Source organism: Sprattus sprattus, assembly GCF_963457725.1.
Source record: "Sprattus sprattus genome assembly, chromosome: 10".
Taxonomy (NCBI): Eukaryota; Metazoa; Chordata; class Actinopteri; order Clupeiformes; family Clupeidae; genus Sprattus; species Sprattus sprattus.
Genome location: NC_137908.1, coordinates 21,637,257 through 22,113,026, shown reverse-complemented (window position 1 = coordinate 22,113,026; position 475,770 = coordinate 21,637,257). Strand labels below are relative to the sequence as shown.

Sequence of the window (475,770 nt, the reverse complement as noted above, 5' to 3'; positions counted from 1 at the left end):
TACATGTATCATTTATCAGTCATTCAAGTTATTAAAGTTTATTTACCGCTAGCGATTACACCGCCACAAGTGTAATTCAATCGCTATTAATGTTGAGCTTGAACTGTAACAACGTGACACAACATTACAAGTCAGGCATCAACATGGTTTCTTAAGAATAAAAGGTCCTTGTCCATTTCTGTTCAGGTCATGTGACAAGATTTATCCAACCAGAGACCAGAGTAAAGTGACGACTTCCAGTTTCAATACGGTATCTCTGGTCAACACGGTATCTCTGCAGGACCGTTGTTTCATTCTTGAGGTAACATGACGATTGCCTGACGTTTAATGGTCATTAATAGCGATTGAATTACACTTGTGTTGGTGTCATCGCTAGCGGTAAATAAACATCAATAACTTGATGACTGATAAAGGATATACAGCCGCGGAAAAAATTAAGAGACCACTTCAAAATGATCAGTTTCTCTGGTTTTACTATTTATTGGTATGTGTTAAAGTAAAATGTACATTTTTGTTTTATTCTATAACCTACTGGCAACATTCCTACCAAATTTCAAATAAAAATATTGTCATTTAGTTCATTTATTTGCAGAAAAATTACAATTGGTCAAAATAGCAAAAAAGATGCAGTGTCTTCAGATCTCGAATAATGCAAAGAAAACAAGCTCATATTCATTTTTAAACTACACAATACTAATGCTTTAAGTTAGGAAGAGTTCAGAAATCAATATTTGGTGGAATAACCTTGATCAGTCCAATTTTCAGCTTTGCCCAACACATGGTCGTCTGATGGTTAGACGGAGACCTGGAGAGGCCTACAAGCCACAGAGTCTTGCACCTACTGTGAAATTGGACTCATCAGAGAAGACGAACTAGGAGACCCTCCAGTCCGCTTTGGTTCAATCCTTATGGTCTTTTACAAACCTCAGCCAGGCAAAGTACAACGTTGTCCCGGAAGAAAAACTTGCTTCCTTTTGCTCTGACAATGTTCCCCAACTCTGAGAAGTGTTTTTTCCAGCAGGGCAATGCTCCATGCCACACAGCCAGGCCAGTAAAGGTGTGGATGTAGTATCACCAGATCAGGACCCTGTCATGGCCAGCCCAATTTCGAGACCTGAATCCCATAAAAAAAACTCTGAAATGTGATCAAGAGGAAGATGGATGGTCACAAGCCATGAAAAGAAGCCGAGCTGCTTAAATTCTTGCGCCAGGAGTAGCATAAAGTCACCCAACGGCAATGTGAAAGACTGGTGGAGAGCATGCCAAGACACATGAAAGTTGTGATTTTAAATCAAGGTTATTCCACCAAATATTGATTTCTGAACTCTTCCTAAGTGTAAGCATTAGTATTGTGTAGTTTAAAAATGAATATGAGCTTGTTTTCTTTGCATTATTCGAGATCTGAAGACACTGCATCTTTTTTGCTATTTTGACCAATTGTCATTTTTCTGCAAATAAATTATCTAAATGACAATATTTTTATTTGAAATTTGGTAGGAATGTTGCCAGTAGGTTATAGAATAAAACAAAAATGTACATTTTACTTTAACACATACCCATAAATAGTAAAACCAGAGAAACTGATAATTTTGAAGTGGTCTCTTAATTTTTTCCGCGGCTGTATATATACACATCACAAACAATCAATGTTTTTTGTGTGAAAATTAGGTAATTGGTAAGCTTAAATTACAGTATCTTACGCAAGCTAATTGACCTAGCTAGCTAGCGATTTAATTACACTTGTGTCAGTGTAATCGCTAGCGGTGAAAAAACGTAAATAACTTGAATGACTGATGAAGGATATATATTTACACATCACAAACACACACAATCAATGTTTTTGGTGTGAAAATTAGGTAATTGCTTAGCTTAAATTTCAGTATCTTACGCGAGCTAGTTGACCTAGCTAGCTTTACAGTGTGTTGTTTAGCTCAAGCTAGCTCTCTCACAGACACACACAATCGATGGTTATAAGGGAAAATGAGGGTATTGGTTATCTTAAATTATAGTATTTTAATTGACCTAGCTATGAACTAAACAGTGTTTTGTTAGCCCGCTGTCAAACGGCTGTGGGCAGTGCCTGACGTTACCTTGTAACTATTAATAGCTTATTTGACATGGTGTAAACGTTTGATTAGCACGCTAACTGTGTGTTTGGTCATATAGCTTCGTAAAAGTTCGGTTAACAAGTCACTTGTGTGTTTAGTTGTATGACTTCGTAAAAGTTTGGTTAACAAGTCAGTTGCGTATTGAGCTGTATAACTTCACAAAAATAATAAATACATAGATAAACGATTGTTTAAAAGCCAGGCGATCAACACAATTTCTCAACGAGAAAGTGAAGGTCCTGGTATTAGCCAATCAATCACCCACTTCCGGTTTCAATACGGATCCCAGCTTCAACACGCATTATAGTACTATGGTGCACTGGACCATCCTTCACAAAAGGTCCCACAATTCCTTGCGGAAGCAGCAACAACCTAATCAACATCTGAGCAACGGGACCCACGTCAACACCTGTCTTTGGATAATTAGTAGCCTATTGAAAGTGCATTTTGATTCCCTTAGCACCACAGTTGGCTTTTTCTTAGTCCATATGAATTCTACTTCACATCTTGACCTCATGATGTTTTCCGAAATCAAGGAAAAGTGTTTAGGAAAAGATGATAGGACAAACTATCCTACCCCAGCCAAAAACTGAGATGGATATCTATGCCATGTAATTCTCTCTGATCATTGTTCATGTAGAGCACCGTCTATTTTGTAGAAGCTAGATTTAGCTCATTTTAGCTGAACTGGCTTCATTAGCAGCTAGGCTAGATACTTCATATCTTTGTGAGCAAACTATCTATGGCTTTCAACATGTAAAACGCTATGCAGTGTATTCACTAACTTAAACACACATGCTTTGCTTTAATTTATAATTGGGCACTTTACATTATATTCTCTATTTTGATGTACAGAATGTAGTCTTCTCAATTGTCTAAGCACCGTTCTCTTGGGCTCACCTTTGCAACTTGCCCACTAATTCCTTCCTTCAGTAGCAGCACTCAAAGTGAATGCCTTCTTCTCAGAGAAATTTAGGCCAACAATGTCTCTGCTAATTTTACCACTGCATGGAGTTTTCAAAAAAAAAAAAAGTACTTAATACAGAGTGTGACAATATCCAGGAAATATAATACCACTAGATATAACATTTGATGTTCATGTTGTTTAATCAGCTCTATGAATATCTTAATGATTCTAAAGAATAATTTCAAGAGGATTAAAACAATTAAAAAATCCTGAATTTCAACATTTATTTATTTATTTAGGTTTATTTTGTATAACCGTTACCAATGATTTGGTACAATCAGCATCTGTGTCTATGATTTTGCAGTAAAGTCTGGAGGGACGTATTGTGGTGTGTGTGACCTTTGGCCAATGTAGTATAGTTGTCAGATAATATCACCATATTGCTTAGGGGTCAGGGCCAGCCCTGATTAAAGTACACAACATTGTTGCGCATCTTTTATTCACATTCAATTCGGCTAAACAAAATGCAGATCAGCGTTATGCACATTCAAAATTCATACCTTTCTAGGGAGGAGGACTGGTGAACTGTGGGATCAAAACATAAGGTTGTTGGGGCAAACCCTTGGTAAAATTGCAACAAATGGGAATAAAACCTGTTTTTCTCAACCTTAGTCACATTATGCCCTATGAAATATTGCGTTAATCCACCCCACTATAGTCAGTAGTGGAGGAAGTACTGAAGTACCCAGGAAAATAAAACTAAAAGTACTACATCAACAATCCTACTTAAGTAAAAAGTATTTACTTTTAAATGTACTTTAAAAGTAAAAGTACTCACGCAATGGGTTCTCTCTCAATGTCTAGGCTGTGCCATTTTGATAAAGAAAAAGCTACTGGTAATAAATGCCTCTACAGATGTCACTACTAGTAATAATTATAAGCAACAACATTTGTTGGTGTACTTATTTGGCCTACTGTCTGTAATACTGTTCGCACTCTATCTTACAATCCTGCGGATGACAAGTTATCTACCAGGGATTATTTGCAAAGTTAATACCATTAAGCCAAACCAATAAAGACACAATGTTATATCTTTTAATCTTTAATTTAATTGTAAACGTGTAAAAAATGGAAATATGAAACATGAAAAACAAATAGAGTTGTTAAACTGGTCAATGCAGAGTTTTATGCTCTATTGATTGCAGAAAAGGAAAAAAACATATTGAGTAACCCAAGACTAGGCATTAAGTTTGCATGCCAGGCAATAACCAGTCAATAAATAAAGGCAACTCTTCACGTTAGCTTGACATTGCTAAACTACCAGCTTGATCCTACCACTACGTTAAATAAATAATCAAGGTACAGTCGTGTTATTTTGATGATGCTATTGCTGTATGTCAACTAGAGATGCGCGGTTGGCGGTTGCACCCGCGGACTCCGCGGTTAAACCACGGATCGGGCGGGTGACGTGACAAAAAATAATATTTTAATTAAATTCGGGCGGGTGGCGGTTTACCCAACGAAATTCAAAATATCTACACATTGTTAAATGTCGTTACCTACATCCAAGCACATAAATAATCAAATTTTCATCAGGCAGTAAATTGGCCTAGTTCTGTGTATGCATACAAAGCAAACAAAGGAAGCAAAAAAGTTAAAATTAAGTGACGATCCCTATCATGTCGCGTCTCTTTGCAACGCCGCAAACCTGCAAGCTATGAGTCAGCTGTCAGTATTGGAAGAAGCCTTAACGTGTCGTCATAATGTGACGTCATGAACGCAACGCATTTTGGGAATCCGCGGCACAAACAAGTCTGCGCGAGCATAGACATGTACACTCATAGATATATGGATGCTGGAAATTGGGCAACAGGTTGATGTCCCCGGACCAGTCACTGTGCTCATAGGGATCAACTCCTTTGACTCCTTTGAGTTTTTCGATATACCTTGTCTTTGCGTCTATATTTAATTTTAGTCTGTATGGCCCGACAATGTTTAATTTCTCTCGCTGCATTTGGTGTGATTTTGAAGTGCTTGAAGCCGCTAACTGACCGCTTACAGCTACTGTATGTTCAATACGTATAGACCAGTTCGCTACTTGCTGCTTGGACTTCAATTGTTTTCAAGCAGCAAGCAGCGACCTGGCCAAACTTACCCACAATTCTATGCGTTTCATGACGTATATTAGCAATCCTTATTTCAAAGAGATGATGGAGTGATTTGACTCAGAAGTGACATTGGGCATTGGCAGCGCGAGATGTTCAGAACAAGTTAAACTTCTAGCTCAGTAACATCACCAGCTAAGAAAGAAGGTAAGAAAAATAGTCGGAAAACTTTGATTTGCAAGGCAAGCAGGCAAGTGTTGGGGTTGTTACAGTATAAAGCCTACAATGCGGTGAAATTTCGGATTTGGCTAACAGACTCTGCGTTTCCTTCTAAACTAAAAACAAGGCTATATTACCATATTAAAATGGTGTACCAAATTGCGTTTTATTACAATGATAAAAAAATGTAGGCCTACTAGCCTATGGTAAGGTCAGGTTTGCCGATGTGCTTGGCTATTTTGAAGTTTCTCCCTGTGCATCGATCGGAGACAGACGTCACTTCAATGATAATATTCTGGGGATAGGCTACAAAATAGCCAATAGGCTTTCATACTAGGGGCTTTATCCCTTAAATATCTTTGCGGTAGGGATGCACCGATGCATCGGCCGTACATCGGTATCGGCCGATGTTTGCCTCTTTTAATGTTATCGGCCTATCGGTAATGATGGAACTGGAATTATTGTTATTATTATAGGTAAAGATGTACTTCTCTGTATCTACAACTCACTCTGAACGTATACTACGTCTGTCTCTCACTGAGATCCAATGCAAATGACATGTGACCCTCCCCCCCCCTCTTCCTGCTAGAGGCCTTGTGTCCTGGCATCCCCATCCCCCCATAGGTGACCCTCTCAAATGTATCCCACCCCCCCTTCTCTTTGTATAAAACCTGATAGCATACTGCATCAGGTTAGACCGTTCTTGAACCAACAGCGAGAGGGGTCTCCATGCTGCAATACAAGCCAACTGAAACTGACTCTGCCTCTGGTCTATTCTTTAACTTTAGCGTGCTATTATTATTCCATTAGTAATAAACTTGACTTTCACCGATGGTACTGGCCGATGTTTATGGCAGGCAGTTTTTAAAGAAAAATATTGTATTATATTCGTTTTAATCTTGAATTTATATGGCATTCCCTAAGGGTTTATGCTTGTGTTTTGTAAGGCTGCATTGCAAGCATCTGTTTACAGTTGAAATGATGTCTTGATGCCTGGTGATATTATATTAAATAAAGTTTAGTTAAACTAAAGATTGTTTCATTAAATCTGATTGAATTTGTGCTCATTCAAAATTAAGAGTGATAAAGGGCTGACATAATTTAACACATTGCTTTTTAGATAATGATTTCATTATTTTCCTGGCACAAAAGGGTGAATGAATAACAACAAAAACAAAATAAACAAATATCGGTATCGGTATCGGTATCGCCTAGATTGTTGTTTTGAACATCGGTATCGGTATCGGCCAAGAATTTCCATATCGGTGCATCCCTACTTTGCGGCATTGGATCAGTCTCCTTTCAAGAACAGGCAAGAACTTTCTAGCCTCGCGTCAGCAGCGCCTATACCTAAAAACAACAGGCGGATGGCGGGCAGGTGCGGTTTTGAAAATTGGTCCGAAAAATTGGTGCGGATGGATAGCGGACGGATCATGCGTTTTGTAATGCGGTTGCGGATGAAATAATAGCCCATCCGCGCATCTCTAATGTCAACATGTATTTTGCTAGATAACAGTATAAAGTCATTCTTGGGGCCTCTGAACTTGAACATGTCTCTTAAATAAGGCAAAGGGTGGCTCATATCAGAGGGCTCAGTCGAGGCTACCTCTGGATCCATGTTGAATGATTAGACCGTTTGTCAGGCTGTCTGTTGAATGTTTAGGCAAATGGCAAGTCTACCGCTCGCACTGCTGTCAGACGCGTACTCTGCCCTCATTGGAGCTGATAGAGACACCTGATTGGCTTAAACTTCCAACAGCAACACTTCCATGATTTTGTGTAGGCAACATTTTGGCGAAAATGTATTCATAAAATGTAACGAGAAACAACATATATTGTAGAAATGTAGCCGAGTAAAAGTATAGATAATTGCTCCAAAATGTAACGCAGTAAAAGTAAAAAGAATGCACTATTATTTTTACTTAAGTAAAGTACAGATACGTACAAATGTACTTAAGTACAGTAACAAAGTAGAAATACTTTGTTACATTCCACCACTGACTATAGTGAATCGAATTTATATTTGGATAAAAAGATATTATGAAAATTTCAAGCGATTCCAGTCAGAATTTGCACATTATAAAGTTGAATGGAAACCCAGCTACTGTCTTGCTCTCTGGGCCAGGCTTAAATAACTTGCCTTTAGGAGAGTTCTTTAGGTTGCAAAACAGGCTCATTGCAATTAGGGTCTAAACTGTTTTCACTGCGTGCAACTATGGCAGGTAAGTATTTGTATCTGTTTATCTGTCAGAATTTGTATCTGTTGCTTCTGAAATCTCGGCCCAAGATGAGTTGGTTATATTTAGGTTATAGTACGGTTATATTACACTAGACATCGAGACATCATTTATTGTTGATAAGCTAATAAGAATTGTGCTCCCATCTGCAGATTTTTAACAGAAAGTTGGTTCAAATCATACAACAGTCATTATATTCAGTGATCAAACATGACAGATATCAGAGGCAGGGTATTATTCAATGCTATTGCTGTGTCCATGAAATATGTCTGTGTGACCATACACTGTCCTGTACTTTTGTCTTTTTTCCTACCTGTCAGTGTGTGTTGGAACATGTGGGTTTGTTTTTGTTTCTCACTTGTCTTGTGTTTTTGTTTACATATTTTATCAGTGCTCCTAATGTCGCCACACATGTATTCCCTTTCTACTCTCTGCCTAAGTAATGTTTCAGGTTCCACTCTAGTGTGTCAGTTCGTTCTGTGTGCTGTTCCTCCCTGTCAGTATCAAGCCTAGTCGAACTGGGGTTTGACTTCTGTCTGGTTTTCTGACTGTTTCTACCTCACGAATTTTCATGTCAAAATAATTTGCCTGTCTTTGATTACCTGTCAGTGTATGGACTTTGCCTTTGCCTGCTGTTTTGGACTGTCCACCCATTGCATTTGGGTTTTCATCCTAGTTTTTACTGGATAACCCTGGATAAAGGAGTCTGTTCATCGACTCTGGGGCTCCTGGGGATCTCATGGACTGTCATATAGCCTCTCAACTGCATCTTTTCCCAACTGTGTTGCAGAACCCTCTGGAGGCTATTGCTCTATCTGGAGTTGCCCGAATCAGCCATGTCACACCACCAGTGACTGTGACTCATCTCTGGAAATCATTTGGAACCATAGTGTTCCATCTGATCTGTTCTACTGATCGCTCTGAGACGTCTCTGGCACGGTCAGCACAGTCTTCACAAAGATTGGGCTGATAACAGGATTGTAGTCCTTTCTGCCTTGTAGTCCTTTCTGCCCACTGTCTCCACAATGCTCTCGTGTCTTTGTTTCTAGACTCTAGTGGGGTCTAACTTATTGTAAAAAAAATCAGCATAGATCATTTCTATGAGTTGTCCAGAACAGCATACTAAAATTCCTAAGAAATTCTAATTGAGGAAATATGTTAAATTGTCATCAATCTGGAATGTGTGCCAATAAGGCCAGGCAACAGTACACCCCAATGGGGCTATTTCTTTCCTTTGCTCCTATCAAAATGAAACTTTACACAATGAAAGTACCCATGAAAAGTAAAACATTTTTGTATTACAAGTTTCTTTGAAAATGTATTGTATTATGCAAATGATCTATACACTAATCGAATATGCCCAAAATACACCCAAATAGCCTTAATTTTTTCCTTTACTCCTATCACAATAAAACTGTACATAGTAAAAGGATACATGAAAAGTAACTTTTTTGTATTTCAAGTTTCTTTTAAAATTAATTTGAATATGCACATGACCTACACACTTATTGAATATGTCCTAATTCACCGTTCATATGTATGACAAATACATCGGCCCAATCTTCATCCAATTATCCTACTGCCAATGGGTGATGGCAATGCTGCTTTTAGACTAGCCTCTCACCTGAAAACTGCCTGGCTTGGTAGTACCTGCCAAGGGTATAACCCCCGCCGGTATAGTCTTCAGGGTCACGGAGGCACACAAGCCTCCCCACCACGACAAAGTAGCAACAACAGGGAGACAACAGTGGCACATTGTAAGCATCAGCCAGCAACATGGTGTTAAGTGCGGCATCCACTAGCATGTGACCACAAACTGCCCTGGACAGACAGACATCATGTGGCACACTGTATTCCCAGCATACACCACCTCTAGTAGCTCCTCCTGTCCAGAACCTGCCATTAAATGTCCAATGCTACCCAAGAAGCTCATTTGCATGTGAAATCCCCCAAGCCTGAGGACTATTCGCTTGAGTTCATTGTTGCTTGGCTGAGACTGGATAATGGTCAAGGCTAAAATCAGGCTTTCACAGTTTTGCACTCTAATTTTCTGTCAGAATAAGTCAATTAACACATGGAAACAGTGTTGTGGCGTCCTGGAGCCAGTAAGCCCTGGGTGAAGTACCCTGCCACCCTCTTCCACAGATGTGCATCAATGATGCATGAATATAAATGCATGTAGATGCAGTTGTAATGACGACACACTAAGGCAATCTGGTTAATTATCCAATTGTTCATTTATTTTTCATTAAATCACACATATGTGGAGAGTCACAAAATGCAGAAGCATCTGGACTGGAGTCTCTTAGCTAACTTACTTCCGGTGGATTTAGGAACAAATTTGGCATTCATTAAAGTTTTCTCATCTGGGATTCGTTGGTGATTGCGTTCTCAACTTTACAGACATCCTCGGATTAAAATAATTATAATAATATAAAAACGAGAATACTTGTATCATTAACAATAACGTTTCGAATTTATAGTTTCTACAAGGCATCGTGATGTCCTTAGATAAATAAAAGGACTACACAAACATTGCAAATGTAAGTGAATAAATAAATAAGCACTAAACTCAATCACGTTGATATAGTGTTACGATAGGCAAAGATAGATGCAATTACCGAGACAGTACACTACCATTTTCACATCCCATACACCAGGGAGAGTGCCGGTTTACACAGGCTGCTCATTGGCTGAGCGAAAAGAGGCAACAGGTGATAATGGCTCACCTGGGAGCACTCAGGAGAGCGGAGAGGAATCACGTAGCAAGCAGAGAGAGACGGCCTAGCTCTGACGCCGTGAACTCACCTGCGGGACTTATTTGCCTATCGGACATTTCGGTGCGTTTGTTTCTTTTGTTTTCCTGCCTACTTGTGAACTCTCCACGCATAGCGGCTACGACGGGGCTAGTCGGCGCCGGGTCATTCATCTGGGCTGGCCAAGCCTTATACCAAGGTAAGCTGGCAACTTCCTCTGGCACATCCCAGACACCTAGCCTCGAACACCGCTGACTAACCAGTCAATGCAACGCATATAGGGATTCTCCGGTAGACAGTGGGATCCAGATATAGCCTACCCCTAGACTACGGTTGTATGTGGAGGGATAGCTGCTATCGGGAGGCTTTCCCTAATAAGTGGGCGCTCGTCCGAGATTGATCTCAAACTGTGAGTTAGATTGACGTGTAAACGGTGGTGGATTGGTGATGCATTGAGGCCACGGTCGTGGTAGTTAGTAGTTAGTCGGTGTTGGTTCATTCAAAGGTAAGGGTGAGTAAATGGTCTCTTGTTTAGTGAAAACAACTGCGGGTGGCAACGTGATTGTTTGGAAACTGTGTTAGGCCGTGTAACTATAGTTAGGCTGTGAAATCAGCGGGGATAACCAACAGGTTTGTTTTTCCGAGACCGCGAGTTCACGCAGGGAACAGCTGGTTGCGGTCATTGCTGTTTGGGCGACATAATAGTGATGGGAGGCCGATTGTACCACATGTAGAGTTGGCACGGCGTGGTTAACGTCGTGGTGAGTAAAGTGAAGTCAGGAGGGAGGCAAGTGTGGGGTCTGACGCTTGTGATTCACAACTTGTTCTCTCCTTGATTTGTAGTATAGCACAATGACGTTCAATCCAGCGGAGTTTTTTTCGAAAGAGCTTGTTCGAAAGGATTGGTTAAAGTTATCCAAGGCAGAGCTCTGCAAGGTAGCGGAATTTCAGGATATTGACATGGACCACACTTTTAAAAAGCTTGAGATGATCGACTTTATTATTAAACAGCTTGGTCTCACTGGGTCGGAAACAGAAGATCTAAAAACGAAGATAGAGAAGGTAGAGCTAGCAAGAGCTAGCAAGAATTGAGCAGCAAGGTCAATCTGAGCGAGCTAAACTGGAGGTTGAGCGTGAAAAAATTAAAAGTACCGATAGTCAATATCAACGCACACATGAAGCCAGGTTTAGTGTGAGTTGTTATCTGAAACTGATGCCGAAATTTAACACCGATGATGTAGAAGTTTTTTTTGATGCATTTGAGAAAATAGCATCAGAATTACAATGGCCACTTTGGCCAGTGGAAAAGTGGCCAATCTTGGTGCAAAGCGCGTTTATCGGTAAGGCCCAAGAGGCGTATGTGGCATTGGATCCAGCTCAGAGCACGGATTATAGGGTGATCAAAGATGTGGTTCTCAGGGCTTATGAGGTGGTTCCTGAGGGGCATCGTCAGATGTTTAGATCCCTTAGGCGTAAACCCGGAGAAACATTTTTAGACCTTGCGAGACAACAGGAGGCTGTTTTCGAGAGGTGGTTGAAGGGCTCTGAGACTTTTACTTTTAAAGAGTTGAAGGAATTAATGTTGTTAGAACAGTTTAAGAATAGTATCCCAGGCCACATAGGGATGTACCTGAATGCTCAAGAGGTAGGTGATCTCCGTAAAGCTGCTATGCTAGCAGATTCTTATGAATTAACACAGAAGGAAGTGGTGCCGAGAGAAAGACCTGGAGTGGCGAGAAGATGGCCAGCAGAGCAGAGTAGCTCCACTCCATGATCGAGATGGTGGTTATAGACCCTCTAGCGATAGGTCGTATCGTAGAAATCTTAGGTCCTCTAGATCTCCTCCCTGGAAAGATTCTAGAGAGATGAGAGAAGTGATTTGCTACTACTGTAGAAAACCAGGGCACCTGAAATCGAGTTGTCCCGGGCAAAGGGAGAAATCTCAGTCAGGGTGGGAAACAAACAACCATCCAAACCCAGTCTGTGCTGCTGGAGGGAGTGGTAGAGCTATCAACACAGAAGGCAACTAGTTCGGTGCTGTTAAAAGGCCTAGGTGGTGAATTTGGAGCAGTGCCCTTACACAAACTCTATCTCAAGAGTAACTTGGTGATTGGAGCGGTGGTGTTAGGAGTAGTACCCTCACTGCCAGTAGAGGGCATCCATTTGCTGTTGGGCAATGACCTTGCAGGTGATCAAGTCTGTGTCAACCCAGTAGTGGGCAGTTCACCATGTGAAGTCCCAGAAACACAGGCCTTGGAGGCAGAATATCCAGAGGTGTTCAGTGCGTGTGTGCTGACTCGCTCTCAGGCTCGAAATGGAGAAAGAGAAGTACCAGGTACCCAGGATGAGTTGGGTTTTCCTTTGGGCGACACAGTAGTGGGTAGAGTGCTGGGGGGGGTCAGCTGATTTGGTTTGTAACCGAGAAACATTAATTCAAGAACAACAAAATGACCCTTCGCTGGCTACATTAATACAAAACGCTGCCTCTGAGGAGGAAATTGAAACATTGTCAGAGGGCTGTTATCTGAGAGATGGCATGTTAGTAAGAAAGTGGAGGCCACCCAAGCGTCCTGCCACTGAGGTGTGGTCGGTGCTGTGTCAGATTGTCTTACCGGTATGTTATCGCGAGGAAGTCCTCAAACTGGCTCATGAGAAGCCAATGGCCGGACACTTAGGTATTCGTAAAACCCAGGAGAGGGTTGCTAGACATTTTTACTGGCCCAAATTGAGTGCAGATGTGGTGGAGTTTTGCCGTACATGTCACGCATGTCAGGTGGTGGGGGAACCCAACCAAACCATCCCCACAGCGCCACTGAAACCACTTCCGGTCGTGGAAGAACCCTTTTCAAGAGTGTTGATTGATTGTGTCGGTCCCCTTAAGAAAACTAAGAAAGGAAATGAATATCTGCTTACCATCATGGATGTCACAAAACGTTTTCCCGAGGCAGTACCCTTGCGTAATATTAAGGCGCGACCAGTTATTGAGGCATTGCTTGCATTTTTCTCGAGGTTTGGCTTGCCTCTTGAGGTGCAGTCGGACCGAGGTTCCAATTTTACTTCTGGGGTTTTTCAGGAGGTTATGTCTGAATTGGGTATTAGGCAAATTGTGTCTTCGGCATACCACCCAGAATCACAAGGAGCAATTGAGCGGTGTCATCAGACGCTTAAGACCATGATCAAGACTTTTTCTGTGCAGTGCGCTGGGGATTGGGACGTGGCGATGCCTTTCCTGTTGCAGTGATGCAGTGAATGAGTCAACTGGTTTTAGCCCTTTTGAGTTAGTCTATGAGCATGAGGTGCGAGGGCCTTTGAAAATCATGAAAGAGAAGTTTTTGGAACCCAAGGAACAAGGCAGTCTGTTGCAGTATGTGGCTGTGTTCAAGGACAGACTGACCTCTGCCTGTGAGGTAGCCCGTAGTAATTTGCAAGAGTCCAAAGAAGTCATGAAGAAACAGTATGATAAGAAGGCAGTAGCGCGGAATTTTTCAGAGGGTGAGCAGGTGCTTGTGCTAATGCCCATGAGGGGGGATGGTTTTGGCACACGGTTCTGTGGACCATATCCAGTTGTAAAGCGAGTAGGGGATCACAACTATGTGGTGGGGACCCCTGATCGTCGTAAGTCCACCCAGCTATGCCATGTTAATCTGTTGAAAAAGTACTATCAACGTTCCAGTCAAAAGAGTGTGTGTAGCGTGTCAACCTGTGAGCAGGTGGGGTGTGTTTTGCCGTCAGAGGCAGAGCAACCTGCGGAGGTAGACTGTCGAGGACCAGTCAGTGCTCGGCTACAGAATTCTGCTGCCTTGGCAGATCTGGATGTGTTATTGAAACATTTACTTCCATTCCAACAAGAAGATGTAAAGGCACTGGTTCAGTCTCATCTATCCCTGTTTAGAGATAGGCCAGGGCTTACGTCTCTGATCATACATGATGTGGAGACCGGTGATGCTCCGGCCATTAAGCAACATCCCTATAGGATGCATCCAGCTAAACGTGCTCTTGTGAGAGAAAAGTTACAATATATGATGGACATTGGGGCTGTTGAACCGGCCCAAAGTGAGTGGAGCTCACCGGTGGTGCTGATTCCCAAACCAGATGGGTCTGTTCGTTTCTGCATTGATTTTCGTAAGGTGAATGCAGTAACCAAAACGGATGCGTTTCCTATTCCCAGACTAGAAGATTGCATTGATCAGATTGGGAAAGCCAACTTTGTGTCAAAATTTGACCTGTTGAAAGGTTATTGGCAAGTCCCATTATCTGATCATGCCAAGGAGGTGTCTGCGTTCGTTACCCCTGAGGGATTATACAGGTGTTTAGTTCTCCCATTTGGCATGAAAAATGCTCCGGCCTCGTTTCAAAGGCTAATGAATCAGGTTACGTCCGGTTTGACCAACACCGTTACGTACATTGATGATGTGGTCGTGTACAGTAACTCATGGCCAGATCATATACAGCACATGGAACAGCTCTTTGATCGATTGGGGAAAGCAGATCTAGTGGTGAATTTGCCTAAATGTGAGCTGGGGAAGGGTCAAGTGACATATCTAGGGCATCAGGTGGGCCAAGGGTCTGTTATGCCTAGGGCAGCCAAGATCCAGGCCATCCTCGATGTGCCGCCTCCAACCACCCGCAGGCAGTTGATGCGGATATTGGGTATGTGTGGGTTTTATAGGAGGTTTGTGGCCAACTTCGCTGCGGTTACAGAACCACTGACCAATTTGCTGCGTAAAGGTGTGAAGTTTTCTTGGTCCGACCAGTGTCAGATGGCATTCGAAAAGGTCAAAGCCATTCTGTCATGATGTGACCCTGTGTTGGCTGCTCCAGATTTTGAGGTTCCATTCAGATTAGCGGTGGATGCATGTGATGTGGGAACAGGGGCAGTTCTGTTGCAGGCTGACTGCGCAGGAGTAGAAAAGCCAGCTTATTATTCGAAGAAATTGAACCAACATCAGAGTTATTCCACCGTGGAAAAAGAAGCGCTTGGGCTGGTGTTAGCCGTGCAGCACTTTGAAGTGTATCTGGCGGGAGGAGGTGGTGCTATTATTGTCTATACTGATCACAACCCTCTCACTTTCTTAGCCAAGTTCAGTGGTTCCAACCAGCGAGTTTTCAGGTGGAGTTTGATACTTCAGCCCTATAGCCTAGTCATTAAACATTTACCGGGGAAAGACAACGTGATTGCGGATGCCTTGTCGCGAATTTAAACGCAACGGGGTAAGATGTTTTGTCGAATGTGACTTAGACTACGGCTGTGTGCCCGTGACTATGTGGGCCATATTAAGACATTTGTCAAGGCAGTTTTAGAGAAGGTAGGATTTTAGAGAAAAATATAAAAAACATACAAAATATTTAAAGTGGTGGAAAAGGAATAAAAAAATATATATATAAATAGATTTTTTTTTTTTTTTTTGAAGGGGGGAGGGATGTTACGATAGGCAAAGATAGATGCAATTACCGAGACAGTACACTACCATTTTCACATCCCATACACCAGGGGGAGTGCCGGTTTACACAGGCTGCTCATTGGCTGAGCGAAAAGAGGCAACAGGTGATAATGGCTCACCTGGGAGCACTCAGGAGAGCAGAGTGGAATCACGTAGCAAGCAGAGAGAGACGGCCTAGCTCTGACGCCGTGAACTCACCTGCGGGACTTATTTGCCTATCGGACATTTCGGTGCGTTTGTTTCTTTTGTTTTCCTCCCTACTTGTGAACTCTCCACGCATAGCAGCTACGACGGGGCTAGTCGGCGCCGGGTCATTCATCTGGGCTGGCCAAGCCTTATACCAAGGTAAGCTGGCAACTTCCTCTGGCACATCCCAGACACCTAGCCTTGAACACCGCTGACTAACCAGTCAATGCAACGCATATAGATTAGGGGATTCTCCGGTAGACAGTGGGATCCAGATATAGCCTACCCCTAGACTACGGTTGTATGTGGAGGGATAGCTGCTATCGGGAGGCTTTCCCTAATAATAGCCATAGTGGAATAGAATGGACACATCTTCATCCTGCAACAGTACCTCCAGCTCTGCTGTTAGTAGTTAGATCTGCGTTTAGTAGACAGGTGCTCGTTTCCGCTTTGACATGACTCGTGCTCGAGTTGCTTTTGCGTGGATATGGTCGATTCCGACTACACACGTCACTACGGTTGCGTGCCCTTATAAGGAGATGGTGGGGCGTGTATGTATGCCAATTCAGGTGCACTTCGGCTGCATAAGAACACATTTTCAGGCGTTCATGAATCTGGCGGAGATATTTTTCTTACGTTGGTTTTCCGAAGTCCGTAAGAAACATTTCAGAAGAAACTTCAGAAAATGTTCAAGAATGAGGCCCAATGTTTGCAATTACCTCAGATAGACCCAAACATAAAGATATTCTACACTCCTCTTGCTATTCATAAACCGAGTTTACACCCTTTCTATGTATTAGCCTTGTGTGAACCAAACTATCATTACTACATACATCACTGTCAGAAAGTAAGTATGCATGGAAGCATTCCCTACTGAGAAATATGGAAATCCCTATGCATTTACATATAGGATACAATCAGTAGTTCCATTTCAAACTGTAGCTACAATCTACAACCCTATTTGCTAACATAATCCCCAAGATCATTGATAGTGCAATGGTTGCCCCATCTGCTCTTTGCAAATCACTCCAAAGGTACCACGCCTAATGCGTACCTCAGAGGAACAGGAATGGAAAGAAGCATCACCTCTATTCCCAAAGCTTGGCCCCCTTAGATAACAAGCAGTCAGGGGGAAGACACAGAGGAGCATAGGTCTTTCAGTCTGGAATTATTGCTTTCAGTTGCATCATATTATTTTGTCTTAGCTTGTCTCAGGGATTTTTCAAACTGCTTTCATCAAGTAAGAGAGCCAATCTTAATATACGTGTCTATATTAAATATAAGGAAATATATACAATACATTAGCATCTTCCTGGCAGAAAGTTTTGAATGGAACGTTTTTTTCCCAATCCTATATAATCCTATAGTGTATATATGAAAAATTTGTAAAAGTCATTCTATGTCAAGTGTGAAAATGGCTCCCACTCGACCGTCTCAGATTTGGCTGAAAAAAATCAAGGTCGTTCATACACTTCTTAATAGATATAGTCCCAAATATACGCTCTCGACACCCATGACTTGAAGAATAATCCAAAGACGTTGCTGGGGTTTATCATAGTATTCGAGTTGCCTGAATTTGCTCGAAATTTTTATCTACGCTCTGTTGCAGCATCTTTGGAGGCCTGAGGAAAGCTCAATGTTAGCTAGAGACTTGATATTATACACATACCTTCCTATGTACGCTCTGTATATTGTATTAAAAGACTATCCCTATGTGATGAATGATCTGGAAGATATTAAAGCTAGGGTTAGGGTTAGGGTAAGACAGCATTTATCAACATGAAGCTAATAGTTTTGGAAATATTAGATATTTGTTCTTAACATATCAAAAATTTGTGATGGTGTTCTGCCTCATTTTCTCACAATTATGTTTTGAAAATATAAGATTTTTGTACACACCCAGCATTCAATGGCCTATGGAAGCATATTCAAATGGTAACAAAAGGTATGTTTATGACACAGAGCTTTCAAAGGGCGCCCAGATCAGTGACACTTGATGACACTTGGCAAATATATAACCTGTGTTTATGATGGTCATTGGTGGGTTGGAAGTATCAGGAAGGCATCTGAAGCCCAGCATTCAACGGCCTGTGGAAGCATATTCAAATGGTAACAAAATGCACTAACTTTATGACACAGAGCTTTAATATCTTCCAGATCATTCATCACATAGGGTGGTTTTTAATACAATATACAGAGCATACATAGGAAGGTATGTGTATAATATCAAGTTTCTAGCTTTAACATTGAGCTCTCCACAGGCCTTCAAAGACTGCAACAGAGCATAGAGAAATATTTTTGAGCAAATTCAAGCACCCCGAATACTATGATACGTCCAAGCCATACCCTTGGTAATGGCATCAGATTTTAAGCCTAGAAAGTTTGAAGGAGCTAGCTGAAATACCTTTCAAGTTATAGCAATTTGAAAATGTCTTTTCAGAAAACACTGCTAAAAAAGCTCCTGAAAACGCACATGACATAGTTGCTAAAAACATCTTTTTGTAAAAAAAACTGTTGGGAGTAGAGAGCTAATATTTGGGACTATTCCTATTAAGAAGTGTAGGAACAACCTTACATTTTTTCAGCCAAATCTGCGATGGTCGAGTGTGGAAATTTTCTTAAATTGGTACGTTTGGCGTGGAATGACTCTAAAAGTAATTCTTATTTAAATAATTCAATATGACAAAGGATGGACAAACAAAGGATGACATTATCATGTCATCTGGTTTGGTTCCAAACAGTTGATATCCTAAGAGACATCAGTCCTAACCCAAGCAGGCCTGTTCCCCCAGGATTAATTATTTCTAACCTCTCTCTCCTGCCTAAGAGAAATACTATCCCTCACCTTAAATCACAAAACAAAGCTCATCAGCATGAGGAGTATTAATAATAGCATGTTGTCAAACATAAAACCCAGTTAAGAAGAAACAGTTGTATTTTATATCTAAAGGCATTTCTTTACTCCAAAGATGTATTAGAAGAGAACAAATGCAGGGAGCATTACTGATAAATACTGTACTTGTAGAGTGATTATTGTTACTGTAATGTTTAGTAGTATTGTATACGTCTATAATGTGTGAAATGTATAATGTCATCATACTACTTTGTTTTCACACCAAATGCAAAACATTTACTGCTTATGTGTGTGCATATTTTCTCCAGCAGAGGGGAACCAAGAGCTATTTAAATATCCCAAGTGAGTTTTCACGCTGTACAGTACACAGTTCGACTCACTATAAACATTACTTGGTGAACCAGTTGGCCCAATGCTATAATTTACTTTTTCAAAACGGTAATGAAATTACATGCAGGTGTCATTCAGGTCCTCCTGATAACATAGCCCAACCAAGCCAGAAGTATGAAAACGTAGTGTACATGATCCTGCCAACAAGTGCAAAGAATTACCAAAGCTGTCTGAAGTTAAAACTAAGATGGTGACCTCAAGGTTTCAGAGCCATATAGTACACCCAATAGAAACATAGCACACATACAAACTCAAAGCTCGAGCGTGATTGAGAAAGAAACTGAGACAGCACTACATATTTGGTCTCATTTATTTGGTACTTTCCCCGTTCTACTCCACAATTCCTTCCACAAAACTCATTGTCCTTTGGCATTCTAACACAACATACGGCTTTATGAAAATGCATGATTCTTCTTGTCATCTAATCATAAATATTTTCAAAAACCCTTCAATACTCATTCACATCCTGTAACAATGCAACATGCACCACATCCAATGGTTAGCAAGAAAACAAACAAAATAGGCCGACATAACAAAACACTATAAATAACCAAATCCATAAACTTAATATATTTTATCCAAAAAACAATAACATTAAAAGCATATACTGTCTTTACATGTTTTATTTGGCTGTTGTTTTCTTTGCATGACAGTTATATATATAAAAAAAAACACTATGACGCCTGACAGGTAAACTTTGACCAACTTTTGACACATGATTTTTCATGCCTCTTAAAGGTTCAGTATGTACGATTCAGTAGCATCTAACGACGAGGCTGCAGATTGCAAGCAACAGAATAGTTCTTCCTTTCCAAGCGTGTATGAGAAGCTACGGTGGCCGCCAGGTGCCATAAAAATGAAAGGCCCTCTCCAATGCCAGTGTTTTGGTTCATCCTTTCTGGGCTACTGTAGCACAACATGGCCGGCCTCGTGGACAGGGCCCTTCCTCTGTAGGCATAATTATTTGTAGTTACAGGTACACTAATGAAAACATAATTATGAATACTATACTCCATTTCTGCTAATATATCACTCTAAATCCTACATACTCTTCCTTTAAACAGTTTGTGTACTTTTAGCAGAAGAAACATCAAATGGCAACATGGATTCTTTTGGGGCTTCATGGCAGAATAGACAACTTGTTCACATACTCTGAACATGCTTTATGTCTCATGAAATTACAGGTTTGTGCACTGCTATAGCCATTACAGTAAACTGACAACAGCACTAGTGTAAATGAATCCACTGAACAAGTATTATACGTAGGGATGAGAACTGATAAGATTTTAACGATTCCGGTTCCTTATCGATTCCTGCTTATCGAACCGATTCCTTATCGATTCTCTTAACGATTCTTATAATTTGGTAAGGGGCGAAAAAAGAGCACAAACAGGTTTTTTACATTAATGTTCTTTTATATAAATTTCTAGAATGTTTACATACACATTTAAATAAAACTTACATAACTTAAATAAAATGTGTTCTGTTTAATATAAACGTTCATACAAATAACAATGCTCCTTCCTTACAGAAGACGTACTAACTACAGCCTGTAACGATGACAGACTAGCAGCATCTGAGCTCGTCTGATTTAGAACCTCATCATCAGATGGATGGAAATGGAGATTATTTATAGAGCGAACGCTGGTTTGCACAATGAAAAAAATGGCACTAACAAAATCGCTGAATTTTCTGATCTGACATACAGCCCTTGTTATTGAGGTAAAGGACTGTATATTTTCTTGTAGGTTGCTTGGTTGTATTGCTAATAGCGAACTATTATGCTAAACGCTTCTAATAGCAATGTAGAGTCCACTACAAACACAATAACGTACTGAAACATAATTACTTGTATCATGTACAAACTAGGCACTCAGTATATTTAACACTTAGCTATTGCTGCCACTGAATTGGCTACGAGAAACTTATCCATATCGAACTGTCAAACTGAGGGAGCTGCACGCGTTGCTTGCTTATTAACGGAGTCTTTTGTACAGCCTAACCCTACCCTAGGACCAACAGAGGGGAGGCAAGCACTGCCCCTGCCTCTAGCCAACGGTTGAAAATAGAAGATTATACAGTTAAGCTAGCCTAGTTATGTAAGTTATATATAATATATGACAATGTCCAACATCGCCCATTCTGTTAAGCAATTCAATGCTAAGTTTAGTTATGGTTAACACGAAAACGCAAACGTTTGCTGATAACACACGAGTAACACCGTTATGGCTTATGATAAAACATTTTGAGGAGTTTACCTTGGCAAGTAAGGGATGAAGCGCCGACGTTAGTTGAGCTGCTGCTGGCATCGAAAACATGACATTCTTGTAATTTTATACCATGTGTGCTCAAGTGCTTATTCATGGTAGATGTACTTCCTCCCTTTGAGGAAATACATTTTTTACAGAGGTTACAAGTGACCGTGTTCGCATCAGTTCGGGTGAAATAAAGCCTCACTTTAGATCGAGATGCGCAAACGGCACAGAGACCCGTTAACAGACCCGGTTATGAATTTGGCTAACGATTCCAAAGATTCGGCTCATTGGGAACCGGTTCTCAACAAGACCCGGTTCTCGGTTCCCATCCCTAATTATACGTCTCGCATCATGAACGAAGGCAAAGATATACCTTATGCCATTCTATGAAAAGTACATGACTAGTAGACTACATGCTGTAGACTTCAAGCTGCTCGTAAAGGTCAAGCTTTAACAGTAGTGCACCTGTATTTGTGAGAGTGAACTCCTTTCACCTTGGCAATTTTTTATCAGCAATGAGGGGAGAATCCCAATTCTATTGTTTCCTCCCCAGAGCACTGACACCAAATAGCAGACTGATTATTTTCTGTAAAAAAAAACTGGCCAACCAAGAAAATCAACCTGAAAGATAACACAGGAATTGGGCCCTTAGCCAACTAGCTGTGCTAATAGCTGAATAACTGCAGTTACTCCGTTATTTTCAGCCTTTTTAGTCTGCTACAAGTTTGGGTCCCAGTGACACACTTTCTGTAAAAAAAATACTGCATGGCTTCAACTGACATGGCTTCAACTGACGTCTTTGCAAAGCTCTGCAACACTTCTTGCTAAATATGCTGTTCAATGATCTAAAGACTGTCAGTAGAACAGAACATTCTGCTTGTTGATTTGACTGAGCAACTTACCTATACATTACTATATATTTTTAAACATATATAAGAATATCATATTTCCTCTGGAAGGTCACAGGCTAGGGTGCTGTTGTTGTTGTGGTGGTGGTGGTGAGGGATGGTAAGAGTGTGAGGACATGACAGTGTCTTGAGGTCCTACCAAATACTGAACTCTCTTTCCTCTAAAAGACTATACACGATAGGGCTACAGACAGTCAAATGCAACTGCCAAAAACATTACCAGTCTCCTGCATACCTGTGAGAATATCTTAAGAAAAGGGAAATGGTGGGAGAGGGAGAGAGAGAGAAAGGACGAACGATTTATAAACAGCTCACACAAGAGGGATGACAAAAAATGGGAACAAAAAAATAAAGACCATGAAAGAAATAGAAGTGCTTGCTAACCCGCTTTAGTTGACCAATGAAAAAAAGATTCTCTTCAGCTGCACTAATAAACGTGTAAATATCAGAGCAAGGGGGGGTGAGGAGGATGCTACCTGGCACGGTATTAACCCCACCTTTACATCCTACCATATCACAGTCTGGAGAATCCATTGCTAGCTGTTGATCACACTTGAGAATCCCCTGTCAACTCAGTGTGTTCTTTGGGGGGGGCACAAGCCCTCACTGACGTCCATACTACAGTGTGAGTGCTCAGTGTTGCTCTGCTCCAGGCCCTCCATTGGCTCTGGGTGGGGGGGCGATGACGTGGGCTCTGAAGACCCCAGAAGAGGGGTTGATGGCCGGGGAGAGGGGTTTAAGTCATCAGCAGCCATGGAGGCTGCACCTTTGGCCAGCCTGATGCAGTTGAGCCACTGCTGCTTGTTGAAGGTGTCACTGGCCTGGAAGCTTTGGGACTGCAGCTGGCCTCCACAGGGGTATGACACACGGAAGAAGTTCTTAGCTGAAAAATGATAGACAGGAGAGGATGAGGTTAGTTACGGATGGTCGCTCAATAAAAAGAAAGACACTGTAAAATAGTTTGAAAGTGTTCAAATGTACCTTTGTAAAACAAAGAGGGACTATAATGCATCTGCTTTGTAATGAAAACAGATTTCTGCATGAGCAAAGTGAGTAGAGGATTGGGGTGTTTCCTGACCAGGATTTAAAAAGCAGAAGAGGTCCAAACCTACGCAGACAGTCTGCCAGGTGGATGCTCAGATCATCAGTCTACTCACTCCTCTCGTTGTTACTGAAGGCCCCTCTGATGGAGCCACCCAGGCGTATCTCTCCATCCGGCAGATCCTCATAGTCCAGCAGACGAACAGGGATGGGCTGTCGGTAGAGCTGGAACCACAGCTGCTCACTCTGAGTGATGGCTCGTGTGATCACTAACACATCCTGGAACAGGAACACATGCAGTTTCTGGGGAAGAAAGGATGAGATGAAAATTTGTATGTTTTTCTGTCTCAGTGCAGCATTCATCAGGCATAAATGTAAACATAGTCACAGCTAAAGAACTTAACTTTATGCTTCATCATTGAAATTATTATTGGTGGAGGTAGATAGGCTATACCAAGTTGTGTCTAACATTTTTAACAGAATAAAGAGCTATTAACACTGAATCGTGTTTTTTGTTTGCTTTTTTTAAAGATATTTTGGGCTTTTTAAAGCCTTTATTTGGACAGGACAGTGAAGTGTTATGACAGGAAGCGAGGCGGATAAGAGGTGGGGAGAGGACCGGGAAACGACAGCAGGCCAGGCTTGTACCTGTGTCCACACGGGCAATGAAACCCGTAAATGGGGGGCTTATCAGCTTGCGCCACAGTGCCCCCCATCATGTTCTTTTTTGACAGAAAACAAACAAAAATATCCTTCATGTCAAAGTGAAAAGATCTCTGCAAAGAAATCTTAATGAATTGAAAATATAAAACACAAAGTATTCACCCCCTTCAAGTCAGTGTTTAGTAGATGCACCTTTGGCAGCAATTACAGCTTTAAGCCTGTGAGGGTAGGTCTCTCTCAGCTTTAAGCCTGTTAGGGTAGGTCTCTCTCAGCTTTGAGCCTGTGAGGGTAGGTCTCTCTCAGCTTTAAGCCTGTGAGGGTAGGTCTCTCTCAGCTTTGAGCCTGTGAGGGTAGGTCTCTCTCAGCTTTGAGCCTGTGAGGGTAGGTCTCTCTCAGCTTTGAGCCTGTGAGGGTATATCTCTCTCAGCTTTGAGCCTGTGAGGGTAGGTCTTCCTCTGCTTAAGCATGTGAGGGTCGGTCTCTCTTAGCTTTGAGCCTGTTAGGGTAGGTCTCTCAGCTTTGAGCCTGTGAGGGAAGGTCTCTCAGCTTTGAGCCTGTTAGGGTAGGTCTCTCAGCTTTGAGCCTGTAAGGGTAGGTCTCTTTCAGCTTTGAACCTGTAAGGGTAGGTCTCTCAGCTTTGCACATCTGAACACCGCAATTTTTCACTGCAAAACTCTCTCAGGCTGCATGGGGATCATGAGTGAACAACCCTTTTCAAGTTCAAGTTCAGCCACAAATTCTCAATTGGATTAAGGTCTGGACTCTAACTCGACCCCTCCAGAACATAAACGCTGTTTTTAAACTATTTGTGTGTAGCTATAGCTATGTGCTTGGGGTCACTGTCTTGCTGGAAAACAAATCTGTTGCAGTTCTCTTGCATACTGCATACGGTTTTCCTCCAGAATTCCCCTATATTTTGATGCATGCATTTCACCCTGTACCTTAACAAGCCTTCCAGGTAGGGGTGGGCGATATATATCGTCTGCGATAATATCGTCATTGTTGTTCAAACGATGTGCAAAATTACATTATCGAGTATTTAAATGACTTCGCCAAAAACAATGACACGCACGGGGAAACTTTTCACATCATGTTCTTAATATAGCCTACGGAGCAGCAGCGCTCCCCACAGCACGGCACTCACACGACTAGTGGGCCTACATGATCACGTGACATGACTTCTCACATCCACTTTGCAACAGATAAGCAGCGCATGGTGATGTCTGTTGTGCCTCCGTTGGTGTAGCATAAAACGTGAGTTTTATTAAAACATAGCATGTGTAATGTGTAACTATTTCATTCCGTTTGTTAACCTCTCCTGCTGTCTGTCGCTGAACGTAGTTGAATATTGCAGTGGAGTAAAATGCTCCATGGCCGAAGTAGATTGCATGTTATTAACTTCAGGGTTAATTCCCTTCCTTTACGTCTGCTGCTGGTTAGTAAGTACAGACAGCAGGAAAGGTTAGCAAACGGAATGAAATAGCTACACATTACACACGCTATGCTTTAACAAAACTCACGTTACTCACATACTGGTTAACACTTTCACAGCATATAAATGTTTGTTGCTACATCCAAACTATGCGTCACCGTTGTCCCTCTCGGTGAACCTTAAAGGAGCCGCACCATTTTACTAAACGTTATTGCAATGTGAATCATTTAATTTAAATATGCTTATTGTGTACTCTTGTGCGTTTAACAGCGCTTGTTTGTGAGAGAGAGCATTTAACTGTTGATGCCCCAGTTTAATAAAGCCAGGCTATTCATAAAAAACGTACGTCAATGTGGCATTAGTACTATGAACAGTTGAGAAATTGATTCCGTGGGGCTGTCGGACCGGGCCGGGCTCGTACAGAAAAATTCGTCCCGATCCATGCTCTAATGCTCATGTATTTGTATTTTTATACAATCCTAGACAGAATTTTAAGTTTAATAAGGCCATAAGAACTGCTATTGATGTGCAATAATTTTCATGGATGCATGGAGCACTTTATTACAAGAGTTCAATATATCTGCATTGCAGTTCAATTAAGTTATTTTTGTTTAAAGACAATAAAGAAGTGTTTCCCTTAAACATTGTGCCCATTATTGTAATCTCCAAGAAGGTATAACTCTGAGAATTCCGATCACATTTTTTTTTTTAAATATCGTCTAATTATCGCTATCGTCAAAATGAAAAAAATATCGAGATATTATTTTTTTGCCCATATCGCCCACCCCTACTTCCAGGGCCCGCTGCAGATATGCATCCCCACAGCATGATGCTTCACAGTGGGGGTGTGTGTTTGATTTTGTTGATGCCAAACATAGCATCTAGTCTGGCTCAATTTTGGTTTCATCAGACCACAGAACCTTCTTCCACTTGACTCCAGAATCTCCCACATGCCTTCTGCCAAACTCTAGCTGAGATGTCATGTTTTTCTCAACAGCAGTTTTCTCTTTGCCAGTCTCCCATAAAGCTGGGAACCCGGCAACAGTTGTATGCAGTCTTTCCCAGCTCAGCAAACCAAGGGGGGGGGGATACTTTGTATAGGCCCTGTAGTTATAGTTGATACTACTACTAGTAATAATAACAATTATAATAACAGATTTGGATTTATTTGCATACCACCTATAATGCTAATAAGGACATTAAGTTAGATTAATCCATTTTTAGTTACATAGGAAAGATTTTTTAAATCCTTGTGCTATACTCTGCTGTAGCCTCTCCACCTGGTCTACCTGTAGAAACCCTCGGCCCAAATGCACCCATCACTTCCGTACTGTTGTACACTTACTCTACCCCATACCCTATGCTAGCATTTATATGCAATATACAGTAAATTATTGCCACCATGTTTTTTCTGTTCCTACTCTCCTAACCCCTGTAACAGTAACCCTATGAGAACAGTGTATACCCACTAAGCTGTTTTTGTATGCATCATGTGTATACCATTTGATGTTTGTACATATTTTATATTTTATCTACTAAATGCATGCTGTGTACATGCTGTGTTTTTCCTTGCCCTTGTTTCCATTGCTTGCACTTAAGGGGTCCAGGCTCTGGGCTCTGTAAAGCGCCTTGAGACAATTTATTGTTCTGGGTTAGGGTATAAAAAAAGAAAGAAATTGAATTGAATTGAATTGAATTGAATTGAATTATTGGTTGGGGACTTCCTGCAGCAGCCAAACCCTCTTATTGTCACGTGCAAGTACTTATACCCAACAACCTATCTTGCCTTCGTGAGCATTTCACTGGGGCAACCCGATCAGGAGTACGAACCGAGGTTATGGTAAGAATTGGAAACAAACCCAGGTTAGGGTAAGGGAAGGGGTTGGGTGTGGGAGAGCCCCCGGAACTACAAACCCTGATTAGGGTAAGGAATAAAACTGGGTTACAAACCCTGGTCACTTTATGCAATAAAACATCTTGTGCCAACAGGTCTCTTCCCGTAATACAAATTAATTCACATGTCCCCAAGTAATCTGAGTGCCTCAGACGTAACCACTGACACGCTTTTTCAACAGCCTCAGACAACTCCATTAAAGCTCCTTTGAGTGACCCACCACAAAATCTCAATCCAACAGTGTTGTTGTTGATTTAGCTACAAAGCCTCTAACACCTATCCCCACTGATCTTGTGTGTGTTTGCCAACCTCGTTCCCTCACTTCTGCTACCACTTTAGCTTCTTCCTTTCAAAGACTCAGTAAATCACATCTTTAAAGGGAATTTTAATACTTTCCAACTGCCATCTTACCCAAATCCTGCTCTTCCACCTGTCTAATAATATCCCAATGCTGTAATGTGCCTTGTGCATGTTGAACCGCTTCTCGTGGATTCCACACGTGTGTGTATGTTTTGATGTTTACTGTACACACCAGAGCAAATTTCAGGTAGGTGTATACCTACTTGACAATAAATATGTTTCTGATTTCTGATTTCTTCCCTATTTTTACAGTCGGAACCGTGTTTATGACTGCTGGATCCTTGGACTCAGTGCGGACACGTGTCCAGTTTCCGATTTCAGTCCGATTTAAATCGAAGATCCGATTCATGTGTCTCCCCAAATCTAGATTTACTGTGTCCAATCTGAGTCCGACTGGACTCCGATGTAGACCCCTGGATACACGATCGGATTACGCTGAGAATCGGACTACGCGCGCATGTGTCTCTCGAATCTAGATTTCAACTGGACAACAACAACTTTTGCACGTGCTTGAGATCCTGCCAATAGACATATACATGCATCATATACTGTACGTCTATGATATGATAATCGCTGCTAGACGCTCAGTTCTTGTGCTTCCTCTCATTCACGTTGAAACACTGAAACCGAAACTGAAACTTTGAAACTGAAACGCAACTGTTTTGGACAGAACGCGCTAATTCAGTGAACAAATATTTTCATATTACTTTTCCACCACTTGTTAGCAGGCATGCAAACTGGTCAGGGGTGAAAAAGGTGAGAAGGTTGCGTGACAGGAAAAATTGCCGCTTCTTCACGCAGGGGTTAAAGCAAAAGAAAATCCTGAGCCTGAACTTTTTTTTCTAGGCCTATGTGGGTGAGTGCGAGGGGGGGGGGGCGTCCTGTGGCGAGGACACATTTACAGGGTCAAAAAAACAAACAATCAAACAAAAAAACATTTAGAAATGAATGATGGCAGATTATGGTGGGACTTTTGAAACTGCAATCCCAAGAGGGTCAGCAATACTCCACCTCACTACAATATGGTACTAACACTATGGTACTAACACATGTCGCATTTACGATTTCTTTTGATAACAAGTTTTGCTGCTAAGCTTTGTCCTTGGAAGATTTCAAGATGACCTACAACCACAAGGTGACATGTTATAAGGGTATGTGAAATTCAGTCAGTGAAAGAAGGTTGGATTTGCAACCATTTCATTGAGGATATATGAAAAAGGACAGTGATTCACTTTTTAAACCGTTAAAGAGCAACAGTGAGCAGCTGTAGAATGTAGTTTTATATTGCAACATTTCCATAATTACTTCGTTCAGAAGAAAGAATCGTATAATAAAATATACATCTTTTATTCTAGCATACAGTAGCCTAATTGCTGAGGCATTGGCTATATTCATGTTCCTGCCTGGCAAGTGTTGCGTTTTTACTGCGTTGTATCTTCAACAAAAAAACGAACAAGGACATTGTCCAGGTTCTTGTTGGTGGCTTCGTCGACATTTAAGGAAAGCTTTAGCTTTTCCGAAATACGTCTTTTAAACTCTGGTGTTGTGCCGTGTGTGTTAAAATAGCTGTCATGCTGATTGGATATTGACAGTTTAGTCAAAGCAATTTTGTATTCAGCTATTTTTTGGCATAAATTCACCAGGGGTTGGGCGAGCTTGCCTGGATTGTGTTCTGCGATGAACGTACACACGCATATTTTCAGGGCACATTAACAGTCAGTTATTGATGCCAGAACATCAGATGTGGTTGTTGCTCCCAGTAAAAGCGTTGTGTGTTGGATAGCACGAACAGCTGCTCTACGAATAAGTGGAAGCACCTTTTTCCCGCTAGTTGCATACAGTAGCTTTCTTGAGCACAACAAGAGAGCACCTGCTTCTCTTAACTTCTTACACCGGCTACCAAAAGTCTTACCGTCCTTCCCTATCTCTTCTATTCATGCCCAGCGCCATTTCTTTTTCAATCCTTCATCAACTAGGAGGGCATCTTCCCAAGGATGCTTGAACTTACTCTGCTTCGGTCTGACAGTATCTCTACTTTGGCATCTACGTAGGCAGAGCGATACAGAAAAGTCGATGGTGAAAGCACATTTTCCCAAGACCCGCCCTAATCTACTTCTGATTGGCTAATTATGTTCTTTTGACAGCCTGAGTTGTGCTTTTTTCATATCATTGGCAGACGAACTCATAAACTCGAAAGTAATGGTGATGATAACGAGTTTTCAATATAAAAAAAAATTATATTAGCCTTATTTCCCGCAGCCAAACGCTGCACGCCCGAAATCCGGCACGGTGCCGGAATACTTTAATCCCTGTTCACGAGAAAGTAATGCAGCTGTTCTTCATCTTCCTCTGAATTCCCCCCCCCAAAAAAAACTCCTTGGATCTACACGATTCACGTAAATGGCATATTTCGGTGGGGAAACGGCGAATTTCGCCGAAAAGCGACAAGTTTGCATGCCTGTAATAGTCATGTAATCCATTCATATCGATGTGAATCAATCAATACTAATACAACTTTAACTGTGGTGTGTTTTTGTTTCATTTCACAACTTATTTACTGTATAATCAACGGTAGCAGATGCCCGCTTGTAAACATTCCACATTTGATTTGAACTGACGCGGCCAAGATCTGGATTTGTCACTGCCATGTGCCGTGAGATAACGCAGTTAACCCCCCATGGAGACCCCATGGAGAGAGAAATCGGGGCTTGGCCGGAATCGGAGTACTGCCATCATGTGTAGTGGTGGTTGAATCTGAGTCAATCGGATTCAAAGATCCGAATCCTTACATTCACCCATGAGTCACGAGTCCGTGGTCTCAATTAACCCGAATCTTTCGGTTCTGGCTGCTATGGACGACATTATTAAAACAATGCACGAATGTCATCAAACTGTAGGTCTATAACAACATTAACATATCCGTTTTTCATCCGCATAGGAACTTAGATTAAGCATAGCTATTGATATGGACCCGGAGCTGCCAGCTGCGTGGTTGAATCCGAACTTCCTGTAGACAGAGCTGTACACAGATCCAGATCCATAGACTGAGCGAATTCATGGGTCGGATTCGTATCCGGTTGAGTGAAAGACTAACTCAAGGGATTCGGGTGAAATGGGTCGGACTCGTATCCGGCTGGGTGAAAGACTAACTCAAAAGACTCAGGGGAAATGGGTCGGACTCGTATCCGGTCGAGTGAAAGACTAACTCAAAGGATTCAGGTGAAATGGGTCGGACTCATATCCGGCTGGGTGAAAGACTAACTCAAAGGACTCAGATGAAATTAAAAAGGATGCAAACATCGGAGATGTCGCCAACGTGACTGCTATCTGAGACTAATAGTAACGTTGGCGACATCTCCGATGTTTGCATTATTTTTAATATTCAAATATATCCGACCCATTCAATATGAGTCCTTTGAGTTAGTCTTTCACTCAACCGGATACGAGTCCGACCCATTTCACCTGAGTCATTTGAGTAAGTCTTTCACTCAACAGGATACGAGTCCGACCCATTTCCCCTGAGTCTTTTGAGTTAGTCTTTCACCCAGCCGGATACGAGTCCGACCCATTTCGCCTGAATCCTTTGAGTTAGTCTTTCACCCAACCGGATAGCTTACGCGTCCGACCCATTTCACCTGAGTCCTTTGAGTAAGTCTTTCACCCAACCTCAATTGATTGATACAGCAAGCAGGCCCGTCGTCAGATTAATTTTCTACGTTTGTAACAACATTAACGCTACTTTCAGGCCGTGTTTAACGTGTAAGGTAAGGTAGATAAGCTGACTTAAATCATTTGATGACTTCTTTCAGTCAAAATCGACTGTAACTCGTCTGAACCAATTTTCTTGAAATTTGTTTATTGTAAACATGACAATTCAATTATTAAATTAAGTAAGAATAACAAATAAGTAGGCTATCTATTCAGAATTTCCGAAATTACATAGCCTATTTAATTCTGATAAGCTGCCTAACCAGCCAAGCCTATCATGTTACAATTTGTTCAATGTATCTAGGCTTATTGCGTGTGTGTGTGTGTGTGTGTGTGTGTGTGTGCTTGCATATTTCCCCTGGATATCTTCAAAACTGCATTACAGTGGTTTGCTGTGAGCGTGCGTATTAGGCACTAGGGAGTGGGCTGCTGGGCTCATTCAGCGACAACATTTCTACTGATTCAGATTCAAAGGACTCAAAAGATTCGAATCTTTTTAGTGATTCACTCAAAGGACTATGAATCTTCTAAGTGAATCGAATTTCCCATCACTAATCATGTGCAGCACTGATTGTGACAAAGTTATCTATAGACTGGTCTCAGCAAATTTGAACTCCTCCACCAAGCTGGTCACTGGTAACTCCAATTCCATACAATGCTACAGTACTTACTGCTTTATTCATGATTATCTCAAATTTCTCCACCCCTGAAATAGCAACTTTATACACAGTCAAAGGCCACATTACGTGTGGCAAAAGCTCAAACTGCAAGCACCACAATTTCAAGAAGGCAATAAGGTCTTATTAATGGTATTGATAGCTATAACGATGAATTCTATCAAATCTTCAACCTGTCCAATGGAATTGTACCATCTACCTGACTTTTCACTGGTTTTGATAGAGGGAATCACCTCACCATCAATATATCTTCCACCAGTATTCCCTTACTGATAGATACCCTTCTACACTTACTAGGTTTGTCTTTCATCCTTGCCCATTTCAGATTAAAAATTCAACCTGGCTAACAGCCGATGGGTATATCCGATGGATTGTTGTAGGCATCTTTATGTCGTCCATATTATCTCAGATGGGAGGTACCTTCATTGCCATGGTAAAAAGCCAACATTAAAATGGCATCCAGCCATGGTACCAATCTCCAAATGCTGCCAGGCTGTGGTGTAGTGACTTATGTTGAAGCACAACTGAATATCCTCAAAATATGCTTTGATTTAACACTGAACTCATCTCAGGGACCTGAAAGAAGCTGAATGCCTTCTAAAACAGACTTTGTGGCACCACTCCAAAGGCCTTAGTAAGATCCAAAACTACTGCACAGAGGTCTCTGCCATCTGTCCTTGCTGCCTGAATATGATGCCAAATCATGATATTATGTTCCAGACATCCAGAAAAACCCAGGATAGCTTTCTGCACAGAAATATCTATCAAACAATTTACATTCAAATAGGAGACCAACCTCCTTGCTACTACACTGAAGAAGATCTTTCCTTCCACATTGAGAAGACTGATTGGCTTTTGGTCATGTCATTCTTCTCATTCGAAATGAAGGAGGGTTAGGGTTAGCCATAAGCTGCCATAGGTACTCTTTCTAGAAGAGGAATAAGAAGATGAAGATGATAAAGAAGAAGAAGACTATTAACAGCAAAAGATGGCATGTAAAAGGTTTGGTCACCCTTCCACTTGTAAAGTCTCATTACAACGATTGCATTATAATCATCACACCGGGAGGATAAAAAAAGCATGTATGAGGTATTAAGTACAAAAAAGGTTAAAGACCAATGATGAGCTATCTAAGGTTTAGCCATGTTTAGTTGAAGATATCTGGAGGGCATCCAGTTATTTATATCAGACATCCAATACTTGCATGGATGGTTTGTAATTTACACAGACCAGGAGATTTGAAGATTTACATTTCGTAAACAACAACAATCGCCGCCATTTTTCCCCCAAATCTTTATTTATTGGTGCCACCAATAAATAAAGCAGGATTCCAGTCAATGGAATAATGGCCTCTCCCCACCGGCGATTGTTGTTGTTTACGATTTTCTATCAGTTCTCACCACACAACGACGTCTCATCTTTGCTCCTTGAATGTCGATATGTAATGGTATGGAGTTATTGAAACTTACTACGTGTAAAAAAGACTAGAAATTGAATGTTTTTATTTTTCGAGTCTCAAGTGCAAAAGTTGCACTGGGTGCCTTTAAGCCTCATTTGGCACACCTGATACTAGAATAAGCTTCCCTCTCCAGGATGTCAGGAAGAGGTGTGTTCTTCATACTTTCAGTTCCTTATAAAGCCATGCTGTGATGAATGCTTAGATCTGACAGTACTTGATTTAATGGGGACACATTGTTTATGTTATCTGGATATTTGAGCTGGTACAGGTTTGACAGTGGTGTGGGGGGAGTTATGCAACACATGAGTAGAGGTTGGAGAAGCACAAACACATACACGCACAGCTGCACCTGACCTTCACCAGACAGTACAGTAAAGGTTCATCTTACCAGACATACAATATGAAAGGTCATCTTCTGCAAACAAGGCATTGTCTGCTCTGATTCAACCTTTTACCAGCACAATGGAAAATAGATTACGTACACTTAAGAAACACATTTCCCTGACTAGAGAAACTCTGGTTATCTTTCTGAAAAAAAGAGAAATATAAAACCTGACAATTGTGGAGGTTATTATCCCTCTTTGCCTTGAACTGAAAGATATAATTGCTGCTAACTCTCTTACTCTTTTCTCTCTTGCTCCCCCCCCCCCCCCCACACACACACACACCTCCACTCTTCTTCCCCTCAACCACCAAATACTCTGTGTACGCTCTTCTCCTGTGATTACGTCCCCTCTGTAGTTACTCCCACTGATTACTGCCAGGCTTGTGCTGTGCAGAGATGGGAACCCCTCATTAAAAGCAGCGTGAAAATGAAGCACTGCTGCTCTTACTATCAGTCAAGCAGGTCATCATGGCCCTCGGAGGCTCATGTCCCACCAGGTGCTTCCCATTTGCGTTTTGGACTGCAAAAGGAACACACTTGATTACAGGCCAGACTGCTAAGATCTGATAGGGTTTTTTAGTTGAACTGTGCCCTTATGACAAAATAAAAACATGGCTTCTCTATCATTAGTCTGTTAGTGTGGGAGCACAAACTCTATGTCTGTGATGTGGAGAGACTGAATCTTCAGAGAGTTCTCAGGGACTGTTCTGTGTGTGGGAGTGTGGTTACGTGGGTAGAATATGTATGTGTATGTGTTTAGGGGCTACCCTTTGGCACAAGGCTTTTCATTGGCTAAGGTTGACTACTTATATAACAAATGGGTGGTAGAGAGGAGTCTGGACAAAAGCGTCTGCTAAATGACTAAATGAGTGTGTGTGTGTGTGCCTCATGTTTAACCTCATGAACTCCATTTCACTTAACCCCTGGCTGCTCTGTCCATCACGGTAACTCACACACACATGACTGCTAGTGTCATACATGCCTGTGTGCAAGTATGTGTAAAAGATTTACGTCACAAAAAAAAATATTTGAACCCATTAGCAGGTAAAGCTGTCAGATCGGTAACCTTTCAACGCCCCAAATAGCCTATACCTCCTGAATCTACTGCCCATTTTAAAATTCACTAAATTAGCTTATATTCTAAAAACTACAAACATAAATAGCTGTTGCCTACAAGAGCTCCAGCTGACAGACTGGCACCCCACTGAACTGTTTCCTGTTAATATGGCCACAACATGGTTTAAGAATGGGACAGAACAGAGGAGAGGCTGATTTCAGTTGTATTAAATGTGCTAGCTAGCATGTGGACATGCAATAATGTGAGTGTGTGTCTGTAAGACAGTGAAAGAAGAAAAAGAGAGGCAAGAAGACATTGTATGTCAATGGATGCCATAATATGCTGTTTGTTTGAAATGTATATGACTTTTGTTGGTTGTCTGACTGAGGAACTGGGAGCAGGTGACCTGTGGCCACATCATGTGATTTACAGTGAATCACACTGTATCTTGGATGAGAAATGATGTTGTACAGGCTTAAGATGCCAGTCTTAATACACACTGACAGAAGTGCACATTACTGTTTGATTATTTTCAGTATAACAATTCAATGACAACTGCTACTATAGCAAGAGAAAGGGCAGATAACGTGTATATGTGAGTGTCAGTTTGTTAGTAATTAGGGCAATGCGATATGCATGTGGTTGTTTTGCGTGCATCAGTGTGTATGAAGATATCTAATGATAGAGATTATTTCCAAACACTGTTAATGACTTAAGAATATAATAATCAAGTGACTTGTTTGAATATATTCCTGTGAATTATGTGCTTATGAAAGCAGGAGCATGGCTTTTCTCTCTGTGTGTGTAACCAGAATATTAGGTGCCACTAAGTCTGCATATGAACAAGAGCATGTTTAGACCAGAGGAGATAAGAAAGGAACTGTGCTTCTTCCGACCTTGTGCAAAACTGCCATCCTTGCAAGACAGGGAGCCTCGGACGTGAGAAATCCACCACGTGATCATCCCTGCTCAAAGCTAAACTTCTGACTATATAAACTTTGTGCGAAGAGTTTATCATTGCCTTCACGGTCAGCCTCGGCTGGGAGGGGAGCCCAATTGCAATTGTTGTTGTTTGTCTGTCTAATAAATATACTTTCATGCAGCTCAGGAGTCCTGAACTAACTAGGGTGATTTTTCACCCATCATCTAATTTCTGTATGTGTGCCAGGTATTGCTCTGTATCAACTGTTAAAAGTAGCCAAATCAAACATCAAACCTACCCTTCATATTTATTCAGTCTTTTCCAGTGTCTGTTTGATGAAGGCAGGCTCTTGACAATACTCGGATACTTTACTGGTATTTAAATCAGTATTTGTATATCTCAAAGAAGTGTGTGTGTGTGTGTGTGTGTGTGTGTGTGTGTGTGTGTGTGTGTGTGTGTGTGTGTGTGTGTGTGTGTGTGTGTGTGTGTGTGTGTGTGTGTGTGTGTGTGTGTGTGTGTGTGTGTGTGTGTGTGTGTGTGTGTGTGTGTGTGTGTGTGTGTGTGTGTGTGTGTGTGTGTGTGTGTGTGTGTGTGTGTGTGTGTGTGTGTGTGTGTGTGTGTGTGTGAGTGAGGGAGGGAGAGTGAGAAAGAGAGAGAGAGGGTAACTCACAGCTCCTCTGTTGTTTTTCAGGTCTCCATGGCAGGTTAGGATGCGGGAGCTGTCAATGAGAATGTCTCTTTGATTGTCCTCCAGGTAAAGAAGACGCTCTTTGTAATAGCGGCATTCTGACTCCCCTGTCTGGGCATTGATCTCTGCCACAATACCTTGGATCATGTTCATCTACAGGAGCAAGAAGAGATATTGGGTTGAAAAAAAATCCAGGAATAGTAGGATAATGGTCAAATGAAGGGGAAACAGTGATTATGTTGGTTTATAAGAAGGCATATCAAGACTAGGGCTGCAACTTACGATTATTTTGGTAATCGATTAATCTATCGACAATTTTTTCGATTAATCGACTAATCTAACGATTATTTCCATACATTTAAATAATGATTCAAAATGTTGGAATTTGAATTTCAAATGGATTTGAGTAACAAGTTAATACAAATGTAATCATCATAATAAATAAATTAAAAGTGCAAATATGCTTTTAAAAGTAAAGAGAAAGTGCAAATAAAGTTTTAAAAGTAACTCAAAATAGCAATCAAGCCTCTGCAAGTGCAAAATAACTGGGCTTCAGGTGACATTCAAATTCAACATATGAAAAAAATAAAAATTCCACAATCTTTTGTTTGAAGATTGCTAAGTGGAGGAGGTTAACTATTCAGAACAAACGAAAACACAGGCTACTCTGATAATTCACTGATTTATCACATTGCACTTAACATAACATAATGAAATAGCGTTAGCAAGCATCCTCCATGAGACGTTCTGTTCAAACATGTAAGAGTAAACCTTACAATAAGTTATAGATATACAGTATGTCTATGATAATTGCTGCTAGAGGCTTACTGTTCTCATGCTCCCACAGCCCATTCTCTTTGAAATACTGAAATAGTGCTTCTTAAACTACTAATAAATGACCATCATTGAGAAAAATGACAACTTTTCTGTAGCCATATCTAATATGCAGCAGCTGCTAAACCAAGCTTTGTTTATTGTTTCCATGGAAACATGAGCCATCTTAGAATAATTCGCTTTTCGCAGCTATTCCGCACTTCCTATATGCAATGCCGAATGAAAATTACCGGTAGCTCTGTTATCTTTTTATATTATATGTCGTGTCGACCATACAAATCCACGTCGAAGATTTTTCACAATCAATGTCGTCGATTTTGTCGACTAATCGTTGCAGCTCTAATCAAGACAAAAATGTTCTTTTAGGGTGCAGGTGTGTGTTGTGGTATAGTATGCACAGCAGTAATGTAGTCTTCATATAAGATTAAATATTTTTGTGTTTGTATAGTACAAGCTTGGTGTATTATGGTATACAGAGGTATTTAAAAATCCTCAAGGTATGATTTGAAATAAACGTGGTGATGTTGAAATAAACCTATTTTTACTGTCTATGAAATAAACAAACCATGATATTTTTCAGTTTTCAACAAGGAGAGTCTCTATGTTTCCTTAGAGCTCAACAAAGAATCAATACTGTGAATACGATTGTATTGTGCGCACAGTAAGGGTAGTTTTGTTGTGAATTATTGTAGATATGTCTGGATATCTCACACATCTGTGCTTCAGGTGTCTGTATTTTGTGTGACTGTGGTTATGTGTACAGTATACTCACTGCTTCATCTAGGTGCTGACGGTCAGGGTGGTCGTTGGGTGTGTGTTTGAGGATCTCCTTTAGAAGGAGGGGATATTTGACAAGGCGGCTGCGTGGGATGTCTAGGAAGTTCCACAGGTCCAACTTGCGGCTGAAGGGAGACTCTAGGCAGCGTTGCAGGAAGTCATGCACACGGTGGTCCTGTTTCTTATGGTCCAGCAGGGCTTTGGCAGCCACCTGGTTACTGCAGTAGCTGTTGTACGAGTCTAGACATGGTAGCTGCAGAAAGACAGTGTAAGAGACAGCCAAAACTAGTCAGAGAGAGGGGCGCACGGTGGCACAAGCCGATAAGTTCCCCCACTTACGGGCTTCATTGCCCACGGGGAAACAGGTTCAAGTGTGGCCTGTTGTCATTTCCCAATCCTTTCTCTGCCTCGCTTCCTGTCATAACTTCACTGTCTTGTCCAAATAAAGGCATGCATTTCTATTTTTTTTTTTAAAGCCCAAAAATACAAAATAAATGAAGAGAAAATGAAGATCCAGTCTATTTCCAAAGCACAGTGTGGCTACCAGAAGGCTTCCAATGAGCACAGATCTACGGGCATATCTGTTAGGGATGCGCGCTTAGAAGGGTGCTGATGATTCCCTGTTTCAATATCAACATGGCTACACAACAGATTAAAAGGAAAGTTGCAGAGTCTTGGCCCATAAACAAAAAAACAAATCACATTTCTGTTTTCTCTTGCATGTCTAGAGATTGAATTGCTAATCTAATCCATTAAACAAACAAGTTACATAAATGATGATGCAATGTATCTGCTAGTTGGTTATTTACAGGCAACCCATCAATATGTAAACAATGTGTCATCAGGCTCTACACTCCTACATTCAGTCAAAACCAAGAGATGTCTGCTTGGTAAGAACAATATCCACTTTTGCCAGATTGACATAATGCAAATGCTTTATCTGGAGGACATGGTTTTTGTGATGGATGAACCGAGAAGTGTGTCTCTTTGATGAATGCATTTGTCCCCAGTGGTGCCTTGCTGTAAACCGAACGTGGGGGTGTTTATGTGGAATGCTGCCATCTCTGCTTGTGTAAAAAAACACAGAGACTGACATATTTGACAGTACATCAGTAGCCAGTCCTGCTCCACAAAAATACAAGATATCTGCTGTTTTAAATGTAGCCAATCTGCACAACTCTTTTTATCTCACCCACAAGCAGTTCCATATACCACTCTCTCTCTCTCTTTAAATCTAAAACTATGTTTAATTCTGTAGCAACTGACTTGCAGCAAATAGTTAATGACTTACTGCTATCAGGCATCATGTCCCTAAAAACAGCTGCCATTAAGCTACTCTTAAAAAATAGAAGTCTGGATGCCTCTGTGTTAAACAACTATAGACCTTTTATAGCTAATATATAGCTTAGTTTTATAGTAGTTATAAAATACATAGTTATATAGTTAGTTAGTTAGTAGTATAGTTTTATAGCTTATATAATATAAGGTCATTGAGAAAGTTGTTTTCAATCAACTCAGCAATTTTCTGAACTCAAGTGGTCATTTTGACAAATTCCAGGTTTCCAAACTCAGCACAGTATGGAAACAGCTCTCATCACAGTGTTAAATGATACACAGCTTAATTCTAAAACAGAAAACAGGTTCTCACTTTCCATTTGTACCCATTTTTGTCAACAATTTCAACAGTGAAACTAAGCTAAACCTCCAGGGAGCCCCAAACTCTGCATCAGCAGTAAACAAAGCAAAGTTCATTCATGAAAAAATCCATTCAACAAGCCACTGAAAATGTATGATCAAAATAAATTCAGCTCAACATCCACATTACATTAAACTGAATTTTTACAACCCCCTTTTGCCCATCCAAATCTAGTTCTCAGTAAAGTTTGACTTGTTCATTGTGGCCCTGCACAGTCATATGTGCTGGCTGAACAACTAACATAGAGATTGAGAATAACTGAACAATTCAAAGGAAGTTCAAGGGAACCACTGTAGCAATGGAGTGCATCAAAATCACACCACTCTAAGTGCAGGAAGAAAAGCCTTTGGTGGCTTCTACCTCACTTACTCCTCTGGATTTGCTCTGATGGGAAGACAGCTGCAACACATCAGACAGGGGGAGCATTGGGATGGAGGCAATGATGAAGGGTGATGGAGGGAGTGAAAAAAGAGAGGGTAAGTGGATCAGAGAGGAATAAACTACAGCGTAGTGGATGGTGAGTTTGAAGTGCTGTTTGATTTACCACAGACACATGATGACAGAAGGAGGGTCAGAAAGTTGATGTATTTAGCCAGCAGCACTCATTGAAACCTGCTCCCACTCTGTCCCCCAGCGTGCACAGGCACACACACACACACACACACACACACACACACACACACACACACACACACACACACACACACACACACACACACACTATGAGATGTGACTAATCAACTAAACCTCTTTATGGTACTAGACACACTAGTCACCTGCTTGCATATGAGATTGACTTGACCTTTTCTCTTTTACACTTCCACTCCTAGCCCCCTTCCCCCGGCTTTTCAATATGAGCTATTTTTTTGTGTGTGTGTGTGTGTGTGTGTGTGTGTGTGTGTGTGTGTGTGTGTGTGTGTGTGTGTGTGTGTGTGTGTGTGTGTGTGTGTGTGTGTGTGTGTTTGTTTGTCTTACCCAGTCAACAAGGATGTGTCCCACATGCTCTGTAGATCCATCAGGCTTGCGGGCCTCTCTCAAGCGACTGAGCATGTCTTAAAGGAGAGAAAAGAGTGATACCAATTGTGTACATGGATGTCTGTGTACCAGCAATTCTGAACATGTCTGTGATAGTAAGACCAAGACTAATGAGCAACTCCATATCTTCAGTTGATGTACAGTACGTGCATAGCAGTGTCTATGAATCTCACCTTCATGGAGAGGAATGAGAGAATCCAGTGTACCAAATATCTGGTTGAGTTCATGTTCTGTCATGATGGACAGCTTAAGCATGGGGTCATGGTATGCCTGCAGAGGAAAGAGGGAGTGATTGCGGTTATACTACACACCTGGTTTGGGCTTTGATCAAAATGTTTGGAGTTTCATAACTAGACACATAGATTCTGTCTATTAAAAAACATTTCCTTGTATAATAGCGTTTATACAGAATGGGTTGTAGGGTAAGATGTGGTATAGAGCTCTCCTTTTACACCCATGCCTTATCTGCACTGAGAGGTAGTCCTGAGGAGAATTCCTCCCAGTCCCCTCTACCCCACCATGCTCCCCCAGTCCCCCCTAAGCCTCACCTCTACCCCACCATGCTCCCCCAGAGCCTCCTAAGCCTCACCTCTACCCCACCATGCTCCCCCAGAGCCCCCTAAGCCTCACCTCTACCCCACCATGCCACCCCAGAGCCTCCTAAGCCTCACCTCTACCCCACCATGCTCCCCCAGAGCCCCCTAAGCCTCACCTCTACCCCACCATGCCACCCCAGAGCCCCCTAAGCCTCACCTCTACCCCACCATGCCACCCCAGAGCCCCCTAAGCCTCACCTCTACCCCACCATGCTTCCCCAGAGCCCCCTAAGCCTCACCTCTACCCCACCATGCCCCCTCAGAGCCCCCTAAGCCTCACCTCTACCCCACCATGCTCCCCCAGAGCCCCTAAGCCTCACCTCTACCCCACCATGCTGTCTATGATTTCAAAAGGAAAGGAGCAACAGCAGCAGGGATTCTCAGTAAGGAGTGGGGGGTCACCCAGCTTTACCAAAGGCCATGGAAAGAGGAACAAACTAATTGCAAAAGCAGATGTCACCTTCTTGGCAAGTTTAAGATCCTCAATCAGGTCTTGTTCCCCCTGAGACAGCTCAAAGATGGCCTGCAGAAGAAAAACAGGAGTTCAAGAGAGTGAATTAGAAGGTGAGCGGTGGAGAGAGACAAAGGACTGAGACTCACAGTGTGGATCACTACCTCCAGCACAAAAGGTCACTCATTCTGTGTAAAGAAGTAATTGTTTAAAAAACTAAATAGAAAGGTGAAACTCTGAGACAAATAATTTCAGCTATAAATCAAACCTGGTTGAAAGCCACAGTCACAGTACATTGTCATAAGTGTGGAATGCAGACATGCTGAGGTGTGTAATTAAAAGAGTGAAGACAAATGTCCTTCATGAGAGCTGGAACAACTCTTTCCATTTCTTATCCTCTTTTCCTGACTGCAGCACTCCAGACTGTCACATTTGCACAGAGGAAGAGGAGAGTAGGAAACGGAACCCTTTTGACCTCTGGAAAACCTAATACTTCTCTAAGGACAGCTGCTCTGAATTTTGTCCACAACGTATTCCCTGTCCTGTGAAGTCTGACTGGCCGTGAGGAAACTCAATTTGGGAGGGGAGGTGTGCGTGTTTAAATGTGACTGTGTGTGTGTGTGTGTGTGTGTGTGTGTGTGTGTGTGTGTGTGTGTGTGTGTGTGTGTGTGTGTGTGTGTGTGTGTGTGTGTGTGTGTGTGTGTGTGCGTAGACTTAAATGAACTAGTTTCACTTGTTACTTACAAATTGTACTGCTACTGTCGGTGCAAAACTTTAAAAACAAGTAGCATAAGACTGCAAACTACCATGAGGCTATACTAACAATAATCACTGGCTGAGATCCTCCCCAGATGGCTTGGCAAAGATACTTTTTTCCGGATATCTGAGCTGCCTGCAAACGTTAATGATCTGGCAGTGGCAGCGCGTCTGGCTCCTGCTTTCTTCACTCTTATGAGAGTCAAACAGCCGGAAATAGGGGGAAATCCCCTTGCCACCTGCTCCAACTGTGGGATTCCAGCTATTTGTTTCTATTTGCTCGCTAATGGTAGAGTCTGTCTGTGTGTCTGTGTGTCTGTGTGCGCGTGTGTCTGTGTGCGCGAGCGTCTGTGTGTGTGTGTGTGTGTGTGTGCGTCTACGTGCGCATGTATGGTTGGTATTCCATTCTGTTCCCATTCTGCACAAGCTGCTGGGCACCAATGTTCAACAGCTGGTGTTGTGCACTATTTAGAATTAGAATCTTTCTTTCTTCTAAATCTAATCTTGTCTTTTCTGTCTAATTTTTTCAAGCTTTTTTCTTCATTTGTCCTCTCTCAGTGTGCCTTATATATGAACTCTACACACAAGAAGCCTTTTCATGCACTCTTTTTCAGTCAGAAATCAGTTAGCTTTGCAGGTAGGAAGACTCATCTGTGAAGTTAAGTGCTTTCCAGAAATGGGTGTCTGGTAGGTAAAACAAACGGCCACCTAGACAGATGGAACACAGGTCTGGCCTCTCACCTCCTGCCGCTTGATCTCTTTGGATGACAGCATCTGGTCCAGACGTACGTCAAAGGTCTCGCTCCAAAGCTTGCTGTCCCGCCTCTTGGTGACTGCTGGAGGGGCTTGGCGACTCCATGGCCGGGGGGGCGCGACCTCTGTCCTGCTTTCGCTGCGGAAACTGATGGAGCGCTGAGAGGAGGGGAGGATGAGAGAGGGGAAGACAAACAGAAAGACCAAATGAAAACAAAATGCATGGATGGAACCTTAGTGCTTGTTAGACAGCTTTTGTGATTCTTCAACTTGGGAAACTTTCTTACGGAAATTACCTATTTACCAGTTTCATAAGAAAGCAACCTACTAAAAGAAACGCTAAGACACGCCAATAGTATGGCAAATGGGATGTCACATAGTTATTTTATCTTGTGTCAATATACACAAGAACTCTGCCCCATAGTATCCCATCCTAAAAAGAACATATTGATTCGCATAAAACCAGCAACACCCTGTCATCAACACATTACGTAGCAGGGTGAGGGTTACAGGGGAGCAATATTTACATGTTTTGGAAAGTGATCGATTTGTGCTGGCTCTGTCTGTGCCAAAAAGATGGGATGTCAAACAAAAACATGCAGCCATTATTGGTAAAGGGTCACACGTTCTGTTGTTTGTCTCACATGTCATTGTCTTGATGTCTTTCCGCCGACTACCACAAGAATATTTCATACCTGTGGGAAACACTGGTATGTTTATGTATTTGTATACGTATGTATGTGCATGTGGAATGTGTGTATGTATATGTATTTGTATACGTATGTATACAGTATGTGCGTGTGGAGTGTGTGTATGTGTTTGTGTGTTAGGGGGAGGAGGAGGAAGGCAGCAAAGCACACCTGCAGAGTCTGTCCAATGCGTCTGAGGGGAGCGGATTTGACTGGGGGGATGAGACTGGCCAACGAGGTGACGCGTGTGAGTGGCTTGATACGCTTGTTGCTGGGCTCCTGCATGTGTAGAAGAAAAAACACAAACAGAATAAGGGTCACACACAAGGCTGACATGATGAAGTTTCTGAGAGATCAAAGCCACTTCTGTCTTGCATTCTCCATGGGGCAATAGTGGGGCACCCAAGCAGAGGCACCAGACAGCAGCCTGTGCTAGAGACTCCACTATGGCCCATCCGCGACTGGTGAACATGATGAAGAGGAGTCCATAGAATCACCTGTGCAATGTATTTACAGTGAAATGTTCAAATATTGGAATTGGAATTGCAAAAAAGGAAACAAAACAATGACACGAAGGTCAAAAAAGAAAAATTCCCAACACAAAGTAAACTGTCAACTATGGCTGACGATTTAGGAAAATAATCTAATTGTGATTTTTCCCCAAAACATTGCGATTGCGATTCGATATGCGATTTTTTTCATTTTATCCTTTTTTTTTCCAACAAAACATGCTGATTTAAATATGACCAACACAATATTAGATACATTTTGTGTGAAATATTCTTTCCCACATTGTACATTTGTATTTAACTGCTCATTATAGAAACAAATTGGTCATAGTGTCAAAGTAAGTACATTTCAAGAGATTTCGCTAGTTTGAGCCACTAGCATCTCGTTAGCGATTAGCAATTGATCCGTCATGCTGCTTTAATCACTGTGTGTGAAATCTTCCATCTTTTTTTTTACACCACGTTTTAATCGCGGTTAGAAACGGCGTTGCGGTTAGAAAATCGCGTTATACCATATCGCGATTTAATCGCAAATGCGATTAATCGTTCAGTCCTACTGTCAACAACAGAATGAAAACACCTGGTACTTTTGAATGTGCCAGACAGGCATAACATGCTGTGTTCCATTTACTTCAGAATCTGACGTCACACCTGAGTTGAGCACATTTCAGTATAAGTCAGAAAACCACCTCCGTTGTGCTTTTAGCCAGGGCAGCCATTGTTAGGGATGGGTATTGGGAACGGGTACTAAATTGTTACCTGTTCCTGACTTGTTTTTTATCATTTTAAATTAACAAAAAAATAATTTTGAGTAGTGCTTTTAACTAACTAGGAATTTAACATCTACAGTAGGCCTATATATTCTGCTTGATACACTGAAAAGCCATATGTTAGCCTCCTAATACAGGGATAAACCACAAAGGTTAACGTTAAGTTATGATACCAGACATCCTATGAGTAAACTGCATGGAGCCTAAAAGGACTTTGAAAGGTAAAAATAAAACGATACCCATCCCTAGCCATTGTTAGCAATACCAGTTTATAATGCCTTACTCTGTATTTAAAGGTTTAAAGGAGAGGCAAGACATTGTGCCACCAATCCAAAACTTAGAATAAAGAATACCTGCTAGCCCAAAGTTATGATTTGCAAATTAAAATGTTCCCTTGCAAGCACCCCCAGAGGATTATTCACCATGGCAACTAATGACTCCAGGCAGGCTCCCAAACCTGGTACATATCCAGGAGTATCTGAAAGTGCATGTGTCCCGGATACACCTCTTTTCACACAGTGAAGTATTATTTCCTCCCATGGCTCACTAGTGATATTTAGTTTGCTGCTTAACGCTATTTTGCCTAAATAATTTGAGATCTATTTTATGTAAAGAGGATGTGTCACTAATAATTTGAGATCTATTTTATGTAAAGAGGATGTGTCACTGAATAAATTGGTGAATTAATATTTTAGGTGAACTGAAACAAAAAAAATGATGTCCCAAAAAAGAAGCGTTTGACCCATGATTAGACGCCATGTTGCAGCATTACTCACTCTCACTTGACAACCCTTGATACTACTGTGCCTTTCATTAAACAAACTTTTCTCATCTTCATACCTCCCTGCCTTCTCTCCCCTTCCTCCACACCCTTTCGCTATGTGTCTAGCACAGGCTCATTGCAGCCCTGAATCAGTATTCAGACAGCGTCATTCCTCTCTGTCCCTTGTAAAACACATGGCAATAGACAATGTATGGCATCTATCTCATAGTGTACCCAACCAGCACTCAAATAAAACACATCTATGGCCTTATACCAAGGCCCTAATCCCCATTTATTTGCCCTACATTTAAATATTTCAAATATAAATGCTTTAAAATAAAAAATACTTAAGATCAAACAGTGCATGCCTTCATTGGGGTTCTCATCAGATGGTTCCATTAAGCATAATGAAAAATAACAAATACAACATGAGGGATCTGACATTTTTTTGTGGATTTGGGGTTGTAGTGCTATGCACTGTCTTCTGTAAGAAGATGACGGATGATCCAGAATTTAGACAGGAGGTATAGGGAGTGGGAGAACTGGGACGATGGAATCTGTAGTCTTCCACAATCGGCAACAACCCATACATTGATTAGGCCATCAAGGCTATCGTGAATTGGACAATAATGAGTGTCACAATCTAGGACAGCATGCAATTCAACACTTATGGGGTGAGATGGCACACACACATATACACACAAGAATCTTAACAAAACAATTCATCTCAAAGGCAATAATTTTTGTTTTATACAATCAGCTTCACCCTTGACGAGCAAAGACACATATGTGTTTCCTAATGTGCACACTTTTCTGAGTGAGGACCACAACCAACCCACACAGATGTCAGCACACTCTCCCAACAAATTAATGTAAGCATAGTGACCAAAGTCTGTACTGCCGGTCCAAACTAAATATCTGATTTCACACTAAAAGATGAAGTCAAGTGTCGTACGCCTAGACCGCATAATGTTATCAGAAGTTGAGCAGATTTTGCCATAGGGGTTCACCCTCTGGACTAGCTACCTGATTTGCACAAAACGAACAACAAAACTACATAAACAACATGCAGGCACTGGTACACACATACTCACACACTGATAATAGGCAGGCTTGTTGCTCAATAAATCACTAATGCAGGACTCAACTTGCCTCCCAGAGCAGTGTTGTGGCCTGGATTTGCATTGATCGGTAAGTATGTGTCTTGTACATGCACAAAAGCTACATACGTAGAGAGATCTATGCTCACATCTACATACAGATAACGAACTATAGTGATCCCTTCACAGGAGCATCACTCATATTACATGCTTGCTGCAGAGACTAGATTGGAGTGGTTTCCGACATTAACATTCTTTACAGAGAGGCATCATAAATGGGAAACAAAATGCTTGGATCAGGTGGAGGAAGAAAGTGGATTTTGTACTCGACAAAAAGTGAGAATAGATGAGGGTGAAGAATTCCCCTGTTCCAGAGTAAGAGCTCTAAACAGAAGGGTGGAGAGACAACAGATGGGTTTGAGGCTGTGGTTTGAGGCTGTGGTTTGAGGCTGTGGTTTATGCCGGTAACAACATGACGGTCCTGAGCACAGAGAAGCTGGAACTGCAGGGCTCTTCAACTCTGTGGAGAAGACTGGCTGGTGAGGTGATGCAAGAGCTGACTCATTGTCCTCTGGATAAGACCAAGCAACCTTTAAAAGCCTCCTTCTTATCAAGAGCACTATGAAATGCAGTGTATTTTTGTTTGTTTTTACGCACATGAACTACACACCAAATACTGAGCAAATACAGACACTATATGTTTAGTCAGCTGTCTAGTCAGGGTATAATTGCTTTTTTGCTAGTACCCTCTAGGAATCCAATGAGGCGAATTACAGCACGTCATGCAATGCCTCAGTTTGTCTTCCTGACCCTTCTCAGAACAGGCCTTAGCCTCTGGTTTCAGAGGAATAGTCAGACATACAGAACCTGCCCTCCGGCTCTCTGACTCAAAGGGTGGTAAGTCAGGGAGCAGCTACTTGTATGACTGGGCTGAGTAAAATGCCATCACAGGGGATTCATGTGTTTTCAGTCTGCCCTTCACTGCATTTCAATCAGCTCAGGAGTCTCAGACTCCTTTGAGAGCAGCCTGACAGCTCACCTCTGCTCCAGATCCCTTTAAGCCAGACACGTCAAACTGCGAACTAGCGGAAATAGAGGCTGACTGTTGCATCGTCTGTGTCTGGGCCAAAAAGTTGCACTTGAACACACCTGAAAGACTACAAAAGGCCAACTAGTACATATGTTCCAGAATATTTATTTACAGCTGTATTTCAGTGCAAAGGCGAGTTACTTCTCTCCTTGGATACACAGGAGTGTCACAGAGCATTTGCATTCACAAGCGGGAACACCATGAACACTCGTTTTTGAGAGGCCTTGTAAATTAGTAATGTTCTTGTACAGTGTGACATTTCTTCATTGTACTCATTGAACTACTAACCACAGTGATACTGATGGGCTCCTGACGATTCAACATGCTCAACCAACAAAAAAGCCGCCAAAAGGGTTCCGGCAAGTGCCAACAGTACAGGGCACACCGCAGAAATGTAGGGCTGCAGATACTCCACGACAGCCTGACATTGGTGTCACAGGGTTTAGAGAAGACCAGTGCACTTCTGGCACACCCACAGATCACCTGGCAGGGAATGACAGCATCTCCACCCTTCGATCCTTCAGACTTGCCTGAGAAGAACGATAGGACATGTTCAAGACTGTTCCTTCTCTTTTGCTTTAACCCTACAACCTATATGTCCCTGAACAGAACATGCAAATGTAACCTGTGTTGTGTAGACAAGCACAGTCCCACACTGGACTTCGAATTAACAACCTCAGGCATGGGAGGCGGGCGTGCTAGTAAGGAGGCTAAAGCCCATGGGTGCTAGCAATTCTCTTAAGGCAGTCCCTCCAGGATTTTGCAATCATGCTGTAGTGAAGGGTGAGCGTGGTCAATCCACCCGGACTCAAACCCAGGTTTATGGAGTGCCAAACATGCCTCCACAGAGGGCCCGGCTCGCAGTGCCCGGCTCGCTGGCATGGCAGCCAGTGCACATATTCATCTATAGGGACGATCACGTCGTCACACTACCCTCACCTTCGGGAAGCCAATACACCAATCATGCTTGTCACATCAAGAGCAGCCCAGACACAAGTGCTTCACCCAACCATGGGTGACCCTTCACACAGGGTCAACATTCCTGGGGGTCCCTCACACAATTTTTACTGGTGCGCCTCCGATGACCTCACAGCAGGGCATCCCACTTCTGACACAATTTGTAGTGAAGGGAGAGCGTGGTAACTCCACCCGGACTCAAACCAAGGTTTATGGAGTGCCAAACATGTGCTCTGACCGCCACACCAAAGAGCCTGGTTCGCTGGCATGGCAGCCAGAGCACTTAACACATCTTCAAACATATGGTTTCACAAATTCATAGAAATTCAATTTTCTTTTCTTACTACAATATTTTTGCAAAGAAAATGCAGTAATTTAACTTCTGGCTGCTGCACCCGATTCGAACATGCAACCTCAGACATGGGAAACGGGCGTGCTAGCAAGGGGGCTAAAACCTGTGAGTGCCAGTGTCTAGCACGTTTCATAAAGTGTCGGGAGTGAGGTCTACTCACTGCACAGCACTGGCAAGTTGAGACTGGATAACGTTTCCACTCCCAATATGTTTTGAATCCAATGGAGGTGAACATTTAGATTTATTTTCATTGGTAACAACTGTTTTACGCAACAAGTGTGCAAATAGCCTATTATCTTAAACAGGCGTTTCTGAGTGAGATGACTGGCTGCCCCACACACCGGAGGGGACAATTCCTTGTAGTCACACCAAGTTGATTGGACACTGTTTCAGATCTCACACAAAGACCGCTACTAGGGCTGTGCAATTATTCAAAAATAATTGAGAAAAAAACAAATCATGTACCGCCTTCCGTTTTTCAATAATGTTCTCATTTTGTCTTGTATTATAAATCCAGCGCACTCATTTCCTTTACAGCCGTGCATTTCTGCATCTCCCTAACAGCCCAAACTCACTCTCAGACACTGAATAAGTAGTACCACTGCTGCAGCTTCACACAGTTAAATATTCATGACAAAACATACCATAACATTTGTTAACAAGCTAAATATATTATAGTTGAATATTACAGGCCTTATCTATGGGGTCAATTAACTAACTAACAGCAATCATAAGTTAAGTAAGGGAGTAGCAACAGCTTGGTTTGGGATGATGCAAAAATGATGGACTTTTTTTTTTAAGTGGTAGTGCACTACTGGTCAGTGAAGGCCTAGAGTGCTTATCTTTTCAACTTAATATGAAAAAAAATGGGAACACAAATGAACTAATGAATGAAAAACACTTGTCTGTAAGTATAAGCCTATTTACTAATTCTAACATGAAAAGAAGACAAATATTGGTTAATATATCATCATTATATAATACTATAAACATAATATGCATTGATGAGAATACTGCTAATAATAAAGACAAAATAAAATGATATGAAATAAAAGCAGTGAGGGTTAGGGTTAACCTAGCGTTACAGGCTCATGGTCGGGTGCATAACCACACTGCTGCTGAAACCAATCTAGGAGAAACCATGAATGAGTAATACTGCTAAATAATCGTGATCTCAATATTGACCAAAATAATTATGATTAAGATTTTTGCCATAATTGAGCAGCCCTTACAGCTACCCTATGAAACCCTAAACCAGCCCGGCTCTTGACATGTGTCCCACTGTAACATGACCCACTGATCAGAGAGTGATGGCACATAGATGAATCCCCCTCTACTCTGAAGGGATTTATCAACAACACATAGAGCGATGGAGGTAAATGCCCGATCACCGTTAAAGATACCTCTAGCAGAAACCCTAAACTTTGCACACTACATGTTCCGAATCCATATGGGATCTTTATTAGCCTATATAAGCTGTCAAATTAATGTTTTCCACAAAGAGAATATTACATGAGAAAAGCATTTAGACTTTCCCCGTGAACGAACACTGTGTCTGTATAGTTTGTAGGCTATAGTTATTTGGACCTCTTTCCTGTTTCTTCTTTTAACTATCTTGTCTCAGACTAATTTTTGCAATCAACCAGCATCTTTATCCAAAGCACAATCACAGAGGCAAAATAATTACAAGTGAGACAGGTCAATTTGAAATGTGAAAAGAACCCTATAAAAATAGGTGCGTCTCTCATAGCGGTACGGACTCCTTTTCAATATTTTTTTTTTTTTTAATTTTGACCGGTCTCCGCACTCCTTACTGACAGGTCTTGTAGAAATTCCTTGATATATAAAACACAGCTTAGCGACCTTTAAAACCTTCCGGGGTATCCCAGGCCATAACAGCCTGAATATAAGAAAGTGTTAGGCCCTACTTATTTGAATATTTGGATACATTCCAAATCAGACACAGAGCTAATCCAAATGAATTCAATATTTCCATTTTTTTCTTTAAGGATTCTGAACATCCTGTAAGAACATCTTTTAAATCACGCTGGATGACTTACTTAAGACAAGCGAAGAGAGGATATGTATTTAGGGCTACAATTATGCTACTATGCCATCTGTGTAACCGTGTCAGTGTGTTGTCAAAACATGCAGGTTCTGTCATCAGGTCAGCTTTTGTCAGTTTGTATCTTCGGAACGAGCTAAAATAAACAGTAAAATTAGTCTACTACTATACATTTAAAATCCTGATTGTTTTAAAGCATTGGGTCCATACCTCAACTTCTTTAGCTGGGCTGCTGCTCAAGGTCTGTGCCTCTAAAGAGCAGTTGGCTCTCTTCACGACGAGGTAGAATAGGTTATCCTTGGCCACCATTCTGTCTCCTTCGGTGGCTACAGTAGACGCAATTGTTGGAGGATAGTCGCAAGGTAACCTTCCAGCCACTGTGCCCGCCAGCTCTGCGGAGTTTCAGACCCCCAGTCTTGTACGCCTACGAACGCATCCCGTGAGTGCCGGTACTTGCCTAGACGGCTGAGCCTTGTGTGTGGCTTCATTCGCCAGATGCTGGAGCGAGTTTGTGCCCCAGTCGCTCCAGCACACTTCAGCTGACTCCACAGAATTGTCATAGAACCTCATGGAAAAGCGAGAGCGCCACATGCTGGACCATGATGTCGCTTACATGAACGCTCGCGGAAGCTCTAATGTCATGCTCCCGTTCCACATCCAAAACCGTACTGTGCCCATTGTTCATCTATCGGTTCAACGTAAGTTACCAAAACTGACTAATGATACAGTCAAGGTAAATTGTAAGGGTCACAGTTGATATCAAAGAACAAACTTTTTATTTGTTATGTGTATGTGTATGTGTGAAGGAGAAAAAAGGAGGAAGCTGACGAAATGAGGGTATAACATTTGAAAAATTAATTCAGTTAACTGGACATTTTTCTCCTCAGAGATCTGTCAGAAACTCTTGTGCTCCTAATTCTGTCGTAATGTGGTCATGAGTGGACAGTATGGAGGAAAATGGAAAATGGGAGGGGAAAAATATCCATAATCCTTATGCAGGCTTGCTCCTGTTTAGGCAGACAGGAAATTGGTTCCAGTTTTAAGAGGCTTTGTTCTGGCCTGGCTGACAAGTTCCTGCTATTGTGCTGCTATCAGCCAAGTGGAAGTGTGCCCTAAGGGAAATTCAGGATGGTGGGAGGTAAACCCCCGCCCCAAGCCCGCCTTGTCTACTTTGCCTCCAGTCAAGCGTTGTACAGTAAACAAACACAGACAGGACTACTCACTCAGCGAAGTGTCACCCATACATACACCCTCATACTGCTTTCCAAAAAGGCCTTTCCAGACATAGTGCCAACAAGCAGACAAAAGGCACAGTTAGTCTGGCCTGGAGCGTGCCCTTATATGCTCTAACATGGTCAACCCAACTATGAGTTGCGTTAGAGACATATTTGCTGTGTCAGTATGTCTGATTACATTGTGCAACTTGTTCTCTTTTGAAAAAAAAAAATGTCCACATGTTCCTTAAGGAGAAAATTTACAAAAATACAAATAAAAGGACTCAGATTGAACAATATACTGAGGAGGACATGATTTCATGCAGACTCACTGTATAGTTACAGGGCATTAACTCTGATTCAAAAACACTCACTGGGAAATAAAAGTACAAATTAGACAGTTACAAAGCCACTGACCCAATAATTCACCCTTTACCATAATTGTAAGTAAAGAAAAAACGTTTTGCCACAAATGGGGGACATTTTGGGTGATCAGATAGCTTAGCTTTTAGATTAAAAATTGTATAATATATGTTCGTTTACAAGATAATGTAAAGAGAAGGTTATCTGGTGTAATTACACAACTGCCTCGTGTGCTAAGGGAGGCATGTGATTCAGCACAAATGGAAAACTAAGCCAAATTACCAGGTCACCTTTAAGCACAAAACTTTGATCCCAAAGAAAGAAGAGAAAAGGGGAGTGGGGGTACAGAAGTAAGAAAGCGTGAAACTTTAAGAGATACTGGTTTATCCTTTCACCCTGAAACCAATCAATCTGCAAGCAGATCCAATCTTTCATGTGATTGGTTCAGATGGTAGTCTTCTGATTACTTTACTGATTACTATGTATAGACACAATTTTCAATAATCCGACAAAACCAAACACCCACAAGACTGGGTGTATCATACTGTATGTCTTACCGTAAACGGCTTATTTTATTTGTATTTTATACAAGTAATATTGAAAGGTTGGCATGGCCACAAGCCAAAGTGGGGCAGAAGAGAAGTAGAGTAGTTAGAATGGCTGTGGGTTAAGAGTAACCTTTACTGACAGTCACAGTGCATTTCTAGTGTGAAAGCAGTAGCCTAAGAACTTTTTATCTAGCTAGAGAGTTAACTAGCTAAAAGCCAACAGACTTACCTTGCAAATACCAACAATAGCATAGTTGTTACTGAAAAAAAGCCCGCTAACAGAAGTGTTTTGGTGATATATTTGTCAACGTTGTGCTGTTTAAACTGTTATTTCCTTTTCTGAGAGTTTCGGACCTTCCTGACCAGCTGGGAACAACAGGTGGGGTCACCATGTCCTTCACATGAGCATATGTGATACAAAAAATTTTGAGGATGTCATACAAAAAAGTTTCTTCTGAAAACATACCTCAAACATAGTAAAAAATGTACTTAACGTGCTGGAAGAAAGTTTTTTGAACGTTTCTAAAGGGAGAAAAAAGTCTTTGTTGTGAAAACATTCCATTTGGATTTATGGATGTGGAGGCCAAACTAAACTTATTATTTTTTCACTGGTCAAATAAGGTCTACTTCCACATTTGCATCACAAAAATATTATGATAACTGCATTAAACAAAAGCATTGGAGGATTGGGTTATCCAAAACTTACACTGTATGTGCAAAATAAGAGTGAATTCAGGGTATAAAATTAGGATTAGACCCTGACTGAACTCTGCTGTGGGTTTGCAGTGTGGAGACACTGACTGCTACGTGTGGTGAGAGAATAGAGCAAGGAATGATGCTGCTACATTGAGGAGACATCACTTTGGAGACAAGGCCAACACAGAAGAGAAACTACACTATAGGTCTGTAAATTAGTGTTTTTCAAAGAAAATCTGCCAGAACACGCCAACCTTTCCGTTGGTGTGTCCAACCACCTCCAACAATCTTTCAGTTCGTGTTAATCCAACGATCTTTCACTACTTTCAACAGCTAAATACAAAATTCAGTTATATGTGGAAGCCAGGAGCAGCATTTGCTCTTTCAGTATAATACAAAGCAGGTTAAAAATGTTACTGAATTAATAATAGTTTAATCACTTAATCACTCATATCTAGAGATGCACGATATATCGGCGGCCGATGTATTAGTGGCCGATAAGTGGAAAAAATAAAATAGTGAATATAAAGTACTACATGTTAAGCGTTGTAGTGCATCCTGTTGAGGGCTCTAGCCATCAAGTGTGTTGCTTTTGATGAAATTTCTTGTGCCCTACCATTTGAGAAAATAAAAAGGCACATCTAAAACCTTTTGTACCCTTGTGACGGGACGCATGGCCACAGTCACGGCAGGATTACACTGCCTACATGGACATGTACTAACTTGAACTGCGTGTGTGTTATATGTTTGTTTTCCGTGTACATGTGTAGGTGCTTATATGTTTGTTAACCCGATCTCTCGTCAGCTAAACTTCCGTGATTCACATTGCAATTGCTTTCCACAACCAGTACACCTCTACAGTTTAAATACATTTGTACCCATCGTTTAAATAACCACAACATACAATGTCTCGTGTTAAATGCATCTCCAAGTCCTCCTGAGAGTTTTTACTACCAAGCTCAACCGCTCAACTACTCGACCTTTAACAACCCTTTATTTTTAAATACAAAAAATATCGGTTATCGTATCGGTATCGGCCACAATAAACCAATAATTATCGGTTATCGGTATCGGCCCTAAAATTCCATATCGGTGCATCTCTACTCATATCCTATAGCCCAACAGAGAATATATCTAAACATAAGAAGGAAACAATTCCACACAAAAGGTTCACACAACAGAAAATGAGAACAACAAGACTGGTATTAGTTTTACCTAGAAAAATGTCAATAAAATAGTGCTGATGTTCTTGTTGAAAACAAGGTCTTGAAAACTAAAATTAAGTTTGTTTTCTCGACAGGGGGTTATAGCTAGATATCAAGCTTTCAGTTAGTAGCTATGGTCTTCAAAGACCTTTGTGAAATGGCACACTTGCCTTTGCTGTGGCCAGGAATCAAACAGCAGCTTCTCCAATCTAGGTCAGCTGTGACGTTTGTTCGTGGTGTTTTTTTTTATTCTGGGTAAGCAGATGACAACTAGGGGCCTCTTCATATGTGATGAAAACTGGTAACAAAGGGTACCTCCACAATCTCCACCATCAAAGGCCACAGTGAGCAAATCAGGAAGGCAAGGAAAGGGATAGCTCTTCCAAATGAATTCATGATATCGTCTCAATGGAAATTCTACAACTTTCAACGTTCATTATTCATGAGATCTTTGTTATATGCATTACAAAAATGCAGCAATGAAGTTGAAACAAGATAGTGGGCCTTGATCTAGTCTTTCTGAGTAACACCATGACAGGCCAGACACTCCCCAAAGCAGGGGCGGAGATCCCGGGGGGGACGGGGGGGACACGTCCCCCCCTCGCATAACGTTGTCCCCCCCCAACAAAATTGCAAAAAAAAAAAATGGAATTACTCTCTGAAATGTTCCCATGTATTGTCCCCCCCTGCAATGAAATGGGATCTCCGCCCCTGCCCCAAAGTACTAACAGTGTTAAGACTGCACTAAGAGACTGCTACGTGACTCAAGAGGCAGGCATACTCCCACGGACACAGCTCCGCGCAATGCGGACACGAACATGCGCATGGGTGTCTCTAAACTTTAGAGTCTAAAGAATACTTGTTTTTCTGCTGTTGCAGATGTATCTCAACACACAAGCTCAATAACTCAATTACAGTGTTCGAAATAATATATCTACGTGGTGTGAATGTACAGCAAAGAATGTACATTTGTATAGGTCTGCTATTCATAACCGTTTACTCCTTTATTTAAAAAGCAATCGCTAGCGACCTTAAAATAATGTTGCTGGTATGATGAAGCATGAAATACCTCCTCAAAATCACTGGCATATATCTGGCCTAAGTCTTGCAAATGCCACACTGACAGTCAGGAACTGTGATGCTATAACCAGCATCCTCTATTGCAGTGCCCCATTCCAATGAAAAAAATCCACATGATATGTTGACTTGGAGAGTGGATGGGTGTGGGGGATTCTCTCTGATTCTTTCAGGGCAGTCAATGAAGATTGTAAAGAGCCCATGCCAAGGTTATTTATGTAGTACCAGCTAACTACAGGCTTCCTCAATGGCAGGATAACCCAAGATTTCACCCTACCCAGGAAGACAAGCCCCACATTGATCTCTTCAAAAATAGAAGTAATTGTCAGGCAGCACAATAGACACATCACTTTTTTTGTTTTACCATTAATCATGATAAAACATCCACTGTTTCGTGTTTATCAATCTTAAGGACATCAGAGGATGTTTGTTTGTACCAACCTTAGTTATATTTCTGAGAGGGGAGGTATTCTGCCTTGTTCAGAATACATCAAGATTATACTGTATATAAACATCGCATCAAGAGTATAAACATAGAGGACGAGGATTGAGGGTTTTTTGATGATTGGTGCTAACGATTATTAAACCAAGAAGTTATATGTAATATTGTGGTATCACTTCAGCTTAGGAAACACGTTAGCCATTAACACATAACTTATATTTGCAGGGAAGAGGATAGCACTTCGATTGGTTTATAGGTGTACAAATGATTACATCTCATGATTCAGAAAAGGCATCAAGAAATAGTCTACACGTATCAAAACCTTACCTTCTGGTGGAAACAGTTATATTTTTCCTACTTTTCAGGGGTCATTCAGGGTTTCTTCACCATAAAACTGTATGAGGATCTGACATTATGGAGCATTTCTGGTTTCTAAAGGCATGATGGGTGACTTCGTGTGCCCTCATGCAGCTTCCACCCCCTCTTACCACTCCCAAAACATGACACAGACAGGAACCAAGGAGTACATTTTCCCTTTCCATGACCCTGGTTTGCAAGCAGTAATTATAATCCCAAAGACACACACAACAATGCAGGGCAGAGATTAGCATCAGAGGGGCATGTGATGGAGCTGGAGCTGGAGCTGGAGCTTCTGGAGATTTCAAAGCATTTTGGTATTAAATCAGCAAGAGCTGTCTCACACTGATGGAAAAACCCACAAACCCACTCACAGTTTAAAAAGCACCACTGACCTTTGCCATTTTGCCATGCTAAAAGGATTGTAGAGAAAAGCACTTCTGGGTAAGTACGATGCAAGCACAAAATGACAGTGGGGATGGTTTAACCCAAATCTACAGTATGGTAATTTTGAAATAGATTTCATGTGGATCATGGCCAGATATGATCATAGGATAGAAGTGTTGCAGAGTAGGCTACTATCTAATGACATGTGGCTAAAAGAGGGACACACAAAGGGCTATTATGGTCTGTTCCATGAAGTGTCCACATCTTGAAACATCATCCTACTGATAGTATCTGAGAATTATATGTTAATTATAATTCTTCCTGTGTATTCTGTAAGAACCCAAATGGTCACAGCTCCTAGATGCCCTGATCACTGTGGGAAGTGATAACACTTCAGGCCAGGTAATCTCCATGAATATAGACCATCTCATCCATCCTGTCTTTTAGGTACGAATTAGCATTCTGGTAACCACCCACATCCCACATGTCTTCTTGTTAAATACAGGAATTTAAGAACAGTCAGTCAGTGAGATTAGCCAAGGTGGACCTACTTGTTAGCGAAACTTAGTCTTGTCTCTCTCCTCTATTGCGTAATACCGTAAAGAATAAAGGATTATTTGACCTTCCATTTTTCACTTGACTGAGTCTCCGTTAATTAGGATAAATCTATATCCTTTCAATGGAGGTTCCGGCCGAGATTAATTTCTTGGATTTCGCTGAGATTTCAGCTCTGCTGTAAGAGTCCTACAAACACCCTGGGGTTTTTTTGACACAACATTTTGGTAAGTACTGCAATTAATTTGCTTACCTAACCTTTGGACTAATAGGATAGCAAGGTAGCCTGTGCGGTAACACAGAAGGTTTTGGGTGCGGTAACGCCCAAGGGTAGTTATTGTCAATCCCTGTCTGAGTTTGATGGTTTGACGTGCTACAATTTACTTGTTTTCTGGCTCAGATATTATGTCCAAAGGAGGTTATATGTGTTGTGATCAAAAACGGGTGGTGTGAAAACAGGACACAGCATTATTTTACATTTTTGAATTTAGATATTTTTCTAAAAACATTTTGTAAATTATTTACATTAGATTGTGGCGATTCAGTCTGTTGAGATGGAAAGTCAACATTCAAGCCATAAGGTCCCTTTGAGTGTTCAGATTGCAATGGCGAGTGTGGGAAATGATAGCAAACATGATAAAAATTAAAATGGAAATGATGAAAGATGGTTTTCAGCTAATATGGGGAATCAGGAAAGCGAGCGAGTGGGTTTTAGACCTTAAGTCTGAAAAGAAGAGAAAGCGATATTCTAGTTTCCTAATGAGTAGATGGACACAAAGTTCACAAGGTTTTTTGGTTGAATCAGACGGACAGCCAGCGGCTCTTCCTAGATTGTGAGAAAGTATGAAACAGAATACTGACAAACTTCAGCAAATTGCTAGGAATTTACTGGGAAAAGTCCCACTTACTGATGTAAAAGACCCTATATGCAACGCAGATTATGTCAAGTTTAAAACTGTACTAGTGGTCAGTATGGTTCAAGCCATCTCACAGGTTGAAGAAATGTCTCTTAAAATGTCTGCTGTTCTGAATATTGATGTACCTACAGCTGTTCCCTCACAATTTGTCATTCCTGTCCATATCTACACAGACAGTCTTTACACATCCCATGCAACTCACACCTCGGGTCCTGAAGCCCTAATGGCCCATCAGGCAGAGATTATCACACTCTCTGACACACTGCCACAGCTAACACAAACTCAAGATACACTGACTAAGAGTCAAGAGCCAACACAACATATAGCAGCCGTACAGAACATACCCTCTCACAATAGTCATAAAAAGAAAAGACAGAATAAAACCACTAATTCAAATTGTCACACATGTGGCAAGGCAGGCCATTGGGCAAGGAATTGTAGAAAGAGACAGAACTACACAGGTAAACCTGTGCCCTCTCAGCAGAGAAGCATGGACTCTGACACAACCTCTGAGATTTTAAATCTTCTCAGAAAGTTGGCAAAGTCTGACTTCACTGACCAATAGGACAGGTTTGATTCACTGGCTTGATCATATTCACCCATTTGTTTTCCCACTAGCTGCATTCTCTGTCAAAATTTAATCAGGTGCAAGATTTACATAAGACCTATCCTACTACTAAATACATATCATAAATAAGATGAGTACTGCAGAATTTATTTTATCTAAACAGGTTTAAGCTGCTGAATGTCTGACTTCATCAAAAAGATGCCAAGAACACTAAATTAATTAGATGCCTTAAATGGTTTTGCATTCACGGGCCATTGCAATCTGGATGAAAAACGGAATCTTATGAGACCATGTAACTAACTTGTCTGTAACACTTCTTTCCTTTTTCCCTAGGCTGGAACATATGCCTCTGGAATAAGCAAATGAATGTGTGTGTGTGTGTGTGTCTGACTGTCTGTGTGCCGGCCGGCTGTGTGAATGAATTTACATGACTTCTCACTAACTTCTTTTCAGGATAACCTATTTGAATTGCTTTCAAGTTCTTTCACAGGATCTTGTATGTTGATTATGCAAACCAGAACATTTGATTTCCTGTCCTTAGGAAATGGGCACCGCTGGACACATATATCCCAAGTTAAACCTCTTGCATAAGATTAATTGTTTTGTTAAGATCCCTTTCAGTTTCTAAATAGATGACGGTCTCCTGAAATCTCTTCCCCTGAACCTCACACCTGATAGAAGTCGCCACGGTGTCGAAAAGGGGAGGAGCAACACGACTGCAGACTACAGAAACACAGACAGTGCATATTAAACCACCATCAACTTCAACACACCTTTCAACTCTACGAGGCATTGGCAATCTATGGAATATTTGCCACCCCCCCCCTGACGAGTCTGGATATTAACACTTCAATGAAGAGGATTCTCAAATCTTGTGACGGGCAGAATAACCCCCCAAAAACGAACACGCACACACGCACACAGACTATCACACAAGACTCAAACCATTGTGGCAAAAACAGAGAACCACGATCACCAACAACTCAGAAAAGACTGCCAGCTGCATGTTGTTTTATATTTTCTGTTATATGCTTATGTTACACTTGGTATCCAGAAAGGAAAAATTCGTCAGAAGTTTGTTGATGTATGTAATAATGTTGTCTGTAGTGTCGTAACTTGCCTCGCAGCAACCCATATTGCCGTCCTACTTTGATAATCCAAACACTCACAATCAAACCTTCACTGAGTCTAGCCATGAATCAACAAAGCCCCATGCACAATCATTCACACTGTAAGATTAACCAAAGACCCATGCACAATCATTCACTCTGTAAGTTACCCTGATAGAATATGCCGCAGAAATCCTGAACACTCATGCAAGGCTTTCTACAAAGACAGAAACATATTTTGTGAAACCCATCACAATTGAACAGTTTCTTGCTCGCCCATTATTAATCACATTTTTAAACCCAGATGATATAGTCTAATAGGGATTTGAACTGTACAATTTCAGTGATAATCAATCAATCAATCAATTCAATTTTATATAGCGCTTCTCTATATACCCGAAGACGCTTTACAGAGTAGTCCGGTCCAGTCCATTCATTCAGACAGTCATACCAGTGGTGGTAAGCTACATCAGTAGCCACAGCTGCCCTGGGGCAGACTGACCGGAGCGTGGCAGCCAATCAGCTCCAACGGCCCCTCCGACCACCACCAACATTCATTTAGATTCAATGAATAACCCCTTCTACTGTAGCTACGTAATGCTATATTTTTGGCAAAACTGTAGTCGCGCTGGTGAACGCAGCCTGTGCCAACATTCTGCCCTAAGAAAAAAACACAGGAATTTGTTTATTTAGTTTAGTTTATTTTTTCAATATAATTACCATTTTCACTAACCAGTTCCCGCACTGAAGTTCTAAGATCTGATGCAGATGAGAACAGATTACAATCAGGTTTTTATGGAGGTCACATTCATTAGCTGACACATGCAGCAGAAACACCCTTTCAGTTTGCTCTACTGTGTTCATGAACCCTGACATGGAAAGGAAAGGAAGTAACTGGCCCCACGGGAAAGACCCAGAGCCACAACAAGCTGTTTATCACCTGAAACACATCACTAATATAAATCAGATCAAGTGATATCCGGCTTACAAGTTCATCCAAGTTCCTTTACTTAGTGGTTTGAATGTTCCTTGTTGTTTGAATCCCATAGACATTGAAACAGTTGTTTGGGTCCCATAGATGTTTGACAGAAGCATTGTGGTAACACTGTCAGTGAGAAACTTTCAAATCCACTGCCCCTTTTTGACCTAGAACCAATCTATGTGAATAAATCAGCGAACTATTGTGAAGTTGATTTGTGTTGATAATGAGACAGAATATAACAGGGATCTAAAAATGATATTCAGAGGAATACTTCTCATCAAATCAGGCTTGTCTGGCAGGTGGCCCTGGCCTGATCCCTAAAGTGTCACATGATGAACAGATAGAAAAAAAGGAGGGGTGGGAAGAAAAGAAAAAAAGCTTATTGTCATTTAAAGCAGGTCTTTGGATACTCACCAGTTTAATTTTGGTGTTATGTCATTTTCTCGGCTATTTAGAATCAAATGTGATTCACTAAAAGATGCAGTGATAGTTACAAACAATCATCCAAATTGAATAAATCTGAATTTAATCAATTTGAAAGAGATTCTGAACAATATTGGGACCTTGTGAATTGAATATATTGTATAAGACTGAGGTCCTTTCACTTAAACGGTTGTGAGAACTCTGCTGTGGACTGACATAAACAAAAGTTTTGTTTTCTCTGTAAGACTGTATCCTGGTCAACACAAATCTCAAATGCAACAGCTGTAGTCAGGGATTGGGCCACTATAGTCAGGGTGTGGGCAGCTTGGTCACTACCTTGGCTGGGGCCACATTCTGGAACAGGTTGCTATGGCGATCAATATCTTGTTTTCTTCATCAGAGAGAACATACGCAGCTGCATGGGAAACAATAGACCTGACTTGCTTTTCCTTAGGGCTCCGCCAACAGCTCTCAGATTGTTTCACTCACCCAGATGAACGCATGCCAAGCAGGCACGTGTGCCCCAATCCCAATGAGTTGCCTCTTCCCTGCTGTGCTTTTTTTCTGCGTTGTGCTCTTTATCAGTTCTCTTGTTTTCTCTTTCTCTGTCTCATCATATTTTACTGCCTTCATCATAGTCTCTCCACAACCTCACTGGAGCTTGAATTATATTGGTTGAATGTTCTAGTAAAGATCTGGACCAGAAATACACATTATACAGGCAAAAATAAATGTCTCCAGGAGCTTTGACTTCATAGAACTACTCAAATTAAATGGGTGGGGCCATAAATGTCTTACTCATAGCCTAGCTACCCAAATCATTCTGTTGGCTGAGTTATACCTGCCAGTAAAGAAGTACCAGTAAAACAATGGCAAACCATATCACAATACCAGGACTCAACTCACTCCCCACCCATCCACACCCACCTCTACTAAAATACATTCTTCAAGTGGGAACTTACCCAGCCATGCCTCAGCTTTCCCCAAGAAGAAAAGGCAAAGGAAAAAAGTTTTGGCCTCTGGCTTAAGGTTTTATGCTCTTATGTGTAAATTGGAGCTAAGTGAGGAAACGTGCCTTAAAGGAGAAACACAAATGTGTTCTGGAGTGATAGGCAATCCTTTTTTATTTAGTTTTGTTAATTTCAACATGTTAGATAACACTCTTTTTGTTTAGTACATCATTCTATTTGTGTTCTTTCGTAGTTCAAATGTCTTCATTATTAATCTACAATGTGGGAAAAATAATAAAAGTATAGAAAACACTTCTCAAAAAAATTAAAGGTGTGTCCAAACTTTTGACTGGTACTGTATATACAGTGGGGAAAATAAGTATTTGAACCCCTGCTGATTTTGCAAGTTTGGACACTTGCAAAGAAATGTGTGTTCTAGAATTGTAATGGTAGGTGTATTTTAACAGTGAGAATATCAACAACAAAAATCCAGAAAACTGCATTTTATAACATTTATGACTTTTTTAGCTTTTGATGCAGAAAATAATTATTTGAACCCCTAAGCAAACAGCAAGAATTCTGACCAAGACCAAAGAGTTGTCCAAGGACGTCAGAGATGAGATTGCAGACCTGCACAAGGCTGGAATGGGCTACAAAACCATCGGCAAACAGCTTGGTGAGAAGCAGACAACTATTGGTGCAATTATTCGTAAATGGAAGCAACACAAAACAACTGTCAATCGTTCTAGGTCTGGGGCTCCATGCAAGATATCCCCTCATGCGGTATCAGTGATCATCGGAAAGGTGCAGAATAACCCCATAACTACACATGGGGAGCTTGTGAATGATCTCAAGGCAGCCAAGAAAACCATTGGAAACACACTAAGCCGTCATTTTTGGAAGTACTGCAGCACTTGCAAGGTCCCCCTGCTCAAGGAAGCACATGTACAGGGCCATCTGAAGTTTGCCAATGAACACTTGAATGATTCAAAGGAGGATTGGGAGACAGGATGTGGTCAGATGAGACCAAAATCAAGCTATTTGGCATCAACTCAACTGGCCGTGTTTGGAGGGGGAAGAATGCTGAATATGACCCCAAGAACACCATCTCCACCGTCAAGCATGGAGGTGGAAACATTATTCTTTTGGGGTGTTTCTCTGCCAAGGGTACAGGACGACTCCACCGCATCGAGGGGACTATGGATGGGGCCATGTAACGTGGTATATTGGGCTTGAACCTCATTCCCTCATTCCCTCCCATTGACAACACAACCTTAAGGATTTGGAGAGGATCTGCAAAGAGGAGTGGACCAAAATCCCTCCTGAGATGTGTAAACCTGGTGACCAACTACAAGAAACGTCTGACGTCTGTGCTTGGAAAAAGTCACACCTCGTTATCACTTGGCCCTATTTTCAATACGCTCGATACTGCAACCTCACAGCTAGAGTCTACCTGTTTGTTGATTCGCGAAAGTTTGATTCACCAAAGTTCCATGAGAGAAACGTCCGTCACAGGAAAACGATGCTTTATGTCAATTTTATCAAATGTTGTCTCAGTTTTCATCGTTTTCCTGTGACGGACGTTTCTCTCATGGAACTTTGGTGAATCAAACTTTCGCGAATCAACAAACAGGTAGACTCTAGCTGTGAGGTTGGAGTATCGAGCGTATTGAAAATAGGGCCAAGTGATAACGAGGTGTGACTTTTTCCACTACAATGTTTTTGGGATGCAAATATATCACTCTTTTGAACACATAATGTTTTGGGAAGAGAGACGTTTTATTTAGCTGGGTCTAGCAAACCTGCCGGACTACTTTCGGTTTGACCAAAACTGGACGAGAACTCTGCTCATAGGACGCTGTCGGGGGTAAGTGATGCATGATTGCATGACACTGGTGACGGGGAAGCCATACAGATTCATGTCTTAAAAACCGAACTATCCCTTTAAATTACACCTACCATTACAATTATAGATCACACATTTCTTTGCAAGTGGCCAAACTTGCGAAATCAGCAGGGGGTCAAATACTTATTTTCCCCACTGTATATATATTCTGGAAAGCTGGGTTCTGGGTTGCTTTTATTAAGATACGACTGAAGAAAGACAAGAAATGAGTGGGAGAGAGAGATTGAGTTTGGTAAATGACCAGTGATCAGATTCAAAGCCATGGTCCCTATGGGCACTTGGGCTTGTGTGTGATTGAGATGGTACCCCTTACGCCATAGCTCCCCTAATGAACAATTCTTTTTATCAGCAGAAAAGAAAAGAATAGCAGATATGGGCTTGTAAATGGCCTTTGGGGAAACAAGGCATCAATAAACATATTTGAACAGCCAAAATAACCAAGCTTTTATAGGACATCTTAAGTCATTGTGGGTATACTTTATCAATAGACTTCCTGAAGAGTGTTACTGTGTCGTACATGATACACTGTAAACATTAAATAGGTATAGAAAAGAACCTGATTTTACTGAAGTACTGTATGTTTGCATGGCATATTTATGGTAACATGATGAGTGTGTGTGTGTGTGTGTGTGTGTGTGTGTGTGTGTGTGTGTGTGTGTGTGTGTGTGTGTGTTTTGTGTGTATGTGTGTGTGTGTCAGTATATTTCTCACATAAGTTGGTGTATACCATGTAAGCAAAATGTCGTCCCCTCAACGTCCAGTAATGGTCTCTCTGAACGTTCTAAAAACGTAAATGTGTATGGTTCCCTTGACAACTCAAGGACGTTTTGCACGACGTTCCAAGACCGTCCCGAGGACGTTGCGGTGACAACTGGGAAACGTTTTCTATTGGTCCTGGGGACGTTCTGCAGGACGTTGCAAGCACGTCCCGAGGGCATTGTGGTTACGTCTGGGGAACGTGTTTCTATAGGTCCGTAGGCACGACCGTTTTTGCTGAGCTAAATGAAGAAAATAAAATAATAAAAGATCGCGGAGCCGTCATTTTGCTTACAGGGCGCACACACACACACAAGTTCAAGTTCATTTATATTACACATTTCATATGATATACATAGACACACACACAGACACACACGCGCTTACAAACTTGATTGTGAGGCATGAGAATTGAACCGTTAACCTTCCTATTACTAAACCACTTCGCTACCTACTGTACTACCACTGTCTGATTACTATTTTGTCACTTTAACATGTTTATCACAGTGTGAGACAGCCAACAAACTTAGTCATTTTTTCCGAGGGTTTGAGGAAAAGCATATTGTAGCGATCTCAGTCACTACGCATTGAGGGTTTTCCGTAATGATTCCTTTTTTAATTAACATCCATGCAAGGGCATCAGTTTGTTTTTAGAAGTGGTGGGGACAATAACCATAAGCTTGAGTGTGGTTTGAAAAGTGATGGGTACCCTTATGTAAGCTATTCATCCATTCAACGTTGCATTACAATATGCTCTACAGATATTGACAGAGGCAGCGAAGAGACGTGCCTCATCCGTGTTAGGGCTAGGGCTGACTGCACACTTCACTACGGTTGCGTGCCCTGGCGAGGCGTGTTGCGTGTATGTATGCAAATCAAAATGTATGAAATCCTTTACCTCAATCGGCACAGCTGAGAACACTTCGGCTGTGTAAGAACCAATTCTCAGGTGTTCATTAATAAGGTGGAGATATTTTCTTACGTTGAACTTCCGAAGTCCGTAAAACACATTTAAGTGAGAAAAAAAAAATCGAAAAATAGTCACCATAGGTGTGAAGACAGATCGCGAGTAGGAGTATAAATATCAGTCCGTGCTTACCGTAGAGTTCAATTTCTTAGGGAAAACTAGAACTGCGTTGTCTTCAACGGAGTAAAGAAACTTGTGTGTATAACTTCTTTGCTCCACAGACGCAGCCAGGCAGGTGTTCATGCTGTGAGGATGTCATAGTGCGCGCCTATCGCATGATTTAGACTCGACGATTTCGGTTGATGGGGATTTTTTCGGTCGCAATTGGTTTGCACATTTTTAAAAGTGGTGGGGACAAAATTCAAATTATGAATAGTGGTGGGGACATGTCCCCCCCGTCCCCCCCGTAATTGACGCCTATGCATCCATGGTACGTCATGGACGTGCGGGCAGGGAGGCAGAATAACTAGCCAAACTAAGAATGATGAAACAAAATAAACATGAATGCTTCTCTACTGATCTGTGCTATAAATGTAATGTCTGCATGATTCCAAAACAATGCATACATAGGAAGGTCTATCAAGTCTCTAGCTTTAACATTGAGCTTTCCACAGGCCTTCAAAGATGCTGCAACAGAACGTAGAGCTCACCGGTCAAATTGTCTGATTGGAATTTCTTAAAAATCCCGTCTTGCAAACACAATCTGGATTTGACAACAATCCTAATATTTAGGCCTATAAAGCAAACGTGCACTACCCTTATTATGTTTTAAAGGAACAGGCTAATCTGTCGTTAGAAAGTTATTTAACAACACGCATATGCTGCATTTTAAATAAAGCGCAAACCCACGGTTTCAAACAAGGAGCGAACTGAGTGAGAAGGATCCAACATGGCCAAGCAGACTAGTCTTAAAAGCTTTTTTTCAGAGGCCAAACACAACTGATGAGGGTGACCAAATTATAATGTTCCCTAAAAGTCCGATTTAAGACTCATGCGAACGTCACAGAAGGACCAAACGTAGACTTGCAACGAAAGTCAAAAACGTTCTGGTAACGTCCTCTAGCGAACGTTGTGGCGGGGACCAATTGGGGACGATTGGGGACCTTGCGAATGTCCTGTTAACGTCCTGGGTACGTTTTTCTGTTTGCGGGGTACATTGTGCTTAATATGTTACAAATCTGAGTATATGTTTTGTAACTGCATGTATCTGCTTGAAGGAGCAAGTGGGAATAATAGCAGAGCATCTCAGACTTACATTGATGTCCAGACTGCACAGACTGAGCGAGTCCACATCCCTGCTCCTCTGCTTCCTCTTCTTCTGCAAGACACCAAACCAAAAAGCAGGTACTTTAATAATACATTGGAATGATAAGGCAATTAGCCTCCTGCAATATTAATGATACTGCTGAAAGCTGTGAGGAGTTGGACAATGTTAGACACATACTGTATAGAGAGGAGTACATCCGGCGGATTGGGTCATTGAATCCGCAACCTTTTAAATCCTGTCTCCAGAGTGAGTATATTCGTTTAAACGCCCGATCCGCACACTTTCTAACCCACGTGAATGCCTCACAACCTCAGTCTGAACCCTTATCAACCACGCTGCGTCACTTCAGCAACAACATTAACTAAAGTTATTGAGAAGCTGGTTAGGAATGGGATGCCATTAACAAGCCACACTTTAATCTATCAATGTTTAATATATTTGCATCAGACCATTGTTTAAAACCGTCACCAATAGCCTATATGATCAAATCTGATGTCAAAATATTTTTATCATAGACGGAAGTTTCAAAGCGGTAACTTAACACAAACGAGGGTTATGGTAAAGTGCGCAATTCTAACTAGTCCTGTTTGAGTGCTGTGGAAACAGCGATTTCAGGTGGTTAAGAAGTCGTTCAGCCTGTAAACCTGTCCCAGAAGCTATGTCTGCTGCTTCCCTCTATTTATCAGACAGATTTATACATAAGCCACATGATGCAAACCATGCCTACACCCTAAAAGAAAGCAACAAATCTAAATCAAATATATGTAGACTGGTATAGTATTGACTTTTTGCTGGCACACACAAATGGCTTACTGCCGTGAGTTTGAATTTTTGAAATTGTATTGTTTGGAGGATAACCCCTTGAGATGATCCTTGAGACGGTTCTCTCTTCAGTTTATATAATGTTATGACAGTGGAAATATGTACATAAAATGATGGTCTGGTTAATATTAGGCTTAAGAGGCATGTCTGTTGTTTTGAGTTTGAAGTTGTTTTTAAGTTTTACGTGCTTGCCTTGCTACATTGTAATTATATTACAACTCTAGGGTACATCTTTAACTAGGCTGTTGTAGAACTAATGTAGCCAAGCCTTTTCATTTAAAAAATAATTTAAAAATTAAAATTAATTTGAAATATGCAGTGTATTCTTCCTTTTCTGTAACACAACCAACTATTTAAGAAGCGTATATGATAACCACAGAACATATTTCAAAACACACAGCAAAATTTCTGAAGGATGGTCTGAATGCTTTTACGAGTCCAAACTGTTTGGTTCTACTAACAGTGGGGTGAAAACAATCTTAGTACCTGTGTGGGAGTGAGTTACAAACTAATATACAGAAAAGCTAAATGTTTTCCTTTTTTTAGTCATTATTTCCATCAACCACGAGGATAACAAATGTGTGTGACAAATGTAATTTACCACACATTGTATCTCTTACTCCCAAATACATACACATTCACACACATGCTTGCAAGTCCTGAAACATTATGTAACAAAACACAATATGACAGTAAAAGACTGAAAATATTCACTGGAACTGTATAGGCTAAAGAACGTAGAATTCAGACAGTTCGTCAAGTTCTACTTAAAAAAAAAAGGAATAACCTACAGTTATCAGCAACTCAGCCTGTTCAAACATGTAAGTAGCACCATGCTAATGACATGTTTAAGTCCATATGTTCTAGAGCGGCACCATATGACTCACCTTCTGGTGGACAAAGAGACAGCACCCCATCATTAAGATCCCAGCAATGTTTCTAGTTCACACTAAAAAGTCCCCAACATGGTCTAGGGCGAGCCCATGGATAGCTAGGCTCTCACATGCTAGGTCCTCACACAATAAGCTGCACAGGTTTGGTAGAAGGATGTCAGTGGGTTGTCAGAAGGATGTCAGTGTGTGTGTGTGTCTGTGTGTGTGTGAGTTTGTGTGTGTGTGTGTGTGTGTGTGTGTGTGTGTGTGTGTGTGTGTGTGTGTGTGTGTGTGTGTGTGTGTGTGTGTGTGTGTGTGTGTGCGAGAGAGAGAGTGAGTGAGTGAGTGAGTGTGTGTGTGTGTGTGTGTCTCTGTGTGTGTGTGTGTGTGTGTGTGTGTGTGTGTGTGTGTGTGTGTGTGTGCGAGAGAGAGAGTGAGTGAGTGAGTGAGTGAGTGAGTGTGTGTGTGTATGTGTGTGTGTGTGTGTGTGTGTGTGTGTGTGTGTGTGTGTGTGTGTGTGTGTGTGTGTGTGTGTGTGTGTGTGTGTGTGTGTATGTGTGTGTGTGTGTGTGTGTGTGTGTGTGTGTGTGTGTGTGTGTGTGTGTGTGTGTGTGTGTGTGTGTGTGTGTGTGTGTGTGTGTGTGTGTGTGTGTGTGTGTGTGTGCGTGTGTGTGAGTGAGTGTTTATGTAGTAGGAGACAAGTCCTGTTCACTGCAAACAGGATGTGAGAAGGGAAACCACGCCGTTGCTATATTGAGGTACAGGGGCCACAGCCACTTAAACAGCCTTCGTTTTTGTTATCAGGACAGTGGAGCAGACAACAGAGCATTGTTTGTTCTCAGTTTAAGTACACATGAGACAAGACACACATACAGTATGGTGGACCCAAAAAATGAACTACTATTTCTATAACCATTCAGTTTATTTTTTAAATCAACACTGTACACATTTAGACTATCTGGGTTGGATCATGCTTCTATTGCTTCTACAGTAGCATTAGGAGAAATAGAAGGCCTGTATTTACATCCCTGTCTTCAGGACTCCACAACAGGACACAGGAAAGTCCCTTTGCGTCGCATTTTATTCACTGTATTACCTGAATCAGCTGATGGATTTGAATTGGACTAGCTGTTGTGAAAAATAAGTACACTTAGGTGTGTTGTTATTATACTATACTATTCTATACTATTACACTACATATACAGCCGCGGAAAAAATTAAGAGACCACTTCAAAATGATCAGTTTCTCTGGTTTTACTATTTATTGGTATGTGTTAAAGTAAAATGTACATTTTTGTTTTATTCTATAACCTACTGGCAACATTCCTACCAAATTTCAAATAAAAATATTGTCATTTAGATCATTTATTTGCAGAAAAATGACAATTGGTCAAAATAGCAAAAAAGATGCAGTGTCTTCAGATCTCGAATAATGCAAAGAAAACAAGCTCATATTCATTTTTAAACTACACAATACTAATGCTTACACTTAGGAAGAGTTCAGAAATCAATATTTGGTGGAATAACCTTGATTTAAAATCACAACTTTCATGTGTCTTGGCATGTTCTCCACCAGTCTTTCACATTGCCGTTGGGTGACTTTATGCTACTCCTGGCGCAAGAATTCAAGCAGCTCCGCTTCTTTTCATGGCTTGTGACCATCCATCTTCCTCTTGATCACATTTCAGAGGTTTTTTATGGGATTCAGGTCTCGAAATTGGGCTGGCCATGACAGGGTCCTGATCTGGTGGAACTCCATCCACACCTTTACTGGCCTGGCTGTGTGGCATGGAGCATTGCCCTGCTGGAAAAAACACTTTTCAGAGTTGGGGAACATTGTCAGAGCAAAAGGAAGCAAGTTTTTCTTCCGGGACAACGTTGTACTTTGCCTGGCTGAGGTTTGTAAAAGACCATAAGGATTGAAAAAAGCGGACTGGAGGGTCTTCTAGTTCGTCTTCTCTGATGAGTCCAATTTTCAGCTTTGCCCAACACATGGTCGTCTGATGGTTAGACGGGGACCTGGAGAGGCCTACAAGCCAGAGAGTCTTGCACCTACTGTGAAATCGGACTCATCAGAGAAGACGAACTTAGAAGAACCTCCAGTCCGCTTTTTCAATCCTTATGGTCTTTTACAAACCTCAGCCAGGCAAAGCACAACGTTGTCCCGGAAGAAAAACTTGCTTCCTTTTGCTCTGACAATGTTCCCCAACTCTGAGAAGTGTTTTTTCCAGCAGGGCAATGCTCCATGCCACACAGCCAGGCCAGTAAAGGTGTGGATGGAGTACCACCAGATCAGGACCCTGTCATGGCCAGCCCAATTTCGAGACCTGAATCCCATAAAAAACCTCTGAAATGTGATCAAGAGGAAGATGGATGGTCACAAGCCATGAAAAGAAGCCGAGCTGCTTGAATTCTTGCGCCAGGAGTATCATAAAGTCACCCAACGGCAATGTGAAAGACTGGTGGAGAGCATGCCAAGACACATGAAAGTTGTGATTTTAAATCAAGGTTATTCCACCAAATATTGATTTCTGAACTCTTCCTAAGTGTAAGCATTAGTATTGTGTAGTTTAAAAATGGATATGAGCCTGTTTTCTTTGCATTATTCGAGATCTGAAGACACTGCATCTTTTTTGCTATTTTGACCAATTGTCATTTTTCTGCAAATAAATTATCTAAATGACAATATTTTTATTTGAAATTTGGTAGGAATGTTGCCAGTAGGTTATAGAATAAAACAAAAATGTAAATTTTACTTTAACACATACCAATAAATAGTAAAACCAGAGAAACTGATAATTTTGAAGTGGTCTCTTAATTTTTTCCGCGGCTGTATAAGTATGATGTATACTCAAAGAAATTCTCCAAAAATATAACACTATGTATTTTTTTTTACTTTGAGGTAATACATTTACAATACCCAAGTTTCACTCCAATAAAGGCACAGTTTAAGTGTGCTTCAATGTCATGCATCTTCCTTTACAGTTCATTTTAATTCCCTGTACTGTTCAAGGAAATACATGTCAATGATAATATTTCTTAATATACTGCAGTATATTATTTTAATATACTGTAATATACAGATTCTCAGTAGGATATGGATCAGGGCTTACACTGGGTCATTCTAGAATAGAATGCCACTCCAGTGCTGCTTTAGCCTTGTGCCTTGAGTAATAGTCTCCCCAAGGCTTAGTTTTACAACAGGTGTTCTTGTGATGTGGTGTAGGACTTTTTCCATTCATTCTCCCTTCAATTCTAATAAACTTTCCAGTTCCCTGCAACGAGATATATCCCGACAGAACAATGTTACCACTGCCTTATAACATGAATAGGATGGTGTTTTCTTGAGGAATGGACAGTTTTAGATTTACCTCACTTGTAGGGCTTTGAGGATTGTCCAGATATTGGATCCAATGGTGCTCAAATGGAAACAAACATTTGGATATTTGTTTTGGAGTCTTTTTGTCACTTAAACTTTGAATCACCATGACTCTTTAGTCTTCATTTCCTCTGTTATTTCACAACTTTAACCACTCATAGGTAGTACCTTATTATTATTAGTTATGGTTAAATAAGTGGCAACTCTGTGTCATTTGCGTATCGTGTTTTATGTTAACAGATAAAGATATATATAAGGTTCAGTGGCTGGAAATATACTAGACCATTAATGTTTGCAATAAATGACTAGATAGCTTTGCAATCCCAGAATATAATACAGTGTAGTGTGCAATGTACTGTCAATTCTAGCATTGCTGATTTATACTAGATGTGTCTTGAAATTAATCTGATGGTAGAAAAAGCCATCACCTCAATTAACACCATCATTGATATAATTTACACAAACAAGACAAAAACAACTACAAAACAAATTCAAGCATGTTATGGACATAACTTAACATAGGTCACATAACATAATTTTCATTCAAACACACATATGTAAGTCCCATAACAACAAGCACACAGGAATCAGTCATGATATATTAAAATGATTACTACCCTGTTGCCAAAATGGACAATTAGAGGTCATCATGGGGTTATAACATCTGTTTCATGAAGTTAAAAAATCCTTTCTCACAATTAAAATGTACTCTTAAACTTACATTTAACATTTTCATTGGAACGTTGTGCATCTTAAAGTCTTCAAAAATATTCTCCTAAATTTGCCCATTATTTGCCATTTTTTTGTTTTGTTGTCCCTTTCTGCTTCAACATCTCTTTATCCATCCATTGTAGATGATATAGGCAATATCTAGGCATGATATAGGCATATAGACTCCTGATGCATAAACCTTTCAGGACATGGATGAAACAAAAAGCAACTGGCCCTTTGAAGTGAGGCCAGACAGGGGGACTGGTCACATTGTCCGCTGGGAACAGACGGAAACAGCACAGCAGCGAAGATGGCCTGCCCTGGCATTCACGAGATCAAGCCTGCAGCCAAAAAAGCCTCCACTGACAGGCTGACACTGACAAGGAAACCCAACCCTGTACATTTGACCCGGATCGCAGGAATCTTAGTGCTGGATAAAGGGCAATCGTAGTGGACCTTCACATTATTATTGAGCTTGTATGCTCAGTAGATTCTGGAGTGGCTGAATGTATTCTATTTGTATTCTTGTCTGGTTTAATCCATTACTTATCAACGCTTTAAGGTTTGTTGATTAGGAGTTGAGTGACCAGTGTTCGGGAGTAGCATAATACATTTAACGGTGTCATCTAATTAGAATACTCAATATGAGTAGGGGAGGGTGGAGTCAAATGGGCCAGTAGGGTAAAATGACCCAACACCTTTTTCTGGGCCATGAATTCAACATGCAGATAATTGCCTAACAGCAGTTCAAGTTTAAGAGTGATAAGAAGACTCACCCCACGGAACATCCAGTTCTCTGTAGAAGTGAAGAGAGAGAAGGAGCTTTTTTCTTGCAGCATTGGCCTAAGGAAGAGGATTGGGAGGGAAGAGAAAAAAATATTTCAGTGGTCCCCATGGTCACACTCATGGCCAATGAGAAGCAATAACCCCCTCTTAACATCAATATCACCTTAACATCCTGTGCCATGGTTACACTCATGGCCAATGAGAACTAATGACCCCCTTTTAACATCAATATCACCTTAACAGCCTGTGCAGCATTGCCCCTTTAGAAACCATAGGCAGGGTCATTCAATCGCCTCAATACCCACTGAGGGCCATCTTTTTTAAAGATATCCTGTAATGATATTTCAGTGCTAGAATGGAAGATGTGTGTGTTTAATGACCATTAGTGGTTTTAGAGACTGGTCAGCATTCTACACCAGCATTTGGCAACTAGAGGGTCTAGGCTGCTCCAGCACACACAGGTGAATCGTAAGTGTGGCTATTTACACACAGATGAATGAACCATATGCCCCAATAAAGCTAAAGAACATGTTGGGATGGAAGATCCTTGTGTCTCTTTGATGACCTCAAAATGCCCACGTGGATGTCCCGAGCCAGGTAAACTATGGAATGGCAAATATGCCCATTGCATAACCCAGTGTGCCGTTAACAAGTTTTGTAGGTTTGTCTTCGCCAAAAAAGGCATCTCTTGACTTTGGTGGACCTTTGAGGGCATTTAAGGGTACATGTGCATTATATTGGAAGCCTTGTTGTTTCTCTAGGCAGCACAAAACATTTTTCAACTGGACTTTGGATCCTGTGTTGTGGGATGAACCAGACTATACTTTAAGAGCATATTATCCACCTCTTTTCCAACTGTCATCATGGCTCTTTTGAAGTCTTCCCTGATGTCTGATCTATTTTACTCCAGTAGGGCCATCATTCCTCCTGATGGCAGAGTTGTCATGACCTCTGACCTCTGTGGTTCTCTGACTTATTTAAGTGCCTCAACTGGGTTACATCACAAGACCACTAATCTCCCTCTCTTTCTCGACCTGTTGTCTGAAACTGATAACGTTCTGCATTAATTAAGTAGTTTTCATGCCGAACACAACTACCAAAATGACTTTAATGGCAATTAAATTAATCTTCCATTTATTCATTCCCTTGCATTAGATGTCAAATAAATCTTTGTCTCGTCACCCTGGTAATGCCCCAGCTATTGCCTCTGAGCTCTTATTTTATCTTAAGTTGTCCCCTACAGTCTTTAGATTACAGGATAACTCTGCTCTGACCAGACCACAGGTTGATTCCAAATGCCCCTGATCATTTACTTCCTACAAGATAGCCTAGGTCTCTGGATCCACTAAATCCATCATTTGACATAGCCCCATACTCATGTAGGCAAAACAGATGCATTCTCTCTATGTCTAATGCACACACAAACGCACAGCTACATACAAACAAACATGCACAAACAAGAGAATGGATTCATCATCCTTATGTCGTAAATAAGTGTAAGGCTAAATGTCGTGTTATGGCCCCTGGTATTGCCAGGATGGGAGTAGTTCCTGTAAGCAGAAAATAACATAAACTTCATGTTACATTCTTTTAGAAAACCTTGGCTTTCAACAACATGGTCACTCTAAGACCCCAATGAGTTCTTCAAATGCCCCACATAGTGTGGAAGATGTCATCTGGGACAAGTGGCAATGAAAGAATGGGGGTATAACAGAACACACTCAACAGTTGGCCCAAACGTTCAGGAGAGAGCACAGACTGATCACCAAATCATTCTGACAGCTCACTCCTCTGGGTTCCTTGTTGCTTGTACGCTTTTATGATGGTGCCTAATTGTACCTTTTAAACCAGCTGCACACAGGCCTGATGTGTAGTACACAACCAGCTGTGCTTACATTCTTGCAGTTTAAGGTGTTTCTAATTGTGGAGGACAGAAACCAACACTACACTTAAGTAGTACAAAAATAGGGGAGACGTCTCGATGAGTTGTGGCCATTAAGAGCTATTAGCATGGGCTAATAGTGTTTTTTCTCGCTTTCCAGGGATTGCTGAGACCATCTAGTGGTATACCAAAGTAAGTGCATTAGCTTGCATTCTTGCAAATGTACAGAAAACAAAATAAACCTGGAACACATAATAAGCAATTTCACAGTAAGACTTCTCTTGAATAAAACTAAATAGTTCGGCTTGTCCAGGCAGAAGCTAAGCTGTGGAATAGAGGGTGGGGTGTGGTTAACTGTAGCATAAAAACCCACAGAAATTAGTGGGTACCTGTTCTTTAATTACATGGCACATGTAAGACTTGCCAAAGAGTTTACTGTTACTGTTGCTCTCTCTCTCTCTCTCTCTCTCTCTCTCTCTCTCTCTCTCTCTCTCTCTCTCTCTGTCTCTGTATGTATGTGTCGGATTGTACCAACATTTGGGAGGTGCATGTCAGGCCACGGAGAGGCATACAGAGAGGGTTTGCAACGTCGGAGAGGACTCTCCGTGTCTCTGTGTCTCCGAAAACGGACAACCATAAATCTGCCTTTAGGCCTGAGGGTTTACCTGGGAACCTGGCTATATTAGGTGTGATCATTTGTCATGATATACAGTATCTTTAATACTTATTGCACATTTTGTAGCACTTTCATTGTAAGCATATTAGAAATTAAAGACATATCAGCTATTATTGGCAATTTAGCACACTAGCCTCACAGAAACTGCTTACTACTGCATTAAGAAAGGTAACATCCTGAAACATCCAGTCTCTGTTTCATGGACGAGTTTTGTGTTGACAGGAGGAAAAAGCTAGGAGTGACTGAGCCCCAGATTTATAGCTTCCTGTTCTGCCACCTCTGTTACCTGTATCAGTTGGATGCCCACACACAGCTGCTTCCTGCTCCCTCCTTTGACCCCAGCACCCTGTAAAACACCCGGTTTCCATGGTAAAGAATACATGTAAGCCCCCACTCACCATTTGAACTCTGATAATGCAAGAAAATGCACCACTGTTTCATGAAACAAATTAATTGCCTCAAATACCTCAACCAGGAATTTTAAACACAAGCACTACAAATGGACTTCCACCTTTAGAGGTATATGACATGCTCTAGGATACACCAAGAAATATAATCATGGTCAGATGACTGGATCGAGGCATTTTCAACCCATACCGTTTACGGGATCCTCCTAGTCAGCAGTGGTGAGTATCTATAAACAGTGGTCTGAGGAGACGCAAACCATCATCTGAAAACACAGTTTTGGCCTCTAAAGGCTCATCGATGCACAAGAGAAACAAATGACAGAAGGGTTACTGTGACAAGTTGCAGACAATTTTAATGATGATTATGGGAGGAATGAGTCACCACACAAAATGCACTATACTATGCTATACTGTATGGGGCTGCTCAGCTACAGACCAGTCAGAGTGGATGCCAAAACCTGTCCACCATTTAAACTGCCAGCAATGGGTACACAATCTGAATGAATCCTCTGAGCAATGGAAGAAGGTTATCTGGCCTTGTGAGTTCTACTGTCTGTACATCGCACATGTCATGGCATCTTTAATTAACGCTGAACTATCAGGAACTCTCACATTTAAATGTAAAGACACACATTTGATCATGTGACTTGAACTCTGCTGTCTCCTGGTGGCAGTCTTTGGGAAGGTTTGGGATTCAATGGCAATATGGGCAGCTGATCGTCTCAATATAAATCTGAAGTCTGCTCAGTTCTGAGTTAGTATGAACGAGTGTATTGTGCTTTGATGTATACCATTGACACAAGCTTTGTGTGAAAAATCACATCACATTTTCAATGTAGATCAGTGAACTTGCAGGCTGCAATAAATATAGACTGCAGGAAAGCCAAAAGAATAAAAACAAATAAATGAGCCTAAAGGACTTTACCCAACATCCATCAAAAGACATGATATAAATTAAAAGAACCATTCTTTTTTTTTTAAATGATTGCAGTCATTTTGAGGTCACCTAACTGAATGCCAGTGGCAGGTCACCAGCAGACTGACTAGTGATGGCTGATCAAAGACCAGATGCATCGTCATGTTCTAGATGGTCTGTACCAGTCTCATCACACATGCAGGCATGTCCAGGGGAGCATGGCATTGCATTGCAAATGACTGATCACTACATACAAAGATCTAGGTATGTTTCTCATAATGCAAAAAGATCTATGAAAACCCTGCCAAAACAAGCCCAAAGCAGCTCCATTCATTCTGGTTGCCGACACACTTATACGTAGTAATAATAATAATAATAATACATTTTATTTAAAGCGCCTTTCATGACACCCAAGGTCACTTCACAAACAGGTTGTTAGAATTACAGTCATCACATAGAAATAAATAAATAAAAATAAGAAAAATTTAAGTCAGTCAGTCAGTCCATAAGCTATCTTGAAGAAATGAGTTTTAAGTCTGCTTTTAAAGTCAGTAATTGAGTCACAGTGTCTGATGTAGTCTGGCAGTGAATTCCACAACTTGGGGGTGATGTAGCTGAAAGCCCTCTCTCCCAGGGTGCTGAGGTTCACCTTAGGAACATGCAGTAGGCCTGCTGAGGAGGATCTCAGTGTGTCATCCACACTGTGTGCCTACCTTGCACAGACTGTGTCCGCAGAACCATACTTTCTGCTTAGCAGTCTAGCTCCAACACTTCCATTTAAGCACCTCTGGAATTTGGCATTTCTTTTTGCAGGTAGGGGGAATAGGGTAACCTCTTGCTTTCAGTAACATTCAGTGCATGGAGAAACGGTTTAAATGAGTGTTGACATTGTGACACTACCCCATGGATAAAAAATACTTTCCCATGAATTATCAAATGATGAACTATGGTAACACATATATAGGGAAATATTTTCCAACACAAAAGCCTTTGAAATCTGGGTTGGGATGGTTCCCCCATCATACACAGCACATCTATCTGGATCACACTAGACAGAAACAAAAGCAACAAGACTGTGGGCAGGGGAATTGTGGGAGGGAGGCAGAGAAAGGCCACTAATTCCAACAAGGAAGAGACGACAGAGAGATTGGACCCTACTCAGCAGAAGAGCACTGCTGTGGCCAGGCATTGTCAAAAGACTCTCTCTTGTGCATTCAGAGGGGATAAAGAGTGGGATTATGCCTGTCTCTGGCTCTAGAGTTGCCCTCATGCAAGTGGCAGAAACACCCCCCCCCCCCCCCCCACCCCCCTCCCAAAAAAAAAGTTTGCACATACCAGCCAAAATCCCAAAACATGCATTGTACAGAGCTGCGACTCCCAACAAGCAAAGACATACACTTATATTAAACTAAATATTCACATATAAACACTTATATTAAACTAAATATTCAGCTTCACTGAACACCACCACTAAGGCTAAGTTTACACAGAGCATGGAATGCCTGAATCCAGAAACACTTTTGGATCCGGTACCTTTTTTTATCGCACTCACACAGAGCCATGTCAAGAAAAATCTGTGTCCACACGAAAACGCTGGAGCAGAGCAGTTGAATCCGCTGTAAAGACATCATGGAGCATGCGCATAAAGTGAGAGAAGACAGAAGTCGATATCCAACTGAATTACTTCTCTACCACCGGAAATCACTGTTACCACAGGACTCAAACAGGACTAGTTAGGATCACACACTTCGCCATAACCCTCGTTTGTGTTAAGTTGCCGTTTTGAAACTTCCTTCTACAATAAAAATCTTTTCACGTCAGATTTGCTCATAAACGCTATTGCTGACACTTTTAAAAACCGGTTTTGAACAATGGTCTGCTGCAAATAGATTAAACAGTGATAGATTAAAGTGGCTCGTGTCATCCATTTCCTAACCAGCTTCCTAACAACATCGATTTAGTTTATGTTGTTGCTGTTATGAAGTGACGCAGCGGGGTTAATAAGTGTTCAGGCAGAGTTTGCGAGGCGTTCACATGGGGCAATGACGTCATCGGGTTAGAAATTGTGCGGATCATGTTGCTACTTGAACACGGTTCCGCTGGCGGGTTCGAATCTACCCACTCTGGAGATCGGATTCAAAAGGTTGCGGATTCAGCGAACCAATCCGCCGGATTCTTGTAAACGATCCGACAACATTTCCTTCCGGATTCAGGCAATCCAGGCTCCGTGTAAACGGCCCCTAAATCTTACACACGTTGCATAATCAAAAATGCATGCACAAATTAATTTACAGAAACAGACAATAGAGTGTGACATCTGTGGGTGTGAGAAAACCTGTCAATGTGAGTGGCATGGGATACCTCATTTAGCCTCAAGGGTTGTGCAAATCTGCTTTGCTAGGCCAGTTCTCTGCAGCCTATCATTATTTTCTCAGCAAGAAAGAGAAGATCCAGCTGGTTAAGTGTTGGTGTATGTGGTGAGCTGTGAGTGTATGTGTATGTGGTGAGCTGTGAGGAGCCTGAGCCACACACTCAACCACAGCAGGTCAGCGTAACAGTCATCAGGGGCTGGGTTGGGACAAAATTCTGTTGTTTTGCAGAGCAATTGACCTTAAATGTATGGCTGGCACCTCGTCAACACTTAACCAGTCAATTCACTGTCAATCCAAGCCATCAGACTAAGATGAAGTTTAGACAACTGACAGCAGCTGTGCATCTAAGTATCTTTGTGTGTGAGAAAGACAGGAAGTGGTGGAGGCTCTGTATTAGTTTTCAATTGTTTCACTCAAGTTTCCAGCAGTCATGAATCCAGCTGACAGTAAGATAGCAGTTGACCCTTGTACAGTACAGTTGACCATCAGCTGTTCTGGGATATTGTATGGGGGAAACACCTAATACAGCCGCGGAAAAAATTAAGAGACCACTTCAAAATTATCAGTTTCTCTGGTTTTACTATTTATTGGTATGTGTTAAAGTAAAATGTACATTTTTGTTTTATTCTATAACCTACTGGCAACATTCCTGCCAAATTTCAAATAAAAATATTGTCATTTAGATCATTTATTTGCAGAAAAATGACAATTGGTCAAAATAGCAAAAAAGATGCAGTGTCTTCAGATCTCGAATAATGCAAAGAAAACAAGCTCATATTCATTTTTAAACTACACAATACTAATGCTTTAACTTAGGAAGAGTTCAGAAATCAATATTAGGTGGAATAACCTTGATTTAAAATCACAACTTTCATGTGTCTTGGCATGCTCTCCACCAGTCTTTCACATTGACGTTGGGTGACTTTATGCTACTCCTGGCGCAAGAATTCAAGCAGCTCGGCTTCTTTTCATGGCTTGTGACCATCCATCTTCCTCTTGATCACATTTCAGAGGTTTTTTATGGGATTCAGGTCTCGAAATTGGGCTGGCCATGACAGGGTCCTGATCTGGTGTTTGAACCAAAGCGGACTGGAGGGTCTTCTAGTTCGTCTTCTCTGATGAGTCCAATTTTCAGCTTTGCCCAACACATGGTCGTCTGATGGTTAGACTGAGACCTGGAGAGGCATACAAGCCACAGAGTCTTGCACCTACTGTGAAATTGGACTCATCAGAGAAGACGAACTTAGAAGAACCTCCAGTCCGCTTTGGTTCAACCCTTATGGTCTTTTACAAACCTCAGCCAGGCAAAGTACAACGTTGTCCCGGAAGAAAAACTTGCTTCCTTTTGCTCTGACAATGTTCCCCAACTCTGAGAAGTGTTTTTTCCAGCAGGGCAATGCTCCATGCCACATAGCCAGGCCAGTAAAGGTGTGGATGGAGTACCACCAGATCAGGACCCTGTCATGGCCAGCCCAATTTCGAGACCTGAATCCCATAAAAAACCTCTGAAATGTGATCAAGAGGAAGATGGATGGTCACAAGCCATGAAAAGAAGCCGAGCTGCTTGAATTCTTGCGCCAGGAGTAGCATAAAGTCACCCAACGTCAATGTGAAAGACTGGTGGAGAGCATGCCAAGACACATGAAAGTTGTGATTTTAAATCAAGGTTATTCCACCTAATATTGATTTCTGAACTCTTCCTAAGTTAAAGCATTAGTATTGTGTAGTTTAAAAATGAATATGAGCTTGTTTTCTTTGCATTATTCGAGATCTGAAGACACTGCATCTTTTTTGCTATTTTGACCAATTGTCATTTTTCTGCAAATAAATGATCTAAATGACAATATTTTTATTTGAAATTTGGCAGGAATGTTGCCAGTAGGTTATAGAATAAAACAAAAATGTACATTTTACTTTAACACATACCAATAAATAGTAAAACCAGAGAAACTGATAATTTTGAAGTGGTCTCTTAATTTTTTCCGCGGCTGTATACATTAAAGCGCAATGGTGAAGATTCAGTACTGTTTCAGTGCCCTTCAGTTTCACCTGCCCCACAAGCGGTTTGTAAAAACTGAACCATAAAACTGTTTTGTGAAACAGTTCAGAAGTTGTACATTACCAATTCTAAAGATTGTATAAGCTATACAGTTAATTCCAGTGAGACATCCCACCGATAGTTTTGCTGTTGTTGTACACGATCATACTGCACATGACAACACAGAGCACTCTCAAGATGGCAATTCCTTAAGCTCTGGCATAATTGGCATACTACAAGCAAATCAAAAGTGCACTTACCCTGAAACGTATTGCCACCAACCCCTGTTTGCATGAAACTAGATTTAATGGAGAGTAAATCCTTTATGAGTAACTATGAGCAGCTTGACTAGTCTGAATTCACGCGTCCGAGGTGGAGAAACTAGTTGCCAGCAACAATTCTGGATGAACTGATTCCCGGGTCCTATTACACGGTCTGCTAAGTGCATTCAAAAGTTTCTCTCCAGTGATTATTTAGTCGCATTAGGAAGATGTGATGAAAGTGAAGAATAATAGTAAAACACTGGCCCACATGACAATTAAATAGGCTTCTTCTTTTAAAGAGAGTTGGATATTAATGTTCTTATTCGTGTTCCATTTTCTTCCCTGTTGTTACAGGCTTTTACGCCTCAGAGCTCACAGTCAACACTGAACGCTGTGTCATCACTTAGAACGCCGCCAATCAACACTGAGGGTAACTTCGAGGACTTCAATGCACCATAAACTATGGTCACGTTACTGTGGGGCGCATTGAGAGCAGTACACAAAAAGTCAGCGGTGAAATTCACCAGCCATTAGAAGGGCAGAACTGCCTCACGTTAGTCCTGCAAGTTTCCTGCAGTCAACATTAGTTATACACATATACATATATAAACTATATATATATATATATGTAAACTTTGATGTAACTTTCAGTTTGGATGTGATTATTAAGATATTTAAACAACGTAGGCTATAAGAAGAGAAAGAACTTATCCGCTAAAACCAAACTGCTAGTCTTTTTAGTTTAGGCCTGTACTGTTGGTTTGTTGTAGCTTTAAGTTTTTTTATCACCATGTTGCACTGGCGGAGTCTATTGCATATGTTAACTATGGGTAAGGTGTCTGGCCTAGAAAAGACTAAAAGGTTCCAGGAAGCTTGCTTTCTAACTGAGGTTATACTCACATCTTTTCCATTCAATAAAGACAAACATCTGCAAAATATATTCCTTTGTATATTGCTGTGTATATTGCTGTGTACAACACTGTATTAAAAATGTATTCAAGACTTCCTCCACGACAGTACTATAAAACAGTACAGCATTTCTATGTAATTTAGAAATCACCTCTACTCTAAGCTTAATGAAACTTGAAGTTCACAAGAGTAGCCTAACAAATGAAAGGGTTCTACTAATGGACTAGTGGTTGTTTCTTAAAGGGCATTTTAAATGAATAAAATGGCATATATGTAAACATATTATGTAACCTTGAAGATAATATTTTACACAGTAAAACATGACAAATAAAATAAGTCCATTTCAAATAACATGTTGCTGTTATTACAAACACTGATCAGTAACTGGTGCATGGGACATCCTGATCAACTTAATGTTATCTGTTTGATACGGCCTTTATGTCAGAGGACAGCCCGGGTAAATCACACCAGTCAGTAAAACCTTCACCATTATCATCATCATCGTCATCATCATCATCTAAATGTAACTCTACAAAAGTAGCCTACTACACCGGCTTTAAAGATGACCTTTAGTCTTTTCATGGAATTCAGTTAGTAACCAGGACAACCAAACACAATAAATATTAAAAAAAAATCACCCATTCATTCCAAACAGTCAAAACTAAAATTACAATATGATCACCACTGTATCTCGCCCTTTTGTCTTTCGTGGGCTCTCCTTGATGCAAGTCCTGTGCTGAATGCGTTTCATCTCATACTGACATACGAAAGGGATGATGTGGTTGCTTCAGGTGCATTACTGCTTCGGTTCCACAGCACTTTGCTTGTCCCTCTCCCAGAAAAATTGTGTCCATCAACAGTCACTATCCACAGAAATCACCATCCCCCTCACACGTTCAGTTACATTCCCCAGAGACCCCAGTGCCCTGCTGAGATGGGAGGTCCTGTGCTTGGGAGGAGCTGCTCCACTCAGCCACTGGTTTAATAGGATGGATAGGCTGGAGCATTAAAGTGGCTACGCACATTCATGTACAGCACTACGACGTTGCTGCAGCAGTCAGTCCTTTACTGGGCTCCAGGTTGTGGTGTAGTTCCACTTTGCAGATGGTGGGTATGGTACAGTTCATCGGCACGACAGCAGGGAGCTCCTCATCTCCTGCAAAACAAAATGGCAGCTTTTTACTCATTCTATGATAACATGTCATAGTTAGTGAAAAATTGAGCATGATATAGTTTTTCAACTGAAAAAACTGACTTTTTGAAATATGTGGTATTCTATTTAAAATCCTTTTTGCTGATATTACATCACACAATTCACGTCGTCCTAGTTTTTCAGCTGAAATACATAATACATAACTACATGGAACACACCAAGATAACATTTCAAGTGGGTAAGCTCATTTAAAAAGTGGTTTAACACGGTCTGAAAGCCATTGTGTTGTCATGAAAGTGATAGATGATTTGGTAGTGTGTACAATCTGCTTTTTTTACTCAGCTACGTTCGACTTAGCCTAGCCTCACCTAGACCAGAGGAGGAGGACACACTGTCAGCCAGCGATGAAGTGTCAGCCTGGTCAGGGGAGAGCCCTTCCATCAGGGGGATGGACAGCTCTGACGACGGAACAGATGAGTCATAGATCCCAGAGTCCCTTGGCATTTCGGGGGGGCTGGATGAGCCTTCTTGGGAGGAAGAGAGGCCGTCGCAATCTGCCTGAGAGCCTACAGTGTTACAGGACAGCCCAGGCAGGGAACACGCTGCCAGGCCAAGAGATGCAGGCAGCAGGAGGACGCTAGTCTTCACCGGACAGTCACTCTCTGAGGGTCGCTTCAGCACCACCTCGTTCAGCACCACGCCAGAGTCAAACCTCTCCACGGACGCCTCCACAGAGGCTGAGGCACTGCCAGCTCCACGTTTGATACCTGGAATGGGTGGGGGTAGAGGAAGAGGAGCGAGCTGCCGCTCAAACCAATCGGGCTCCTGCTCCATGTGTTGATGCATATTACAGATGGCTACATAGAGTGAGCGCCCCGATTTGGAGCGGAAGTAGTTTCGCTTGCTGACGTTAGGTGGCTGCGGCTCACGGTCAGGTAGGCTGAGCTGGCGAGAATGAAGCGTGGCAAACAGCAGTGGCAGCTGGTCCATCAGCTTGAAGCGTGCCATCGAGGCCAGGCATGTGGGCACATCACTCTCGTGAGAGTAATCAAAGTAGACTGCCATGAAGCGTGAGAGGTCCAGTGAGGTCTGGTGAGCCCCGCGGAGCTTCTCTGCTATCATGGCCACAGCCACCACAAAGGTGTCACGGCCACTTGGCTCCGTGGCAGCAGGTGTGGGATGCTCTTTGACTCGGTCTCGGCTTCGATCCTTGGCAGACCCTTTGCCTCGTCTTTGGCGCCTTTCCACAAAGTATTTAAGACCTTTGGAGCCCACAATAATGATGAAGTGGGCCTCATCCACTTGGCGGCTCAGCCAGGACATTTGGCCCTCCTTACAGATCTGCAAGTGTTCCCAGAGGTCCAGTGCCACCTGCAGGACAACATGGGAAATCACATTACAATTTTGTCATGCCAACTTATGAAAAAAGAAACTGTAAGAAATAGTAATTTGATAGTTTTTCATTAATAATTGATTGATTTTTTATGGTTTTACTGATAATATTTAATCTTAATTACTTGCAATGGACGTTACATCTAGTTTGTTGACTAACAACTCACAAATGATTGTTAGTGGACCAAATACCTGAAATATCGGTAGATGTTTTACACAATAATTCATAACGACATCATATTTCACTTTAAAATACCACAAACAGTTCTTTTGTTCAGCTATACACTGTATTCTTTCTTGATCTCAAGGTCATCACTACATGGCAATGCAAGCCCTTATTTGTCTTAAGAGAATCTAACAACATTTTTCTGCCATCACATCTAAGTCTTCTTGTCTTTGTGTGTGTGTTTCTTTGCCACACTGCTGAATATGCTGTAAATAGCTTTCTCTGCCTGCTGAGGTTAAAGAGGAGTGTGTCATAGTGCACACCTTTATAAGCATTCTCTTTCCAACTGTGAATGTGTCTGTGGATTGTAAACAGCACTGGCGTCTGAGATCTGGCTTTGGCACCATTGAAAAATTCAGTCTTTCACTGTATGTTAGCTGGCAGAGAAGCCTTTATCTTTAGTCTTCTAGCCTGGCCCTTTACAAAGGTATGACCGCTACCAGATCTTCTTTGCCTGAACTCAAGTATTTATCAGACCTACCAGTCTACTCCAAATAAGTAAGTTATAGCTATTCAAAAAGCCCAAGCCTACTTAAACAGAGATTCAACTTTGCACACAAATGTAGTTGTTATTGTTGCTGTATTGTTTAGTTGCTGATTATGTTAATATTGTAGGTACAGATGATGATTAGTTAATCACAATCTCAAGCAATTTCCAGATATTTGGTATGTTCTCTGACCATTCAGAGACATTCGCTGACCACATGTGAGTTTCATTGTAGGCATACACTTAAAAGGAACTGATAAATACCGGACATGTGAAATGCTTGTAGGTTCATCTTATTAGCATATTCAGTCAAGCATATCTTTGTAGAATAATAATAGGGCCATTGTTTTATTTCTACCAACTGTACAGATCATGCATTGTTCACCAGCCAGCAGGGGGCAGGCTAACCATGTTCCAAATGCTAATCAAACCTCTGACACTACTCCCTACTTTCAAACCTTTTGAAGAAAAAAATAAAATAATTATCCATTCACCCACAACGGCTACATTGTGGGACATACATCTAAAATACGATCGCAACACTGCTTTACCTGACAGCCACAGAAGTCCTGTAGGAAGAAGGCGAAGCACTGGATGACGGCGGTATGTTTAGGGCAGTCTTTGCTCGAGTAGCAGACGAACACTTTGGGCCGAGGCCAGGGCCGGTCGGTGCTGAGGGCGGTGGTGTGCAAGGACGACTCCGAGCTCTCCTCATCCAGGTGAGAGTAAATGTTCTCTAGAATGAAAGAAAACAGCATGCTGATAGGAAATCTGGTTTTCACAATAAAATGCTGAGTGTTAAACTGATGTTTTTTAGTAATATTGTAAAAAATATTCATTTTTTTTCTTTGTGTATTTGTGTATTGTGTGCCAGCAGTGCTAATGATGAAACTTAATGCCACTTTAACATGTTCTGATCATCTAACCAAGAGAAGCCTAACATTCGGATGGACTTCCTTCTGAGACAGCTTTGCCACTGTTCTGGCGCTAATAGAAGTGATGTAAACTTTAGGGGTTATGCTTGTTCTCTTGTGACATGTTAATGAGCACACTGTAGTTTGGACCCACCTTGTTGCTTCTTTCGGCACATGACAGTGAAGAGAGTGGCAAAAGCAGACATGATGACCAGTGGGACAGTGATGGCCATGGCTCGAATGGGGCCGGCCCAGGGAGAGTGAACTGGGGATGAAGGGAAAAGAGGGAGAGGCATGAGTGTGACCAGAACAGGAGGAGAATATTGCACCCATGCTGCTCAAGGCTGGTCCACCTCACATGCCTATGCAGTAATGGTAACATTTGACATGTCAAGTCAGGAAGCACATGGAGTCACACCCCATCAATAGTAACAAGATGCTTAGTGAAATCTCATTTTTACTGGTTTCTTCATAGAAACAAGATAATAAAGAATAGACAAACTGAATATATGTGCTGTAATGCCTGGCCATATTGGATCCCTTCAGTCTGAGTGAAAAAGAGTTCAAAATGTATTTCCTGACCTCCCTATGACCCCCCTATGAGGCGTGATCTGTCCAATCCCAGCAGCATCAGACGTGTATTTCTGAAGTACAGTTAGTATAGTTCTTCATGGGTGTATATTTCTGAAGTACAGTGAGCATGGTTCTTCGTGGGTGTGTATTTCTGAAGTACATTTAGTATAGTTCTTCATGGGTGTGTATTTCTGAAGTACAGTGAATATGGTTCTTCAAGGAGTGTGTTTTTTCTGGAGCACAGTTAGTATAGTTCTTCAAGGGGTTTCTAACACTAGTTGATGAGGAGACAACGTTTGGGGATCACCAAACCTCTTATGTTGTCTGGTCATCTAATCTTACCTTGGCTGACGTGATACTGGGTTTGTCTCCTGGTGGTGTTATTGTCATCTCGCAGCTGTGGAGTCAACACATCAAGGTTAGACCCATTTCTTTGTTCCTTCTACAGTCACATTGATGACACAATGGAACACGTCTTTCAGCCATGTGAGAGAAAGATGCTTACCTCTATTGCATAGGTTCCTGGAGTTACATCCTGCAGGATACAGGTTGTCTTGGGTAAGTTTGATTCCTATACATAAATACAGAGTGAGATTAAAGGAAGATAGTCAGGTGCACCTCCAAGGTGGGTTAGTAAAAAACAATACTTAATCATAACTGCGTAAGCAATGAATTCCATAATAACAGTAAGGTACAAAATGGGCATAAGGGGAAAATAATGTCATACGGAATCAGAATTGACCCAGAAGCTATCTGATGCTAGCCTGACGATGTGTGCTCATAATTCTAGTCAGAATATGAGTCTGATCCTGCTCCATTGAGCTGTGATTATGGGGCGTGTTTCAACCAACCAGGAAAGAAAATGCCTCTTCGCTCAATTGGATACCTAGAACCAATCAGAGCAACGTAGTATGACCATCTGATACATTAAACTTTTACCTGATCCCGTAGGAAGGACGGCAAAAACATCTTTTCAATTGACAAATGCCTTAATCGCGTTTCTCTGTTCCTCTTTCAAAATGAATGCGCCGTCAATATCTGTGAGATATGCTTGCTCACGTTATACTTATTAGCAGTGAGGCTAGCTAGCTACTATGTGTTTCAATGGATTTTTGGTCAAAGTGTTAGCAATAACCTTACAATAACCTTACAATACTTTAGTTAAGACAAACAATACTCTGCAACATTCGTGTTGCACATACACAACTAACCGAGTCAATGTAGACATTAAAAAAGTAGATAGCTTAATAGTGTAGATAGCTTAATTCACATAAAATATTGCCCACTAACAGGCTCCTGAGACGCCGCCATCTTGGTACTATTTCAAATGTACCGTTAATTCAACTCAAGCGTTGGTTGATCATCTGTCCATCATCGTATAAAGCCCACCCTGACAATTTCATTGGTGAGATCGTTTTGCTGAAAACTGATATTGTCTCTCCAATCGAGCAGCGCCAGACCGAACTTCCCAGAACAAAAATGTTGTGGGCGGGGTTCGGGCTGGTATCCAGGCTAATCTAATGCATAAAAAGCTCTGTAAATGTAAATGTAAATGTAAATGTAAATGTAAAATCTATGTTTTTATTTATCTCAGTATTTAGTATTTTTATACATTTTAAAAGTAAAATTCAGTAATTTACTATAAGGGTGTTTACATTTTTTTTATCATCTTACAGAATCTCAATGTTTGACAGTGGAGTTTGAAATGGCAAACAGGGATCAGCTAAGTTCAGCTAAGGGTTAAGGAGACAAAGAAAGAAAGAACAAGAAAGCAAGAAGAATGAAGGAAGTAAAAGGAAGAGAACCAAAGTAGGTCAGTGTTGGCCCCCCACAGTACAGGACAAAAGTCTCAGGTCTTAAAACTAAACGTCTGATAAATGGTGCCAAACTCCAATGCAGTCATGACAATAACAAAGATATACTGGGAAAGTGCTCAGGTCTTTGGCTTTTCCATCATGAGCAAAAAGCAGAAAGTGGAATAGGAAATCTCCCCTGTGGCACGAGTCATCTGTCGGCCAAGGCAGCGGATGTGTCAACCTATATTACTGCTCTGTCTGGGAAGAGCATTAAGCACTGTTCAGAAGTTAACCCGGCATGTCCCAGATCTGAATTTTACAAAAGAGAAATCTGTTACTTTTACATAAGGGAAAGATCTGCCCAGTAGTGGTTGCTTGAGTGTTCAAGAAAGATACATTTTGTCTTTTGGCAAAATGCTTAGTGCTTAGTGGAGCAGATATGTGCATTATCTCAGAACAACAATCAGGCTGAAATTCCCAATCTTAGAAAATACACTGCCAATTATGATTTCAGTACCTGCAATCTAAATGTGAATTTAAAATATGCCCCAATATTAAGATAGTTACGGAATGGATAGAATGGAAGCTACTAGCTAAGGACCTAAAGCATGGTGTAGGAATTTCAACTTCTGAAGTCTACATCTAAGAAAAAAGCTATAATGTCCAATGCTGGACACCTAAACCTTTCAGTGTTTTCCCCCTTTGCAACGCCCCTTGTCTAAAACCAAGGATATGGTTCACTACCAGGGCAACTGGTGTCTCATTTCTTACCGGCTTGCAGCGCTTCAGTCGGAAAGGGCCCTCTTGCCTCAGCTTGTAGTACACGTAGTAGATGCCAAAGCCAAAGGTGGAAGGAGCATGGTCAAACACCACATGCAGATTGGAGCCGGTTTGGGACACGTTGAGCATCTTTGGCCTCCAGACTGTTTCAAAAACAACAGGTGGAATAGTAATAAGGAATAGTACGGCCTGGGTATTAAGGTATAGCATGGTCTAGCTTGGAAAGGTTGAAAATGTGTGGAAAATTCCAGATGTGACACCACAAAACATACAATATTATGTGCCTTCCCAGAATATGGTAGGATAGAGTGGGATAGAACTTAAGGTGACCACATAAAACAGGAAACAAAAGGGACAACTCACATGGTTTGCATACAAGGTTGTCTGGGCCAAGGAGCACCTCACAGCCTGTTGAAGCAAAACAAAAAGAATGGATCAAAAGCACACAGCACACTCTGTAAACACAATCTACAGTCAAACAGTAGATAAAAGCACATGGAGTAAGAGGGAAGATACCTACTGTTAGTGCGGAGGAAGGAGGGTGGACAGCAGCTGTCATTCATAAAGGTGGGGAAAGGAACGATCCTCACCATGTAGTCTGCCTCAAAGGCAAGACCAACAAATGGCTGTGAGCTCATTCTCTGGAGAATCACAAAATGAATCCAATCAGAGTGATGACAATTTGAAATCTTTAATTTGAAGCTGCTGGATACACACAGCATTTGACAACAAGTGACACCACATAGCCATAGCTAAAACTAAGGTTATAGAGTGGCTGGTAAGTTCAAGGAGATGTCAGCGTTAGCTTATTTGTCATAGAGACAGTCCAGAAAAGCATGTCACTCTACCAGTCTACCACCAAGGATCACTGTTAGAGGGAGTGGGATTTGGATATTTGGCATTCAGCATCATACCTCCACTCTGCCTCTAGAGAACCACGTCTCTCTATCTAGAACAGAATCCAGGGCTACCAGCTCTACCGCAGCATCAAAAAGCAAATTGATTCACTAATACAAATTAATAATTCTGGACCTGGACAAATAAAAAATTCTGGACCTGTTTTGGCCTGCATGGGTTTGTGTTTTTAAATCAAAGACATTGAAGGCATGAACCCTTACAGTGTGGCTTAGAATTGAAAACATTTCATAATGACACAGAGTTTGTTTTCATTATTCTGGAACATTCTGAATGGAGTTATCCCATCTGATCACCTACCACGCTTTTATAGGAGAAGTTGAGCTGGCGGGGCTCCTTAAGGATCATGTGCTGGCACTGCTTCCCCTCGGGGCTCTTATCTTCTAGAAACACCCGGAAGCCTTTCACATGTTCAATACCTGTACACAAAGGAATGCAAATTAATATTGCAAATTAATGAATTGTCTGTAGGGCCATTTCACAGAGATTCACCAATATTATGTAGGCTACACATGTCCAGTCTTCAAATTTTCCAGTCGTTGTAACTTCTGACATTCTGAACATTTGTACATCTGTCCTGCCTTTCCTCTTCTCAAATTAAAAATGTGAAGTGATCAACTTCATGTCAGGATACTGCCTGTATGGCAGCAATATCACAACAACAGGTCTTGAGTTTAGGTATAACTGTGGGGGCCAATATGTAAACACTTCCATTTTTTTTGTTATTCAAATGAAATCAATTTCTGTATGTGAGACTAAGGAAGACACTGGGAATATGCTGGGGATATATGTTTAGTAAGGAAGTGCTAGTGTTAAATCCTCTTCATCTTTCAAATGCTGTGTCACTATTAACACTACACTACAAACACATTTAAAAAAACTAAAACAATGGCACTTCATAAATACAGGCCTTCTGCCTTCGACAAATGCAAACAAGCTTGAAAAAGCTGGTTAGGGTAGTACCAATATTCAGAAATGCATAACTTCAAAATGACTGGACGTTAGTACATACAGGTGTGAATACAGGTGTGGGGACCTGAGGAAGAGGAGATTATCTGAATTTGGATTTGGGAAGGAATGACCCGGCAATACTGTTTTCATGGTAGTTCAAAACGCCAATTCTATTCAAACTGCCAATTCTACATGCAACTTATGAAATCTGCCTCTTGGCAAGTCATCATTCAGACTGACAGCACAATCTCACACAGACCACTACACAGGCCTAATATTAGCATCACATCACTCCACAAGACCGTGTTCATGTTCTGAATACTGGAAAAGTGAACCCTAGCACTGAATTGTAAAACACACCTGTTGTCTTTGGCCAGAGTGATTTCAGATCTTTGCTTACATGAAACTCCACTGACTGGAGGTGCTCCGAACACTCCGAAAAACTCAGGGGTTTGAGCATGATCTGTATTTTGTCCCGCTAACTTTATGTTCTTTCTTTTCTCCTATTTTCTCCTAACACATGCAGGCACCAAGGGAGGGGGGTTGCCGTGGAGATGCAGAGTGCTCAGTGCCAAAGGACGTGGAACTGCATGCCAAGGGAACATTTTCGTGCACTTCAAAGTGTGCCAGCGTACCTCCCTTTTAATTACATTTCTGCCTTATCAGTTGCAGTAGAAACAAAAAAGGCAGCAGCACACATTCCGTGTGGCTCTTGTTACGGGTGTGGGGAGTGAGGCTGACAGAGAGCCCTCTTTGTGGCAGCTGTAACTCCACACCTTCCTCAGCCCCAGCAGATACCATCATGCTGCCCTTGTCACACAGGCTAAGGGAGCCACCAGAGGGGAAAGCGAGAGGGGCAGAGAAGGAGGGAAGGAGGAGGAGGAGAAAGATAGGAAAAGAAAAACGAAGGTGAACTTGATTCAAACACTGTGCAGCAAGGGCCCCTCCTCTGCATTCTCGCGCTTTCTCTTTTTCTCTTTGCCTTTTCTCCCTCCCTCATTTTCTTTAACATATACCTAAGCTCTGTTGAGTCCTGCCCCAGGTAAAAGGATAAACCCAGAACAAACAAGAGGGCACATTGTATTATACCGTAGTAGACACTGGCTCCAATTACCAATTTCAATAGTATCTCAGCACACGGAAGTAAGGGATGCCTCCTCCATCTTTGGACCCTGTTTCACACACATATGCACTCATACTCACACACACATTCCTTCACAGACACAGAACAGCTCGACTATATGTGGATCAATCTTCTGTCTTGGACAGATCAGTGCGACTGACAGGCAAGAAGAATACCCCTACTGGGGGAGGAGACCTGGCTCTTTGATCATGACAAGCAAAAAGCTCTCTTTGAAGACAAGGCTCTCTCATGTACTGGTGTCCTATTCCCTATCTCTATCGCTCTCTCTCTCCCTCCCTCCCTCCCTCTCTCTTTCTCTCTCTCTCCCTCCCTCCCTCTCTTTCCTTTTTTCTTCCATCTGCTTCTCAGGCAGGAGTGATAAATCACCACTGTGTAATCAAGCATGCAAACTTTTCACTGACACACACACACACGGTGCTCAAAACATGTCGTTATGGTTTCACAGAGACAGAAAGAATGTCCCGTAAGTATTGGTCTGTCCAGAAGAGTTTCCGCTGTCAAACAATGGTCACTTATTTCAGGGAAAACCCTCCAAGGTGTATTAACACTATATACGAACAATATCTTAGTTTGAACACATCTAAATGACTTTTAACACTATATACAAACATTATCTTAGTTTCAACACATCTAAATGTTGTATGCAAAAGTTTGGTTGTTACTTTGAATAGCTAAGCAAGTAGATACTTTGAGCAAACTTAGTTTTTTATTTCCAACTTTCCAGTTTCAAAAAGAGGCAACTGTTTTGGCACCCTGCATCGTCAGTACCCCTTTTGTGAAGTATCACAGTTTGTAAACGCTTCTTGTAGCCAGCTAAGTAATTCTTGTTCTTTCAGCAATTCGTCTATCCACAGATTTTTCATGATGTTAAGGTTGGGAGACTGTCATGGCAAAACCTACACCTTGTTCATCTTGAGGTAGCTTATTGTGGATTTTGAATTGTTTTGAATTTAGACTTATTATACTCTTTTCATCTTTTTTATAGATGGTGTGATGTTTGCTTCCATGATCAACCCACCCAACATTTTTCCAAACATATTGCTTTGCCAAAAAGTCCTATTTTAGATGCTCTTTTGCAAACCTCCCTTTTTCTTGTAAAGATTCTTCCATGAAGGTCATATTTGCACATATTTGTACAAGTGTCACTGCACAGTAAAACAGTGCACCACCACCCCAGAGTCTGCTAAATCTTTCTGGAGGTCTTTGGCAGTCAAACAGGGGGTTTGATTTGCCTTTCTTAGCAATCTTAGGAACAGTTATCTCTGAAAGACTTGAAAACAAAGCGTAGGCTTCATTCATTATTTGAATGTTCAGAGTGCCTGGCAGCTGCACAGAGAAGCCCATGGCTGCTGATTGTTGGGATATGTTTTAGGTTTTTTTTTAAAGATTTATTTATGGGCTTTTTAACCTTTATTTGGATAGGAAGCATTTGGACCGGAAGTGAGGAGGAGTGAAGAGGTGGGGAGAGGATCGGAAAAGCGACATCAGGCCGGAATCGAACCTGTGTCCCAGGGGGCTTTGGCGCCACAGTGCATTTTGACCAGGGGTGCCCAAATGTTTGAATGCCACTGTATTATATCAAGGCTGCTGGATTATTCTTATCTGCCCACTCATATTTTTGAGGGGTTCATGTAAGTAAACCATGGCATCTGATGCCACAGTGGCCACTTTGAATATTGAAATAATCATCCAACACATCTGTGGATATAAAAATAAACATAGGTAACTTCAATAAAATGTAATGGTACAATTCAACAGTAATGTGTCATATATGAAGGCAAAGTAAGTATAGTAAACAATTTGAAAGCAATTTTAATTGTTGATTTGTAACATTCACAGTCAAGTGCGATTGCAATGGTTAGCAACCTACCAAGTGGACTAGCCATCCAATGGACCACCACGGCTGCCTGGCTGTCACAGGACAAGTGGCTGAAGGTGACATTGTTGACCTCATGGATAGCATGCTTTCCCACTGGATTCCAGTTCAAGGAGCAATCTGGTTAGGGAAAAACAAGATGGAGGTAGACAATGACAGTAAGAGAGAGAAAAAGTAAATTGGAAACAGGGAGACATACATATAGACGAAGCCAGTCAGAGAGAGTAGAAGTTACTGTGCTGAAAGCACCACTGAGATTCTCTGACAGAAATAAGGAGACAAACTAGGCAGCCAGGCATGTAAAACTTTTCTTCAGTGCTTTTCTTTTTTTCTCCTTTCTCTTCTGTCCCCTTAGACTGCTTTCATAACAGTGAAACTAGCAAGGAAGAGGAGCAGTCGTTTGTGTCCTGTGCCCCCTGGCTCTGCACTGCCAGCCTTTGTGATGCTAAGAGCAGCAGGGCTTTCATGCAGAGCCGTTTCCCCTCACAGTCACACACAATGGCCAGTGACTACTGGGAAAATCAGGATTAGCTACAGGAGCAAAATTAGACTTTTAGGAGATTACATGGAATGGAGTAAGGAATTTTGGAATAAGGAAACACATCTTTTCACACAAGGGTGGAAAACAGCTAATCAGAGTCTCTCACGCTTAACACATCATGAAGACACCATGTTATGCTGTACTTCAAATGAAAAGAGGCTGCTGTACTTCAAATGAGAAGAGGCTTACTGTCATTCCGGAACGTGACACCCAGTTTCTTTCCACTCTCATCTGAATTTGATAGGAACCCCTGCTGTGGGTAAGGAAAGAGTTCAGGACAAAGAAACAGAGGGTGAAAAGGAGAGAAGAATCATTAGTTTGAGCATACAACACCTAAACCACACAAAAGATAGTGAAAATAGATCAAATGTCATCCAGATGGAACAATATTGTCTCAGATGCGAAACAAAATCTATAGCTGTGCCTCATGCGTGGAAATCACCTGCAATCCACCCCTGTCTGAGGTCAGTTTTGCTGCCTAGGTCTCAATTCATCAACCATCAGTCAATGTGACAATGTGTACAAAACCTCTAGGCTCTAACTGCAAAATAAAAACACTGACTTAAGACCTGTTTGTAGAGTGCTAGGTAACTCAAAGAATCATAACACAAAGACTTGGATAAGACAGGCTTGCGTGCGACTATCAGACATAAGAGAATCTCAAAGCCTCAAGATAGCACGTGTCTGAAGAGCGAGAGAAAAAAACTGAGAAACAACAAAGATACAGTGAGAGAAGAGAGCAACCATAATGAAGCGCTTGGTAAAGAAATGAAAAGTCTGGAGATTAATGTGAATGAGAGGGGGAAGGGGAGTGGAGGAGCGGAAGAACCAAGGACCCTTATCAAAGATCTTATCACCTTCCTCATTTTATCTCAGAAGGAGGAAGTAATTAGGCATGGCAGGATGCTACAAGAACCCCCTCCATGGAGATTGGAACAAACAAAACCTGAACAACTGCCTAACAAAGCCACGTTTTCCTATTCATGTAGTCACAGTCTGTCTGCAACTACATACAGTACATAAGGAATACATTCAGTGGGAATGCAAGCATATTATCTACATCTTCTAATTTGTAATCATTAAAATAACAACGGTGCTCAAATGGATTTGCTGTATATTTTCTGTATCTCCATGTTTGTGAAAGTATGACTTTCATCATCTACAGAAATACTATTCACTCTACCTTGCCATGACAATAGTGTTAACCAGCACAAAAACAGGGGGTGATGGCTGCCAAAGCCAGTCAATCTGGTATTTTCAGTTGGTATCTGAAAAAAATTATCGCAGGATACACTGTAGAAGGAACCATGAATGAGAAACATGTCTAGTTCTCCTGGCTGCTACCTTAAAAAAAAACTCTGGGTTTCCCATCCTGGCAACTCCCCACCATCCTCCACAGCCATCCATTTCCTGAGACAGATCCATGATCTACAGCTGTCCCCAGAACCTCAGTCAGAAGATAGCCAAAATACAGAATGAGATCAACAACCATCTCTGAGTATTGCCTTTTCTCGCTAACCTTAGCTAATGACAGAGTGGAATGAGTGGCTTTTAAAAATGTTTTCACAAATATTGGATGAATTCGCCTAGAAGGTGTGAGCTCAGTTTGGTATTTTGCACAAACATGCAAATCTTTTTGCATGTTGTGACACGTGGCATATATGAACAGCAGCCAAGAAATCATGGCAAGCAAAGACAGATGTACAGGGTGAAGGAAATTACCGTAGTTTATAACTCTGGGAGAGCTGCTCCTTACTGAGGCCTAGCCTGACAAGCAGCAGCTCATGGTCTTCTGCCTCATCCATAAAACAACAAACAAATTAGGCTCCCTCCATTCCCACACAATCAACGCCTGGTCAAGACCTTTACCTCATCTATTCTTCCAAAAAAGCACAAGATAGGAAGAAGCTCAGAAAGCCTACTAAGAAACTTCTTTCCAGAGCCGATAAATTGCGAGAGATGTTCATGTATGTAATCAATGAGTCAGTTTGAATGTCCCGTGACATGTTAGCAAAGGTAACTTTCACCACACAAGCACACCTACTCCCTCCCTCTCAGGAACTTCATTTGCCTACATATTTTGCAAATGACAAGTTGCTCAAGCCCACACCTTTTTTCCCTCCCAGGGAAGCTTATTTAAAAGCAGAATGTTTACTGCCACAGCAGAGGAAAGGGGCCAATGGAGCCTGCAGTCTTAAGGTCCTCATTTAGCAGCAGAATGAAGTGTTGGAGTGGGCCTTGCGGCTTTCCCTAATGAGCCTGGCCCTTTCCATACTACAGTTTTTAACACCACCGACACAGCAGGGTCCAGGTCATGGACTATAGGCAGCTGTGTATGGCTAGCCACACCTGAAACTCATCATACAAACACACACACAATGTTCATCTAACCAAAGCCTAACACTTTCATGAGGGCCACAGGGACTAGGGTGGTGTGCCTGACGCCTACTAACAAGACTGTCACATTTTCTGTGACACCCTTTCGAATATGCCCTTTTATAGCCTCATGGAGCCACCCCCCACCCCCTACCCCAACAGGTCCCCTCTTTGTTCCTGTTGCCTCTCAAGTCCTGCAGAGAGGAAAGAGGCTGGCTGGAAGACCCTCATGCCCTTTCTGATGTCCTGGCCTTGGGCTTGTGCATTTAATGGCCCCTATGGTCATTTGGCATCTTAAAACTTCAAATAGAAGACTATGTGGAAGGGGGCTATAAAGGGGTCCATAAACGTGCTGCATCCCATGTGGCAAACAAACCAAATTGGTGCCCATGAGGTGGGACAGAAGAGGTCAGACCACGGTCACAGCTAACACTACACATTATTACACACTATTACTATCAATAAGGGCTGTGAAATAGCAATTAAAGCAGAGTGCCTGGAATAAAGTAAGTGGGACTGTTGTGAAATAAAAGAGATAGGACACACTGCATATGAGAAAAACCTGACCTTTTAGAGTAAATTGCTGCCAGAACTAGTAAACATGTACAGGAAAATTATGGGAACTACTGAATCAACACTCTTCAGCTGTCAGGTTAGTATGCTTGCCTAAAGATCATGTATAGCCAGGAGCCACAATCAAGATCACAAACTCACTGCAGAGGAACAAGGGGGGAAATCTTGTCAGATGGCCAGTTATGTTGGCAGGAAATAATCTCACCCAACATCAAGCATGGAACAGTTGGGACTTAAATTGTGGTTTGAGGCAGAAGAATGTTAAGTTTATGTCCCAGAAGCAGTTGTGCTGCTCAACAGGTATGTTTTGGAAATGTTCCAAATGATTTGAACATTTGTTAACCTATTCTTTTTCATTAATTCTGCATGGTATTCTAGGAACAATGCCCTCTAAAACATTTAATCTTAAAATGGCGTCAAACGGAAAAGGTAACGTTCATAGACATATATTCTTGTATATGTCTATGGTAACGTTGACAAGGATTTGTGCCTTTATAGCAACAGGTCCGGAACAGCTGTTGTGGCACTAGTCTTTGGATGGCTTCCTGCAATAAAACAAAAACGCACAGGATGCAGAAGAAAGCAGCGAGCCACAGACGCCCCTGCACAGTGGAGACATAAGGAGTTAACATGTCGGAACAACGTTGCAGCAGGTGCGATGTAGAGTGGGCTGCCCTTTTGAAGTAAGACACAGAACCTTCGGACACCAGGTGTTTCGTCTCCCCTTAGAAAAATCACAGTAATTATATCATCTGTCAGGGCTGAGCTTTAGAGACGAGAAATGAGAAACAGAGTGTTCGTATGACAGTGAAATACCCGTTAACTACGGTCTGTCATCAAACTTGAAGTTAAGTTAAAAGTTTATGTGTTTGGAAATATTTAGGCACATTAGTACACAGACTAAAAAAATAAGGCTGGTCAAATAGTGGTGCAGCTGTTGGTAACAGTCCCCTTTGCCAGTATTCAAAAAGTGCCTGAATTGAAGTGTTATTTGCCATATAGTCTTACACATGAGATGAATTAGCAAGTAATGTTACAAGAGGAGATTTCCTTTTTAAACATCCCATTAGGAGTAAGCCACATGTAGAGGATTCAAAACAAACCAACACAGTGTTCTTAAAACAACTTTTTGTTTGATCCTCCGAAAACAAAATCTCTCCTCTCACCTCTAACAACCAATTAACCACAGTCTAGAGAAAAGAAGGAGATTTCCCCTCACACAAAGAAAATAAACATGTACATGTGCAGACCTTATTCGGATACTTGACCAACACTGATTAAGGCCCAACTTCCAGCCACTCTGAGAATGAAAGGGCTGTGATTGCAGTTACAGGGGAGCCAGACGAATGGGCTGAACAGGCAACTATTAATTTGGCTGCCTGGAGGGCAAAAAAGTCCTTCCTTAATTAACCAGCTACATGTGTAAAGTTCACCCTTCAGTCTCTCAGTTACAACCCTTCCCCCACACTCCCATCTTCTCTCATCAACATGCTGGTTGCCTGTTTATTAGTGAGGGTCCAGATGGGTTCCAGATGACTACCACAAGTACACAAGCAGAACAGAATATACGGATAAAATAAAGATAGACATAACATGATCACAATACCGGACAAGGTTTCACCTCAAATGACAGGGCTTTGTTGCCCTTGTTCTTTTATCTCTTAAGCACGCTTCAGTAATCTCCCCTGCTGCAGCCACATTCTGAGATGTATTTTAGCTGAAGGAGGAAGTTATTTACATGGCTGGTATAAAAAGTGCATTTTTAGGAAGCCCATAAAGAAGAAGAGAGAGACCCATCAGCTCAGGCATGGGTTAAAGGCAATAAAGGCACCTGAAGCAATTACATTAAATGGCATCATTATTTTGTACTTCAGTTCCTCTCGTTTGTCACACTATGTCCTCTTAAACTGGCCACAATCAATAGCCTTTTAAACATTGGAGTTGTCCCTACTAGTTTAAAACATACAATTGAACAATATGTATTGAGGAAACCAAGACCCCACTAATCATAAAAACTATAAGCCCATCTCAGAGTTTAATCTTCATGATTTTGGAAAAAATAATCTTCCTCCTCATGCCCTTCTATTTAAACAATATTTCAATATTTTCCACAAATTCCAGTCTACTTTTATAGCTCTTCAATGTGCAGACTCTGCACTGCTTAAAGTGTACAGCCACATTGTGTACTCTATTTTAGTGTGCCAACATTTGTATGGTTGATCAATGAATTGATATATGCAAATGATGGTTTGCAGGGACAAATATTTTTTTAGTTCCTACCTGAAAGAAAGAACATTTTCACTCAGAAAAAGCAATGGTTCCTCATCTCCTGTTCACATGACTTGTGGTAACCCAACGGGTTCCACTCTAGGGCCCCCTATACCTGCTTCCATTCTGAAGCTTTGGGCTGATGAGACTCCTGCCAGTCACACGTGATTGTGATTGTTCTCTAAGGAACCTTTATAGTCGACCAGCCGTCACTAGCTAAGGCACTGTGCTCATCCCCCTTTCCACAAATCTTTATGCATTCTTTGACACTACTTTAAATGTTACCAAATAAACAGCAAACTTTTTGTGAACTTTCTGTCCCCTTTTGCACATCAGAAGCATAGCCACATTAAAACCATTTTATCTCACAAAGACTGTTACAAAGTTACCCAGGCACTTCTGTACTGACTTCCACTGGATAAAAGAGAAATACAGAACAGATTTATACTTTTTAATTTGACTTGTTTTAAGGCCCTCAATGGATAGGTCCATGACACATCAAAGGTCTCCTCAACACATGACCCTAGGGCACTCAGTACATGTACATCCACCTTCTTCCAGTGCCCTGCTCAAGTCTTAAATCCAAAGGTAGTTAAGCCTTTTCCATTGTTGGCTAGGCTCTGTAACAGTCTCCTGCCTTACAAATTCCTCGTCCACCATTACCACATGTAAATTTATATTCCTTTTTTAAGTTCAATCTGAGGGTTCATGCACCATGGTTTTTACACTGTGTTTTATTCTATGTTTGATTTGACTCTATAGGAATAAAGGTAACTTAATGTTTACTGTTTGTAATCAAAAATGATTCAGGTAACCCCTTTAAGCACTAGTTGAGTTTAGATTGACACAAGCCCATGACAGGCAAGCCAGCCAGCAGCTATGAAATGGAAGGAGGAAGGCATGACTAACCCTAACCCTAACCCTAGAAACATTAACACTTAGGCACTCTCCCTGAAACCTTAAACAGCATAACCCACTTCAACATCTGTCCCCATTTGAAGATAGTTCCAATCCAAGCCTACCTCTTCCTACGTCCATTGCGGAGTCTACCTTCAAAGCTGTCCCAGATGGGCACAGGGGAAAGATCAAATCACTCAACAGAAGAGCAAAGAAGTGAGCTGGGTAGGATCCTATTAAATGAATCACATTCCTATATGATCCCAATGTCATCCTATATCATATACTGTATGTGTCTATTCATTCATCATCACATTTACCCTGTGCTTTTCTCACAGGTGAGGTAGAGGTGGAGTTCCTTGGACCATTTTTTTTTTTCAGGGAAAAAAATGACTCCTCACTGACCTGTAAAATAACACTTGTGGCTATGTATGAGTCATATTGTCATAATGAGCCATAATAAGCATCTGTAGTGTTTGACTAAAGAGTAACCCAAAGATAGTACCCTACAGTGACATAAAAAGCATACTACATTCACTGTCTTGCATCAATGTACGTGAGCAAAAGAGCCAAGAAAAAAGAAAATCAACTCTATAATAACTTTCTATTTTTTATCAGAGAGGATCATTCCCTCTCAGTACATAATATGTTGTCAGCGAAGTTGGTCAAGTTTCCAACAAAATAGCTTCAGGTGAACACATCAATAGCATATCAGTTTACCAAATCATTGCAATTACTTAACTCAGGCCAAGCATTTAACTTAAGCAGTTACAAACATCCTGATACTTGGACGAAATTCCAATCATGAAAGTACTTGCAGGAAGCTTTGATGGCTTCAAGAAGCCTCAGAAGATAAGTTGATTAAAGGGAATAACCCAGCACCAGTTACAGCTTAAAGTTTTTCTTTCCATACAGAAGCTGAAATTTAAAGGCACCCAGATGATCAGAGTTATAATCCATTTGTCTTACTATTATTATTAACACATTCGTTTATACACAGCTTTCCATAGCCAAGGAAACAACAAAAGAATCCCAGAATTGACATGTCCTTCTTTAAATTCCATGTAAAAGGCACGGTTGACAAACACAAACCTTACATCCAGCAATTACTATTTTTATAAGAAAGTAACCTCTCCAAATGTGACTCTAAAAGATTTGGAAAAGCAGATATACGCCAGAATAGTGACCATGATCAGGAATCCCCTTTTGATTCATATTCTTTAACCATCTACTTCTTTTTCCTTTTAGCAAGCTTGTCTTTGTTGATTCCTAAAAGAATCACACATCTGCTGAAGGCACATTGATTTACAAGGACTGAATTACTCTGCACAACTGAGTTCCAAACCCCAGAGAGGCTGGGAGAAGAGACATGTGTCAGTAGAGGGAAGGTCCGATGACAGACCTCCACCTTTGGTCATCAGATGCTTGGGGCAGTTTGGCTGACTTCTCCTTTGCTTTGTTTTCCTTAAAGTCTTTCCTGTTTTACTCCCCATGCCATTCGTCACAGACTGGACCTTTGAAACTCTACCATCTGCTATGACATTTGAGCGTGAAAATGTACTCGGCCATTTTTACAAACAGGGTTTGTTGACATACAATTGAGGCATCTATTGAGATATTTTCTACCCCTCCGACACATGTGCATGTTCTGACACACTCACACACAATTATTTTTAAAATCATAGGCCCTTCAGAGGCAAATCAGCTTTAGAGTTGGTTAGAGGACCGTAATAGCCATGAAAAGTGCCTAGACTTTCCTCTTTTGCGAGGGAACATGCATTGAACTCTATATCGAATATACAACACAGAGGTGCTGTGGGGCTTCTTGTTTTGCCCCAGCCATTGGAATTTCCAACCCTCACCTGCACTGCTCTCTTCAGCAACAGACAGACACTAAGGCACACCTTACCCTTTGCCTCCACAGTGTGTCCAATGTCAGAGACTCACGTGACGGATCTCTGCTGTCCCACAGAATCCCTGTGTGGACGACTACTGAGGGGGCCCTACTTTCCCTTTAAGTATAGTCACTTCATATGACAGAAAGTAACAGACAGAGACGCAGAGAGCAAAAGGCACAAAGATGCAACTCCTTCAAGCCTGGGCTTGCCCTTGAACTAGAAACGTCATGGCAGGAATTGTAGCCATAATGATTATGCATAGCTAATCTCACTCTTATCTCACACTCAAATATTCCAATTCTCTCTCTATAGAAATGAGAAAGACTTAACTGACTCAACAGAAAACACCTCTCGAGATTCACTGCATGACACATGCAAAACACTGGTATAGTATTGAGAAATGACAAAAAGATATTCTCTCTTCTTTTCCTCTGCCAGGAATGGTATAACTCTGGTAGGATCTGTCACAAGACACAAAAGAACAAAACATTCTTAATGGGAAGGGGACTGGTGGGATTAACAGTGTTACGTTTCATGCCGTAAAAATGCACCACGTCTCTAGGGACCCAGAACTGCATAGTGATGAGGTAGATAACTACAGGCCAGGTAATCCAGCAGAATTTTTTTTTTTTTTTTTTTAGTCTCTCTCTCTCTCTCTCTCTACCCCCCACACAGCTATTTCAAAAGATAAAAATCAACCATACACATGTAAGGAGCATATCCAACTACTCAGACAACATTTTTATAATTATTATTTGGTGTTCATGAATAAATACAACGACTAGAACAAGAAAGCACACCTAGATGCTAAATTGTAGATATTAGAATCATGGCCTTTTCCTACCTGAGAAAGATAATGTGATCATTTGACTAGAAATCTGCATGACAAATATGTATAGGCCCTCAGATTAACATTCATACCAATTTCCTGAATGCCAAATTGATCAAACAGAATAGGTTTACAACAGAAAACGCCATTTCGGCTTTGTGGGCAAAACAAAGATAATCCACTGAACGGGGGAAAAACGACCATATACATATGTAGTGATCAGTCCACTGGTTCCTTACTTTATACACACATGACATAGTTAAAACAAAACAGCCACCCACACGAACAGATGAAGACAACATTCCAAACATCCCTTAGCTTTGATTGGGGCTGTTGTGAATGCTCTTAAAATAAGGGGGTTTGTATGGTTAAAACTCAGCTCAACTCTGCAGGCTTGCCTCATACTCCCTCCTTTGAAGTCGACACTCATTTTAATCATTGCAAGTAACCTCCAGGCAGGAACTGCTCTGCCATCAGATTGTTGATTAGGAAAGAGGAAAGAGTGGCTAATTGATTGTAATGACTTCAATCTGTCAAGCAAGGAAATGCTCCATAGGGCTGGCCTGCCCAGTGTCTGGGCTTTTAGAGCAACTCAGGTTACAGCCCTGAGGCTTGCCCCTTGTTGCTAATGGTTCCTTATCCATGGTATAACAAAAACGTAGCACAAAACTAGACCGTTCCAAAAAAAAAAAAGTCAGTGTGCTGGTAGCTGATAATGACAGCAGAGTACATTGTTACATAATTTTGGGGGACATTAGCAACACAGAGAGCAATGGTACAACTCAAACCATTTCAATATCAATGAGTGTTATTAATGCCCTTAACACTTGCAAAGACTGTGTTCTGGCTTTATGAGCACAAGCTCCACAAAGGGATCACAGAGAACCTCTGAACCGTCCACTGAAACCCCACTGAGCTGAACAGACAGCCAGGACTTTTAATTCACTTTTAACTTACCTTCGTTTACCAGTGACATGCAGCCTTTATTCTGAAGCAGCAGGGCACCGCGCCACTCAAAGGCAGAACCACATCTGAAAAGTCAGTGGACCCCGCATTCAATAAAGCTGGGATGCCATCAGGCTTGATTCAGAGGTAGCCAACCAGGGATTTTCCCACCGAAGCACACAAAACAGCCTCCAAGGTTACGTGCTGGTTGGGTGGTTTTCAATGCTCCCTTAAGATGGTGCAGAAATAACTTACCCCCTCTACCCCACCCTGAGGTCCTGCACCACCACCTCACAGTCTTTCTCTTTTTCCTTTCCACACTGTGAATACCATAAAACACACCTCCCCAGTATCATTCATCTGCAGCCAGATGTCACAAAAATAATAAAAGAAAATTACTGAAGAGAATAGAACTTGGAATCGTATTAAGTAATAGCAGGAAGTGTCCCACATGTGCACTCAGGCCAGTGCTTGCAGGAGATCCCAAGACCACTGTAACAATTGACTTGTTCGGGTCTATGTTTGTGTATGTCTTGGGACATTGTGAAACATTTTCCTATTGTTTTGTTCCTTCTTGGATTTCAAGGCAGAAGTATTGAGACATGTCAGTGTAAAGCCCATTTGCGGACAGGGAAAGAATCTGCCATCTCTTTATTCCTGTTTTGGTTTACACTTAATACACACGCAGAAACCAATCATTTAGTCATGATTAGCATAGGAGAACATACCATTTCATTCCCTCATGAACTCACAGTTCAGGTTTGCTAGTGAACACGTTTCTGTGTTCTGTGAGAGAAGCTCCTATTCCACTTCTTCATCATAAGTTATATTAATTGTTTCTACTTGGGTTGTGACAGACAAGACCAAACCAGAAACTGAGAGAACAACATTGAAAGGACAGTGAATTGTAGATGTGACGGTTTCTCTATGCAGGCAAAACATTAGGCCACAGAAATTAGGCCAGTGCACATTTTAAAAATCTTAACTGATGTTCCATTGTAAAACAGATTTAGATACAAATGTGTGCACAATCTTTAAACAAAATAAAGTTAATGTTTTTAATGGTTTGTATATTACTAATTTCTGAAGCAATTAAGCTGGTTTATGCAAATTACATCAAACTAAATGGACTGTATCAAGATAAATTGATTATGGTAGTGAGCATTGAAGAAAATTGCAAGTAACTCTCTACAAGCTATAGATTAGAAGACGATATCTCTGATTTCTTTGTCTACACTTGAACCCAAATGCTCATTGATTTTATTGCTGTTTGATGACGGTTACATCCAGCACAGAGGTTTCTAAATAGGTTACACAGCTAGTGATATCAGCCCAATAAGGAGCGATGATCTCATTTGGCTTGCCTCTACCATTTTAAGAATGAAATATTGGACATCGCCACCTCTTAAAGAGGACTGGAAATGTGGCCTTCAACAAAAAGATAGGCAATTGCTTTTCCATGTTGGGTGTTAACTGACACCTTAGGGGAAGCAGACACAGAAAAGCACTGACGTGTAAGAGCAATGACTTCCTCAAGAATCAGAGGGCTTTAATTGTATGCCAGGTACCTCCCCCTTAAGCCCTCCATAGTTTCTCCTGCCCTTTCAGCAGAACAGGAAACCATCTTTAAGCTCCACCTTTTGTCATGGACAACTTGCACTATTATATCAAAACACCAGCACTACCATATAGCATTATTATTATTGTGTACAATAGGCAGTTTTGTAGGCTATGCTAAAAACATAGGCTGGAAGATTCAAAGCACCTACAGTGTTAGGCTACTTAGCAACAACACGTACCACGAGAAGGTTTGCAATGCCATATCTACACACAATTATTTTACATATGTTAAATTGCAAAAAGTGTTGAAAACGTGTGAAATGGGAAACTTTTTTGAAATGGGTGCTAATATCAATTGTCCTCCATTGATGAGGAAAGCATATAGACAAAACCAGAAGACGAAGTAGCAACACCATGTACACAAAGGCTGAAGTTGACTCCTGTAAAGTATCTGGGTGTTATTGCTTGCTCGTTTTAGCAGCTTTATCGGATTGTGCGCTTTTGAGGTGTGTGTGGAGAGAGGTGGCCTGTGGTTCAAGACAGACAACGCAATGGAATTTTAATAGAGCGAAAAGTCCTTTCATTTTATGTGAAAAACACTTCAAATCCGGACTATCCTACAACACACAATGTCACAATGTTCAAACCCTTCAAATAGCCTACACAACAAACACATTTGATAGGCAAAACGACCTCGTTAAGACCCTGAAGTAAACTGCTCTACAACATAGCCTAATTAGAAATCTGGAAAGGAATCCTCTGAACTGAAAAGACTAGGCTACAATCATAAAAACGCAATACCAACAAACGGACTATTAATTACGTAGTCTAGGCCCTAGTTCGTTGTACTAATCCAGTAGGCCTACATTTATATGAGGAAACATATCCATAACTTGTTTTTACATTTTGTTAATCAACTTTTAAAAGATTATTCCATGAATTCATTTGACGTTTCTTTTTTGTCCTCTGTTGTACCTTCTCTGACATCCAGTTCACCATTATTCAATTAGAAACACACAAAAACTTGAGAATTCACAGCGGAATTCAACAAGACGGGTCAGGTCAAGCATAGTTGGCAACAATGGATCCTGCTGATTGACTTTTTCACACAAGAAGCAGGGAATAACCTCTTGAGATCCCCCGCATAGGCCTACTTAATCCACTTGGCCTTTCCCGATTTACTGTAATCCAGATGTCGTCTACCAGAAGTGCAGGGTGACGTCCACTTCCATACCAATTATTTTGCATCTGCTATCCTAATTGTTGATCTCGAGGCAATGTTTACAAACGTTTTTTTATTTTTTTTATTTACTTTTATTTATAGCGAATTGAAACTTCTATAACACCAAAGACTTCCAAAAAACTACCTTCTAACGCTACAGTAAATTACATCTTCAGATAATTGGTGTCCTCACAAAGTAAGGCTTAATCTACCGTTTAACTTGTTGCGAGACTAAATGTAGACTACTGACACTGCATTGAGCGTGAAATATCAGTGCCAGTCCAGCATATACACTTAAATCCTACACAAAGAGACAATTCGCGGAACTGCGTTTGACTATACGGTTCCAAACTCTTGTTCATTTTGTCGGCTGAGCATGTTTTTGGATTTACCTTCACAGAGCATTTGTCTACGTATCCTCGCTTTCCTCCGGTCGCAGATCCATTACTTGTTTCCACAAGGAGATATAACATTGAGAGAAAACATACAAGTCTTGCCCGTGTTGCCATCCCTTCTAGTCCATGAAAACCGACTGTTTTTAGAGTGATTGCAATGTTGCAGTTACGCTTCTTGTTGTGGTCTACGGACTACAGGCGTGTGAGTGTGTCACCGCAGGGTGGGGCTGTGGCCCATCCACACAAACTCTTGCGTCTTCACCAACTTGAAACTCTCGTTCAGCCTACCCTGAAGAGCTATTAGCAAAGTTGACTCTGAATTTTTAAACAGTGATTTTAACGTGCTCCCTTCAAAATGTCACTGACAGACTAGGTCTACTTCCATACAGCGAGGCAACAACGAGTCAGGCTACATTCCTGTACAGCGCAGGTAAAGGTTGTACCGCCCCCTACGTCTCTAATGTGACGCAAGGCAGAAGTTGCGAGGACAGTTTAATTTGAACAAAGATTTTACGAAACAGCTACAGCCTATGCTGTGATAGGTTGACTGTGTCCCGCTTAGCACAGCATCTTGACCATTTGTCCCGCACATTCTACTCTAGCACTCAACACATTCAACCATTCATTCATTCAACATAAAATAGAAAGACGTTCATTTAAAAGGAAAAGATGGTGCGTTACGCACCCTGTTGTGTTAAACAAGCATTGCAACTATAATATATGGCAGTGGAGAAGGCAATTCTTTGCGTTCTTTTCGAACGGTGGAGGGGGCTGGGATGGTACATTTTTACAACGTGCACAGACTGCACAGGCACCCACAAAAGTTTGTTTTACAGCAGGAAATATAAGTTTGATATTTTAAAATACTTTTCGAGAAATTGATGTTAAAAACTCAATATGTCACATGGTAAACGTTTTCATAGCCTATCAATTGGCTAAAGACGACACATGATAACATGGCAACATTTTATCTCTGCTATGAGCAGATCTAACAAGGAATCTTTCCATCATCAACAGTTGATGCTCCAGTTCAGCCCCGTTCGGTGCTTAAAACCAAAATATGCGATTTTGAACGTCAGCGGCCCGTGGACATGCCAGTAGATTATGGTCATTCTTCATATCGGTGCACAGTAAGTCCCTGATCAAACTCTCAGTTTAACTCTGTAAGATATTACTTAAAAATAATAAATGACCAGATGCCTGATGCACGGGCATTTCTAATATTGCTATTTAAATCGAAGCTATCTCTGTTCATTCTTCACCTTCCCTGCTTGCAAATCCAGAAGCACAGAGCTCATTTTGGCTCTAGAATTGTTACAAGCACTTGACACAGTATGGGTACTTCAATGGAAGCCTTGAAAAGTCATTACAAATATAATTTACTGACAACTGTGCATTCTTTAGCAACCACCAGTGTGCTCTGTTGGTTGTACTCACAAGAAAGTATATGTAGGCTAATGCATTTAATAGCAACATTTTTGAAACAATTTACTTCTTTTAAGTTGTTATTTTTATTATCATTATCATTATCATTATTATTATTATTATTATCATTATCATTAAGCCAACTAGTTAAGCTATCATCTCCATATGGTATAATGCCGTGTAAAAAACACCCCTGTCATTCCCACTAGCCACCCAGGCTTTGCACTACGAGGTTCTGTGTTCCAGTAAGGACCACTTGCGAATGAAAAGCTTTCACAGCATTACATTGCCAACTATTTTGTGGAAAAGCAAGCTTTTTATCAGTTCCAACTGTGCTGTTGTTGGTTTGGAAGGGTTTTTTCATTCTAGTTAGGCTGGCTTTACACGGAGCCTAGTTTGTCTGCATCCGACCAGCACATTAAACCAGCGCACCTTAATGCTGCTGCACATATGCTCAAACTGTATTCAGTTTCCTCTAGTGTCTCTTGGTTTCCAAGTGCAAACCCTTTGATTGTATGACCAATTTATTTATGATATAACATTGCAGCACTGTGGCAAACATGGATGGCAGATTGGCTTTTGCATAAATAATTTCATCCACTGTAACCAAAAAGTTTATAAGACTAACGGCACTAAAATACTGAAAATCATTAACTTTACACAGCTGTAATATCCAACACTTAACGGGACAGTATGCAACAATTTGCCACTTTTTAACCATGTTTTTCTTGGCAACTAATACTAGTATCATACATTTTCATGGTAGGGTTTGGTAGTAAAGATGACACGTTAACAGGATAACATAATCAGACAAAAATAAGTAACTATAATAAACCCAGATTATATTTGAAAAAATGTGAAACATCTTTAAAATTCAGCAATTCTAAAATTTTTAAACTTATTTGTATGATAACAAGTGACAAGTGCTCCACTAGACAAGAGCTCCACTTTGTGATGGGGAAAAAAGAATGGTTTGAGTCAAGATGGAGGTTTCAAAGCTTCCTTCTCAGCTAGCTAATGTTGCAGACTCTAATCACTGCAGTGCTCATCAGCTCCTTGTGTCTGCCACAGTAGTATGGTTGATATTGGTTGATATTGGTAGTGATGCCTTAGCTCATCTAACGGACAATACCAAGCAAATTATGGCAAAGTCTGATTACAGATACTGTTTCTCGAAAATATGGATCTTGTCATACATAATGTGACCAAAAACAATTGTGGCGATGGAGCACTCCTGTACCTAGCTGTAGTCTGCTGTAATATGTACAATTTCAGTGCTTTTCCTCTAGAAGTAGAACATTGAAGGGGGGCTTATCATCACTAATTGTCACTGTAGTTTGTTAGCTGGCTGACAAGCTGAACTGAACATATGACAATTCATTTTTTATAAATTGATGACACCAGAATGTAGGCTACACATTGTGCTGTGAAGATCACCCACTCAAGGGCGTAGGTTTGCATAGGGTTGGTAGGGACTAGTCACGACCAAAGTTTGGGAAAGACAAAAAAGTCCCTACCAATATTTTGTTAATTTGAGAAGAAAAATATTTTGCACAATATATTTGTAAACTCATTCGTATTATTATCAATACAATGTTCGTCGCCCAGAAGAGTTAGAAATACATTTCTAAGTTTTCCAATGCGCCCTCGAGCATGTGAGACAAGATGCTGTCATTTAATTGGCTGAAGTGGCAAAGTCAGAAACACTACGTGAATCCTGAAAGAGTGCTGCCTGCTAGTAGTCTGATATAGCCTGACGATGTCATACTCATAATTCTAGTCAGAATATGAGTCTGAGACCGGACAATTGGGCTGTGATTATGGGGCGTGTTTCAACGAACCAGGAAAGAAAATTCCTCTTCGCTGAATTGGATACCTAGAACCAATCAGAGCAACGTAGTATTACCATCTGACAGATTAAACTTTTACCTGCTCCCGTAGGAAGGACGGCAAAAACATCTTTTCAATCGACAAATGCCTTGATCGCGTTTCTCTGTTCCTCTTTCAAAATGAATGCGCTGTCAATATCTGCTGAGATATGCCTGCTCACGTTACTTAATTTGCACTCAAGGCTAGAAGCTACCATTAGTTTCAATGATTTTTTTGGCCAACGCGTTAGCATAACCGATCAATAATGGTCTAGAGTGCTTTAGTTAGGACCTAAAATCCTCGGCAACACTCGTTTTGCGTATACACAACTAACCGAGTCAATGTAGACATAAAAAAGTCGTGTAGATAGCTTAAATCATATAAAATATGTCCCACTAAGCTCCCGAGACGGCGCCATCTTTGTTCGATGTATATTCCGGTATATTCTATCTATATCTGTCCATCAACGTATAAAGCCCGCCCTTACAATTTGATTGGTTTAGATTGCGTTTCAACCTTTTTGAAACGTTAAATCTCTCCCAACTAACTCGATTCCAGACTGAATCTCCCAGACCAAAAATTTTGTGGGCGGAGTTCAGGCTGGTATCCAGGCTAAGTCTGATACGGTAAGCTACTAAATTCGCCAGGAAATAATAACACCTCATATCAGTATTTCGTTTGGTCTCAGCATTGATAGTTTGACCCTGTTGTGCTCTGAAAAGCCACCTAAAAAGAAAAGAGATGCCAGAAGTTTTTTCCACCCATAGAGCTATCAAAAAGCACAGGTCGCTGTTAGTTAGCTAGTCGGAAAACTACCTGCTAACCCGAAATCGCCCCCCATTGTACAATGGAAACATGTTTTGAAAGTTGTTCGTGTGTAGGGCATGTAACTTTAGCTTGCATTACATCTCGTCTTGTTGAAGCCAGAAGGATAAGCTACCCTACCCTGTTTAGTCAATTTTACCCATGAATGTAATCAATCACACTGGCTATTTTGAGAATACATGTTATACTTGAAGGTAGTAAAAAGGTGCAATAAATTGGGATGCCCAAATGTATGTAGCATATAATTCATGAATACATTATTTAATTGCACTGCAATCCAGATGATGTAGGCTTAGTACAGCTCCATAAAACCTGAACCATTTACTTACATATTACAAATTAATTTCAGAACAAACGAATGCACTGCATGTACTTCTCATTAGGTAATTTTGTTCATTAAGGCAATATTTTGAAATGCATTCAGGAAATGTGGAGAACGTTTAGTTTTTTATTTAAACTAAGGGTTTATTATTCTTATTATGTTTAAATCAGTTCCAATTTCCACAAGTTAGTACACAAATGTTAATATATTCTAATAAAGCTTGCCTGTTAAATATAACATACATAACTACATTTTTTAATTTATGGTGGGGGTGGGGGGGTCTGCCGGGCAGTGTCCCTACCAATGCTGAGAACAAACCTACGCCCTTGCCCACTCAACTTAGCGAGTGGACATGTGACTATGTTCTCTGTTCAACATTACTCCTCTCAGGTTGGCAGTTTTGTTAATGGAGAGTTTTAATTACTTTTCATCTACATTGAAAATAGAAGATAAACATTTTGAGTAAATGCTCCTCTTGCACAAAGTCCTTGTGAACTTTGATTACACAGCTGCAACAGAACTTGCACAAATGAAACAGCATCCTACATGTTGTAGGATACACGCAGTAAACCTGTGTGTACAGCCAGTACTGTTTTTGCAAAGGTCATTTGATTTGAACTGTAAATTTGGAATATGCAAAATGCATCCTAAATGTTTTGAGATGTTTAAAAAGAAAAACATCTGTGGAACTCAATTTTCAATATTTCAATGTAATGAAATTGACTGTTACTATTTTGAAAAAATGTCAAAGTAATCTGACCCAACCATGTTTCATGGTATATACAGTGCCACTTGAAAGTATGTGAACCCCTTGAGCACTTAAGCGTTTTCTGTTGTTTTACCATGATTTTAAATTTTTTTATCACCAATTTTCCATAGATGAAATGTCAGGTTTATGTTTATCATTTGCATGTACTTGTTTAGAGGAAATTGTTTGAGAAGCTGAAAAACTACATGAAACATGGAATTAGTCCATTTCAAAAGTAAGTGAACCCCCAGCTGAATTGATAAAGTCAAGCAGGTAACAGATTCAGTGAAACTTATTTGGGTGAATAATTAGTCAATTGAGCAAACCGATCATCTGAGACATCCTTAGGGAAAGGTTTGGGCAACACAGATTAAAAGAGAGAGGAAACCAACCAAACTACTGTAGTGCCAAGGTGTACCCACACAGATCAACAATGCCGAGAGGAAACGAGATATCCGAGAACATCAGGAAGAAGGTACTGACAGCCCATCAGTCTTGGGAAAGCTATAAGACCATCTCCAAAAGATTCCAGCTCCATTCATCCATCCAAGACAAATCATTTTGAAATGGAGGGCATTCAACATGACCGCATCTCTGCCTAGAAGTGGACGCCCATCAAGACCATCACCAAGAAGCACCAGAAGAAGAATAAATCAGGTAAAAGTCAACCCACACATCACCTCTAAAGAGTTTCGGACCTCTCTGGCAGCATCTGGGGTAAATGTACATGGGTCTACAAACAGGCGAAAATTGTTGGTTTTGATCGTGACAAAATAATTCTATCTCGGACTCATCTGTTTAAAGAAGGGACTTCCAGAAGGCCTTTGGTTTATCCAAGTGCTCTCGGGCAAAGTTGAAACGGGCAGTTTTGTTCTTTCTTGAGAGCAGAGGCTTCCTTCTAGCAACCCGATCATGAATGTCATGTCTATTCAATTTTCGTCTGATTGTAGACCCATGTACATTTACCCCAGATGCTGCCAGAGAGCTCTGAAACTCTTTAGAGGTGATGTGTGGGTTGACTTTTACCTGATTTATTCTTCTTCTGGTGCTTCTTGGTGATGGTCTTGATGGGCGTCCACTTCTAGGCAGAGATGCGGTCATGTTGAATGCCCTCCATTTCTAAATTATTTGTCTTGGATGGATGGATGGAGCTGGAATCTTTTGGAGATGGTCTTATAGCTTTCCCAAGACTGATGGGCTGTCAGAACCTTCTTCCTGATGTTCTCGGATATCTCGTTTCCTTTCGGCATTGTTGATCTGTGTGGGTACACCTTGGCACTACAGTAGTTTGGTTAGTTTCCTCCCTCTTTTAATCTGTGTTGCCCAAACCTTTCCCTAAGGATGTCTCAGATGATCGGTTTGCTTAATTGACTAATTAAGCACCCAAATAAGTTTCACTGAATCTGTTACCTGCTTGACTTTACCAATTCAGCTGGGGGTTCACTTACTTTTGAAATGGACTAATTCCATGTTTCATGTAGTCTTTTGGCTACTCAAACAATTCCCTCTAAAAAAAGTACATGCAAATGATAAACATAAACCTGACATTCCTTCTATGGAAAATTGATGATGAAAAAAATGAAAAATCATGGTAAAACAACAGAAAACTCCTAAGTGGTCAAGGGGTTCACATACTTTAAAGTGGCACTGTAGCTAGTCATGTGTAGTACAGATAATTACACCTGTCTTTCCAACTGGCCGCCTAGGCTTTAAAATATAGTTTCAGTTGTTTCAGATTGCTGGATTAAGTTTTTTGCTTTAATTCTCAGCAGATTCACTGGAGACCTTTTACTGTATACAAACAAGGTATACAGTATTAATTCACAAAGCCAGTCAAGGACATGACAATTATTGAATATTAATGTTATATGTTATATGTTTTATTGTTATAGTGTTACAGAGCTATATGTTATTTTTTGGTATATGTTATCTGTATGACGTCTACTGCGTAGATGATGATGCTGGCCAAGTCGTAAGAATTTTGCTGTGCTGAAGCAATTTGGTACATGCAACAATAAACACATTTTGACTTTGACTTCGACCAATTGCAAATAGAACACAAATACCAAGACCAGAGAGCTTTAGGCCTACATTATATAAAGTCACACATTGTTTATTTCTAAAATATACATGCAATTATTGAATATAACTAAAGGTGAGAGGTTATCTGTTTAAAGGAATATATTCAATTGTGGGGTTTATTTTAAAAGGTGTGTGTGTGTGTGTGGACATTCAAAAGAGGGAGAAGACAGCAGTGAGAAGAAAATAATTGGTGAATTAATTATCCTCTACAAATGCTTTTTTCACCATCAGAAACTGGGATTCCCGATGAGATCTCTTTAGCTTTGCTCTTCTGTTTTGAAACCAAATCTGAGAGGAAATAAATATAACACCTTAAAGTTCTGACAGGCCTACAATTTCATGATCTTTTGTATCAAAGATCAAACTGATATTCTAATACAACATAAATTCTAAATTACATATAAGACTACAAATGATTTATCATTTCTGCTTACCTGAATCCTGTCTTCATCTAAGTGAAGCTGTTTAGCGAGTTCTTCCCTCACATCTATCCCAGGATAATAATTCACTTGGAAAATGCTCTCAAGGATCTCAATCTAAATGTGGTAAGAATGGCATCAAAAGTTTGAGTAGACAGATCATATAGGCTACATCACATGAGCTCCATGGATGTATTAATTACTCACTGTAAGTACTATATCTAGTCATATATTGCCAACAAGTAGATTATTTTAGTAATGGGCCATGGATATCACTAAGTGCTGAAAAGATGCCAAAGAGGACAGTGCTTACTTGTAGGCTGGTGAAGGCGGTTCTAGGTCTACGTCCTATGTACCACTTAAGGGGTTTTTGGTATGATTCTGTAAAGAGTTGGGTGGTGAGCGTCCTCTCCTTCTCATTGGTGTCTTTCTCTAATGCTTCTTTGGTTTTAGGCACGACGTGTCCTTGTCCCGCTTCCGAATCTGAAATTGACCAAAAACATGTCACATGCAACAGGATGCAAACTGAGCACAGTTGATTATAGTGTAGGGTTCTGAAAATGATTGCATCACACTACCTGCCCAAGGTCGATAGGGTTTAATCTTTCTATATTGTTCTCCCTCGTCCAGACCTAGAATCCTGTCAATTGTAAATATTGGTTTGCCATCAACTGGTCGCACGTCCTTGACTCCATAGATCAGAGAGGCCATATTGAACTGGCTTATTAAAAGTCGTCAACCTGTATGACTCCGGAGTGGTGTCAGACACCCATTTAAACAAATTGTTAGAATCCATACCAAACGTCACTACTCTCTGTATTTACATCTGAATAGATTCAGCCCACCATGGGACCCTTAAATCTGCGAGTGGTTTGACAGTCTAAATGTATCACATACCTTATGCATAAAGGTGTTATCTTTTTCCGGCTCAAAAATCCTTCAAACCTTGTACAGACAAAAAGTCACTGACATCCTATTATTTTTAATTAGCAAAGTAGAAAATGAGTCTTAGGCCAGGGTGTATAACTAACCCATTTATACAAATGCCATTCATCTGAGTCTTTTATTTTGGAGGAGTTATTACGAACCCGTCAACTGCTGCGTAATCCCATTGGAGTGATTTTCTGCCATGGAAACTTAAAACAATACATTTACTAATACTATTATGTTAATCCTGTTGAATATGTATTCACACCTTTATCATGCGTAAATGACGGGGAGTGGCAATGGCCTACCTAAACAAAAGAAGCACACTGGAAACCTGACAAGTTCTCTGGATCATATTGTGTAGTAATTGTTTGTGACAGTGACGGAATTCCCTACTGAGTGGTGAATTTTTTGTGACCACCACTTCACAATACAACAAGCCTGCTGCACGCATCAAATAAACCTCCCTTGTTGACTTATAAAAAATGCATTATGCATTAAACGCCTCATTGGATTTTTCCAATAACTTGGGCAAATTGTTTTGCTATTAATATGCTTGTACTGTGGATGTGCTGGGAGACAGGTAAAAACCCCTTGTTGTTGCAAAAAACAAAGAATGAATACAAGTTGGAACATTGTTAGAAGAGAAAAAAAACATTAGAACATTTATTGTTAGACAAAATGAAGCCTTCAGTAAGAACATTACACTCCTTTACAAAATTAGTTTTAAATTAACAACACACTTGCCTATGAACTCCAAAGTGCACCTCCAAAGACCAGCTAATCCTGGTTGCAGTCAAGTCTATAGCCGTTTTTGTTTCATCTCCAAATTATTCAGGTTATAGTACATATGTATTCACTTTCCTTGGTCTACAGAAAACAAGATTTCCTTCTGAGGTGCAAACAATTTAATACACTTCAGATGTCAGTTTAAAAATAGTTCTAGCACAAAGAAAGGATAACATTTCAACCATGTATTGTCCCAGATCCAAACCATAATTAATCTGAAACCCCTTATCTTAAAATGCAAATCCAATATGTACAATGGTCAAAGTTATTTTGTGCTTTAAGAGACTGGATAACATAGGCCTGTTCATATTAAAGGTATAGATTACATATGCATTCATTTCCATCACACTGAAACTAATCAGATTATGGCAAAAAAAAAAAACTGGGAGACTATAATTGAGGTGCATACAGGTCTGGGGGCTGAGCAGGTAAAAAAAAAGAATGGCCAGACTGATGTAACATGCACATTTAATTTAAAATGGACCCCATATCTTTATTTGCTACTTTAAAATGGTACTGATATGTCAGTTTAATCACATGCTTCTTGAAGGGCTGCCGCACTGTTGCTGCATATCTCTGGTTGATGAGATATTCAGAATTGGGCAGTTCGATTATGGCAAAAATCATGATTATTCATTCAGTGTTTCCCAGATTTCTAGGATTTCTTTCAGCAGCGGTGTGGTTGTACATGCGGACATGAGCCCGCTCAGACGCTAGACCCTACTTTATTATTAATAGTATTATCATAAATGCATATTATGTTTATATTATTATATTCTGATGATAAATTAAAAGATATTTTGTCGTCTTTACTTAGAAATAGTAAATAGACTAATACGTACAGACAACTGTTATCTAAAATCACCTTAGGTTGATTTGTTTACTGAGACTTTTTTTCATATTCAGTTGCAAAAATAAGTAGTGTAGGCCTACAATGACTTAGGCCTACACTGATTAATGGTGCACTGCCACTTGTATAGGTTATAGGTTACGGGATGTGACGTGAACGTGATGCTGGAAAGTCCCCTCGCTTTTGCGTTTACCCGGAGCGAGTTGTTTAAGTATTTATTTAAGGACTGATACTGCCTTACATAATTTCTGATTGGCGTTAGTTATTTGCCCCACAGATTAGACCTGTAGCATTAACTTTAATATCTTCACTTTACAGTGGCACTACTTATTCAGTGGCGCTACTTATTCAGTGGCGGAGAGTGAGGTTGGGCTGTTAAGGAAATGACTGCTGGATTATAAATAAATAAATCTGCATTTTGTGCATTGCCACACACAAACAACTCTTTGTTGAGATAACTTGAGATGAAAGCTTGGAACTTGAAACCCAACCAGAAACACACAAGTGTTATATTGGGCATATGCCTAAGGCAGAGTCAAATGCACCAATTCCACCGAAGTGGTCAATCATTCAGTAACTTCATTAAATCATTATTCGTAGTTTGCCATTTTGAGTGTTGATTTGAACTAAGCAAAAATTGCACTCTATTAAGATTTTATGTAAAGCATAAAAATATTCTTCCCTAATCTCTATATTTCACTGCACAAGCACAATCCTCCTAAATCATTTTTTTCATCCCAAATGAAAGCTGATCGAAGGCCATAACGCAGCATTTCTGCCACATGTTAAGGGCAGTCTCTTCGGCAGACATCTTAAAAGCATTTTTTACCCTTGATTTCAAGTACAACTAAAACAAAACAAAAACCCATGACTAATGGAACACAAAGCCCTTGAAATGAAATCACAAGGGCATGAAAGGCTGTTAGAGTAACAGGAAGCAACTCCAAAATAAAGATATTATTACAAGTCCTTTACAAAAAAATTGTCTGTTACTGACACGTGCAAATTCTCCTAAATAAGATAAAAATATTGTCTCTTCTATTTAGTATGCGGTTGTATGAAGTATTGCAGTGATATATACAAAATGTTCAAGCATTATATCTTATGAATACAAGAGACGGCATCAAATACAGGATTTATGTACACAACAGAAACAATAATCTGGCTGATCTACGGTTTGTTCTTCCCTCATCTGTTGGAGACCCTGCTTGTTACAATGTTTGGTAGTCATTTTGTCTCCCAAAAACCTTATTCCTTTCAGAGGCCCTTGGCTGAAAGGCTTCGGTATGGCAGTGGCCAAGTGGACAGTTTTTGTGAAGGAAGATGTAGACACTTCATGGTCAGGCCTCCGATTCGCCTTTTTTCTTGCCTTCCTCGCCAGCATCACTGTCCTCTGATGGGCTGTTGCTAAGCACCAGGAATTGTCCATCTGCTGTAGGTGGGTTGGGCCGGCTAGAGGCGGCTATCAAGCGACTCTGTTCTTCGAGGTCCTGCTGGGCAGAGTCATTTAGTTAATCCAACATGAGTGAGTTTTATAGGAGTAGGATCCTAAATAATCATCCAACATGGCTTGGCTTTTTAAGGCATTTCTAAAGATTTAATCATATTTAATCACTCCAATGAATATTTATGGATGCATTTTGCATTTATTGATCCATTTGTTAATTTATATTCGCAAAATATTTCATCATCACACACCTTTATCATGCAGAGCTTATAACTGTATGAAAATATGTAAGAACTACTGGCAACTGCAATAAACATGCAGCACCACAACCAATGCGACCGCATTGAAATGGACCAATAAACATGCAGCACCACAACCAATGTGAACGCATGGAAAAGGACCAATAAACATACAGCAACACAGCCAATGTGAACGCATGGAAAAGGACCAATAAACATGCAGCACCACAACCAATGTGACAGCATGGAAAAGGACCAATAAACATGCAGCACCACAACCAATGTGACAGTATGGAAAAGGACCAAGCACTCCCATGCTTACAATTGTGGAGCACATTTTGGTGGCTCAGGATAGCCCTTCAATTCCTATACTTGACACGAGAGAACAAGCCTAAAACCTGTATATTTCAATAAATCGACTAATTTTTCATCAGGTGTGACGTACAGCCCAAGTGAACCCAACAAAGGAGGAGTCATGGAAACATTGAGCAGTACAATATTCATATCACTCACTTTGCAATAATGTTTATGATACCTTTATGGTAATGTTTGTGATATCTTGGTGATACCTTTATGGTAATGCTTGTGATACCTTTCTGGTAATGCTGTGCTTAATGTCAACTACCTCTGATATTTCATATCTTAGGCTCAGTGAATTTTGCTTTTCTGAGGGTTGTTCCATAACTACAAGTTCCATACATACCTTTTCAATCTGTTTCTGTTTGCTCAGTTCCTCCAGCTGCTTCTCTTTGGCCTTCTCCAGCTCCTTCTGCTTCTCTGTGGCTCTTCGATCCTTTGCCGAGAGAAAGAGAGAGAGAAATCCGTTACTTGCAAAAAGCCTAAGCATCGACAATAATTCTCGGCTTGGTGGTCTGTAGAATACAACTTTTAGTTCTTGGTACTGGAGTTGATTAGTACTGGAGTTGATTAGTTGATTAATACAAGAGGTAATTACTAGAGTTGATAAGTACTGGAGTTTATTAGTACTGGAGTTGATTTAATACTGGAGTTTATTAGTACTGGAGTTGATTAGTACTGGAGTTTATTAGTACTGGAGTTGATTTAATACTGAAGTTTTAATAGCACTGGAGTTGATTAGTACTGGAGTTTATTAGTACTGGAGTTGATTTAATACTGAAGTTTTAATAGTACTGGAGTTGATCAGTACTTGATTTGAAAGGCCAACATTTGCCAGGCCATCACATTTGGAACTAGACAACTTACCATTTCTGAATGGAAAGCAATTTGTTTTGCCAAGCCCACACTATCACAGATCTGAGGAACAGAAAATATAGAACAAATAAATACCAGGCAACCACATATACATTGTATACATTCCAAATAAAGCAAGTGGGGACACTACTTAACATGGGACCCTAGTTTGGCGGTAGAAACTCTGAGAAAATGGCCTTGTTGGCGGGTTGTCTCAAACTTGTCTTGAATAGGCCTGGCGACATACGCTCTACATTTTCATGTGCCAATCACAAACCATCTCTGCCCAAGTCTGATTTATCTATCTGGCAAAAATATCACATTCCCTTTATTGGTAACACATACATACAGACATACTTTCTATAGGTGTTTTGAATAGGATGAATATCATTTCCAGATACCTTGAGCAGGAATTAGGAAACAAGAAGCGGAAATTGCCTTGCTCACAAATGAAGTGGCTGGTGGCTATGGTCTCATTGGCAGCTGAAATTATTTATTATCTAAGTATATTAATTAACTGAGTTGTTAATGTTATGCTGTCAACGTGCACAGAGGTGGGTTAAATCTGCCTGTCAGAGATTTAAAACAAAGATGTGGGATACATTTTCAAACATTTCAAACAAAAAGATAAAAGTAGCAAATGACAGTGCATGTCAAAGTAGCAGATGTCAGTACATATTGCTCAAAACAATGTACATGAAGCTGCATAATGCTCTGCATGTTGTATGAAATTACCAAATTAATTTGCCCGTTTATGCAATGCTTTGTTCTTTGCGTGTTAGAACCTATGTTGCCCTTCAATTAAATCAAGGTCCTGGGAAATGCTATTGTCATCTTCGATCATAACTGGTAACCCTTGAGATATTTTCTTCAAATTCTCATGAATGTAATCTGCAGTCTTTCTTGGGCCCACATCTAACAAATCAATTACAGCAGAGCTGTCGCACCTCATTTAAGGCAGGTTTGGAGAGACAGCAATAGCGCAATAGAGGCAGTGACATTCCTTTATGGCCTGAAATAAAGAGGCTTGCGAGCTTCCATAGTTCCATAGTTAAAGGGTCTGCTTGTGACATAGCAGAGGACACACTCGATCAACCCCTAATGCTCCAGCCTTCTCAAGGGGGACCTGAGGAAAGCCATTCTGCGCCCCAAGTGCCAACATGAAATCTCCGGCTACAAGTCATCATATATGGCTTTTTAACATGGTTGAGTCAATTAAGGACCTTAGTACAATAGACAGGTAGTCACAGAACCTGAAGGGCTGTTGTGCAGGATTGATCAACAACTTCTGGAGTCCTTTTTGTTAAAGGGGTTCACACCAGTTACTTTAACTGATAGGAAGGGTTCACATACTGTTTCACATAGAGGTCTAATTTAATGTTTAATTTCATTTGGTCAATAAATGCATAAATAAGTATATCATTTTTGTCAATACATTATTTGTGTCTTCTATTTATACATTTTTATAACTTTTCATGGTTCACAAACTTTCCAGCACCACTGTATAAGTCTTGCAATGTACATCTGGAGACAACCATGTATAACCTTATTGTAAATGTGAAACCGGTGAACCCCTTACCTTCTCCCCATCATTGTTAGACTCAAAGATGTAGCAGACAGTGACTGGTCGTCCATCATTCCCTCCAGCTGTCTGAAGCACAAAGCCAAATAGGCGCTTGTTCTCTTGATGCGAGGCACACAGCACCACACTTGATAAGGGGAACTTGGAGAAAGAGGTAAACAAATTAGAGAAATGTCTACTGACAAAATGAAAGTAGCAGATGGGCTAACAGAAACCTAGCCAATTATGCTTTGAAATCATTTACCTGAAAAAAATGAAACATTGAAACATTTACCTATCAAATAAAATCTGGTGAAATGGGGAAAAAACTTTTTCAGAGAAAGAAATCACAGCTTTTTAAGTCAGATATTATGCAGTGCATAATGTAAATAGTGCATGTCTGCTGGGCAAAAAGGCAAACCAAAGCCCTCGTATGGCTAAAAAGACACGCAGGGAGGTATAGCGGACAGGTTTAACACCACTGCAATGTCAGCCTTATCTCCAATAACATTTAAGGATATAATATAGCTTCATATAAATATAGTTTTTGATAAGACTGAAATTTATAAATATATATATTTTTGCAGATGTAACTTTGATTTTAAAATATAGTTAATATAAGCAGAATTTTCTAGAAAAACAAAGGAATCTGAAAGCATATGTCCAATAATTTGCACAGATGTGACGTGACAGACACTGCCTGAGTATAACTGAGGCACCTGAAGATATGCATGGCTGAAGTTCATATTTCCATGGTCCAGAAAATAAGCACACACACTCAACAGTTGAGTTCACATAAAATTACAGGTTACCCAGTCTATGGCATACACATATACATATATTGATGACCTACCCGCAGTCTCGTTACTTGTGTCTGCGGATCAATTAACCTGAAAGAAGAAGAGCCCAATAGTACAATATATAAGTATAAGTATTGGCAATTAATTTAAACATCCCGAAGATGTTTTTTGTATTCTTTTTTTTTTGTAATATTATTCTTTTTTTATTTAAATTACTTTCTGTTTCCCCCCTTTATCAAGAGAAACAGCTGTGAAAAGTAAATCCGAGGTGAAGCTCCCCTGCTGTTTATTGGCTATCAAAAGACCGCTATTAATCAGGCCATCAGGGGCTTCCTACTTGAGACACTCGCAAGTGACCAGGAGGTGTGACTCAGTCATCCGGAAGATGTTGTGTATGGCCCTCGCTGCCAGGATCTGCCTCATGGTCTCGTAGATGACATCTGTGTTCTCCATGGCCTTCACCTCCATAGAGCCCAGGAAGCGCACAATAAAGAGCTGGTGCAGTATGGAATCTAGGCGAAGACACACATTTTAAATGCTTATAGACTTTTATGTCCATTTGAATGATGAATTTATTGAAGTCTAAGATGTGATGGGTCTTCCATTTAAACAGCACACAAGAGGGAGTATAATTGTCCCGTACTCCAGTTTAATCACACTTGTTATTTAGTAACAGGCCAGATTACAATACCTAGATACTCTACACTCTACAGCACAATCTCCAGTCATATGAGATATTTAGACAGGATTGCATTTCTCAAAAATGGTAATTTGTAATTAGAGACTACAGATTTTGATTGGTAATTGATTTGGTTCTAGCAACAAACAAGTACCATCTGGATTCTAGAAAAAACAAAAACACTCCAATTCCAACAAAACCAAGTTTGTCTTGCTGAACTGGTGCCATGCAACAAAACAGACCGCAGATAAGCTCTGTAAAGCAGAGTCATGCAATTAGTAAAAGGTCTTCATGCCAACACTCAACAATAACAAATAAATGTGTAAACAAAAGAGAAATCCTTACTACTTGGGTATAACTGTTGAAATGTCAAATACAGTATATGTTCTTAATAGGTGTACAATCTGAGTTCCATGAACATAGGCACCCTACCTTCTCCATCCTCTGATTGTAAATTCCCTGACTCTCCAAATGGGTTGGTCCTTCTTTCAGAGATGGGAAATCACATTAAGACAAGCCTTGAATGCAAGCGAGATCTGAAGGTGAACTCAAAGCATTCATATTCACAGTTAACACTGAAAAATGATAAAGTGTGACAAACCTGCCCTGTGCAAGACTTTTAGCCTGGCTAGAATACTCCTCACTAACTGGTGAAATAATGTCAAACTGGATGGGTGTGTCAGGGGCCACCAATGAATCAAGTGAGAGTGAGGCGAGAGCAGGCGACTCAGAACCCACTGAACTCTGGCTGCTGGCACGTCCTGCTTTAGGCCTTCCTTGCCTAAAATTTAAGTTCAATAAAACCATTAGTTAGTTTCCCAACCGATTAAAAAAAAATTGTCCTTGAATCAGACCTGAAAGACAGCAGCAAAAGTCAGGTCTTATATGCTCTCCAATCTCAACAATACAAGCAGGATTAAAGATCTAGTCTAACCTTGGCATTCCTGCTACTGTTTCAGAATATCGTCCTTTTCAAAGTCGTATTTCATTATTTAAATATCTCATTCCATTTCCATTTACTGGAGTGAAAGGGTAATGTCTTAGGGCACTCTTAACAGAATTATTTTATGACAGACTGATCTAGAAAGTCACACTGAAATGAAAACCCTTGTTTGTGTATCTGCCTATCTCTGCGTATCACCAACATACATGCTTGTCCGCAGACTCTCATGCCTCTGTTGGAAAGAGGGAGATGGTGTCACAGCCTCCAGAGCTGATTGGTTGACTCGAGCAGCAATTTCCTGCAAAAGAAGAGAATAACATTACAGCATGATGACCAGGCACTAGCCTACGTTCTCTGGCTTAGTTCTAATGACTAGAATTTCAATGCCCTGATCCACTGACAAAGCAGTAAAACAATCATTATATCATAATAAGAAAGCAGCGAAGAATTGAACTCACCTCAGGATTTTCACTCAAATATATCCTCTTAGAAATGTTGTTTATGGTTGCAATCCACTACAGGGACATATGAATGATTTTTTTGTATTTACTTAATATGGTTATATAATAATGCATATGTATTATATACATCTAATTACTGCACAACTTTCAACTGGAGTATGTGCTGTGCTTAAAGGTTTCTGTATGGCAAGTGATTGTTTGTGTTGCTACCTCTTCACAGTCCTTCCTGCTCTCTGCTTGTAAAATGGCCACTCTAAAATGTAAAGGGGTGCAATTCATTATTATGCTTCAACGCAGATGTTGTCATGAGTAAATTAATTCAACATTGAACATTGACATTGAACAGGTTCTAGTGGACATTTTGTGTTTGAAAGAAAAAATATATTATTTTGCAGTAAAGCAAGTAGACATTGCCTACTTGTATGCTTTATATGCTTTACAGGAATACAAAAGAAGTCCGAGCCTCACTTCTTGCCATCAAAAGCGGTGATCTGAAAGCAGAAACGTCTGTCCTCACAATCCACAGCCATCACTGAGCAGTTATCCAGGTCCATGACCAGACCCCCAGCAACATCACCACGAGACTGGCTCATCAAGTTCCCTCCCTGGGAGAAAAAGTACTGCCGATCCCAGGTCGAGGACACAAGGCCTGTTTTACTGAAACATAAACATCATAGCAAGGAACAGTAGCGGTTATCACATTACACATGCAATGTACATCAAGCAAATTAAAGCTGCTTTAAAGACGCTAAATTGTGTTCATATCATTCAAGCCATCAATAACAACTGGGGGATTCTCTAGGCCTCTGTCATCATGAACTACATATATTATCTTAGTGTATTTGTATTGCCCAATACAGAACAGGAATCATTTTTTTTGCCGAAATGTGCGCTTGTGCCCAGTGTATTGAAAAGAGAGAATGGGTGAAAGTTTGCAAGAACTATTAACATTGCCTATAAGGGCACCTTTTAAGATGTTCTTGCAGCTTTAAGGGAATTTAAGATTATGAAAAGTACTGCAGTATGTTCAAGCAATATAGCACGACTGGGAGTGGGGTAGGTAAGGGATAATCCCATGGGTGGTGTTCGGCCGTAGCCACCGAGGCCTCGGGCCGAGTGGCGTAGGCAACAACACCCGTGGGATTATCCCTTACCTACCCCACTCCTACTAGTGCTATATTGCTTTTATAAAACAATTCTACCGTCAACAAATTAACATTTCAACACAAAAAAAAAAATTGTTTATTTCGCCATTGTTTCTCCGCAACAAAAAATAGTTCCATTGTCAACGTCTTGGTTTGGAATTTTAAGAATTTTGAATTAACGGTTATCATCAATGCGAATATTTCATCGCGGAGTGATTTATTATTAGCTGTGAAAAGTCCCAAACTGTTGGTATGTTGACGGATAATCCAACTCATGGAACGTCTCTCGTCCAATCAGAAACAGCTAAATAACGCAATAGAACCCAATTGTTTAATACATTTAATTACTGCTTAGAATTTATATGGTAAAAGAAACAGATCATAATTGTGTGTGGTAAATATTGTGAAATGCATGATTACAACTTCCATGCAGTAGGGTTCATACTTGCGCATGTTGAGGTAGCCAGCTTTCCGGGTAAGGGTGCGGTCAATAGGGATCTTGTTGGGATCTGGGTCAGGCATGTATAGCAGGTCACTGGCCTCCTCTAGGTCCTGAATGGTCTGCTGCATAACATCCACTTCTCCATCCATCTCTCTGCGCACACTAGAAACAGGTGAACATACATTTTAAAACATGATCATGTCAAGATATAAGCCATGTTAACCATAAAGATGTCACCTGTTAATCAGTGACACAACAGCTTAATTAAACACGCAATCCTTAAACATGAGCTCACTTACTTTTGTACACTAGTGCCAATATTGGTCAGGAAGTCTTCCCACTGTTGTGTGAGATTCTCAGAGCCCAGCTTGAAGAAACTGATCTAACCAGAAAGAAATGAAACACATAGAGTAGAACGTTTTAAAAGTGTATGCATTTCAAGGCTACATGCACAGAGGTATGAAATGAGTCTAGTTTACTATGGATACTTGGACCACATACTCAGTCATGATAAAAGCAAAATCAGATCAAACTTTCTTTGTACGGCGCATTTCATACAGGGAGGTAACACAACGCGCCTCACAGAAGGAAAAAAGGAGGGGGGGGGGGGTTACAAACACTTGTAAAGAGAGATTTTCCGGAGATAAATAAACAGATAAATATTACAGCGAGTGATAGGCGAGATTAAAGTGTCTTAAGTGCACGTTTAAAGGTTTCCACCGTCTCAGCCATTCTTAGGTATTCTGGCAGAGTATTCCAAAGGCTGGGGGCATAAAAGCTGAAACTAAAAGCTGTTTCTCTATGTCTCTTTGTCCTGGCTTTTGGAACTGTTAAAAGTTCAGTGCCAGAAGACTTCAGGGATGTACTGGGTGTGTACCTTGAGAGCATGTCTTATGTATTCAGGTGCATGACTATTGAGTGATTTATAGACTAGATAATCTTGAAATCTATTCTGAAACTAACAGGTAACGACTGGTGTAATGTGCGCCCTCCGTCTTGTTTTAGTGAGGACTCGTGCTGGGTATTCTGTATTGTTTGTAATTGACTAATGGCTTTTTTTGGTAGACCAGACAAAAGCGAGTTACAGTAGTCTAGCCTGCTCATGATAAAAGCGTGCATCAGTCTTTCAGTGTGAGCCTGAGAGAGAAACGGTTGCACCTTAGCAATGTTTCTTAAGTGATAAAAAGAAAGTTTTAATTATATTTTTGATATGAGTTTCAAAATTGAGATCTGAGTCAAATAGCTATGTCACCTAGGTTTCTGGCCGGGTGCTAGGTGTTCAGTGCTGGTGTTTTAAAATGTGCAGATAGGATAACAAACACACTATGGGCCTGATTTACTAATATGCGAGCGCTGCTTAATCTGCGTTCGCAAATTAACGCACTGTGTTTTTGCGCATTTTCCGTGGTATTTATCAAGCCAGATCTGCGCTGGGCAAACTGTGCTTACTCCACCCTTTAAAGACCCTGATTTACTAACATTGATTTGCAAACGCATCTTAATCTGCGCCTTTGCCAGGCGCACATTAACACATGGTGTTTCCCCTCATTTTCCGTGATATTTATCAAGCCAGATACGCGCTGGGCAATCATTATTTAGCGCACCGTTAAAAGACTGGAGAACTTGCCAGCAAGTTACTGCCACCATGGAAATTCGAGGAAGAAAAAACTAAGGTTCAGCGAATAGATAACGAGATAGATATATTGGTTCACGTTCGCTCAATCACTGAACCTGATTCAATTGGTTATATTGTTGTTTTGCCCGCCATCACCTACAGCGAGATGTTTAAAAGAACACGATTATGAATAATATGCTATTGGTGGCATTAATGCATAAACTGTCTATTTTAACAATATAGATGTGTACATGGCGAGATTAATACGTTCTACAAGGGACATGGGTTCACTACAATATATCCCCACTGAAACAAATACATTTACCAAGTAGCCAAAATCACCGTTGCTCAATCATGGATAGATGGCACTATTCCGGAAGATAAAACTGTCATGGACAGACCACTACCACGTAAGTAATGGTCATGTTGGCATCACATATGACCTGGACATTCATTGAATATGTGTGCTTTCTGTTTTGGTAAACGTGTTCGTGGATTGAAGGTGGGACTGTTTGCATGTGGGTGCGATCAATTTCTCCAATTACGTTCGGAAGTTTAATTTCATATATATGAATATGAATTATACGAGTTGAAAAAAATATTTCTGTTCGCTGTCTCTGTCTCTGTCGTCGCCTTGCTGCTGCCATATCAACGTTTTCAGACTCAGTGGAAATGCGCTTCCTGGTTAAGACGTGCTTTTATGAGGCGGAGAATTAGCCTGCAAATCAGAGATGTGCGCTCACCAGGCAGTTAAGTAAATACGACGCAATACATCATTAGGCGCACTCCTCCCATTAAATAGCGCGTTACCACCCACGTTTCGGAACCATCTGACCTGTTTGCAGGTACACACCCTCAAAGCGTTAATATGCGACTCTACTCAAATGCGCCCCCTTAGTAAATACCGTTTTATGTTTACGACCGCTATTTTACGCCAGAAATGGGCGCAATCCTGTTAGTAAATCAGGCCCTATAGCTCCAGAGTGTGGTCTAAAGCACATACACACTATAGGTCCAGAGTGTGGACTAAAGCACATAAATACAGAGAGTGGACAGAATTGTGTGAACAGTGTTGAGTCAGTCCTTACCTGCGCCTGCATGTATCCCAGCAGTGGCTCCAACAGGGCTATCTTCTTTTTGTACTGCAGGGTATTTAGTGCAGTGAAGTAGTGCATCATGGTCTGGTGTTGCTTCTTCTTGGAGGTATACACATCCTCCATAACCTCAATCTTCACCTGCCCACACAGTACATGACATTAACTCCTTTTTCAAAACAGGATCAGACCAGTCATGACTAGATTCTTTTCTCTCTCTTTTGTGACAAGAACATATTAAGTTTTCTGAAAGTTCACATGCAAGATATAATTCATTTATGTCTCAAAACGGCTATCCTGACCAATGTGAAGACAAAAGTAGGATGCCCACCGCCTCTGTGATGGGCTGCCGTTACAGTACTACAATACCAATCCAAATCTCAGTTTTTTCAGACACTCAGACTGACCTTCTCATTGTCCCTTTTTTTGGACAGGCGGCTATATCTGTTGATAGCCACATCATGATCTACATGGGAAACAAATGACAGCATGAAAGCACAAATGAAAGCACAATTTACAAAAGTCTAATTTTATTTCTCCATTAAGTGTAGATGCAGTATCGAATTCATACCGTTGCTGGCAATCTGAAACACCTCCTTCAGCGTAAGGATTTCTGTGAGATGTCCAGAAAGGCCAAATAACTATACTTTGCTAAACAACATACATAACATACCTTTTCTAGACATCCCCAAAACTGATATCTACCTTTGAGGTCACGTTCTTTGAACTGCGTGATTGGGAACATCATGGCGTCTGCCAGCTGGGTAGAGAGGACTGCATGACACGAGCTGAGCTGCAAGACAAAGCGCAGGAAGAACATATCATGAGGTCACCTTGTGCTGAAAATTGAACCAGCCCTAAAAAAACCTTTGCAGTGGATGACTCACCTCATCAATGACTTTGGAAAACTGCTGCAGAGTGGAGTTCATGACCTCATCATCACCCGCTAGTGGGAATCTCTATAGAAACAGTTACCACAGTATGAGAAGAACATTTCAGGACCCATGGAGGATGAGCCATAACAAATCCCATGCATATGTAGCCTATGAGGCAAATGAATAGCAACAAAAGCATTGAATGCAAGTTACCTTGACTGAGGTTCGTATTGTTTTAAAATTGGCTAATAAAAAGCATAATGCATAGTGTTTATGGTGGTCAGACAGTACCTGTTTCTCATAGTCCTTCAACAGCTTTGAGGTGAGGTGAGTGGCAGCACTGAGTTCATTCTAGTGGGAATGCAGAGAGAAACAGAGAAAAAAGAAGATTGCATCATAACTGGGCATTTTGCTAGCCTTATCAAGAATGCGCATTCCAGGGAATTGAAGATGACATTAGTTTTCCCTTCATGTTTAGTTCTCACCTGTAGCCAATGTATTAATTGAGTTCCTGTTTAAGCCCTGGACTTTTCCTTTGTCTTTGTGTGTAATTGTTTGTGACTAGCAAGACGCTACGTCCTGTGTACTTTGAGTCTTGTGTTCTTGCTTTGTTTGCCCAGCGTTGCCGTTTGTTTATTCAAAGTAAAACCCGCCTTGAGCATTTGTATCCAAAACCTTGTTTCAAGTCTCCGTACGTGTCACATAGCAACAAGTCTGTTAAGTCTAGTAAGAGGTGATGCTGCTGTGTCATCAGTAATTGCTGTTCATAAAAGTGATGTGTGAGTAAACAAGTATGTCATTTCTCATGTATGTCTGTCCTTGATTCCTCCATCCTCCTTGCATCCCTTCCTTGTTTCCTTCATGTTTTTTCCCAGAGGGAGGGGCTAGTACACAAGAAAAGGAAGGGAGAAAAGAAGGAATGGAGGATTGACTAATAAGATATTGATATTATGTTAACCTTAAAGGTCTAGTCCTCAACTCTGCCGACAGGTTGTGAATATATGAGCTCAACAGGCCATCAAACTACACCACTCCCTTCTGAACTCCTGAAGCAATGTTTTGATTGACTGAAATAGTGTATTGCTCGGTCCAGGCCAGAGCGCCAGGACTGTGCACGAACACCTGAGTTTTTTTAAGGTTTAATTTTGGGCTTTTATGCCTTTCCCACTTTTTCAAGAAAATCGCATGACCGTCTGTTGGTCCTACTGTGAACAGTGGTCCGAAACTGACCTGTGCATCATAGATTCTCTGCATGGCCTGAAAGAGTTGATGGGAATAGCTGGATATGGCTGCTGCATCTTCCTCAAACACACCAAGCAGGGAGCGTGTCTATGGGAGAATAAGAGAGACGGATAGAGAGACAGCTGTAAAAATGAAACTCAGGAGGTCACATCAAGTCAAAGGTTGAACACTACAGCCAGAGACTAATTTGATTTGTATTTCTAAATGTCTCTGGACTTAAAAATAACAACACAGATACACGATACACTAACAGTTATAAACAGAAAATGTTACCATGTTGAGTTATACATATTCTCTGTTTCAACCCCTTTTATGTATTTGTTTAGGACTACATGTTCAGGCACTCTAACTTGTCATACAATGCATTGAAAATACACCTCAATGTATCAACATGAACAAAAGGCAAAGCAACCATTGGGAAATAAAATCCTTCAGAGATATGGCAGTACTGTGTTTATAGAAGCACCTCAATATTGAAACAGAATTAGCTATAAAGGCCAGATGGGCAATGACACAACATCCTTACACCCTAGGAACAATAACAACCAACACTAACAGTACTCAATAAATAGAGTATTATCGTCCTTGAGAGAAGGATGAGGAAATAACAAAACAAAATGTGGGTGTATTTGCTAAGTAACGGAGAGTAGGAGATCTAACCTATAGTTACCTCCCAAGTCATAGAACAGAGACTAACTAATCTTCCCTCTCTTTTTCATCTTTTTTATTTACTGATGGTTATGCTATAGTCTAATAGGAAAACTTAACCCATGGCCTTTCTTTCTCAGAGCCCTCCTTCTAGTGTATTCTCTAGTGCAATGAATGGTTAGGCCAATTGTGAGCAACACACTAAAATTAGGCTCACACGTTAGTGGCACTGGATCCTGTGGGTGGGGCAAATTCACATCAGCAGCTCGCACTAAAGAATGATTATCAAATCCTCTGCCCTGTTCATGCACTTGCAATGAGGTGTGGAAAATGCATGACAACTGGTCCCTCCCTTAACTGAACTGTGTCTATCTTCCTCCACACTACCACACCCACTTCTTAATGTCATAATCTATTCGTGTTATTTATGTACTCACATTTATAACCAATAGTTAGCATGAAGAACTGACCATTTAAAAAAAAATACATTGAAAACCAAGTTGAGGTGAACAACAGTTTGAAGAGCTACGTATCGTTCTAGCCTATCTGGCAACGTAGTGGCAATTTTTATGTCCACACTTTCTTCAAACTGTGGAAACCCACCCAAGATCTTAATTGAACTATGGGGTTTACATCTTTGTGCATGTATGTATTGGTGACAGTAAAATGGGTTATTTCCAAGTGAACAACCAAGGTTGTAGCCTACAATAAGGTTACTGCTCCTATTGCATATTTTCTTTTTCGTGGGCGTTTGAGACATTACATTTTTTCTTCATTTTTGAAGAACATTTGAAAGGATCAACTCTTAGTGAAGATACTTTGCTACCACCACGGACCTATGGTCGTTGTTATAGGGGGATGTATGCAATACGCTTACGAAGGAGGAAAGAAAAAGTGATTCAACGTTAAGGTTAGCACCTATTTTATTTTATTGCACAAACAATGCATGCAAGTATGTCATTGACATACGTCTTAAACAACACCCAAGGGCCTTCATCATATAGCCTTCAACATAACTAAGATGAAGACATTGCATCGCACCAGCTTCATAGTATTGCTCTGTCAGAAAACATTTGTTCACTTCAATGGCACAAAGACTGTAAACAGGAGCTAGCCAGCTGACGTTTCCTAGCTAACATTAGCTGCGATGCAAAAGCCTTTTGCAAGACATTTACCTGCGGACTGTCATCCAGGGTTTCCTCTATCGGTAGTTTTTCTATCCCAGGCATACTGATGGTTTAGCTGATCTATAAAGAAAAGAGTATATTCTCAAGAGAATTCACTGGAAAACGCACGCAATTCAGTGACAGTGTATTCCCGATAAAAATCAACACCTATCCCGTATCCTCCTACAAATGCGGATATTCCGCCTTTCGGAAGGATGTGATTGGAGGATGTCGGCAGAGAGAGGACATTTGTCAGCCTATGTTCAACGATAGGGTAAACGCACAATAGGAACCAGAGGCCATGGTGGCTCAGCAAGGCTGTTCACAACTGCTCTGCAATTACTTTGGAATATCCGGTAGAGCCAATATGGTGCCACAAGACGTCAGTTGCACTCATAGATAGTTTATTTCAACAAACCGTGGAGATTACACTAGAAGTATCTCTCATACTAACGTTATTTGCTTCCTCTGTCCTCGTTTCGCCTGTTTGTGCCCCGGAAATCGTTCGAAATGTGACGTCATCAAGGATGTCTAATATCTCTGCCAGAGGAGACGAGGAACCACTTCCAAATGATGATACTGATCTCACTTTCATTTTGAGGCCATTTCTATATCACCTTAGGGCTTCTGATTTATATTGAAGAACGTAATTAATATGATTGATATTAATATCCCTATGTTAGTACGACATATGATCAAAATCTGGAGAAGAAATGATATTATTTAAATTCATCGATGTTTGCATACTGGTTCATCAAACATGATCTGTTGTACTTCATTTGATAGCTATGTCAATGTTCAGAGAGTGTATGAAACTGATTGATCTTGTAAGTAAAGGATTAATATAATTTATTTCAAGTTTTTGCTTACCTTTTTTCCCATCAGAAAGTATGCCTGGTTGAAGATGTGCACCAGCAGTGGCAGTTCGTATCCATAGAACTGTACGCATTTAATGTTGAGCTATTGAGAGCAAGAAGTGTCCACTGCACGCTGTGCTTCATGACCAATATATGTTTTGTTAATACAATTGCCTTAACTGTATCCCGGCATGAACATTAGACATCGTAACACAACAGCACTAACATAAATCCATTCTGCAACACCAGAAAGTATCGTCTATATAGGCCATCACAATTTTCTAGTTTATTACCTATTTCTAAAAAAAAAATGAGTCTCTTTATTATAAGGCAGTAATGGGACAGCCAAGGACCATTCAATGTAAACCTTTGATATTGTATGTCTAGAACCACTGACCTAGACTAGAACCACTGGCCTAGCCAACATTTGACTTTTCGACGAGACTGATTCCCTTCATTGGATGTATGACCTAGGCTACAGAACCTTGTGTTAGTGGTTGTGTCTTCAATATAGAAACTATTGAGAATATGGCACCATGACAAGCAGCGCAGGTACATTTGACATATGGCATCACTACTTCGGATCAAGCTGTTTCATGTAATAGTATGGCATATACCTCAGATCAAGCTGCTTTATGTGATAGTATGGTATCACAACCTCAGATCAAGCTGTATCATATTATGGTATCACAACCTCAGATCAAGCTGTTTCATAGTATGGCATCACTATCTCAGATCAAGCTGTTTCATGTGATAATATGGTATCACAACCTCAGATCAAGCTGTATCATAGTATGGCATCACTATCTCAGATCAAGCTGTTTCATAGTATGGTATCTCTACCTCAGATCAAGCTGTTTCATGTGATAATATGGCATGATCATGTTGTTGTCTCTCACTGGGCTCCTACTGCTACGGGGAGAGTTTGGGTGGTTCAAATGTGAATAACTGCTTACCCATTCCACTGAATATGCTTTCGAGTCAGTCCCTCGATCCAGAAAATATTTTAATGGCAATTCTGAATATCAGGTCCCTATCAGGCAAAGCAATTCTCATTAACGATCTTGTATGTGAACTTAAATTAGACATTATGTTTTCAACTGAAATGGGTAGGCAGCTCTTATTGAAGCTTCCCCTCCCAATTATTACTTTTCCCAGTCCATTAAAAGTGGAAAAAAAGGAGACGGGGCAGCCACCATAACTACGGATGCCCTGATCATCTCCTTAGATGATTTTACCTTGTTTGAATATCGTGCCATAGTTCTTATTTGCCAGCGTCCACTTCAAGTCAGCTGCATTATCCAAATGCAGGTTAAAATCACCAGTGATAATAGTCTTATCATAATTTAATTGATAATGGACAGGAATTCTGAAATAGGCCACCCAAGCATGTCCTCCTTTCTTAACATGCATCAGAATACCTGTCCATTATCAATACAATTATGATAAGACTATTATCACTGGTGATTTTAACCTGCATTTGGATTATGGAGCTGACTTGAAAGGCTTATCATATATTCTTCCAGTAATCTTGCTCTTTCTCGCCACTTTTGTATTTTCTTTACAGACTTATCTAAAGTTAAAAGTACTGAATGTTTTGTTAAACATTGTTTTTGTTAACTCTGCAGCAGCTGATCATTTCGAATATGAATAGTACAACAACCCCAGAGGTGGGGCCATCATGTGATAATTATCTTATCACTTTCAACACCAAATTAAGGGCAGCTCTGGACTCTGTTGCACCTACGAAACTGAAAAAGGTTCTAGCCAAACAAAAAACTCCATGGAGTAATGAGGAAAGCAATCAACTTTCTTGCAGAAGGTCTGAGCGTGTATGGAGAAAGATACAGTTGCAAGTCCATCATAATATTTTTAAGGAACATCTTTCTGTCTTTAATAAAGTGAAAAGAAATGCTAGGAACCATCATTTCTCGAAATTGATATCTATAAATCAATAACAATTCTTGGGTGCTCTTTCTATTAATCTATAACCTTATAAATCCTGCACCCCCAAAGTAGATGACAGTCTGTTTTCCACCTCCAAATGTGAGGAATTTGCAGCACGCTAGATAAGATAATTAACATTAGGACGAGTATCACTCAGGCAATACCAAGTGTCTTGCTTGTTGACGCTCTTCCTCCATGCTTTTGCACATTAGCTGACACAGAAATGCTGAGCAAAGTAGTCACAACTGAAGTCGTCTACATGCCCTCTTGATCCTATTCCCACCACGTTTTTCAAAACTATCATTAAATCTGTGTTTTAGGACATTCTAGCGATTGTAGCTGTTCCCTGCATACAGGTATTTTCCCATCTGCACTTAAAACTGTAAATGAATTAGACTCTTCAGTCCTTAGCAATTTTAGACCAATCTCCAACCTTCCCTTTTTAAGTAAAATTCTGTCTTTTAACGGTTAAATGATTTCCTAGATGCTAATTGTACCTTTGACATTTTTAAACTTTTGTAGACTTTAGTGTTTGTTTTTGCATTAGTGTACAAATTCAATTGTTTCCTGAAAGTATGATGTGCCCAAAAAAAATGTCCACAAGTTAGCGTGTCACAGAAAGTGTTGTGTCCCCATAAGCAAAGGCAGATTGAAGTTTTGTTTAATTTTGAACCTAAGAAGAGCAAGTAGATCTTTAGTTAAGTATAACTTTTTTTTGTTAGAATTGTCTTTGTGCTCATAACTAGGCTATTTCACTCTTGTAGAGGTTGTCAAATTTGTTGGAACACCATAACTGGACTGAGAAAATGTATTTTATTTTCCACATCACCATCACAGTCATTTAAGTGATGCTTTTTTCAAAGAAAGCTTGCCTGGTTTGAGAAAGTGCTTCACAGTTTGTTGCAGTATAGCTGTAGCAAAATGTAATTTAAACAATCAACTTGCAGTATTATATCGAGCCATGATTGCATGGAACTCATTTCCAGCTCAGATTGGTAAAGTACACAATAAAGCAAGCTTTAAAAAAACAAGTACAAGCAACACCTAATAGCCCAAAGCCGTAACCACATTTTGAAAATTTCCCCCCACTTTTTTATGTATAAGATATAGATTTGTATGTATATACGTATAATGTTTATGAATTCAGTGTATATTAATTCATATAAGTATATATGAATAAGAATATGTATAGTAATATGTTGGCGAGAAAGAATATTGTTAGTTATACTTTTCTGATTTTAATATAATTGGGCTGTTTTGTGTGTAATGGTCTTATCTGTTCTGCATCTGTTAATGGGGATACTAATAAAATCCTAACAGGACAAAAAGTTTCAGTGAAATTTCACTTGCTTTGTTAACAAAGAAGAATATATTGCCTTAAGTAATGCAGCCAGCTTGGCCTGGGTCAATTCTCAATCCCATTCCCCATCACTGTTTTGTTTATTGTCTGTTTGCTTTCCAGCATCCGGTCAATTAAAAGATAGAGAAAACCCCCAAAATAATCACCATAGCAAATGTTAAGCCATTCATGTTTTTGGTAGCATTTGGGTGCTCCTGTCGAGCAGTGTGGAACCCTGACCTGATTCCTTCAACAGGCGTGCAACATCGCAGTAGTCTTGCTTGTGTTACTAATGATCCGGAAGCAGAACTGCGTATTGTACTGGTTCACAAAACATCAGACAGCCAAGTAATCAGGCTCAGGAGTTCGAGTCACATGGCTGTGTCTTGTTTCTATCCCCATAGAGATCATATTCACAGTACAGAATGTATTCTTTCAGACGATCTGGCAGAAGCAGGAAGCTCATGAAGACAGGTGCTCGGAGACGTAGCCGGCCAAGGCACTTCCTGATTCTCAGCCGGCACAGGTGTTGCAGGGACCGCACATTTTCTGGAAAATTCACTGAGAATAAACATCTTTCTGGATTCTAACACTGTTGCTATCTGACACAAGCCTTATTACTTATATACAGAAGGTTTAAGACCTCTTTATTCCATGGTAATTTCAACAACAAAACAAAAAAACATACTTTTGTCTGCAGTGCTACTCTTGGATACTCTGCAGTGCTACTCATCACTTACCTTGAATCTGACAGATTTCTGGCCATTCTTTATGATCCACCAGAACAGCCTTGAGTTTGGAGCAGAAGGTGACATGGTCAACATAATCCATCATGATCCGCACTAGATGTCCAGACAGATGCTTTACCGAGCTCAGGGTGATCACTTCACAAAACTGGTAAGAGAGAAGAATTTAAAGATGCTCTAATCAGAGCTGTATAATATGCCAATTAAACTGTCTAATAAGATAAACAACATCCAATGATCCTCCCTCTCTGACAGTTACCATGGTGTCCTTGATGACTGGGTTGCTCCAGCCCTCATAGTCAGGAGGCGTGTGTGATCCTTGGCCATATGGGCAATCAAAGCATCGCGCGACATCATAGCCATAATTTAACAGCATTCTCAGGACAACCTTGTCCTCTAGAGCATGCTGCAGTGCCGAGGGAAAATGTGAAGGATTTACAAGTGAGAAGTAGTTGACATTAGCACCATAGCGGAGCAGCATGTGGATCAAGTCGTAGTTACCCATCCGTAGTGCTAAATGCAGACACTTGACGGGGTCTTGGTTTGGCATAGCACCAGCCTCTAACAGAATCTTCACAGAGCAGAGATTCTCATTGGCCACTGCAAAATATAGGGCAGACTTGCGCCGGTCATCATAGTTACGGCGCACCCAGGGATAGAGCATAAAATTGGGGTCGTAGCCAGCAGACAACAGCATCTCCAAACATTGTGTGTGACCACCAGCAGCTGCAGAGTGCAAAGGGCTCATGCCGCTTTCATCCACTGCCTCAAACGTTGTCGCGGGGATAAGGATAGCAAGTGCCCTGTTGGAAAAAAGACATGTGGTTTTTGGAGTTTCTTGTCAGCATTCAGTTCTCATTGTGATTTTATGTCAATCATGTAATATGCAATATGAAATGAATAGAGTTTTGGTCCAGTGGATCTGACTGTGATCATTTACACCTTGCATTAACACAGGTTTTCCTCTGCTGAGGTAAGATTTGCAGTACTCTGAGTAATAGTACATGTGGTCTTGTACTGTATTTGATAACCAAAGTAGCTTATTGTGCAGGAAATGTATATATTTTAACAATACTAGGTGAAAATGAAAACCATTATCAGTGGCCCGTCCACTGAGCTCTCCGTTTTGGAGATCAATTCTAACTCAGGTATTTGTATACCTTTATGTCTTACCTTGACAAATACTAGTAGAGTGATTCATGACCATGAGTACAGAAGCATACAACTCACTCCAAATGTCCCCGATGTGCCACCCTGTGGATGGGCAGGTGCCCAGTGTGTTTGGGCACGTTAGGATCAGCCCCATATTCCAGCAACATGGAGATGACCTCTGGATTTCCAGATGCTGCTGCTTCAAATAAGATGGTGGCACTGTCGTGTGCTTGGGACTCCACATCAGCCCCTAGCAAACAAGATGATCCACTATAAAAATAGGACCACGTCAGATTTCTGAATAGTATTAATATAGAGATATATGAAGACATATGTATGTAGATGAAATATATAGTATTTTTGGAAGTACTTTGGAACTTGAGTTCTGTGTAGGTTTATCTCAGTGCAGTGAGCTTACCCTTGCAAAGCAATGTTTGGACAATGTGTGCGTGTCCGATCTGAGCTGCGAGGGCCAGTGGAGTAAGGCCATAGGCACTGTGGGGATCGGGCCAGGCACCAGCTCTCAGTAGCTGCTCCACAAAGTCTTGCTGCCCCAGCCGGGCAGCCTCATGCAAGGCAGTCCTGCGGTGAGCCCCCTCTAGGTTAACATTGGCACCCATACAGAGTAAGAGCTTCATCATGTCACGATTGTTGTTTCTTATGGCTGAGGGAACACATTATATGACCACTCAAAGGTTGAAAGAGATGTTTTTTTATGTGTTTATAGCTTTTAGCTTATAGTGTAAAACCCAGTGAACTGAAACATCAACATAGGAAGAATGTATCAAGTTATAAACAGGTTGATATTACAATTTGTGCTTATAGCAGTGTTTAGCTTGTCTGGGAATTCCCTGCCCCTTCACTGCATTTCTGAGGCAAAATCAATTTGGCCGGAAGAAGTGGGGCGGGACTTCCCAGACTAGTGTTTAGCCTCAGTATTGAGTTATTGCTTGGGCATACTGCACATGCCATTATGTACTGTATATTCACTTCAGAATATTATTGTTATGGAAAGTTTCTTAGGAAGGTATTCCTCGTAAGAGCCGATCATTTTTCCATAGATGTGTCTGAATTTTTTGAAGCATTAACACCGTTAAATAATTTTATATCTGTATATGCAACAAAAAAAATGCAATGAATGTTCAATTAATGTTTGATCAAGACCTGAGGTAAGACAATGAAAGCACAGTTAGTTGCCTTTAGGGGAAAACATAGAAAATGAATGCTGGTTATTATGAAAACATCCAAATATGTAAGGTTACTTTACGTGATGTGTGTGCCTCCCAATAACGAAAACATGCCAAAAGCTTGGGCACCTTCTAACTCACATTATGCTAGTGTTATTTACCTGTGACAAGTAGTGTGTCCTCCTCATTATCCAGAACATCTGGGCAGCTGCCCTTCTCCAGAAGAAAAGAAGCATTCTCAACCAGACCCTTCTCCACTGATAAGAAGAGGGGGGTCTTACCCTTGTATGTGCGCTTGTGTATTGCATCACTATGGGAAGCTTTAAGAAACACATTTCAGCCATTTTAGCTTCATAAACAGAGCGCTCAGTGATATCACACTGGTGTCAACTGCCTGTAGACCTGCTACAGAGACCAATCGGCCAGTCTTCATACAATGTTTGACACAAACCTGCAAATGTGATTTCTAAGAGTGTGTAGTTATTCTGACTGGCTGCCTCATGTAAGGCCACCCAACCTCTGTTGTCCTCCTCCAAGATTTTCTTGTTGGTTGTCAGCTTGCGGAGAGCCACCTCATCGCCTATTGTGGTAGGAGAGATACAGCTTTGAGCAGGAGCTGAGGAACATCATCTCCATCTCCACAGTCAAGTGTATTCTGTCAAGTGTTATTCTTACATGTTCTAATGGCAGTAAGGACTCTGTCCAGTTCAGAGGACTGTTGAACAATCCTGTGAAAAGCAACATGCGGTTAAAGAGGGTTATTGACAATGTACTGTATGTCAGTGTTGCCAGATGTTATGCGTGATGACAGGGATTGAAAGATTGTTGTTAAGACAAGCTGAAATCAAGTGACATCATCCTTCTTGAATACACAGAGCTATTGTTTCCTAAAAGTTTCCCTTTTGGAAAGAAACAAATTCAACTATCAGAACAAGCCCAAGAGTAATTGTCAAGCATTATAAATGACTTCTTGTGAAAAAAGGCAGAACATTTCTAAAGACATTTGAACATGGCTCATCATTAGGATCAACATATTCAACAATTGATATGACATCAACACAGAGATACAAATTCCATCTTATACGCCTCATTGACTCTAATTACCTCAAACAAATCTCTGCCTTACATTCCTGCTGCTTTCTCCCTGTGTTGGAGGTGTCTCACTATTGTAACTAAATTCTCATTGACACACACATGCACTGAAGAATTTGATTAGGGATATACTGTTACTCATCTATTGACTGAGTGCTGTTATTCCTGTAAAGTACACCTTGCCATTATTCTATTCTAAATAAACATAGAACAAAAAGTAAAGAAATTTGTGTTTGGTAGATTATTTCTTTGTTGTAACAATGCTTCTTGGCAATTTGTAAGGAACATGTGTTGGTGGGATATGCATCAGAGAGTATGTGGGTTGCGCCCATGAAAAATGTGCCAGAATAAACTGAAACTAAGGAAATTTGTGTTTGGTAGATTATTTCTTTGTTGTAACAATGTTTCTTGGCAATACATCTTATACCATTGCAAAGCCTGTTTTCTTCCCTTTCAAATGGTGCCACATTTGTAAGGAACATGCATTAGTGGCATTAGCTGCAGAGCTGGGTTTGTGGGTTGCGCCCATGAAAAGTTTGCAAGAATAAGCTTTTTGGCAAATGTTTCATCGGCGCAACCCACAAACTCAGCTCTGCAGCTCATCCCATAAATGCATATTCCTTGCACATGTGGTACCATCTGAAAGGGGAGTAAACAGGCTTTCCAACGGTACAAGATTTTTTTGCCAAGAAGCATTGTTAAAACAAAGAAATAATCTACCAAACACAAATTTTCTTACTTTTTGTACGTCCATTTATTTGGCACATTTTTCATGGGCGCAACCCACATACTCAGCTGTGCTGCTCATCCCACAAATGCATGTTCCTTACCAATGTGGGACCATTTAAATGGGAACTAAACAGGCTTTCCAACGGTATAAGACTTATTGCCGAGAAGCATTGTTACAACAAAGAAATAATCTACCAAACACAAATTTCCTTACTTTTTGTTTTATGTTTAGTTACCAGCAGGTTGTTTGTGTACATCTCATATGAAGTAGAAAAATGGACTTGCATTTTGTTCTTTATTTAGACATTTGGACACAAGTACGAAAGAAAAGTCAAGGGAAAAAATGAAATTCGAGAACCAAAATATTTGATGAGTATAGCTAACAGTACGTACACACCCAGAGAAGGATCCCTGTAACTCAGTTGTCTTGTGGCACTCCAGTAGGCTCTGTTCAATGGCACGCTGTGTAGCTACATCCTCATCCAGGATCAATGCTGATGATTCCAAGTCCATCTCTCTCTTTCTTGCTCAGTGTCCCTCTTGATCTCAAGGCAGGTGATCTCTGCTGTGGTATAGACCTGACAGAAATCACCAACACCCCCCATCAGCCCTCCATAAACCTTACAGTGCATCAACCTATCATCCTATGACATGGACTTATGGACTTATCCTAGGATGCTTATCTCTCTCTTTTGTCACAGTTTGGATGTTTTTATATCAAAGAAGTCAGAGCCAAGTGGCAAAAATAAACTAAATGCATGGGACAGAAGTGGAGCCCTGTTAGGGAGTGGTTGCAGAGGGCATAGTTGCCAAACTATCTGATATTACTGATCTCAAAAAATCATGTAATAACTTCACTTCTTACATTTCACATATCATTTCATTGAATGGTTTAATATAATTCGGCTGATTAGATAAATCTGAGTATCTTTTATGGAACACTTTTAGACATATGCAGGCAGCTTTTCCCTTCTTCTGTCAATCCTTCTAGGAAGAGATAACCCTTATTTAAACCCTTTATTATTGTATTATTTCACATTACCTTTTATCAACAGGCCGTGTTTCTGTTGCGTCCTTCCGTGTGGTTCTGAGTGATTGCACTTGCTGGACTCTGAGATATAAATATTGCTTTAGCTATAAATAACTAAACACGAGACAGACCAGGGCCACGTCCCTTCCCCACTGGCCTACTTGATCTTCGGTGACACTGTGTTTTTCAGTCAATCCCAGAGAGTCATTACTTGGTTTACTGAGGGAGAATGCAGGCTGTCATGCATTCTGCCCATTTATTTGGAAATAGAAGACAAGGGATCAATACCCAGTACCACCTTTTTATTCAGAAAGGCGTTTCTTACTTTTTACATTTATTTTATTATAGGTTGTTTTTGAACTATGCTCTTACTATGTACTGTGGCACTCTGAGATTCAAGTGAATGTAGAGTGTGCTATAAATTACATTTATTATTATTATTGTTATTCACTGACCTTGCAGTTGGCATAATACTCAGTAATTATTTGGGAAAGGGTTAAACTCATTTATACCTGTGAGGAAATTAATTCCAAAAAGGGAAAACTTACCTGCTATTTTGCTGACATAATGTCCAGTTTATAGTGGGGGAAAAAAATACAAGGGCTTAAAAAAAAAATTGAAACTTAGTTTGTTTCTTTGTTTGTCACATTGGTTGCATAATATTCTAAAATATCTAAATAAATAGACGATAAGGACGAATATGATAAGAATATAAATTGCATGCAGCCTGTGTCCACTAGATGGCATGATTCATAACTACTTATTTTGCACCCCCATGACACCATGAATAGCAAAACCGTCATACTTTAAAGTTTTTCTTCACACAAGTTCTTGGGAAGTGTTATGATGAGCTCTTTGTAAACGGTTAGTCAGGAGCTTTGTAAACTTACTAATGCTCTTTATAGTTTGCATTGCATCTTTCTTGTAAAGGTATTTGTTGTTGATAGTTTACTCATACGAAGCTTTACAGAATCCTGACGAAGAAACCATTTGTTAAAAATAGGTTTAAATTACACTAATAAGGTTAAGATTTCAACAAGGAGAAGGTGTTTGTCATTAGGTTGTTGTGAGCTAATTTTTACTCTGCTGTATCACCTCAGAAGTCCATTTGACCTTCCCTTCATCAATCCGCAATCATCTCCTGCTGTGCCTTCCTCGTTTTTCATATTCCCCTCTCCTGGAACTAATCAGAAGCAAATCCTCTGCCCTCCGACTCTCAGTTTAATTTGTCTTTCTGGATAGCCAGCACTGCGTTGGCCTCTACAGGCCCCTTCAAAGTCTTTACATCAGTTTTCATCATTTCAATCAATAGTAATGGTAATGCTAATGGTAAAAAATTAATTTTAAAAAAGATGCTTAAAAAAAAACCTGTTGTTATTGTTGGTGGCCTAATATCAGCTCAACATATTGAATTCAGGACTATTGTGTTTTACTTCGGAATTTCTGTTTAAAATGCCATGCAGTCTGCCATCATGTTTGTTGGTGCAGCCCAGCCAATGATGTTTCATTTGTTTGCAGTTTAGCCACCAAAGTGGAACAGGATTAAGGATGGACAGGCAAACACAAGCAAATGCATGAATTTGAGGGTCCAAATTCAAATTACCTCAGCTTTTCTCTCCTGGAGCTCAAAGAGTAACCTTCAAATGCAAAATCAAGCAGCTTTCCCCAGTGGGTGTGCAGTAATGTGAGGTTTTTCACCTGCTTTTCTCTAGGTAAGGAGGGCCTTCGAAGACTACATGTGATTGACGTGAAATACCCTATAATAAAGCATGAGGCTCTATTGCATTCACATACAGTTTTACAGGCAGGCAAGCAAACGATGCATGAATGAATAAACAAATTCATACTCACCTGAGGTGGTGTATAGCCAAATCCCTAACTAGGGTAGTTCAGTTAGTGAGCTACTTTTGTGTAACAGTTATTTTAATGCATGAAAGCACTGAGCCACTTTTTTTTCTCAAGGAGATGTGTGAATTCACACCACACCACCCACTGATGTATTCTAGGATGCCTGTAAAGCCTCAAGCTCAGTCTGTGTTGGCTGCCTTTCTCCCAGTCTTATGAGTAGTGCACAGTAGAGAGAAGCACAAACTCCCACATAGTGTGCTATTAAATCAGGATATTGATTAGTTACAGTTTGGTGAAGTTATTCTTACTTGACACAATTTGTCCATTGGGAATTAGATAGGGATGGAACAGAAGAAGAGGCTTTGTGTCCGACAGATGTTTCTGCCTGCGCTCTGGGAATCCTAAAACAAACTGCTGTTGGTATATCAGAATCAGACACAAATTGAGATTTATACAGTATTTCTTTTAAAAAGAGTAAGTTTTGTCTTCTTTTTTTCTGAAAATCACATCATTCTGTCAAGTGAGCTAAGTGGCAAATCAAACCAGATATATGCAATAAAAGCAATCGACAAGCTGCACTAGATGGCATTTATTTTGAAATGAATGAATGGAACAATCACCTCATAACACATGGCTGAAGAACATTGTGAACAGTAGAGATTTACTGAGGAAACACAGACATCTGTGTTAATGTACTGCGTTGATGAGTGCAACGAGGCAGACTTTAGCATTTTTACACCCATATGCACTCGGAGTGGGGTAATCTCCATGAAGCAACAGCAGATGTCTATGGACCTAGAGTCTAAGAAGAATTATGTTAAGGATATTAAGGAGTTCAAGATGGAGATCCATTGATCTTATGTTGCAATGGATTAGACAAAACACCTCCTTTTAAAACTTGTTAAGATTAGTATTGGCAAGAAAGGTAGTTTTAGAAGTCATCTGTGTGCCTAGATTTCTTGCAACTTCTAATGTTCAGTCTATTCATTGAAATTCTTAAAAAGGCATCAAAACCTCACATTTTAGGGTCAGGTTCAACTTTCTTTTCTTTTTCACCATCATTTCACTCTCACCTTCTGAGTGTGCACCGATAGTAAGAGGCTGTATGGATGGCCTCGATAAAACTGTCCATGAACAGAACATATCTTTGAATGCAAAGTAATGTATTACATTATCCAGGATTTGAAAGGTACAAATATGGAGGGTTATGTGTATGGAGCAAACCAATATCTAAAAACACAATTTTAGCATTTAGCATTTTAGTAATTCAGAATTACTCTTCAGATCTGATATGACAGCAGAGGACATCTGTTAAGAACTGCCAAAGAGCCTGGATAAAACCCTCTCTGATTTAACTCTCCTCTTGTGTAATATAAAATGCGGGCAAATCTTAAGAAAAAGATCAACTAACTTAATTGGTGTAAAATACTCTCAAACAGGACAACTTAGGACAAATCATGGATTTTAATATGGTGAGAAAATTCCTTTCCAGTCCAGAAATGTCATTAAATAGATTGAAAGTTTACTTTTATTCAATTTGTTAAAGAAAATTCTATGTATTGTTTATATTGCGATACATACCACACAAGACACTCCAAAATATACAAACAGATATTTGGCCCTGGTCTTCTACCCAACATAAGGTCCTCATCCTGATGAAGCTTTTAAATTCTGTCTCAAAACCCATGTTTTTGAGTGTTGATGTTGTTCCTGGGTGCTTAAATCTTTATATTTAGTTATGATTGTTGCTGGTAGCACTTATATATATGAACATTATACTCTGGCCTGTTTCATTGTGTTTATACATTTACTTTTTCTTTCCCTTTGTCTTCATAATTGTAATCTTTTTTATTTTGAATTTCAAACCCTTCACCTTTCCCATTAGGGCTGCTTAACAAATGCTCAAATAAGGTTATTTTATTACCTCCAGCAATGAGGTCATGCGATCGGGTCCGTTAATTTATGTCCGTCTGTTTGTCTGTCTATGGACAAGATTTCTCAGAAACTACTGGGCGGATATTTCTGAAATTTTCACAAGAGGTGGATCTTGGTCCTGGGACATCCCCATTAAAATTTCAGGATGATCCGGATCTGGATCCGGATTTGTGTACCTCCTTGCTGGAGGTCAGAAATCTCGGATTACTCTTGTTTAATATAGTAAACACAAATAATTTGCAGCAAGCTACATGAAGTTGAACATTGAAGAAATAATATGAACATGAACTGACAAGACTGACAAATGTGTCCCAATTCCCTGTAGATTTGTTGCCTTCTAAAATTGGCAATCCACACTAAGTTTGTTTTCAGGCCCAGATGGATGTCTGGACTCTAAAAGAACACAGCAGGGAATGTTGTGGTCAATTAGCTTCATGAAACCGAAGGGAAGTGCAACCCAAGTCTCTGCATTTACACATGGCTAAATTTGATGCATTTATACAGAAAATACAAGAGATGTACAAGTGTGGGGCCAGCTTTCAATACATACAGAACCAGAATTATTCATTCCAGTTACTTTCACTCCTGTATTCGGAATAGGATCTTGACACGTAAACATACCACTGAAATTACCTCAGTAATTTAAACTCGTCAGGAAAAGATACCTTGAAAATAACCATGTCCAAATGAGCACAATAAGAAAGTCGAAGTATCACACCAGCCAGATGCTTTGTACAAAAAGACTTCTCAAAACTAAGCATCCGAGGAAGACATTAGCTTGTGAGAGAAGCCATCACTGTCCAGCCATAAAAAAATATACTAAGTTCACTGGCCTCGAACCTGAGTGCAGGTGTCGGCATCCACAATCAAAAGACTCTTCACAAAATTGGCCTTACTGGGAGGCTGGCAAAATAGAACCTATGTCGTCATGAAGGAGCACCCAAATGCCAGCGCAGCACAGTTCAGATGACTTGTGCGTCCCCAGGGCCAGACTGTTAACGCATAGTTCTATTGTGGCGTTCTGAGGCGTTAGAGGGAGTGCATCAAGTGCAAATCAACTGTGGCGCCCTGGCATTTGGATGGTCCATCATGACAAAGCAAACACTCACAGCACAGTTATGAACAAGTTGTTTTTGAAGACTGAATTAATCAGATGCATCAGCATCAGTTTTGCAGGAACAAATGTCACTTTGGGACTCCATGATGGTTTGCAGACTGGAGGCAACCAAATTAATACATACAGGGCTATGCCTACATGTTTACCATTGGAGACCTTACACCAACTTCTGCATATCCAGATCATTTGATCAGCTATTCCTTTGACCTCAACAATCAGCGTTTAGATTGTGTTTTTTTTATTAGCCCAACCCACATTCATACACTTCAGTCAACTGTCAATTTGCCTCTTTAAATTAAGACCTGATCTCCACAATGAACACATTACTTAACTTTAGGGTACAATTATGCAGGCCAGCTTGACATGTCCAAGAGAAAGATCTGGGTAAACTGAACAAACTATTATGGCCAGCAGAGGAAAACATTTTTCACCATATAGATTACTACATTATTGCTTTGATCACAATAAACCTAATATTGATAACATTGCCTTTAACAGTAAGCCCATTTCAGGTGGGAAACCGCATCACATCAACTCACGGCCCTATCAAAATAACCCATAAAACCTAACACTATGAATTGTTACTCAGGCACTATACACCATTATAAACCTAAATAAATATAAAACTTGAAACATGGCTGTGGGGATCAAAACTTTATTGTATTCAAGGGCAATTTATGATCTTGGCCTCTCCTTCTTGCCTTTGTATAAGGCCAGGAGTGACACATTGGCAACTTTCACCACCTTGAAGCGCACACCAGGAATATCACCAACGGCATGGCCCTTACGACCGAATCCTGCCACAAGAACTTCGTCATTCTCCTAAACACAATGACAATAGTGAGAGAAGCTTTAACTTTACAGACAACAAAATGTCAAGTTCCTAACATGGCATTTCAGACAAATATTGCTAAACTTTGGGGAAAGGGTTACTGTTAATTCCCCAAAATGACATGAGAAGGAGACATTAACTTACCTCAATGAAGTTTAAGCAACCATCATTTGGAACAAAAGCAGTGATCTTCTTGCCGTTCTTGATCAGCTGGACCCTGACACACTTTCGGATAGCAGAGTTGGGCTGCTTAGCTTCAACACCACTGTAAAGAGAGGAATGCGTTAGTTCTGACACTGTTTAATTATTGAATTGCCTTCACTAATATGTACAAAGTAACAGCATACTGTACTTCCTCACTTACACTTTCTCAAGAACAATGCCTTTGGCATGGGAAGCCCCTCCAAAGGGGTTAGCCTTCAGAGCGGTACCCAAATGGGCCTTCTTGTACTGCTTGTCGTGCCATTTCTGTTCACGGCGATGATTACGCAGCTTCCTGGCAGTACGCAGACCACGACACTTGCCTGAGAAAATGTGAAACAAAACATTACTTATTCGCAGAAGATGCTTAATGTGGCCGCCATTCAATCACACCACCGTTAACTGCGTTTAAAGGCCTTTCACAAGACAGAAGTCCATACAGCTTAGTATTCGTTAACTATTCAGAAACGACTCATTATAGCAGTCACATTTACTGCCCTTATAAGATAAAACTCGCATGAACCAGAGTAAAAGATGACGACTAACGTTACAATACCTGTACATAATGCTATGCTAGCTAGCTAATAGCATAGCAAATGCATTTATCAAGTCTCAAAATGGAGTCATGTTTAGTTAAACGTTTAACAAATGTCATGCAGTTTTTGCCATAACTCGAGGAATATCCTGACAAGACTACCAGGGTAGGGAATGCATCAGATAAACGACACTAGGTTATCGCCCGTTTGAGCAAACCAATATTTAGCCATGAAATGGCGTGGCCGAGCTCCACGTTGTGAAAACTTAATTTAAAAAAACCCTTTAAAATACCAACTTTCTCGGTCTAGCGTTAGATTATTTAGCCATTAGAGCTTATAAGGTGTATTTTTATCGTTCAAGGCGGAATGAAACGATACATAACGCTTCAATAACAACAATTTTGCAAAAAAGCTGCTTACCCATGTTTGTAGATTACGAGCCCTCGCTGGAAAGGAAGTTCCTAGGTTTCCCAGCGCAAATGTCTGCTTTCAGGACCCCAAGGTGTCTTGCTATATGCCTTTTTATAATAGCTTTTTCCTAGCAACAACGGAGGGTGAGCATATTTTATTCAGAGGTCAAATTGTATTTAAAAAATAATGAAATTGTAGTAGTAGGCGTTTGGTAAAAATGTATATACAACACCTTAAAAAACATTAAATTATATGACAAAACCTCAAAGTGGTAGGACCTAGTCAGTACATGGTTAGGTATACATTGTGGCGCCTGAACTTAAAAGGAAAAAGGTGCGAGTTGTCTCGTCTAATGTTGTTAATTTTTTTCTCTAAGGGAAGATAAGGGTTAGGCCTATTGTAGAAAACCGCGTAGCCTAAATAAACACAACAGATTGGCACCCATTCAAACTGAATTTAAGACTACTGAAGATACATCAAATCACTGTGAAATGCCTGTTACAATGATATGAAAACTACATTACATCACATGAACAGTAAAACAAGTAGGCTAATTCAGCAATTCCTGCTCCTTCATTTGAATGACATGGCAAAGAAAGCAGTTTGGCTAGACTATTAATTGATGTCTGGAGCCTTGCCTAAACTACAAACAAAAACACCTGATAGAAATATTAACATGCAAGGACCCATTTTACATCATACTTCATTCACATATTTTCCTTTTATCTATGTCACTGTTGTAGCATAAGCTAATAGAACTTAAACTTGTGGGAGAGGTGGTATTATTGGAATGAGAGAACGTTGGAGACAAACTCATCTTTAACAAATTCACTCAGCTATTCAATAATTCACAGTTGCATTCATGGCTTTATGTGGACTATATGAGAGGATAGAACATTGATGGCATTAAACATTTCTAACTGTTCAAATACCATTCATGAGGTTTGAAAATCTTTTACTAAAAGTACAGGGACATGCAATTTGTTTCATGTGGATGTTGTTAGCTCACTAACCCAACATGGAATTTATGACTGACTGCAGCTTTTGACCAGACAACTGACCTCTGCAATCTTTACACACCTATAGCATACATACTGTATATGGAAACTAGGACAAGGTGCAATGGTTGTTATCGCCTACATAAAAGGTCACATCTACTGCATAGATGTTGCCTGCCTGGTCATAGGAATTTCACTGCTCTGATGACGCTCAGTTTTTGGTGCATGTACAATAAACACTTTGACTTTGACATCAAGCATATGCACAATGTTGAAGCAGCCCCATGAATTACTTCATCAATACAATCAATACACCCAATTTAGGATGAAAGCAAAATGTTCTACCATTGACTTACTTCTGAAGGCCTGCTTGTCTAAATAGTTCATACACTAATTCAGTGTTCAGAAGTTTGGAATCGCCCAGACATTTCCATGTTTTGGCATTAAATGTTTATTAAAGACACCATTGTAATTGATTTAATTGTAAGATGGGCTACTGTGTAATTACATCCACTGATGCCTAATCTGGACACATCTTCAGTGATGTTCCTGGAATCATTGGACGTTTCGGGACCTTTCAACATCATACGCCCTCGTCCAGGTGACCCAGCCGGGGCTGATCAGACCCCAGCTTGTGTCCAGATGGCTAGCTAGCTACCATGACTCCATGGCTCCCCTCTTTTGAGCCATAGCCATCTTGAGTCTCTCTCTGCCTGCTGACAGTCACTTACCAGTCCTGCGTACTTGGAGAGCTTCTTCTCCAAGGCTTCTTCGAAGCGTTCTTCCCACAGGACTGTCAGCTCTAGCAGCATTGCTTGCTTGGTGGACTCAGACACAAGGACAATATCTGGTCGCAGGGTGGTAACTGCAATATGGCTGGGGAACTTCAGCTGATGTTCAAGGTCCACCAACAACTGCCAGTCTCTTGCAGACATCAGGATGCCTGCACATGATGTTCTTCTGGTAGGAGTTAGCTTGTCCCCAGCTCTGACAAAGGCGATGGTTTTCTTGAAAGGTCCAAACTGCTTTGCCCACGCCAGTCCCGGCTGACGGCTTCAGCAATGGTCTTGAGGACTTGGGCATGCCTCCACCTGTACCGACCATCTCCAAGTGCCTTTGTACAGCAACTGAGGATGTGTTCCAGGGATCCTCGCTTGGAACAAAGTGGGCATGCTGGTGTCTCTGCTATGCCCCATATGTGCAGATTTGACGGGCTTGGAAGCACATCATACACTGCCTGAATGAGGAATTTGATGCAGTGAGGCGCGGCTTTCTAAAGCTCAGCCCAGGTCACTTTCCTTTCAACCACATTCTCCCATCTCCAAGCTCCCTCCCTGGCTAGACCCTTTTTCTACATTTCAATTCATAGTTTAAAAATGTCCAAAACTAAAAAGTTTTCATTAAAAGGTGTCCACTACTATCTTGAGAGGCAACCAGGGCCAAGTTTCCCAATAATTATACATCTAAGTGGTTATGAATGTTCTGTACAGGTGATGCAAAACATCCGTAAAAAAAATTGTTTCCAAAACTGGGCCCTTAAATGTGTTTTTTTTTTTAGCTGAAAACGAAATTATATGACTGTCATGCGATGAAACATCAATGCTGGTGTTAATTTTAACAAAATTAGTTTTTTATTTTGATTAAAAATCTGCATTTTAAAGGTTGTGTCGTGTCTGCTTTGTAGGTTTGCGATAGAGAAAACACTAATCTTTTCTGATCTGAATCGGCTTTTTGTTCTGGGTTCTGTTTTTCAAAAACTTCAGAAGTCTGGCAGTGCGGTGTGGAGCAAAAAAAAGGTTCATTTTGGCAGTGTAATACCAACCTGAGCAAGTCCCAAGACTACACTGATTTGACAGAGTCTTGCACTCTTTTTTATACATCTGAAGAGATCCTCGTGTCACAATAAATCACTTATGGCCCTCCCCTAAGGATACATGTTGCTTTTTAGTTGGAGTATTGAGAGCCCGGAAATATGTGTAATCTTTGGTCAGTTTCAGTTATCAGTGCCCCCCCCCCCCCCCCCCCCCCCCCCCAAGAAAGTGTACAGTGCAAGAAAGTGTACAGTGAAACCGGGGGGTTTACCAGGCCTTTCAGCCGGTGTAAAGTTAGGCTACTTCCCACACACTGTGCCTGATACATATTTGATCATAGAATGCACATAATGTAATTTATATTCAGTGTAACTCATTTTGAAGTAGTATAGTGGTAATTTGATAGCTACAATCTGGTGAATAAAACAAATAAGAGACGGTGGGATGTGAGTAAAGTGTTGTCTGTAACCATAGATAGGCCTACCACTCTAGAGTCCCTTGTGTTGCCTGGGCAAGTAGCCTAACACCATTGTAGTCCATCGTTTTTTTGTTTTGCTTTAGCATCTTTATTTTTACAAGACAAGACAATAGTTTGTTACAAAATAACGACTTATAACTCAATTGTAACTCACTGAACCGTCTGTCTAGGTTTTCTACAGGCGTTGTTTCGCTCACACATTAATTTCGTAAGTGTTAAAATGCTATCACTAAAAACTTCGAACTTCCGGTCGACTCCCATACTCCATTAGGTGATATTTCAGCACCGTTAAGGTGGACCGCACATGGGCGGTACGTGCTTGTTTGGGAAACACATGTAAAATAAATCAACGAACGTTAATAGAATCACTCGTAGCCACTCATCGTTATTGGGTAACTTGGCCCCGATGTGACCACCTGAAACCCAGCCTGAAACATCTAAACTGATTCCTGTCATCGCGATTTGGCATTATTGCTTGGTAACTTTATTTTCTAGTCCCCCTGTTCCTAATTCATGTGCTCTAAATTTCACCCAGAAATGTGCTGAAATAAATCTAGGTCATGCAAGCCACAACATAAAGATAACATATTGTAGGCTGCTGTAGTCAACGAGTAGGCTACCTTATTGGAAGTCTGATCAAGAAGGTCTGACCTTGAGGTCTTTGTGTCGGTAAAGTAGCCTAGTGCTTATTGATATTTAGGGCTTTAAATAAAAGCAAGCATATTTTATATCTCTGCTAGTGCATGACAATGTGTGTCTGCATGTTCATGAAAGGGTGTGACCGCTGATGTACGATTATCTTCTTTCTGAATGTTTATTGGCTGTTGCCCATGCCAATCCCGGCGTCAGGGCTCTGGTTTTTACCGAAGCAGATTATTAAGCAGTCATCATCTGTAGCAGTAGGCTATCATCTGGCCGTCTCCATGGCACAACAAAGGATCTTAACGTGTTTTATTTTATTTTTGTTTCTTTTCTTAAATCTTACATCGTCGTATAATAAAGTGCCTGCCACAGTGCAGAGGAGGTAGGTAGAACTGTTAAACTGTCTTTGTTGGAGGATCGAGGTTGGGATGCTGTAGCCTTAACGTCTGTAAATTGTGTGACTGCAGTGGAGACCTGTGATAAACAGGCGATGTATCATAAACCCATTGCACATTGTATTGCATCCTATGCTGACAATTGTAATTATTTAAATAATTTGACTAATATAGTAGCACTTTATACATCTGCAATGAAATGGAACTCTGTCAGTGAAACCTAAGAGAAAATCTATTGGGGTTGGCTTGTCGGAATCAGTTTACAAGGCAAATCCATACATGCTGTAAAGGGAATGATGAGAACAGAGGTTTACCATTCGTTTGGAAACATGTTGTCTTTGTGCACTTCTATATAGAAAAGGGCACAGTAGGATTAAAAGCAGATGGGATCTCATCATATTGAGGAGATGCTGCCACACACTGACATGGAATATCACAAAGACACATTGCATTGTTTTTACATGTACATTTTGTATTATACAGTATAGCACGTGCATGCTAATAGAGTGTGTACCAAAGGATTAGAGCATTATGTATTATAAATGTACTTTAAATTATGTCTACATGTCAAACAAATTATTGCTGCCATGTAAACCTAAGGAGATGAAAAAAAATATCTCGCTCTGTTCAGGACATTTAGTCTAGACATTGTGTCTTTGGGAAAAATGAACTCTAAATTTGAAACTAAGCAGACGCCATCTCAATCTTTTATATTTCCGTAAAAGAATGTCGAAGAAATATCATCATTAGGCTACCTTATTCACTAGCCTACATAAGGTTTGGGATTACAGAGATCCTTACACCTGATACAAATTCATGGCATATTGTTAATCCTTTCACCCTGTATATGGTGCCTTGTAAATAGAACACAAATTTGAACTTCTTTCATTCCATTTTGACAGTGAAGCTTCTCATATGCACATTTAGAGATTATGGGTAAAACGGTAAGACGACTGGCACAAAGAGAAACATATACAATTTGGCCGACATTACTCTACTCCATTGTCATCAGTGCCTAGTATCTATTCTCACAAGAGTTAATGTAGGATGTCTTGAACATATCCCTTGAACATATATCTTGCGCTTTGTTTTGTTTTGTTCTGCTAAACACTATACATGCTTTAACCACTTTCATTTGAAATGATGGAAATATGAGCCAACATAACTGTCCAGTGTTAGTTTGTACTTTGCATGTACCTATACTACACTAACCCGGTTGCCCCTTTTCATGATGGCTTAATATCTGTTCAGAAAACAAGACCATGCTAACAAAAAAAAAAATGACACATTGAAAATGAAGAGGGTTCTGAAAGATTTCTTTATATGAAAAATAAAATCAATATTAAAAGTCATGGTAAAAAGAAGACTGGGCTTTCAATGCTTGAAATCATATTATTGGTTTCAATCCAGCAACTTTGTACTTCCTGAACCCCCTAATGTTTGCATTTCAAGATGTAGCGATTTACAGCCCAAACTGCTCCACTTTGTGACGGTCTCTTCTACAGACCCTTTGATGGCACAGGTGATGGTGTGCATGTATTCCCATCTGCTGACAGCATTAAAAGGAGAATTTTTCAAAAATGTCTTTCTAATTGGCAGCATATTGCCTCAAGGACAGCGGGCTGTTTAGTCTGTCTGATTTCACGCCTCCACAGATGGGGCAGGCTTGCTGCATGTAGGGCAGCATGAGCTTTAAGTCTTATATTAACAGATTTGTTGTAGTGATTCAGTGAGGTGCTGAGAAAGAACACTTACATTTAAAAATCTGTCACTTTGAGCATCGTGACTGCCATGCATTGCATGGTAAGTGCGGTCAGCCAGTGGATTCCTTTGATTATATAAATGTGCCGCCCCACTCCAACACTGGCCCACATGTTCAGGTGCAACGACAGCGAGCCCTGAGCTGATCTGCACGCACTGGCAGCTATATTCACCAGGAAGGGGGATGGGATTTGTGTTTATCTGGAACATCCTCATCAGTCTAGGAGATTTTTTTTCTCTGATGGCTGTATTTCTGCTTAAGTAAGATGTTTTTGGATGTGTTGTGTAGGTTGTGTTGCCAAGTGGGCTCTGTGGCGAAAGAAATGATAACTCAGTGTTTTGGTCCGTTATGTAACAGTGGCATCTACTGGCAATGTTGCAGTTCGGCTGTGTAATATTAGGTTATGAAATGGCCCTTTTCTGTCTTTGATTTGAATCACATCAGGCGCTTTAGGTAATACAATTTCATCATTTACTGAGATTGCTCTCTTTGTTATGGTAGTGTCAGGTAAGGTGAGACCAACAAGAATAAGCAGGGCATGTGCACTATAGCATTAAGGCAGGTCAGGCATGCTGCATAGTTAACCCACTGCTCTGATTCTATGACCATCCTGCTAGTCAACTAAACCCCCTTTGCTTCCTTATCCTCCTGCTAGTCCACTAAACTCCCTTCTCTACCTCATCCTCCTGCCTGCTTTCTTTACTCCCCTTTTTTGGCTCTTCTCTGCTTAGCTGTTGAGGCAGGTATCAAGCCTCTCCAGCCAGCCTGAAATCCTGACGGCACTGGCTAGTGCCAAAGGTCCAGCAGACTCTTAATCATGTCTTTGAATCTCCCAGCTAAGCCCATTTTATCTGGCATTATGGCAGTGATTAGATCTTTAAACAGTTTGCCTTAGGATAATCCAGGTCTCTGTTGAGGAAGACACAGTGACAACAGAATGACCCATTGGGGAATGATGGGGGGAATAACCGTGGCCAGCATTTTTTTTCTGTTGTTTTTTCATTGCCTGTGAAAAAGAAATAACATCCTGCTCCACATTACCTTATATGTGACCTTGGCTTCACTGTTGGTCCATTAGCACTGAATAAATCTAAAATGCTATCTCCTTAACTAGTACATTACAAAAACCAGATGGACAAAATGGATTTGGTCAAACATATGATTAACCATAAGTTCTCTGTAGTGTTCAGAGCTTTGCAAGTCCTTCATAAGACATGTACTAATTTTCATTCTTTGTTGTATCTAATGTTTACACCATTTTCACCATTTTTTCCTTACAGTTTGGATGCCTCCTCAGCTCAAACCAGCACTGTCAGAAATGGTAGGCTCATTTGAGACTACAATGTTGTATATGAACCTGTATTTGACCAAATATGTCATGAGTTATGATAAAGTTGATGTATTTACAAAATAGCAAAACAATATAGAACAGAATTTAAGGCACACAGATTGGCAATATTAACATGCTTTATTTCAAAATGAACATGTCACATTTGATATAACATTATTCACATCCAGAGGAACACATATCGTATTCATTGTTGACGAGTATGAGTATGGTCCTTCAAATGTCAACAGTGGTTTTCATGTAGAGCTACCATCCTGTGGAATGGAATTTCCAACACTTTAATTTACAGTGGGAAGGCCAAAACAGGAAACAATATACTGGGAGGGAAACAATACGGTTGAGGTGGTACTGCAAATGATACAGCCTACACCAGTGGTTCTTAACCTTTTTGGAGGTACTGAACCCTGCAAGCTTCATCAGCGCATTCGCCGAACACTTCGTAATTTGAAAAATAAAATATGATTTCTTCAAAACGTAGGTATGTATAAAAACGGCCTGACATTGCTAGTGTGAACCGGGCTATACTGCGTGTGTCTTGACCCCTGCTGAACCCCTGAGAGTGGCTCAACGAACCCCTGGGGTTCGATCGAACCCAGGTTAAGAACCACTGGCCTACACTAATACAATAATGCAACCTTCCCAAACATGCTTTAGTTTTGTCAAACATGATACAGCTTACACTTATACCATAATGTTACCTTGCCAACCATGCTCTAGTATTGGCAAAAAAGGTTTGTTGAAGGATGATGCTCATCAAGCACAACCAAAGAACTGTCCTCAGATAGTGTTGTAAAACTTCATCTTTTCAAGTGATTTTAGTGTGTTAATTACTGTTGACCCAGATGGAGAGGCCAGCCAGAGTACCAGTGCCTCCAAGGAGGAAAGCACATCACTCCCAGCTGAAAAGCCACTCCACAATGTCCTGGAGGTGTGTTCACTTACGAGTTTCACAATAGGTTCACACCTAAAATGACACAGAACACATATTTTATCACAGCAAGTATCGTAATGCCACACATTTCATATTATCTTGGCCGACCAGCATAGTACTGACAAATCCCTTCTGCTTATTATCAAAATGTTTACTGATCTCTGTGTTTCTTTTCAGCCCCATGGATGGCGGCTATACTCACCTCTGCGCTCCAAACGGAAGCTGCTCCAGGCCCCTGGTTCCATCCTGCCCTACTCCCCTCTGAATGTTGTGTACAATGACAGGATGTGTATCCTCTTCAGGGCTCGCAAGCTGGCCATCAGGTACAGGAATCACACTCTGGTGGACCTCACTGAGCGAGCTTTTGGCCCAGAGGCACAAGTGGACACCAAAGGGTCCTTCTGCAGCAAAGACAAAGCCACGTGAGTCCTGACCCTGCCAAATATCTGATCAGGCAAGACATAGAAGGTATTATTATTGTAGACAGGGGTTTGAGGTTTTTTTTCTGCACGTAGTTTGTTTTTCTTCTTTGGTCCCCTTGACATCAGCCTCCCTTTGTTACATAATGCCATTTCACCTCATTTAAAATGGATTCCTATGAATTGTCAATTAAACATTTACAGTGTTTGACATTTATATAACAGATTTGAGATTATAACAGATAACAGAAACCATTGTAAAACCACTTGATCGGCATAGTTTCTTAATAATGATCAGAGTTTTACGGGTTGGATTACAAGAAACCTTTCCTGGCGCCAGGCAATCATAACAAATGTGTTAGAAAATAATATTCTCAAATATTAATATAATATTAATTCTGTGATTCAAAATTATAGGAATGCTACATATTTTCCTGTGAACAACTGATATTATTTTTATGTCCTCATATTTTTATGTCATCATCATGACTCTAAATTCACTCGCACACACATTTATTCCTCTGTTTTGTTTTGCAGACTCATCATGCGCTTTGGAGATGTGGAGGATCTGAGGGGGTTATCTATTAGGTGTGTCTCTGATTCTTTTTAAAGGCATATATAGGGGCTCAGTGTACTTAACTGTTATGTTATTATGTGGGAAATCCTATCATCATGCTTATTGCATATGGATGTTTTGTTCTTTTATATAGACTCCAGATGTCCAACACATTTTACGAGTCAGCCGGGCAGAACTGGTTCACCCTAGATAGTGTCCACATCCACTACAATTGGACACATGAAGCCACCTTCAATGCCACTGATGTCTATGCTCCTTCCATCAACTCTTACCATTGCCAACATGTCAGCAGCCTACAGAAATATGACACCCTCCTGGTACCAAGCTCCATCACTGATAATGCTGCAAACTGGCACATCACATTCACTGACTTTCAGGTTTGTATTACAGTACAGTTTTTCAATGAGCCATGGTACTTTATAAGGTGCAGTGAGAGAGGCCTGTCTGGTACAAAGCTTACCTGTCACTTGATATAGCCTCTTACCCATTTGCCTGTTTCGTTTCTAAAATTCTTGCCTTCTTCACACACACAAGAAAAGTAACAAAAACATATACAATGTAAATGTTGGAGACATTTAATTTCAGCATGTTGTTGTTAATTTAGTTATGATTGTGATGACACAACAACTTAGGTTAAGAAGAAACTAGCACATAACATGTGCAAATAAAAGTGTAATTCAAATGTTTTCCAAGGCTAAACACAATAGAGGCAGACAGAAACGAGCATGAAAAGAACCAAATAAAAGATGTTTAAGTAGTCAACAGAGTGTTAAGATTATAGAACATTACAATGGAAAGCCTATGTTTTTAACCACCTCCTCAATGTCTTTGTTTGAACCAACAGATTCAAGCTTTCAATGTCCTCTCCAACAAGTTTGCCTCTGCCAGTGACTGTGCCACATTTTTCACTCCAGCCATCCTGATGGGCCTGATCACCTCCCTGATCCTGTTGTTAGTCCTGGCATACGCACTGCACATGGTGGTGCACCTCAAGCACATTGACCGCTACGAAGAGCACAAGACCACTGTCTATTTCCCCCGTAGTACAGAAGCTGAATGCACAGAGAAGAACAATTTGTAGGAGCACAAGTTCCTCATCTCCACTCCCAACTTCACCAACTGAAACTCCCTGACGCCCTCAGAGAGACAGGCAGCTCTGTGAAGTCTGAGAAGCCACTGGCTGACATGACTTTAGATATAAGGTTCTTCTCCTACACTGAAAAGGGGGGCACAGAGTTATGGACTATTCATTTATAGTGCTGAGGTGTGAGTGGGCAGATTCTAATCAGACTCTTTCACAATATCTTCCAGTGGATAGAGACAGGGTTGGAAGGCATTTGCCACTTTCATTAATAAACAACGTCCTAATGGTTGAAGAGGAAAGAAGGAAAGACCTATGACCAGCTAATAAAGCATATAAGCTCTTGGATAAAATTCTAAATGAAATTAGCACAAAAAATGTATTTATCCTGCACTTCAAAGATCAGTATTAGCACAACATATATGGTGGTTAGGCTACAACCAATTTATTTTAAAAAGCCAATTATATTTTATTTAGGAGTAAACAAAAAACAGGTGTGTTGCTTTGTTTAAATGTTTGCCCTTCATTTGCTCCGTCTAAAAGAATGACAATGTATTCTTGATATCACAGCATATCTTTTTTATTCTGGGTTAATCAAATTATAATAATTGTTAACTCATAAAATTATTACTTTACGGTCAGCTGTTTTGACCATAAAAATGGCCTGTACATACTTTGGGTGCAAATCCTAAAGGTTTAACCATTTCATTCCTTCAGTGGTTTGCAGCTTAAACATGCCATATCATTCAGTCTGTCACTGGTTCCTTATTGGGAAGGTGTGTTTTTAAATAACTGTCTTATGAGAATTTGTGAAAATTGTACCTTGATTCTGGTTTTGTAAGTTGCTATTATGTCGTCCCCCCCCCCCCCCCCCCCTCCCCTAATGATGTGTATTGTTTTAAGATGAGTCACGGACAGTTTTCGACTGAAAATGCTATTTAGAAAACGTTAGGATCTAAACAAAGTCCTTGCCATTTAATCTGCAACTCATTGAATGCACAAAGCTAATGCAAGCAACATCAACAGCTTACTGTTGTGTAGTGTCATGCAGCATGCCTGTGGCTAGAACAGACATAATACCACAATAACCAGATGATTAGCATTGTGCGATGTATATTGGCAATAATCATACTGTACAAAGGGATATATCTTTCTTGAGCAAGTGTACACTGTATGTGTTTTTGTTTTTTGAAGGGGGTGAAATAAAATCAGCTATTGGCTCAGACTTTTTCAGAAATGTTATTGGAAATTACATTTAAAAAAATGAGGCCTACCCTGGTTAAGTTGACCTACATCTCTATAGACATCCAAGATAAAACAGGATACTGTAGGCCTATATCAGATTTTATCATGTAGAACTGCCATTACATTTGTAATAAAACCACCGTTTGTTGGCAAGACTGGAACAATCATCCATTGCCCTTTAAACGACACGGTTCAGCTTATACATTTTCCATACATTTTTAGTGTTTCAACATTAAAGCAACGTTATGTAGGTTTTTAACATTTTAATATATATTTTTGTGGGTAGCTCGTTCTTTATAACACTATCAAATTTATTTTTGTGGCAGGTAATATTTAACCCATTATTTTTCAACATCACAAATTCAGACTTCAAATTCAATTTGGGTCTTAAAATGCAGATCTGTTGATCCGGGTATCCCAGAAAGAGCAATAGATTGCCAAAACACCTACACTTTCAATTGTATAGGGGCAAGATCGCAAGGGTATGGATACATCTTGTTATTATAATTCCCACACTTATAATTATATTATGAGCCTGTCCGTGGCTGAAAAAATGGTTTACTTTGTCACGGATGCAAGCCTTGCATTGTATAGACATTTTGCGGTTGCCGGTTGTAGCGTTCTAACTCAATACTGAAACGATTTCGATCGTTTTCGTCCCTAATAAAAAAATATGTACACAAAAAGATGCGTTTTCAAGCACTGGCTCAGGGTCAAGAGAAAACAACATCTTTCTTGCAGAGCAGATGCACATTTTCATTAGTAGGCCTATGTTTGCTCCCTGTGAATAAAACTACGAGAGACCCACTGATAAAGTGAGTTTAATTTATTTCATGCTTCAGCGATACAATACATTACCAGCAGTGGTATTTTAAGGTAGGATAGCGATTGCTTTTTAGATAGAGTAAAGGGTTGTGAAGGCCCGGAGAAAACAGTACCTATAGAGAATATCAATATTTGCTGTAGATTCACACGACGTAGAGATATTACATCAAACACTGTGATTGAGTGATGGAGCTTGTACCCTGACACGAGACGGCAACAGCAGCACCTTTGACGACAGCCATGCGCACGTCCGCGTCCACATTGCGCTAAACCGTCTCCTCAACATGTGATTGGCCGTTAGCTGTTTGCGTTTTATTCATGTTCTTCTGTGTGACATGTTAAACTGGCACAGAAAAATGCCATGCGTGATGCATGACTTGCCTTGTGGTTGTCCACACGACTTTGTTGTCCAAAGAGGGATTTTTTTTTTAAAAGACATTTTCCCCACTCATTTCAGTAATCGCTCGTTTGCTTCGAATCAGCGCATGCTAAAGTGTTAATAGTGTTGTTAACCGAACTGTTTACATTTCCGTAGCGGCTGCCAAATAGCTTGGCTAGCTGACCGTTTACCGGCGCCCATCCACTGGCTTGTCCAGATGTTGTGGAATTGTGCATTGCGTTCACGATTATTTTTTAATAAGTCTATTTCCATTTCATTTTGGGGCCACCTCAGTAATATTCCACGGTATTACAACACAATGCAAAGAGCAGTGGTAAGATGTGTACCATCGGAGTCCAAGCTAACAATTTCATTCACGCTCGATGGCAGCCAGAAGCACATGTTGAGAGATCAGAGTGAAGAACTGGGTAAAGTATTAGCAAGAATATCAAACGGCATCATCAAGGCCCAGGCAAAGGGTAAAAAGTCTAAGAAGAACATATGTAATGAGCCCAGTGAAGTTGTTGAGCCTGTTGTGAGACTGCATTATAACGGCGATTATGTGGCAAACGATGTAGCAAACTTTGATGCGTGGCAAGATGGAGCTGTTTTACACGTTAGTGAAGTTAAATATAAAATCGAACGGAACCCTCCAACATTCACGATAGCGGAGTTGCCTGTTGCACTTTTGGCAGGTTTTCCTATTTGTCCAAAACTGGAAATAGAATTTGGGAATTTAAACCACTGTATTTTCACATGGTATAAAGAGCAAGCCCCCAACCAAGATAGCTGGATCGAGACGGGCACTGGGCGTGTATTCACGCCCTCAAATGTTGATATTGGTTTGAAAATAAAGTTTAAGTGTATCCCTGGAAATGAGACAAAATATGGTGTTGCAAAGGAGTTTGTGTCTAGTAGCACCATTGAGGCGGGGCCTGGAGCCTGCACATTTGACAGTCGCCACCAGTACACGAAAAAAGTAACGGATCACTCAACCTTGAGAGTTTTATCTTACAACATTCTTGCCGATATCTACGCTCAGACGGATCTTTCCAAAACAGTGTTGTATCCTTACTGCGCCCCATATGCGTTGGGAATAGATTACAGACAAAACCTCATCAAAAAAGAACTGCTCGGATATCATGCTGATATTATTTGCCTTCAGGAGGTGGATAAGGGAGTGTTCAATGATAGTTTGTCACCTGCACTGGATGCCTTTGGTATGGAAGGAAACTTTAGAATCAAAGAGAAGCAGCACGAGGGACTGGCAACATATTTTCGGAAGGATAAACTGCAGCTGCTGAGTCAGCACGACATCCAACTAAACGAGGCCCTTAGAAAGGACTCCCTTCACTCCGAGTTGTTGGACAATCTGTCCAAGAACCCAATCTTGAGAGAGAAAGTGATGAAAAGGTCAACGACTTTGCAGGTATATTTGAATGACACCCAGTGGGATACACAGTACTACACCATTTCAAATGTTTTCTTCAGTTTTCAGTTTTTAAATACATTTTCTTCCAGGTGACTGTTCTTCAGCCTTTGAGCAATACCTCAAAGCCGGTATGTGTTGCTAACACTCATCTTTACTGGCACCCCAAAGGCAAGTATGCTTGTATGTATGAAAAGGTTAAGCTGACTCCCCAGATAGGTTTTAGATCCTGTTAAAAGGGCTTGCTGATAACCTTCCTCTCCCCTGTGCAGGAGGAAATGTTCGTCTGATCCAGATTGATATTGCCCTGCGGCACTTGAAGCAGGTGATCTCTGTGGAACACCCTGGTGCTTCTCTGCTATTTTTTGGTGATTTCAATAGCACCCCATCCTCAGGCCTATTCCAGCTTTTAAGCCAGGGCTTCGTGCCAAAAACACACCCAGACTGGGCATCTGGTGGGCCTGAAGAGCAGTGCCCCATGGAGCTCCACAACCCCTTTGAGCTCAAGAGTGCCTGTGGAGAGCCATCTTACACCAATTATGTGGGTGGCTTCCAAGGCTGCTTGGACTATATCTTCCTGGAACCACGGATGCTATGTGTGGAGCAGGTCATTCCTATGCCAAGCCACCAGGAGGTGACAACCCACCATGCCCTACCAAGTGTTTCTCACCCCTCGGACCATATTGCCCTGGTTTGTGACCTCAAGTGGAAATGAGCACCCTTTCTGCAAAAGTAAATACTGATATTCATATAATATAGTTCTATGTGTAAATACTGATCATATAATAAAGTTCAGTGCTCCATCTCCATCATTTCCCATTATATTTACTTTAAATTAGCAGCGGACTGTATACACCTGGCTGACGGGAGATAGTTGATCATCAGTTCTTCCACATTCAATCTTTACACATGTGTAATATTTACAGCTTTTAGAAATCATCTGAATGTATGGGTTGTTGCAGTTATTTTATACAATCACTTGTTATCCCTACAGATGACTTAAGAATATGAAATTCCTCTCTGCAGTGTAATAAATTAAGAATGTATGCAATATATATAAATGTCACATCAATCACTTCAACATTCATCATTGTCGCTTCAATTTTTCAAATATTTTATTAGTAATTTATTACAGAAAATGACATTGCTTTGACTGGGGAATGTTGCTGGATCAAAACATGACTAACCAGATAATCATATCCATATATTAAAGAACCAGCCCAGACAGCGGATGACAACTGGTCCATCTGTTGATAGATTGTTGTGGTAGATTGTTTATGTTCTAATAAAGCCTGGAAAAAGAATGCTGGTTGTATTTGCACTATAAGCCACTTTCAGTTAGTCAACATCTGGAATGAAGGAAGCTAAGGGATCATAGTTGAAATGGAAATGCAAAAGTCATTTCACACATAGCTATTTAGCCACTGTTCCCAGCTTAATTTGCCATGAACATGAAATGTATCAATACAGTCAGCCAGGAAAAGAGGATATTGGGAAGATGCACCAGATTAGTCACAGCTATGTAACTTGTACTTGTACACCTTTAGTTGTTCTCCCAAACTGAGGGCATCTTGGTCAAAATATCATTGGTTATGTAATGACTCCATGAAGTCCACTGCCACTCCTTTAGTATTTGGAGAGCTGCTCAGACAGCCAGTCCAGTCCCTCGTATAGACCCGTTCCTTGAGGTGCACAGGTTGCCTGCACATGCCACTGTAGAGAAGAACAACCACATATTGAATATTCAACTCTGTGCCCAATATAGAATGATTGACTACGTCACAAACAATATCCCACTTAAGTCAATGTATGTATACATTTAGCCTAAACTAATACATGTAATACATTTGCAGTTCTATTTCAATATGGGTAAGGCATGGTTAACTACACCTGACTACATTTGGGTATGCTTACAGTTTTTTTTATTTTATTTATGTTTTTTAAACATTGACATCAGTATACTATCAAAGCACTATGTTGTCATAATAAAGATGCATGCTTAGCCATAAGGTTAAATGTATATATTATTATGAATGTGTAGTTAAATGTATTTGGCTATAATAAGACTGCATGTGCCAACTGGGAACTGCTCACAGTTCTGCTCCTGAGTGTCTGAAGGGCCAGTTTGTCGGTAAGGTCACTGAGGGCCATCGCATTGGGCAAGTCCTGTTTGTTGGCAAAGATCAGCAGTACAGCATCCTTTAGCTCATCCTCCTGCAACTGTTTGGTAAAAAGGACACAAAGGGACTCAGACAAGCAGGGGCGGAGAGGGACACAAAAATCCACCGGGACAATTCTGACTGCAACAGCCCACCACCGGCCCACAACGAGCCCATCTGGCCCAAGTTACGTTCACTGGATTAAGCCATTTCCCATGAGGCTTTGCTCCGACCATTCTACATTAATTTATGAACAAAAAAAGCGAATTAAATCGCTGGCCAATTTATATTTGTGGTCATGAAAGTTATGTAACGTCTGAATAAAACGAATAAGGTCAAGATAGGAGGCTAAACAAAAATTAATTAGAGTGAGTTTGATACTCACCATGAGTGAGATGTAGAGAAACAACAAGTGGTATATATATTGGTTGGACTACCCTCGGTTTCAGCTGTCGCAGAACTTGGTGATTTTCATGGGAACATGAATTGATTGACATTTATTTTAACTCAATGGGCCGCTCATGAACTTCACACGGCTGTGTGCAGTCTGCAGGCTGCTTCTCGTGAGCTCATTGGCCTGCCGGCCGACCGGGAAATCTCCCGGTCGTCCCGATGGCCACTCCGCCCCTGCAGACAATGGACTCTCACTCTCACCGATTCTGTAAAATGTCTTGGGTGTGGCCTAAATATGGCAATGCGCTTTTTTTCACCTAGAAGTAACGGCACTGTCACTCTGCCAGGTAAAGCATTAATAGGTGTCTCTCCCTCTTTCACATACGAAACCCATTAATGTATTCGGTAAACACAACTTGGAATAGTTCACACGTTTTCATTCAGACTCAGTCTTCCATAAAGATAAATAGCAGGTGTATTCCCAGAGCCAACTGTAGGCAATTTAATAGGATGCTACAAAGCTCGAACCGCGAGAGATGTGTAAAACATTCAAGGTCTCATGTGGAACTATCCTAGCTTAGGGAACCACCTAAACAGTTTGTAGTTGCTAGCATGTGTAATATATACTTGTGTTAATATGTGTGAATATAAACAACATATCCATATCCTTAGTCTATTACAATTGTATTAGTTAAATTAGTTAGTTAGTTAAAGAAGACTTTAAAAGTTTCCTTAGCTAGGTAGCTAGCATTGCAACGAAACAAGCAGAGCAACCAGGAAACATTGCTTTAAAGTTAGCATTTTAACACTTCCTGGATGTGAACTTCACAAGTGAGCTCAATGGTAGATGCGCATGTCTTGTGCACAACAGTGAGCTTTTATACATTCTACTCACCATTTTCTGCAGCTCTTCAGCAGCTTCTTGTACCCTTTCACGATCGTTGGTATCCACCACAAAGATAAGGCCCTACAACATGCATACAGGGGCAATGACAGGTCAGTAGGTCCCCAAAAGCTCATGATTTCTCTTGCCAGGAGACAGCGACCCACTCAACTGATTTCCTTTTAGAGAAAGGGAGCGATCGAAAAAAGTACGCTGCTGTATCTCTTATCAGTCAGAAGCAGACATCCATAAGCCACCATCTTGACTTTGGTAACTCCACTTTGTTGATGGCACTCAGGAGGACAGGACATTCGGTTTCAGTTATCAATAGGATATGAAAACCCTATTATAATAACATATTTAATGCTTTACTGTTGTTGGTACACCTGGAATTAATTTATTGTGATTTAATCAGGAACATTAGTGTGGTTTAATTAGGAACTTGCATAAATGGTAAGTGCCTCTCCTCCAATCAATCACTGTAACTGTAGCCTGATTTCAACTGAAGCACGCCCCCTGACCTGGTGGACAAGACCCCCAAGTTACCTCCAGAACTTTCTCTTTTCTCTCAGCTCTAAGGGGAACAGACCACACTTTTATTTTTCTCCCCGCTCTCACACAGGAGCTGCTACTCTTTCTCTCTCCCTGTTCTCATGAAACCCCTCTCACTCTCTAACCTCTACTGCTCTCAAGCTCTTCGACCTATGGTCCCCCTTTAGTAGTCCCTCATGTAGTCTGCTCAGGGCAGATGCAATACACTCTTTCTTATGGCAGTGACCGCCTAAGATTTCTCGTTTTCCAAGAACGCAACACTAACCAAGAGTAAACAAGTAGCTGCAACAAGGTCAAAGGAAAGGCAAAGCTTGGTACCGCAAAGACAACCCTGGGGTATGATACAGCCACACCATCACATCCCAGGTCTGATACCTGAGCCAATTAATCATTGTACACTAGGGAAAATCAAATTATGGTCCAAAATTCCAGCCATGTGGTCAAGATTGTCACTTCCAGTAGCAGCAAAAAACATGATTAAAAAAAAAAAAAAAAAAGTTTGAATAAATGTCAACTGCACACTTCTTCAGTCTACCTGGAAGCACCATGAAATCCTCAAATGTAAATACCTGAGTGTTCTGGAAGTAATGCCTCCACAGGGGTCGAATCTTGTCTTGGCCGCCCACATCCCATACAGTGAAGCAAATGTTCTTGTACTCTACCGTCTCCACGTTGAATCCTAGGAACAGGACAAGAAGCGAATTAGTTTGACACCCTGTGGTAAGGATGAGGATGTATGTGCTTTTGCCTCTATTGATTTAACCAAAAGGGTCAGGCTCAAAAACATTGTTTCAGTAAACCTTTGAATTTCAGTGGTTGGAATAGACCATGTTTCTTTTCTTTTTTTTTAAAAACATTTTGAATGTAAGCTTTGGAAAACACATTGAGGATAAAGACCCTCATTTACAGTGGGGCAGAGGGTACAATGAAAAGTTAATACATTGAAGTGATAATAAATATGCATATATATAAAATACAGGAATACAAGGGGGAAAGACACAGGTAACTGATAAGCAAAGTGTCAGCCTACCAATAGTGGGGATTGTGGTGACAATTTCCCCCAGTTTAAGTTTGTAGAGGATTGTCGTTTTCCCTGCAGCATCTAGTCCAACTGCAAAATGGAATAAGGGTTTAACCACAGATGCTGATATATCCCACTGGCTCAAAGAGACAAACTTCTGAGTGATGGGAAACCAAGAAGTTACTCATGCCACATTTTCAGAGAACGTTTGCTCTCTATGATGAAGGGTGTATATTGCTGTGAATTGTTTGAAAGGTAACATTGCATTGTTGGGACTGCTAGATCACAAACCTGATGAGCTAGCATCAGCTAGCAAGGAAGAACCCTACCCTACTTCAGATCCTAAAAAGCTGTAATACTTCTAGAACACACTCTGCTGATATCTGAGTTGACCCACTCAAGAAACGTAATGATAGCCTACTGAACAATACATACTGACTTGATTATTACAACGAAGCTCTCGCTAGTTGAGATAACTTCTTGAAATTCAGTGTTAAACTTACCAAGCCTCTGACTTTAGAACTCAAGTCCACCGAAAACGTACACAGCTACTAAACTATTCGAGTCGGCTCAATTGCAGAACTTAAATTTGTTGGCCGTCAGCATAGCACGAGAGGTCACTTACCCATTAAAATCCTCATCTGCTTTTTCCCAAACAGACGAGTGAAGACACTCGAAATGGCGAGACCCATTTTCAGTCAGAAATCCTGCTTTACGTACAACACTGAAACAGCTGTTGGTTAATTTTAAAGCTATATTGAGTATGGAGGTTGACCTCCGGAGCGATGCTAACAAGAGTTTTAAAGTAACCTAACTGTTCGCCTGTCTAACACGTATCCGTAGTAAAAGTGCGCAGCCCTACAAAGCCAGCTAACTCAAACGTTATTTAAAATAACAAGCCAAGTTCCCCTTTTCCTAGCTCATTCAATGTATTTCCATTCGCAAAGACTGCACTTATGTAGCCAGGTATTTGACAACGTTGTAACTTAAACAAAACTTCATTTTTGTGAAGATCACCTCAGATTACTCCACCAAAACACACGTAAATCCTTGCCACGTCACAATTTTCCAGCGCCATCCAGCGTGGTCAAAATTACGTCACACGTGCCACATCCTATCATCATTAGGCCCAAGAAATGTAAGTCATCTTCACAAGATAGGAGGCTTAACAAAAATCAAATATGTTTAATTAACTCTCACTGCATACTTTTGGTTCTCTTGTAGAAGCCAACACATTTCCATAACGTGATATGGAGTCTGGCTCCAAGTTAGTTCTAAGTGGAGGGAACTTTTGGCTGTGTGAGAGACACCACAAATAGAAGGCTAGCTACAATGCAGTTACGTGTTTAAATTCCCTAAATGTTTACATTTTAAGAGGGCAAAAACTCTTACACTTCAACTATTTTCATTATACAAGATAATGGAACAAGCTGAAGCTTTGGCTGGCTGAATTGCATTGACAATGAAATTGGGAAATACCATGGGAACATGGGTTCTTCTATTTCATAGATCCAGACCGCCAGAGGCAGTTTAACATAGTGGAAGACATCATGCGCCCGCGCATTGGCTACGAGAACGTATTGATTGATTGTCATCTCGTGACACGTGACGCCCTAAAGGTATATAGCCTACACCTGCGTCACGATCTTTCTCCAAGGTCATTCTCGCCTTTCCGAGTGACCAAGGACTCTGGCGGTCTTCCACTATTTATAGAACCACGGTTACGTAACCAGCGATTTAGCATATTATACAATGTGAATTGTGTTCTTTTATCATAAATATCCTATTCCAGTTGGAGGCCCCCAAGTAATCAATTATTCTAGTTAAGTTAGCCTACCATAGACAGAAAGGCATAAACAACAACTACATTTTCACTAGTAAGGACTAGATGTACTGCACAGAGATGCGCAATAAAGTCGGACAGAAGTTGTGTTAGCATTTTAAAGCATCAAGTAGCTCCGTCCAAAAAATAGCAATCTAACCTCCTAAAAGGCATGCTAAAAACTTGCAAACACCACCAAAAGCCCTGTTGGCGCTGATAGAAACATGCCAACACTCTAATACTACTTTTCCACCAAGGCCGTGCCGGTGCCGGATTTTCAGCCTTTCACCTGCAGAATTTAGGTTGGAACGCGCAGAACTGGTTCCAGATAAGACATCAGCACCATGTCAGTGGAAGGGTGATAATTTAGGGTAGGCCTACATTTCATGGTGAAAAAAAGTGTATGGACCTTATTCTTCCTCAAATAAACAAACAAAGCCCAGAGTTAGTTAAACCTGTCAGTGGCACATATCTGTTGGTTGCAAAGCTTAAACATGAACAGTTTTTTATATATTTTAACTTAAATTATGCTTTTACCTCTCAGACTGTCAACTAAGTTACACCAGTTTAACCAGTAGAAATGTTTTTTAAAAAAAGAAATAATACTTAAATATCTGTTCAGTGAGAAGGTTAAACCAGGTTTATAATGTGTGTTGAAAGATATGTAGACTGTTAATGACAATTATTAGGTGATTATGTCTGATGACATTCAGAAAATGGAAATTGTCAACTAAGTGACCCGTCAACTAGCTAAGTTACTATACTTACTAGGTGTAACTTAGTTGACGGGTCACTAAGTTGACAATTTCCCTAATTCATCCAATAACTAAAATGGGGGACACAGGCAACACATGTCATTTTCTTAAAATCCTTCATGTTAGAATTTCACCTATCATTTCATTTTTATGATCAAAAACTCTGAGCCACATCAGTGTACCGAACATAGTTGATGCTTAATTAATATACTCAGGGGTAACATGCTGTCTTACATCAAATATTTAAAAAAATTAGAGGAGATTCACCATGGTGTGTTTAAAATTGCCACCACAGAGGAAAATGACATCACATGATGCAGGTAAAATGGTTTAAGGACAACCCATTTTTGAGTTACAGCGGGAAATATACTTAGTAACTTAGTTGACAGGCTTTTTGTGGACGTACAAAAATAACTTATTTAAAGTATTTAAATAATAAAGTCAGTTTTTTAAAATAATAATTTCCTTTAGTATTAACACTTCTCAACTTAATTATAACAAGTTTTTATTTATTTGAATGGTTTTTACTCAATATTTTGACACATCAACTTGCCTAACTGGAAATCGGACATGGCAGAATTAGTGAATTTATGCACTTTAAGACACATTTTTAGCAAAACATTGCATAAAATGCAAAACAAAAATTGCATGATGTTATTACATGGAGTAAGTTAATGTATAAAATGTATTGTCTTTGAAGATATTTTATAGAATAATCATCATTAACATTAGTGGACATGGAATGTACCCTAAATTATAGAATCACCCGGAAACGAGGTCAACCTTGTGTCTTTATATTGGCAGTATATTGATAGATAGATGGATACTTTATTAATCTTGAGGGAAATTTAGGATAGTATAGCTGGCAGTCATTCTGTGACGTTCTGTTCGAGCCCGGAACACAGAACTATAGTGCTGGATGACTGGGAAAGACACAGGTGTTATTGGAACACATTTGAGGGTGGTACCAAAACTACTTGCCTATAAAAACACCTTAAACATTGTCAAAGTGTTGCATAGTGTTGCTTTAACACTTCATGGTCCCAAATAAAAAATCCCTATGGTAAAATGAATGTTTTTATTTTGCAAAATCTGCGAAAATAAGGTGTGAGCGAGACAACGGCAGTATAAAACCTCTGCAAAATGTTGAAGAGTTAAAAGGTAGTTTTCAGTCTGTCTGACTAACTCGTCTTATCTTTAAAAATAGAGATGTTGCTGCTGTCACGAAATGGACGGACAAGAAGTGTAGTTTATGTATTTTACTGAACATGCACGGCGGCAGGATTTTTTCTCTCCCGGTGCTAAGGGGGGGCTTGACCGATACGTGGGGTAGCTAAGAAAATAATTTATTTTCATGACGTCACTTACTTTATTAAGAGGTTCTTGTTTTTTTCCAATAAAAGCAGCTATGATACACAGCACGAGAATGTAATACAAGCGGCAATGGCGGAAATGTTTCACGTGCGTGCAAAGGTTCAGCTCCGGACAGCGACCATGCGCCTGCCCATAACCAGACAATACATCCAACATGCAACAAGTATTTATTCCATATGCATAATAAATGAAAACAAACAACTATGCATTGACAATATTGTCTCGGATCACAACATCATATCAACATCAACATTACATTAATAGTAAAACTCATAACATAGGCTACAAGTGCAGCCGCAACGAGAAGTGCGAACAGCTTATTTGAATGATTAAAAACAAACAAAAAAAAATCACCAGAGTTGTTTTACAGTAGGCTAGGACAATGCGGCTGTTGCTGTGGTTAAGTGCAAATGAGTCCATGATCTTCTGGACATCCAGAATCGTATTACGCTCTGAAGACTCTAGTTCTGCAAAAAAAAAAACGTATCGACAATCGACTGGAACTTCAGCGACGAACTTTTTTTTGGTAGGTTAGCAGGACTCGTTCTTTTTTATGAGCTAAAGATTGTGTAGATGCCAGACAGTGGAACGGGTTGAAACGAAAACAGTGTTCACCTTACGGCCTACTCCGCCCTTTTGTCCCCTCTCTCTCTCACACACACACACACAGCACAGGGCAAACGGGGTACAGGCGCAGTACGAACACGCAAGCATGGATTGTATTGGAACAGAATGCATACGTTACGTATGAACCTTTATAGTTTTTCTCAGTCGCCTTGGTACATTTCTCAAATCATCCTCGACATTTGCAAAACAGTGCTTAAATGCTAGAGGGGCTTAACTGGGGCTACACATTTTTTTGCCGGGGCTATAGCACCCCTAAGCCCCGGTGTAGCGCCGTCGCTGTTACTGAAGGAGCTTAACACATTACAGGTTATTCATTGCTGAACTGAATATCCACTAACTGATGTGAAGTGCATGTGACGTATCCTTAAAGTAATGACTGAGACCGTATCAAAATAAAAGCTATGTCTCATCACATCTCCCCCTTAAGTTTGTTTCTTAACAAATAATCAATAAACAAATAATTAGTGTGCTTGCCCGAAGGGAAGCACAGTATTGTTGTTGTCAAGTTTTCTTTATTCTCCCCGTTTTTTGTAACGCTAACTACTCCTCGCCCGTTCGAGGTACAGACGCCGTTCAAACACCGAAACGTCCGGTCCGATCCGGTGTAACCTGCTATGACTTTTCTTGGCGGTACTCCTTGCCACTCCTTTTTTATTCCTCTTTTTCCATCACCTTTTTTCCCCATAGACTTGCATGGCAGAACTCTGTGGATTATGACATCATAATGGGGTCATTAAAACTAGCTTGCACCTGTGCTTCACTGACACAGAGCAAGCACACTCTCGCAGTTCGTTCACGAAACGCATTCTAGTTCTATATAGGTCTTCGCACTGCTTACTATTTCTATACCCCAGTTTCTTTCAAACTGACTGACTGTACTAAAACATTAAAGTAAACTTCCTATAAAAAAACATATTCTAACTTATTCTATAGTATTTCTTTTAACTACAACTTCAACTGTTAATTCTTTTTTTTTTTTAACTAGGCATTCATCGGACAAAGTCCTTGAACTTTACAAGAGTGTTGATAGTTCTTCCTGATGACCTCTTGACCACAGGAATTGGTGTAGATGGCGACTGGACCGGCACTCCCTCTGGCGATGCCTGGTCTGGAGCCTTTGGTGCTGAAGCGGGCTGAGCTGGCTCACTTGTGGTCGCACCAGCTGGTTGGGCATGTTCCTCTGGCGGTGTCTGTCTCTCCAGGCTGGGTTGCTCTGGGATGAGCTGCAGGTGACGTCGGTTTCGACGTGTGACTGTGCCTTGCTCAGTTTTCACCACGTATGACCGTGGCTCTGGTGCATTGGAGACGATCACACCAGGAGTCGTCCATCTCTTTTCCCCATCCAGCTTGACCTGCTGACCAGGGTGTAGAGCTGGAAGGTCACGCGCAGAGTGTCTCCTGTTATAGAAGAATCTGTAGGCCTGCTTTGTCTGTCTGTCTGTTTCTTTCAACTGTTGAAGATTGACATTGCGGGGCTGCAGATGTTCTGTGAGAGTGGGGACTCTCGTTCTGATCTGGCGACCAACTGCAAGCTGGGCAGGGCTCTGTCCAGTAGACTGAATTGGGGTGGCTCTGTAATTCATCCACGCCAAGTGTGGGTCTGGTTGGCGCAAGATCGCTCTGCAGCACCGTTAGCTTGCGGGTAGTGCGGGCTTGATGTTGTATGCTGGAAGTCATAGGTGTTCTTGAACTCACTGAACTCTGCTGACACGAACTGTGTGCCATTATCACTGATGATCTCGAGGGGAATACCCCAGCGTACAAACATGCTCTTGAGGCAACTGATCACTTGCTTGCTAGTTATACTAGGCAGGTGGGCTATCTCTATGTCGCGGAATAGTAGTCGACTGCGACTATATACTGTTTCCCGTCTAGCTCGAACAGATCAGCAGCTATCTTCTGCCATGGCCCATTAGGAAATGGTGTAGTCATTAAAGTCTCTCTGTTCTGAGTAGGTTTGTTTGTGATGCAAAACTCACAGGTTGTAACGCACCTGGTAATGTCCGGTCCGATGCCCGGCCACCACACTGACATCATGGCTCTCTCCCGGCTCTTGGTCAAGCCGAAGTGACCCTCATGGAGCTTGGACAGCACCTCCATCCGCTGTGACCCCGGGATGACGATTCTGTCGTCGTACAGCAGCAAGCTGTCGGCTTCAGAAAGGTGAGCTCTCGCTTTGTGGTAGCCCTGGAGCGTGTGTGGCAACTGTGACATTGAAGTTGGCCAGCCGTGACGGATGTAGTGGGTGACTCTCTGGAGATCCTCATCCTGGAGGGTCGCCGCTCGGGTCTGGTAGCCATTACCGCTTGCACGTAGGCTTTCACGTCCTCGTCAGTATCTGACGCTTCACTGACTTTCGGGACAGTGTGTCTGCAATTATGAGTTGTTTGCCTGGCACATGTACTGCTTTCACATTAAATCTCATTAGGCGCATTAGCAAGCGCTGGCATCTCAGTGGTGTTTTATCTAGGTCGTAGGTGTTGATCAATGGTACTAACAGCTTATGGTCGGTTTCTAGACAAAAGCTCTCCATGCCGTATAGGTAACGTGAGAATCGTTCGCATGCCCAGACACCCGCCAGACACTCCTTTTCGATCTGAGAGTATCTGCGCTCTGTCTCTGTCAAAGTGCGTGAGCAGAATGCCACTGGACGTAGAGTATCTCCCTGGTCTTGGAGAAGGGTGGCTCCTAGGCCGTAACTACTGGCGTCTGCACTCACCACTGTCCTCTTGCTGGGGTTATAGTAGACCAAAACTGGTGCTGTGACCAGCATCTTCTTCACCTCTTCGAGGGCCTGTTCTTGGGCGGCACCCCACACCCACTGGACATCACTCCTCAGCAGGGAGGTAACTGGATGCAGCACGGTGGCCAGGTGAGGCAAGAACTTGGCCAGGTAATTCACCATACCCAGCATCTGGCGGAGTTCCTGGACGTTCTGGGGGCTTGGCATGTCGGTTATGGCTTTGATCTTGTCACCATCAGGCTTCATTCCATCAGCTCCAATGACGTGCCCGAAGTACCGTAGCTCTGGCTGCGCGAAGTGGCACTTGTCTTTGTTGTACTTAAGCCCTGATGCTTTGATTGTCTGCATTACAGCTTTCAGGTTGCTGTCGTGTTCTGCTTTAGTCTTCCCTGACACTAATATATCGTCCATCACCACAACTGTGCCTTTGTGTTCACGTAGCAGGGTGCTCATTTCTCTCTGAAATATTTCAGGAGCAGAGGTGATTCCGAAGGGCAGTCTTTTAAAACAGAATCTCCCTATTGGAGTAATGAAAGTAGTCAGCCTCTGGCTGGCTGGATCCAGGGGTAGCTGCCAAAAGCCGCTGGACGCGTCAAGGGTCGAAAAGACAGCTGCCCCTGACAACGTCGGCGCCACATCCTCCAGCGTAGGCAAGATGAACCTCTCTCTCCTTACTGCTTCATTCAGTCGCTTTAGGTCCACACAGATACGGACTTTACCGTTCTTCTTCGCCACTGGAACCATCGGCGCACACCAGTCCGTGGCCTCTCTCACCTCCTCGATGATGCCAAAGGACTGCATGCGAGCAAGCTACTGCTCCACCTGTGTGAGCAGCGGGAAGGGGACACACCGTGGGGTTGTGACACTGTAGGGCTGAGCATCCTCTCTGAGCTCTATTTTCACTGGTTTGCAATTTAAACGTCCAATGTCACCGAAGACACTGTCGCACTCCAACTCATCCACTCTCAGCACCAGTCCCATCTTGCATGCTACTGCACGGCTGAGCAGATTGTTGGTGCACGAGCCACTCACAACGAATATCCAAAAGCTGTATTTTTGCCCCTTTCGTTCAGTAGTGGCCAGTAACTTTCCCATGCACTGAAGCTTGCCACCAGGACTGCGCACGTCTGCTACTGTCTGGCACAGGGATGGTCGCATGGGCAGACTGAGATATGAGCTGTGTGACATGACTGTTATATCTGCCCCAGTGTCAATTTTAAAGCGTAGTATTTTGCCACAGATTGGGAGATCAATGTGCCATCTTTCATCTGCACTGTTGTCATTACAAACAGATCCTAGGAAGAATGCACCCATTGTTTCTTCATTTTCATTTTGTGCAGTTATTTCTTTTACGGTCTTTGTTTTGCACACGATCTCAAAATGTCCCGTCATGTTGCATTTTCGGCACCTTTTCCCATGTGCAGGGCACGTGCCCAATCACTAATCTGTCACGGATCTGTTCATCCTTACTAGCCCCAAATTCACAGTGCTCTGCTAGCTCGTACATGCTACGTACAAAAGCCTCAACACTTTCCCCACTCTGTTGGGAGCGTCGGTGAAAACAAGCACGTTCGTGTATAACGTTACGTTTGGGCACAAAATGTTCATCAAACTTTGCCAGTACAGTATCAAAGTAATTCACTTCTTGCTGCACAGTGAAAGTAAAAGTGCTTAACACGGGTTCAGCGTCTCTGCCCATTGCATACAGAAGTGAACTTACTTGCACATCCTGGTCCTCTTTGTCCAACTTTGTTACAATTCGAAAGCGTGCAAACCGTTGCTTCCACATCGGCCATGTGGAAGGCTGCGTGAAGTCGAAAGCCTCAGGTGTGTTGAACTTCGGCATTTTCTCTCGCTGTTCTCACTTTCGTCGCTTTTCCTTCGCTTCACTCCACAACTCACTGCCGCTTTTCTCTCTCTCTCTCTCCAGAAGCGTTTATGCCACCACTTCTGACACCATGTCACAGAATGGACGGACAAGAAGTGTAGTTTATGTATTTTACTGAAGGAGCTTAACACATTAGAGGTTATTCATTGCTGAACTGAATATACACTAACTCAGGCAGGGACGGAGATCCCATTTCATTGCAGGGGGGGACAATACATTTCAGAGAGTAATTCCAGGGGGGGGGACATGAAAAAAATTGCTGTCACGAGAGCTAGCATAATTTAGCTGCTAAATACCGAATTCTCTAATAACAGTGACAAACAGAAATTCAACGTCAGTTTTAAATTCTCTAAACGGCAATACATGTCCTAACACACAATATCTACTCACAGACAAATAATGTTGAAAGTTCAAACGCAAACCAAGGCTTTTCAAGGAGGAATTCAGCTGCATGCGAATTAACGTCCTCTCTAGTGCCCTGCGCAGCCGTGTGGAGTCCATGAGCCGTCCATCGAGTTAAAACTAATAAAATCAGGTCAAGTTCCCGTGATAATCTCCAAGAAGTCTGTTGGAATGAAAAAAGGTGGTCCAACCAGTATATATAGCACTTGTTGTCTCACAACATCTCACTAATGGTGTGATAAACTCGCTTTCATTAATCCAGCCTACTGATTTTTGCTTAGTCTCCTACCTTGATCTAATTCTTTTTATTCAGACTTTACATAACTTTGATGACCAAAAATATAAATTGGCCAGCGATTTAATTCGTTTTTTTGTTCAAAAATGAATGTAGGATGGTCGGAGCAAAGCCTCATGGGAAATGCCTTTATCTAGGGAAATGACTGACCGGCTGTCAGAGAGAGAGAGAGCAGGTGAGAGAGAGCAGGTGAAGCGGTCCTGATGGAAACAATGAATGTAGACATATTCTCGTATTTATTATTATTTTATTTGTTTAAATCCCAGGAAGTCTGTAGAATTGAACCACAAACGTGCACATGCGTAGAACCTATTCAGTCTTGTTGGTCTGAAATAAAACATCGAAACAGCACGGAGGTGAGGCTGTGAGCTGTAGCCCCGCCCTTTGGAAACAGCATGTGAACCGAACCTCTTTGAGGAGTAGGGGGATCATGATTTTTTCAACACTTAAAATTTACATTATTTTTCGTTTATAATAAGCACCCGCTTGTGTCGACGTGCATTAGTTCCATATTACTTTTTTTACGTTGTGCGAGGGGGGGTCACCCAACCTTTTCGACTCCGAGGCCCAACTTTTCGTATTTGTAACAGGTCGGGGCCCAACAGACACCCCGCTTATTTTAGCGAATCTATATTCCATTAGGCTAATTGAATCTATAATCCATTCATTCTAATTAATAAGCGATTGTTATGTGTGAGAAAAAGCAACATCAGCACCTGCTACAGGTGGAAGCCTATAAATAAATAAAAGAAAATCTAACTCTAGGTATTGCATCAAAATTGTATTGTGCACCAGAAAACAGCAAAAATACACACAGAGAACTTAATTGAAGTAGGCCTAGGCCTATTTGTGCACAGCAAACAAGCAAGGAAATCAAACCAGAAAAGACCCAAAAGATAGCATGCACTCAAAACAAGTGATGGAACATGCAAACAAGACCACTCAGCTAGGCCTAATTAAAATAGGTGATGCTTCAGACATGCAAACAAATAGGTTCAAATAGGTCAATATAATGATCAGAATAATTAAAATAATGAATTAAATCTGTGGCTGCAATCTATTATCAACATAAATAGCACCAATCATTCCTGGGCAGTCGTTTGAGTTGGTAGCTGTCCACAGAAAAGCATAACCACTCCAATGATAACGCACAAAAACAGCACTAATGCAACTTTACTGACGTCCGTCGAATCCTATACATTTACGAGTAATCACTTCAGACAGCGTGTATTTTAGACACTGTTGTTTAATGGTATTTTTTTAGTGCTCTCTCGCCGTCAAGCAAGGAATATATGCAAAACACAATGCTGCCACTCGATGGTAAATCGTAACAATTATCCCCTGAATCAATTCGGAGACACCTCAGTCAGCCCACCGTCTTCAACTAAAAATAGCACCAATCATTCCTGGGCAGTCGTTTGAGTTGGTAGCTGTCCACAGAAAAGCATAACCACTCCAATGATAACGCACAAAAACAGCACTAATGCAACTTTACTGACGTCCGTCGAATCCTATACATTTACGAGTAATCACTTCAGACAGCGTGTATTTTAGACACTGTTGTTTAATGGTATTTTTTTAGTGCTCTCTCGCCGTCAAGCAAGGAATATATGCGAAACACAATGCTGCCACTCGACGGTAAATCGTAACAATTATCCCCTGAAGCAATTCGGAAACACCTCAGATCGGATCGTGCATTCGTGGAATGAGCAACACAGCTAACCGTGTGGGTAGCGGCCCACATTTTTTTGCCAAAATCCCCTGCAATATTCTTCTGTTGGTCTTCACTCTTGTTTTGTGTTGTTTGGTGGATTGGATGATTCTCCCACACTATTAAGGAAACAACAACACATATTCACAATTTTTACACTTTATTCATTTTACACTGTCAGGGACCTCAGTAGCATGTGGAAGATCCATATGCAGCCACAACAGCTTGGCACCTCCTGTGGGATGGCATCCCATTCCTGAACCAGAATTTGTAGCAAGTCAGCCAACATGGTTGCGTTGGTCACTCTGGCACGTACTGCACGCCCAAGCGGATCCCACAAGTACTCAATTTGGTTTAGGTCTGGACTCACGGCAGGCCTTTCCATCCTCTCCACTCCCAAGTTCTTGAGGAACTCTGTGATGATCCTGCCTCTGTGGGGGCGAACGTTGTCATCCTGGAGGATGGAGTTAGGTCCCAGATTCTGGAGATATGGGGTCGCCATTGGCTCCAGAATCTCATACCGATATCTCACTAAATTCCAACAGAAGAATATTGCAGGGGATTTTGGCAAACATTTTTGGGATGCTACCCTACCCACACGGTCAGCTGTGTTGCTCATTCCACGAATGCACGATCCACATGCTACTGAGGTCCCTGACAGTGTAAAATGAATAAAGTGTAAAAATGGTCAATATGTGTTGTTTTTTTCTTAATACTGTGGGAGAATCATCAAATCCACCAAGCAACTCAAAACAAGAGTGAATACCAACAGAAGAATATTGCAGGGGGTTTTGGCACATTTTTTTGGGCCACTACCCACACGGTTAGCTGTGTTGCTCATTCCACGATTGCAAGATCCTTACAAGTTGTACCTCGTTGTAAAGGTGACTAATTAGGCTTTCCAACGATACACAATACTATATCAATTGGTATTATTAAAGGGGAGGGAAAATCGACTGAAGAAACGTTTCCAAACTTTTTTTTAGGATTTTGGCAAAAAAATGTGGGCCGCTACCCACACGGTTAGCTGTGTTGCTCATTCCACGAATGCACAATCCTTACAAGTTGTTCAAATGTTTCCGAACTTTTTTTGAGGAGTTTATGTTGAAGAGCCGACAGTCACCACCAACCCAAACTGATACAGCGTTGGTAAATTCAGCTTGACAAATGCTACACACAACTTTAGATTTGTCGATTGTTCCGTCATTTTGCCTCTTAAACAGAAACTTTACGCTAAACAATCCCTCAGCTCTCCATCATTCACTACCGTCTCGGTCGCTCTTGCCTAACTAACTGAAGGCACACGCTGGTTTCTTGTCAGTGGTCAACGCACACCGGAAGTAAACAAAGTTGCGTTAACTGTAACTTAATTTGTATCACATTAATCTCGGTCACAATAATATCCTTAAAGTAATGACTGAGACCGTATCAAAATAAAAGCTATGTCTCATCACAGCTGCCAAATTGCTAAAGCAGAAAACATTGCCTCAAGCAGCATGTGGAACTCCATGATTACCCAGTGTTTTTTAAATTTAAATTTCACATCACAGCTCAGTGCTTAAAAAAATCTGATTTATACTATGCATCATATTGTGGTTAAAATACTTTTCCCTGATCAGTATAGCTAACTATGGTTAGAAGTAGAACACTTCTCCCTGATGAGTATAGCTAACTATGGTTAGATATAATGGGTCTGATGTCTAAGTCTCTAGAGACGACATTCACATGCATTTTTCTGAACAGAACTGAATGCAGGGTTTCTCAAGCGGTTATTTAAAGGTGCAGTATGGAGGATTTAGGGTGATTTATTAGCATAAATTAAATATAGTATATACAGTTATATTTTCATTAATGCATAATTTACCTGTGACTACAAAGCGTTGTGTTGGAGTCTGTTCAATGGAGTCTGCCATGTTGTGCTGCCATGTTTCTACAGTACCCTGAATGGACAAACTAAAACACTGGCACTAGAGAGGGTCTTTCACATCTTAATGGAACCTGATGGCCCAGGAGTTTCTCCTACACCCTTGGATGAGAGAGGTATTCAGTTGCTAACAATCTGCAGCCTCACCACTAGATGCTACTAAATCCTACAAACTGTACTTTTAACCATCACATATTTTCCAAAACCTTATTATTAAAAATAATAATCTTGTAAAATGATGATGGGCTATACAGGTCTCGTTTTATTTTGCTTATTAATGTACAAATACATTAATAGAGCTTGTTGCATCATGTGGTAAATTAAATTAAATTTTTTTAACTGTCACGTAAGCACAGGGTGGTTAGACTGAGTTCCTTCTTGTGTGGCAGCACCCAGGTGCCCTTGATTTCATAATTGATTTCCATGCTCATTTGCTCACCTTGATTTCATAACCGATGCCGTGGTCATATAACATATACTTGTAGATATCAGCTATTGCACAGTGTAACATACATTCTGGTTTTGTATGAGTGTGTGAAGACACAGGCCTAAAACAACCCAAACTATTGTAATACAATATTGTACAATTGTTATGAAGATGAATGAATCCGAAGAAGTTTTTGACATCAAGTTGTGGAACTGCATGGACAAGGCAGCCACTTTAACCCATGTTACCCTTAACCCAAATCTATTGATCGATTTAAAATTGCAGTAAAAGCATGTCATTTCCAGTAATTAAACAACACCAGGGGGAAAAAAAGACACCAGATTACATATCACTGTACTGTCAGTTTATTTACAAATGAAAAATATTCGTCATGAGTATGGTTGTAGCAAAGAAATATTATTGTACAGGTGGAATAGTTACAGAATACAATACATTATGGGTTCAACAGAGAACACCATTAATGCCAATTTATTTTCTCCACTTGAAAGTATAGATAGTTTCTGTGCTTTAGTTTACATTATTGTTGTGGTTCTTAATGAGCCAATCCTGCCCATTTACGATACTTCACATTCCACGCTAACAACATCTATAAGCATTAACAGCTCACATAATTTAATATAAAAAATTTGTTCATAGAATAGTGAAAAACTATCATAAATGGGACAGTGGTTCTGTAAGACAGCAAGTCATTACATTTCTATAGTAGAGTATGAGAATAGACCTCTATATAAAATTCAAGCATGTTAAAATACATTTTCCTCTTTAAATATAAAATATGTGGTTGTCCAACAACCAGCTGTCACAGGTTCAGTTTACTACCTTTTAGTTTATACTTTTTCTGCCATGTGAAAAAATTCCCCACATTAGAAATTGGAATAATTCATCATTTGCTCTACAGAAAAAACAAAGCTCATGGAGACAGGGAATCTGATAATCTTTTTCTGATGAAATATTCACTTCAAACTGCACACTTAAAACATCCGAGTGGTTATAATCTTTGGTGGTTCCAGGTGTCACTTGCCATAACTCAAACCATTACTGACGATAAAATAACCTCGGGGAGCTTGCGTTTCTTTACTTTTCTCCACACTATCACAATCCACCTGGGGTTGGTACTCTAAGACGGGACATCGGACATCACATTAGCCACAAACTGTGGGAGTGACTGGTAAAGACTCCTGTTACCGACGGTCCATTTAAAACAGTAAAGCAGATGAACAAATAGATCATGAATGCTTTATCATTATGCCAGACCCACATGGTTTGTTGAAGTAAGCTGGAAACCAGAGCACCAACTGAAACATTGTAAAAATAATTTTAAAAGGCAATAATGCATATACAGTATTGTAGACAAGAAACCTTAGATGAATCGTAAAAGGCACCGGTAGTTGAAAGGTAAACATAAACTCTCCTTCAACCCATACCTTAAACAAAGGAATGACTAACCATGCAATTAGTATGAATTCAAGCTGCAATTACCTACAGTGACAGTACACTTAGAGAATGTTATTGCTGATATTAGATGCTGAAGCAGTATATGAGCACTTGCCAAAAGGTGATGACTAAGAGGAGGCAGACCCTAGTGCAATGTAATCAACACAGTGCCATTGGTTAAGATGCCAACTCCTGCCCTTTTCTGAGGAATGTATGAAGGGCTGCCTACAGTCTGTATATGCCTGTAGAGCATCTAATCAGACACAAGGTTGATATCAGCCATCATTGAGGCACATCGACAAAAACACACATCAAATCATCCTTTTTGTGCACATACAACATCCAACACATAAACAGATTATTACTTCAGGCTTTGACAAATGTCAAAGTTTCCAAAGAGGATTAGCTCATCCACTATATCTAGTCAAATACAATGACAGCAGGAACATTTTATTTATTTTCCCTTTGCAGGTGAATTTATGATGACTCAAGCTTTAAATGAAGAGGTTTCTTGAGAAATACAGTATAGCTTTTTAAAGGGGAACTTTGTTATTTTTAAAAACCTGGGCTCTACTTTCCCGTCTTTTTTTGGTCAACATTTTTACAAAGGAAATTGAAATATGTCCAGTATTAAGTAAGAACACTATTACCAGCAACAGCAAAACAGCTTTACGACAAATCCTATTGGGCATGCATCCGCTTCAAAGTAAAGCGAGACTAAGATAGACCTGTGTCTGTTTACCTCAATAAGACAAACTGTAGAAAATGACTCAATACTGGACTGATTTCGATTGTTTTTGTCCCTAGTGGAATGTGGACCTAAGAAGATGAAAATAGGGTCCAAGTTTAAAAATCCCAAAGTTTCCCTTTAGATCAATTCCATAATGAACCCTGCACTGGAAATAAGCTGCGTTTAACAATAGGTTGCTACATCCACAACAAGAGTTGATAAACTCTTGAAAGATAACAGGAGTTTGGTTAGTGTTTCCTTTTTTAGAACTTGTGGTCGGCATATTTAACAATATAGCAAGATTCTTATGCACAATCTATAAATTATTAAGAATTAGTAGATGTCAACTATTACCAATCATATACTCAATGTACATAGCTGGTTCATTTTATTGCTTTTCCCCCCATCCTCTCACTTCCCTGTGCTGGTCATGTAACTTCAAGTTACATCACCAGATTGAGATTTTAATTTGGCTGAGCCTCCTTATTCCAAACAGTAGTTCTGAAAAATTCTGTAGAACAGTTCTCTACTATCATAATTCATAAGTTGCACATCGTCAAACTCATGTATCTTTGTCACTTTATAAACATACAGCCAGTCTCTGAAGCTGTGTCATAAAGTCGAAAACAATCGTGGGGATCCCAAGCCTCATCTCAATCTTGCTCTGCCAACCAATCTATTTTGTTTACCAGTAAGAATTAGAGGGCTTGAAAAGTTTTGACATTTTTCTGGCCCAGGCCAGCTTGCGTGCATGACAGTACGTTTAACGCTTTCTTTCACACCATGTATTTGTGCAGAGTAGATTAACGCCATCTGGCTCTCATTGTCTGGGGATATGTCCTTAGAATAGCTTGCTTTGTTACCAGCATCCCACTAGTCTGTGGAAACAAGTGCACTTAAAATCCTGGTTTAAAAAATAATAATAATAAAAAACAATAACAAAAAGGAAATGTCCACAGGTCATTAGGGGTCTTGGCCTGCTCTGATTTAGAGTTAATCCACTGCATCCATCCAGTTGCAACAGTGGGGTTAGAGACAAGAGGGTTACGTTTCAGAGGGTGACTGGCTTATGCAAGATGCCCTGCAGGTCCTCAGGGAGGGAATGGATGATGGACTCAATGTGGCTTTGGAGTTTGGCCAGGGTACCTGCTCGAACAGGCAGCTGCTCTCTCTCTGCTTGTGTCTAAGGGACAACACCCCCCACCCCAAACAAATATCAATTTATTTCTGAGAGTAAAGCTGCAGACAACATAGCTGAATAGAATTCACAGGTACTGAAACCTACCAGTTTGTCCTTCAGCTTTAGCACTAGGTCCACGGCCTCCACTTCAGTGTGTTTCTGAATCCGTAGCTGAAGATCCTTAGTGAGTATGCAGGGGAATAGAGGTAGATAGGTGAGAAAGATTGAAAAAAAAAAAAAATAGAGAGATTCACCTAACCGAGACATACAATGTTGGCGTTGATGACCTTGACAGATCTATTCTGAATCTTTCGCAGTACACATAAGAATTCTTTATGCTCACCTCTTCACAGAGTGCCTCCAGGTGCAGGGCCTCTAGTTTTTGCATCATTTCTTTCCTGCGGTTCCGGAACCATCCATCAAAGTTGGGGGACTTAAGAAATTGCCTACACAAGAGGAGGGCATTACTCAGACAGTAGCCAAGGTCACTGAGGAAAGGCATGCTGCTAGATCAGCAATTCTAAGATTTGTGACTAGGCCATCGGTGGATGTCTGAATGGATATTCGTGTGACCACAACGTTCAGTGGTCCCTAAGAAAGACCATTAAATTACATTATTTTGGTCCCTAAGAGAGGCCATTAAATTACTATATTTTGGTCCCCAAGAGAGACTATTAAATACTATATTCTGGTATGTTGTCAAACCAATGAGGGATGCTCCACCACATTCAATACCACATTCCATCACAACTGTTATTGTTACTTTCACAGAACAATCCAATAAAAGGAATTTCAAAAAACTGGCATCATCATTTGAAAGAAGCTGTAGCTCCTAACCCCACTAATCCCAATGAAATCCCACCCCAAATGCTCTGAGGCACTCAGTAGCAGGACGGTACCTGTAGAGGCCAATCCAGTCCCCCTTGAGCCGAGACGTGAGTTGTGGACCGGCTTTCTCCAGCGTTTTCATGAACTCTTCTTGAATGAAGGGACGTAACTGAGGGGGGCTCTATTCAAGAAAGGGAAGCCAGCGGGGGGAGGGGGGGGGCATCTGAACATTAATGTATCTGAATATCTAAGCCTCCACACATATTTCATCCTCTTATTTAAGTGAAGCTGTTCTCAAGAGAAAACATCACAATACCTTCCATGGAGTGATACTCTTCTGTAGGGGCATCAGACTGGCAACGTATCGCTCCTAAGTAGAGAGATGACACCACTGTTACTTGATGTTTCTGTATTTAGAGCATTCTTAATCCCACTGCAGGACTGATCTTACCAGTGGTATGATGAAGCTTTGGGTTAGCTCTAAGAAATACCGCCGCAGAATTGCATTCTGGGCTGCAGACGGACGTTTTTGCTGAACACCCTAGGACACAGCAAGAACAAACAATGATAAAGGATTGGCACACTAAAAACATGGGGGCAAGGAAACAAATGTTGTCAAGTTGTTAAGTTGTCAGTCACCTTCTGTAGCTGTTTGATGATGTCCTCATCTTTGTTCAAGAATGGTTTGTATGCACTGTACACACCTACAGGACATTTCAGACAATGACTGACAACCCGCAATCATTTTGTAATGTGTAATGTTAACGAAGAACATAAATATTCAGTTATGAGCGGTCACAAATGTCACTTTTACTGAAAGTTACCATGCTCATCATATTTGTTACAAAATTCTCTATATAGCCATGTAAGAAGCTTGTTAAGTTTGGCCTTGACTAGGGGAGACAAGTCACTGAGGGCACTAAGGACACTGCACCTGGTTTAGAGTCCAGAGTCTTCAGGTTTTTCAGTTTCTTCACTTTCATCTGTTTGGCCATCTCACCTTCAAGAGGTAAAGGGATCTAACTTAAAAAAGATTTCATACAAAACCTCATACCTTAAAAAAGTTGTACAAGTGTGGAATGGCAACTCTAAAGACTGTGGCACCCACGTTGCCGTGGAATGTTATGAATACACAACACTGGAAATATGGTGAAGAACAAGTACCTGTCTGCCTTATGTCTCCAATCCGGATGATGTGAGGCCAGTGCTGGAGGGTTTTGGCAAAGAAAGGATTTGTCACGCCAAGAATGACAGATGGCCTAGAGTATGGGAGGACATACATAAGCAACCAAACACACACTCATTATTTACCTCTGGAAATGACCTCCAATCCCTACAGTGGGTCCCTATGAACAGACCTCGACCATACATATATTATATTTCATGCTGTGCCACTGTAAGAGACCACTGCAGAGAAGAAAAGACACCTCTTCATCCTTTCTCCATCCAATCCAGAGATTGGACAGCACAGAGGTATAAGCACAACACTAATATTGAGGCACCCAGACAGTACTAACCCAGATGACTGTAATCTACTGTAATATGAGAAATCAGGTTTGTGTGTTTGGCAACCATCTACACTACATTTCGGAGCACACAACAATACTTTCATACGTGATATGGTCAGTTAGTGAGCTACTCCTATATTAAAATCTCGATATGCAAAATCCTTCTCTAAACATACCATCCTTCCATACTTTATGAAAAAAAGTCAGCAGCCTACATAGCATCACCTGTTCTGATTTCTAAAAAAGCCATTTAGATTGTGTTCGTGGGAAAAACCCTGTTGTTATAAAGGACAGCCATGGTCAAATTAAAATGATGAGAGGCAGAGAGAGAAAAGAATCCTGGCTCATAAAAACTTGTTTTATAGCTGTGATATGGCAAGGTGGCTGATGGACTAGTGAGGTTTGAGAGGAGGGCACTGTTCTCCAGGAGGAAGAGAAGGTAGGAGGAGGTAGAGAGAAGTGAGAGAGAGGATGGGAAAAGGATGAAGACAGACAGAAGAGAGCAGTGACAGAGAGGATGGGAGGAGGAAGAAAAGATAGACAGGAGAGAGCAGTGAACGAGAGGATGGGAGGAGAAAGAGACAGGAGAGAGCAGTGAAAGAGAGACTGGGAGGAGGATGAAGAGAGACTGGGAGGAGGATGAAGACAGACAGACAGGAGAGAGCAGTGAAAGAGAGGATGGGAGGGGGAGGAAGAGAGACTGGGAGGAGGATGAAGACAGACAGACAGGAGAGAGCAGTGAAAGAGAGGATGGGAGGAGGAAGAAGACAGACAGACAGAAGAGAGCAGTGAAAGATAGGATGGGAGGAGGAGGAAGAAGACAGACAGACAGGAGAGAGCAGTGAAAGATAGGATGAAGAGAGAGACAGGAGAGAGCAGTGAAAGAGAGGATGGGAAGAGGAAGATAGATCGAAAGGAGAGAGCAGTGAAAGAGAGGATGGGAGGGTTCTATCCAACATAACCCCTTTGGACCTAATGAACTATTGTTTGACCAGTAACGTATGACCACTGGTGGAGATGTCCTTCTGTGATATACTTCACAATACTGTTCTAACAAAGTCCTCTCAACTTCGGTCTTACAGTTAGTCAAGAATCGGTCTTTAAATAGCCTAAAAAAAGGGCAGTTTTATGTGTCAATAATTAGAGGGACACAGTAAAGAGCCACAAGAAACCACTACACACACAGAAAAAGGCGAATGAATGTCTAGGGTTTTCTGCAAGGAAACAACGGTGTCCTGGAGGAACTGAAATGAAGAGAGTACTCACGGAGCCTGTGTCCTGGTGGTGTATTCCTTGAACTCGCTGTCATGGATGGTAAAGTACGGTCTGAAGTCACTGCAGTAGCGCAGTGGTGATATGCAGCTGTTAAACAAGCAGATGTTGATGGTGAGTGTTAAACTGGACTTCTCTTTATGTTGAAAAATAGTGAGGAAACATTTCATATTAAATCCTTTTCCATTTTGACCTTTATTACATGGGGATGCCATCAGTTTGGTATTATGGCTAAGCACAGATGGCAAATAACATGAAACTGACTCTGCAAAATAAGGTGATGGTGCAATGAGCTGTAACCAGTTGCTATTTAATTGAGGCCTGTTGTATACAGACCTCATGTCAATATATGTACAGCCATAACTAGGGGGAAGGCCACCCACATCAACCCCTACGAACTGACCTATATAAGCAACATTAACCTGATCCTGATTATGACATCATTTGATTAGGTTGATGGGGTATCCAGGATGATTAATACTTTTACAATCCAAGATTGTTTGTAAAATAGCTATAAGTCTACATACAGAGTGTTCATACAAAACCATATGGAAGGCTAGGCAGCCCATCTCCCTCACATATCCTCACGCCTCACTGGAAGTCACTTTCTCAGCCCACTCCTAGGGACATCCATCCCTGCCTCTGACATTACTAACGCTTCAGACTGAAAACAGTGTTGAGGCGTGAGTGTCATTCTACATGTGTGTCGGCCACGCAGCCAGCACTAAAGACAACCTAGTAGCCACAAACAGAAGGTCGAGAGGAGTGCTGCATTGGGTGAGGAGTGCTGCATTGAGTGAGGAGTGCTGCTTTACAGCTGCAGCCATAATTCTTTTTCATTTCATTATTCCAAGATACAAGACAACTGGACTGTACATATATTTTTCTATTTTGCCAAAAGCTTTTCAATCATTTGGCTTCCCTACTGCTGGAAGTCAGTGTGCTTGCTGCAAGTGTGTTTAGGTTCTTAGCTTTGAATGAACCCTTCATCCTCTCACCTGACCAGAGCCAGCACCGTGTCTGAGGAGTCCGATGGAGAGGGCGCCATGACAACTAGCGGCTCGCCTAGCAAAACCAATTCCCACAACATCTGAATGTGAAAGAAGACTGGATGGAAACACCTAGGGAGAAATAGAAAGAGCGGAACACCAATATCAAAAAGTGGTGAGAAGAGAGCACATCCATCACCCACTCAGCTCTTATGTGTCCATCCAATATTTCAGTCTGGCCTGAGATGTTGTATTGAGAGCCAGGGAGACTATGAAGACCTGTGCGGTCTGTGATTGTTGGGGTAAAGCCCAATTCATAGTGCTGCTCAATGGAAAAATTACGCCAAATACAAATTTGTGTCTGCTACACTTGTTGCGCACATCAAAAAACTGAAATGGGGGCAGACGTTGCACTCTCTGATTGGATGGCATGGCAACTCAAAGCTCTACATTCTGGAGTGTGACCCTGGTCACAGTGTGCAGCCAAAGAACTGCTCCTCTACCATCTCCCTCATCTGTTGAACAAGAAGGTATTCCCACTATCTGCCCTTGACATATTTAGCAGTCTCGCACTCCTGATTCCAATTTTTCTTCTCCTCAATTGCATTTACTCTAAATCTCTCAAATATGCTGTTTGCACAGACATATTACTATATTAATAAAGTTACTCGTGATTAGATGTAACATTAGAACATGTAAACAAACAATAACTACATTGTCATACAAGTGGTCATAGAAACTACATGATGTTCAGTTCTGACTCCTATAGCGCCACAACATCGGTCACCCCGAAATGTGTGCTTGGACTATTAATTGGGTTTCAGTCCTTTAAGGTAGGGCTAAGATCACATTTTACTAGTTCAGCCCCTCTTTCTACAGATACCCCTCTTCACCTCTAGCATCACCCCAGACCCAGTTGAACTTCAATACTTTGCAGTAGCGCTCAGCTCTCTGAAAATTGCAAAAAGAAATGCAGCCAGGGGGCAGTACACTCAATAACATGATAAACCTGCACTTTTAAAAAGTACCACTAGTTGGTAGCAGTGAGCTTCTCAGCTGGAAAATGGACATCTGAGAAGCTCACCGCTGCCATTTTTAGCCAGGGTTTAATTTGTAGTCAGCATTAACTGTCAATCATTGTAAACATGTTATGTCACAAACTATTTATACCCAAGGAAAATTAAGCAAATAATTAACTATCAACACCATTGAAGAGGGAGAGAAGAAAATGTACTCACCTGAACAAGTCTACCTCGTGTATAGTGGGAAGAACAATTGACACAAGGGTGTCACCCTGTAACCACGTGCAGAAGAAGAGTAACGTCAAAGTTATTGAATGATCTGTGAGACAGTTATCAACATACTGATATCAGTCTGACCAACAGATTAGACAGTCATCAATCAATTACCTGTGTTGACTGCACCAGCTGAGAGGTTCCTGGCTTGTCATAACATGTAGGTATACGCAGCTGAGAGAAGAACCAAATCATAGTTATTAAGATTCATGAAGAAATGGCACACAACTAGACATGTTTTTAATGGAGAGAGAGAGAGAGAGAAGCTTTACCTTCATGACTACCCCCATGATGGGGAGACTCAGTATTTTTCCAGGGGATGGTGTGGGCCAACGATCTATGTCATTACAGGCTAAAGAACATCAGATCAGAAGAATATCAGAATTTAGACATTCAACAAAAAAATCCTTCTGTTTCCAGCCTGTTTTTCAGATGAAAGACATCAAAAACGCAAAGAAATGACACAAACCTACACAATTTTAAATTCAATTTAAACTAGAGTTACATTCAGAGCTAGTTCAAAGGGCACCATACTTCTATCGTGGGTCTTTTCTTTGCCAATTTGTCTCCTGCTTACCCGCTTCAAGGCAAGGCTCCTGCTTCTCAAAGTATTCTGGAGCTAGCAACTTCAGCAGTGAGTGAAAGAAGGTCACATATGGAAGCTTGCTGATCAGGACTAGGGACTATAAAAAACACAATTAATTTATGCTTTTCCTGACTTGATTTAGTCATGAAAAACAACGGGAAAAAAAACGGAAAAAAAAAACCTCGGAAACAGGTTCACCCTGGACTATTTTTTTTTCATTTAGTATTTTTAGTTGGAGCCAACAACAAAAACTAAATGAAAAAGTAAGCACAAGTAGGCTAGTTAATAAAATGTAATATGAAAACAAAAACTGGCACAATATAAGGATACATTATCAAAAACACACACACGGTCACCATCTTCTCTGAATCACCATGACACTTATGACATGGATGTTAACAAATATTGAGTTAAATATAAACAATTCACCAAAAGAACAGCACATCAGTGCACTACAGACACTCTAAAAAAGTTAATAATTCAAAGAAACAAACTGACACACTCACAAACTATCAGATCCGCATGCTTACCTTCTGAAAGTAGCCCCTTTTGAGTGACTTGTCCCGCACCTGCCTGAAGTAGACATAACCATAGAAATGGCCCTGGTCTCTCTAGAAAAGTAAATTGATACAAAAAAATTAATGAAAAAAAGATAAGGGCTGTCTAAAGGCCTCTATGATGGCATATTAGGGCCATTGGAGAGAAAAATGTCAGAGAGCTGGGGAAGGGGATAAAAAAAAAAATGTCCCCGAACGAGTGAGAATGTCGCAGTGGGCAGTGGATGAGAATGGCACAGTGGGCACAGTGGATGAGAATGGCACAGGTCCTTTCTAACTGCGAAGCTACACAACAGTCATTAGATTTGGCCATCCATCGTTGCCATTTAGCTTCAGCCACCGATACAACACTCCCGTTTACAGTCAACTGAACCTGCTACAAAGCCCACATCGTGTTCAATGTAAACATTCAACTTGAACCAATTTCTCAATGGCTGAGACTAAGGCAAGCTATTTTGTGAAAGTAATAAACAGCCTTTAGCCTGCCCAATCACTTTTGCACATGTTTATGATAATCTGCTATCAACTTAATTTGAAAGCCAAGAGTCTTCTATCGGCCGGGTATAGGCCTAGACATTTCACATTTCCATAGCCTACTGTTGCACCTCCTCACTAACATTTTGGTCAATGTGTGCCATTTCCTGTTCAACGATGCTGTCTATTTTTCATCATTTTTCACGTAAATGTATGACTTCTCAGAGAATTTTTATATTTTTTTCTGACAAATTTACAAATCCATGTAACTAACCTTGAGGCTGACGGGTGCATCTCGGTCACAACGGTCAAGAAAGCATCCTAGTGACAACTGCCTGCCTGATGCTTGCCGGAAACGGAAGCAGAACTGTGTGTCACCCAGGCAACCTGCCAGTAGGAAGGGGAAACAGGAAGGACATGTGTCATGAAGGTTGCCTGTCCCCTCCCAATTGATCAGATACTGGATAAAACATTAGACACACATGCTGGCACAAAAGGGAGATTTATCCTCAAGGCAGAAAACAACAGTAGATGTGTAAGTATTTCTATTTATACAATTTCTCATAGAAAATAATTTTCCTTGGTTACCTTGAACATAAAGAAATTGAATAACAATAAAAGGCCCACAGAGAAAACAATACATTTAAAATAATAATTATTCTAATAAATAAGTCATTCACAGTTATGTTATTCACAGACACTGTGACACTTGTTAGTCATAAAATGGGGGGCATATCTACATCAACTTAACAGTACGCTTGTTAACTAGATTAGAGCAGCTGAATACGGTTTTATCTTTATGTTTCACAAGAGAATTTGAGACATAAGCCCTCAAGACAAATTTGCCACTATATGTAATTTATCAAGATATATCATTCTTGGTTTTGGTGTGTCCAAACTCAAGTCGATAGCCTGAAAGCATGCAGGTTGAAAGCCACAGAGCCATTAGGACCCTGGAATCTTGGGTCAAGTTCACATACTCTCTGAAAGTCATTCCGAAGAGGAGAACACGCACGCACAGACGCACGCACGCAAGAGCGCACGCACACAGCTTTAGGGTGTTTCCTCTTTCAGAGCCACTCCTACATTCTTCAGCTCTGACAAAAAGTCAAGGAACTCAAAGCTCCTATCAGTGGCCTTTCCCCACTTGCGTGTGCATGCTTGTTTGCATGTATTTGTATGTATGCAGTGTTTGTCAGCCATTTAAGACCATATGCAATGAGCCTGCCATCCAAATAGGAATGATCATCCCATCAGAATTTGAAGATGTTAACATTTTTCTTCCAAACATTCAGAAATGATGGACAGATGAACTTTCTGGTATTACTATTTCTCACCAGAGCACAGCTCAGAGCCAGTCTTCACCAAAAAAGTTAAAGTAACTCCGAACTTGCTGATTTTGAAGACACAAAAGTTAGGAGAGCCAGTCAGGGTCAGTCCTAACTTTGGGACTACTCATGTTTTTGACTAAGAGTAAGTCCCTCAGTGCTAAAAGAAGCACCTAACTCTGGAAGAACTAAAAATGAGTAGAGAAGGCTCCCAACTCGCAAATGAACAGAAAACAGCAGTTTCCATGATTCCACGTTACAATGTTTCTGAATGCATATGCAGAATTACTGAAAAGACAACGTCTCAATCGGGAGCCACCTATTATAGAGTGTGAAACAAGTTGCAAGGGATGCAATATGTCACCACCACCCTACAGAAACAACTCACTCAGTTCCATAATTGAATTGAATTGAATTTAACTCTGTTATCATACAAATAAACTAGCTAACTCGACTTAACACAAATGTGTCAACATACAGATGTATTTTTAAAACTGCGCAAAGACACTTTGTCTGTGGCTAGCATACTTCATTATTATGGAATTTTTAGCCTGTCTACTTTTTATTTATCGTTCTTTGCAGTAAGCAATTTACTCACCTGCACAGACCTGTCACTCATCAACCGAGGTCATTGAAAATAAATTCATGCATTAGACTTGTCAGTCCTCACTTTTCCTTTTGTAAAAGGTGGTCTCAGCAGTTTTGTGAATAGGATTTAGGGGAAAACGTTTAGTGCAACTTAGAGTAAGGCCAGACTAAGGCGATTTTCATACTTTCGGGAACGTATTCGGGTTTAGTCAATCGCTGCCAGACAAAGCTGTGCTGGGCTGTTCTACGGCCACACACACCCATTGAAACTGGTGAATATGCTGTAGTACATATGCAAGGCCTGTTGGTGGCGCTGTGAAGGGTGCTACCGGAAATGGAGAAGGAGACTCGTAGAAGAAGACGACAAGTTACAACTAGTTAAGTTGGTGCAGACAGTTCAGTTTGTCGCCAAGTAGTTGACCATACTGTGCCTTATACATTTCCTAAGCTTAAATCATCATTGTTCGACCTGTATGTGATGCATTATGTGCATACCCAATGAAAGTAAGGGTTTTCATGAAGTTGCTACTGTGATAGATCGTGTGTATTAAATACCACATTTTGGGCTACCTTCTAGTGCTATTAGTAGTGATTAGCACGCTAAGCGGAGATTTAGCTATGTTCTGTTCTTATGTTGATACGCTGTAATAAAGATATGTTCAATCCTGCTAAGATTTCGACTGGATGAGATATGAATGAGATCCATGTTGCCTAGTGTAATGTCCACTATTAAATGTATCTGGTAATATTAGTTGTGTAATTCAGTGCAGTGTAAATTAGTCCCCATAAAGAAGACTGCTTTGGTAACTCAGTGAATAAAACGTGCCCTTCTTAAATCGTTGTTTGCCAGCCATAAACAGAACAGAAGACTTACATTTTTTTGTTTTTATTGCGATTGGGAAGATGTACGTGACTACTTGACAGCTTCCAGCGTTCACGTGGGATAATTACGTCATCAGATTCGCGGATTCAAACCCGATTTGCGGCCAGACAGGCCCTGATAGCAGGGTAGATTGCAACCTTCCCACTCTGGAGAGGGGATTCTAACCTTGACGGAAAGTAACGCTCCAAATGGCAGATTTATCTGGCCGGGAGGCCAGTTTGTCAAGTTATTTTCCGCAAAAGTATGAAAATCCGCTTAGTGTGGCCTGCCCTTTAGGTCACTGCCTAACTAAACCGATTTTCATACTTTCTGGAACGGAACCTTGACAAACTGGCCTCCCGGCCAGACAAATCTGCCTTTTGGAGCGTCTCTTAGAGCAAGGCCACACTAAGCGGATTTTCATACTTTCCGGAACGTAACCTTGACAAACTGGCCTCCCGGCCAGATAAATCTGCCATTTGGAGCGTTACTTTCCGTCAAGGTTAGAATCCCCTCTCCAGAGTGGGAAGGTTGCAATCTACCCTGCTATCAGGGCCTGTCTGGCCGCAAATCGGGTTTGAATCCACGAATCTGATGACGTAATTATCCCACGTGAACGCTGGAAGCTGTCAAGTAGTCACGTACATCTTCCCAATGGCAATAAAAACAAAAAAATGTAAGTCTTCTGTTCTGTTTATGGCTGGCAAACAACGATCTAAGAAGGGCACGTTTTATTCACTGAGTTACCAAAGCAGTCTTCTTTATGGGGACTAATTTACACTGCACTGAATTACACAACTAATATTACTAGATACATATAATAGTGGACATTACACTAGGCAACATGGATCTCATTCATATCTCATCCAGTCGAAATCTTAGCAGGATTGAACACATCTTTATTACAGCGTATCAACATAAGAACAGAACATAGCTAAATCTCCGCTTAGCGTGCTAATCACTACTAATAGCACTAGAAGGTAGCCCAAAATGTGGTATTTAATACACACGATCTATCACAGTAGCAACTTCATGAAAACCCTTACTTTCATTAGGTATGCACATAATGCATCACATACAGGTCGAACAATGATGATTTAAGCATAGGAAATGTATAAGGCACAGTATGGTCAACTACTTGTCGACAAACTGAACTGTCACTAACTTAACTAGTTGTAACTTGTCGTCGTCTTCTTCTCCATTTCCGGTAGCACCCTTCACAGCGCCACCAACAGGCCTTGCATATGTACTACAGCATATTCACCAGTTTCAATGGGTGTCTGTGGCCGTAGCGCAGCACAGCTTTGTCTGGCCGCGATTGACTAACCCCGAATACGTTCCGGAAAGTATGAAAATCGGCTTAGGCCAAGGCCAGACTAAGCGGATTTTCATACTTTCCGGAACGTATTCGGGGTTAGTCAATCGCGGCCAGACAAAGCTGTGCTGCGCTGTTTTACGGCCACACACACCCATTGAAACTAGTGAATATGCTGTAGTACATATGCAAGGCCTGTTGGTGGCGCTGTGAAGGGTGCTACCGGAAATGGAGAAGAAGACTCGTAGAAGAAGACGACAAGTTACAACTAGTTAAGTTGGTGACAGTTCAGTTTGTCGCCAAGTAGTTGACCATACTGTGCCTTATACATTTCCTATGCTTAAATCATCATTGTTCGACCTGTATGTGATGCATTATGTGCATACCTAATGAAAGTAAGGGTTTTCATGAAGTTGCTGCTGTGATAGATCGTGTGTATTAAATACCACATTTTGGGCTACCTTCTAGTGCTATTAGTAGTGATTAGCACGCTAAGCGGAGATTTAGCTATGTTCTGTTCTTATGTTGATACGCTGTAATAAAGATGTGTTCAATCCTGCTAAGATTTCGACTGGATGAGATATGAATGAGATCCATGTTGCCTAGTGTAATGTCCACTATTATATGTATCTAGTAATATTAGTTGTGTAATTCAGTGCAGTGTAAATTAGTCCCCATAAAGAAGACTGCTTTGGTAACTCAGTGAATAAAACGTGCCCTTCTTAGATCGTTGTTTGCCAGCCATAAACAGAACAGAAGACTTACATTTTTTTGTTTTTATTGCGAATGGGAAGATGTACGTGACTACTTGACAGCCTCCAGCGTTCACGTGGGATAATTACTTCATCAGATTCGCGGATTCAAACCCGATTTGCGGCCAGACAGGCCCTGATAGCAGGGTAGATTGCAACCTTCCCACTCTGGAGAGGGGATTCTAACCTTGACGGAAAGTAACGCTCCAAATGGCAGATTTATCTGGCCGGGAGGCCAGTTTGTCAAGGTTACGTTCCGGAAAGTATGAAAATCCGCTTAGTGTGGCCTTGCTCTTAGTCTGGCAGTGGCCTTAGTGGCAAGATAAAAAACTTTGTGGATAAAGGCCGAGATGTCAGTGTGTGCTCAAACTTTAGTTTAGATTTAGATTTGTGAGAAAACCAACAGGGTGTGACTGATGGATTAGTTCATCGTCCTCTTTAACTGCTTGTATAGGTGTACAAAGTGTGTCTATAAAAAGCAGCCCTTACTGCTAATCCTGCTCAGCACTCTGGTCCTCCTGCACACACCCCACACTGACCTCCCTCCTCTGTGGTAGCCTTTTGGCTGTGGGAACCAGGTCACTAAAAGCTCAGGGTGGTTACTACCGACACAAGGGTTAAGGAGGCAGTAATGCTCTGGAGGTGACCAGTGACGTGGGCAACAGAGGTTCCCCTTCTCTCTGCTGCAATAAATAATAGGATCTGCCGCTGAACCACGGAGATTGGTTTCATTTCAACAATAATGACACTCAGTTTATGAAACACAGAATAAGAAGTAGATTTCCTTTGTGCACACCCATACATAAGAGTTCCGTGTTGGTGATGAATGGTGGATGCAAGGGAGCAAGGGTTGTAATTTGGGACGCATCATCAGTAGTGTTCCCTTAGTTCATTGGAGTGTTTCGGCCTTGACACTAGACACCCTCGCCAAGATGGCCAGCTACAGGGTGATCAGACCTGAGATTGCTTCATTCCCAATTAGTCATGAGAGTCATGTTGAATGGCAGACATCTCATGGGACTATGCATGGCAGGGACGTCCTTTTCCCTGAGTCAAGCCTAAGCTGGCAAACACACAAACTTACAATGTTCTTCTACTCCCTTTTCAGCTATCCATAACTTCACCATTAGGGACAAGGACTGCATTAATGCACAACTAAATAACAAACATTTTATTCTGACTAGACTTGATTGTGTTCAAGAGGCTGGGCCAATGCTTACATGCCTTCCCTCTGCTTTCCAGTGAATATCACCATCTCTTACTTTCCTCATGGAAAAACAACAGGACGGGGCAGCACTCCAATGCCAAACCAGATGTCTGACAAAGTCATCACTAAGTCAGAACTATAAAGCCATCTTGAAATCATCTGGGTGGCATTCCTGTATATTTGACTTACTCTCTCTCTCTCTCTCTCTCCCACTTTCTCCCTCATGCTGACACAGTAAAAAACTCCAAAAAGTGGTAAAATATATTACCTCTTTACATATTTCTCATTATGATGGCATGGACCTCATTGCTGTGGCAACCCACATGCCTTTCTATTGACCCAAGTGATTCTAAAATCACCCACAGTGCACAAGCTACAAGGCAAGTTCACATCTATGTGCCAAATTTCCATACAACTCGTTCCCACACACAGAGGCATCTATACAATGACTGACTGTGGTACTCCAGAGGAGACACCTCGCCTATTCTGGAGAAAGCTGGCACTACATTTCATCTTGAAAGATTAACTGGGTAGCTGCCGAGGTATCCAACCTTTGAACTGGACAATAACTGAGGTTACACAACAGAATAGGTTACATAATGGGTGCTTTACATAAATAAACTAAAAAGTTCTGAAACGTTATTTCAGTCGATTATTCAATCCCTTTAACAATATCAATTATTATATTCTTGGAAAGCCTGATTAGTCACCTTTACAACAAGGCACAACTTGTGAGGTTCGTGCATTCGTGGAATGAGCAACACAGCTAACCGTGTGGGTAGTAAGAATATAAGAATATAAACATTAAGAATAGAGTTTGCTGACCTAGCAGAGTTCAGTCCTTACTAGGAGTCTTTAAACAGATCAGAGATGTATTTGGGGCCTAAACCCAGAACTACTTGCTAACTAACTGGAAGCCAGGGTAAAGATTTTAGACTTGAGTTATGTGCTCTGGTCTCTTGGTCCTGGATAAAACTCTAGCAGGAGCATTTTGAATGAGCTGCAGCTGTTTTTTGGTCTTTAAGGGTCACGAGACACTTATTTATGGATATTTTTAAGATGATAAGGGCGTGATGGCTGGTTAAAGTGGGTCAAGTTCAAGTTCAAAGTACTTTATTGTCATTGTCACAAAACAACAAGACAGACGAGGCAGCATCAGACAGCTAATAAACATTAAGTCTATGAAGACATTAGGATTTAAAACTCTGTGCTCAAGAGTCGAGGTATCTACAAATGCTAATTCTCTTCGCTTTGCTGGCAACCACAATGATCAGTTTTGTCCTTATTTAGTTGATGAAAATGTGGGCTCTTCCAATTATTGATTTGCTCTAAACATTGACAGAATGGGTCTTTTGAGCTGTAGTCATCTGGTGAGAGAGACAGATATGCCTGTGTATCATCTGCATAACAATAATGATCAATATTGTTGTTCTGTAGAATTTGGCCCAAGGGCTGCATGTAAGATGGAACAGAAGAGGTCCTACAAGCTTCAGTCCGAGTTCCGCCCTCCAAAGCCTTCACACCATGTCCTCAGTAGTAGGAAAGAATAGAAAAAATCTCACGTGATGAGTCAATCAAATTGATCTATTTCTACGATGTGGATATAGGAACATTACCGGCCAAGAAAGGTTAGTTTGATACAACGTGGTAAATGCTAGCAAGCAGGGTCGGAAGCCATTTCACTTCACTTGGGCAGTTCTGTTAACCCAGAGCAGCTTTGCTGATGTTTACAAATAATCGATTTATTTGATTTACCTTGTTTTATAGTGGCATTACTTGTAGCAAAGTTTAAGCAAGAAATATGGTTTCAAAATGACCTAGCTGTCTTAAAAAGTGGGCATTTAAAAGCTATAACAGTTTATCCACCCACATCATTCTTTCTTTAGTTTCACATCTTTAGTTATGTAGTTTGACGTACTCATGTAACGAGTCACCGTACACATTAATATTAATATTTAGAAACACGTACAGGGTTTTAATGAGTTGTAGAAGTTAAAATAGACAAATATCTGTCTCGAAACCGTTGGTTTGGGTAAGGTCATACATAAAGTTAATCTATAAATAGACTTAGGATGTCGTTATTTTTAACAAACTGGCCGATAACCAACATTACTACGACATTTAAGAGCGCTCAAGGATGTTATGCACACGACTTGAGCCTAGTTTTCAAGGTAATGAGCTGTCAGAATGTTGGAAATCTCTCTACATTGGGCAGATATTCTGGCATTAAGTGGGAAGGGCTGAATTTGTGAGAAATCGTTGTTGATTACGTTCACATCAACTCTACAGACATCCTTGGATTTAAATAGCTTGCTGGGCATTTCTGTATGAACATCCAGGTGCAGAGAATGCGTGTTCAATTTAAGAATCCTCATTCTGGTGAGCACAGCTGAGAACAATAAGAACCCATGACTCAGGCGGAGATCTTTTCTGATGTTGGTCTTCCGAAGTCCGTAAGAAAACATTTCAGAAGACACTTAATTAAAAATAATTTTGGAGATCAACAGGGAAGGTCTCGTGATCGACGGGTTGGCGACCCCTGATTTAAACAAAAGGTTTATCTCATATGCCAAACATAGTTGATGTCACTCTTCCCAGACCTACGTATTGTATAGAAGTGATGACCAGTTAATGGGTCAAAACCAAAAATATTCAGGGGGACTTGCCTAGCTGTGAATGACACAGGTCTGTGAGAATTGTGTTGTGGGATAAAAATTACCTGAATTGGAGTCTGGGAAGGACAGGTAGCAAATACTTGTTTTCTGGGGGGAAATGATATATAATATGATTAAAATCATGTTACGCATGACAAGTATACAAAATTACATTTCTGAACATTGTGGAACTTACCTCTTTTTCACTTAGTTTTGAGTGATGTGGATAAATGACCTGAAAGAAATAAGCCAATAAATTATACAGTGGTATTTTTACAATGAAAGTAGATTTTTGTGAAATTCAGACTGATGGTCCTCTTGACACCCACTTCATGTGTGCATTCAAAAAATCTCCAGTCTTTGGTAATGCGTTTGTTGTGTAAAGTACTTTGATATGACCCGAGATGAGAGGTGGTGAAAAAACACCCATGGCTTCACACCTTTCTAGGAAACAGTATTCCAAATGTCAGGACATTCAACCAGAGACCCTTACATTCTAACCGAAGTCCAAGAGGCAAAATAAAGATTCAAATAAAATTCAGTGGATTATGGATTATTGTCAATCTGTAATCCTGATTTGCAAGTCCTTGAAGTCTCACAATAAACAATTGCTTTATCATATTACTAACAACTTACTAACAGAACATGAGTCGAGTTCTCGTGTTTTAAGCACACAAATAACACCAAGTCTTGAACCATCTCTGACATATTGGTTTGAACTATAGATGAGGTTTCACGCTAAGGCAGAGCCTGTGCAGTTAAGCAGTTAGTCATGCTCCTGTGCGGCAGGATGAGTTCTGTGCAGCCATCCTGTTGCCCTTGCTTTACCAGACCGCTTCACTTCGGCATGAGGAAGAGAAGTATACCACAAAGTTTGCCATGCACAAGCACCCTGCAGACATGGCATAGGCCTGGGACAGGTAATGCATTATGTAAAGTTATGTCACAGTAACATTGCTTGTATGTAATCCTGATTATACTGTTTTTTAATCCTCAGGGAATCAGTGCTGAGCATATCCAGAAGCAGGTGGCAAAGTAAAAGTAATCAGCCAGAAGTGTATGCAAGTGTACACTTTTATCAAGCAAACACAGGTGAAGTTTTTTTTTATCATTCTGAAAAAAGATACACCATTCTACAGAACAAGGAATACTGAATCACTGTATATTAAGGCTTCGAACATTAATGATGGTAATCCATTTGTTTTAAGATCCCTGCCTACCCCAGAACTTCTCTCAATTGGAGAAACACTGAAAAGCCTGAGGCTTTTATGTCCTGTGTTTTCAGTGGGTTGTCCGAGCTATCTTTTGTTGACTCCAGGTTTGGATCTGTTCCAAAGGGCTCAGTATTATTTTTTGGATTAACAGTAATTCAAATAGCCCCTTAGTGCTTAACCTAGCACATAAGTCTAGGAGAACTTAGAAGAAGTTGAGAGGACTCCTTACTTACGAAGACCAACTACCAATCAAACGGAAAATGTCAGTTCCTATCATTCCACGTCACAATGTATTGGTGTGAAAATGCAGAATCACTTAAAATATAGGCTACAGTCTCAATTGTGGGGAAAACGTGGAGCTTGTAAAGGATACGCTAAAGTCTCCAACCAACCAAAATGATTCAGTCATATTTGAAATGAAATTAAATGTTTCATTGGACAATCAAACTAGTTCCTGTCCACATAAACGCATCATCATACAGATACGTTTTGAAAACGGTGTGATACTCTGTCTGCTAGTAGTATATTCCTTTTTTATTGAATTCGTAGCCCCTCATTTGTAGCGCAGGCCTACTCACTGCCATCAATCATGCCTTGTTGTCAACCAATCTTTCAAACTTTTAGTTTGACACTTTAAGTGCAACTTCAGATGCTTTGTGTATACGCAATGTAAATGCAATGTGGCAATCTTGTCACACAAAAACCCAAGGTAATCTGATTTTCCCCTGCACATGTTGGCCAAGACCTTAAAAGGAATTACAAGGGATAAAAAGGCAGTGAGCAATGTTATTCCAAAGATGTTTCGATCTGATCACCTTCCACCTACTTGTTACACAGATATTCCAACATGGCTAGAGATCTTGCAGTGGTGCCAACCAAAAAACTGACACATGACTGGAGAACTAGAGATAGCACATCATTTATCTAGTTTAGTATTACCATTTTAAGAGACAAAATGTGAACCAGGATAGACTGCAGTGGCTCAAACGGTGGCTCTATTGCAGAATCTGTCCACCAGCACCAGTTTGTTGATAGACAATTCAAATTGCCAAATGTGATGGGGTGACATCTTAGCCACATAATAATGGTCTAGCGCCACACCAACTCCTCATTAACTGCAAGGTGGCCCTGATACAGTGCGGATATACAGCTCCACCATTATTGAATTTTGGATATGGGACAGCTTTCTGATCCTTTGATTACTGATCTACTCTCGCCGGAGATACCAGCCTATGTCTCGATGGGATCTCCCCAAGAAAGGCTGGGAATCATGGCTACCAAGTCCGCAAACTAGACTTGGATCTCCTACTTGGTGCCTACTAGAATTAGAGCCGGTCTGATCTGACTCAGTCAAACATAGTCTGGATAAGACATATAGGATGAAAACCCGTCGGCCACTGGCATGCCAACACATCTATATCTAGCCAGGCTTCTCTGTCCTGTACCACCAGCACCTTGGCATAATAGTTCAAATTGTAGTCGAGGATAGTTTAAGAAAGTTTTATACACTACCTGAACCCAAGACACAATACCGAGTATGTGATACTTGAATGCTGCCTTACCAGAATTGTTTTATCTCATGTCAGAAATACTACAAAGGGAAACCAATGATTTTGTACAACATGTTTACTGCTGCTTTGAAATGTATAGCAAACTGGATTGAGCCAGGACTGGAAAAGAAGTGGAGGGCTTAGATGCACAAATGCTCAAGATAAGAACATCAGACGAGAGAGAGAAAGAGAAAGAGAAGAGAGAGAGAGAGAGAGAGAGAGAGAGAGAGAGAGAGAGAGAGAGAGAGAGAGAGAAAACAGCAGGTTGCTTCATGAAATACATGCCAAGTCCAGTGACATATGCAGTAAAAACAGGACACAGAAATGCAGACCTAAGCGTTCAATAAGGAAAGCCATACCTGAAACTAACAAATACTGTATAATAAAAAATACATTTTGGAATAGCCAAAAGAACAAAAACACTGGAAAATAGTATTATTTTACAGATTAGCCTAAGTTTTAGATGTTTGGATGAAGGAGTACTAATATGAGACATATCAAAAATTAAAGGACGCCTTCTGTCAGGAGGCAACACGTGAGGCTGGGGAAGCATGTCTCTGACTCCCGGACCATAAGCACCGGTTCCCCTCAAGGCTGCGTTCTGTCCCCTCGATTCTTTTCCCTGTACACCAACAGCTGCACCTCCAGTCACCAGTGCATCAAACTCCTCAAGTGCACTGACAACACCCCACCTCATTGGGCTCATCTCTGATGGGGATGAGTCCGCCTACAGGTGGGAGATTGATCATCTGGTGACCTGGTGTGGACCGAACAACCTGGAGCTCAACGCTCTGAAAACAGTGGAGATTGTTGTAGACTTCAGAAAGAACCCAGCCCCACCCACCCCCATCACCCTGAGTGACTCCCCAGTCGACACTGTGAAGTCCTTCCGCTACCTAGGGAGCATCATCTCCCAGGACCTCAAGTGATGTTCAGCTCCCTCATCAAAAAAGCCCAACAGAGGATGTACTTCCTGCAGCAGCTGAAGAAGTTCCTCCTTACCTCCTCCATCACCATCTGGTACGCTGCTACCACTGCAAATGACAAAGGCAGACTGCAGAGTATCATTCATTCTGCTGAGAAGGTGATTGGCTGCAATCTGCCATCTCTACAGGACCTGTACGCCTCCAGGACCCTTAAGGCCGTTTTTTACTTCTACAATTCTCTCCGATTCGGTCGTAGAGGGACACTTTAGCACACCTTGGCACGCCTTGTCAACACCTTCACCCAGGTGTTAACGCCCATCCGAGCCCTCGGAGAGCTGGTCGGAGAGGAACGCTTTTTTCTAACTTTTCTTAAAGAGTCAGAGAGAGTCGGATACCCCCTTGGCTGTGATTGGCGAGCTTACGGCATCATTTCCAAACTACATAATTTCCGGAATCACACGTCAGGACCTCACATTTCCTGTTTTCTGTCAAAATGTTTTAGTACGACTTTGGTAAACTACAAAGCCTCACCGCTGGCGGCATTACGGCTACAGTATTTTATACAAACCCACGAAAAGTACATTGCTCCCGACCACTGTTGGTCTCTTGGCTGGTGGCTCGGTGTTGAAAGTGCCTTCTCCAACCAGCTTGAACTGACATCTAACGTAATTTGCTACGGAGTAATGCTGGCAGCATTACTTTGCATTCATTAAATAGGAAATGTATTTCATGTATGTGTAAAACCTATTTAGAATCTCTGACTTTACATAAAAGGGCATGTGAAAGACATTTGAGGCAAACATTACTTTTGCCTCAATGAGGGTGGCGTGTGAGAGCATATCAGCACGATAAAGTTGTACTTGTTAGCAGCGAGGCTAGCTAGCTACTATGTGTTTCTGGTCTAAGCATTAGCAGCACACTTTTGAGTGTTATTGTAAATACACTAATGCTTGATTTAGCGGAAAATCTAGTAAACGTACATATCACCTGCGCCTCTGTCTCTAGCCCTTTTCTCAGAGTTTGGGGGGTAATTTTGTTCGAAGTGTGCATGCTTTGTTTCATAGTGACACATTCACGTTACCACTTTTTGACAAAGGCAACCGTCTCGTTGCCAACAATGAGTTCGTTGTCATAGCGTTGTAGTGATATAAAGGTTACCCAGCAATCATTGCCAATCTGAATGTGACAAAAATACCAAAGAAAATAAGAACGTATTCATTTTATTGGATCATTTTATAATAGTTTCTCTATTGTATGTAAGATAAGCATACCGTTTTGTTATAAATCGCTACTATGTTTTTCACAAAAAATTACCACCACGATGGAGATACATTTGAATATATAGCATTAGACATGCTAATTATGACTGAGCTACATGTCTCCAAGGCCCATGTAACGACACCTGCCCGACAGGTCCAGAGGGAGCCCACATGTCAAGTCAGTGACAGATGGGAGGAGGGAGGAAAAACAATCAATGACTTTGAAAAAAGAGGTAATGGGGTAGCTACGGCCTCGACAAACAGTGATTACCCCACCCAGTGGTCCGGCGCTGAATAGGTTTCAGCACGGATAGCCGCCGGAGTAGTAGGGCCGACTAGTTCAAAGTTTTCTAAAATTTTCTGAATCCACCGCCCGCCCATTTTTTTTCGAGGACGGAGAGGGATGCAGAAGTATATTGAGGCCTTTAGGGGTGCAGGTAAGATTGTGGCCGACCCCTCCCACCCAGGACACAAACTCTTTTGAGGAAATCTTGTGAGCAAATTTTAGTTTGGATCTTCAGTAGGCTACAATGGAATAGAATTCACAAAGATACTAGGGATGCACGATATTATCGGCAAGACATCGGTATCGGCAGTTATCGGCTTAAAATCTTAATTATCGGTATCTGCAGATATGAAAAAATTCTGCCGATGTACCTGGCCGATAAGGTGACGTGTAAATTAAGCGCACGCAAAGCAAATGTTTATGAGCGTCGGCTGTGTGGCAGTATCCTACTTCACAGTATCAAGCCTAATTTATACTTCTGCATCCCTCTCCGTCCTCGAAAAAAAAATGGGCGGGCGGGGGCAGGCGGTTGATTCAGAAAAAATTGAACGTACTGGTCGGGCTTACATACTACTCCGACGGCTATGCGTCCTAAAGCCTATTCAACCTATTCAACGCCAGACCGCTGGGTGGGGTAACTACTGTTTGTCGAGCCCGTAGCTACCACATAACCTCTTCATTGGAAGTCATTGAATGTTTTTCCTCCCAACTGTCACTGACATGACACGGATGCTGCTTCAAGACCTGTCGGGCAGGTGCAGTCACATGGGCCTTGGAGACATGTAGCACAGTCAATACTAACATGTCTAATGCTATATATTCACTTGAGTAGGCAAATGTATCTCCATCGTGGTGGTCATTTTTTTGTGAAAAACATTGCGATTTATAACAAAACGATATGCTTATCTTACAAACAATACAGAAACTATTATAAAACGATCCAATAAAATGAATACGTTCTTATTTTCTTTGGTATTTTTGTCACATTCATACTGCAATGATCGCTGGGTAACCTTTGAATAACTACAACGCTATGACAATGCACTCATTGGCCACGAGACGGTTGCCCTTGTCAAAAAGTGGTAACGTGAATGTGTCACTATGAAACAAAGCATGCACACTTCGAACAAAATTACCCCCCAAACTCTGAGGACAGGGCCAGAAAAATAAACCCACGGTATTCATCATACATCATACATCATACATCATGCAGTGTTATAGTTATATCAGACACACAGCAAGAACATGCATACCTCAACATACAGTTGTGGGACTGCGATTTCAACCATGAATATGTTGAAAAACACATACAGGAGCACACTTACTAATGATCATCTGGCAGGCTCTCACACACGAAAGTTGATTCCAAAACTCTCGAATTTAAGACAGAGTGGACTGACAAGTAGGCTATGCATTTGTGCTGCTTGTGGGCAGGACAAAACCGATGTGTTTAATCTGCAACGAGACGGTTGCCCTTGTCAAAAGTGTTAGCGTGAAACGTCACTATAAAACAAAGCATGCACACTTCGAACAGAAATACCCGTAGAACTATGAAGTAAGGGGCAGAAAATTAAACCCACTGCAGTCTTCATACCAATCCACATGCAGTGTTATAGTTATATCAGAAACACAACAAGAGAATGCATACACATGCCAATAAACATTATTCTGATTCTGATACCTCAACATACAGTTGTGAGACTGCCTTTTCAACCATGAATATGATGAAAAACACATACAGGAGCACACTCACTTATTATCCTCTGCCTGGACACCTTTAATGCCCAATTTTCAAGAAGACGATCTTAGAGAAATCGTTGTGTGTGTGGTAGTCGTTTATTGTATAAATTCCTCCTCCCGGGAATCCTCACAACAGCGAATGATGGCAACTAACAGACAATGGTTGATGGTGGAGCTGCTGGACTAGTTTGAGTTATAAGCAGAGGACGTGCTTGTAGCGATTTGAGCGACAACTACAACAACAACAGAACAGGAGACAGGTGGTACGTACGTTTACTAGATTTTCCGCTAAATCAAGCGTTCGCGTATTCACAATAACTCTCAAAAGTGTGCTGCTAATAAGTACAACGTTGTCGTGCCGATTATGCTCTCACACGCCACCCTCATTGAGGCAAAAGTAATGTTTGACTCAAATGTCTTTCACTGCCGTTTTATGTAAAGTCAGTCATTCTAAATAGGTTCTACACATACATGAAATACATTTCCTATTTAATAGATGCAAAGTAATTATGCTGCCAGCATTACTCCGTAGCAAATTACGTTAGATGTCAGTTGAAGCTGGTTGGAGAAGGCACTTTCAACACCGAGCCACCAGCCAAGAGACCAACAGTGGTCGGGAGAAATGTACTTTTCGAGGGTTTATATAAAATACGGTAGCCTAATGCTGCATGCTGTGCAGCTTTGTAGTTTACCAAAGTCGTACTAAAACATTTTGACAGAAAACAGGAAATGTGAGGTCCTGACATGTGTGATTCCGGAAATGATGTTGTTTGGAAATGATGTCGTAAACTGGCCAATCACAGCCAAGGGGGTCTCCGACTCTCTCCGTCTCTTTAAGAAAAGTTAGAAAAAAGCGTTTGTCTCCGACCAGCTCTCCGACGGCTCTCCGACGGGTCGGATGGGCGGCAACACCTGGGTGAAGGTGTTACCAAGGCGTGCCAAGGCGTGCCAAAGTGTCCCTCTACGACCAAATCGGAGAGAATCGTAGAAGTGTAAAAATGCCTTCAGAGGATGATGACAAAATGCCTATTTGTCAGAAAACTTTTCAGGAGAAGGAGGAGGAGATGCAGCTTGGCCATAATGTAGGTTGCATGCATAGATGCAGACCACCCGCGTGCCACGCTTTACAACATTACCTGTCGCGCTAATTGACGTTAATAAGTCACAGAGCTAGTAAGACAACACTAGCTTGTTAGCTTGCATGCTACGTGACACCAGAGAAGTTGATGATACCTCATTTCACGGGATGTGAAACGTTATGTCACAAGCCAACGCTATCTGTACATGGCTCACTTTTGCATTTATGGAATTTATACAGCTAACTTGGCAATAACATTACATAGATTAGTCTAGAAATCCTAGAATGGACATTGTTAAACTGTAAGTCAGTCAACCAAGGTTAGCTTGCAAAGTTAGCCAAGCATGCTACGTGACACCAGAGAAGTTGATGATGCCTCATTTGACCTGATGTGAAACGTTATGTCACGAGCCCACGCGATCTACATGGCTTACTTTTCCATATGTGGAATTTAAACAGCTAACTTGGCAATAACGTTACATAGATTAGTCTAGAAATCCTAGAAGGGACGTTATTAAACTGTAAGTCAGTTAACCAACGTTAGCTTGCCAAGTAAGCCAAGCTGCATTTCCAGAGTGTAGTTGTTCAAGTTCAAGGAGGTACTGTTCAAGTATGAAAATTGTGACGTGAAAATATAAATAAATCTGCCATATTTGAAACCATTTCAGTTTCATGAGTGAATGTCTATTTCTAAATTGATACACATCAAGTCTGTAATGTCCTGTATTTACAGCAATACCCTAGCATAATAACAGATTAATTCTAGTACAGGAGAGACTTTTCAATAATTAAAAAGCTGAGGTGTATATATATATCGGTATCGGCATCGGCAATCGGCCAAAATGAGCTTGTACATTTTGGATATCGGCTAAAATTCAATATCGTGCATCCCTAAAAGATACACAATGTTTAATGATATAGGATAGTTCTGCCTAGAATATAATGATGTCTATGATAAGCAGATGCAATGAAATGTTTTTTTTTTTTAATGTTTTAGGCTATATGTTTTACTATTTTGTATTTGTGTGTGTGTGTGTGTGTGTGTGTGTGTGTGTGTGTATGTGTGTAAAGGAATGTCGAACTTCTAGAATGCAATTGATAGCTAGTGTAAAGACCAATTAAGTAAAAAAAAGAAGACAAAGGCAAGTACGCTAGAATGGAGACAGTATAAACAAATGCTCTGTTTGCCTACTGAGTGCAATTAAAGATGCAGTCGTTTCAGTTTCTGTTTTACAAATGGCTGATATTTAAACTAAACAGCCAATGAAATTGCACCCTACCTTCCGTGCTCCTAAAGGCTGGGATTGTATAGGGCTTGCTCTCTGCCACTAGGTTTGTTACCAATTTATTGGGGCAGGACTGTGTAGCCTAGGGACACTGGTGTATTGTTGACAGCTTACACTGAACAGACAGCAGGAGGACCATGAGAATAATTTCTTTGAAGTGGAGAAAAAAGTGTATTGGATTAAAACCACAGACTTCAACTCCCAATCACAAAGGATAGGCTACTTGCTGAATGATGTGTTTAGCTCTAAGATGATGAGTTCAGATCACCTGAAGCTACTCACAGTTTATCTAAATGGGCACTACGTAGGATAACTACTTAAAATTGGGTGGGACTGCTATCCATATTTATGTCAGGAGTGGACAAGGCAGAGTTGGAAGATGGTGTGATCGGATTTTGTGGAGGACAGAAATTTGCTGACCTTAAATATCTGAGGTAGAAGGCTGTACAAAATAGGCATATGATCTTTGGTTAACATTGATGTCACAGCAATTCCATGGAATAAAAATAATGTTATGGCACTGTCTATGACTCAACTGGTGATCAGTTTATTCCTACCATGGTAAGTAAAAAGATGTAAAAGGTAAGAACATGATTCATTCTTGAAACCAAACGTTAGACTTAGTGTGTATCTGAGCATTATAATGCAAATTGTTACACCATAGCACCGTTTAAGGCTTCATATTTATAAAGGCAAAAGTAAAGGACTGATATTTCAGCTTTTATCCAAAGTGACGCACCACCTGCAGCAATTGTGAATCGATCACGAGTCAGCCGCTAACCACTGCACCACCACTAGACAGATAGCTCTTACTTCAAGTATTCTGTTGAGTAGTGTGTTGTGTTGTTGTAGTGTGAGCGTCACGAGATGAAGAGCACGGCAACGGCTGAGACAAAACAAAGGGCAGGACACTTTGGCATCTAAAAGACATTGCACCGACACCGGTCACGGTTCTACTGGTCGGGTTGCCGCCTCGACACCGAGCAATACGTGCATTGCTGTAACGCCTGCACAGCCAGGAAAGGGCCCGGGCTGCAGTCCCATGCCCCACTACTACGATACCAGGTCAGGGCACCCATGGAACGAGTCGGCGTGACGAAATAACCGCTACATCCTGGTGGCTATGGATTATTTCACCAAGTGGCCCGAGGCGTACGCCACTTCCGACCAGAGTGCAGCAACAACAGCAAAGTTCCTGGTGAACGAGATGTTCTCTCGTTTCGGCGCCCCGGAGGAACTGGACAGCAGGGGATGAACTTCGAGGCAGAGGTGTTCCAGGACGTTTCCTGATTGCTGGGGGTAAAGAAGGCACGAACTACCCCACTACACCCCCAGAGCGATGGACTGGCTGAACGCTTCAACAAGACGCTGGCGGAGCAGTTGACCATCACCGGCAATTGGCAGGCAGATTGGGACCTCCACTTCCCCATAGTCCTGTGGGCGTACAGGAGCGCAGTCCAGGAGAGCACCGGATGCACACCCGCTGCCCTGATGTTCGGCCACGAGCTCCGGACGCCCGTGGATCTGGCGTTGGACCACCCCCGGAGCCAGTCGAGGTTGAGGGCACGCCAGGACTGAGCTACTACCGGCTGCGTGACCAAATCTGCAAAGCGCATGAGCTCAACCAGGAGGCGCTGCACACGGCGGGTACACGACAGAAGCGGGCCTATGACAACCGCTCTACTGGACACAACTTTGCTGCGGGCGATCAGGTATGGGTTTATTCCCCGCAGCGGAAAAGAAGTATGTGCCCGAAGTTATCTAGCAAATGGATAGGGCCATGTGTTGTGTTAGATAATCTGTCAGATGTTGTGTACCGTGTGCAGCTAACAGGGCGTAAAAGAACTATAGTCCTCCACCGTGACCGCCTAGCACCCTACCGGCCATTAGCTCGCCTCAGTAGGGGAATAGAAACTGTGGGGGAATCGTCCACTGGGACTGTGACATTTCCGCCCGCAACGGGGACACCGGGCTGGGCGGTATATCGGTATTTGAGATATATCGATATTTTTAAAAACGAGATATGGAATGAGACGCTATCGTCAACATCGATATAGTTTCATTTCCGTTTAAAGTACAGCACATTTGTTCCGAATAACAGCCATTTCGAGCCGCGGCTGCTGCTTCCTACTCTGCTCCTACTCTGCAATCTGTCTCCCGCTCTGCCTCCGGCTCACACACACACAGCCCCGCCCCCACTCGCGTCACGTTTTTTAAATCCCCTACAGCGCGAAAATAATGTTCCTCCCCCTCAGGAGCAGAGCTGCAAACATACAACTGTTGCTATGGAAACAATATGTAACCGCGAGCTACACGAAGTTTTAGACGGGCCCCTTGAATCCCGCCTAGCAATCATTCAGATCGTACTCAAACAGATCGCTAGTTTTCTACTGATGTTGAACCAGCCTCTGTGTTGCAAGTTGCAGCCTAAATACGTTTTCGTTAATTTAGCAACATGATTTGTTACTGTTTCAGTTGTGTCTTTCGTTTGCCACAAGCGTGATAAAGCAGCATGCAAGTTCTTGGAACTATATGTCTATCTAATCTTTTTATTAAATTGCGATCTATTTAATGTATCTTTCTTGCTGTCGCGCTGAGAACTGAAGCATGTTTTTTTAATAGGATTTCTGCTCCTTGCCAGCATGCCACCCATAGTCTATGCCTACCTGGGCATAGGCACATCATTGCTTATATAATAATAATAATAATCCGAACGTATTGCGTTAGCTAACAGGCAAGGTAACATGGCATTATGATCCATGCACTATGGTTGACAATACAATTAAAATGGCATACTTTTCTCCTCAGTTCGTGTCTCTTCTTTCTTTCTCGGAGTGGCACCCTAGGGTGCCTTCCCGCTCTCTCTCGCACACACACTCTGCCCCACCCCCCACACCTGTCACCCCAGTCCACTCACGTCACTTTTTTTAAAGCCCATTCAGCGCGAAAAAAATGGAGTCCAGCAATCGCGGCGCCGAAGAGCTTGTAAGTAAGCGAAAAAATAATGGGTCCATAGTTTGGAGATGGTTTGGGTTCAAGGTGTCGGACGAGCAACAGAACCAGGTGTTTTGCAGAGAGTGTCTAAGATCGGTCGCAACTAAGGGATCAAGTACGACCAACCTCTTTCACCATTTGCAGCAGCACCACAAGGTCCAGTATGCAGAATGCCTAAAGATGCGTGCAGCAACGCAAACTGTTAAACCTACTGTCAGTAATCCGCAGCAAATATCGCTGAAAGCCTCCCTGAGTAATTCTGTGCCTTATGATCGCGCAAGCGAGAGGTGGCGAGACATCACTCGTTCGGTGGCATACCACATCGCTAAAGATATGGTGCCCATCTCGGCCGTAGAGAAGCCCGGCTTTAAAAAAATGATACATAAGCTGGATGCCAGATACACCTTGCCAAGTCGGCACTATTTCGCGAGAGAGGCCCTTCCGGCCATGTATAACGAGCTGAAAGCCGGCATAAGCTCAAAACTAAAGAAAGTGACCACCTTCGCCCTCACCACGGATATGTGGTCCAGTAGGACCTGCGAGCCATATATGTGTGTGACCGTTCATTACATCGAGGACTGGGCGATGCGTAGTCACTGCCTTCAGACGAGCTACTTCCCGGTGGATCACACCGGGGAGCATATCGCAGAAGCATTAGAAGAGGTAATTTCAAGCTGGGGTCTCAAGCCATCGGGACTGGTGGCAGTGACTACGGACAACGGGAGCAACGTTGTGAAGGCTATCGAGCTGGCGCAGTGGACGAGGATGCAGTGTTTCGGCCATAGACTGCATCTTGCCATTGGTGAGTCAATGTGAATTCTAACGCCTAAATACATGGCAATGATTGGGCGTGTCCCGAACCTTGACATAAACGTGACGTGTTAACGGTTTGAAACGAATTCATTGGTCACACAGCCCGTCCCTGATTTGCATAATCTAAAACAATGTGTAACTTCACAACGTTTTATATGGCAGTCCATAGGTTTAGGGCAGCACATGATTTTAAGTTTTTTCTTAAAAAAAATATATACTGGGATTGGGTCTAATAGTTGTATTAAATATAGTAGAAATTATAGTAAAATTATAGTAAAATGAATATAGTAAAAGTATTATCAATACTGTTACATATTTTTCATATGTATATGCCACATTGATCATACATTCTACTCTATACACTATATATATTTATAAAAAATACTATGTATAAATATATTAGAAGTTCAGAGGTTCTCATTGCTGAATTTGATTAATTTATTCTGTAATGCTATTATAAGTCATAGTTTTTAAAGTCCAGAGGTTCTCATTTCTGTATCAGATTAAAAACTGTGATTTATGATATCATACAGAACAAATTAAACTTAATTTCTGTATCAGATTAACAACTATGCCTTATAATAACATACAGTACATCAAACATGTATTTAAAGTGTGCTTTTATTTTGTCAGGATATGCTATGGATGACCCTCGCATCACCCGTGCAATGTCCATCTGTAAAAAAGTGGTGAGCGGCTTTTCCTATAGCTGGAAGAGGAGAAGAGGCCTGGGTGAAGCGCAGCTGCAACTGGGTCTGCCCTCTCACCAACTCATCACTGAGTCAGCGACGCGTTGGGGCTCAAGGTTGGCGATGGTGGAGAGGGTCCTTGAGCAAGAGAGGGCTCTTAACAAGGTCCTGTCGGCTGACAAGAAATCCCGGCATCTGGTGTTTACGTGGCAAGATGTCGAGGTCATGGAGTCAATTAAGAAGGCCCTTAAGCCGCTTCAGGACTTCACCGATGCCCTGTCGGGAGAGGAATATGTCACCCTCTCATATGTGAGGCCTGTGCTTCACCTGCTCAACTCAAGTCTCCTGGCACCTGAGCAGGATGACACAGAGCTATCCCGGTCCATAAAGGCTCACGTTTTGGAGTACCTGAATGGGAAGTACTCGGAGCAGTCCACCAGCGACCTCTTGGACATTGCGTCCTTGTTAGACCCCCGATTCAGGGCAACTTACACCCCAAAAGAGAAACTTGAAGGACTGAAGTTCCAACTTGTCCAAGAAGCGGAGGCTTCAGTCCGTGAACAGGGCGTCCCTTCACCTGAGCTGCCTCGCCCTGCTGAGCCTAAGCATGACGAGCCGCCAGCTAAAAAGAAGAAAACGCTGTCGTCCTTCTTCAAGATGACCACACCCTCTTCTTCTTCTGGCACCACCACCACCACTGTCACACCAAGGGAGGCAGTCCAAAATGAGCTCTCCAGCTACCTCATGGCAGCCTGCATCAGTAGTGATGACAACCCTCTTCAGTGGTGGAAAGACCATGAGGTGGCCTTTCCGGCTCTGAGCTGCCTGGCGAAAAAATACCTTTGTGTGCCAGCCACCAGCTCCCCCTCTGAAAGGGTTTTCAGTTGTAGTGGAAACATTGTCACCTGTCAAAGGGCATCCTTAAACCCTGACAGCGTGGACAGGCTGGTTTTCCTGGCCAGAAACCTGGAGTAGGCCGCCTGCTGGCCTGAAACATAAATGTTTAATGTTACAGAAACATAATTGTTAAATGTTATTTGTTCTAAACTCAGCACAAAAAGTAAGGACATTTGTGTTTGGTAGATTATTTCTTTGTTATATGCTTCTTTACAAACTAAGAAACAATCTACCAAACACAAATGACCTTACTTTTTGTGCTGGGTTTATTTGTTCAATGAGATTTGCACACATTATAGATACATTGTTGTTATTGTTGTATTCTCTTATGTTCTCTGTTTTTTGAAGTATTTTATTGAACCTTTTACTTATTTGCACTTTTCAGATATGCACTATATTGTTCTATCTTGTTCTATTGTGTTATTTTTTGCTGTGTCTTAAAATATTTTGAGCCAAATCGAAACATTTTCTGTTGTTTTAAGTTACATTTAATTCAATTAAATAACATCACACAACGTGTGGCTTTGACTGAAACGTTGCAGATGCGTCTTTCTGTCATGGGCCAAATAAAGACGTGCAGGCAACTCATGGGCGACTGCGCTTTCGCTGGCTACATCGAATCTAAACGACACGTAGGCCCGATTACCTCAAATATCAAATGAACGGACGGTAAAGATCCCTATGGCGAGGGTACGTGCAGTTTCGGTAGGTCGGGACAATTTATGAATTTGCCTATTTTAATGCAGCTGCCGTCACGTAAGTTAATGGTTATGCAGCGACTCATTGAAAATCTTGGTTACACTCTGCACCGCCCGTTGTCTCACCAGGATTGCGAACTTTGCAACTTGCTGCAGCTGCTTGGTCGGTCTCTTCCTCTCTAACTTGGTCAGGCATAGTACGGTTTAAGTAGCATCACTGCTAATGTTAGTTAGTTAGCAAGTAGGCTATTTGTGGCTGGCACCTGACTGACAGATACATTGCTGACGCACATTGTGTTGCAAATTGTACATACATGTGATTTAAATAGGCTTAAAGGTTACATAGTGTATGACATAGATGATAAATATTGACACTTACCAGGAACACAGTTCGTCAGCCGTCCGTTTCAATACAAGTTGACCAGACTACTTGCTATGAAAGATGTGAAGCACAAAAACCGTTGCAAATGACAGCAGTCAATTAACTTTACGCGGGTGTTATTCAAATAATCAACATAACTTTTTGGAACATTCTGAAGAGCTGTATAATTTGATGAGATACGTTAATGACATCACACAAATATAACAGGCACATCAGCAACTTGCGTGATTCTTTTCATGTAGGTAGACTGATTCATTTAACAAATTAAGGATTGAGAACAAGCACAGCGACGTCACTGAAAAAGAGAGCACAGAATGCCGAGTTGGAGCGTGCCAACGGCAACTATGTTATTATTGCGTCAAAAAATATCGATATTTATCTTATATCGACATTTTGCTTGAAAATATCGAGATATGACTTTTGGTCCATATCGCCCAGCCCTACATCGAACCACTCAGGGCGTACCCGCAGAGCCCCTGCTCATCTTCAGGACTTTGTCATGCAGGCTGGGGTTTATGGGGACATGTAACCCGCCTGGAGGGGGCTATGTAGCGTAGCTCGGATGCCGCTACACAGACTTGTGTTATGGTTTTGCCGCGGTGTATTATGGGAGTAATCCACCACAGCTGTTAGCCTAGCCATAGTGCTATGTGTTGTGTAGATCTCATTGTTGTGTTAGGTCTATGTAAATACCTGCCTGTTATGTTCTCATGTGACCTGTACATAACTTGAAGTGCCATCGTGTTTATGTCATAGATGTATTGTGATTATAATTTTCTGTGAGTGTTCGAGAACAGTAAAGATTTTGGAACACAAGTGCTGACTCGAGTGCATTCTTTACTTCACCACAATACCAATCAGGGTCCGCGAATCTGGCAAAAAGCTGTTCATATATGAGCCAACAGCCATTAAAATGACACCCCTCATATCTGTATTCCTGAAGCAATTGTTGGTTGGCTGGAATAGTTTATGGCTCAGTTCGAGACACTATGTGAACTAGGGCTGTGCAATTAATCGAATTTCGAACGCGATATCGATTTTGGGGTCAAACGATCTCCAAACTCGTATAATCGAGTTGAAATGATTAATTTGACATTTTCCGTTTTACAGTAGGCTTAGAGAGTTTATGAAAGTTTATGAAAGAGACGCGCATGCGAAAGCATCAACGCGGCGAGAGGGAGTACAATCTAAATTAAACGTGCTGCATCAGGAAGTATGCCGTTGGCAGGAGGCGGGACATGCCAGTGAACCGCCAATCAGCAGCATCGACTGTTGACAGACATGTTGGAGTAGACCTACCGTGTGGAATATTAAAGTTTCAGTAACGTTACAGTTGGAAGAACGACAACAAGTTCCTATAGCAGGCTTTAACTGGGATTGTTTTAGGGCAAAACTGCAAGGTACATCTTGTATATGTATTTCTGTTTAACAACAATATGATTTTTATTAGCCATGTGTTTGTGATGGCTTTCTGACTTTTAACTTTGCTATGGAGTAATGCTGGGACCGTTGTTCTCTAGCCATTAAATAGGGAATTAATAGTTTCACGTATGTGTAGAACTTATTTTTAAATCGCTGACTTTACATAAAACGGCTGTGAAAGATACTGGAGGCAAGCACTTCCCCTGCCTCCGTGAGGGGGGAGTGTGAGAGCATGTTAGAAAGCCAAAGTTATACTTATTAGCAGCGAGGCTAGGTAAACATGGCGGTGTTGTACCCGATTCAGCACCCTCCGCGTCAGATGCACCCCCTCGTTCTAAAGAGTAGCCTACAAACAACCGATGTTTTTCTTCCAAAAAACTCGGATAATAGCGAACGCAAAATAACACCTTTTTGTTCTGTGGAAATATATAGCCTGTCGTGATATATATTTCAACAGAACAAATAGGTGTTATTTTGCGTTCGCTATTATCCGAGTTTTTTGGAAGAAAAACATTGGTTGTTTGTACTCTTTAGAACAGTTTAAAAGACTGCAATCACTTGTGTTCTTCTCTTCCATCTCTTTCACAAATAATGAAATCGTTGTATAGTATTTGGAAGAAAAACATCGGTTGTTTGTACTCTTTATAACGAGGGGGTGAATCTGACGCGGAGGGTGCTGAATCGGGTTCAACAGCGGCGGTAACATGACTCGGCTAGAAATAATTATTTTAGAACAGTGCGTCGACGCATGCCTGGCTAAAAGCCTGTCCTACAGTCGAGTCATTCGTCAGTGCATTTGGCTGTCAATGTTGTGGCAGTGCACTTAAACAAGAAGAAAGTTAATTTTACTTATACGTGTTTCTGTGTGATATTTGATTGTCTTAATATATATATTTTATTCATGAAATGTTTTATAAAAATCAAGTGTTATATTCAGAATGTTGTGGCGGTACACTTACACACGAAAAAGGTTTTATTTTGGATACTTATACGTGTTTGTCATATTTGATTGTGTCAATAAATGCATGTTTTCAAAAATAATCGTGATATCAATATTGACCAAAATAATCGTGATTATGATTTTTCCAATAATCGAGCAGCCCTAATGTGAACACAACTTTTCTCCACTATAAATCACCTTCTCAAACCCCCTTCACCATCCTTTTCCGAGGTCACTGAAGAGAGGTGCAACTTGCACATGACTTTCTTCAGACAAAAAGTTGAGAACATCCACTCACACCTCTCCAACACTTCTGCCATGCCTCTCACAACTGCCAACTCACTGTTAAAGTCTGTCCCGCCCCTCACGCAGGAAGAGGTGGAGGCTATCATCAGAAAAATGAAACTGTCCACCTGTGCCTTGGACCCTTTCCCTTCAACCCTGCTGAAAACCAACATCTCTGCCATCTCTCCACTCATCACCAGGATCATTAACCTCTCCCTCCTGGCCGGCCATATCCCTAACTCGTTAAAAACTGCTGTCATCAGACCACTGTTGAAAAAACCCTCTCTGGATCCTGAAGTCCTCTCCAACTACAGGCCCATCTCCAATCTTCCTTTCCTGTCAAAGGTTCTGGAAAAAACTGTTGCAGCACAACTCCAAGATCACCTCAAACTTAACAACCCTTTTGAGAAGTTGCAGTCAGGTTTTCGTACTGGCCATAGTACAGAGACAGCCTTGGTCAGAGTCACCAATGACCTCCTGATGGCAGCAGACACTGGCTCCCCATCTCTCCTCATCCTCCTGGACCTAACAGCTGCTTTCGACACAGTGGATCACAACATCCTCCTCCACCGCCTGCAATACACCATTGGGCTCTCAGGCAATGTGCTAAACTGGTTCACCTCCTACCTAACCGACAGAACTGAGCACGTCGCCTTGGCCAAAACATTTTTTTTACACCCACAACGTCACCTGCGGCGTCCCTCAAGGCTCTGTGCTGGGCCCCACCCTCTTCTCCCTCTACCTGCTCCCCCTGGGTAATGTCATCAGCAAGCATGGGATTTCCTACCATGGCTATGCTGATGACACACAGCTCTACATTAGGACAACACCCACTTCTGCTGCACCTCTGCCAACATCCACTCTGACCACCTGCTTGGAGGAGATTGAGGCGTGGATGAAGGTAAACTTCCTACCGCTGAACAGTTCGAAAACGGAAGCCATACTAGTCGGCACACCACATCAGCTCCGCTCTTCCACCATCACTAGCATTACCTTCTCTGGCCAAAACATCTCTCTTTCAAAATCAATTACCAACCTGGGTGTTAAAATGGATGCTGAATTGACTTATGACACCCACATCAAACACCTCTGCAAGGTTTCATTCCATCACCTCAGGAACATTGCCAAACTCCGTCCCTCACTCACCCTGGCAGATGCAGAGAAGCTTGTCCACGCCTTTGTCTCCTCCAGACTTGATTACTGTAACGCACTCCTCATTGGGATCCCTGGCAAGAGCATAGAGAGACTGCAATACATCCAGAACAGCGCTGCCAGGATCCTGATGAGGGTGCGTAAACACGACCACATCACCCCCACCCTGAAAGCACTTCACTGGCTCCCAGTCCCACTCAGAATTGAGTTCGAGGTCTCCCTCCTCACCCACAAATGCCTATACGGACATGCTCCCCCCTACCTCAGGGAACTCCTCTCCCCCCAGACCTCCTCACGCTCCCTCCGTTCTGCATCTGCAAACACCCTTCAAGCCACCAGAACTAAGCTCTGCACTATGGGTGACCGGGCTTTCTCCTCTGCTGCCCCAAGGCTGTGGAATGCCCTCCCTGACCATCTCAGGGCCTCACAGTCTACTGACGTTTTTAAAAAAGGCCTAAAAACTTATCTTTTTTCAAAAGCTTTCTGCTAATTATGTTCTTTGTTGTTGTTTTTATGTGAATATGTAGCACTTTGAGATCTGTATGATGTAAAGTGCAATACAAATAAAATGTATTATTATTATTATTATGTTTTTTCCAATGTACACACTGAACGAACAGTTAAAGACGAGGTGCAATTCCTTGGAATCGACTAAAGTGAATTTAATTTGAAGTAATTTGACAACCACATTATATAATAAGGCATGTTTGTAGTTAAGAGCAAGCAACCAGTTAAATGTAGCGTCAGAAGTACCTTAGACGCCCATTCAATTCAGGTTTCTTCAAAAACATCCTCATGATGATGTCTGCCACAGGCGAAATTATGAACATTATTCAGGTTTACTAACAACATGACCACAGCGTTGCAAGGTGCCGGGGGGGGGGTTAGCGAAGCTTCCAAGATGCCGAGGAAACCCGGAGTGTCCCCAGCATGCTTTTAGCCAGAGGCTGTTTGCTCTGTTAGTTCTGTTAGAATAAGGTCATTTCTTTCTCCCTTTTTTGTCCAACGTTACTGTGTATGACTTATCGTTTCGTACGTGTGTTATGCTGTCAAAGTCTGTGTTAGCTCCCTGTGTAATGTGTTATGTGCCCACTGCCACGTTCTGTCAAAGCTACACTTGCCTCCCGTTCCCAATCAGCGTGATAAAACTATGGTCATGCAAGGTAGGTTTCCATTATGCTTACAGAAGACTCTTAGTTCGCTTAAGACAACATCGCGAAACTCGTGGGTAATACAACACTAGAAGGAAGAGTGAAGCTAGTTGCTATTTGCGTAGCTGATTAGCTAACGTTTGGGGCTAACTCTGTAGTAGTGTACACAATGCTAGCTAGGGCAGGGATACATAAGTTCTTGTTTGTCTTGCTAGTACTATTTAGCTCTATGCGAATTTCCATTACACCGGATTACAAGGACAATCAGAGGATATAACCTCGCAAACACAACTTATCAGATAATACAGCCTGTTTGGCGGTTATACAATACGGTTCCTGACTTCAGATAATATTATGTCCAAAGGAAGCTAACGTTAACGTGTGCTAAGTCAACATCAATAGTGAAAACATTTGCCAGCTGTTCCACGCATTTGATACATTTAACAAACGCAACTGTGACATAATTTGTTTCTTACCTCCACTGCTTGGCCAAGTTCTAGATCGAAACCTACGACACAAATACAGTGAAGCCATGCAGAGAATCGGTCCCATGGCAGTAATAGCTGATCAGATTCCTCTTCTCCAGGCCCATCGCCCGGCATTTCCTCTGCTGGAGAGATTCGGACATCCTGTTCCAATATATCCTCGGACTCCTCGACTTGCTCCTCTATCTCTTCAGCAGTTTGCAAGGCCATAACAAATGGCGACTATTACGTTCTCCTTTGTATCTCTAACTTTATAACGAGTAACCACCACAGCCACTTCAATTCACCCTGCACACAACAACAGGGGATGGAAGTCCTTGACGTCAGTTACGCTGCACGCGTGATGCAAAAAGGCGGTCTCTATGTGAGATTCAACCGTAGACATTTAAAGGGGTTTTATGTCCATGGATTCAACCAAAGTCCTTATATCTAACAACCACACTCTATACATAATTTAATCTTGAACACAACAATTAAATTCAATTTGATGCATTTATATTACTGAAACATATAACTGAAATTGTCTCAAGGCAAAGGACTCCCTACTTTTAATTATACACACAACAAAGTGATTTCCCTTAAATATGCTCTTAAATAAATACTTCTCACAGCAGCAGTTGAATTAGGCCCACTACACTTCCAGAAGGCTCAACAGTGGTGTCTGGCATCCCAGACCCACCACCCTCCACTCACAATGGGTTAGGACTCATGTCAATACCATAGACAAAAACACATAATCCTCAAGCCACACCACAAGCATAACTGAGAGACCTCGCCACAACAACCATGACTGCATGCCAGGCCAACAAGGTTCTTCATCTATCTGTCCCTCCAAGATTTTGTTATTTTGCATGTTCACAAATTCACTAAAATCCAATTGTGGACTGCAATTTTCTCTCCTTACAGCAATATTAATATTACAGCAATATTAAATAAATAAATCATGATCAGCTTTGGTCAAATAAGTAGCTCCTCTGTATCATTTGTGCATAACTTATCATCTGTTTGGAACTCAAAAGCACAGGGGTTTGAATGCTTATCCAAGTAGAATATTGCAATTTACTTATGTTAGCAGACTAAGCTAGACTTCTTACATTGCCTTTGGAAATAAACTATAGCTCAAATGTTTGCAATTAACAAACTGATTGGGGAAATATGTGTAGGTGTCAAATCTTTTCCCAAATCCTGTTGATAAGCAACAATGTCTTTGGTCTCAAAGAACAATTTTCCACAGTCCTCTTGCTCCAGCTTTAAATCTTTGATGTTTGCTAGTATTACTGTTTGTATCGCATTGTCTAGCTCTAGCACTTCTGCTATTGTTGTAACTACATACATTTAAAAACGAATGCTTCATTTCAATGTTATTGCACTTAACCACCACCCCCACCCCCCGGAAAATCTCTTCCAGACTATAATCCCAACGACAACAGAACTAGGAGCAATAGGCGGGCATAACCAGGCTACCAAAGAGTAGGTGATGGGTCCTCTTTGTCTAATTAAAGACTAGATGGGCTGTGTTCTGGTTAATCTGTTACCCTCCTGTGAGTTTAAATTAATTATGAATGGCAAGTGAATTAAATAACCCTCCTTAACTGTTGAAAATGTAGGGGGGACATTCCTCTTATTGTCTAAGGGGGGCCATGAAAAGTTTTGGAATCTCTGCTGTAACTCATCCTGCACAGCTGTACCCTTTGGGGTTGGGGTAAAGACAGGTCTCAGATAAACCTGGTGGTTATTGCTATTCAAGGATAGCCTGCATTGAGTTTAGAGTTTGATTCTTCCCCATGTCGTTAAGGATTCCCCATTAGATATTAGAGTAGGTTAATACATAACTCATTCATGTTTTCATAAACGTTTTTCTTCAAATCATGGTTCGGATTCGTATTAATAAGATTGTGATTGAAATGTATGATTTAACCCTTATTCATTTATTAACTAACTTACTAACAGGAGTCTGTATGCCTATGTAAGTCGCTTCAGATAAAAGCGTCTGCTTAATACCTTTATACCTTTACCTTTAATCCTGGCGTGGTCAACAGATGTCGCGTCAACAGAAGTCGTGTCCAATGATGGCTAATCACCATATCAATCTCATGATCAGGCGGGTATTTCAAGTAGCCCAAGTGGTAAACCTTCTAAAAGAAGAATCCATGGGTCTCTTCTATTAGGAAGTTTACCACTTACTCTGAGTTAATTTACCCAGGTTTATCACTACGTTGTCTACTTGAAATAGCCAGCTAGTGTCGCTGCGGTTTTGTTAGTGTATAGGTGAAGCAGAAGGCACATCGAAATCAGTTCAGGCTAACTTCTCAGGATTTGAGGTTAACATTCAACCATACCGTAGCCCTGGGAATACCATTGGGATATGATCACACAAACAGATTCCAAACACCACAAAACTGTCATTACAAGTTTCCTTAAAACTTGTACTTTATCAACAATTGTTTTTGCTAAAGAGGCATTGGCTTACTTGGGCTTGGAAGATTTATATGATTGGACAAGCATTTGTCAGTATCACATATTCCCACCCCTCGTTACGTTATGGGTATGTCGCGTGCGCGAGCGCGGTGTTGGCGCTGCCCGGTTTGTGTATTTCATTTCACTATGGCGGCGGTCAATTGCGGAGGAGGACAAGTTGCTTCGATTTGCCTCCAGTCTAACTTGGATCGGCATTAACCTATAGACGCTATCGTCATTCCTGTTTCGTCTGAATATCAAGATATCATAAAAACCAATGGCTTAACGTGGAATCTTTTTGACATCTAAGGAACTGGTGGTGCGTCTCTGGCTGTCTGCAAGACTTGGTTTTCCGTGTCCACTTAAGCTATTTAGCAAGCCATTCAGCTATCTGATAAAATCCCGGATTTGTGATTATTTCTGTTGAACAAGTTGGCAACTACTTTCGACGGCGGCTAACATCACTTCTACTGACGCCGAAGACTCAAAGGAACACGGATTTACCCAAACTCATTTTTTGGCTCAGTCGGGCAATATTGTTGATTTGCAAGCTAACATTAGCTATCTAAACCAACCAACCAACCAGCTAGCTAGCTGGCTAACATAACTTAGAGATCAGACCAAGTTAGGCAGCTCTTTATATAAATAGAAGGCGACAAAAGGTATTACATTTTGAGCAAGATAAAGCAATTTTGAGCGTATCACAGATAAGTCAGACTGAATCACGGATGAATATTTTCCCCAACAGACGTCAGCTAATAGACTGGAAAGTGTGCTTCTGTTGTGGGGAGGGGTAGCTAGGTAGCTAGCTGGGTAGGAATGCTAGCAAGCCAGTTGGAGAATATTAGCTAACGTTAGACGTACAACCGTTTTGCGGGATGCGTGCTTGAACTTTGCATCACAGTACAACGTATAGACATAGCAGTTAAGTGTCTGTGGCAAGTGATCTCAAGTTGAAAAGACAACGCTGAATGTTAAGTGTTTGCTGTGAGAGTCACTAACGCCTTACGACAAATTCCTAAACAACGAAAGGTAACGTCAAAATCTAGGAACACGAAGGATTCGTTAGCAATTTGCTATCAAGGTGGCCACGGATGGCCAACAGTAGTTATATGGTCACTGCGATTTTATAAGTGCACTGAATAGGTTGCCAACAAATGGGTAACTGTTTCTAATTCATTTGGCTCTTGTTTTGAGGAATCGGTATTAGTGTTCTCTTCGAAGAATGTGTCTGCGTCGTTCGCCAGTTTACCGTAGGTAACCCCAAAGATTAACATTATTCACCGCTTAGCTGACGTTAGCTAGCATAGTGCATTCAATATGGGTTACCACTGAGTTAAGAACCTGCAGGTCTGGCCTAAAACGCCTTCATAAGAAAGGTATATTTTATGGATTTTGACAGCTATATTTAACCTGGGGTAATTTTTTGGACAACATGGCCATCTTCGTAGACGGTACACTTGCTTATACATGATAATGAGTTTATGTTTGAGTTATGTAGACAGTTAGGTATTACGTTAACTCCTTGATGAGGTCCCCCCCCCCTAAATTGACATATTTAAAGGGGTAGGAGAAAACATAAGTGGTTTTGGTGGATATCCTGTCGCGGCGAATATCTTTAACAACTATTCCATTTTAGTTTGGGGAATCTAGAAAGTCAGTCATTCTGGATCAAGAAACCTTGTCTTTCGTATCTGGTTGGAGTAACACTCCCAAGCCATCATCAATGCCTTCAGCGCTGGCCGTTTTTACCTGCCGCCCGAATTCACACCCTTTTCAGGAACGTCATGTCTACCTGGACGAGCCAGTCAAGATTGGGCGATCGGTGGCTCGCTGTCGTCCTGCTCAGAACAACGCAACGTTTGACTGCAAGGTGTTGTCCAGGAATCATGCACTCGTCTGGTTCGATCACAAAACGGGCAAGGTAAGCTCCGCCGTACTTTATTAAGGACCGAATTGTTTGAACAATCCGTAATGTTACACGTGTGGGAAATATATGCAAATACATCATTGTAGATTTTTTTTTTGTATCTCTTTTTTTATTCGACAGAGTATTGTTTGGTAGTGTCCTTTCGAGTGCTGCTATAATCATATCACTGGAACGTTAATAGCCACGCTTTAAAATGCAGGTTGTTGAACTGAGATTGGTGGACAAGTTGATTGTTGTTGCCGTTGTATTGTAATGGCGAGATGTTATCTATAGCGAACAATTCATATCGAAAAGAGATACTGCACCGTAAACGGAATTGAACCCTATGGAGTTAGAGGCCAGATTCAGGCACTTTGGTTATTCTATTAACCTCTGAATTGTATAAAAACGTAAGCAATTTTTTTTAGCAGTGGTCCCAAACTCAAATATATGTTTTAAACATCAAACAGAAATGTTGTAGTTAGTTTTGTAAAACTGTAATTTTACAGTTATATGTTGGTAGCATACCTGCTGTAGATTTCCAGGTTATCTGCGAAAGACCCACCATCAATGCCCCCGCCCCCGTTTAAAACTGTACCACAGATTAATAGAATAAATAAAGGATGTGAAAGTGAAATGACTTGTAATTAGTCTTAGATTCATAGCTCATAGAACAACATTTTTCAAAAGTACAAACTGTGTGTGTGTGTTGAGAGGCTGACCAGTTTAATAGCAATGCAAGCTTACATGCTTCTTGTGACTCCTGATGGAAGTGTATAATAAAGGCATATTATTATGCAAACACTTGCATAATAATAACTGATCTAGACTGTTAATATTGAGTAGCATATAATCAAAGCCTCTAGGTTAGGTTGCCAGGTACGACACTCATCTTACATGAGAAAACAACCATTTGATTTATATCACTAACAAATTGGGAGACTATCAAGAGAAATGACCAAACAGGAGCACCATGGGAAAAAGGGTGAAAAATAGAAAGACTCTGATGAGAAACGGAGTGTTGGCAGGTATGTGGTAGTATGTATGCATGTCACATTTGTGCTTTAGGCATAAAAGCTTTGTATAGATCAATATCTCTGTGTCTGTCTCTCTCTCTCTTGCTCTCCATATTTAAGAAGCATTATCAAAAAGTTTAGAGACTGTGCCTATTAAAAGCAAAAAACGAACATGATTTAAATTTGACGACCACCACCTTGTGCAGCGATACAACGCTCTCACTGCTGCTGTGATGCTTGGAAGGTTCCCTGGAAGTCCCATTCTTTAATCCATCCCCTTCAGCTTGAACTTCATCTTGCCGAAAAGGAAGTCGCAGGGAGCCAAATCCAGCTAGGTGTGGTGGTGGGTAGCGGTACGTTGTCATGACCAAGCACCAAAGCATCTTTCTTTTGGAGGGCCTTAGTGTTAGCATCCACCAATTGTTACGGTAGTTAACGGTTTCTGTATGCAACGGCTTACTGCTGCTGTGGTGCAATCAGCAATTCTTGCGAAAATGCGTCTCTAGTAAATCATCATTTTCCTCTTCAGCTTTCTGCCATCTGATTCTTTGGCAGCCCCTACGGAAGTATGGTAAAAAGTTTAGAAATTTGGCACACTGATGAAGGACAGTAGCCTGTATACCAGCCCGAACCCCGCCCACAAAATGTTTGGTCTGGGAAGTTCGGTCTGGCTCTGTGTCAGTTGGGGAGACATTATCAGAGGGCAGGATTCTGCCGTACCAATCAAATTGTCAGAGCGGGCTTTATACGATGATGGACAGAATATCAACCAACGCTTGAGTTGAATTAACAGTAGATTCAAATTCGTACCAAGATGGCGGCGTCTCGGGAGCCTGTTAGTGGGAAATATTTTATGTGAATTATGCTATCTACACGACTTTTTATGTCTACATTGACTCGGTTAGTTGTGTATGTGCAACATGTTGCCGAGGATTGTATGTCTTAACTGAAGCGCTCTTGACCATTATTGTTAGGGAATGCTAACGCTTAGACCAAAATTCCATTGAAACACATAGTAGCTAGCTAGCCTGGCTGCTAATAAGTATAACGTAAGCAGGCATATCTCAACAGATATGACAGTGCATTCATTTTGAAAGAGGAACAGAGAAACGCGATCAAGGCATTTGTCGATCGAAAATATGTGTTTGCCGTCCTTCCTACGGGATCAGGTAAAAGTTTTAATGTATCAGATGGTCATACCACATTGCTCTGATTGGTTCTAGGTATCCAATTGAGTGAAGAGGAATTTTTTTCCCTGGTTCGTTGAAACATGCCCCATAATCACAGCCCAATGGGTCAGTATCAGACTCATATTCTGACTAGAATTATGAGTGACATTGTCAGGCTAGAAGGACAGTTCCCTGATTCTCTTCACCAAGTTTCATGTCTGTGCCTTAAGTGCTTTAGCGCCACCCATGGGTCGAGGTTGGAGATAAGTTTATGCATGCACCTTTTGAACCATATGCCCGATTTAAAAAAAAACATGATCCCTTGTATTAAGCAGAGTTCAACGTCAATTTTCGCCATTTTGGATTTTATGACTGCACTTAATGTGATTGCTTATCAATGATGATAATAATTGATTGAACAAAAGCAGTAGTATAACTTGAATATTGTTTGTCTTGTCTAAGGCAGAATTTTTATGTGAAGAATACAATTGCTTGAATATGTCCATGCTTTTATTATGTGCAATAGGCAATGATGTGACAGTGAGGTATGTCTGTTTAATAAAGGACAGTTTGTGTTGTAAATATACAGAGAATTCCATATTAGAAGGACTTGGACTAGCTAGCCTAAAAGTCTCTCTGACTCATAACTATGAGGAATTTACCTTTCTTGTTTAAAAAAAAAAAAGTGCTTCTTAGTTGCCCTTCTCAGGAAACTAGTTGTCTATGGCTTATTATCTGGTAGATATTTAAGGGCATGTGTTGTCTACCCATCACCTTTTTTTTTTAAGGCAGGCTGTGAAATGTGTGATTTGTAATTTAACTTAGTGGATTAATTTGCAGGCTCTGGTTATTTCTAAGATAGACTTTTGCAATGCAATTTCAGCAGGCCTTCTTGCATCTGTGGTGCCACCATTGCAGTCGCAGATGATGGCAATGCCAAAGAGGACATGTGTTACGCCTCCCTGTAGGTACTGGAAGATTTAAATCTCTCTCACTCTCACCTATAGAACAGCCACTGGATAGCCATCAGCCTATTTAAATTCTATGATTTAGCATTATTCCCCCTCTCAACCACTCTTTGCCTTTTTTCCACATCAAGACTTTTTTCATGTGGTACGTTGTTGGTGGAATGATTTACCAAGTGCTGTCCATTGTCGAGTGACGACCTTAGTACATTCGATAAGCATCTAAAAACTGCCCTTTTTAATCACAATTTACCCAGTTTTCATGACTTAACCAGTTTTCATGATTGGTAAATCTCTGCGTTTTCGTGCTTATATTTTTCAAAAGTTACAGAGAAATAGACACTACTATCCGATGACACCGTTATTGTAACCAGCAAAAATTGTTGATGTGATTTGCGAGGCGTCTGTGAGCCAACTGTCTGACATTAGCACGTTAGCCTTCGTTAGATAGCATTGGAAGTCCATTTTCCAGGCTCTCGCACGCCCCCTTCAGTGAGGCAGAGGTTAGGTCTGCCTCCCCTATGTGCTTTTTCACTGTGGTTACATGACGGATCTTCACATACAGAAATTACATTACCTATTCAATGGATATAAACGACATATAATAAAAGTGTCTACAAATATTTCAGTGATGACAAACAATGAGAAAGCAAAAGCCATGCGGTCAACCTAGTGTTTGAGGGATTGCACAATCTGAGATGAGGCACAGCTCGTCGCTGCCTCACCTCGCGAGTCGCGTCTGTTTGAACTAGGGGTGTCACGATACCAAAAATTCAGTAGTCGGTACCAATACCAGTAAAATAACACGATTCTCGATACCAATTTCGATACCACGTTAAAAAAAAAAAAAAAAGGATTTTCCAAGATTCCATGTAGGCTACTTGAACTTGAAACATGAACTTCTTTATTAAAATATGTGAAAATAGCTAAATGTCGTAAGACATACAAAACATGTGCAATATAGCATAGCACAACATAATAAAGTGCAATTAATGGTTAAAGTGCAACAACTAGTGACCCCAGACACATTGCAGACTTCCAGGCATCTTTTCAAAATGTACTGTGCAAAAACAACAACAGTGCAAAACAAAACCGTGGATAAAACAGTGCAGCCATTCAGCTAACAAGATGAACATGAGTTTTGAGCTTCTTAAAGGACGTATTTAATACAAAATAAATCGAAATGTTCAGTGTGGTCGCGGCGAAATTCCAGCTGTCATTTGCAAATCGTCTTATACATTGGCTACATTGAGTCTATGGCATCGGAAAAAAAATCACATTGGGTAATCGTGTTTTGTCAAACCAATTGCATATTTATGTGTAACTATATTAAACTACGACATTCTGTGAATTTCCCTAGTTTAGTCATGATACTTGCAAGATACATGCTCTCTTTCTCTCTATCTAATTCTAACCAAGGTAGGCTATAGGCTAACGTTTAAACTACAGCATAGCTTACCTAAACTACGTACATAACATTAGCCATTGTAACACACGTGCCCATCATTTTAAACATCATGTAACGTGTATTTCAGTATGACCGATTTAAAAAACTGAAAAACTGCATTATTTGGATGTTGTTAATATGAATCAGAACTATCCTTGAGTTCTTTAAACAAATACAGATGACTGTCTTTCAGGTGCTTTGCTAAATTGGAAGTACTATCTCCCTTGGTCTGAAGAACACTGTAGCATCGTTTGCATAATGTTCAAAAGTAGACGTCCTGTTTTACCCGAACATGTCCTCTTTTCGAGATCTAACAAATGCGTCCAGCAGGGATTCCAAACGCGTCTGGGATTTAGCCTCGTCGGATATATGTGTTTCTGGGTGTTTCACAAACTAATATTACGTCTTTTGGAAAGGGCATCTCCGTTACATTCCACCTTTTTGCGCATGCGCTCATTGGTCGACCGCCTTCCCAGTGTTGCCAGATATGATAATTATCCTCCAAAATGAGCCTATGATACGATACGCCATTTCCAGTCTGGCAACACTTCACACCTGGCCGCCTCCATAGTTTACAATAGTAAATGGCAGATCTGCGTGTGAAAAACATGTCAAAACTTCGACTGTAACACCGAAGCGTATACTGCCCCTGTCAGTTCCAGAAGAAGCGCAGCACCGATTCTAACAGCTGGCACCGGCGCACACGGTACGGTGCTTCAAAAAAATGGGTATCGTCGGTGTTTTGTTATTTTAGTACCAAAAGGTACCGTAAGCATCGGTTCTCCCTAGTTTGAACAGGACATGCTCAAATTCAGAGATTTTGATTATACAAATATTTAGAATCATACAAGATTACATTTAAAGCACAGATTAGTAGATACAAATTCATATTTATTTGTATTGTATCATTATTTGTTTTTTTTACCTTTTAATGATAACTTTTACTTTTCATGAGGCTCTGCCTCCCCTGACCGCACATTCCTATGTGTATGTAGTCTGAAGCACTGACCCGTTTTCTACTGCCGGGAGCTTTACTACAACAGAACAAACTTACCACTCTCCCACTTCAGTTTGTTTTTAGAATGAGAGAATTTTAGGAGGAGGTTACCATAACTGTGGCTCAACTAGTCAGGTGCAAATGGGCCTTGTCCTGACAAGCTAGACTCAAAGAGTACCGTAAGAATATGTGTTCCCACTGTCGCAGTTTTTCAAGAACTAAAGAAGCTAGGCCATGCCTGATGCAACCTGTGTTGATTTTCTGTTCCAATAGTGGCCCCTTTTTTTTTGCTTAATACCTGATAGAGATCTGTGACGTAATGTGCTTTGGTGAAGTGGACAGGAGTTGGTGGTTGGGAGGGTATTGGGGTGGGTGGTTGGGTTGGCCTGTGCCTGTGCCTGTGAAACATTCAACACAGGAATATTTATAATTAAACTGCTACCAGAGCACAACATTGTTTACAACAGCCCATCTTCATAGATCTAGCCTCTTTATTTTGCTGTCAAAGTGCACCATATTGATGCATTGAACTTTAAAAGGCGCAAAATGTTGTTATAGATAATACAGTGCAGCTTGAAAGTATGTGAACCACTTGAGCAGTTCAGAGTTTTCTGTTTTGCCATGATTTTAAACATTTTTCATCACCAATTTTCCATAGATGAAATGCCAGGTTTATGTTTATCAATTGCATGTAGCCTACTTGTTTAGTGGTAATTGTGTGACTAGCAAAAAAACGTCATGAAACATGGAATTAGTGTATGTGCAAAAGTAAGTGAACCCCCAGCTGCATTGGTAAAGTCAAGCAGGTAACAGATTCGGTGAAACATATTTTGGTGCCTAATTAGTCAATTAAGCAAACCTATCAAATGAGACATCCTTAGGAAAAAGGTTGGGCAACACGGATTAAAAGAGAGGAAAACCAACCAACCAAACTACTGTAGTGCCAAGGTGTACCAACACAGATCAACAATGCCGAGAGGAAAGGAGATATCCGAGGACATCAGGAAGAAGGTACTGACAGCCCTTCAGTCTGGGGAAAGCTATAAGACCATCTCCAAAAGATTCCAGCTCCATCCATCCACTGTAAGACAAATAATGTTCAAATGGAGGGCATTAAACATGAACGCATCTGTGCTTAGAAGTGGATGCCCATCAAGACCATCACCAAGAAACACCAGAAGAATAATAAATCAGGTAGAAGCCAACCCACACATCACCTCTAAAGAGTTGCGGACCTCTCTGGCAGCATCTAGGGTAAATGTACGCGTCTTAAATGCCACTGTTGGCCTTTTGAGTAGGAACAGTTGTAACATAATGCCTCATTTAAGTTGCCATCACTCGGCCCAGGTGAAGCAAGGAGAGTCCACTTGTTAGTGTAAATACAAGAATCTGTCGCTGTTGTCTTCCAACCAAAAATTTGGGACAAATAAAAAGTTATTAGTAAGGCACTCAATAATGTCAAAGAAATGCGTCCTCGTCATCGTATTGCACACTGATTCCAGAATGTTACCAGACACCGGACTTAAAGACAAGGTATCTCTCCAAATTGCCTTTTCTCTGTCTAGCTAGCGTTCGCCATTTTCAAGTAAGAGCTGAGAATTTTGTTTTTAGTTTAGTTTACCCCCTGTTCTCCAGCTCCTATTTGCATACAGAGCGCTGATAGGTAACATAAATGTGTAGGCGATATTATTATATCCCGGTTGAGTGTGCATATTGTGCACAGGTGCATAATCTCTTGTGTAACCTACTCTGTATGAGCAACCTACACACATCAGCTCTGTCTTTCTACTCCGAACCTCTATAATCCCTTTAGGAGGCAGTTTTTGTGCTGAAAAAGGGAGACGGGCATATTTTGTTTGTTTTTAACACAGAACTTCCATCTCACATGCTGCCAGAGCGAGTTGCCTCAAAGCAACTACCTTTCGTCTGACACATTTTCTTGCAAAGTGAGAGTTCTGCTATCCGAAAATAGTTGACTGGAATTCACGCCCTCCCGCAGTCTGGTTATCAGGCGCTTTAAAAAGGGACAACTGGCTGGCAGCTGACTGCAGGCAACAGACCCCCTCCCCATGCCCCTCCACTAAACACTCTCAACTCTGCAAACTCACAGGGCGGTATCCTATTCAGATGAACAGAAATTAGAAGTACACCTAATTTTCTGCATTAAATGATGACAAGAAAATGCGCAATAGCGGTTCTAGCAATTTTACGATATGACATTCATTTTTGTTAGGGTAATATTGGCTCAGACAATAGGGCAAGTGTTTTTGGCTAGCACTGAAATGGTATGTAATCATAGCTAAATGTTATGGTGAGCCTTTTTAAACTATAGAATTCTAAAGAAGAATATTAGATATCAGTGAAAGCAGTCATAGATTATATTGTATTTATGTTTCATAAAGCAGGTAAATTGAATGACGTTCTGAGTCTATATTTCCTTCTACCGGCTTTCATACCTCCTTGGACTGAGGATGTATTGGAAATGACACTGATACTGAATAAGCACCAAGTTGAAAATTAAATTAATAGCATGGTTGTCGGTTTAGGTCCTAGATAGCAGCACAACGGCACAGGCATAGCTTTTCTTTAACTTGTCTTTATGGTAATTTGCATTTCCTATAGTTATTTCTGAAGGTTTTTTTTATGTAATAAGTATATTTCACTTCTGCCCTGACAGAATTTTTAGCAAAATGTGCAAAATAATGCATTGTATTCTTCAGAGGCTTCGTCTACTACTACTACTTCTACTACCAACCGATTTTTGCGAATAATTCAGCTCGAAACTGCTTAATGTAGAAACTTAATTTTGTAGGTCTTGTAGATGACACTGGTTACAAACACTTGTAAAAGGACACAGATTTTCTATAGAAAAATAAATAAAGCTGAGGAAGTGGTCTATCCTTCTTTTATTCTTTATTACTGTGTCATTATTACCCATGTGAAAGATTCACACAAAGTTTCCATCTTTGAGCATGGTTGTGTTTATTTCTTTAGAACCCAATGGGCTGGTGCCCACGTTCAGTCGTCTTTTGTGCCTGCTATTCCCAGATGCGGCAATTGATAAACCAGTTAGCAAAATAGGCAGTTAGTAAGTGAGACCATTCTTTAAATTATGTTTGTTTTCTGTAACCCAACCAACGTCAATTAGATTGGGCCGACCAAATTCTTTTCACGTTGTTTCATCTGCCAATTTGTCTTCCACCTTACCGAACAGACGTTGTTGGTGCCCCTCAAGTAGTGCCTTCATTTATCCATGTATTTTCTGAGTAATGAACATGTAACGTTGTAATGCCCTATCCGTTGCCTACTTTAATTAGTTAATGCAATAGCCTTAGACGCAAGGCAAATGCTGCTGGCAGTTCTTGTTTTGAAAGTATAGGCAATACAAATGTATCTAGCTAATGTTCTTCTAAATCAATTTAGGCTATACATGAGCAATCTGTTTAATAATCCTAACATTTATGAAATGTGAGGTGTTCCAATATGACCAGCCATTGCAGAAGGAATATTTTTCAGTTTTACCGTATGTCGTCAATTTCTGCTCATAATGGTCATCGGAGAATGATGGAATTTGCATCTATAGCATGACTACTTTGTTTTGTTACTCTTTTAATAGAGCAAAGAAGTCAGTTTCTCTGGGTTTCCCCTTCATGAATACACGGAAGTGCAATATTGAACTTTAATCACTTTGACTGAATCCAAGTGGTAGTGCTCTGTGCCCTAAAACTGTCTATCCGTAGAGTCAGTCCAAGAGTTCATGCAGAGATCTGCATTTTATGATTTGTGTGCGAGTTCACCAAAATGTCATTGATGCATGAGTCCTCTTTCAGACTTACAGTGCCCTCCGCAATTATTGGCACCCTTAGTGAATGTGACCCAAACAGGCTATTAATAAATATTTGTTTGTTGTTTATCCTCTTGGTCTTTCACTCAAAATATTCACAAAAATCTTACCTTTTCATTGAAATAAAGTTTTTTTTTACATTAAATAAATATTATTCTCCTAAACAGGTGTGCCACAATTATTGGCACCCCTTAATTTAATGTTTTGAGCCGCCTCCCTTTGCCAAGATAAAAGCTCCAAGTCTTCTCCTATAATGCGTGATGAGGTTGGTGAACACATGGCACGGATCTGAGACCATTCCTACATACAGTATCTCTCCAGATTCTGAGGTCAACACTTGCAGATTCGGCTTTAGCTCTTCCCACAGACTTTCTATGGGGTTTAGGTTGGGGGACTGTGATGGCCATGGTAAAACCTTTATTCTGCTGTCGGTGAACCATTTTTGTGTTGATTTTGAGGTGTGCTTCGGATCATTGTCCTGCTGGAAGGTCCAACCACGGCCCATTTTAGGGCTGTTAGGTTTTCATTGAATATCTTCTGGTATGTGATGGGAGTCCATGATACCAGCGCTCTGTTCCGTTGTCCATACCCTCCGTACCTACCATCCTTAGTTTGAGTATGTAGGGTGTTCCGTTTTCCGATTTCCCATTTCCGCGTCGAAAAGAAGTATACCCAAAGGACCTGTATCTGTACTCATAACGGTCAAAACGCTGAGTGTGGAACCAGGGTACACTTTCCACACTCAACGGCCGCCATCTTGTCAACGTAGCGGAAGAGGCGGACCCAGGCAGAGCCGCTCAGCTCGAAAAAGACGAACGCAGGGCTTGTCGCGATCGTAATTTCCGGTAAGTGCACCACGGAGTATTAGATTTGGAACAGCACTCACCTGCTGAGAATCTGCGTACCTAGTGAGTGTGTACTGTGTACTGCGTATAAGTATAGGTACGGTAGGTACGGTAGGTAGGGAAAATGGAACATAGCGCAGGTATCCTAACAAGATGTCGAGGGCCTTTGGAAGAAAAACAGCCCCCCAACATCAGAGATCCACCACTATACTTCAAAGTGGGTATGGGGTGCTCTTCTGTATGGCTATCTTTCTGTCTACGCCAAACCCACCATTGTATGTTTGTTGCCAAGAAGCCTTATTTTGGTGTCATCTGACCATATAATTCTACTATAAAAGTCTGACTTACATTTGGCAAACTGTAGGCACTTTAGTTTGTTGTTGATTGACAGCAGAGGCTTTTTTCTGACAACCCTCAAAAACAACTTGTGGTGATGTAGGTGCAGTCTGATGGTAGTTCTGGAGACTTTCTGACCGCAGGACTTAACTAACCTCTGAAATTATCCAGCTGTGATCCTTGGAGATCCTTGGAGCCAGTCGAACCATCCTCCTAACGGTGCGTGGGGTCAATTTACAGATAGGTCCTCTTCCAGGCTGATTCCTTACATCTCCTGCCGCTTTTAACTTCTTAACTATTGCTCTGATTGTGGAAGTGGGTATTTCAAACTGTTAAGATATTTTCTTATATCCCTAAACCAGGGTTTCAGCAGCTCAACAACTTTTTGTCGCACTTTGGCACCGAGTTCTTTTTGCCTTTCCCATCTTGATGAATGACTAAGGGTATTTGGCCTGTGTCACCTCATATTTATACTTCTGTGAAGCAGGAAGCCATGGTTGACCACTTAAGAGTTCCTAATCAAACAGGTGAACTCAAAAATGTAAAACATGACTGGTAATATACTTCAGTTAGATTTTAAGTATTGGATTTTCTAAGGGTGCCAATAATTCTGGCACCCATGTTTTGGAGAAAAATATTTTATGTAATGTCAAAAAAAACAAAAATCTTAAAATCCTACAATGAAAAGGTAAGATTTTTGTGAATATTTTAAGGGAAAGACCAAGAGGATTAACAGCAAAGATATATTTTTTCAAAGCCTGTTTTGGTCACATTCACTAAGGGTGCCAATAATTGTGGAGGGCACTGTAGCTAGTCTAACGTTCTAGAATATTACCATGAAAGTTCTCTTAAGACACTTCGAAACTAATGGGCCTCATTCTCGACCTTTTTCTGTAATTCTTCAGAAATGTTTCTTTCACGACTTCGCAAAAACAACGTAAGAGAAACGCTTCCGCTGCATTCCTGCACGCTTAAAAATGTGTTCATAAGCAGCCGAAGTCTTCTCAGCTGGGTTCCTTCTGATTAGTTTCTTAGATTGATGCGCGTTCTCGTGAAAGTGGATTTGCATACATACACGCCCTACCAGCTCCTTATTAGGAGACGCAATTTTAGAAACGTGTGCTGTCGCAATCTCCCGAATCCACCTCATAACAGGTGTTCATTAATAAGGTGGAGATATTGTATTACGTTGAACGTCCGAAGTCCGTAAAACACATTTAAGTAGTCACTTTTTTTTTCTTTAGGGGTGTTAGTCAGTAGCAGTAGACAGTCAACGCAGGAAGGTGTGCAGATTTATTAGCTAATGAGAGGTGGTCCTTATTATTTTCAATTTATCATGACTTGTTACGTTATGGCTTATTTTATATGCTACTTATGTAGAATTACCAGCAAAGCTTGAGTCAATCGATTCGTAACTTTGCAATCGGCCGGTTCATGGTAAATTAAGATCAACCCCAGGGTATGCATACTGACGTTGTCACATTGTAACGTTTAAACTGGTTTGAGATTCATATCGGAGAATCTTTACACCCCTATTAAATTCCATTCCTGGTGCAAAGATCATCACTTCATACTAGGGATGCACTGATACCACTTTTTTACAAACCGATACGAGTACGAGTATTTTTATTTGTGTACTTGCCGATACCGGGTACCAGGGGCGGAGTGGGACACAAAAATCCACCGGGACAATTCTGACTGCACGGCCCACCACCGGCCCACAATGTGCCCAAAACTGGCCCAATCCGCATCCCCTCCACCTCCCATATCAACTACACAAACAAACGGGCGGCTTTTGATCATTATTGTTAGATTTAGTGTTGATGTGTGGGTGACAGACATGACAGTGACAGTGACAGTGTATTTGTATATGTACATTTATGGAAATACGGAACAAATCGCGTCCCGTATTGGCTCAAATGTTATGCTAATTCGCAACAGTGTCCTGTCAACTCACTCGCATTTAGTTGACGGCTGGTTGAATAAATCCGTAATTCTTGTACATTGTGATGCACTTTCCTCCAGCACCCCCTCCTTTCTCCTTTCTCTTATGTCCCTCCATCAGGTCCGCTTCACCTGCTCTCTCTCCCTGATAGCCGCTAATTTATCTCCCTAGGTTCACTTGATAAAGGCAGAAAGATACGCATTTCCCATGAGGCAATTTGCGCCGACCATTCTACATTCAACAAAAAAACGAATTAAATCGCTGGCCAATTTATTTTTGTGGTCATGAAAGTAATGGAGCGTCTGAATAAAAAAGAGTTACATCAATATAGGAGGCTAAACAAAAATCAGAAGGTTGGATTAATGGGAGTGAGTTTGACACACACCATAGGTGTGATGTACAGAGACAAATAGTGGTTGGACTGCTCAATCTTGTAACTCTCGTAGAACTTAGAGATTTTCATGGGACCATGATTTGACGTACACGCAATCTCGATAGGCCGCTCATGAATTTGACACGACGGCTGCGAAGGCCGGTCTGCAGGCTGGATCTCGATAGATTATTGGCCGACCGGCCGACCGGGAAAAGTCCCGGTTCTCCCGATGGCCACTCCGCCCCTGCCGGGTACCGATACTTCCAAGATTTGGTTTCCATGAAAGATTTTATTTTATCCTCTGCAGGTTATGTCAAGCCTATAGTACAACATTAACAGAAGGCTATCCCAAGCCAAAAATAAACAGAGCTTTCTGGTTTAAACAAAAAAAAAAGTCAATATCATCACATTAGACAAAATGTAAATATAGACAGATGGCAATTTAATTTGCTGCATAGTTAACAACACAGTCTGCTTAACAAAAAGTGAACAGAACTATCCTGAATAAGAACATGAGCACAGTTCAGTTACAAAAGGATCAACAACTCTCTTCCTCCCCTTCTCTCTCTCTCTCTCTGTCTGTGTGCGTGCGCGTTTTTTTCTTTTGAAAGACGTCAGTAAAGATTGGTTGCTTTTGGTCTCTTGCGCCATGAGTGAACTTTGTGTGCTTAGCACTATGGTGCGTCTTCAGATGTTTAATCAAATTGCTTGTGTCAAACAAAGTACTTTCCTTTCCGCCCCTCGACACTGTAACAGTGCAGATCTTACACTGTGCCTTACTCCTGTCATAATTTATCTTAAAATGAGTCCAAATCGCCGTTAAGGCAGCACAACGGTATAGCGATTTCTTCCTAACTGGGCTACGTTCTTGCAGCCAAATTGACACTTGCCTGATGTTTGACTGTGTTAGGGAAGTTGTTTGCAACCTAGCCAACATAGCTATCACAATAACATTGCAAATAAGTTAACGCAAGAGCACTTAATATTAGCATCAGGCGGAAAAACGGAAAAAAAAACGTAATACTATCATCAATGTCCAAGAGTGTTAAAACAACCTTGCTTACATCGCTAACGGGATGTCTTGCTAGCGGCTTGGTAGCGGGTGTTTATGACAAACTAGCAAGTCAACAAGATTCCTGAAACACAAGACAAGGCAGACGTCCTCTTTTACCCTCACATGTCCTCCTTTCGAAACCTAAATGCGTCCGGGTAAAAGAGGAGAAAACAAATACATTCCTGTCCCCGTCAATCAACCGTAGCAAATGGCAATAATATGTTTTAGGCGCAGCGTCGCTAAAGACAGTAGGCTAGCCCCTACACTTTGCGTATGTAACAGCAGTTCTAAGTTAACTGCAAAACATAAAATAGCCGAAGATAGCACTTACCTTTACTGGAGGTCGTACGTGTTAAGTTTAAAATCTCTAGCGAAACCGTTAGCTTACGCAAGCCACCTCCACACATCGTATCCAAGCTGTTATTGAATTGATTTAAACTGCAAGTTCAACCTCAACTTATCTGTCTGCAATACCGCTCTCGGCCTCTATGCAACTCGGCGCTCTCACACCTGGCAGGCATAGACAGTAGAGGAGAAGAAAACACACGCGTTAAGACGCAACACTGGGTATCGGTTTTTGGTATCTGTAATTTAAAACGAGTACGAGTATATTAACGAAGTGTAGACCCGATACTGGTATCGGTATCGGTGCATCCCTACTTCATACCCATTGAGACCCGAGGCTGTAATTGCTGCCAAAGGTGCTTTAAATAAGTACAGGGTAAAGGGTCTGTATACCGATGTCAATGCAATCTTTAGTTTTTAATACATTTGTGGAAAAGTCTAAAATCCTGTTTTCACTTTGTGATGCGTTCAGACGCTTTTGTGCTTTATTACCTCAAATACTTGTGTTAAGATTGTAGAAACAGGTGCTTGCACAACAGTATCCCCCTCATCCCAGTTTTGATGTGAGAATGGTGGTAAGAAGAAGCTTTGCCAGTCACTTTTTGGGGTATTACACCTTTGTGTTGAAGTGAGGAATGAAGTGAGTTTCCTATGTGGGTAATGGAGAGGAGGTGGTAAATTGGTTGATTTGACTGACTAATTCCTTTGGAATTCTTAGATGCTCTATAAGGATGGGATGCCACACACCTCACTCACTCACTCACTCACTCACTCACTCACAAAATCCTCCGAGGTCAGTGACGATGCAGAGAAAAATATCAGTTTTGTCTGAAATCTCATACAATCTTCGCACGATAATAAATTCCATGCGATTAATGAATTGCCAGTAAACAATTGAATACACTGACAAATAAAATGACTGTTCGGAGAGTACCTAAAATAAGTTTAATGACTATTTACAAGCTACAGACTTCATTAACTGTGACTTAAACAGTGGATTGTCTGTTGCACGGACCATCCCCTCCCTAAGTCAAAACCCGAACCAGGTCCACGCATAATTCCTTTATCTTGAGGCAAGCCCTACCATTTGGAAGTAGATGATCGGTGGAGATGTAATATGTGTACACTTGTGCTTGTCTAAACAGCGATATGAAGAGAACAGGATCATTTTTTTCTTGACAAGCTTAAAGTGAAACATGGATATAATAATAATAAGTATAATGATGATGATATATTTTGAATAATATATTTTTTAAATATATAATTATGTAGTGTATTATAGGGCTACAACTTAATTCCCCTCTTCCAATTTTATATTTCACATTCATTTGCAAAGTGATGCAGGGGGCCGAGAGTGCCACAATGACATTCCAGACTAATGGGCCACTACCTTTGACAGTGGGGAGTGGGGACGTACCTGTGATTAATGCCATCTCATCCCTATGCATGATATACGCCACAGGCTTTCAAAAGAAAAATGTCCTCAGAGCTCAAAAGTCTTCACCACAAAGAGTGTTTTATTTTATTTTATTATTAAACAATATCTCACCACCTGTGAAAATAGGTGTTGACAGGTGATTGAACTAAAACTAAAATAATGGCATTCTCACTGATGTTTTTATATGGGGGAAGACGATGATGAATTTTTTTTATGTTCATATTTTATATAGTAGTATATTTTGCATTCAATTTCATATGATATGTTACAATGGAAAGCTTGTAATGCATTGACTGACAGAATCTCTCATTCTGAAAATATCACCAGTGGAGTGGTAGAATATATCATGTTTTGAGTGTTTCCTCACAATGAGAAGGAACAACCGATCTTTCTGACACTCCCCCACACACAGGCTACATATATTGGGCAGTTGGATATGGGGGTGACCGGGCTTGACAGTGGGTGGTATTGTTGAGTCCTGTTGATCCCTCTGAAATATGGCTTTACTGAGAAGCTGTTGAAACATATGCCTGAAATATATGTGATTCTTAAAACTTTGAGGATGTAGTGAGTCTTTACTATATATTTGGTGAAAATGTGAAAATTCTTTTTTCCTTTTGAAAATGTATGTGCAGTGGTGTGTAACGACAGATGAGGGGACTGGTGTAGGTATGGTGATGTGGCTTCTGGGTTCTCTAATTGTGAATCTCTTCCTGTTTTCTAGTTTTATCTCCAGGACACCAAGAGCAGCAATGGCACCTTCATCAACAGTCAACGCCTGAGCCGGGGCTCTGAAGAGAGCCCCCCCTGTGAGGTCCTGTCTGGTGACATCATTCAATTTGGTGTGGATGTGACGGAGAACACGCGGAAAGGTAGCACCTCCACTAAATGAATCGGTAGTTACAGTATTTGGGCTCTTTTCTATGTGATAGAGTCCAGCTACAATTCTGAACTCGGAATGCGCTGGAACTGCTTGAACTTGCTAGAGAAAAGTGTTGCATCACTAACTAGAGCTGATGTAATGTGAGGAGTGAATGAACCGTGTTGTTTTGAGGTATTGATGTCATTGCCGTTTTGTCTGCAGTAGTGTAGTGGGCTGTGGTGTCACACCTGCGTATATTTAAAACAATTGGATGGAGATTACATTTTACTTCGCTGTCTGGAATAAAACTGGGCATATTACTCAGATATCTCCATCTGATCTTAAAAAGCTGAGCGTATGTCACAGGTTGAGAACCCAGTACTGAAGAGTTGCTGAAATACACTACAGTACTGTGTTTTTTTGTTTTGAAACTGTTAAAGGGATGTGCACTCTCTCAACCTGAGTCCTCCTTTTCTTTTTCTAGTCACCCATGGTTGCATAGTGTCCACTATCAAGCTGTTTCTACCTGATGGCATGGAAGCTCGACGACGATCAGAGTAAGTTCTAGAGCTTAACATCGGAACATGATATTATTACTAGGGACAGTGTATGTGTTATACACAGTGAAAATTAATTAATAAAACCTCTAGCAGCCATGTTGTGTGTAGAAACTGTGTGTTAAGGACTTCAAGTACCCACTGATTGCACAAGTAGCTTTGAGGAAAATAAGAGCAAAACAATGGAGGAAGGAACTGAGTTTCATCACAAGGGGCCCAACACAAAGTATAGGCTCTTTTCAATCATCTTTTATATTAACAGAAAGCTGTTGTGTACCCAAATGCATTGTGCGCAGTTCGTTTGGACATCCATTCAACTTGGCTACAGAGAAATGAATCAAGTGCCCTAAAATAATTATATAATACATCCATGAGCATTTATCTTTTAGCGCCAAATTTCAAAATACCACTTTAATAAATACCGTTGGGAAAATGAAGGGCAAAGTTTTTTTTCAGAAGCATTTTTGTTGTATTTCTTAAAATTATCTTTGTATCCCAACAGCAATGAATAAATCAAATGCTTTGACAATAAAAAAAGTAAACTTTGTTCAGGCTTTTTACCGTCCTGCAACTGCCTCTCAATCCATTCTGAATGAAATAATTGGCATGCCTTCCTGCCTTTCCACCTGCATTCCTGCGCACACTCTGCCCGTGCACACACTCTGCCCGTGCACACACTCTACCCGTGCACACATTGCATGTGCCTGGAGTGTGAGATTCACTGCTGTAAACAGGCCTCAAAAATAAGGTTTGGTTAGTGGAAGATGAGTCCATATCACAACCTCACTGTTGCGTACACTGCTTCAGTGTTGCTCCAGATTGGCTTCCTATTAAGTGAATTTTGATTAATTAGGCGGGTGTAAGTGCCATGTTAAGTCTTTGGACTGTGAGGGTTTCAAATGGGGTACCTGGAGAGGCAAAAGGAAATATCCAAGTAGTCTGCCTGCCAACCTGCCAAACATGCAAGCACAGAGTGGATGTGACTTGAGGTGTGCTGTTCTTCAACATGAGGCTAAATCCAGTACACAGGCTATTTACAGATGGTGTCCATTTTAGTGTACATAGTCTGGATCAGTGGGCTAAATGAGAAGTGGAGGAAATCCTCTGTTTCTTGCTGAATAGCAGGACTAATGAAACATTGTCATTCAAGATGTCACCAAAGTGTTTCTTAGACAGGGATGTGGAACTGTACTCCACACATTTGCCGAAACTCATACGTGTATTTATGGATCTTGACCATCCCCCTCCATTTAGCTCACCCCTTTGGGGTCTAGTAATACCCCATTAGCTAAGGTTTATGCATGTCTCACTTTGTTTCTTTCATTCACTCCTTTTTTTGCTTTCTCATCTTTATTTCCTCTCTGTGACAGTCCATTAACTCTTTGCTTTTCCGTCTCTCCCACCTCTTTGCAAACTTTTGCTCCTAACCTTTTTACTTTCACTCCATTAGTTCCCTCTCTCTCTCTCTCTCCCTCTCTCTCTCTCTCTCTCTCTCGGCCTTGTCCCCTTCCTCCCCCTGCCTGTGCGTCTCTGTCAGTATATGGTATTTAAGGACAGCGTGTTGAATGTGCTCCTATGGCTGTGGGGACACATATACACACCCCAGTTCAGTGGCATGTTTTCATAGCTTTACTCTGACAGACTCTGGAGAGGGCAGGATTTATAGAAGCGAGATGCTGGTGGTTGGAGTAGTGTTTGGAAATGGGCAGTAAATTAAAGAGGCTAACCCATCAACAGAGTTAACAGCTTTTGCCTTCATAGCAGCTGTTCCTTACAGAAACGTCTTCTGTTGATAATTGATACTTTCCTCACCTTCAAAAAGTTTATGAAACTGCTACAATAACTGTAAAACTGCTATATGCAGGACAACTGCACATGCAGTTTATCTGACTAAGGTGGTGAACTTTGCTGTACTAAGGTGAAATCCTGAAGTCAGCATTTTAGATTACATGATGGAAAAGCCATATGCAAATGCAGTTGGAATTGCATCTACCGTCAACCTAGGTGGTCTGAACCTTATGGGACAGTAGATGCATTAAAGTGGAACAAATTGTGGGGAAAATAACAATTAATCTGAAAAGTTTTTATTTTTTATTATTTAAGTTTTGTATTTGTTTCAAAGATGCAATTCCATACATAGAATTTACGCATTTATGTTACAAAACATCTCACATTTTAAAGGGGCAACACACAAACAAGCAATCAAACAAAACAAAAAAACACAAAAACAAACATAAAACAAAACCTTAAAGGCAGCCCATATGAACCCCTGCAGTGCCCCATACCCATTACATTTTACATACAAATATGCATGGAGTGTAATGCATATACAACCCTTCTCCATTATATTAATTAAAGTCCTGCATTCCTTCTAAAAGGTTGTAACAATATTGGAGACAAAATATAGCCATGCTTGGTTGGTTTTGCTTGAATTATTCTGCACCCTTCCCATCATAAGTTCAAAAGAGGCCATCTCTGTCATCTTCATGGAAGTCTTAAATGGCCTCCAATATAACTAAGCAGCCCATCAGCTTGTGGCACAATGGAATGGCATTGCACGGCACACAAGGAGTTGTATGAAGTATTAATAAACAGTCCCTGTCATTAACCAGATATATTACTATAAATAACAACAATTGAATAAACTGGTGTGATGCCAATTAGATCAGATCTACTTAAATGAACACATTAATCTGAATGCATCAAATATAAAGAACATAAAACAAACCTGAGGTGAGTGAGTGGAGTGAGTGGAGTGAGTGGAGTGAGTGGAGTGAGTGGAGTGAGTGGAGTGTATAAATATGTGGCCCTGGTGAGTTGGTTCGTGTTTACCATGTAGTGTAAACATAACCTTTCAATCAGGGGAGTCCAGTGCTAAAGACCTAACACATGATGCACGTTAAAACATGAGTGGTCTGTAGGATGGACTCTTAAACTGCCACTGCTGCAAGGCTAAATAAATCTCCCCCCAATCAGGAAGACGTACACACACTTCCATTGACATGGTTTGGTGTATCTTTAAAATGTATTTTGTCCTTGCGTTACATTTAGAAAATCCAAATGGACCTGTTGAAAAACGGTCAAATCATTCCACCTTTAGCTACTTTGGGCATTTGCCACATTTTGCTTGGACCCATAACCAATTAAACTTATTTGATTATGATGGTGTCCTCTTATAAATGTTGATACTGTAGACCTATAGGTAGCATTTACTCTAGATTTAGTGTTGTTTTCAAACATACTCATACCTTCAACTAATAATCCCACATTTTATAGGGCCATATACATGCATAATTTTCAAAACTTTGTTAATGAATTGCAAGTACAGTTATACAGTGACGCTCATATTGAGTGTCATTATGTATACAGTTTAGCAGGAGAATATGTCTGTTATAAAATCACACTGAACCTCAAATTCACTAAACAGGCCTTGAATCCGCAGAACATAACTCACAGGTACTGATTCACGCCCTATTAGTACAGCCGCCACATCCACAAACAACTTGTGTATTGTTGCCAGACATGTAATCATTCAAGATATAACACTTTTCTTGGAACAGAATTTTTTTTATGTCACTTCATTGTTCATTATTTCACTTAATGCTGTGGTCATATTGTTTTATCTCTACGTACCGTCTAGTCTAGTTGATTTTTTCAGGGTAAACCTTGCCTACAGCAATGATTAGCACTCTGACCCCCATAACAAAAGGGCGTCATTAATCCTTCTCAGCCTGTCCCTGAATGTTACCTTTTTGTCATTCTGATGGAATGTCACACAACCAGTACCTGCGCTGTTATGAGGGCAGGCCAGAGGATAAGCTGTTGGTGTGAACAAGAGAATCAGGTTTTTCCATTGTTCTACTTGAGTTTAGCCTCACCATCAAGGGAATGAAGTTGTTCTCAGTTTCTCTCTGGTCCTCTAGGTGTATGTCAAAGTTTCTGCCACACTCTGGGCCAGCGATTTGACCTATACGCATCCTTTGGACTTTACTGCAGGTCGTGAACAGAACATTCTGAAAGCACAAGTATAAATGTAAAGGGCTTTCTCTCTCTTTATAGTTCTCCTTCTAAGAACTCCTAACTGCATGTATGGACACAAGGGATAAACTGAGAGTGAAGGCCTCGATATACTTCTGCATCCCTCTCCGTCCTCGAAAAAAAAATGGGCGGGCGGGGGCAGGCGGTTGATTCAGAAAAATTTGAACGTACTGGTCGGGCTTACTACTCCGAAGGCTATGCGTCCTAAAGCCTATTCAACGCCGGACCGCTGGGTGGGGTAACGACTGTTTGTCGAGCCCGTAGCTACCCCATTACCTCTTTATTTGAAGTAATTGATTGTTTTTCCTCCCAACTGTCACTGACGCTGCTTCAGGACCTGTCGGGCAGGTGTCGTCACATGGGCCTTGGAGACATGTAGCTCAGTCAACATTAGTATGTCTAATGCTATATATTCACTTGAGAAGGCAAATGTATCTCCATCGTGGTGGTCGTTTTTTTTGTGAAAAACATAGTAGCGATTTATAACAAAACGATATGCTTATCTTACATACAATACAGAAACTATTATAAAACGATCCAATAAAATGAATACGTTCTTATTTTCTTTGGTATTTTTGTCACATTCATATTTGCAATGATCGCTGGGTAACCTTTGTATAACTACAACGCTATGACAATGCACTCATTGGCCACGAGACGGTTGCCCTTGTCAAAAAGTGGTAACGTGAATGTGTCTCTATGAAACAAAGCATGCACACTTCGAACAAAATTACCCCCCAAACTCTGAGGACAGGGCCAGAAAAATAAACCAACGGTATTCATCATACCAATCAACATGCAGTGTTATAGTTATATCAGACACACAGCAAGAACATGCATACCTCAACATACAGTTGTGGGACTGCGATTTCAACCATGAATATGTTGAAAAACACATACAGGAGCACACTTACTAATGATCCTCTGCCAGGCTCTCACACCTCACACACGAAAAGTTGATTCCAAAAATCTCGAATTTAAGACAGAGTGGACTGACTGGCTATGCATTTGTGCTGCTTGTGGGCAGGACAAAACCGATGTGTTTAATCTGCAACGAGACGGTTGCCCTTGTCAAAAGTGTTAGCGTGAAACGTCACTATAAAACAAAGCATGCACACTTCGAACAGAAATACCCGTAGAACTGAAGTTATGAAGTAAGGGGCAGAAAAATAAACCCACTGCAATCTTCATACCAACCCACATGCAGTGTTATAGTTATATCAGAAACACAACAAGAGAATGCATACACATACATGCCAATAAACATGATTCTGATTCTGATACCTCAACATACTTGTGAGACTTCCTTTTCAACCATGAATATGATGAAAAACACATACAGGAGCACACTCACTTATGATCCTCTGCCTGGACACCTTTAATGCCCAATTTTCAAGAAGACGTTCTTAGAGAAATCGTTGTGTGTGTGGTAGTCGTTTATTGTATAAATACCTCCTCACGGGAATCCTCACAACAGCGAATGATGGCAACAAACAGACAATGGTTGATGGTGGAGCTGGACTAATTTGAGTTATAAGCAGAGGACGTGCTTGTAGCGATTTGAGCGACAACTACAACAACAACAGAACAGGAGACCGGTGGTACGTACGTTTACTAGATTTTCCGCTAAATCAAGCGTTAGCGTATTCACAATAACTCTCAAAAGTGTGCTGCTAATGTAGCTAGCCTCGCTGCTAATAAGTACAACGTTATCGTGCTGGTTATGCTCTCACACGCCACCCTCATTGAGGCAAAAGTAATGTTTGACTCAAATGTCTTTCACTGCTGTTTTATGTAAAGTCAGTCATTCTAAATAGGTTCTACACATACATGAAATAAATTTCCTATTTAGTAGATGCAAAGTAATGCTGCCAGCATTACTCCGTAGCAAATTACGTTAGATGCCAGTTGAAGCTGGTTGGAGAAGGCACTTTCAACACCAAGCCACCAGCCAAGAGACCAAAAGTGGTCGGGAGAAATGTACTTTTCGAGGGTTTATATAAAATACGGTAGCCGTAATGCTGCATGCTGTGCAGCTTTGCAGTTTACCAAATTCGTACTAAAACATTTGGACAGAAAACAGGAAATGTGAGGTCCTGACATGTGTGATTCCGGAAATGATGTTGTTTGGAAATGATGCCGTAAGCTAGCCAATCACAGCCAAGGGGGTATCCGACTCTCTCCGACTCTTTAAGAAAAGTTAGAAAAAAGCGTTTGTCTCCGACCAGCTCTCCGACGGCTCTCCGACGGCTCGGTTGGGCGTCAACACCTGGGTGAAGGTGTTACCAAGGCGTGCCAAGGCGTGCCAAAGTGTCCCTCTACGACCAAATCGGAGAGAATCGTAGTACTGTAAAAAGGCCTTGAGTCTCTGACTCCTCAGAATGGAACACTGTAGCTAACACTTGAGGTTCACTGGCCTGGGTCACTTCTCCAACTTGGATAACTAAACATGCGAGTCATACAATCATAAAGTGGGTTCTTTTCATACTTGATAGAAATCATGTGTGTTTCTTCAGGTTGAGAGTATTGGTGTGTTTCATGAGGAAGTGCTGTGTGGCTAGGGTGCTGAGTAACCAAAGATATGGCCATATCTTACCTTTTGTCAACTGTAGCAAGTAGTTGAGCTAACATGTAATTGGATAGTTCAACAACTTTCACGCTATTATAGTCATGTGGGCACGTATCATTATTTTCCATTTGATACAGTCCATTGCTACAATTTTTCTTTTTTTTTTTTTTCTGTTTTCATCGCGACAACTGAAGTCCTCGACTACACAGATGTCTTTCCATAGTGGCAGTTCAGTTTTTGGTCTTGGGCTTTTACTGTGCTTTCCAGTTTGTTCTTTTGCATTTAACATTGCTTCATGAAATCTACCACTTGGTGTATCACTTTGCCTAGTCACTCTTGTCCTCCCTTTTAGATGCAGTTTTAGAGTGTGATGCTTTTAATTACAGATAAATCACATGAGGAAGTAAAAGAAATGCGAGGGTTGGTAAGGAAGAAAGGCACACAGCAAGGGGGTTGGGCCGAAAAAGCTTCACCTTATAAAAAGCCTATCACAGGAAAAGCTGTAGAACGTGTATATCATGAGAAGAGCCAATCGTGTACACACACACACACACACACACACGCGCTGACAAGAAAACATGTGACAAAAAGTACTTTTTGTGGCTGGGTTTCAAAACATCATGCTGAAAATCATATTGCTTGAATCCTTCAGTTAGGAGGACAGTGATCTTTTATCAGTTCCAACCATGGTGGTTTTGTTCTTAGATGGATCTCTGTAATGCCTTTAATGCCTTTAAGTATTCTTACAAGAAAGTACTGCAAACAGCAGCTGCAAACTGTAACAGCCATGTCATAAATATTGCGTTACTGCTTTAATTCCTGTTATCACTGAATAGGTCAAAATGTAAAATGCCACTCTTATGTTCTGTATCTCAACACTTCACATCCAGTTTCTGCAGCTCAGCTTTCACGGTTAAAGATTAACAATAGAGTACTTTGCTAAACAGGTACACATTGAGCACAGTGACAAATATTTGCTTCTACTATGATTTAAACTGCCAAGAGGATAAGCGTTTTACCTTTTCTTTCATCAGTTCACAAACGATGTGTTTGTTTCTTCCCCACAGTGTGATTCAAGCACCATTACCACTGCCGATTGATAAGGTAAGTTAATTTTGTTCCGTGATGGTGCCTAGCCATCTTCTCTTAGGTTGTGTTTTAAAGTACTAAAAAATGCCATTTTACAATCAGATTGAGGGATCTGATTGTAAAATCTAAGCCGTTTTTTTTTTAGTCCGGTCCCTTTGTGTAATCTGCTTTAGACATCTGTGTTCCCTCAGCGTGGGGCACTCCTCTCCCCTTTGGTGAAATGCATACAGCATAGCGATGACATCATCCCTGTGTGTGCTTGCTCTCTGTGTCTTTGGCTTTTCTTTTTCTTTCTCCCTCGGAGTTCCATTTATCTTATCCTCGCCTACAAGGCCAATAAAAAAAAATCATTAACTTTCCATTAATGCAGTAAAGCCATATCTAGACATTCCTGGCCAAACATATTCTGTGCAATGATTTAAAGAACTGGAGAATGATCTTGTATGAATCTACATATCTACCCATCGCTGGTAAATGACTCTCCTTTCAATGAGAAAAGCTGGGTGGTGCAACAACATTTGGGGTTCCCCCTGAAATGATTAGACCATACACCCCAACCTTTACATCCTGAAGTGTAAACTCTAAAAACCCTTGATATGATGCCTTAGTGTTGAAGTACCTCCTTAACCTAATAGCAGGTACGAGGTGTAGGCCTCACATTTGTAATGGATTTAACAGAGATGTGTTGTATCGACTTAAATAGGCCCTGACCACAGCTCCAGTTAAAATTGGATAAAAGAGTCATCTGGGCTTGTTGCTTTCCTGAAATGTTTTTATTTTTCTGTTGTCTATTGCGTGAGAAGTGAAGTGAAGGGAAGCATGTGATAAGCTAGGGCCTCAGAAGTTGGCCACTAGCCCTCTCACAGAGGTGTCTTTCTCAGAAGATGTGGAAGTGCATACTCCACAGTTAGAACACCTAATCATATTAGAGGAGTAATCCGGAATCTAATTTTGATCGCCCCTCCCTGCTCCGAGCCGGATTCGGCACCCTCTAAGCATGGGTCTGATAAAATTGTGCTTCTCTTGAGGAGAATTGGAAAGTTGTGTATTTACTAAATTGTGAAATCATCAAGCTAGAGCTCATTACTTCCTTCCTGTGCCATTTTGAATTTTGATTCATTACTAAAGAAATGGGCAGACGGCCTTGTTTATTATTTGAGTCTGCACTTTAAGACTTAGACTCGCATTCTTGAAGGACGAAGTATGTCTCAGCATTTGTGACCATTTACAGGCTGCCTAAGCAGGTCTTAGACCGCTTACGCCAGTGTCTATATCAGACAACATCTGATGCTGTCAATATGAATGCATTTCTACACCTGCTTCATAACATGCATAACTCACACATGTTTTTGTCTACTTGTGCCTTGATGCGACTTCACTTTATCTCTTATCCATTACACCATTTTACAGTTGTAAATTAAAGTAAAAGATTTACTTTATAGGCTGCATATTTGCACTTTCCTTGTTATTACTTATGCAGTTTGGATCCTGTCACTGAACCTCGTTGAATTTCATTTAATAGGCTACTTAGGAAATGAAATGTAATTAGTAGTCAGAACCATCAAGAAAGGATCCACCATGCATTTACTTCTGCAACCATTCATCTCATTCGCCTTTTGTTATAAAAGGCATTGGGGGTGGTACACACACGTGTTCCACTTGTGTATATACTTATGGTGCATTGAGTTCTGAAACCGCCTTCTCATAGTGCTTTGTCTGGGTTCTGCAGGTTGCCGCAAACACGCCCAGTATGTACTCTCAGGAACTGTTCCAGCTCTCGCAGTATCTGCAGGTATGCTGTTCCACTGACACCTAGTGGTTATTTTTGTGAAAAGCACTAAACTTAAAATTTATAAAGGGAGTGTTTTATTTGTCTTTTATTAAAGAACTTAATTTTAATTTATAGTACCCTTGAGTATTGAAATGTTGGTTTATGTTTGTAATATTTTCTTAATGAAGTAATTAAATGTAAACCTCAAATTGCTTATTTTTTTTTATTTTGTATTTTTATTTAAAGGAGGCCTTACACAGGGAGCAGATGCTGGAGCAGAAACTGGCGACACTGCAGAGGCTGCTGGCCAGCACACAGGAGGCCTCGGAGAGCAGCTGGCAGGTAGGAGACGCGCACGCACCTGCACACACACACACACACACACACACACACACACACACACACACACACACCACACACAAACACACACACTCTCACACTCTCACACTCTCTCTCACACACTCGCACTCACGGTCAGTCACCCATGCGTTCCCAGTCACTCTCCCATATGTATCCAGTCACTCATGCTCACATATACCCATATGCACCTCTACGTCTTCCAGAGAATGATTGTGGAGTGTATGTAGAGCACAGATAATGGTTGTGCTATTTATGCCATCATATTTATGTATTTATTTATTTGTTTGGTTGTTTATGTATTTATCTGAGAGCTTGGCTGTTGTTCTGTCTCAGAAAAGCAGTTGTAAGAATTAATTTATAAATTAATTAATTAATTCTTTCATTCTGTGATTTCCATACTAAATATGTAAGTGAATGTACTGTATATGTAAGAATGCAAATAAAACTTTTCATCTTTCCCTCTGCTTATCTGCAGGCTTTAATAGATGAGGACCGGCTGCTTTCTCGTCTGGAGGTGATGGGGAACCAGCTGCAAGCTTACTCTAAAGTGAGAATAGGGTCCTGATTTATGGATTACCTAGAGTTTGGCAGCAACCTTATTGATGAAACTGCAGTCATATTTATAGTAATGGCTTGAAGTAAGAGTTCGCCGAGGCGCTGGCGATGTATCATTGTTATTCTGTACATTAGGGTGCAATGATAGTGATTTAGATTTTACATCTGACTGTGTAATACTTCACCTTGTTTAGGATGCAGTTCGTACCTTGATTACAACATCTTGTAAATAAGCATGACACTAAACAGGCATCAAGTAGCTGTGTTCAAGACTTCATGAAATTGAATAAAGGGAGACTTCAATGAGTTTATGGCCCGTCAGATGATCACGCTGCTTCAGCAGTGGGACATTAGCATCATAAAACAAAACTGGAATATAGTCTACTATCGTGTAAAACAAATGATCACCTCCCTAATACTCTGTGCTCTCTCAATGTAGAACCAAACAGAAGACAGCATCCGGAAGGAGCTGGTTAACTTGCAGGACGACAAATTCAATTATGAGACTACAGCCAAAGAGTCCCTGAGGCGGGTTCTTCAGGAGAAAATCGAGGTGGTCAGAAAGCTGTCAGAGGTGGAGGTGAGATGGTTTGAAGAATATTTCATCAAGAGGAAAATAGACCGTACTACGGCCATAACCCTATTGATTACATTTTGTATTCCTTGCTTAACTGTACACATTGTCTTCAAAGTTAGTTACGATTTAGCAAGTTATTTATTAATTGTTGTAAAGTTAGCAAAAGTTGTGTTTTTTTTTCGCTATCTCTCATACCAGTTTGGGTGACTCATTGATCTGTGTTTTGTGTGTGTGTGTGTGTCCAGAGGAGTCTGAGTAACACAGAGGATGAGTGCACACACCTGAAGGAAATGAACGAGCGCACACAGGAGGAGCTCCAGGAGCTGGCCAACAAGTACAATGGCGCAGTCAATGAGATCAAAGACCTCACTGACAAGATCAAGGCAAGTGTCATGACTGATTTTGGCAACTGGCACTTTCCCATTTGTCAAAATCAAAGTCAGTTGGCGTGTATTCAAACACTCCTGATTGTGGTGGCCTTGGCAAGAACCTGAAGTGGTAATCAATTGATGCAGTGATTTTATTGGCTAAGCGTGTTTCACCAGGCATGAACAGTACAATTCTGTATGCCTGTAGGAGGAAGTGTCAGTGGGCCTAAGGAAGGGTCCCATTGATGCATGTTAATGACTGCATGAACAGAATAATTATGAGGGATGATTTAACTAGCCTACGACATATGGAATGTCTCAATGAGTGCAGAGATCTTTTTCTCCCACTCACTTTTCAGACAATAGACCTCCTGACAAAATTGAGGAATCTAGTTGTGTTCCTTTTGATACATTGACAACAACTGACAAGCTACTTTCAGACACGCACCTGAACTTCTGTAGATATTACCTGGAGAAGCTGTATGTGAACGCAAATGTCCAAATCAGTTGGCCTGGACAATAAAACAAATAAGTTCGAATGCAATTCAACACAATTCAGCGGAAGCATACTTCCTGGGTAGGTAGCTATCTAGTTAATCATATTAGGCTAGCAAGAAAATGTTCACAATTGCAAACTTGCTACTGGTAGTCAGCTATGTTTTGACAATCATTGTAGCTAGCTTACAAAGCAGCTTTCCCTCAGCTAATTAATTCACATTTACATTTGGTCATTTAGCAGACGCTTTTATCCAAAACGACTTACAAGGATGTATGTACATTTTACATTTACACTGATGGCACACTGCAAGGGCGTAGGTTTGGTCTCAGCTTTGGTAGGGACACTGACCGCCCGCCCTAAGCACTCTGTCTAGCCTACTTGTTTAGGCTTGTGGACTGGTCACTTGCATAACATGTGCAATGCATCAGAGTAAGAGTAAAAACTTCTGTGTGTGTGTGTGTTTGCAGCTGGCTGAGAGCCGCCAGGAGGAGCTGACTCAAAAGGGGCAGAATGAGAAGAAGGAACTGCAGATGCGCATAGAGGAGATGGAGGAGAAGGAGCAGGCCCTGCAGGCTCGCATTGAAGCCCTTCAGGCAGACAATGACTTTACAAACGAGAGACTTGCAGCACTGCAAGGTATGTACACACCCTTGCATGAGCATAGTCACACACATACATACATACATACATACATACATACATACATACATACATACATACATACATACATACATACATACATACATACATACATACATACATACATACATACATACACACACGCAAACAAACATCAGACATACACGCAAACACACATCAGACATACACTTATACACACATAGACACACGCAAACAAACATCAGACATACACGCAAACACACATAAGGCATACATACATACATACATACATACATACATACATACACACACGCAAACAAACATCAGACATACACGCAAACACACATCAGACATACACTTATACACACATAGACACACGCAAACAAACATCAGACATACACGCAAACACACATAAGGCATACACGCATACACACATACATACACACAAACACCCATGCATGCATACATGCATACACGCAAACACACATGCATGCATACACGCAAACACACACACCTAAACACACACACAAGCACATACACACGCGCATTCACACATGCACACACACACACACACACACACACACACACCACCTGTTCTTGTTTGCTGAATTGAAGCAAGCGGGATGATTTCTCAAAAGAGCATGGCGTTTGCAGGTGCATGTTTTTATCAATTTCCAATGATGTGCATCCAGAAAGGCTTGGGGTGTTTTTAAGGGTAGGCTGGACAGTCCTCAATCCGCTGCACTGTGCTGAAGTACATAGTCCTTCTCCTTAGGCAGTGGAACAACCCAAACAATTTCCATGTTTTTATTTCAAGATTTTTTATTTTTATTTATTTTTTTGGTCATGTCCACATCTTCTCATTTTCGTTTCCAGTCAGGTTAGAGCAACTACAGGAGAAAAACATAAAGGAAAACAACAGTTTAGGTGAGTGTGGGCACGTGCAGCCCCTCAGTGTCCCTCTCGCTAACTCTGCATCACCTCTCCTTCGCTAATAAGGCATGTTGCTTGGGTTTTGTCATTTTGTTTCTTTCCTCCTTTGTCCACCTTGCTTCTGCTCAGTGGATCTGTACTGAATTGATAGAGCCATGTCAGTACTCTTTCTCTGTGGTTCTGTGCTGAACTTCTCTGTTGTTCTGTACTGAATTGATAGAGCCATGTTGGTACTCTTTCTCTGTGGTTCTGTACTGAATTGATAGAGCCATGTTGGTACTCTTTCTCTGTGGTTCTGTACTGAATTTTTAGAGCCATGTCGGTACTCTTTCTCTGGGATCTGAGCATGTCTGGTCACAAGCTTAGCCAAACATGGTCAAGCAGTTTCCCCTCTGAGGACTTTCTTTCCATTTAACATTGAGTTTTGACTATGCTTGCAGACATGGAGTTTACCTGATTGGGTTGGGAGGGTGTTTTTGTTGCCATTTTTTAATCAAAGTGATGTTTTTTCTGATGATGATAGGTAGCCCAGAGGGAGACTGTCTCCACAGTCTTGATCTTGCTTCAGAGGAAGGTAGTATGATGTTTTCATCTGCCAGGGCAGTGCTTTCTGCTGCCCAGCTGGCTCTCTGTCTAACACTTTAATCTCCACTGGCAGACTGAAATAGGGCGGCTGGGCTTTCACCAGTTTTCATGAATTAGAAGTTTGGTCAGCCACTTCACTTCTGATCTTTGGATGTGTTGTTGAAAGATACAACTGTACAATTGTTGGCTGGTTATGCAGACCTGTGTTTAGAAATGTTGATGTTCTTGAAAGGTTAGTCCTGATGACCATTGTTTTTTTGTTAGGGGTTCTGCTCCCACTTCAGAATCACAAGAGTTTTGTGATGCCAGACTATGGATCCCAGGCAAAGCATGATGGTGTAAAAGAAAACTAGTTTATCAGAACAGTGAGGTTAAGGGTGCGCTTTGCATGACTGAATACTAGGGTGCTGGTATCCTTGCTTGATTTAAAGTATACTTCCTGAAAATAAGTCCTTAAGAAAAGAGAAAAGAAGTGTGCTGTCATTTATTGTTATCATATTTATTTTTATGAATGAAATATTGCCAGGGAGAGGGAGAATAGTGGCTTGCAAAAGTGTTCAACCACCCTGAAAGTCATCACTATTTTATAGTTTACAAAAGATACTTACAAGCATCTTCCCAATCAGTATTTTCATTGTGAACCATTGTTAGAACATACATTAATTAGAAACTTTAGAAATTCTGGTTGCATAATTTTTCAACTCCTTTACATTCTTATTTCTTGGCAAACCCTTTTGCTTCAATAACAGCTTTATGTCTTTTAAAGTTAGGTAGTAGCAGCTTTGCATATTGTTCTGCTATGTTATTTCTCATTCTTTTATGGTGGGTAAGTCCTCTCCCAAGCCTTACTTTTAAAACAGAAGGCACCGGCCGTTCTTGCAATATTGTGTATAATTTATTTTCCAACAGTTCTCCCTCAATTCTTAAAAAATGCCTAACTTCCTACAGACAAGAATTATACCCACAACTTGATGTTACCACTGCTTGCGGCATTGGCAGTGTTCGTTTCATGATGCATATAGCGCTTTGACTATTGGCCTGAAAGCTTGTGTTTTGGTCTTGTATGACCATACAACTATTTCCCTACATGTTAGGCAACCACCGTACATGCTTTAATGTGGATCTTCTTAAACTCACTTTCCAGGAAAGGAAGTTTTTATGGATAGGTCTTAACATTGTGGACCCCTACACCTGCACTCGAATTCCTGCCACTTTACTTTAGAGATTTTTCAACCTGGTGGCTGGAACCTGGTGGCTTCTCTCTCGCCCGTTAAGGTCTTCCTCAGATGCTTAGTTTTGGGGACACCGTTTTCTTCTTAACGCGTTGGCAATTTCCACTTCCTTCTTACGGATCCAATGTCTTCTCAATTGGACTTCTAAACATTGATATGGTTTTCTTCCTTAAGCATTTTAATCACTTCCTCTGTTTAGTCTTTATTATCTTCTGTTATTTCACAGCCTGGGGGATGACCCTTATATCCAGAAGGCGATCTCTACTTGAACTCATATGTAATACCAAATTATGAGTTATGGTCAGTTGTGGCAAGTGGCACTTCTGTGTCATCAGAGAAAAAATCTGTCTAAATCTGGAACTCAAAAGCACAAGTGTTTGAATATGCAAGTAATATATCAGGTTTAAATGTATTTATTTTTTTACGTTGGCAGACGTAAAACTTATCTTTGAAAATATACAAGAGCATAAATGTTTGCGTTGCAAATACTGATTGGGAAAATGTGGAAGTAATTGTGGAAGTGATGGTAAATTGAATGGTTGTTGTGGAGGAGCAAACCCAATTTCACCAATTAGAGGCATATGAGAGTCTTGTTGTTTGGATCACGGTGTCGTCTGTTTAAACCGATGCTCATACCTCCTATATCGGTTAATGTATTGGATGAGAGCCCATTCATGGATATGCATCATGAGCTTCAAAGTGTGTGTGTGTGTGTGTGTGTGTGTGTGTGTGTGTGTGTGTGTGTGTGTGTGTGTGTGTGTGTGTGTGTGTGTGTGTGTGTGTGTGTGTGTGTGTGTGTGTGTGTGTGTGTGTGTGTGTGTGTGTGTGTGTGTGTGTGGAAGGATGCCTGAAGTGCTTCCTTTCCCCCCCCCCCCTGCCAGCCCTCTATATTTGTCTGGTTTCATCTGTTGTTTCCTGTAGTCCCTTTGGTTTGTCGGTTTACATTTTGCACATATTTTTGTACCATATCATCTATTTAACTTATTTTCACTTTTGGAGGTTATGAACTTCCATTTTATTGAACTAAATAATGTTACTGTTTTTATTTAATGGAAGGTTTTCTTTTTTTGTTAGACCACTTTCTTTTAAAGAGTGGAGGGGACTGCACTTTAATCCATCAGTTCATTGAGTGCGAGCGTGAGTACACTGCATTCTTTCCACTGCCTTCCTGCCACTCTTACTAAAGCCTTATTAACTGGCACAGGTTCTCACTAGGCAGCTGTTGATCTCAGAGCTCACTTATCAAAGACTGTGGAGACTAGATGGAGAGTAGCATGAAGATTTTCTTTCTGTTAACTTTGAAGCGGAAAAAGGTGCATCAGTGCGCTTTGAATAATCCACATAATCTTTTCAGTACACGCACTTTTTTTGTCTCATGTTCTCAACTGGTGGGTCCCAACCCAAAAGTGTGTTGCAGAATCATTCTGAATTCATTGCCGAGTATGTGGTCCTTCAGAACTTGAATGACTTCTGTAAGAAAATATATGAATAGTAACTTTTATTTTGAAATGGAAAAAGCTGAGTCTTCACAATTGTCATGCCTCAGAGACAAAGGTCTGTGTGTGTGGCAGAGTGTGTGTTGGCTGGAGTGGGTTGTGACGTGAGCAGGGAGAGCTTTGCCATACTAGCTGTCTACATGATGCCTGTGGGTGGGCTTGTTGAATCTTTGTGTTAGAATTTGTGTTAGAAAAAGTCTTTTAGAAATGTAAAATGTTTTGCAATTTTTGGCGTGTAAGGCCCAGAATCAGTTCCTCAGTTGTTGGCCTTGGCAGTCTATTAACCGCACTGTATATACAGTGCCACTTTAAAGTATGTGAACCCCTTGAGCACTTAAGAGTTTCTGTTGTTTTACCATTATTTTTCATTTTTTTCATCACCAATTTTCTTTAGAAGGAATGTCAGGTTTATGTTTATCATTTGCATGTACTTTTTTTTAAGAGGGAATTGTTTGAGTAGCCAAAAAACTACATGAAAAATGGAATTAGTGTATTTTCAAAAGTAAGTGAACCCCCAGCTGCATTAGTAAAGTCAAGCAGGTAACAGATTCGGTGAAACATATTTGGGTGCTTAATTAGTCAATTAAGCAAACCAATCAACTGAGACATCCTTAGGAAAAGGGTTGGGCAACTTAAAATTAAAAAAGAGAGGAAACCAACCAAACTACTGTAGTGCCAAGGTGTACCCACACATATGAACAATGCCGAAAGGAAACGAGATATCCGAGAACATCAGGAAGAAGGTTCTGACAGCCCATCAGTCTTGGGGAAAGCTATAAGACCATCTCCAAAAGATTCCAGCTCCATCCATCCAAGACAAATAATTTAGAAATGGAGGACATTCAACATGGCCTCATCTCTGCCTAGAAGTGGACGCCCATCAAGACAATCACCAAGAAACACCAGAAGAAGAATAAATCAGGTAAAAGTCAACCCACACATTACCTCTAAAGAGTGTCAGACCTCTCTGGCAGCATCTGGGGTAAATGTACATGGGTCTACAATCAGACGAAAATTGAATAGACATGACATTCATGATCGGGTTGCTAGCAGGAAGCCTCTGCTCTCAAGAAAGAACAAAACTGCCCGTTTCAACTTTGCCGAGAGCACTTGGATAAACCAAAGGCCTTCTGGAAGTCCCTTCTTTGTACAGATGAGTCCGAGATAGAATTATTTGGTCACGATCAAAACCAACCATTTTCGTCTGATTGTAGACCCATGTACATTTACCCCAGATGCTGCCAGAGAGGTCCGAAACTCTTTAGAGGTGATGTGTGGGTTGACTTTTACCTGATTTATTCTTCTTCTGGTGCTTCTTGGTGATTGTCTTGATGGGCGTCCAATTCTAGGCAGAGATGCAGTCATGTTGAATGCCCTCCATTTCTAAATTATTTGTCTTGGATGGATGGATGGAGCTGGAATCTTATAGCTTTCCCAAGACTGATGGGCTGTCAGAACCTTCTTCCTGATGTTCTCGGATATCGCGTTTTCTTTCGGCATTGTTGATCTGTGTGGGTACACATTGGCTCTACAGTAGTTTGGTTGGTTTCCTCTCTCTTTTAATCTGTGATGCCCAACCCTTTTCCTAAGTATGTCTCAGTTGATTGGTTTGCTTAATTGACTAATTAAGCACCCAAATATGTTTAACCAAATATGTTACCTGCTTGCCTTTACCAATGCAACTGGGGGTTCACTTACTTTTGAAAATACACTAATTCCATGTTTCATGTAGTTTTTTGGCTACTCAAACAATTTCCTCTAAACAAGTACATGCAAATGATAAACATAAACCTTACATTTCATCTATGGAAAATTGGTGGTAAAAAAAATGAAAATCATGGTAAAACAACAGAAAACGCTTAAGTGCTCAAGGGGTTCACATACTTTCAAGTGGCACTGTATATACCCCAATACAGTAATTCAGGACTTCTCCCCCCTTCATTGACTACACTGATATCAGAGGAAGCCCTTGCTCCATGGTGTGTGTTTAACTCCTCGTAAGAGTGACGGAGGTGTATAAACCATGGTTCATAGTTCATTACGGTAGTGGTCTGGATTGAACAGTTGTTAATTGTAACTTTTCCCATTCAGGCTAATGTCCACATTGAATTTGTATGGTTTAGATCAAGTTTCTCATCCTCCCCTGTGTATTCATAGTTCTTGGAAATCGGTTCCGCTTCAGTCTTCAGGTGAATTGATAATTTTTTTTAAGATTAAGGAACTTGGAGAGTATCTTTCTTCAAAGAAACATGTTTTTAGCTTGCTTGCTAAGTTGAGCACTGAGTCGGGGCAGTGCTATTTTTCCCACCCATCCTCAGGGTAGTTAGCCGTGATTTAAGAGAGTAATCAGCCTTGAAGACTTGGGAGTAAAACGTGTTCTCCTGTGTTCTGCATGTTAGTGGAGCTTTAAGACATAAACTCTAATTCTAAGCATGCCTTTACTTTAACGTTTCACTCTCCACCTCCCCCTGCCTTTGGTTTTTCCATCTGGTTGGGGGGTTTTCTCTCACTGGCTTGCATGGGAACCTACACCAGCCTGACTGAACCACACTGCTTCCTTCTCATCCTTTTGCACATGAATGATCCATTTAAACCAGCAAGGAGAATCTTCACTGACATCTTTTTGCCATTTTAGCGTGAAACATCAGATATCGCCTAGTTTGCTGATTATACGGATAGGTGTCACTCATATGTGTGCTGGTGCTACACAATTTAATAAGAATAAATTGATTTATTTTTCTCTGTTCTGCACAGCTGTGAAGCAGTTGAAGGAGGCAGTGGACTCCTCAATACACAAGTTGTCCAACTTCGATGGTAAGAATGTGCTTTTCTGTGTTGTCCAAAGCCTTGTCAGGATGTGGTTAGAACAGATGTCATGTTGCTTCATGATAAATATCTATTTGTTTGTTTATGCGTGTTCTCAGAAGTCATAGATGCACATCTCCAGAACAACCAGTCTGAAGGTGACAACAGCCTGGCCAGTCCACTGAAAGGTAATTTTTGCTGACCAAACACTACCTGAAGTGCTGAGGTATTTATGAAAGTGTCTAGAATTCTGCATTGCATCATGTATAAAGTCAAAAATGTTTTCCTGTAAATTAAAGGGTCCTTGTTTTGTTTGTTTGCTTTGTTTTTTTATTTTTGGGGGGTGGCTTCATAGGTTGTCTATAAACATATTTTTTTCCCCCCAGTTTGTTGGACATAACACATTAGTGAGATGTTCATGTTTTATTGTCTGTATATTTCTCTGAATAAGAGTTGGTGGAAAGCTTATCCAGCTAGGTGTGCCCATACATTCCAAGTTATCTACCTGGATGGCTCAGGAGTGAGCTAGAGCCTGGTAAAGGATCCCTAGAGATATCTGTAAATAAACTATAGAACTGTACTGTTTCTACTGTTTCTACAGTTTCTGTAGTTTAATTTTTAGTTGTTACAGTTTCTTTACAGTTATTGAGGTAAACAAAAAGGTCTATCTCTGTAGGGATCCTTTTCATGTTGCAACATTATGAGCCGCTCAGTGGCAAAAACAAGCCGTTAACTTTGATGCAGATGCTTGCCCCTTGGGATTACATTGTATAGCTGTTTTGCGGTTGCCGATTATAGTATTCTAACTCAATGCTAGACTGATTTTGATTGTGAATTGATTTTGAATTGTCCTAAGGCCAACTTTACTAACTAAGGTTACTAATTAGGTAGTTACGGTAAGTTAAGGTAACTTTGGGAATTTTCAACCTGGCCTATATCGCTTTGGACTACGGAAAACGGTGTGTGGCCCATCCATCCGACAACATACCATACAAGTCCAGTTAGCTGCTAACATCCATGGATTTTGTTTTCACCATCACTAAGAGGGCACCCTACTGCAAATGTTGGAAGTAGCAGGACGGTTAATATCACTGCTTTGTTGCAGAGGTCAGTCGCAACCTTCAGTTCAGTGCACTCTATGGAGATTAGATACATTTGGAATGAGAGGGAGGGCCACTGGAGATGCACTGCAGCTATTTGTGGAACCTTGCATGAAAGGAGCTCAGGTCAGGGTAGCCAGCAGCAGCGTGCAGAGGCTGAGGCCTGCGAGAGTGCCGAGCTGCTAATCCATCCGTCGCCTCGGTCACCTCTCTTTCGACCCTCCTCGTGTGCGTGCTGCTCACACACCTGTGCAGTATGGACAAGATATAGTGCTTCTCTATTATGCTGGCTCAGTCAAATGTCTCAGAGGAAAAGCAGCTATATTATGCAGAGACTTGGGTCTTATCCATAGCGTTAAAACAGTGGGCGAAGCTTCTTAAATTGGCGAATTAGTACCTGGACTTCGTGTGCGGAAGGCTCAATAATACCCTGATGAAAGTCACCCAATGCGTGTGTGAGAAAATAGTAGTGTGACATGGGACTAGTCGTATAGACATTTAAAGCAGCAGTAAGAAGCTTTGGTCTAAAACTAGAGGGCTAACTCCCTAAAACGCATGCAAAACACATAAACCGCCTCGTTGGCACTGATAAAAGCTTGCTAACATGCTAACTGGTATCTTTTGGCGAATATAGTTGGCAATGTCGTGCTGTGAAAGCTTTTCTTACATTTTCCCGGGATGTTCCAGCACGGAACACAGAACTTCGTGGTACATATCCTGGATGGCTGGTGAGGATGACGTTTTTACGTTCGTGGTGTTTTTATGTCCTCCACATCACCATATTCCATCAAATTGAATTTGACGTTGATGCCAAAACTAATTGCCTTTAAAGACAAACTGTTGCATACTGTTGCTTTAAATGTGTAGCCGTTTGTTCTCATCCAACTCAAAGCCCCACCTCCCACACACACACACACACACACACACACACACACACACACACACACACACACACAATCTTGCACAGTCATGTGGTCAGCCACTGGTGCTGCAGCTGGTGTGGCAGCTGCTCCTGACCTCTCAATCCTGTGGGGATTTAGAGACCAGATTACTCACACTCAGATTATCGGAGTGGAGTTTTAAAAACAAAATCCCAACACACTGGAGAGCTATGCACATCCAGGGCAATGACATCATATGTGCCATCTAGTCTCTGGTTGATATCTCATAACCTTAATTTAACATTCATTTTCAGCAATTCGGTGAGTGTGTGCCCATGATTGCAGTATTTGCCCAAATCTGATCCTCAGACACCGTCTCTGAGGGGGTTATTATCTTTTGAGGAAAAGGGTGTCACTGTTTAAGTTTAAATAAGGCCAAAGTGGGTGCGTTAAGAGTCCATATTGAAAGCTATGAGGCTGTAGAACAATTCAGTAGAACTGCCCTGGCACAAGTGTACACACACACACACACACACACACGCTCTCCCCTCTATGTAAAGAATCTATTACTTTCCAGTTTAAAAAAAACCCTTCCAGTGCTGTTGAGTCACCTCGATCAGTGTAAAAAGCCCAGACTATTTTAGCATGCAAGTGTAACCCCCTCTGAATGCCCAGGCGGAAATTACCATTTGTGGCCATGGTGTGCGCAGAACTAGAGGGGAGCAAAGAGGCTTATACTAAAGTACACTATAAAGCGTTTTTCAGTTGTTGCTGTCTTAATAAAACAACAAAAATAATTTAAACTTTATTTAGCAAGGAAAACAATAGTATTTTATATTAAAGGAGTTCTCTGAGTCACTGATTGTATTGGATCAGCTCCTCCCCCTGCTTTCTTCTAAATGGACTCTTCCAATCTGCCCCCTTAGAAAATCAAATCGATGCTAAAGAGTCCGATATGTCAGACACGCTCAGCCCCAGCAAGGACCGAAGCAGTGACGATACTTCAGGTAAGTCTGCCTTTTATTGGAAATTTGATTGTGTTTTTTAGAAAACATTACTTTAGGTGATAATGTAAGACACACACACACACACACTTACAAACTTAGGAAAAAATAACTAGATTTATTGAAATTGCCTTGTATACACATTGTAAAGCTTTTTAATGAGAACTGTAATCATATTACTGAAGTTTGGGGGTTAATAGTCAAACTAAAAAAACTCATTGTGGAAAAAGTCTGGAAAGGTTTGAAGAAGTTCATCTGTTCTTTTGCAGACGGACAAATGGATGAACAGGAGATGAATGAGCCTCAGAACAGTGTGACGCTTCTCAAAGGTAAAAGATATACACTGTAGTTTCTCTTGATTATTTCAAATTGCTGTCATTGTTGGACAATGAAATGTTCAAATTATATCTAGCATAGCATAAGTATATCTAGCATAACTGTGTGTGTGCGATGTTTTAGTTTAGGAGCTGTTCAGTTGTAGAGAAGAGCTTGCTCCCCTATTGGCTATGGTCTGGTGCCAAAGAGCTCATTAGGGTTGCATGTATCAGGGTGGCGAGGCTGGTGCTGGTGTGGCACAGCCTGGCACTGGCTATATAAGGCATTATGTTGGGCATGGAACAGTCTCCCAGGGCTTAAATCCTAGGTGTTTTCTTTGGAACTGTGTGTGTGTGTGTGTGTGTGTGTGTGTGTGTGTGTGTGATGTAAAGACTCACATACTCATGCCCCCCCCCCCCTCTTGACCCCAATAGCAGTTGCACACTCAGTTCTCCTGGAATATTGAGGGTGGGTGGGAGGGGCTTTTACTAGGAATGTAAACCAATTAGAGAGCAATTAGTCAGCAAAGGAGGGGACTCTTTCTCTCTCTCTGTGAATGTCCCTGTAGTTAGACAGAAGGTTCTGCATTTCAGGATGTTCTATTATATCTTGTGTTGTTTCTTGTGCTTCCAAGCATACCATGTGTGGTATTGTGACTGTCCCCTCTCTGTGTCTGCTTGTTCTGACTGTCAGAGGTTTTTGCATCAGAGAGGAGCCATCTGTGAAACAGATTATAACTACTATGAGAATAAGAGGGGACCTGGGCCGTGGTGATGCAATGAAATCTGTAGATTAAGGGCTGGGTAGCTACGTGCAAATGTATCTTTAAAACCCTACAAACTAGGACGGGTATGAAGGGGGGGGGGTGAATAAGAAGGAAAAATAATGGTGATTTAACTCCAGTTGTAACATCACCGTTTTACAAAAAAGTCTAGAGTTGATGGCTTTAAAAGCCTTGCCATAGAAACCTGTAGCGGTTTGGTTCTCCATCAAAACGAGAAAATTAGCTGATGTATTATTGTTTGACTTCTAGTTAAAATAAATGAGAAACAAAAAAAGGTTTCTTGGGGAGATCTAAGGCTCTAGGCCTGTCCACAGGGAGTTTTAATTCTATTGTTGGATATTTAGTTTGCCAAAGTGACAGGCCTTCTCCCCGATGTCTGCAAACAAGTGCTGGGGGCATTCAGTCAGTACAATAAATGCTTACTTTGTTGAAGCTTTACAGTACATCGCAACCTTATGGTAATTTGCCCATAAATATAATCATTGTCAGTTTTGAATGGCACACACGACACACTGGAACACACCTGTGACATGAGCATGGGCAAAACCCTCTGCCCTTTTGTCTAAATGCAAATTGTTTGCTGTTATGAGTCCTTGCTTGTTCCTGTAGTGTGTATTCTGATTTTGGATGGTACTACAGGTCCTTGCTCAACACCAGTGACGCTGAATTAGAATTGTATGTGTTTTTAGCATTTTAGTCATGCAGTACAGGGAGGCTGAGTGTGTTTCTTTTTTCAGTTGTCTCCATGTCTGTGGTCTGCATGGTCTAAATTTAGACTGCAGGCCGGTTATGCTTTATCCATCTCTGTTGGACACATAGTTCTCCTCATGCCATTTGTCATGCTGGTCTCAGAGGGCATTTTTTGGGGATTAAGTTCTGAGTTGGTTTCTTTTGTCTTGTCAATCAGCTCTGGGGAGAGGTGATTCTGGTCTTTGCCAAATGTTTAGGTCATCTCAAAGCGCTGACAGATCAGGCTTTACTCGGACAGAGCTGTAAAGGAAATGGCATTATGGAAGCCCTTCTGTGTAGTAGCTCGTGTCAGCCTGTGGGGGCAGCCACAATGCAGCCGCATAAGTGAGGGTGGGAATCAGATGTAGAGGGGTCGACTGAGTGCTCATTTGTTATATTTACTCATCTCACTTTTATTGATGGGGTTGACATTTGCTCAAACATTGATAGTTAGGCTGTTTGTGATACGTCTTAGACTTGCTGTGCAGTGTTAAGTCCTATCGGGCTCCCCCTGGTGTGCAGTTACAGTACTCTGCCACAAGAGGGAGATCATGAGGCGTTTTAGTTTGCATACAGCAATCAGATTGCTATGAAAATTGCAGTAAGCATGCTGTGAGTACTCTTTTTGGACAGAACTGAATTAAATGATAGTGGTTCTAGTGAGCATTATAATTTGAATAATTCTCTATACTTCCATAAAAACAAGCCAATCAGCAGCCACTGCCGACAAATATGTAAAGATAGACTGTTAGTCTTGACCTTAGTCTTGATCTTAGCGGTCTTTTCACACAAAAACTGAATCCAATCTCTGTTTACTGTTTCGCACACTGTTAGTTTTTTATTGAGTTGTAGTGTCTTCTTTCAGATGTAATCACACTGGAGTTTTCTACAGTCTGTGTACATTTTATAGCACTTACTCCTGGGAGACAGAAGCAGGTTTCATTAAAGTAACGCTATGGAGTTTCTGGAGCCGCTAGGTAGGGGGCTACTTTCTGCTGGACTATTCAGTAACTTATTTGCTGTCTTTCTTTGTCTTGTGTTGCTCTTGCTTGATGTTTGACTGTGTTAGGAAAGTTGTTGTGACAAAAGCTAAGACTATTTTGTAGCCTGTATGAAGTTGACCATTCCAAAATGATTCAATGTCTACTCTTAACATGTGTGCACTGTACCACTTCGTAGAGAATAAAAAAACTTGGTACGCACAGGCTTTAGTTAGACAAATCACATTTGTAGAGTTACAGAGCTTAGATACCCATGTGGATATACAAACCTGAACAGTTCATTTCTTTTCGGTACTATTCAAACAGTAATTGTATTTGTCAGTGTATTAATCTGACGAAAAAGCCTTTAAGATACAGTGGGGAAAATAAGTATTTGAACCCCTTGCGATTTCACAAGTTTGGCCACTTGCAAAGAAATGTGTGATCTATAATTGTAATGGTAGGTGTATATTAACAGTGAGAAACAGAATATCAACAAAAAAATCCAGAAAAATGCATTTTATAACATTTATGACTTTATTTGCATTTGATGCAAAAAATAAGTATTTGAACCCCCAAAACTGACTGACAAAAATGACTTAGTACTTGGTGGAATAACCCTTATTGGCAAGCACAGACGTCAGACGTTTCTTGTACTTGGTCACCAGGTTTACAAACATCTCAGGAGGGATTTTGGTCCACTCCTCTTTCCAGATCCTCTCCAAATCTTTAAGGTTGTGTTTTCAATGGGAGGTAATGAGGGAATGAGGTTCAAGCCCAATATTCCACGTTACATGGCCCCATCCATAGTCCCCTTGATGCGGTGGAGTCGTCCTGTACCCTTGGCAGAGAAACAGCCCCAAAGCATAATGTTTCCACCTCCATGCTTGATGGTGGGTATGATGTACTCTTGGGGTCATATTCAGCATTCCCCCCCCTGTCAAACACGGCAAGTCGAGTTGATGCCAAATAGCTTGATTTTGGTATCATCTGACCACATTCTGTCTCCCAATCCTCTGTAGAATCATTCAAGTGTGCAATGGTAAACTTCAGATGGCCCTGTACATGCGCTTCCTTGAGCAGGGGGACCTTGCGAGTGCTGCAGTACTTCAAAAAATTACGGCATGGTGTGTTGCCAATGGTTTTCTTGGTGACTCTGGTCCCAGCTGCCTTGAGATCATTCACAAGCTCCCCCTGTGTAGTTCTGGGGTTATTCTGCACCTTTCGAATGATCACTGATTCGCACGAGGGGATATCTTGCATGGAGCCCCAGACTTAGAGCGGGTGACAGTTGTTTGGTGTTGCTTCCATTTATGAATAATCGCACCAATAGTTATCTGCTTCTCACCAAGCTGCTTGCCGGCGGTTTTGTAGCCCATTCCAGCCTTGTGCAGGTCTACAATCTTATCTCTGACGTCCTTGGACAGCTCTTTGGTCTTGCCCATGGTGGTGAGGTTGAAGGTATGAAGTATGATTCTTTGGACAGGTTTCTTTTAAACAGGTCACCAGTTGAGATCAGGTATACCTTGTTAGACCTAATGAGGACTAATCTGTGTGCTTTTTGGGCACATAACTGGCCATTGGGAGCCAGAATTCTTGCTCTTTGCTTGGGGGTTCAAATACTTATTTTTTGCATCAAATGCAAATAAAGTCATAAATCTTATAAAATGCAGTTTTCTGGATTTTTTTGTTGATATTCTGTTTCTCGCTGTTAAAATACACCTACCATTAAAATTCTAGATCACACATTACTTTGCAAGTGGCCAAACTTGCGAAGTCGGCAGGGGTTCGAATACTTATTTTCCCCACTGTATATGGCAACGCTATTATCGTGTTGGTTTGATAATATGGTGAGAAGATTGGATTTGAGAGTCTAGATTCCAGACAAAACGGATCTCATTGTTCTTTTACGACTTCAGGGGGTAACTTCACCACTGCGCTTAAGGCATGAATGATCTCAGCTGCCATTAGAGGATGAGAATATGATCGCTGTCCTCTCATTAAACCCATGGCAACACATGAAAGCCAGCCGCTTTTAACATGGCCGGTACGTTTGTTTGTGGGTCATGATGCAATGGGAATTACTCCTTTATAAACACCCCATTTGACCACCAACTGACAAGTTGACGGATGTTCACAGCTGCAATGGGTCCATGACACAAGCTCTTACATCTGTAGTTCGAAGGCAGAAGTGGCACATGCTCGTTCCTCTTTAGAGTGAAGAATTGCAATATCCAAACCGCATGAACCCAGATGGAGGTCTTGTGTGAAGCATTGATGTGGGAGTATGTATGTGATGACTGTACCCTGTTTGGCCTGCTAAGGTGCTGTTTTTGCAGTCATGGTGCTAGGTCTACTGTATCATTACTCTGTCCTTAGCACTGACTATGGCACCACTGAATTTTTCAGAGACTGAGGACAGAGCCATGGGCAGAAATCACAATGAGCGCAAAAAAATGCCTTTAAGGTGTATTTAAATGCTTTCCCGCTCTGTTATGCATTGCAGACAAGCTACGAATTAAAGTGCTTCCTGAGGTCTGGTTGCTTTGCTTCTTTCTTATGCCATTCTTCTGGTCACATTCCACACAGACTGCTTCATACAACACGAAGGAACATTGCCGATAGGAAGGTTGTTTAAGATCACCTGCCATGTTCTGTTTAACGTTCTCTTGTTCTAACCAGGAACAGCACTTTGGGCCTATGATTCACTGACAAATTAAATAACGGTGTTGGTGTGTGTGTGTGTGCACACATGCCTGTCCGTGACCATTTGGTGGATATGGTAGTTTGGAATGTCAGTCATCTTTTATTGAATTACAGGATAACCATAACTGTTTTGCTTGAGTCATTGACTGTGTCCAGCTCTGAACAGACTTGTGGATCTCTGGAACAAAGCTTCTTTTCAGACAGTGGAGTAATGACTGAATTGTCTGACAAGCAGTGGTATTGCTCTACTGTTGTGGAGTAGTGTTTCAATGGAAATCCCTCTGGCAAGGGTCACAAATATAAACACTTCTTTACACCTCTGGCTGACTTGCGCACAATCCCCCGTCACATACTGATATGTTGTGACCTACTTGAGTTTGCCTTGTAATGGGAACGATAGCATGTATCTTTTGGGATGCCACCACTTGCGCCACAATCCCCCCCAGCATTTATCTGTTTATCATGGGAATTGTTCATACTTCCCTTCTTTGCCTGCACATGCTGACGGCTCAACTGTTGATGTCCTTCCACAGATGAGCTGCAGAGGGCCAACCTAGAGCCGGGTGACACAGAGCAGGTGATCCACCACCTGCACAGAGAGCTACTGGAGGCCCAGGAGTTGGCCAACACTGGCAAGCAGAAATGTTTGGAGCTGCAAGGTAAGACGCTTCAACCTTTTAATAACCATAACCTGTGACAACAACACCAGTTCTTTTATCCACAGTTTCCCAACAAATAAGCTAATTAAGATGATTGAATCAGTCTCGTTTTCATATTTGTTGTAGTAGTTGATTGATGATGATGAGGATCAGGCAGAACTGTGAGAAACATAGCACAATTGACCACCGCAGTGGTAGTGAGCTTGAAGAGAAAGGGACTATGTGATACCCTGTGTTTATGGTGGAGCTGTGGGATGCAGATTCTGAATTGTTGATTGCGTTGCTTCACCTCTGGGCTTTTCTCAGCTTTGTTGGAGGAGGAGAGGAGGACCAACCGCCAGCAGACGGAGGAGTCTGCCAAACAGATCCAGTTCCTTCAAAGTGAGTATCCGACTTTGAAAGGACTTTGTTCATCACAGTGGAATGTATACAGTTCCCACACCAGACCTCACAGCCAATTGACAAGGAGCCTGTTTGCAAATTGATAACATCCATTTCTGGTGCAACATTACTTTCCTGGCATGTCCTGCCATGTGTGCAACTATGTTGGTGTATAGTTCTAATCAGAAATCCATCAGTCCACACATAATCTTGAAATAAATTACTGTTCTGCATCTAATCTTGGTGATTTACCCTTCATGTTCTGACGGGTTAGAGAAGGGCTGCTAAAGCAGTTTATGATGGCTTTTTAGTCCCTCCAGGATTTCGCCTTTTTTTCAGTGATCAAAATGAATTTTGAGTGGTGATTTTTAAGATAGACGGCTTAATAAACAATTGGACCCAACAATATGCAAAGTTTAATATCATGGCCAAACACTATTTACAATTTCACAACTAAGGACAAGGCAGAATTTAAATGAATTAAACTTTTAATGAGAAGATATAGATCCAGCGAATGACTAATTACCAAGCTAACATCTCAGTGGTCGTAAATCCATCACACACCCGACATAACCTTATACCTCCATCTGAAAGCCAGAAGCAGAAATAAGTAACAGTTTAACATCAAGGCTTATTTTCTGCAATGTTGTGGTCAATTTATGACGTAGATCCGAAAATATTCACTGTGACGATGGAACGGTGCTTATCTTGCGTTGAATTTGCAAATCATGAAATTGCGGAAAAACTAGAGGGACTATTATATTCAAAAGTTAATGTAAACATTTGCTCTTTTGCTGCGTAGCCCAGCTGCAGAAGCTGCAGGTTGATATGGAGACCCTAAGGGAGCAGAGGGAGAACACCATCAGCAGCACTCGTGAGGAGCTCTACAACGCCCAGGAGGAGGTGATCATGCTCCGCCAGGCCATGGACGACGCCAACCACGAGCGGGAGCGCGACATCACCGCCCTTCAGTCTGACCTCAGCAGCGTCACCACTGAACTGGACAAGTGGAAGCAGGCGGCCGGCAAATATGAGGTGGAGATCAGCACCCTGCAGGCCAGCTTCCAGCAGCAGAGTAAGCACCAGGAGAAAGCGGTGCAGCTGCAAGGTATGCATACAGGGGCAGGTCTCGTTGGTCCATCTCCATACTAATTTAAAGTCAAAGTTGGAGCCCATTAATTTAACAGAAGAGAGAAGACCTTTCATCTATATTGTGTTGGGATATTTGTGTATGCTCAAGAGCAGAAGACTGTCACTAACCTGTTGGGTTTCAGAAGCCTGAGTCCTTGATAAAGGTCCATTAAGCTTTATTTTTATGTTTTGATTTTGCTTTCCTTCTACATTTGAAAAAATAGTTATTTGAAAAAGAGGAGTTCTGCTAACTCAACTTGTAGAAACATTTGAAGCATCATTATGTTATTACCCATACAGTATGTTTCAAACCACAAAGGAACACAGCACATTCCAAATACTTCTAGATTGTTTGTAGCAGAATATGGCCTCATTTGACACCTTGGGTTTGTAATAATCTGAGCTGGATATGAAATCCTGCAAGCACCAATCACAGCCATTGCGTCCTGAGAAAAGTGTATTAATTCTTAATGGTGTTCCTGAGTACTAGAATATGTAAATCAACAAACTTGGTATTAAAAAAAAGCAGGCAAGGTCAGTTCAACATTTCCAAATGTAGGCCTTTTATTTATGGACGCCTCTGTGGACCATAAATAAGCTGTTTCAACACAGAGCGCATCATGACAGCTAGCATCAGGATTTGATCATTGCATTAGATTCTAATACAAACTGTCAGCAGGAAATGGGCGTCATGACAATGGCAGCCCAATGGCAGCCCAGTGGGTCTTGATGTTAGACAGAGCCATGTTCAACATGGATGCCTGGCCTTCTGTAGGACTAAGAAGCAGTACTCCAGCATGGCCAGGAGACCAGAGCTGTTTTCCCCACCAGGCTTGAACATAGCTTGCAACACACAAACACATGCACCCGCACGAATACATACACATGGTATCGATTCAATTGCTTTCCTCAACTGGGGTTTGGGAGAGGGAATGAATCATGCATCATTTTAGCAGGGCCTTCAGCTGGACTTGCTAATTCGTTTCACAACAGGGGTTTAGGACATTGTCCTATGGAGATGCATAAACCATTTTTGATGGTTCTGTTTGTTTTCTTTTGAACAGGAATCCAATTCCCTTAACTCTAGATTAGGCAAGGTAACAAGGACTTGGTGATATACTGTATATAAAGTGGTGATTCAGTCAGTCAGGTAGACTGGAGTACGTAAAGAATCACTGACTAAAGGGAGATCTGTCTGTGTTTTGGTGATTCTGGTAGTCTAATACCAGAGGTGAGCCATAGTGGTGACGCATGTGTGTATGTATGTGCAGGTGAGCTGGACAAGCTGCAGGAGGAGTGTGGCAGTTTGCAGAAAGAATGTGAGAGTCTGCGCTCAGAGAAAGGCTCCCTGCTGCAGAAGCTTCAGCGGCTGGAAGGGGAACTGGACAGGTGGGTCTCCAGACTTGAACACAGCACCACTGCGCCCTTGATCCTACAATCTTCTGGTTTTCAACATTTGTCACAGAATGTCCCTAAGTGTGTGTAGATACATCCAGTCTAACAACCTTGTTCAGTCTGTGACTAAATGAAAGCAGGCAGATGATCTGTGGGATATGGATATGGGTGTCAGATCCTGTTCTGTAAATCATGGTCTCATGGTCTTCTGATCATAAACATTTGTCTGCCCTCACTTAATCATCCCCCAAATTTTCATCTCAGCAAATTCCTGCAGCATGTTTCATTCCTGTGTTTGTGCGTGTGTGTGTGTGTGTGTGTGTGTGTGTAGCTCAAGGGAGGAGAGAGCCACTCTCAGCAGCAGTCTGAATGCGTTGGAGAAGTCCCAGGGTGACCTGCAGAGCCGTCTGGGCTCCATGCAGGACCAGCACCTGCAGGATGCCAGCGTGCTCAAAAATAAGCTCGCCCAGGCCGACAGCCGCACCAAGAACCTACAGAAAGAGGTGAACTTGAACGCGCATGTGCACACAGTGGCCTTACAGAAACATGATACACATACTCACACACATTCTGCACATAGAGGTTCAAGCGACAGGAGTGCACAGAAGGGTTTTAACTATGGCTGACAAAAACGTATCTAATTAATTGCATGCTTTGTGATAACTTAATCTAAACCAATCAAAGCAAACAAGCCATGGCAGTGTGATGTTCACCACACTCTAATGGCAAACAGATACCTCATAGTTTGTCTAAAGCTAGTGAGTTAACCAGACCATACTAATAGCTAAAGCACTGATGATGCAATCGTGCTAGCTTGCGAACTCCACCAATGTCAACAAAAATCCTGCCCCTTATAGTCCTTATGTTCAGCATAGAGTGCAATTTAGCTGTGTTAATGTTGCTATAATTAATTAATTAAAAATAAAAGTGTTATTTTGACAACCATAGTTCTAACATTAGCTGTAAGTGCCTTTCTGGAGCCTCTTTTTGAACTTACTCCGGCCTTCATGGATGCCCCTCTCTCTCTCTCTCTCTCTCTCTCTCCTCCTCCACCTGCAGTATGAGGAGACTCAGACGCAGCTGTCAGATCTGAGGCAGCGCTACGAGAGGACCGAACAGGAGAAGTCCTGCATCAACGCCGAGCTGGAGCAGTGTAAGGTCAACCTCAAGCTGCTGCAGGAGAAGGGAAAGAATGTGAGTCCTCCTCGTCTCTCTCTCTCTTTGTATCTCTTTGCCTTACTCAATGAATCTCTCTCTCACACACACAAACACACACACACACACACACAGATAATGCAGCCAGGGCTGCCATTGCTTTCAGCTTTTTCTCCATACTCATTTGGGGTGAGTGTGTTTATATATATATATATATATATATATATATACACACACACACACACACACACACACACACACACACACAGGGATTTAGCTCTGACATTTGAATCTACAACTGGCCTGGTTGCTTCCTCAACTCCAGTGTGTGAGGCTTTGATCTGCCTCTTGTTTGGTCTAAGGTAAGGAGAGACTCTTAAGATAAGTGTATGTGTTTGGCTGAGTGTGTCTTATTTATTTGCCAAAGAGGTAATTCAATCATCTTTTATAAGCAGCACTTTTGCTAACGGATCATGTCCTCTTGTTTGACACGACAATTTCAAAGGATAGTCGAGGAAGGAATTTATTTTTTAACCAGGGTGAAGCATTGCAGTCCTCTTAGAACCCGACTTGAAACTGCTGCCCTCAACAAATGCAAATACTCGATCCACAGTGAGATTATGCAAGTAAAAAAAAAACCTATTTCAGCAGTCTGATGACACTTTGGCAAGCAAAGCTGATCAAAAATAGGCCTAATTAAGTTTCGCTGTCTTGCTTTAATGTTCTTCCCCCAGTCAGCACAGTGTCAATGCCTTCTCCTTTACACACACTGACTTCAGCTCGATCAGTCCACACTGACATTTCATCACACACCTTCACATTCAGACGGTCCCAAATGTACCCCTTCAGGGTTGCACCTGTGGATGAGGTTGTACCACAGCTTCAGTCTTAGGCTTTTTTCAACAGAGCATTGGGAAAAAGTTGACCCAAACAATCACATGATCCACTCTGGATAGGTGGCACTTTATGACTTTCTGATCAGTCAGGAGCCAGGGCTATTCCTTGGTGCCTCAGTTTAATTTTTTTTATTGAGTTTGATTTGTTTGATCTAGATGTTTTTATTTTTGTTTGTTTTGCGCATTTTTGATAACCCCTTACGTTCCAATTAAATTTTTCTTACAGCTGATACACAAACATGTTTTTCTCACATTGTTTCCCACTCAAATATCTTTAAAAATGTTCACTCTAGACAGAAGGGTGTTTTGGTGTACTGTTGCACAGCCTGGTGGTTGCACGTCAGACTTTCTCAGGGGCATAGGGGAAACAACCTGATACAGACGGGCTGGTTGAAATGGATGGATTCAATAACCTGAATGTTGTGATAAATTCTCATATTAACACCACTCCACTGTCTGTGTCATGTCTGTGTTGTTGTGGGTGGGATGTCTCCTTGTTGTTGTGGGTGGTTTCTAGCTCAGGTATTCAACTGTGTACTTGCTGGGTGGGTATATGCTTTTAGCTTGTATATATTTGATAGGAGCTGTTGTTATTTTTGTATGACCAAAAAAATCCATCCCCCCTCCTTACTTTTTATTTGCAGAGCCCTCCCTTAGCCGTCCTTCCCCAGCCCTTCCACCAGATCAGGTCTTTGTGTTGCGTAGTGTAAAAGTTGATTTTCTGTAATGTCCCCTTCCTCCTTTAGCCATCCATATCGCAGCCCGCCCAAGCCATTTTCATCGGCCTTATCCTGGCTTTGCTGTACTGGTGCTACGGCCAGTTGTGGTAGAAAGGTACACGGCGCTCGTGTCGAGTCTCTTGTCTGTGTGTCTGGTGTTGTCTTCTTCCGTGTGCATCATGCTGTCTTCACCATCTGTGCATGGCCATCTGTAACAAGCACACCTCACCCTTCTGCACACCCTACACCTCTTTACCCATCAGCTTCGTCCTTAAAATCATCCATCTTTGGAGCTTTGCTTCACAATGGAAAAAAGCCTACGTTTTTCTCCATGTAGTTTGCCATCTTAATCATTCACTGACCAAGTAACACCTGTTCTGTCTAGCTTGGATCATTAATTTGTCATTTTTTTTTTTTTTTTGCTTTTAGGGAATTTGGCTTCCCCCCCTTCCTTTTGATCATCATTTTGCTCTTCCATTTTCTTTTGACTAAAATTAAACAAAGTGCTTCTGCCTTCCCTGCATTAAGGCAGTGCATTGAGTTTGATTTTGCATCATCATCATCAACTATTATCTGTGAGGCTACTGGTCTTCCATTGGAATTGCTCTTGACCTCTCTCTCTCTCTCAAGTGTGTTCATCTTAACTCAGTTTCTGCTGTCTCTCTCTCGCGCACACACACACACACACACACACACTCACTCTCTCTCTCTCTCTGTCTCTCTCTCTGTCTTGCACACACTGTCTCTGTCTCTCTTTCTCCTTCCCTACGCCTCTCTCTACCTCTGCAGCCGCACTTTATTTAGTCCAGTGCAAGTTGTGTGATGACGTCTCTCTCTGTCTCGTGTGTGTGTGTGTGTGTCTGTCGCCGTGTGTCTACCTGTTGCAGAACGGCTGGATGCCATGGATACCAGTGGTTGCTGTGATGGTTGCCGTGACAGCGGCAGTTCTTTACCCCAGCCTGTCAAAGAGCACCTCCTGAGAGCGAGGCACATGTGCACTCTCGAAGTTTACCCTTCCTCCAAGATACACACTTACACACACCACAACATCCTACGTGGTCCTCACCTTCCACACGGACACTTCAGTCTCACAACGACAAATGCATCCCCTCCTTGGGCCCATTCTGTTTTGAGGATCTCCAAGGACCCTTAGTGCAACTGTATAAAATGTAACTGTAAATATATATAGAATAAGAGGGAATAAAAGTTGTTACTTCTACTGTAGAGAAAAGCTATATCTGCTGTTTTCTTTCATCCTGATTGTTTTTTTTGTCATAGGTGAGAATGTTGACTTCACAATGGCCTAAAATAGGCTTTTTCTCTTGGTGGGTACCAAACTATTGGCAAGTTCTAGTTTCCTTTCTTTTTCATTTTCTTTTTCTTTTGTTTCTGTGGTTTGCCATGTTGGATTTTGATCTGGTATTCCAAATAGATGTAAAAGCCAAATCTGAATCTAAACATCTAGGCACAAAGGGTGAAGTGCCTAATGTATCTATTTCAGAGCTAGACGTGTGTATCTGTGGATGTGTGTGTGTGTGTGTGTGTGTGTGTGTGTGTGTGTGTGTGTTCCGCACTTAATTTAACACCTGCTAGTTGTCATCCAAGTGCCACAGACTTGTGCAGCATCAATGAGTGTGACGATGAGTGTGACGAGACAGGAGGAGGAAGCAATGTTCGAAACACACAACATGAGTCCCCCTGTGCTCGTAATGTCTGTTGAATTCAAATGTTTGTAGCACAAAAATGTGAGTGTACTCTAGCATTGTTTATTTGTGTTGTGTGAGCAAAATAATGTTCCTGTCAGACACTACAAAAATGTAGGTAATTTGAAATTAAAATGTTCCTTGATATGTTGTTGAAATGTGGTCTGTTTTTCGTTGGAACAATGTCTGTCTATGGGGGCTACAATTAGCTGGTTAACTGGTGGCTAAACCATGTTCAAGAGGCTGTTGAACAAGTAGCGGTCAGTGTTGGTCACACACCCCGTGTATCTAAAGGTCCATACACAGACTCCGTCTGTAGCACATTTTACACCTAACTCTGGGATTAGCTTTGCCTTAACATTGATTGAGTTCTCTTTTTTTTGTCCAGAGATGGGATCTGGGCTTGAATGTTTTGATGCTGAAAGAAACGAAGAACTTCTATCAAAGCACAGAGATGTTTTAGTGTTGAATTTTGGGTATGAATCGGACACATTGATTGTGAAAGGGTTGATTGATAGGTGTGTGTGTGTGGCTGGTTGTATGTTATGGAACCCAGTAATGTGTGTGTGTGAGGGGAGGGGGTAGTTCACATCTGCAAAGACTTCTCTCTGGAGCATCCAAAACCCAAGTATCCGTCCTATAAGGGCATATCCATGAGCTCGCTATCATTTTAGGAACATGTTTTACGCTCTCATATAAAACCCTGTTCCCTACAATGAGAATGATCTATGTTCTCTAGAAAAAAAATCAATTTTTCTGTTAAGCTAACCTCATAATCATGATTCTATGATCTGCTGATTCTACATACTTCTGCTTTAACACCCACCTCACCTCCTTTTGCTTTTGAAGACATTGATGCCTCTTAAAAAAAAAAAAAACTCACCTCCAGACCCCATATCCTGATGATTTTCCAGATGGTATAGAAAGAGGTATTAAGCTATAGAAAGTCTTCATTGGTAAATTGTTTGTAAATATGTATGTATGAATGTGTGTGTGTGTAAATATATACACAACAATAAAAGTTAAAAATCTATAACAACCCATTCAATAATGTCCTCCTGAAGTTAATTGAAGGTATCCACCATCTTCTGATAAACCTCAAAGTTGTCACATTTCACAGCATAACACAATTATCTGAATATTAACCTGGGGATTTTAATAGACAATCTTTCTAGATTTCTATAGATTTTCTTTAGATTATGTTTACAATGATGGTTCATGTTGGGTCAACAATTCCATATTGAAGGATAAGTATGAATGTTGCTACTTACAATATAAGAAGTCATTATTTTGGTACATTATTTACATACATTTCGTGGAAGAAAGGGTCGTCAAACTAGTAGATGACACATTTCGGATGGGTGCATCTTGTAATGTAAAACTAGAAGTGCCATTGCTTAGAATGTCTGAAAAGGAAATGACTGCATGTAGTTGGACCCTCTACCCAGAAACCAGTCAACCAGATGTTTATGCAAGCTGTTGAATTGGGTTGACTTAAAGCTGTAGAGATTGAACTACCTTTTGAGTTGGTCCGTGGAGGGCTCCAGGATGTGCATGTGAATCCTCACTAAGTACAGATGATCAGGATTCAATAAATAAAACTAATATGTTGGTCACCGATAAAACATTAACTTATTTTAACATGACATTTGCTTAGTTGTGTACATTGAAAACAATTTCACAAAGTTTTTAAATGTCTCAAATAAAAATTGTGAAAGCATCTCACTTTTGTCTTCACCAATATAAACCTGACACTGAATTTGTTGTTTAAAGCCAAGAAGTACAACTCCTCATTATCTTGTGACCTTCATATGAAAGACCTAAGTGATGACCCTTAAGATGAGTTCAACCATGGCCACAGGGGGGCAGTGACAGTGGGCAGCAGCAGAGTTTTCTTCGTCTAAAGAGGTTGTTGTTACTTGTGAAAAATTGCACTAGTTGTAGCCTTACATATACAAGTGTGAATCATCTCTTAAGGGTGTTTTTTCCTACGTCAGCTACAGACTGATCTTTTCATCACAGCCCTGTCAGAACGCTGCTGAGCCACAGCCGTCCCAATCAGACATTTTTCTCATCAGCCGGTGTCTGTCTTTTAGCGTTCAAGATAAGGTAGTGACATCACAGTAGCTTGAAAAAGGCTGATGTCGTGAGTACATGATAGCGTCAGCAGGATGACACCAGTGAGGGGGCGGTAGGACTAGGGCTGACAGCTGTTATCCAGGGCCCTGAGGACATCAATTTAGGGTGAGTCAGCTTCAGGATGCGTCTGGGTCTGTGCCCACAGAGAGCTGTTTTAGGGGAGCTCAGAAGTTGAGACTAGACAATGAGGTGGGGCAGGATGAGCAAGTCATACGGTCCTGCTGAGGACAGAGTGAGACAATGTCACCCTAGTGTTGAGAAGTTACATAGTGGCTTGGCTGCCAGACTGTTTGATTAAAGCATCCGTTCATTGTTCATTGTGCAAACTGCAGAGGGCTCACAGAAAAGTGAGCTGATTGTCAAAGTACAGGGGAAACCCAAATCCTCTGTGTGGGCTGTAGAATAGGAAACCCTGAATTAAGTCAACTTGCATACACATACAGTGGTTAATACTTAACTTAGATATTATTCAGTATTCAAGTTCTTACCAACCCTCTGTATCCAGTAAGGTTCTCCCATCTTGTTAGCTCTGAGAGCTTGATAAAAAATGCTGTGAGGCAAATAGCTGTCTCTTGCTGAAGGTGTGGTGTCCTCTTGCGTGTGCTGTTTGGAAGCATGAGGCAATGCTGATCCACCCAAGTGAATCATGCCAATCATGTCATTGCTCCACTGTGCTGTAAACGCAGAGAAACATGAAGAGATGTGTGTTTATTCAGTGAAACAAAACATTTGTCTGTATAGGTGGAAACAGTTGATGTAAAATCAGGAAGTAAAGGAATGGCTAATCAAGGTGTGGTCCACCGTTGAACCACAAGGACGTTGTTGTTTCATCTGAATTTCCTGGATATTTTGACAGTGATTGATATTTGTCCTGGCTATCTATGCTAGTTGAATTATCATGTGGGATTTTACAGACTTGGTAGATATGTTTGTGGTATGATGTTCTGCACGACTGCTGAAAATAATGTCATGGAGTGATAATACAAGAGGTGTTATTCATCGATTGTAATATTAGCTGTCAAATAATATAATAATGTAGGCTTTCATAGAAATATAGTAAAAACCACCGTATATACTCCTCGAGTATAATTTCTATCACATAATACGTTATCCACCTACAAAGACATTTCTAAATGTATGAGTTCGTCCAATCGACTGGCCATAGTAAAAGTGTTAGGTAGAGGCGTCATCCAACTTTTCCTTTCAATGGAACTTTGAGCATGCGCAGTGTTTTCGAGCAAGCAAATATTTCAGGCTGTAGGTTTCTAGACAGCTCAAACACCCCTCGGTAAAGGCAGCGTGCGCTACATCCAGCCTAACAGAAGAATTAAAAAAGAAACGCAAAAGCAAAAGTATGCCGGCTACTGAGAAAGATTTGGCTGAGGACGCCCCATGGAAAAAGATCCAGCAGAACACCTTCACTCGCTGGTGCAATGAGCACCTGAAGTGTGTTAACAAGCGGATAGCAGACCTGCAAATCGACCTGAGCGACGGCTTGAGGCTTATTGCCCTGCTAGAAGTCCTGAGCCAGAAGACGATGAGAAAATACCACCAGAGACCAACCTTCAGGCAGATGAAGCTCGAAAACGTGTCCGTCGCACTTGAATTTTTGGACCGTGAAAATATTCGCCTGGTTTCAATCGGTAAGTACAGTATTTATATTTGTAATTGTTATTTTTAACGTTAGCTCCAAACCGATATAGTTAAGTGTACCTACTTATAACGACCTCCAAAGTTTGATGGTAAGGCTGTTTAAGTAGGCTAAAGGTGAAGGAGGTAGCACCTGTTACAATAGGCTGCTAATGTTACCTGCACAACTTAAGTTTCTTAAGGAATTGGCCCAGCATTGGCCCATTTTAGCCAGGCAGGTATAACCCAATTCATACACCACATGCTCTGTAGCCCTTCGCTTTAATGGGAATACAGTTACCTCGGTCCTGTATAACTAAGGAAATGGAACAGTTAAGGGCATACCTGTCTCAAGCTTTCTCCTGTCTTTTTGGGATTCGATTGAAGTCTGTAGAGTTTCACCAACAATGAACGTGTTTACTGACACTGTTTGCTTAACATATCTTGATGCTGTTACATAAATATGTCGATAAGTGCAGTCGTTAAACACTGTTTTCTAATCTGCCATATGTTGTAAGAGTGTCCTGGTTTTCCCACGTGAAAATAATTGACTACATGCTATCTTCACTCTATGGAGAAATGTCCATTACTCATGTGTCAGTAGGTTGCGCGAAGAGATCTCTGGGTGTGAGGATTATTATTATTATTTTTTTTTTTAAATAATGAGACAATGATTGGTGGATTTTTCTGCTCTGCTAATTGTTTTAAAAAAGAAAAGTCAACCATCAAAGGGGAAATGTTGGACAACCATTAGTAGCCTACATTGGCTTCCACTAGTAGTTCTTGTTTCTTTCTTCACCCCTTTAACAGTTTTTCATCCTCTAGTGTAGTTTATGGTGAATTGGGCCGCACCTGGAAACGACACACACACACACACACACACACACACACACACACACACACACACACACAGTGGCTGTTTAATGCTGCTCACCCGATTCAGCAAACAATGATTGGTCTGAAATAACTGCAAGGTGGAGCAGGTGCTTATCTCACTTTGGTAGAACAAGGACCAGTCAAATAATCATGCCGTGTTGACTTGTTAATTCTACAAAGGGGAAAACATGGGCAAGCATCACCTAGGCAACATGCTTGTGATCTGCAGCCTTGAATGACTGTCTTAGTGCAGTAGCCAGATTGTATGTGCTGGTTTTCTGTCTGTGTCGCTTATAACTCAAAACCAGTTAGTTATTTGAAAGACCTGGCTAGTCATAAAAACCTGTACAATGAATTAAATTGGACCATTTACATGTGTTATTGCAGTACTCCTGCCTGAAAAAGACATGTGTAAGCATGACTTAGTTTTTGTGATTTATCTCTTGTTGTCAGTGCTCTTCACTGTGAATACCAGTCATTCAGAAAAGTAATTGTCTTGCCAGCTGTTTTTTTCTCTCCATCTAAACACAAACTAAGTCTGAAAAATCATCACAGCTAGAATGTAAAAGATGTTAAATTCTCATCAAAATGTGTGCAATGAAATAACCTTATGTGAAATTCTGTTCTAAATTATTAAATAAAGCGGAAAAAAACACACTTTGATCTAGGAGTCACCTCAGTTCAAAGAAGTGCTGAAAGATTAGACTGGAGTTTAAAAGGGGCAGTTCTAAATTTGATATTAAAGATATTCGGAGCACACAAACTTAATTCCAAACTAAACAAATGAGTTGAGTAACATCTGAATTAAGATTTAATGTCTAAAATGCAGCTGGAATTCCAAGGGTGATATTATTGACTGGGCTCTTGTATGACCCGAACAACCATGTCACAACTGGCTATTCACATTCATCCCTCTGGAGTAACTGGTGAATAGCCCCTGTTTACTCAGGAAGAGGATGGAAGGGTTCAGTGGGTGAGAGTTTACACACACATCCTGAATGATACCACCTTCCTGTCTACTGCCTGGCCTTATACTGTTTTTACTGCTCCCTGTGTGAAAAATATATGAATATGAATGCCTGGCAAAGGTGGTGATCAATAAGGCTTTCCACTTGGCCATTATGGTACATCCAAGTAACCAAAGCCGAGTAAAGCTTGCTCGTTGCCATGTCGATTGACTCTGTTTGTAATAATAGTGTTATCATGAATGTTAACATTATAATGTATTTTTTATAATGTGTCATAATAATAACTCCGGAATATACGGATAAGAAATTGGTTTGGTCTTATAGCCGGGTGGCCCTCGTGATGTTGGTTTTGAGTCTCCTTGGCTAAAGCTGAGTCAGACTTGCAGCCATGATTTTTAACTGATGTTGGTGGGCTGGATTTTCCAAAGTTGGACTGAGAAATGAGTGCACTGGAAGAAGTGAACTCTGTGCCACCAAGAGTATGAATGAACTAGACACAGGCAATTTGTGTGCACTCTTCTCCCAGCCTGGCTCTGTTACTATTTAGAGGGTCTTGAGAAGAAGTCGAGTCCAGTATGAGGTGTGATGTGAGGTAATAGTGGATAATATGGGGTGGTAATTGATGATAGTGTGACATCACTGACCTCAGCTCCATTTTTTGAGTTGTCAGATGGTTTGGGTACAGTTAAGGCTCCAAGCTGAAAGGCCTGGATTGTGTTGAAATAAATGGTCTTGTACACATTTTTGAGGACTTTCACAACCATACTTGTATGGTAATTTCATCCATACTAGAATGTTATTGAAATAAAGTTGAAATGTAATGCCTTGGTTTGAACCTTTTGAACTCCATTCTAAAAGTTCTTGTTTATATTCAGAACAGCGATCATGAGCAATCCTGTTTATAGGAATTTGATATTCTACTCACAATTACCCTTTAATATGACTATGAATGAATTTAGTTTTATCTTCAAAAATGCCATCTCTGTGCAAGACAGATAGCTGAATAAACAGTGTAGTGCAACAATATGTCTAATTCAATGTCATCTTCAAACACTATTAACAATTTCAAAACTGAATACAGGGATGAATAACAAAATGTGTAAGTAGTTAATTGAACTTCTAATGAGATAATGGTTGTAGACCAAGCTGTGTTGTGAATGACTAATACCAAGCTAACTTCACTGTGGTCGTCAATCCATCACACACCTGACCCCATACGAGAAGGACATTAAGAAGTGGCAGTGGTTGAGGCAGACTGTGCCTAACCTTGTTTACCACCATCAGATGGCCAGAAAAAGTCTAAATAAGTTGCAGTTTAACATCAAAGCTTATTTTCTGAAAATATACGCGCAATGTATGAGGTAAATAAGAAAAAAAGCTGCAACGCTAATGCACATAAGAACTCTCCAGCTCATTCGAGATCAAATTGAATTGAACTCAGAATTGGCAAGGGTCAAATTTAGATTCTTTTTTAATATAGTCCCCAACAGAAAGGATACGTAGCAGTTTACGTACCTGTGGCTAGTCAGCATATTGGCTACTCTGATCATTGGTCATATGCTGTTTGCAGCTCAAGAGACTTCATATTTTTAGTGCTCATACTGCACACCATGAAACCATATTTGAAAATATGTTGGTGCCCACTTTTCTACTTTCTGGTTTGAAATTGCTAGCCTATTGAAATGTGTGGGAGGGCTAATATGTCACCAACCAGGTCAGTTATAGGCTCCTTCCACGGCTTATTGTTGTGCTTTGCTGCAACACTGACTCAGAGACATTTGGGGGAAACAATTCCTTGTCTGAGAATGAACCATACCATTGTGTACCATGAAGGGCAATGTGTAACTGATTTCACGCTTCAGTGAACAAGCTACATGTAACCACACTGCTGAGAGTGCTCACTGCTCAAACACTGCTTAAACATCAAGTACTTGCAGGTGTCTGAATATACATGATGCAACATATTTTATCCGTGATGAATGTTAAATATCTCAATGTTTGCCAGTACTTTTGAATTCCAAAGGACAATAACACTGTTGAAATCATGAACTCTGGTGTTTCACAAGGTGATACTTTTCCAGGTGCCCAGAGATAAGAAGGAACTTCATTCTCTTAAATATTTTCATTTCCCATGCAGTGTGATATGTTTGGCTCCATGTAAAGGCCTTCAGCTAATCGGTCAAACTGCTCCAGAGGCTTTCATCACTCCAGACACTCACTGTGACATCCTCAACCAGAACAGAGTGGGATTGTGGGTTGTGGCAGTTGGCGTAGATATGCGAGATGTTGTGCCTCCTTGTCAAGTAAACACAGACAGTCAGAGATGAGGAGACCCCAGGCCTGGCAGAAGGGAGACAGAGCAGGATGGCCACCCATGCCTTATGACCTCACCTTCTGTGATTTTCCACATTCAGCTGCCCCACCAAAGGCACTTTAATTGTCCTCAGGGGCTGTTTCTCCTGTACTTGCTTTTCTCTCTTTGTGAGGGTTTCCTGTCTGGGTTGGATTCCACTGAATCACATAGATCAGCTTAATGTTTAACTGGGCCTGACCCCATTGCTGCTCCCTGGCCAGCTTTACAACGCCTTGTGGTAGAGACTCAGTGGACGTGTTGGGTGTGTTACTTGGGCCATCTACACTACCATGGAAATCAGCGTTGTAGAATTGTTTGGAGGGCTTTACCTTTTTTTATGTGTCATTTGTAGTTTGAAATAAAAAATGGCTTTCTGAATTTTTATATTATATGTGTGCATTGATGTGCACAAATAATTTGCAGACACAGAAGAAAGAAGATAAAATCCTGATCTAAATCTGAAACAGGTTCTTGAACAGCCATATTTAACTTCCTTGATGTTCAGTGCTATTGGGCAGGACTTGGAACAAGAAAGGCACAAGTTTGAATATATCTATCCCTCGAGACTGTGAACAGCTATAACAAGGTACATTGGGGGGGGGGGGGGGGGGCGTTTACCAGTTACTCATTGCCACCTTAAAGTCTACTTCATATCTTCCTTACATTAGCTGCATCAGGATGCCATGATTGTCCTTCATCTTTCATACCCTGGGAGTGTGAAGGGGCTTCAGTGTCACATTCCAGTGCTACTGTTGTTTTAATCACCAGTGTCATTTCTTTCTGACAGTTAAGTAGTGCCACTACATGTATCAATCTATTTAGAGAACACAGTCCTGATGACCACTCTGAAATACATTTATAGCATATACAGCTACAGGATTAAACTGGCAGACTTTCTATGGATATCTTGGCCTGTCTATAGTGGAGCAACATGCTCTATTTTCAAGAAGGGCCTTTCTCTTTCTTGGCTGTAACTACTCCCCTGGGGATTCAACCGAGAAGCCAGAGGCCCCATTCATGTGCGGGAATCATACAACTCTGGCATTCTCATTAAGACAAGCCCTGTAAAGAACCATCAACCCCCCCCCCACACAAACACACACACACACACACACACACACAGGTGCTTACACACATGTATTTATGTCACTCTTTTCAATTCAATTTATGCTGTGTTGTTGATTATTCATTCTTGAGGCCCACCTCTTGGTTCAATGTCATCATGCTTCATGTTTGTTTAAGATTTATTCACCATAAGTCACCACTCTGTTGCTCTCCCCTCACTCTCCCCTGTTAAGCCGCTCACAGTGAATACAGCTGCTTCAATTGATCCTGAAAGGAGGGGATATTGCACTGATGATCTTTTTGGATGCTCATCAGCTGTCTAGTTTACGAGTAGTGAGAAGTCAGTCCTGTCCCACGATAGGAAGGGCTTGTCGTGTACTAGCATGCCACAACACACTTAGCTGTTTTTCAGTGAGAACCTAGATCATAACCAGTTTTACTATATGTCATACCACTTGGTATTATATTTTGCTACTCTTGCAGAGGGTTGCATCTCAGCAGTTAAACAAACGTATCTTTGTCTTGGCAGCTGAAACTCTTTCTTGCCTTCCAGCGATTTCTATCGCGGTTTCAGTATCAGTAGACAGACCTTTGGTTGACGCACTGTCTTTCCGAAACTCTTACAGAAGCCAGTGTATCTGCATAAGGATGTGTTTTGCATTCCTTTATGCCCATTGGAGAGAATTTGAGGTGCCCTTTACCTGTTCAGTGAGGAGTGAGGAGGGTTGTAGTCTCGGAGCATTTTATCCACCTCCCTTTCCCAACTAAACATTTCTACGTTGCCATAGCGTTGCCTCCCAAAACAATAATATTCACGGTCACGCTAGGTTTCAGATTGTAAGGAATGTTTGAGCCAGAAAGGGAACGTGTGCCTAGGAAAGCCCTTCACTTTAATGTCTTCCTCCTGAATTACAGACCTGTGTTTGACCTCACCTCCCGCCTCTTCCATCATAACTGTTCATCTGACTGACACTTCTCTTTTCCCATCTCTTAACCTTTTCCATTACCTAAGTGCTGACCATATTCTGTTGGTTGGATTTGGCAAAAAAATATTTTTCCTCTGAAAAAGGGCGGCTGGTGTGTTAGTATGTCAACCAAGCTGTGAAAGAGGATTTTGAGCGCTGCAGTGAATTTACGTACCTGAGTTGGCACAGGTGCCCACACTCCTGCTCCAGTACCGGCAGACATTAAGGATGAGTAACCAGTCTCATCATCTATTGTGGCGTACAGTTGTGAGCCTTTTGGTGACCTGAATTTGAGATGAATTTAAGATGTTTAGTGCATGCTGTAGTTTTAGCGACTCTCAGCGGTTAATGTTGGCTATATTTTTGGACTGTAACAGTGGGTTGCTAACTACAAAAGTTAATGTTTGACTGTCCTGTCATACTTTCTGTACAAAGGCTCCTTTTGGAACGCACAATGAGCTAATCAGCAGAAACCCCACCCCAACAGCCTGACCTGGGGCTGTTCTCGATGTACACATTTTTCAGATGCCTTCACTCTGTTACCAGAGCTGTACCTCACTTTAGGACCAAATACAGGACCTGCAGCATTATGTCTGTGTGTGCCTGCCTGTCTAAACCATGTTTACAAGCACACTAAAGATGGAAATGAACTTTGTGTAAATATCAGCTTGAGGTGGTCAGAGAGGCAATTTGGGTTTGTGTTTTTGGCTGTTGTGGCCTTGGCCCCCTGAAACTGATAGGACCCTCGAACGGAGCTGTGCTGGCGCTCCGCATTAAGGATGGAAGCACTTTATGAGTGCTTTATGGAGTATTGTGTCCTTTAGTGATTCTGAATCACCCAATGGCCATTATTAATATGTAATGATTCAAATTAGACAGGGCAGGAATTTGTATGCATTAGTGTACAAAAAGAGTAAACTTGGAACAATGATCACCAATTCTTCATGTGTGAGTGTTTTCAGTGCTGTTAATTGTGGAGTTATAACTTAAGATTTGCGGATTCCTATGCAAAGATTTTCTGCCCGCCACATCATTTATTGTGATTACATTGGAGTTAAATGACTTAGCCTAAGTAGTCTAGGAATATAATAGGGAGAAAGCTTCAAAGGTGCTGTATATCTTCCAAAAAGAGGGGCAAGTCAATGGAAGAGCAGCACATTTTCTCTGCCCGTTTAGTTTTCCATGTGGATGTGTGCTTGCTGTAGGAGTCTTCCAATGCATGCCTACTAGTCTGATCTGTTGGATTTAAACCCAATTGCAGCATTTTATCGTGAGCAGTGTGTTTTTGAAAATGTATTTTCATAAACAAATCAACACTTTTTATGTTTTGTTTTGTTTGTTTCTGTTGTGAAGTTGCAGCCAATGTACATTCCCTTATTAAATGTGACATTACGCTCCAAAAGTTTGGAAACGCCCAAAAATAAATGGAGATTTTAAAAATGTTTGCATAGTTCTCTATTTTATGCTTAAAATGTATTGATGTAACTCGCCATTATCAATAACGACACTGTCAATACATTTTTATGACATAACAATATGTCGACTTCTAAGTCAGACTTCTAACTTATGGCAGCTGTGAGGCCTGATTAGTAGATAAACCTAACAATCTCTATTTTTGACCTTTTAAAATTGTGCACTTCTGAAAAACTGGTCTGATCCCTTCTGATCCTGATCCCTTCACATGTAGACACATGGGGTTGGTCCCTCTTAGCCAGTAAGTGCATTCTGACTGCAACTTGGGTTTATCTGATGGCAAGAGTGATAGTGAAAAACTCAGACCAAGAAAGTGTCCTTTGTCCATTTGAGCCATCAGTCAGCTGTGTCATACAAAGGTGTGTAGTGAGGGTATACTTTCCTCTAGGCTAGGCTAGTTTTGATGTGCTTTGTATTCCCACACAAAGGGGGGGTCTTCTAGGGTTACATTTACCTCTATAGAAGAACTCTGTAAAGTTATCAGAGTGCGTAACCCAACACCAGTCAAGAATGCCTGCCACTAGCTATCTGCCAAGCCTTTAATGCCACATTAGGTTTACACAGAAATACCCCAGCAAGAGCATTGTGCTCTTTGATGCCTTGATGATTTTTCATGTTTTGTTTTTCATTTGAGAACCAGTGCACGAGTTACTTGTGTGGTTCGTATAAAGATAATGCTCATGCTGGTCACTTTGTCGCCATCCGCATTGCCATTTTGGCAAGTTGATAGTGGTTTATTGTCAACAAACAAGGCACTGTTTTCTACTACTCCTTGTCAGGGCAATAGCAGTGACTTATGCGCCTTAGCTCCATCTAAATATGTCTTGGGTTTGATAAAAGGTTTAGTACTCTAAACAACTGAACCCTGTTGCAATTGGCTAACACATACTATTTAGATGTATTTATTTACATCTTTCTTTGTGTGACTCCCATCTGTGTTACGTAGTTCACCAGCAACTTTACATGTTGCTAAAAATCATTACTGTAACTGTGTGTAGGAAGGCTCTGCCCTGGTTTGTGTGGTGAATAAAGGATGAGGTAAATGCTGGGGAGGACTGACGCTGTGGCCGAGCGAGGTTCCCCTTGGCCCAGCAGTCAGAGGCTCTGTGGTGGCAGAGGGTACCAATTACAAGTGCAGTAGAAGAGGCTGAAAGAGGAGAGGGATCAGTTAAAGGCAAGATGCTAATCACTTTCCTCTTTAAACCAAGTCCCTTATGAGCTTTCCAGAACTGGCCACTTAAAATCTACTAAGTAAGTGTAGTAAAACCAAGAGACCCATCCCAAATGCTTTCATCTTGTAAAATAGGTTATTGACAGGCACGATATCCTGCTTTAGCTTGGCAATTTTTTTGCGCCCTTGTGTTAATCATTTTTTTTATGGTGAAGAGAGGAGGATTTGAAGCATACACAGTGCAGGTATATCTCTCATTGAACTCAAACGGGAGATGAACTTCAATTCCCAGCTCAGCAGTGAGCCAATCCTCCAGCCTCCGCTAATGATCCCCAGATGCCATCACGCAGTGACCAATAAGAAAGCTCTTCCAAATGTAGAGAGGGAATAAGGAAGCGTGGGCCAAAGAGCTCTGATCGATCACAATAGAGACCTAGAGATCAACTTCTTTCAGAACCCTGTATCTCCTCCAGACACCCACACAACTCCCTCTTTGACTGAAAGTGTGTAATTGAGATTTATGCCATAAACCATTTAAACCATCTGGTGGCCTTCCAGCAACTAAATGGGAACATCTTACATGCTTTCACCAGGAGTGATGTCATCTCCTTGAAATAACTGTGCTGTAATGAAGAGGAGTGGAGATCACAAATGGAAAACATTGGCGTTCCTGGGAATTGCACTACAGCATAGATGAAAGGGAGTTGATGTTCACATCAGAATGCAAAGGCATGATGTGATTGCAGGGGAGGATGGGGGGCGGGGGGGTGGAAAAGCCATGTAAGGCCAGTGCCTTGCCCAGGAGAACAAGCCTGGCAGCATGTTTCTGTTTTAATTTCTCCTGTTCAGTGGGAGTAAAAAAAAATCATAGGCTGGAGGAAGGGCTTATTAAACAGCCCGTCACATCCTGGATCCCACTGCAATCAGAACAGTGTGCCTCCGCACACGTACAGCTCATGGCTTTACCTACCTTTCCATACACTCTAAAGCCATTAGTTGAACAAAAGTGCAATCCTTGTACTTATTGTCAAAAAACAACTTATCCAGGTGCTCCTTTTTCTCAGTCTCAAGATCCTCCTCATATTTCCCTTCCGAAATTTCAAGTAAAATGCCTAATGATGTAAATTTGCAGTAATTTGAGCAAAAGGCTCGTTAGTCTAATGGATTTTAATTCGGGGAAGGGGGGTGGGGCATTCTGATTTGGAATGCAGATTCTTCTGGTGAGATCAGGGGCTCCATGCTGAAGCTCGCCTTCTCTGTTGTTCCTCAAGTGCTATGGTAAGCACAGATTCGTAATGGCCTGTAATTGGGGGGTAGTGTTTTTCTGTCTTGTTTTATGTATGTGTTTGTGCATGTGTGCCATTCGACATCATTGTCATTGTTCTCCAGATGGTTTCATGTCCGTCTTGCCTGACTTTGTCCATGGCTGAGTAAAAGCCACATGGCTGTGAATGGCCTGACTGGACTACTAATAGGGGCTTCAGGGTGAAACACTTTGTTCTGGGCCCTCTCTTGTTGGCTGAGAAGTGCTTGGTATGACCTCATGCTAGAAGAATGTCCTTCACTAGGTACAAACCCACAGGGGCCTTCCCCAGACTGTCCCTGATGATGTCACTATTAGTATCCCAGCCTGGGAGAAGAGAAGGCACAGATGCCAGATATGACACCTTTCCTGAATTAATTAATTATTGAATGGTTTGCATTTTTCCGGATATACTCACAGCATTAGTCACTAATTGTTCTTTTTGCGTGTGATTGTTAATGATGTTGCTCTGAAGGATTTACTGTAACCCTATTTGTGTAACACAGAAAAGCCCAGTTTCCACATATTATTACCACCACTCCGTGTGGGAATATTTAACCAGAGGGTTTACCGTCAGCTTTGTGTTACACTGTTCTACTGAGCACCAATAGGAGTAATTATCTTGCAGATCACTTATAAGGAACCTCCTGTGGTTTCACCCAGCTGTTGAGTTATGACTTCAGCGCTGAGGCAATGTGTAAAACCACAGGAAATAACCAGTGTGAGCTGTTTGGATGAATCAGTGTAATTTTCCCCCAAATTCAAATTAAGTGATTTTAAGGCGTCTAGTGTATGCAGTAAGGGGAATGGGAAAGGGGTTGATGCCGGTGTCTTGTCTTCATAGAAATAAAGTGTGAAATGTAACCTACTGACAGTGTGGACAATGGGCCTTGTGCTATTCTCCTACATTGGAATTCAGTGTCCCACAATGTAGGCTGTCCTCTATTTATGGATGTGCATTAAGTGTGCTGCTGAACAAACGCTGCTCTGTTTCAGGCACTCAGTTATTCGCCATTAAAATCCCCGTTCATTATCCTCGGACAACTCTTGCATGCTTTTTTTTTTTCTTTTCCTTTCTCTGAGTTTCGGCTGGGTAGCCTGGGTGGCGTGACTGCTCCCCTTAGCAGGTTTAGAAGAGGAGTCCCAGTTGCAGTTGGACTGCACAGCTATACACAGCTCTGTACCTTTGCTGTTCATAGAGATTCCTAGTCTGAAGCTGCAGTTACATTATCCTATACTTAAACATTCTTGGGCCAGTTGAAGTCCGTTAGGAATTTAACTAGTTGGGCAGGAAAAACCTGATTTGACACATTACTAAGTGCACATAAAATGAGGACATCGATTCATACTACAGTTTGTCACTAATAAAACAAAATGTCCTCAGGGGTTATTTTTTACTCTTTGTGAAACCACAGGATGCATCCTGTTTTTAACCAACAGGTGCATCCAGGAATAAACTAATCTGTTTTCCACAGGAAAAAAGGGGACAAGAAGGTACACTCCCATTTACTTGGGACAGTCTTGTTTTAGAAAGCAGGGCTGAAAGCAAGCCTGATTAACACATCAATTAAAGGGAACGTTGGGACTTTTTTTTGGATTTAAAGAATCTTTGTTAATACTACAAGTCATATTTCCCTTTTTAGACTTGTGTGTCTTTGAGAGACAGTGTACAGTCAATAGTATTTTACTGTTGAAGTAGGTGAATGGGAGGAATCTTCTGGAATATATTGCATGTCCTGAGTTCACATCTCTGTCGATGGTTTGGAACTGGAATGACTGTGGGAGTTATCTGAGGAATTATTTCATAATCCCTCTCTTTCCCTTTTTTCTTCCTCTTCCTTTACTTGTTTTTTTAAACCCCCTCGGTCTGGAGTGTAGCGAATGTTCCCCAGTGGAGATGTAGAGCAAAAGCAATGCATGACCAGATTACCTGATGGGATGCTTTTTAAAACTGTAAAAACTAAAAGAACTCCGTCAATTATTAGTAATGACCGCAATGCCCAATGTTCAGCAAGTACCTTGTCCAGAGATTGCATTCTAGTTGAATGGTGCGTTCTCTTTGTCTTGCGAAACTTTAAGCGTCATGTAAGGATGAGTGACTCATTTGATTGATTCTTCAGGTGGGCACAGATTATAGAACGTACCTGAACACCTGCCAGATTACCCAAGATCGTTCATCTGGCATGGATGATTATATACTAGCGACTGTTGTTTGTGAGTTAGTCATCATGTTTGTGTGACTGTGCGTGTGTCATGGCTGTCACTGTGGAGGAATGATAATTATCATGAGGCAGATTGATGGTGAAGGAGTTTGACTCATCAGGGGAAACGGGTGTTTTTTCCCCTTGACAGGTCAAAAACATCTCTGCCTTGAGGGCTCAGATGCTTTCTACTTACAGCTTGGTTTACATAAACCTTCTGAAACCCCTTCTGTGACTTCAGGGACTGCTTTTGTCACTCAGGTATTCAGAGAGTTATGGGACAAACACACGCATACGCACAAGACACAAAGACACACACACATACTTGCCATTGTCTGTACATTTTTATATTGGTATATTGAATATCTACCACTGATGTAGATTTTAGACACTCCACTTCATATCAACAGTGCAACATACACCTATGCAACTTGTGTATTGTTGGTAAAAATACATTTCTATTGTATTTGGAGCTCAGATGGAAGTTATGGTCTCAACAGCTGGCTTGGTCCTGTGAAGTGAAAGCTCCCTTTTGACCTTGATAAGGCATTCTGAATGTCAGAAGTGTTGGAACCGGTCCTGCCCTGCCCCTCCCCTCCCTCTGGCTTTAGCTTCAAGTATCGATGTTGTGTCGTGTGTACTCATGGAAACAAAACATAACAAATGAGGCAGTGAAACTTCAAATTCCCCACTTCACCTGGCTTCAGAAAACTGATACAAAAATGTTATGTATTGATTAAGTAATTTCATCAGTTCATTTTGATGGGCATTTTGGGGCTACAGAGGACATCATGGTCCCAAAATATACTGGTCATTTCTTTGTTCATTGTTTCTGTAGTATCTGTTAGATACTCATTGAATTGCCCCGTTTCATTGATACTCACTTTGTTTTACTCTCTTCTGAACAAACCTGCTTGTAAATGTCCTGTGTTTAGTCTGCCTCATCCACGGGCAAAAGTGCCAGACCTAGTATAACGGTGCTTTGTCATGGCATACAGTGCCTAGTCCAGCAGGTGCATTTATGGCTCTTGCTTTCCTTGGGAGACATGTCTCTATGGGCATCCTACCCTCGCTTTGTTATGAGCCTTCAAAGACATGTCTGACTTGTATCATTAGAGATCAGTGAAGTTCAACCCTGATTTTGGAAGCGTGCGAGCACGCATGTGTCTGGTTTGCCTGGCCTTTAGGGATTGGAAGTTGTTTCAACTCCTTAAAGTTTACCGTCTCATGTCTCTGCAACGTCATCTTTACTCTCTTAATCACTGATAAGGAAAGGTGCCACAGTGATTGCTGCGTTTGTCAAATATTAATACAGTTACTGATAACGGTTCTCACTGCCAATTGTGCTTTCAAAACTTGCCACGCCTAATTGTTCATGCATGATGTCATTTATTTTTGCTTTTAAAGCAATGAGTGCTCATATAATCTTAAATCATATTTTTGTCATGGGTTACAGTCATTTGGAATGTTTAAATAACTCTATACAAATCAAACAGAAGACAATATACTTCCAGGTAGATAATTCAGTTTTGTTGGACTAAATGTTTATTCACCTGTTTGCAGAAATGTTGCAGAATTCTTATTAGTAGACTACATTCGGATGTGTTCTTCTACATTCAGATGGATATTGTGCGATTCTGTTGGTTCCCTCCTTTCTGACCTCATCACACATGGAATGGTACCAAGGGAAGGGATGGGGCAGTGATGGAAGAAAGCTGAAACAATGGAACAATAATTTTTCCCAACAGCTACAAGCCCTATAAATCCAGCAGGGTGTTTAAAAAAAAAAAAAAAAAAACATCAGATCCAATGTCCCATTGGTTTGTTTCAGTCTTTTATATGCACTTTACTTTTATGCTTCATAGTTTTGGCTTGGAGGGCCCTGGGCTTGGCGTTGTTAAAATGCCCTAGCTCTTTCTCCCCATAGTGGACAACAGAGAAACTCTCATCTCGCAAATTATCTTTCTGTTTGTTTGTCCACATTTTCTCTGTTCATTGCTCGCAAGCTCATCTTTGAGCCTAATGTGTGTGTGTGTGTGTGTTAAGAGAAAGCAAGAGCCACACTTAAGATCAGGGAATCATGGGGTTTGTCCTGCCTCCTCTTAAGTTCTCCCCATAGACGTATTTTGGAGACTAGTTTTTCGACACCGCCTATCTATTGGACAATTAAATCCATTAGCAGGTGTTTGATCTTTATGGCAACTGGCAAATGTTAAAGGGAATTCTCCTGGCCCAAGTTCTGCCTTTTCCCTGGGCTATCCTCACAAACACACTGCACCTGCAGGTAGACTATAGATCCATCACTGTCCACAACTCTCTCATCTCCAAACCAAAACATCACATGGATACACTGAATATGTGTGCTTCATAGCTCAGAGTATGTCTCAACGTTTAGACGTAACTTTGGATGGAGCTACAATCTGTAATGCATTATGTTCCATGAGTGGTGATAAGTATCAGTTGTAGATTGAATCTGTTGATTTTGTAATGTAGAGAATAATATTCTTAATACAAATATTAATAATTATAATAATAATATACGTTTTTATGTATACAGCACTGTAAGGAGCAGATAGGAGTTGGTCAAATGTAGGTCATGGGTTGAATGATGAAGGACTCACTTATTGGTTAATTAAAAACATATAAGTTGAGATGTTGGAAAACATACAGTACCTCATCAAGTCATCATCGCCATGTCTTCTGTTCTCTGCTTTTTATGTCACCCAAAAACGTGTGTGCATGCTTTTAAATCAGTGTTGAAGTGTATTTTTATATTCGGATAAATATTTTGGTTAAGTGCCCTATCCTCCAATTTTTTTAATGGCTATCTCGGTCAAGTCTATATTGACAGTTAAAACTGAGCCCTGCTTGTAGTGTTGTTGTGTCTGTGCCAATGACAACACTTTCACAGCCCAGCACTCAGTCAAGGGAAGCAAGTTCCATCTGCCTCCCTCGCCCTTTCTGCTCCTCAGTTTGACCCCCTTGAACTGTGGGCTTCTATGGCAACAGCCTCAATAATTGGAGCACTCCATGCAGACGTACACTCTTGTGTCCTGGCCAGAATGAGGGGGGAACAAGCTTTTCATGTATAGGCTAAAAGCTGCCAGGTTTGGGAAAGAGTGACCAGGTGCTTCATTATGGAAAGGATGTTCTAAGAAATTCTTTCTATACTCGTGTGAGGGATATGTACATGGTCCTTGTTAAAACACAAGACTGATCTGCTGGACTGTAGCTATTATTTCTTAATCCAATGAATAAAATGTAAACTTTCACCTCTGTAAACTTGAATTTATACAGAATCTAAACCGTTCACTTTAAATGTATCAGACGACGTGAGTGTCCCCTACTAGGTCATTAAAGAGCCTACCTTCCCAATAAACCGTTTAACTTATATATTTTTAAGAATATTTAGCTCCTCACCAGGGGGCACTCAGAATGTGTGCTCATGTATGACACAAGATTCTAAACCGTCAAGTCATCTGCATGTCTTTTAAACTTGACTAGGCCCAAAATTGAAAAATCACTGTTGTTAACTGCCCTTTTGCATTACCATTAGTAGTCATGACTGTCATGAGTCCATGTAGAATTATGCACCATACATGTATCACTTATTCACTCACTGACTTACGAGGGCAAAGCCATGGACTATTCTTCCAGTAGTGAGTTTATCCCCTTATGTAAAATATATAGTAACTGAATCCTGATTGAGGTCACATTAAGCAGCTTTAAGGGGGATTTTTGTCTGAGTATGAAGTATAGGCCTAATTAATCATTCCCCCCAGCCTGCTGATACATAGTTGGCACTACAAAGGAAATCAAATCCACTCAGTCCAAGGTCTGCGTGTGTGTGTGTCCCTGACTGCTTGTAGCACAGGTCGACAGACCAGTTTTGCAGTTTCATGCATGGATAATAGTCTCCTGTGTACATTTATTCTTTCCTTTTAATATTTCTCATTCTAGTGTTTTTGCTGTTTTTGCTCTAGTGTTTAGCCATATTATTAGGAGTCTCCTGCCCCTTTCTCTCACTTACAGCCACTCTGTGTTCAGTGTAGTTGTATTGAAACCCAGAGGTAGCAGTGAAGGCATGTATTACGCTTTAAAACAGGATGTGATTCCACAGCACAGAGCAGAGGACACAGTCCACACACACACACACACACACACACACACATTGTCAGTGTAGGTGGGGCTCAATATAGTAAATATAGTTCCACCACAGGCCAGGCAAGTGGGCCTTTGTTCTACATCTCCCTTGTACATATGTATGCTTCAGTGATTTAGTCCTTCAACCCCTTTTGTTTCACTTTGGCAATACATTTAATGTCCAACTTTACAATTTCCTCAAATGAGATGAACTAAAATCGTTTTGTCGGTCTCTTGATTTTGGTCTGTTGTGTAAAATACCATCCTGATTCACCTTGTCGGCTAGGAACAGTAAGGTTAAAGCTCAGCATGTATGGGGGAGTGTACATGGTACAGCCATGCTTGTGTGGGAGGTCATAGTAACACCTTTTCAATCAAGTCAAGACGCATTCATTCGTATAGCACATTTAAAGCCATCCTTTCCAGTCAAGGTGAATCAATTGACAATAAAGTAAAAGTAAAACAAGTGAAAAGATAAAAGTAGTAATAAGTAAATGGATAAGAGAAATACAAGCAGATACATAAAATCACAAATATGGTTGATGGAACAGAATAAAACCACCAAAACAATAAAAAAGTGTAACTAAAACGTGAAACTTCACCAAAAGCCAGACTGGCTAAGAACAAAAATAAAAGCCGGTCTCAAGACTCGACTAAATGCAGATTAAGGAATGCATCCCCTATTTAAAACCTGGGGAATGTCCATGTAAAAGTGAGTGCATTCTAGTTTTGAAAAATTGCAAGGCAGGCAGCAGGTCTAACCTACAATAGAAGAGTATTCCATAGTTTAGGACCAGTAAAATCTTGATCACCCAATAAAAGCTTATCTGAGCACCTTAAAGCCTCAGGAGACTTGAAATATAGGCTTGTAGCTTGGAGAGTGATGCCTGAGTAGAGTGCATTTAATTAATAGTTCAGTGTAGAAGATATAACCTAGCACTTACCACAGAATTCACCTGCCAAGGGGGGATTTATATAATGCAAGAACAGAAGGAGACCTAGAATCAGACCTTGTGGGACTTTACACAAGAGGAGCAACATTTTTACATTTTATGACCTCAATATTGACCACGAGATGAATAAAAGGCAAACCACTGAAATGCTATTCCCTGGAACTCTGATTGACTGAATAGGACAGTACCAAATAGCTCTGTAATTGATAAAAAAAACACCATCTCAAGGATTTTCGATAAAAGCATAGTGATTGATCTTGGACGGAGATTCTGGATAAACTGTCTGGGCATAGACGACAAAATGTTGTAGAAGTATTCTTAGACTGATGTACCCAAGCAGTTTAAATGATCTCTTTTATACCATTAGAGGAGACTGACCCCCCCCCCCCCCCCCTTCTGCTTGTTCTCCTGCAGATAGTAAGGCAATTGTGGATGGAAACCTTAAGCTTATCCTTGGGATGGTGTGGACGCTCATCCTGCATTACTCCATTTCTATGCCTGTTTGGGAGGATGAGGATGATGATGAGGCCAAGAAACAGACACCGAAGCAGAGGCTGCTGGGATGGATCCAGAACAAAGTGCCAGACCTGCCACTCGGCAACTTCAGTCGTGACTGGCAGGATGGAAAAGCCCTGGGTGCCCTGGTTGACAGTTGTGCCCCTGGTAAGTGGTCATGGCAGAGTAGATCGACAAACATAAGTCATAACATAAGGTAACGTGTACATGTAATCTGTGACCTTTGTGGTTTCTGTTTCTATGGAAAAGTTATTTTTAGAGCAAATCTAATAAGGAATTAGATATAAATAGCTGTTGTACAAAGCTCACCTAACCCTATATAATAAAATAATGTATGTGGTGCTATGGTTGATTTATGTGGTATTTGTGTTCACTACAGGTCTGTGTCCTGACTGGGAGACATGGGGTACAGGGAAACCTGTGGATAATGCTACTGAGGCCATGCAGCTGGCTGATGATTGGTTGGGAATCCCACAGGTGAACACCATGCTTTAACTTCAACACAATCTGACGTTCCCAAACCACACAGCACACCTGGTCAAATAGAGATGACTGGGGTCCTGTTTGTTCATCACTAATTACAACTAACAGCGACAGTATCGATTTATTTGGAGAGTTTATCTGATGGTGTCCTTGTACTCACTTTTCCAGTAAAAATGGTGGAAGCTGGCTTACCTGACCATTTGTTATGCATGTTGCTAAGATGTATTTACATCAGTTTTGAACCCTTCAGCTAGAGTTCATGTTATTTGCTTTAAGTGTTATGGTTTAAAAGAGGACATGAAAAAAGATTGCATAACAGTTTCTTTATTTGCTTTGGAGGTGGTAACTCCACTTTAAATGATATTCAATTTTCAAAAGCTAACCAAGCCATTTGTTCAGTGAAAGGTACTAGCCTTCATATCAAATACAAACCTACTCACTCATGAATAGTCCTATTCACACTTCCTCAAACAGGCAGCGTTACTCCTCTCTTAGGAATGTGAGGTCAGTCACCACACATCTCAGCCACACCTGTGTTGCACTTTGACCATGTGCTGTTCTTATGAAATGCCTGGTTTGACACTCTGAAATCCCTTGTTTGTCTGCCTTACAGAGAGCACCATTAACGCTATATTAGTTAGTGGTATCTGGCGTGCATTATCCATGTCAACCATGTTAACCATGTTGTATATCTTTAGGTGATTGCTCCAGAGGAGATCATCGACCCAAGTGTTGATGAGCAGTCGGTCATGACCTACTTGTCACAGTTCCCTAAGGCCAAGCTGAAGCCTGGAGCTCCTCTCAAACCCAAACTGAACCCCAAGAAAGTCAGAGCTTATGGCCCAGGTATTGTGTACCATCTGAATAGATTCAAGCCAACTGTTTCCTGTCCTACATACAGATGCTATATCAATAATAAGAAGCAGTGCTGAAATGGTGGCAAAAATCTTAGTTCAGAAGTTGAAAAGTTTTCATGTTGTGTTTGTAAAAGTGTGTTTTACGGTAAGTGTTACTTGGTTTGATACACACCGTGCTAGTTTCATTCTCACCCACACCACAGTGATTCAGAGAGTAGAAGTACCCTTGAAAACCACCAGGCCAGGACCAGGTCAACAGTAGGTCTGGATCAGTAATGAATGATGTATTTAAAAAAAAAAAAAAAAAGGAGTCAGCCAACGTTGCAAAGAGGTAAATGTGAGTAATTTAAAATAGGCAGAGCATTCTGACACTTTATTTATTTATTTATTTTTTCATGAAGTAAATTCCCTAGCTTCCATAGCCCAAGTGGCTTAACTTCTGGGTCTTATATTTAGCATGTGTAGAAATAAGTCTCTCTCTTCAAATTAGTCTTTTATTGAAAGTTGTGCCCTGTTCTTGTCACTGTAGTCCGGGCATTGGTGTAAAATGCATCAACATGGCAACTTGTCTAATTTGTGTTTGTGTGTCTGTTTTGTACACACATGCTTGCAGACCATCTTTTGAACTTGATGGTAGCCATAAACAACAGGATGTAAGGTTAAGTCCTGGCCTTAAGCCTCCTCCTCACAGTCATCCTGTGGCCTAAGTTGACTGTGGCGCATTACAAGGTACTGCCTGCTGGTGTTTAACAGCAGATCAGGCCGCTGCATGCCTCTATTATCCTGATCAGTGATTGTATGGACATGTATGAAACTTGTGCACTGGCTAAATGAAAATCAAACTCTGACTGCCAAGATAAGCAATCAGATATGTGTACGTATGATTGGCCCTTGGTTAGTGCAAAATTTGGCAACCCCACTCAGCCCTCAAAATCAAAATGTGGTAGCTGTATCAGCCCACGCTTCACTGAAGTCAGAATGAAAAATATCACACACACGTTTAGTGTATTTGTACATTATTGTAAACAAAAGTCATTCTAGACTATCATATCTAAAAACTTTTTTTTTTATGGCAAGTAACGAAAGTTAGATGGGGAGTAAGGGATGATGTGAAATCCTCAGTTAGTGGTGTGGGAAAAAGATTTAATGCTGAGAGAGTTGAACAATGTAGTGCACTTATCATACATGCGCTATGATTTGGGGTTTAGGGGTATCCCAGGTTCACTGGTGTAATTGCTCAAACATTGTGAACACATGACCCAAAAGAAAGAAGTCTGTTATCTTAAATATGGGATTGTGGCACTGGCCTTCACCCTTGTTTCGAAACACAATGTTAGGAAATCCTCTGCCATTAGTGTTTGCCGCAACAATAGGGCCTGATGTACTAATTTAAATCAGCCGTAAATGGTTCAGGATCCTTGGCTGTGAATACGCCTGCAGCCTTTACTATGCGTCACTGACGCATCACTTACACATCAGGCTAATGTCAGTTTTGCTTGGCACCTACGTTAGAGTAGTGTTCTAAGACTCCTACGTTATAGTAGTGTTCTTAGACTCCTACGTTACAGTAGTGTTCTTAGACTCCTACGTTACAGTTCTGTTCTTAGACTCCTACGGTAGAGTAGTGTTATTAGACTCGTACGTTAGACTAGTGTTCTTAGACTCCTACGTTACAGTAGTGTTCTTAGACTCCTACGGTAGAGTAATGTTTTTAGACTCTTACGTTAGAGCAGTGTTCTTAGACGCGTATGTTAGAGTAGTGTTATTAGACTCCTACGTTACAGTAGTGTTCTTGGACTCCTACGTTACAGTAGTGTTATTAGACTCCTACGGTAGAGTACTGTTATTAGACTCCTACGTTAGAGTAGTGTTCTTAGACGCGTAGGTTAGAGTAGTATTCTTAGACTCCTACGTTAGATTAGTGTTATTAGACTCCTACGTTAGAGTAGTGTTATGAGACTTGTACGTTAGAATAGTGTTTTTAGACTCCTACGTTAGAGTAGTGTTATTAGACTCTTATGTTAGAGTAGTGTTTTTTGACTGCAAGCCTCTCTTGCCTGCTTGGGTCAAGCTGAGGAAAAGATTTGCTAGTTCTCTACAGGGAAATCCTCTCAGGCAGGGTGTCTTCTGTTTATTGTTCACTTTGAGAGACCACAGTGGAAGAACACCTGCTTAACTTATGGTAATGATGATTCTTAACAACATCACAACATGTTTATGTGCAGTAAACATTTTTCATATTGAAGGGCATGTGTGCTCATTGTTTTATTACAGTGCATGAAATGCCCTGTATTGTTATTCCTAGGCTTCTTCTTCTTCTTATTCTTGTTACCTTTTTCTGCGATTAATTCAGCCCGAACCGCTAAACGTAGAAACTTCATTCAAACTTTGTCGCGTAGGTCTTGTAAAGGACACTTATGCTATGTATTTTTCACTTTTCTAAACTTTATACTTTTTAAGTTATTAAAGAAAAACGAATCTAAATTTTCCCATTGACTTACATTGGGCCATTATGACATCATAATAGGGTAATTAAACTGGCTTGCACCTGTGCTTCACTGACACCTGCGGCAAGCCTCCAAGGGTCCTCTTCTCTCTGTACCTCTCCATTCAACTGTATAACTAGGAATATTAATAGACACCTTCCATACTCTACTTTTTTTTCTCTCTATCCCTCTCACTCTACTTTCTCTCACACTCCATCTCTCTGCTTCACTCTTTTTTTCTCCTTATTTCAATATTTTCACTCTCTCTTTACTGTCTTTATCCAGAGCCACTCTTGTTCACTCTTCTTTCCTTACTTTGTTTCTTCCTCTCTTCTTTCCTTTCTTCTTTCCTTCTTTCTACTCTTCTTTACTTTCTTCTTCCCTTCTTCCACTCTTCTTACCTTTTTCTTTTCTTCTTTCCTTCTTCCACTCTTCTTTCCTTCTTCCACTCTAATTTCCTTTCTTCACTCTTCTTTCCTTTCTTCTTCCCTTCTTCCACTCTTCTTTCTTTCTTCACTCTTCTTTCCTTTCTTCTTTCCTTCTTCAACTCTTCTTTCCTTCTTTTACTGTTCTTTCCTTTCTTCCTTCCTTCTTTCACTTTTCTTTTATTCGTTCTTTCTTAACTTTTGCATTTCATGCACTGGTATTTCCTTCAGGAAATGCATTTTCTAGTTTATTTATTTATTTATTTCTCTGATGTGTCTTAAGGAATTGAGCCTGTGGGGAACCGGGTGAGGAGCCCTGCTGTCTTCACTGTGGACGCCTTCAGTGCTGGCCAGGGTCAGGTCACCGTTTACATCGAGGACCCAGAGGGTACCAGGGAGGAGGTTAGCTCAACCATTTCCTGCATCCTTATAGAAGTCATCAACACTCCTTTGTATCTTCACTTGATCAGTATTGGCCTTTATGTATACAGGTTTTATGTTCCTATGTACAGGTGCATCTCAATATATTAGAATATCATCAAAAAGTTGATTTATTTCAGTAATTCTTTTCAAAAACTGAAACTCATATATTATATAGATTCATTTCACACAGACTGATATATTTCAAGTGATTATTTCTTTTAAATTTGATGATTATAACTGACAGCTTATGAAAACCCAAAATTCAGTATCTCAGAAAATTAGAATATTACTGACGACCGATAGAAAAAAGGATTTTTAACACAGAAATGTTGGACTACTGAAAAGTATGAACATGTACAGCACTCAATACTTGGTTGGGGCTCCTTTTGCATGAATTGCTGCAGCAATGCGGCGTGGCATGAAAGCAATCAGTCTGTGGCACTGCTGAGGTGTTATGGAAGACCAGGTTGCTCTGATAGTGGCCTTCAGCTCTTCTGTGTGTTTGGGTTTGTTGTCTCGCATCTTCCTTTTCACAATACCCTATAGAATCTCTATGGGTTTTAGGTCAGGCGAGTTTGCTGGCCAATCAAGCACAGGGATACCATGGTCCTTAAACCAGGTACTGGTACCTTTGGAAGTGTGTGCAGGGGCCAAGTCCTGATCTCCATAAAGCTGGTCAGCAGAGAGAAGCACAAAGTGCTCTAGAACTTTCTGGTAGATGGCTGCGCTGACTTTGGACCACACAGTGGACTAACACCAGCAGATGACATGGCACCCCAAACCATCACTGACTGTGGACACTTTACACTGGACATCAAGCAACTTGGATTCTGTTCCTCTCCTCTCTTCCTCCAGACTCCGGGACCTTGATTTCCAAATTAAATGCAAAATTGACTTTCATCTGAAAAGAGAACTTTGGACCACTGAGCAACAGTGCAGTCCTTTTTGTCCTTAGCCCAGGTGAGACGCCTCTGACGTTGTCTCTGGTTCAAGAGTGGCTTGACACAGGAATGCGACAGTTGAAGTCCATGTTCTAGATACGTCTGTGCGTGTAGGCTTTTGAAGCACTGACTCCAGCTGCAGTCCACTCCTTGTGAATCTCCCTTGAATGGGCTTTGTTTCACAATCCTCTCAAAGATGTCGTTATCCCTGTTGCTTGTGCACCTTTTTCTACCAAATTGTTTCCTTCCATTCAACTTCCCATTAATGTGCTTGGATACAGCACTCTGTGAACAGCATGCTTCTTTAGCAATGACCTTTTGTGTCTTACCCTTCTTGTGCAGGGTGTCAATGATCGTCTTCTGGACAACTGTCAAGTCAGCAGTCTTCCCCATGATTGTGTAGCCTACTGAACTAGACTGAGAGACCATTTAAAGGCTCAGGAAGCCTTTGCCGTTGTTTTGAGTTAATTAGCTGATTAGAGTGTGAAACCATTGGTCATCAATATGGAACTTTTTCACAATATTCTAATTTTCTGAGATACTGAATTTTGGGTTTTCATTAGCTGGCAGTTATAATAATGAAAATTTAAAGAAATAAACACTTTAAATAGATCAGTCTGTGTGTAAACAATCTATATAGTATATGAGTTTCACTTTTTGAATAGAATTACTGAAATAAATCAACTTTTCGATGATATTCTAATTTATTGAGATGCACCTGTATATATGTGTAGTACTTCTATGTTTAAAGTAGGACTGGTAGTGCTGATACTATTCTGATCCAGATTCAGTTCACCATTCAATAATCCGTGTTTTAACTATTATGATTTTAGGTCATTTATATTACCTACCCTTTAGTTGCTTAAAAAGCACTAGCCTGTCAAATGGCATGATGGATGTTGAACAGTAAGGTCATACCTTGCAGTATAGGACTCATCCAGTGATTTAGTTAAAGATTACAGCCTAATCACAGAGCTCACTTACTGCAGTGGTAGCACCAATCAGTAGTTAATAGTAATGTGTGGCAAGTTTTTAAATGCTGTAATATTGAGTTAATTGAATTTATCCTACAAGTATGGCACAATTATTTCCCAGGTAAAGGCTGTTCCCAATGAAGGCAAGAAGACCTTCAGCGTGACCTACATCCCACTAGTCATGGGATTGCACAAGGTGGGCAGAGTTCAGATCTGTACTTTCCTCTTTAGTGATTTTCATGATTATCAACATGAACTCAAAAATGTTTTTTTTTTGTGGTCCGTGCAGGTGACTGTGCTCTTTGCAGGCCAGCAAATACCAAAGAGCCCATTTGAAGTGAATGTGGATAAGGCCCAGGGAGACCCCACAAAGGTCACCGCTAAAGGGCCTGGACTTGAGCCAGTGGGCAATATTGCCAACAAGCCCACCTACTTTGACATCTACACTGCAGGTGCAATGAATCACCATATTATCTAAGTCTTTATAGTTATTCTGTGCTATGTTGCCTCATTCTGTTATTACAGATCTTGAATTTACTGACATACCAAAATGCTGCAACCTAAAAAGAACATATTGTTAAAATATCCTACATTATCGGACTGGATTAAGTTTTTGTTCTCCTAGAGAGCACCATGAACGGTTTTATTGCTTATTATTATAACAGAAAACGAAATGTTCCTGTGAAAATAGAGAAAGTGATTTTTGCGTCCTGACCACAGGGGCTGGAGTGGGTGATATCACCACTGTCATCAAGGACCCCATGGGCAACAAGAACACAGTAGAGGCCATCTTGGAGGACAAGGGAGACAGTGTGTTCCGCTGCACCTACCGGCCAATCCAGGCTGGCCCACACTCCATCACAATCACATTCGGTGGCATTGGCATCCCCAAAAGCCCCTTCACAGTCAACATTGGCCCAGGTACCCCACTCACATCTACCCCATAGTAGCCTTAATGTGGAGATTTGTCCTAGGCCCTCTAGGCTTACACACCATTGACAGATGTGTATAGAGCTGGCCCAGTGTTTTTAAAACCCTGGATTGTTCCCTGGATGAAAACATCCTTGTCCTGAGTTTCAGCATCATGGTTACTTATTGAGAACAGTGGGCACCTTGTACATGTAATGCTTTTAGAGAGGTACAGATCAAATTTGACCTGCATGAGGAACCTGGCCGGTTATGATATCATATTTACATTCCTCAAGTACATTTATATGTACAAAAAGGGCACGGACTAAAGCATCTTGTCATTTTTAATCAATAAGAAAAAAAAAAATTGCCCATGGTATCAGACAAATCAGTCTGTAATGTAATTTGTACTCTATATTAGTGAAAAATCAGTATAAGTACTTTTATCTGTGTTTCTGTAGTTTGGGTAATTCTTTACATGTGGATAGAGATGAGGATGGGAGGGGACTGGTGTTGAGTGGAGCACAGGAGAGGACAGGAGGGCTGGCACTGAGACAGAGGGCTTGTAAAACACCAAATTCCAACTCTGTGAGGCAGCTTTTCCGACACACAGCTCTCCACTCAAGCAATCCTTTCTCAGCACAGTGCTATAATTGATTTTCTTTAAAAAAAAATGTTAGTTGTTAATTGTAATTTTAAGGATATCTATCTGTTTAAATAGATCACATAAAAATAAACCTAAATGCCTACGCACACTGTACAAATCTCACAGAATTAAGCTTATGATGTTTGTCGTCCAATTCTCACATTTAATATTTACACAATGCAATCAGTTCCTCCTTACTAAATGATGCCAATGCGAGCAGAATCTCACCGTCTACCATGCTACCTTGAATATTGGAAATATACAGTCGTGGACAAAAGTTTTGAGAATGACACAAATATGCATTTTCGTGGCCAAAAGTTTTGAGAATGACACAAATATGCATTTTCACAAAGTTTGCTGCTTCAGAGTCTTTAGATATTTTTGTCAGATGTTACTATGGAAGACTGAAGTATAATTACAAACATTTAATAAGTGTCAAATATATAATATGATAAAGTCAATATGTGCAGTTTTGACCCTTCTTTTTCAAGACCTCTGCAATCTGCCATGGAATGCTGTCAATAACTTCTGGGCCACATCCTGACTGATAACGGCCCATTATTGCATAATCAATGCTTGGAGTTTGTCAGAAATAGTTTTTTTTTTTTTTTTTTGTCCACCCGCCTCTTGAGGATTGACCACAAGTTCTCAATGGGATTAAGGTCTGGGGAGTTTCCTGGCCAATGGACCCGAAATATCAATGTTTTGTTCCCTGAGCCACTTGGTTATCACTTTTGCCTTATGGCAAGGTGCTCCATCGTGCTGGAAAAGGCATTGTTCATCACCAAACTGTTCCTGGATGGTTGGGAGAAGTTGCCCTCGGAGGATGTTTTGGTACCATTCTTTATTCATGGCTGTGTTCTTAGGCAAAATTGTGAGCGAGCCCACTCCCTTGGCTGAGGAGCAATCCCACGCATGAATGGTATAAGGATGCTTTACTGTTGGCTTGACACAGGGCTGATGGTAGCGCTCACCTTGTCTTCTCCAGACAAGCTTATTTGCAGAGGCCCCAAACATTCGGAAAGGGGATTCATCAGAGAAAATGACTTTACCCCAGTCCTCAGCAGTCCAATCCCTGTGCCTTTTGCAGAATATTAGTCTGTCCCTGATGTTTTTCCTGGAGAGAATGGTTTCTTTGCTGCCTTTCTTGACACCAGGCCATCCTCCAAAAGTCTTCGCCTCACTGGGCGCGCAGATGCACTCACACCTGCCTGCTGCCATTCCTGAGCAAGCTCTGTGCTGGAGGTGAATTGATCCCGCAGCTGAATCATCTTTAGGAGACGGTCCTGGCGCTTGCTGGACCAAAACATCCTCTGAGAGCCACTTCTCCCAACCATCCAGGAACAGTTTGGTGATGAACAATGCCTTTTCCAGCACGATGGAGCACCTTGCCATAAGGCAAAAGTGATAACTAAGTTTGGTGTACCATTGGCCAGGAAACTCCCCAGACCTTAATCCCATTGAGAACTTGTGGTCAATCCTCAAGAGGCGGGTGAACAAACAAAAAAAAACTATTTCTGACAAACTCCAAGCATTGATTATGCAACAATGGGCCTCCATCAGTCAGGATGTGGCCCAGAAGTTAATTGACAGCATGCCAGGGCGGATTGCAGAGGTCTTGTAAAAAAGAAGGACATGCACATATTGACTTTTTGCATTAACTTCATGTAATTGCCAATAAAAGCCTTTGACACTTATTAAATGCTTGTAATTATACTTCAGTCTTCCAAAGTAACATCTGACAAAAATATCTAAAGACACTGAAGCAGCAAACTTTGTGAAAATGTAAATTTGTGTCATTCTCAAAACTTTTGGCCACGACTGTAGGTTCGATTTCGAAAGCTTTCCCAATATACCAGTGATACACTTTAGTCTAGCACTATTTAGAAATGTTGACCGTCTCCTGTGATGGCAATATAATGGATTTATTGAACGGTTATTCCTGGCTCTTAAATGCTGCCCTAGTATTACTCTGTAGTTCAATTGATGGCTCACATCCGAACAACTACTCACTTACTGTTACTTACTGGCCTGAGAAACTGTCAGAAAAGAAGGCTCAGAAGCATGTTTGTGTGTGTGTGTGTGTGTGTGTGTGTGTGTGTGTGTGTGTGTCTGATCTGTGTGTGTCTCTGATTTGTGTTGTAGCCTCCAATCCAAATGCCTGCCGCGCCACAGGCCGTGGGCTGCAACCTCGTGGGGTTCGTGTCAAGCAGACGGCCGACTTCAAGGTAGACACACGGAATGCGGGGAGTGGAGAGCTGAAGGTCACAGTCAAAGGGCCCAGTAAGTAATCATTGCATCATTTGAGTTTTGTTTATCTCCTTGCTGTTCCTTTCCTAGCATCTACACCACATACTTATCCCTCCCTCCTACTGGCACAGAACACTTGAATGTATTATGAAACAGGGCATTGTTATACTTATTAGCGCCTCCAATGCTAGTATTAAATCTCCAAAATCGGCATTAGGTAACAAATGTTCTAGATTATGCAGTTCCTGCAGCAGCTTGGATCTCTATTAGTTTAGCTTTGTCTCTTCATGCGTCCTTGAAGAGACAGCGAAGGGTGTGTGTGAGAAAGGCAACACATGTTGCTATCTTCAAGATGTTGGACAGAAAATGATAAAAAATGCTAATGAGAAGCTGTGTATTCTGAGAAGCTGGTCTTTTAGCCAGGTTCATTGTTACAGAGTTTGATTGTCAGTTGTCATGATCTGTCAATGGTTGGTTTTTAATGAATTTATTTATTTATTTCCCTCTTGTCAGAGGGTCAAGATGAGCTGGTGAAGCAGAAGGAATCACTGGATGGCGTGAATGCCTTTGAGTACTACCCACTCATGCCTGGGAAGTATGTAGTGACCATTACATGGGGAGGAATACATATTCCCAAGAGGTGAGCGCTTCAGAAGAACACCACACATGCACGTGGAGGCAGATACATTCCCAGTCCCAGATGCGTAAAATTACTATTGTTACTCACTTTTTTTCTGTTTGCTGGTAAGCCAGCCATTTCTAGGTGTTAAAAATGCATATTTAAGCTGTTGCATCAACAAGCACCAGATGCTCCTATTTGAATATGAAATTGCTCTAATGGAAGCTGATGGAGTGCGACAAAGTTTGAAAAGTTGAATAGTAACTGGTGTTTGTATCCCTTTTACATCACAAGAGAATCGGTTCGGGCTGAATGAAAGGCTTTTGCTCTGGCAGGCAGAGGAACTGAACGAGAGCACAAACAGGGCCGCACAGGGAATGACCTCATGTTCAGCTTGTCGCTGATGTCTGGAAACGCAGTGCCACAGGGGATCCTGGCACATAGGCACAGAGTGTGTTCCACAGCACAGGAAACAGTTTAACGTGTCCATACACATTTCCACGAGCACATGTGCTACTGCTGCACCTAGTGAATGAGGAGGCAGACACCTCTGTTTAATGGGCATTGCAGAGCCCTGCAAATAGCTCTGTTGGTGGGTTTATTTTGTTTTGGTTTTGGGGGAGGCAATCTGTTGGCGATGGCAGGAGGAAATGGAATAACTTTTATGATCTGGGAAGCTTTGTGCCTCTTCTCCTGGTGGTGAGGGCTTGAGAGCCAGTGAGTCTACTGCCAAGTTCTCACCAGGCATGAAGGCATATTTCCTTATCCAAGAGTTTTTACCTAAAGGTTTGAAGGTAACAAGGTATCATTCTTTCTAAGAGAGCACTTGTTCCTGTGCGTGTGAACAGGGTGCCTAGGTAACTTCACATATTACTGGTTGATCGCACAGCAGCAGAAGCTGTAATTGTGCTGATCTTGCGACGACTCTCTGTGAAGCATTTCAGCATCTTCATTCCGTTCCTACCACACCTGGCTCCAGCCAGTCACACCCTTGTTTTTATTATCAGCATTCCCATGGCAAACACCACCACACCTTAGCTCAACTCCCAACCATTTACCCCTACCTTCACAATCTGGCACTCATACAGGCATACACCTTTACCCCATGCCCAGCTACTTTTTTTATCACTTTCCTGTTCACACTTTTTCAGACATTGAAAGTGATTTGAAATGAGCAATATTTGTCTTAAATTACACCTGGGGGTCTGTTGGCATTAAGTTATTTTCTCTTCAGGTGAAAGGCCCTAGCAAAACATTGTATTGACACTTTCACAAATTCTCGAATTAAGCTATTATTTTAACAGGAAGATCATTTGATTTATTGTACCCCGGTTATTCTTGCGCTGTTTTAATAAAGCAGGTATTTTCATGCGATCAGACCTGCTAATTTATTGTTCTTTGGCAGTCCCTTTGAGGTCCAGGTTGGAACTGAGGCTGGGCCGCAGAAGATCCGAGCCTGGGGCCCAGGACTGGAGGGGGGAGTGGTGGGCAAGCCTGCTGACTTTGTGGCAGAATCCATTGGCACAGATGTGGGAGTGCTGGGTAATTTAGTTTCTGCTCATATCTGCATTTTTTTTATGCATTTTTTTTTATGCAATTAACTGTTTGAACTCCTTATTTGGTATGGAGTATGTGATGACCCTCTGATCCTGTGCGTTTCATTAACAACAGGATTTCATTAGGTGGAGCTCCAGGATGAGCAACTAGTCAAACTACTTGGTTTAATAAAGCTGTCACAAATTCTGAAAATGGATCACAATCGTCCAGAAAATCTTTAGCAATGATGGAGAATTTCTGGATTTTCTTTTCTTTCTCTTTTTAGTTTGTGTTGAATATTGATTAGATTATTGTCTCATTTGCTTGAGCTCACACTCTGTCTCTTGTTCTTTTACGCTCTGTTTTAGGCTTCGCCATTGAGGGCCCTTCTCAGGCTAAAATCGAGTGTGAAGACCAGAATGATGGCTCGTGTGACGTGAAGTACTGGCCAACAGAGCCTGGAGAGTATGCCGTACACGTCATGTGTGACGATGAGGACATTGAAGACAGTCCATTCATGGCATACATCATCCCTGACAACAAAGCCAACAATGTTGACCTGGTGAGCACCCTCCATGTCTATGGTTTTTCAATAGGATATCTCAATGTAACCTTCTTCCTTTTCCACATACCTTTGATGTGTAAAGGTAGTTCAGCCAAAATTGTTGGATGCAAACCTTCCTATATGGAATACTGAAAATATCTTCATCTTCACGATTCCTTGACCATGTATGCTTTCATCCTATTAGCACTTTTTAATGCTAGTGCTCACTTGTAACTGAACAGTGTTTTACCACCTTGTTCTACCATTTGAGTCACTTAAACTTTCTGCCATTTATTTATTGATCCGTCAGTTGTCAGAGAATACGAAAATGTTTTAAGACGGAGGCTGCGGACAGGATTGCATGTTTTGCTATTCAGATGTTGCTGATTTAAATGTTTGTGTTTGTTTCAGGTCAAGGCTTATGGAGCTGGCCTAGAAAAAGCAGGCTGTGTCATCAACAAGCCAGCCGAATTCACTGTCAGTGCAAAGGATGCAGGGAAAGGTCCTCTGAAAATTGTTGCACAGGTAGAGTTCACTTCCCCAAGACTCAATAGACCAACACGGCACATTTTTTTCAATTCAGTCAGCTTACAGGCACTTTTTTTGCTAAATGCGGGTATGAATTTCATGAATTGTTTGAGTAATAAGTCATGATGTTTTTTCTTTCAGCTGTTTGGTTCATTGTGATTCACCAATATCTGATGCTCGGTGTTCTAAAAATCACCTTCATCCCAGTCAAGTGATGCTATTCACATTCTCTGTTCTTTCCTCTCCAAGAAAGCAGATGGCGTTGCAGTAGACGTGAAGGCCAAGAGCAAAGGGGATGGAGTCTATGCCTGCTCGTACACTCCCACAGAGGCTGTCAAACACACAGTGTCTATCTGGTGGGGAGGGGTCAGTGTGCCCAACAGCCCCTTCAGGGTAAGCCCCCCCACGTCTGAGCCACGTGGTGCTAAGATATGCTACTCCACTAACCTTTCAGTGCAGTCAGCACAGCTTCCGCTGTACCTCAAGCATGGCTCTGCCAATGACGTCACTGTAGACTCAGTACAGTCTGAAGTTACGGCTAAACAACTTAACCAAGTCAGCCCGATTGTAGAGCCCTCGCTATCTGAGCTGTCTCTCAAGAGCATAACTCGCAGAGACCACAGCCCACTTAGAAGAAGCCGATCACAGTACAGTGTGTTTGTAGACACTGTGGACCATTCTCTGACGCAGCAGCCAAAGACCAGACCTCTAATCATCATGACCACTTACACAGCCTCACGTCATATAACTTCTGTCTGCAAAGAACACTACTAATATGCTGCAGTTTGCCAAAGTACACTACTAATATGCTGCAGTATGCCAAAGTGCACTACTAATATGCTCCTGTATGCCCCTGTGTGGTTGGGATCAAGTTTGTCTGGTGTATGTCACTTAATCATTGCTCTGCATAACTGTTAATTAGAATCATGTTAAAAAAAAAAGTTATTTAATAATGTTATTTCATTTAATCATGTGTTCCTGAGCCTAAGAACAAGATGGTTATTTTAGACTTGTATTTGGATTGGACTGATCATTTCATTACTATTTAATGTATGAATAATTTAATTGTATTTTTTATTTGTTTTATTCATTATTCCTGTATATTTAATTTAAGCATTTCATTTCAGCTAGTTAATTATACCGGCCTAATGTGTACCTTCCTTTGTTTAAGCATAATAAATTTGAAGTGTGATTCAATCACTTGATTGCCTTTAATTGTAATTTATAATAAATAGTATTATTATACTTGACAGATTTTATACTTATAAAGTGAATTTTGTAATAACACGGGAGAGCATTGTCAAACTTGCCATGACCTCCAGAAAATGTGTGTGACCTCCACTCATGGCATCAAACCAAAAAAAACAACTGAAGCTTCGTCTGTTGACCAGAGCGAAACAAGGACGACATCAATGTGAACTGAGGAAACGTCTTTCAAGACTTCTTTGGTGTACAATATTTAAAACACGGTGTAGTGTTTCTACATTAATGTTAGCACATTTTAAATCAATCTAAGGCAATTGTATTTGTATACCCGTTCTTTTTATTTTACTCAGATTAAATCTTTATTGTTTTCAGGTTATTCTTGTGTTCAAGCATGTGGCATTGCCTGTAAATTATGGGTGACGGTTTGATTTATCTGTAGGTTGAATGTCCAGTGGAATTCTATCTGTTTCTGTGTTAACTCTGTAAGACCCTGGAATCAGACCTTTAAAGATGTGTTTGTTTTTTCCGCTTTATAATTGACGGCTCTTTGTAAAGCTTTCCCCACCACATCAATGTATCATGTAGTGTTCGTTGGCCACAATCTGATGGTGCTCCCTTCTTTTCTTACTGTTGTCAAGATTTGTGTAGCATGCTTTTTTGGCAACTAACACATCTTTAAATGTGCAATATATCGGTAATGTCAAAACAATACCATTCTGAAAAGATGAAGTTGACCACTATGCCTGTGGATTGCCTCTGGCTCAATTGTTTATTTCAGGTTATTTATGTTTTGTTAAGGACCTGAAATATTCAATAGAATTCCTGGAAGGAAATTGAGAGACCAAAGTATTATAAACTACACATCACTGCTGGGAAATGTCATCTTTTCAGCATGCCTTTAAGAATTGTATTGTTTTGAAAGAAGAGGATCATTTATAGGAATGACATTTTTTACTATATATTGCACTTTCAGGCAAAAGTGATTTATTTCATAATTACTCATGCATGGGTTCTTGGGCTCTTGGAATAGTGTTGGACTGCTAGCTGTCAATCAACGTAAATTAAATGAGTTACTCAGAAGCATAATTGAGTATAAATGTGTGTGAAGACTGACACTTCAGAGGTGTTTTTTTTATTGTTTTTATTTCCAGGTTAATGTGGGGAAGGGCAGCCATCCCCATAAAGTGAAGGTGTACGGCCCAGGGGTGGAGCGGACGGGACTCAAGGCCAGTGAGCCCACTCACTTCACTGTGGACTGCACTGAGGCTGGAGAAGGTAGTTACAAGTTGCAAGTCTTCTATTGTCAGATGCACAGAATGACACGGGGTCAGACCCGGCACTGAAATTCTTAGGACAAGGCACCTCACAAAAACCTACCATAACATAACATAGTTTAACATGACAAACGCTCTGTACAAGTACTCTGACCATAATTTACCCATGTTAAACATATTATAACCTATACATATAATATAACATAACATGTAATAATTGCTAAATAACAAGATAATATACAATACAGTATGCTAAACATATAAGGTACAGCCATATACACTTGAGCACTGTCTGTATTTCTGTAACCAGCATTCATTTGTGTCAAAAATCTGATTTAAAGAGTATTGTATTATGAGCTAGCCATTCTAAACCGGTCTTTACCTCTGCAGGAGATGTGAGTGTGGGCATCAAATGTGATGCTGACATGATCAGCGACAAAGAGGAAGATCTCGACTTTGATATCATTCCTAATGCCAACGACACAATCACGGTCAAATACGTCCCCCCTGCAGCTGGCCGGCTCACCATCAAAGTGCTCTTCGCTGAGCAGGTGGGAAGCTCATGTCTCACTCAGTGGGAAGAAACACATATATGGTGTGAGGGGTAGAAGGACATTCTGAAAGGGGAATTATTTGTAACTAGTTCAGGTTATGTGTGGTAATGTGGGTTATGTGTGTAATCTGCAGAAGAATATCAGGCTTTGCTACAGATTAAGAGTATTATATTATAGTCTCCTATGACCCCTAAATTACCATGCATTTTAATATAAAACTAAACTGAACAAGTAGACTCATAGCTCTGTTACACAAATGTAATAATGGAAATGTGCTTCATCCTTTAGGAGATCCCAGTCAGCCCTTTTCGGGTGAAAGTGGAGCCGTCTCATGATGCCTCCAAGGTCAAGGCTGAGGGTCCAGGCATCGCCAGGGCAGGTCAGGATGCACAGGAGTAGTGGGATGTTTGAGATTGTGGCCATCTGGATGTGTCTCTCGTCCTTTTCAAATGACTTCACACTTCTTTTCTTAAATTATCTGAGTAGAGTGCAACAAACAAGCAGTACACAGACAATTTATAGTACAGATGTGATTATATTAAGTAATTGATAAAGAAATGGAATTTGTTTTAAAGTGCTTTTTTCCCACACACACACACACCACACACCACACACACACACACACACACACACACACACACTCTCACTCTCTCTCTTTTGTAGTCACACTTGCAACTATGGAGGGAACTCTTAATTAGGGCCTTATAACCCACTTCCACTCCCTGCTAATTGGTTTGGGGTGGACTCTCCATGTGAACAAGTAAATGGAGTGGAAGTGGGGGGGTAGAGGGTGTAGGGGCTCACTCACTCACTCTTGTTTTTTTCTGTGTGGAGGAGTGGAGTGTGGAAAGCCCACCCACTTTACAGTGCACACTAAAGGGGCAGGCAAAGCACCAGTGGATGTCCAGTTCGCCAGCTCTGCGAAAGGCCAGCCTGTCCAGGACTTTGAGATCATCGACAACTATGATTACTCCCACACCGTCAAATACACTCCTGCCCAACAGGTATCCTGTCCCAACTTTCCAATCTGACTCACTTGTGTGCTAACAGTGGAGGGCTATCATGGTCACAGTGTGTAGAATCTTTCTCGGAGGTTTTCTTTATTGAATTGCTTGTAAAGTGGTGGTGATGCCTGTTTTTTCATGGATCAGTTAATGGATCAGTTTTTCATCTGTATCCTAAATGTTATGGTGGTCAATGGAGTTTCAATTGAAACGTGTATAAAGTGATTTACACATGTGGCTTGTATATAACTGCAAATAATTTTGCCTGTACTGTTGTCATGACATAATTTCACACTTAACTTGCACCACAGGGAGAAATAGTAATCACTGTAACTTTCGGAGGTGACCCCATCTCCAAGAGTCCCTTTGCTGTGGGCGTGGCTGCCCCATTGGACTTAAGCAAGGTCCAGGTGGATGGACTGGACAGCAGTGAGTATCCTGGCCTGCACCAGTAGACTTATCATTCTGTGCTTTCCTTCTCTAATGCTGTTCCTGATCATACTTGTGTAAAGAGCATGCCCTCCCCCTCCCCTCCCCTATCACTCAACCCCACACACACCCCGGACATCCAATTGAGTGTGTGAGTGTGTGAGTGTGTGAGTGTGTGAGTGTGTGAGTGTGTGAGTGTGTGAGTGTGTGTGTGAGGAGCAGTGAGGTGTTGGACACCCTCATGCCAAAATCACTATTGCTTATATGTGATGAGCCTTACGAAAGACTTATTTAAAAAGTTTTAAAGCTTTAAAATGTTTGTATGAACGCTCCACAGGAGTGGAGGTGGGTCAAGATCAGAAGTTTGATGTGGGCACCAAAGGGGCAGGTGGCCAGGGCAGACTGGAGATCCGCATCACCAGCCCTTCCAACCAAGCCGTGCCCTGTGTGGTTGAACCACAGCCTGGGAAGGCCGCCAGTGTGGTGAAGTACATCCCCAAAGAAGAAGGCGTCTACACAGTTGAGGTCTGCTATGATGGCAATCCAGTGCCGGGAAGTCCCTTCCCTGTGGAGGCTCAACTGCCCCCTGATCCCAGCAAGGTAGAGGAAAAAGAGATTACAAAATTCCAATCGGAAAACCATATTTTGTGAGGAATTTGAACATCCCTCAGGTTACATTTTAGGGTGAAGGTTGTGCCCTAAATGTTTGTTATGAGTTATTTAGTGTTTAGTTTGTTACTTCTGAATATCCATGACTATTGCTCCACCATGCCTCTTATTTACTATTTTACTATTTACTTCAGGTGAAGGCCTCTGGTCCTGGCCTGAAGGGAGGACTGGTGGGGAATCCTGCTGAATTCACCATCGACACAAAGGGTGCTGGCACTGGCGGGCTTGGCCTGACTGTGGAGGGTCCGACAGAAGCCAAAATTGAGTGCTCAGACAATGGTGATGGCACGTGCTCTGTGTCCTACCTGCCCACAGAATCTGGCGAGTACCTGGTCAACATCTTGTTTGAGGATACGCACATCCCAGGTTCTCCTTTTCACGCTGACATCCAGATGCCCTTTGACCCCACCAAAGTTGTGGCGTCTGGGTCAGGGCTGAAGCGTGGCAGAGTGGGTGAGACGAGTGTTGTGGATGTGGACTGCTCCCAGGCCGGACCTGGCCAGCTCACAATGGAAGCTGTGTCTGACTCTACTGGAGCTAAGGCCAGGACTGAGGTGTTGGATAATAAGGATGGAACCTACGTAGTCACCTATGTTCCCCTCACCGCAGGCATGTACACTCTCATGCTGAAGTATGGAGGCAAGGCTGTGCCTAACTTCCCTACTAAGGTGGCCGTGGATCCTGCTGTGGATACCAGCAAGGTGAAAGTGTTTGGACCAGGCGTAAAGGGAGAAGGTAGGTTTAATAAGTCTTGCATTACAAATACAAAAGGCTTACAAAAAACACTTGCACAGCAAAAGAATAATAAAGTCCATATTGCTGTCTTATACTTGTTTGCAATGGTTCCCATGACATCACAGGCCTTCCATGGTTTCTTATTCATGATGTTCAAAGGCATATCAATCAAACCCCTCTCTTTCAGTTTGTCAATGTCTACTTTATTTACCTAACAACTGTGACCTCAGCCTAGTGTAAAAAGACAGTATTCCCCCATTCTACTTCAAAGCTATATAGTGCAGCGATGACAGTCTTACAAACAGTTGGATGGCTTATGAAAAAAATGTGATCTTTTAACGAGCCAAGAGTGTAAATGTAGGATTTTCTTTTTTGAACATTTCCCATCATTTGGGTGCCTTTGCGTCCTCTTCACATAGGGGTCTTCAGGGAGGCCACCACAGACTTCACTGTGGATGCTCGTCCCCTCACAAAGTCAGGTGGCGACCACATCAAGGCACAGGTGACCAACCCCTCTGGCACGCTTACCGACTGCATCCTAACAGACAAAGGAGACGGCACATACAACGTGGAGTACACACCCTTTGAAAATGGTAAAAAAATCATCTGTGTACCAATCCAACTGTTTCTTCACCGCAATCCTTTGTTTTGTTGGATAGCTGAAGAGTGCCTCTCTATCTCTATCTCTTTTAAATATAATTTTTGCTCCTAATATTAAAAAAGGGCGGAAATTCTACACATCAGGCACATCTGATGTTGTTGTTTTGAAGTGACCTCTGAACTGGGTCTTGTTTTTTTTCTTTAGGACCCCACAGTGTAAAGGTGCTGTATGATGACGCCCCAGTTCCTAAGAGTCCGTTCCAGGTGGAGGTTATTGATGGCTGTGATCCCACCCGTGTGCTGGCCAAGGGCCCAGGGCTGGAGGAGGCCCTGACGGACAAGCCCAACAAATTCTCCATTATAACCAGGTAACCCATCTGCTTTACATTACCAGCACACTGTACGACTTGGCACAGCCAAGACAGCCTTTCAGTTTTTGAACTAAATGGCATTTTAATGTGTTTTCTTCGTCTCAACAGAGGGGCTGGTATTGGAGGTTTGGGTATCACAGTTGAGGGTCCTTCAGAGTCCAAAATGTCATGCAAAGACAACAAAGATGGCAGCTGCAGTGTGGAGTACACTCCTTATGAACCTGGCCTGTACGACGTCAACATTACCTATGGAGGGAAACACATTCCAGGTACTGTACCACCACTGGGTAAACACAGTTAAGTTTCCAGCTCAGGGTTTTGCTCAGAAAGCTATGTTGTTAAGACTGAATGCAAGAATTTGAAGTGTCATGTTGTAAAGATATTCCCAAAGATTTACCTTCAAATTAAATCTTATATGCCACAGTTCTGTCAAGGGCACTTAGCAGCCCCCAAACATTTGTCTTATGATGCTCCTGCACGCTCCTGCAGCACTTTACATGATTGTGTAATGAGAGCAACAGTGTCTAGAGAAAAAAAAAAGGTAGCTTACCAATTTTCGATGTCATCAATGACACACTTGCGTAGTTGTACTCCTATGTCCCCAATCTGATTTTTACAAATGATCAATGAGGGACATGTGTTTTTAATCTGTATGTCAGTTTTTGTCAACCACTCTTTATGAGGATTTAAAAAGATCATATACAGTTCCTGCATTCTGTATGTTTGAATATCCATGAGCAACACTCACAAGACTGATATATAAAGTTGACAAGCTACACCTTTTATATTAGGACTGCTTGTGCACCCTGGATGGTCTATTTATATTCATATTATAACTAAGTAATGGAGAAAGACATTCAGCCCTGGTTTTCCTTTTTTAGAACTGTGCTTTCTTAGTGCTCCTCCTGATTAACATATTCTCTATTTGAGCACCAGTACATTGTCTTTGGTTATTGCTTTACAGGAAGTCCTTTTAAGGTGCCAGTGAAAGATGTGGTGGACTCCAGTAAGGTGAAGATTTCTGGGCCTGGAGTTGGCTCAAGTGTCAGGGCTAAAATCCCTCAGACTTTTACTGTGGACTGCAGTAAGGCAGGTGTGGCCCCTCTGTCTGTGGCCGTCCTTGGACCTAAAGGTATGTCCAAGCACCAGATGTAGTCTGCAATTGACACAAGACATCATAAGTGATTTGTATATTAATTCATACTAATCCATCAACTGCTTGTGCATGGATGCCTGTAGGTGTTTCCGAGCCAGTAGAGGTGGCTGATAATGGAGATGGCACCCACACCGTGGCCTATACTCCCACAGTAGAGGGGCTCTACTCCCTGGCAGTCAAGTATGCAGATGAGGAGGTTCCACGCAGGTGTGCGCCCCCCCCCCCCCCCAACACACACATGCACACGCACACATATATATGTACACACTAGTTTAATTTGCCTTTCTATTGGGCTTAACAATGTCAATATCAGTGTACATCAGGTATCAGCACAGGTATTTATTCACACTTAACGTCTTGCTTGAACATGTATGCCACTTCATTATAACAGCAACCCTGTTATGGATCCTGTAAGAAATGGACAACCGTATGTAACCTCCTTTGTTCCTTGTCCTCTTAGCCCCTTCAAGTTGCGGGTGCTGCCCACTCACGATGCCAGTAAGGTGCGGGCGAGTGGGCCGGGTCTCACCAGTGGAGTGCCAGCCAGTCTGCCTGTGGAGTTTACAATTGATGCCAAAGATGCCGGAGAGGGCCAGTTGTCTGTGCAGATCACTGTGAGTGCTCCTCCTCACGCCTCACTCCTCACGCCTTACTCCTCACACCTCACTCATCATGCCTCACTCCTCTCTCCTCGCGCCTCACTCCTCGCGCCGCACTCCTTACTCCTCACTGCATATATATCAACAAACCTCAAAATAATGTTCTTTAACTTAAGTTCTTTATGGCAAGACATTTAGTTTCTAAGGATAGGATGATCGATATCTTGACACCGTACGGAGCTTCCAAAGCACTGATGCGCTGTAACACTTATCCGAAGTATGCTTCAAAAGGCCAGGTTGATCCCACATCAGCAAACACATCCCGACTCCTAGGGCTATTGTGAGAGGAGAGAGATTTATCACCAGGTCCTCTACTTTACTTTGCAGGAGCGATGTGTTATTTGGGCAAGACAAGCGTCAGACAAGACAAGTGTCAACTCTTCCCCTGTGTTCAGACCCATGCGCTCTTTTTGTGATCACAAATCATCTCCAGTCACAAAATCCGCTGATAAATACATGCTTTTGCCATGACTGTTTACTGCTATGCCTGCTAGCTCCTGAGCCAGTTGATGGCTTGTGAAGTAGCCCTTCTCTTGGCACAGTTTGGTTGTTTTGGAGGCAGCAATTTAGTAAATCGTTGGTGAGGTAATGTGTCTTACACCCAATTCCAATCGCACTGTAGACTCCAGCAGCGCCAGCAGACATGTTAACGTAAAACAAGACCTAACCAGGTATTTGACTTGTGCCCAGGGCCCTTTAGAGATGACAAATGTGAGACGACGTTCCTTAATTCTCCCTTACTGCTCTTCATTTTCTCTGAGCATTATTCGCTGTATTCACTCACACTTTAATCCCCTGTAGACGAAACACAGAAACATAGGTTTTCACAGAGTAGCAGTATCAAAAGGTGACCTTGATACAATTTCTAGCACAATTGCTTTGAATGTTTCAGTTATTTCCCACAGCCTTGCTTTGTCGATCACTAGTAGTTCCGTCTATCTAGCGCACACTTCATTCATTCTTTCATTCACCAAACACAACTGAACATGTGAAGCCAGTAGATCATGTTAGCGCAATATCACATCAATTGCCTCTCTGAAATTCCCTCTACTTTAGTGATTCTTTTCAGAACCAGACAGTCAGAAAAGGTAGACACTGTCGAGTTACACTAACATTACATCAAATGTATTCATTTAGCAGACGCTTTTATCCAAAGCGACGTACAAAGGAGTTAAGTTCTTTAAAGGTAAAATGAGTAGGATTTGATTCCGTTGGAAGGATGCTGTATGAATGCGGCTGAACCACATGCTTCATCTTCCTGTCTGCTCAGCTGTGGCCTCTCTGCTCAGGAGGTTTTAGGAGGAATTTAGTGCTGCTAAACCTAGCCCACACATGCAAAAAGAAATCAGGTTGGTGGGATGTCCAAGTTTAAATCTGATGTTACGCTCTTAATCTGAAGTTTTACCCTATCATATCATTATCCTAGTTATTATTCTGCATATATATGAATGGTACGGAGCCATGAGATCAAACATCCTTCAAAATGCCATAGCCATCACTATGTTTTGGCCTCATAAACTTAAACAGGAAGTGATCTCACTTAATCTTATTTCATGATCTCAACCTTAATGTGGTACTTTTTCTCTTCTTTTCTCTTTGTAATTGTCTTGTTTTACTCTTGCCCTCTGAGCCTGAGCGGACATGGGATTACTGCTGAGGCAGCATGAACATTTGTATGTGTGTCAGAGCATAGAACACATTTACAAAACACGCTATAACACATGGTCATGAAACGGAATTAAATCACAGTACACTCATCGATTGTCATTTCTGACACAAGTCAATTTGTAATTGAAATAAAAACACAGGGATGGAAAATGTCTCTACTTCTGTGCATTGTGATAGGATCTGGACGGCAAACCCAAGGAGGTCAACATCCAGGATAACCATGATGGCACCTACAAAGTCTCTTATGTGCCGGATAAGGTGGGCCGCTACAACATTGTCATCAAGTACGGTGGAGACGAGATCCCCAAGTCACCTTACCATGTGCGAGCCACCGCCACGGGTGATGCCAGCAAGTGCACAGTTACAGGTGTGTAAGATGAGTAGCATCAGATTTTCGGTTCTCTCAAGGTCTTTGTTCTTTTGAGGTTTTTAAAAATATTGAAAATAAAGTGTCCCTTCCAAGACCAACTATCCTAAAATAGTGCAAAACAACAAACTCAGTCATGAAAGTGCACAACTACTATAGCACCAAAGCCTTTTGAATACTTTGCAACAAGATTTCCTTAACATTGAGACTTAAGTACAAATGAATTAACCTCATGTGGAATGTGTGAACAAGATAATACTGAATATTATAATTACTTTTTGACTTGTGTTTTGTGCACATCCTTTGATGTTGTTTTATGACGTAATCACTCTTAAGTGCAAAATCCATTGAGTCCAGTAGAGTCCTGTGTTTTGGGATATGCAAAATACATAGTGGGGATTGGAGAACGATGGGGAAACATGGTATAGTTTTGACTTATCTTTCTGCTCGTCAGGTCCTGGTATCGGCCCCACTATTGGCATTGGAGAGGAGGTGGGCTTCGTGGTGAATACCAAGGGTGCTGGGAAAGGCAAGGTAACCTGTGTGGTGGTCACCCCTGATGGTACTGAGGTTAAGGCAGAGGTTATGGAGAATGAAGATGGAACCTTTGATATCTTCTACACTGCCCCCAATCCTGGCACCTATGTCATCTATGTGCGCTTTGGCGGCGAAAACATTCCTAGAAGTCCCTTCAAAGTCACGGTGAGGCCGAAAGTTATTCTTCCTGTTTACAGTAACTGTGGAAATGGACTGACAACAATAATTGCTTAGTCGATCTTTTCTAAGAGACATTTAGATCAGCTTGTGGCTTGTGATGTACATGTATTGCAGCTCTAACGAGATGACATTCCTTGCTCCAGGTTTGGAATACTGAGAAGTCCTCTGTAATGTGGTTTAGTGGGTTTTACTGTTAGTCTTGGAATGAAATGTAAACAATTCTGAACATGATGGCTTACCAGATTAGCATGGCATTCTTACAAGACAGATTACACACACTAGTGTATGATGGTGTGGTCAGACCATTTTCTATTTGTGTGTGTGAGCAATCAATGAGCGAGAATGTGTACAAACGCAATAGGTATTAAGTTGTGACAGTTTGTGTTGTGGTGTGTACTGTGTGCGTGTTCGCGTGCACGCATGCGAGAATGCTTTAGCTAACTTCCAGTATGACCCATCCTCAGGCATCAGATGAGGCTCCTTTGGTGCAACAGCAGGCCAATCAACAGCAACAGGCCGCTGCTGGAGCTGGTTTCCATCCCTGGGTAGACATGCGCCTTACCTCTCTCTTCTGACATGCTCCTCCGTTATCCCTCCAAGTATCTCACTCCTCCTCCTCCTCTCAATCTCACTTAAGGAATGGCTGAATTCACTCCTTTCCTTTTCTGTGGTTTCCTAATGAAGAGATGCCTTTGAAGATGCATTTTAACTATTTGCCTCACTTACTCTTCTGTTTCTCATTGATGTCGAGACTAAAGAGTATTTGATTCCATTGAGCCTGCCTCATCAATCATTCTTTACTCTTCTTTTCCTCACTGATGAAAACTAAAGAGGAGAAGAGTTTGATTTCATGGAGCGTGCCTCATCAATCCTTCTTGCATGGTTGCATCCCCCGTCTGCCTTGTGCCTTATGCTCAGGTGACCCTAATCCTGAAAGCAGCGTTTCCTCAGTTGTAAGTGAGGGTGTGCCTCATGCCACTCTAGGGTCTTTAAATGACCCCTCTCTTGCCTCATGCCTGCCCAACGATGCCACCACACTAGACATGGAAAATGTAAAGCCTCAAATGCTTTCCCACGGTACATGGGAAGGGTGGGATGGCTGTCTCCTAGGAAACAGTAGCAGAGATGGCCGTTCTGGTTAGGATGGCATGGAGGAGCGTTATCTGAAGAGAACAGCTGGACTGTACTGATTGTCTTACTATCACCCACCCCTCTCTTTCCAGTGCACTTACTCCAGCTGCATTCTTGGTTCCTGTCTTCTCTTTGTCTTTTTTTCCTCTTTAGGACTTCCAGACCCTCTGCTTTTCCAAGTCTGGGCAAAGGGCAAAACTAGCTTTCTTTTTTTTCTGTGTTGTGATTTCTGTGCCCTTTTTAGTTGGTGTTAAATGCATGTCACAGCTGTTGATGAATCGATAAGTTTTCTCTCGCTCACACACTCACACTCTCTCATCTGCTGTGGCTGGTTCGGTCGGAGTGAAAGATACTGAAGACCTCCCTGCATTTTATACTGACTTGTTGGGGCCTTTTTCTGATCTTTTCCCGTAGGTGACTGATGGCTCCTACATCCCTGTGAACAGCATGAATGGAACAGGTTTCAGGCCCTTCGACATGGTGATTCCTTTCACCCTCATGAAAGGGGAAGTCACAGGTAAGACATACATTGTCTGCGTTTGAGGAAGTGAATGGAGCTCGTGGTGAAATGCTATTACCTTGTCCTCTGCATGATCTCACAAGGTACACACATGAACTGGGCGTGAAGAAATGACCTCATTTGTATTGCTTTGTCCTCTTCGTTGACTTTAAAATGTAACAGTAGAATAGAGTAGTGTTCTTTCTCTGTGTAAAGTGTCTCAATCACTCAACCTTACATTGGGCATCCAAGTTGGATAGAAATTGTTTAACATTATGGTGCCTAGCCTAAATGAGCTCTTGTCAGACTTACAACACAAAAGCCTTAGAGGAGCACTGAGAAGTTAGCCTTCCTGTGGGAAGAGAGGGTAAACACGCCACAAAGGTACCTGTCAGAAGGCCTCCTATCCATCTTCATTAACAAAAGCTACTGAAACAAAAGCTCCAAAACAGCACCTTTCATAACCAGTCATCACTGAGAAGCCTGAATCAACGCCTGCCTGTTTATGCTTGCCCAGGTGAGGTGCACATGCCATCAGGGAAGACAGCCCAGCCTGAGATCATCGACAACAAGGGTGGCACGGTCACCGTCAAGTACGCCCCCACTGAGGCTGGCCTCCACGAGATGCACATCAAGTATAATGGCACTCACATTCCAGGTGCGAGCCTTTTCCTTCTTCTCTTTGGTAGATATCTGTCCTAACAGGCCAGGTTGTTTTCAAGGCAAAGTAGTACCAGCCACCGTTGCACACAATCTCTCTCTACACTGTGGTGAACATTCACTGTAATGAATTTCCTGTCAAGGGATTCTTTTGTCTTGAAGTCATTCCATGATGTGGAAATGTGTTTTGGGGCCAGAGGATGAAAGGGGTTGGGAGGCCTCAGAAGCCTTGTAAGTGATTTGTTTAAAACAGAATGAAAGAGGGGGTGAGGGAGGCTTGTGGGGTAGAAAAATCATTTGGCTTGTGATTTATCTGGAGTGGTGAAAGACTGCTGGTGGGTGACCTCAGGCCTGGGGAATGTGAGCGGGTTCTCTCACCGGATGCGTGAGCAGAAGGCGTGGCTCCTGGACGCCTGTCAGAGCCTGCTCCAGAGAGGAGGGGTTGCTGGGATTTCACTTGATCTCAGATACTCATCCTCTGACCTCACTCTCATAAATTATGGAAATCAAAGCATCATGTCTTCAGTTACTAAGCTCTACAAATCCATTGTGAAGACTGAGTCGGAGCTTCTAATCATTAGACTGATGTGTGTTTGGACATAATGAGACAATAGTACTTAGATCCAGTATTCACCTAGATTTCCTTTCCTCAGTATGGGTTTGAACTTTATTCCAGATAGTCAAAGGCTCAAGTGCATTTTCACTTTGGGGCTTTTGGGTGTACACAGGACAAATACAATAAAATGGCTTTTTGTTGGATCACCCAAACACATCAGGAGTTATTTCAGTTGACTTGTTAGCTCTGATATGATGGTAGAAATTGTATTGTTGACCTGCTCGTTGTGGGGTGCCATGTACGTGTCAGCTTGTTTTTTAAGTGAGTGTTGGATCAGCCATTGGCCTTTGATAGCTCTGGCATCACCTCTGCAGCTATATCGCATGCTTTTGTGTGGTATATATGTGTGCACATGATGTACCCATGAGCCAGAGTTTATACAATGATGGTTTCGTCCAGCGTCCAAAGAATTTATTTTGTCTGGCTGGGTATTTGGATGAAGGGTGGGCAACTAAATTGAACATGAATAGATTATGCCCAAAACCTACCCATCCTCCATTGTGTAGGCATAATCTAGTCTGACACTTGTTTATTCTAATGTGATTCAATCTAAAACTGTCAAACTGATGAGCGACGTAAACAAAAAGGACTACTGAAATGCAAAAGAAAAGGACTGCAGAAATGCCAATTAAGAAATAATGAACTGTGATGGGAAAGAATCAATTTTCAGATTTTGTCGCATTACAGTAATCAATAAAATAACAATAAGATATATAGTAACGTTATTGATTCATTTGCCTTGGTTAAAACACAAATAAAGGATATGTTTTATGTTTTTTTGCAAGCGTTGTTTCTAGACATGTATCATTTTTAAATCTTTTTGGGGGGGGTAAATACCAGCTAACAGGAACCTGGCCATGAAGAATGGAAGGGTTTTGAATGAATTAGGGTTTTGAAAAAGCCCCGGCAAGACAAAAGCCCTTTGGAATAAGTGAGCATTTGTTTGTCTTGGCTCTTGATTGATATCCCTTACTGCTGTTTGCTCCACAGAGTCTCCACTGCAGTTCTATGTGAACCATGCCAGCAGCCCCAACGTGACTGCCTATGGGCCAGGCCTGGTGTATGGTGTTGTTAACAAGACTGCTACCTTCACCATCTACACAGAGGATGCCTCCGAGGGTAAGGGAGCATGGGGTTGCTTCACAACTGAACAAAGACCCAGTCATTACTTTTAAGCTTGCATCATAACATTTGGAGCTCGTCCAACTTTCCAGCATAAATAACAACTGAGTGACTGTAATGTCATCTGTGGCAGATTTAAACCATTGTTATTCCCTTCTGCAGACAGTCATATCATTTTGCATGATGTCAGAATTGAGGAATTTTCCTTCAGAGGCCCTAATTGTTGTCACTTGTTGTCTGTTTAATGCTTCTTTAAAGGCGGTTTAGATTTAGCTATTGAGGGTCCCTCCAAAGCTGAAATAAGCTGTGTAGACAATAAAGATGGCACCTGTACGGTCACTTACCTTCCCACGCTGCCTGGTGACTACAACATCTTGGTGCGTTACAATGACAAGCACATTGCTGGGAGCCCCTTCACTGCCCGTGTCACCGGTGAGGCAATCAGTCAAAATGAGTTATCTCATTGATTGACCCCTTCATGAAAGTGTTCCAAAAGATCAAATAATCTCCATCCGTAACGTGCTGTCTGTGTTCCTGTGTGCTGTTCCTGTTTAGAGGACAACAAGAGGAGGTCCCAGGTGAAACTGGGCTCTGCAGCTGACTTCACTCTGGACATTAATGAATCGGATCTCAGCCTCCTCACTGCCAGCATTAAGGCCCCCTCTGGCAGAGATGAACCTTGCCTACTTAAGAGGCAGCCCAACAACCATATCGGTAAGATGTGCCTGCCACTTACAGTCGAGTATTGACTATGGGAATGATAACCTGCTGGCTTTTTGAGGATTCTAGTTTTGTATTTAATGAAGTTTATTGTAGTAAATGCTTCTCACTTTCAAATATTTGTCCAGGCTTGTCTGATGAAAAGATGTGAGGGGTCATTTATGGATATCTTTCTCATAGATGTTAAGCCAAGTCTTGTTACAATACCACTATGTTTTACATTTACATTTAGACATTTAGCAGGCGCTTTTGTCCAAAGTGACGTACAAGGGAGAGAGCAGTCAAGCTATGAGCAAAAGAGACCTAGTGTAACAATAAATACTTTAGAATGAAAAAAAAAGTGTAAGAATGTAACTTCTGTAAGTGCAAGTTAGGTACTAGTAGTAGTTAAAGTTAGGAAGGGAGATGCTCTCAGAAGCGTTGGGCCTTCAAGAGCTTCTAAAAGATGTGTCATTGTATGCTACTGTGGTTGAGATATGCCCCACAGTTAAAGAGGTCTCTTTTCCTCTCCAGGCATCTCCTTCATTCCACGGGAGGTTGGAGAGCATCTGGTCAGCATCAAGAAAAATGGCCGGCACGTACCCAACAGCCCAATCACCATCATGGTGGTGCAGTCTGAAATTGGAAATGCCAGTAAGGTGAAGGCGTACGGCCAGGGCCTGCTGGAAGGACAGACTTGTGAGATGTCAAACTTTATTGTCGACACCAGAGAAGCAGGTGAGAAATGTTTTGCTCTTTATATATCAACTAAAAACTGACAATTATGTGATTTGCACTGGTACCATCTCTTGTAGCTTTACCAGTTTTTACCCTTTCCATTGGAGCTTTATGTTGAACCTGAAGATTCAGTTGGCCATGATTGGGGTGTATTGGGGAGGCATGTTGCATCATGGAGTGATTGACTCTGAGAGGATTCTAGATCTCCCCCCCCCACCCCTTCTCCTCTACACAGTCTCCATTCTTCCGTCATGACATAAGCAGCCTGTGCTCAGACTTGTTTAGATGGATTTTATTACCCAAATGATCCCATGTGCTCTCCACATGAAAGCCTTCCTGACCTTAGTGCCTCCCAGGCTTTGAAGAGGGGAGGCAGAGCCAGATGCCAGGGCTAATTGAGAGGTTCTAATGGAAATACTTCAGCGGAGGCACTCCCTCCCTGACCACCCCTGGAATCTGGAATCCTGCCTCACCCTTATATCCTTGATTCCTGTATATCCTGAGCCCATTTCATGCCGTGGCTTTCTATGGTTTATTTAATGTTATATTTTACCTTCACAAATCCGTTGAATTTGGCCGGGCCTGAGTCAACGAAGTTGTGAAAAGTTGCTCTGGGGTGAATGTGAGCAGAGAAATAGGCATAAGTGGCACCACATAAAAAGCCACATATTGTTTTAGTACATAAAATATTCATGTTTCTAGTACTACCCGCTTTTAGGCTGACAATGTCTTTTTTTCATAAACCTTTACTTGATGCAAGTCATATATGTGTATTATACTTGTTTCTTTATACAGCAATGATTGTTTCACTGTCCAGCACTATTTTTCAGCCTGTAGTAATGACCTGTCCTGGTTGCTTTCATCTACTCAGGTTATGGTGGCCTAGCCCTGACCATTGAGGGCCCTAGTAAGGTGGACATCCAGACAGAGGACATTGAGGATGGTACCTGTGGAGTGTCTTACTGTCCCATGGAACCAGGGACATACATAGTGTCAATCCGCTTTGCTGAAGAGCATGTAACAGGTACGGTCCATATTGCCAATAGCTGCACCGTTTCAATGAAATGTGGTTTCAGTATACTCCAAGATGTTACAGAGCGAACATGTAAACACATAACTAAACTGTTAATCGAAGCAGTGCTGACTAATGCACCGATGTGTACTCTCTTCTTTTGGTATGTCTGTTTTGGTCTGTGTCCATAGGTAGTCCCTTCTCAGTGAAGGTCAGCGGAGAGGGCCGTATCCGCGAGAGCATCAGCCGTAGGCAGAAGGCTGCCTCTGTTGCTAGTGTGGGCAGTGTGTGTGATCTCAATCTGAAGATTCCTGGTAAGGAGGACAAAGGGACAGGCTGTCCATTTCATACTCTTACTGATAAAAATGTGTGTTACTGTTCACCATACTATGGGTCGCTTCAGATAAAAGTGAATAAACGTGTATGTAAGTGCACCATCATTACTTCTGATTGATGAATAGGGTTTTATATTTCAGGTGCCATATATATTGAAGTCATTAGGATCTTTTCATTTCTGAAACTGAAATAATTTGTTGGTAATCACACATATAGACATTTCTAGCGGACATAACTGTGAACATGCTCATTTGATGATGATCTTTTGATCATCTTTCCAGCGTGACAACTGTTGCCATTTCTCATAAGCTTCTTAGTATTTACACCATGGATGTAGAATCTGGTTGAAACCTTACAGTCTGACCCCCGTCACCCATAAACTCTTCTCTGTGGTGAAAATGGGATTCACTGTTTCAGGTGACATGACTAACCCTAACCTTAACAGTCTGTGTCTGGAGTGGAATGGAGTCCTCAAATATAAGCCATCGGTTACCTGGGGTTGGTTTGAGTGATCAAGGCAACTAGTGCTCATTAAATAGATGCAACCTGAGCCTGAACCTGCCCGCCAGCCCGCCGACAACCCTACCAGCCTCGCTCGACAGTGATTCACCGCCCTGCACGTGCAAACCAGAGAGAGAGAGAGAGAGCATAGAGGAGAGTCAAAAAAGAAAACATGACAAACTCGGCTATTCATAGATACAGTGAGTGAGCTGTAGAGACTGAGATGGAAGGGGGACAGGGTACGAATTTTGCTGACCTGTGTTGGGTATTGTCATTATCTGTACGTGTGTGCTTGATTTATTTGTACTGATGGCTTGACTTGGCTGTTTTTAGTGAAAATATCCTGTTTCTTTCTGAATGTATTCTGATGCATATTTCCTGACGTGTCCGCTTCCCGTCTTGAGGCCTTTTTTCTAGTGAAAACCCCGGCTGTGACTCGGGTGACAACTCCCTTACCCTTCCAGATGAGCTATCTGGATACCTGTATATGAGAGGGTAATAAATAGTGGACCATGTGTCAGACAACCTAGCTGGATGAGGCCAGTCCTGATAAATGGCTGACACAATCTCCCTCTCATCTCGTCCTCAGTGGCGTCATGCCAGATAATGCACAGAAGGCTTGGAGCACAGCGTACATTGTGTCAAGCTTGGCACGATAGTACTACCAATGTTGCTGGTACAATTACGAAGGGATAGTATTGTTCAGATAAAGCAGACTGAAGGTATGAGATCAGCGTCCCCAACCAGAGGGGAAGACATTCACCTTAATGCATCTCAGGGGAAGGAAAATAATCTGCCACCTCCTTTGTAATATGGCATTCTGGGTAAAACAGATTATTTTTAACATAAGACTACTTGTGAAATAGCAGACTGGGTGACTGGAATTATGTGCATGAACAGAACTGAAAATCAGTATTAACAGGGAGCCCAGCCAAATGGCTGGCTCAGCTACAATTGTTTGTGCTCTTGTATCATGCCAAGGTATGGGCTCTGGTCTACTCCTTAAGCAAAAACACATGGCCAGGAAAAAACATGGCGTATGCCGTGAACATATGCACATAATGTATTTCAAAAAGTGTCAACAATAAAAAGGATAGAATTAGGTTAAGGTTCATTTTACTTCAGATTTCTGTGTGATACGCTGTATATCAAGGGCACACTCAGCTATTTGGCAGAAGGAGTGTCATCTCTGTCAACCTTGTATGAGTTGTTTTGGCATTAAAAGTCTTTTCACATGTAGCACACAAAGGTACGTATTTAATTCAACACTGACAATGCCATTGTCAACTTCTCTTGGCCAGTCCTGGTGGCTATGGTGATCTGCTGCCACAAGGTGTTTGATCTACGTGAAGTGGAGAAAGATTTATCAAAGATTCCTAAATTATGACTGAGTGCAGAGTGGACGATTCTGTTCCTCAACACAACTTGTAAATCACTTAGTATTGTTGAGTGGTGGGTGGGTTCTAGAATGAAAAGCATTACCTACGCTTTATTTAGTCATAAGTCTTGTTTCTTTTTCTGAGGAATACAGACCCTCTTCATTCTTTTCACCTATGGTCTTTCAGTGTCTAGCACCACATAAGTCCCTATTCAATCACCTTGAATTGAAAAAGGATGTGACCCTTCAGACTTTACTGAACTTTTCTCTAAATGCCTTACACCTATTCATGTGTGTGTGTCATTTTCCACTGTTCTGTCTTGTCTCTCTCTGTTATTCTCATTTCTCTTTCTCTTGTCCTTTCTTCTTTTCTGTCTTTTCTGAGTATGCTCATAGTGACGTGGTTTCTTCTGGCCTTGGCCCGTGAGCTTCTATCTCAGGGCGTATGTCGTTCTCACTGCTCAATACGTTTGGGGGGCCGGGGGACAGCCCGCTCAAGTCCCTCGAGGGCTTGGAGCTGCTCTTGGAAGGCTGCAGCATCCCTGACTCACCCCCCGGGGCTGCAGGGTGCGTGTTAAAGCCCTGCCAATGTGGACAATGAGGTTGGCAGAACGTGCTTGATCTTGCTTCCAGCATGTCTCTGTGTGTTTGTGTGTGTGCGCTTGTGTGTGTGTGCTACTACTCTACATGGTTGCTGCCACTATCCACAACACTGGCTTCTCTCATAGCCCTGTTCTTACAGCTGTGTCATCATTCCTATTTCTGATTCTCACTCTTCCTCACTTTCATCTCACTCTGTCTCCGCAGAGATCGACATCCAAAACGTATCAGCTCAGGTCACCAGCCCCTCGGGCAGCACAGAGGATGCGGAGATAGTCGCCATGGGCAATCAGACCTATTGTATACGCTTTGTGCCACGGGAAATGGGTGTACACATGGTCAGTGTCAAGTACCGTGGCCAGCATGTCCCTGGGAGCCCCTTCCAGTTTACCGTGGGACCACTGGGAGAGGGAGGGGCCCACAAAGTGTGTGCTGGAGGCCCCGGGCTGGAGAAGGCTGAGGCAGGCGTCACAGGTATAGAACTCTTTCATTTTCTTTTTCAATTTCATGCACACACACACACACACACACACACACACACACACACACACACACACACACACACACACACTTCGAATGAAAATGAATTGTGTTTTGGTTTTGTGTCTGTCTCTAGCTGAGTTTAACATCTGGACACGAGAGGCTGGTGCTGGAGGCCTCTCTATCGCTGTGGAGGGCCCAAGCCGAGCTGAAATCTCACTAGAGGACCATAAGGACGGCTCCTGCGGGGTGTCATTCGTTGCCCAGGAGCCTGGTATGAACCTGCCCTGAAATATGGTTGTTTCAGAGACTGAAATATCGCAATGTTTCTGCCATTGTTAGAGCATGTAGGCACAGATGTTGAATTTTTTCAAAAAAAAATTGCCAGATGTACCAAATTTCTTCCATACTAACCATGGTGTTTGACATTTTAGTCTGTTAGCAGCCCCATAGCGTTTTATTATGCTTTGTTGCTTTATTTATGTTGTGGTGTATGTGTGTTCTAAATTTAGTCCAAGAATATGGCTCATCTCCAACTTTTCATTTCTTTCTTTATGTTTCTGTATCCTCATGCTTTAAAATCTTTCTCTGCTTGGTTTCCAGGTGATTATGAGGTGTCGGTGAAGTTTAATGATGAGCACATCCCTGAGAGCCCGTACCTGGTGCCAGTGTGCGCACCTACAGACGACGCACGCCGACTCACTGTTACCAGTCTTCAGGTGAGACATGAGGAAACATCTCCACACCTGATCATGAGTCTGGAGCTACCAAAGTGCTGAACGCTACTCAAAACATAGCAGTAAAAAACTCCTGAGGTGGTCCAGAACAAAATCATGACTGACAACATTGGATCGGAGGCGTATTTAGAACTTATGTCATTCACTTAGAAATATTGTCAAGGTTGTAGCACAGTGATCATTTTGGTCACTGACTCTATAGGCCATGGGATACAGTAGCTCCATTCATAACAGGGACATTTAGTTACCAAATACAAAATTTACCAACATTCATAGTTATGCTGTATGGAATGCTGTTACATAGTTATATCTTTTAATTTGATCCACCACCCCTGTGAAGGGTCGCCAAAACAAACGCTTCAGCAGGCTCATTCCCTAAATCGATGCAATATAGAACCTCAGAAGAGATTCCCCGAAATAGAGCATTCATGAAGTTGGCACAGAGAACTTCTGTCTCCTCTTATTGTCAGCCTTAGTTGGCTCTGTGTTCTCATGCCTGAATTACCCTCCCCTCTGCCCCTGTGCTGATGGCGGCTCATGTTGACTGGAGTGTTGGTAGGCAGTGTTAGAGCACTGTCTCCCAGCAGCCGAGTCCCGGAGCAGAGACTGGAGGGGGGGGGGGGGGCAGCACAGCACAAAAACGCTGTAGAGTCGTATGATAGGTTAGAGATGCGTATAAAACCCCTTGCTAGTGTTGCTGGCTCACTTTGAGTACCTTTCAGACGTCAGGCAAATGGTGTGGGGCTGGATGTTTCTCTTGTGTTTCATTTAAAGGCTCTTAACAGGAAGCACACCGTTTCCACTCAACCAGAGACCAGCTAAAGCAGAGAGGCAACCCCCCTGTTCCTTAGAGATCCGTCTGTCTGTGTGTCTGTGTGTCTGTCTGTGTGTCTGTGTGTCTGTGTGTCTGTGTGTCTGTGTGTCTGTGTGTCTGTGTGTGTGTGTGTCTGTGTGTGTGTGTGTGTGTGTGTGTGTTCCCTTTTGTCATGTTCCCAGTCCATCCCATAGTTCCTATTTATTTCCAAGTTTAGTAGTAAAGAAGGTGTGGTCTGTCCTCTTACCTTTAGCTGGTCCAGATTGAGCACAGGTAAAGGGGGAAAATTAATAGATTGTAGATTGTGTTTTATTGCCTCTTCATAAAGGTTTGTAAAACGTTTGTACAAAATATAAAACTCTTGTGAAAGGTGTAGTATTTAGGAGATGGGGGGAGGGATGTGTTAAATCCTCTGTTGTTGGCTGCTCATCAGGAGTCCGGTCTGAAAGCCAACCAGCCAGCCTCCTTTGCGGTGCGTCTGAATGGCGCTCAGGGTACCATTGATGCTAAAGTGCACAGCCCGTCTGGAGCCTTGGAGGAGTGTGTAGTGTCGGAGCTAGAGCAAGGTGAGGCCCGTTTACAGCAAAAGGTTTTCAGGTAGACTTCTTTCTCCACAGGAGGAATACATTTATGTTTTTCCTTGAGAAGATGGCTGCAGACCAGAGAAGCTTTTTTTGTCTTGTGTGTTGTGTGAGAATGTGTGTGAATGTGATCTTTCATTCGTTGATCACATTTGGGAGACTATGACTATCCTAAAGGTGCACGATTTGAATCCAATACACAAATGTAGTTAATTGGTCCTCATGGTCCTCTTGTCCATTCAGTGTGTGCGCTCAAAAAACCTCCAGTGTCGAACACAGACATGTCTCTGTAAATGGGAAACAAACATGGTGGTGTAGACGGAGCATAAAAATGTCCAGCCAATCAACACGTTGCTTTAGCAGCATGGAAAGGAGGAGTTATTTGATTGGTTGTTGAGGTCAAATATCAACAACCTTTTTGCCAGTATCGTTGACACAATCCTAAATCAATGCATTTCATTAGAATACACAGTGTTTAGTAATTTGACCACATTGACTCCTCCTCAGACAAATATGCCATTCGTTTCATCCCTCGTGAGAATGGCATCCACACCATCGATTTAAAGTTCAATGGCAACCACATCCCCGGGAGTCCATTCCAGGTGCGGGTGGGTGAGCCAGGGCAGAGTGGAGACGCCGGCCTGGTTACTGCATACGGAGCTGGTCTGGAAAGAGGCACAACAGGTGAGCCGCTTATTAATGAGGACTAGCTTACAAGATGTCACAAAAGGTGATGTGGAGGTAAGGAAAGTTGGGAAGTGCCAAAAAAATGTGCATTAGGTACCACTGTGATTCTGCTTGGCTGTGATTTCATAATTCCTTTGGTCCTCTGTGAGCACAGACCAGACCAGACCAGACTAGACACTTCCTGAAATGCCCTAAAGTGCAAGTGTGGCAGGTTTAACAAAGTTTCAAAAACAGGCACAAAGTTGACATTATTAGTTTGCATGCTGCAAATTCTGCCTGTGAGGTTTCTAAGTGCAGGTTTAAGGTTCAGGTTGGAGGTACCATGGCTCTTCTCTCTAAACCTTCTCAACTCTGCTCTTAGCACAATGAGCCTGTGTGAAAAAACTGACCCTTTTCTATCCCAGCCTATGATTGTTTTTAGATGCAGGATTAAATGAGGAGTTTGTCATTGCTCCTGTCCAAATGAACAAGGTTTTGAAAACACCTGTTGTGTTTGAAATGCCATACTGGTAACTACATACTGCATACTGGCCCAGTGTATACTGGGTCCTACACACTGCTTCTCACCTTTTTTATTTACAGTGCAGTATAGTATAGTTTATTATGCAGTAGTAAGTATGGCCACTGTCAGTCACGTGACCAAAACATTTAAGGAGCTTTTACCTCAGTTTTGTAAGAGGAAAAGCTTCATTGGTGTCTTCAGATAAAAAAGAAAGCAGCACAAAGAGAGAGCATTAATCTTGTTTTACAGTCTGTCTAGCTACAAGATATTTATGAAGTTGGCCGTACATTTTACCCTTGCTATTGTGAGGGATTTATGTGTTTGTGTTCTCATTGTTAATGGTCTGTTCAAGACTAAGCAACATGTCTGTACCCAAAGCACGCTCATTAAACCGGTCCAAACCCAGCTGAATCAACCCATCTAAAATACATGAACCTGTGTTTTGTAATTCACAGACTCTGTGTAAATTAGTACTATATTGTTGTATGAGTGTTCTATAGTCCAAGTATCTTTGTTTCGGCATTAATGTCTCATCTGACATCATCAGGTAACCAGGCAGAGTTCACCATCAACACCACTAAAGCAGGGCCGGGCGCTCTTGCCGTAACCATTGAGGGTCCATCCAAGGTGAAGATGGAGTGCCAGGAGTGCCCAGAGGGCTACAAAGTGCAGTACACACCCATGGCCCCTGGCAACTATCTAATCAGCATCAAGTATGGAGGGCCCCAGCACATTACTGGCAGCCCTTTCAAGGCCAAAGTCACAGGTAGAGTTTTTTTGATTTGTGTCCGCTGTGACCGTTCTTATTTATTCTTCAACTTGTCCAATGACATCCTGACCCTTGCTTGTTTTGACTCCCTGTCCCTAGGACCTCGCCTGGTGAATGTAACTAATGCCAGTGAGACATCCACGCTTATGGTGGACCCTGTCACTAAATCCAGTGGTGTTGCTGTCCATAACACCATGCCCCGGGCTGCTTCAGATGCTAGCAAGGTGGTGAGCCGAGGTCCAGGCCTGAGTAAGGCCTTCATCGGACAGAAGAGCAGTTTTTCTGTCGACTGCAGCCAAGCAGGTGAGACAAGAATTTAAATGTGCTTTTTGTGCCATTATTTAGATGAACATGATAAAGGAATAAATCTACTCTTTTCTACTCATTATGGCCACAATTCTCCCACACACTTTTCAGCCTGTATGCGATAAGTTGGTGATTGGTAGTTACGCTCTTCAGGTGGCGCAAACCCCAAATCTGTGTGTTTCTTATGTAAGCACCCTTAAGGCCTGTTCTGCCCTTGACCGGCTCACTTTTTTAAGCTACGTGCCTCTGAAGGCTGAAGTAAGTCAAGCCCCTTTACAATGTGAAACGCCATATTGAGTTTTAAGTGAGCAGTAGGCCTATATTTAACATTATTATGTAGAAAAGACGTTATAAAATCACAATATTTGGTGTCACATTTGTCATTAAACTACTGAACAAAACAAGGCAGTATAAAGTAACATACTATATTATATTACATGAAATAGAAAACAAAAAATGTCACATGATCAACAAGCCTCGTAAATAATTTATAAAACTCACCTTGTTAAAGATAGAAAGAGTAAAATGCAAGGAAGGCAGCCATGAGTGTTTTGACCGTGTTTGGATATATTGGAGCACACCAGCACACGGTGCATGCAGTGGTATATTGGAGCACACTGACACACGGTGCATGCAGTGGTATATTGGAGCACACTGACACACGGTGCATGCAGTGGTATATTGGAGCACACTGACACACGGTGCATGCAGTGGTATATTGGAGCACACTGACACACGGTGCATGCAGTGGTATATTGGAGCACACCAGCACACAGTGCATGCATTGGTTTATTGGAGCACACCAACACACAGTGCATGCATTGGTTTATTGGAGCACACCAACACACAGTGCATGCAATGATATATAACATAATATTCTTAGTCCTATTAGACTACAGTATGTGAATAGAAATAAGATATATTGTTATTATTGTGCGTTTTAATCATGGATGACCTTCGTTTACTGCTTACTGAGCATTTCATTTAAATGGGACAAATTAGACCTAGAATAACTACTACCAAGTCTTTTCAAGCTGTTTAACTTTGTAACACAAACATTTTATTAAAAAAGAAGCATTTTAGTATATATGTTATCTTAAAGGATATCTCAGATATGTTAACTGAATTGACCCATAACACAGGCTTGCTCCTGCTTGCTAGGACAGAAATATGTTGGTTAAATTCGCCACTCTTCCAATAAAGGGAACATGTTATTTTTTGGCAGACCGCTAAATCAGACTTAGGCATTGATGGTTTTTGATTGGCACATTCTTGGCACATTCATTCAAATGTTGCCACACCTATATCCCAAAGCCATGGCTCGGGGGAAGTTTGATTTATCACTCTGTGATTAACAACCTGCCCAGGTGGAATAAGTCGTTTCCACCAGCTGTTTTCTCTGTCAAAAAAATAGGGCCCCCTGTGTGGGTTATGGTGATTAAGGGAATGTACACATTAGGGCCTGGGTATGTGGTAGGACTCACACTGATCAGATTATGCACAAAAATATTTGACAAACAATGTAGAAAATGGGCTTTAATTTTGTATTGTTTCTGTCTCCCTCCCTCCCTCCCTCCCTCCCTCCCTCCTTGTGTGTCTGTCCATAACAGGTAAGAACATGCTCCTGGTTGGTGTGCATGGGCCCAACATACCATGTGAGGAGGTGCTGGTGAAGCACATGGGGAATCTGCAATACAACGTCAGTTACGTGCTGAAGGAGCGCGGTAGCTACGTGCTGGCTGTGAAGTGGGGAGATGAGCATATCCCTGGCTCACCCTTCCACGTCACTGTCCCATAAGTCCCTGCAAACTGAGAGTGGAGAGGGAAAATGGCCTATCTTGGTGAAACCAAGTCAATTTTGCACTCAAGCATATTCTACATGTGAAATGGATACAGGTCATATTTTGATGTTAAAAGAACATGCCATATCCCACATTCAATAAAAAAAAACATGTTTGGGTTTCACTGTCATTTATGAACAGGCCTTAATATATTTATAAGTAAGTAGTATTTAACACCTGTGTCATCTGAACTGTAAATAACTACCATTTGGACCTTCATTTACTACTGATATCTTCATTTTGTCCTTGTTCTTTTTGCGTCTGCATGTACACTCAGACTTAAAGCACAACCATCAAATGCAAATGATCATTTCCACCACCAAATATGTGACACAAGATTTCAATTTTCACAACAGTCTACATTGTGCTGGTAAATGTGTTTTTCTGTGATCATAAAGGCAAAAACATTGTGCTGCAATGGCAGTAATTGTCCACATAGACACTACCTAGACTACTTCAAATCTTAACTTCTGAGTCAATGTACTTTGGCAATGTCTATGCAACCATTGAGGTATTGCAGCCAACGCATTCCTTATTACCAAAAACAACCATCTTTATTGCCTTTCTGTCTTTGGTGGGCCACCTTGCTATTAAAACTCGTCAGAATACTAGTAGAGTTCCGGTAAAAACTATGTTGTATCTTTTGTTGCTTAAATATAGTTTTGATACGCAAATAATTAAAGAATATTTTTGAGAAATGTTTTAATGTGAGAGGAAATCTTTTCACTGTTTGTAATCTCTCCCCGTGCCTTAATGTGATATGGGTCAATAAATGATGTACAGTGCACTTGATTTATTAAATAAAACAAAAACTGGAATACATACCTGTGTGTTTTCTCATAATTAATCAAATGAGTGAAGTGGGGTAAGAAACAGTGATCAGAGGAACAGAAGTAGTACCTTTTAAATACTGTGCAGACGCAAACTCATTAGAGCAGAAGGGGTTAAATAGTAAACCAAACTGCCTTTATTCAGTCAGTGCTTTGTCTCTCCGAAACACATGCAAGCACTGAAGGTCAGCACCATTCCTTTGAAGAGCAGAGGCAATTTTAGTTTCAAGACATTCCAAGATGTTCAGGAGACCAGTAAGATGAAACTTAAACAAATTGGTGAAAGTTGTTCCTTTGCCTGGTTAAATCGGATTGTCAGTCCTCTTTTAAGTTACACAAACAAATTTGGATTGAATTATCTTTGCAAGACTGAAAAGGCAGTTTAAGCAGAACAACATAGCTGGATGCTTCCGCTATGATCCTATAGCTCAACTGGTGGAACACTGGAAAATCTATTGCTTACAACAACAAGGTGATGGGATTGATACCTAGGAAGTACAAAAACTGATAGAAATGTGTATGTATACAATACTGGAACAATAATAAGTGTCTAAATGACACTTGAGTTTACATGTAATAAAACAGTATTTTAAGTTGCAATGGTTAACACTGCCTTTTAAAAATCAACTTTAATATTTCTGCCAGTTAAACTTCCTTCCAGTCAAGTATATCTGGAATGCTGAGACCATTGTTTTCAGAGACAAGAGTACTCTTAAAGGACAGGGAATTCCTCATCTCAGGAACTGCGGTTATAAACTGTGTATTGTAAGGGTCGTCACTGCCACTATCTGGACAAATAGGGTAGCTGCAAGATCATCTTGGCCCAATGGGGCACTGCACATTGCTGACAGAGTAGGTATTTTATGGTGTTTTAACTTGATCCTTTTACAATAAAAATTGTTCAGTTCTGTTTGTACAGATGAATTTGGAGGTGGCTAATTCCTTTCTAAAATGTGTCAGTTCATCCAAGTTTTGCCGCAGTAGAAGTAGAAGACTACTGCTGCTATGCCGCAGTGTGGAACTCTTTTGTTCTGTCAGCAGTATGAGGGTTGAGAGGAAGGGAAGGGAGGGGTGCATATGAAGCTCTCTTCCTTCCTCTCCCCATTTTGTAGAGCGCAATGTCCTGGTTTGTGATTGGGTTACCATGGGGAAGGCACGTGTCCATGGGGAAGGTTTCTGTGTCAGTGCTCCTCTTACCCTCCTGGGTGAGGCAGAAAGAGGTGCACACATACTGATAGAGATGACAGAGAGAAGAGGCAAATAGATAAAGAGCAAGACAAAGAAATATAAACTAGATAAAGCCAAAGAGATAGGAAGAGTGTCCAGAAACAGAAACTATACAGAACAATACCAAACGGGAACCGAGGCCCCCCCTAGAAAAATCAAGACATCTCTACAGCCTGAAGATGAGAAGCCTCCTCACAACCCAGAACCAGAATTGTTATCGTGAACTGATAAAGAAGGAGGCGTACACCAGGCTGGCCTGGAAAATGAAATACAGCAAGGACTATCCCAGGAGTTTCACATCTTATCAGGCCAAGGCTCAGGCCCTTCCTAAACTGCCTGTCCCCAAATCCATCCTGCCTCCGGTGTTTAACCTGCCTGAGAGGAAGCGAGAGCCCTCACCTGATGTGGAGCACAACCTCAGCACGGCCCCACTGATGCGACCTGTCACACCTGAAACCAAGGACGCACTATACCAGGGCTTCTCCAAAGAGGGAAAGGGCCGCCACTTGTACCTGCGGCATCGTGTGTTGAAGGGTCCCGATGAGAAGTTTGACCACCCCATACTGTCCTCCTGGGAGTACGGCTGGAGACTTGGTAAAGAATGTGAATCTTTAAAATGTTTAATACTGATCATGATGGTTTTCAGAATGGATGCAGTGTTATTTTCACATTATTCAAGTAATTCAAAATAACCATGTCAACAGATGAGTGGCAACCTCAGTGCAACAAAAACTGTTAAAAATGTTAATTGATGGCAAAAATCTTTATTTCATATTCATTGCAAAAATATTTTTACATGAATGTTAGTTGCTAAAGCGGTACTTTAAAGTGAATAAAAATGTGAGGAAATAATACAGTTGTGTTAATGTTTCCCCAGGCGACTATGAAAAAATGTACAGATCACCAGCTAATGGGAGGTCAGGGGTTGTAAGAAGCACTTTCTATGCCAGGAATGGAATCTTTAATGTCCCAACTGCAACAGATCAACTGGGATAATCACCATGTGGGGATCTTTCAATCACACAATATACAAAGTATACAAATATTAAAACAGTGTTTTTTTCTCTACTGAAGTTGCTGTACTGATCATTCTTAGTCTGAAGACCATTTACAATTATCTGTCATATTGTCTGTTTTGTTTCCTGACTAATTCAAAGAACAGTAATATTGTTAAGGCGTTTAAATGAGCTCTAGTAGCACTTGGAAACACACTGGTATCGGTATGATGAAAACAGGTTCAAATGACATGGTCTCTTAAATGGAAATGCTGTACTTTGTACTTAGATGATTAACCAGCATAACCACCATGCCCTTTCCCAGAACAAATGCAATCATCCAAAGCACATCAAAGTGTTTGTCTGGCCTTTACTCCAGTGACCCTGATCAGGTCAAATCCTAAACATTAAATTATGACAAAGCAGGGGTCTTCCAGCTCACTCACTCACTTATGAGTTAACCCCTTCGGCCTCTGCGTCGATCAGGACTCATGGTGAAGCCCAGGGGAAAGTGATCGCTCACAGCAAGAGCCTAGGACAGATGGAATCATTAATATAATTTCTAGATTGTGTAAGAATGGTTATCAACAGAAAATAAATAGGATAAAAAGATGTTTTGGCCCCATTGCAATTCCACATTCAACATTTAAGTGACAGCTCTTGTTGTCTTAAGCTAGCTGAAGGAAGACATTTGATCAGTACCTTCAGATAGTCAATGTTGTTGATAGTTCTTATATATAAATAAGTCATACATAGAAATTCCTGGATATTATTGCATACAGTTAACATGGTTAACATTTTTTGTATTTCCCAACTGTTTCTACTTTTTATTATTTAACCTACCAAAGTGAGTCTATATCGTAATAATAAAACCAACCTGCTGCTCTGTGAGTTCATACTCTGTTTTGAAGTCAAACACCTCCAAAGAGCTTGGCTTGATTGCATGGATAATTCTCTCACCATGGAGCACCACTCTGCAGACAGGTGGGGGAAATGGTCACAGACAAACCGATCACTATGACAACCAAAGGAAGTGGACTCAATTTCACTACTCAAGCACTATCAAGAAAAGAGAGCTTTTTTTTGTTGTTTACAGATGACACCACACCACTCGATAGCCTTCACAGTTGGTGGTTGGTTTTCAAAGTCATTATTTAGTATTATCTCCATGTCTCACCGGTCATATGCACAATTGGTGGACTGCTTCACAGTGGTGTCAATACTGTCACCAGTAAGCCAAAGGAAGCTGCTATCAGAACGCAGGCGTATGTTGCTCCATTGTCTCTTGGGAACATAGCCACAAGCAGCATTGAAATCCCCCATTATGATAAAGTTCTGTGGAAAGGAGATGTGAGACATGAGAAAGTGGAAACCAGAAGCAGTGACTGAGGGGAGACCACAGGTCACCTGAACCCACCTCACAGATGAAATAGGAGCATTTGAGTTTCAGCACAGTGGATCAATTTCACTTCTTTGAACAGGTCTCAAGTTACCACAACCTGTGGGGCTCAGTACAAACACAATATCAACACACTGACTGGAAACAGAGCTACTACCGAAAGACACCATCACTATTTTTCACTTACAACACTGGGTGTTTACTCACAACAGTTTATTGTCCCCAGGAGCTTTCGATGAAATGTATAAGGTAGTACTTACAACACTTAAAACACTAATCACAAATAACAAATGTTGACATCAGTGCTCTCCTTGGTTGTACCTCTGATGTCCATCGCTGCTGGACGTCTCCAAACACATCAAAGAGCTCATCAATCTCCCGAACTGCAGCCTCAGGCACGGTGTGAATGGGAATGATGACAAAGTCCTTCACTTCTGAAATATACAATAATACTGCTTTTCTCTCTCTCTCAAGACCAATCCTACACATTGCCACGAATAGTCAAACACTGTCATACTACCTTAAATTTACTCAAACACAGAATTTATGGTTTCATTTTCTAATCATTTACCAGTCCTTGGTGAGGAAAACCATACAGAGAAAGGTTCTCGGGCAAACACATCTTCATCTCCACTCTGTGTATCAGGGTACTGGTATACATCCTTTACAGATACCATCCTCTTCCTGAAAAATCGGAGTGGTGTTGTTAAATGTATGAAATGCGTTTTCCAGTTGTGTGTAAATAAAACATGTGGTAGAAAGTACCTGTAAATAAAAGCATATTGTTCCTTGTAGGCTTTTCTACCCAACCTACCACTGATGACAAAGTCGTACTCATTCCTTCTAGAGCTGTACCTGCTGTAGTACAAGACAGGAGGAAAGGTCAGTCCACCAGTTTATTCATTTTGTGGTGTGGATAATCATTCACAGATACCCCAGTTAGAGTGAATACCTGTTGAGCTCGGTCATCAGCTGAGGGAAGGCTAACTCTCGGCCATCTTTGATTTCCATAATGAGCATGATGTCACAGCGGGCAATACACTGCAAAAGAAATGATACAATGATGACAAATCCCTTTACCAATTCAGAACCCTCAGGAATTTCCAGTTTGTCTCTACTAAAGAGCCGTTAAACTCTCAATACGGATATGGATATATATACAGTATATATATATATATATATATATAATATAGACATTTTCAGCTCCACAAGATTTGTGTGTGTGTGTGTGTGTGTGTGTGTATGTGTGTGTGTGTGTGTGTGTGTGTGTGTGTGTGTGTGTGTGTTTGTGTGTGTGTGTGTGTGTGTGTGTGTGTGGGTGTGGGTGTGTCTCTGTGTGTGTGTCTACTCTGTGTGTGCCAGTTTGTCTAGCTTTTTTCCCAGGGTAGATAGGGAACTGAATCTCTCACATATGATCAGAATAGAAACCCTGATCTTGATGGTGTAGCCTATTTTAAGTTGACAATGAAACTTGTAGTTTCTGCAATCAACATGATACCTCAAAATTGTATTAATATAATGGTAATAGCTGTGTACATGTTAAATATCATTAAATATCGAATAAACACAAAAAAATTAAAACATTCATGCAAACATTCAACAAAATATAGAAATTATGAAAACAATTACAAACAGAAATACAACATGAAAAAAATACGCTACACTACCTGTATAATGACATTCATTACTTCAGGCTTGGATATTTTGTTTCCTCCAAAGGACTGTACATTGAAGGAACAAATCTTCAGCGATGCCCCATAGCTGAGACTTAGCAGGAGCAGGTTCAGTGCAGAGAACATCCTCATGACAGAACCTATTGTTGAATAAACAGGTCATGCTGGTATCCTGCTCTGATATCAGTATCGGCAACTCTTCACTTCCTCTCCCCACCTCCCTCCCCCCCTGAGAAAGTCCCACTAACTATGTTTACACTGAAACAAAAGAGGCCACATGGCATGGTGGGTTGAGCATCAAAGTGGGTTGAGCACCAAAGACCAAAGGATATCATCCCCCTGCTACAGCAGAGGCGGGACCAAGCACACTGGCACAGAATGGTGGGCATCATGCATCTGGTGAACATCAAGGACAATCCAAGCAGGCTAAGAAGGAAACATGGAGTGGGCAGAAACCTACATTTAGATCTGAAGTTTCATCTAAAGTCGAGGAATGAAATTGCATCAATGTTGATGGATTGAAGGGTACGGCAGAGATAACATTGTTTTGCATGGGTGAGGTCATCTATGTGCATGGAAAAGTATGAAGTTTTTCAGAAAGCTAGGAAGGAGAAGCAAGGTCAAGCCAATCAAGATAACAGGATGAAATAGAAAGGATGTTTTGAGAAAGGAGGCAGCTGAAGGGGACTGCAGAATTTCTACCTCATGAAGTTGATTGAGAGATTGCCAAGAGAGTGCAAAGCCGTCATTCAAGCAAAAGGTGGCTACTTTGAAGAATTTAAAATATAAAACATTTTAGTTTAACACCTTTTTCAGCCCTTTTTTACAGCTACATTTCTGTTTTATATTAAATATTTAAATTTAACATTTATATCTGAACTAAATTTACATTTGAATTTGCATGAAACATTTGTCTTTTAGGCTACATATGGTCTTACATTTGTTAATTACATTATACTGTATGTGGAGTAACTTTGTCAGACATTGCCTCATATGGCATATGCAACTGAACAGTTGTTTTACATCAATTGCTACGTATATTTAACGAAACCTTGCTAAATGACATATAGAAACAACATTTTTAGTGTGATACCAGTTTAGATGGGATGCATTCCTTTTTTAAACTGAAACATGCATCACCACCAGTGTCAATGTGTTAATCCTGCTAACAGCAACCAATATCCAAATGCTTTACAATGATTTTATTTTTAAAAAAAAGGCCTGTCATCCAAATATTGTGATTTCCCTCCCTTGTCAGCAGACACTGTCCTTCGTCTCTCTGTCGTTTGGTAACAGAAAACGTCTGGGCACTTTTTTCGTCGGCATAATTTTTTCTCCCTAGTCCTTTGTACAGGCTACCTTTAAAGCGGAGGAATCACGCGAATGAATTTACGTCCTTGCTCCTGAAACCTTGCAACAGTCAGATCAAGATTATGATGAATAGGCCTACCTGAAAGTGGAAATCATCTTGGCAGTAACTCTTCTGTGTCCGGATTTACACGGTAATTGTGTATAATAATTTACGCTCTTGTAGGTTATGACGTGCGTTTTATATAAGGTAAGGAAGTGCAACGAAACGTTCGCGTGTTACTGATAGCCACAAAAGTATTGCTTTATAAAGCTGTCAAGTGACTTGAGAATTTGATACAAAACAATTCGCCTACTCGATGTAAGATTAAGAGGGAATAAGCCTATACATGTGAAATAAGAGATCATACAAGAGTAACTAGACATCAGTGGCATGCTTTGTATATGACCATGTCAAGAAGCCTACCACCTCTCACCACACGCTAAATATGGAACAATATTGTTCAAATTGAACTATAATGACGTGGACAATGCTGGTTTTAATTATCCTATATGCGCACTGCACCCTCTGCATAGGCCTAGCCATACGATTCTGTGTTGATACGTTGATTTTTAATCGCATGACATTCATTTTCTGTAAAAATGCTGTCGCTAATCTGTGAACACTGATGGAACGTTAAGCATCACTTATAGACTGGTCTTGGCGATACTTGTTAAGTTTCGTCTCTCTCTCTCTCTCTCTCTCTCTCTCTCTCTCTCTCTGACATAGGTACTTGCATAGATACACACAATTAATCAATGATTTGACATATGTTTATCAATGGAGACGTTTGTATCTCAAGCCAGTTACATAGGACTGAGTTTAATATGAGTCCAAGAGAAAACAAAAAACCTAAATTCTGTAAATCTGTTGCCAGATGCTAAGATATTAATCATGCCAGCTGTTTTAAAAAACACACAGTGGTGTCAGATTGCTTATGCTACAAATACTATGTCAAAAGTCAAGCTTTTTAGCTAATCTGTTATAAACTGGTGAGTGTGTTTGTGTTTGTGCAATAATCATTCTTATACAGATAAAAAGAGAATATTTCCCTCATCAGAAGCCCTGTAGTAGTCAAATTTTAACTAAGTGGTTGTTAACTTCATTCTGTGCAATGTTGTGTTAGGGACTGCTGTAATAGGACACCGCTGCTTTGTGTGCGGTGATGTGAGGATGTGGTTTGTGTCCTGGGGTGATGCATGAGTTGCTCTGATTGTGTGTCAGTGTATTGTTTGTGACAGCACTTGCAGACTGTTCTGGCCTGTTCTGGAATGCAGAATCTTCTTACTGTTTCTCACTCATACACACATATTGAAAAATACACTTACACCCTAATTGCTACCTCTCTTTAATATGCAAGTAAATGACTGGAGAGTATGGCAAGATGTGTATGTGTGATGTATTCTAAAGTATCTTTCTAGAAATTTGAAAAATAAATCCAGGATGACTTGAATGTTACCAGTCTTTTGGGACAAAAAGAGATGCTTATAACGCTGCTGATGGCACTTTTTTTCAGAAGAAGCACAGCCATGGATCTGGATGTAGTGAATATGTTTGTCATCGCTGGAGGCACCCTCGCCATCCCTATCCTGGCATTTTTTGCCTCCTTTCTACTGTGGCCTGCAGCGATCATACATGTATATTACTGGTAATGTCAAGTTTGGTTTGTAATGGACAGGGCTTCATGATGAAAAGGTCATCAAGTTTTCTTATGGTTTGACTTAATATAGCTTCTGTAGTCTGTTTCTTTTTCTGATATTTAAATCATACATATTTTACCTTAGTCCCATGAAGCGGAAATCAGGATTTCTTCGTTCTCTGTTCATGTCTGCCTGTGCAAATGCATCAAGCCTCATGGTTCAAAAAGAGCAGGTCCATGGACTGGGAAACTTTCAACCTGGGCCACCAACCTATGGGAAGTCCCCAACTAATTGCACAAGTAATTAAATATATTTTCCTGTGTATAGCTACATTTAATTCAATTAAATTGTATTTATATAGCGCCATAACAATACACTCTCAAAGAGCCTTAACCTAAAAAACTCATATGTATATTTATTGAATTGGTAAATGCAGTGGTTCCCAAAATGTAGGCTGAGTCCCCCAGAGGGGGGCAAAAAAACATGAGGTTTTAAAAAACATAACATTATGCAAATCCTAAACGACCAACTACTGCCCATATTCTGTATTCATATGGCAGTGCTCTTATAATATTGTAGCCTGTAATGAACCTGAATCGGGTTATGAGTTTATAGTCTACTTTGCAATTAAATAATATGGGTAGTATGACCTAAGGTTGAGCCTATATGTCATAATGTAATTATATATCTCTGAGAACATGGAAAGGATCCATACAGAGATAGTGACCTGTGTCTGTTTATCTCAATAACTGTAAATAATCTGTAGAACATTACTGTTTGTACAGTTTATGTAGTTTAAGTTTCAGCTCTGTTGAAACACTGGAAACACTGATTCTGGACCATCTTCAATACTCAATACTGGACCTATTTCAATAGGGTTTGTCCCTAGTAAATATTTGGATCCAAAAAGATGAAAAAATAGGCCAAGGTTAAAAAAATAAAGTTTCCCTTTAAATGCTCTCTGAGGGTGTGGATCTGGCGTAAAGGTTATGGTGTTTTCAGCAGGCTTAGTGCTGGCCTTGTGTAATTTGCCCCGTGGACTTTTGCATCACAGTTAGGTAACATTTTTCACTCTTGACCTTAATACTGACTAACCACATCAAAGTCAACATTTGTAGTCTTGATTGTGATCTTTCCAATGCTCATACCAGTACGTGTGTTTTTATTTTTGGAGTCAAATATATACACGGATAAACAAGAACAGCAACTAAGTGTTGGCTCACAGATGTTATTCATATTATACTTGATCCACCTGCTGGCCACAACCAGTTTGACAATGGAACTTAATATCAAATTTAGGAATTGTTCTACCATCCACATGCCATTTGGATTCTTACAGTAAAACACTGAAATTTCATGTGAGGCAGATTTAGCTCCTAAGCTTATTGTAATATGTCTGTACTGACTGAGTTTCTTTTCTTGCTTTTTCATTATTAGGTATTGGAGGAGAGCACTGGGCTTGCAGGTGAACCATTCAGAATATGAGGGGTACCGGTTTGGCTACTCCACCCGTGGGAAACCTGGGAACCGCCCGTCTATCCTCTTGCTTCATGGGTTTTCTGCTCAAAAAGACATGTGGCTCTCTGTGGTGAAGGTAAAATGGAGTTGGCACATAACATATTCTTACAGAGTGTTTTATCATGTTATATACTGCAGTAGAGTCAGGAGAGGTCACTTTAAGCCCATGACACACCAGGCAGACGGTCTGCCCATGTCTGGCCATCGTGAGCGTCTGTGGTGAGCGTTTAGGTGTGTCCAGCACTGTTGGCACTAGTCAGACCCCTGTCAGCAGCATTTTGTCCAATTGAGCATGTTGAATCAGCAGTGGAGCCTTTTGGCTGTTCAGCTTAATTATTTCCAGCTCTCGATGCACGTTCGGAATAGCCCCCCTGAGCCTGTTGTTGTAGTATCCATGATTTCACCCATTCAGTGCTGGTTCTCCTTAATCTTCACCTCTGCCTCTCCCTTTCTTCTTCCACATCCGAAAGAACAAGGGCTGACATCACCAGTGCCATTTGGAACTTGTTATAAGACATATTCTTCATTAGAAGTAGCTTTATAACAAGGCCGTCTGTCGTGAGCAAAAGGGGAGTGAAAATGGTTATGTGTTACAGAGTTATTCCTCTTACGCAGGTGCAGAAGGTATGTGCTAGTTTGCCATTGGCTGTAATCTTTGTGGTGTGTTCAAGTGCAACTGCCCCAGACACAGGCAATGCAACAGTCAGCCTTTGTCAATGCCAGTTCTTCGATGTCGGTTTGGTGTGTCTCTGGCTTTAGTTCCCATGACCTCCCCACAGAAAGAAGACAGAGTGATAGAAATACATAAATGCTAGATGGAGTTGAATGGTTGGTCGGTTGAGTTTCAGGTGCATCATAACGGATAGTGCAACATCTCTGCTGTTCTTTTCACCATCACAAATCCTAGACTGGCCCCGTTGACCTTCTGGTGGCAAAAAATAAATTGTTCACATTACAGTGATTAAAATGTATAAACTAAGACTGAATTTCAAATGAATAACATAACAAGTCAATATTGTGCTTATGATTTTTAAATGAACTGATCAGTTTGGTCTTTTTTGCAGTTTCTCCCGAAAAATGTGCATATTATATGTGTGGACATGCCAGGCCACGGTGGTACTACACGTACCAGTGCTGTGGACTACTCCATTGAGGGTCAGGTCAAGAGGATACACCAGGTAGGCTGTGCTCACTGATGACGAAAGATGGGATGGGACCAAGATAGAGTTAATTAAAACAACGAAATTATTCAAACAGACCACAAATAGGCTCATTCACAAGGCGCTTGGTTTATTATCATTAGTTTTTTTTAGCAGACCTATCCATTCTCTAGGCCTAGTTGTTTCGAGGTCACGCAAGGGGCACCTATCCCAGCGTCCCCCCCCCCCCCCCCCCCGGTCGACAGGCTCACGAACTAGGCAAGCTGATGCTTAGCAGAAATGAGATAGAACACCAGGGCACCATGATTTGCATTCTTAATTTCAACTCTCGTCTTTAACTGAACTTCAGCCCGACAGAATAGTTGCAACAAGATTATTGCGTCAGAGCGAAATTAAAAAACATAGGTTTGTTTTCACGAATTATGCAAGCTGCTGCTAAGCAGAAATGAGAGAGAACACCAGGGCAATAGAAGGCCCCAATTAGTTTCTGTTATTGGTGCAACACAGGCACTCTCTGATTCTATAAAACAGCTCTACTGCCATTAAACTTTCCATATACATGTTAACATTTAACAGTTTCATATAAAACACATAACACATTTACTTATTAGTGGTGTTGTAAAGAAAATCTGAAACGTGTTCATGTCTAGGGATGGAAGAGTTGAGTGGAATGTAGCATGTCTGAATGCCTGTTCTTGTTACCATTTTACACATTTAGATGTCAAGGCAGTGGAGAACGCGTAAAATGACCAACAGATCTAGAAGTTTAAATAACTCCCACTGTTGATGACCAAACATTTTGCTTTTAGATTCCTTTTTACACACAGGTATTTGGTATCTGAGACAGATGAATAACAAACAGACCAGTTTACACTGGTGTACTAATAAAAATGTTCTGCTTGTGTTCACTGAATCCCTCTTGTCTAGTTTGTCAAGAGCATTGACTTAAACAAGAAGCCCTTTCACCTGGTAGGCACGTCCATGGGGGGCAATGTGGCTGGTGTGTATGCTGCAAGTTTCCCTGCTGACCTTTGCAGTCTGACTCTCATCTGTCCAGCAGGTCTGTCAGTTAAAATTATATGTCACCACTAAATTAATCAACATCAATGTATACAACCTACTGTGTTTGCTGTCAGTAAAATAAACAGAGAGCACTCTTATATCCATAACTGGACATACAGTGGGCCTGTCATTTCTATTCACTCAATAAAATGGACCTAAAAAACTATTAGTGCCACTGTTAGCTATCTATAAGTCAGTTCTTAATACAACTGTATGGTTGTACATTGTTGCATAAAAAAATGCACTCATAAAATCACATAAATACTGAAATAGTACTGGTATATAGGTTTTGTGTTAAATAAATACTTTTCTTATTGTATCACCGAGTTTCATAAATACTTGGTGAAGCAAATGAAAGTGTAGGTGTTTGTTTCTGAGGTTTTATGGTGATTAGAGATACAGTTCCATTGAAACGTTAATTGCATGGACTGACAAATAACGCTATCCATACTGCTCTGTGTAACACTCAGGTTTGATATACCCTACTGAGAGTAAGTTTGTAAAGCACCTGAAGGAGCTGGAGAAGACACAGGACACACAGAGCATCGGACTCATCCCCTCCACTCCTGAGGAAATGGAGGAGATGCTGAAGCTGTGCTCCTTTGTTCGCTTTAAGATACCTCAGCAGGTACCGTGCCTGTGTTTTCCTTACAACACGGTTCAGTTTGATTTGTTTATGTGATTGTAGATTTGTCTCAGGGTTACTCAGATAACTTCCATCATATCCAGATAGTATTGCCTGTGATTTCCACAGATATCTTAGGGATAATGTTTTTCAACCTTATTTTGACCCTTATCAAAGATTTATTTTTTCGGTTTGAGCAGGAATCTGCCTTCCGGGTTTTTGTTAAGCGTTTTTGACTAATGTTTGTCTTAACTCTTAGCACGATCCTCCTTACCTCACCTCAATTAAATGCACAACACTGAACAGTGGGACAGCCACTGGGTAACTGCTGTTTGCATCAGTTCCCTCCAGCAGGGGTGAGATTATGAAAGATGCAGCAGTGCTACATACCCCATTTTCTTCTTTTTAAGAGGAACCAAGTCTTGCTAGATGTGATGTTTTAAACTTAGGAATGTAGTTAATTGTAAATAATAACCACTGTCAAAAAGAAAAAATTGGTATCAAAGACAGATGCTCAGATATGAAATCAAATAATGTATTAAACTATTATTCCAGATTCTTCAGGGATTAGTTGATGTCCGGATCCCACACAATGATTTCTATCGAGAGGGTTTGTACCTTGACCGTCTTAACTTAACATTTGCAACAGTACCACAATTAGTATATAGATGCATCAAACGAACATACATTGTTTAAATGAGTGACTATGTAGGAATTTTACTTTTCCATAGTGTTCATGGAGATCGTTGGAGAGGAATCCAGGCATTCCTTAAATGACAACATGCACTTAATATCTACACCACTGCAAGTTATTTGGGGGAAACACGATCAGGTAACATATTACGAACCCTTTGACCTTACCTAGAAACAAACCTTTGTCAGTGGTGGCCAAAACTTTGAGACGTTGATTTTGTTATTAATATTGATACTACTGAGGGAGAACTAGTTGCTACCTGGATGGGCTGTATGTGAGAAGGCTAATGTCCAAATCAGTTGTGTTACCCTAGCGCAGCTAAGAAGGCCCTTCATTGCATTCTTTTTCATGGAATTTTTGGAGCCTGATTAGATCAGTTTAGATACGTGTTTAAGGTTTTATTTAACATTTTATTCTTTTAACATTTAATAATTATTTAACATTATATTTTTTATTTTTTATTTGTAAAGGACTTTAGTTGGATCCTTCTTTATCTTTAGATGCAAATTTGTGTTGTGTAAAATCATATCCACATAACCATGGAGCGATTTGTACATGAGAATTGGGTTTTATACATTTGTGGATCACTTCCTGTGAATTTGTAGGGCAAGTGACATTTGTGATTTTCCTTCAATTTATTTTCTTGTCTGGGATTAGTTCTTAGCTAAGAACAGGATTTAAGAACGTGGAAAAGCAGTCGTAGATAGGCCAGATTGGAGAATGCCATGTTCTTAAGGGCTGGTTTTTAGAGAAATCTTTGTTGATTGCGTTCACATGAATTCTACAGACATTCTCAGATTTAAATAATTATAATAATACAAATAAATACGTCAATATTATTATAATTAACAATTACCTTCACATTTGATTCTACGAGGCATCATGATGTCCTAAAATCAATAGTATCACTACTCGAACACTGCAAATGGCAGTGTATAAATAAATAAGCACTTAACTCAATCACGTGGATATAGCCATAGTGGAATAGAATGGACACATCTATGGGGGGCACTGTGGCGCAAGCAGTAGCCCTGAACATACATGGGATTGAACCCCAACGTGGATACGTGTTCGAATCCGACCTGCGTTCATTTCCAGGTCTCACTCCCCACCTCTTCTCTCCATCTCATTTCCTGGTACAACCTTTACTGTCCTATCGATTAAAGGCAAAAAGCCCAAAAACAAACAAAAAAACAAACAAAAAAAAAGAATGGACACATCTACATACTGCAACAGTACCTCCACCTCTGCACCAGTGAAGTTAGGTCTGCGTTTACTGGCTGGTGCACCACCTATGTTCACTTTCCGTTCTGACATGATTTTGATCAGTGTCTGTGTAGAGCCTACCCATTGGACAAAATGTAGATGTCAAAGACGGGTCTTTGATAGCTCAGGAGACCTAGATGTGGTCTTTTTATTGTTTCAATAATGTGTGAATTTAATCGCAAATATCACTAAATGAGGAGAAACCGTTAGAGACAGAAATGTCAATGTGCCTTCCTCAGAACAATATACAGTTTTTGCGTATGTTATGAAATTCAGAAATAATGTGCAATGAAATTAGGGCCCAGGAAACCAATCACTTACTTGACCATAGGCTTGCTTCAATCCCTCTTTTCATGTCAAGTGACATTATGCATTTGGCCAGTGTGAGAACCACTCCCACCGTTCTACATTGTTCATATTGACTCATTGTCTTCATGATTAGGTTGTGGATGTTTCTGGAGCCTCTGTATTGGCTGAAGCATTGCCGGGTTGTCGGGTAGATCTCCTGGATAACTGTGGCCATTCGGTGGTGATGGAACGGCCCCGTAAAACTGCCCAGCTCATCATGGACTTTATCATTGCTCAGCAGAACGCAGGCTGTGCTAGCAGCAAGAAACTTTCATGAGGCAGCTGGGATTCTACTTTTCAGAGATTTACTCTTAAGAGTGTATTGTGATTGATACAGATTTTTATATATCTAGCTATGTAACTCAGGGAGTTTGCCCTAAATCCTCACTCTCAGCAGGATGGGAAATAATTCTTAATCAGTAAAATGTGAACTACATGACAGTTCATTTTCAATGTGCCAAACTCAATTCATTTTGTTGCTACATTCATTCTTGGTCACACCAGTCACTTATGTTTTCATTTATTTCCGCCACACATTACTTAATATCCTGAAGGGTGAAACGGTCACAGTGGAATTTGGATTAAAATATATTTTTCTGAAAGTACCTGCACTGAGTTGTGCAGAGAAGTGAAGAAAGAGTAGTCAGTTTGGATAAATGCACTGAAAAGAGAAAAATACAGATTTACACAAAGTATGGTGTGTGTGGGTATGTGTCTGTTCTGTCTGTTCATTAAAGTATACAATGCAATGAATTATATGTTAAAGATATTATTAAATATGTACATATCACACTTGTGTCTGAAGTGATTTCATTAGTGTATTAAAACTGTATGATGATCATCCTAAAAACTTTAGTCGAAAAACTATTTAGATGTCAGGTGGTAACTCTGGGCTGTGATGGACATTACAGGAACTGCTGTTAATGTTGATTGTTCAGCAAGTTAAATCTGGGTTCAAATGTAAAAATATTTTCCCCTTAAAAGAAATAGACTAGGGCAATATAGTCATTAAAATGGTAAATCCTTTAACTCATGTTACAGACTCATGTTGCACCTTGGAAGTTCAACTACTGACCCTTATCAACATATCCTTAAGGAATTGTAAAATGATGAGTTTGTGTGCTTTTTAATGGCTGCAGTGGTGTGTGGCTCAATCTAGACCCTTTGGTATAGTGGGCATCGCGGAAAGGACCTAGCAACACCTCTAATGTAGTCTTTTCAGAATATTTGGAACACACTTTGTACCTGATGTACTGTAATGCATAAGCTGTCATATTGACAGGTTAAGTACTTGACAGAGAGAAAACCAGAAAGTACTTGAGTAGTCATATTCCAGGGGGTGGCAGGGAATAATCTTGCAATGAGTAAGTAAATCACCTGCAAATATTTGACTACCATTTTGGCTATTAGCTGTGTTGTTCTATCAACTCTGCTAACATTACATGTTATAAAAGACATTATCTTTGATGGACCAGTATACCTTTTCGCTCGTCTGTCTGTTACAGGCAATAGAAATTGACGGCAAAGCCATTAAACAGGAAGTAAGTTAGCTAATATCTTGGCCATTCTTTCTGCAATTGACTTGAAACTTGCTGTGAGAACTAACAGCCATGCCCTTGACATAATGGCATCAGGTTTCCATGGCAATTGTACATTGATGGGCTGCTTGGCTCCCTTGTCACTGCTTACAGCTATATTTAATTTTCAAAACAAACTAAATCTATACAAATGAACTAAACACAAATGGAAGATATAAGAAATATATTTGTGGTATAAGAGTTAAAGACATGATAACACATTGCTGTATCAAGTATCTTATTTCAGAGCAGTGGGCTTGTTTTCAATATTTTAGATTTTATAATATATTCTATAATACTTTTTATTTGGAATGCAGTACCGATTTTAAACACTTGGTTTCTGGGCAACATATTCCTGCTTTAATGTCATATTATATCATATTATATTACTCATATGCCTTTTTGTGCCTTTAAGCCGATATCAGTGTGTCTCTGAGTGTGACATGTCTATCAGTGTACCTCTTTGTTCCTCAGTGATAAAGATGTTTTGGTTATGAAAGCCAATAGGTCTCTGTAACTCGTGAGTCTGGACCCAGGGTGGCCCATGTGATCCGAGCTCTGTGATGAACACTCTTTCCAACTGATAGAATACTTAAAATCAGGTTTGTTCCCTATCTAGTTAGAGAAGCTGGTGAATCTCCATATGACTCTTTATGTAGACTGCATCATTGTAAATAAACCCTTGTTCCTGATTTTTCTACTGCGCCTGACTTAGGTCTCTTTTCCTGTGGCATAAAATTACTAACGTAGACATATTCAGCTTTTAAAATCATTTGTGTGTTTCTTTAAGAATAAATAAATTGAGATTAAGGGACAGTAGAATTTCTTTTGCGCAACAGGATTTTGCTGGCACTTTGTAACATGGCACTTTGAGGCACTTTGTTACGTGCTCTATAAATAAACGTTATGATGATTATATTTAACTAACAGGTTAGCTAACTAACAACCCCTCCTCTCAGACCCAATGTAGCAGAAATCTTTGTTTACTCTCTTAAGAGCATGGGAGATCACCGGGTCCACTGAAAGTCAGATGAGAAAAGTATGTAGCATTTCAGAGTGCTTTGTTACAAAATCTCAATGATATTATCTCAATGAAATGTGGTGCCTGTGCAGTGAGCTTACATTTATGTACTATAAATGTCTGTTTGATACTCCTATGTGGAGTTATGGGTCTCTTCACAGTGGCAAGACTTGCCTACAAGGACTTTGGTAGTAGTTACTCAGTATTTTATTGGATTAAAACACTTTTTTCCCTTTTAATTTAACTCTCTTCCTTTTAAGTGTTGTGAACATTTCAGATGATTTGTCATCATTTGTGATATGTCAGTGATAGGTAGATACATAACATAGGACTTTTATTTTGACTAAAGAAACCTTATGAATCGATTCTTCTATCCAAACGTTGTTCTTTATCGGATAAAGTCGTAGTTTGTTCCAGATTGGTGTCATCTGATTCATATAAGTCATAAAGCCGACTTTATAGCAAATTGTTACCATCAGGCTATTAGTACTTTGATTACAGGCAAGTGTTAACCAAGGAGCTTGGACGTGATAGCCTGACGACTAAAGCTTTCTTACGCATTTCCGGTTCCTGTCGTTTGGTCCTTCAAGGAAGGACATGCTCAGACAGTTATGAGAGTAAGTTTTTGAGTATGCAAAAATTCTCTACGAAGTTAAAACATTGTTGTTTAAAGCATTTCTGATATCAGGCTGTTATCTCCGAAAATACTACGGATAATGTCGACCAAAGTCTATCCATCAAGTTGGCTAGGCTAGCGTTAGCAAATAAAAAACCTCAATCCAATCCCTTGATAAACTCAAAAACGTGGCTGATGACACTAGTCGGTCGTTCGTGGACTGTTTATTTGCTGTTTATTGAGAATCATTTGTAAAATCTAGGTGTGTATATCAAACTGTAATATCGACGGTGTACTAAGCGTTGCTGGCAATGTCGGCAGGCCACATGACTTCACTGTTTTGGACGCCCCAGGACGCATGCCCTTTATTTTGATTTTTGATGCATGATCAAAATAGCTTTTTTATTGCCACTTTAATCCGTGCGCTCCTTGTTTGTTCGAAGGGTCTCGCATAACTAAGTAAACTGCGACGTGCGGACATAATGGAGGAACCCGCGGCTTTCGAACGGCTTGTGTACAAAAATGCTTCAATTTTCCACTATATGAAGATTTGTCTGTAAGTTTGAGCCTGATGTCTTTATTTGACATACCCATCTATTTTTCTCTGATGGAGATTGTTCCGCAATGTTTAGAGTTTATTAAGTGAGGCGTAGAGTGTGGCTTTGCATGAGGTAATGAAGTAATTAATTAATTAATCAGTTCTTTACGACCTTCTTGGAGATGGCTACTTGGTTGTTTTTTTTGCAGGTTTTTGGCACAATTTGATGTGCAAAACGTTCTGATAATGTCTTTCCCCCTCGTGTATGATTAGAGTATTAGAGAATGGAAGAAGAAACATTGAGGCCGCCCAGTTCAAACAACTAATCATCTCTGGTCTGAGACAGCTGTATGGAGAGGTAACTTAAGATCAAAAAGGATGACTCATACTCAAGTTAATACAATTTTTCCCCCCCACAAATATCTGTGAATAGCATACAGAACATGGTCAGTAAAGTAGCTCTTTCTTCTTGAGCCTCCTGTGTGATAACTCACCATTTGACAAAATCTTGGACCATTTTGTTATCGAATGTGGCTTTATGTGGTGTATTTATTATGGCATGATGGTGTATATGACACATTAACTATGGCCCAAGTTTCAAACCACTTCATAATAAAACAATATACTAAACACAGGTCAAAATGAATGTTAATTTATTTTAGGTTTTTCTTATTTTAGGTGATATTTTTTCTACTTTCAGGTAGGGGCGGCATTCCCCTTTGATCTGCTGAAGTTTGATCCAGGTACACTGACAGGCATGCTCCGTGTCTACAACAGGTACCACCTAATCATAGCAGCCATAGAATTAAAAAAGGGGGCCATTTAATTTCCCATTTATGCAGTCTGATGGAAGAGCAAGTAAATTATCTAACAAAAAGGGCGCCAGTGATGACTCAATTTGTTTGACATTTGATTGTTCACCTAGTAAATAAGCTACGCACAGAAAATGAAACACAAACGGACACGGATGTGTCTTGCCGCTTCCTCCGCCTCATTTGCAATACCTTCCATCCACTTCCTTTTATCCAACCTTATGCTTCTCTTCCCTTCTATATTCATGTCAGCATACTTCTTTCTAATCTGTGTCTTTACTCTTTCTGATCAAGTTCCCAGTATATTGTTGTTGATCGCTTCCCTTTCTTCGATAAGCCCCCATGATATGTTGCTGAGCTAGCTTCTGTTTTCTATTACATTGACTTTGTCTTCGTCTTCAACTGGTCTTCTTCTTGTACTTGTACTTGTACTTGAACTTGAACTTGATACCTGTTCTTCATGGCGATGTCAAAAACTTTTCTGGTGTGTTCAATTTTCAACTTGTGATATCATACCCAACTCTTACTCTGTCTTTATCCTTTGGTTCTTTTCATAGTCTTAACATGACTTTCATACACACATGATAATGATCACTTCCGATGTCAGCAGACCTAAATACTCAGGTGTCTTTCACTGAACCACCTACTAATATAGATAAGGCCTATCTGGTTTTTGGTTGTCCCATCGGTTGCCAACCTTTGCGTTCATGTCGCCAGTGACTTATCAGCATATCATGAGTGTTGCACTCATCCAGTACGTCTTGCAGTATTGTTTAGAACTCATTTTTTCTTACCTGTTCAGCGGCTTCTGTGGTTGCGTAAATGTGCACCATGGTCCATTTAATGTGCTTGGAATGATATCGAGCTTGAATAATCCTTTAATTGATCGGGGTCCAATCCATCAGGGCTCAAGTTGCGCTCAGCAATTGTATACCTACCCCATCTCTGTGAATGTCATCTTCTCTTCCAGAGTAGATTATGGTCTCTCCCCCCGGGAGCTGTAGTTTCCCTTGTCCGATGCATTAAGTATCGCTGATGCCCATTACATCTATATCTCTCTTAACCATCTCTCTCGCCGCCTGCGGAATATAACAACTCTGGTACAGTATTCGTACATTCCAATTCCCAATTTTGGTGATGTTCTTTAGGTGTTGAAGGCGTCCTGCTGTCCTGCTGGCCCTCATGCGCCATGGGCTCTCTGTTGCTAGGATGAGCAGCAACAGCTTCCCTGAGATTCAATGGTTTTTCTATGCTTCTTGTTTCTGTAAAAAGCACTACAGCCCAACCCCAAACCTGGAGGACCAGGGGATCACTCTTTGTCTGGTCCCTATGAAAGACTAAAATTCTTCATCATTAAACAAGGAATGGAAAATAATTATGATATTACGTAACTGCAGACACCTAGCATCAAGCGTACAATTTACAATAAATCTGTCAATTGACTATCAAGTGTCTATAAAGGGTGAGTTGCTGGATTCCTTGATTGACTTGTTTACCCAATGAAACTGTGGCGGTAGGAACAGTGTATTTCTCACTACCATTTATCAGTGATACAAGCACTTCACTCAAGAAACCTTTTTGCTTTCCTAAAGAATAACTTGCCATGAATGTGAATAGGCCGCCTCACTTCAGTCTCGTGCTTGTTTTCCACCACTCGAAGCATGCCCTCAATGTATGTGTGATTTTATCTTGTTGGAGAGGTCAGTATTGTTTGGTTTCATTGTTATTATATAGTGTGTGAGATACTGAGGTATGCTAATGTTTTATTTGTTTGGGTGTTTTCTACAGTGGCCTTGTGAAGTTGTGGAGTGCCCTAACTTTAATAGGATCCTACCAGAATGAACTGTGTGCAGTCAGAGTCACTCAGGTAAAATAACTCATTTCATTGCATTCTTATGAAATAATTTATCTTGAAATGTTTTCTACAAACACTTTCAACAGAAATAGTTTTCTTCCACATTGTCCTGATAGAAATAGACATTTTTAAAATTGTATAAAGTCTGCTGGCACCAAGAGCCCTTTTCCATCAGGCAGCATCAGGACCCAGTAGGTCTTGCACTGCCTGAAATTCTAACTGATCAATAATTTTGACATGGTTTCCCCTGAGGAAGGCCTATATGAGTTTCTGCTAAGGATTCCACAGCCCAACTTAATATTTACCAAACTAATTGAACAGTCATTGTCTTAGCTTGGTTATAAAAACACACTTAATGTTTTTTTCTGCTAATCCACTTCACATACCTCACTCATTGTCCAACAATCAGTCAAGCCAAGGGCTTTTGATTTTAGCGATTCTAGACTGTAATATGTGTCAATGTTAGGCATGGTAAATTATTTGACTTATATGTGAAATGGGACACAATAGTGTGAAATGCAAGTTACTGACTTTTTTTGTTTTGTTTTTCAGGTCTCTCCATTTCTTTTAGCATTATCTGGAAACAGCCGTGAACTGGAACTTGACCAAGCTTCATTTACAGGTGAAAAACCGCTCTTGACCTAGCACCAGGAAGAGGTGGACATGAACATCATTTTAAGGAGAGATGTTTTCGTCAAACACATGTGCCACACAATTAACTTGGCTTGGTGTGGTAAGAGGAAGCCTCCTTTGACGCAGGCTTGCAGTCAACGACTACTATATGTGGGGGAGCGAGCATCTCTTGCGAAATCTTTCAGTGCAAGAGATGTTGCACTTTTTGCTGAGCTAACTGGTGATACAAACCCCCTCCACCTCGATCCAGAATATGCCAAAACCACTTCTTTTGAAACTCCTATTGTTCATGGTGTTCTCATCAATGGACTGATTTCAGCAGTTCTTGGGACAAAAATGCCAGGAAAAGGCTGCATATTCCTCTATCAGGAAATCCGCTTCCCAGCACCCCTTTACATTGGAGAGGAAGTGGTGGCTGAGGCAGAAGTAAAGAAAATTAAAATGTCATTTGCTTTTATTTCCGTTACATGCTCTGTTAAAGACAAGGTTGTCATGGAAGGAGAGGTTATGGTTATGATGCCGGAACATGCAGAAGGGCCATAGAAAACTTCCAATTATATATTTTTGTTGTTTATAAATTGCTGTGGTGGTGTTTAATGTATTGTTTTTGACAGACAATAAATGGAAAAAGATAAGTTATATTGTCTACAGTATCTTTGACTGAACCATTGGGTGGTCTCTGAGTGTAGTTCAAATGTCAACATTAGTCTTCTCCAGTGAATCCCCCCCAACTTGCATACGGCTTGGTATGGTTGATTAGGCCTATTCTCAAATTGATGTTTGCCACAGTCAAGAGTCATATTCTCTTGGAATGATGGGAATTAAATAATTAATATTTTGCACCCATTAGACTGTAACATTTCATGTCATGAGGCCTGCAGTGCTCTGTGGAAATCTGCAGACCTTTGAAAACGGACAACACAAACAAAGCACTTGATTAAGAAGTCTTTGTTTCAAAATGATAATAAGCTGGAAGAAATGGCTGGTTATATTATGACTAAGTTTTTATGATGTTGCACAACCATCAGTTTTGTGCTTCTACGTAATAGTGTAGTTTGAAACGTCAGCCAAACAAAAAACCAGACTAAGCACAATTTGCACTGTAAAATTGACAAGAAGTTGATATAGCCTGCCACATAAGCCAGACCATGTTCAAGAAACCCAATGCAACAATTTGACACTTTTTGGGGTATGGTTTTATAGGCAACTAGTTTTGGTACCATCTTTCCCTCTAGCTATCCAGGATATGCCCTATGTACAGTCATGACCAAAAGTTTTGAGAATGACACCAATATACATTTTCACAAAGTTTGCTGCTTCAGTGTCTTTATATATTTTTGTCAGATGTTACTATGGAAGACTGAAGTATAATTACAAGCATTTAATAAGTGTCAAAGGCTTTTATTGACTATTACATGAAGTGGATGCAAAAAGTCAATATTTGCAGTGTTGACCCTTCTTTTTCAAGACCTCTGCAATCCGCCCTGGCATGCTGTCATTTAACTTCTGGGCCACATCCTGACTGATGGCAGCCCATTCTTGCATAATCAATGCTTGGAGTTTGTCAGAATTTGTGGGATTTTGTTTGTCCACCCGCCTATTGAGGATTGACCACAATTTCTCAATGGGATTAAGGTCTGGGGAGTTTCCAGTCCATGGACCCAAAATATTGATGTTTTCTTCCCCAGCCCACTTAGTTATCCCTTTTGCCTTATGGCAAGGTGCTCCATCATGCTAGAAAAGGCATTGTTCATCACCTAATTGTTCCTGGATGGTTGGGTATATTATGTCTATGGTAGTGACACCCACAGTAAAAACAAAAAAACTACAAGCTTCCGGTCGACTCCATACTGTGGGAGGAACAATGAAATGGGAAGCATGCAATTTACGCGCAACGTCATATCCTGCAAAACTTGGTGAAAACAGACAGGTATTAAACAGAAGTAAAACAAATATATATGTTACTACAGTTTTCCCAATGTTGACGGGTGGGGGCATCTATTTTCGATTCTAAACTTGGGGTTGGTGAGGTTCGTCCGACTTTTGGAGTCGGAAATCCGATTTAAGGGCGCGTTCCAGTTGAAATCTCCGACTGGGAACTCGGAAATTCCGACTTCCCAGTTCAAATTGAACGTAAAGACCAATCGTGAAGTTGTCAGATGCGCGTATTTATTGATTTTCAATTATGTAGCTTAGAACTGTTACAGGGAAATGTCAAACATTGACTTTGACAGCTGTTCGTTTCCACCAAGTTGCTTTGCGACGCGGTCGCGCAACGTTACTTCCGGTTATTCACCGATCAGGCGAATACACATCTACAATCGTCAGTGAAGTAGCACTTGGGGTGAGACAGACATCCTGACTCGGAGCCGCCCCCTGCCATAATGGTAGAAACGGCGTTCTGGGTTTGCTGAATTGACAACACAAATTTCCTGTCTCATAACGTCAGATCAATTAATTGAACGCTAGAATGGCGTTCATGGAAAAACCATCACCTGGGGAAGTATTACTGGACGACACCATTACATTGACGGCATTTATCGAAGCAAGTCAGAATATAAACTCTCATACGGTAAGCGGTTGGGTCGATACAGTGCTGATACGTGATCACGGGTTTCCATGCTGATATGATAAAACCAGGTTGCCTTGCCCTTGACAGATTAAAAAGCCGGATATTCGTGACGGTGTTGTTTTTACATATGGCTAACGTTTTAACCCTGTGGCCAGAACGAGCTTGAATGAAATCCTGTCAGCTCATCTTATACTAGCCAGGAATCAAGCTAGGTATTGGCTCACAGTAGTAATAACGTCTGTGTTTATATTCGTATGCTAGCTATCGCTGAGTTAACTAGGGTTCACTGTATGGTTTATGACAGTCACTCACTGGTTGTCCATCAGCAACCTTAAGCAGTTGGCTTCTCTTTCCGATACCCTGTAAGAAGCGACAATAACATTGTATTAACGTCCGTTAGCAATATGGTGCTTTCTTCTGGTTGTTTGCTAATTCTGGATGACAGCTAATGTTAGTGTAACAACGCAGTCTTGCCAACAAAATAACAACACGGTTTTGCATTTTCACTGAAATACTTAACGTTACGAGCTAATGTTACCTAGGATAGCCATGTTATTTTAACGAAAACACCACCTGAACAAATCCCAACCTAGTATGTCCTTGTATGGTAAGTACGTCACCAGTGATTGTGAAGTTAAATATGAAAAAGCTCTTGGGCACATTGTGTGATTTGGTGAAATGAATTCGCAGTGCATCTTCAAACCTCTAGAAGAAGTCTATTTAGCCAGTGTTCACCCAACTTGGCTTGCTACCTTGGTTGCACACGTTGTTAACTGCTAAGATGAGAGGTTACCTCTCAGCGCCGAGATCACTTCTAGTTCTAGGCATAAAGAAAATCAGGCAGAGATACAGCTTCACTCACTATCACTGACTTCCACACAGCTTCTTTCATTCTTTTCTTAACCAGTATCATATCATGAATCAATTATTGCCAGTATTTAGACTAATAGATTTTACATTTGAACTTTTTCGGTGTACCTGTCTTTGCATCTGAAGCTGTTCAAATACAAAAATGTCATTGTATTTATATAGCGTCAATAACAATTGAAATAGTCTTTAGAGGCTTTACAGAGCCCAGAACCTGTGCCTCTTTCATTTGTGTAGACCTGAGTGTATTCCAGAGCATCCTTCAACTGAAACTGCCCAAATCTGGATGACAAAACCATTTGCACGCCATCATAAAAGCACATAGGCTTCTGTGTACATAATGCTCTAAAGATGAAATCATTTTCATTTTCTTTGTTTTGTTGATTCATTTTGTTTTTGTTTTTGAAACTAGGAATACATAATTCGTGTGCAGAGGGGTGTTGCAACAGAAAACAGTTGGCAGGTATGTCAGTTATTAACAGAATATACATCTTACCTCTTTTACAAAGACTTAAATGTGCTTGTCACAACAACCCTTTTCTGAAGTTATTTTTTTCATTATTTTCAGGTCATTAGGAGATACAGCGACTTTGATATGTTGAATAACAGCCTATTGGTAAGTTTCGTTTCCAGAATATTCTTTGAAGACACAAACACTTTATCTGATTGGTCCACTTCCTCTGTCAACACATGCTATGTAGTAGGTAAAAGTGCTTTCATAAAAAAGAGGATGTCCTTTGTGTGTCTTTTTGCTGACGTTACCTGACCAATTTCCTGAAGACCACCCTTCCCATGAACCTAGCCTTCCAAAGGCAACAAATTCACTGTAGTCAGTTATCTCTCCCTATCCCTGTTGTTTGACAGATTTCTGGCCTCAGCCTACCTCTTCCCCCAAAGAAGCTTATTGGGAATATGGACAGAGAGTTCATAGCAGAGCGTCAGAAAGGACTGCAGGCCTATCTGAACTTTATCACCCAGCACCACATCTTATCCAGTAGTGAGCTGGTCAAAAAGTTCCTAGACACTAATAATTACTCTGCAAATTACACTGGTAAGGCACATATATTCCTTGTGTGGATGTAGTGTTTGTAAATACATGTTTATGAAATGTGGTTTATTTGAGCTGAACCAAGTTCTCTTTCTCCTCAGAAATAGCCTTACAGCAAGTGTCCATGTTCTTCAGGTCTGATCCGAAGTGGGAGGTGGTGGAGCCTCTAAAGGACATTGGTAAGTCTTGCTAGAGAATCTTGCCCTGACCTTTCTGGTCCTTCTTTGATTTAAAGCAGCTTTAAGTCAACATCTTTTGTGAACCTCAGTGACATTTTTATGCTGTACACCTACCACCACCATGGTGCAAAGGCACCCACTTATTACGTGCATTAACTGTTAATACAAAAACACAAGTCCATCAGCTATTGCTTAGCTTTTCTTAAATGTTGTTTCTACATGTTTTAATGTATCAATTACATTTTATCAGTTCAAAATTATTACAATTAAGCATTTAACTTAACACACTGAGCCAACTGACCCAAATGAGTCTAGCCTCACATTGCTATAGAGATGTTTGGTTTTGTGAGACTAGGTTCATTTTGACCTGCTAATGAGATCCATTCCACTAAAAACAGTTTAAAATATCCACATAGAAGTGAGAAGTTGAGTGTTTCCCACAGAATCTTGTGAGACTATGGTGCGTGGCCCTTGCTCGTACCCTTTTCTCACAAACGGTCAAAACAGTAAAATGACTAGAGCAAACATTTCAGCCTTAAAAAAAATAGCCCTTACACTGGCTTCCAGTAAGTCACACAATTGGCTTAGGAAGTGGTTACCCGTGTGTTTTGGTTTTTTGAATATACAAAATACTGAATACAGATAATGGAAACAGTGGTACAACATTTAAATTGTATCCAATCAGTACAATTGATAGGCCTCCTTAGTGTCTATGCCTGTTTATGTCACCATGTCATGAATTAAAAGATGAACAAGCTAAAAGGTTCAGAAAGAAAACCAACCTCCTCTAAAAACAAAACTAAAAGAGGGTCTTCTCCCACGGTGGTGCAGGGGGGCAATATCTGCCTGGAATGGAGGGCTCACAAGTCGACCTTTTCATGACTCGAATGGGTGGGACCTGATATTTAAGAAAGTTATGCCTTCCTTAGATCTGTTATGGCCATACTTTGAATAGACTGAGGATGGTTTAGTAGTCTCAGATCAGATCAGTTTTATTTGCCCTTACATTTCTGTGAAAGATGTAATGTGTTCTTTCCTCTTTGCACTTTCCAGGCTGGAGGATACAAAAGAGGTATTTCCTTATTAAAAATAAAGATCAGCCCAAAGAGCGGCAGGTGTTAAGTTGGGTGAGTTCTGTGTTTATTTTTCACATACAAAACCTTAAGCAATGCTATGGAATGCCACACTTTTAGGAAATCTACTGCTAGGTTTCTTCTCATAAGCAGTTTATTTTTTTCTTGCCTCTTGCGTAAGCATCATTCAGCCCCCTCTGCCATTGACTGTTCGTAAACAATGTGAGCCTTTATGTTTACACTCTTCAAGGACTTTTCTTCAGCACAGGTCCAGGCTTAACTCGCTGTTTTGCTTAAGGACATATTTTCATCCAGAATATGAACACATACATATTCATATTTAAATACGTGTATGTATTAAGTAGTAAAATCCAGGGATTAACTGAACAACTATGTGTAAAATGAGGTAAAAATAATTCAAAATTCTGTTTGTTCAAAAAAACAGAAGATTTCAAATAGCTGTACAATTGAGGCCCTTCTGAAGCTAGAGCTGAGCTGTTCTCTACATAATAGTCATTCCAAGCTAGAACATTTGTGAAATTTACATAAATAGGACCTAAAATGTGAACAGATTTTCAAAGTCATAAATGCACAAAGCGAAGCCAGTGGAATATTTATTTAGGAAATAGAAATTGTGTAATAATTAATATATTGACCAAATGATCCAACGTTAAATGAGTATGTAAAAGTATATGTAACTGTATGTATAACTGAACCCCAGTGGGCTCCCCCTGTTTATTGCAGAACTATGGTAAGGTAACATATTACGGTGGATTTATGTTGCGTTCATCTTTCTCCGCAGATTGGGTTTGGTCCTGATAAATTTCTCTCAGACAAAGATCTGCTGTCCATTATGAAGACGCTGCCTTCATTTTCTGTAAGTATAATTTTGGTAATGTCAAAGCACCACCACCATCACAGCCACTGATTGCTGATGACCTTTACACATGTGAATTACAGATTTTCACACTTTTGCTTTATGTTGTTTGATCTGTGGTGAATAGGCTCCTCTTGAGTTAAAAACATACCAAAGCCAATTTTAAGTATGCAATACTCAGTTTGTTTCTTAAACTGATTGTTCTTAATATTAATAAATAAAAAATACATCCAGTGAATGGTTAATACATAGTGGTTAATACATATCTGAGACAGACCAATAGAGGGGAAATAGGGACGGAGGATTATTAGAGAAAAGTGTTTAGTGAGACAAAAGAGATTGTAGAGAAAAAGGATGAAAGACGGAGGAGTGGTTGATGCCTCGGTAAAGTGTGGTAGAAGACATATCTGGTCTGGGGTCCTTTGGTGCTGGTTAAGTGGAATATTTGCATATGTAAAGTGGAATATTCGTATCACAATCTTTTTAATCACATCCATTTTAATCTCAATCCACAATTTGAAATCCCTTTGTCTTCCAAATTTAACTACCGGCATCACTCTTTGCTCCGTTCTTTCACCACATGTAGCAGTCGATATGCCCACGCTGCAAAACCACAGCAGCACACAATTAATGTTCAAATATAGGAAAAAGGAATACACAACCTTGTGGGGTGTGTCTGGGGGCTGGTTCTTAGGCAGTGGAACAATATGGGGTCTGCCGAGGTGGGAAAGACTGCAGACAAGAATGTCTGGCTGACCATTTGAATGTGCAATGTGCAAATGCTTTTGGTGCTAGTTTACTTCATGTAAATGTAATAAATTGTTGTGCAGGAAAGATTCACATGAGTTTAAACTATTAGAAAAGTACATTAAAGACACCAATGTTCTTCACAATCTAAATAAACCTGCCCTCACAATGACCTGGGTATGTGATTGCCAGGTTTTAAAAATTGTATTTGAAAAAGTGTCATCTCGTATTAATTTCATTTTTTTTGTCCAGTGTCCCTTCATGTACCCTGTCACCTTTGCCACCACGAACGAATCCTCTGCACTGATTATTAGGATGTTCAATGAGAAAGGAACACTGAGAGACCACATTTGTAAGGTAAGAATTCTATCCTTTTTCGCTGAAGTTGCCCCCAACTACCAATCAATTTGACCTGTTCATTTCCAGCTTTTCGGCAAACGTGTAAATGTATGTATGTGCCTACTGGCACGTCAGACACCAGTATTTATCACAGAACATCTTGTATAAATGTATCCTAGGTTTGATGACTTGACATCACTATTGAAGTTTATATTCTTTTTTTAAATCCCAGGTGAAACCAAAAGAGCCCTTCTTGAAGAAATACTGCAATCCTAAGAAGATCCAGGGCCTTGAACTTCAGCAGATCAGGACATATGGGAGGCAGGTATTGGAGGTGAGTAACAAGACCCATAACACCCAGACATATCAGCATTGAGACCACCATTGTGTTCAGTATTTTGTCAAGGATCCTGAAGTATTTTTTTTATAAAGTGCAGCTGAACAGCTTGATATATTGAGCTTAATATAGATGGATTAAGTGTGTGGTGTCTCCACTCCTCTCGATTTTGTCTGGTCTACCAAAAAAAGCCATTAGTCAATTACAAAAAATACAGAATGCAGCAGCGCGAGTCCTCACTAAAACCAGACGGAGGCACATAACACCAGTCTTAAAATCACTGCACTGGTTACCTGTTAGTTTCAGAATAAATGTAAAGGTTATTTTACTAGTCTATAAATCACTCCATAGTCATGCACATGAATATGTATATCAGACATGCTTTTGGTACACACCCAGTACATTTCTGATGTCTTCTGAGAGACAAAGAGACATGGAGAAGCAGCTTTTAGTTTCTATGCTCCCAGCCTTTAGATTCTAAAGGCTGGGAGCATAGAAACTAAAAGCTGCTTCTCCATGTCTCTTTGTCTCTCAGAAGATTCTGGCAGGGTGAGTATTCTAAAGTTTAGAATACTCACTCTGCCAGAATACCTAAAAATGGTGGAAACCTTTAAACATGCACTTAATACATACCTCTTTAATGTCGCCTATCACTCTGCAATATTTACCTCTAAGTGGTCTGTAGTGGGCCGGCTGTACATTTGTACGTGCCTTGCAATATGTTTGCACTTTTTCAACCCTCAAACCCCCCCATTTTCCTTTTGTGAAGTGCATTGTGTTACCTCCTGGTATGAAATGTGCCGTACAAATAAAGTTTGATTTGATTTGATTTGATTTAATTCCTCTTAGGCCCTGAAATTTCTCCATGACAAAGGATTTGCATACGGACACCTGCATGCTTCCAACATCCTGTTAGAAGATGATACATGCAAGCTGCTGGACATAGAGAACTCTCTGCTGGGTCTACCCTCCTACTACAGGCCTTATGTAACACAGTTCAGAAAAATCAATGTAAGTGCTTAAGTGGTATTGATCCGCATGTTCATAGACACCGTAGACACTATTGGACACTATTTCTGTTTTCTAAAGATGCGCACTGATTTTAAATGTTCTTTTAGTTGTAATCTGGTTAAAGATTAATGTCATAAGTGTTTTTAACCATGGCAGAAATAGTCATAGTAAGTATCTATAGATTGGCTTCAGATATTATCAACTACTTGGTTCAATTTTGTAGCAACATTCAAAAAGATATCAGTTAAGTTTTTTAATTGAATTTCTTACCATGTGATTAGTCTGCCGTGTTATAGGCCTTGTAAATTTTACATGCAAACTATTATTTCTGAAATTATCTGGTGATTGATGTTTTGTTGTAGACGACAGAGGCCATTGACGTGTACTCATTTGGACACTTGCTCTATGAAATGGTATACGGAAGACCACCAGACGCTGTGCCGGTGGACCAACTGCCTCCAGCCCCCTTCACATCTGTGGGTTAGTGAGCAACTTTCAGTCCCTCACACAGGTTCACACATGACTAAGGTACCAGATACTGCTTAGATGTGCTGTTTTGGCATTTTACTGGTCTGTGTACACAGACAAATACTTTACTGTGTCTCGAGGAAATATATTATATTAGAAATATGTTTTTCAGCTCGCTGATTTATCTTTAACTCACTCTTGGAGCTACAGGCAACCATAATACAGATTTAACACAGAAATATTTCTTGATAAGACACATAATGCTTAATCTCATTGTGAAGAAGGCCCGAGTCGGCCTTACTACGTTGTGGGAGGTAGGCTGAAGTTGGAAGTGAAGAGGGAAAATAGACAGCGCAGGAGATAGTGGCTTTCTTACAAAATAGTTTTTTTTTTTACAAGAGGGATTGAAACCCGAAAACATATATGGGCCATTCTACCGAATTTGTGTAATATGCAGTCCCTCAACAATGAAAGCTATTTACAAAACAATTAGGTATTTAGGCATAGATATTTACTAAGACAATGTTGTGGTCTATATAAACCCAATGCATTAAATGAGATAGTGATAGGCTAAATATATACAAAATCATCATTTGTAGGGTACTTTCTATTAGGAAGTAGCTGTCCCCAACCCTGACATCTAAATTTCAGCCTGTAAATAACACTTTTCAATTTTTTTCGATTTTTTTCAATGATCTAATTTCAAAGATCTTTTTGATTGGGTTTAAACAGAACTTGGAAAATTTAGATTTATTGTGGGTTTAATTTTGAAATAAATAAACTATTCTCAAAAAATCATGTCCCCAGTTTTCATGTCACTACCGAAACACAAGAGTTTTAGTCCATTGGCTGAGCCTTTGTTTTAGCCACGACCCTGCATTTTTGACCATGCAGTGACACTGTCCCTCATGGTTGAATGGTAAGTAGCTAAATCCCATAGTTTTTATACAAATGTGTTCCAAAGTCTGAAAATCGACGTGTAACCTTAAGAATTGTCACTACCAAAACCCATGTTTTCTTCAATAAAGTAAACCTTCTGGGGTTTCATGCAAAATCTTATGTTTGTATGTGTGTACACCTCTTCAAAGATTTGTTTGCAAGCCGTGTGCTTGCTAGAATTCTTTATTTATGCTTAAAGTTAGCTAGAATTGTCACTACCGAAACAGTCACTACTGAAACATATGGTAGTGACCTGATGATTTCGGTAGTGACAAAATGAAATGGTAAGTAGTTCAATCCCATAATTTTGAAATAAATATGTTGTGTGGACTAAAGGGCGGCCCAGAGCACCTTTTGGAAGATTTTGGGAGAGAAATGAACATCCATCCAACAGTGCAGTCACAACCGAAACAGTGCAGCATTACCGAAACACTGGATGTTTTGTAAAAAATTAAGTATATTGAGTAATCAACTAAAATGTTATGATACTGATTGGATTAATGTATGTTCAATTTCATCAATCAACAACTCTGGAATCAATATGATCAGTATTTTGCATTTTACAAAGAAATATTGCACTTAGATTTTGATGAATTGTATAAATTGAACTTCAAAATTTGGTAAAAATTTCATTTTTATGGATTTCATTGTGAAAACCTTTCATTGTGAAATATTTGTTAAAATACTCTTCAGAGAAGGGAAGGAAACACAATCTGAACAGGTCAATAATAATACTTTTTTTACTATAGTAAATGTGATGTTTCGGTAGTGACAATTTTTGGAAGAGGAAAAAACATTCCAACATATTCTGAAAATACAATATAAAAATCGACTGTTCTTTTACTAGATATGGTACAATATACAGTACTGTGCAAAAGTTTTAGGCAGGTGTGAAAAAATGCTGTAAACTAAGAATGCTTTCAAAAATGGAAGTGTTAACAGTTTATTTGCATCAATTCTTCATAAATTAACAAAATGCAGTGAAGGAACAGAAGAAAATTCTAAATTAAATCAATATTTGGTGTAACCACCCTTTGCCTTCAAAATAGCATCAATTCTTCTAGATACACTTGCGCACAGTTTTTGAAGGAACTTGGCTGGTAAATTGTTCCAAACATCTTGGAGAACTAACCACAGATCTTCTGTGGATGTAGGCTTCCTAAAATTCTTCTGTCTCTTCATGTAAATCCAGACAGACTCGATGATGTAGAGATCAGGGCTCTGTGGGGGTCATACCATCACTTGCAGGACTTTCTGTTCTTCTTTAAGCTGAAGATAGTTGTTAATGACATTGGCTGTATGTTTGGGGTTATGTTCCTGCTGCAGAATACATTTGGTGCCAATCATACGCCTCCCAGATGGTATTGCATGATGGATTAGTATCTGCCTGTATTTCTCAGCATTGAAGACACCATTCATCCTGACCAAATCTCCAACTCCACTTGCAGAAATGCAGCCCCAAACTGGAAAGGAACCTCTACCATGCTTCACTGTTGCCTGCAGACTCTCATTATTGTACCTCTCTCCAGCCCTTCGGCGAACAAACTGCCTTCTTCTACAGCCAAATATTTCTAATTTTGACTCATCAGTCCAGAGCACCTTCTGCCATGTTTCTGCACCCCAGTTTCTATGTTTTCGTGCTTAGTTCAGTCACTTGGCCTTGTTTCCTTGTCGGGGTAGAGCTTTTTGGCTGCAACTCTTCCATGAAGACCACTTCTGGCCAGACTTCCCCGGACAGTAAATGTCTGTACCTGGGTACCACTGGTTTCTGCCAGTTCTGAGCTGATGCCACTGCTTGAAATCTTCCGATTTCGATGGTAAATAAGCTTGATGTGTTTTTCATCAGCTGCATTAAGTTTCCTTGGCTGACCACTGCGTCTACGATCCTCAACATCTTCTTCAAAAGAGCTTGAACTGCACATTTTGAAACCCCTGTCTGCTTTGAAATCTTTGTCTGGGAGAGACCCTGCTGATGCAGTATAACTACGTTGTGTCTTGTTGCTGTGCTCAGTCTTACCATGTAAATGGATACAAAATAAACATTTATTGTTTACATTTTTCAAAGCATTCTTAGTTCATAGCATTTTTTCACACCTGCCTAAAACTTTTGCACAGTACTGTACATACAGACAAAGTTTTGGGAATAAAACATAAAAAAATTCAAAATATTTCCGACCTGACTTTGCACAAATTCGGTAGAATGGCCCATGTACAAGATACATTTAGTTTATTGAGTGCTTGTGATATTCCTGCAAGTATGATAGGTAACATCCTCACACAGACTGCACCAGTGAATGTAAGTACATTACTTGTCCTTACACAGGGCAACCAGAATAATGTCAGTACAGTGACACCATGGACAGGTGCCAAATACATGTTGTGCGCAGTTTTGCACATGCACAGTCAATATGGAAAAAGTCCGTACAAACTCAAAATAGTGCTGACGCATAGAGAGTTGGCATGTAGAGTGGTCTAAGAGCAGTAGGGTTGGAAGAGGTAGGAACTATAGCGCCTTCAGGTTTTGCTCAGCAGGTCAGGTGTGTGGTATGGGTGATGTCAGGCTGAGATACAGGAAGGGATGGCTAACATTTCACAGTGAAAGTTCAGTTTAAAATTTGCACAATGAACACATGTGTGGAGTCCTAATTGAACCTACTTCCTTTATGGTGCAAGTAATAAAGGTTCAAATGTCAGGTTTTTATGTCAGAAAAAGACACGCAACTAAGCTAAGGTTGTAAGCTCTGTGGATAGTATTGATTCTCTGACACATGCTGTACATGCTGGTAATACTCAGTAGCAGACTTTGAAATGAGATTCACATGAGTCATTTTAATCATTACCCCTCAACCCCTTATTACCGGTTAAACGAATCACAGAACTCCTTGACATGTAGCTGGGTGTTTTTGTTTTCTTTTATAAGCTTACCCTTTCAGAAAAAGCGCTTTCATAAATGCTTCAAGGAAACACATGACTTTGATTTATATTTGAAATTGACCCAAGTATAGCGATAAACTGTTCCTGTTTTTATATGAGACATTAACAGGCCATATATTAAGATTTGATTCCATAACTGAAGAATTGAATAACTGAACCAAACAGAATGATTAATAAATCATTATTATTATTAATAATAATAATTCTAATGATAACAATAATAAAAGGCATCAGGCCTTTTCTGGGATCTTTATTGGGCATATTTTCTGATCTGTTTCACTGTGTTGGTACCTTCAGTGTCTGTGCTGCAGTCCATTCTGTCCACTGAGGCCTGTAAAACAGGGATGCCCTCCATTACACAACTTCTACAGACACCGTAAGTACCATCTCATTCTCACCGTTACCAGTCTCCAACTTCCTTTACTCCACCATTATCTTCTTTCACTTGCATCACTCTTGATCCCTCCTCACTAGACATAATAACAAACTACTTAATGCGCATGTTTTATCCCGGTGAAACAGATTTTTCTTATTGCCACACAGACACATCTTTAATAGTACTCTCTATTGGTTTTACACAGACTATTCAAAGACGTGTTGCTGTTTAACTCCGAGAAGGCCCAGTTCAAGGTAAATGATTTCCCTGCAAGTGGAAGTCAGATGACTCTTTGCTATGACCCTTTGTGTGTGAGTTTTTATATGTATTTGTGTGAGTGTGTGTGTGAGTGAGGGAGTGAGTGAGTGAATTCTTGTTTGCAAAATACACATGATTTTATGTACATTTTCACTTCCAAAAAAAAGATCACCACCAAGTTAAAGGAGGCATTGAAAACTGCCAAAGACAGCCTGGAGAAGAGACTTCAGGAGGAGCAGAAAATTGTCAGTACTATGGCACATAACGTCTCATGTTTTGTACAATTGGCAATAATATTGGGTGTAATATTGGGTGAAGCAATAGTATTGGGTGTAGTTACTGCTAGTTGTACATGTAATGACTGAATGTATCCTCACACCAAACTGATTATTCACTGTGCTTTGTATTCAAACAAATAAATAAAGTAAAGGTTACAGGACAGTATTTAGGACAGTGATGTTCTTCCTGTTTCATTTTTTGTTTTATTTTGAAGGATAGTGTGTTTTCTGTCGTTAGGTCCATCAGCACAGAAGGCTGACCAGAGCACAATCTCACCATGGCTCAGAGGAAGAGAAGAAAAAGAGAAAAATTCTTGCAAGAAAGGTGAGTGTGCGCGTGCGTGCATGTGTGGTCACAAGGCCAAATAACTGAAGGGGTGCATCATATGAGTGTCACACACACACACACACACACACACACACACACACACACACACACACACACACACACAATGTGTGACACTCATATGAAGCACCCCTTCAGTTCTTTGGCCTTGTGACCCAGTGGAGGATGATGATCACATTGTTTTGCTAACAGACGTCTTTTTACAACTGCAGAAATCCAGGCAGTCAACTTATGAAAATGAAGAGGACATCTCGGTGAAGTACTGTAATAACTCTGGTAGGTTTGTAATGGCATTTTAAGGAACAACATGTAGATGTTCAGTGAGAAAAAAAACATCATTCCCACTCACAGCATCCACACAGGACATTTAATCTCAGCAGTGCAACTTTAGAGAGCTCCAGTCTTTCAGTGCTGAGCCAATGTGTGTATGCCTGCTGTGAGTGGAAGGTCACAGAATATGTGAAAGACAATGACAATGTGACAGACATGCATAAGAATAGTCAAGTAAAAAATAAGTGAAAAACAGGCTGTTATAACCTATAAATATTCGGGGTACTTAAATCTAATACTTTTTCATATATTCAGGATTGCGGTGTATGGTTACTTTCATGCCAGATATTTCCACCAAGATTTTGGTCTATAACTAGTTAGCTAACTACCTAAAATGCAAAAACCTTGCAAACACCAACAGGAAATTGTATTTGCGCTACCATTCCAATACTGAGCTTGGCTGCAATAACGTTTCTAGTATTGATGACAAACACGTGTTATCATTAACTTCCATGGTTCTTCAACAATATGCTGTAATGGAACCATTTCTGCATTGGGCGTCGAAAGGTCAACACTTTGGCCACAGTAGGAAGTCAAAAGATTCAAAACATACTAAAAAGTTCAGTTAATGAATGATGTACAGAATGTCCAACGATGTTTTAAGTCAGAATCAACACAAATGTGTGCCCCTTGGACATTGTTCTGTAAAACATTAGCTGGGTTATGTCCAAAGAAGTAAAATGGTGTAGCTGAGCCCTCCTCTCCCCTGTAACAGGCTCAGGTGCGAGTTCACCACCCACGTGCCCCTCCTCCCCTACCCCACCGTCCGCATCAGGTATGTGCCCTGCCCACAAGCATGCCAGACAAGTGTTTGACCTGTCCCCCCTGTAGGATTAGATTTCTAGGCTTGAACGTCATATAAGGAAGTGCTCCCCCAAGTGTTGACAAACGATGTGCAACACTCTCTGCATGGGAAGTAAAATTCTGTTAATTTAACAGTGTTACTAAATGCAAATCACCAGCTTTTAAATACTCCAACTAGATAATGACATGGTGACATTTTAGAGTTTAACATCAACTTGCTGTGCCTTTCTCAGACCTTATCATTTCCATCCAACTTATCCTTCACCACCATCTTACCTATCTGTAGATTTGTATTGTTGATTCTGCTCATTGTAAAAAAAAAATAATAATTAACAGTAACGTGTATCTACCTCTCTTTCCCCTCTCTGCTGTCTTCCAAGTAGAGCATGCACCATGTTGATCATGTGTGGGTAAAGTAATTCAATACTGATTCCTTCCTTTTTTTTTTTTTTTTTAAAGTTGCAGCATACCCTGTACTTCCAGCAGGAATCCCCAACCCTCTCCACCCCTTTCCTTAAAAGTTGTTGGTGTTCTCCATGACCCTTCACTTTACTAGTGGCTATTTAAATTTAAAGTGGTGTGAAGAAATAACTAAAATGATTGAAAATCTACTTTATTTTGTGTCAGCTTAGTTGACATCAGTTTAAATCTGTAAAAGAGATGTGCTGCTTTGAGCAGGGTAATTGCAACTTTAATTGTATCACAATCTACAATTCATAGATCACTTTTTGGACATTTTGGGGACAAATTACTCACCACCAACCCACACAGGCAACCTCATTTTATGCCCTAGACCAGGGGTGTCAAACATACGGCTCGCGGGTCCGGCCCACCAGGGGGTCTAGCTTGGCTCACCGGATGACTTTGCTAAGTGTGAAAATAACAGAAAGATATAAATTGCATTTCTATACCTTCACCAGTATGCTTGAAATATTGTTGTTATGTATGCGATATTATGCTATGATCTTACTGGTCTGGGCAACTTGAGATCAAAGTGGGCAGTATGTGGCCCCTTAACAGTTTGACACCCCTGCCCTAGACAGTACTTTGAGCATGTGCTTTAAACATGATGTGGATTGTGATCACTTTGTCACAAGGTGAATGTTTGTGAGAATTATTATTATTTTATGCCTTAATTTATTTTTGAATCTCTTTTATTTATATTTTCTGGTATCGGTTTAGTGCTCATATCAAGTAAAAATGCTATATTTAAAATTAGGAATTGTATATAGTAATTCAAGGGGAAAGTCACTTGTATTGTTGCATTATGATTGGACATCTTAATGCAAGCAGTTATTCTTAAAGGTACAGTGCATAGGGTTAAGGGGGATCTATTAGCAAACATGGATTACCGTATTAATAGCTGTGTTTAATTACGAAATCTTTGTATCTACATAGGGAGTGGGTCCTCATCCACAAAGTCTGCCATGTTGCGCCGCCATATTTTTACAGTATCCTAGACAAGACAAACCATAACACTGGCTCCAGAGAGAGTTTTCATGTTTTTATGGCGACTTACAGCCAGCTTAGGTTATCCTACACTAATGGAAAAGGAGGGGTGACTAAGGGATATTCAGTTGGTAGATGCCACTAAATCCTACACAATACACCTTTAAATGAACTACTGCAGCCACATGCTCAAACTAGGGCTGGGGGATATAAATGTAAAATATATATATTTATATATATATATATATATATGTATATAAAATGGGAAGCTTTGATGGCATTTTAAATGCCTTGCTGAATGGCACATACCAGCCTTTCACATCCATACTTACTGAGTTACTTCAGTCACACTCTACCCTTGCTGCGGTATCGTGTTTGCTGAGCTCATGTGCACTTCTACAGATGGCTAAAATCTTTATTTAACACAGACACGCAAGTGCCAGCTTCAGATGTCAAAATTATGCTTCCCATGGGCTTCAACTAATTCAGTTTCATATTAATATGTTTCAACCTCTGAAAAAATAGTTTAAACGAACATTTTATTCACATTCTATTGTGTGACCTTTGGCTTGACTATTTTGCATATTCATAGATCCGTGAAAACTAAATGAGGCAAAATTGTAGAGCTACATGCAAGCCATTTTAGCCAAGGTCATGAAGCCTTTCTTAAGCATATTTAAGCATATAGCTGAGTAGTGTTGGGATAAAGGGATCTGTTCATTTCAGTTTGCAGACCCTTCTATTTTATGTATTTTTTTTACTTTCTGAAGAAAAATGGAGCCTTAAAGTAAAGAAATGATAATTTTCACTATCAACTAGTATGATTTTGTCATATCGCCCAGCCTTGGCACACACCAGTTCTTTGGGTATAACACCATAGTACAGGATCCTCTGTTAACTCAATCACTGCCACTGGGAAGTATTCAGTTTGATGAGTCCTTTAGAGCAGGAGTTCACAAACCTTTTTGAGGTCATAAATGTAACACAGATTAAGAACGTCAGAACTATTTGTTTGACTGATTTGAGGGAGGTACAGCTTTCAGGACATTAGTTGCCTCTGTCCCAAGCATAACTTCACACATTTCAACCGCCACGTAAGTATGAGGTCTTGTGTGGCAAGTTTCATCGTCCATGTTTTCTAGTGTGTGTATGCCTTGCTGTTTCGACTGAACAATAATTTAGTTTTGCCCTAGTATTCTGCATGCTTTGTTATCAGATGCCACTTCTGCTTGGCTGGCTTCATAGCTCTGTGTGCTAGCATCTGAAGAAACATGATGCATTTTGGTCTCATCACTGTCAATGAAACCAAACTCAATATAACTGTCTTCATATATTTTTTTTCAATTTAGCTGTTTGGGCTTTGTGTCACTTGATGATGTGGACTGACTGAAATACTTGTCCATTCTCACCAGCTAGCTGGCTGGCCTGTTGCGCCCTGATTGAAATGAGTGATTCATGACAGATTGTCATGATGTGTCAGTCATATCACAGTTGCTAGAGTTTGCCAAAGTTGACATGGGACAAAATGGACACAGTATGCTTGTTTCAATTAAATGGTTAATGGCTTAAATGGTTCCCATCTGCAGATATGCTATTTTTAATGATCCAGCACAATTTTATATAAGATGGCTTATTACTTTGCAGTCCTCCTGGCTATGCCCACATTGAGAACCACTGCTTTAGAGGGTGCTGCAGAATGAACTTAAAATGTGTTTTCTGGTTGACACAGGAGCCTCTGAGGGACCACCACCACCACCACCACCTCCTCCCCCTCCCGCTGTGCAGCCACCATTTGATTCTGGCCCCCCTCCCCTGGCTTCTCCATCATCGAGTGGTTTGGGCCGCACGGCCCTTCTCGGCTCTATCCAGAGCTTCAGCAAAGGCAAGCTGAAGAAAATTGAGACCATCGACCGCAGTAACCCCCTCGTTTGAGAAGCAGCCCATCTCTTCACTTCCCTGTGCTTCATCTTCATGTTAGGTTCATGGTTGTCTTGTTTGGTCATTCAGGGTAAAACACAGGGGTTGGAGTGCAACATAAGGATTAGGATGTTACCTGGACATACTGGTTTGTATGTTATAAAGATAAAGTAATTTGACAAACAACCAAGCTTATATGGTCTATAGGGCCTTCCTGACCCTTCAGGTTTCCAGCATGATATGCCATCTATGAGAGGCTTGCCTTGCTGATGGCATGAACCAGCATTTCGATGAGCTTTTCAGTTTGCAGTCCTCAAAAGTGTTATACAGGGAATTTTATTATTTTCCAATCTAAATGTCTGAAGTTTAGTTTAACCTAAAGAGATGCCATAGAGGTACTTTCAAGCAGCTGATCCTGTGGAGCTTTTCCCAGTTAACATAACAGAATTTACCCAACTGCAAGCCAAGCTTTCAGTTCACACCTGCTGCATTATTTTGATTTTACCGGATATTTCAATTTTATTGTGTGCCATTTAAATCTCAATCACATTTCTATGATCATTTGAATATGCACTCAAATGAAACAAATGGCTTGTTTGAGTTGTGAATTTGTGCCACTTTGTACCATTGTGCCTATATGTGTATATAGTATAAATATGGAAGAACAGAAGTGGATTCTGCTTAATTTTCAGTTTTGCACCATGCCAAAAAAAAAACCTTTGTTCACGTTAATTCACCAGTCACGTTCTATGTGTACATTGTGCTTGGTACAAAAAATTAATCATAATGCAAATACGTCCATGAGCATTGTTCAGGAATTAGCATGAGCTTGTTACTCAAAAATTGAAAAAAAAACAATAGATGCCCAGATAATCTGCCTTTAGCATTATAGATTTCCATTGAAGTATAACTAATTCCATTTGTATATGCATTTGTATGTATTGAAATAGTAGCAAAACACGCTTAAGAGATAAATGCTACAATTATTTTTGTGTTTATATTGAATATTAAAGAAGTTTTACCTTCTCTCTATAGCACTTTACCACATGGTCTTTCTTAGTGGTCATGAAAAGAGTTTACAATGATATAAAACATTACTTGTGTTATACAGCAGAAGAATTCTTTTAATATATGATGTTGGTTATCTGCCTTTTGCTGAAACTCTGTACTTCCACAACCACTGTTTGAAGCACTTAAGGTGCAGCCTCCAGCTATTTTTTCTTAGCAGCAGCATAGAACATTTTTGTTTTAATTGTCTGAAAACATTGTGTAGATATGTATGAATATTATTTTTGATGGAATGGTCATTGGATCTGAAATAAAGCTTACACAAATGTGTTTGGTCGTGAAAGTTTGTTTGGATTTCATCTTATTTGCATTTAAACTTTCTTTTATTACAAGCATCAGACTAAACAGACCTGTTGATATCAGGCCCCCTTCACACCTATGTAGCACTATGCATCTTGGGAGATCGAGGTATAGGTGTGAATGCACCCAAGATGCATTGAGGACGCATTGATCGCTCAGATCACATTCAGAGGTCATCTGGACTGCATATGGCCACCTTCTTTTTGCAGTGTGTACACAAATGTGTCCTGGGCCACACTGCAGGACTTACTAATCATTTGATTGCCTCTGCGTAAGCCGAAGAACATACTCATTTGCCGACAACATAATAACTTGCTAGAGTATAATAATAATACTTATTTTTCATACAACGCTTTTCTAGATACCCAAAGACGCTTTACATAGGGCAAAGACAAACAAAACAATACAACAAATGCAAAAAAATAGGAAGACAGACAAACAGAACATTTTAGTAGGAAAGCTGTGCGGAATGAGTCAGGTAGTGAAGGGTAGGGAGCAGGGGTAAGCAGGTGAAGGCGAGTTTGAAGAGGTGAGTTTTGAGGGCTTGTTTAAATAATGATAGGGTGGGAGCCTGACGGATGTGAATGGGGAGGGCGTTCCAGAGGGAGGGTGCAGCAACTGAGAAGGCCCTGTCACCCAAGGTCCGGCGCTTGGTCCTGATGGTCTTAAGAGTGTTTGCGCTGGTGGACCTGAGGCAACGGGTTGGGGCGTGGAGGGAGAGGAGGTCTGAGAGGTAGGGAGGGGCGAGGTTGTTAAGGGCTTTGTAAGTGGTGAGTTCATATTTTAAAGTCTATCCTGTATTTGACCGGGAGCCAGTGGAGGTTGTGTAGGACCGGGGTGATGTGGAGGTGAGCAGTCAAGCGGCAGAGTTCTGAACATAGCGAAGTTTGTTGAGGATTGTGTTGGGAGAGCCATAGAGGATGCTGTTGCAGTAGTCAAGTCTGGAGGTTATGAGGGCATGGATTAGAATTTTGGTGCTGGCAAAGGACAGGGAGGGCTGGAGGCTTGCAATGTTCTTGATATGAAAGAAAGCAGTTTTGGTGATGTGGTTGGCGTGGGGTCGGAAAGAGAGGGTGGGGTCAAGGATGAAAACGAGGTTGCATACCTGGATTGAGGGGGTGATGATGGAGCCATCAATGTTGAGAGAGAAGGTCATAGAACGTGTTGTGTTTGTGACATGTCGACTTCTCCTTTGTTTACAGAGCGTTACATTCTGCTACTTCATTGATCTGAATTTAGTGGACAGTTTATTTGCCAGTAGGACAGCGTAAGTAATACATTATCTACGTCACAATCGCCTGCCTCCGACAGAAGTGAATGGAAAACAGAACTTAGCTTCGCTGGCATGTATCAGTACCGTAGCAGGGCCAACGCTAAGGAACTATCTCCAGAGTTGCATTTTGGTTTTTAGCTAAATGTGTTGTCAGTAATTTCCTGGGCCTCTAGCTTCATCATCATGACTTTTTCTATGAGTACTTGTAGTGTTTGCAGCTAGTGGGTATGGCCTTTGGTATGGAGCATGTCAGTCCATCTGATTGAGCATACTGAAGTGTGCTTTTGAGATGGGAATGAACAATTCAGGAATCTATCCTACAGTTGACAAATTTAATTGTAAAATATTAACGAACGATTTGTAACATAAATACAGCTCTTAGAACCCTCAACCGTCCTTTCTCTGTGACTTGTTACTTAACATAATTGTTCAAGGGCCACCCATTTGCGTGTGTGGTGCAGAGTTCAGAGGTTTGTTCTCTGGCTCCATGAATGGGTTTCTGGAAAGCCAATGCCACCCCTGCAGCGCCAGCAAAAGAAGCTGGTATGGTGAAGGCTAAGGAAGAGTCTGGGGAAGACGACTCCGAGAGACAAGAGGTGAATGACAAAAACGGTGAGGCCTCTAGACTTAGTGAAACAGAGTTGCTGAAAGCGGAGTTGTCATCTCGGGACGGCGTCATCGAGAGGCTTCGGCATGATCTGCTGATGTCGCACCAGGCCCGCGACACCCAGTGTGCTCAGCACGACGTCCAGGAGCAGAGGGTCTGTGAGCTGCGGAGAGAGCTGCAGGAGAGCCAGCTGGAGCTGCAGCGAGAACACGGCCGCCTCCAGCTGCTGCAGAGGGGGCACGCTGCTCAGCAGAGCCAGGAGGACCAGCTCCGCTCACAGCTCTCCGAGGTTAGAGGGCGTCTCTCACTGGCTGAGGGCGAGAATAAGGCTCTCAAACGGGAGAAAGAAGTTGAGGTGGAGAGGCTCAGTGCAGAGCTTTGCTCCATGCACACAGCACACACCGAGGCTGCAGAAGCCCAGAGGAAATTTACAGAGCTGCTCTGGCAAGTGGCATCCTTCTGTTGGGTGAGGAAGAGCACTCCTTTGCCTACTCCAGCAAGGTCACGAAGACAACCAACAGCGAGACTGAGAACTATGATGATCCCACGGCCAAAAGAAACCGGGGGACGGAGATCCCCCGGCCAGAGAGAAGAGAGAGTCCACGACCAGAAGGGGGAAGGGTAAACCCCAAAGCCAGAACAAATTGGACAGATGAACTGGTTACCAACACGGAAAGTACCAAAAGTTTTGAGACTGGCTAAGAAGACCCTGTGGTCAGGGGAAAATGGACACTTTATGTTGAATTGAAATTGTGGTGTTTCCCTGTATGTGTTTTTGGGTGAAACTTGTGTTTTAGGTTCAAAGACTTGAATTAAAACCTTCCTTTTAACCCCCAGGAAGGGGCCTGAAGTTAAGTGGGAGGGTATGTGGTAGCTCAAGCTGCGTTTGGGTCCTACTGTATTTAAACATGAGTGAATTCCCTTAAACAGGGCAATACAGGGCAGACTTTAGGACCCTGGGGAGGTGTGCTGGGGACTAGGTCGAGCTTTCCCTAATTGCAGCTCACCTGCAGATTGTTTGACTAGGGGCTGATCAGTGCCAATCTAGTCAAACAAAAGAGCTAAAGAGTCCGTTAGAAGCAGTGCTAGAGAAGGAGAGAGACAGAGGAGGAGGTGGTGGAGGGAAACAGGAAGCAGTGGAATATTGTTGACGATCGAGACGCGGAACATTTGAAATCCAGACGGTAAAATCAAATAAATAAACTATTCAGTGAATGTAAAGTGGATAATGGCTGAGGACTCAGAATCAGGGCTCTTCAATAGGCGGCCCGCGGGCCGGATCCGGCCCTTGTGATGCTTTGGAATGGCCCCCAGAGTGAGCTCCGGTAGCTTCATTCAGTTTGTGACTATTGCTAATTGTACACTCACGTGCAGTGGGTGGCAGGAGGATGCACCCATATAGGTAGTGGTATATTTTTTTTCCTACTCTGATAAATATGGCCAGAAAACCTTTGCCTGTAAGTATATTCTTAAACAGTTGATCAGTTATTACTTAGAAACATTACTTCTTGTGGAAACCACTTGTAACGAACCGTAGTTTGTTCGAATTGTTAACTTTGATGAATATGCTAAACTCTAGCGCGGGCTCTATGGATTTTCCCCTATAAGTTAGCATTAAGCTAACGTCATTTCTATCACAGTTAAACATCCAATGCTAAGTGGTTGTTTTTAGAAACGAATGTTACGAGATTACCAAGATTACTCTGTATGTCTGCTCAGTTTTACAGTGCTTCTTTTAAGTAAAGGTTTGAAAAGAACTTCAAGCTTCAGACTTTCTCTTGGGAAAACTGTTATCTATCTGCCAAGCCAATTTAGCAGGCTAGAGGGACCATGCCACAAACAGAAAAGCAATAGTAAAAAAAAGAATTGGTGCACTTGGAAGTTGTTTGCCAGTTAAATTAATGAAATTCTAAAGAACTGATACATCTCACCTGAACTGAGTGAAATTTGAAACACTTTTCCTTGATATAATACCATGCACTTTAAAGTTGTTGCAATTCTATTCAGTTCCATGCAATGCACTTTGTTGGTGGAGATACATTTGATCCAGCCTGTCACTCAAATCAAATCTTAAATATTGAGGATAATGACCAGTAAGGTTGTGTTGGTACATCTATGTACAATGAAGTGCATGTTTTTGTTAGTTATTTGCATTTCTTCAATTGTCTGTTAATATGGCTTGGTTATTGCTCAAATGGTTTGATTTTTGAATCCTTGGGCCTATGCGCCTCTAGCACTTACAAAATAGAATATATTGACTCCTTCATTATGTTGTTGTAATTTCTTTATAAATTACCGTGATGACTCATATCCTCCGGCCCCTGACTTAGCCTCAGTTTCAAGAACCGGCCCCAGCTCCAAACTAATTGAAGAGCCCTGACTCAGATGGTTGTTCACAGATTTTGGCTGAAGACTGTGATTTAGTGTTATGGGAAGAAATTAGGAGAAAGAAGAAAGCTAGGCAAAGATCAGGAAGTAGTGGGGAAGAACCTGTAGAGACGGTGATCAAAAAGAGCAAGGTGGATGCCAGATCTTTTAATGATAAAGCACAGGATGAAATATGGAAAGTGATTATAGTGTTTGATCAAAAAGAAAGACCAGATTTACACCCGATACACATCACAAAGGCAATAGAGAAAGAAATAGGCAAGATTAATCATGCACGAATCATGGGGAATGGGAGAATCCTGATTTTTGCTAACTCCGAAGAACAGCAAAATAAAATTCTGCAGAAAAATACACTTAACAACCTTAAGATCACTACACACATCCCAGGTACTGCAGCTAAGGCAAGAGGGGTTATATCAGGGATTCCAACTACACTTACCATTGACGAGATCAAAGAAAGTTTAAAACAATATGACTTAGTCGAAGCTAAACGGCTAATGAATGGAAAGGAAAAAACTGAAAGTTTGTCTGTTTTAAGGAGTTGCCAGTTAGAATCCAAATTAGTCCATGGGCCCAGACCTGAAATCTTACATATCGGTACCATCTGGGTGGGCAAAGTCTAGTTGCTATTTTTTAAATGTTATGCATCCCTAGATTATGTTTTGATGTGATAACCCTTTCAGAGTGGCAGCTTTTTAGTGGTTTTCACCTCTTGAACAGAGACACCCATATCAGGCTAACTGGAAAGATGAATGCTCCAGTCATCATGTACAACTGTTCCATTATACTATTATCTCATCTCCATTGAAATAAACCCACCAATAAATACTTGTATTGGCCTCCTATGTACTTGAACAGTTCACATTGTCAATTTTATAAGGATATATAGTCTACTTTTGCGAAATTTGCAGTTTCAAAAAATTATATTTTGTGGTTCTCTCTTCAAATACAATATTAAGTTAAATGTAACTAAATACTAGTCCCTCAGTTTGTTTTTAATGAAACTAGGCCACTAGGCCACAATGATTATGATAAAACTACACATGATACAGGCAAACAATGTTGTGGCATGTAAAATAGTTTTGTTTTATTTTTTTGTATTACCAGCCCTTCAAAACGTACATTACATGTAAAACTGTTTAATTAGCGGTCTGACGGTGCATATGTCCAGATGCTACACTTGAACGCATGTTACACTTGAACATGCTCACTTAACATCAATTGGCATGTTCTTTGTAACAACAATTCTGATGGTTGGAATTAGGGATGCACCGATATGGAAATTCTTGGCCGATACCGATGTTCAACACAACAATCTAGCCGATACCGATATTTGTTTATTTAGTTTTTGTTGTTATTCATTCACCCTTTTGTGCCAGGAAAATAATAAAATCATTATCTAAAAAGCAATGTGTTAAATCATGTCAGCCCTTTATCACGCTTAACTTTGAATGAGCACAAATTCAATCAGATTTATGAAACAATCTTTAGTTTAACTAAACTTTATTTAATATAATATCACCAGGCATCAAGACATAATTTCAACTGTAAACAGATGCTTGCAATGCAGCCTTACAAAACACAAGCATAAACCCTAGGGAATGCCATATAAATTCAAGATTAAAACAAATATAATACAATATTTTTCTTTAAAAACTGCCTGCCATAAACATCGGCCAGTACCATCGGTGAAAGTCAAGTTTATTACCGATAGGCCGATAACATTAAAATAAGCAAACATCGGCCGATGCATCGGTGCATCCCTAGTTGGACTAGAAGGGCTATTTAACATTGTCTGTTAGGGAAACTAGAATTAGAACTGTACATATTGGGAAATATGAGGTCCACACCCTCAACCTAGGACTCAGTCACGATTACCATTATCTGAGTCTGTTAACTTGACAGTGGGTTCTTTCTCACTGGGTTGATCAGAACAGGTTTGCAGTTTGCACATATCTGGCCATTGGTGAGACATGTCCACTCAATCACCAACTTCCCATCATCGTCTGTGGTCCACCCACTTTTCTAGGGATCTGGCACGGAGGGTTGGGTCTTAGAGACCGCCTCCATATTGCAGCCTGATAGTTGGCACTCATTGCATGCATGAAGAGGCAATCCACGGTGGGAGTCATTGGACTCTGCTTCGCCACGTCAAGAGTGTTCACATCTGTTGTGCGGGTAGAATGCACATATAGGCTACACGGCATGTGATCTCTTAAAAAAAAAAAAACTAAAAAAAACACATCCTAAGAACGTCCAAGCTCACTAAAGGCCTCTTGGTAGGCCTTGTCAGACTCCAGAAGCTTCAAGGCACATATCTTACCACGGCCTGCAAAGGCACTGGCGGTGTCATAACTAGCGAAGGCATGCATGCCAAGCAAGGCATCAGAGACACCACTTCCTAGCGATTGGCCTAGCTTCGTTATGTCCAAGACCTGGTTCTATTTTGGGTTCCACATTTCTGATAGATAGGACAGGGAATGTTCTTGTTGAATCCTAAGCATAGGACCAAGACATCTGTGTCCTCAGCAGTGATGACAACTGCTTTGTAGCCAGACTCTGCTGCATGGAGAGCAAGTAACAGCATGCGAGTGTCAGCTTCTACCTGGGAAGATCTGAGCTCTGTTACCTCCTCCAATAGTTCATCACATGTGACATACATGCCTTGTTCTGGAGTTTTTCTCTGTGTTTGGGTCCCTTCCATTCATCGACCAAGAATTTGATTAGACTTGCTTTGTTGGAGGAACTACAGAGCAGTTTCCTCCATTGTTGGATGTTGTGACCCGGTGTTATGTTCTTGAACTGAATGCCTAGGTCTGTACCTCTGTTGGCTCTTTCCGCATCTTTATGGATGTCTCCTTATAGACCTAATTCACAACATCAATGCGTTGGCTCTTGGCTCAATCATGGAGGACCTTGGCTAGGGCTGATTCTGCCAGCTGTGTGAAAGTCTTGTCATCCCCTTTCATCTGCTACACTAAGCTCATCCCATCGATGATGGTTGTTGATGGTTCTGGGATAACGACTACAGGGGCAATGCTTTTCTCCAGCTCTCTCGCCAGAGCACCTTTATTGGTCTTGCGCAAAGATCCATCCCTATTGGTGAGGGCCCATGGCAGAGGGCCCAGGGGAAGAGCCAAGACATCTCATGTGAATCTGTCAGCTCTCAGCTACTAGGATGATGTGGCCAAACAAGTTTCTATCAGCCTTCAGAACTACTTCCTTGGCTTGTCCTAGGTTGCGTGGCTTTTTTCAGATGTCTGAGAACATTTCCAGCTGCTGCTAACATTATTCAGAGACAACAAGCTTCTAGATTCTAGCTAACAACTGACCGGTTAACGCCCACGGGTGTTCCTAGTAAATGTCTGTGGGTGTTAACCGGTCAGATGTTAGCTATATCTACAAGTTTGTTGTTTTGATATGCAGTTCACTTTATGTTTTGATATGCAGACCACAAAGGTAATGATTATGAATGAGCAGAAGTGCAGAATCAGCTTCTTCGGAAAGGTTCCATAATAAACACTTCCACATAACCCTCGCGTGCATAAAGTGGCAACCTTTTTTTAGGCAAAAGGGTCTATCTCCTTGGCTAAGACCGCCTGTGGTTCTATAAAGAATCACATAAACCTTTTTTTCTAAGAGTGTAAGTACCAGGCAAATGAAGTAGATCACATTCGCCAGTGGCAGAATGAGGGGACCCCGTCCTGGCTAATAAATGCAGTAAGAGTCTTCATAAATGAATAGGGAGCAGGGTGTGGAAAACAGCCTTTAAGGAAGGGCAGACCGATGAAAAAGCGGGACATTATCCTAATATGCGTGACAAAGGCTTAAATTGCTGTGCAGCAAAATTAAACTTATTTTTTTCCAATAGTTGCAACATTTGACTTATATGAATAATTTACAAATAATTGAGATGATGACAAATGATATCACTGTTTAGGTGATATAAGCACATGTGCGATTTGGGGAAATGTAGCTAAAGCGCTGATCAGTGAAAACGGTTGTATAGCCCAAAAATATGAAAAGCTGCTTTTGTGCAAGGGTTATCATATATACAGTCGTATGCAAAAGTTTAGGCACCCCTGATAATCTTTATTACTTTCATTTATAAATTGTTGGGCATTTGGATCAGGAACTTCTTTGTCACATATATAATACTACATGGACACAGTGATATTTTAGAAGTGAAATAAGGTTAATTAGATAAACAGAGAATATGCCAAATGTATAATAACAGAATTAGACAGGTGCATACATTTGGGCACCCCAACAGAAAAATCACAATAATATTTAATAGAGCCTCCTTTTGCCATAATAACAGCCTCTAGACGCTTTTTATAGCCTCTGATGATTGTCTGGATTCTGGATGAAGGTATTTTGGACCATTCTTTCTTACAATACAGCTCCAGCTCTGTAAGGTTTGATGGGTGCCTAGCGTGGACAGCCTGCTTCAAGACATCCCATGTATTTTCAATTATATTCAAGTCTGGGGACTGGGATGGCCATTCTAGAACATTGTAGTTGTCCCTCTGCATAAATGGCTTAGTGGATTTGGAGCAATGTTTCGTGTTATTGTCCTGCTGGAACACCCGACTCCGCCGTAACTTCAGCTTTGTTACAGATTCTTGAACATTATTGTCAAGAATTTGCTGGTACTAAGTTGAATCCATGCGACCATCAACTTTAAATAGATTTCCAGTTCCTGTACTAGCCACACAGACCCACAGCATGATGGACCCCCCACCTAATTTTACTGTGGGCAGCAAGTGTTTTTCTAGGAATGCTGCATGAATTTGCCTCCATGCGTAACGCCTCTTGTTGTGACCAAATATCTCTATCTTTGTCTCATCATTCCACAGCACTTTGTTCCAAAATGAGCCTGGCTTGTTCAAATGTAGTTTGGCAAACCTCAAGCGAGCTTGTTTGTGGCGTGTGTGCGGAAAAGGCTTCTTCTGCATCACTCTCCCATACAGCTGTTTTCTGTGCAATGTGCGCTGAATGGTTGAGCAATGCACAGTGACACCATCTGCAGCAAGATGACCTTGCAGATCTTTGGAGGTGGTCTGAGGGTTATTCTTGACCATTATTCGCCTTTGCCTCTTTGTTATTTTTCTTGGCCTGCCGCTTCTAGCCTTAGCAAGAACTGTACCGGTTGCCTTCCACTTCATAATTACAGTTTTTCACTGTTGCTAAAACCCGTTTTTCAAAACAGTAACGTCTTTCTCAAAACTGCACACAGAAAATTGAAAACCTCACACACAAAATGCTAAACCTGACACTCCCTTTGCAAGATGACTCTTTGCTATCAAATCTCTTAACTGTTCACAAAATGGAACTCGTGTTTTCATTTGGTACACACAGCCATATTTTCAAAACACACACACATACATTCATTTAGTACACACAACTAAGCATTAGCTGCACACTACCAAGCATTTACAGCACACAGAAGTGCAAAATTGAAAACACAATCATCGAAACACACCATATGAATGACAATGACTCATTGAGCCCTTTCTCCTTTTGTAAAATGTATCAGTGTAGGCCTACATTTTTCATAGTCAAACATAAAACAGCAATACCGTTGTTCTCACAAACCATTTTTACAATTTCAGTCTCCTGTTCCACCAGATTGTATTGACATAAAATTGTATACAGAATGCTTATAGTTTTTCTCAATTGCTTACACATTTTTTGAAAGCATGCCTCGTTCTCAAAACTCTAAACACAAATCCCAAAGCAACTAACTGAAAATGCAAAACCCTTTACGTATATCTCCTGGAAAATGCTACTTTGCTTTCAAAAAATATTGAAAGTGTGTTTTCTTCCTCCACAGTGTGGTTCTCTTTCAGTCCTGCAAAATACAAATACTGTGAGCACACTACGTATATTATATTGATATGCAGTATTACAGTACAGAAGGCAAACAGATTTCGTACTTGTTCTCCATCCTGAAGGTTCTAATGAAAAACCATGAAAACATGGTCTACCACAGTGGCCCAAATCTCATTAGAGATGACCATTCTCCTTCTTCTTTCTCCTGATCCTCCTCCTTCTTCACCTTGTCCTCATTCTCTTCCTCCTCCTTGTCCTCCTCTTCCTTCTCTCTGTCCTCCTACTCTTCAACCTCCTACTCCTCCTCCTTCTTGTCCTCCTCTTCCTCCTCCTCTCACTCTTACCCCTCTCCTTCTCTGGTTATCGATCTTTTCAAGTTTTCAATAGTTTATCAAACAAAACAGAGGCTCAAGACACTTTTATGGTGCAGTCCTCACTGCAAATTGGTCAAAAGACCTGAAAGTTTAGAGATTTGACTATTTGTGGCTTGCAGGTTGATGCTTTGAGATTTTACTTGAAAATTGTGTGCAACAACAGAACTTTGTGTACACTGTTTTGACAACAACGTGATGTGTAATTGACATCAGTGTGTTCACAAGGAAAATCGGACTCTAATGTAGATAAGGGAATCTTAAGTATTTCCCACTTGGGGCGAGCGATTGATACATGACGTGAAGGTTGTGCAGATTGTGCCGAATTTTCGCTTTTTACTTCTTAACAATAGTGAAAAACTGTAAATTCATTGCAGTGGAAACTGATAGCTGAAACCTCCAGGATAACTTTTTGTAGCCTCCCTCTAAACAAAACTGCTGAACAATCTTTGTTTTCAGATCATTTGATAGCTGTTTTGATGCTCCCATGTTGCCACTGTTCAGAGGAGAATCAAAGAGAAGCACAACTTGCAATTGGCTACCTTAAATACCTTTTCTAATGGTTGGATGCACCTTTCTATGGAATTGAAGGCTTGACGAGCTAACCAGACAAATTCTGTGTTGCATTTTATCAGCATTGAGTAGGTACAGGTATTCAAATCAACAAAATGATGAGTGTGCCCAAACTTTTGCACAGCCTATTTTTCACATTTGATTTAATTTCACACCAATAAATACTGCTACACTAAATATCTTTGTCTGGAAAACACCCCAGCACTCAGTGATAACTACAAAATAAATATTTGACCACTGTGATCTTTTTTGGTGAAGACAGAGTAAATTATCATGCAGCCTTAGAGGGGTGCCTAAACTTTTGCATACGACTGTAAATAGACTTATATCAGTCCTACAAACAACTTAGCATAGGTAAAGTTTTGCCCCCTCAGATGGTACCAATATGTTGTCTGGCCCATGGACTAAATGGGTTATATATCCTACCTAGTACGACAGTACATACCACCACCAATTAGATGTCACAAATGCCAAAGACTAGGACATGTAGCTGTACAATGCAGAGGTAAATCTAGATGTGCTAAATGTGGAGGAGAACATGAGTATGGGAAATGTGGGGATAAGGCTGTACTAAAATGCTGCAATTGTGGAGGTGAGCATAGTGCGGCATATGGTGGATGTGGGAAACAAAAAGAAGCCAGGGAAGTTCAGAAATTTAAGATAACAAATAACGTGTCTTATGCTGAGGCTCTTAAGGAAATTGTTAAGGAGAAAAAAAGATATTAGGTTTGATGTCCCTAGCTGTATTCCAGAGCAGGCTGCAGCAAAATCATACCATACCAGCAGGGCTAAGATAAGCAGAACAAATTATGGGAATCCCCTTAAAGGAAGAACACAGCAGGTCAGTAGACCTAATATTCCCGAATTAGATAGTTGTGAATGTTCAACAAAAATCTCAGAGGATAAATTACTGGTCAAGAAAAATGACTTCATTGCCTTTATTTGTACAGTGATCAACAGAACAATGCAATATCCTAAGAAAAGCGATAAGATCAAATCAATTGTGGATATTGCTAATGACTTTTTAGGATTCAGCACACAAGCAGATGAAATTCATGAAAATGTTGAACAATATACACAGAATGCTAGTTGAAGGACTCATGGTATTATTCATTCTCCAATGGAATGGCAGAAGTTTAATAGCCAATGGACAAGAATTAAAAAAATATATTAATGATTTAGAATATAAACCTGATATAATATGTATTCAAGAGACATGGTTAAAGCCACATTTAAATTTTGTACTGAAAGGCTACAATAGTATAAGAGTTGATAGAGAGAAAGACAGAGGAGGAGGTTGTCTAACATTTATGAAAGATGGAATCCCATATAGGGACATGGAGACAACTAAAGAATATGAATGTGTGGTAACAGAAATATTTGATGGGATCAGTGGAAATTTTTATATTTTTAATTTCTATAACCCATGTAAAGGTATCACTAATGAAATGTTACAAAGTATTTTTAGGACAAACCGTAGAGAAATATGGTGTGGAGACTTTAATGCCCACAATAGTTTGTGGGGTAGCAAGCACACAGACCTAAATGGTGAGGCGGTGGAAGAAATTATAGAATGCTGGTATGTTTAAATAATGGGGCTGGTACTAGAGTTAATGTTTATAGAAATGAAACTTCATGTATTGATTTAACTCTAGTTGATAGGAAAAAAGCTAGTAGATGTGAATGGGAAATAGATCACACCACAAGTGTTGGAAGTGATAATTTCCCAATCTCATGTAAAATTGATATTGATTTTAAGACGGAACAGACGTACATTCATCAAAAATGGGCATTCAAAAAGGCCAACTGGGAGAAATTTGTGATAGTATGGTAAATCAGGTTCCTGAAGTACATCAAACTATTGATGAAATTAACAATAATCTAAGCAGTTTTATACTTGTTGCAGCAAGCCAAAGTATCCCAATTAGTCAGAGTAAAAAGAACCAAACGAATGTTCCATGGTGGAATGAAGATTGCAAAAAGGCTATTAAGGACCGAAACAGAGCTTTTAAGAACTTACGCAGAACATTGACAACAGGAAATCTGATTGAATTCCAAAAGAAAAAGGCCATAGCTAGGAGGGTTATAAAAGAGACGAAAAGAGAATCCTGGAGACAATTCTGCTCAACGATAGGAAGAGAAACTACACTAAATAAGGTTTGGATGATGATTAAAAAGATGATTGGTAAACACAAGTCTTCACATATTCCCATTTTAATTGAAGGAGGAAATAAAACTATTTTAGATTCTGAGAAAGCCAAGTTACTTGGTTAAACACTTGCAAATATTCATAAAGGCAATCATTTGGACGATAGATTCATGAAACGAAAAGAAGAAATACTGAAAGTAAACAAGGACATTCTGAAAATGAGGGAAGAAAGTATGTCTGCCTTGGATGTGGAATTTAAAATATCAGAACTCAAAATGGCTCTGAATAGCACTGGATATTCTTCTCCAGGAAGTGATCATCTTTGCTATGCTATGCTAAGACAACTTCCAGATAAAGTATTGGAAAATGTCCTCTTTTTGTTTAATAAAATCTGGAATGAAGGCAAACTACCAAAGGCATGGAAAAAAAGCAACAATTCTTCCTTTCCCTAAACCAGGTAAGGATCCAAGTAATCTAGAAAATGTATAGGCCTATAGCTCTAACTTCACATTTAGGAAAACTAATGGAAAAAATGGTTGTAGCACGTTTAAATCACTGAAAATAAGCATCTAATCAGAGATTATCAGACAGGATTTAGGAAAAGTAAATCTACAACTGATGCTATGGTTAAATTAAGTAATGAAATTGAGAAATCTTTAGTCATGAAAGAAATTATGGTTGCAGTTTTTTTGGACATTGAGAAAGCTTATGACACCATGTGGAGAGAAGGATTATTGATCAAATTGGAGAGCATTGGAATCAATGGGAAGATGTACAATTAGATTTTCTATCACATCGCACCCTAAGGGTTAAAGTGGGGGATGGAATATCTGAAGAATTTATGGTAGAGAGTGGTATTCCTCAGGGGAGTGTAATTAGTCCAATTCTATTTAATATAATGATTAATTATGTATTTGAGAAACTAGGGAGTAACATTGATTTTCTGCTTTATGCTGATGATGCTGTTATAGGGGAAGGAATTTTTCATATATAATGAACCAGATTCAAAAAGATGTTGAAGTTCTACAACAATGGGGAGTTGACTGGGGTTTTAAGTGCTCTATAATCAACCACTTGAAAGAGGAAAGAAGTTCAAATACCTAGGGGTTTGGTTTGATGAGACACTATAATGGAAATTCCATATTGAATATATGGAAACAAAGTGCAAAAAAGTAATGAACCTAATGAGAATGGTGACTGGTCATTATTGGGGAGCAGATAGACTGTCTTTGAATCTATATAAAGCTTTGATTAGGTCTTTTGACTGGTTGTATTGTATATAGCTCAGCTTGTAAAACTTCCCTGAATAAACTAGATAAGATTCAGTTTAAATCCCTAAGAATAGCCTTAGGTGCAATGAAAACAACACCTATGTGTGCTCTACTGGTGGAGGCAGAGGAAACTCCTCTCAGTTTAAGATTTATTAAACTCTCAGTTACATATTGGGTCAGATTACAGAGAAGTACTAACAATCCAGCAATATCGGTTCTTAAGGAGTGTTGGGAATACTACAACAAATCTAATGGGTTTGGATGGAACATAGAAAATACAGCAGATCAATATGGAATGAAACAGTTTGAATTTAGTCCAGCATTAGTTCTGAGTGGTGTTCCTCCATGGATTCTTCCATCCCCAAAGATAGATTCAGAACTGTTAAATCAAAAGAAAGAATATCCAGATGAGCAGTTTTTTTGCAGTGTATTGCCAAAATTACCTGAATTCTTCCTATTATGGATTCCTTAAAATATACACGGATGGATCCAAGGACCCAAATAGCGGTCACTGTAGTATAGGGATTTATATCCCAGAATTTAAAAGAAAGTATGAATTTAGAATAACGAATTACTTATCTGTTTATTCAGTTGAAATGGTTGGAATAATAACCGCATTGAGATGGATTAAAGAAGTTAAACCCCTTAAGTCAATTATACAGTGCCACTTGAAAGTATGTGAACCCCTTGAGCACTTTAGAGTTTTCTGTTGTTTTACCATGATTTTTCTTTTTTTTTCATCACCAATTTTCCATAGATGAAATGTCAGGTTTATGTTTATCATTTGTTAAGCAAACATATGCTCTTGAAATGGTGTTCTAGAATACAGGCTTCTTACTAGATGATAGTATCAGTTTGTTTAGAATGTATTTTTGTATTTTCAAATTACATAAATAATTTAATTAAATACATTTTTATACCAGTATTTTGTATTTTATTTTGATACATTTGCTGGGCAGATTATTTGCAATTTGTAACAAGACACTTTTTGATGTTTTTGTAATAATATATTAGCAACATTATTAGACATAAACTAAATATTTTAGTAGGCCTAAAGTTTGCTTATACGGTCATTTTTTTTTTTTGCTGAGTTACTAACATGTAAGTAGGGCTTGAGGGCTATCCGGCAAACTAGGCTGACTTGCCCTTGGAAACCAGTGTTTTCGAGTATATCCGGTATGTGCAAAAAAAACAGATAGCCATCATTGGTCCTACTAACGGCATCGACATTGCCTGGTTCAGCAACGCTCATTCTCATTGGGACAAGTGAACCATCACTCGTAACCACTCCTCCTAATACAGGACAGGGTCAACATGGCGTCACTGAGGTGCTTTCTTCGCTCGGGGAAGGTAAATGTTAAATTAAATTCGTTTCGTATACAGTCAAAAGTTGTAACCTAACAATACGTTAACTTATATTTTGTTTTATTTCATGTGATTCAGAATGCTGTGTCGGTGGTTTTGCGTAGAGAGATCCACAGGACGTCGCCGGCCTCTTTGCAGGTTTGGCTATGGGATGTTCTAACCTTCAGCAGTTGTCACCTATTCTTATACCGCGTAACATGTTGATAAAAAACTGTACTCATTGTAACACTCTTTGTATAATGTTCTTGCTAGATTTTCAAACTGATCCGTCATCATTACCCCTCCCTAAGCTACTTAGCGTGTAGCTTTAGCGTGCTAACCGTAACGTATGTGGTCCTCTCAAGTACACTGTCTCTTTTCTGTTCTCTTTCCAAACGAATGACTTTAAACCAGATACGTTGCTTATAATACAGTTTTCAACGAAACTGTTTGCTTTGACAGCTTTTGAAAATGAACGTGAGCTAAATGTCTTATTGCTGGTGGCCATGTGTTTACGCATAGCTATCTACTTTGTCTCTACTGTTTTTTGTCCTCACCATTATATCATAATGCCATAATATAGCTAATTGATATCTCTAGGTAACAGTCCGAGATGCTCTCAATCAAGCTATGGACGAGGAGCTGGAGAGAGATGACAAGGTGTACCTAATGGGCGAAGAAGTGGCACAGTATGATGGTGCTTACAAGGTCAGTGTACCCTGAGCATAGCACTGCATGATGTAGGTTATTTCATCATGTCACATTAGTTACTGCTTTCATTCTATAGCTATAATGGTATTATCATTTTAAGTTTAATTTAAGCAATAAGCTAGCCTGACGATGTCATACTCATAATTCTAGTCAGAATATGAGTCTGGCTCTGACCCATTGGGCTGTGATTATGGGGCGTGTTTCAACGAACTAGGAAAAAAAATTCCTCTTCACTCAATTGGATACCTACAACCAATCAGAGCAACATAGTAGGACCATCTGATACATTCAAACTTTTACCGGATCCCGTAGGAAGGACTGCAAAAACATATTTTTGATCGACAAATGCCTTGATCGCGTTTCTCTGTTCCTCTTTCAAAATGAATGCGCTGTCAATATCTGTGAGATATGCCTGCTCACGTACTTATTAGCAGCGAGGCTAGCTAGCTACTTTGTGTTTCAATGGATTTTTTGTCTAAGCGTTAGCAATAACCTATCAATAATGGTCTAGAGCGCTTCAGTTAAGACCTACAATCCTCGGCAACATTCGTGTTGCACATACACAACTAACCGAGTCAATGTAGACATAAAAAAGTCGTGTAGATAGCTTAAATCACATAAAATATGTCCCACTAACAGGCTCCCAAGACACTGCCATCTTGGTACGATTTGGTTGGTCATCGTATAAAGCCCGCCCTGACAATTTGATTGGTACAATTCTAATTGGAGATCATTGAGTCTCTTTGACCTTTGCTTCTTCAAAAAGGAGGTTGTTGCTATAACACTTCCTCTCATCACTGCTTTACAAGCATCCCACAGAATAGGAGGGGAGACTTCATCATTATCATTATCTTTTATGTAATCCATAATGTCCTTACTAAATTGTTCTAACCTGTCTTTGTTCAGTATAGAGGAGTTGAGTTTCCAGTGAACTGGTTTAAACCTGCACTCATCAGTCACCGTCATATACACTGGACTGTGGTCTGAAAGATCAAGACTTCCAATACGACAACCTTGCACTCTACTACAATCTCTCCCAAATATAAGAAAATAGTCGATTCTTGAGTAGGAGGAATGTGGCGACGAGAAATGGGTGTAGTCCCTAACTGACGGGTTATAAAACCTCCATACATCTGTCAAGCCCACCTCTGAAATTATATTAGTAATCTTTTTAGTTAGCTTCTTGGGCTGAGAGGATCGGGTGCTGGAGGAGTCAAGAGACTGATTCAAAGTGATGTTGAAATCGCCCTCACATACCAAAATTCCCTGTGACTCAGTCACAGCCTTATATAGTATTTTTTGGTAAAAATCATAATTAGAACCTGGGGGGATGTATACATTATATAGAGTAAAGTAAGCCCCATTAACCTTCCCTTTAATTAGTATAAATCTACCTTCTCTGTCTTTAATTGTAGATAGGTGTTCATATGTCAACCTTCCAGAGATCAAAATAGCTACCCCTCTATTATGCTTAGATCCATTAGAGGATGAGAAGACGTGTTTGAAACCATACCTTTTTAAGCTTTTGGTGATCTACTTCAGTCATATGGGTTTCTTGCAGGAAAGCTATGTCAATGTTCTCTTTCTTGAGTTTTGAGAGAATTTGGTTGCGTTTACCAGGTCTGAGAAGCCCATTGACATTAAAAGAAATTATATTGACCATAATAGGTTACTGCTTGATTCTACACCTTGCATATGTCTACAAAACACAAAATGACCTCTCCTTGGTGGTGCATTTTCTTCACATTCTAACATAATTATCTCCCCTATCAACTTTAAACAAACATAACAGAAATCAAACGTATTTTAAACTTAAATGTGAACTATAAATACAAATATGCTATCACTATAATCAACAATCACTAAATATATAGTCCTATAATAGGACTGGGACTGTGTTGAACTCCATGGGTGAGGGGAGGCACAGTAGTCGAGATTCCACTATTGGACCAGTGCAAGCTAGGACTATCTTTGGGCCAACCGGGGCTAATGGCCTCAGGGCCTCAAGCTGCGAGAAGAAAAACTATTTGAAATACTATCAGGCTGATAGCCCTGCTGTATTACCCTTAAATCTGCCCACAACATCCCACCATGGTGTAAACGTCACCCACTTCACAGTCGTGGGAATTTCAAGTTAAGGCATCATGCCATAAAGGATGCCAGGTCACTACGACCTACATCAGAATAAGTTAAGAAAAGGAATATAATGGGTATTGAAGTGGCTGTTTTCTATTTCTAGAATGTACAATTAACACTCAAATAAAGCATATCGGGCATAGGTAAGCAGACTAGCATGCTAAATGTTCATTGCAATAAATTTACGTTAATGGTCATTCAGTCTGAATTTGATGGTAATGCATATACATTGTGTTCTGATCCACCAGTGTTGTGGATCATGACATGCACCCTGTCTCTAGGCTGCCTTCGTCATGTAACAGCCAGAGCAAGTTCACTTTTTAAAAGTTGATACAGTCATGGGTTGTAATTAATAGTTGTGTAAACTGGTAGTCGTGCAATTAGAAATATCTGAGCTTTTATGCCTATCAACCAAGTCAAAACTTTTTTAAATAGGCTAAATATTAAGCAGAGCCCTGATTAAGCATTCTGACCAAACGTAGGTTTGATAGTGAATAGTTATCTTATAGCGCTGAACCTGTCTTGCCTGACTAGTTAACTCCGCCTTTCACCCTGCCACTGCCTCAAGCTCCAGTTTTGGCCCAGGGTAATCCCCCGGAAGTGAAAATGGAAACGCAGCTGGCCTTGGTACTGGATGGAGTGTGTGTGTGTGTGTGTGTGTGTGTGTGTGTGTGTGTGTGTGTGTGTCAGTCCTGATCAGAGTAGGTGTGAGATAAGCAGCTATGGAGGCAGGGAGGGTCTGTGTAGCGTGGGGACGAGGGGGATGCAGCTGAGGGTCCTGTACTGAACCTGTTGAACACATTTAACTTTTGTCATCATCTCTGGCCAGCTTCCTGAAATGCCTCAAAAAGATCCATGTGTAGAGCCCACTATTCCATACCATAGGAAGACTGGTGGTGGTAGTAATTTTTTACCCCATGAATGGAGACCTCAGTCTGGCAATGGTAGAAAAATCAGGAACAAGGCTTTATTTACAATGATGCAGATCAAGGGAGAGAGAGCATGGCTTCACATAAAGATTCACCAGCATCTCTGACTAGAACAAAGAAAGTCTGTTTAAGTATCTTAGGTCTGACAGGAGAGGGGGATGTTAATCACAGAGCACGGATTACGTGCCACCCTTGGTCCTGCACTAACGTGTGATATAGCAGAAACTAACTCACTGAGAAGAGAGAATCAGGAACAATCGGATGGATTTATACAAGTATCATATAACTTTGGGATACATTTTAGCATCTTATACTATGAACTAATGGACTAATTCTCTGTTTTTTAATGCATTTTTTAAAATTTCATTTGTTGGTCTGTTTTAGGTAAGTAGAGGTCTTTGGAAGAAGTATGGAGATAAACGCATCATTGACACACCCATTACCGAGGTAAGAAGGTTTCTCTCTCTAGGATAAAAGTGTCATTTATCCATTTTTTTTTTTTTTTTTTTAAGTTGAAAAACAATAACCAAGTACAATTTCTATGCTCTCTGTACACAGATGGGATTTACTGGTATTGCTGTTGGTTCCGCAATGGTGAGTCCATTTTGTATGTGTGGGAGTGCTTGGGGACTGAATTTAATGTTTTAATGTGTGCTGGATTTTGTTCTTAAGAAAGATAGAGATACACTGTTTCTTGTTAATGGCAGTATATAAATGAAAAAAAACAAAACTGAATTGAGTTCTTAATTGTTGCAAATGCAAATTGTTCCATTATCTCAGGAAGATGCTGTTGGTGATGTGAATCCTACCCTTATTACTTAATTGTGTATTTGCAGGCTGGTCTCAGACCCATCTGCGAGTTCATGACCTTCAATTTCTCAATGCAAGCCATCGACCAAGTAATCAACTCTGCTGCCAAAACCTACTACATGTCTGCTGGACTGCAGTCTGTCCCAATTGTGTTCAGAGGCCCCAACGGCTCCTCAGCTGGTGTCGCAGCCCAACACTCCCAGTGCTTTGCAGCCTGGTATGCTCATTGCCCTGGGTTGAAGGTGGTTAGCCCATGGAACGCGGAAGACGCCAAGGGCCTCCTCAAATCAGCTATCCGAGATGACAACCCAGGTTGGAGGCTAGGCTTGTACAGCTGATTATCCCATGCCTGTCCTTTTAAATAATCTGAATCTCCCACTGCAATAGCTTTTCCTGATCCCTTTATCGGAGTATTAGCAGCAGTAGTGGGAACAGACTAGCAGCAGCCATAGTATTTTACCTCTTTATTAAGTATTGAGAAATCAGCATTGTCAATAGCCTCTGTCTAATAACCATTATTTTAATCATACAGTGGTGTTCCTTGAGAATGAGCTCATGTATGGTGTGGCTTTCGAAATGTCAGAGGAACAACTGTCCAAGGATTACCTCGTACCCATTGGAAAGGCCAAAGTTGAAAGACAAGGTAGGTGATCTAATTAGAATCCAGAAATTAGAAATAGTGTTCTGCTGTGAACATAAACAGTCTCCAGTCATTACAGTTTAATTCATGGTTGAATATGGAATTTGTGTAGAGTTAAGTAATTGGCAGGTGCTTTTCAAATACAAATCATATGAAGTTAAGACTCTTGATAGCAAGATTAATTGTGTATATCAAGTATCTTTACGTTTTGACCATTATGTCACAAGATAGAGACCAAAGACTCATCATGGGCCACTCCTTCAATTGTGTTTTGTATCTCTGACAAACAGAATGGCAACTCAAAATTATTTTTTACAATAGATGATGATGTACACCAAATTCATGAAAAACAGATGATTGGCCTCTGTGGTGTTTTGCTTAAAATGGCAGAACAATTTGCCAAGCTGAAATTGGTGAGAATAGGTGTGTTCTATTAGGGAGCTTTCAATGAATCAGAGGAAATCTTTTTTTTTAAATTGTAACCCATACAGTTCCCGAGATATGAGCGAAAAAATATTATAGTGCGCCTTACTGGAGTCATTAGACACTTTTTCAATAGATGGTCACGGTTTGTTTCAGTTTCTACTGCCCATCGTGTTTTTCGGGAAAAAATTAATACAGAACAAGAAAAAAAAATTCAGAAGAAAGTGTCATATTGGAGAAATCATTAACGTTAATGATTTTTGGGTACGATTGTAGCAATTTTTTCAGGTGTATTTAATGTAATTTCCTTACTTAACCGTGGTTCATACATTGTTTTTGTTTTCAGACAAATTGCCCTCACACTACTGAAGTTTTTAAGTTAACAAGGCAAAATCACTGGCCATTGGAAACACTAGATCAGTCATCTTTGTTTTTGGAATAGTGTGTATTTTATGCCTCCACCTCGTCCAGTATTTTCGTATGATGGGACACAAAGTTGGTTATCCCGCTTATACCCCAGTTGCCAGACATATATTTAGGCGTCCATGTATGGCCAACAAGAAAACATTTGGTTCAGTTTAAAATAAGACAATCTGTTAAATTTGCAGTGCTACTTTAGTCACGGACAAGGATAACAGTGGATAGTTGGCCTGGTTACAATTGATTCCGTTGTTGCTAAGCCCAAATCCTTTAGCTTGGAAGTTGTTTCCAATTTTATTCTTGCTAGCTTGTGAGCTTGATGATTTGCATAATTTGGCAAAATGAGAATATTAATTTAGTTTGTTCTTGAGCTTGCTTAACTACACACTCACTGTAGTAGCATGTAGCCTCTTTTATGGGCAACTTTTCTATCAACCGTTATTTACTGTGGTTGTTATAGTTACCATTGAAAGGTTCCAGAGCCAATGAAACTATAACTTAAACAAGTGCCTGTTACCATATAGATTTTTGTGACATACTGTTTGCCACCTATAATATGTCCATGTGTTTTGTTTTGCACAGGTACTCACATCAGTCTTGTAGCACATTCCCGTATGGTTGGCCATTGTCTTGATGCTGCAGCAGTCCTGGCAAAAGAGGGTATTGAGTGTGAGGTGAGCCTCTTGCATGTAATTCTAACAAAGTTAACATAGTAAACTTATCCAGGTTTGTCACTAAACCACGAACGTGGAATATCCCCCTGGAGCTAATGAAATGTTTGTTTATTTTTACCAAAGAGCTTTTCATACCGGTTTCCATTAGGCACTAGTTACTTCATGCTATGACATATCGCATAAGAATCAATCACACGAAAAAACAGATGCTTTTGACTTATGTGATCATGTTTGCCCTGTTCACTCTTTCAAACTTGTTTTTGGAGAAATCTTGCTAAAACAACTGGTAGATTCTGGTTTGATTTTAGGGATATCTAGGTTCTCCCAATGAAAGAATCAAAGGATTGTTAATCTATCAGCATGTGGGGCTTTAAATAAAACAGTCAAACATGAGAGTTCCCCTTTAATGAAGTAGGATGTAAGTATAGAAGAGGTTCTTGAATTTTCACTTCAGAAAAGTATGGGCACTACTAAGATCATGTTGATGGGCACAACTAAGATCATGTTGATGGGCACAAATAAGATCATGTGACTGTAAAACGAAAGTTTCCCTGGACCAAAAAAGGGACCGGGCCGTCTGAAAGGCGTGTATTAGTGGACGGTGCTGTCGGCGTTTTGCTGGAAAAGTAATATTCATTAAACCACGTATTTATTGCTCGTATTTAATCTGACTCCATTATCTCTGAGATCTGACTCTACTTTTTGGGAACCCAGTCTAAGTTCCTCACTTAAACTGTATATATTTATATTAAATCGTGAGCTGGTCTCCAACCCTATGCACTCATCATCTGTATTTGAATTTCTTCTCTTACTTTCTAATAACCGTGTTCCACACAGTAATAGCGTCATTAAAGGACTTGCCTCGGCCGGCCGATTCCCTTTTGGACAAATCCACCGTCATAATATGCATCTAGTCTGAGCTAACCACAGAGGTCTCATAATGCTGCTAAAGGTATATTTTCAGCTTGATGGCGTCACGTGATTCAGGGACAGAACGCCAGACTGCTGCCCGTTCCTAGTTTAAAACACGCGCGCACGCGCATTTCTTGATGCTGGTGTCTGCAACTTAACCCTAGTCAGTATTAGCGGGACACTATATCATAACATCAGTTAATGATTTCAGAAGAAGGCAGCGTAGGTCAGAATTTACCAAGTTTATTTTAACAAGAAGCAAGTTACCAGTAATAGTTATAAAACAATCCTACGTGAATAAACCAGTCTAACTACCAAGGAACATATCTAAATTGAAGGATGTTAAGTCTACATGAAACATAAAAACACTTACAGAACATGAACATACCTGGCTGCTGCGAAATGACTAACTCACACGGATGTGAGGGAGATCTGAAGACAGAAGACTCCAAGAGCTTTGTCTGTCTTACCCTTAAGTACCCATTTTCGTCCTGCATCATGTTTCTCAAGATGAGATTCACACATTAACAACCAAATGGAGGGAGTTCCCTCCCCCAAGTGGGGGTCGAACCCCCTCTACCCAGAGACACTTCTGACCCCTCGCAGAGGCCAAAATGATCAGGTCTCTGATATCTATGTTTTACTTAATATATAGAGATGAAGAACTGAGACCATTTTCCCACTCACATTGAGACCATTAAAAGGAGTCCAAACATCATGCAGAAATCACTTTCTAATAGCACATTAAGTTTGACCCTCTCATCCTCATTGTCCTGTTCCTAGTTTTGACCAACAGGAACAGAGATCTGAGATAAGAGTCTCTGCAGGGGGCTGGGAAGATCAACACAACACCAGCACAACAGGGCACCATAAAACAACACCCTGCCCCACCAAATGAATTAATTAACAGAGGAATAATGCCATCTGTGATTTTCCACTTCAAAGAGCCATTTCCTCCTTACAGGCACAAATAAGATCATGTTGATGGGCACAAATAAGATCATGTTGATGGGCACAACTAAGATCATGTTGATGGGCACAACTAAGATCATGTTGATGGGCAATACTGACATCATGTTGATGGGCACAACTAAGATCATGTTGATGGGCACAAATAAGATCATGTTGATAGGCAATACTGACATCATGTTGATGGGCACAACTAAGATCATGTTGATCGGCACAAATAAGATCATGTTGATAGGCAATACTGACATCATGTTGATGGGCACAACTAAGATCATGTTGATCGGCACAAATAAGATCATGTTGATAGGCAATACTGGCATCATGTTGATGGGCAATACTAAGATCATGTTGATTGGCACTACTAAGATCATGTTGATGGGTATATCAACAGTTGTACTCAGCATAGCAACAATAGATAGTAGAATAATTACTAAAAAGATAGACATTGTGAAGCGTATGTAAGCAGAAATACTTTTGAAGTCTCACTGAGAGGTTCAGTGATATTCAATGACTTTGTTTTCTGTGTTTAACCTGTCATGCATTATGTGCCCAGGTCATAAATCTGCGTACTATCCGACCCCTGGACACGGCCACCATTGAGGCCAGTGTGATGAAAACAAATCACCTTGTGACTGTTGAGGGTGGCTGGCCCCAATTTGGTGTTGGGGCAGAGATTTGTGCCGGTATCATGGAGGGTGAGTATTTGTGCTGCTTTTTTATTTTTAAGAGGAAAAAGATCTGTTTGGTACAAAAGATATTCATAATGGCACCCCTCTAAAATAAAGTAATTTGTGTCTCTCTCATGGCTTCCAGGTCCAGCTTTCAACTATTTGGATGCCCCAGCTGCGAGAGTAACAGGTGTTGATATCCCCATGCCCTATGCCAAGATTTTGGAAGACAACAGTGTTCCTCAGATTAAGGATATCATCTTTACTGTCAAGAAGACGTTGAATGTCTAACTTGTCTCCCATCACAAGTTAATTTTTCGCTCTCTATTAGTAGAGCTGACCTGGACCCTTTTCCCCTTACATACATTTAATTACATCAGTAGCAGCCATGAACATCAAAGACAGACTCCTAGCACAGTCCCCTTCTGTTACATCATTGGTCTTTCTATGTTTTTGTTCATCCACAAGTCCTCAAATGGTTTTGGGGCAGAGGGAATATTTATTATGGTTGTCAAAGAGGTAACGTATGTATTCTGATGCTATATATCCACTGTAATCTACAATAAACTAAAAGAAATAACACCTCAAACAAAAGATAACAGACTTGTTGTATCTATCATAGTTCACATTAATTTGATTTACTTTTTGTGAAAATAAAATAAACATACCTGTCTCCAAAAAGACTTTTTTTTTTTCAGTTTGATTGCCAAGCACTATAAAAGATTATATAGACATAATCTGCCTAATTATAGCATCATCAATTTGGTATTTAAAGTAACACTATGACATTTCTGGAGCCGCAAGGTAGGGGGCTACTTTCTGCTGGACTATTAAGTAACTTACTTGCTCTCTTGCTTTGTCTTGTATTGCACTTGCTTGTTGTTTGACTGTTAGGAAAGCTGTTGACTCGCTAGTTTGTCATAAACAAAGTAAGCACATTTCAATAGGTTTTGTTGAGTTTAGCCGCTAGCGACCATCTCGTTAGCGATGTTAGCAAGTTGCTAGAAAAAAGTGCTCTCGCATCGGCTTCTTTGTAATGTTATTGTGCTAGCTATATTGGCTAGCTTCCCACGCACTCAAACATCAAGCAAACCCAAGACCAAAGCGAATAAGTTACTGAATGGTCAAGCAGAGAGTAGCCCTCTACCTGGCGGCTCCAGAAACTCCATAGTGTTACTTTAATTTAAAATATATTCAGGTATAACCACAATACAATTAAGTAGGCTGTACAGACTTATACAGAGAATAAGGGTATTCCACATCTGAAGATCCACGATTATTACTGGAGGAGTGGAGGCCCTCAAAAACCCTTTTAATCTGAATCTGAAAATCTCACTGGTGAAGCCTAACTGCAAATTCTGTCCGAGGGCCCAGAATTCAGTGCCTTAAGGCCCTTGCATGCTTCTAAAGGGAGCATGAATTGCTAGGTGCTTACGCGTTGCGTTGGGGGTGTTGCCAAGCAATTCACACCCAGAACAATAGGCTTGCGTTAAATGGCACAAATCTAGAAAAAGGGGCCGACGCACGCAAGACGTGAAAAGTCGCGCAAGGGGCTTGCGCGGCCTCTTGCGCTTACGCTTACGTAACCGAGCATAAATCAGCCTTTAGTCACTGAAACACACACCCTAGACATATAGGACCTCCACATTTGGAGCAAAACATACATTTTAAGCAGTACATAATGATCAGACTAAGGGCTTTCATAGCCATTGAAAAGATAAGGGGCCAAGTTTGCCTAGGGGCTTGTCTTTTTTTCTGAAGGGAGCTTGACATTGGTAGGTCGGAAGTTTTTTTTTTTTTTTTATCTTTATATAACCTTTAAGGTGCATGTTTTGTTTCACAAGTGTGCTTTGGCAAGGCAGTTTCTCATGGTAATGTCAATATAGCAAGTCTATTTGAACTTAATTTAACTGAGAGAGAGGAAGAGAAACCTTCAATTGACAGACTTGGCTGTCAGTTGTAGGCTAATTATTGGTGCATGGGCTATCTAGCTTGTGTTGCTATGTAGTTATGTTGATAAATGTGGGCGGGGGAAGTGGTAGAGCACTGCTCTCCCATGCCCACAGCCAGTGTTGGGAAAGTTCACTTTCTACATGAACTAGTTCAGTTCACAAATTTTAAAATGAACTAGTTCAGTTCATAGTTCATAATTCAAAATTTTGAACTAAGTTCACAGCTCCAAAATATGGAACTAGATCAGTTCTTTTTTTCAATATGTTGCGAGCTTTAATTTTTCTAGATCTCCATATGTCTGCAATACCGCTCTCGGCCACTACACAAATTCGGCGCTCTTAAGGCCGATTTATGCTCAGTTACGTAAGCGTAAGCGCAAGCACAAGAGGCCGCGCAAGCCCCTTGCGCGACCCTTGCGCAACTTTTTACGTCTTGCGTGCGTCGGCCCCTTTTTCTAGACTTGCGCCATTTTACGCAAGCCTATTGTTCTGGGTGTGAAATGCTTGGCAACACCCCCAACGCAACGCGTAAGCACCTAGCAATTCATGCTCCCTTTAGAAGCATGCAAGGGCCTTTACACTTGCCAGGCATAGACAGTATAGAAATCACACGCAGCGATTGGATACAGGACTGTTTATGGTGTATTTTTCGGCTGGAAGTCTCTAGAAATCTGGCACCGAACGAAATTAAAAAGAGTGAACGTGCCGTTCACAGACACCAGAATGAACGCGTTCACAGTATCGTTCATCAGTCAGTAATACAGTACGTTTAGTTCACGTTCACTAAAATTATGAACGAGTTCATGAACTTTCGTTCAATGAACGCGTTCAGGTAGGCTACAACACTGCCCACATCCACGGCTGAGGTGCCCTTGAGCAAGGCACCTAACAGCGATCACTGCTCCCCGGGCGCGCGAAAGGCAGGTTACTGCTACGGGTTAAGGCCCTTGCATGCTTCTAAAGGGAGCATGAATTGCTAGGTGCTTACGCGTTGCGTTGGGGGTGTTGCCAAGCATTTCACACCCAGAACAATAGGCTTGCGTAAAATGGCGCAAGTCTAGAAAAAGGGGCCGACGCACGCAAGACGTAAAAAGTTGCGCAAGGGTCGCGCAAGGGGCTTGCGCGGCCTCTTGTGCTTGCGCTTACGCTTACGTAACTGAGCATAAATCGGCCTTTAGTGTGCGTCACTGTGTGTATCACTACCCTGGATGGGTAAAATGCAGAGATAAAATTCAGAGTGTGTGTGTGTCTGTCACTATCTCAGCCGTAAAACAGTCACTAGTCACTAGGGCTCCATTTTTTTTTTTGCATCAAGAGGATCCCGATACATGGTGTTGTACCCATGCTCAATTATTTACATTGAGTTTTCTTCTTGATATGTCCAAGAAAGGCTATATTGTTATTTTGAAAATCTGGGTGCATTTGTCTTCCAACGTTGTGTGTACTGTGCAGCGTTTCATTACTCGTTATTCAGAGTTTTATTACTGTCTAGTGAATACGAGGCATGGGTGTGAGTTCATAACAAAAGTATTCTTGTGTTAGATTTTAGCATTTTATGAAATTTACATTATAAGGAATAATATGAGGTCCTTTGTATAAATGTAGCCTACTTGGCAGTTGGCATCAACAAGTTTAAATATCGCGACGCTGCAACTCAAGTTGCAAGCCAAATGGAACTTCATAAGGTGTGAGCAAAGCATAAGCGTGCCAAATTTCTAAATATTACCATAACGGTTTGAAATATGTCTGCTGCTCTGGACCCACTCGGTACCAATTTTTTTTTTTAATGCGTCCGAAGAATATGGTTCTGCTGCAGGGTGTTACATTTTGTGAGGTTTGAACCCTTACATCACAAGATATTAGCAAGTGAAGGGCTAGATTTTTACTATGTGGCACTAACTTCCCATAACAGTGCAATAATAAGAAGCCTAGGAATAACAGTACAACTAATGCACTGTTATAAGAAGCCTTGCACTTTGCAAGCACTGTAATTAATGTTCTGCTGACCATGCCTGTCTTTCCCACTTCAGCAGGAAGGTAATTGAGCCGCTTAAGGCGTTAAATGAGGAACAGTATGACAGAGACATGGGCTCAAACAACAGGACTGGCTCTAAAGAGTATTCTTTAAGTCTCATCTTAGATCGATAGAGTTTTGAGGGAGATTGCTGCAACAGGGACCCGGAGGGTCAATCTTTCATTATAAGGGAGGCTAAGACTCATTCTTATAATGAGAGCGTGTAAATCAAGAGTTGGATTACTGTTGTTGCACATAATGAGCTAGCCACAAGGAAACACATTTGCTTCAGTTGGCCTATTAATCTGGGCTGGGTTCCCTGATAACGGTATGTGATAGAGATTATTTCCAAACACCGTTAATTACTTAAGAATATAATAATCAAGTGCCTTGTATTAATATATTCCTTGTATGAATCATGTGCTTATTAAGCAGGAGCATGGCTTTTCTCTCTGTGTGTGTAACTAGAATATTAGGTGCCACTTAGTCTGCATATGAACAAGAGCATGTTTAGACCAGAGGTGATAAGAAGGGAACTGTGCTTCTTCCGACCTTGTGCAAAACTGCCATTCTTGCAAGACAGGGAGCCTCGGACGTGAGAAATCCACAACGTGGTTATCCCTGCTGAAAGCTAAACTTCTGACTAATAAAAACCTTGTGCGATGGGTTTATCATTGCCTTCACTTTCAGCCTTGTGCTGGGAGGGGAGCCCGATTGCAATTGTTGTTGTTTGTCTAATAAATATACTTACATGCAGCTCGGGAGTTCTGAGGTAACTAGGGTGAATTTTCGCCTATCATAATCGGGGGCTCGTGCGGGATTCCAACAACCTCTTCGACTCTCCACGCTGGGCTAATCATCAGGACCTGAACCGTATGGAGATTTTTTTAAAGACCTCCAACTTGAATTGGAGGCAGCCCAGGGCCTGCCAGCGAGGAGGGTCGAGAGTGAAGGAATTTAATCGAACTATATAGGGGGTGGACTCCGAGCTGTTTGTGAGTATATTGTTTGTTTGTTATTTGTTGTTCGTGCATGCTAGTATAGTTTGGGGTTAAGACAAACTTTTTGCCTGTTTGCCGCGGGGGGACAGGGGAACAATGTCAAGGAAGGACTTTTTCCTGTTTGCCTCGTTTGTTGCATGAATTACTAGAGTTAGATAGACTCCTGTCTGTAGTTGTCATGTTTTGGAGCACTAAGGTTATGTAAGCACTGTTCACCTTCCCATCACCTTCCTGTCAACCATAAGGCTAAAGATCATCCGTGGTAGAAAAAGGGTGAATCAGATTGTCCAAACACACATACCACAAGGTGACTGTTTAGTCTCTGCAGGGCCCAGGGTGCCGAACCAAACCACTCCGGGCCCCCCTACACCTTATGACCTAGATCACTGCGAAGAATTTAGAGAAACTGAAGCCAACTGATGTCAACTTACTCTTAGCTAACACGTGCACATGTGAGATGTGCCATCTAGTGGGCACCTCATGTTGTAGAAAAGAATGCTCACATCTTCCTGCCCAGTGTAACGACATACAACAGCCAATGTGTTCTGCAGAATGTTTGGTAATGATGGGAAATAGGGCGTTTATTGATACAGCTATACAGCATGACTGATCACATTTTAACTGGCCCTACATACCAGACAATTCTGCACCACCTCCACACATTATTAGCAAGATGCTCTGTTTGAATGCTATTTAAAACCTGGGGAAAAGAACGATGCACACCTAGGACATTGGACACAATGTAGAGCATTACACATGTGATTGATAATGGGAGGGAAATACAGTTAAATACTTCCACTGAACAGTGGGGATGTGTTTGAATGGCAGACCTTTTGAAGTACAGGATATACAGTCGTATGCAAAAGTTTAGGCACCCCTCTAAGGCTGCATGATAATTTACTCTGTCTTCACCAAAAAAGATCACAGTGGTCAAATATTTATTTTGTAGTTATCACTGAGTGCTAGAGTGTTTTCCAGACAAAGATATTTAGTGTAGCAGTATTTATTGGTGTGAAATTAAATCAAATGTGAAAAATAGGCTGTGCAAAAGTTTGGGCACCCTCATCATTTTGTTGATTTGAATACCTGTACCTACTCAATGCTGATAAAATGCAACATAGAATTAGTCTGGTTAGCTCGTCAAGCCTTCAATTCCATAGAAAGGTGCATCCAGCCATTAGAAAAGGTATTTAAGGTAGCCAATTGCAAGTTGTGCTTCTCTTTGATTCTCCTCTGAACAGTGGCAACATGGGGGCATCAAAACAGCTATCAAATGATCTGAAAACAAAGAATGTCCATCAGTTTTATTTAGGGGAAGGCTACAAAAAGTTATCCTGGAGGTTTCAGCTATCAGTTTCCACTGTGATGAATTTTATTATGAAGTGGAAGGCAACAGGCACAGTTCTTGCTAAGGCTAGAAGTGGCAGGCCAAGAAAAATAACAAAGAGGCAAAGGTGAATAATGGTCAGAATGGTCAAGAATAACCCTCAGACCACCTCCAAAGATCTGCAAGGTCATCTTGCTGCAGATGGTGTCACTGTGCATTGCTCAACCATTCAGCGCACATTGCACAGAAAACAGCTGTATGGGAGAGTGATGCAGAAGAAGCCTTTTCCGCACACACGCCACAAACAAGCTCGCTTGAGGTTTGCCAAACTACATTTGAACAAGCCAGGCTCATTTTGGAACAAAGATAGAGATATTTGGTCACAACAAGAGGCGTTACGCATGGAGGCAAATTAATACAGCATTCCTAGAAAAACACTTGCTGCCCACAGTAAAATTAGGTGGGGGGTCCATCATGCTGTGGGACTGTGTGGCTAGTACATATTCTCTGTTTATCTAATTTACCTTATTTCACTTCTAAAATATCACTGTGTCCATGTAGTATTATATATGTGACAAAGAAGTTCCTGATCCAAACGCCCAACAATTTATAAATGAAAGTAATAAAGATTAATCAGGGGTGCCTAAACTTTTGCATACGACTGTAGCTATAGCTGATATGTGGGGAAGGTGTATTAAGAGCTACGCTGCCTGTGGGTTGGTCTGGGACTTGTGTTAGAACAATGTTAGTACAACCTTTTCAGATTACCCTCAGGTCCAAGATACACCAGTGTCTGAGGAACATTCCAATGCATTCCGTCGTGGGAGAGCAGGGGATGACAGTGGGATCTGGATTGACAGCTGGGCATTCCGAGAGGCATTCCAGACGACTACAAGGCCTTGAACCCAGCAGCAAATGGCCTGGCATCTACCCTCTGCCCCTGGTGCGTCATCGGAGCACACACAGATTGGATTAACTTCCTTTACTACGCTGAGATGAAATTCCAAAACCTGACCAGAGACGGAATACAGAAGATCAGAGTTGAACTACACGCAAACTCCAGGGTAACACGGCAAAACTCGGCTGTGCTTGAAATCCTCACTGCCAAGAATGGAGGCATTTGTGTCATGCTTGGTACTGACCAATGTTGCACATATGTCCCTGACAACACCGGAGATGGGAAAGACTTTGATCTGATCCTAGAAAAAAGATGCAAAGGTTGTCAAACAAAATGCAAGAGGGAACTGGCACGCAGGATTGGTTTAGTGCCCTGTTGAAAATGCTTTCCTCATGGGAAGGAATTTTGATGTCTTGTGTGGGTGTGATTTTGTGTTGGCAACCTGTGCATGCTGTGTAGTACCCTATATACATGATGATATGGAATGGTGAGCTCTGTTCCGAAAATCAATGTGATGAAGCTCAAAGTGATGAATTTGAGGTTATCCATTGAAATTGATCATTGACGAATTAAGAAAGACGATTTTTGATTTTGATTGTGATTTTGAATTATCCATTGAAACGGATAAAAGGAGGGATTGATAGAGATTATTCCCAAACACTGTTAATGACTTAAGAATATAATAATCAAGTGCCTTGTATTAATATATTCCTTGTATATGAATCATGTGCTTATGAAAGCAGGAGCATGGCTTTTCTCTCTGTGTGTGTAACTAGAATATTAGGTGCCACTTAGTCTGCATATGAACAAGAGCATGTTTAGACCAGAGGTGATAAGAAGGGAACTGTGCTTCTTCCGACCTTGTGCAAAACTGCCATCCTTGCAAGACAGGGAGCCTCCGACGTGAGAAATCCACCACGTGGTTATCCCTGCTGAAAGCAAAATTTCTGACTATATAAACCTTGTGTGATGGGTTTATCATTGCCTTCACTTTCAGCCTTGTGCTGGGAGGGGAGCCTGATTGCAATTATTTGTCTAATAAATATACCTACAAGCAGCTCCGGAGTCCTGAGGTAACTAGGGTGAATTTTCACCTATCAGTATGTCTTAGCATTTTTATGACGACTCAAAAGGCATACCTTTCTAAATTTGTTCTCTTTCCTACAGGTCTTTCCCAAACCTTCTCTTAGGAGTTCCCCTAAGAGAAACCTTCCTACGTATACCTTAAGAGGCCAAATCCATGTCTCTGCAATCAATTTCTGTCATTCATGTAGGTCTGAGCATGCGGGGCATGAATTGAATTGAAAAACAGGTGATTATTTTTTAGAAAGAACATCAACAATAAATTCCAAATAAGGATGGCTGTAGGCTAGATGTTACTAATAGATTTATATTCACAAGGGATTGAAAATGACCGGCTAATTAATTTATACCTACACATTTTGTTTTTATTTAACAAATGTAATGATAGCAATAAGGAGGCATGGGAAAGTGCAGCACTGATCAATATGTATTCTTTCTTTCTAAATTTGTTTAAAATCTGTGGATGTTAGCCCTCTATCATTGGGTTCAATGCTAACAAGTGTGCTGGCATGCATCTGAGTGATCTGTCATAGTGTGTCGTGAACATTCTAAAAGCTTCTCAAGAAACTTCCCATGGCAAACAGGTGTGAAGATGCTGAACGGTTTATTTCATAGTGGTTAACTGCTGCTGTGCTGGTCCATGGAGTATCTAAAAACTCTAAGCTTAAGGCAAGAGCGATCAAGCAGACCCCTCTAAGCAGAAGTACCCAACCTTTCTTTATAGATATGACTCCTTCACAAAGTTAGAACCTAATGCTGGCTGATTCCTGAGGCACTGAAGTCTTGCCTTTTTTGGTATTGTTTTGGAGAACGCCTGTCTGCTGTGAGACTTTTCAGAGATGGCCTCTCTGCCTTGTGGCAGCCTTGCCGTGTGGCGGGCAGCCATTTTGTCATGTCACAGCCATTTTGTCTAACTGGTTCTTCTGTCTGTTCTGTTCAATTAAAAATACAACAAGGGTAAAACTTCCAAGGCAAAAAAGGTTGTGGAAATACTGAACACTTTATTCCAAAGCAATTAACAACTACTGAGCCATTCGATCTGAGCAAGTTGAAAAAATGCACACCCCAAAAAGAGCTGCAGTCTCTTTTATAGAGATCTCGTACCTCCCGCCTCTCATTTATGCCACGGCCTCGTCAACCAATCCGAATTAGTTACTCCCAATGGGGTTCCTCGCCCGCCTGTTCCATGTGTGGCTGTACTGGTCTTTCTGGATCCTTCACCAATATCTCTGCATAGCCAGCAATACTGGTTGCTCTTTTCATAATGGTGGCCAGTCTCTTTACGGTGCAAACCCATGCCACCGTTGTGAGCGACTTCCATCGCTTTGAGTGGGCGTGGTGTAGCGTGTGGAAATAGCATACAGTCCAACTGTCAAAGACGACACCAAACAATCTCATTGGCTGCTGCCGGGAAATATCGCTCCTCATTTGCATAAGTTTCAACATGTTCGAATTTTCAACGGACGCGTCGCTCAGATCGCTAATTTACGTCACAATGGATTGGCTCTCATTGAAATGCATTGGGTTTAGAGATCGCGTCGCTCACAACGGTGGCATGGGTTTGCACCGTTAACCATTTTGTCACATAACTCTTTTCCTGATATCCATGTTCCAGCCTCAGTGACAACTACATTTACAACAGATCTAACAAAAAATATTCCACTATACCACAAGGATAGGTTGATAAATGAACAAAAGCAGAAATAAATAAATAAATAAATAAAGCATTTGATATGTATTCCACTCTTCAACAAATAGGCATATTGAACTTATGTTCACAGTACAGTATACTGTTACATTGCGAATAGCACCAACAGCATCTACAGCATCAGTAACTGCCTAAGCAGTGCACTGGTTTCAGCCACAGTTTCAGCCGGGCCCAGGTAGGTTAGCCTACCTGACAAATCTTTTTTGGAAAAGACGTGCTATGGACCCAACCAACTCTATTTGGGAGGGGAGAACCTCCTCGCATGGTACAACCCATGCAGAGGCTGCGTTGTCAGAATGCGGAACGTGTGTAGCCTACTTTGAGAGAAGATGGACTAACGTGACAAATGTCAACAAATAAAATTCTTGACCGGCCCAGAAGTGAAGCGGCCCATTTACCCACCCCGGGCCTGCAGAGGGTGTCACTTTAATGGTGTCATCCCTGTCTCACAGAGATTTGTATTTTTTCCAGATACCCAAAGTCATCGATCTGTTCTGTCTCAAGCTGTCTGTCAACATCCCAAAAAATGTATCTCATGATCAGTCTTTGTAAATTTCACGCCAATGAGCATTGGAAATTTGTCCAATGTATATTAAGCATGTCATGCCAGCAACATTTTATTAGATTACACATACTCCATATTCAAATGCTTAGAAAACATATGAGCAACAAAACAAAACTTGAGCAGTATTTCAGCTAAATTGTTATTCTTTGGTTATGTTCACGTTCATCTCCGGAATAGGGCTTTTACTCTACCTGTCAGTTTTTTTTCTGGCCGCATGGGCATATTTGTTATCAAGAGTAAGTTACAACGTATCAGAAAAGCAGTAAAACAATGAAGATTGATAAAGTAGGCCTACATATTACAGCCAATGCAAAAGTTAACGGAAATAAAACAAGAGTAAAGAGGACCCGAAATCCTTTTTGTCCCAGGGTCCCAAAAATGTTTATTTTTATGGTGTTTTTAATATTTATTATATTTGTTATTTCAGTGAAAATTACTGAAAATTTTCTTCAGTCAAGGGCGTCCCAAAGTTTGCAGCTGTATCACACCCTACCCCAATATTAAGTGTGCCCAGTGATGCTGATGTTTCCTGCCTGTCTGACGACCCTGCCTCTTTTGGGTGCTGGGTACTGTTCGGCGTCACTCGCTAAGCTATTCCTACGAGGGTGAGGGGAGTCGAAACGGTGATCTACAGCATGCAAGCCATACGCTAAACCCGCTGCACCATAGTACCATTCTGATTAGGGAAAAGATGTCACATATTATACATCTTATAGACAGTTTCTTATATTGCTGTGGTAGCCGCGGGAGTGTTGAATTTTGACATGATTATAGTCTTGAATTCTTCATAACGCGTTCATGATCATATCCTGCGTTATCGGAGAAAAAAAAATAGTATTTTTCTTTGAGTTTAGACCATTGTACCTTTCAAAAAAATCATGGTTTTGGGGATCGACCTTTCTTGCCTTTTGAAGCAAGACGTGCACGCGCAATTTGGCTGACGAGATAAATTAACTTGAGGTTAAAATAAATTAGCGCCCGTCGCCAATTAGCGACCGGCTTGGCCTGTTCTCATTTAGCGAGCTAGTTAATCTCCAGTTGCGAGCTAAATTAATTATCTTAGCTTCAGTCGTACGCCGAACAGGGCCCTGGGCTGGCTGCTAGTCTTTGTCTGTGTGTTTTGTGTTGCAGATGCCCAGCAGGTGTGGTCAGCTCGTTACTCATTGGGAACACCTGGGGCCAAGGAGAGCTTCAGACAGAGATTCAGAAAGAGAGAGAGAGACAGGGGAAACTTGGCTCCTCGCGCCATACTCATCTTCGCATACTTGTTAACATCAACAACACTCCACCTACTGGCCTTGCATACATGCATACACGCCAACCTTACTGATTCACTGACTACCACACTCACCGTAGATTTGCTCGTTTGTGTTATCATAGTTGCTAATAAACTCATAGTGTTTTTAACGCCTTGTGGACTGCTGTTTGCCATGTCTGTGAGCCGGGAATGACAAATGGAAGAGATACAGTGAGACGGCCGACTTTCTGCTACACTGCCAACAACCCTGCATCAGTGTGGAGAGCCCCATCACACCTCTGCCCCCCCCCCCCCGCAGGTTCTGTTTGTGGATTTCAGTTTGCCATTCAGCACTAATATTCCAGAAATCCTCTTCTCCAAATTCTCCCGCCTCACTGTATCTCTGCCATCTGCCAGTGGATCACCAGCTGTCAGACAGGCTAGAAACAGAAGGTGAGGCTGGGGGATGTCACTTCTTATACACGGGTGCTCCCCAGGGATTTGTCCTCTCCCCAACCCAACGACTGCACCTCCAAGGACTGAGCTGTTAAACTCCTGAAGTTTGCAGAAGACACTATGGTCAAAGAACTCATCCAAGATGGTGACGAGTCTGCATATCAGCGGAAGGTTGAATAGCTGGTGCTCTGGTGCATTCAGACAACTCTGAGCTGAACACAGTGGTACAGGAGGTAGAGGAGTCGTTTAGTTATCAAAATGTTGGAAGGTTGCTAATTCGATTCCCCACTCCTCCTAACCAAGTGTGTTAGTGTCCTTGAGCAAGACAGTAAGCCCTGACTGCTCCTGTTGTATAAATGCAAAAATCCCTTGTAAGTCTGTCAGGTCTGTGCTCTGTTTTTGTCCCTTGCTTTTACTTTGTTTACCCTTCATCCTTTTATGTTACTTCCTGTTTGCCGTTTTTTCCTTGTTCCTGCCATGTGCTCCCTTGTTGTTGTCCGTGACTCCTCCCCTCACCTGTTCCCAATTATCTCCCTGTTGGTTTACCTAATTTAGTTCACCTGTGTCTTGTTGTCTAGTTCCCCCTTTGGTATTTAAGTTCAGTCTGTCTTGTGTTTTTTGTTGGTTTGTCGTATTAACATGGAGTTCTGTTCTGTTCAAATTAGCTGTGTGCTTTCCTTTAGTGATGGCGAAATAAAGCTTCATGAACCTTCGAAGCTTTCCAGCCAGACGTGTTAAAAAAATGTTCACTACTCGAAGCGTCGTATTTCTTTGAGGAGAAAATGGTGAACTACTTTCCCTGTATACTGGATTGAGGTGAAACAGTGCGTGTCTAGATGTGTGGAGATTTTTAGCTTTGTTTTGCTCCTTGTTTTTTATGACTTGTTCTGTGTGCCTTTTCTGTGTGCCTTGTCTCTGTACCATGTTTGTGTGCCTTGTGTTTTGTGTTTAGTGTATGTAGGTATTTTGCTACGATGGCCAGTGGATGTACTCTAGTTTCAGATTAGTCTCTGTGCCTAGATTTGGGACCTGGCTTGGGCCGAACAGGTGCCTGTGACAACACTGTACGACAACACTGGCAACATACTACAATTTGGGTTTAGTACTGAGCACTCTTACTTAGGGAATATACTGTCAAAATGTTTTTAAAATATGAAAGTTTGTATACTGAAAAATATTGAAGTTCTAAGCAAGGACCTGTCAACACCATTGAATTACATTTGTTCTACTGTGAACAAAATGGCAAAGATTCTGAAATAAAAATATGTATTTTTCCACAGTACATGTATACACTGTAAGAAGTAAAAATGACAGGTTTCAATTTACAGTAAAAAGGTCAAATCTGTTCTGCAGTGAACATTCTCCCCATGCCACCAGTGTGGGCAAGTGTGTTGATTCTGTTCTGATAGTGCAGGCTGTAAATACTATAAATATACAGTAATCAGAATTCTACCTTATATGTTGTAAATAACTTCAATGAAACTACAGTATACATTGTATTGTGGCAAAACACTTTACAAAAGTATAGAAGTTTTTGTTGCCAAGAGTGCAAATACAGTGAAACACTGTACATTATATGACTGTCAAGGCCAGCAAAGCTTCATTGTCATTGCTGAACGTACAAACAATTGATGCCACAGTATGATGGCGCAGGTTTGGATGAACCCTTTGGCCAGCCTCTCTCATGGAGAGGTCATGATTCACTACGGCTCAATGACTCGTGCCTAATTTCATAAGAGCATCTTACACGAATGCCACGTCCCCTGACAGGGGCCCCTCTATCTCTACCACAACCTCTTTCTTGTCCTCATCCTGAGGTTGTTGGTGGTGGCCTTCTCGATACATGCTTGGTATCAACTTCAATCTATTGACTCTTTTTAGAGGTTGAGAACTGCTTGATTAGTTTTGCACAAAGAGTTCTCACAGGTGCTGACGATATTTAGAATATAGAGAGCCGTGTCAGTAGGCTGCTACAAAGTGTCTGCAATGTGTTGACATGGTTATTCAATTAGGTTTTGTGTCTTTCTCTGAGAAGTGTGTTAAAACTCAAAGTGTGAAAGCAATGAGAAATAGTTAACCCATTCGCCAGAGAAGACTCTTGCTGTGCAAAGAAGATGTGAGCATTAGATAAAGTTGACCCATGATTCGCTAAATGTGTGAAAACAATTGAGAAAAACTGTAATTGCATTTGCGATTTAAATCGCGATATGGTAAAACCCGATTTTCTAACCGCAACGCCCGCGATTACAACGTGGTCTATAAAAAAGTGAGCTAAAAAAGTGCATGCCTTGTGTTTATACTTACAATGACTTTGTTTAAATTACTTAAATGCACAGTGGCAAAGCCACCTATTTGTTGTTCTTGTTTCTGTAATGAGCAGTTAAATAAAATTGTGAATTGTGGGAAAGAATATTTTACATTAGATGTATCTAATATTGTGTATTGTGTATCATTCATTACGTTTTGTTGGGGGGAAAAGTTGCATATTAGATCGCAATCGCAATATTGGGGGAAAAGCATTGCAATTAGATTATTTTCCCAAATTGTTCATCCCTACTGTATAGTTTTATTTGTTGTGACATCGGAGATAATCGCTAACATAACTAAAAGAATGACACATTTTTATTTAGCTTAAATACTGCTTGCATTTTCAGCTCATATACATTTTTCTCTAAGCGCTCGAATGTGGAATATGTGTAATCTAATGAAACGTTGTTGCGACATGCTATTATGCATTTGACAGTGTAATTTATTACTAGCTAGCTGATTTTTCAAGGCTGCATACTTCCAAGGCTTATTGGTGTGAGATTGATGACTAATTATTTTTTTGTGCTATGGCAGTAAAATTGTTGCATAATGTTACTTGTTAGAAAGAACAAAGTACATGAAGTAGAAGAAAATGTAGTGGAAGACTGGATAAGCCGATGTCAAATCCCCGTCAGGAGAGACTTGAGATCTACTTCCAGATATTAAGTACTGTAAAAAGAGTTACTTTTACAGCACAATCATAGGCACATGAAAAACATGTTTTTATGTTTCCACATTCCTCATGTCATAGATACTCTATCAGATTCTTAATTGCCAATGGTGACAAAGTAACTTCTGCCTTCTAAATCAGACCTGAATAAATAAAGGACTGCACAGCAGTATTGTATAATCGAGTGTCAAATGCATCGCTGAGATCTAGTAAAACCAGAACTCTTATTTTACCTAAATTAGTATTTATCTGATCGTGAGGCCAGAAGCATTATTGATACGTTTAAGACAGGGGTCTTCAACAGGGGGTCCGCGGAGGTACTGCAGGGGGGTCGCAAAATCTTTGGTTGATAAGATAATTTTTTTTAATATTTCTAAAAAAAAAAATCAACCAATTTTTTTTTTCCACAAATTTAAATGTCTTCCAAATCAGAATTGTATTTATTCCCTTTAAATTTACATAAACATAAATCCAACATATTGTAGCGAACGTATAAATTGATCGAGAAGACGTTATCTTTCAGTCCAATCGACACATTCAGCTACCCACAGGAGCTCTCTCAAGCTGAGCACCGGTTCACTCACAGCACCTTTCATGCACAGGCACTAGCCAATCAAATCGCGTTTCTGCTCAAGTCTAAAGAGCGCGAAGATCAAAAGATACATCTCACTAATGTGGGTGGATGTGTGCCATCGACACAATAACAGGGTAGCTATGTTTATTTGGCACTAGGCCCAGTATATTATAAACAAAATGTTATGCAATGTATATAGTAGGGGGTCCCTGCTCATCTCGCCATCAGTTTGGGGGTCCCTGGCCTAAAAAACGTTGAAGACCCCTGGTTTAAGAAATAGCTGTGTTTATTGAAAACAACTTTGATGCTGGCACAGCTACGGTTTTGTGGAAGGCCTTTTATTCTCCTGCAATGTCATGTTTGCCTTGGCAGAAACTTGACACCACAATGACAAAGCAGAAGTCCTCATGGGATTACAAATGGCTATAGATGAGTTGCCCGCACGGTTGGAATTACAATGGAACTGACCAAATAATACCACTGTCCAGCTATTTGCTAATAGAGACCTGAGCATTGTGTTGAGAATCATAATTATAATACGTTGGCGTTGTGAACTTGAAGCAGTTTTGCAACAAGTGTATGAGGGCTGTGTGCAGAAGTGAGTGTAATGTAAGGTCAAGCAGAAAGGCCAGGGATGAGACTTGTTTTAGAAAAACAGGCCAACAGGTGCAGAATATAGAGGGAATATTTTGATTGGTTCATTTTAGATAAAGTTAGAGGTTTGTGATTTGCATAAGTGACGAGTTTTTAATTTAAAAGGTTAATGCACTGGGTTTTTGATTCAGAGCTGCTCCATGGACCACCACTCTTGTTTTGGATAAAATGTCTGCAAGGATTGAATAAAACTTAAGTTAATCAACAGTTAATCGCACTTCGGACTTCTGACTCTGATTGAATCTTTAAGATTTGGAGACACAGTTTTTCGTTACAACAATTGCTTCATGATATTAGTGTTCAATAATTGTTAGTATAGCATATTATTATCAAGTGAAGAACTGAGCAAACATTTCTAAAACTGAACAGTGATGGTTCTAAATAGGCAAATTGTAACTTTTAGGTAAGCAATGATTTAGCTGTGTGAACATGATTGTTACATCCTGTTATTCCATGACTATTTTTGGTGACCGATTGCCAGGCCTGGGGACTAACGAAATGCATGGAACGCCGTTCCGTAATTAGGATACAAAAAGGTAACTGTATTCTGGCACAGTTACAGAAAAAAAATATTAGAGATTCTTTTAGCAGAACTTGGGGTTTATTAAGGGTATTAAACATTAAAAATACATCTTGAAATGAGAACATTATGCTATCATCCACATGCACCCCTTACAATGCACCACGAGAAGACAACAGAGAAAGTCCACGTGATGACTTCGAGTTCATATTTTCTTTCCTTGGCTAGAAATATTGACACTCTTTTCTCCTCAAAGCTGAAAGTGGGTAGAACATGACAGTGCGATGCACCTTATGGTTCCCCGCAGTGAAAATACTGTCGTTATCCAAGGACTCCACATCAAATTTAATGAAGCATTTACAGGCAAGACCAACACTGCTTACGTCTACACAGACATCCAGTTAGCTATGGTTAAAGGTTAAAGCCTACTACGTAATGAAAAGGGTGGCCTTTAATAACTTGGATGATTGTGTGTCGATAAAACACAAGCCCCTTCTCCATTCAGCATCAACTTTCTAGTTGAACTTCAGTATGAGTTTTCAATTACAAATCATGGAAATCTACAGTATAACAGCAGAGACAGGGAGATCCAGACTGGTTATGGCATCATGTCATTTATCCTCTACCACATAATGCAAAAAGGGAAGCACACTCTTGTTAAACTAGCACTGGTTTATTGTCTTTATATTTGATGCTAATAATAAAGTTTGATTGACCTCTCTGCGGGGTATGTGCAGTTGTGGTTTATACATATTGCGGAACTGACCCGAAAGTACATTTATTTATATAAGAAACTATTTGGCTATAGCTTTACCTCTTTTATTTCTCAACAATTGACTTTACCCCCCCCCACCTCAAATGACCTTCCGTGGCACTGTAGAATTACCAATTACCAATCTGGGGATGCCAGTTGTCTAAATACAGACCCACGGACTGCTGCTGCCTTTTCGCAAGTCTTCAGCTGCCACAAGGACCACAGGGGTCAAGGCCACAAGGACAGAAGAGCGCACCCTGAGACGTTGCCTCCCCTTCTCATTGCCCAAACATTCAAAGATTGTGTTTGACAGAAGTGTCCTGTAGTTTAGTCTTCTCAATTCAGCATCAATGTGAAGTGAAGTGAAAGTGACTCTATAATGTTCTGGTAGTTGCACATCAGTATGAGTTTTCATTGATAAATGCAAATCAAAAAGTCGCATTCCTGATGATTTTCTCAAGTGCACATTAGCCTATATGTTCAAAAAACTAAAAGACTTATACTTATGGTCAAGGTTTTACTACATGAAATGGTGCAGGGTGTTCTACAGTGTGCACATTCTTCCAGAAATGAAAATAATCCAGATTGCCATCCTGTGGGAGTGTTTCTGAGGGTTTAATTTGGTGAAGTGTGACCAATTATATTATTTCGATGTTTTAAATTAAACTTGTAGGCTACATATTTTCCTGATACTTTTAATCTTATTTTTTTTAAATACATTAGGTTTCTGCCACTTCCAGTGTGTTACAGTTTGAGCATCTTTTGCACACCAGAGCAACTATATTGTGTATAATGCAGAGGTGATACAATGTACTTCACAGGAATCTCACTACAATTGCAACTGTCAGTATTACTTTTAAACAGTACATCTCATGATAAGGGTTTAGGGTGTGAAGTAACTGTTCTGAATGTGCATGCATATATATCAACCTAATCTATTGCGAAGTTGACCAAACATCTTTCACTGTAACATAAATAGTGTGAAAAACAATGGGCTATACCCTTTTCTCCATTTTGGAATACCACATTATGGGGGGGGGGCCCTGACCATATATTGGTTTGAATTCGACCCGCTGTCATGTCTCAAACCCACTCCCAACCTCTTCACTCCATCTCATTTCCTGTCCAAACCTTCACTGTCCTATTTGAATAAGGGCAAAAAGCCCAAAAACAAATCTAAAAAAAATAATAAATGAACAACACTCTAAACATCATGATGTGATTTATTGAAATATATCAAGAGCTCAGATGGAACCACAATTATAATACAGGTCACAGTAAACCAGCAGTAAATCACAATCTTTCCATCTTTGGAATGCTTGGCCTTTGAAAAAGGCCTTGAACAACTTGCAACGTATTTGTGTGTGGTATTAAACGAACACAGAACATTTCCAGTTCAAAGTATATTACTTTTACTAAGAATAAGCAGGCCCACCGGCCTGGATTATGTCCTTTTCAATTACCAAATCAAAACAACAAAGTATCACATACAAAATTAAAACTGCTACAAGAGCAGGCTTAAAGTGCTTTTGAGCTGCATGTTTAACAAGAGGGGCCAATGTAACAATATGACACAAATGTTAATTAACAGCACAATATACATCAGAGTTAATCTAAATGTTTGAAGCAATGCACCAATATAGTCAGTATTACAGGTTCAGAATAAAATATATTTAATACTATTAATAAATAGTTCAATACTATAAATGGACCAGATTAAGTATCATTACCACATCCTGTAATTGCAGTATGGGTGCTGCTCATTTCATAACATGTATTAGTTAACTTGTTAGTTCATCAATGTGTGTGTGTGTGTGTGTGTGATGGCATGCTTGCCATGATGTTTAAAAATACCAAACCACTCCAATCCTTCCTTATTTGGATCCTGGTTGTTTGGCAGATGGTCACAATATAAGGACCTGGAGGCACTGAGAGGTTCACAGAGACTTGGGGGTTCCAGTGCACAGTAAATTGTCACCTGCTTGTATTGTCAGGGAGGATCTGTACACAATTGGTGTCTGCATGGTAAACTCTGATATTCTCTGAATCATGGGAGATGCATTGGCTTGTCAGTGAAACCTGTTAAGTTTTTACTATTTGCATTTATATATAATATATTGTCTGACCTCTTACTCCCATCATTTTAGAATATTTGACAGTTTGGACATTTCACCTGGTCCTGTGAAGAACAGGTAAGTGTATCTGCTTTTTCAATTAAGCAACTTAAATTCTCTTTTTTTTTCCCAAAGCAGGCAAGCCAATCGGCTCCAAAGAAAATATATACCTATAGTTCAGAATACCCTTTCCAGTTCAGTCAAAACAACCTTTTTCAATCAAATAGGGTTGCATAGGTAGGCATATTTTCAAGATTTGGTCCTTGAATACAAAATTCTGGGCTGTACACGCAGTCTTTGGCTGGACAGTTATCACCTATTCTGGATTTGTAGCTACTTTTATTAAATGCAAAGGTTAAATGTCCTTTGACCAGGCTTCAGTGAGGTTCTATGAGGACATCACTTCAAATATAAAAAAATACTGTAAGAGACGAGACAATGCACTCGGTTTAAACATTTTTGACACCTACTTTCAGATCTCAAAATAATCTAATCCAGACTCATTTTCATTAACATGACTGCACTCCATACATCATAATGAAAGAAAAGAAAACTTTTTAAATCCACTAAATAATAATCACACTACACACTTTTATTTATTTACTACACTGCCCCATGCCTGAAGGGTACATTTTTAACCAAATTTCTACATGGACTGTTTTAGCAAGATACTCATGGTTTAATATGATTACCTGTTTCCCACATTAGATAAAATGTAAATATTTACTGTTGCTCTTGACTGCCTCATACACAGTCACTACAAATACAAACATCAAGTTGTTAGTTTGTTTACCTTTTTCAGATTTGCTGTTTCAAAGATTAATTCTGTTTCTTACAGTCCGTGGTTGTAATATTTCTTATTACTAAATTACATGTTCATGCCTCTTCTTCCAACAGTAAACCATCAACCATGGGGGACAGCGACATGGCCACTTATGGCAAGGCTGCCATTTACCTCCGTAAGCCTGAGAGGGAGAGACTTGAGGCCCAAACCATGCCCTTTGATGCAAAGTCAGCTTGCTATGTAACTGACAAGGTGGAGTTGTACCTGAAGGCTACAATCAAGAGTAGAGATGGTGGCAAAGTCACTGTTGAACTGCTTGAATCCAAGGAGGTATGTTAGCAAGGCTTTTAGTTAAGAAAATGAGAGTATTTCCATTAAACATAAAGTTTCTTGCCTTTATCTCTTTAAATTGTCCATTTGTTGTAGGAAAGAGTCGTTAAGGAGGAGGATGTCCACCCCATGAATCCTCCCAAGTTTGACAAGATTGAGGACATGGCCATGATGACCCACCTCAATGAAGCCTCTGTTCTGTATAACCTCAAAGAGCGTTACGCAGCATGGATGATCTACGTAAGCTTTATGCTTTCTCACAGATGAAAAACTATGTTAAAAATAAAACAGCTGTAAAACCAATCCCCTTTATTTCCTCATTCTAGACCTACTCTGGACTTTTCTGTGCCACTGTGAACCCCTACAAGTGGCTCCCTGTGTATGACCAAGAAGTGGTGGAGGCCTACAGAGGCAAAAAGCGTATGGAAGCCCCACCCCACATTTTCTCTGTCTCTGACAATGCTTATCAGTTCATGCTCCAAGGTAAGCATTCATTTTAAAAGCCACTAAAAAATAGGATTTAATTACTTAATTAATTTGTTCATGAACTAATTCAAAAAAGTGATTTATCTAAAATTGCATTTGTCCCACAGACAAGGAGAACCAATCTGTTTTGATTACGTAAGTGTCAATACATGACTTAACATTTGCATTATCTTCTATGATAGTACTTTGTGGCACACACAATTCTTATCTAAAAATTTCAATATCTTATGTTTAATCTAGCGGAGAATCTGGTGCTGGAAAAACTGTGAACACCAAACGGGTCATCCAGTACTTTGCAACAATTGCAGTCAGTAGTGGTGAAAAGAAAAAGGAGGCAGTGCCTGGAAAGATGCAGGTCAGACCCCTTACACATTTATGTGCTAATCTATCTATAAATCCAGGAATCTCTGTGTGTCAGTCTGTCAGTCTAGGGCGTATCTCCCTGACGGTAGTTACGTTAGTTATGAGATTTCGCATGTAGCTTACGCATGTCATGAACCTGTGCATCCTTGATTTTGAAGATTTTTGAAATCATAGTTCGCGAGATATTTGTATTTTACCGTTTCCCGTAGGCACTAATGGGTTATCGTTTCCCGTAGCACCGAAATGACGTCACAAATTACGTCACAAACAATATTAGCGGTATTAAAACTATCCTGCCTTCACTCAAAGTTCAGAATAGCGTTGGGTCCGCATTCAAATTCTTCTTGGTGAACAGATACAGACTTTTGCTCAAGTAATCTTAAGACAGCGATTGATTTTATCTATTCGTTTATATAAGCTTCTTTATATTAAGTTTCAAAGTAATGTCTAGAGTTGTACAGTCATCTAACAGACAGGGAATAGTAGTCTAATCCATCAAAATATTCATATTGTTTATTAGTATAGCGTATTTTTTCAGTACATTTCTGCACTTATTTGACTTACAACTTGGCAAACTCATTTCATAAGCATGGTTGAAATGTAACTGTGATTACAGCACTTATTCATGGCATATGCAAAACGCATACATTTTACTCTATACAACTCTCTCTCTGAATTCATAGTTTGCGAGATATTTCTATTTTATCGTTTGCGTTTGTCCATTGCTTTCCCGATTGTCCATTGCTTTCCCGTCTGTTGCTATGGAGTCCACGAAATACGTGCAAATCTCGCTGTAAGTTATGTTGGGCCCACGTCGTCATGTTATCCTCCCAGTCCTGCACTGAATTCGGGTGGGGGATAGCATCTCCAGTCAGAGTATTTAAACTGTGTTCCCATTGTAAGGACATAATTAGATTACGATCTGTCTGAGAGTGGGCTGTCAAAGCTAGCATCATCGAAGTCACACAGTACAGTACAGTAGGCCTACATTCAATAAAATGAACCTACATTTGAGTCCAACTGCATGTCCATTTATGGTCTCTGTATACCTTTGAATCACACACATAATGTCAACTATATTTGTATTTCGGACCGTGTGTAAAAGCATTTCTTTGTGGATATGAGACGTGGATCATACATACAGTACAGTATATACATTCATTAAAATTAACCTACATTTGAGTCCAACTGCATGACCATTCTTACCCTACACTTACCCTTACAATAAAGAAGTGATCCTATTTCAACCATAACTTCATTTAAAATTATTTCTTTCTTTATGACATTTAGTTTATAGTTTAGACAGCAACTTTGACATCTATATTCAACTGCATCCATACATAATCTCAAACTTTATTTGTTGGTGTATCTCCAAAAAGGCTATACAACATTAAAACATTTCTTAATGAAAAGGAAACATGCATCACAATAATACTTCAGTGTAACCTGTACCTATGTGGAGTGCAAATATGTCTTGCTATTACACCACCCAACAGCTACACCGACGTCTGCTAACACTACAGAATGCATAATTCCTACGGGCACTGCACTAGTTATCATAAAGCAACACAAACATTCTCTTCATAACAACATACTCCTTGAATGTTTCTTCCACTTGCAGGGCTCTCTTGAAGACCAGATTATTGCTGCCAACCCACTGTTGGAGGCTTATGGTAATGCCAAAACTGTGAGGAATGACAACTCTTCCCGTTTTGTAAGTCAACTTCTTATTAAAACGCTGGCCTCGGTTCTGTGGTTTTTAATAAGATCAAATTACTTAGGATATAATTTTGTCTAAAACAGGGAAAATTCATCAGAATTCACTTTGGCACAACTGGAAAACTGGCTAAGGCTGATATTGAGACTTGTAAGTATAATTATCCTGTGAAGATAAAAACAAATTATGTTAATGCTGCCTTCATTTTTTCAAGTTAAAATATATTTTCCCCCACCTAAATAGACCTGCTTGAAAAGTCTAGAGTGACATTCCAGCTTCCTGATGAGAGAGGCTACCACATCTTCTTCCAGATGATGACCAACCACAAGCCCGAGCTGATTGGTAGGGTTATTATTTTCAACCAACAATAAAAAAAAAAAATTACATGTCATTTTTAATTTGCAACAACAAATAATTGTTTTCCCCCTCTACAGAAATGTGCCTCATCACAAACAACCCCTATGACTTTCCCATGTGCAGTCAGGGTCAGATCGCTGTGGCCAGCATCAATGACAACGAAGAGTTGGACGCCACAGATGTGAGATATCCATGAGTTTTGCTTCTGGACAATGAATACAAATCAGAATGACATTCTTAAAAACACTAATGATTAACAATAATTATGCGCTTAATTTGCATTCATGCATGTAATGACAGGAAGCCATTGACATCCTGGGTTTCACTGCAGAGGAGAAAGTCACCATTTACAAACTGACTGGTGCTGTGCTCCACCATGGCAATTTGAAATTCAAGCAGAAGCAGCGTGAGGAGCAGGCTGAGCCTGATGGCACTGAGGGTAGGTTTAAAAACTCTACTGAACTTGGGTCAGTTCTAGTAATAACTACAAGGAAGTCTTATTTATTGAAGTAATTTCATTAAAAAATATACCAGCATGTACTTTTCCTCTGTTTATAGTTATTCATTTATAAATAACTCACTTAAACGCTTTGTTGTTTTAAGATGCTGACAAAATCGCTTACCTCCTGGGCCTGAACTCTGCTGATTTGCTGAAGGGTCTGTGTTACCCAAGGGTGAAAGTCGGAAATGAGTTTGTCACTAAGGGTCAGACTGTCACACAGGTATCTCACATACAAGGTTGACTAAAGACCACAAGGATTTTGACATTGTTTGACAAGAATTTTACTGCTGGTATTTTCTTTCTCAGGGTTCACAACTGTTATCATTGACCATATTTAAAAACTTTTCAAGGACCTTTAATGAAATCTCCATGAATCTTCACAAGCTAATAAATAAACAGAATTATATACTTTACAGCACATATTGGGCCTAAACTAGACTAGATAGGCTATGTCAATTCAAGTAGAGACTGCATCAGGCACAACAAAACCATTATCCATGGAAATGTACAAAAACATAATTCATTTCAATAGACCTACATTCAACAAAATAATTATTTCTTGACTTTTCCAGAACTTTTAGTTACTTAACTGAATTCCATGACTTTCCTAGCCCTGGAAAATTGGATTTCAAAACTCCATGACTTTTCCAGGATTTCCATGACAGTGGAAACCCTGCCTTTTCTCATCATAGTAAGTAAGTAGTAATTCTTACATATCGTTTTAGGTCAACAACTCAGTGGCAGCCTTGTCCAAGTCTATCTATGAGAGGATGTTCTTGTGGATGGTCATTCGTATCAACGAGATGCTGGACACCAAGAAGTCAAGTCAGTTCTACATTGGTGTGCTGGACATTGCTGGATTTGAGATTTTCGATGTGAGGACAAAATGTTACGATTCTTCACTTACATTATTTGTTTCTAGTGACTTAAGAGTGCCACTCTCAAATATTGTTTGAATATGTATCCAACCCAGTACAACAGCATGGAGCAGCTGTGTATCAACTTCACCAATGAAAAACTGCAACAGTTCTTCAACCACACCATGTTTGTCCTGGAGCAAGAGGAGTACAAGAAAGAGGGCATTGTTTGGGAGTTCATTGACTTTGGCATGGACTTGGCTGCCTGCATTGAACTGATTGAAAAGGTCAGTTTCAATCAATCCAACTAGCACAGTGTTAGATTTGTATAGTTTCATGATGTCCACTTTTATAACTAAGCAATCTTATTTTTCAACAGCCCATGGGTATCTTTGCCATCCTTGAAGAGGAGTGCATTGTCCCCAAGGCCACTGACACCACTTTCAAGGACAAGCTGTATGCCCAGCATCTTGGAAAGACAGCAGCCTTTACGAAGCCCAAGCCTGCCAAAGGCAAGCAGGAGGCTCACTTTGCCATGGCCCACTATGCCGGCATCGTGGACTACAATGTTACTGGATGGTTGGAAAAGAACAAGGATCCACTGAACGACTCTGTTGTGCAGCTGTACCAGAAGTCATCAGTCAAACTTTTGCCTGTCCTGTACCCAGCTGCTGTTGAGGGTAATAACCTGTTCAAGTCAAAAAGCTAATACACAAATAGTAATTATATTACATTCTATCTACACAACTCAATTATCCGATTCATTATTTGTATGTCAACAGAGACTGGTGGTGCTAAGAAGGGTGGTAAGAAGAAGGGTGGCGCCATGCAGACTGTGTCCTCACAGTTCAGGGTATGTGTTTTAATATCAAGAAGAAAATGATCAATCAATCAATAATTGTCCCAGCACAATTAACTGCATGATTAAGATTGTATACATTCTTGTCTCAACAGGAGAACTTGGGTAAACTGATGACCAACCTGAGGGCCACCCATCCTCATTTTGTGCGTTGTCTGATTCCAAATGACATTAAGAAACCAGGTAAAGGGCTTTTAGTAAATTAAGACACGTCCATTATTCAACACCTTGTATTTGCTTGAAAAAATTACATCTCTGTATTTTCACAGGTTATATGCAGAACTTCCTAGTCATCCACCAGCTCAGGTGTAATGGTGTACTGGAGGGTATCAGAATCTGTAGAAAGGGTTTCCCAAGCAGAATCATGTATGCTGACTTCAAGCAGAGGTAAACATACAACAATATACAACAATAACGTATAATACACACTTCATATATGTATTATATGGGGAAAATAATGTTTTTCTTATTATTGACAACAGATACAAAGTACTGAATGCCAGTGTTATTCCTGAGGGTCAGTTCATTGATAACAAGAAGGCTGCTGAGAAGCTCTTGGGATCCATCGATGTTAATCATGATGAGTACAAGTTTGGACACACTAAGGTGGAGAATCTGTTATTATGGATAAATATTGAATTACATACGGTGTGTCCATTTCTGCTTTCAATCACACACCTCATCATTGTTTGTTCTTCTCTTTTAGGTGTTCTTCAAAGCTGGTCTGCTTGGTACCCTTGAGGAGATGCGAGATGAGAAACTGGTTACCCTGGTCACAATGACTCAGGCTCTGTGCCGTGCATACCTGATGAGGAAGGAGTTTGTCGCGATGATGGAAAGGAGGTAATGTCTGATGTATTTGGTGGAATCACGCTCAACAAAATGATCTGCCATAAAACATAGCATTGCAGGTTTTTTAATTGTGGCACAATAGGTTGTGTTGAATGAATCTCTTATAAATTAAAGTACCAACCTTCAAAACAGAGATCATTTCCATCAACACAGATGTATATAAAATAGTGGACCAATCACTGTCAGTGTTTGACAGAATCCTTCTGATCTATTCAGTAAGCTTCAACATGGTTTAATCAACAAATCAACCTCTTTTGCAGAGATGCAATCATTACTATCCAGATAAATGTCCGCTCATTCATTAATGTGAAGCACTGGCCATGGATGAAGCTGTACTACAAGATCAAGCCTCTGCTTCAGAGTGCTGAAACAGAGAAGGAGCTGGTTAGCCTGAAGGAGGAACATGCAAAACTCAAAGACAAGTTTGCAAAGGTTGATGCCAGGAAGAAAGAGCTTGAGGAGAAGATGGTGTCTATTGTGCAAGAGAGGAATGACCTGAATCTGCAAATGGCATCTGTAAGTGTATAACTGTACAACGGGTAGCAATTCTTCACCTCATTGCAATATTCAAATCACTTACCTGTCTGAGAATTATGTTTTTAATACAAATCAGAATTAATCCTTTCATCTTGTATTTACTGTAGAGCGGTGAGACTCTCAACGATGCTGAGGAGAGGTGTGAGGGTCTGATCAAGAGTAAAATCCAGCTTGAGGCCAAACTCAAGGAGACAACCGAGAGACTGGAGGATGAAGAGGAAATTAATGCTGAGCTGACTGCCAAGAAGAGGAAACTGGAGGATGAGTGCTCTGAGCTCAAGAAGGACATTGATGATCTGGAGCTGACCTTGGCAAAAGTGGAGAAGGAGAAACATGCCACTGAGAACAAGGTTCATATAAAGAATAATGTTTTATTTCAAGAAGTCTTTGTGAGGTTTACTGGATATTGATATAAAACATTCTATGTGTAGGTCAAGAACCTGACAGAGGAGATGGCCTCTCAGGATGAGTCCATTGCTAAGCTGACAAAAGAGAAGAAAACCCTCCAAGAGGCCCATCAGCAGACTCTTGATGATCTCCAGGCAGAGGAAGACAAAGTCAACACTCTGAGCAAGGCCAAGACTAAGCTTGAACAGCAAGTGGATGATGTGAGTTAAGGGCCTGTCTGTGTAAAGACATGCTCATATATAAATGTTCTACTTAATTACTTTATGCTTTGTATCTGCAGCTTGAGGGTTCCCTGGAGCAAGAAAAGAAACTCCGCATGGACCTTGAGAGAGCTAAGAGAAAGCTTGAGGGTGACCTGAAACTTTCCCAGGAGTGTGTCATGGATCTGGAAAATGACAAACAGCAGTCTGATGAGAAGTTGAAGAAGTAATGTAGAATTATATTAGCAACTAATGATTCATGCAAACATGTACTCCTTTTTTAGTCCTTTTTTGGTATAAGCATCCGTTAACAACAATTTTCATGTACAATTATACAGGAAGGACTTTGAAACAAGCCAGCTCCTTAGCAAGATTGAGGATGAACAATCATTGGGTGCTCAGCTCCAGAAAAAGATCAAGGAGCTTCAGGTTTGTTTCACATCTTCAGTACCGAATTAGTGTTTACTATCATCAGCCTGTTATTTCTTAGTATCACATATTTCTTTTTAACAACCAATAGGCCCGCATTGAAGAATTGGAAGAAGAGATTGAGGCTGAGCGTGCAGCTCGTGCTAAGGTTGAGAAACAGAGAGCTGATCTCTCAAGGGAACTTGAAGAGATCAGTGAGAGGCTTGAGGAAGCTGGTGGTGCCACTGCTGCTCAAATTGAGATGAACAAGAAGCGTGAGGCTGAGTTCCAGAAGCTGCGTCGTGACCTTGAAGAGTCCACTCTGCAGCATGAAGCCACTGCTGCAGCTCTCCGTAAGAAGCAGGCTGATAGCGTGGCCGAGCTGGGAGAGCAGATCGACAACCTCCAGCGTGTCAAACAGAAGCTTGAGAAGGAGAAGAGTGAATACAAGATGGAGATTGATGATCTTTCCAGCAACATGGAGGGAGTCGCTAAAGCTAAGGTTTGTGACATGTAAACCTTAATGCTCTAGCTGACTCTAACTACAAAACAATATCATACTGCAAACAATGATACAAAACGTACATATTCTTGTATTAAATGTTGTCAAGTAAAATTGTAATAATTGCCATAAACATTTCTGACTTTTGTGTTGCTTATTAATTTTACTTTCACAAACAGGGAAATCTTGAGAAGATGTGCCGTACCCTTGAGGACCAGCTCAGTGAAATCAAGTCTAAGAGTGATGAGGGTGCGCGCCAGGTCAACGACCTCAGTGCTCAGAGGGCAAGACTTGCGACTGAAAATGGTGAACTCGGCCGCCAGGTTGAGGAGAAAGATTCTCTTGTGTCTCAGCTGACTAGAAGCAAACAGGCTTTCACTCAGCAAATTGAGGAGCTGAAGAGGCTAAATGAGGAGGAAGTCAAGGTACTGATACCCGTGAATGATATGAAAAAAATGGAGTACATAACCCACATTCTGTGAAGCCCTTAACGAACACCTTTCATTGTTCACAACCAGGCCAAGAATGCCCTGGCCCACGCTGTTCAGTCTGCACGTCACGACTGCGACCTTCTGAGGGAGCAGTTTGAGGAGGAGCAGGAGGCAAAGGCTGAGCTGCAGCGTGGCATGTCCAAGGCCAATGGCGAGGTTGCTCAATGGAGGACCAAGTATGAAACTGATGCCATCCAGCGCACTGAAGAGCTTGAGGAGTCCAAGTATGTACCAAACAGGCAAAGAAACACATAGAATGTGAATGTGTGTTGTTATGTTGTCTACTAAACCTGTCGACGTCCTCTTACCTTAATCGATTGCATTATCAGGAAAAAGCTTGCCCAGCGTCTACAGGAAGCTGAGGAACAAATTGAGGCTATCAACTCCAAGTGTGCTTCTCTGGAGAAGACCAAGCAGAGACTCCAGGGTGAGGTTGAGGACCTCATGGTGGATGTGGAGAGAGCAAATGGTCTGGCTGCCAACCTTGACAAGAAGCAGAGAAACTTTGACAAGGTTATACCTCTATCTGGAATTTGTGTGATGTTGTAGGACAAACTAGCTCTCATATTACATAATATGGATTTTTAGTAGCAGTGCCTCATTTGTAAAATTAACCCAAGACGCAACCTTTTTTCAAAAGGTCTTGGCAGAATGGAAGCAGAAGTATGAGGAGGGTCAGGCAGAGTTGGAGGGTGCCCAGAAAGAGGCTCGCTCTCTCAGCACTGAGCTGTTCAAGATGAGGAACTCCTATGAGGAGGCTCTTGACCAGTTAGAGACTCTTAAGAGAGAGAACAAGAATCTCCAACGTAAGTCAAGATGGCCTTAAATATTTCCCAATCAAAGCTTGTGAAGAGAACCTTAAACACAAAGTGTTTTATCCTGGAACTAAAATCAATAGTACATTGGTAGAAGCTGATTTTGTGTTTTAAATGTATTTTTGCAGAGGAGATCTCTGACCTGACTGAGCAGATTGGTGAAACTGGAAAGAGCGTTCATGAGCTGGAGAAGGCCAAGAAATCTGTTGAGACTGAGAAGGCCGAGATCCAGACTGCCCTGGAAGAGGCTGAGGTACAAATACAAAATTCAACAGGATGGAGTGGAACATTCAATAGGACATCTTCATAAATTAAGCAATTGGTCATGTAAAATTCAATGTTTTATACTCTTTTTTATATATAAAAATAGGGAACTCTTGAGCATGAGGAGTCCAAGATTCTCCGTGTCCAGCTTGAGCTGAACCAGGTCAAGGGTGAGGTTGACAGGAAGCTTGCAGAGAAGGATGAGGAGATGGAGCAGATCAAGAGGAACAGCCAGAGGGTGACTGACTCCATGCAGAGCACCCTGGACTCTGAGGTCAGGAGCAGGAATGATGCCCTGAGAATCAAGAAGAAGATGGAGGGAGACCTTAATGAAATGGAGATTCAGCTGAGCCACGCCAACCGCCAGGCTGCTGAGGCCCAGAAACATCTGAGGGCCGTCCAGGGTCAGCTCAAGGTCAGTAGTACAAATATTCAGTGTTTTGTTATAACAGTGCTTAAACTAATGCAGTATAGCAAACACCATACATTTTTGTCAACCAGGATGCTCAACTGCACCTTGATGATGCTGTCAGAGGACAGGAAGACATGAAGGAGCAGGCTGCCATGGTGGAGCGCAGGAACACCCTTATGATGGCTGAGATTGAGGAGCTGAGAGCTGTCCTGGAGCAGACAGAGAGAGGCCGCAAAGTGGCTGAGCAGGAGCTGGTTGATGCCAGTGAGCGTGTTGGCCTCCTGCACTCCCAGGTAGAGACTAAAAAAGGTTATTTAAACCGATACATAAAACATACAGCTCCAGCATTACGAATATAACTGAGGTTGTTTCTTTCTCCACACTAGAACACAAGTCTGCTGAACACCAAGAAGAAGCTTGAGGCTGAATTCCTTCAGGTCCAAGGTGAAGTTGATGACATCATCCAAGAGGCAAGAAATGCTGAGGAAAAGGCCAAGAAAGCCATCACTGATGTAAGTTTTTTTTTTCTGAAACGGAGCATTATATTTAAAAGTACTTTTACTTATTTTATTTAAAAATACACTTTTCAATCACATAGGCTGCCATGATGGCAGAGGAGCTGAAGAAGGAGCAGGACACCAGTTCTCATCTGGAGAGGATGAAGAAGAACCTGGAAGTCACTGTCAAGGATCTGCAGCACCGCCTGGATGAGGCTGAGAATCTGGCCATGAAGGGTGGCAAGAAACAGCTCCAGAAACTGGAGTCCAGGGTAGGTAACAAAATATGACTCTGAATGAATATGTTTAAATCCTTGCTGTCCCGCTACATGCCTGTTGGATCCTAACCCATCCAACATACTTCAAGCTATATCACCTACCGTCTTACCAGCAATCACACAGGTGATTCATGATTTATTTAGTTTTGGGACATTTCCTTCTTCGTTCAAAGTGGCTCGGTTAACACCACTGCTCATAAAGCCGTCTCTCTATCCCACTCAGTGGAAAACTATCAACCGATCTCACTTCTCACGCTCTTATCCAAAACCATTGGGAGTGTTCAACTGGTGTTCAATCAACCAAAGAGGGCACACATCACAGTCACTTATGCTTCCTTACAGAGTGATTGCTGGTTATGCTCCCACCTACTTAAATGCTCTTGTAAGGGCAAATGTTACCCCCAGAATGCTGCGCTCGTCTGATGAGCATTGTTGAGCACTGCTGTCTGTGCAAGTACGGCAATCCAGACTATTGTCATTCATAGTTCCAGGCCGGTGGAACGAGCTGCCTAGCACTACCAGAGCAGTGGCGTCCCACTCTACCTTTGAGAAGCCCTTGAAGACCCAATACTACTCTTCAGAGAGCACCTCCCTTCCTAACTTGCACTTCTACTAGTACTTATCTTGCACATACAAGGCACTTACTTTTTTTCTATTTCTTATGTAAAATAATATTTAATGTTATACTAGGTCTCTATTGCTTGTAGCTTGACAGTTCTTTCCCTTTGACGTCGCTATGGACAAATTCTGCTAAATGACTAAATGTAAATGTAACTCATCATAACAAAACAGTGGTCAGTATCTGAAATGGAAATATTTTTCATGTTAAGGTTCGTGAACTGGAAGCTGAGGTTGAGGCTGAACAGAGACGTGGTGTTGATGCTATCAAGGGAGTCCGCAAATACGAAAGGAGGGTGAAGGAACTCACCTACCAGGTAAGAAAGCACTCCTCTTTCTCTAGAACTGCATGCAAAATCTAAGAGGGGAGGACATTTCTTGACAAACTTTTTCTTTTTAGACTGAGGAGGACAAGAAGAGCGTCACCAGACTGCAGGATCTGGTTGACAAGCTACAGCTGAAGGTCAAGGTCTACAAGAGGCAGGCGGAGGAAGCTGTGAGTATTTTTCAAATTTTGCTATACAGGAAAATATCTGCTACTCTTGCTACTTTACATTGACTCTTGTTTTGTTTTTCTGTCTTCACTGCACTCAATTTCATATATAACAGGAGGAACAGGTCAATACTCACCTGTCCAAGTGCAGGAAGGTTCAGCACGATCTGGAGGAGGCTGAGGAACGTGCCGACATTGCTGAGTCCCAGGTCAACAAGCTCAGGGCAAGGAGCCGCGATGGCGGAAAGGTAAGATAATGTTTTCTGCACAAATATTACAATTAGTTCACATGTAAACTTTGGAAATGTAAATGTCATTGATTTTAATTTGTCATCTAGTTAATACATTTTCTTTGTTTCTTTTTTTAAAGGGAAAAGAGGCTGCAGAGTAAACTCTGAATTCATGTCACTTTCATCTGGATTAAAGATCCTGGTTAATGTGTCTATTCTAACAATGTATATTACCTAATAAATGTTTTTTTTTGTCTTAATATTTTTGTGTCTCTTATTTTTAATGGCTCATTCATAAACTTTAGTCAGGAGGTTGACTTTCTCTCCAATCCAACTTGGATCTGATAAAGGGCCTCATTTATAAAACGTTCTTACGCACAGAACTGATCTTAGACTGTGCGTGCGATCAAATCCACGTCTAAGTACAGATTTATAAAAACCGTCTTAGACGTAGAAAAGGACGTATCTCTACGTCTGGTTTCAGTTCGTGTAAGTACATTTACTTGCGGCAATACTGGAATACTGCAGGAATTCAGGACTCTCAGAGCGCCGACAGCCGACACGCAGTTTCATCATCATCGTCAGCATCACCGTCACCATTTGGGCTAATGGTGAAAGGCCAAATTAATGTTTCGCTCAATAAAATCAAATAAACTATTAGAATAATTTACACATGAATGAGATTCACATCTTGTAGGTATTCCGTTTTAATTTCACAAGTGTAAAACATTTCGCTCAAAAGTATAGCCTTTAAAAAGACTAATAATGGCTTAGTTTTCAGTAGGAGGTATGGCTGCATTGGCGTTGTTAGAGGATATTGCCAACTGCGCAATTAGGAGAGAGAGGGTTGTTTTGTGATCGCGCAGACTTTTTGACACAGGATGATGTATGTCTGATAAGCAGGTACCACTTGCCGAGAGCGTTGTGCCCAAATAGGCCTCTCGTCTAGAGAGGCGCACCAGAGGCAACCAGGCAAGTTCAGGTATTGTCCGTTCTTGGATTCCTGGCTACAGGAACGTTCCGATGAGAAATTGGAGACCAGTCGAGCAATCCCCGTCATCATTAAGCAGAATTTTGCCCGATGTTCTTCGCAGTATACTGTCCCATATGCCCGCAATGTATTCGATTTCCATACAGTGCCCAGCAAAATGTGAAAGAGGATTTCCTGCGTAAAACAGGTTTCCCAATGTATTCTCATCCAGATTTCGCACACTCAGAAAGCCTCGGAAGCCCACTTCAATACAGCACAGGTCGGTAGTGGAGCGCACCAAAGCCTTGGTGCTGCTGCTGCAGATGCGGCTTCTGGTGCTGCTCGTGCCGCAGGTGCTGGTGCTTCGGAGACGTGTCTCCTACATGTCAAATACTTTGCTTTTGCCATTACGCCACCAGACAGGCTTTCTAACGATGTTTTGGCCCGCATCTGCTGTTCCATCAGCAGAACGTCGATGTCAGCCTCACTTTAATTCTTCTGTTAACATGTTTCTTTCTTGCTTGCCACTGTCACAGAGAGTTTGTGCATTGAGGATGCACTCTGTTTGTGCAATGATAATATGCTGATTAGATTAAATAGTGGCGTTTTGAGGGCGGAGATTCAGTTGCGCACAATTTCACGACCATTTGTGATTTATAACCAAAGGATTGGCGTACAAGTGTTTTCTGTGTGTACGTCTGTTTTCTGCGGATCTCACTTACGCTCATTTCAGGAAATGTCTTAGACAAAATGTAGGATGGTTTCTACGCAATGCTTTATAAATGAGGCCCAATGTCATCTACAGCAGGGGTTTTCAACCTGGGGTCCGCGGCAGCATTGCAGGGGGTCCGTGGCATGAGCCTATGTTGATCAGTTAACCATTAAATATTTTTTTATATTGATATTTTCTTTCTCAAATAAGAAAAATATGTCAATCTAAATAGTCTAAATAGCCACATGGCCTGAAATATACTAGTGTATACCCATATTCAGCGAAGAAATTACACTGACAAGTGCTACAGGCAGAATATCTGTGCGGGGGTAGGGGGCGTGGCGACGGGGACGGTTACAAACACGCGCGCGCAGTTACATCAGTGGGCCGCGAATACTTTCTGGTCAGAATGGTGGTCCCTGGGACAAAACCAGTTGAAAACCCCTGATCTACAGGTTCAATAAGCAACACATTGCATGGAACTATCATGCAGTTCTGTCTTCAAAAGATAAGTGGCAATGGGCCTCATTTATAAAACGTACTTACGCACAGAATTGATCTCAGACTGTGCGTGCGATCAAGTCCACGTCTAAGTACAGATTTATAAAAAAACGAAAAGGACGTATCTCTACGTCTGGTTTCAGTTCGTGTTAGTACATTTCCTTGTGGCAATACTGGAGTACTGCTGGAATTCAGAACTCTCCGAGCGCCGGCAGCCGACACGCAGTTTCATCATCATCATCGTCAGCACCACCGTCACCATTTGGGCTAATGGTGAAAGGCCAAATTAATGTTTCGCTCAATAAAATCAATTAAACTATTAGAAGAATAATTCATACATAAATGAGATTCACGTCTTATAGGTATTACGTTTTAATTTCAGATGTGTAAAACATTTCGTTCAAACTATAGCCTATAAAAAGTCTAATAGTGGCTTAGTTTTCTATATTGGCGTTGTTAGAGGAAAGCTTTGCGCTTTGTAAAGCGTCTTTGAGTATTTAGAAAAGCGCTATAGAAAACTGAATTATTATTATTATTATTAATAAGGAGAGAGAGGGTTTTTCCGTGATCGTGCAGACTTTTTGACACAGGATGATTTTTGGCTGGTAAGCAAGTACCACTTGCCGAGAGCGTTGTGCCCAAAAGGCCTCTCGTCTACAGAGGCGCACCAAATGCAACCAGGCCATACACGTTCAGGTTTTGTTCTTGGGTTCCTGGCCACAGGAACGTTCCGACGAGAAATTGGAGACCAGTCGAGCAATCCCCGTCATCATTAAACAGAATTTTGCCCGATGTTCTTCACAGTATTATCCCTCTGTATGCGCGCAATTTATTAGATGTCCTTACAGTGCCCAGGAACAGCAAAATGTGAAAGAGGATTTCCTGCGTAAAACAGGGTTCCCAATGTATTCTCATCCAGATTGCGCACACTCAGACAGCCTAGGAAGCCCACTTCAATTCAGTGTGCAGTCGGTAGTGGAGCGCACCAAAGCCATGCAGGTGGTGAGCAGGTGCTGCTGCCGCAGATGCGGCTTCTGGTGCTTCGGAGACGTGGCGCCAGTGTGTTTGTCGGCCTGCCGTCAGCTCCGTCAGCTCCTAGCTGTCCGAGTTGTTCTATGTTTGTTTATGCTGGCACTTATGCTATGCTGGCACTGCTCTGTTGCCGCTACCTGGACCTATGATCATCAGACTCTGCTACATCTCAGAAATGCACTGGTGACCCATACTAGTGGGTCTCCTGTTCCCTACACCAGATGTCACCCTCCGTTTGTATACCCCTACCTGGAGTGTGTCCTTCGGCTACCCTGCTGTGTCTCTCTCCGGAAGAAGCGTCGGAGGCGCCGAGGCAAACGCGGAGGCGTCCGGGTGGCGATCAGGAAAAGAGTGTGTCTTTCTCCTGCACAGCCGTGGCCCTGTCATCTCTCTGCAGCCCATCTAGGACGGAAAGATCTCTTTCTGGCTCGTCGTTCGTGGGATCCGAGGTACTCCTGCCATGTATCCATCACTCCGCATCGACCCCAAACACCTGTCAGCTCTGCTCGTCCGAGACTGCGGATCCGTAGCGGTTGGATGAACTCCCTGAACATCCGCCCTTTAGATTACTCCCGTTGCCCCCAGGCTGGTTTGTGTACTCATCGATAGCCCCCCTAAGCCTGACAAAGACTTTATAACAGAATTCTCTGACTTTCTCTCCCATTTTGTCTCATTGCACGATCGTCTTCTCATACTTGGTGACTTTAATATCCACGTCTATCCTACGCAGTGTGGTCAGGTCTGCGGAGTTTATCATAGGCAGGGAGCTCCCAGCCCTGCAGGACATCTTCCATACACGATGCATCAGGAAAGCTGGCAGGATCGTTAAAGATTGCTACCATCCATCCTATAAACTTTTTTCCCCTTTGCCATCTGGTAGGCGTTACCGAAGTATTCGATCTCGCACCCGTAGATTGGAGAGCAGTTTCTTTCCCAGGGCCATCAGGCTTTTAAATGGACAGTGATAGAGTTTGATACACATTTGATTTGTCTTTAGGTTAGTATAGGTATATTAGGTTAGTTTAGGTTACTATATGTGTATTATATGTTTAGCAGATGGTATTGTATATTTATATTTAGGCTATTTTGTATATTTATTATATGTGGAATTTATGTTCAGAGTACTTATATGTTATGTTATTTTATGTTATGCTATGGTAGGTTGTTGTACGGTGTCTTGTCCCAAGAATTTCAATGCCCAGTCTGACTCTGTTTTTCTGTGTATATGACAAATAAATACTTGAACTACTGTCCAGACAGACCCATGGTTAACGAATTCCGTGGTGTAATAGATGCCTTTGGTCTTACTCAACATATAAATGAAGCTACTCATATTTCGGGACATACACTTGATCTTATTTTATCTTATGGCTTTTCTTTTTTTTTTTTTTTACTTTATTGCCCATTGCCAGACACTTTTTGCGGTACAACATCAATCATAAAATAAAAAGACACACAAAAGAAAAGAAAAGAAAAGAAAAGAAAAACAATCACCTTAAGGTTGGTCTTTAAGTCATCACATATGTTGGATACATACAGTAGGGTCATTTTACAGAGATATAGGCAAGGCAACTTGGTATTCTTAATTGAGGTAAAGAATGACAGGTGTCCACCTTCGTATGAATATAGGTACTTTTAGCTGAAGGATTGCAGTCATATTTTCCATTGTATTGACCTGTTTGACTTTTTGTTTCCATTGAGCTATTGTTGGAGGGTTAGGGTTCATCCAGTTAACAGTAATCATTTTTCTCGCAATCATCAACAAAATATGTAACATATAGCACTGGTCCTTAGTAAACAGTTCTTCCTGTGTTTTATCAAGTAAAAAAAATAAAGGGTCCATGGGAATATCAGTCCCAAACATTTTATCCAACTCTTCCTTGATGCCATTCCAGAATGTCTGTATCACAGGACAATCCCAGAAAATGTGGGTTTGGTCCCCAACCATACCACAATTCCTCCAACATTTGTCAGAGGCATTATTTTTAAACACTGATACTTTCAGAGGAGTCCTAAAGAATCTTATCTTTACCTTCCAGTCAAATTCTTTCCACATCTGACTACCAACCCCCTTGTGACATCCACTACAAATATCTTCCCATGTGTCATCATCTATAGTTGTGTTAAGTTCCATTTCCCATTGTCCTTTAATATGTAAGGTGTTATCTGACGTGTCTATCATCAACCTTTTATACATATGAGACACTTGGTGCTTTGTTGACACAGATTGCTGAAAACTATGTATGAAGTGGATCTCAATATCAATTGGGTCTCTTTTAATACTATCCCAGTCTGTGTGCTTCGTAATGTAGTGTCGTATTTGTAGATATCTATATAGGTCACTTGAGGGCAAGTCATATTTGTCTTGGAGTTGTGAAAAAGATTTTAAAGTATTTCCATCAAATAATTGATTCATAATTTTTAGTCCCTTCTCAGCCCATCTTCTGTAGGTATTATCAACCAGAGATGGGAGAAACTCTATGTTTCCTAAAATGGGCATTGCCCTTGACAAGGCTACAGTTCCCTTTAGTTGCTTTTGGACATTGTTCCAGACCTTTAGTGTGTGTTTTACCCATATGTTATCTATTTTGATTTTTTTCTGAGACTGCTGACTTAGAAATGGAAGAGTAGATATTGATATCCCTGGTAAAGAGTTCTGTTCAATAGATACCCACCTATTCTCCTCATCCTTGACAATCCACGCCACTATTGCTCTAAGCTGGGCTGCCCAGTAATACATTTTTAGATTAGGTAGACCCAGTCCTCCTTTCTCTTTGCTTGCCCTCAATATTTTCAGACGAATTCTGGGCCTCCTGTTTTGCCATATGAATTTAGATATAAGTTTTTCAAGCAGCTTAAATGTGGATTGTGGAACTAGAATAGGTAGAGACTGAAACAGGAAAAGGAGTCTTGGTAGGACATTCATCCTAACCGACTCTATCCGACCAAAAAGTGACAAGGGCAATACATCCCATCTGGTGAGATCTTGATTGATCTCCCTAACCAGTCTGCTATAGTTTTCAGAATATAGTTGTGTTGGTTTTGGAGTGAGAATAACGCCCAAATATCTAAATCCCTGCTTAGATCTCCTGAAAGAGACCAACTCATCTAATTGTGAAGGCCATTCACCACTTATCATCATGGCTTCAGATTTATTTACATTGATCTTATATCCTGACACAGCACTGTAATCATTTAAGCTATTTAGAAGTGCAGGAATAGATACCATGGGGCGTTCTAAGAATAAAAGTATGTCATCTGCGAATAAAGCTAATTTATGTTGAATCATTCCTTCATCGGATATGCCTTGTATGAGGGGATTGGTTCTTATTAATTCTGCTAGTGGCTCAATGCTCAATGCGAATAGAGAAGGGGACATAGAATCTCCCTGGCGGGTACCACGCCCCAGGGGGAAGAAGTCGGAGCAATGACCATTTACTCTGACTTTGGATCTAGGGTTTTTATAGAATATACCAATCCACTTGACAAATGTATTATTGAAGCCCATATATCTGAGGGTCTGCTGGAGAAAGGTCCAGTCAACCCTATCAAATGCCTTCTCAGCATCTAAGCTGAGAAGCATTGAAGGAGTATCCCTTTTGGCTGCAATTGCTTGTAAGTTCAGGGCTCTTCTGACATTATCAAATCCTTGGCGATTATTAATGAAACCGGTCTGATCTGGTTTCACAAGTTTATGTATGTATTTTTGAATTCTTTTCGCTATAATTGAGGTAAGTATTTTAAGATCTACGCATAAGAGACTGATCGGACGATAGGATGCACATTGGGTTGGGTCTTTATTATCCTTATGGATGACACTTATAATTGCTTCTGACCACGACCCAGGCGGATCCCCCTTTGTTAGTGCGTAGTTATATACTTTGCATAAAACTGGGGTCAGCTCATTCACATATGCTTTGTAATATTCTCCTGAAAAACCATCTGTACCTGGGGAAGAATTATTTTTAAGTTTTACTATATTTTCTCTGATTTCTTCTTCTGTAATTGGTAAAGACAGCATGTTTGCCTCTTCTGATGTTAATTTTTCCAGCTTAATTGATTTGAAAAATGACTCCAACCTTTTATTTTTATGGGGGTCTGCTTCCTCTTCATATAGCCTTTTATAGTATGAAGCAAAGGCCTCTGTTATATCTTTTGGATGTGTAAATAACTTGTCACTGTCTGGGCCCTTTATTTTGTGTACTGTCCTACTGGATTGAGCTTTCCGTAGCTGGAAAGCCAGTAAGCGGCTTGCTCTGTTTCCCATTTCGTAGTATTTTCTATTTATGAATCGCAATGCTCCCTCTGTTTGGTAGGTTAACAGGTCATCCAGTTTTTTCCTAGTTTCTTTCAATGTTTGCAGTACTTCCTGCTTATTGGATTGTTGATGGTCTGTCTCCAATTTCTTAATTTCTCTCTCTAATTTATCCTGTTGAGCTAACCTTTGCTTTTTCAGCCTAGAAGAAATAGCGATAATGCATCCCCTCATCACCGCTTTAGCCCCCTCCCATAAGATGGAGGGGGAGACAGAGCCGTTATCATTTATGTCAAAGTAATTTATTAAATCTTTTTGTATTTCTTCCTTAATTAATTCGTCATTGAGCAAGGAGACGTTGAGTCTCCAGTATTTGAATTGTTTATTTGGTCCTATGTTTAACTTCAAGATGACTGGGGCATGATCTGATATAGTGATTGGCTCTATTTTACAAACACCGGCCCTGTATAGATCTGATCCAGACATTAGGAACATGTCCAGTCTGGAGTAACTGCCATGTACCTGAGACATGAAAGTAAATTCCTTCTCCCTGGGATGTAAGTGGCGCCAAACATCCACCAAGCCCAGTTCACACATCATTGCCCTAAGAGTAGAGGACTTTCTAGATACAGAACCAGTTTCTGCTGGAAGCCTATCCATACTTTGTCTCAGGATGCAATTGAAATCCCCTCCTATTAATACCATCCCCTCTGCTTTATCTGCTAATAAAGTGGCTATTTCCTTAAAGAAGTCAATACAGTCTTCGTTTGGAGCATATAAATTCAGCAGTGTTATTTTAATACCCTCAATAGTCCCTATTACCATAATATATCTACCTTCTTTATCATTAACTGTCTGTGTATGATTAAAGTATACTGATTTATTTAAAAGAATGGCCACTCCTCTTTTCCTCCCCTTTTCAAAAGAGGAGCTGTAGACCTGATCCACCCATTCTCTTTTTAATTTTTGGTGTTCTATTTCTGACAAATGGGTCTCTTGTAGCATTGCTATTGAACAGTGTAATTTTTTAAGTTGACTTAATATCTTTTTTCTCTTGATTGGATTGCCCAAGCCCTTAACATTATAACTAATGCAATTCAAACTATTCATATCCTGCATATTGTTTAAATGATGTGTTAGTATCCTTATATATCCTACTCGTTGTTTTCTTTAACATAGACCATACCAAAAAGCAAGTTGCATAGAATAACAGCCCGACATTAATCTCAAGGTGAAAATAACCAATAAAACATAAAATAACACAGTACCTATAAAGGCAATGAATGAAAAAGATAAACTTCCACATACCCAACTGGTTTGCAATAAGCCTGAACTTGGCTTTTAAGCTAAACAAACCAGGTCCCGGTGTAGCCTGGGCGGAGAATGGTGACCGGTCCTCCGTGGGGTTCACACAAAGTGTTGGCGCTGCGGTCGTCCACTTCGTGGAACGGTTGCTGCTCACTTGCGTATTCACGCACAGATCCATTAAACAAATGTGGGTGGAACCCACGTCCGGCAGAAATAATTAAGTATATAAAAAAAACTAAAAGTTACTGACTCATGGCATTATGTAAAATAAAACAAAACGTATTAATACAATAAAACCGAGAGTCAGCTGTAATACAGTCAATGTGAAACACAATATTCTTATCAAATAAAGCTTAGTCTAAACCGTTCATTATTTTGAATCCAGGCGTGCTAGCGAAATCTAGCTAGACACACTCACATCATTGATCTGTTCAGTCTGACGCTGGGTGCCCACGGTAGATATGTCTTGCGTTTAGTCGGTAGGCGAAAAGTCGGCTGGGGGGCGTGGTCAGAAAAAATGATGTTTGGCTGTAGCAATGTTCAAGTAGCAAGTTCGGTTGCAGCGCTGCGCTAGTGTAGCACATTAGCTTGTGAACGCCCCCAAAACAAATATATGATAGATGTTGTGGCAGTCAGTCGTGGGCTAATTCATTTAATTTATAATTTGTTAATTTATTCTATCTGATTTATATATATATATATATCAGACAGTTTAATCACGATTCCCACATATCAGAGGCGAAAATGCACCAATGTGAGGCTATTTGGTTATTTTTGTTTATTTGGCGCTTGTTTAAGGGTTATATTTGGCTATTTGGCGCTTGTTTTCGAGTTCTATTTTGGAACAGAGGGGGGTGACTTCGTCCAGGTCCACCGGTGGTATATAAATACGGGTTCGCAAAAGAAAGATTTTCATTGCATTCAACATGGACCAAGAAGATTGCGACTTATTGGCTCTCATCCTCATTCACCGGAGAAGACGGCAGCAGCAGCAGCGGCGGCGCATACATTGGATCCACCCCATCCATCGTTTGCGACAGACCCATGGCGAGTACCATCGCTTGGTGCAGGAGTTGCGCTTGGACAACTCCAGGTTCCAGCGTTACTTCAGGCTCTCGGTTGAGCAGTTCGATGATTTGCTCTCGCGAGTAGGTCTAGGGATCACCAGGATAGACACCGTGATGCGCGACTCAATCGGACCGGCAGAACGTCTCGCCATTTGCCTTCGGTAAGTAAAAGTTTTGGAGATACTTTTTTCTGAGTAAAAGTTTTTAGTGGCATTTTTAGTGTGCATTTTAGTGTGCATAGGCTAAAGTTTAGGCCTACATTTTATGACATAAGGCTGCGTGGTATGCAAGCTTATTTACCTGCATTTTGTATAAGGATTATGTAATTTATTGAAAACGTTTTGATACAATTTGTACAAAGGTTTATTATACAGAGCATTGCATGTAGGCTACATTTTCAATTAGCTTATAATTAGAAAATATATGTCCTCGAGTGGCTATTGTTGAATTATATTTTTAGTTTGTTTCTTTGTTTTTTACAGATACCTTGCCACTGGTGACTCCTTTCGTACCATCAGTTGCAGCTACCGTGTGGGGCACTCTACTGTGGCCAGAATTGTTGGAGAGGTGTGCAAGGTCATATGGGAGTCCTTGGTGGAGGAGTTCATGCCTGTGCCAAAAAGGGACGACTGGCGTGCCATCGCTGATGGATTCCTCACACAGTGGAATTTTCCCAATTGCGTGGGATCCATCGACGGGAAGCACGTCGTGGTTCAGGCTCCCTCCAACTCGGGATCGCTGTTCTTCAATTATAAGCACACCTACTCCATCGTGTTGCTTGCAGTTGTGGACGCCGACCTGATTTTCCGGATGGTGGACGTAGGTGGGTATGGCCGGAACAGTGACGGCGGAACTCTTTACAACTCCCCTTTTGGTCAGGCCCTCAGGGATGGCACTTTAGACCTGCCAGAGGACAGCATCATTCCGGGTGCCGAAGACAGGGGCCCAATGCCATATGTCTTTGTGGCGGATGAGGCCTTCCCACTTCGTCATGACCTCATGCGACCCTTCCCTGGCAAGGACCTCGCCACAGGCATGCGGGCGTTCAATTACCGGCTCAGCCGTGCCAGGCTGGTTGTGGAGTGCGCCTTTGGGATCCTCTCCAGTCAGTGGAGGATGTATAGGAGGGTCATCTCTGTCAAGGCGGCGAAGGCAGAGGATTGTGTGAAGGCCACCTGCATCCTCCACAACTACCTGAGGATGACAGGACCGAGGAGGACAGCGATGGAGCCTGGGCAGGTGGAGGGATCATCAGGTCTCGTGGATGCAGGTCGTGTAGGAAGCAACAACTCCGACAGGGCTGCCATCCGCATCAGAGACACAATATCTGCATATTTTAATGCAGAGGGTGCTTTATCCTGGCAGCCACCACCGTAACCTGTCCCACCCAAACCAAAGGCTCTTTTAAGAGCCACCCATCTTTATCGTTAAAAGCATTTCCCAAAATGTATAAGCACTGTGTGAGGGTTTTAAATGTACATTTACTATTAAGAACAAAGTAGAACTGCATAACACAGTTATAGTATATCAAACTATACTTTCATAGTATACTAAACTATACACTTTCATAGTATATTAAACTATACACTTTTTACAGCAATGGTAAGTTATGCCTTCCTTTAGAATTTGAATATAAATTCCTCTTAAAGGGTAAATCACACGTAAGACAATGTGTGCAATAGAACAGTTACTGGTATTTATATTTTGTAAATGATAGAATGATATAGTATAGTATATATATATATATAGTTTATATATAGTTACTGGTATTTATATAATGTAAATGATAGAATGACAATACTTAGATTTTCTGGAAACATGTACATATTATGTACATATGTTTATTTCACTGAATACAAAAATTGGTTCTCAGGGTGCAGCATTCAGCTCCTGCTTTGCCTCGTACACCCTCCTATAAAAGTCAAATTTGAGCTCCTCCTGCTTAAACTTTGGCAAGCTCTCCAGCATGGGTATGATTCCTTTGAAAAAATGGTCGCTCTCATTCAGAGGGACCCTGCTTTCCATAGCCGACAAGACTCTTTCCTCAAACAAGGAGCTGTCATTTCCCCTTCTGGCTCTCTTCCTGGGCGGTCCAGTGGGGGTGCTGCAGATAGGGACACTCGGCGGTGCAGTGGGGGTGCTCGAGGTACCAGGGACATTCGGGGGTCTGGAGGTGACCTGCGGCGACGGTGGTGCTGGCACCTCTGCCTCATCCTCACCAGATGCCACAACAGATGCCACACCCTGGCTTTCCTGGCTTTCCTCTGCTGTCACTGCCGATGCCGCTGCTGGGAAATTCCCCGAAGTGGTCCTCTGCTCAGTGAAGGGAGCCAGGAAGCCCATGATGGCATAGTACTTCCACACCTTCGCCTCTGTCCGCCCTGCTCCGCTCCTGGTCCTCTCTTTCTCCCTTCTCCTTTCCCTCAAGTAGGAGTCACGGAGACCCTTCCACTTCTTGATGCATTCATTCACTATGTAAAAATATATACACGCACACAGAGGGAGAGAAAAGAAAAAAATATAAAATCAAATTTCCTATTTTTTTTTTTACTGTCAAAATGTGCACCATTATGCAATCAGGGTTGGGTTGGATAACATTAGCACATTAGCTACATTTGCACTTTTCTATGATTGCACTGCTGGTTAGATGATAAACTTTATTAGTTGTACTGGTTTCCCTAACTTTGTGCAATGCCAATAAAGTTGAATCTAATCAAATCTATCTTTTCTAATGTAATTACCGTTTTTAATTGACTGTCATTGTGTGATCATGCTCAGTGGTCAGGGCAATGACCTCTATTTTAATAACTGCACTGGACAATTTAAGGTAAAACTAATTTAATATAGCAAAAATTAAACTCACCATCACAGCCAACAATGCCTGACACCTTCTGCCATGCATCCATCCTCAGAAGGTTGTTCTTGTAGTCAGGTAATACAACATTATATAAAATCGGGAACGAAGCCACGGTAGCAATGAGTTTCTCCATTTTTAATAAATCTCAACCGCTGTTTAAAAAAGCGCAATAAAGAAAACCCACACCCCTCCCCCCTCCCCCCTCCCCCATGGGACATGATAGGGATAGCTTTTGAGCGCTCGTGGTTTTGGAAGCACCCAACACCGTACGTGTTGTAGCCGAGGTTATAACCGCCTTTTTTGTGCTGCCAATAAAGTCATCATTAGAATACAATAAGTCATCATTAAAGTACATAATTAAAAACTCAAACTCCACGTAGTGACTGAGATCGCTAATATTGGAGTGGGTCATTTGCCCCAAAATCTGCTCATATGCAAAGTAAACAACAATCAATGTAATGTTATATGAAACTTATTAGCAGCCAGCTAGCTAGCCACTATGTATTCCAATTGGGGTTTCGGTTAAAGTTGTAGCGGCAAGCTAGCAGTAATAGTTCAGTAATAGTTCAGAGTTCAGTTAAGATTTTGTGCTGATTACTTTAATTTATAATTTGTGTACATATTCTATCTAAACCATATCAGCCAGTTCAATCACGAAAACGTATGTAACATATTTAGCAGCTAGCTAGCTACAATGTGTTTTCAATGGGGTTTCGCTCATAGTATTAGCGACAAGCTAACTAAATGTTGAAAGCTTAATTTAAGCTCTACAATATTCAGTTTGACCTCACAGTATTCGTGTAGCATATAAACAACAAAACGAGTCAATTAGACGTATACAAGTCGTGTAGATAACCTTTATTCACATAAAATATGTCACGGTAAATGAGTCCCGATGTCCGCCATCTTGTTTCAAAATTTCTGTTTACTCCCGCCCCTATGAGCTACGTTGACTTCCAAATCACACACACGCCGAACTGATTGGCTCTCAGCAGGCAGCAAGTCGCCTTCATTTGCATAGAGTTAAAAAATCCCGAACTTTTAGCAGCCAGGAGAGCCGACTTTTTCCTCAGCCGTTGTCGGCAGCCGACAAGTCGCCTCCATTCTATCCCAATGAGAGCGACATAAAGTCGTGTCCCGTGGGCATCCACCGTGAGACCTTTCTGTCTCGATCTTTTGGATGAAGGCCTCTACATCTGAAGGGGTAGGAAACGTTAGCAGTTTACCCTTGTGGTAGATTCTCATCTTTGCTGGAAACTGTAATCCAAACTCAATATCCAGATTATGCAGTCGGCCTTTCACGCCATCGAACATTCTCCTCTGTTGCTGGATCTCCGCGGAAAGGTCTGGAAAAAACATCAAGCGATTCTCCTCGAACTGTAGCGATTTCTTCTTGCGAGCTGCCTTCATCACTCGGTCTCTATCGGCCAGCCAACGGAATTTCACGAGAACAGCCCGCGGGAAAAGCTTCTTAGCCTTAGGAGTTGCTGCTTTTGGAAGCCTGAATGCTTGGTCGATGGAAGGAGGACTCGGGAAATTTTCTTGACCAAGGAGGTCGGGTAACCACATGTTGAGGAAGGAGACTAGGTCACCTTTCTCGGTGTTTTCTGGCAAGCCTACCAATCTCAAGTTCAGGCGGCGCTGGCGGTTTTCCATGGTCTCCACTGATCTGGTAAGTGCTAGCATCTTTCTTTGAGTGGTTGCAGAGACGTTAGCTAGGTTGTTCAATTGGTCCTCAGCGGAACTTATACGGGATTCTGCTCCATTAAGTCTTTCGGAGAAGGAGTCTAGGGCTTCCTTGATCTCATAGTTTGAGGCGATAACTTCTTTGAGCTGGGCAGAGAAGTCTTTTCGAAGAGCATGAATAGCTGCTAAAATTCCATCCTCCCTAGCTTGGGTTTCTGGGGCTTCAGCTAGCCCATGAGCTAACTCCAAATCGCCATCTTCCTTCTTCCCTTTACCTCTGGAACTTGGTTTATTCGACTTCATTTTGGATCCTACTTATATCTTGCACTTATATCACTCGACTAAGACTTTTTAAAACATCAAACGAACGGGTTTACATCTATATATGAAATATTCTGCCGGAGCACCTGGGTTCTGCGACTTCTCACGTCCACGTCATAACCGGAAGCCCATCTTATGGCTTTTCTGTAGATAATATTGTGATTGAGGATGCCACTTTCTCTGACCATAAGCCTATTATGTTTGATGTTACCCTCTCCAATCCATTGCGAACTGCCAGAGCTCAAGGTCGTTACTCTTGCCACATAAACTCTCTTACTGCAGCCCAGTTTTCTGATAGCTTTCTTAGTAAAACTGTTGCATCTACCATTGCAACAGCGGCATCATCCTCTTCTAGCCCGGATGATTTTTAGGCAGCCTTTTCCACTCTTCTTGCTCTTCCATACTTGACTCTGTAGCTCCTCTCACATATAGCCGCCCCAAGCAAAAATCTCAATGTTGGTTGGATGAGGCCACCCGCTCTCTCAGACAGGCCTGCCGTAAAGCCGAAAGGAAATGGAAAAAGGATCACCTCACTGTCTCCTTTGACATTTTTAAAACTGCACTAGCTTCCTTCCAGGCAGCAGCAAAAAAAAAAGCCAGGTCAAAACACCTCTGGTCTGATAAGCAAACCCTCTAATAGACCCAACATTTTATTTAGCACTATTAATTCTTTTATCAACCCTCTTAACTCCCCAGTTGCTGATGTATCTACTGATACCTGCAAGAAATTCCTTAAGTTTTTCACGATAAAATAGAGAGCATTAGATCATTGTTTACCCCCTTCTCATCACCCACTCCACCTGATTATTCTGGTGCACCAGCTATTTTTAACCAATTTCAGCTCATTCCTCTCATTGAACTGCAGGATTTAGTATCGCACATGAAACCCACTGCATCCCCCCATGATGCCATTCCCTCTTCTATCATAAAGGATGTTTTTGATGCAGTTGGCCCCTCTATTCAGGTAATTCTAAACTCATGCCTCACATCCGGCACTGTCCCTACATGTTTTAAGCATGCGGTTGTCCAACCCTTGCTTAAAAAACACAACCTTGATGCTGAATGCCTAAAAAATTACCGCCCCATCTCTAAGCTTCCTTTTTTTTCTAAAGTTTTAGAGAAAGCTGTTTTGTCACAGTTGACTTCCTTTCTGACCACCCACCACATACTAGAACCCTTTCAATCAGGTTTTAGATCCCTTCACAGCACAGAAACTGCCCTGCTTAAAGTAACTAATGATCTGCTCCTCACTTTGGATTCTGGTGATAATGCCATCTTGATATTACTTGACCCTAGTGCTGCTTTCGACACTGTAGATCACAACATCCTCCTCACCCGCCTGGACCAGCAGATGGGTATCAGGGAGACTGCATTACTTTGGTTCAGCTCTTACCTTAAACACAGGACTTTCTTTGTCTCTATTGGCCAGTTCTCTTCATCTTCTGCCCCTGTCTCTTATGGGGTCCCTCAGGGGTACATACTGGGTCCCATGTTATTCAGCCTGTATATGCTCCCACTGGGTGACATTACAGTTTTTCACTATTGTTAAGAAGTAAAATGCAAAAATTCGGCACAATCTGCACAACCTTCACGTCATGTAACAATCGCTCGCCCCAAGAGGGAAATACTTAAGACTCCCTTATCTGCATTATACTCTGATTTTCCTTGTGAACACACTGATGTCAGTTACACATCACGTTGTTGTCAAAACACTGTACACAAACTTCTGTTGTTGCACACAATTTTCAAGTAAAATCTCAAAGCATCAACCTGCAAGGCACAAATAGTCAAATCTCTAGACTTTCAGGTCTTTTGACCAATTTGCAGTGAGGACTGCACCATAAAAGTGTCTTGAGCCACTGTTTTGTTTGGTAAACTATTGAAAAATTTGAAAAGATCGACAACCAGAGAAGGAGAGGGCGTAAGAGAGAGAGGAGGAGGGCAAAGAGAAGAAAGAGGAGGACAAGAAGGAGGAGGAGTAGGAGGACAGAGAAAAGGAAGAGGAGGACAAGGAGGAGGAAGAGAATGAGGACAAGGTGAAAAAGGAGGAGGAGGAGAAAGAAGAAGGAGAAAGGTCATCTCTAATGAGATTTGGGCCGCTGTAGTAGACCAGGTTTTCATGGTTTTTCATTAGAACCTTCAGGATAGAGAACAAGTACGAAATCTGTTTGCCTTGTGTATTGTAATACTGCATATCAATAGAATATAGTTTGCTCACAGTATTTGTATTTTGCTGGACTGAAAGAGAACCACACTGTGGAGGAAGAAAACACACTTTCAATATTTTTTGAAAGCAAAGTAGCATTTTCCAGGAGATATAAAGGGTTTTGCATTTTTTGTTAGTTGTTTTGGGATTTGTGTTTAGAGTTTTGAGAAAACGAGGCATGCTTTACTCTGAAAAAAATTTGTGTAAGCAATTGAGGAAAACTGTAAGCATTTTGTATACAATTTTATGTCAATACAATCTAGTGTTTGGTGGAACAGGAGACTGAAATTGTAAATATGGTTGGTGAGAACAAAGGTATTGCTGTTTTATGTTTGACTATGAAAAATGTAGGCCTACACTGATACATTTACAGTTTTTCACTATTGTTAAGAAGCAAAAAGCGAAAATTCGGCACAATCTGCACAACCTTCACGTCATGTATCAATCGCTCGCCCCAACTGGGAAATACTTAAGATTCCCTTATCTACATTAGAGTCTGATTTTCCTTGTGAACACACTGATGTCAATTACACATCACGTTGTTGTCAAAACAGTGTACACAAAGTTCTGTTGTTGCACACAATTTTCAGGTAAAATCTCAAAGCATCAACCTGCAAGCCACAAATAGTCAAATCTCTAAACTTTCAGGTCTTTTGACCAATTTGCAGTGAGGACTGCACCATAAAAGTAGTCTGGGAAGTCCCGCCCCACTTCTTCCGGCCAAATTGATTTTGCCTCAGAACTGGGTCTGGCCAAGTTTGCATACCCGTTCATTTCAAGATTTCCAGAATCCTTGGAGCCAATCACAAACTGGCTTTTGGCTACCTGGCGCGCCATTGGCGGATTTAAACTTACCACGGCTAAGTTACAAAATCTACTGCACGGAGAGTTTTTAAACATTGGACATGGTGGCCGCCGAAGCACCGCAAAACTTCGATAAGGCACGTTTTCTTTGAAAACAGAACAGAAACTTGCCCTGGAACAATTCATACAGAAAAAATATGTGTTTGCTTTATTACCGATCGTTGTATCGTTGTATAGTATCGTTGGTCTGATTGGTTAAAGGACTGTCCAATCAGGTGGCTGAAGTGGAGCGCCGTTGAGAGTTGGCCAGACCAACTGAACAAATGGAATGCAGTGAAGGGGCAGGGAATTCCCAGACAACCATAAAAGTGTCTTGAGCCTCTGTTTTGTTTGATAAACTATTGAAAACTTTGAAAAGATCGACAACCAGAGAAGGAGAGGGGTAAGAGTGAGAGGAGGAGGAAGAGGAGGACAAGAAGGAGGAGGAGTAGGAGGTTGAAGAGTAGGAGGACAGAGAGAAGGAAGAGGAGGACAAGGAGGAGGAAGAGAATGAGGACAAGGTGAAGAAGGAGGAGGATCAGGAGAAAGAAGAAGGAGAATGGTCATCTCTAATGAGATTTGGGCCGCTGTGGTAGACCATGTTTTCATGGTTTTTCATTAGAACCTTCAGGATGGAGAACAAGTACGAAATCTGTTTGCCTTGTGTACTGTAATACTGCATATCAATATAATATACGTAGTGTGCTCACAGTATTTGTATTTTGCAGGACTGAAAGAGAACCACACTGTGGAGGAAGAAAACACACTTTCAATATTTTTTTTAAAGCAAAGTAGCATTTTCCAGGAGATATAAAGGGTTTTGCATTTTCAGTTAGTTGCTTTGGGATTTGTGTTTAGAGTTTTGAGAATGAGGCATGCTTTCAAAAATTGTGTGTAAGCAATTGAGAAAAACTATAAGCATTTTGTATACAATTTTATGTCAATACAGTCTGGTGGAACAGGAGACTGAAATTGTAAATATGGTTTGTGAGAACAACGGTATTGCTGTTTTATGTTTGACTATGAAAAATGTAGGCCTACACTGATACATTTTACAAAAGGAGAAAGGGCTCAATGAGTCATTGTCATTCATATGGTGTGTTTCGATGATTGTGTTTTCAATTTTGCACTTCTGTGTGCTGTAAATGCTTGGTAGTGTGCAGCTAATTCTTAGTTGTGTGTACTAAATGAATGTATGTGTGTGTGTTTTGAAAATATGGCTGTGTGTACCAAATGAAAACACGAGTTCCATTTTGTGAACAGTTAAGAGATTTGATAGCAAAGAGTCATCTTGCAAAGGGAGTGTCAGGTTTAGCATTTTGTGTGTGAGGTTTTCAATTTTCTGTGTGCAGTTTTGAGAAAGACGTTACTGTTTTGAAAAACGGGTTTTAGCAACAGTGAAAAACTGTAACAAAAGGAGAAATGGCTCAATGAGTCATTGTCATTCATATGGTGTGATTCGATGATTGTGTTATCAATTCTGCACTTCTGTGTGCTGTAAATGCTTGGTAGTGTGCAGCAAATGCTTAGCTGTGTGTATTAAATGAATGTATGTGTGTGTGTGTTTTGAAAATATGGCTGTGTGTACCAAATGAAAACACGAGTTCCATTTTGTGAACAGTTAAGAGATTTGATAGCAAAGAGTCATCTTGCTAAGGGAGTGTCAGTTTTAGCATTTTGTGTGTGAGGTTTTCAGTTTTCTGTGTGCAGTTTTGAGAAAGCCGTAATTGTTTTGAAAAACGGGTTTTAGCAACAGTGGAAAAACTGTAATATACCACACCTGACTGTCATGTAGCTCAACTGAAGACCTACCTTTAATTTCAATAATTACGATTTGAAATTAAACAAAACTTGTGAACTTATCTAATTTGTAGAACAGTAAAACTGCCTTTAAATTATCTGCCTGCCTGTCTGTCTGCCTGCCTGTATCTATCTCCCGCTCTCTCTTCATTAAACATGACAAGCGTCAGTAAACAGCTGAACAAGGATTTGAAATCACAGATTTTGTGAGATTTTTGTTTGTTTATTTTTTAGGAAACGTCACACCAGTTGCAACCTAATGTTTTCAGCGGCGCTAATGTTGTGGTAAATTTATCACCAAACAACGCCGGGGGATTTCACAAACACATATTTTGGGGGAATTGATGACAGAGAGAGACATTTTTATTCTGAAATATTGATAAATGAAGAAAAAAGGCTCCAGTAGAAGGGGCACTTTTCTCATCCAGGGCAAAAGGGCAGTGCCTGGCTGATGGAAACCCACGTGAATGAGTGAAATACGCACCTGAGTACATCGCCTCACAATTAACATACATAAACATACATAAACGCCCCACCAGCTCCTTATCCAACTACAGAGCTGTGTGCACACTAGAGATGCGCGGATGGGCTATTATTTCATCCGCAACCGCATCACAAAACGCATGATCCGTCCGCTACACATCCGCACCAATTTTTTGGACCAATTTTCAAAACCGCACCCGCCCGCCATCCGCCTGTTGTTTTTAGGTAGCCTATAGGCGCTGCTGACGCGAGGCTAGAAAGTTCTTGCCCGCATGTTCTTGAAAGGAGACTGATCCAATGCCGCAAAGATATTTAAAGGATAAAGCCCCTAGTATGAAAGCCTATTGGCTATGTTGTAGCCTATCCCCAGAATATTATCAGTGAAGTGACGTCTGTCTCCGATCGATGCACAGGGAGAAACTTTAAAATAGCCAAGCACATCGGCAAACCTGACCTTACCATAGGCTAGTAGGCCTACACTTTTTTATCATTGTAATAAAACGCAATTTGGTACACCATTTTAATATGGTAATATAGCCTTGTTTTTAGTTTAGAAGGAAACGCCGAGTCTGTTAGCCAATTCCGAAATTTCACCGCATTGTAGGCTTTATAGCCTACTGTAACAACCCCAACACTTGCCTGCTTGCCTTGCAAAGTTTTCCGACTATTTTTCTTACCTTCTTTCTTAGCTGGTGATGTTACTGAGCTAGAAGTGTAACTTGTTCTGAACATCTCGCGCTGCCAATGCCCAATGTCACTTCTGAGTCAAATCACTCCATCATCTCTTTGAAATTCCTTATTCCACGAGTGGTAGGCTACAATGACTGGCTGTTTTAAAATATAACTAATAGCCTAACGAAACAAAATAACCCAGGCAGTTTCATCTACGACACGTTACGGCTTCTTCCAATACTGACAGCTGACTCATAGCTTGCAGGTTTGCGGCGTTGCAAAGAGACGCGACATGATAGGGATCGTCACTTAATTTGAACTTTTTTGCTTCCTTTGTTTGCTTTGTATGCATACACGGAACTAGGCCAATTTACTGCCTGATGAAAATTTGATTATTTAAAAATGTGCTTGGATGGAGGTAACGACATTTAACAATGTGTAGATATTTTGAATTTCGTTGGGTAAACCGCCACCCGCCCGAATTTAATTAAAATATTATTTTTTGTCACGTCACCCGCCCGATCCGCGGTTTAACCGCGGAGTCCGCGGGTGCAACCGCCAACCGCGCATCTCTAGTGCACACAGAATCCACAGGCAACGTTAAAGCAACTTGAGACTGATCAAAATCATGTCAAAGCGGAACGCGAACATGGGTGGTGCACCGGCCGGCCAGTAAACACAAACCTAATCATACCGTTGCAGTGGTTGAGGTACTGTTGTAGAATGTAGATGTGTCCATTCTATTCCACTATGGCTATATCCATCCGATTGAGTATAGTGCTAATTAATTGATTTACTGCCATTTGCAGTGTTCCTGTGGTGCTTTTATTTATTTTAGGACATTGCAATGCCTTGTAGAAGCATGACTATAAATGTGAATTGTTAAAGATAATAATTAATTTGAGAATATTTGTATAATACACATTTAAATCCAACAATGTCTGTAGAATTAATGTGAATACACAACGAATCAACAACGATTTCTCACAAATTCAGCCCTTAAGAACATGGTCGCTCTCCAATCTGGCCTATCTACGATTGCTTTTCCTCGTTCTTAAATCCTGTTCTAAGCCGAACGAATCCCAGATAAGAAAACATTCCTGAATGCCAGAATTGCCCTTGGAACTTTGTAAATGTAACAAGATGTACCTTATCATTGAAAGCATTCATACTCCCTGTCACATAGTTCTTTAAGGATTTTACAGAGGCTGGTATATCAGAAATAATATGTCCATTTATTATACATTATACAAAAAAGACCAGCCAGTCAATAATTACACCAGGGGTGCACAGATAAAGCCAATGACTTGTGCAACAACAATACAAATATCTTACTCGTGGCACAGCACACCCATTAACCCTCCTATTATGTTTGGGGTCAATTTGACCCCATTCAATGTTTAACATATTTAAATTAATGATTGACATATTTTTTTTTGCTTCATATTTAATGACTTTTCCTTATTCAATGGGGACAACCGGGTAAACACAAAGTGTTCATGATGATGTGTTTCATAGAAATAGAAGAAATATCAGCTTTTTTCATTATTATTCATCAAATTGTTACTATTCTTGATAACAGAAATAGTTTTTTTTATTCGAAAAGTCATAGATAACAACAATATGTACTTAGAAATAATATGAAGCCATAAAAACACCAGAAAGATATCTCAATCAGTGAGAGTTTATGGTGATCTGCATATTTCTACATAGTCGCGTAACTTGTATTTTGGATGTATAAGGGGGATGGGTGGGGGTATTGTTTTATTTTTAAGGGCTATTTAGGTAGTTAACAAACAGACCTAAAGTACCTGACACATAAACTTGGGTTAAAAAGAATCATACATTTTTTGGAGGTTTAAATTGCTGGGATCAAATTGACCCCAAGCATAACAGATGTGAGTAAAATTTGAACATAATAGGAGGGTTAAGGAAGACAAACACGGCAACTTGTCAACAAGTGAGGAATACTGGTGAAAATCACAGCAAGTTAGAGCCAGAGGCTTATTGAACATAGGATCAGGTGCCAGAGACTAGCTACTGACCCTTCAATAAACCAATAAACAAAAACAATGGGAAAAAGAAACAAACGTAAAGTTACACTACTACTGGGATACACAAGAAACACATTCAATCGCCACACATGAAGGTAGACATAAAATAATATGAACACTGTATGTTTAATCTGCTATGATTTCCTCGTTGTGTGTAAAGAGCACCGGGTTCATATTATCAACAATAATAAACATGTATTTCTCTGTCCATTCATTTTTGAACTGCCTATTTTCTGAGTCAAGCCTTATCGATTCATCATCAAGCAAGGTCCAATATCTGACTCGGTTAATATGAGAAGAGTGGAGTCCCTTGCATCGGACGTTTTCAAGACGCGTTTGAACAATCTGAAGAAGGCCGGAGTGATGTCGTGGATGAGTTCACCGATAACAGTGATGTTGCGCAGATGTGTGATTTTTTGATGGGGAATGTTTTCGTGAGGATCTGCTTGGACTAATTTCTATGGAGGGACATACTGCCGGTGAGATAAATCGTTTCATTCTTTGAAGTGAACAACTTGTATTTTGCACGTGTGTCAACATGGCGGGCAGGGACTAGGGATGGCAGCCTTGGCTCTGTCAAGCTAAAAAGGCACCGGATGCCAAAAAGAGCCCGGGTGACGTAATGTTGACTTTCGAACGCCTCCTGAGTGACAGTTTCTATGCCAACGTTAGCATTACGTAATCGGGTCACCACGTAGGCCGGGCGCTTATTAGCTTTAAGTCTCAGAGTCGTTCAAAAGCCATCAGCTACTTTTTAGTCGCTTAATATTGTGCCTTAACGGACACTACGCACCCGGACACTTTTTAGCTATCAGTCAGAGAGTCTCAAGAGTTGTTCGAAAGCCATCAGGTACTTTTTACACGCTTAATATTGGCTGCCGGTCTTTTGTAAGTAAGCACACATCAACAGGTTTCGCGCGCTAGCATCTATATTGCTAATAGCAATTCCTCCTTTTGTGCGACAATATTAAGCGACTAAAACGTAGCTGATGGCTTTCGAACTACTATTGAGACTCTCTGACTGATAGCCAACAAGTGTCGGGGTACATAGTATCCGTTTAGGCACAATATTAAGCGAATAAAAAGTTTTAGCTACACCTGCCTGCTGGTAACCTGTAAGTTAGCAATGTCCGCTAGCATGTCAAAGCTAGCAAGCCCCCGTTGTTCTTTAGTAAAATGTTGTGCAAACAATGCCCTGTTTTGTTCAAATTTAATTGTGGGTGCCGTCAGATATGTCTTAAAATCACAACACATTAAGGACTTTCTTAATTTAAGCACAACAACAGATGAATAGCTTCAAGCTAACAAGATAGCTCGTTACACTAGCACGAGCTAGCTAATGAAATGTGCTTACTTTGATACTATAACCAACTAGCGAATCAACCACTTTCCTACCAAAGTCAAACATCAAGCACATGGTTGTTTTGGTTGGTTTATTGTAGGTCAAATACAAGCAAGCTGGTCTCAGGTAGCAAAGTACAATGCAAGATGCTCTGAAGTAAATCGCGTTAGGGTGACGTATTGGCGTTGGCATAGAAACTGTCAATCAAGAGTCGTTCGAAAGTCATTACATCACCCGGGCTCTTTTAGGCATCCGGTGCCTTTTTAGCTTGACAGCTCCGCAGATGAGATCACTTCATTGCCTCATCCACCAGAGCCTCCTGTGTGTCAAGCTCAGAGGTGAGTTGAAAGAGGCCATGGACTCTGTCATGGCAATCATACATTTTATCCGGTCAACTTCCAGTTTACAGCACCGCCTTGTCCGCAAGCTATTGGCTGACATGTCTGCTGAATATAAAGATTTGCACATTCACAATGACATTAGATGGCTAAGTAAAGGAAACGCATTGAAACCTTTTTTGTGAACTAAGAGAGGAAATTCTGTTGTTTCTCCGGTCTTCAAAGTTGAAAAAGCTGGCAAGTTTCTGTCCGATGGAAAATTATGAATTTAATGCCACTGTTTGCTTTTTGAGCAACGTTTTCCACCATTTGAACCAACTCAACTTGGAGTTGCATTTAATGCCACTGTTTGCTTTTTGAGCAACGTTTTCCACCATTTGAACCAACTCAACTTGGAGTTGCAGGGCAGGGATAAAACAGCCGCAGAGCTTGTGGAGAAACGTCATGCTTTTTAAAGGAAGCTCTGTTGATCTTAGTCCTGGGAAGATGCTTCACTTCCCCACATTGAGGAGTTCTGGCCTACAAATTACAGAAATGATGTCAGGCTTCATTGACTTGTTGAAAAACAACTTCGCCACAAGGTTTCATGATGTAGCATCCCCAGTGGAGTTATGACATTTGTAAAGGATCCTTTCTCTGTGAACGTTCAATCTATATTATGTCTACCTTCATGTGTGTGGTGATTGAATGTGTTTTTTTGTGTTCAATTGTGACGCAGCCTGAGTCAGAGTTATGTCAACAACTGGGAGACGGACGAGGGATGAATGAAGTCACAACAATTTATTACAAAAATAATGAAATAAGGCTAACAACAGTCAAAAACGCAGCCGTCTGCAACGGCGAAGGGATCTCTCCTGGGAACTGGAGAAGAAATCCTGGTATAGTCCACAGAGCCAAACCGGGCACAGGTGTGGCTCATCAGGCCTGATGACCCACCACTCCAAACAGGACACCTGGAAATGAGCCAGGGGGAAAAGGGAAAAGACACCTAGTGGAGTGGAGGGGTCGTCACACTTTGTATTGAAAGGAAAGGAGCTTTCATCCTCTGTGGAAGAGAGGTCTTTACAACTGGAAACCATTGACATTCCGTCATCAGGTGACTTGCGACAGTCATAGCAGCAGGCAGGTTTTGAAAAATTCTGGACCCATGAAGTCAGCCGAGAGAAATTTTCACACTCAAGGAATCTTGCACTTTTTATTCTGACAATGTTTGGTTCAACGTACACTTGTGAGTCATCATTCTCACACATGAATGCCATACAAACTCACTTACTGACCAGCATCTACATCACTGCATGCGCATTGCCCTGATAACTTATATACCTGACTTTACTGCTCTGGCCAAGTCAAAAAGATGCCATTTATATATGTGTAGAGTATACTGTATGTATATTTTGGCCTTTAGGGACTGGGATGATGGTGGAGCGTTTGAAGCAGGAGGGGACTTCACACAGCTCCAGAGACCTTTTGAAAAGATCCATGTGAAGATGAGGGCCAGCTGATCAGCGCAGGCTTTCAGTCAGGAAGGTGACACACCGTCTGGGCCTGATGCCTTCCTTATCTTCTGTCTCTGAAAGAGCTGACACACATCCTCTTCACAGACCGTCAGTGCTGGGGGGGAGTCAGGGGGAAGGTGGGAGGTGATAACAGGGGCAGCAGACGATTGTGTGAAGTCTGAGTTGGAGCGGGGGAGGGGTGTGAATGTGGGGTGATCAAACCTGCAGTAAAACACATTCTGATCGTCAGCTAGTTGAGGGTTCTCTATGGTGTGAGGGGAAGTTTTCCCATAGTTGGTAATGTCCTGCAGGCCTCTCATTAAGTTACCGTTTTGAAAATTCCGTCTAAAATAAAATCTTTTAACGTCAGATTTGCTCATATAGGCTATTGCTGACACTTTTAAAAACCGGTTATGAACAATGGTCTGATGCAAATAGATTAAACAGTGATGGATTTAAGTGTGGCTTGTTAATGTCATCCCTTTTCTAACCAGCTTCTTAACAACATCGATTTAGTGTATGTTATTGCTGTTATGAAGTGACGCAGCGGGTTTAAAAGGGTTAAGGCTGAGGTTCCTAGGGCGGGGCGTGAAGCGTTCACCTGGGTCAATAACATCATCGGGTTAGAAAATGTGTGAATGGGTGTCCACACGAACACGGATCTGCGGGCGGGTTGGAATCTTTCCACTCTGGAGACCAAAAGGT

General features: G+C 41.0%; 19 protein-coding genes across 33 annotated transcripts; 10 read left to right on the top strand and 9 right to left on the bottom strand.

Moving 5' to 3' along the window:
• Positions 1 to 21,130: 21,130 nt before the first annotated feature.
• On the bottom strand, positions 21,131 to 70,366 carry arhgef3 (Rho guanine nucleotide exchange factor (GEF) 3). 4 transcript variants are annotated; one of them, XM_080845659.1, is made up of 12 exons: positions 70,244 to 70,366; positions 68,523 to 68,585; positions 44,411 to 44,518; positions 43,539 to 43,709; positions 42,051 to 42,113; positions 41,168 to 41,264; positions 40,935 to 41,011; positions 40,329 to 40,358; positions 38,259 to 38,516; positions 36,635 to 36,805; positions 23,524 to 23,710; positions 21,131 to 23,249 (listed from the first exon to the last, which is right to left on the bottom strand). In XM_080845659.1, the coding sequence occupies exons 1-12, from the start codon at positions 70,274 to 70,276 to the stop codon at positions 22,939 to 22,941; spliced, it is 1,569 nt and encodes a 522-aa protein (XP_080701785.1). In that variant the 5' UTR covers positions 70,277 to 70,366; the 3' UTR covers positions 21,131 to 22,938. The 4 variants fall into 4 exon arrangements, with proteins under 4 accessions (XP_080701785.1, XP_080701787.1, XP_080701784.1 ...); XM_080845661.1 differs by lacking the exon at positions 40,329 to 40,358; XM_080845658.1 differs by lacking the exons at positions 68,523 to 68,585; positions 70,244 to 70,366 and adding an exon at positions 52,056 to 52,270.
• A 15,238-nt stretch (positions 70,367 to 85,604) lies between these two features.
• il17rd (interleukin 17 receptor D) lies at positions 85,605 to 110,392 on the bottom strand (the record flags this gene model as incomplete). Its single annotated transcript, XM_080846836.1, has 13 exons — positions 85,605 to 85,723; positions 86,089 to 87,091; positions 88,377 to 88,561; positions 88,894 to 89,004; positions 89,655 to 89,709; positions 89,818 to 89,883; positions 91,880 to 92,031; positions 92,252 to 92,296; positions 92,409 to 92,529; positions 93,104 to 93,222; positions 96,769 to 96,894; positions 97,505 to 97,568; positions 110,276 to 110,392. The coding sequence occupies 13 exons, from the start codon at positions 110,390 to 110,392 to the stop codon at positions 85,605 to 85,607; spliced, it is 2,283 nt and encodes a 760-aa protein (XP_080702962.1).
• A 7,352-nt stretch (positions 110,393 to 117,744) lies between these two features.
• hesx1 (HESX homeobox 1) lies at positions 117,745 to 118,679 on the bottom strand (the record flags this gene model as incomplete). The annotated part of the gene is made up of 4 exons (XM_080846106.1): positions 117,745 to 117,837; positions 117,984 to 118,085; positions 118,282 to 118,451; positions 118,547 to 118,679. 4 exons carry the CDS (start codon positions 118,677 to 118,679, stop codon positions 117,745 to 117,747), a joined length of 498 nt encoding a protein of 165 aa, XP_080702232.1.
• A 2,827-nt stretch (positions 118,680 to 121,506) lies between these two features.
• appl1 (adaptor protein, phosphotyrosine interaction, PH domain and leucine zipper containing 1) lies at positions 121,507 to 136,212 on the bottom strand. 2 transcript variants are annotated; one of them, XM_080846609.1, is made up of 22 exons: positions 136,113 to 136,212; positions 134,278 to 134,376; positions 133,339 to 133,398; positions 133,060 to 133,131; positions 132,878 to 132,965; positions 132,744 to 132,785; positions 132,580 to 132,638; positions 132,167 to 132,313; positions 129,763 to 129,845; positions 129,467 to 129,625; positions 128,345 to 128,533; positions 128,087 to 128,129; positions 127,874 to 127,930; positions 127,622 to 127,713; positions 127,074 to 127,253; positions 126,905 to 126,954; positions 126,131 to 126,305; positions 125,847 to 125,883; positions 125,012 to 125,155; positions 123,445 to 123,495; positions 122,924 to 123,013; positions 121,507 to 122,027 (listed from the first exon to the last, which is right to left on the bottom strand). In XM_080846609.1, exons 1-22 carry the CDS (start codon positions 136,164 to 136,166, stop codon positions 121,875 to 121,877), a joined length of 2,124 nt encoding a protein of 707 aa, XP_080702735.1. In that variant the 5' UTR covers positions 136,167 to 136,212; the 3' UTR covers positions 121,507 to 121,874. The 2 variants fall into 2 exon arrangements, with proteins under 2 accessions (XP_080702735.1, XP_080702736.1); XM_080846610.1 differs by having other exon boundaries at positions 121,507 to 122,024.
• Positions 136,213 to 138,829: 2,617 nt separating this feature from the next.
• Positions 138,830 to 146,255, bottom strand: asb14a (ankyrin repeat and SOCS box containing 14a). The gene is made up of 10 exons (XM_080846187.1): positions 146,195 to 146,255; positions 145,550 to 145,730; positions 144,007 to 144,059; positions 143,783 to 143,911; positions 143,493 to 143,651; positions 142,563 to 142,808; positions 142,223 to 142,394; positions 141,252 to 141,795; positions 140,987 to 141,140; positions 138,830 to 140,795 (listed from the first exon to the last, which is right to left on the bottom strand). Exons 2-10 carry the CDS (start codon positions 145,663 to 145,665, stop codon positions 140,605 to 140,607), a joined length of 1,764 nt encoding a protein of 587 aa, XP_080702313.1. The 5' UTR covers positions 145,666 to 145,730; positions 146,195 to 146,255; the 3' UTR covers positions 138,830 to 140,604.
• A 5,466-nt stretch (positions 146,256 to 151,721) lies between these two features.
• On the bottom strand, positions 151,722 to 153,154 carry rps23 (ribosomal protein S23). The gene is made up of 4 exons (XM_080845629.1): positions 153,072 to 153,154; positions 152,279 to 152,438; positions 152,059 to 152,179; positions 151,722 to 151,904 (listed from the first exon to the last, which is right to left on the bottom strand). The coding sequence occupies exons 1-4, from the start codon at positions 153,073 to 153,075 to the stop codon at positions 151,758 to 151,760; spliced, it is 432 nt and encodes a 143-aa protein (XP_080701755.1). The 5' UTR covers positions 153,076 to 153,154; the 3' UTR covers positions 151,722 to 151,757.
• Positions 153,155 to 158,318: 5,164 nt separating this feature from the next.
• Positions 158,319 to 163,504, top strand: atp6ap1la (ATPase H+ transporting accessory protein 1 like a; the record flags this gene model as incomplete). Its single annotated transcript, XM_080846105.1, has 7 exons — positions 158,319 to 158,330; positions 159,880 to 159,946; positions 161,339 to 161,424; positions 161,605 to 161,849; positions 162,384 to 162,434; positions 162,557 to 162,800; positions 163,268 to 163,504. The coding sequence occupies 7 exons, from the start codon at positions 158,319 to 158,321 to the stop codon at positions 163,502 to 163,504; spliced, it is 942 nt and encodes a 313-aa protein (XP_080702231.1).
• Positions 163,505 to 166,166: 2,662 nt separating this feature from the next.
• pde12 (phosphodiesterase 12) lies at positions 166,167 to 168,396 on the top strand. Its single transcript, XM_080845504.1, has 3 exons — positions 166,167 to 167,382; positions 167,475 to 167,553; positions 167,655 to 168,396. Exons 1-3 carry the CDS (start codon positions 166,171 to 166,173, stop codon positions 168,095 to 168,097), a joined length of 1,734 nt encoding a protein of 577 aa, XP_080701630.1. The 5' UTR covers positions 166,167 to 166,170; the 3' UTR covers positions 168,098 to 168,396.
• Positions 168,397 to 168,542: 146 nt separating this feature from the next.
• LOC308370917 (ADP-ribosylation factor 4-like) lies at positions 168,543 to 173,413 on the bottom strand. The gene is made up of 6 exons (XM_080845654.1): positions 173,016 to 173,413; positions 172,400 to 172,480; positions 171,939 to 172,048; positions 170,830 to 170,901; positions 169,477 to 169,602; positions 168,543 to 169,095 (listed from the first exon to the last, which is right to left on the bottom strand). Exons 1-6 carry the CDS (start codon positions 173,080 to 173,082, stop codon positions 169,009 to 169,011), a joined length of 543 nt encoding a protein of 180 aa, XP_080701780.1. The 5' UTR covers positions 173,083 to 173,413; the 3' UTR covers positions 168,543 to 169,008.
• Positions 173,414 to 186,851: 13,438 nt separating this feature from the next.
• On the bottom strand, positions 186,852 to 227,395 carry dennd6a (DENN/MADD domain containing 6A; the record flags this gene model as incomplete). Its single annotated transcript, XM_080845753.1, has 20 exons — positions 186,852 to 189,726; positions 189,829 to 189,903; positions 190,067 to 190,169; positions 190,623 to 190,732; positions 190,868 to 190,921; positions 191,003 to 191,092; positions 191,191 to 191,255; positions 191,486 to 191,551; positions 191,716 to 191,810; positions 193,326 to 193,421; positions 194,330 to 194,452; positions 195,559 to 195,614; positions 195,730 to 195,789; positions 195,888 to 195,967; positions 196,193 to 196,298; positions 196,732 to 196,812; positions 197,507 to 197,619; positions 206,004 to 206,046; positions 206,135 to 206,173; positions 227,177 to 227,395. The coding sequence occupies 20 exons, from the start codon at positions 227,393 to 227,395 to the stop codon at positions 189,595 to 189,597; spliced, it is 1,806 nt and encodes a 601-aa protein (XP_080701879.1). The 3' UTR covers positions 186,852 to 189,594.
• Positions 227,396 to 229,783: 2,388 nt separating this feature from the next.
• Positions 229,784 to 285,767, top strand: slmapa (sarcolemma associated protein a). 5 transcript variants are annotated; one of them, XM_080846172.1, is made up of 25 exons: positions 229,784 to 231,566; positions 248,050 to 248,197; positions 248,672 to 248,744; positions 256,419 to 256,455; positions 258,170 to 258,232; positions 258,458 to 258,553; positions 259,047 to 259,118; positions 259,566 to 259,706; positions 259,949 to 260,086; positions 261,038 to 261,206; positions 262,065 to 262,115; positions 262,645 to 262,695; positions 265,013 to 265,075; positions 268,189 to 268,248; positions 268,359 to 268,427; positions 271,147 to 271,227; positions 271,494 to 271,553; positions 277,272 to 277,397; positions 277,704 to 277,778; positions 278,581 to 278,886; positions 280,181 to 280,298; positions 280,636 to 280,807; positions 281,364 to 281,498; positions 283,102 to 283,189; positions 283,962 to 285,767. In XM_080846172.1, the coding sequence occupies exons 1-24, from the start codon at positions 231,369 to 231,371 to the stop codon at positions 283,183 to 283,185; spliced, it is 2,586 nt and encodes an 861-aa protein (XP_080702298.1). In that variant the 5' UTR covers positions 229,784 to 231,368; the 3' UTR covers positions 283,186 to 283,189; positions 283,962 to 285,767. The 5 variants fall into 5 exon arrangements, with proteins under 5 accessions (XP_080702298.1, XP_080702297.1, XP_080702301.1 ...); XM_080846171.1 differs by lacking the exon at positions 283,102 to 283,189; XM_080846175.1 differs by lacking the exons at positions 262,645 to 262,695; positions 265,013 to 265,075.
• A 2,443-nt stretch (positions 285,768 to 288,210) lies between these two features.
• On the top strand, positions 288,211 to 348,329 carry flnba (filamin B a). Its single transcript, XM_080846017.1, has 46 exons — positions 288,211 to 288,559; positions 306,431 to 306,679; positions 306,912 to 307,009; positions 307,714 to 307,861; positions 311,067 to 311,185; positions 313,243 to 313,317; positions 313,411 to 313,573; positions 313,842 to 314,042; positions 316,822 to 316,959; positions 317,440 to 317,566; positions 318,951 to 319,087; positions 319,450 to 319,643; positions 320,037 to 320,150; positions 320,403 to 320,546; positions 322,511 to 322,634; positions 323,024 to 323,184; positions 323,476 to 323,566; positions 324,022 to 324,191; positions 324,503 to 324,620; positions 324,958 to 325,220; positions 325,424 to 326,024; positions 326,444 to 326,617; positions 326,830 to 326,992; positions 327,104 to 327,264; positions 327,960 to 328,127; positions 328,235 to 328,358; positions 328,612 to 328,765; positions 330,656 to 330,845; positions 331,300 to 331,547; positions 332,027 to 332,107; positions 333,108 to 333,210; positions 333,710 to 333,850; positions 335,459 to 335,587; positions 335,849 to 336,022; positions 336,146 to 336,304; positions 336,824 to 337,027; positions 337,899 to 338,051; positions 338,231 to 338,353; positions 341,062 to 341,328; positions 341,471 to 341,608; positions 341,938 to 342,053; positions 343,319 to 343,451; positions 343,974 to 344,150; positions 345,203 to 345,421; positions 345,524 to 345,727; positions 347,341 to 348,329. Exons 1-46 carry the CDS (start codon positions 288,271 to 288,273, stop codon positions 347,526 to 347,528), a joined length of 7,815 nt encoding a protein of 2,604 aa, XP_080702143.1. The 5' UTR covers positions 288,211 to 288,270; the 3' UTR covers positions 347,529 to 348,329.
• Positions 348,330 to 349,807: 1,478 nt separating this feature from the next.
• LOC308371666 (protein SPMIP1) lies at positions 349,808 to 350,624 on the top strand (the record flags this gene model as incomplete). The annotated part of the gene is made up of 2 exons (XM_080846650.1): positions 349,808 to 350,222; positions 350,506 to 350,624. 2 exons carry the CDS (start codon positions 349,808 to 349,810, stop codon positions 350,622 to 350,624), a joined length of 534 nt encoding a protein of 177 aa, XP_080702776.1.
• A 186-nt stretch (positions 350,625 to 350,810) lies between these two features.
• LOC308370952 (deoxyribonuclease gamma-like) lies at positions 350,811 to 353,827 on the bottom strand (the record flags this gene model as incomplete). Its single annotated transcript, XM_080845702.1, has 8 exons — positions 350,811 to 351,155; positions 351,501 to 351,597; positions 351,801 to 351,958; positions 352,344 to 352,456; positions 352,594 to 352,706; positions 352,788 to 352,880; positions 352,975 to 353,063; positions 353,690 to 353,827. 8 exons carry the CDS (start codon positions 353,825 to 353,827, stop codon positions 351,081 to 351,083), a joined length of 876 nt encoding a protein of 291 aa, XP_080701828.1. The 3' UTR covers positions 350,811 to 351,080.
• Positions 353,828 to 355,071: 1,244 nt separating this feature from the next.
• abhd6a (abhydrolase domain containing 6, acylglycerol lipase a) lies at positions 355,072 to 364,076 on the top strand. The gene is made up of 9 exons (XM_080845437.1): positions 355,072 to 355,197; positions 356,560 to 356,691; positions 358,121 to 358,277; positions 359,266 to 359,379; positions 360,289 to 360,421; positions 360,894 to 361,051; positions 361,604 to 361,658; positions 361,780 to 361,880; positions 363,451 to 364,076. The coding sequence occupies exons 2-9, from the start codon at positions 356,573 to 356,575 to the stop codon at positions 363,631 to 363,633; spliced, it is 1,020 nt and encodes a 339-aa protein (XP_080701563.1). The 5' UTR covers positions 355,072 to 355,197; positions 356,560 to 356,572; the 3' UTR covers positions 363,634 to 364,076.
• Positions 364,077 to 366,521: 2,445 nt separating this feature from the next.
• On the top strand, positions 366,522 to 370,561 carry rpp14 (ribonuclease P/MRP 14 subunit). The gene is made up of 6 exons (XM_080846200.1): positions 366,522 to 366,571; positions 367,014 to 367,126; positions 367,382 to 367,466; positions 367,809 to 367,885; positions 369,709 to 369,787; positions 370,328 to 370,561. Exons 2-6 carry the CDS (start codon positions 367,053 to 367,055, stop codon positions 370,418 to 370,420), a joined length of 408 nt encoding a protein of 135 aa, XP_080702326.1. The 5' UTR covers positions 366,522 to 366,571; positions 367,014 to 367,052; the 3' UTR covers positions 370,421 to 370,561.
• A 2,000-nt stretch (positions 370,562 to 372,561) lies between these two features.
• Positions 372,562 to 390,895, top strand: pxk (PX domain containing serine/threonine kinase). Of its 5 annotated transcripts, none has more exons than XM_080846251.1 (19): positions 372,563 to 372,980; positions 374,260 to 374,310; positions 374,416 to 374,463; positions 374,712 to 374,898; positions 374,997 to 375,074; positions 376,128 to 376,201; positions 376,950 to 377,024; positions 378,024 to 378,128; positions 378,343 to 378,444; positions 379,297 to 379,458; positions 379,821 to 379,938; positions 384,097 to 384,175; positions 384,381 to 384,429; positions 384,601 to 384,678; positions 384,950 to 385,036; positions 385,270 to 385,333; positions 386,103 to 386,162; positions 386,575 to 386,601; positions 389,370 to 389,500. In XM_080846251.1, the coding sequence occupies exons 1-18, from the start codon at positions 372,879 to 372,881 to the stop codon at positions 386,589 to 386,591; spliced, it is 1,536 nt and encodes a 511-aa protein (XP_080702377.1). In that variant the 5' UTR covers positions 372,563 to 372,878; the 3' UTR covers positions 386,592 to 386,601; positions 389,370 to 389,500. The 5 variants fall into 5 exon arrangements, with proteins under 5 accessions (XP_080702375.1, XP_080702377.1, XP_080702376.1 ...); XM_080846250.1 differs by having other exon boundaries at positions 386,572 to 386,601; XM_080846252.1 differs by having other exon boundaries at positions 386,575 to 386,597; positions 389,370 to 389,483.
• A 15,750-nt stretch (positions 390,896 to 406,645) lies between these two features.
• Positions 406,646 to 416,709, top strand: pdhb (pyruvate dehydrogenase E1 subunit beta). Its single transcript, XM_080845645.1, has 10 exons — positions 406,646 to 406,742; positions 406,836 to 406,895; positions 407,337 to 407,444; positions 410,897 to 410,959; positions 411,071 to 411,106; positions 411,349 to 411,634; positions 411,855 to 411,965; positions 413,388 to 413,479; positions 415,914 to 416,055; positions 416,174 to 416,709. Exons 1-10 carry the CDS (start codon positions 406,707 to 406,709, stop codon positions 416,317 to 416,319), a joined length of 1,080 nt encoding a protein of 359 aa, XP_080701771.1. The 5' UTR covers positions 406,646 to 406,706; the 3' UTR covers positions 416,320 to 416,709.
• A 20,063-nt stretch (positions 416,710 to 436,772) lies between these two features.
• LOC308371569 (myosin heavy chain, fast skeletal muscle-like) lies at positions 436,773 to 449,283 on the top strand (the record flags this gene model as incomplete). 3 transcript variants are annotated; one of them, XM_080846527.1, is made up of 38 exons in its annotated part: positions 436,773 to 436,976; positions 437,073 to 437,216; positions 437,303 to 437,459; positions 437,570 to 437,597; positions 437,703 to 437,817; positions 439,447 to 439,539; positions 439,629 to 439,692; positions 439,786 to 439,884; positions 439,977 to 440,080; positions 440,200 to 440,338; positions 440,503 to 440,621; positions 441,127 to 441,276; positions 441,375 to 441,545; positions 441,638 to 441,938; positions 442,041 to 442,111; positions 442,213 to 442,300; positions 442,387 to 442,504; positions 442,600 to 442,723; positions 442,824 to 442,960; positions 443,230 to 443,485; positions 443,614 to 443,856; positions 443,938 to 444,114; positions 444,195 to 444,340; positions 444,453 to 444,543; positions 444,635 to 445,024; positions 445,204 to 445,449; positions 445,543 to 445,739; positions 445,845 to 446,028; positions 446,156 to 446,321; positions 446,459 to 446,583; positions 446,701 to 447,009; positions 447,096 to 447,299; positions 447,393 to 447,518; positions 447,605 to 447,775; positions 448,612 to 448,716; positions 448,800 to 448,895; positions 449,009 to 449,140; positions 449,263 to 449,283. In XM_080846527.1, 38 exons carry the CDS (start codon positions 436,773 to 436,775, stop codon positions 449,281 to 449,283), a joined length of 5,811 nt encoding a protein of 1,936 aa, XP_080702653.1. The 3 variants fall into 3 exon arrangements, with proteins under 3 accessions (XP_080702653.1, XP_080702652.1, XP_080702651.1); XM_080846526.1 differs by lacking the exon at positions 449,263 to 449,283 and having other exon boundaries at positions 436,773 to 436,973; positions 449,009 to 449,149; XM_080846525.1 differs by lacking the exon at positions 449,263 to 449,283 and having other exon boundaries at positions 436,773 to 436,980; positions 437,080 to 437,216; positions 449,009 to 449,149.
• Positions 449,284 to 475,770: the final 26,487 nt, after the last annotated feature.

Excerpts from the sequence above, each read along its gene's own strand:
- arhgef3 (XM_080845658.1), bottom strand. The coding sequence starts at position 52,154 with ATGGTGGCCAAGGATAACCTATTCTACCTCGTCGTGAAGAGAGCCAAC. Across the intron at positions 38,517-40,328 it reads ATCAGAGCAAATCCAGAGGA|CTACCATGTCTAGACTCGTA; the intron begins GTAAGTGAGGTA and ends GTCTTTCTGCAG. Across the intron at positions 23,711-36,634 it reads TGAAAAACAACAGAGGAGCT|AAACTGCATGTGTTCCTGTT; the intron begins GTGAGTTACCCT and ends TTTCTTCCCCAG.
- appl1 (XM_080846609.1), bottom strand. The coding sequence starts at position 136,166 with ATGCCTGGGATAGAAAAACTACCGATAGAGGAAACCCTGGATGACAGT. Across the intron at positions 132,639-132,743 it reads GTTTCAGATTGCCAGCAACG|ATCATGATGTGGCTATCAAC; the intron begins GTATGAATTCGA and ends TTTCCCATGTAG. Across the intron at positions 125,156-125,846 it reads CACAAGTAACGAGACTGCGG|TTCCCCTTATCAAGTGTGGT; the intron begins GTAGGTCATCAA and ends TCTTTCTCCAAG.
- asb14a (XM_080846187.1), bottom strand. The coding sequence starts at position 145,665 with ATGGACTTGGAATCATCAGCATTGATCCTGGATGAGGATGTAGCTACA. Across the intron at positions 144,060-145,549 it reads TTACAGGGATCCTTCTCTGG|GATTGTTCAACAGTCCTCTG; the intron begins GTGTGTACGTAC and ends TGCTTTTCACAG. Across the intron at positions 142,809-143,492 it reads GGACACACTACTTGTCACAG|CCATAAGAAACAACAATCGT; the intron begins GTAAATAACACT and ends GTGTTCCCTCAG.
- rps23 (XM_080845629.1), bottom strand. Across the intron at positions 152,180-152,278 it reads GGCATTGTTCTTGAGAAAGT|TGGTGTTGAAGCTAAGCAGC; the intron begins GTAAGTGAGGAA and ends CTCTCTTTACAG. Across the intron at positions 151,905-152,058 it reads GTTGCTTAAACTTCATTGAG|GAGAATGACGAAGTTCTTGT; the intron begins GTAAGTTAATGT and ends CATTGTGTTTAG.
- pde12 (XM_080845504.1), top strand. The coding sequence starts at position 166,171 with ATGTTGTGGAATTGTGCATTGCGTTCACGATTATTTTTTAATAAGTCT. Across the intron at positions 167,383-167,474 it reads AAAGGTCAACGACTTTGCAG|GTGACTGTTCTTCAGCCTTT; the intron begins GTATATTTGAAT and ends ATTTTCTTCCAG. Across the intron at positions 167,554-167,654 it reads TCTTTACTGGCACCCCAAAG|GAGGAAATGTTCGTCTGATC; the intron begins GCAAGTATGCTT and ends TCCCCTGTGCAG.
- LOC308370917 (XM_080845654.1), bottom strand. The coding sequence starts at position 173,082 with ATGGGTCTCGCCATTTCGAGTGTCTTCACTCGTCTGTTTGGGAAAAAG. Across the intron at positions 172,049-172,399 it reads CACCACAATCCCCACTATTG|GATTCAACGTGGAGACGGTA; the intron begins GTAGGCTGACAC and ends TCCTGTTCCTAG. Across the intron at positions 170,902-171,938 it reads ATTACTTCCAGAACACTCAG|GGCCTTATCTTTGTGGTGGA; the intron begins GTATTTACATTT and ends TGCATGTTGTAG.
- slmapa (XM_080846171.1), top strand. The coding sequence starts at position 231,369 with ATGCCTTCAGCGCTGGCCGTTTTTACCTGCCGCCCGAATTCACACCCT. Across the intron at positions 256,456-258,169 it reads TACCACTGCCGATTGATAAG|GTTGCCGCAAACACGCCCAG; the intron begins GTAAGTTAATTT and ends TGGGTTCTGCAG. Across the intron at positions 281,499-283,961 it reads TGCAGGAGAAGGGAAAGAAT|AACGGCTGGATGCCATGGAT; the intron begins GTGAGTCCTCCT and ends TACCTGTTGCAG.
- flnba (XM_080846017.1), top strand. The coding sequence starts at position 288,271 with ATGCCGGCTACTGAGAAAGATTTGGCTGAGGACGCCCCATGGAAAAAG. Across the intron at positions 322,635-323,023 it reads CTGCACTGAGGCTGGAGAAG|GAGATGTGAGTGTGGGCATC; the intron begins GTAGTTACAAGT and ends TTACCTCTGCAG. Across the intron at positions 333,211-333,709 it reads CATGAAAGGGGAAGTCACAG|GTGAGGTGCACATGCCATCA; the intron begins GTAAGACATACA and ends ATGCTTGCCCAG.
- abhd6a (XM_080845437.1), top strand. The coding sequence starts at position 356,573 with ATGGATCTGGATGTAGTGAATATGTTTGTCATCGCTGGAGGCACCCTC. Across the intron at positions 359,380-360,288 it reads AGGTCAAGAGGATACACCAG|TTTGTCAAGAGCATTGACTT; the intron begins GTAGGCTGTGCT and ends CCTCTTGTCTAG. Across the intron at positions 361,052-361,603 it reads GCTTTAAGATACCTCAGCAG|ATTCTTCAGGGATTAGTTGA; the intron begins GTACCGTGCCTG and ends CTATTATTCCAG.
- rpp14 (XM_080846200.1), top strand. The coding sequence starts at position 367,053 with ATGGAGGAACCCGCGGCTTTCGAACGGCTTGTGTACAAAAATGCTTCA. Across the intron at positions 367,886-369,708 it reads ATGCTCCGTGTCTACAACAG|TGGCCTTGTGAAGTTGTGGA; the intron begins GTACCACCTAAT and ends TGTTTTCTACAG. Across the intron at positions 369,788-370,327 it reads GTGCAGTCAGAGTCACTCAG|GTCTCTCCATTTCTTTTAGC; the intron begins GTAAAATAACTC and ends TTTGTTTTTCAG.
- pxk (XM_080846248.1), top strand. The coding sequence starts at position 372,879 with ATGGCGTTCATGGAAAAACCATCACCTGGGGAAGTATTACTGGACGAC. Across the intron at positions 376,202-376,949 it reads AGCGGCAGGTGTTAAGTTGG|ATTGGGTTTGGTCCTGATAA; the intron begins GTGAGTTCTGTG and ends CTTTCTCCGCAG. Across the intron at positions 385,334-386,102 it reads GAAGTACTGTAATAACTCTG|GCTCAGGTGCGAGTTCACCA; the intron begins GTAGGTTTGTAA and ends CCCCTGTAACAG.
- pdhb (XM_080845645.1), top strand. The coding sequence starts at position 406,707 with ATGGCGTCACTGAGGTGCTTTCTTCGCTCGGGGAAG. Across the intron at positions 406,743-406,835 it reads GCTTTCTTCGCTCGGGGAAG|AATGCTGTGTCGGTGGTTTT; the intron begins GTAAATGTTAAA and ends CATGTGATTCAG. Across the intron at positions 411,635-411,854 it reads TATCCGAGATGACAACCCAG|TGGTGTTCCTTGAGAATGAG; the intron begins GTTGGAGGCTAG and ends TTAATCATACAG.